The following is a 569,267-nucleotide window of genomic DNA, read 5'->3' as shown; positions in this document are numbered from 1 at the left end:
CCAACGTGGGGCAGAAGGGTTGAGATAACGACAGATCTGGCCAGAGCGTGTTGAAACAAATTTGCCAAACGCATTTCTTAGATATATAGATGTTAGTCACAATGTTGTTTCATTTGTTTACATGGTGGCGTTTTGTAAGCTCTTATATGCTCTATGTATTGCCTGTAGTTGCGTATCTCATCTCTGGGAGAGTGATTGGGATTATCATTTTGCTGTATTGGGCAATGTCGACTTATGAAATGATTACATCACTGGTCATGAGGTTAAGCTGGTATCTGTATGAGGCAGTGATATCATTTCCATACTTTGGGCGCCTTCTGTCGGATTTTATTGGTAATTACACCCAATCCATGGGGAAATTAGGGGGGGATACCTCCCCCCGTCCGTTCACCTCCCTCTTCTCCTTCCGACTAATTACAACAGCTTTTGAGAATTTTGAATATCCTTGGGATGCGCAAGCCAGTGTGCTGTTAGTGCTATGCCTCCTGAATATGTTTCAGGTTTTCTTTAGGGCTACAAAAAGGCTCTTTAAGAGTACCACTCAGAGATCTCCCCCAAAGCTGGATACTCATGGGTGGCACGGCATGTGGGAGCATATGGGCAAGTATCTAGAGAACTTCTCACCGCCAGTGACTTGGAAGTTCACTCCCGAACAACTACAGAACCCTTATGAAGTGACAGAATATTTGAAAGAAAAATGCTGTGGCTATTCCAAAGACATACAACTCGCTGCACTGTGCTGGGCTCTGGCCAATATCTACCAAACACTGCTTGATATTATGCAGCACCCTCGGGGGGAAAAGGGGGAAAAGATGGAAAACAGGACAACATGTACCGTGGCTACACAAACCCTGACAACAGACACCGTGGCTGCCCCTACCCCGACAACAAGCACCGTGGCTGCCCCTACCACGACAACAGGTACCATGACTACCCCTACCCCGGTGACAGACACTGCAGCTGAACCAGAGAACCAGCCTGTGCCAGTATCAGTCGCCCCTGTACAGAAAAAGAAACACACAAAGAAATCAGTTCGCTTAGCGAGAGATGAAGATGAACCAGGGTCATCGCGAGAACAGGAAGTAGAGGCAGAACCTGAAATAATTACCCGATCTCTATCCATGAGTGAGTTGCGTGACATGCGAAAAGATTTTAGCCGCCACCCAGGTGAGCACATTGTTACCTGGCTGCTCCGATGCTGGGATAGCGGGGCTAGTAGTGTGGAATTAGAGGGTAAGGAAGCCAAGCAGCTGGGATCTCTGTCTAGGGAAGGGGGCATCGACAAGGCGATTGGGAGAAAAACACAAGTCCTCAGCCTCTGGAGGCGACTTTTGTTAGGTGTAAAGGAAAGATACCCCTTCAGGGATGAAGTTACATGTCACCAAGGCAAGTGGACCACCATGGAGAGAGGTATTCAGTACCTGAGAGAATTAGCCGTGCTGGAGGTGATTTACAATGATCCAGAAAATGCGCAGTCACCCACAGATCCAGATGAAGTCCAATGCACACAACCCATGTGGCGGAAGTTTCTACGAAGTGCACCACCAACCTATGCCAACTCATTGGCAGTAATGTCCTGGAAAGAAGGCTATGGACAAACGGTGGATGAATTGGCTGTCCAACTCCGGCAATACGAAGGGAGTCTCTCTTCCTCCCTACGGGCCTGTGTCTCAGCTGTGGAGGAGTTGTCCCGAGAGTTCCAGCAATTCAAAGTGGATCTGTCCTCCTCCTCACCTGTACAGGCCCGCATCGCAGTTATTGGGAGTAAGCGTTCCTCTGCCCAAGAGAGAGGAGAGAGAAAGTACACTCGACGGGCTAACCTGTGGTTTTACCTGCGTGACCATGGAGAGGACATGAGGAAGTGGGATGGAAAACCCACTTCAGTCTTGGATGCACGGGTACAGGAGTTGCGAGAAAAAGCAACCAGAAAAGAGAATTCTTGGAAAACTGCTGCTCCAGTTTCCCGTGAGCAGTCCCCCAGACGCAGTAGATGGGCTGATCTCATTTCTGATCCCCTTGAAGGGACTTCCGATTTACGTGTGCAGAAAATGAGTAACGGATGTTCTAACCAGGATTAGAGGGGCCCTGCCTCCAGCCAGGTGGAGGAGAGGGACAACCGAGTCTACTGGACAGTGTGGATTCGATGGCCTGGCACATCAGACCCACAGGAATATAAGGCTCTAGTGGACACTGGTGCACAATGTACCCTAATGCCATCTAGTTATAAAGGGGCAGAACCCATCTGTATCTCTGGTGTGACAGGGGGATCCCAAGAGCTAACCGTATTGGAAGCTGAAATGAGTCTAACCGGGAATGAGTGGCATAAACACCCCATTGCGACTGGCCCAGAGGCCCCGTGCATCCTTGGTATAGATTATCTCAGGAGGGGGTATTTCAAGGACCCAAAAGGGTACCGTTGGGCCTTTGGTATAGCTGCATTGGAGACGGAGGAGATTGAACAGCTGTCTACCCTGCCGGGTCTCTCCCAAGACCCTTCGGTTGTGGGGTTGCTGAAGGTTGAAGAACAACAGGTGCCAATTGCTACCACGACGGTGCACCGGCGACAATATCGCACCAACCGAGACTCCCTGATCCCAATCCATAAGCTGATTTGCCAATTGGAGAGCCAAGGAGTGATCAGCAAGACTCACTCACCCTTTAATAGTCCCATATGGCCCGTGCAGAAATCCAATGGGGAATGGCGACTAACAGTAGATTATCGTGGGCTGAATGAAGTCACGCCACCGCTAAGCGCTGCTGTGCCAGATATGTTAGAGCTTCAATATGAACTGGAATCAAAGGCAGCTAAGTGGTATGCCACAATTGACATTGCTAATGCATTTTTCTCCATTCCCTTGGCAGCGGAGTGCAGGCCTCAGTTTGCTTTCACTTGGAGGGGCGTCCAGTACACCTGGAATCGACTGCCCCAGGGGTGGAAACACAGCCCCACCATTTGTCATGGACTGATCCAGGCTGCACTAGAAAAAGGTGAAGCTCCAGAGCACCTGCAATATATTGATGACATCATCGTATGGGGCAACACGGCAGAAGAAGTTTTTGAGAAAGGGAAGAAAATAATCCAAATCCTTTTGAAGGCTGGTTTTGCCATAAAAGAAAGTAAGGTCAAGGGACCTGCGCAGGAGATCCAGTTCTTAGGAGTAAAATGGCAAGATGGGCGTCGTCAGATCCCTGTGGACGTCATCAACAAAATAGCAGCTATGTCCTCACCGACTAATAAAAAGGAAACACAGGCTTTCTTAGGTGTTGTGGGTTTTTGGAGAATGCATATTCCAAATTACAGTCAAATTGTAAGCCCTCTCTACCAAGTTACTCGGAAGAAGAACGATTTTAAATGGGGGCCTGAGCAACGACAAGCCTTTGAACAGATTAAGCAGGAGATTGTTCACGCAGTAGCTCTTGGGCCAGTCCGGACAGGACAAGATATTAAAAATATGCTCTACACTGCAGCTGGGGAGAATGGCCCTACCTGGAGCCTTTGGCAGAAAGCACCTGGGGAGACCCGTGGCCGACCTCTGGGGTTTTGGAGTCGGGGATATCGAGGATCCGAGGCTCGCTATACTCCAACTGAAAAAGAGATCTTGGCAGCATATGAAGGAGTTCGAGCCGCCTCAGAAGTGGTTGGTACTGAAACACAGCTCTTCTTAGCACCTCAACTGCCAGTGCTGGGCTGGATGTTCAAAGGGAAAGTTTCCTCTACGCATCACGCGACTGACGCCACGTGGAGTAAGTGGATCGCACTGATCACACAGCGAGCTCGCATAGGAAACCCCGGTCGCCCAGGAATGTTAGAAGTGATTACGGACTGGCCAGAAGGCAAAGATTTTGGAATGTCGCCAGAGAAAGAGGTGACACGGGCCGAAGAAGCCCCGCTGTATAATAAACTGCCAGAAAATGAGAGGCAATATGCCCTGTTCACTGATGGGTCCTGTCGCATTGTGGGAAAACATCGAAGGTGGAAGGCTGCTGTATGGATTCCTACACGACTAGTCGCAGAAACTGCTGAAGGAGAAGGTGAATCGAGTCAGTTTGCAGAGGTGAAAGCCATCCAGCTAGCGTTAGACATTGCTGAAAGAGAAAAGTGGCCAGTGCTCTATCTCTATACTGACTCGTGGATGGTGGCAAATGCCCTATGGGGGTGGCTACAGCAATGGAAGAAGGGCAACTGGCAGCGCAGAGGTAAACCCATCTGGGCTGCCGCACTGTGGCAAGATATCGCTGTTCGGATAGAGAAGCTAGTGGTAAAAGTACGTCACGTAGATGCTCATGTACCCAAGAGTCGAGCCACTGAAGAACATCAAAACAACCACCAGGCAGATCAGGCCGCCAAGATTGAAGTGTCTCAGGTGGACCTGGACTGGCAACGTAGAGGTGAGCTATTTATGGCTCAGTGGGCCCACGATACCTCAGGCCATCAGGGAAGAGATGCAACATATAGATGGGCTCGAGATCGAGGGGTGGACTTGACCATGGACACTATCTCACAGGTCATCCATGAATGTGAAACATGTGCTGCAATTAAGAAAGCCAAGCGGCAAAAACCCCTGTCGCATGGAGGACGATGGCTGAAATATAAACAGTGGGAGGCCTGGCAGATTGACTATATCACACTCCCACGAACACGCCAAGGCAAGTGCCATGTGCTTACAATGGTGGAAGCAACCACTGGGTGGCTGGAAACATACCCTGTGTCCCATGCCACTGCCCAGAACACTATCCTGGGCCTTGAAGAGAAAATTTTATGGCAACACGGCACCCCAGAAAGAATCGAGTCGGACAACGGGACTCACTTCCGAAACAACCTTGTAGACACCTGGGCCAAAGAACATGGCATTGAGTGGGTGTATCACATCCCTTATCACGCACCAGCCTCCGGAAAAATTGAACGATACAATGGACTGCTGAAAACTACATTGAGAGCGATGGGGGGTGGAACTTTCAAGCATTGGGATACACATTTAACAAAAGCCACCTGGTTAGTTAATGCTAGAGCATCCGACAATCGGGCTGGCCCCGCCCAACCAAGAGTTCCACATACTGTAGAAGGGGATAAAGTCCCTGTAGTGCGCATGAGGAGTATGTTAGGAAAGACAGTCTGGGTTAGTCCTCCCTCAAGCAGAAGCAAACCCATTCAAGGGGTTGTTTTTGCTCAAGGACCTGGGTACACCTGGTGGGTGATGCAGAAGGATGGGGAGGTTCGATGTGTACCTCAGGGAGATTTGATTTTGGGAGAGAATAGCCAGTGAATTGGGCTGTATGATATTTAACTGCTAAATAACCTGCCAATGCATGTCATTGTATCTATAGTGTCTATATGCCATATCAAGGGTATTATTGTGAGAATTATCCAAATGACTACAGGATGGACTTTTGAAACTGAGCCAAGTACAACAGCGATAGAACTTGAACTGGCACCCAGCAATTTCCTCAAGATCAACATCTTCGACCTGCAGACCAAGGGCATGAGTTGCACCAAATGTACTAGCCACAAGTTCCAGAGGCAGCATACAACAACCCAACATCTCACACCATCTCTCTCTTATCCTGAAGAACTGTTACAACAGATAGAGCCCCAAAATCGATGGACACATTAAGAGGGATAGCCCATAGGCTAAAGGAACACCATGTGTGTGTGTGTGCGAGGTCGGGGGGTGGAGTCCATATACTTATATATATAAGACAAGGAAAGTTGTAGTGGTTGATTGGGAAAAAAAAATGTAAGATCTGGGCATGATGTAGATGGTATAGAATAAGGGGTGGATAATGTCCTGGGTTCAGCTGGGATAGAGTTAATTTTTACAGGAACCTGGGAGGTGGGGGCATAGCCGGGGCAGCTGACCTGAACTAGCCAAGGAGCTATTCCATACCATGTGCCATCATGCTCAGTATATAAATGGGGAGCGGGCCGGGGGGTGGGCTCTGTTTTCGTGGGGGAAGTGGCGGAGCGTCGGGTCCCGGGTGGTGAGCAGTTGCACTGTGCGTCACTCTTTTTGTATACTTTTTTTTTCATTATTGCCGTTGTTGTTGTTGTAATCTCTTTGTGTTTGTCCCAGTAAACTGCCTTTATCTCAACCCTCGAGGTTCCAGTTTCTTTTTCTTTCCTCTCCTCCGTCTCCTCCCCATCCCATCGGAGGGGGGCGGAGGAGTGAGCGAGCGGCTGCGTGGTCCTTTGTTACCGGCCGGGGTGAAACCACGACACTTAAGCAAGAAGATACTCTAATCTTTAAGTGTCTTGTTTAGTGTGTTTCTTGCAGTGTGGTCAGATACCTAATGCAATGCACAAGGCTATAGACAGAAACTATCCAATTCTTTCTTGTACTGGTTTTGGCTGGGATAGAGTTAAGTTTGTTTATAGTAGCCTGCATGGGGCTATGTTTTGGATTTGTGTTGAAAATAGTGTTGATAATACAGAGGTGTTTTAGTTATTGCTGAGCAGTGCTTACACAGCATCAAGGCCTTTTCTGGTTTGTATACTGCCCTACTAGCAAGTAGGCTGGGGGGTACCCAAGATCTTGGGAGGGGATATGGCCAGGACAGCTGACCCCAACTAATGAAGGGGATATTCCATACTATATGATGTCATGCTCAGCAATAAAAGCTGGGGGGAAGAAGGAGGAAGGTGGGGTGTCCTGGTTTCAGCTGGGATACAGTTAACTGTCTTCCTAGTAGCTGGTACAGTGCTATGTTTTGAGTTCAGTATGAGAAGAATGTTGATAACACCGATGTTTTCAGTTGTTGCTAAGTAGTGTTTAGACTAAAGTCAAGGATTTTTCAGTTTCTCATGCCCAGCCAGCAAGAAAGCTAGAGGGGCACAAGAAGTTGGCACAGGACACAGCCAGGGCACCTGACCCAAACTGGCCAATGGCGTATTCCATACCATGTGACGTCCCATTTAGTATAGGAACTGGGAAGTGGGGGCGGGGAATCGCCGCTCAGGGACTAGTTGGGTGTTGGTCGGCGGGTGGTGAGCAATTGCACTGCGCATCACTTGTATATTCCAATCCTTTTATTACTACTGTTGTCATTTTATTAGTGTTATCATTATCATTATTAGTTTCTTCTTTTCTGTTCTATTAAACCGTTCTTATCTCAACCCATGAGTTTTACTTCTTTTCCTGATTTTCTCCCCCATCCCACTGGGTGGTGGTGGTGGGAGTGAGTTTGCGGCTGCGTGGTGCTTAGTTGCTGGCTGGGGTTAAACCATGACAGGGGGGACGTTCAGAGTTATGGTGTTTGTGTTCCCAAGTAACCATTATGTGTGCTGAGGCCCTGCTTTCTTGGAAATGGCTGAACCACCTGCCTGCCGATGGGAAGTGGTGAATGAATTCCTTGTTTTGCTTTGCTTGCGCACGCAGCTTTTCCTTTGCCTATTAAACTGTCCTTATCTCAACCCACGAGTTTTCTCACTTTTACCCTTCTGATTCTCTCCCCCATCCCTCTGAGTGTGGGGGAGTGAGCGAGCGGCTGTGTGGTGTTTAGCTGCTGGCTGGGCTTAAATTGTGACATTTCTAAATAGCTCTTTACTGAAAATATACTAAGTACTGAAATAACTTGTTTGGATATCCTGTGAATTTTCATGTTTGATGTGTTTTTTTGGCCTCCAATGTGTCTTAGGAAGAACTGAAATATAACTGACCTTGTATTGGAGCAAGGGGATTAGTTAATTGTAATTACTGAAGAGAATTTCATTAGTACTGATGGGAGGGGGATCAGGCTAATCTCTAACTGCTGCATCTCCCTTCTCTGGCTTTAGCTGAGGATATCTTTTTTTAGCTCTTGCAATATGGCAGTCTGGGGCAGAAAAAAAAGGACTGAACTAGCAAAGACAGTGAAATTGCCAAATATAGTAAAAATGTACTTTTAGCAGATGTGAAAGACTGGCAAGTGACCAAACTATGTCCTTAGCAATGTTTTTTCCAAGTCTTCTGTAATTCTAAAGCTGATGCTGGCAGATAGTTGACCTGTAGTAAGTGATATAGATGCCAGTTAAAGCTAAATTCAGTAACGGTAGCTCTTTATTTTAGGTGAACTTCCCAGGTAGTGGCTTCTTCTCCTCAGATAAGTTGTATTTGCTGGAAAAACTGCTACCCACAAGGCAGGAAGTAGAAGAAACTGAGGAAATGGAACAAGTGGATTTAATGGACTTTGATCCAGCTCAAGACAGAAGATATTGCTATAATGGAGAAGCCTATGAAGATGATGAGCACCACCTTGGAGGTGGTGTTCAATGTCAAACTTCTTAAAAGGGCCAGTTAATAACCACTGTGATGCTATTTTTATATGTGTCAGTAGACAAGTGGAGGACTACAGGTGATTCACCCTCACTTCCTGATATCTTTTTTTTGGTTACTGTTAAATTCAGCTATAGTTCATTCTAAAAGCATAAAGAAATTAAAGTGGTAGTATGAAAACTGACTTTACAATTTGTATAAAGCTCCAGGATGCAAGTGCAGATCAAGTTGATCATAAACACTGTCTGTCAGACAAGCTGTCTGGAATACTTTTCTTGACTAAATCTGCAATTTTTGTATCTGTGTTCAAGTGCTTGCTCTTAGACTAAGGTTCTGTAGCATTCTTGATGCTCTGTAGAGCTGTGGTTTACTGAAGGATGCACAAGTATTTCTAATTCATGTGAAGATATATCTACAGCTTTTGGATTTGCACTGATGTTTGTCAAATCAGAACTTGCTCTATAATGCAAACATGTAATATGTGAACCTGACACAAATTTGTTTAATTTTTTTCATGTTCATTAAACTTGTGTGATTTACTAGTTTATTTAAGAATTAACAGTTTCTTGGTGTTGCATTAAAGTGTAAAGAAGTTTGGCAGAAAATAAACCTCCTTGTATTCCAGCTTGTCCTCAGATATCAGAGAGGCTGGGGGCGGCTAGGCTTAGATTCTGCGTGATGTCCAATTCAACAAGTCCGGTCGCATTCAATGTATTGAACTATCACAATTACGGATGAACAAATAGTACACTGTACTTTCAATTTAGTCACGTTCGACGAACTATCACGGCCAGACTTAAGGAGTTTGGTCATGTTCAACAAACTATCATGGCTAGATTAATGAATAGTACAGTTTATTAAAGTGACAGGAGTACAGGTTCTTTTGGATTGCCAGTGATAAATACACTGTCTGCATAGCATGTGCAAATGATAATACAGTCAACTACAAGCACACTAAATTATGGAAAAACTCTATAGAGATTTCTAAGTTTCCCGGGGAAGCGCTCGGTATGACCAAGGGTTCGAATCTTACCCAATAGGCATCCCTATGGGGGGGAAGAGAGGTTCAGCCTGTCGACTGATCCCAGAAGTCAGCAATGTCCTCCCAACTTGTCTATGATGGTGTCTTCCCTAGCATTCCTCCTCTCTTAAGCCCTTTTATACTATTTTCTTATTTTTAGGTGGAGCTTGAGTGACTCTAGTCATACATACCTTTGTTATCATTGGTATAAAATCTCCTTGCTTTACTTTTAAAGGTATATGCTAGAGAAATTCAGAGTGCATGCTCAGTGAGGGGTGGTTGCACCTTGGAGGCAGGTAGCTTTTGGGATGGAGGTGTGTTTTGGTATTATAATGAGATTATAATGAGTCAAAGTTCACCCAGAGAACATGATTTAGTGTGTCACTACTCCAGAACTGGGCACTGATGATATAAATCAGAAGTAAGACAATAGCGTTGACTGAACCCCATTGTTTCACTTCCTTGCTTCGGTGGATTCAATGCAGGGACCTTCCATTCTTGTTCCAGTAGTTCCAGTTCCCCATCCCTGCAGTGATATCACAGAGCCTGGCCTGCGGTGCTTCCACTCCGCTCCACCCTCTGTGTTGTTTCTCAGAGTCATCTTACCAAACTCCCCTGGTGCTGGTAACATCTAAGGTTGCAGGTTATGTTGCTTAGGGAATTATTATGGAACAGATTTCTTGCATATCCACTGCATTCCACCCTGGACATTCACCTTCCCTTAAGAGGGGGACATATCAATAAATCACCTCCAGCAATCATTCTGCACCCTGAAAACTGGGAAAAATGGTTTCAGCAAGAAAGGAGCTCTTGGAGCAGGCTCCTTGGGCTAGTTCTTCCCATAAGTGTTATGGCCTTTATTTCATGAAGGCAACTATTTCCTCTGCCTGTAGATAGCTATTTTTAATAGACCCAATTCATTAATAAAGTAATTCACATGAGCCAACAGTGTACAATACCTTTTAAATGTTAATTAAAGCACTAAAGTGGGCTGCCTTCAACTCTTACAGGTAAAACTGCGTGGTATATGGAAGACTTGCCGGAGGTAAAGCCTCTTCCTAGATTACATAAGAAATGTAATAACATTTTCTAAAACAGTATTGTAATTGTGTTGAATGCTAACAATTTTACAATTTACAGCTGTAGCTAAGAAGATAAAGATTTTTATGGTACTATGGTAAATGTTAGTACTGTTCAGGGATGTTGTAGGCAGCCACCACCTCCAGGAGCTCCAGGGCCTGGGGATTCCTCCTGTCTGGATGCTAGAGCCCAGCCCAGGGACCTGGGGTCTCTGCCCAGACTGAAGGACATGGCTGCTGCTTTCATATTTGCACATTCAACCAGTAGTGAAGCTGAGCATGTAATCCAGAGACACACACATCCAGACGCTGACATGGCTGCCTACAAAAACTGCCAGACACCTGTCACTGCCTTCAACAGCATCTATGTATATGATGCACATAAACCACATAACACAGACAACCAAGTCCCCTTCCTCATTGGCTGGCAGAAACAGGTCACTAGTGAAGGCTGTCATGGTTCAACCCCAGCCAGCAAACAAGCACCATGCAACCACCCCCCCACTCCCCCCACTCCCAGTAGGATGGGGGAGAGAATCAGGAAAAGAAGCAAAACTCGCGGGTTAAGAATGGCCCAATAGAAGAGAAAACAAGAAACCAACAATGACAATGCTAACACCAATAAAATGACAGCAGCAACAATAAAAGGACTGGAACACACAAATAATGCACATCGCAATCGCTCACCATACGCCGATTGAGGCCCAACCAGTCCCCAAGTGGTGATTCCCCCCGCCCCCCTTCCCCCCAGTTTATATACTAGATGTGATGTCACATGGTATGGAATACCCTGTTGGCCACTTTGGGTCAGCTGCCCTGGCTGTGCCCTGCACCAACCTCCTGTGCCCCTCCAGCTTTCTTGCTGGCTGGGCATGAGAAGCTGAAAAATCCCCAACTCTAGACCAAACATTACTCAGCAACAACTGAAAACATGAGTTTTATCAACATTCTTCTAATACCTAACTCAAAACATAGCACTACACCAGCCACTAGGGAGACAATTAACTCTATCCCAGCTGATACCAGGACAGTATCCACCCCTGTGGTGGGTTGACCCTGGCTGGATGCCAGGTACCCACCAAAGCCGTTCTATCACTCCCCCATCCTCAGCTGGACAGGGGAGAGAAAATATAACAAAGAGCTTGCTGGTCGAGATAAGGACAGGAGAGATCACTCACCAATTACCATCATGGGCAAAACAGACTCAGCTTGGGGAAAATTAACTCAATTTATTACCAATCAACCAGAGTAGGGTAATAAGAAATAAAAGCAAATCTCAGAACACCTTCCCTCCACCCCTCCCTTCTTCCCAGGCACAGCTTCACTCCTGGATTCTCTACCAACGCCCCCAGTGGTGCAGGGGGACAGGGAAATGGGGTTTACGGTCAGTTCATCACACGTTATTTTCTGCCGCTTCATCCTCCTCGGGGGAGGACTCATCACACTCTTCCCCTGCTCCAGCGTGGGGTCCCTCCCATGGGAGACAGTCTTCCACGAACTTCTCCAACGTGGGCCATTCCCACGGGCTGCAGTTCTTCACGAACTGCTCCAGCATGGGTCCATTCCACGGTGTGCAGTCCTTCAGGAGCACACTGCTCCAGCGTGGGTCCCCCACGGGGTCACAAGTCTTGCCAGAAAACCTGCTCCGTGGGCTCCTCTCTCCACAGATCCACAGGTCCTGCCAGGAGCCGGCTCCAGCGTGGGGTTCCCACGGGGTCACAGCCTCCTTTGGGCACCCGCCTGCTCTGGCGTGGGGTCCTCCATGGGCTGCAGGTGGATATCTGCTCCACCGTGGACCTCCCTGGACTGCAGGGGGACAGCCTGCCTCACCAGGGTCTTCACCACGGGCTGCAGGGGAATCTCTGCTCCGGCGCCTGGAGCATCTCCTCCCCTCCTTCACTGACCTTGGTGTCCGCAGGCTTGTTTCTCTTACATGTTCTCACTCCTCCCTCCAGCTGCCTTTTCTGTCTGTCCCAACTTTTTTTTTCCTTCTTAAAAATGTTATCACAGAGGCGTTACCACTATTGCTGATTGGCTTGGACTTGGCCAGCGGCGGGTCCGTCTCAGAGCCGGCTGGTATTGGCTCTCTCGAACACAGGGGAAGCTTCCAGCAGCTTCTTACAGAAGCCACCCCTGTAATCCCGCTGCTACCAAAACCTTGCCACACAAAGCCAATACAACAACTCACGTACCCGTGCATTTAGGACCAAGGTAGGTTTTCCATCCCATTTCCTCATGTCCTCTCCATGATCGCATAGGTAAAACCACACGGCACCTCGTGGTGTGCACCTTCTATATTGTCTCTCTTGGGCAGTGGAACGCTCACTCCTAATAGCTGAGACATTGGTCCTTACAAGTGTGGAGTAGGACATATCCTCTTTGAATTGCTGGAAATCCTTGGACAGTTTCTCCACAGCCAAAATGCAGGCTTGTAGGGAGGAGGAGAGATTTTCTTCGTATTGACGCAGTTGGCGAGCCACTTCATCCACCATCGGTGCCTCTTCGTCTTTCCAGGTCATTATCGCCAGTGAGTTAACATAGGACGATGGTGCGCTCCGTACAAACTTCCGCCACATGGGTCATGTGCATTGGACTTCGTCTGGATCTTTGGGCAATTGTTGGTTGTCCGGGTCATGATGAATTGTCTCTAGCACAGCTAATTCCCTCAGATATTGGATACCTTTTTCCATGGTGGTCCACTTGCTTGATTGACATATAACATCTTCCTTAAAGGGGTACCTTTCCTTCACACTTGACAAGAGTCGCCTCCAGAGGCTGATGGCTGGTGTCCCTTTTCCAACTGCCTTGTCAGTGCCACCTTCCCTGGCAAGTGATCCCAGCTGCTTGGCTTCCCTACCTTCTAATTCCAAGCTATTAGCCCCATTGTCCCAGCATCGAAGGAGCCAGGTGATAATATGCTCACCTATACGGCAGCCAAAATCTTTTCGCATATCCCGCACCTCACTCAAGGATAGGGACCAGGTTATTAACTCTGGTTCTGCCTCTTCCTCCTGTTCCCATGATGACCCTGGCTCATCTCCCTCCTTCGCTAAGCGAACTGATTCTTTTGTATATTTCTTCTTCTGTATGGGGGCAACTGATACCGGTGCAGGTTGGTCCGCTGGTTCAGTTGCAGTACCGCTCACCGGGTTTTGGATAACCACAGTGTCTGTCGCCGGGGTTTGGGTAGCAGCAGTGCTCGTCGCTGGGGCTGGAGAGACCGCAGTGCCCGTTGTCGAGGTTTGGGTGATGGCAGTGGCCATCGTTTTGTTGTTAGGTCCAGAGACCTTCTCGTCCCCTTGACGGTACTGAGTGGTGAATTCAGGGGTGAATTTCCAAAACATTGGAGGTGCCCACTTTTCTAGGTACTTGCCCATACTACCCCACATACCCTGCCACTCATAATTATCCAGCCTTGGGGCACATCTCTGGGTGATCTTCTTAAATAGTTGTTTAACCTTAAAAGAGAGCTGAACCACATTCAGAAGCATGCTAATTCCTAGGAGTAGGGCTAGGACCGTGCTGGTCTCAACATCCCAAGGGTATTCAAATTTTTCAAAATTCTCAAAAGCCATTGTAACAGGACTGAAGGAGAAAGGAGAGGGGAAGAAAGGCACCCCACCCATAGACTGGCTTTCCAAGGAGAAAAGGTAAATGGTGTAATTATTAACAGCTTCCCACAGATAGCTCCTGCAGTATAAAGGTGACAATGCTGAGTGCAAACACCGGATTAATCCCACAACCGATGACCTTATCATACCATAAGCCAGTATTACACAATACATCAAAGTGAAAACCTTAATCCACCTCCCACGGATGATAAGCAGCAGGAGAGGGACTACATACAGCAAGCGAGGTAATACAAAACAGAACTTTGAAAACCAGAGCAACAACACTAAGAAGACATAAATCAACACAGTGACCAGCGACTATTAGACCAATATATTAAATCCTTATAACAAATTTGTTTTAACATGCTCTGGTCAGATTAGTCGTTATCTCAACCCTTCGTGCCCGACGTTGGGCGCCAAAATGGACTTGTGTGGTATAACCCCAGCCAGCAACCAAGCACCACTCAGCTGCCCACCCACTCCCCCCCCCACCCAGTGGGATGGGGGAGAAAATCGGGAAGAGAAGTAAAACTTGTGGGTTGAGATAAGAACGGTTTAATAGAACAAAAAAGAAGAAACTAATAATGATAATGATAACACTAATAAAATGACAATAATAATAATGAAAGGATTCGAATATACAAGTGATACACAATGCAATTGCTAATCACCTGCCGACCGACGCCCAGTTAGTCTCCAAGCGGTGATCCCCCACCCCCACTCCCCCCAGTTGATATACCACATGAGACGTCACATGATATGGAATATCCCATTGGCCACTTTGGGTCAGCTGCCCTGGCTGTGTCCTGTGCCAACTTCTTGTGCCCCTCCAGCTTTCTCGCTGGCTGGGCATGAGAAGCTGAAAAGTCCTTGACTTCAGACTAAACACTACTTAGCAACAACTGAAAACATCAGTGTTATAAACATTCTTCCCATACTGAACTCAAAACATAGCACTGTACCAGCTACTAGGAAAACAATTAACTCTATCCCAGCTGAAACCAGGACAGCGTCACTGAGAGGGTACCGAACCTGGTGAACCGTGCGGATTATCATCCACTCCTACTATTCCACGTAGGGTCTGGCGAGGCAACTTAGAACCCTCCCAAGAGACTATATGTCCCTTGGAGCAATGTTAAAAGGATCGGGAGCACAGGTGGTGGTCTCCTCTATCCTCCCAGTCAGAGGAAGGGGGCCCAGGAAGGAGGAGACGAATTGAACAGGTGAATGCCTGGCTGCGTAGCTGGTGCCATGCTCAAGGTTTTGGCTTCTATGATCCTGGATCAACATTTGTGAAGCAAGGTCTGTTGGGAGCTGATGGGATTCACCTGACCAAGCGGGGCAAGAGGGTCTTGAGTTGGAAGAGTTGGAAGCCATTGTGCAGAAGGAGCAGAAGGGAGCTGGCAGCTCTTTAAGGACGTTTTTCTTAGCGCACAAGAGCTCTCGATCCCCATGCGTAAGAAATCAGGCAAGGAAGGCAGGAGACCAGCGTGGCTGGGGAAGGACCTTCTGGTCGAGCTGAAGCGCAAGAAGGAAATGCATAGGCAGTGGAAGCGGGGACACGCATCCTGGGAAGAATATAGGGATGCTGCCCGGGTGTGTAGGGATGGGATCAGGAAAGCTAAGGCACAGCTGGAGCTGAATTTGGCAAGGGATGTGAAGAATCATAAGGAGGGCTTCTACAGGTGCGTTGGTCAGAAAAGGAAGAGTAAAGAAAACGTACCCACCCCCACCCCCCTCCGATAAAGATGACGGGAGATCTAGTGACAACCGACATGGAGAAGGCTGAGGTACTCAACAACTTTTTTCCTCCCTTTTCTCTGGCAACCACTGTTCCCACATCTCTCAAGTCCCTGAACCTCAAGGCCCTCCCATCGTAGGAAACGATCCGTTTCGAGACCACCTGAGGAACCTGAACGTACACAAGTCCTGCACCTGGGGAGGAACAAGCCCATGCACCGGTATATGCTGGAGGCCGACTGGCTGGAAAGCAGCTTTGCAGAAAAGGACGTGGGGGGCTCCTGGTGGACACCAAGTTGAACAAGAGCCGACAATGTGCCCTTGCCGCAAAGAAGGCTAAGGATATCCTTAGCCCGATATAGAGGAAAGCGGGGTTTATGTATGTTACAAGACAGTTGTGTAGACCAATCAAATTGCTCACTATCCCCGGGGGCGTGTTACCGAAATCCGGAATAAAACTCCTTACCAGCAATGAGAAGTTAAGAAGCAGGCACTTCTTTATTGCAGCGCTGGGCACACAGGGGATCACTCCACCTAGTGTGTGCACCTGTCTGGTTTAATCATGCAGGTTAAATACACACCTGTTATACATAGTCACTAAATTTCTGGGAAATGTCATACATAATCATCAACTGTCCGATAAATCATTAGCATATGTAAATGTCCCTTTACGCAGGCGTGGTGAAGTCTCTGGTGGTCTTCAGAAGCCCTCTGGTGGTCTTCCATAGTCTTCCTCACTTTGTCCGATAGTTGACCTCTCTTATGTGATTCTGCGCAGTACGATTTTCGCCATCATGTATTAGATTTACATAAAAGTACATTCAATGTTAATTCTTGAATTTAACGTTTCTAGTGATTGGCCCTCAGTCACACCACCTTTTCAGTATTCTTATACTAAAACATTCATTGGTTAATCTTACTTAATTCCACTAACTGGAATCTTGATCAACGTGGGGTTTCTAAGCAACAGAACTAAGGTCCATAACGATCTCTCTTAGTTCCTTAGGACAAAACACTACAAACTAACAAATCGGTCGAAGTTTCTATGGTTAACTAATTTTAGACAATACGTATTTTCTTATGACTGCATACAGCACATTTTGTACGTTCCTAAGTTTCGATGACTACATTGCGCGCTTCAAAGCCCTATATTCTACAATCTTTACCTTTTGATGAAACCCAGGTTATATAAAATTTTAACTTATCAGAATATTTGTAATAGGCGCAGGGTACCACAGGCCACCCTTGGGCAGCTTTGGGGGCACTGCCTATTTTTCTCAAAGCCTCCTACCCAGCTTAGCGCAAATCCTGTCTTGATCTGCCCTCCAGCCCTCAAGCCACCAGTGCTGAACACAGGCTTTGTATTTTATTTTCTCCCAGGAGGCGTGCAGCTTAGAAACGTCTGCAACTGAAGCGGGGCTTTCAGGGAACAATTTAGAGCAACTTCTGTTGGTTCTGCGAAATGTTCTGAGAAGTTAAGGCCTGCCCTGCCCTGGCAAAAGCAGTCATTTGACAGGAGGGAGCAGCACCGAAAAGCCACAAGCACGTTTGGGGTGGACTTGATGCGGTAATAAATAACAAGAAATGGTACTTCTAGCTACAACAGCCTCTTCTGAGACCTCGTTGCCCGCCCGCAGGGTCTCAGCACTGCACGGGACAGATCCCTCCGCGGCCTGGCCCTACGTCGTCTCCCTCCGCGCCCCGGTCGGATCCCTCCGCGCCCCGGTCGGATCCCTCCGCGCCCCGGGGGCACGCAAAGTCCCTGAGCCCCGGCAAGCGCCAGGTCGACGAGGGCGGACCCGCCAAGGGGGCGGGGACAAGCGGCAACGACAGACGGGACAGCCAATCGAGACGCGGGATCGGCCGGCGGCGATCTGGCGGCCCAACGGGCGCCGCGGAGGGCCTGGCCGAGTGGAGGAAGCGCGGGGGCGACAAGCGACGTTGTCGCGGCTGGCGAGATTGTTGGGGCGCGGGCCGCCCGGCCCGGTGGCGCCACTACTGTCTTCGGAAGGATCACCGGCAAGGCGGTTTCCCGCCAACGTCATCTACGAGGACGAGGAGGTAGCCGTGGCTTTGCTCTGTGCGCGGTTCCTCTTCGCTTCCCCCCCTCCCCCCGCGCTCGCAGGCACCCTGAGCCGAGGCCCCGTTGCGCGGTGCCCGGGAGCGCGGCAGGGCGGGTGGCGGCGTTGCTGCGGGCGGCTGGGTGGGTGGGTGGAGGGACGGACGGGGGCTCTCTGGGTTGTGGCGCTCTCTACTGCACCATCCCTAAAACATCGCGCTTCTTCGGTAGCCCCCCCCCGGCCCCCCCACCCCCGGCTGCTGCGGCGCGTACCGGGTTGCCGGTGTTGCCCGGCTCGCCTCGGTTCCCAGCCCCACCGCGTCGTGCGCGTGCGTAGAGGAGGGCCTCTGACGGGAACGCACTTGGTGGCAGCCGCAGACGTCTGCCGCCTGATATCCCTTTGGCACTGCAAGTCGCGCAAAGTTTGCTGCCGAGGGATGGGAGTGGTCCTGCCTCGTGTGGGATGATAGTCTTGAAACCAGAGTAGGGACCAAAATGAGTTAGTTCTGCACAGGAGAAATGCAGGTCTCGATGTGCCTCGTAACAGCATTAGAGAGATTTCACGGCTCTGCTGTGCTAGGCTTTGGTTCTGACCCCCCAAACTGGATTATTAAAGCAAAGAATTACAGCTTTTCTTATTTTTCTTAACAAAAAGCTAGAAACCGGTCATCCTGCGGGCTGCAAAAGCTTCCCAGATGTTGTTTCTGTGGTGAAGTGGGCCCGTGATAACAGCATGCTTGCGAGGTTCGCGGATGCTGGCGCACCACAACGTGCTAGGAACTAGAGCGAGCTGCTTAGACTGTGGGGAAAAAAATGCAGCCGTTGCCTGCACGATGTTAACTTTAAGTTAGTATCCCGTATAATTTTGTTCTTAACAGTTAGGGATGCCTTCTGCTTTTGAAGGTAGGGTTTACGTGCAATACAGAAGACAGGCTCGTACTAGGCACTCGCAGGCTTCCTGGGATTATGCTTTTGTTCAATACTTGAGCTCCCTGTCGCATGGCAAACGAGTGGCCGCTGATCTTCCACTTCACCAAACTCTTTGCTGGTTCAGTTAAGCCGTTTGTCTCCTGCCTCTGTGGTGGACCACATCGAATAGAAAAACTGCTTAGGAAATGATCAGCCCAAATTGAAACATACTGGAGGTCGCTAATCTGAAGTCCTGGCCCGTCTCCTTGCCCCCATCATCTTGCGTGCACTTCTGGAGGGGGCTCTGTAAATACGTTGTATTTTGTGTATAGAAAGTATTAATATCGCGTAAGAAAAATCAACGTTTCGGCTTGCGTTTGGGGTATCTGGCAATCTGCTTCTGTACGAGTTTGGTGGGGCATATTGATTTGCTTAAGCTATTGCCTTTCTCTGAAGCCAATTGCGTTTTAACTGTTTACTCTTCCTCCAGCGCCTTGCGTTCCGTGATGTTTCGCCCCAAGCTCTGACGCTTTTCCTAGTCACGCCTAAGGAGCCAATTATCTGGTCAGTTGCAGGTGGGCGGACAAACGGTAATTTGAAGCGCAACGGTTGAATTGCTAGGAATTGGCTACCTGATTTCTCTGGGTGGTTCTCTGCTCCCAGTCCTTCCCTTCCTGCCCTCTCCCCTCTTTGTGTGTGGCTTTTTATTTTATTTATTTATGGGTTTGTACTTCCTTCTCCAGTTTCTTGGGCATTTTATGATTGTTGGCAAGAAGCGTGCTGCTCACCTGGGCCTGACCAATGGATTCCGGATGGTTGTGGATGAAGGGCCCGAGAGCGGGCAGTCTGTCTGTCACGTACATCTACATATTCTGGGTGGCCGTCAGTTGGGCTGGCCGCCTGGCTGAGATTTTTGCACCGCAAGAGTTGCTGCACGTGTACAAATTGCCACTGAATGGATTTTGTCTGTTGCCCGTCAGTCTAGTAGCCGATGTTGATGTCTAATTTTTGGTGACGTGTGTCTGTGGAAGGTAATGAAAGCTTTGAGCAGCAGTTGCACAATAAAGATTTAGCATGGGGATATCACCTCTGTCTTGTGCGTCTTACTGAGGGAAATAGTTCTGCAAGTTAAAATGTTGTCTTCCCAGAGTGTAAGTATGTGGAACGTTTCATTCTGTTAACAGTGTTCTACAGACAGATAATGATTTGCCCAGTCATTTGAAGCTGTTCCTCTTCCTATACCAGTCACTATCATTCTTTAAACCACCAACCCCCTTCAACTGCTACATGGAGGAATCTGCCTTTTAGGCTTTTCGATGGGTTGATGGGTTGACCTTGGCCGGCTGCCAGGGGCCCACCCAGCTGCTCTTTCACATCCCCTCCTCAACAGGACAGGGAGAGAAAATAGGATGAAAAAGTTCCTTCAGGAAATATCCATCTGTCGGATCCACGGGTAGCAGGGAAATACGTGCCCCGGAAAGCCTTTTGCCCTTTCTTAAATATGTTTCCACAGGGGCACCACCTGCTTCACCGAGTTGCTCAGCTTTGGCCTGCGGTGAGCCCGGTGCCTACCTGGCTGGAACCAGCTGTGTCTGGCACAGGGCAGACCCTGGCCTCTTCTCACAGAGGCCACCCCTGCAGGCCGCACCTGGAGCACTGTATCCACTTCTGGTCCCCACAATTCAAAAAAAGATGCAGACATACCGGAGAAGGTCCCAAGGAGCGCCATGAACATGATCAAAAGGCTGGAGAACCTGCCCTATAAGGAAAGACTTAAGGAGTTGTGTCATTTTTCCTTTGGAGAAGAGAATGCTCGGGGAGACCTCATCGCAGTATTCCAGAACTTAAATGGGGCAACAAAGAGGAGGGAGTTTCTGTCTTCACAAGGAGCCACATGGAGAAGACAAGGGGCAATGCGTGCAAGTAGCCCCAGGAGACAGATTTCATCTCGATACAAGACAGACTGACTACTGATTTTTTTTTTAATGTTTTTTTTTTACAGTGAGAACAATCATCCATTGGAACAGCCTCCCCGAGGATGTGGTAGAGTCCCCATCGCTAGAGGTTTTCAAGGTGTGATTGGACAGGTGTCCTGGTTTCAGCTGGGATAGAGTTAATTGTCTTCCTAGTAGCTGGTACAGTGCCATGTTTTGAGTTCAGTATGTGAAGAATGTTGATAACACTGATGTTTTCAGTTGTTGCTAAGTAATGTTTAGGCTAAAGTCAAGGATTTTTCAGCTGTCGTCGGGTACCGCAACTGCTCCAGCTATCCACCGTGCCCCCAGGAATTTAATTTCTTGTCCAGGACCTTGACATTTAGAAGATGGAATGTCTAGCCCATTCTTGACTAACAGATTCCAGATGGCCTCAGCCACTTGCCCTACCTGTTCCTTGTTATCCCCACCGACTAGGATATCATCTATATATTGATATATGTGAACACCTGATGGCACTTCCACAGCATCAAGAAGCTTGGCTAAAGCATTGTGGGCTGTCGGAGTGGGAGACGGTCCCGGAGTAACGATGGAGTCTCAATATGAGTATGATCGTTCTCCCTTTATTACAGGGTTTATATAGAAAAAAGCGATAGCACGCGCTAACAGCAGCGTTATTATTGGCTAAGTTTCTATGTCCACGCGCCTTAAGCATTATTGCGATTGGAGCTGCACTTTGTTCATGCGAAGTGGAGACTCAACTCTTATCAGCTAGATTTCCGCTTATTCTACTTGCAGCACCACCTGTTTACATCTGGCTGGTCACAGAGTGTCCAAGGTCACTTTCTTCGGGCCTAACTCTTGCTCAAAGCCTGGGTTGCTCAGTGGTACGAAATCGTGTCCCTTCTCGCTCAACCATGTTTCCACAGTGGGCAATAGTGGGGGAATGCCTCTATCCCTGGGGAAGCCAATTAAAAGTGTATTGTGTCCCCTCCCAACTGAAGGCAAACTGGGGTTTGTCCTCTTCCCTTCGGGGAATCATAAAAAACATATCCTCGACATCTAAAGCAGCCATCCATGGGTGAGCCGTGGCCTGTATTGCCGTTACTATTGAGGTTATGCTCGGAACAGCAGCAGTTAATGCTGGCGTATTACTGTTCAATCTCCTATAATCAATTGTTAGTCGCCACCTCCCATCCGGTTTACGGACTGGCCAAACAGGAGAATTATAAGGGGAATGTACGCAACTTGTCATCTGTCTCTTCTCAAGGTCATTACTTCCTTCCGAAATACCCCGCTTGGCAGCGGCTGGCAGCGGGTATTGAGAGACACGGGTTACCTTAGATTGCGGTAGTGCAGGAGCAACCTGCAACGTTTTCACATGGGTAGCCCCTGCCCCTCTGCCCCCAAAGCTCCACACCCTGCCATTGGGTAGGTACCACTGTTTGCCCGCCAGCACATCGAATCCCAGTATATTTCCCTCATAGGGGCTCAAAGTCACTTCCACAGCAGTCATTCTCTTTTCCCCAGGTAGCCAAAGTTGAGCTCGAGCTATGGGACATTTTTCTGCTGCTCCTGTCACTCCCGTTATGTTTATAGTCTTTCTCGATGGTTTAATCCCTAGCTCATTAGCTTGTCGTTAGTTTAAAATGCTAATTTGGGCTCCCGTATCAATTAAAAGTTCTAAACTTATCCGTCTTGGACCCACAGGAATGTGTATACAAGGCTCCTTATCAGCAGACCATTGGCAAGAATCCGCCACGCACATTGGGCGGCCTGAACCCCAGACCCCAACTTCTAGTTTTTTAGCCCTTCCAGCTCCCCTCGCAGTGCCGCGAAAGGGCTCAGTTTCTCTTCCCCAGGGGGCGGGGTTGCTGCCGCTTCCCTTTGGTCTCTAGTTTTCCCCGCCAGCAGTTCCACTAGCTTCCGGATGTCGTCAGCGGCCTGCCCGTGCAGCATGGCTCAGGGTGCCCCCAGTGCCAATGCCGTCCACCAGAGACCATTCTTTCTGGGATCGTAGTTCCGACCCGGCCGACTCCGGGAAGGAGGCTCAGGCTCCCGGGGGGGAGGCCATTCTGTTATAGACGCTCGTGACAAATTGGAGGAGCCAATTCGTATTAAATAAAAAGATCAAATTTATTAGCAAGCGATAAGAGAGCAAAACAGCGCTGGGCGGCTGGGGAGACAGTGCTCCACCAAAAGCTCGCAACTTTCTGTTATAGTTACATTCCTTTTATACAGTTCATGCACCCCTTTCTTGTAAGTCTCCGCCTTGTCCTGCTTCCTTTCTTCACTCGTGCAGGTTTGTTATTAGGCAGATTCGGTCAATCTTCTCAAGGGAGAGTGTCTTTTGATGTAGAATGTCTTCTGATGTGGAGAAGTGCAGTCGTGGCAGAGTTAATCCCCTTATCTGCTACATTATAACCGTTGTCTTTTCCCTCCTTATCTAGTAAGTTATAGTTGCTGTCTTTTTCCCTCCTTATTTAGTAAGTTATAGCCGTTGCCATTTTCCCGTGACTTTCACACAACATTTAAACAAGCCTTATAATTTACACGAGGCATCTGTTAAATCTCAGTATGTCTCTTCCCCCTTCCCGATTGGTATGTAAGCCTTATTGTCTTCTTTTAATTGAACACGAATTACACAATGTCAGGGAACAATTTGGTTCCCTGTCGATTACAGTCCCCCGTTTTCTTTTTTGGTACCAGCATTAATTCATGTTTACAATTTAATAAGAGTCCTTTTAATTGGAGTCATTTCTGATTCTGATTCAATTTCTTTTACTTCATCTAAGTTATTATATTGTTGCCTCAATACCATTAACCGGATTGATTCTATCCTGCTTTGAAGAAGGGCTATAACTTTATTTAAATACATGGACCAAAATTTAAGTTTAGTAGTAAGACTATTAGGGGTAATTGTGGAATCTTCTCATCTTGATAGAGTCCATTCGTATGGCTGATGGAGATTTTTCCCTTGTACTGAGCCCATCCATACAAAACTAATAATTTTACATTTCTAAGGCCTAAAATTACAAAGACATTAGAGCTTGATCCCAACGTCTAGGGAACAGTGGTGGTATCCATGGACCATTGTGGGTATTATTTTCCCAACTTAATATATCATCGTAAGGTGTCTCTTTTATACCTCAAGATCCTTGCCTTTTTATGTCTTTAACTTTTAAATCCTTTAGGTCATTGTGGAGCGAGGTTGGATCAGTGGGAAACGTTAGGGTGTTTTTAACTTGGTAGCGCTCACTATATGGGTCTGTAGCTTCATATTTAAGGCAGCTCGTCATCAACAGTCCCCACAGCAGTACATTTCTGCCTCCTCCGTCTACTCGGTTGCTTCAAGCAATGGGGTGTACCATCTTCTCAGCAGCAAATGTATTCTTCAGGGGAGCACTTGTTAGGCTGCTTGGCCTGTTTTATTTTGTAAGCGCTCTAATTTTTATCTTCTCACTTCCCACAAGTAGCAACTCACTCTCACGACTGTTTTTCTACAATTTATGTCAGTTATTATTGTTACGTTAGGGCAAGGTTCATTGAATGATAACAATATCATTCAGGACGTATTCCTTTTACAAATATTTCCCACCACCCAGTGGAATCCTTCTCAGTTTTTCCTATTAAAACCCCTAGGCATAAGGCCTTGTCAGTCAATTGTCTTTCCCGATCGTGACACTCCTGACAAACCCCTCTGGGGGAATACCCGTAACGGCAATGGCTCCACCACTTTCCCTGACACACTATACACTTACAACATAGAAATGGATAGCAATTACAATCTAGATTTACACAGTTGATGATTACAGGTTTACTTATCGGTTCTTTCTCTTTAAAGTAACCTTCAAGTCCTCCGAGTTGTTAGCTATTTCCCAATGAGAAGTGTGGATCGGTCCCTTAACCCGAGTAGCATGGGTCTATCCCCTTTTCCGCCGTCCGGATGGCTGTATCTGTAGTCAAAAGAACAAGAAACGGACCTTCCCAGAGGGGGTTTAGAGATGGGGGGTTTTTGTTGGGTTTTTTTTTACGTTTTTATCAGCACATGGTCTCTAGGCTTAATTTTATGAACAGGAAATCCCAAGGGGAGTGTTTGCTCTATTATTCCTTTCTGGCAGTTGTTTCTCGTGACCTTTGCTAAGGTAGTTATGTAGGCATGGATAGATGCATCTTTAACTTTGGGGTGTTGGATTGGTAACAAATTTGTTTTAACAAGCTCTGGTCAGGTTTGTTGTTATCTCAACCCTTTGCGCCTCACCTTGTGTGTCAAAATGGACTGTCATGGTTTAACCCCAGCCAGTAATTAAGCACTACGCAGCTGCTCTCTCACTCCCCCTCCATCCAGTGGGATGGGGGAGAAAATCGGGAAAAAGAAGTAAAACTCATGGGTTGAGATAAGAACGGTTTAATAGAACAGAAAAGAAGAAACTAATAATAATGATGATAACACTAATAAAATGACAACAGTAGTAATATAAGGATTGGAATGCACAAATGATGCGCAGGGCACTTGTCCACCACCCGCCGACCAACACCCAGCCAGTCCCCAAGCGGCGATTCCCCCCCCACCTCCCAGTTCCTATACTAGATGGGACGTTACATGGCACAGAACACCCCGTCGGCCAGTCCGGGCCACCCACCCCGGCCGCGTGCTGCGCCAACCCCCCGCGCCCCTCCAGCCCTCTTGCCGGCCAGGCATGAGAAGCTGAAAAATCCCCGACTACAGTCCAAACACCACCAAGCAACAACTGAAAACATCAGCGCCATCAACATTCTTCGCATACTGAACTCAAAACACAGCACTGTATCAGCTACTAGGAAGACAGTTAACTCTATCCCAGCTGAAACCAGGACACTTGGGTAATTCAGTGAAATCAACTTGTATTTTCTCAAAAGGTCTATAAGCCGTTCTTCTCTGTCCTGTGGCTGCTTGTCGATTGATTTTTAAAATGTTATGAATGTTACTAGGGTTCAGTATATCTCTGCATATTAGCAGTCTATATGTCATATTCCATAAGTAACTCTTCAATAGACACTGTTTCACATTCATTATTGATGACAAGTCAAGCAGCCTTGTGTATATATAAATTTTCATTTGTCTTTCTTAAGTTAATAAATTTAATGAAATATTTTCCAAATATGTATTACAACAACTACCAAAGTATTTGAAAAAGATGCTGTTATAAATACCTGTGAGACAACATATAACAGCTATACGAATTGGTTTTTACCCTAATCACTTACAGTCCTTTTCCAAATCAAGTAAGAAGCAAGTAACTAGTTTGAAATAGTTATATATTTTTAACAACTTGAAATGCATATTACTTTTCAGATAGCTAGTAAAGTCTTTTAATTTTGCCTATAAACACAATTAGGTATTAACACAGGACTGTATAGTGTTTATATTCTTATTAACCTGCCAACAAGAATAGTTTATTGGCAACCTTAAATATTCAGAGGCAAAACACAATTCCCTGGCACAGAGGCTTTACAGTAGAGCAACATATTTTACCCTTAGAACCATTATATAGGAACACAAAGAAAATTACTATGTTACTTTTGGTGACCTGAGTCCTCAGGGCTGCTTCCTGGGCCTCTCTATCTGACAAATTATTCCCTCTGATTCGGTAATCTAATCTCTTTTGATGTCTTTTCATATGTACCACTGCTATCTCCTTTGGTTTTCTTAATGCTCTTAAAATTTTTGCTATTAATTCCTGATGTATAAGATTCCTCCCTTGAGTATTAATTAAACCTTTTTCTTTCAAATTTTTTTCCAAAAGTGTGAACTACTCCATATGTATTTTTGTAATCTGTAAATATAGTCCCATTTTTTTTCTTTAATTAATTCTAGGGCCCTATATAGGGCATACAGCTCAGAAGCCTGAGCTGACCATGATGGGCTTAGAGGTCCTGATTCCACAGGTTTTAGGTCCTTATTAATTATTGTCTCACTTTAGTCTGGGTCTCAATTACCTCTAAGCAGTTATGTTGCAATTTCTCTGATGGTTTTCCAAACAAAATGTGTTGGACTCTGAGCAGAGGTTACCCTCAGTTCTAAATTAGGGGAGTCAATCAATATTGCTTTATATTTTAGGATCCAGCTATCTGTTAGCCATTTTTCCACTTTCTGTTGTAAACACTTCTGACATTATGTGGAGTATACACTTTTAAAGGGGTACTAAAGGTAATCTTTCTAACTTCCTCCATTAATAATGCCATAGTGACCAAAGCTTGGAGACAAGTAGGCCATTCTCTACTTACTGGATCAAGTAACTTAGAACAATACCTCACGGGTTTCTTAATTCCTGCCCAGTCTTGAGCAAGGACTATTCACACACACACAAAAAAAGGTTCTTTTTTTTTTTTTTTTTTTTAATCTGTGAGGCTTAATACATGTGCCTGTATTAATGCGCTTTTTATTTCCTCTAATTTCTGATCATCTTCTGTAGACCATTTAAGTTGGTTATTAGTTAATTTCACCTTTATCACTGTAGCTTTTAAGCCATGGTCTACAATATCTTAGTAATCCCAATATTTGTCGAGTTTCCTTTTTAGTTTGTGGGGGTTTAACAATTTAATAGTGGTTTCTCGGGTTCCTTCTTTAGTTTCTCCTGCTATTAATAGATCGTCCACATATTGTAATAACTTTACTTCTCTGGGGAGAAATGAAATCTTGTACAATTTTCTCTAAAGTTTGTCCAAATAGATTTGGTGACTCTGTGAACCCTTGTGGTAGCACAGTCCATCTTAATTGTTTTCATCGATAGCGATAGAGCAGTCGCACAGAAAGCCCCACTCTGGTTGTTTACATAGTTGACTTCAATTATAGCCCCGCGGCGCGAGGAGAGGCGGCGGCCGCTGCCGAGGGGGGGCTGCCCCCGCCGCTGCCGCCGCTGTTGCTGTTGCTGCAACAAAGGAGTTCGCCCGCTGCTGCTGCAGCGCCGGCTCCGCCACGACCGCACGGAGCCGGACCCCTCTCCTCGACTTTGAATGCTTAAGTTTAATTTCAAAATCAAATCCCTTCTTAATAAATTGTATTCTGCCTCAGGGAGCAAGAGTAAATCATTAAGGACTTTAAAAGGTTTCCCTTTTGCACCTACAATATTTATGGTGGTTTTAGTAAGGGTGCAACCGGAGGGTAGTTTTTGAACGGTGGATCTTTCGGCTCCTGTACTTACTAAAAATCTACCTCCTACTTTTGGGGACCTAATTTCAATTTTACTCGGGGCTCTGTAGATGTTCTAGTCCCCAATAAGTAGAGCCTCTGACCCCCCCCCCACCCCCCCCATTCATTTTTAAACATCTGTTCATCCTGTTGTGTTTTGTTTTGGGTTTTTTTTCTACAATTCCGCTTCAAGTGCCCTCCCTTCTCACAATAATAGCATTCAATTCCTGCTTCTTTATTTTCTGGTCTAATTGGCTTTCCTCATCTCTACGTACATACACCTTCTGAGCCTCTCTCAACAACTCGTCTAACCCTCTGTCCTGCCAGTCTTCTAACTTCTCTAATTTCTTTCTTAAATTCTCGGACATCCCCAGAATTTATGGGTACCGATACAAATCCCACTCCACCCTGATTTCCACCCATAGCAACTTCTCTTGGGGGCAATAAATGTGTCACTTCCTGGTTTCTCCGAGTCCTACTTTGAGTTTTCATGCCCTCTGTTTCTACCGGGGCAGAAGGGGTCGGGTGAGTGGGTAATTGAGGATATATTCAGGGTGGGGATGGAGGGGGTGATGGATTCGGGGATGGCGGGGGATTTGGAGCCGGGACATACGGGGGTGGGGAGGGTTGGTTAGTCGGGTCCCACTGTTTGCGTGGGGGTCCCTTCGTCTTTTTCTTTTCGGTTAAGGCAAAAATATAACTTCTAGCTGAGGATATTATCCAGAGGCTGGCATATTCACTGTCTTCTAAACTAAAAGGTTCTTTTTGGTTCACATATACATTCAGAGCTTGACATACTCGATCCTCAAGTGACCCAAAAACTGGCCAACACAATTTATCAGCCCTTATTTGTTTCCCCCCCATATTTCCATACAATAATATATCATCTTTTCCTTAGACTTATTCTTTCTCTTTGGTGAATTGTCTCAATATCTTATCATCAGGCCTAGGGAACTATCTGGGGGTATGTCTGGTAACTTATCTTTCTTCCCCATCCCCATGGGTCCAGAGGGCTTGCTTTTACTCTGTCCCATCTTCTGAGGTGCCCTTATCCACACACACTCACTTCCCCTGGGTCGTGACTCGCTCCCTCGCGGGCTACGAGAACTGCACTACTGGAGGGTCCGCACTCACGTGATCTCAGAGAGACCTCTCACACAGTCGCACCTCGGGATAACCACCCCAACCAACCAGCTCACAATTTATATACTCACCCACTCCTGGGGTCGTCGTTTGGTCTTCGTGCATAAAATTTAAGGGGTTCTGCAGGTTCTTTTGCTCAGTTATCGTAATTTAAAGGGGTTCGTGGGTCCAGGGTGTGGCGACGGCAACTCCTCAAGACGGGGCTATCTGGGGATAGGGCGCCTCCCCGCTTGTGAGGGTCCGCACCAAAGAACCTGGATCCGAGTCACGGCACCAACTTTGTTATAGACGCTCGTGACACATTGGAGGAGCCAATTCGTATTAAATAAAAAGATCAAATTTATTAGCAAGCGATAAGAGAGCAAAACAGCGCTGGGCGGCCGGGGAGACAGTGCTCCGCCAAAAGCTCGCAAAGTTCTGTTATAGTTACATTCCTTTTATACAGTTCATGCACCCCTTTCTTGTAAGTCTCCGCCTTGTCCTGCTTCCTTTCTTCACTCGTGCAGGTTTGTTACTAGGCAGATTCGGTCAATCTTCTCAAGGGAGAGTGTCTTTTGATGTAGAATGTCTTCTGATGTGGAGAAGTGCAGTCGTGGCAGAGTTAATCCCCTTATCTGCTACATTATAACCGTTGTCTTTTCCCTCCTTATCTAGTAAGTTATAGTTGCTGTCTTTTTCCCTCCTTATTTAGTAAGTTATAGCCATTGCCATTTTCCCGTGACTTTCACACAACATTTAAACAAGCCTTATAATTTACACGAGGCATCTGTTAAATCTCAATATGTCTCTTCCCCCTTCCCGATTGGTATGTAAGCCTTATTGTCTTCTTTGAATTGAACACGAATTACACAATGTCAGGGAACAATTTGGTTCCCTGTCGATTACAGTTCGGGGCGGTGTTTACGACTGGCTTGCCGGACCTTCCTGTTACCCTCCGCGCCACCGCTCGGCTCCGCCCATCCCATCTCGCGCCCGTGAACTACTATGCTGTGCAGTACTTCCGCCCAGGTCATCCCGTGCGCGGGCGGGTTCTGTTGATTGCGCTCAACGGCCCCCTGAATTCTTTCTCTGAGGGACTGGACGTGTATTTTTAAAGCATCCAGCAGCCCTCTAATAAGGGGTCTAAGGGGTGGCGGGGGTCCACCGGTACAGCCATCGCTATCCCTTGCTGCCCTCTGTCGTACATGCCCTGAACACAGGCCGCCTTTTGCACTCCCTCCGTTACCTCCCACAGTCCCTTTACCCGGATAGTAACAGGTTCTCCTCTCTCCTTGGGGTCCACACCCCCAGCCCAATAGGCTACTCGGGACGTTATTGACTGATCACCCACCGGTCCGTCACTCAAAAACACTCCCGGTCCCCAAAAACCCCTCGCTTTGTCATCACTCAATAGTATCCAATCTCCCCCAGTTAAAGAAACCCTCCGCAAATACTCAGCTTCGGTTTCGCCCGGCTTGCGTGAAAACTTAACTTGTAATTCACTGAGTTCGGGTCCCGTCCACCGTCCAAGGGGTCGTGCGGACAGTGGCTCGGGGGTTCCCACCGTGCGGACCCGTGTGCCTTTCTGTTTTAATAAGGGGTCGCACGTCCCTTTCCTCCAAGTCCTCTACCTCTTCAGAGCTGTTTTCATCAGTCTCCCCAAATGTCCCCATCCCAACCCTCAGGGTCCGCGCGCGTAATTAACTTTCAGATTTGGGTAACACTGGGGGGCTTTTTTGCTTGCGCGAGCATAATTTCAATCTTTCGTTCTAATAGACGCGCCCGCTCCTTTTCTCGTTTCAATTCCGCCTTCAAACAACCTATTTCCCATTGCTTTTTAGAATTATCCTTTGCCAGTCTGTCAGAATCACTGTTTTGGTTTTGCGCTTGAATCAAGCGGGCGCCTAGGATGGCAATCATACTGCCTTTGCCATCTCGACTACTTCTGCGGCATTGTTCTATTCTCTCCACGACCGCTGCTGGGTCGGACCACTTCTCCTTTGCCCATTCCATACCTGGGGGAGAAGGGCTACAGCTGTGCCTCCGTAATAATTCCTCTATTAACATCATCCTGCCGACTATGCCAATTTAATGTTACGGAGGCTCACGCAATCAAATCCAACAGGTGTTAAAAATCAGATCTATTCTTCAGTAAAAAAGTTAGTTAGAACCACGATATCATTAGTGAACCACAGGCTCAATGATGTAAGGGGAATTAGTACTACACAGCTGACTTAAGAATTCTTAAGGTCTAAAAATGATGACTCAAAATGCGCATATCCCTCACCTACAAGATGAGGGCTCTCAACCTCGAGGAGTTACCTAGGGCGGCGTCCCGACCCAAGGGGAGAGTCCCTGACTGCAGACCCGCTGCTCCGAGGAGGACTGACTCAAAATGTCCTCCGGCGGGGCCCCATTTATACCCTTGTCGAATCTGATCTGTGGCCGTTTTATTCCCCATTGCCCAAAAGGTCAACACTTCCACGTACTGACGCGTGTCGGATTGGTCAGTTCGGCTTTCAACCTGCGGCCTCTAGGGTTTGGGGTTTTTTTCCTCTCCTCCCTGTCCAGAGAAGTTTCGTTTCCTGTCGGGGTGGGTGTACCTGCCACACTGGGATGGAGGTAACTTTCCCCATAGCAGCCCTCATAGTGCTGTGCTTTGTAGTTGTAGCTAGAAGGATGTTGATAACACACCAGTGTTTTGGCTACTGCTGAGCAGTGCTCCCACAGCACGGAGGCTGTCTCTCCAACCACCCCCACCCCCAAAGTCCAGTAAGCTGGGGGTGGGCAAGAGGTTGGGAGGGGACAGAGCCAGGACAGCTGACCCAAACTGACACAAGAGATATTGCACTGTGCTACGGAAGCACCACAGCTGCCGTTCAGACCGACTCTTTTCTCCTACCGTATCCCTCCTCACCAGAAAAGGGATATCAACGGGGCCTTAGCACACAGCCATTGATAAAGCGATCCAACAGGAGCCGGATGCTTCCACCGCATTGCACTGTGCCGAAACCACCCTTGTACGGCATGCCTGTAGCGTCACATACAGTATTTTCTAAAGTTTTAGCAGCAGCCTACACTGGCTTTACGTACATTTGCGTACCACTTCCAAAGAGCTAAGAGTTTGCTTCCTGCACGACGCAGGAGACTGCTAAGCGGTTCCAGCATCACGCTTCAAATGACGGGGCAAATCATTATCTGTCTATAGAACACTGTTAACAGAATGAAACGTTCCACATACTTACACTCTGGGGAGACAACATTTTAACTTGCAGAACTATTTCCCTCAGTAAGACGCACAAGACAGAGGTGATATCCCCATGCTAAATCTTTATTGTGCAACTGCTGCTCAAAGCTTTCATTACCTTCCACAGACACACGTCACCAAAAATTAGACGTCAACAGCGGCTACTAGACTGACGGGCAACAGACAAAATCCATTCAGTGGCAACTTGTACACGTGCAGCAACTCTTGCGGTGCAAAAATCTCAGCCAGGCGGCCAGCCCAACTGACGGCCACCCAGAATATGTAGATGTACGTGACAGACAGACTGCCCACCCTCGGGCCCTTCATCCACAACCATCCGGAATCCATTGGTCAGGCCCAGGTGAGCAGCACGCTTCTTGCCAACAATCATGAAATGCCCAAGAAGCTGGAGAAGGAAGTACAAACCCATAAATAAATAAAATAAAAAGCCACACACAAAGAGGGGAGAGGGCAGGAAGGGAAGGACTGGGAGCAGAGAACCACCCAGAGAAACCAGGTAGCCAATTCCTAGCAATTCAACCGTTGCGCTTCAAATTACCATCTGTCCGCCCGCCCGCAACTGACATTTTCCAAGCAAAGCTACAAAGACCGATTATGATTATGCACACTGTGTGTGGGGGGGTAGGGGTGGGGGAGAAGAGCCATGCAATTTTTTTCAAGCTGGACAGTAACGGACTAAAAAACGGCCACAGAAGCTAAGTTTGTCTCCGGGTTAAAGCCCCCATTATATCTTCAGGCAACATAAGCAATTCTGGTGGAAAATAAACTTTAGGCTGCCTTTTGCGTGGGTTTACAAAGTCTTTGAACTTGACTTTCACAGCCAAGAGTGAAGCATCCAGCACCTCTCAACCAGCTTTGCCCTTCCTCACCCCTGACCTGCCAAAAAACCCAAGCCCTCTTCTCCGTATTAGAGGAAGTACTGCTACTCTTACTCTAAACCACGACGACAGGCATCAGACTGCGCTCCAAAACAACGCTGCATTTTGCACCAGAAGTACATACCCAGGGAGGAGCGTTGCTTTATATCGCTACTTTTAGCCAAAAAGCTCAACTCCATTACAAGCTAGAGGCAAAAGATTATAGCGCCAGAAAACCCACAATAGCCTACTGCGTGTGCCCTATCAAGAGGGAAAGGGGGGTGGGAGAGAGAGCCTAGTAAATTAGGAACTAATTACAGGTACAGTTTAGCCCACAGAAAGCTTCCGCAGTACTTACAGATTCACCAGAATCTTCTGCGTCAGATAACCCGATAATTGGCTCCTTAGGCGTGACTAGGAAAAGCGTCAGAGCTTGGGGCGAAACATCACAGAACGCAAGGCGCTGGAGGAAGAGTAAACAGTGAAAACGCAATTGGCTTCAGAGAAAGGCAATAGCTTAAGCAAATCAATACGCCCCACCAAACTCGTACAGAAGCAGATTGCCAGATACCCCAAACGCAAGCCGAAACGTTGATTTTTCTTACGCGATATTAATACTTTCTATACACAAAATACAACGTATTTACAGAGCCCCCTCCAGAAGTGCACGCAAGATGATGGGGGCAAGGAGACGGGCCAGGACTTCAGATTAGCGACCTCCAGTATGTTTCAATTTGGGCTGATCATTTCCTAAGCAGTTTTTCTATTCGATGTGGTCCACCACAGAGGCAGGAGACAAACGGCTTAACTGAACCAGCAAAGAGTTTGGTGAAGTGGAAGATCAGCGGCCACTCGTTTGCCATGCGACAGGGAGCTCAAGTATTGAACAAAAGCATAATCCCAGGAAGCCTGCGAGTGCCTAGTACGAGCCTGTCTTCTGTATTGCACGTAAACCCTACCTTCAAAAGCAGAAGGCATCCCTAACTGTTAAGAACAAAATTATACGGGATACTAACTTAAAGTTAACATCGTGCAGGCAACGGCTGCATTTTTTTCCCCACAGTCTAAGCAGCTCGCTCTAGTTCCTAGCACGTTGTGGTGCGCCAGCATCCGCAAACCTCGCAAGCATGCTGTTATCACGGTCCCACTTCACCACAGAAACAACATCTGGGAAGCTTTTGCAGCCCGCAGGATGACCGGTTTCTAGCTTTTTGTTAAGAAAAATAAGAAAAGCTGCAATTCTTTGCTTTAATAATCCAGTTTGGGGGGTCAGAAACAAAGCCTAGCACAGCAGAGCCGTGAAATCTCTCTAATGCTGTTACGAGGCACATCGAGACCTGCATTTCTCCTGTGCAGAACTAACTCATTACGGTCCCTACTCTGGTTTCAAGACTATCATCCCACACGAGGCAGGACCACTCCCATCCCTCGGCAGCAAACTTTGCGCGACTTGCAGTGCCAAAGGGATATCAGGCGGCAGACGTCTGCGGCTGCCACCAAGTGCGTTCCCGTCAGAGGCCCTCCTCTACGCACGCGCACGACGCGGTGGGGCTGGGAACCGAGGCGAGCCGGGCAACACCGGCAACCCGGTACGCGCCGCAGCAGCGGGGGGCGGGGGGTACCGAAGAAGCGCGATGTTTTAGGGATGGTGCAGTAGAGAGCGCCACAACCCAGAGAGGCCCCGTCCGTCCCTCCACCCACCCACCCACCCGCCCGCAGCAACGCCGCCACCCGCCCTGCCGCGCTCCCGGGCACCGCGCAACGGGGCCTCGGCTCAGGGTGCCTGCGAGCGCGGGGGGAGGGGGAGGGGGGGAAGGGAAGAGGAACCGCGCACAGAGCAAAGCCGCGGCTACCTCCTCGTCCTCGTAGATGACGTTGGCGGGGAAGCGCCTTGCCGGTGATCCTTCCGAAGACAGTAGTGGCGCCACCGGGCCGGGCGGCCCGCGCCCCAACAATCTCGCCAGCCGCGACAACGCCCCTTGTCGTCCCCGCGCTTCCTCCACTCGGCCAGGCCCTCCGCGGCGCCCGTTGGGCCGCCAGATCGCCGCCGGCCGATCCCGCGTCTCGATTGGCTGTCCCGTCTGTCGTTGCCGCTTGTCCCCGCCCCCTTGGCGGGTCCGCCCTCGTCGACCTGGCGCTTGCCGGGGCTCAGGGACTTTGCGTGCCCCCGGGGCGCGGAGGGATCCGACCGGGGCGCGGAGGGAGACGACGTAGGGCCAGGCCGCGGAGGGATCTGTCCCGTGCAGTGCTGAGACCCTGCGGGCGGGCAACGAGGTCTCAGAAGAGGCTGTTGTAGCTAGAAGTACCATTTCTTGTTATTTATTACCGCATCAAGTCCACCCCAAACGTGCTTGTGGCTTTTCGGTGCTGCTCCCTCCTGTCAAATGACTGCTTTTGCCAGGGCAGGGCAGGCCTTAACTTCTCAGAACATTTCGCAGAACCAACAGAAGTTGCTCTAAATTGTTCCCTGAAAGCCCCGCTTCAGTTGCAGACGTTTCTAAGCTGCACGCCTCCTGGGAGAAAATAAAATACAAAGCCTGTGTTCAGCACTGGTGGCTTGAGGGCTGGAGGGCAGATCAAGACAGGATTTGCGCTAAGCTGGGTAGGAGGCTTTGAGAAAAATAGGCAGTGCCCCCAAAGCTGCCCAAGGGTGGCCTGTGGTGCCCTGCGCCTATTACAAATATTCTGATAAGTTAAAATTTTATATAACCTGGGTTTCATCAAAAGGTAAAGATTGTAGAATATAGGGCTTTGAAGCGCGCAATGTAGTCATCGAAACTTAGGAACGTACAAAATGTGCTGTATGCAGTCATAAGAAAATACGTATTGTCTAAAATTAGTTAACCATAGAAACTTCGACCGATTTGTTAGTTTGTAGTGTTTTGTCCTAAGGAACTAAGAGAGATCGTTATGGACCTTAGTTCTGTTGCTTAGAAACCCCACGTTGATCAAGATTCCAGTTAGTGGAATTAAGTAAGATTAACCAATGAATGTTTTAGTATAAGAATATTGAAAAGGTGGTGTGACTGAGGGCCAATCACTAGAAACGTTAAATTCAAGAATTAACATTGAATGTACTTTTATGTAAATCTAATACATGATGGCGAAAATCGTACTGCGCGGAATCACATAAGAGAGGTCAACTATCGGACAAAGTGAGGAAGACTATGGAAGACCACCAGAGGGCTTCTGAAGACCACCAGAGACTTCACCACGCCTGCGTAAAGGGACATTTACATATGCTAATGATTTATCGGACAGTTGATGATTATGTATGACATTTCCCAGAAATTTAGTGACTATGTATAACAGGTGTGTATTTAACCTGCATGATTAAACCAGACAGGTGCACACACTAGGTGGAGTGATCCCCTGTGTGCCCAGCGCTGCAATAAAGAAGTGCCTGCTTCTTAACTTCTCATTGCTGGTAAGGAGTTTTATTCCGGATTTCGGTAACACGCCCCCGGGGATAGTGAGCAATTTGATTGGTCTACACAACTGTCTTGTAACATACATAAACCCCGCTTTCCTCTATATCGGGCTAAGGATATCCTTAGCCTTCTTTGCGGCAAGGGCACATTGTCGGCTCTTGTTCAACTTGGTGTCCACCAGGAGCCCCCCACGTCCTTTTCTGCAAAGCTGCTTTCCAGCCAGTCGGCCTCCAGCATATACCGGTGCATGGGCTTGTTCCTCCCCAGGTGCAGGACTTGTGTACGTTCAGGTTCCTCAGGTGGTCTCGAAACGGATCGTTTCCTACGATGGGAGGGCCTTGAGGTTCAGGGACTTGAGAGATGTGGGAACAGTGGTTGCCAGAGAAAAGGGAGGAAAAAAGTCGTTGAGTACCTCAGCCTTCTCCATGTCAGTTGTCACTAGATCTCCCGTTGTCTTTATCGGAGGGGGGTGGGGGTGGGTACGTTTTCTTTACTCTTCCTTTTCTGACCAACGCACCTGTAGAAGCCCTCCTTATGATTCTTCACATCCCTTGCCAAATTCAGCTCCAGCTGTGCCTTAGCTTTCCTGATCCCATCCCTACACACCCGGGCAGCATCCCTATATTCTTCCCAGGATGCGTGTCCCCGCTTCCACTGCCTATGCATTTCCTTCTTGCGCTTCAGCTCGACCAGAAGGTCCTTCCCCAGCCACGCTGGTCTCCTGCCTTCCTTGCCTGATTTCTTACGCATGGGGATCGAGAGCTCTTGTGCGCTAAGAAAAACGTCCTTAAAGAGCTGCCAGCTCCCTTCCGCTCCTTCTGCACAGTGGCTTCCAACTCCTCCTCTTTGTTACCCATGCTGCGTGCATTGGTATAGAGGCACTTCAGCTGGGCTGTCAACCGTGTCACCTTTGTGGAGGATCAAGCCCCAGTTCCTTTGTGGCATTTCTCAAGTGTTCCCCTGTTGGTTCCTAACGCATCAGCGGCCCCTCGCTCTTCTCTGTTGCTCAAAACTCCATCCCCTTCCCCCACTGAGTCTAGTTTAAAGCCCTCCTTGTAAGTCTGGCCAGCTTGTTGGCGAAGACCCTCTTGCCCCGCTTGGTCAGGTGAATCCCATCAGCTCCCAACAGACCCGGCTTCTCAAAGGCAGATCCACGATCATAGAAGCCAAAACCTTGAGCATGGCACCAGCTACGCAGCCAGGCATTCACCTGTTCAATTCGTCTCCTCCTTCCTGGACCCCTTCCTCTGACTGGGAGGATAGAGGAGACCACCACCTGTGCTTCCGATCCTTTTAACATTGCTCCAAGGGACATATAGTCTCTTGGGAGGGTTCTAAGTTGCCTCGCCAGACCCTACGCGGAATAGTAGGAGCGGATGATAATCCACAGGGTTCACCAGGCTCGGCAGCCTCTCAGTGACGCTGCCCTGGTTTCAGCTGGGATAGAGTTAATTGTCTTCCTAGTAGCTGGTACAGTGCCATGTTTTGAGTTCAGTATGCGAAGATAACACTGATGTTTTCAGTTGTTGCTAAGTAGTGTTTAGTCTGAAGTCAAGGATTTTTCAGCTTCTCATGCCCAGCCAGCGAGAAAGCTGGAGGGGCACAGGAAGCTGGGAGGGGACACAACCAGGGCAGCTGACCCAAAGTGGCCAACGGGGTATTCCATACCATGTGATGTCACATCAAGTATATCAACTGGTGGGGAGCGGGGGGGGGATCGCCGCTCAGGGACTAGCTGGGCGTCGGTCGGCGGGTGGTGAGCAATTGCATTGTGCATCACTTGTATATTCCAATCCCTTCATTATTACTATTGTCATTTTATTAGTGTTATCATTATTAGTTTCTTCTTTTCTGTTCTATTAAACCGTTCTTATCTCAACCCACAAGTTTTACTTCTCTTCCCGATTTTCTCCCCCATCCCACTGGGTGGGGGGGGGGAAGCGAGTGAGTGGCTGCGTGGTGCTTAGTTGCTGATTGGGGTTAAACCACGACAACAGGGTGCTAGATGATCTAATCTAGGCTCCCTTTCCCACAAAAGGATGGACCAGATGATCTTTCCAGGTCCCTTCCCACCTGGGCTGCTCTAGGATTCTACGATTCTTCAGTGGATCGCTGTTTAATAACCCTTTGCTCGCTCTGGTTTGGAGCAAGGTATCGGCAATGTTGCCTGCGAGGCGAGACATGAATTCCACCAAGCGCCACAGACTTCTAAAACGTATGGTAATCACCCAGTCTCTCTGAATGTATAAGCCATACCTAGCTTCTTCAAAATTCCCCCGCCCCCAGAAGTGGGAACACTTTCTAGATACCTTAGGGAGTTAACACAGACAGAACAATAGATGTTACCTAGCTCAATCATTCAGTAAGCAAACACTGCACCAGTGCAGTTTCAAGGAAACATCATATGTCAGTTTCCATCTACCTCAGGTAAACCGTTTCCATCTCCTCCCCGGGAAGACTAAATAAAGGTGAAGTCCTCGGGTCACTTACACGCCCGTGTCACCAAACTTCACCCGATCGCTTGGGGATATAGAAGAGATGAAGACGCCTTCCAGCGGGCGTCTCAGATGCCTCAGTAACGTAGGGTTCAAGGGCAACAAAGGATCGCCCTGCTTTCCCATGCCCGTCTCCCTTTTCTAATGGCTGCTAAAGAAAGATGAAGTTTGCCGTCTCCCTGTGATGTAGTTTTGGTTTGGGTCTGGCTGGGATGGAGGTAACTTTCCCCATAGCAGCCCTCATAGTGCTGCGCTTTGTAGTTGTAGCTAGAAGGGTGTTGATAACACACCAATGTTTTGGCTACTGCTGAGCAGTGCTCCCACAGCTGACTTATCCCTTCTAGGTATGCATACCATTTCCTAACTGTGGCCTTTTGGGCTGCTCCCTCGGGAGGAGGCGACCCATTGAGGACTGAGTTTAAGAGAGGGAAAGGGCCCTGTGCTATAACATCTTGTGATGTGTGCAGCTTTTCAGCCTCCTTAACCGCTCTAGTGAGGCAAAGGACCCCCTTTTTCCCAATCTGAGTATCGTTGTTCAGTCTCCTTACATGAAGTGGAAGAGAATAATAAAGGCCTAGCTGGTCCTTGCGGGCCCTTTTGAAACACGCCACAGTACGAAGCATGTGCGGCAAATCCCCATTCCACCCTTAACGGGTCTCGCGGGTGCAACGGGCCTAGTCTCTGGTAAGCCTTAAGCTCATCTTTCAAAGTGTTAAGGGCTTCCGTATGGTGCAAAGTCCAATCCCATTTCCTATTGTTTTGGAGCAAGTCATAGAGAGGGCGGGCAATCACTGAGAACCCTGGTATATGTTTTCTCCAGTAGCCCAAAGTACCTAGCAGCTGCTGTAATTCCGTTTTATTGCCCGGAGTCTGTCCCTTTTCAATAGCTGATAGAGTGTCGTCGGGTACCGCAACCGCTCCAGCTATCCACCGTGCCCCCAGGAATTTAATTTCTTGTCCAGGACCTTGACATTTAGAAGATGGAATGTCTAGCCCATACTTGACTAACAGATTCCAGATGGCCTCAGCCACTTGCCCTACCTGTTCCTTGTTATCCCCACCGACTAGGATATCATCTATATATTGATATATGTGAACACCTGATGGCACTTCCACAGCATCAAGAGGCTTGGCTAAAGCATTGTGGGCAATAGTGGGGGAATGCCTCTATCCCTGGGGAAGCCAATTAAAAGTGTATTGTGTCCCCTCCCAACTGAAGGCGAACTGGGGTTTGTCCTCTTCCCTTCGGGGAATCATAAAAAACATATCCTCGACATCTAAAGCAGCCATCCATGGGTGGGCCGCGGCCTGTATTGCCGTTACTATTGAGGTTATGCTCGGAACAGCAACAGTTAATGCTGGCGTATTACTGTTCAATCTCCTATAATCAATTGTTAGTCGCCACCTCCCATCCGGTTTACGGACTGGCCAAACAGGAGAATTATAAGGGGAATGTACGCAACTTGTCATCTGTCTCTTCTCAAGGTCATTACTTCCTTCCGAAATACCCCGCTTGGCAGCGGCTGGCAGTGGGTATTGAGAGACACGGGTTACCTTAGATTGCAGTAGTGCAGGAGCAACCTGCAACGTTTTCACATGGGTAGCCCCTGCCCCTCTGCCCCCAAAGCTCCACACCCTGCCATTGGGTAGGTACCACTGTTTGCCCGCCAGCACATCGAATCCCAGTATATTTCCCTCATAGGGGCTCAAAGCCACTTCCACAGCAGTCATTCTCTTTTCCCCAGGTAGCCAAAGTTGAGTTCGAGCTATGGGACATTTTTCTGCTGCTCCTGTCACTCCCGTTATGTTTATAGTCTTTCTCGATGGTTTAATCCCTAGCTCATTAGCTTGTCGTTTGTTTAAAATGCTAATTTGGGCTCCCGTATCAATTAAAAGTTCTAAACTTATCCGTCTTGGACCCACAGGAATGTGTATACAAGGCTCCTTATCAGCAGACCATTGGCAAGAATCCGCCACGCGCATTGGGCGGCCTGAACCCCAGACCCCAACTTCTAGTTTTTTAGCCCTTCCAACTCCCCTCGCAGTGCCGCGAAAGGGCTCAGTTTCTCTTCCCCAGGGGGCGGGGTTGCTGCCGCTTCCCTTTGGTCTCTAGTTTTCCCCGCCAGCAGTTCCACCAGCTTCCGGATGTCGTCAGCGGCCTGCCCGTGCAGCATGGCTCGGGGTGCCCCCAGTGCCAATGCTGTCCGCCAGAGACCATTCCTTCCGGGATCGTAGTTCCGACCCGGCCGACCCCAGGAAGGAGGCTCAGGCTCCCGGGGGGGAGGCCGTTCGGGGCGGCGTTTACGACTGGCTTGCCGGACCTTCCTGTTACCCTCCGCGCCACCGCTCGGCTCCGCCCATCCCATCTCGCGCCCGTGAACTACTATGCTGTGCAGTACTTCCGCCCAGGTCATCCCGTGCGCGGGCGGGTTCTGTTGATTGCGCTCAACGGCCCCCTGAATTCTTTCTCTGAGGGACTGGACGTGTATTTTTAAAGCATCCAGCAGCCCTCTAATAAGGGGTCTAAGGGGTGGCGGGGGTCCACCGGTACAGCCATCGCTATCCCTTGCTGCCCTCTGTCGTACATGCCCTGAACACAGGCCGCCTTTTGCACTCCCTCCGTTACCTCCCACAGTCCCTTTACCCGGATAGTAACAGGTTCTCCTCTCTCCTTGGGGTCCACACCCCCAGCCCAATAGGCTACTCGGGACGTTATTGACTGATCACCCACCGGTCCGTCACTCAAAAACACTCCCGGTCCCCAAAAACCCCTCGCTTTGTCATCACTCAATAGTATCCAATCTCCCCCAGTTAAAGAAACCCTCCGCAAATACTCAGCTTCGGTTTCGCCCGGCTTGCGTGAAAACTTAACTTGTAATTCACTGAGTTCGGGTCCCGTCCACCGTCCAAGGGGTCGTGCGGACAGTGGCTCGGGGGTTCCCACCGTGCGGACCCGTGTGCCTTTCTGTTTTAATAAGGGGTCGCACGTCCCTTTCCTCCAAGTCCTCTACCTCTTCAGAGCTGTTTTCATCAGTCTCCCCAAATGTCCCCATCCCAACCCTCAGGGTCCGCGCGCGTAATTAACTTTCAGATTTGGGTAACACTGGGGGGCTTTTTTGCTTGCGCGAGCATAATTTCAATCTTTCGTTCTAATAGACGCGCCCGCTCCTTTTCTCGTTTCAATTCCGCCTTCAAACAACCTATTTCCCATTGCTTTTTAGAATTATCCTTTGCCAGTCTGTCAGAATCACTGTTTTGGTTTTGCGCTTGAATCAAGCGGGCGCCTAGGATGGCAATCATACTGCCTTTGCCATCTCGACTACTTCTGCGGCATTGTTCTATTCTCTCCACGACCGCTGCTGGGTCGGACCACTTCTCCTTTGCCCATTCCATACCTGGGGGAGAAGGGCTACAGCTGTGCCTCCGTAATAATTCCTCTATTAACATCATCCTGCCGACTATGCCAATTTAATGTTACGGAGGCTCACGCAATCAAATCCAACAGGTGTTAAAAATCAGATCTATTCTTCAGTAAAAAAGTTAGTTAGAACCACGATATCATTAGTGAACCACAGGCTCAATGATGTAAGGGGAATTAGTACTACACAGCTGACTTAAGAATTCTTAAGGTCTAAAAATGATGACTCAAAATGCGCATATCCCTCACCTACAAGATGAGGGCTCTCAACCTCGAGGAGTTACCTAGGGCGGCGTCCCGACCCAAGGGGAGAGTCCCTGACTGCAGACCCGCTGCTCCGAGGAGGACTGACTCAAAATGTCCTCCGGCGGGGCCCCATTTATACCCTTGTCGAATCTGATCTGTGGCCGTTTTATTCCCCATTGCCCAAAAGGTCAACACTTCCACGTACTGACGCGTGTCGGATTGGTCAGTTCGGCTTTCAACCTGCGGCCTCTAGGGTTTGGGGTTTTTTTCCTCTCCTCCCTGTCCAGAGAAGTTTCGTTTCCTGTCGGGGTGGGTGTACCTGCCACACTGGGATGGAGGTAACTTTCCCCATAGCAGCCCTCATAGTGCTGTGCTTTGTAGTTGTAGCTAGAAGGATGTTGATAACACACCAGTGTTTTGGCTACTGCTGAGCAGTGCTCCCACAGCACGGAGGCTGTCTCTCCAACCACCCCCACCCCCAAAGTCCAGTAAGCTGGGGGTGGGCAAGAGGTTGGGAGGGGACAGAGCCAGGACAGCTGACCCAAACTGACACAAGAGATATTGCACTGTGCTACGGAAGCACCACAGCTGCCGTTCAGACCGACTCTTTTCTCCTACCGTATCCCTCCTCACCAGAAAAGGGATATCAACGGGGCCTTAGCACACAGCCATTGATAAAGCGATCCAACAGGAGCCGGATGCTTCCACCGCATTGCACTGTGCCAAAACCACCCTTGTACGGCATGCCTGTAGCGTCACATACAGTATTTTCTAAAGTTTTAGCAGCAGCCTACACTGGCTTTACGTACATTTGCGTACCACTTCCAAAGAGCTAAGAGTTTGCTTCCTGCACGACGCAGGAGACTGCTAAGCGGTTCCAGCATCACGCTTCAAATGACGGGGCAAATCATTATCTGTCTATAGAACACTGTTAACAGAATGAAACGTTCCACATACTTACACTCTGGGGAGACAACATTTTAACTTGCAGAACTATTTCCCTCAGTAAGACGCACAAGACAGAGGTGATATCCCCATGCTAAATCTTTATTGTGCAACTGCTGCTCAAAGCTTTCATTACCTTCCACAGACACACGTCACCAAAAATTAGACGTCAACAGCGGCTACTAGACTGACGGGCAACAGACAAAATCCATTCAGTGGCAATTTGTACACGTGCAGCAACTCTTGCGGTGCAAAAATCTCAGCCAGGCGGCCAGCCCAACTGACGGCCACCCAGAATATGTAGATGTACGTGACAGACAGACTGCCCACCCTCGGGCCCTTCATCCACAACCATCCGGAATCCATTGGTCAGGCCCAGGTGAGCAGCACGCTTCTTGCCAACAATCATGAAATGCCCAAGAAGCTGGAGAAGGAAGTACAAACCCATAAATAAATAAAATAAAAAGCCACACACAAAGAGGGGAGAGGGCAGGAAGGGAAGGACTGGGAGCAGAGAACCACCCAGAGAAACCAGGTAGCCAATTCCTAGCAATTCAACCGTTGCGCTTCAAATTACCATCTGTCCGCCCGCCCGCAACTGACATTTTCCAAGCAAAGCTACAAAGACCGATTATGATTATGCACACTGTGTGTGGGGGGGTAGGGGTGGGGGAGAAGAGCCATGCAATTTTTTTCAAGCTGGACAGTAACGGACTAAAAAACGGCCACAGAAGCTAAGTTTGTCTCCGGGTTAAAGCCCCCATTATATCTTCAGGCAACATAAGCAATTCTGGTGGAAAATAAACTTTAGGCTGCCTTTTGCGTGGGTTTACAAAGTCTTTGAACTTGACTTTCACAGCCAAGAGTGAAGCATCCAGCACCTCTCAACCAGCTTTGCCCTTCCTCACCCCTGACCTGCCAAAAACCCCAAGCCCTCTTCTCCGTATTAGAGGAAGTACTGCTACTCTTACTCTAAACCACGACGACAGGCATCAGACTGCGCTCCAAAACAACGCTGCATTTTGCACCAGAAGTACATACCCAGGGAGGAGCGTTGCTTTATATCGCTACTTTTAGCCAAAAAGCTCAACTCCATTACAAGCTAGAGGCAAAAGATTATAGCGCCAGAAAACCCACAATAGCCTACTGCGTGTGCCCTATCAAGAGGGAAAGGGGGGTGGGAGAGAGAGCCTAGTAAATTAGGAACTAATTACAGGTACAGTTTAGCCCACAGAAAGCTTCCGCAGTACTTACAGATTCACCAGAATCTTCTGCGTCAGATAACCCGATAATTGGCTCCTTAGGCGTGACTAGGAAAAGCGTCAGAGCTTGGGGCGAAACATCACAGAACGCAAGGCGCTGGAGGAAGAGTAAACAGTGAAAACGCAATTGGCTTCAGAGAAAGGCAATAGCTTAAGCAAATCAATACGCCCCACCAAACTCGTACAGAAGCAGATTGCCAGATACCCCAAACGCAAGCCGAAACGTTGATTTTTCTTACGCGATATTAATACTTTCTATACACAAAATACAACGTATTTACAGAGCCCCCTCCAGAAGTGCACGCAAGATGATGGGGGCAAGGAGACGGGCCAGGACTTCAGATTAGCGACCTCCAGTATGTTTCAATTTGGGCTGATCATTTCCTAAGCAGTTTTTCTATTCGATGTGGTCCACCACAGAGGCAGGAGACAAACGGCTTAACTGAACCAGCAAAGAGTTTGGTGAAGTGGAAGATCAGCGGCCACTCGTTTGCCATGCGACAGGGAGCTCAAGTATTGAACAAAAGCATAATCCCAGGAAGCCTGCGAGTGCCTAGTACGAGCCTGTCTTCTGTATTGCACGTAAACCCTACCTTCAAAAGCAGAAGGCATCCCTAACTGTTAAGAACAAAATTATACGGGATACTAACTTAAAGTTAACATCGTGCAGGCAACGGCTGCATTTTTTTCCCCACAGTCTAAGCAGCTCGCTCTAGTTCCTAGCACGTTGTGGTGCGCCAGCATCCGCAAACCTCGCAAGCATGCTGTTATCACGGTCCCACTTCACCACAGAAACAACATCTGGGAAGCTTTTGCAGCCCGCAGGATGACCGGTTTCTAGCTTTTTGTTAAGAAAAATAAGAAAAGCTGCAATTCTTTGCTTTAATAATCCAGTTTGGGGGGTCAGAAACAAAGCCTAGCACAGCAGAGCCGTGAAATCTCTCTAATGCTGTTACGAGGCACATCGAGACCTGCATTTCTCCTGTGCAGAACTAACTCATTACGGTCCCTACTCTGGTTTCAAGACTATCATCCCACACGAGGCAGGACCACTCCCATCCCTCGGCAGCAAACTTTGCGCGACTTGCAGTGCCAAAGGGATATCAGGCGGCAGACGTCTGCGGCTGCCACCAAGTGCGTTCCCGTCAGAGGCCCTCCTCTACGCACGCGCACGACGCGGTGGGGCTGGGAACCGAGGCGAGCCGGGCAACACCGGCAACCCGGTACGCGCCGCAGCAGCGGGGGGCGGGGGGTACCGAAGAAGCGCGATGTTTTAGGGATGGTGCAGTAGAGAGCGCCACAACCCAGAGAGGCCCCGTCCGTCCCTCCACCCACCCACCCACCCACCCGCCCGCAGCAACGCCGCCACCCGCCCTGCCGCGCTCCCGGGCACCGCGCAACGGGGCCTCGGCTCAGGGTGCCTGCGAGCGCGGGGGGAGGGGGAGGGGGGGAAGGGAAGAGGAACCGCGCACAGAGCAAAGCCGCGGCTACCTCCTCGTCCTCGTAGATGACGTTGGCGGGGAAGCGCCTTGCCGGTGATCCTTCCGAAGACAGTAGTGGCGCCACCGGGCCGGGCGGCCCGCGCCCCAACAATCTCGCCAGCCGCGACAACGCCCCTTGTCGTCCCCGCGCTTCCTCCACTCGGCCAGGCCCTCCGCGGCGCCCGTTGGGCCGCCAGATCGCCGCCGGCCGATCCCGCGTCTCGATTGGCTGTCCCGTCTGTCGTTGCCGCTTGTCCCCGCCCCCTTGGCGGGTCCGCCCTCGTCGACCTGGCGCTTGCCGGGGCTCAGGGACTTTGCGTGCCCCCGGGGCGCGGAGGGATCCGACCGGGGCGCGGAGGGAGACGACGTAGGGCCAGGCCGCGGAGGGATCTGTCCCGTGCAGTGCTGAGACCCTGCGGGCGGGCAACGAGGTCTCAGAAGAGGCTGTTGTAGCTAGAAGTACCATTTCTTGTTATTTATTACCGCATCAAGTCCACCCCAAACGTGCTTGTGGCTTTTCGGTGCTGCTCCCTCCTGTCAAATGACTGCTTTTGCCAGGGCAGGGCAGGCCTTAACTTCTCAGAACATTTCGCAGAACCAACAGAAGTTGCTCTAAATTGTTCCCTGAAAGCCCCGCTTCAGTTGCAGACGTTTCTAAGCTGCACGCCTCCTGGGAGAAAATAAAATACAAAGCCTGTGTTCAGCACTGGTGGCTTGAGGGCTGGAGGGCAGATCAAGACAGGATTTGCGCTAAGCTGGGTAGGAGGCTTTGAGAAAAATAGGCAGTGCCCCCAAAGCTGCCCAAGGGTGGCCTGTGGTGCCCTGCGCCTATTACAAATATTCTGATAAGTTAAAATTTTATATAACCTGGGTTTCATCAAAAGGTAAAGATTGTAGAATATAGGGCTTTGAAGCGCGCAATGTAGTCATCGAAACTTAGGAACGTACAAAATGTGCTGTATGCAGTCATAAGAAAATACGTATTGTCTAAAATTAGTTAACCATAGAAACTTCGACCGATTTGTTAGTTTGTAGTGTTTTGTCCTAAGGAACTAAGAGAGATCGTTATGGACCTTAGTTCTGTTGCTTAGAAACCCCACGTTGATCAAGATTCCAGTTAGTGGAATTAAGTAAGATTAACCAATGAATGTTTTAGTATAAGAATACTGAAAAGGTGGTGTGACTGAGGGCCAATCACTAGAAACGTTAAATTCAAGAATTAACATTGAATGTACTTTTATGTAAATCTAATACATGATGGCGAAAATCGTACTGCGCGGAATCACATAAGAGAGGTCAACTATCGGACAAAGTGAGGAAGACTATGGAAGACCACCAGAGGGCTTCTGAAGACCACCAGAGACTTCACCACGCCTGCGTAAAGGGACATTTACATATGCTAATGATTTATCGGACAGTTGATGATTATGTATGACATTTCCCAGAAATTTAGTGACTATGTATAACAGGTGTGTATTTAACCTGCATGATTAAACCAGACAGGTGCACACACTAGGTGGAGTGATCCCCTGTGTGCCCAGCGCTGCAATAAAGAAGTGCCTGCTTCTTAACTTCTCATTGCTGGTAAGGAGTTTTATTCCGGATTTCGGTAACACGCCCCCGGGGATAGTGAGCAATTTGATTGGTCTACACAACTGTCTTGTAACATACATAAACCCCGCTTTCCTCTATATCGGGCTAAGGATATCCTTAGCCTTCTTTGCGGCAAGGGCACATTGTCGGCTCTTGTTCAACTTGGTGTCCACCAGGAGCCCCCCACGTCCTTTTCTGCAAAGCTGCTTTCCAGCCAGTCGGCCTCCAGCATATACCGGTGCATGGGCTTGTTCCTCCCCAGGTGCAGGACTTGTGTACGTTCAGGTTCCTCAGGTGGTCTCGAAACGGATCGTTTCCTACGATGGGAGGGCCTTGAGGTTCAGGGACTTGAGAGATGTGGGAACAGTGGTTGCCAGAGAAAAGGGAGGAAAAAAGTCGTTGAGTACCTCAGCCTTCTCCATGTCAGTTGTCACTAGATCTCCCGTTGTCTTTATCGGAGGGGGGTGGGGGTGGCGTACGTTTTCTTTACTCTTCCTTTTCTGACCAACGCACCTGTAGAAGCCCTCCTTATGATTCTTCACATCCCTTGCCAAATTCAGCTCCAGCTGTGCCTTAGCTTTCCTGATCCCATCCCTACACACCCGGGCAGCATCCCTATATTCTTCCCAGGATGCGTGTCCCCGCTTCCACTGCCTATGCATTTCCTTCTTGCGCTTCAGCTCGACCAGAAGGTCCTTCCCCAGCCACGCTGGTCTCCTGCCTTCCTTGCCTGATTTCTTACGCATGGGGATCGAGAGCTCTTGTGCGCTAAGAAAAACGTCCTTAAAGAGCTGCCAGCTCCCTTCCGCTCCTTCTGCACAGTGGCTTCCAACTCCTCCTCTTTGTTACCCATGCTGCGTGCATTGGTATAGAGGCACTTCAGCTGGGCTGTCAACCGTGTCACCTTTGTGGAGGATCAAGCCCCAGTTCCTTTGTGGCATTTCTCAAGTGTTCCCCTGTTGGTTCCTAACGCATCAGCGGCCCCTCGCTCTTCTCTGTTGCTCAAAACTCCATCCCCTTCCCCCACTGAGTCTAGTTTAAAGCCCTCCTTGTAAGTCTGGCCAGCTTGTTGGCGAAGACCCTCTTGCCCCGCTTGGTCAGGTGAATCCCATCAGCTCCCAACAGACCCGGCTTCTCAAAGGCAGATCCATGATCATAGAAGCCAAAACCTTGAGCATGGCACCAGCTACGCAGCCAGGCATTCACCTGTTCAATTCGTCTCCTCCTTCCTGGACCCCTTCCTCTGACTGGGAGGATAGAGGAGACCACCACCTGTGCTTCCGATCCTTTTAACATTGCTCCAAGGGACATATAGTCTCTTGGGAGGGTTCTAAGTTGCCTCGCCAGACCCTACGCGGAATAGTAGGAGCGGATGATAATCCACAGGGTTCACCAGGCTCGGCAGCCTCTCAGTGACGCTGCCCTGGTTTCAGCTGGGATAGAGTTAATTGTCTTCCTAGTAGCTGGTACAGTGCCATGTTTTGAGTTCAGTATGCGAAGATAACACTGATGTTTTCAGTTGTTGCTAAGTAGTGTTTAGTCTGAAGTCAAGGATTTTTCAGCTTCTCATGCCCAGCCAGCGAGAAAGCTGGAGGGGCACAGGAAGCTGGGAGGGGACACAACCAGGGCAGCTGACCCAAAGTGGCCAACGGGGTATTCCATACCATGTGATGTCACATCAAGTATATCAACTGGGGGGGAGCGGGGGGGGGATCGCCGCTCAGGGACTAGCTGGGCGTCGGTCGGCGGGTGGTGAGCAATTGCATTGTGCATCACTTGTATATTCCAATCCCTTCATTATTACTATTGTCATTTTATTAGTGTTATCATTATTAGTTTCTTCTTTTCTGTTCTATTAAACCGTTCTTATCTCAACCCACAAGTTTTACTTCTCTTCCCGATTTTCTCCCCCATCCCACTGGGTGGGGGGGGGGAAGCGAGTGAGTGGCTGCGTGGTGCTTAGTTGCTGATTGGGGTTAAACCACGACAACAGGGTGCTAGATGATCTAATCTAGGCTCCCTTTCCCACAAAAGGATGGACCAGATGATCTTTCCAGGTCCCTTCCCACCTGGGCTGCTCTAGGATTCTACGATTCTTCAGTGGATCGCTGTTTAATAACCCTTTGCTCGCTCTGGTTTGGAGCAAGGTATCGGCAATGTTGCCTGCGAGGCGAGACATGAATTCCACCAAGCGCCACAGACTTCTAAAACGTATGGTAATCACCCAGTCTCTCTGAATGTATAAGCCATACCTAGCTTCTTCAAAATTCCCCCGCCCCCAGAAGTGGGAACACTTTCTAGATACCTTAGGGAGTTAACACAGACAGAACAATAGATGTTACCTAGCTCAATCATTCAGTAAGCAAACACTGCACCAGTGCAGTTTCAAGGAAACATCATATGTCAGTTTCCATCTACCTCAGGTAAACCGTTTCCATCTCCTCCCCGGGAAGACTAAATAAAGGTGAAGTCCTCGGGTCACTTACACGCCCGTGTCACCAAACTTCACCCGATCGCTTGGGGATATAGAAGAGATGAAGACGCCTTCCAGCGGGCGTCTCAGATGCCTCAGTAACGTAGGGTTCAAGGGCAACAAAGGATCGCCCTGCTTTCCCATGCCCGTCTCCCTTTTCTAATGGCTGCTAAAGAAAGATGAAGTTTGCCGTCTCCCTGTGATGTAGTTTTGGTTTGGGTCTGGCTGGGATGGAGGTAACTTTCCCCATAGCAGCCCTCATAGTGCTGCGCTTTGTAGTTGTAGCTAGAAGGGTGTTGATAACACACCAATGTTTTGGCTACTGCTGAGCAGTGCTCCCACAGCTGACTTATCCCTTCTAGGTATGCATACCATTTCCTAACTGTGGCCTTTTGGGCTGCTCCCTCGGGAGGAGGCGACCCATTGAGGACTGAGTTTAAGAGAGGGAAAGGGCCCTGTGCTATAACATCTTGTGATGTGTGCAGCTTTTCAGCCTCCTTAACCGCTCTAGTGAGGCAAAGGACCCCCTTTTTCCCAATCTGAGTATCGTTGTTCAGTCTCCTTACATGAAGTGGAAGAGAATAATAAAGGCCTAGCTGGTCCTTGCGGGCCCTTTTGAAACACGCCACAGTACGAAGCATGTGCGGCAAATCCCCATTCCACCCTTAACGGGTCTCGCGGGTGCAACGGGCCTAGTCTCTGGTAAGCCTTAAGCTCATCTTTCAAAGTGTTAAGGGCTTCCGTATGGTGCAAAGTCCAATCCCATTTCCTATTGTTTTGGAGCAAGTCATAGAGAGGGCGGGCAATCACTGAGAACCCTGGTATATGTTTTCTCCAGTAGCCCAAAGTACCTAGCAGCTGCTGTAATTCCGTTTTATTGCCCGGAGTCTGTCCCTTTTCAATAGCTGATAGAGTGTCGTCGGGTACCGCAACCGCTCCAGCTATCCACCGTGCCCCCAGGAATTTAATTTCTTGTCCAGGACCTTGACATTTAGAAGATGGAATGTCTAGCCCATACTTGACTAACAGATTCCAGATGGCCTCAGCCACTTGCCCTACCTGTTCCTTGTTATCCCCACCGACTAGGATATCATCTATATATTGATATATGTGAACACCTGATGGCACTTCCACAGCATCAAGAGGCTTGGCTAAAGCATTGTGGGCAATAGTGGGGGAATGCCTCTATCCCTGGGGAAGCCAATTAAAAGTGTATTGTGTCCCCTCCCAACTGAAGGCGAACTGGGGTTTGTCCTCTTCCCTTCGGGGAATCATAAAAAACATATCCTCGACATCTAAAGCAGCCATCCATGGGTGGGCCGCGGCCTGTATTGCCGTTACTATTGAGGTTATGCTCGGAACAGCAACAGTTAATGCTGGCGTATTACTGTTCAATCTCCTATAATCAATTGTTAGTCGCCACCTCCCATCCGGTTTACGGACTGGCCAAACAGGAGAATTATAAGGGGAATGTACGCAACTTGTCATCTGTCTCTTCTCAAGGTCATTACTTCCTTCCGAAATACCCCGCTTGGCAGCGGCTGGCAGTGGGTATTGAGAGACACGGGTTACCTTAGATTGCAGTAGTGCAGGAGCAACCTGCAACGTTTTCACATGGGTAGCCCCTGCCCCTCTGCCCCCAAAGCTCCACACCCTGCCATTGGGTAGGTACCACTGTTTGCCCGCCAGCACATCGAATCCCAGTATATTTCCCTCATAGGGGCTCAAAGCCACTTCCACAGCAGTCATTCTCTTTTCCCCAGGTAGCCAAAGTTGAGTTCGAGCTATGGGACATTTTTCTGCTGCTCCTGTCACTCCCGTTATGTTTATAGTCTTTCTCGATGGTTTAATCCCTAGCTCATTAGCTTGTCGTTTGTTTAAAATGCTAATTTGGGCTCCCGTATCAATTAAAAGTTCTAAACTTATCCGTCTTGGACCCACAGGAATGTGTATACAAGGCTCCTTATCAGCAGACCATTGGCAAGAATCCGCCACGCGCATTGGGCGGCCTGAACCCCAGACCCCAACTTCTAGTTTTTTAGCCCTTCCAACTCCCCTCGCAGTGCCGCGAAAGGGCTCAGTTTCTCTTCCCCAGGGGGCGGGGTTGCTGCCGCTTCCCTTTGGTCTCTAGTTTTCCCCGCCAGCAGTTCCACCAGCTTCCGGATGTCGTCAGCGGCCTGCCCGTGCAGCATGGCTCGGGGTGCCCCCAGTGCCAATGCTGTCCGCCAGAGACCATTCCTTCCGGGATCGTAGTTCCGACCCGGCCGACCCCAGGAAGGAGGCTCAGGCTCCCGGGGGGGAGGCCGTTCGGGGCGGCGTTTACGACTGGCTTGCCGGACCTTCCTGTTACCCTCCGCGCCACCGCTCGGCTCCGCCCATCCCATCTCGCGCCCGTGAACTACTATGCTGTGCAGTACTTCCGCCCAGGTCATCCCGTGCGCGGGCGGGTTCTGTTGATTGCGCTCAACGGCCCCCTGAATTCTTTCTCTGAGGGACTGGACGTGTATTTTTAAAGCATCCAGCAGCCCTCTAATAAGGGGTCTAAGGGGTGGCGGGGGTCCACCGGTACAGCCATCGCTATCCCTTGCTGCCCTCTGTCGTACATGCCCTGAACACAGGCCGCCTTTTGCACTCCCTCCGTTACCTCCCACAGTCCCTTTACCCGGATAGTAACAGGTTCTCCTCTCTCCTTGGGGTCCACACCCCCAGCCCAATAGGCTACTCGGGACGTTATTGACTGATCACCCACCGGTCCGTCACTCAAAAACACTCCCGGTCCCCAAAAACCCCTCGCTTTGTCATCACTCAATAGTATCCAATCTCCCCCAGTTAAAGAAACCCTCCGCAAATACTCAGCTTCGGTTTCGCCCGGCTTGCGTGAAAACTTAACTTGTAATTCACTGAGTTCGGGTCCCGTCCACCGTCCAAGGGGTCGTGCGGACAGTGGCTCGGGGGTTCCCACCGTGCGGACCCGTGTGCCTTTCTGTTTTAATAAGGGTCGCACGACCCTTTCCTCCAAGTCCTCTACCTCTTCAGAGCTGTTTTCATCAGTCTCCCCAAATGTCCCCATCCCAACCCTCAGGGTCCGCGCGCGTAATTAACTTTCAGATTTGGGTAACACTGGGGGGGCTTTTTTGCTTGCGCGAGCATAATTTCAATCTTTCGTTCTAATAGACGCGCCCGCTCCTTTTCTCGTTTCAATTCCGCCTTCAAACAACCTATTTCCCATTGCTTTTTAGAATTATCCTTTGCCAGTCTGTCAGAATCACTGTTTTGGTTTTGCGCTTGAATCAAGCGGGCGCCTAGGATGGCAATCATACTGCCTTTGCCATCTCGACTACTTCTGCGGCATTGTTCTATTCTCTCCACGACCGCTGCTGGGTCGGACCACTTCTCCTTTGCCCATTCCATACCTGGGGGAGAAGGGCTACAGCTGTGCCTCCGTAATAATTCCTCTATTAACATCATCCTGCCGACTATGCCAATTTAATGTTACGGAGGCTCACGCAATCAAATCCAACAGGTGTTAAAAATCAGATCTATTCTTCAGTAAAAAAGTTAGTTAGAACCACGATATCATTAGTGAACCACAGGCTCAATGATGTAAGGGGAATTAGTACTACACAGCTGACTTAAGAATTCTTAAGGTCTAAAAATGATGACTCAAAATGCGCATATCCCTCACCTACAAGATGAGGGCTCTCAACCTCGAGGAGTTACCTAGGGCGGCGTCCCGACCCAAGGGGAGAGTCCCTGACTGCAGACCCGCTGCTCCGAGGAGGACTGACTCAAAATGTCCTCCGGCGGGGCCCCATTTATACCCTTGTCGAATCTGATCTGTGGCCGTTTTATTCCCCATTGCCCAAAAGGTCAACACTTCCACGTACTGACGCGTTGTCGGATTGGTCAGTTCGGCTTTCAACCTGCGGCCTCTAGGGTTTGGGGTTTTTTTCCTCTCCTCCCTGTCCAGAGAAGTTTCGTTTCCTGTCGGGGTGGGTGTACCTGCCACACTGGGATGGAGGTAACTTTCCCCATAGCAGCCCTCATAGTGCTGTGCTTTGTAGTTGTAGCTAGAAGGATGTTGATAACACACCAGTGTTTTGGCTACTGCTGAGCAGTGCTCCCACAGCACGGAGGCTGTCTCTCCAACCACCCCCACCCCCAAAGTCCAGTAAGCTGGGGGGTGGGCAAGAGGTTGGGAGGGGACAGAGCCAGGACAGCTGACCCAAACTGACACAAGAGATATTGCACTGTGCTACGGAAGCACCACAGCTGCCGTTCAGACCGACTCTTTTCTCCTACCGTATCCCTCCTCACCAGAAAAGGGATATCAACGGGGCCTTAGCACACAGCCATTGATAAAGCGATCCAACAGGAGCCGGATGCTTCCACGCATTGCACTGTGCCAAAACCACCCTTGTACGGCATGCCTGTAGCGTCACATACAGTATTTTCTAAAGTTTTAGCAGCAGCCTACACTGGCTTTTACGTACATTTGCGTACCACTTCCAAAGAGCTAAGAGTTTGCTTCCTGCACGACGCAGGAGACTGCTAAGCGGTTCCAGCATCACGCTTCAAATGACGGGGCAAATCATTATCTGTCTATAGAACACTGTTAACAGAATGAAACGTTCCACATACTTACACTCTGGGGAGACAACATTTTAACTTGCAGAACTATTTCCCTCAGTAAGACGCACAAGACAGAGGTGATATCCCCATGCTAAATCTTTATTGTGCAACTGCTGCTCAAAGCTTTCATTACCTTCCACAGACACACGTCACCAAAAATTAGACGTCAACAGCGGCTACTAGACTGACGGGCAAAAGACAAAATCCATTCAGTGGCAATTTGTACACGTGCAGCAACTCTTGCGGTGCAAAAATCTCAGCCAGGCGGCCAGCCCAACTGACGGCCACCCAGAATATGTAGATGTACGTGACAGACAGACTGCCCACCCTCGGGCCCTTCATCCACAACCATCCGGAATCCATTGGTCAGGCCCAGGTGAGCAGCACGCTTCTTGCCAACAATCATGAAATGCCCAAGAAGCTGGAGAAGGAAGTACAAACCCATAAATAAATAAAATAAAAAGCCACACACAAAGAGGGGAGAGGGCAGGAAGGGAAGGACTGGGAGCAGAGAACCACCCAGAGAAACCAGGTAGCCAATTCCTAGCAATTCAACCGTTGCGCTTCAAATTACCATCTGTCCGCCCGCCCGCAACTGACATTTTCCAAGCAAAGCTACAAAGACCGATTATGATTATGCACACTGTGTGTGGGGGGGTAGGGGTGGGGGAGAAGAGCCATGCCATTTTTTTCAAGCTGGACAGTAACGGACTAAAAAACGGCCACAGAAGCTAAGTTTGTCTCCGGGTTAAAGCCCCCATTATATCTTCAGGCAACATAAGCAATTCTGGTGGAAAATAAACTTTAGGCTGCCTTTTGCGTGGGTTTACAAAGTCTTTGAACTTGACTTTCACAGCCAAGAGTGAAGCATCCAGCACCTCTCAACCAGCTTTGCCCTTCCTCACCCCTGACCTGCCAAAAACCCCAAGCCCTCTTCTCCGTATTAGAGGAAGTACTGCTACTCTTACTCTAAACCACGACGACAGGCATCAGACTGCGCTCCAAAACAACGCTGCATTTTGCACCAGAAGTACATACCCAGGGAGGAGCGTTGCTTTATATCGCTACTTTTAGCCAAAAAGCTCAACTCCATTACAAGCTAGAGGCAAAAGATTATAGCGCCAGAAAACCCACAATAGCCTACTGCGTGTGCCCTATCAAGAGGGAAAGGGGGGTGGGAGAGAGAGCCTAGTAAATTAGGAACTAATTACAGGTACAGTTTAGCCCACAGAAAGCTTCCGCAGTACTTACAGATTCACCAGAATCTTCTGCGTCAGATAACCCGATAATTGGCTCCTTAGGCGTGACTAGGAAAAGCGTCGGAGCTTGGGGCGAAAGATCACGGAACGCAAGGCGCTGGAGGAAGAGTAAACAGTTAAAACGCAATTGGCTTCAGAGAAAGGCAATAGCTTAAGCAAATCAATACGCCCCACCAAACTCGTACAGAAGCAGATTGCCAGATACCCCAAACGCAAGCCGAAACGTTGATTTTTCTTACGCGATATTAATACTTTCTATACACAAAATACAACGTATTTACAGAGCCCCCTCCAGAAGTGCACGCAAGATGATGGGGGCAAGGAGACGGGCCAGGACTTCAGATTAGCGACCTCCAGTATGTTTCAATTTGGGCTGATCATTTCCTAAGCAGTTTTTCTATTCGATGTGGTCCACCACAGAGGCAGGAGACAAACGGCTTAACTGAACCAGCAAAGAGTTTGGTGAAGTGGAAGATCAGCGGCCACTCGTTTGCCATGCGACAGGGAGCTCAAGTATTGAACAAAAGCATAATCCCAGGAAGCCTGCGAGTGCCTAGTACGAGCCTGTCTTCTGTATTGCACGTAAACCCTACCTTCAAAAGCAGAAGGCATCCCTAACTGTTAAGAACAAAATTATACGGGATACTAACTTAAAGTTAACATCGTGCAGGCAACGGCTGCATTTTTTTCCCCACAGTCTAAGCAGCTCGCTCTAGTTCCTAGCACGTTGTGGTGCGCCAGCATCCGCAAACCTCGCAAGCATGCTGTTATCACGGGCCCACTTCACCACAGAAACAACATCTGGGAAGCTTTTGCAGCCCGCAGGATGACCGGTTTCTAGCTTTTTGTTAAGAAAAATAAGAAAAGCTGCAATTCTTTGCTTTAATAATCCAGTTTGGGGGGTCAGAAACAAAGCCTAGCACAGCAGAGCCGTGAAATCTCTCTAATGCTGTTACGAGGCACATCGAGACCTGCATTTCTCCTGTGCAGAACTAACTCATTACGGTCCCTACTCTGGTTTCAAGACTATCATCCCACACGAGGCAGGACCACTCCCATCCCTCGGCAGCAAACTTTGCGCGACTTGCAGTGCCAAAGGGATATCAGGCGGCAGACGTCTGCGGCTGCCACCAAGTGCGTTCCCGTCAGAGGCCCTCCTCTACGCACGCGCACGACGCGGTGGGGCTGGGAACCGAGGCGAGCCGGGCAACACCGGCAACCCGGTACGCGTCGCAGCTGCCGGGGGCGGGGGGTACCGAAAAAGCGCGATGTTTTAGGGATGGTGCAGTAGAGAGCGCCACAACCCAGAGAGGCCCCGTCCGTCCCTCCACCCACCCACCCACCCGCCCGCCCGCAGCAACGCCGCCACCCGCCCTGCCGCGCTCCCGGGCACCGCGCAACGGGGCCTCGGCTCAGGGTGCCTGCGAGCGCGGGGGGAGGGGGGGAAGGGAAGAGGAACCGCGCACAGAGCAAAGCCGCGGCTACCTCCTCGTCCTCGTAGATGACGTTGGCGGGGAAGCGCCTTGCCGGTGATCCTTCCGAAGACAGTAGTGGCGCCACCGGGCCGGGCGGCCCGCGCCCCAACAATCTCGCCAGCCGCGACAACGCCCCTTGTCGTCCCCGCGCTTCCTCCACTCGGCCAGGCCCTCCGCGGCGCCCGTTGGGCCGCCAGATCGCCGCCGGCCGATCCCGCGTCTCGATTGGCTGTCCCGTCTGTCGTTGCCGCTTGTCCCCGCCCCCTTGGCGGGTCCGCCCTCGTCGACCTGGCGCTTGCCGGGGCTCAGGGACTTTGCGTGCCCCCGGGGCGCGGAGGGATCCGACCGGGGCGCGGAGGGAGACGACGTAGGGCCAGGCCGCGGGGGGATCTGTCCCGTGTAGTGCTGAGACCCTGCGGGCGGGCAACGAGGTCTCAGAAGAGGCTGTTGTAGCTAGAAGTACCATTTCTTGTTATTTATTACCGCATCAAGTCCACCCCAAACGTGCTTGTGGCTTTTCGGTGCTGCTCCCTCCTGTCAAATGACTGCTTTTGCCAGGGCAGGGCAGGCCTTAACTTCTCAGAACATTTCGCAGAACCAACAGAAGTTGCTCTAAATTGTTCCCTGAAAGCCCCGCTTCAGTTGCAGACGTTTCTAAGCTGCACGCCTCCTGGGAGAAAATAAAATACAAAGCCTGTGTTCAGCACTGGTGGCTTGAGGGCTGGAGGGCAGATCAAGACAGGATTTGCGCTAAGCTGGGTAGGAGGCTTTGAGAAAAATAGGCAGTGCCCCCAAAGCTGCCCAAGGGTGGCCTGTGGTGCCCTGCGCCTATTACAAATATTCTGATAAGTTAAAATTTTATATAACCTGGGTTTCATCAAAAGGTAAAGATTGTAGAATATAGGGCTTTGAAGCGCGCAATGTAGTCATCGAAACTTAGGAACGTACAAAATGTGCTGTATGCAGTCATAAGAAAATACGTATTGTCTAAAATTAGTTAACCATAGAAACTTCGACCGATTTGTTAGTTTGTAGTGTTTTGTCCTAAGGAACTAAGAGAGATCGTTATGGACCTTAGTTCTGTTGCTTAGAAACCCCACGTTGATCAAGATTCCAGTTAGTGGAATTAAGTAAGATTAACCAATGAATGTTTTAGTATAAGAATATTGAAAAGGTGGTGTGACTGAGGGCCAATCACTAGAAACGTTAAATTCAAGAATTAACATTGAATGTACTTTTATGTAAATCTAATACATGATGGCGAAAATCGTACTGCGCGGAATCACATAAGAGAGGTCAACTATCGGACAAAGTGAGGAAGACTATGGAAGACCACCAGAGGGCTTCTGAAGACCACCAGAGACTTCACCACGCCTGCGTAAAGGGACATTTACATATGCTAATGATTTATCGGACAGTTGATGATTATGTATGACATTTCCCAGAAATTTAGTGACTATGTATAACAGGTGTGTATTTAACCTGCATGATTAAACCAGACAGGTGCACACACTAGGTGGAGTGATCCCCTGTGTGCCCAGCGCTGCAATAAAGAAGTGCCTGCTTCTTAACTTCTCATTGCTGGTAAGGAGTTTTATTCCGGATTTCGGTAACACGCCCCCGGGGATAGTGAGCAATTTGATTGGTCTACACAACTGTCTTGTAACATACATAAACCCCGCTTTCCTCTATATCGGGCTAAGGATATCCTTAGCCTTCTTTGCGGCAAGGGCACATTGTCGGCTCTTGTTCAACTTGGTGTCCACCAGGAGCCCCCCACGTCCTTTTCTGCAAAGCTGCTTTCCAGCCAGTCGGCCTCCAGCATATACCGCTGCATGGGCTTGTTCCTCCCCAGGTGCAGGACTTGTGTACGTTCAGGTTCCTCAGGTGGTCTCGAAACGGATCGTTTCCTACGATGGGAGGGCCTTGAGGTTCAGGGACTTGAGAGATGTGGGAACAGTGGTTGCCAGAGAAAAGGGAGGAAAAAAGTCGTTGAGTACCTCAGCCTTCTCCATGTCAGTTGTCACTAGATCTCCCGTCGTCTTTATCGGAGGGGGGTGGGGGTGGCGTACGTTTTCTTTACTCTTCCTTTTCTGACCAACGCACCTGTAGAAGCCCTCCTTATGATTCTTCACATCCCTTGCCAAATTCAGCTCCAGCTGTGCCTTAGCTTTCCTGATCCCATCCCTACACACCCGGGCAGCATCCCTATATTCTTCCCAGGATGCGTGTCCCCGCTTCCACTGCCTATGCATTTCCTTCTTGCGCTTCAGCTCGACCAGAAGGTCCTTCCCCAGCCACGCTGGTCTCCTGCCTTCCTTGCCTGATTTCTTACGCATGGGGATCGAGAGCTCTTGTGCGCTAAGAAAAACGTCCTTAAAGAGCTGCCAGCTCCCTTCTGCTCCTTCTGCACAGTGGCTTCCAACTCCTCCTCTTTGTTACCCATGCTGCGTGCATTGGTATAGAGGCACTTCAGCTGGGCTGTCAACCGTGTCACCTTTGTGGAGGATCAAGCCCCAGTTCCTTTGTGGCATTTCTCAAGTGTTCCCCTGTTGGTTCCTAACGCATCAGCAGCCCCTCGCTCTTCTCTGTTGCTCAAAACTCCATCCCCTTCCCCCACTGAGTCTAGTTTAAAGCCCTCCTTGTAAGTCTGGCCAGCTTGTTGGCGAAGACCCTCTTGCCCCGCTTGGTCAGGTGAATCCCATCAGTTCCCAACAGACCCGGCTTCTCAAAGGCAGATCCACGATCATAGAAGCCAAAACCTTGAGCATGGCACCAGCTACGCAGCCAGGCATTCACCTGTTCAATTCGTCTCCTCCTTCCCGGACCCCTTCCTCTGACTGGGAGGATAGAGGAGACCACCACCTGTGCTCCCGATCCTTTTAACATTGCTCCAAGGGACATATAGTCTCTTGGGAGGGTTCTAAGTTGCCTCGCCAGACCCTACGCGGAATAGTAGGAGCGGATGATAATCCACAGGGTTCACCAGGCTCGGCAGCCTCTCAGTGACGCTGCCCTGGTTTCAGCTGGGATAGAGTTAATTGTCTTCCTAGTAGCTGGTACAGTGCCATGTTTTGAGTTCAGTATGCGAAGATAACACTGATGTTTTCAGTTGTTGCTAAGTAGTGTTTAGTCTGAAGTCAAGGATTTTTCAGCTTCTCATGCCCAGCCAGCGAGAAAGCTGGAGGGGCACAGGAAGCTGGGAGGGGACACAACCAGGGCAGCTGACCCAAAGTGGCCAACGGGGTATTCCATACCATGTGATGTCACATCTAGTATATCAACTGGGGGGGAGCGGGGGGGGGATCGCCGCTCAGGGACTAGCTGGGCGTCGGTCGGCGGGTGGTGAGCAATTGCATTGTGCATCACTTGTATATTCCAATCCCTTCATTATTACTATTGTCATTTTATTAGTGTTATCATTATTAGTTTCTTCTTTTCTGTTCTATTAAACCGTTCTTATCTCAACCCACAAGTTTTACTTCTCTTCCCGATTTTCTCCCCCATCCCACTGGGTGGGGGGGGGGGAAGCGAGTGAGTGGCTGCGTGGTGCTTAGTTGCTGATTGGGGTTAAACCACGACAACAGGGTGCTAGATGATCTAATCTAGGCTCCCTTTCCCACAAAAGGATGGACCAGATGATCTTTCCAGGTCCCTTCCCACCTGCGCTGCTCTAGGATTCTACGATTCTTCAGTGGATTGCTGTTTAATAACCCTTTGCTCGCTCTGGTTTGGAGCAAGGTATCGGCAATGTTGCCTGCGAGGCGAGACATGAATTCCACCAAGCGCCACAGACTTCTAAAACGTATGGTAATCACCCAGTCTCTCTGAATGTATAAGCCATACCTAGCTTCTTCAAAATTCCCCCGCCCCCAGAAGTGGGAACACTTTCTAGATACCTTAGGGAGTTAACACAGACAGAGCAATAGATGTTACCTAGCTCAATCATTCAGTAAGCAAACACTGCACCAGTGCAGTTTCAAGGAAACATCATATGTCAGTTTCCATCTACCTCAGGTAAACCGTTTCCATCTCCTCCCCGGGAAGACTAAATAAAGGTGAAGTCCTCGGGTCACTTACACGCCCGTGTCACCAAACTTCACCCGATCGCTTGGGGATATAGAAGAGATGAAGACGCCTTCCAGCGGGCGTCTCAGATGCCTCAGTAACGTAGGGTTCAAGGGCAACAAAGGATCGCCCTGCTTTCCCATGCCCGTCTCCCTTTTCTAATGGCTGCTAAAGAAAGATGAAGTTTGCCGTCTCCCTGTGATGTAGTTTTGGTTTGGGTCTGGCTGGGATGGAGGTAACTTTCCCCATAGCAGCCCTCATAGTGCTGCGCTTTGTAGTTGTAGCTAGAAGGGTGTTGATAACACACCAATGTTTTGGCTACTGCTGAGCAGTGCTCCCACAGCTGACTTATCCCTTCTAGGTATGCATACCATTTCCTAACTGTGGCCTTTTGGGCTGCTCCCTCGGGAGGAGGCGACCCATTGAGGACTGAGTTTAAGAGAGGGAAAGGGCCCTGTGCTATAACATCTTGTGATGTGTGCAGCTTTTCAGCCTCCTTAACCGCTCTAGTGAGGCAAAGGACCCCCTTTTTCCCAATCTGAGTATCGTTGTTCAGTCTCCTTACATGAAGTGGAAGAGAATAATAAAGGCCTAGCTGGTCCTTGCGGGCCCTTTTGAAACACGCCACAGTACGAAGCATGTGCGGCAAATCCCCATTCCACCCTTAACGGGTCTCGCGGGTGCAATGGGCCTAGTCTCTGGTAAGCCTTAAGCTCATCTTTCAAAGTGTTAAGGGCTTCCGTATGGTGCAAAGTCCAATCCCATTTCCTATTGTTTTGGAGCAAGTCATAGAGAGGGCGGGCAATCACTGAGAACCCTGGTATATGTTTTCTCCAGTAGCCCAAAGTACCTAGCAGCTGCTGTAATTCCGTTTTATTGCCCGGAGTCTGTCCCTTTTCAATAGCTGATAGAGTGTCGTCAGGTACCGCAACTGCTCCAGCTATCCACCGTGCCCCCAGGAATTTAATTTCTTGTCCAGGACCTTGACATTTAGAAGATGGAATGTCTAGCCCATTCTTGACTAACAGATTCTAGATGGCCTCAGCCACTTGCCCTACCTGTTCCTTGTTATCCCCACCGACTAGGATATCATCTATATATTGATATATGTGAACACCTGATGGCACTTCCACAGCATCAAGAGGCTTGGCTAAAGCATTGTGGGCAATAGTGGGGGAATGCCTCTATCCCTGGGGAAGCCATTTAAAAGTGTATTGTGTCCCCTCCCAACTGAAGGCGAACTGGGGTTTGTCCTCTTCCCTTCGGGGAATCATAAAAAACATATCCTCGACATCTAAAGCAGCCATCCATGGGTGGGCCGTGGCCTGTATTGCCGTTACTATTGAGGTTATGCTCGGAACAGCAGCAGTTAACGGTGGGGTATTACTGTTCAATCTCCTATAATCAATCGTTAGTCGCCACCTCCCATCCGGTTTACGGACTGGCCAAACAGGAGAATTATAAGGGGAATGTACGCAACTTGTCATCTGTCTCTTCTCAAGGTCATTACTTCCTTCCGAAATACCCCGCTTGGCAGCGGCTGGCAGCGGGTATTGAGAGACACGGGTTACCTTAGATTGCAGTAGTGCAGGAGCAACCTGCAATGTTTTCACATGGGTAGCCCCTGCCCCTCTGCCCCCAAAGCTCCACACCCTGCCATTGGGTAGGTACCACTGTTTGCCCGCCAGCACATCGAATCCCAGTATATTTCCCTCATAGGGGCTCAAAGCCACTTCCACAGCAGTCATTCTCTTTTCCCCAGGTAGCCAAAGTTGAGTTCGAGCTATGGGACATTTTTCTGCTGCTCCTGTCACTCCCGTTACGTTTATAGTCTTTCTCGATGGTTTAATCCCTAGCTCATTAGCTTGTCGTTTGTTTAAAATGCTAATTTGGGCTCCCGTATCAATTAAAAGTTCTAAACTTATCCGTCTTGGACCCACAGGAATGTGTATACAAGGCTCCTTATCAGCAGACCATTGGCAAGAATCCGCCACGCGCATTGGGCGGCCTGAACCCCAGACCCCAACTTCTAGTTTTTTAGCCCTTCCAACTCCCCTCGCAGTGCCGCGAAAGGGCTCAGTTTCTCTTCCCCAGGGGGCGGGGTTGCTGCCGCTTCCCCTTGGTCTCTAGTTTTCCCCGCCAGCAGTTCCACCAGCTTCCGGATGTCGTCAGCGGCCTGCCCGTGCAGCATGGCTCGGGGTGCCCCCAGTGCCAATGCTGTCCGCCAGAGACCATTCCTTCCGGGATCGTAGTTCCGACCCGGCCGACCCCAGGAAGGAGGCTCAGGCTCCCGGGGGGGAGGCCGTTCGGGGCGGCGTTTACGACTGGCTTGCCGGACCTTCCTGTTACCCTCCGCGCCACCGCTCGGCTCCGCCCATCCCATCTCGCGCCCGTGAACTACTATGCTGTGCAGTACTTCCGCCCAGGTCATCCCGTGCGCGGGCGGGTTCTGTTGATTGCGCTCAACGGCCCCCTGAATTCTTTCTCTGAGGGACTGGACGTGTATTTTTAAAGCATCCAGCAGCCCTCTAATAAGGGGTCTAAGGGGTGGCGGGGGTCCACCGGTACAGCCATCGCTATCCCTTGCTGCCCTCTGTCGTACATGGCCTGAACACAGGCCGCCTTTTGCACTCCCTCCGTTACCTCCCACAGTCCCTTTACCCGGATAGTAACAGGTTCTCCTCTCTCCTTGGGGTCCACACCCCCAGCCCAATAGGCTACTCGGGACGTTATCGACTGATCACCCGCCGGTCCGTCACTCAAAAACACTCCCGGTCCCCAGAAACCCCTCGCTTTGTCATCACTCAATAGTATCCAATCTCCCCCAGTTAAAGAAACCCTCCGCAAATACTCAGTTTCAGTTTCGCCCGGCTTGCGTGAAAACTTAGCTTGTAATTCACTGAGTTCGGGTCCCGTCCACCGTCCAAGGGGTCGTGCAGACAGTGGCTCGGGGGTTCCCACCGTGCGGACCCGTGTGCCTTTCTGTTTTAATAAGGGGTCGCACGTCCCTTTCCTCCAAGTCCTCTACCTCTTCAGAGCTGTTTTCATCAGTCTCCCCAAATGTCCCCATCCCAACCCTCAGGGTCCGCGCGCGTAATTAACTTTCAGATTTGGGTAACACTGGGGGGCTTTTTTGCTTGCGCGAGCATAATTTCAATCTTTCGTTCTAATAGACGCGCCCGCTCCTTTTCTCGTTTCAATTCCGCCTTCAAACAACCTATTTCCCATTGCTTTTTAGAATTATCCTTTGCCAGTCTGTCAGAATCACTGTTTTGGTTTTGCGCTTGAATCAAGCGGGCGCCTAGGATGGCAATCATACTGCCTTTGCCATCTCGACTACTTCTGCGGCATTGTTCTATTCTCTCCACGACCGCTGCTGGGTCGGACCACTTCTCCTTTGCCCATTCCATACCTGGGGGAGAAGGGCTACAGCCGTGCCTCCGTAATAATTCCTCTATTAACATCATCCCGCCGACTATGCCAATTTAATGTTACGGAGGCTCACGCAATCAAATCCAACAGGTGTTAAAAATCAGATCTATTCTTCAGTAAAAAAGTTAGTTAGAACCACGATATCATTAGTGAACCACAGGCTCAATGATGTAAGGGGAATTAGTACTACACAGCCGACTTAAGAATTCTTAAGGTCTAAAAATGATGACTCAAAATGCGCATATCCCTCACCTACAAGATGAGGGCTCTCAACCTCAAGGAGTTACCTAGGGCGGCGTCCCGACCCAAGGGGAGAGTCCCTGACTGCAGACCCGCTGCTCCGAGGAGGACTGACTCAAAATGTCCTCCGGCGGGGCCCCATTTATACCCTTGTCGAATCTGATCTGTGGCCATTTTATTCCCCATTGCCCAAAAGGTCAACACTTCCACGTACTGACGCGTGTCGGATTGGTCAGTTCGGCTTTCAACCTGCGGCCTCTAGGGTTTGGGGTTTTTTTCCTCTCCTCCCTGTCCAGAGAAGTTTCGTTTCCTGTCGGGGTGGGTGTACCTGCCACACTGGGATGGAGGTAACTTTCCCCATAGCAGCCCTCATAGTGCTGTGCTTTGTAGTTGTAGCTAGAAGGATGTTGATAACACACCAGTGGTTTGGCTACTGCTGAGCAGTGCTCCCACAGCACGGAGGCTGTCTCTCCAACCACCCCCACCCCCAAAGTCCAGTAAGCTGGGGGTGGGCAAGAGGTTGGGAGGGGACAGAGCCAGGACAGCTGACCCAAACTGACACAAGAGATATTGCACTGTGCTACGGAAGCACCACAGCTGCCGTTCAGACCGACTCTTTTCTCCTACCGTATCCCTCCTCACCAGAAAAGGGATATCAACGGGGCCTTAGCACACAGCCATTGATAAAGCGATCCAACAGGAGCCGGATGCTTCCACCGCATTGCACTGTGCCGAAACCACCCTTGTACGGCATGCCTGTAGCGTCACATACAGTATTTTCTAAAGTTTTAGCAGCAGCCTACACTGGCTTTACGTACATTTGCGTACCACTTCCAAAGAGCTAAGAGTTTGCTTCCTGCACGACGCAGGAGACTGCTAAGCGGTTCCAGCATCACGCTTCAAATGACGGGGCAAATCATTATCTGTCTATAGAACACTGTTAACAGAATGAAACGTTCCACATACTTACACTCTGGGGAGACAACGTTTTAACTTGCAGAACTATTTCCCTCAGTAAGACGCACAAGACAGAGGTGATATCCCCATGCTAAATCTTTATTGTGCAACTGCTGCTCAAAGCTTTCATTACCTTCCACAGACACACGTCACCAAAAATTAGACGTCAACAGCGGCTACTAGACTGACGGGCAACAGACAAAATCCATTCAGTGGCAATTTGTACACGTGCAGCAACTCTTGCGGTGCAAAAATCTCAGCCAGGCGGCCAGCCCAACTGACGGCCACCCAGAATATGTAGATGTACGTGACAGACAGACTGCCCACCCTCGGGCCCTTCATCCACAACCATCCGGAATCCATTGGTCAGGCCCAGGTGAGCAGCACGCTTCTTGCCAACAATCATGAAATGCCCAAGAAGCTGGAGAAGGAAGTACAAACCCATAAATAAATAAAATAAAAAGCCACACACAAAGAGGGGAGAGGGCAGGAAGGGAAGGACTGGGAGCAGAGAACCACCCAGAGAAACCAGGTAGCCAATTCCTAGCAATTCAACCGTTGCGCTTCAAATTACCATCTGTCCGCCCGCCCGCAACTGACATTTTCCAAGCAAAGCTACAAAGACCGATTATGATTATGCACACTGTGTGTGGGGGGGTAGGGGTGGGGGAGAAGAGCCATGCAATTTTTTTCAAGCTGGACAGTAACGGACTAAAAAACGGCCACAGAAGCTAAGTTTGTCTCCGGGTTAAAGCCCCCATTATATCTTCAGGCAACATAAGCAATTCTGGTGGAAAATAAACTTTAGGCTGCCTTTTGCGTGGGTTTACAAAGTCTTTGAACTTGACTTTCACAGCCAAGAGTGAAGCATCCAGCACCTCTCAACCAGCTTTGCCCTTCCTCACCCCTGACCTGCCAAAAACCCCAAGCCCTCTTCTCCGTATTAGAGGAAGTACTGCTACTCTTACTCTAAACCACGACGACAGGCATCAGACTGCGCTCCAAAACAACGCTGCATTTTGCACCAGAAGTACATACCCAGGGAGGAGCGTTGCTTTATATCGCTACTTTTAGCCAAAAAGCTCAACTCCATTACAAGCTAGAGGCAAAAGATTATAGCGCCAGAAAACCCACAATAGCCTACTGCGTGTGCCCTATCAAGAGGGAAAGGGGGGTGGGAGAGAGAGCCTAGTAAATTAGGAACTAATTACAGGTACAGTTTAGCCCACAGAAAGCTTCCGCAGTACTTACAGATTCACCAGAATCTTCTGCGTCAGATAACCCGATAATTGGCTCCTTAGGCGTGACTAGGAAAAGCGTCGGAGCTTGGGGCGAAAGATCACGGAACGCAAGGCGCTGGAGGAAGAGTAAACAGTGAAAACGCAATTGGCTTCAGAGAAAGGCAATAGCTTAAGCAAATCAATACGCCCCACCAAACTCGTACAGAAGCAGATTGCCAGATACCCCAAACGCAAGCCGAAACGTTGATTTTTCTTACGCGATATTAATACTTTCTATACACAAAATACAACGTATTTACAGAGCCCCCTCCAGAAGTGCACGCAAGATGATGGGGGCAAGGAGACGGGCCAGGACTTCAGATTAGCGACCTCCAGTATGTTTCAATTTGGGCTGATCATTTCCTAAGCAGTTTTTCTATTCGATGTGGTCCACCACAGAGGCAGGAGACAAACGGCTTAACTGAACCAGCAAAGAGTTTGGTGAAGTGGAAGATCAGCGGCCACTCGTTTGCCATGCGACAGGGAGCTCAAGTATTGAACAAAAGCATAATCCCAGGAAGCCTGCGAGTGCCTAGTACGAGCCTGTCTTCTGTATTGCACGTAAACCCTACCTTCAAAAGCAGAAGGCATCCCTAACTGTTAAGAACAAAATTATACGGGATACTAACTTAAAGTTAACATCGTGCAGGCAACGGCTGCATTTTTTTCCCCACAGTCTAAGCAGCTCGCTCTAGTTCCTAGCACGTTGTGGTGCGCCAGCATCCGCAAACCTCGCAAGCATGCTGTTATCACGGGCCCACTTCACCACAGAAACAACATCTGGGAAGCTTTTGCAGCCCGCAGGATGACCGGTTTCTAGCTTTTTGTTAAGAAAAATAAGAAAAGCTGCAATTCTTTGCTTTAATAATCCAGTTTGGGGGGTCAGAAACAAAGCCTAGCACAGCAGAGCCGTGAAATCTCTCTAATGCTGTTACGAGGCACATCGAGACCTGCATTTCTCCTGTGCAGAACTAACTCATTACGGTCCCTACTCTGGTTTCAAGACTATCATCCCACACGAGGCAGGACCACTCCCATCCCTCGGCAGCAAACTTTGCGCGACTTGCAGTGCCAAAGGGATATCAGGCGGCAGACGTCTGCGGCTGCCACCAAGTGCGTTACCGTCAGAGGCCCTCCTCTACGCACGCGCACGACGCGGTGGGGCTGGGAACCGAGGCGAGCCGGGCAACACCGGCAACCCGGTACGCGTCGCAGCTGCCGGGGGCGGGGGGGTACCGAAAAAGCGCGATGTTTTAGGGATGGTGCAGTAGAGAGCGCCATAACCCAGAGAGGCCCCGTCCGTCCCTCCACCCACCCACCCGCCCGCAGCAACGCCGCCACCCGCCCTGCCGCGCTCCCGGGCACCGCGCAACGGGGCCTCGGCTCAGGGTGCCTGCGAGCGCGGGGGGAGGGGGAGGGGGGGAAGGGAAGAGGAACCGCGCACAGAGCAAAGCCGCGGCTACCTCCTCGTCCTCGTAGATGACGTTGGCGGGGAAGCGCCTTGCCGGTGATCCTTCCGAAGACAGTAGTGGCGCCACCGGGCCGGGCGGCCCGCGCCCCAACAATCTCGCCAGCCGCGACAACGCCCCTTGTCGTCCCCGCGCTTCCTCCACTCGGCCAGGCCCTCCGCGGCGCCCGTTGGGCCGCCAGATCGCCGCCGGCCGATCCCGCGTCTCGATTGGCTGTCCCGTCTGTCGTTGCCGCTTGTCCCCGCCCCCTTGGCGGGTCCGCCCTCGTCGACCTGGCGCTTGCCGGGGCTCAGGGACTTTGCGTGCCCCCGGGGCGCGGAGGGATCCGACCGGGGCGCGGAGGGAGACGACGTAGGGCCAGGCCGCGGGGGGATCTGTCCCGTGTAGTGCTGAGACCCTGCGGGCGGGCAACGAGGTCTCAGAAGAGGCTGTTGTAGCTAGAAGTACCATTTCTTGTTATTTATTACCGCATCAAGTCCACCCCAAACGTGCTTGTGGCTTTTCGGTGCTGCTCCCTCCTGTCAAATGACTGCTTTTGCCAGGGCAGGGCAGGCCTTAACTTCTCAGAACATTTCGCAGAACCAACAGAAGTTGCTCTAAATTGTTCCCTGAAAGCCCCGCTTCAGTTGCAGACGTTTCTAAGCTGCACGCCTCCTGGGAGAAAATAAAATACAAAGCCTGTGTTCAGCACTGGTGGCTTGAGGGCTGGAGGGCAGATCAAGACAGGATTTGCGCTAAGCTGGGTAGGAGGCTTTGAGAAAAATAGGCAGTGCCCCCAAAGCTGCCCAAGGGTGGCCTGTGGTGCCCTGCGCCTATTACAAATATTCTGATAAGTTAAAATTTTATATAACCTGGGTTTCATCAAAAGGTAAAGATTGTAGAATATAGGGCTTTGAAGCGCGCAATGTAGTCATCGAAACTTAGGAACGTACAAAATGTGCTGTATGCAGTCATAAGAAAATACGTATTGTCTAAAATTAGTTAACCATAGAAACTTCGACCGATTTGTTAGTTTGTAGTGTTTTGTCCTAAGGAACTAAGAGAGATCGTTATGGACCTTAGTTCTGTTGCTTAGAAACCCCACGTTGATCAAGATTCCAGTTAGTGGAATTAAGTAAGATTAACCAATGAATGTTTTAGTATAAGAATATTGAAAAGGTGGTGTGACTGAGGGCCAATCACTAGAAACGTTAAATTCAAGAATTAACATTGAATGTACTTTTATGTAAATCTAATACATGATGGCGAAAATCGTACTGCGCGGAATCACATAAGAGAGGTCAACTATCGGACAAAGTGAGGAAGACTATGGAAGACCACCAGAGGGCTTCTGAAGACCACCAGAGACTTCACCACGCCTGCGTAAAGGGACATTTACATATGCTAATGATTTATCGGACAGTTGATGATTATGTATGACATTTCCCAGAAATTTAGTGACTATGTATAACAGGTGTGTATTTAACCTGCATGATTAAACCAGACAGGTGCACACACTAGGTGGAGTGATCCCCTGTGTGCCCAGCGCTGCAATAAAGAAGTGCCTGCTTCTTAACTTCTCATTGCTGGTAAGGAGTTTTATTCCGGATTTCGGTAACACGCCCCCGGGGATAGTGAGCAATTTGATTGGTCTACACAACTGTCTTGTAACATACATAAACCCCGCTTTCCTCTATATCGGGCTAAGGATATCCTTAGCCTTCTTTGCGGCAAGGGCACATTGTCGGCTCTTGTTCAACTTGGTGTCCACCAGGAGCCCCCCACGTCCTTTTCTGCAAAGCTGCTTTCCAGCCAGTCGGCCTCCAGCATATACCGCTGCATGGGCTTGTTCCTCCCCAGGTGCAGGACTTGTGTACGTTCAGGTTCCTCAGGTGGTCTCGAAACGGATCGTTTCCTACGATGGGAGGGCCTTGAGGTTCAGGGACTTGAGAGATGTGGGAACAGTGGTTGCCAGAGAAAAGGGAGGAAAAAAGTCGTTGAGTACCTCAGCCTTCTCCATGTCAGTTGTCACTAGATCTCCCGTCGTCTTTATCGGAGGGGGGTGGGGGTGGCGTACGTTTTCTTTACTCTTCCTTTTCTGACCAACGCACCTGTAGAAGCCCTCCTTATGATTCTTCACATCCCTTGCCAAATTCAGCTCCAGCTGTGCCTTAGCTTTCCTGATCCCATCCCTACACACCCGGGCAGCATCCCTATATTCTTCCCAGGATGCGTGTCCCCGCTTCCACTGCCTATGCATTTCCTTCTTGCGCTTCAGCTCGACCAGAAGGTCCTTCCCCAGCCACGCTGGTCTCCTGCCTTCCTTGCCTGATTTCTTACGCATGGGGATCGAGAGCTCTTGTGCGCTAAGAAAAACGTCCTTAAAGAGCTGCCAGCTCCCTTCTGCTCCTTCTGCACAGTGGCTTCCAACTCCTCCTCTTTGTTACCCATGCTGCGTGCATTGGTATAGAGGCACTTCAGCTGGGCTGTCAACCGTGTCACCTTTGTGGAGGATCAAGCCCCAGTTCCTTTGTGGCATTTCTCAAGTGTTCCCCTGTTGGTTCCTAACGCATCAGCAGCCCCTCGCTCTTCTCTGTTGCTCAAAACTCCATCCCCTTCCCCCACTGAGTCTAGTTTAAAGCCCTCCTTGTAAGTCTGGCCAGCTTGTTGGCGAAGACCCTCTTGCCCCGCTTGGTCAGGTGAATCCCATCAGCTCCCAACAGACCCGGCTTCTCAAAGGCAGATCCACGATCATAGAAGCCAAAACCTTGAGCATGGCACCAGCTACGCAGCCAGGCATTCACCTGTTCAATTCGTCTCCTCCTTCCTGGACCCCTTACTCTGACTGGGAGGATAGAGGAGACCACCACCTGTGCTTCCGATCCTTTTAACATTGCTCCGAGGGACATATAGTCTCTTGGGAGGGTTCTAAGTTGCCTCGCCAGACCCTACGCGGAATAGTAGGAGCGGATGATAATCCACAGGGTTCACCAGGCTCGGCAGCCTCTCAGTGACGCTGCCCTGGTTTCAGCTGGGATAGAGTTAATTGTCTTCCTAGTAGCTGGTACAGTGCCATGTTTTGAGTTCAGTATGCGAAGATAACACTGATGTTTTCAGTTGTTGCTAAGTAGTGTTTAGTCTGAAGTCAAGGATTTTTCAGCTTCTCATGCCCAGCCAGCGAGAAAGCTGGAGGGGCACAGGAAGCTGGGAGGGGACACAACCAGGGCAGCTGACCCAAAGTGGCCAACGGGGTATTCCATACCATGTGATGTCACATCTAGTATATCAACTGGGGGGGAGCGGGGGGGGGGATCGCCGCTCAGGGACTAGCTGGGCGTCGGTCGGCGGGTGGTGAGCAATTGCATTGTGCATCACTTGTATATTCCAATCCTTTCATTATTACTATTGTCATTTTATTAGTGTTATCATTATTAGTTTCTTCTTTTCTGTTCTATTAAACCGTTCTTATCTCAACCCACAAGTTTTACTTCTCTTCCCGATTTTCTCCCCCATCCCACTGGGTGGGGGGGGGGGAAGCGAGTGAGTGGCTGCGTGGTGCTTAGTTGCTGATTGGGGTTAAACCACGACAACAGGGTGCTAGATGATCTAATCTAGGCTCCCTTTCCCACAAAAGGATGGACCAGATGATCTTTCCAGGTCCCTTCCCACCTGCGCTGCTCTAGGATTCTACGATTCTTCAGTGGATTGCTGTTTAATAACCCTTTGCTCGCTCTGGTTTGGAGCAAGGTATCGGCAATGTTGCCTGCGAGGCGAGACATGAATTCCACCAAGCGCCACAGACTTCTAAAACGTATGGTAATCACCCAGTCTCTCTGAATGTATAAGCCATACCTAGCTTCTTCAAAATTCCCCCGCCCCCAGAAGTGGGAACACTTTCTAGATACCTTAGGGAGTTAACACAGACAGAGCAATAGATGTTACCTAGCTCAATCATTCAGTAAGCAAACACTGCACCAGTGCAGTTTCAAGGAAACATCATATGTCAGTTTCCATCTACCTCAGGTAAACCGTTTCCATCTCCTCCCTGGGAAGACTAAATAAAGGTGAAGTCCTCGGGTCACTTACACGCCCATGTCACCAAACTTCACCCGATCGCTTGGGGATATAGAAGAGATGAAGACGCCTTCCAGCGGGCGTCTCAGATGCCTCAGTAACGTAGGGTTCAAGGGCAACAAAGGATCGCCCTGCTTTCCCATGCCCGTCTCCCTTTTCTAATGGCTGCTAAAGAAAGATGAAGTTTGCCGTCTCCCTGTGATGTAGTTTTGGTTTGGGTCTGGCTGGGATGGAGGTAACTTTCCCCATAGCAGCCCTCATAGTGCTGCGCTTTGTAGTTGTAGCTAGAAGGGTGTTGATAACACACCAATGTTTTGGCTACTGCTGAGCAGTGCTCCCACAGCTGACTTATCCCTTCTAGGTATGCATACCATTTCCTAACTGTGGCCTTTTGGGCTGCTCCCTCGGGAGGAGGCGACCCATTGAGGACTGAGTTTAAGAGAGGGAAAGGGCCCTGTGCTATAACATCTTGTGATGTGTGCAGCTTTTCAGCCTCCTTAACCGCTCTAGTGAGGCAAAGGACCCCCTTTTTCCCAATCTGAGTATCGTTGTTCAGTCTCCTTACATGAAGTGGAAGAGAATAATAAAGGCCTAGCTGGTCCTTGCGGGCCCTTTTGAAACACGCCACAGTACGAAGCATGTGCGGCAAATCCCCATTCCACCCTTAACGGGTCTCGCGGGTGCAACGGGCCTAGTCTCTGGTAAGCCTTAAGCTCATCTTTCAAAGTGTTAAGGGCTTCCGTATGGTGCAAAGTCCAATCCCATTTCCTATTGTTTTGGAGCAAGTCATAGAGAGGGCGGGCAATCACTGAGAACCCTGGTATATGTTTTCTCCAGTAGCCCAAAGTACCTAGCAGCTGCTGTAATTCCGTTTTATTGCCCGGAGTCTGTCCCTTTTCAATAGCTGATAGAGTGTCGTCAGGTACCGCAACTGCTCCAGCTATCCACCGTGCCCCCAGGAATTTAATTTCTTGTCCAGGACCTTGACATTTAGAAGATGGAATGTCTAGCCCATACTTGACTAACAGATTCCAGATGGCCTCAGCCACTTGCCCTACCTGTTCCTTGTTATCCCCACCGACTAGGATATCATCTATATATTGATATATGTGAACACCTGATGGCACTTCCACAGCATCAAGAGGCTTGGCTAAAGCATTGTGGGCAATAGTGGGGGAATGCCTCTATCCCTGGGGAAGCCAATTAAAAGTGTATTGTGTCCCCTCCCAACTGAAGGCGAACTGGGGTTTGTCCTCTTCCCTTCGGGGAATCATAAAAAACATATCCTCGACATCTAAAGCAGCCATCCATGGGTGGGCCGCGGCCTGTATTGCCGTTACTATTGAGGTTATGCTCGGAACAGCAGCAGTTAACGGTGGGGTATTACTGTTCAATCTCCTATAATCAATCGTTAGTCGCCACCTCCCATCCGGTTTACGGACTGTCCAAACAGGAGAATTATAAGGGGAATGTACGCAACTTGTCATCTGTCTCTTCTCAAGGTCATTACTTCCTTCCGAAATACCCCGCTTGGCAGCGGCTGGCAGCGGGTATTGAGAGACACGGGTTACCTTAGATTGCAGTAGTGCAGGAGCAACCTGCAATGTTTTCACATGGGTAGCCCCTGCCCCTCTGCCCCCAAAGCTCCACACCCTGCCATTGGGTAGGTACCACTGTTTGCCCGCCAGCACATCGAATCCCAGTATATTTCCCTCATAGGGGCTCAAAGCCACTTCCACAGCAGTCATTCTCTTTTCCCCAGGTAGCCAAAGTTGAGTTCGAGCTATGGGACATTTTTCTGCTGCTCCTGTCACTCCCGTTATGTTTATAGTCTTTCTCGATGGTTTAATCCCTAGCTCATTAGCTTGTCGTTTGTTTAAAATGCTAATTTGGGCTCCCGTATCAATTAAAAGTTCTAAACTTATCCGTCTTGGACCCACAGGAATGTGTATACAAGGCTCCTTATCAGCAGACCATTGGCAAGAATCCGCCACGCGCATTGGGCGGCCTGAACCCCAGACCCCAACTTCTAGTTTTTTAGCCCTTCCAACTCCCCTCGCAGTGCCGCGAAAGGGCTCAGTTTCTCTTCCCCAGGGGGCGGGGTTGCTGCCGCTTCCCCTTGGTCTCTAGTTTTCCCCGCCAGCAGTTCCACCAGCTTCCGGATGTCGTCAGCGGCCTGCCCGTGCAGCATGGCTCGGGGTGCCCCCAGTGCCAATGCTGTCCGCCAGAGACCATTCCTTCCGGGATCGTAGTTCCGACCCGGCCGACCCCAGGAAGGAGGCTCAGGCTCCCGGGGGGGAGGCCGTTCGGGGCGGCGTTTACGACTGGCTTGCCGGACCTTCCTGTTACCCTCCGCGCCACCGCTCGGCTCCGCCCATCCCATCTCGCGCCCGTGAACTACTATGCTGTGCAGTACTTCCGCCCAGGTCATCCCGTGCGCGGGCGGGTTCTGTTGATTGCGCTCAACGGCCCCCTGAATTCTTTCTCTGAGGGACTGGACGTGTATTTTTAAAGCATCCAGCAGCCCTCTAATAAGGGGTCTAAGGGGTGGCGGGGGTCCACCGGTACAGCCATCGCTATCCCTTGCTGCCCTCTGTCGTACATGGCCTGAACACAGGCCGCCTTTTGCACTCCCTCCGTTACCTCCCACAGTCCCTTTACCCGGATAGTAACAGGTTCTCCTCTCTCCTTGGGGTCCACACCCCCAGCCCAATAGGCTACTCGGGACGTTATCGACTGATCACCCGCCGGTCCGTCACTCAAAAACACTCCCGGTCCCCAGAAACCCCTCGCTTTGTCATCACTCAATAGTATCCAATCTCCCCCAGTTAAAGAAACCCTCCGCAAATACTCAGTTTCAGTTTCGCCCGGCTTGCGTGAAAACTTAGCTTGTAATTCACTGAGTTCGGGTCCCGTCCACCGTCCAAGGGGTCGTGCAGACAGTGGCTCGGGGGTTCCCACCGTGCGGACCCGTGTGCCTTTCTGTTTTAATAAGGGGTCGCACGTCCCTTTCCTCCAAGTCCTCTACCTCTTCAGAGCTGTTTTCATCAGTCTCCCCAAATGTCCCCATCCCAACCCTCAGGGTCCGCGCGCGTAATTAACTTTCAGATTTGGGTAACACTGGGGGGCTTTTTTGCTTGCGCGAGCATAATTTCAATCTTTCGTTCTAATAGACGCGCCCGCTCCTTTTCTCGTTTCAATTCCGCCTTCAAACAACCTATTTCCCATTGCTTTTTAGAATTATCCTTTGCCAGTCTGTCAGAATCACTGTTTTGGTTTTGCGCTTGAATCAAGCGGGCGCCTAGGATGGCAATCATACTGCCTTTGCCATCTCGACTACTTCTGCGGCATTGTTCTATTCTCTCCACGACCGCTGCTGGGTCGGACCACTTCTCCTTTGCCCATTCCATACCTGGGGGAGAAGGGCTACAGCCGTGCCTCCGTAATAATTCCTCTATTAACATCATCCTGCCGACTATGCCAATTTAATGTTACGGAGGCTCACGCAATCAAATCCAACAGGTGTTAAAAATCAGATCTATTCTTCAGTAAAAAAGTTAGTTAGAACCACGATATCATTAGTGAACCACAGGCTCAATGATGTAAGGGGAATTAGTACTACACAGCCGACTTAAGAATTCTTAAGGTCTAAAAATGATGACTCAAATTGCGCATATCCCTCACCTACAAGATGAGGGCTCTCAACCTCGAGGAGTTACCTAGGGCGGCGTCCCGACCCAAGGGGAGAGTCCCTGACTGCAGACCCGCTGCTCCGAGGAGGACTGACTCAAAATGTCCTCCGGCGGGGCCCCATTTATACCCTTGTCGAATCTGATCTGTGGCCATTTTATTCCCCATTGCCCAAAAGGTCAACACTTCCACGTACTGACGCGTGTCGGATTGGTCAGTTCGGCTTTCAACCTGCGGCCTCTAGGGTTTGGGGTTTTTTTCCTCTCCTCCCTGTCCAGAGAAGTTTCGTTTCCTGTCGGGGTGGGTGTACCTGCCACACTGGGATGGAGGTAACTTTCCCCATAGCAGCCCTCATAGTGCTGTGATTTGTAGTTGTAGCTAGAAGGATGTTGATAACACACCAGTGGTTTGGCTACTGCTGAGCAGTGCTCCCACAGCACGGAGGCTGTCTCTCCAACCACCCCCACCCCCAAAGTCCAGTAAGCTGGGGGTGGGCAAGAGGTTGGGAGGGGACAGAGCCAGGACAGCTGACCCAAACTGACACAAGAGATATTGCACTGTGCTACGGAAGCACCACAGCTGCCGTTCAGACCGACTCTTTTCTCCTACCGTATCCCTCCTCACCAGAAAAGGGATATCAACGGGGCCTTAGCACACAGCCATTGATAAAGCGATCCAACAGGAGCCGGATGCTTCCACCGCATTGCACTGTGCCGAAACCACCCTTGTACGGCATGCCTGTAGCGTCACATACAGTATTTTCTAAAGTTTTAGCAGCAGCCTACACTGGCTTTACGTACATTTGCGTACCACTTCCAAAGAGCTAAGAGTTTGCTTCCTGCACGACGCAGGAGACTGCTAAGCGGTTCCAGCATCACGCTTCAAATGACGGGGCAAATCATTATCTGTCTATAGAACACTGTTAACAGAATGAAACGTTCCACATACTTACACTCTGGGGAGACAACATTTTAACTTGCAGAACTATTTCCCTCAGTAAGACGCACAAGACAGAGGTGATATCCCCATGCTAAATCTTTATTGTGCAACTGCTGCTCAAAGCTTTCATTACCTTCCACAGACACACGTCACCAAAAATTAGACGTCAACAGCGGCTACTAGACTGACGGGCAAAAGACAAAATCCATTCAGTGGCAATTTGTACACGTGCAGCAACTCTTGCGGTGCAAAAATCTCAGCCAGGCGGCCAGCCCAACTGACGGCCACCCAGAATATGTAGATGTACGTGACAGACAGACTGCCCACCCTCGGGCCCTTCATCCACAACCATCCGGAATCCATTGGTCAGGCCCAGGTGAGCAGCACGCTTCTTGCCAACAATCATGAAATGCCCAAGAAGCTGGAGAAGGAAGTACAAACCCATAAATAAATAAAATAAAAAGCCACACACAAAGAGGGGAGAGGGCAGGAAGGGAAGGACTGGGAGCAGAGAACCACCCAGAGAAACCAGGTAGCCAATTCCTAGCAATTCAACCGTTGCGCTTCAAATTACCATCTGTCCGCCCGCCCGCAACTGACATTTTCCAAGCAAAGCTACAAAGACCGATTATGATTATGCACACTGTGTGTGGGGGGGTAGGGGTGGGGGAGAAGAGCCATGCCATTTTTTTCAAGCTGGACAGTAACGGACTAAAAAACGGCCACAGAAGCTAAGTTTGTCTCCGGGTTAAAGCCCCCATTATATCTTCAGGCAACATAAGCAATTCTGGTGGAAAATAAACTTTAGGCTGCCTTTTGCGTGGGTTTACAAAGTCTTTGAACTTGACTTTCACAGCCAAGAGTGAAGCATCCAGCACCTCTCAACCAGCTTTGCCCTTCCTCACCCCTGACCTGCCAAAAACCCCAAGCCCTCTTCTCCGTATTAGAGGAAGTACTGCTACTCTTACTCTAAACCACGACGACAGGCATCAGACTGCGCTCCAAAACAACGCTGCATTTTGCACCAGAAGTACATACCCAGGGAGGAGCGTTGCTTTATATCGCTACTTTTAGCCAAAAAGCTCAACTCCATTACAAGCTAGAGGCAAAAGATTATAGCGCCAGAAAACCCACAATAGCCTACTGCGTGTGCCCTATCAAGAGGGAAAGGGGGGTGGGAGAGAGAGCCTAGTAAATTAGGAACTAATTACAGGTACAGTTTAGCCCACAGAAAGCTTCCGCAGTACTTACAGATTCACCAGAATCTTCTGCGTCAGATAACCCGATAATTGGCTCCTTAGGCGTGACTAGGAAAAGCGTCGGAGCTTGGGGCGAAAGATCACGGAACGCAAGGCGCTGGAGGAAGAGTAAACAGTTAAAACGCAATTGGCTTCAGAGAAAGGCAATAGCTTAAGCAAATCAATACGCCCCACCAAACTCGTACAGAAGCAGATTGCCAGATACCCCAAACGCAAGCCGAAACGTTGATTTTTCTTACGCGATATTAATACTTTCTATACACAAAATACAACGTATTTACAGAGCCCCCTCCAGAAGTGCACGCAAGATGATGGGGGCAAGGAGACGGGCCAGGACTTCAGATTAGCGACCTCCAGTATGTTTCAATTTGGGCTGATCATTTCCTAAGCAGTTTTTCTATTCGATGTGGTCCACCACAGAGGCAGGAGACAAACGGCTTAACTGAACCAGCAAAGAGTTTGGTGAAGTGGAAGATCAGCGGCCACTCGTTTGCCATGCGACAGGGAGCTCAAGTATTGAACAAAAGCATAATCCCAGGAAGCCTGCGAGTGCCTAGTACGAGCCTGTCTTCTGTATTGCACGTAAACCCTACCTTCAAAAGCAGAAGGCATCCCTAACTGTTAAGAACAAAATTATACGGGATACTAACTTAAAGTTAACATCGTGCAGGCAACGGCTGCATTTTTTTCCCCACAGTCTAAGCAGCTCGCTCTAGTTCCTAGCACGTTGTGGTGCGCCAGCATCCGCAAACCTCGCAAGCATGCTGTTATCACGGGCCCACTTCACCACAGAAACAACATCTGGGAAGCTTTTGCAGCCCGCAGGATGACCGGTTTCTAGCTTTTTGTTAAGAAAAATAAGAAAAGCTGCAATTCTTTGCTTTAATAATCCAGTTTGGGGGGTCAGAAACAAAGCCTAGCACAGCAGAGCCGTGAAATCTCTCTAATGCTGTTACGAGGCACATCGAGACCTGCATTTCTCCTGTGCAGAACTAACTCATTACGGTCCCTACTCTGGTTTCAAGACTATCATCCCACACGAGGCAGGACCACTCCCATCCCTCGGCAGCAAACTTTGCGCGACTTGCAGTGCCAAAGGGATATCAGGCGGCAGACGTCTGCGGCTGCCACCAAGTGCGTTCCCGTCAGAGGCCCTCCTCTACGCACGCGCACGACGCGGTGGGGCTGGGAACCGAGGCGAGCCAGGCAACACCGGCAACCCGGTACGCGCCGCAGCAGCGGGGGGCGGGGGGTACCGAAAAAGCGCGATGTTTTAGGGATGGTGCAGTAGAGAGCGCAATAACCCAGAGAGGCCCCGTCCGTCCCTCCACCCACCCACCCACCCGCCCGCAGCAACGCCGTCACCCGCCCTGCCGCGCTCCCGGGCACCGCGCAACGGGGCCTCGGCTCAGGGTGCCTGCGAGCGCGGGGGGAGGGGGAGGGGGGGAAGGGAAGAGGAACCGCGCACAGAGCAAAGCCGCGGCTACCTCCTCGTAGATGACGTTGGCGGGGAAGCGCCTTGCCGGTGATCCTTCCGAAGACAGTAGTGGCGCCACCGGGCCGGGCGGCCCGCGCCCCAACAATCTCGCCAGCCGCGACAACGCCCCTTGTCGTCCCCGCGCTTCCTCCACTCGGCCAGGCCCTCCGCGGCGCCCGTTGGGCCGCCAGATCGCCGCCGGCCGATCCCGCGTCTCGATTGGCTGTCCCGTCTGTCGTTGCCGCTTGTCCCCGCCCCCTTGGCGGGTCCGCCCTCGTCGACCTGGCGCTTGCCGGGGCTCAGGGACTTTGCGTGCCCCCGGGGCGCGGAGGGATCCGACCGGGGCGCGGAGGGATCCGACCGGGGCGCGGAGGGATCCGACCGGGGCGCGGAGGGAGACGACGTAGGGCCAGGCCGCGGGGGGATCTGTCCCGTGCAGTGCTGAGACCCTGCGGGCGGGCAACGAGGTCTCAGAAGAGGCTGTTGTAGCTAGAAGTACCATTTCTTGTTATTTATTACCGCATCAAGTCCACCCCAAATGTGCTTGTGGCTTTTCGGTGCTGCTCCCTCCTGTCAAATGACTGCTTTTGCCAGGGCAGGGCAGGCCTTAACTTCTCAGAACATTTCGCAGAACCAACAGAAGTTGCTCTAAATTGTTCCCTGAAAGCCCCGCTTCAGTTGCAGACGTTTCTAAGCTGCACGCCTCCTGGGAGAAAATAAAATACAAAGCCTGTGTTCAGCACTGGTGGCTTGAGGGCTGGAGGGCAGATCAAGACAGGATTTGCGCTAAGCTGGGTAGGAGGCTTTGAGAAAAATAGGCAGTGCCCCCAAAGCTGCCCAAGGGTGGCCTGTGGTGCCCTGCGCCTATTACAAATATTCTGATAAGTTAAAATTTTATATAACCTGGGTTTCATCAAAAGGTAAAGATTGTAGAATATAGGGCTTTGAAGCGCGCAATGTAGTCATCGAAACTTAGGAACGTACAAAATGTGCTGTATGCAGTCATAAGAAAATACGTATTGTCTAAAATTAGTTAACCATAGAAACTTCGACCGATTTGTTAGTTTGTAGTGTTTTGTCCTAAGGAACTAAGAGAGATCGTTATGGACCTTAGTTCTGTTGCTTAGAAACCCCACGTTGATCAAGATTCCAGTTAGTGGAATTAAGTAAGATTAACCAATGAATGTTTTAGTATAAGAATATTGAAAAGGTGGTGTGACTGAGGGCCAATCACTAGAAACGTTAAATTCAAGAATTAACATTGAATGTACTTTTATGTAAATCTAATACATGATGGCGAAAATCGTACTGCGCGGAATCACATAAGAGAGGTCAACTATCGGACAAAGTGAGGAAGACTATGGAAGACCACCAGAGGGCTTCTGAAGACCACCAGAGACTTCACCACGCCTGCGTAAAGGGACATTTACATATGCTAATGATTTATCGGACAGTTGATGATTATGTATGACATTTCCCAGAAATTTAGTGACTATGTATAACAGGTGTGTATTTAACCTGCATGATTAAACCAGACAGGTGCACACACTAGGTGGAGTGATCCCCTGTGTGCCCAGCGCTGCAATAAAGAAGTGCCTGCTTCTTAACTTCTCATTGCTGGTAAGGAGTTTTATTCCGGATTTCGGTAACACGCCCCCGGGGATAGTGAGCAATTTGATTGGTCTACACAACTGTCTTGTAACATACATAAACCCCGCTTTCCTCTATATCGGGCTAAGGATATCCTTAGCCTTCTTTGCGGCAAGGGCACATTGTCGGCTCTTGTTCAACTTGGTGTCCACCAGGAGCCCCCCACGTCCTTTTCTGCAAAGCTGCTTTCCAGCCAGTCGGCCTCCAGCATATACCGGTGCATGGGCTTGTTCCTCCCCAGGTGCAGGACTTGTGTACGTTCAGGTTCCTCAGGTGGTCTCGAAACGGATCGTTTCCTACGATGGGAGGGCCTTGAGGTTCAAGGACTTGAGAGATGTGGGAACAGTGGTTGCCAGAGAAAAGGGAGGAAAAAAGTCGTTGAGTACCTCAGCCTTCTCCATGTCAGTTGTCACTAGATCTCCCGTCGTCTTTATCGGAGGGGGGTGGGGGTGGCGTACGTTTTCTTTACTCTTCCTTTTCTGACCAACGCACCTGTAGAAGCCCTCCTTATGATTCTTCACATCCCTTGCCAAATTCAGCTCCAGCTGTGCCTTAGCTTTCCTGATCCCATCCCTACACACCCGGGCAGCATCCCTATATTCTTCCCAGGATGCGTGTCCCCGCTTCCACTGCCTATGCATTTCCTTCTTGCGCTTCAGCTCGACCAGAAGGTCCTTCCCCAGCCACGCTGGTCTCCTGCCTTCCTTGCCTGATTTCTTACGCATGGGGATCGAGAGCTCTTGTGCGCTAAGAAAAACGTCCTTAAAGAGCTGCCAGCTCCCTTCTGCTCCTTCTGCACAGTGGCTTCCAACTCCTCCTCTTTGTTACCCATGCTGCGTGCATTGGTATAGAGGCACTTCAGCTGGGCTGTCAACCGTGTCACCTTTGTGGAGGATCAAGCCCCAGTTCCTTTGTGGCATTTCTCAAGTGTTCCCCTGTTGGTTCCTAACGCATCAGCAGCCCCTCGCTCTTCTCTGTTGCTCAAAACTCCATCCCCTTCCCCCACTGAGTCTAGTTTAAAGCCCTCCTTGTAAGTCTGGCCAGCTTGTTGGCGAAGACCCTCTTGCCCCGCTTGGTCAGGTGAATCCCATCAGTTCCCAACAGACCCGGCTTCTCAAAGGCAGATCCACGATCATAGAAGCCAAAACCTTGAGCATGGCACCAGCTACGCAGCCAGGCATTCACCTGTTCAATTCGTCTCCTCCTTCCCGGACCCCTTCCTCTGACTGGGAGGATAGAGGAGACCACCACCTGTGCTCCCGATCCTTTTAACATTGCTCCAAGGGACATATAGTCTCTTGGGAGGGTTCTAAGTTGCCTCGCCAGACCCTACGCGGAATAGTAGGAGCGGATGATAATCCACAGGGTTCACCAGGCTCGGCAGCCTCTCAGTGACGCTGCCCTGGTTTCAGCTGGGATAGAGTTAATTGTCTTCCTAGTAGCTGGTACAGTGCCATGTTTTGAGTTCAGTATGCGAAGATAACACTGATGTTTTCAGTTGTTGCTAAGTAGTGTTTAGTCTGAAGTCAAGGATTTTTCAGCTTCTCATGCCCAGCCAGCGAGAAAGCTGGAGGGGCACAGGAAGCTGGGAGGGGACACAACCAGGGCAGCTGACCCAAAGTGGCCAACGGGGTATTCCATACCATGTGATGTCACATCTAGTATATCAACTGGGGGGGAGCGGGGGGGGGATCGCCGCTCAGGGACTAGCTGGGCGTCGGTCGGCGTGTGGTGAGCAATTGCATTGTGCATCACTTGTATATTCCAATCCCTTCATTATTACTATTGTCATTTTATTAGTGTTATCATTATTAGTTTCTTCTTTTCTGTTCTATTAAACCGTTCTTATCTCAACCCACAAGTTTTACTTCTCTTCCCGATTTTCTCCCCCATCCCACTGGGTGGGGGGGGGGGAAGCGAGTGAGTGGCTGCGTGGTGCTTAGTTGCTGATTGGGGTTAAACCACGACAACAGGGTGCTAGATGATCTAATCTAGGCTCCCTTTCCCACAAAAGGATGGACCAGATGATCTTTCCAGGTCCCTTCCCACCTGGGCTGCTCTAGGATTCTACGATTCTTCAGTGGATTGCTGTTTAATAACCCTTTGCTCGCTCTGGTTTGGAGCAAGGTATCGGCAATGTTGCCTGCGAGGCGAGACATGAATTCCACCAAGCGCCACAGACTTCTAAAACGTATGGTAATCACCCAGTCTCTCTGAATGTATAAGCCATACCTAGCTTCTTCAAAATTCCCCCGCCCCCAGAAGTGGGAACACTTTCTAGATACCTTAGGGAGTTAACACAGACAGAGCAATAGATGTTACCTAGCTCAATCATTCAGTAAGCAAACACTGCACCAGTGCAGTTTCAAGGAAACATCATATGTCAGTTTCCATCTACCTCAGGTAAACCGTTTCCATCTCCTCCCCGGGAAGACTAAATAAAGGTGAAGTCCTCGGGTCACTTACACGCCCGTGTCACCAAACTTCACCCGATCGCTTGGGGATATAGAAGAGATGAAGACGCCTTCCAGCGGGCGTCTCAGATGCCTCAGTAACGTAGGGTTCAAGGGCAACAAAGGATCGCCCTGCTTTCCCATGCCCGTCTCCCTTTTCTAATGGCTGCTAAAGAAAGATGAAGTTTGCCGTCTCCCTGTGATGTAGTTTTGGTTTGGGTCTGGCTGGGATGGAGGTAACTTTCCCCATAGCAGCCCTCATAGTGCTGCGCTTTGTAGTTGTAGCTAGAAGGGTGTTGATAACACACCAATGTTTTGGCTACTGCTGAGCAGTGCTCCCACAGCTGACTTATCCCTTCTAGGTATGCATACCATTTCCTAACTGTGGCCTTTTGGGCTGCTCCCTCGGGAGGAGGCGACCCATTGAGGACTGAGTTTAAGAGAGGGAAAGGGCCCTGTGCTATAACATCTTGTGATGTGTGCAGCTTTTCAGCCTCCTTAACCGCTCTAGTGAGGCAAAGGACCCCCTTTTTCCCAATCTGAGTATCGTTGTTCAGTCTCCTTACATGAATTGGAAGAGAATAATAAAGGCCTAGCTGGTCCTTGCGGGCCCTTTTGAAACACGCCACAGTACGAAGCATGTGCGGCAAATCCCCATTCCACCCTTAACGGGTCTCGCGGGTGCAACGGGCCTAGTCTCTGGTAAGCCTTAAGCTCATCTTTCAAAGTGTTAAGGGCTTCCGTATGGTGCAAAGTCCAATCCCATTTCCTATTGTTTTGGAGCAAGTCATAGAGAGGGCGGGCAATCACTGAGAACCCTGGTATATGTTTTCTCCAGTAGCCCAAAGTACCTAGCAGCTGCTGTAATTCCGTTTTATTGCCCGGAGTCTGTCCCTTTTCAATAGCTGATAGAGTGTCGTCAGGTACCGCAACTGCTCCAGCTATCCACCGTGCCCCCAGGAATTTAATTTCTTGTCCAGGACCTTGACATTTAGAAGATGGAATGTCTAGCCCATTCTTGACTAACAGATTCTAGATGGCCTCAGCCACTTGCCCTACCTGTTCCTTGTTATCCCCACCGACTAGGATATCATCTATATATTGATATATGTGAACACCTGATGGCACTTCCACAGCATCAAGAGGCTTGGCTAAAGCATTGTGGGCAATAGTGGGGGAATGCCTCTATCCCTGGGGAAGCCATTTAAAAGTGTATTGTGTCCCCTCCCAACTGAAGGCGAACTGGGGTTTGTCCTCTTCCCTTCGGGGAATCATAAAAAACATATCCTCGACATCTAAAGCAGCCATCCATGGGTGGGCCGCGGCCTGTATTGCCGTTACTATTGAGGTTATGCTCGGAACAGCAGCAGTTAACGGTGGGGTATTACTGTTCAATCTCCTATAATCAATCGTTAGTCGCCACCTCCCATCCGGTTTACGGACTGGCCAAACAGGAGAATTATAAGGGGAATGTACGCAACTTGTCATCTGTCTCTTCTCAAGGTCATTACTTCCTTCCGAAATACCCCGCTTGGCAGCGGCTGGCAGCGGGTATTGAGAGACACGGGTTACCTTAGATTGCAGTAGTGCAGGAGCAACCTGCAATGTTTTCACATGGGTAGCCCCTGCCCCTCTGCCCCCAAAGCTCCACACCCTGCCATTGGGTAGGTACCACTGTTTGCCCGCCAGCACATCGAATCCCAGTATATTTCCCTCATAGGGGCTCAAAGCCACTTCCACAGCAGTCATTCTCTTTTCCCCAGGTAGCCAAAGTTGAGTTCGAGCTATGGGACATTTTTCTGCTGCTCCTGTCACTCCCGTTACGTTTATAGTCTTTCTCGATGGTTTAATCCCTAGCTCATTAGCTTGTCGTTTGTTTAAAATGCTAATTTGGGCTCCCGTATCAATTAAAAGTTCTAAACTTATCCGTCTTGGACCCACAGGAATGTGTATACAAGGCTCCTTATCAGCAGACCATTGGCAAGAATCCGCCACGCGCATTGGGCGGCCTGAACCCCAGACCCCAACTTCTAGTTTTTTAGCCCTTCCAACTCCCCTCGCAGTGCCGCGAAAGGGCTCAGTTTCTCTTCCCCAGGGGGCGGGGTTGCTGCCGCTTCCCCTTGGTCTCTAGTTTTCCCCGCCAGCAGTTCCACCAGCTTCCGGATGTCGTCAGCGGCCTGCCCGTGCAGCATGGCTCGGGGTGCCCCCAGTGCCAATGCTGTCCGCCAGAGACCATTCCTTCCGGGATCGTAGTTCCGACCCGGCCGACCCCAGGAAGGAGGCTCAGGCTCCCGGGGGGGAGGCCGTTCGGGGCGGCGTTTACGACTGGCTTGCCGGACCTTCCTGTTACCCTCCGCGCCACCGCTCGGCTCCGCCCATCCCATCTCGCGCCCGTGAACTACTATGCTGTGCAGTACTTCCGCCCAGGTCATCCCGTGCGCGGGCGGGTTCTGTTGATTGCGCTCAACGGCCCCCTGAATTCTTTCTCTGAGGGACTGGACGTGTATTTTTAAAGCATCCAGCAGCCCTCTAATAAGGGGTCTAAGGGGTGGCGGGGGTCCACCGGTACAGCCATCGCTATCCCTTGCTGCCCTCTGTCGTACATGCCCTGAACACAGGCCGCCTTTTGCACTCCCTCCGTTACCTCCCACAGTCCCTTTACCCGGATAGTAACAGGTTCTCCTCTCTCCTTGGGGTCCACACCCCCAGCCCAATAGGCTACTCGGGACGTTATCGACTGATCACCCGCCGGTCCGTCACTCAAAAACACTCCCGGTCCCCAGAAACCCCTCGCTTTGTCATCACTCAATAGTATCCAATCTCCCCCAGTTAAAGAAACCCTCCGCAAATACTCAGTTTCAGTTTCGCCCGGCTTGCGTGAAAACTTAGCTTGTAATTCACTGAGTTCGGGTCCCGTCCACCGTCCAAGGGGTCGTGCAGACAGTGGCTCGGGGGTTCCCACCGTGCGGACCCGTGTGCCTTTCTGTTTTAATAAGGGGTCGCACGTCCCTTTCCTCCAAGTCCTCTACCTCTTCAGAGCTGTTTTCATCAGTCTCCCCAAATGTCCCCATCCCAACCCTCAGGGTCCGCGCGCGTAATTAACTTTCAGATTTGGGTAACACTGGGGGGCTTTTTTGCTTGCGCGAGCATAATTTCAATCTTTCGTTCTAATAGACGCGCCCGCTCCTTTTCTCGTTTCAATTCCGCCTTCAAACAACCTATTTCCCATTGCTTTTTAGAATTATCCTTTGCCAGTCTGTCAGAATCACTGTTTTGGTTTTGCGCTTGAATCAAGCGGGCGCCTAGGATGGCAATCATACTGCCTTTGCCATCTCGACTACTTCTGCGGCATTGTTCTATTCTCTCCACGACCGCTGCTGGGTCGGACCACTTCTCCTTTGCCCATTCCATACCTGGGGGAGAAGGGCTACAGCCGTGCCTCCGTAATAATTCCTCTATTAACATCATCCTGCCGACTATGCCAATTTAATGTTACGGAGGCTCACGCAATCAAATCCAACAGGTGTTAAAAATCAGATCTATTCTTCAGTAAAAAAGTTAGTTAGAACCACGATATCATTAGTGAACCACAGGCTCAATGATGTAAGGGGAATTAGTACTACACAGCCGACTTAAGAATTCTTAAGGTCTAAAAATGATGACTCAAAATGCGCATATCCCTCACCTACAAGATGAGGGCTCTCAACCTCGAGGAGTTACCTAGGGCGGCGTCCCGACCCAAGGGGAGAGTCCCTGACTGCAGACCCGCTGCTCCGAGGAGGACTGACTCAAAATGTCCTCCGGCGGGGCCCCATTTATACCCTTGTCGAATCTGATCTGTGGCCATTTTATTCCCCATTGCCCAAAAGGTCAACACTTCCACGTACTGACGCGTGTCGGATTGGTCAGTTCGGCTTTCAACCTGCGGCCTCTAGGGTTTGGGGTTTTTTTCCTCTCCTCCCTGTCCAGAGAAGTTTCGTTTCCTGTCGGGGTGGGTGTACCTGCCACACTGGGATGGAGGTAACTTTCCCCATAGCAGCCCTCATAGTGCTGTGCTTTGTAGTTGTAGCTAGAAGGATGTTGATAACACACCAGTGTTTTGGCTACTGCTGAGCAGTGCTCCCACAGCACGGAGGCTGTCTCTCCAACCACCCCCACCCCCAAAGTCCAGTAAGCTGGGGGTGGGCAAGAGGTTGGGAGGGGACAGAGCCAGGACAGCTGACCCAAACTGACACAAGAGATATTGCACTGTGCTACGGAAGCACCACAGCTGCCGTTCAGACCGACTCTTTTCTCCTACCGTATCCCTCCTCACCAGAAAAGGGATATCAACGGGGCCTTAGCACACAGCCATTGATAAAGCGATCCAACAGGAGCCGGATGCTTCCACCGCATTGCACTGTGCCGAAACCACCCTTGTACGGCATGCCTGTAGCGTCACATACAGTATTTTCTAAAGTTTTAGCAGCAGCCTACACTGGCTTTACGTACATTTGCGTACCACTTCCAAAGAGCTAAGAGTTTGCTTCCTGCACGACGCAGGAGACTGCTAAGCGGTTCCAGCATCACGCTTCAAATGACGGGGCAAATCATTATCTGTCTATAGAACACTGTTAACAGAATGAAACGTTCCACATACTTACACTCTGGGGAGACAACGTTTTAACTTGCAGAACTATTTCCCTCAGTAAGACGCACAAGACAGAGGTGATATCCCCATGCTAAATCTTTATTGTGCAACTGCTGCTCAAAGCTTTCATTACCTTCCACAGACACACGTCACCAAAAATTAGACGTCAACAGCGGCTACTAGACTGACGGGCAACAGACAAAATCCATTCAGTGGCAATTTGTACACGTGCAGCAACTCTTGCGGTGCAAAAATCTCAGCCAGGCGGCCAGCCCAACTGACGGCCACCCAGAATATGTAGATGTACGTGACAGACAGACTGCCCACCCTCGGGCCCTTCATCCACAACCATCCGGAATCCATTGGTCAGGCCCAGGTGAGCAGCACGCTTCTTGCCAACAATCATGAAATGCCCAAGAAGCTGGAGAAGGAAGTACAAACCCATAAATAAATAAAATAAAAAGCCACACACAAAGAGGGGAGAGGGCAGGAAGGGAAGGACTGGGAGCAGAGAACCACCCAGAGAAACCAGGTAGCCAATTCCTAGCAATTCAACCGTTGCGCTTCAAATTACCATCTGTCCGCCCGCCCGCAACTGACATTTTCCAAGCAAAGCTACAAAGACCGATTATGATTATGCACACTGTGTGTGGGGGGGTAGGGGTGGGGGAGAAGAGCCATGCCATTTTTTTCAAGCTGGACAGTAACGGACTAAAAAACGGCCACAGAAGCTAAGTTTGTCTCCGGGTTAAAGCCCCCATTATATCTTCAGGCAACATAAGCAATTCTGGTGGAAAATAAACTTTAGGCTGCCTTTTGCGTGGGTTTACAAAGTCTTTGAACTTGACTTTCACAGCCAAGAGTGAAGCATCCAGCACCTCTCAACCAGCTTTGCCCTTCCTCACCCCTGACCTGCCAAAAACCCCAAGCCCTCTTCTCCGTATTAGAGGAAGTACTGCTACTCTTACTCTAAACCACGACGACAGGCATCAGACTGCGCTCCAAAACAACGCTGCATTTTGCACCAGAAGTACATACCCAGGGAGGAGCGTTGCTTTATATCGCTACTTTTAGCCAAAAAGCTCAACTCCATTACAAGCTAGAGGCAAAAGATTATAGCGCCAGAAAACCCACAATAGCCTACTGCGTGTGCCCTATCAAGAGGGAAAGGGGGGTGGGAGAGAGAGCCTAGTAAATTAGGAACTAATTACAGGTACAGTTTAGCCCACAGAAAGCTTCCGCAGTACTTACAGATTCACCAGAATCTTCTGCGTCAGATAACCCGATAATTGGCTCCTTAGGCGTGACTAGGAAAAGCGTCGGAGCTTGGGGCGAAAGATCACGGAACGCAAGGCGCTGGAGGAAGAGTAAACAGTGAAAACGCAATTGGCTTCAGAGAAAGGCAATAGCTTAAGCAAATCAATACGCCCCACCAAACTCGTACAGAAGCAGATTGCCAGATACCCCAAACGCAAGCCGAAACGTTGATTTTTCTTACGCGATATTAATACTTTCTATACACAAAATACAACGTATTTACAGAGCCCCCTCCAGAAGTGCACGCAAGATGATGGGGGCAAGGAGACGGGCCAGGACTTCAGATTAGCGACCTCCAGTATGTTTCAATTTGGGCTGATCATTTCCTAAGCAGTTTTTCTATTCGATGTGGTCCACCACAGAGGCAGGAGACAAACGGCTTAACTGAACCAGCAAAGAGTTTGGTGAAGTGGAAGATCAGCGGCCACTCGTTTGCCATGCGACAGGGAGCTCAAGTATTGAACAAAAGCATAATCCCAGGAAGCCTGCGAGTGCCTAGTACGAGCCTGTCTTCTGTATTGCACGTAAACCCTACCTTCAAAAGCAGAAGGCATCCCTAACTGTTAAGAACAAAATTATACGGGATACTAACTTAAAGTTAACATCGTGCAGGCAACGGCTGCATTTTTTTCCCCACAGTCTAAGCAGCTCGCTCTAGTTCCTAGCACGTTGTGGTGCGCCAGCATCCGCAAACCTCGCAAGCATGCTGTTATCACGGGCCCACTTCACCACAGAAACAACATCTGGGAAGCTTTTGCAGCCCGCAGGATGACCGGTTTCTAGCTTTTTGTTAAGAAAAATAAGAAAAGCTGCAATTCTTTGCTTTAATAATCCAGTTTGGGGGGTCAGAAACAAAGCCTAGCACAGCAGAGCCGTGAAATCTCTCTAATGCTGTTACGAGGCACATCGAGACCTGCATTTCTCCTGTGCAGAACTAACTCATTACGGTCCCTACTCTGGTTTCAAGACTATCATCCCACACGAGGCAGGACCACTCCCATCCCTCGGCAGCAAACTTTGCGCGACTTGCAGTGCCAAAGGGATATCAGGCGGCAGACGTCTGCGGCTGCCACCAAGTGCGTTCCCGTCAGAGGCCCTCCTCTACGCACGCGCACGACGCGGTGGGGCTGGGAACCGAGGCGAGCCGGGCAACACCGGCAACCCGGTACGCGCCGCAGCAGCGGGGGGCGGGGGGTACCGAAGAAGCGCGATGTTTTAGGGATGGTGCAGTAGAGAGCGCCACAACCCAGAGAGGCCCCGTCCGTCCCTCCACCCACCCACCCACCCGCCCGCAGCAACGCCGCCACCCGCCCTGCCGCGCTCCCGGGCACCGCGCAACGGGGCCTCGGCTCAGGGTGCCTGCGAGCGCGGGGGGAGGGGGAGGGGGGGAAGGGAAGAGGAACCGCGCACAGAGCAAAGCCGCGGCTACCTCCTCGTCCTCGTAGATGACGTTGGCGGGGAAGCGCCTTGCCGGTGATCCTTCCGAAGACAGTAGTGGCGCCACCGGGCCGGGCGGCCCGCGCCCCAACAATCTCGCCAGCCGCGACAACGCCCCTTGTCGTCCCCGCGCTTCCTCCACTCGGCCAGGCCCTCCGCGGCGCCCGTTGGGCCGCCAGATCGCCGCCGGCCGATCCCGCGTCTCGATTGGCTGTCCCGTCTGTCGTTGCCGCTTGTCCCCGCCCCCTTGGCGGGTCCGCCCTCGTCGACCTGGCGCTTGCCGGGGCTCAGGGACTTTGCGTGCCCCCGGGGCGCGGAGGGATCCGACCGGGGCGCGGAGGGATCTGTCCCGTGTAGTGCTGAGACCCTGCGGGCGGGCAACGAGGTCTCAGAAGAGGCTGTTGTAGCTAGAAGTACCATTTCTTGTTATTTATTACCGCATCAAGTCCACCCCAAACGTGCTTGTGGCTTTTCGGTGCTGCTCCCTCCTGTCAAATGACTGCTTTTGCCAGGGCAGGGCAGGCCTTAACTTCTCAGAACATTTCGCAGAACCAACAGAAGTTGCTCTAAATTGTTCCCTGAAAGCCCCGCTTCAGTTGCAGACGTTTCTAAGCTGCACGCCTCCTGGGAGAAAATAAAATACAAAGCCTGTGTTCAGCACTGGTGGCTTGAGGGCTGGAGGGCAGATCAAGACAGGATTTGCGCTAAGCTGGGTAGGAGGCTTTGAGAAAAATAGGCAGTGCCCCCAAAGCTGCCCAAGGGTGGCCTGTGGTGCCCTGCGCCTATTACAAATATTCTGATAAGTTAAAATTTTATATAACCTGGGTTTCATCAAAAGGTAAAGATTGTAGAATATAGGGCTTTGAAGCGCGCAATGTAGTCATCGAAACTTAGGAACGTACAAAATGTGCTGTATGCAGTCATAAGAAAATACGTATTGTCTAAAATTAGTTAACCATAGAAACTTCGACCGATTTGTTAGTTTGTAGTGTTTTGTCCTAAGGAACTCAGAGAGATCGTTATGGACCTTAGTTCTGTTGCTTAGAAACCCCACGTTGATCAAGATTCCAGTTAGTGGAATTAAGTAAGATTAACCAATGAATGTTTTAGTATAAGAATATTGAAAAGGTGGTGTGACTGAGGGCCAATCACTAGAAACGTTAAATTCAAGAATTAACATTGAATGTACTTTTATGTAAATCTAATACATGATGGCGAAAATCGTACTGCGCGGAATCACATAAGAGAGGTCAACTATCGGACAAAGTGAGGAAGACTATGGAAGACCACCAGAGGGCTTCTGAAGACCACCAGAGACTTCACCACGCCTGCGTAAAGGGACATTTACATATGCTAATGATTTATCGGACAGTTGATGATTATGTATGACATTTCCCAGAAATTTAGTGACTATGTATAACAGGTGTGTATTTAACCTGCATGATTAAACCAGACAGGTGCACACACTAGGTGGAGTGATCCCCTGTGTGCCCAGCGCTGCAATAAAGAAGTGCCTGCTTCTTAACTTCTCATTGCTGGTAAGGAGTTTTATTCCGGATTTCGGTAACACGCCCCCGGGGATAGTGAGCAATTTGATTGGTCTACACAACTGTCTTGTAACATACATAAACCCCGCTTTCCTCTATATCGGGCTAAGGATATCCTTAGCCTTCTTTGCGGCAAGGGCACATTGTCGGCTCTTGTTCAACTTGGTGTCCACCAGGAGCCCCCCACGTCCTTTTCTGCAAAGCTGCTTTCCAGCCAGTCGGCCTCCAGCATATACCGGTGCATGGGCTTGTTCCTCCCCAGGTGCAGGACTTGTGTACGTTCAGGTTCCTCAGGTGGTCTCGAAACGGATCGTTTCCTACGATGGGAGGGCCTTGAGGTTCAAGGACTTGAGAGATGTGGGAACAGTGGTTGCCAGAGAAAAGGGAGGAAAAAAGTCGTTGAGTACCTCAGCCTTCTCCATGTCAGTTGTCACTAGATCTCCCGTCGTCTTTATCGGAGGGGGGTGGGGGTGGCGTACGTTTTCTTTACTCTTCCTTTTCTGACCAACGCACCTGTAGAAGCCCTCCTTATGATTCTTCACATCCCTTGCCAAATTCAGCTCCAGCTGTGCCTTAGCTTTCCTGATCCCATCCCTACACACCCGGGCAGCATCCCTATATTCTTCCCAGGATGCGTGTCCCCGCTTCCACTGCCTATGCATTTCCTTCTTGCGCTTCAGCTCGACCAGAAGGTCCTTCCCCAGCCACGCTGGTCTCCTGCCTTCCTTGCCTGATTTCTTACGCATGGGGATCGAGAGCTCTTGTGCGCTAAGAAAAACGTCCTTAAAGAGCTGCCAGCTCCCTTCTGCTCCTTCTGCACAGTGGCTTCCAACTCCTCCTCTTTGTTACCCATGCTGCGTGCATTGGTATAGAGGCACTTCAGCTGGGCTGTCAACCGTGTCACCTTTGTGGAGGATCAAGCCCCAGTTCCTTTGTGGCATTTCTCAAGTGTTCCCCTGTTGGTTCCTAACGCATCAGCAGCCCCTCGCTCTTCTCTGTTGCTCAAAACTCCATCCCCTTCCCCCACTGAGTCTAGTTTAAAGCCCTCCTTGTAAGTCTGGCCAGCTTGTTGGCGAAGACCCTCTTGCCCCGCTTGGTCAGGTGAATCCCATCAGTTCCCAACAGACCCGGCTTCTCAAAGGCAGATCCACGATCATAGAAGCCAAAACCTTGAGCATGGCACCAGCTACGCAGCCAGGCATTCACCTGTTCAATTCGTCTCCTCCTTCCCGGACCCCTTCCTCTGACTGGGAGGATAGAGGAGACCACCACCTGTGCTCCTGATCCTTTTAACATTGCTCCGAGGGACATATAGTCTCTTGGGAGGGTTCTAAGTTGCCTCGCCAGACCCTACGCGGAATAGTAGGAGCAGATGATAATCCACAGGGTTCACCAGGCTCGGCAGCCTCTCAGTGACGCTGCCCTGGTTTCAGCTGGGATAGAGTTAATTGTCTTCCTAGTAGCTGGTACAGTGCCATGTTTTGAGTTCAGTATGCGAAGATAACACTGATGTTTTCAGTTGTTGCTAAGTAGTGTTTAGTCTGAAGTCAAGGATTTTTCAGCTTCTCATGCCCAGCCAGCGAGAAAGCTGGAGGGGCACAGGAAGCTGGGAGGGGACACAACCAGGGCAGCTGACCCAAAGTGGCCAACGGGGTATTCCATACCATGTGATGTCACATCTAGTATATCAACTGGGGGGGAGCGGGGGGGGGATCGCCGCTCAGGGACTAGCTGGGCGTCGGTCGGCGGGTGGTGAGCAATTGCATTGTGCATCACTTGTATATTCCAATCCTTTCATTATTACTATTGTCATTTTATTAGTGTTATCATTATTAGTTTCTTCTTTTCTGTTCTATTAAACCGTTCTTATCTCAACCCACAAGTTTTACTTCTCTTCCCGATTTTCTCCCCCATCCCACTGGGTGGGGGGGGGGGAAGCGAGTGAGTGGCTGCGTGGTGCTTAGTTGCTGATTGGGGTTAAACCACGACAACAGGGTGCTAGATGATCTAATCTAGGCTCCCTTTCCCACAAAAGGATGGACCAGATGATCTTTCCAGGTCCCTTCCCACCTGGGCTGCTCTAGGATTCTACGATTCTTCAGTGGATCGCTGTTTAATAACCCTTTGCTCGCTCTGGTTTGGAGCAAGGTATCGGCAATGTTGCCTGCGAGGCGAGACATGAATTCCACCAAGCGCCACAGACTTCTAAAACGTATGGTAATCACCCAGTCTCTCTGAATGTATAAGCCATACCTAGCTTCTTCAAAATTCCCCCGCCCCCAGAAGTGGGAACACTTTCTAGATACCTTAGGGAGTTAACACAGACAGAGCAATAGATGTTACCTAGCTCAATCATTCAGTAAGCAAACACTGCACCAGTGCAGTTTCAAGGAAACATCATATGTCAGTTTCCATCTACCTCAGGTAAACCGTTTCCATCTCCTCCCCGGGAAGACTAAATAAAGGTGAAGTCCTCGGGTCACTTACACGCCCGTGTCACCAAACTTCACCCGATCGCTTGGGGATATAGAAGAGATGAAGACGCCTTCCAGCGGGCGTCTCAGATGCCTCAGTAACGTAGGGTTCAAGGGCAACAAAGGATCGCCCTGCTTTCCCATGCCCGTCTCCCTTTTCTAATGGCTGCTAAAGAAAGATGAAGTTTGCCGTCTCCCTGTGATGTAGTTTTGGTTTGGGTCTGGCTGGGATGGAGGTAACTTTCCCCATAGCAGCCCTCATAGTGCTGCGCTTTGTAGTTGTAGCTAGAAGGGTGTTGATAACACACCAATGTTTTGGCTACTGCTGAGCAGTGCTCCCACAGCTGACTTATCCCTTCTAGGTATGCATACCATTTCCTAACTGTGGCCTTTTGGGCTGCTCCCTCGGGAGGAGGCGACCCATTGAGGACTGAGTTTAAGAGAGGGAAAGGGCCCTGTGCCATAACATCTTGTGATGTGTGCAGCTTTTCAGCCTCCTTAACCGCTCTAGTGAGGCAAAGGACCCCCTTTTTCCCAATCTGAGTATCGTTGTTCAGTCTCCTTACATGAAGTGGAAGAGAATAATAAAGGCCTAGCTGGTCCTTGCGGGCCCTTTTGAAACACGCCACAGTATGAAGCATGTGCGGCAAATCCCCATTCCACCCTTAACGGGTCTCGCGGGTGCAACGGGCCTAGTCTCTGGTAAGCCTTAAGCTCATCTTTCAAAGTGTTAAGGGCTTCCGTATGGTGCAAAGTCCAATCCCATTTCCTATTGTTTTGGAGCAAGTCATAGAGAGGGCGGGCAATCACTGAGAACCCTGGTATATGTTTTCTCCAGTAGCCCAAAGTACCTAGCAGCTGCTGTAATTCCGTTTTATTGCCCGGAGTCTGTCCCTTTTCAATAGCTGATAGAGTGTCGTCGGGTACCGCAACTGCTCCAGCTATCCACCGTGCCCCCAGGAATTTAATTTCTTGTCCAGGACCTTGACATTTAGAAGATGGAATGTCTAGCCCATTCTTGACTAACAGATTCCAGATGGCCTCAGCCACTTGCCCTACCTGTTCCTTGTTATCCCCACCGACTAGGATATCATCTATATATTGATATATGTGAACACCTGATGGCACTTCCACAGCATCAAGAGGCTTGGCTAAAGCATTGTGGGCAATAGTGGGGGAATGCCTCTATCCCTGGGGAAGCCATTTAAAAGTGTATTGTGTCCCCTCCCAACTGAAGGCGAACTGGGGTTTGTCCTCTTCCCTTCGGGGAATCATAAAAAACATATCCTCGACATCTAAAGCAGCCATCCATGGGTGGGCCACGGCCTGTATTGCCGTTACTATTGAGGTTATGCTCGGAACAGCAACAGTTAATGCTGGCGTATTACTGTTCAATCTCCTATAATCAATTGTTAGTCGCCACCTCCCATCCGGTTTACGGACTGGCCAAACAGGAGAATTATAAGGGGAATGTACGCAACTTGTCATCTGTCTCTTCTCAAGGTCATTACTTCCTTCCGAAATACCCCGCTTGGCAGCGGCTGGCAGCGGGTATTGAGAGACACGGGTTACCTTAGATTGCAGTAGTGCAGGAGCAACCTGCAATGTTTTCACATGGGTAGCCCCTGCCCCTCTGCCCCCAAAGCTCCACACCCTGCCATTGGGTAGGTACCACTGTTTGCCCGCCAGCACATCGAATCCCAGTATATTTCCCTCATAGGGGCTCAAAGCCACTTCCACAGCAGTCATTCTCTTTTCCCCAGGTAGCCAAAGTTGAGTTCGAGCTATGGGACATTTTTCTGCTGCTCCTGTCACTCCCGTTATGTTTATAGTCTTTCTCGATGGTTTAATCCCTAGCTCATTAGCTTGTCGTTTGTTTAAAATGCTAATTTGGGCTCCCGTATCAATTAAAAGTTCTAAACTTATCCGTCTTGGACCCACAGGAATGTGTATACAAGGCTCCTTATCAGCAGACCATTGGCAAGAATCCGCCACGCGCATTGGGCGGCCTGAACCCCAGACCCCAACTTCTAGTTTTTTAGCCCTTCCAACTCCCCTCGCAGTGCCGCGAAAGGGCTCAGTTTCTCTTCCCCAGGGGGCGGGGTTGCTGCCGCTTCCCTTTGGTCTCTAGTTTTCCCCGCCAGCAGTTCCACCAGCTTCCGGATGTCGTCAGCGGCCTGCCCGTGCAGCATGGCTCGGGGTGCCCCCAGTGCCAATGCTGTCCGCCAGAGACCATTCCTTCCGGGATCGTAGTTCCGACCCGGCCGACCCCAGGAAGGAGGCTCAGGCTCCCGGGGGGGAGGCCGTTCGGGGCGGCGTTTACGACTGGCTTGCCGGACCTTCCTGTTACCCTCCGCGCCACCGCTCGGCTCCGCCCATCCCATCTCGCGCCCGTGAACTACTATGCTGTGCAGTACTTCCGCCCAGGTCATCCCGTGCGCGGGCGGGTTCTGTTGATTGCGCTCAACGGCCCCCTGAATTCTTTCTCTGAGGGACTGGACGTGTATTTTTAAAGCATCCAGCAGCCCTCTAATAAGGGGTCTAAGGGGTGGCGGGGGTCCACCGGTACAGCCATCGCTATCCCTTGCTGCCCTCTGTCGTACATGCCCTGAACACAGGCCGCCTTTTGCACTCCCTCCGTTACCTCCCACAGTCCCTTTACCCGGATAGTAACAGGTTCTCCTCTCTCCTTGGGGTCCACACCCCCAGCCCAATAGGCTACTCGGGATGTTATCGACTGATCACCCGCCGGTCCGTCACTCAAAAACACTCCCGGTCCCCAGAAACCCCTCGCTTTGTCATCACTCAATAGTATCCAATCTCCCCCAGTTAAAGAAACCCTCCGCAAATACTCAGCTTCGGTTTCGCCCGGCTTGCGTGAAAACTTAGCTTGTAATTCACTGAGTTCGGGTCCCGTCCACCGTCCAAGGGGTCGTGCAGACAGTGGCTCGGGGGTTCCCACCGTGCGGACCCGTGTGCCTTTCTGTTTTAATAAGGGGTCGCACGTCCCTTTCCTCCAAGTCCTCTACCTCTTCAGAGCTGTTTTCATCAGTCTCCCCAAATGTCCCCATCCCAACCCTCAGGGTCCGCGCGCGTAATTAACTTTCAGATTTGGGTAACACTGGGGGGCTTTTTTGCTTGCGCGAGCATAATTTCAATCTTTCGTTCTAATAGACGCGCCCGCTCCTTTTCTCGTTTCAATTCCGCCTTCAAACAACCTATTTCCCATTGCTTTTTAGAATTATCCTTTGCCAGTCTGTCAGAATCACTGTTTTGGTTTTGCGCTTGAATCAAGCGGGCGCCTAGGATGGCAATCATACTGCCTTTGCCATCTCGACTACTTCTGCGGCATTGTTCTATTCTCTCCACGACCGCTGCTGGGTCGGACCACTTCTCCTTTGCCCATTCCATACCTGGGGGAGAAGGGCTACAGCCGTGCCTCCGTAATAATTCCTCTATTAACATCATCCTGCCGACTATGCCAATTTAATGTTACGGAGGCTCACGCAATCAAATCCAACAGGTGTTAAAAATCAGATCTATTCTTCAGTAAAAAAGTTAGTTAGAACCACGATATCATTAGTGAACCACAGGCTCAATGATGTAAGGGGAATTAGTACTACACAGCCGACTTAAGAATTCTTAAGGTCTAAAAATGATGACTCAAAATGCGCATATCCCTCACCTACAAGATGAGGGCTCTCAACCTTGAGGAGTTACCTAGGGCGGCGTCCCGACCCAAGGGGAGAGTCCCTGACTGCAGACCCGCTGCTCCGAGGAGGACTGACTCAAAATGTCCTCCGGCGGGGCCCCATTTATACCCTTGTCGAATCTGATCTGTGGCCGTTTTATTCCCCATTGCCCAAAAGGTCAACACTTCCACGTACTGACGCGTGTCGGATTGGTCAGTTCGGCTTTCAACCTGCGGCCTCTAGGGTTTGGGGTTTTTTTCCTCTCCTCCCTGTCCAGAGAAGTTTCGTTTCCTGTCGGGGTGGGTGTACCTGCCACACCGGGATGGAGGTAACTTTCCCCATAGCAGCCCTCATAGTGCTGTGCTTTGTAGTTGTAGCTAGAAGGATGTTGATAACACACCAGTGTTTTGGCTACTGCTGAGCAGTGCTCCCACAGCACGGAGGCTGTCTCTCCAACCACCCCCACCCCCAAAGTCCAGTAAGCTGGGGGTGGGCAAGAGGTTGGGAGGGGACAGAGCCAGGACAGCTGACCCAAACTGACACAAGAGATATTGCACTGTGCTACGGAAGCACCACAGCTGCCGTTCAGACCGACTCTTTTCTCCTACCGTATCCCTCCTCACCAGAAAAGGGATATCAACGGGGCCTTAGCACACAGCCATTGATAAAGCGATCCAACAGGAGCCGGATGCTTCCACCGCATTGCACTGTGCCGAAACCACCCTTGTACGGCATGCCTGTAGCGTCACATACAGTATTTTCTAAAGTTTTAGCAGCAGCCTACACTGGCTTTACGTACATTTGCGTACCACTTCCAAAGAGCTAAGAGTTTGCTTCCTGCACGACGCAGGAGACTGCTAAGCGGTTCCAGCATCACGCTTCAAATGACGGGGCAAATCATTATCTGTCTATAGAACACTGTTAACAGAATGAAACGTTCCACATACTTACACTCTGGGGAGACAACATTTTAACTTGCAGAACTATTTCCCTCAGTAAGACGCACAAGACAGAGGTGATATCCCCATGCTAAATCTTTATTGTGCAACTGCTGCTCAAAGCTTTCATTACCTTCCACAGACACACGTCACCAAAAATTAGACGTCAACAGCGGCTACTAGACTGACGGGCAACAGACAAAATCCATTCAGTGGCAATTTGTACACGTGCAGCAACTCTTGCGGTGCAAAAATCTCAGCCAGGCGGCCAGCCCAACTGACGGCCACCCAGAATATGTAGATGTACGTGACAGACAGACTGCCCACCCTCGGGCCCTTCATCCACAACCATCCGGAATCCATTGGTCAGGCCCAGGTGAGCAGCACGCTTCTTGCCAACAATCATGAAATGCCCAAGAAGCTGGAGAAGGAAGTACAAACCCATAAATAAATAAAATAAAAAGCCACACACAAAGAGGGGAGAGGGCAGGAAGGGAAGGACTGGGAGCAGAGAACCACCCAGAGAAACCAGGTAGCCAATTCCTAGCAATTCAACCGTTGCGCTTCAAATTACCATCTGTCCGCCCGCCCGCAACTGACATTTTCCAAGCAAAGCTACAAAGACCGATTATGATTATGCACACTGTGTGTGGGGGGGTAGGGGTGGGGGAGAAGAGCCATGCAATTTTTTTCAAGCTGGACAGTAACGGACTAAAAAACGGCCACAGAAGCTAAGTTTGTCTCCGGGTTAAAGCCCCCATTATATCTTCAGGCAACATAAGCAATTCTGGTGGAAAATAAACTTTAGGCTGCCTTTTGCGTGGGTTTACAAAGTCTTTGAACTTGACTTTCACAGCCAAGAGTGAAGCATCCAGCACCTCTCAACCAGCTTTGCCCTTCCTCACCCCTGACCTGCCAAAAACCCCAAGCCCTCTTCTCCGTATTAGAGGAAGTACTGCTACTCTTACTCTAAACCACGACGACAGGCATCAGACTGCGCTCCAAAACAACGCTGCATTTTGCACCAGAAGTACATACCCAGGGAGGAGCGTTGCTTTATATCGCTACTTTTAGCCAAAAAGCTCAACTCCATTACAAGCTAGAGGCAAAAGATTATAGCGCCAGAAAACCCACAATAGCCTACTGCGTGTGCCCTATCAAGAGGGAAAGGGGGGTGGGAGAGAGAGCCTAGTAAATTAGGAACTAATTACAGGTACAGTTTAGCCCACAGAAAGCTTCCGCAGTACTTACAGATTCACCAGAATCTTCTGCGTCAGATAACCCGATAATTGGCTCCTTAGGCGTGACTAGGAAAAGCGTCGGAGCTTGGGGCGAAAGATCACGGAACGCAAGGCGCTGGAGGAAGAGTAAACAGTTAAAACGCAATTGGCTTCAGAGAAAGGCAATAGCTTAAGCAAATCAATACGCCCCACCAAACTCGTACAGAAGCAGATTGCCAGATACCCCAAACGCAAGCCGAAACGTTGATTTTTCTTACGCGATATTAATACTTTCTATACACAAAATACAACGTATTTACAGAGCCCCCTCCAGAAGTGCACGCAAGATGATGGGGGCAAGGAGACGGGCCAGGACTTCAGATTAGCGACCTCCAGTATGTTTCAATTTGGGCTGATCATTTCCTAAGCAGTTTTTCTATTCGATGTGGTCCACCACAGAGGCAGGAGACAAACGGCTTAACTGAACCAGCAAAGAGTTTGGTGAAGTGGAAGATCAGCGGCCACTCGTTTGCCATGCGACAGGGAGCTCAAGTATTGAACAAAAGCATAATCCCAGGAAGCCTGCGAGTGCCTAGTACGAGCCTGTCTTCTGTATTGCACGTAAACCCTACCTTCAAAAGCAGAAGGCATCCCTAACTGTTAAGAACAAAATTATACGGGATACTAACTTAAAGTTAACATCGTGCAGGCAACGGCTGCATTTTTTTCCCCACAGTCTAAGCAGCTCGCTCTAGTTCCTAGCACGTTGTGGTGCGCCAGCATCCGCAAACCTCGCAAGCATGCTGTTATCACGGGCCCACTTCACCACAGAAACAACATCTGGGAAGCTTTTGCAGCCCGCAGGATGACCGGTTTCTAGCTTTTTGTTAAGAAAAATAAGAAAAGCTGCAATTCTTTGCTTTAATAATCCAGTTTGGGGGGTCAGAAACAAAGCCTAGCACAGCAGAGCCGTGAAATCTCTCTAATGCTGTTACGAGGCACATCGAGACCTGCATTTCTCCTGTGCAGAACTAACTCATTACGGTCCCTACTCTGGTTTCAAGACTATCATCCCACACGAGGCAGGACCACTCCCATCCCTCGGCAGCAAACTTTGCGCGACTTGCAGTGCCAAAGGGATATCAGGCGGCAGACGTCTGCGGCTGCCACCAAGTGCGTTCCCGTCAGAGGCCCTCCTCTACGCACGCGCACGACGCGGTGGGGCTGGGAACCGAGGCGAGCCGGGCAACACCGGCAACCCGGTACGCGCCGCAGCAGCGGGGGGCTGGGGGTACCGAAAAAGCGCGATGTTTTAGGGATGGTGCAGTAGAGAGCGCCATAACCCAGAGAGGCCCCGTCCGTCCCTCCACCCACCCACCCACCCGCCCGCAGCAACGCCGCCACCCGCCCTGCCGCGCTCCCGGGCACCGCGCAACGGGGCCTCGGCTCAGGGTGCCTGCGAGCGCGGGGGGAGGGGGAGGGGGGGAAGGGAAGAGGAACCGCGCACAGAGCAAAGCCGCGGCTACCTCCTCGTCCTCGTAGATGACGTTGGCGGGGAAGCGCCTTGCCGGTGATCCTTCCGAAGACAGTAGTGGCGCCACCGGGCCGGGCGGCCCGCGCCCCAACAATCTCGCCAGCCGCGACAACGCCCCTTGTCGTCCCCGCGCTTCCTCCACTCGGCCAGGCCCTCCGCGGCGCCCGTTGGGCCGCCAGATCGCCGCCGGCCGATCCCGCGTCTCGATTGGCTGTCCCGTCTGTCGTTGCCGCTTGTCCCCGCCCCCTTGGCGGGTCCGCCCTCGTCGACCTGGCGCTTGCCGGGGCTCAGGGACTTTGCGTGCCCCCGGGGCGCGGAGGGATCCGACCGGGGCGCGGAGGGATCCGACCGGGGCGCGGAGGGAGACGACGTAGGGCCAGGCCGCGGAGGGATCTGTCCCGTGCAGTGCTGAGACCCTGCGGGCGGGCAACGAGGTCTCAGAAGAGGCTGTTGTAGCTAGAAGTACCATTTCTTGTTATTTATTACCGCATCAAGTCCACCCCAAATGTGCTTGTGGCTTTTCGGTGCTGCTCCCTCCTGTCAAATGACTGCTTTTGCCAGGGCAGGGCAGGCCTTAACTTCTCAGAACATTTCGCAGAACCAACAGAAGTTGCTCTAAATTGTTCCCTGAAAGCCCCGCTTCAGTTGCAGACGTTTCTAAGCTGCACGCCTCCTGGGAGAAAATAAAATACAAAGCCTGTGTTCAGCACTGGTGGCTTGAGGGCTGGAGGGCAGATCAAGACAGGATTTGCGCTAAGCTGGGTAGGAGGCTTTGAGAAAAATAGGCAGTGCCCCCAAAGCTGCCCAAGGGTGGCCTGTGGTGCCCTGCGCCTATTACAAATATTCTGATAAGTTAAAATTTTATATAACCTGGGTTTCATCAAAAGGTAAAGATTGTAGAATATAGGGCTTTGAAGCGCGCAATGTAGTCATCGAAACTTAGGAACGTACAAAATGTGCTGTATGCAGTCATAAGAAAATACGTATTGTCTAAAATTAGTTAACCATAGAAACTTCGACCGATTTGTTAGTTTGTAGTGTTTTGTCCTAAGGAACTCAGAGAGATCGTTATGGACCTTAGTTCTGTTGCTTAGAAACCCCACGTTGATCAAGATTCCAGTTAGTGGAATTAAGTAAGATTAACCAATGAATGTTTTAGTATAAGAATATTGAAAAGGTGGTGTGACTGAGGGCCAATCACTAGAAACGTTAAATTCAAGAATTAACATTGAATGTACTTTTATGTAAATCTAATACATGATGGCGAAAATCGTACTGCGCGGAATCACATAAGAGAGGTCAACTATCGGACAAAGTGAGGAAGACTATGGAAGACCACCAGAGGGCTTCTGAAGACCACCAGAGACTTCACCACGCCTGCGTAAAGGGACATTTACATATGCTAATGATTTATCGGACAGTTGATGATTATGTATGACATTTCCCAGAAATTTAGTGACTATGTATAACAGGTGTGTATTTAACCTGCATGATTAAACCAGACAGGTGCACACACTAGGTGGAGTGATCCCCTGTGTGCCCAGCGCTGCAATAAAGAAGTGCCTGCTTCTTAACTTCTCATTGCTGGTAAGGAGTTTTATTCCGGATTTCGGTAACACGCCCCCGGGGATAGTGAGCAATTTGATTGGTCTACACAACTGTCTTGTAACATACATAAACCCCGCTTTCCTCTATATCGGGCTAAGGATATCCTTAGCCTTCTTTGCGGCAAGGGCACATTGTCGGCTCTTGTTCAACTTGGTGTCCACCAGGAGCCCCCCACGTCCTTTTCTGCAAAGCTGCTTTCCAGCCAGTCGGCCTCCAGCATATACCGGTGCATGGGCTTGTTCCTCCCCAGGTGCAGGACTTGTGTACGTTCAGGTTCCTCAGGTGGTCTCGAAACGGATCGTTTCCTACGATGGGAGGGCCTTGAGGTTCAAGGACTTGAGAGATGTGGGAACAGTGGTTGCCAGAGAAAAGGGAGGAAAAAAGTCGTTGAGTACCTCAGCCTTCTCCATGTCAGTTGTCACTAGATCTCCCGTCGTCTTTATCGGAGGGGGGTGGGGGTGGCGTACGTTTTCTTTACTCTTCCTTTTCTGACCAACGCACCTGTAGAAGCCCTCCTTATGATTCTTCACATCCCTTGCCAAATTCAGCTCCAGCTGTGCCTTAGCTTTCCTGATCCCATCCCTACACACCCGGGCAGCATCCCTATATTCTTCCCAGGATGCGTGTCCCCGCTTCCACTGCCTATGCATTTCCTTCTTGCGCTTCAGCTCGACCAGAAGGTCCTTCCCCAGCCACGCTGGTCTCCTGCCTTCCTTGCCTGATTTCTTACGCATGGGGATCGAGAGCTCTTGTGCGCTAAGAAAAACGTCCTTAAAGAGCTGCCAGCTCCCTTCTGCTCCTTCTGCACAGTGGCTTCCAACTCCTCCTCTTTGTTACCCATGCTGCGTGCATTGGTATAGAGGCACTTCAGCTGGGCTGTCAACCGTGTCACCTTTGTGGAGGATCAAGCCCCAGTTCCTTTGTGGCATTTCTCAAGTGTTCCCCTGTTGGTTCCTAACGCATCAGCAGCCCCTCGCTCTTCTCTGTTGCTCAAAACTCCATCCCCTTCCCCCACTGAGTCTAGTTTAAAGCCCTCCTTGTAAGTCTGGCCAGCTTGTTGGCGAAGACCCTCTTGCCCCGCTTGGTCAGGTGAATCCCATCAGTTCCCAACAGACCCGGCTTCTCAAAGGCAGATCCACGATCATAGAAGCCAAAACCTTGAGCATGGCACCAGCTACGCAGCCAGGCATTCACCTGTTCAATTCGTCTCCTCCTTCCCGGACCCCTTCCTCTGACTGGGAGGATAGAGGAGACCACCACCTGTGCTCCCGATCCTTTTAACATTGCTCCAAGGGACATATAGTCTCTTGGGAGGGTTCTAAGTTGCCTCGCCAGACCCTACGCGGAATAGTAGGAGCGGATGATAATCCACAGGGTTCACCAGGCTCGGCAGCCTCTCAGTGACGCTGCCCTGGTTTCAGCTGGGATAGAGTTAATTGTCTTCCTAGTAGCTGGTACAGTGCCATGTTTTGAGTTCAGTATGCGAAGATAACACTGATGTTTTCAGTTGTTGCTAAGTAGTGTTTAGTCTGAAGTCAAGGATTTTTCAGCTTCTCATGCCCAGCCAGCGAGAAAGCTGGAGGGGCACAGGAAGCTGGGAGGGGACACAACCAGGGCAGCTGACCCAAAGTGGCCAACGGGGTATTCCATACCATGTGATGTCACATCTAGTATATCAACTGGGGGGGAGCGGGGGGGGGATCGCCGCTCAGGGACTAGCTGGGCGTCGGTCGGCGGGTGGTGAGCAATTGCATTGTGCATCACTTGTATATTCCAATCCCTTCATTATTACTATTGTCATTTTATTAGTGTTATCATTATTAGTTTCTTCTTTTCTGTTCTATTAAACCGTTCTTATCTCAACCCACAAGTTTTACTTCTCTTCCCGATTTTCTCCCCCATCCCACTGGGTGGGGGGGGGGGAAGCGAGTGAGTGGCTGCGTGGTGCTTAGTTGCTGATTGGGGTTAAACCACGACAACAGGGTGCTAGATGATCTAATCTAGGCTCCCTTTCCCACAAAAGGATGGACCAGATGATCTTTCCAGGTCCCTTCCCACCTGGGCTGCTCTAGGATTCTACGATTCTTCAGTGGATTGCTGTTTAATAACCCTTTGCTCGCTCTGGTTTGGAGCAAGGTATCGGCAATGTTGCCTGCGAGGCGAGACATGAATTCCACCAAGCGCCACAGACTTCTAAAACGTATGGTAATCACCCAGTCTCTCTGAATGTATAAGCCATACCTAGCTTCTTCAAAATTCCCCCGCCCCCAGAAGTGGGAACACTTTCTAGATACCTTAGGGAGTTAACACAGACAGAGCAATAGATGTTACCTAGCTCAATCATTCAGTAAGCAAACACTGCACCAGTGCAGTTTCAAGGAAACATCATATGTCAGTTTCCATCTACCTCAGGTAAACCGTTTCCATCTCCTCCCCGGGAAGACTAAATAAAGGTGAAGTCCTCGGGTCACTTACACGCCCGTGTCACCAAACTTCACCCGATCGCTTGGGGATATAGAAGAGATGAAGACGCCTTCCAGCGGGCGTCTCAGATGCCTCAGTAACGTAGGGTTCAAGGGCAACAAAGGATCGCCCTGCTTTCCCATGCCCGTCTCCCTTTTCTAATGGCTGCTAAAGAAAGATGAAGTTTGCCGTCTCCCTGTGATGTAGTTTTGGTTTGGGTCTGGCTGGGATGGAGGTAACTTTCCCCATAGCAGCCCTCATAGTGCTGCGCTTTGTAGTTGTAGCTAGAAGGGTGTTGATAACACACCAATGTTTTGGCTACTGCTGAGCAGTGCTCCCACAGCTGACTTATCCCTTCTAGGTATGCATACCATTTCCTAACTGTGGCCTTTTGGGCTGCTCCCTCGGGAGGAGGCGACCCATTGAGGACTGAGTTTAAGAGAGGGAAAGGGCCCTGTGCTATAACATCTTGTGATGTGTGCAGCTTTTCAGCCTCCTTAACCGCTCTAGTGAGGCAAAGGACCCCCTTTTTCCCAATCTGAGTATCGTTGTTCAGTCTCCTTACATGAAGTGGAAGAGAATAATAAAGGCCTAGCTGGTCCTTGCGGGCCCTTTTGAAACACGCCACAGTACGAAGCATGTGCGGCAAATCCCCATTCCACCCTTAACGGGTCTCGCGGGTGCAACGGGCCTAGTCTCTGGTAAGCCTTAAGCTCATCTTTCAAAGTGTTAAGGGCTTCCGTATGGTGCAAAGTCCAATCCCATTTCCTATTGTTTTGGAGCAAGTCATAGAGAGGGCGGGCAATCACTGAGAACCCTGGTATATGTTTTCTCCAGTAGCCCAAAGTACCTAGCAGCTGCTGTAATTCCGTTTTATTGCCCGGAGTCTGTCCCTTTTCAATAGCTGATAGAGTGTCGTCAGGTACCGCAACTGCTCCAGCTATCCACCGTGCCCCCAGGAATTTAATTTCTTGTCCAGGACCTTGACATTTAGAAGATGGAATGTCTAGCCCATTCTTGACTAACAGATTCTAGATGGCCTCAGCCACTTGCCCTACCTGTTCCTTGTTATCCCCACCGACTAGGATATCATCTATATATTGATATATGTGAACACCTGATGGCACTTCCACAGCATCAAGAGGCTTGGCTAAAGCATTGTGGGCAATAGTGGGGGAATGCCTCTATCCCTGGGGAAGCCATTTAAAAGTGTATTGTGTCCCCTCCCAACTGAAGGCGAACTGGGGTTTGTCCTCTTCCCTTCGGGGAATCATAAAAAACATATCCTCGACATCTAAAGCAGCCATCCATGGGTGGGCCGCGGCCTGTATTGCCGTTACTATTGAGGTTATGCTCGGAACAGCAGCAGTTAACGGTGGGGTATTACTGTTCAATCTCCTATAATCAATCGTTAGTCGCCACCTCCCATCCGGTTTACGGACTGGCCAAACAGGAGAATTATAAGGGGAATGTACGCAACTTGTCATCTGTCTCTTCTCAAGGTCATTACTTCCTTCCGAAATACCCCGCTTGGCAGCGGCTGGCAGCGGGTATTGAGAGACACGGGTTACCTTAGATTGCAGTAGTGCAGGAGCAACCTGCAATGTTTTCACATGGGTAGCCCCTGCCCCTCTGCCCCCAAAGCTCCACACCCTGCCATTGGGTAGGTACCACTGTTTGCCCGCCAGCACATCGAATCCCAGTATATTTCCCTCATAGGGGCTCAAAGCCACTTCCACAGCAGTCATTCTCTTTTCCCCAGGTAGCCAAAGTTGAGTTCGAGCTATGGGACATTTTTCTGCTGCTCCTGTCACTCCCGTTACGTTTATAGTCTTTCTCGATGGTTTAATCCCTAGCTCATTAGCTTGTCGTTTGTTTAAAATGCTAATTTGGGCTCCCGTATCAATTAAAAGTTCTAAACTTATCCGTCTTGGACCCACAGGAATGTGTATACAAGGCTCCTTATCAGCAGACCATTGGCAAGAATCCGCCACGCGCATTGGGCGGCCTGAACCCCAGACCCCAACTTCTAGTTTTTTAGCCCTTCCAACTCCCCTCGCAGTGCCGCGAAAGGGCTCAGTTTCTCTTCCCCAGGGGGCGGGGTTGCTGCCGCTTCCCCTTGGTCTCTAGTTTTCCCCGCCAGCAGTTCCACCAGCTTCCGGATGTCGTCAGCGGCCTGCCCGTGCAGCATGGCTCGGGGTGCCCCCAGTGCCAATGCTGTCCGCCAGAGACCATTCCTTCCGGGATCGTAGTTCCGACCCGGCCGACCCCAGGAAGGAGGCTCAGGCTCCCGGGGGGGAGGCCGTTCGGGGCGGCGTTTACGACTGGCTTGCCGGACCTTCCTGTTACCCTCCGCGCCACCGCTCGGCTCCGCCCATCCCATCTCGCGCCCGTGAACTACTATGCTGTGCAGTACTTCCGCCCAGGTCATCCCGTGCGCGGGCGGGTTCTGTTGATTGCGCTCAACGGCCCCCTGAATTCTTTCTCTGAGGGACTGGACGTGTATTTTTAAAGCATCCAGCAGCCCTCTAATAAGGGGTCTAAGGGGTGGCGGGGGTCCACCGGTACAGCCATCGCTATCCCTTGCTGCCCTCTGTCGTACATGCCCTGAACACAGGCCGCCTTTTGCACTCCCTCCGTTACCTCCCACAGTCCCTTTACCCGGATAGTAACAGGTTCTCCTCTCTCCTTGGGGTCCACACCCCCAGCCCAATAGGCTACTCGGGACGTTATCGACTGATCACCCGCCGGTCCGTCACTCAAAAACACTCCCGGTCCCCAGAAACCCCTCGCTTTGTCATCACTCAATAGTATCCAATCTCCCCCAGTTAAAGAAACCCTCCGCAAATACTCAGTTTCAGTTTCGCCCGGCTTGCGTGAAAACTTAGCTTGTAATTCACTGAGTTCGGGTCCCGTCCACCGTCCAAGGGGTCGTGCAGACAGTGGCTCGGGGGTTCCCACCGTGCGGACCCGTGTGCCTTTCTGTTTTAATAAGGGGTCGCACGTCCCTTTCCTCCAAGTCCTCTACCTCTTCAGAGCTGTTTTCATCAGTCTCCCCAAATGTCCCCATCCCAACCCTCAGGGTCCGCGCGCGTAATTAACTTTCAGATTTGGGTAACACTGGGGGGCTTTTTTGCTTGCGCGAGCATAATTTCAATCTTTCGTTCTAATAGACGCGCCCGCTCCTTTTCTCGTTTCAATTCCGCCTTCAAACAACCTATTTCCCATTGCTTTTTAGAATTATCCTTTGCCAGTCTGTCAGAATCACTGTTTTGGTTTTGCGCTTGAATCAAGCGGGCGCCTAGGATGGCAATCATACTGCCTTTGCCATCTCGACTACTTCTGCGGCATTGTTCTATTCTCTCCACGACCGCTGCTGGGTCGGACCACTTCTCCTTTGCCCATTCCATACCTGGGGGAGAAGGGCTACAGCCGTGCCTCCGTAATAATTCCTCTATTAACATCATCCTGCCGACTATGCCAATTTAATGTTACGGAGGCTCACGCAATCAAATCCAACAGGTGTTAAAAATCAGATCTATTCTTCAGTAAAAAAGTTAGTTAGAACCACGATATCATTAGTGAACCACAGGCTCAATGATGTAAGGGGAATTAGTACTACACAGCCGACTTAAGAATTCTTAAGGTCTAAAAATGATGACTCAAAATGCGCATATCCCTCACCTACAAGATGAGGGCTCTCAACCTCGAGGAGTTACCTAGGGCGGCGTCCCGACCCAAGGGGAGAGTCCCTGACTGCAGACCCGCTGCTCCGAGGAGGACTGACTCAAAATGTCCTCCGGCGGGGCCCCATTTATACCCTTGTCGAATCTGATCTGTGGCCATTTTATTCCCCATTGCCCAAAAGGTCAACACTTCCACGTACTGACGCGTGTCGGATTGGTCAGTTCGGCTTTCAACCTGCGGCCTCTAGGGTTTGGGGGTTTTTCCTCTCCTCCCTGTCCAGAGAAGTTTCGTTTCCTGTCGGGGTGGGTGTACCTGCCACACTGGGATGGAGGTAACTTTCCCCATAGCAGCCCTCATAGTGCTGTGCTTTGTAGTTGTAGCTAGAAGGATGTTGATAACACACCAGTGTTTTGGCTACTGCTGAGCAGTGCTCCCACAGCACGGAGGCTGTCTCTCCAACCACCCCCACCCCCAAAGTCCAGTAAGCTGGGGGTGGGCAAGAGGTTGGGAGGGGACAGAGCCAGGACAGCTGACCCAAACTGACACAAGAGATATTGCACTGTGCTACGGAAGCACCACAGCTGCCGTTCAGACCGACTCTTTTCTCCTACCGTATCCCTCCTCACCAGAAAAGGGATATCAACGGGGCCTTAGCACACAGCCATTGATAAAGCGATCCAACAGGAGCCGGATGCTTCCACCGCATTGCACTGTGCCGAAACCACCCTTGTACGGCATGCCTGTAGCGTCACATACAGTATTTTCTAAAGTTTTAGCAGCAGCCTACACTGGCTTTACGTACATTTGCGTACCACTTCCAAAGAGCTAAGAGTTTGCTTCCTGCACGACGCAGGAGACTGCTAAGCGGTTCCAGCATCACGCTTCAAATGACGGGGCAAATCATTATCTGTCTATAGAACACTGTTAACAGAATGAAACGTTCCACATACTTACACTCTGGGGAGACAACATTTTAACTTGCAGAACTATTTCCCTCAGTAAGACGCACAAGACAGAGGTGATATCCCCATGCTAAATCTTTATTGTGCAACTGCTGCTCAAAGCTTTCATTACCTTCCACAGACACACGTCACCAAAAATTAGACGTCAACAGCGGCTACTAGACTGACGGGCAACAGACAAAATCCATTCAGTGGCAATTTGTACACGTGCAGCAACTCTTGCGGTGCAAAAATCTCAGCCAGGCGGCCAGCCCAACTGACGGCCACCCAGAATATGTAGATGTACGTGACAGACAGACTGCCCACCCTCGGGCCCTTCATCCACAACCATCCGGAATCCATTGGTCAGGCCCAGGTGAGCAGCACGCTTCTTGCCAACAATCATGAAATGCCCAAGAAGCTGGAGAAGGAAGTACAAACCCATAAATAAATAAAATAAAAAGCCACACACAAAGAGGGGAGAGGGCAGGAAGGGAAGGACTGGGAGCAGAGAACCACCCAGAGAAACCAGGTAGCCAATTCCTAGCAATTCAACCGTTGCGCTTCAAATTACCATCTGTCCGCCCGCCCGCAACTGACATTTTCCAAGCAAAGCTACAAAGACCGATTATGATTATGCACACTGTGTGTGGGGGGGTAGGGGTGGGGGAGAAGAGCCATGCCATTTTTTTCAAGCTGGACAGTAACGGACTAAAAAACGGCCACAGAAGCTAAGTTTGTCTCCGGGTTAAAGCCCCCATTATATCTTCAGGCAACATAAGCAATTCTGGTGGAAAATAAACTTTAGGCTGCCTTTTGCGTGGGTTTACAAAGTCTTTGAACTTGACTTTCACAGCCAAGAGTGAAGCATCCAGCACCTCTCAACCAGCTTTGCCCTTCCTCACCCCTGACCTGCCAAAAACCCCAAGCCCTCTTCTCCGTATTAGAGGAAGTACTGCTACTCTTACTCTAAACCACGACGACAGGCATCAGACTGCGCTCCAAAACAACGCTGCATTTTGCACCAGAAGTACATACCCAGGGAGGAGCGTTGCTTTATATCGCTACTTTTAGCCAAAAAGCTCAACTCCATTACAAGCTAGAGGCAAAAGATTATAGCGCCAGAAAACCCACAATAGCCTACTGCGTGTGCCCTATCAAGAGGGAAAGGGGGGTGGGAGAGAGAGCCTAGTAAATTAGGAACTAATTACAGGTACAGTTTAGCCCACAGAAAGCTTCCGCAGTACTTACAGATTCACCAGAATCTTCTGCGTCAGATAACCCGATAATTGGCTCCTTAGGCGTGACTAGGAAAAGCGTCGGAGCTTGGGGCGAAAGATCACGGAATGCAAGGCGCTGGAGGAAGAGTAAACAGTTAAAACGCAATTGGCTTCAGAGAAAGGCAATAGCTTAAGCAAATCAATACGCCCCACCAAACTCGTACAGAAGCAGATTGCCAGATACCCCAAACGCAAGCCGAAACGTTGATTTTTCTTACGCGATATTAATACTTTCTATACACAAAATACAACGTATTTACAGAGCCCCCTCCAGAAGTGCACGCAAGATGATGGGGGCAAGGAGACGGGCCAGGACTTCAGATTAGCGACCTCCAGTATGTTTCAATTTGGGCTGATCATTTCCTAAGCAGTTTTTCTATTCGATGTGGTCCACCACAGAGGCAGGAGACAAACGGCTTAACTGAACCAGCAAAGAGTTTGGTGAAGTGGAAGATCAGCGGCCACTCGTTTGCCATGCGACAGGGAGCTCAAGTATTGAACAAAAGCATAATCCCAGGAAGCCTGCGAGTGCCTAGTACGAGCCTGTCTTCTGTATTGCACGTAAACCCTACCTTCAAAAGCAGAAGGCATCCCTAACTGTTAAGAACAAAATTATACGGGATACTAACTTAAAGTTAACATCGTGCAGGCAACGGCTGCATTTTTTTCCCCACAGTCTAAGCAGCTCGCTCTAGTTCCTAGCACGTTGTGGTGCGCCAGCATCCGCAAACCTCGCAAGCATGCTGTTATCACGGGCCCACTTCACCACAGAAACAACATCTGGGAAGCTTTTGCAGCCCGCAGGATGACCGGTTTCTAGCTTTTTGTTAAGAAAAATAAGAAAAGCTGCAATTCTTTGCTTTAATAATCCAGTTTGGGGGGTCAGAAACAAAGCCTAGCACAGCAGAGCCGTGAAATCTCTCTAATGCTGTTACGAGGCACATCGAGACCTGCATTTCTCCTGTGCAGAACTAACTCATTACGGTCCCTACTCTGGTTTCAAGACTATCATCCCACACGAGGCAGGACCACTCCCATCCCTCGGCAGCAAACTTTGCGCGACTTGCAGTGCCAAAGGGATATCAGGCGGCAGACGTCTGCGGCTGCCACCAAGTGCGTTCCCGTCAGAGGCCCTCCTCTACGCACGCGCACGACGCGGTGGGGCTGGGAACCGAGGCGAGCCGGGCAACACCGGCAACCCGGTACGCGTCGCAGCTGCCGGGGGCGGGGGGTACCGAAAAAGCGCGATGTTTTAGGGATGGTGCAGTAGAGAGCGCCACAACCCAGAGAGGCCCCGTCCGTCCCTCCACCCACCCACCCACCCGCCCGCCCGCCCGCAGCAACGCCGCCACCCGCCCTGCCGCGCTCCCGGGCACCGCGCAACGGGGCCTCGGCTCAGGGTGCCTGCGAGCGCGGGGGGAGGGGGGGAAGGGAAGAGGAACCGCGCACAGAGCAAAGCCGCGGCTACCTCCTCGTCCTCGTAGATGACGTTGGCGGGGAAGCGCCTTGCCGGTGATCCTTCCGAAGACAGTAGTGGCGCCACCGGGCCGGGCGGCCCGCGCCCCAACAATCTCGCCAGCCGCGACAACGCCCCTTGTCGTCCCCGCGCTTCCTCCACTCGGCCAGGCCCTCCGCGGCGCCCGTTGGGCCGCCAGATCGCCGCCGGCCGATCCCGCGTCTCGATTGGCTGTCCCGTCTGTCGTTGCCGCTTGTCCCCGCCCCCTTGGCGGGTCCGCCCTCGTCGACCTGGCGCTTGCCGGGGCTCAGGGACTTTGCGTGCCCCCGGGGCGCGGAGGGATCCGACCGGGGCGCGGAGGGATCTGTCCCGTGTAGTGCTGAGACCCTGCGGGCGGGCAACGAGGTCTCAGAAGAGGCTGTTGTAGCTAGAAGTACCATTTCTTGTTATTTATTACCGCATCAAGTCCACCCCAAATGTGCTTGTGGCTTTTCGGTGCTGCTCCCTCCTGTCAAATGACTGCTTTTGCCAGGGCAGGGCAGGCCTTAACTTCTCAGAACATTTCGCAGAACCAACAGAAGTTGCTCTAAATTGTTCCCTGAAAGCCCCGCTTCAGTTGCAGACGTTTCTAAGCTGCACGCCTCCTGGGAGAAAATAAAATACAAAGCCTGTGTTCAGCACTGGTGGCTTGAGGGCTGGAGGGCAGATCAAGACAGGATTTGCGCTAAGCTGGGTAGGAGGCTTTGAGAAAAATAGGCAGTGCCCCCAAAGCTGCCCAAGGGTGGCCTGTGGTGCCCTGCGCCTATTACAAATATTCTGATAAGTTAAAATTTTATATAACCTGGGTTTCATCAAAAGGTAAAGATTGTAGAATATAGGGCTTTGAAGCGCGCAATGTAGTCATCGAAACTTAGGAACGTACAAAATGTGCTGTATGCAGTCATAAGAAAATACGTATTGTCTAAAATTAGTTAACCATAGAAACTTCGACCGATTTGTTAGTTTGTAGTGTTTTGTCCTAAGGAACTCAGAGAGATCGTTATGGACCTTAGTTCTGTTGCTTAGAAACCCCACGTTGATCAAGATTCCAGTTAGTGGAATTAAGTAAGATTAACCAATGAATGTTTTAGTATAAGAATATTGAAAAGGTGGTGTGACTGAGGGCCAATCACTAGAAACGTTAAATTCAAGAATTAACATTGAATGTACTTTTATGTAAATCTAATACATGATGGCGAAAATCGTACTGCGCGGAATCACATAAGAGAGGTCAACTATCGGACAAAGTGAGGAAGACTATGGAAGACCACCAGAGGGCTTCTGAAGACCACCAGAGACTTCACCACGCCTGCGTAAAGGGACATTTACATATGCTAATGATTTATCGGACAGTTGATGATTATGTATGACATTTCCCAGAAATTTAGTGACTATGTATAACAGGTGTGTATTTAACCTGCATGATTAAACCAGACAGGTGCACACACTAGGTGGAGTGATCCCCTGTGTGCCCAGCGCTGCAATAAAGAAGTGCCTGCTTCTTAACTTCTCATTGCTGGTAAGGAGTTTTATTCCGGATTTCGGTAACACGCCCCCGGGGATAGTGAGCAATTTGATTGGTCTACACAACTGTCTTGTAACATACATAAACCCCGCTTTCCTCTATATCGGGCTAAGGATATCCTTAGCCTTCTTTGCGGCAAGGGCACATTGTCGGCTCTTGTTCAACTTGGTGTCCACCAGGAGCCCCCCACGTCCTTTTCTGCAAAGCTGCTTTCCAGCCAGTCGGCCTCCAGCATATACCGGTGCATGGGCTTGTTCCTCCCCAGGTGCAGGACTTGTGTACGTTCAGGTTCCTCAGGTGGTCTCGAAACGGATCGTTTCCTACGATGGGAGGGCCTTGAGGTTCAAGGACTTGAGAGATGTGGGAACAGTGGTTGCCAGAGAAAAGGGAGGAAAAAAGTCGTTGAGTACCTCAGCCTTCTCCATGTCAGTTGTCACTAGATCTCCCGTCGTCTTTATCGGAGGGGGGTGGGGGTGGCGTACGTTTTCTTTACTCTTCCTTTTCTGACCAACGCACCTGTAGAAGCCCTCCTTATGATTCTTCACATCCCTTGCCAAATTCAGCTCCAGCTGTGCCTTAGCTTTCCTGATCCCATCCCTACACACCCGGGCAGCATCCCTATATTCTTCCCAGGATGCGTGTCCCCGCTTCCACTGCCTATGCATTTCCTTCTTGCGCTTCAGCTCGACCAGAAGGTCCTTCCCCAGCCACGCTGGTCTCCTGCCTTCCTTGCCTGATTTCTTACGCATGGGGATCGAGAGCTCTTGTGCGCTAAGAAAAACGTCCTTAAAGAGCTGCCAGCTCCCTTCTGCTCCTTCTGCACAGTGGCTTCCAACTCCTCCTCTTTGTTACCCATGCTGCGTGCATTGGTATAGAGGCACTTCAGCTGGGCTGTCAACCGTGTCACCTTTGTGGAGGATCAAGCCCCAGTTCCTTTGTGGCATTTCTCAAGTGTTCCCCTGTTGGTTCCTAACGCATCAGCAGCCCCTCGCTCTTCTCTGTTGCTCAAAACTCCATCCCCTTCCCCCACTGAGTCTAGTTTAAAGCCCTCCTTGTAAGTCTGGCCAGCTTGTTGGCGAAGACCCTCTTGCCCCGCTTGGTCAGGTGAATCCCATCAGTTCCCAACAGACCCGGCTTCTCAAAGGCAGATCCACGATCATAGAAGCCAAAACCTTGAGCATGGCACCAGCTACGCAGCCAGGCATTCACCTGTTCAATTCGTCTCCTCCTTCCCGGACCCCTTCCTCTGACTGGGAGGATAGAGGAGACCACCACCTGTGCTCCCGATCCTTTTAACATTGCTCCAAGGGACATATAGTCTCTTGGGAGGGTTCTAAGTTGCCTCGCCAGACCCTACGCGGAATAGTAGGAGCAGATGATAATCCACAGGGTTCACCAGGCTCGGCAGCCTCTCAGTGACGCTGCCCTGGTTTCAGCTGGGATAGAGTTAATTGTCTTCCTAGTAGCTGGTACAGTGCCATGTTTTGAGTTCAGTATGCGAAGATAACACTGATGTTTTCAGTTGTTGCTAAGTAGTGTTTAGTCTGAAGTCAAGGATTTTTCAGCTTCTCATGCCCAGCCAGCGAGAAAGCTGGAGGGGCACAGGAAGCTGGGAGGGGACACAACCAGGGCAGCTGACCCAAAGTGGCCAACGGGGTATTCCATACCATGTGATGTCACATCTAGTATATCAACTGGGGGGGAGCGGGGGGGGGATCGCCGCTCAGGGACTAGCTGGGCGTCGGTCGGCGGGTGGTGAGCAATTGCATTGTGCATCACTTGTATATTCCAATCCTTTCATTATTACTATTGTCATTTTATTAGTGTTATCATTATTAGTTTCTTCTTTTCTGTTCTATTAAACCGTTCTTATCTCAACCCACAAGTTTTACTTCTCTTCCCGATTTTCTCCCCCATCCCACTGGGTGGGGGGGGGGGAAGCGAGTGAGTGGCTGCGTGGTGCTTAGTTGCTGATTGGGGTTAAACCACGACAACAGGGTGCTAGATGATCTAATCTAGGCTCCCTTTCCCACAAAAGGATGGACCAGATGATCTTTCCAGGTCCCTTCCCACCTGGGCTGCTCTAGGATTCTACGATTCTTCAGTGGATCGCTGTTTAATAACCCTTTGCTCGCTCTGGTTTGGAGCAAGGTATCGGCAATGTTGCCTGCGAGGCGAGACATGAATTCCACCAAGCGCCACAGACTTCTAAAACGTATGGTAATCACCCAGTCTCTCTGAATGTATAAGCCATACCTAGCTTCTTCAAAATTCCCCCGCCCCCAGAAGTGGGAACACTTTCTAGATACCTTAGGGAGTTAACACAGACAGAACAATAGATGTTACCTAGCTCAATCATTCAGTAAGCAAACACTGCACCAGTGCAGTTTCAAGGAAACATCATATGTCAGTTTCCATCTACCTCAGGTAAACCGTTTCCATCTCCTCCCCGGGAAGACTAAATAAAGGTGAAGTCCTCGGGTCACTTACACGCCCATGTCACCAAACTTCACCCGATCGCTTGGGGATATAGAAGAGATGAAGACGCCTTCCAGCGGGCGTCTCAGATGCCTCAGTAACGTAGGGTTCAAGGGCAACAAAGGATCGCCCTGCTTTCCCATGCCCGTCTCCCTTTTCTAATGGCTGCTAAAGAAAGATGAAGTTTGCCGTCTCCCTGTGATGTAGTTTTGGTTTGGGTCTGGCTGGGATGGAGGTAACTTTCCCCATAGCAGCCCTCATAGTGCTGCGCTTTGTAGTTGTAGCTAGAAGGGTGTTGATAACACACCAATGTTTTGGCTACTGCTGAGCAGTGCTCCCACAGCTGACTTATCCCTTCTAGGTATGCATACCATTTCCTAACTGTGGCCTTTTGGGCTGCTCCCTCGGGAGGAGGCGACCCATTGAGGACTGAGTTTAAGAGAGGGAAAGGGCCCTGTGCCATAACATCTTGTGATGTGTGCAGCTTTTCAGCCTCCTTAACCGCTCTAGTGAGGCAAAGGACCCCCTTTTTCCCAATCTGAGTATCGTTGTTCAGTCTCCTTACATGAAGTGGAAGAGAATAATAAAGGCCTAGCTGGTCCTTGCGGGCCCTTTTGAAACACGCCACAGTATGAAGCATGTGCGGCAAATCCCCATTCCACCCTTAACGGGTCTCGCGGGTGCAACGGGCCTAGTCTCTGGTAAGCCTTAAGCTCATCTTTCAAAGTGTTAAGGGCTTCCGTATGGTGCAAAGTCCAATCCCATTTCCTATTGTTTTGGAGCAAGTCATAGAGAGGGCGGGCAATCACTGAGAACCCTGGTATATGTTTTCTCCAGTAGCCCAAAGTACCTAGCAGCTGCTGTAATTCCGTTTTATTGCCCGGAGTCTGTCCCTTTTCAATAGCTGATAGAGTGTCGTCGGGTACCGCAACTGCTCCAGCTATCCACCGTGCCCCCAGGAATTTAATTTCTTGTCCAGGACCTTGACATTTAGAAGATGGAATGTCTAGCCCATTCTTGACTAACAGATTCCAGATGGCCTCAGCCACTTGCCCTACCTGTTCCTTGTTATCCCCACCGACTAGGATATCATCTATATATTGATATATGTGAACACCTGATGGCACTTCCACAGCATCAAGAGGCTTGGCTAAAGCATTGTGGGCAATAGTGGGGGAATGCCTCTATCCCTGGGGAAGCCAATTAAAAGTGTATTGTGTCCCCTCCCAACTGAAGGCGAACTGGGGTTTGTCCTCTTCCCTTCGGGGAATCATAAAAAACATATCCTCGACATCTAAAGCAGCCATCCATGGGTGGGCCACGGCCTGTATTGCCGTTACTATTGAGGTTATGCTCGGAACAGCAACAGTTAATGCTGGCGTATTACTGTTCAATCTCCTATAATCAATTGTTAGTCGCCACCTCCCATCCGGTTTACGGACTGGCCAAACAGGAGAATTATAAGGGGAATGTACGCAACTTGTCATCTGTCTCTTCTCAAGGTCATTACTTCCTTCCGAAATACCCCGCTTGGCAGCGGCTGGCAGCGGGTATTGAGAGACACGGGTTACCTTAGATTGCAGTAGTGCAGGAGCAACCTGCAATGTTTTCACATGGGTAGCCCCTGCCCCTCTGCCCCCAAAGCTCCACACCCTGCCATTGGGTAGGTACCACTGTTTGCCCGCCAGCACATCGAATCCCAGTATATTTCCCTCATAGGGGCTCAAAGCCACTTCCACAGCAGTCATTCTCTTTTCCCCAGGTAGCCAAAGTTGAGTTCGAGCTATGGGACATTTTTCTGCTGCTCCTGTCACTCCCGTTATGTTTATAGTCTTTCTCGATGGTTTAATCCCTAGCTCATTAGCTTGTCGTTTGTTTAAAATGCTAATTTGGGCTCCCGTATCAATTAAAAGTTCTAAACTTATCCGTCTTGGACCCACAGGAATGTGTATACAAGGCTCCTTATCAGCAGACCATTGGCAAGAATCCGCCACGCGCATTGGGCGGCCTGAACCCCAGACCCCAACTTCTAGTTTTTTAGCCCTTCCAACTCCCCTCGCAGTGCCGCGAAAGGGCTCAGTTTCTCTTCCCCAGGGGGCGGGGTTGCTGCCGCTTCCCTTTGGTCTCTAGTTTTCCCCGCCAGCAGTTCCACCAGCTTCCGGATGTCGTCAGCGGCCTGCCCGTGCAGCATGGCTCGGGGTGCCCCCAGTGCCAATGCTGTCCGCCAGAGACCATTCCTTCCGGGATCGTAGTTCCGACCCGGCCGACCCCAGGAAGGAGGCTCAGGCTCCCGGGGGGGAGGCCGTTCGGGGCGGCGTTTACGACTGGCTTGCCGGACCTTCCTGTTACCCTCCGCGCCACCGCTCGGCTCCGCCCATCCCATCTCGCGCCCGTGAACTACTATGCTGTGCAGTACTTCCGCCCAGGTCATCCCGTGCGCGGGCGGGTTCTGTTGATTGCGCTCAACGGCCCCCTGAATTCTTTCTCTGAGGGACTGGACGTGTATTTTTAAAGCATCCAGCAGCCCTCTAATAAGGGGTCTAAGGGGTGGCGGGGGTCCACCGGTACAGCCATCGCTATCCCTTGCTGCCCTCTGTCGTACATGCCCTGAACACAGGCCGCCTTTTGCACTCCCTCCGTTACCTCCCACAGTCCCTTTACCCGGATAGTAACAGGTTCTCCTCTCTCCTTGGGGTCCACACCCCCAGCCCAATAGGCTACTCGGGATGTTATCGACTGATCACCCGCCGGTCCGTCACTCAAAAACACTCCCGGTCCCCAGAAACCCCTCGCTTTGTCATCACTCAATAGTATCCAATCTCCCCCAGTTAAAGAAACCCTCCGCAAATACTCAGCTTCGGTTTCGCCCGGCTTGCGTGAAAACTTAGCTTGTAATTCACTGAGTTCGGGTCCCGTCCACCGTCCAAGGGGTCGTGCAGACAGTGGCTCGGGGGTTCCCACCGTGCGGACCCGTGTGCCTTTCTGTTTTAATAAGGGGTCGCACGTCCCTTTCCTCCAAGTCCTCTACCTCTTCAGAGCTGTTTTCATCAGTCTCCCCAAATGTCCCCATCCCAACCCTCAGGGTCCGCGCGCGTAATTAACTTTCAGATTTGGGTAACACTGGGGGGCTTTTTTGCTTGCGCGAGCATAATTTCAATCTTTCGTTCTAATAGACGCGCCCGCTCCTTTTCTCGTTTCAATTCCGCCTTCAAACAACCTATTTCCCATTGCTTTTTAGAATTATCCTTTGCCAGTCTGTCAGAATCATTGTTTTGGTTTTGCGCTTGAATCAAGCGGGCGCCTAGGATGGCAATCATACTGCCTTTGCCATCTCGACTACTTCTGCGGCATTGTTCTATTCTCTCCACGACCGCTGCTGGGTCGGACCACTTCTCCTTTGCCCATTCCATACCTGGGGGAGAAGGGCTACAGCCGTGCCTCCGTAATAATTCCTCTATTAACATCATCCTGCCGACTATGCCAATTTAATGTTACGGAGGCTCACGCAATCAAATCCAACAGGTGTTAAAAATCAGATCTATTCTTCAGTAAAAAAGTTAGTTAGAACCACGATATCATTAGTGAACCACAGGCTCAATGATGTAAGGGGAATTAGTACTACACAGCCGACTTAAGAATTCTTAAGGTCTAAAAATGATGACTCAAAATGCGCATATCCCTCACCTACAAGATGAGGGCTCTCAACCTTGAGGAGTTACCTAGGGCGGCGTCCCGACCCAAGGGGAGAGTCCCTGACTGCAGACCCGCTGCTCCGAGGAGGACTGACTCAAAATGTCCTCCGGCGGGGCCCCATTTATACCCTTGTCGAATCTGATCTGTGGCCGTTTTATTCCCCATTGCCCAAAAGGTCAACACTTCCACGTACTGACGCGTGTCGGATTGGTCAGTTCGGCTTTCAACCTGCGGCCTCTAGGGTTTGGGGTTTTTTTCCTCTCCTCCCTGTCCAGAGAAGTTTCGTTTCCTGTCGGGGTGGGTGTACCTGCCACACCGGGATGGAGGTAACTTTCCCCATAGCAGCCCTCATAGTGCTGTGCTTTGTAGTTGTAGCTAGAAGGATGTTGATAACACACCAGTGTTTTGGCTACTGCTGAGCAGTGCTCCCACAGCACGGAGGCTGTCTCTCCAACCACCCCCACCCCCAAAGTCCAGTAAGCTGGGGGTGGGCAAGAGGTTGGGAGGGGACAGAGCCAGGACAGCTGACCCAAACTGACACAAGAGATATTGCACTGTGCTACGGAAGCACCACAGCTGCCGTTCAGACCGACTCTTTTCTCCTACTGTATCCCTCCTCACCAGAAAAGGGATATCAACGGGGCCTTAGCACACAGCCATTGATAAAGCGATCCAACAGGAGCCGGATGCTTCCACCGCATTGCACTGTGCCGAAACCACCCTTGTACGGCATGCCTGTAGCGTCACATACAGTATTTTCTAAAGTTTTAGCAGCAGCCTACACTGGCTTTACGTACATTTGCGTACCACTTCCAAAGAGCTAAGAGTTTGCTTCCTGCACGACGCAGGAGACTGCTAAGCGGTTCCAGCATCACGCTTCAAATGACGGGGCAAATCATTATCTGTCTATAGAACACTGTTAACAGAATGAAACGTTCCACATACTTACACTCTGGGGAGACAACATTTTAACTTGCAGAACTATTTCCCTCAGTAAGACGCACAAGACAGAGGTGATATCCCCATGCTAAATCTTTATTGTGCAACTGCTGCTCAAAGCTTTCATTACCTTCCACAGACACACGTCACCAAAAATTAGACGTCAACAGCGGCTACTAGACTGACGGGCAACAGACAAAATCCATTCAGTGGCAATTTGTACACGTGCAGCAACTCTTGCGGTGCAAAAATCTCAGCCAGGCGGCCAGCCCAACTGACGGCCACCCAGAATATGTAGATGTACGTGACAGACAGACTGCCCACCCTCGGGCCCTTCATCCACAACCATCCGGAATCCATTGGTCAGGCCCAGGTGAGCAGCACGCTTCTTGCCAACAATCATGAAATGCCCAAGAAGCTGGAGAAGGAAGTACAAACCCATAAATAAATAAAATAAAAAGCCACACACAAAGAGGGGAGAGGGCAGGAAGGGAAGGACTGGGAGCAGAGAACCACCCAGAGAAACCAGGTAGCCAATTCCTAGCAATTCAACCGTTGCGCTTCAAATTACCATCTGTCCGCCCGCCCGCAACTGACATTTTCCAAGCAAAGCTACAAAGACCGATTATGATTATGCACACTGTGTGTGGGGGGGTAGGGGTGGGGGAGAAGAGCCATGCAATTTTTTTCAAGCTGGACAGTAACGGACTAAAAAACGGCCACAGAAGCTAAGTTTGTCTCCGGGTTAAAGCCCCCATTATATCTTCAGGCAACATAAGCAATTCTGGTGGAAAATAAACTTTAGGCTGCCTTTTGCGTGGGTTTACAAAGTCTTTGAACTTGACTTTCACAGCCAAGAGTGAAGCATCCAGCACCTCTCAACCAGCTTTGCCCTTCCTCACCCCTGACCTGCCAAAAACCCCAAGCCCTCTTCTCCGTATTAGAGGAAGTACTGCTACTCTTACTCTAAACCACGACGACAGGCATCAGACTGCGCTCCAAAACAACGCTGCATTTTGCACCAGAAGTACATACCCAGGGAGGAGCGTTGCTTTATATCGCTACTTTTAGCCAAAAAGCTCAACTCCATTACAAGCTAGAGGCAAAAGATTATAGCGCCAGAAAACCCACAATAGCCTACTGCGTGTGCCCTATCAAGAGGGAAAGGGGGGTGGGAGAGAGAGCCTAGTAAATTAGGAACTAATTACAGGTACAGTTTAGCCCACAGAAAGCTTCCGCAGTACTTACAGATTCACCAGAATCTTCTGCGTCAGATAACCCGATAATTGGCTCCTTAGGCGTGACTAGGAAAAGCGTCGGAGCTTGGGGCGAAAGATCACGGAACGCAAGGCGCTGGAGGAAGAGTAAACAGTTAAAACGCAATTGGCTTCAGAGAAAGGCAATAGCTTAAGCAAATCAATACGCCCCACCAAACTCGTACAGAAGCAGATTGCCAGATACCCCAAACGCAAGCCGAAACGTTGATTTTTCTTACGCGATATTAATACTTTCTATACACAAAATACAACGTATTTACAGAGCCCCCTCCAGAAGTGCACGCAAGATGATGGGGGCAAGGAGACGGGCCAGGACTTCAGATTAGCGACCTCCAGTATGTTTCAATTTGGGCTGATCATTTCCTAAGCAGTTTTTCTATTCGATGTGGTCCACCACAGAGGCAGGAGACAAACGGCTTAACTGAACCAGCAAAGAGTTTGGTGAAGTGGAAGATCAGCGGCCACTCGTTTGCCATGCGACAGGGAGCTCAAGTATTGAACAAAAGCATAATCCCAGGAAGCCTGCGAGTGCCTAGTACGAGCCTGTCTTCTGTATTGCACGTAAACCCTACCTTCAAAAGCAGAAGGCATCCCTAACTGTTAAGAACAAAATTATACGGGATACTAACTTAAAGTTAACATCGTGCAGGCAACGGCTGCATTTTTTTCCCCACAGTCTAAGCAGCTCGCTCTAGTTCCTAGCACGTTGTGGTGCGCCAGCATCCGCAAACCTCGCAAGCATGCTGTTATCACGGGCCCACTTCACCACAGAAACAACATCTGGGAAGCTTTTGCAGCCCGCAGGATGACCGGTTTCTAGCTTTTTGTTAAGAAAAATAAGAAAAGCTGCAATTCTTTGCTTTAATAATCCAGTTTGGGGGGTCAGAAACAAAGCCTAGCACAGCAGAGCCGTGAAATCTCTCTAATGCTGTTACGAGGCACATCGAGACCTGCATTTCTCCTGTGCAGAACTAACTCATTACGGTCCCTACTCTGGTTTCAAGACTATCATCCCACACGAGGCAGGACCACTCCCATCCCTCGGCAGCAAACTTTGCGCGACTTGCAGTGCCAAAGGGATATCAGGCGGCAGACGTCTGCGGCTGCCACCAAGTGCGTTCCCGTCAGAGGCCCTCCTCTACGCACGCGCACGACGCGGTGGGGCTGGGAACCGAGGCGAGCCGGGCAACACCGGCAACCCGGTACGCGTCGCAGCTGCCGGGGGCGGGGGGTACCGAAAAAGCGCGATGTTTTAGGGATGGTGCAGTAGAGAGCGCCACAACCCAGAGAGGCCCCGTCCGTCCCTCCACCCACCCACCCACCCGCCCGCCCGCCCGCAGCAACGCCGCCACCCGCCCTGCCGCGCTCCCGGGCACCGCGCAACGGGGCCTCGGCTCAGGGTGCCTGCGAGCGCGGGGGGAGGGGGGGAAGGGAAGAGGAACCGCGCACAGAGCAAAGCCGCGGCTACCTCCTCGTCCTCGTAGATGACGTTGGCGGGGAAGCGCCTTGCCGGTGATCCTTCCGAAGACAGTAGTGGCGCCACCGGGCCGGGCGGCCCGCGCCCCAACAATCTCGCCAGCCGCGACAACGCCCCTTGTCGTCCCCGCGCTTCCTCCACTCGGCCAGGCCCTCCGCGGCGCCCGTTGGGCCGCCAGATCGCCGCCGGCCGATCCCGCGTCTCGATTGGCTGTCCCGTCTGTCGTTGCCGCTTGTCCCCGCCCCCTTGGCGGGTCCGCCCTCGTCGACCTGGCGCTTGCCGGGGCTCAGGGACTTTGCGTGCCCCCGGGGCGCGGAGGGATCCGACCGGGGCGCGGAGGGATCTGTCCCGTGTAGTGCTGAGACCCTGCGGGCGGGCAACGAGGTCTCAGAAGAGGCTGTTGTAGCTAGAAGTACCATTTCTTGTTATTTATTACCGCATCAAGTCCACCCCAAATGTGCTTGTGGCTTTTCGGTGCTGCTCCCTCCTGTCAAATGACTGCTTTTGCCAGGGCAGGGCAGGCCTTAACTTCTCAGAACATTTCGCAGAACCAACAGAAGTTGCTCTAAATTGTTCCCTGAAAGCCCCGCTTCAGTTGCAGACGTTTCTAAGCTGCACGCCTCCTGGGAGAAAATAAAATACAAAGCCTGTGTTCAGCACTGGTGGCTTGAGGGCTGGAGGGCAGATCAAGACAGGATTTGCGCTAAGCTGGGTAGGAGGCTTTGAGAAAAATAGGCAGTGCCCCCAAAGCTGCCCAAGGGTGGCCTGTGGTGCCCTGCGCCTATTACAAATATTCTGATAAGTTAAAATTTTATATAACCTGGGTTTCATCAAAAGGTAAAGATTGTAGAATATAGGGCTTTGAAGCGCGCAATGTAGTCATCGAAACTTAGGAACGTACAAAATGTGCTGTATGCAGTCATAAGAAAATACGTATTGTCTAAAATTAGTTAACCATAGAAACTTCGACCGATTTGTTAGTTTGTAGTGTTTTGTCCTAAGGAACTCAGAGAGATCGTTATGGACCTTAGTTCTGTTGCTTAGAAACCCCACGTTGATCAAGATTCCAGTTAGTGGAATTAAGTAAGATTAACCAATGAATGTTTTAGTATAAGAATATTGAAAAGGTGGTGTGACTGAGGGCCAATCACTAGAAACGTTAAATTCAAGAATTAACATTGAATGTACTTTTATGTAAATCTAATACATGATGGCGAAAATCGTACTGCGCGGAATCACATAAGAGAGGTCAACTATCGGACAAAGTGAGGAAGACTATGGAAGACCACCAGAGGGCTTCTGAAGACCACCAGAGACTTCACCACGCCTGCGTAAAGGGACATTTACATATGCTAATGATTTATCGGACAGTTGATGATTATGTATGACATTTCCCAGAAATTTAGTGACTATGTATAACAGGTGTGTATTTAACCTGCATGATTAAACCAGACAGGTGCACACACTAGGTGGAGTGATCCCCTGTGTGCCCAGCGCTGCAATAAAGAAGTGCCTGCTTCTTAACTTCTCATTGCTGGTAAGGAGTTTTATTCCGGATTTCGGTAACACGCCCCCGGGGATAGTGAGCAATTTGATTGGTCTACACAACTGTCTTGTAACATACATAAACCCCGCTTTCCTCTATATCGGGCTAAGGATATCCTTAGCCTTCTTTGCGGCAAGGGCACATTGTCGGCTCTTGTTCAACTTGGTGTCCACCAGGAGCCCCCCACGTCCTTTTCTGCAAAGCTGCTTTCCAGCCAGTCGGCCTCCAGCATATACCGGTGCATGGGCTTGTTCCTCCCCAGGTGCAGGACTTGTGTACGTTCAGGTTCCTCAGGTGGTCTCGAAACGGATCGTTTCCTACGATGGGAGGGCCTTGAGGTTCAAGGACTTGAGAGATGTGGGAACAGTGGTTGCCAGAGAAAAGGGAGGAAAAAAGTCGTTGAGTACCTCAGCCTTCTCCATGTCAGTTGTCACTAGATCTCCCGTCGTCTTTATCGGAGGGGGGTGGGGGTGGCGTACGTTTTCTTTACTCTTCCTTTTCTGACCAACGCACCTGTAGAAGCCCTCCTTATGATTCTTCACATCCCTTGCCAAATTCAGCTCCAGCTGTGCCTTAGCTTTCCTGATCCCATCCCTACACACCCGGGCAGCATCCCTATATTCTTCCCAGGATGCGTGTCCCCGCTTCCACTGCCTATGCATTTCCTTCTTGCGCTTCAGCTCGACCAGAAGGTCCTTCCCCAGCCACGCTGGTCTCCTGCCTTCCTTGCCTGATTTCTTACGCATGGGGATCGAGAGCTCTTGTGCGCTAAGAAAAACGTCCTTAAAGAGCTGCCAGCTCCCTTCTGCTCCTTCTGCACAGTGGCTTCCAACTCCTCCTCTTTGTTACCCATGCTGCGTGCATTGGTATAGAGGCACTTCAGCTGGGCTGTCAACCGTGTCACCTTTGTGGAGGATCAAGCCCCAGTTCCTTTGTGGCATTTCTCAAGTGTTCCCCTGTTGGTTCCTAACGCATCAGCAGCCCCTCGCTCTTCTCTGTTGCTCAAAACTCCATCCCCTTCCCCCACTGAGTCTAGTTTAAAGCCCTCCTTGTAAGTCTGGCCAGCTTGTTGGCGAAGACCCTCTTGCCCCGCTTGGTCAGGTGAATCCCATCAGTTCCCAACAGACCCGGCTTCTCAAAGGCAGATCCACGATCATAGAAGCCAAAACCTTGAGCATGGCACCAGCTACGCAGCCAGGCATTCACCTGTTCAATTCGTCTCCTCCTTCCTGGACCCCTTCCTCTGACTGGGAGGATAGAGGAGACCACCACCTGTGCTCCTGATCCTTTTAACATTGCTCCGAGGGACATATAGTCTCTTGGGAGGGTTCTAAGTTGCCTCGCCAGACCCTACGCGGAATAGTAGGAGCAGATGATAATCCACAGGGTTCACCAGGCTCGGCAGCCTCTCAGTGACGCTGCCCTGGTTTCAGCTGGGATAGAGTTAATTGTCTTCCTAGTAGCTGGTACAGTGCCATGTTTTGAGTTCAGTATGCGAAGATAACACTGATGTTTTCAGTTGTTGCTAAGTAGTGTTTAGTCTGAAGTCAAGGATTTTTCAGCTTCTCATGCCCAGCCAGCGAGAAAGCTGGAGGGGCACAGGAAGCTGGGAGGGGACACAACCAGGGCAGCTGACCCAAAGTGGCCAACGGGGTATTCCATACCATGTGATGTCACATCTAGTATATCAACTGGGGGGGAGCGGGGGGGGGATCGCCGCTCAGGGACTAGCTGGGCGTCGGTCGGCGGGTGGTGAGCAATTGCATTGTGCATCACTTGTATATTCCAATCCCTTCATTATTACTATTGTCATTTTATTAGTGTTATCATTATTAGTTTCTTCTTTTCTGTTCTATTAAACCGTTCTTATCTCAACCCACAAGTTTTACTTCTCTTCCCGATTTTCTCCCCCATCCCACTGGGTGGGGGGGGGGGAAGCGAGTGAGTGGCTGCGTGGTGCTTAGTTGCTGATTGGGGTTAAACCACGACAACAGGGTGCTAGATGATCTAATCTAGGCTCCCTTTCCCACAAAAGGATGGACCAGATGATCTTTCCAGGTCCCTTCCCACCTGGGCTGCTCTAGGATTCTACGATTCTTCAGTGGATTGCTGTTTAATAACCCTTTGCTCGCTCTGGTTTGGAGCAAGGTATCGGCAATGTTGCCTGCGAGGCGAGACATGAATTCCACCAAGCGCCACAGACTTCTAAAACGTATGGTAATCACCCAGTCTCTCTGAATGTATAAGCCATACCTAGCTTCTTCAAAATTCCCCCGCCCCCAGAAGTGGGAACACTTTCTAGATACCTTAGGGAGTTAACACAGACAGAGCAATAGATGTTACCTAGCTCAATCATTCAGTAAGCAAACACTGCACCAGTGCAGTTTCAAGGAAACATCATATGTCAGTTTCCATCTACCTCAGGTAAACCGTTTCCATCTCCTCCCCGGGAAGACTAAATAAAGGTGAAGTCCTCGGGTCACTTACACGCCCGTGTCACCAAACTTCACCCGATCGCTTGGGGATATAGAAGAGATGAAGACGCCTTCCAGCGGGCGTCTCAGATGCCTCAGTAACGTAGGGTTCAAGGGCAACAAAGGATCGCCCTGCTTTCCCATGCCCGTCTCCCTTTTCTAATGGCTGCTAAAGAAAGATGAAGTTTGCCGTCTCCCTGTGATGTAGTTTTGGTTTGGGTCTGGCTGGGATGGAGGTAACTTTCCCCATAGCAGCCCTCATAGTGCTGCGCTTTGTAGTTGTAGCTAGAAGGGTGTTGATAACACACCAATGTTTTGGCTACTGCTGAGCAGTGCTCCCACAGCTGACTTATCCCTTCTAGGTATGCATACCATTTCCTAACTGTGGCCTTTTGGGCTGCTCCCTCGGGAGGAGGCGACCCATTGAGGACTGAGTTTAAGAGAGGGAAAGGGCCCTGTGCTATAACATCTTGTGATGTGTGCAGCTTTTCAGCCTCCTTAACCGCTCTAGTGAGGCAAAGGACCCCCTTTTTCCCAATCTGAGTATCGTTGTTCAGTCTCCTTACATGAAGTGGAAGAGAATAATAAAGGCCTAGCTGGTCCTTGCGGGCCCTTTTGAAACACGCCACAGTATGAAGCATGTGCGGCAAATCCCCATTCCACCCTTAACGGGTCTCGCGGGTGCAACGGGCCTAGTCTCTGGTAAGCCTTAAGCTCATCTTTCAAAGTGTTAAGGGCTTCCGTATGGTGCAAAGTCCAATCCCATTTCCTATTGTTTTGGAGCAAGTCATAGAGAGGGCGGGCAATCACTGAGAACCCTGGTATATGTTTTCTCCAGTAGCCCAAAGTACCTAGCAGCCGCTGTAATTCCGTTTTATTGCCCGGAGTCTGTCCCTTTTCAATAGCTGATAGAGTGTCGTCGGGTACCGCAACTGCTCCAGCTATCCACCGTGCCCCCAGGAATTTAATTTCTTGTCCAGGACCTTGACATTTAGAAGATGGAATGTCTAGCCCATTCTTGACTAACAGATTCCAGATGGCCTCAGCCACTTGCCCTACCTGTTCCTTGTTATCCCCACCGACTAGGATATCATCTATATATTGATATATGTGAACACCTGATGGCACTTCCACAGCATCAAGAGGCTTGGCTAAAGCATTGTGGGCAATAGTGGGGGAATGCCTCTATCCCTGGGGAAGCCAATTAAAAGTGTATTGTGTCCCCTCCCAACTGAAGGCGAACTGGGGTTTGTCCTCTTCCCTTCGGGGAATCATAAAAAACATATCCTCGACATCTAAAGCAGCCATCCATGGGTGGGCCGCGGCCTGTATTGCCGTTACTATTGAGGTTATGCTCGGAACAGCAGCAGTTAACGGTGGGGTATTACTGTTCAATCTCCTATAATCAATCGTTAGTCGCCACCTCCCATCCGGTTTACGGACTGGCCAAACAGGAGAATTATAAGGGGAATGTACGCAACTTGTCATCTGTCTCTTCTCAAGGTCATTACTTCCTTCCGAAATACCCCGCTTGGCAGCGGCTGGCAGCGGGTATTGAGAGACACGGGTTACCTTAGATTGCGGTAGTGCAGGAGCAACCTGCAACGTTTTCACATGGGTAGCCCCTGCCCCTCTGCCCCCAAAGCTCCACACCCTGCCATTGGGTAGGTACCACTGTTTGCCCGCCAGCACATCGAATCCCAGTATATTTCCCTCATAGGGGCTCAAAGCCACTTCCACAGCAGTCATTCTCTTTTCCCCAGGTAGCCAAAGTTGAGTTCGAGCTATGGGACATTTTTCTGCTGCTCCTGTCACTCCCGTTATGTTTATAGTCTTTCTCGATGGTTTAATCCCTAGCTCATTAGCTTGTCGTTTGTTTAAAATGCTAATTTGGGCTCCCGTATCAATTAAAAGTTCTAAACTTATCCGTCTTGGACCCACAGGAATGTGTATACAAGGCTCCTTATCAGCAGACCATTGGCAAGAATCCGCCACGCGCATTGGGCGGCCTGAACCCCAGACCCCAACTTCTAGTTTTTTAGCCCTTCCAACTCCCCTCGCAGTGCCGCGAAAGGGCTCAGTTTCTCTTCCCCAGGGGGCGGGGTTGCTGCCGCTTCCCTTTGGTCTCTAGTTTTCCCCGCCAGCAGTTCCACCAGCTTCCGGATGTCGTCAGCGGCCTGCCCGTGCAGCATGGCTCGGGGTGCCCCCAGTGCCAATGCTGTCCGCCAGAGACCATTCCTTCCGGGATCGTAGTTCCGACCCGGCCGACCCCAGGAAGGAGGCTCAGGCTCCCGGGGGGGAGGCCGTTCGGGGCGGCGTTTACGACTGGCTTGCCGGACCTTCCTGTTACCCTCCGCGCCACCGCTCGGCTCCGCCCATCCCATCTCGCGCCCGTGAACTACTATGCTGTGCAGTACTTCCGCCCAGGTCATCCCGTGCGCGGGCGGGTTCTGTTGATTGCGCTCAACGGCCCCCTGAATTCTTTCTCTGAGGGACTGGACGTGTATTTTTAAAGCATCCAGCAGCCCTCTAATAAGGGGTCTAAGGAGTGGCGGGGGTCCACCGGTACAGCCATCACTATCCCTTGCTGCCCTCTGTCGTACATGCCCTGAACACAGGCCGCCTTTTGCACTCCCTCCGTTACCTCCCACAGTCCCTTTACCCGGATAGTAACAGGTTCTCCTCTCTCCTTGGGGTCCACACCCCCAGCCCAATAGGCTACTCGGGACGTTATCGACTGATCACCCGCCGGTCCGTCACTCAAAAACACTCCCGGTCCCCAGAAACCCCTCGCTTTGTCATCACTCAATAGTATCCAATCTCCCCCAGTTAAAGAAACCCTCCGCAAATACTCAGCTTCGGTTTCGCCCGGCTTGCGTGAAAACTTAGCTTGTAATTCACTGAGTTCGGGTCCCGTCCACCGTCCAAGGGGTCGTGCAGACAGTGGCTCGGGGGTTCCCACCGTGCGGACCCGTGTGCCTTTCTGTTTTAATAAGGGGTCGCACGTCCCTTTCCTCCAAGTCCTCTACCTCTTCAGAGCTGTTTTCATCAGTCTCCCCAAATGTCCCCATCCCAACCCTCAGGGTCCGCGCGCGTAATTAACTTTCAGATTTGGGTAACACTGGGGGGCTTTTTTGCTTGCGCGAGCATAATTTCAATCTTTCGTTCTAATAGACGCGCCCGCTCCTTTTCTCGTTTCAATTCCGCCTTCAAACAACCTATTTCCCATTGCTTTTTAGAATTATCCTTTGCCAGTCTGTCAGAATCACTGTTTTGGTTTTGCGCTTGAATCAAGCGGGCGCCTAGGATGGCAATCATACTGCCTTTGCCATCTCGACTACTTCTGCGGCATTGTTCTATTCTCTCCACGACCGCTGCTGGGTCGGACCACTTCTCCTTTGCCCATTCCATACCTGGGGGAGAAGGGCTACAGCCGTGCCTCCGTAATAATTCCTCTATTAACATCATCCTGCCGACTATGCCAATTTAATGTTACGGAGGCTCACGCAATCAAATCCAACAGGTGTTAAAAATCAGATCTATTCTTCAGTAAAAAAGTTAGTTAGAACCACGATATCATTAGTGAACCACAGGCTCAATGATGTAAGGGGAATTAGTACTACACAGCCGACTTAAGAATTCTTAAGGTCTAAAAATGATGACTCAAAATGCGCATATCCCTCACCTACAAGATGAGGGCTCTCAACCTCGAGGAGTTACCTAGGGCGGCGTCCCGACCCAAGGGGAGAGTCCCTGACTGCAGACCCGCTGCTCCGAGGAGGACTGACTCAAAATGTCCTCCGGCGGGGCCCCATTTATACCCTTGTCGAATCTGATCTGTGGCCGTTTTATTCCCCATTGCCCAAAAGGTCAACACTTCCACGTACTGACGCGTGTCGGATTGGTCAGTTCGGCTTTCAACCTGCGGCCTCTAGGGTTTGGGGTTTTTTTCCTCTCCTCCCTGTCCAGAGAAGTTTCGTTTCCTGTCGGGGTGGGTGTACCTGCCACACCGGGATGGAGGTAACTTTCCCCATAGCAGCCCTCATAGTGCTGTGCTTTGTAGTTGTAGCTAGAAGGATGTTGATAACACACCAGTGTTTTGGCTACTGCTGAGCAGTGCTCCCACAGCACGGAGGCTGTCTCTCCAACCACCCCCACCCCCAAAGTCCAGTAAGCTGGGGGTGGGCAAGAGGTTGGGAGGGGACAGAGCCAGGACAGCTGACCCAAACTGACACAAGAGATATTGCACTGTGCTACGGAAGCACCACAGCTGCCGTTCAGACCGACTCTTTTCTCCTACCGTATCCCTCCTCACCAGAAAAGGGATATCAACGGGGCCTTAGCACACAGCCATTGATAAAGCGATCCAACAGGAGCCGGATGCTTCCACCGCATTGCACTGTGCCAAAACCACCCTTGTACGGCATGCCTGTAGCGTCACATACAGTATTTTCTAAAGTTTTAGCAGCAGCCTACACTGGCTTTACGTACATTTGCGTACCACTTCCAAAGAGCTAAGAGTTTGCTTCCTGCACGACGCAGGAGACTGCTAAGCGGTTCCAGCATCACGCTTCAAATGACGGGGCAAATCATTATCTGTCTATAGAACACTGTTAACAGAATGAAACGTTCCACATACTTACACTCTGGGGAGACAACATTTTAACTTGCAGAACTATTTCCCTCAGTAAGACGCACAAGACAGAGGTGATATCCCCATGCTAAATCTTTATTGTGCAACTGCTGCTCAAAGCTTTCATTACCTTCCACAGACACACGTCACCAAAAATTAGACGTCAACAGCGGCTACTAGACTGACGGGCAACAGACAAAATCCATTCAGTGGCAATTTGTACACGTGCAGCAACTCTTGCGGTGCAAAAATCTCAGCCAGGCGGCCAGCCCAACTGACGGCCACCCAGAATATGTAGATGTACGTGACAGACAGACTGCCCACCCTCGGGCCCTTCATCCACAACCATCCGGAATCCATTGGTCAGGCCCAGGTGAGCAGCACGCTTCTTGCCAACAATCATGAAATGCCCAAGAAGCTGGAGAAGGAAGTACAAACCCATAAATAAATAAAATAAAAAGCCACAAACAAAGAGGGGAGAGGGCAGGAAGGGAAGGACTGGGAGCAGAGAACCACCCAGAGAAACCAGGTGGCCAATTCCTAGCAATTCAACCGTTGCGCTTCAAATTACCATCTGTCCGCCCGCCCGCAACTGACATTTTCCAAGCAAAGCTACAAAGACCGATTATGATTATGCACACTGTGTGTGGGGGGGTAGGGGTGGGGGAGAAGAGCCATGCCATTTTTTTCAAGCTGGACAGTAACGGACTAAAAAACGGCCACAGAAGCTAAGTTTGTCTCCGGGTTAAAGCCCCCATTATATCTTCAGGCAACATAAGCAATTCTGGTGGAAAATAAACTTTAGGCTGCCTTTTGCGTGGGTTTACAAAGTCTTTGAACTTGACTTTCACAGCCAAGAGTGAAGCATCCAGCACCTCTCAACCAGCTTTGCCCTTCCTCACCCCTGACCTGCCAAAAACCCCAAGCCCTCTTCTCCGTATTAGAGGAAGTACTGCTACTCTTACTCTAAACCACGACGACAGGCATCAGACTGCGCTCCAAAACAACGCTGCATTTTGCACCAGAAGTACATACCCAGGGAGGAGCGTTGCTTTATATCGCTACTTTTAGCCAAAAAGCTCAACTCCATTACAAGCTAGAGGCAAAAGATTATAGCGCCAGAAAACCCACAATAGCCTACTGCGTGTGCCCTATCAAGAGGGAAAGGGGGGTGGGAGAGAGAGCCTAGTAAATTAGGAACTAATTACAGGTACAGTTTAGCCCACAGAAAGCTTCCGCAATACTTACAGATTCACCAGAATCTTCTGCGTCAGATAACCCGATAATTGGCTCCTTAGGCGTGACTAGGAAAAGCGTCGGAGCTTGGGGCGAAAGATCACGGAACGCAAGGCGCTGGAGGAAGAGTAAACAGTTAAAACGCAATTGGCTTCAGAGAAAGGCAATAGCTTAAGCAAATCAATACGCCCCACCAAACTCGTACAGAAGCAGATTGCCAGATACCCCAAACGCAAGCCGAAACGTTGATTTTTCTTACGCGATATTAATACTTTCTATACACAAAATACAACGTATTTACAGAGCCCCCTCCAGAAGTGCACGCAAGATGATGGGGGCAAGGAGACGGGCCAGGACTTCAGATTAGCGACCTCCAGTATGTTTCAATTTGGGCTGATCATTTCCTAAGCAGTTTTTCTATTCGATGTGGTCCACCACAGAGGCAGGAGACAAACGGCTTAACTGAACCAGCAAAGAGTTTGGTGAAGTGGAAGATCAGCGGCCACTCGTTTGCCATGCGACAGGGAGCTCAAGTATTGAACAAAAGCATAATCCCAGGAAGCCTGCGAGTGCCTAGTACGAGCCTGTCTTCTGTATTGCACGTAAACCCTACCTTCAAAAGCAGAAGGCATCCCTAACTGTTAAGAACAAAATTATACGGGATACTAACTTAAAGTTAACATCGTGCAGGCAACGGCTGCATTTTTTTCCCCACAGTCTAAGCAGCTCGCTCTAGTTCCTAGCACGTTGTGGTGCGCCAGCATCCGCAAACCTCGCAAGCATGCTGTTATCACGGGCCCACTTCACCACAGAAACAACATCTGGGAAGCTTTTGCAGCCCGCAGGATGACCGGTTTCTAGCTTTTTGTTAAGAAAAATAAGAAAAGCTGCAATTCTTTGCTTTAATAATCCAGTTTGGGGGGTCAGAAACAAAGCCTAGCACAGCAGAGCCGTGAAATCTCTCTAATGCTGTTACGAGGCACATCGAGACCTGCATTTCTCCTGTGCAGAACTAACTCATTACGGTCCCTACTCTGGTTTCAAGACTATCATCCCACACGAGGCAGGACCACTCCCATCCCTCGGCAGCAAACTTTGCGCGACTTGCAGTGCCAAAGGGATATCAGGCGGCAGACGTCTGCGGCTGCCACCAAGTGCGTTCCCGTCAGAAGCCCTCCTCTACGCACGCGCACGACGCGGTGGGGCTGGGAACCGAGGCGAGCCGGGCAACACCGGCAACCCGGTACGCGTCGCAGCTGCCGGGGGCGGGGGGTACCGAAAAAGCGCGATGTTTTAGGGATGGTGCAGTAGAGAGCGCCATAACCCAGAGAGGCCCCGTCCGTCCCTCCACCCACCCACCCGCCCGCCCGCCCGCAGCAACGCCGCCTCGGCTCAGGGTGCCTGCGAGCGCGGGGGGAGGGGGGGAAGGGAAGAGGAACCGCGCACAGAGCAAAGCCGCGGCTACCTCCTCGTTCTCGTAGATGACGTTGGCGGGGAAGCGCCTTGCCGGTGATCCTTCCGAAGACAGTAGTGGCGCCACCGGGCCGGGCGGCCCGCGCCCCAACAATCTCGCCAGCCGCGACAACGCCCCTTGTCGTCCCCGCGCTTCCTCCACTCGGCCAGGCCCTCCGCGGCGCCCGTTGGGCCGCCAGATCGCCGCCGGCCGATCCCGCGTCTCGATTGGCTGTCCCGTCTGTCGTTGCCGCTTGTCCCCGCCCCCTTGGCGGGTCCGCCCTCGTCGACCTGGCGCTTGCCGGGGCTCAGGGACTTTGCGTGCCCCCGGGGCGCGGAGGGATCCGACCGGGGCGCGGAGGGATCCGACCGGGGCGCGGAGGGAGACGACGTAGGGCCAGGCCGCGGGGGGATCTGTCCCGTGTAGTGCTGAGACCCTGCGGGCGGGCAACGAGGTCTCAGAAGAGGCTGTTGTAGCTAGAAGTACCATTTCTTGTTATTTATTACCGCATCAAGTCCACCCCAAACGTGCTTGTGGCTTTTCGGTGCTGCTCCCTCCTGTCAAATGACTGCTTTTGCCAGGGCAGGGCAGGCCTTAACTTCTCAGAACATTTCGCAGAACCAACAGAAGTTGCTCTAAATTGTTCCCTGAAAGCCCCGCTTCAGTTGCAGACGTTTCTAAGCTGCACGCCTCCTGGGAGAAAATAAAATACAAAGCCTGTGTTCAGCACTGGTGGCTTGAGGGCTGGAGGGCAGATCAAGACAGGATTTGCGCTAAGCTGGGTAGGAGGCTTTGAGAAAAATAGGCAGTGCCCCCAAAGCTGCCCAAGGGTGGCCTGTGGTGCCCTGCGCCTATTACAAATATTCTGATAAGTTAAAATTTTATATAACCTGGGTTTCATCAAAAGGTAAAGATTGTAGAATATAGGGCTTTGAAGCGCGCAATGTAGTCATCGAAACTTAGGAACGTACAAAATGTGCTGTATGCAGTCGTAAGAAAATAAGTATTGTCTAAAATTAGTTAACCATAGAAACTTCGACCGATTTGTTAGTTTGTAGTGTTTTGTCCTAAGGAACTAAGAGAGATCGTTATGGACCTTAGTTCTGTTGCTTAGAAACCCCATGTTGATCAAGATTCCAGTTAGTGGAATTAAGTAAGATTAACCAATGAATGTTTTAGTATAAGAATATTGAAAAGGTGGTGTGACTGAGGGCCAATCACTAGAAACGTTAAATTCAAGAATTAACATTGAATGTACTTTTATGTAAATCTAATACATGATGGCGAAAATCATACTGCGCGGAATCACATAAGAGAGGTCAACTATCGGACAAAGTGAGGAAGACTATGGAAGACCACCAGAGGGCTTCTGAAGACCACCAGAGACTTCACCACGCCTGCGTAAAGGGACATTTACATATGCTAATGATTTATCGGACAGTTGATGATTATGTATGACATTTCCCAGAAATTTAGTGACTATGTATAACAGGTGTGTATTTAACCTGCATGATTAAACCAGACAGGTGCACACACTAGGTGGAGTGATCTCCTGTGTGCCCAGCGCTGCAATAAAGAAGTGCCTGCTTCTTAACTTCTCATTGCTGGTAAGGAGTTTTATTCCGGATTTCGGTAACACGCCCCCGGGGATAGTGAGCAATTTGATTGGTCTACACAACTGTCTTGTAACATACATAAACCCCGCTTTCCTCTATATCGGGCTAAGGATATCCTTAGCCTTCTTTGCGGCAAGGGCACATTGTCGGCTCTTGTTCAACTTGGTGTCCACCAGGAGCCCCCCACGTCCTTTTCTGCAAAGCTGCTTTCCAGCCAGTCGGCCTCCAGCATATACCGGTGCATGGGCTTGTTCCTCCCCAGGTGCAGGACTTGTGTACGTTCAGGTTCCTCAGGTGGTCTCGAAACGGATCGTTTCCTACGATGGGAGGGCCTTGAGGTTCAGGGACTTGAGAGATGTGGGAACAGTGGTTGCCAGAGAAAAGGGAGGAAAAAAGTCGTTGAGTACCTCAGCCTTCTCCATGTCGGTTGTCACTAGATCTCCCGTCGTCTTTATCGGAGGGGGGTGGGGGTGGCGTACGTTTTCTTTACTCTTCCTTTTCTGACCAACGCACCTGTAGAAGCCCTCCTTATGATTCTTCACATCCCTTGCCAAATTCAGCCCCAGCTGTGCCTTAGCTTTCCTGATCCCATCCCTACACACCCGGGCAGCATCCCTATATTCTTCCCAGGATGCGTGTCCCCGCTTCCACTGCCTATGCATTTCCTTCTTGCGCTTCAGCTCGACCAGAAGGTCCTTCCCCAGCCACGCTGGTCTCCTGCCTTCCTTGCCTGATTTCTTACGCATGGGGATCGAGAGCTCTTGTGCGCTAAGAAAAACGTCCTTAAAGAGCTGCCAGCTCCCTTCTGCTCCTTCTGCACAGTGGCTTCCAACTCCTCCTCTTTGTTACCCATGCTGCGTGCATTGGTATAGAGGCACTTCAGCTGGGCTGTCAACCGTGTCACCTTTGTGGAGGATCAAGCCCCAGTTCCTTTGTGGCATTTCTCAAGTGTTCCCCTGTTGGTTCCTAACGCATCAGCAGCCCCTCGCTCTTCTCTGTTGCTCAAAACTCCATCCCCTTCCCCCACTGAGTCTAGTTTAAAGCCCTCCTTGTAAGTCTGGCCAGCTTGTTGGCGAAGACCCTCTTGCCCCGCTTGGTCAGGTGAATCCCATCAGCTCCCAACAGACCCGGCTTCTCAAAGGCAGATCCACGATCATAGAAGCCAAAACCTTGAGCATGGCACCAGCTACGCAGCCAGGCATTCACCTGTTCAATTCGTCTCCTCCTTCCTGGACCCCTTCCTCTGACTGGGAGGATAGAGGAGACCACCACCTGTGCTTCCGATCCTTTTAACATTGCTCCAAGGGACATATAGTCTCTTGGGAGGGTTCTAAGTTGCCTCGCCAGACCCTACGCGGAATAGTAGGAGCGGATGATAATCCACAGGGTTCACCAGGCTCGGCAGCCTCTCAGTGACGCTGCCCTGGTTTCAGCTGGGATAGAGTTAATTGTCTTCCTAGTAGCTGGTACAGTGCCATGTTTTGAGTTCAGTATGCGAAGATAACACTGATGTTTTCAGTTGTTGCTAAGTAGTGTTTAGTCTGAAGTCAAGGATTTTTCAGCTTCTCATGCCCAGCCAGCGAGAAAGCTGGAGGGGCACAGGAAGCTGGGAGGGGACACAACCAGGGCAGCTGACCCAAAGTGGCCAACGGGGTATTCCATACCATGTGATGTCACATCTAGTATATCAACTGGGGGGGAGCGGGGGGGGGGTGGATCGCCGCTCAGGGACTAGCTGGGCGTCGGTCGGCGGGTGGTGAGCAATTGCATTGTGCATCACTTGTATATTCAAATCCTTTTATTATTGCTGTTGTCATTTTATTAGTGTTATCATTATCATTATTAGTTTCTTCTTTTCTGTTCTATTAAACCGTTCTTATCTCAACCCACAAGTTTTACTTCTCTTCCCGATTTTCTCCCCCATCCCACTGGGTGGGGGGTGGGGGGAAGCGAGTGAGTGGCTGCGTGGTGCTTAGTTGCTGATTGGGGTTAAACCACGACAACAGGGTGCTAGATGATCTAATCTAGGCTCCCTTTCCCACAAAAGGATGGACCAGATGATCTTTCCAGGTCCCTTCCCACCTGGGCTGCTCTAGGATTCTACGATTCTTCAGTGGATCGCTGTTTAATAACCCTTTGCTCACTCTGGTTTGGAGCAAGGTATCGGCAATGTTGCCTGCGAGGCGAGACATGAATTCCACCAAGCGCCACAGACTTCTAAAACGTATGGTAATCACCCAGTCTCTCTGAATGTATAAGCCATACCTAGCTTCTTCAAAATTCCCCCGCCCCCAGAAGTGGGAACACTTTCTAGATACCTTAGGGAGTTGTCCTGGGTTCAGCTGGGATAGAGTTAATTTTTACAGGAACCTGGGAGGTGGGGGCATAGCCGGGGCAGCTGACCTGGACTAGCCAAGGAGCTATTCCATACCATATGACATCATGCTCACTATATAAATGGGGAGCGGGCCGGGGGGTGGTCTCTGTTTTCGGTGGGGGAAGTGGCGGAGCGTCGGGTCCCGGGTGGTGAGCAGTTGCACTGTGCATCACTCTTGTTGTATACTTTTTCATTAGCACCGTTGTTGTTGTTGTAATCTCTTTGTGTTTGTCCCAGTAATCTGCCTTTATCTCAACCCTCGAGGTTCCAGTTTCTTTTCCTTTTCTCTCCTCTGTCTCATCCCCATCCCCCCGGAGGGGGGCGGAGGAGTGAGCGAGCGCCTGCGTGGTCCTTTGTTACCGGCTGGGCTGAAACCACGACAGTCCTTTTTGGCGCCCAACGTGGGGCAGAAGGGTTGAGATAATGACAGATCTGGCCAGAGCGTGTTGAAACAAATTTGCCAAACGCATTTCTTGGATAAATAGATGTTAGTCACAAAGTTGTTTCATTTGTTTACATGGTGGCATTTTGTAAGCTCTTGTATGCTCTATGTATTGCCTGTAGTTGCGTATCTCATCTCTGGGAGAGTGATTGGGATTATCATTTTGCTGTACTGGGCATTGTCGACTTGTGAAATGATTACATCACTGGTCATGAGGTTAAGCTGGTATCTGTATGAGGCAGTGATATCATTTCCATACTTTGGGCACCTTCTGTTGGATTTTATTGGTAATTACACCCCATCCATAGGGAAGTTAGGGGGGGATACGTCCTCCTGTCCGTTTGCCTCCCTTTTCTCCTTCCGACTAATTACAACAGCTTTTGAGAATTTTGAATATCCTTGGGATGCGCAAGCCAGTGTGCTGTTAGTGCTATGCCTCCTGAATATGTTTCAGGTCTTGTTTAGGGCTACAAAAAGGCTCTTTAAGAGGACCACCCAGAGATCTGCCCCAAAGCTGGATATTCATGGGTGGCACGGCATGTGGGAGGATATGGGCAGGTATCTAGAGAACTTCTCACCTCCAGTGGCTTGGAAGTTCACTCCCAAACAACTACAGAACCCTCATGAAGTGGTAGAATATTTGAAAGACAAATGCTGTGGCTATCCCAGAGACACACAGCTCACTAGACTGTGCTGGGCCCTGGCCAGTATCTACCAAACACTGCTTGATATTATGCACCACCCTCAGGGGGAAAAGGGGGAAAAGATGGAAAACAGGAAAACATGCACCGTGGCTACCCAAACCCTGACGACAGGCACCGTGGCTGCCCCTACCCCGACAACAAGCACCGTGGCTGCCCCTATCACGACAACAGGTACCATGACTACCCCTACCCCGGTGACAGACACTGCAGCTAAACCAGAGAATCAACCTGTGCCAGTATCAGTCACCCCTGTACAGAAAAAGAAACACACAAAGAAATCAGTTCGCTTAGTGAGAGATGAAGATGAACCAGGGTCATCGTGAGAACAGGAGGAAGAGCCAGAACCTGAAATAATTACCCGATCTCTATCCCTAAGTGAGTTGCGTGACATGCGAAAAGATTTTAGCCGCCATTCAGGTAGCACATTGTTACCTGGCTGCTCTGATGCTGGGATAATGGGGCCAGTAGTGTGGAATTAGAGGGTAAAGAATATAAGCAGTTGGGATCTCTGTCTAGGGAAGGGGGCATCGACAAGGTGATTGGGAGAAAAACACAAGTCCTCAGGCTCTGGAGGCGACTTCTGTTAGGTGTAAAGGAAAGATACCCCTTCAGGGATGAAGTTACATGTCACCAAGGCAAGTGGACCACCATGGAGAGAGGTATCCAGTACCTGAGAGAATTAGCCGTGCTGGAGGTGATTTATAATGATCCAGAAAATGCGCAGTCACCCACAGATCCAGATGAGGTCCAATGCACACAACCCATGTGGCAGAAGTTTCTACGAAGTGCACCACCAACCTATGCCAACTCATTGGCAGTAATGTCCTGGAGAGAAGGCTATGGACAAACGGTGGATGAATTGGCTGTCCAACTCCAGCAATACGAAGGAAGTCTCTCTTCCTCCCTACGGGCCTGTGTCTCAGCTGTAGAGGAGTTGTCCCGAGAGTTCCAGCAATTCAAAGTGGATCTGTCCTCCTCCTCACCTGTACAGGCCCGCATCGCAGTTATTGGGAGTAAGCGTTCCTCTGCCCAAGAGAGAGGAGAAAGAAAGTACACACGACGGGCTAACCTGTGGTTTTACCTGCGTGACCATGGAGAGGACATGAGGAAGTGGGATGGAAAACCCACCTCAGTCTTGGATGAACGAGTACGTGAGTTGCGAGAAAAAGCAACCAGGAAAGAGAATTCTTCTTGGAAAACTGCTGCTCCAGTTTCCCGTGAGCAGTCCCCCAGACGCAGTAGAAGGGCTGATCTCATTTCTGATCCCCTTGAAGGGACTTCTGATTCACGTGTGCAGAAAGTGAGTAACGGATATTCTAACCAGGATTAGAGGGGCCCTGCCTCCAGCCGGGTGGAGGAGAGGGACAACCGAGTCTACTGGACAGTGTGGATTCGATGGCCTGGCACATCAGACCCACAGGAATATAAGGCTCTAGTGGACACTGGTGCACAATGTACCCTAATGCCATCTAGTTATAAAGGGGCAGAACCCATCTGTATCTCTGATGTGACAGGGGGATCCCAAGAGCTAACCGTATTGGAAGCTGAAATGAGTCTAACCGGGAATGAGTGGCAGAAACACCCCATTGCGACTGGCCCAGAGGCCCCGTGCATCCTTGGTATAGATTATCTCAGGAGGGGGTATTTCAAGGACCCAAAAGGGTACCGTTGGGCCTTTGGTATAACTGCATTGGAGACGGAGGAGATTGAGCAGCTGTCTACCCTGCCAGGTCTCTCCCAAGACCCTTCGGTTGTGGGGTTGCTGAAGGTTGAAGAACAACAGGTGCCAATTGCTACCACGACGGTGCACCAGCGGCAATATTGCACCACCTGAGACTCCCTGATCCCCATCCATAAGCTGATTTGCCAATTGGAGAGCCAAGGAATGATCAGCATGACTCACTCACCCTTTAATAGTCCCGTATGGCCCGTGCAGAAATCTAATGGGGAATGGCGACTAACAGTAGATTATCGTGGGCTGAATGAAGTCACGCCACCGCTGAGCGCTGCTGTGCCAGATATGTTAGAGCTTCAATATGAACTGGAATCAAAGGCAGCTAAGTGGTATGCCACAATTGACATTGCTAATGCGGTTTCTCCATTCCTTTGGCAATGGAGTGCAGGCCTCAGTTTGCTTTCACTTGGAGGGGCGTCCAGTACACCTGGAATCGACTGCCCCAGGGGTGGAAACACAGCCCCACCATTTGCCATGGACTGATCCAGGCTGCACTAGAAAACGGTGAAGCTCTAGAGCACCTGCAATATATTGATGACATCATCGTATGGGGCAACATGGCAGAAGAAGTTTTTGAGAAAGGGAAGAAAATAATCCAAATCCTTTTGAAGGCTGGTTTTGCCATAAAAGACAGTAAGGTCAAGGGACCTGTGCTGGAAATCCAGTTCTTAGGAGTAAAATGGCAAGATGGACGTCGTCAGATCCCTGCGGACGTGATCAACAAAATAGCAGCTATGTCCTCACGAACTAATAAAAAGTAAACACAGGCTTTCCTATGTGTTGTGGGTTTTTGGAGAATGCATATTCCAAATGACAGTCAAATTCTAAGTAGTCTCTACCAAGTTACTCGGAAGAAGAACGATTTTAAATGGGGTCTTGAGCAATGACAATCCTTTGAACAGATTAAGCAGGAGATTGTTCACGCAGTAGCTCTTGGGCCAATCCGGACAGGACAAGAAATTAAAAATTTGCTCTACACTGCAGCTGGGGAGAATGGCCCTGCCTGGAGCCTTTGGCAGAAAGCACCTGGGGAGACCCGTGGCCGAGCTCTGGGGTTTTGGAGTCGGGGATATTGAGGATCCGAGGTGCTATACTCGAACTGAAAAAGACATCTTGGCAGCATATGAAGGAGTTTGAGCTGCCTCAGAAGTGGTTGGTACTGAAACACAGCTTCTGTTAGCACCCCGGCTGCCAGTGCTGGGCTGGATGTTCAAAGGGAGGGTCTCCTCTACACATCACGCGACTGACGCCATGTGGAGTAAGTGGATTGCACTGATCACACAGCAGGCTCGCATAGGAAACCCCAGTCACCCAGGAATGTTAGAAGTGATCACGGACTGGACAGAAGGCAAAGATTTTGGAATGTCGCCAGAGGAGGAGGTGACATGGGCTGAAGAGGCCCTGCTGTATAATAAACTGCCAGAAAATGAGAGGCAATATGCCCTGTTCACTGATGGGTCCTGTCGCATTCTGGGAAAGCATCAGAGGTGGAAGGCTTCTGTATGGAGTCCTACACGACTAGTCACAGAAACTGCTGAAGGAGAAGGTGAATTGAGTCAGTTTGCAGAGGTGAAAGCCATCCAGCTAGCATTAGACATTGCTGAAAGAGGAAAGTGGCCAGTGCTGTATCTCTATACTGACTCATGGATGGTGGCAAATGCCCTATGGGGATGGCTACAGCAATGAAAGAAGGGCAATTGGCAGCACAGAGGTAAACCCATCTGGGCTTCTGCACTGTGGCAAGATATTGCTTTTCAGATAGAGAAGCTAGTGGTAAAAGTACGTCACGTAGATGCTCATGTACCCAAGAGTCGATCCACTGAAGAACATCAAAACAACCACCAGGCAGATCAAGCCGCCAAGATTGAAGTGTCTCAGGTGGACCTGGACTGGCAACGTAGGGGTGAGCTATTTATGGCTCAGTGGGCCCACGATACCTCAGGCCATCAGGGAGGAGATGCAACATATAGATGGGCTCTAGATCGAGGGGTGGACTTGACCATGGACACTATCGCACAGGTCATCCATGAATGTGAAACATGTGCTGCAATTAAGCAAGCCAGGCGGCAAAAACCCCTGTCGCATGGAGGGCGATGGCTGAAATATAAACAGTGGGAGGCCTGGCAGATTGACTATATCACACTCCCACGAACACGCCAAGGCAAGTGCCATGTGCAATGGTGGAAGCAACCACTGGATGGCTGGAAACATACCCTGTGTCCCATGCCACTGCCCAGAACACTATCCTGGGCCTTGAAGTTAAAATTTTATGGCAACACGGCACCCCAGAAAGAATCGAGTCGGACAACGGGACTCACTTCCGAAACAACCTCGTAGACACCTGGGCCAAAGAACATGGCATTGAGTGGGTGTATCACATCCCTTATCACGCACCGGCCTCCGGAAAAATTGAATGATACAATGGACTGCTGAAAACTACATTGAGAGCGATGGGGGGTGGAACTTTCAAGCATTGGGATACACATTTAACAAAAGCCACCTGGTTAGTTAATACTAGAGGATCCGACAATCGGGCTGGCCCCGCCCAACTAAGAGTTCCACAAACTGTAGAAGGGGATAAAGTCCCTGTAGTGCACATGAGGAGTATGTTAGGAAAGACAGTCTGGGTTAGTCCTCCCTCAAGCAGAGGCAAACCCATTCAAGGGGTTGTTTTTGCTCAAGGACCTGGGTACACCTGGTGGGTGATGCAGAAGGATGGGGAAGTTCAATATGTACCTGAAGGAGATTTGATTTTGTGAGAGAATAGCCAGTGAATTGGGCTGTATGATATTTAACTGCTAAATAACCTGCCAATGCATGTCATTGTATCTATAGTGTCTATATGCCATATCAAGGGTATTACTGTAAGAATTACCCAAATGACTGCAGGATGGACTTTGAAACCGAACCAAGTACAACAGCGATAGAACTTGAACTGGCACCCAGCAATTTCCTCAAGATCAACATCTTCAACCTGCAGACCAAGGGCGTGGGTTGCACCAAATGTACCAGCTGCAAGTTCCAGAGGCAGCGTACAACAACCCAACATCTCACACCATCTCTCTCTTATCCTGAAGAACTGTTACAACAGATAGAGCCCCAAAATCGATGGACACATTAGAGGGATAGCCCATAGGCTAAATGAACACCGTGTGTGTGTGTGCGAGGTTGGGGGGGGAGTCCATATACTTATATATAAGACAAGGAGAGTAGTAGTGGTTGATTGGAAAAATGTAAGATCTGGGCATGATGTAGATGGTATAGAATAAGGGGTGGATAATGTCCTGGGTTCAGCTGGACAGAGTTAATTTTTACAGGAACCTGGGAGGTGGGGGCATAGCCGGGGCAGCTGACCTGAACTAGCCAAGGAGCTATTCCATACCATGTGACATCATGCTCAGTATATAAATGGGGAGTGGGCCGGGGGGTGGTCTCTGTTTTCGGTGGGGGAAGTGGCGGAGCGTCGGGTCCCGGGTGGTGAGCAGTTGCACTGTGCATCACTCTTTTTGTATACTTTTTCATTAGCACCTTTGTTGTTGTTGTAATTTCTTTGTGTTTGTCCCAGTAAACTGCCTTTATCTCAACCCTCGAGGTTCCAGTTTCTTTTTCTTTTGTCTCCTCCGTTTGCTCCCCATCCCACCGGAGGGGGGCGGAGGAGTGAGCAAGCGGCTGCGTGGTCCTTTGTTACCGGCCTGGCTGAAACCACGACACCATCCTAATCCGCTAAAAATTTTTCCCAGCCAATCTTCTGACATATCCTCTCGAATGGTTTCAGTTTCTTTTTCAATTTTGCTCAATAGCTCCAAATCATGTTCTACGTCCTGAGTGACATTAGGAATAGGAATACAATGGTCCAATCTATCCTTGAGGTATCCACACACTCCATGTTCTTTAAGTCAAATTAGGTCTAAAGCCATTCTGTTTTGAAGAGTCATCCTAGAAGTTGCCTGCAGCTGTATATTCAATTCCTTAAACCGTTTTTTTGTGATGTTTGCTAATTTTTCTACCTGACCTGTTAACTGGTAGAGTCATTCTCTGTTTCTATATGAAGCTATAGGGTTCAAAAGGGATTCAAGAGCCCAGCCAATTTGCACTCCTGTTGATGGTTCGTTCCATGTATCATCATCTGTTTCAGACCTCTTGGTTTGTCTCAACTTTAAATTCTCCAAGGGTCCTTTAAATGGTGATTTCTTCCAAATCGGGCACAATGTTGGCATGCCTAAAGTAATTTGTTTTACCGTACCATCTAATGATAGCTGAGTTGTCCAGGTTCCATCACTTAATGCCCAAATCAAATGTCCTGTACTCTGAATGGTAGATTTTCTGCAACTGAAAAAAGTTCCCCTTTTGGGTATGAATGTTTCAGTCAATTTGAGATCATTTTTAAGTCCTCTACACAAGCAGCCATATTTCAAGGCCGCAGCTAAAGGAGGAATTCTTTCGATTGCTGGGTCTTTAGTCCTACAATTGTAAATTTTCTCACATTTCCACCAAGATACTAGATTTTCTTTTTCCTGCAATGTACTCTTTCTGTCATCTACTGATGGCCAGACTGTATAAACTGATCCGTCCCAAGTAAAGCACCAAGAAGTTTTGGCCATATATTGAAATTGAGACAGTATGGCCATAGACCATACTGCATCCCAACTAACTGTTTTTTCTGGTATAGTCTGATTAGTCTCACCACATTTCCATTCCATGATGCTCCGGCTCTCATTGGTTTTGACTTGTACATCATACGATCACCACCCGATAGGACTACCCACTGTAAATAGGTAGTCTCCTACAGAAGGGGCTGGTGTAAAATGATGATTCAATAATTTCAGACAATCTTCTTTTCTGCCCATCCATTTCCATTGTTTTCTGATGACCTTCACCTGCTCAGACCATTGAGTCACTGGCTTTTGTCTACAATAAGTGGTTTTGGTTTTATGTTCCAGGGTGGTTAAATTCATAGTTAGAATTCCCCAAGGAATAGATTCCCCTACTGCTCTTGGTATTGGCAAACAAGCAGTAATATGGGTAACATTTTGCAAGCTGGCAAATCCCTTAATCAATACTAACATCAAATTTTCTTCAGACATTTTTTTTTAGGAATGTGTCGTGGTTTCAGCCCAGCCGGTAACAAAGGACCACGCAGCCGCTCGCTCACTCCTCCGCCCCCCTCCGGTGGGATGGGGAGGAGACAAAAGAAAAAGAAACCCGGAACCTCAAGGGTTGAGATAAGGGCAGCTTACTGGGACAACACAAAGAAATTACAACAACAACAATGGTACTAATGAAAGAGTATACAAAAAGAGTGATGCACAGTGCAACTGCTCACCACCTGGACCCGACGCTCTGACACTTCCCCCCACCAAAAGTTGAGTGCTCCCCTGGCCTGCTCCCCATTTATATACTGAGCATGATGTCACATGGTATGGAATAGCTCCTTGCCTAGTTCAGGTCAGCTGCCCTGGCTATGCCCCCCACCTTCCAGGTTCCTGTAAAAATTAACTCTATCCCAGCTGAACTCAGGACAGAATGCTAATCAATTGTTCTGTTTCTACTTGTCTTTTGTTCCTAATCATCAATTCAGCCCAGGTTCCCACCAACATCATCTGCTGAACTAATATAAAGAGAACAATCACAAAGAGATATGAAAAATTAGACATGTTTCAGAGTCAGTTTTAAAGTCTTTGGGTCACGGCTAATAATCTTCCATGGAGTAGGTGCCGTCTTCACTCGAGTGTAGTGTATCCAAGCATCCGATTCCGCAATCTTAATAGCCGTGAAGGTGGTTAACAGTATCTGGAAGGGTCCTTTCCAGCGTTCCTGCAGGGGTTTGGAAGCCCACGTTTTCACATAGACATAATCTCCTGGTTGAAAGTCATGCAGCGGAGCTTCCAGGGTTACTGGTCTATTCCACACCACTGCTCTCCGAATTACAGTCAAATTTTTTCCTAGGGAAAGCAAATAGTTATACACATCTTGTTTCCCTTTTACATGCATGTTTGGATTTGGTTCTGGGGACTCATAAGGTTTTCCATACAATAATTCATAAGGACTGACTGAGGTTCCACTCTTTGGCTGTACTCTGATTCGTAATAATGCCAATGGAAGTGCTTGAGGCCATTTTAAATTAGTCTCTTGACAAATTTTACTTATTTGTCTCTTTAAGGTTTGATTCATTCTTTCTACTTTCCCACTGGATTGTGGCCTCCATGGGGTATGCAAATCCCATGTGATACCCAGAATTTTGCTAACATTCTGGACTACTTCTGCAACAAAGTGTGGACCTCTGTCAGAAGAAATTCCAGTAGGAACTCTGTTGGAGCGGCGGAGGAATGCACGTAAGTCGACCCAATATGAGTGATAGAAGTGATTCAACTTTATTTGCGCAGCTAGCTCATATTTATACAGTTTGCGATAATTATGCCTACTAGTCCTAATATGATTGGTACATTGCTAATGTTTATTCATTACTAAAACACACCCACTTGTGGCTGGCAGCTACGCGTGTTCAGTAACTTTCTCATGAGAACTTCTTCAAAAGTTACTTGTGAAGTTATGCCAAGGTCACACTGTTTTTACCTTTCTCCCGATAACGGCAAGACCAGCTGCTGTTTTTCTCCTGCTATCAGTAAAGCCAGCTATTTTCGGCCAAGGCCTAATCTTGTTGCTCAAACTGACATTCTTTCACACAGAACTCTGCTCGCACAACTTTTCCACAGGCCCATGTCCTTTTTCAGCAAGCCACTTCCCAACAATTCCCCCTTTTTCTTTTTGTGCGAGTAGAGCTTGGTGTGTCAGCTTTGAGACTCCTTTCATCATGCACCCATATGCAATTTTAACTATTATACAGATTAATATCAATATACCCAACCACCGTAAGGCTTCCTTAATCAATGACATTAGCCATGGTGTTATCCCGCCAAATATTGATTGTAACACCCCATCAAACCAATTAATTTCTTGTTGGATTTTTTGTGTATGTTTTTTCAGCCAATCTATCTGTTTGTGAATAGATTGAGAATGATCACTTAAATTAAAGCAACACATCCCCTCAACATCTTCACACCCATGTCCTTGTGCCAGCAATAGAAAATCAATAGCTGCTCTATTTTGTAACACTGCATGTGTTAAACTTGACATGTCCTGCATCATCTCTTCAAGGACCTCTGACGTGGCCCTAGCCTGCTTTACCGACCAACAAGCGAGTTTATTCAATTGATTCAAAGCACGAGCTGTCCCTACACTTGTGAACATAGATGCAAAAATTCTAGTTGTAACTGACCATAATTCAACATTATCATCACAATTTTGACTAAGTTGAGCTATACTCCTTTTGCTTCTGGGTGAGGATCATTATATTTTAAGCCAATTCCGGTGTGTTAATGTAAGTAAGGCCAATTTACCAATATAACAAGGTCCTCCAAGAGGATTCTTTGGGATTCCACCCCATGCTCTATCTCCACAAATCAAAAATATGCCGGGCTGTAAAGCTGTAGCTGAACCTTTTACTTTCAATATTTCATTGGCATTATTCATACTCCATCCATAGGCTCCAAATGTTGTAGTTTTATTAAATTTGCCACAATAATGATTAATATCGAAACTCGTACTGTAAGGAGAAACAATTGTACCACTAGCTCCATTTATAAATGGATTGTCATCCCAACCAATTCGACTACTCTTTCCTAACCAGCGTGCCATGTGCATTGCTTGTACAGTGAATTTATTAAAGTTACCAAAAGTGATGCAAGTACGAGTTGTATTCTCATATGTACCATTGTCAATTGCTTCAGAGCCCAAAAGGTCTAGTTGCTGTGGATCCCAGGGTAGAGTATGATTTAATTGCATAATTAAACAAGCTGATTGACTTGCTACATCTATTCCATTACAACTTTTGCTATTATCTATCCATCCTAGAAAGTCAGAAGAGTCTAAATGAGGGTAACCTATCAAGCATGTTTTAAAGGGTTCTGTTGCAGTTGCCAAACTCAAACAAAAATCAGTCTGTCCCGTCCTATTCGCCCACGCTATCCAGACGTTTGTCTGACCCGGTACCGGAACTGCTTTCAGTGGAACAAGAAGGGCGAACAGTAGCGGGAGCAGGCGCAGCTTTGGTCCATCTAGATGGCACCCATTGAGGTCCTGTAGAAGTAATAACACACATATAACCTTTCCCCATATATGGTACTTCAACGGGTCCCTTCCATTCACCCGTTGCCAAATCCCTATAATACACCTTCATTGGTTGCTTTTGTTCTAAAGTAGCAACTCCTGAATGAACTTTGGTGGCTCATCATTCTCCCCAAATATGCATAGGTAATTCATAACAAATAATGTTTTAGCCAACTTTTCCTGAACATCACACACATCTTTAAATTTCTGCAAGTATTCTTTCAATGTCTGGTTAACCCGTTCTACAATAGCCTGTCCTGTGGGAGAGTGTGGAATGCCTGTAATATGCGTCACCCCCCATTGTTGACAAAATTTTCTGATCTTTTCACAAGCATACGCTGGTCCATTGTCCGTCTTTAATTTCTGAGGCACTCCCATGACAGCAAAACTACTTGTCAAATGTCGGACAACATGCAGCGCCTTTTCCCCGGCTTGTGCCGTTGCCCAGATAAATCGACTGAATGTATCTACAGTCACATGCACATATTTCAAACGACCAAACTCAGATACATGGGTAACGTCCATTTGCCAAAGTTCGTTTGGGCCCAGTCCGCGTGGGTTAACTCCAGTCCCTAAACCTGGTCCATGATGGCTACACTCAGGGCACGCTCTCACGATTCCTCGGGCTTCTTCGATTGTAATACTAAATTGCTTATATAAACCTCTTGCATTTTGATGAAATACGTTGTGAGTTTCTTTGGCTTTTACAAAGTCATTCATAGGTACAGTCACGGTAACTAATTGGTCAGCTTTATCATTTCCTTCTCCCAGTCCTTCCTTCCACATGTGACTTCTAATGTGAATAACTGCATAGCTTTTCTGTCTCTGTCGTAATGCCGATTGTAATTGACGAAACAATTCAAATAGGCGAGAATTCTTGATGTCTTTGATCCTCGCATCTTCAATCCTCTCCAAAACTCCAGCAACATATAATGAGTCTGTCACAAAATTCAATTCTGTATCATGCCATTGTAGAGCTGCCCACACTACTGCTGCTAATTCCAGTGTTTGCGGTGAGTCTCCTGGCACTGCTGCAAGGATATGATGATACCATTGATTATCTTGAAGCCATGTAATTGCTGCTGTATGTGACCTTTTTCCAGCATCGGTAAATACAGTAACTGCGTCTGACAATGGTCTCTAACTTCGTTTTGATGGCATTATCCATGTATTTTGACTGACCCATTGCAGGACTGGTGCTTTAATTGAATCAATAGTTATATCATTTGCTGTTGACAATAGACTCATTTGTAAGTCCTCCGACTGTCGCAAACACCACTCTAAATTTTCCCTTTTAATAGGTATTCTGATAATTCCCGGCTCCGATCCAGTAATTTGTAATATTCTTGTCCTTCCTTTCATAATTAGTTCTGCTAAAGTCTCTAATTTCCTCTCAATCGTTTTTTGTGGTTGCAATCGCGTAAACAACCATTCCAACACTCGGACCCTCTCCCCCTTTTTCTTTTTGCACTGGGTCAGTGCACCAATTAATTGAGACGGTCCATGTATAATCGTTAAATCGACAGGAATACGCGGATCTCGACGATCTACCCACCTTTGTGTAATTTGTTCGACAATTGCCTTGATAACTTCCTGTTGTTTGGAAGAAAGATGTACAGGTTTTGCTGGATCTGTTCCTTGTAATAATGGCCTAAGTTCTTCTAATTGTTCATTTGGTATACCCACTATTGGTCGCAACCATTGTAGGTCTCCCATCAATTTCTGTACATCGTTTAATGTCCGTAGTTCAGTGTGCAGGGTTAACTTTTGAGGGCGAATTTGAGATTCTGAAATGTTCCAGCCGAGGTACTTCCAAGGCGAAACCCTCTGTATTTTTTCTGGAGCAATGACTAAACCTTCCTTTCTTAAAGTCTGCGATAAAAATTGCTCTTGTTGTTTTGTAAAACAGTCCTTTTGAGCTATCAGGATGTCATCCATATAATGATAAATAAACGCTGTCGGCCAGGCCTCCCGGACAGGACGTAATGCATTGTCCACAAATAATTGACAAAGAGTTGGACTATTCTTCATACCTTGTGGTAACACTGTCCATTCATACCGTTGTGCAGGCGCCTCTCTATTAATCGAAGGCAGAGTAAATGCAAATCGCTGGGTGTCTCGCTGATGCAAATGTATGGTGAAGAAACAGTCCTTAAGATCAACTACCAATAGAGTCCATTGATCTGGTAACATAGCAGGATTGGGTAGTCCAGGTTGTAAAGCTCCCATTGGTTGCATTTGAGAATTTACTGCTCTTAAATCTTGTAGTAGTCTCCAGTTTCCTGATTTCTTTCTTATTACAAAGATTGGAGTATTCCATGGACTTGTTGATAACTGTAAATGTCCTTGTTGAAGCTGTTCTCGAACAAGGTTATGGGCTGCCTGTAGACTTTCCTTTTTCAACGGCCACTGCTCGACCCAGACTGGATCATCTGTCAGCCACTGTAATTGGATCGGGAAAGTCCATTCTGCAGTGACCGCCATTGAAAATGCTTGTCCGTCGTAAGGATCACTCCCATTTGATCTAAAACATCCCTTCCAACAAGAGCCTGTACTCCTTGTGGAAGCGACATCACAGTCACAAAGGCAGTTGTTGTTCTCCCGTCTATGATGATAGTAACTGTCTCTGCTACACCGTACTGATGTAGATCCGCCAACCCCTTCAACCCCGGTAGTCGTAGGAACCAAGGGCCAACTCTCCGGCCAACGATCCTGTGACACGATGGTAAGGTCGGCTCCCGTATCAAATAGTGCTTCAATGTGAACAGAATGTCCATAATTTTCCATTGTAATCCTCATTACCGGTCGCTGGTTCATTGCCATGGTTAACATGGTTAGTCCTCCAGTAGATCCGAACCCATCATTTTGTCTTGCCTTCTCAGAACATGGATGTAAGTCCTTAGTTAGCTGCGGCACAGGGACCAATTGTGCAATCCGACTGCCGGCTGGCACATGGATTGGTGGAAAATTTGTTTGCAGTACGATTGATATCACGCCAGTGTAGTCAGCATCGATGACTCCTGGTAAAATAAACAGTCCTTGTATTCCACTCGATGATCGTCCGAGTAGTAATGCTCCATAGGTTTGTCCATTAATAGTTATAGGTCCATGAATATTTGTAGGAACTTTTTGTGGTCGTGAGTCCAGTAATGTAATATCTATTGCTGTTGCCAAGTCCAGCCCGAGGCTTCCTTTTGTGGCTGGTTGCAGGGACTCTGTAGAAATGGATTTGTATTGTTTTCCACCGGTAGATGGCTCTGCTCCCCCGACGATGGAGTCTGAAGGGCTGGGGCGGCTATTGTTGTCCTCGCGCGGCAACCCGACGCGCTCGCTTGTCCGTTTCCCGTCCGCTTGCAGACGCTGGTGCTATGATTATTCACTTGACAGTTCTCGCACCAAACTTGAGAAACTCTACAGTGCCTTCTCATATGACCTTCTTGCCCGCAGCGGAAACATTTACTTCTTGATTGTATCGATGATCGGGGTCACGTCTCAGGCTGGTGCAACGGAGCTAAGGCTGCGAATGCTTGCTGCTGTGCCTGAATCAAATCCTTCCCTAATTCCCGCACTGCTTCCACTAACATCGCTTGCTGACCCACTGGAACTCTACTTAACCTATCTAGCATCATTTCTACGGTTGCATCCCCCGGTAAAGACAGAATTATAGCTTTAGTTTCGGGATTAGTATTTTCATAAATGCACTGTCTTAATATAGCTCCCTTCATCCATTCAGGGACATCAGACTGATCGATTGCGGATGTCACTCGATCTACAAATTTCCCAAAAGGTTCGTCTCTACTCTGTTTCATTGACATATACGAAGGTGACACTGGCTGAGTTCTCACATTCCCTATTGCCATTCTGGCCGTTCGCATAGATTCCAAGCATACATCTGGACCTTGTTGGATTTGAACATCAATACTAGCGAATCGGCCTGATCCCATTAGTTGTTCAACAGTAACCCCATAAAGCGGGTCTCCCTGCTGACGCGGCTGATGCATTGAAACCTCACAATGCCGCTGCCAGTGAGCTTGCCATAATAACTGTTGTGACTGTGTCATTATCATTCGGATAACTCCTTTAATGTCCTCTGGACACAAGATTACACTTCCCCATATATAGTTCAACATTTGTTTAGCAGGCTCGGATTGTAATCCTGCTTCGTTAACTGTAGATCGTAATTGTGATAGTAATTTCCAGCCTAATGGCTGATGTAATCCTTCTAAATTTCCATCATCTCCTACATTGTAAACAACTGGGCAAGCAAGAACTTCCGAAATGCTGCCAGCCAGTTCATATTGTTTATCTTCTACTGCACCTTGTAATATTTTTTGCCAATTTACAGGTGTTATTTTCAGTCGATTTTTTAATGATTGATTACTCGGTATTCCCTCTTTCATTTCAATTTGTGGGATTTCCGATTCTGATTCTTTAGGACATGGTGGTGCAGTAGATTTTACCTCTGATTCATTAGATAAATTTGTAACATTACTGCGTGGTGGTACAGGAGGCGGCTGACTGGCCACTTTAGGATGTACTGTAACTGGTGGGCCAGTGGACGGAGTAGGAATGTACTCCTTACCATAAGTAAGTAAGCCTGCTGATTCCTCAGTACCCCCCAGCCGCTCTGTAGCCACTGCCGCAAAATTCTTTTCTAATTTATATCGCTTAATACTGTTAATAATTTCCCGCCAAGGTTTCATTAATTTTTTAGCTGATTTATCATCATCAATTACCAAGTCCCATAATACATCTCCTAACTTACGCCACTCACTCTCCTCAAACAATAAATCTGAAGTCTTAAAACACCCCTTAACACGACCCAGCACGACTAACCCCGAAATTTGCTTAACGCAATTTACTCCCCGCTTTTCTAAAAAGCACTGTAATAATTCTAGGGCTACCTCTTGATCCATTGCCGGCCGGCTTCTCGATACTCCTTGGTGCTACCTTGATTAAGGCACCTCGGTTAAAAAGACTTTGCAGCCTTTTTCCAGTAGCCCTCACTGACGGCGAACCCCTTTTGGACGGTCCAGGCACGAGAGTTAACACACCAACCAAGACGATCAGCGTTCGGTTAATCTTTTGCCCCCCGGTCGCTGCTACCGGTGCTTCTCAGTGTCCGTCGCTCCAATTCCCCTTTCTTCGGCCCCACGTTTGGGCACCATTTGTTGGAGCGGCGGAGGAATGCACATAAGTCGACCCAATATGAGTGATAGAAGTGATTCAACTTTATTTGCGCAGCTAGCTCATATTTATACAGTTTGCGATAATTATGCCTACTAGTCCTAATATGATTGGTACATTGCTAATGTTTATTCATTACTAAAACACACCCACTTGTGGCTGGCAGCTACGCGTGTTCAGTAACTTTCTCATGAGAACTTCTTCAAAAGTTACTTGTGAAGTTATGCCAAGGTCACACTGTTTTTACCTTTCTCCCGATAACGGCAAGACCAACTGTTGTTTTTCTCCTGCTATTAGTAAAGCCAGCTATTTTCGGCCAAGGCCTAATCTTGTTGCTCAAACTGACATTCTTTCACACAGAACTCTGCTCGCACAACTTTTCCACAGGCCCATGTCCCTTTTCAGCAAGCCAGCTTCCAACAGAACTCCAAACCTTGGAATTATTTCTTGTAACAACCACTTTACTACTTCCTTTGCTTGTGTGAAACGACAGGGAAAAGCTTCTGGCCATCCTGTAAAAGTATCAGCCCCCACCAGGATACCCCTTTTGCCTAGGCAGTTCTGAAAAATCTACTTGCCAATAATCTCCAGGCTCTGTACCAGATTTTATTCAACCCATTTGAACCTTTTTCCTGCTTACTGGATTATTTTTCAAACATACTTCACATTTTGCAGTTATTATTTTTGCCATTCCTAACATTTTGAGCGATACCACTTGTTTTTGTAAAGAAGTTACTAAGGCTTCTGCTCCCCAGTGACATTCCTGATGCTTTGTTTGAATTATTTCTCTCATCAGAAAGGGTGGAACTACTACCTGTCCTTTAGCTGTTACCCACCATCCAGCTCGGTTTTTCTTAGCATGTAATAATTGACCTAACTTATCATCCTCTTCTGAGTATTTTGGATCTTCCCTAGGAAGGGTTACTGTTTTGGAGGGAATTAATGACATTTGAAATGCTCGTTCCTTTGCTATCTTTCTTGCCGCTCTATCGGCAAAATTATTTCCAACAATCTCTTTTGTGTTTCCAATTTGGTGGGCTTTACAGTGCATGATTGCTACCTGATCTGGTTTCTGAACTGCTTGTAATAATTGTAAAATTTCATCTTAGTGTTTAATATTTGATCCCTGAGAAGACAATAATCCTCTTTCTTTCCACGATGCTCCATGGACATGTACCACTCTGAAGCATACTTTGAGTCTGTCCAGATATTTACTTTCTTCTTTTCGCTTAGTTCTAAAGCTCGAATCAGGGCAATAAGTTCTGCTTTCTGAGCTGAGCTGGTACTTGCCAATGCTCCTGCTTCTATAACTGTGGTATCTGTTGTTACCGCATATCCAGCATATCGGACTCCTTGCTCCACAAAGCTGCTACCATCTGTATACAATTCCCAGTCTGGTCGCTCCAATGGTACATCCTTCAAGTCTTCATGACTGCAATAAACATACTCAATAGCAGCCAAGCAATCATGTTCCAATTGTCCTTCTTCCTGTATGGAACTTTAAAACACCGCTGGATTTACCAGGTTAGTTGTTTTTAAAATTACATCATCTTGTTGAGTTAATATTACCTGGTACTTCATCATTCTGCTCGGAGATAGCTAGTGTCCCCCCTTTTGTTCTAGAACAGTTTTCACCATGTGTGGGACATAGACTGTTATTGTTTTCCCCAAAGTCAATTTCCGAGCTTCTTGTATGATCATTACCGTTGCAGCCACTGCTTGAAGGCAAGTTGGCCACCCTTTACTCACTGTGTCCAGTTGTTTGGAGAAGTATCAGACTGGTGTTTCAAGCTTCCCATCTTCTGGGTTAACACACCAAGTGCCAAGCGTTGTCTTTCATGAACAAACATCTGAAAATCTTTAGTTAAATCAGGAAGGCCTAAAGCAGGTACAGACATCAAAGCACGTTTTAACTCTGTAAAGACCCTTTGCTGTTTTGGACCCCACACAAAAGAAGAGTTCGTTTGGGCCTCATACAACGGTTTAGCTATTAGACCGTAGTTCATGATCCAAAGACGACACCACCCTGCCATTCCCAAGAATGCTCTAAGTTCATGGATATTTTTCGGCTCAGGTATACTACAAATGGTTTCTTTGCGATCTTTCCTCAATTGTTGCTGCCCTTTTGAAATCTCAAAGCCCAGATATATCACAGTCTGACATGCTATTTGGGCTTTCTTCCTGGATACCTTGTACCCGTTTAGTCTTAGAAAATTCAAGAGGTCAATGGTTACCTGTATGCAGGTAAATCTTTCTTCTGTAGCAATCAGTATGTCATCCACATATTGTAGAAGTAAATGTTCAGGCCTTGGTTTGTCCTGTTTCCAGATTTCAAGCTCCTTTGCCAGCTGGTTTCCAAAAATTGTTGGGCTATTTTTAAATCCTTGGGGTAGTCTTGTCCATGTCAACTGCATCTTGCGTCCAGTTTGTGGATTTTCCCATTCAAAAGCAAACAGCTTTCTGCTTTCCTTCTCCAAGGGTATGCAAAAGAAAGCATCTTTCAAATCAAGCACTGTAAACCACTGATGAGTCTCCTTTAATGCTGTTAACAATGTATAAGGATTTGCTACCACAGGATATATGTCCTTGGCTATTTGATTCACTGCTCTCAAATCTTGCACTAACCTGTATTCACCTGAGGGTTTTCTGACTGGTAAAATAGGAGTATTATATTCCGATTCACATTCCTCCAAAATTTTGTACTCTAAAAATTTGTCAATCAATTTCTTCAGCTCCTGCCTAAATTCTGGTTTGATTGGGTATTGTTTAATTTTTACTGTTCCTGCATCTTCCTTTAAATCTATTTTTACAGGTGCTGCTAATTTTGTATTACCAGGAATATCTGTTTCCCATACTGTAGGAATTACTGCGGAATCCACCTCTGGTGGAATTTCCTGCTCCTCCATCTTTTCTTGTATCATCAGGATTCTGTTTTTGACTCGGGTATTTTCAAAAAGAGTTCTCCTTCCTCAAAAACAATTTGTGCATTTAATTTAGATAACAAATCCCTTCCTAACAAGGGTATCTGACATTCTGGTACATACAAAAATTCATGTGTAATTATTTTATTTCCAAATTTCAAATCCAGAGGTTGCAGGAATGGTCTGTTTTCTTCTTTCCCTGTTGCTCCTATTATGTTTGCTGGTTTTGTTCCAATTTTTCCTTTACAAGTATTTAATACCAAAAATGTCGCTCCTGTATCCACTAGAAATTTAACTTCTTTTTCTCCCAGCATAATTATAACCAGAGGCTCAGCTGGGTTCCCCTCCGTTCCCCTTCATTCATCCAAAACCATCATTCTGGCTACCTCCTTCTGAATATTTCCTCCTGAACACTGTTCATTTTTAGGACATTCTCTTTTCTAATGTCCTTCCTCCCTACACAAAGCACACTGAATTCACTCCTAAGGGGGGTGTTAAAATTTCGATTGCTAAAATTCATAAATCCTTCCCATCCACTGACACCTTGTCCTCTTCCTCTACCTCGTCCTCTGCCTGCTGTTCCTGTCATTACAGCCAGTAATCTATTTTCTCTGGTTTTCCTTTCCTCTTTTCCCTGTTATTATATACTTTCCATGCTGCCTCCAGCATTTTATTCAAACTCCTTGAATCCTCTCCCTCCAGCTTCTGAAGTTTCTTTCTTATGTCTGGTGCTGATTGTCCCATAAAAATCAAAGCCAACTGTATCTGAGCTGCCTCTGTATCTACTCTTAAATCAGTATATTTTCTGGCAGCTTCCTTCAGTCTTTCCAGAAACGCTGAGGGAGATTCATTCTTATCTTATCTCACCTCATATAATTTAGACCAATTCAGAGATTTAGGCATAGCATGTTTAACTCCATATAAAATCCATTTCTGATACTGACTCAGCCTTTCTGTATGCTCCACATTATTTGGATCCCACTGTGGATCCCCAGATGGAAAATTCTGCTCTAATATTCTACCTGTTGTCCCACTCAGTACAGCCACTTCTGCCTGTGCTTTGCCAGTCTTTAGTACCATCTGCTTTTCTGTATCATCCAACAAATTATCCAAGATCACCTGTAAATCACTCCAGTCCCGATTCTGCGTTCTAATTACAGTATCCACCACTCTGCCTACTCTCTGAGGATCTTCTCTATATACTCCAGCTGCCTGCTTCCAAGCCATCAAGTTTGTAACCGAAAGGGCACTTTTACATACACCGGCCCATCGTTACCAACTCCCTGCCGCAGGGGAGCTATTGTTTGTGCCTGCTGTCGGGTCCTCCGAGCAATGGGGGTATGAATTACAACTTCAGGCGGTCCTTCCTCCACATCCTCTATTCCACTACTTTCTGGTTCTTCCATCTGTTCCCTGTGCTCTCGACCCCAATTCCTTCCTGTCCTGGGAGGGGATATATCCAACTCTAGCCCTTCATTCTCTTTGGGGGCAGTTATTTTCTTTAAGCACTCTTTTCCAGTATCACATGCCAGACAACATTTCTTCTCTTTCTTATTATCAGAAGTTATAGCCATTACCAAATTGTCCCTACTAGTTAGCTTGCATTCATCCTTCCAATCCCATCTCTGTCTTAAGTAAAAGAATAAATCCACATATGGTATTTCACTCCATTTCCCTTCCCTTCTAGAAAACAACATTAACTGCAGAATGGTGTTATAATTCAGTGTCCCATTCATGGGCCACCTTTCCTGATCCTCCAATGTATACAGAGGCCACCAATGATTACAATATTCAGTCATTTGATTTTTACGTAAATCATCATGCAATTCGCCCCAATGTGCCAACAAACATCCCAACGGAGATGTTTTCGGTATCTTTCCATCAGTGGACAAATTTCCCATACTCTTACTCTTAAATAATTTGGCCAATGCCATTATTTTTATACCCAATACCAAATATCTATTATATATCAAATATCAGAAATCAATAATCAATTATCAAATGTCAAATACCGAACCAAATATCAAATATCAAGTACAAAGTTTCAAATACCAAATGTATGCATCAAATACCAGATATCAAATGAATACAAATAACAATTGTTGCCATGTAATGGAGTCCACCTGCTTACCTAGGGCACGGACAAAGCCGACTTCCCTAGGCAAGAGTCATAACCAATATCCCCTGGCAAAATTATTAACCAACAAAATGTACTCACACTTTATAGCTTCCAACCTCAGTTGGAGCTTTACAATACAATATACAATATACAATCACTCAAATCTCTCGTTTCGTTTTTCCAAACTCCACACTCGCTTCGTGCACGTCTCACACTTACAACACTCACACACCTTTCCACAATTGTTAGTTTAAACAAAGGTATATAACACACTGTAACACAACTCTTAATTCTGATTTGTGATACTTCCAAATACACTATCTCACAAAGGTACACATATGCTCTTAAAGATTCCTTGGAATTGGGACTCAAACCCAAAGTTTCCAAAATGCTTTTGAAGCTGGGACTCCAACCCAGAATCTTCAAAAGTTGTGGGACTCTAACCCACTCCCAAATTGTCCAACCCAGCAATAGCTTTCACTTATTTCTTACAGGCAGTCGCCTAGGCTTCCACTTCCTTCAGGATCCTTTAGTCGAACCCTGCACAGCTTTCGCCACGTCTGACAGGCAGACGATACGGTGGGACTCTAACCCACTCGGTGGGACTCTAACCCACTATCCTTAATATTTCAAAGAAAAGAAGTGTCTTACCAAAATCCAGGGGACGTCGCAAAGAGCCTTATGGATCGGGGATCGATGGGTATCCCCGAGAAATCCTCGGTGCTGGCAGGAACCGATCAGGTCCTCGACTCCTCCGGTCTCTCTCAGCGAGGTCCCATCTGGGTCGCCAGAAACTGTTGCTGAAAAACTCGGAATAAAGAACTTATCAACACCAATTTAGTGTAGATAAGCAGACACTTCTTTATTGATGGCCAGGTGCGCAGGTGAGTCTTCTTAAAAAGCCACGCACACCTGAACACCTTATGTTGAACTTATTCATATGCATTAGATTTCCGAGAAAGGTTATGCATATTTATTGGATTTCTGGGAAGTTATTAGCATATGTTAATGTCCTTTACGCAAGCGCATTGAAGGTCTCTGGTGGTCTTCTAGAGTCCTCTGGTGGTCTTTCATAGTCTTCCTCACTTGTCCTCTTCTTGACCTTCTGTAGGTGATTCTGCACAGTTTGGCCCTTGGTAGGTAACTGTTTCTTGGCAGATAACTACAAGTTGCTTCATAAAGTACTTATCAGTTTCCATTAATTTGAAATTCTGACATCTTAAACATTCTTCTAGGTTATAATATACTCCTACTATATCCAAATTATCTTAAATCTTAAGCTTGTTATCTAATTTCTAAATGTTCCTACTAGATGATTTTGGCCGATTCCTCCGGCCTTGGTACAGGGTTATACAGAGGATTTCACAGCAGCTGTTGGTTGTTGGTTAAATGTGTAAAATGCAATAGAGATATATATACTTTTGCTAAAATATTTCTTATAATTCTATATTCCTATTAAAATTGAATATGATTAATTCTAACTAATAACAAATCAATAACAAATCAGTAACAGAGGTAGAATTTTTAGTAGATACAGGAGCCGAAAGATCCACTGTTCAAAAACTACCCTCCGGTTGCACCCTTACTAAAAACACCATAAATATTGTAGATGCAAAGGGAAACCTTTTAAAGTCCATGAAACTCAAGCTATTGAAATTTCTGATGGTGCCTGAAGCGGAATATAATCTTTTGGGAAGAGATTTAATTGTTAGTTTAGGGATTAATTTATCGCTGGAGAATGATAATCTCGTGGTAAAGTTGTACCCTTTAAATCCCACTGATGAAGCAGAAATCAATCCTGATGTATGGTATAACCAGGAAAATATAGGAAAATTAGATATTCCGCTGATAAAGGTAACTATCCAAAACCCAGAGAGACCAATACGAGTGAAGCAATACTCGTTGTCCGTGGAAGGAAGAAAAGGTTTAAAACCCATAATACAAAGTTTAATACATAAAAGAACCTTAGAACCTTGTATGTCACCCCATAATACCCCCATATTACCTGTCAAAAAGCCTGACGGGTCATTCCGGTTAGTTCAAGATCTACAAGCTGTAAATAGCCATACAGTCACCCGGTTCCCAGTAGTCGCTAATCCTCACACACTATTGAATCAAATCTCCTCAGATTACACTTGGTATAGTGTGGTAGATTTGAAAGACGCCTTTTGGGCCTGCCCCCTTGATGAAAGCAGTAGAGACTATTTTGCCTTTGAATGGGAAGTCCCTGATACGGGTAGGAAACAGCAGTTAAGATGGACAATGTTGCCCCAGGGGTTTACGGAGTCACCTAAACTGTTCGGGCAAGCCTTAGAAGCCATATTAAAGCAATTTACCCTACCCCCAAGGATTAAGCTTTTACAATATGTGGATGATTTATTAGTGGCAGGAACTAATGAAAAAGAAATTAGAGAAAGCACGATAAAGTTACTGAATTTTTTTGGGGATGTCGGGCTTAAGGTTTCTAAATCAAAACTTCAGTTTGCTGAGTCAGAAGTGAAATACTTAGGCCACTGGCTAAGCCAGGGAACCAAGAAACTTGATCCTGATCGGGTGGAAGGAATCTTAAGTTTACCACCTCCAAAAACTAAGAGGCAGGTTTGGCAGCTGTTAGGACTTTTGGGCTATTGTAGACAATGGATTGAAAATTATAGTAGTAAAGTAAAATTTTTATATGAAAAATTAACCCGTGATAAAATTTGGTGGACAAGTAAAGATGAAGAACAGTTGAATACAGTAAAAGAGGATTTGATAACGGCCCCGGTTTTGAGCTTACCGAATTTAAAGAGACAGTTCTATTTATTTGTTGAAGCAGATAATCACACGGCATACGGAGTACTAGCACAGGATTGGGCAGGGCAGAAAAAACCGATAGGATACTTTTCTAAACTTTTAGAGCCTGTGAGTAGAGGGTGGCCTACGTGTTTACAAGCTATAGTAGCTGTAGCTTTGATGGTAAAAGAAGCAACCAAGGTAACCTTCGGGGGAAAATTAGAAGTGTATGCTCCCCATAACGTTAGGGGAATTTTACATCAAAAGGCAGAAAAGTGGCTGACTGATAGTAGATTGCTAAAATACGAAGCAATCTTACTTCATTCTCCCAATTTACAACTAAAAACTACCTCGGCACAAAACCCAGCCCAGTTTTTTGTATGGGCACATAGATGATTTACTCATACATGAGTACTCAAACCAAGATCTGGGAGGATTTAGAGGAAGAGGAATTAATTGAAGGAGAAAAATGGTTTGTTGATGGCTCCTCACGGATGGAGGAGGGAAAAAGGAAATCAGGATATGCAATAATAGATGGGAAAAAGGAAACAGTACTGGAGTCAGGCCCCCTTAGCCCTAGCTGGTCAGCGCAAGCCTGTGAATTATACGCATTATTAAAGGCTTCGCAAAGGCTAAAAGGAAAAGTAGGAACCATATTTACAAATTCAAAATATGCCTTTGGGGTAGTACATATTTTTGGGAAAATTTGGGAAGAGCGAGGACTTATCAATACCCAGGGTAAGGGTTTGATCCACGAAGAATTAATAAGGCAAATTCTTATTGCAATCAGAGAACCAGAACAGGTAGCAGTAGTGCATGTAAAAGGGCACCAAAAGGGACAGGATTTTTATACCAGAGGAAATAACCGGGCTGACTATGAAGCAAAGAAGGCAACCTCAGCCACCCAAGAGATAGAAGCAATGCCCATTAAAACCTTAACTGAGCAGAAGTGTTACTGATTGGTTATTGATTGTTATTGATTATATTATTTGTTATTAATTATTCAGTAGCTTTGATTTATTATTGATTTGATCATAGTTAAAATAGTAAGAAGTGGTTTAGTAAAAGTATCTCTATTGTATTTTGCACATTTGATTAACAACCGGCAGCTGCTGTGAAACCCTTTGTAGAACCCAGTACCAAGGTCAGAAGAATTGGCCAAAATCATTTAGTAGGAACATTTAGGATTTAGATAACAAGTAATAAAAATATATAGAACTTAGTTAACAAGTTTGAGATTTAAGGTGATTTTGAGTAGATTATAACAACAATATAGTCATAGAAATTTAGGAACATACAAGATGTGCTGTGCACAATAATGAAAGAATAAGTATTGTTTAAAATTAGTTAACCATAGAAACTTTGACCAATTTGTTAGTTTTGTAGTGTTTTGTTTTAAGAAACTGAGAGAGATCGTTATGGACCTTAGTTCTGTTGCATGAAACCCCACTTTGGTCAACATTACAGGTAGTGGAACCAGGTGAAATCAGCCAATGAGTGTCTTAGTATAAGAATATTAATAAAGTGACGTGATTGAGGGCCAATCATTGAAAAGGTTAAATTTGGGAATTAACATTGAATGTATTTTATGTAATCAAATATGTGATGGCGAAAGTTGTACTGCGCAGAATCACCTGAGAGGTCAACTATCGGACAAAGCGAGGAAGACTGTGGAAGACCACCAGAGGACTTTAGAAGACCACCAGAGACCTTCAATGCGCATGCGTAAAGGACATTAACATATGCTAATGACTTCCCAGAAATCTAATGGATATGTATAATCTTTCTCGTAAATCTAATGAATATGAATGAATAGGTTCAATATAAGGTGTGTGATTTTGGTATTTGGGGTGCGTGGTTTGTGAGAGGACTCACCCACGCACCCGGCCGTCAATAAAGAAGTGTCTGCTTATCTGCACTAAATTGGTGTTGATAAGTTCTTTATTCCGAGGTTTTTGGCAACAGTTTCTGGCGACCCAGATGGGACCTCTCTGAGAGAGACCGGAGGAGTCGGGGACCTGATTGGTTCCAGCCGGCGCCGAGGATTTCTCGGGGATACCCATCGATCCCCGATCCACAAGGCTCTTTGCGACGTCCCCTGGATTTGGTAAGACACTTCTTTTGAAACACTAAAGAAAGGTGGGTTAGAGTCCCACTAGAGTGGGTTAGAGTCCCACCGGTGGGTTAGAGTCCCACTGTATCGTCTGCCTGTCAGACGCGGCGAAAGCTGCGCAGGGTTGGACTAAAGGATCCTGATAGAAGTGGAAGCCTAGGCGTCTGCCCATAACACATAAGCGAAAGCTATTGCTGGGTTGGACAATTTGGGAGTGGGTTGGAGTCCCACAACTTTTGAAGACTTTGGGTTAGAGTCCCAGCTTCAAAAGCATTTTGGAAACTTTTGGTTTTGAATCCTAATCTCAAGGAACCTTTAAGAGTAAATGTGTACTTTTGCGAAATATTTAGTATATTTGGAAGTATCACAAATCAGAATTAAGAATTGTGTTATAGTATGTTATATACCTTTGTTTGAACTGACAATTGTGGAAAGGTGCAAGTGTGAGTGTCATAAGTGTGAGACGTGCACGAAACGAGCGTGGAATTTGGAAGAATGAAGTAATAGATTCAATTGTATCGTATGGTATAGCTTAGACTGAGGCTGGAAGTTATAAAGAGTGAATACGTCCTGTTGGTTAATAATTTGCCAGGGGATATTGGTTATGACTCTTGCCTAGGGAAGTCGGCTTTATCCGTGCCCTAGGCAAGCAGGTGGACTCCATTACATGGCAACAATATTTGTGTTTATTACCGGGTATTTGATTCACATTTGAAATTTATAATTGATGTTTGGCATTTGATATTTGGTTTGGTAAATTGATCATTGATTTTCTGATATTTGATATATATATTACCTACTTGGTATTGGGTATAAACAAAATGGCATTGGCCAAACTATTTAAGAGTAAGAGTATGGGAAATTTGTCCACTGATGGAAAGATACCAAGAACTTCTCCTTTAGGATGTTTATTAGCACATTGGAAAGATTTTCAGGATGATTTGCGGAAAAATCAAATGATTGAATACTGTAATCATTGGTGGCCTCTGTATACATTAGAGGACCAGGAAAGGTGGCCCATGAATGGGACACTGAATTATAACACCATTATGCAGTTAATGTTGTTTTGTAGAAGGGAAGGGAAATGGAATGAAATACCATATGTGGATTTATTTTTTTACTTAAGGCAGAGACGGGATTGGAAGGATGAATGTAAGCTAACTAATAGAGACAATTTGGTGATGACTATAAAGTCTGAGAACAAGAAGGAGAAGAAATGTTGTTTGGCGTGTGATACTGGAAAAGAGTGTTTAAAGGGAATAACTGTCTCTAGAGAAGATGAAGGGCCAGACTTGGATATATCCCCTCCTAGGAGAGGAAGGAATTGGTATCAAGAACATAGGGAGCAAATAGAAGAACCGGAAAGTAGTGGAATAGAGGATGTGGGAGAAGGACCGTCTGAAGTTGTAATCCATACCCCCATTTCTCGAAGGACCCGACAGCAGGCACAAACAATAGCTCCTTTGCGGCAGGGAGTTGGTAGTGACGGGCCGGTGTATGTAAAAGTGCCTTTTTCGGTTACATATTTGATGGCTTGGAAGCAGGCAGCCGGAATATATAGAGAAGATCCAGAGAGAGTAGGTAGAGTAGTGGATACTATAATCAGAACACAAAATCCGGACTGGAGTGATTTACAGGTGATTCTGGATAATTTGTTGGATGACACAGAGAAACAGATGGTACTAAAGACTGGCAAAGCACAGGCAGAAGTGGCTGTACTGAGTGGGATAACAGGTGGAACATTAGAGCAGAATTTTCCATCTGTGTAGACATTCGTCTGATTACCCCGTGGGACTCGGCACAGGGTTCATCATACCCTGGGCCACAGAGCACTGACACCAATATGAGGATGCTGCAAATGGCGTTTATTCAACTGCGTCAAGCCCTTATATACTGTCTGTCGGTCATCCCGCCTCCTTTAACCGTTCTCTTTCCGTACATCGCGAGATCTTCCGAGCGCCAATCCCTACAAGTTCCCCCTCCCTATGGCGGATGACCGACGGTACAAACTGGCGTTACAGCTATAAGCGCGATTCCACCAACTCATGGTAATTCGTGCGTACTGGTCGGTACCCGCACTCTGTATAAAGAGTCTCCGCACGCAAACAGTCAGTGCTGGTATCCCACAACAAACCATGATAACCACCACAACCAAAAGGATTCCAAGCAGGGCCAACGTTTTCCAGTCAATCAAAGACAGGAGCCATTGCCAGGTCGACGAGAGGAGATTGTCAAGCCACTGTCACCTGCCTCCTGTAACAGATTGGCTTTGTCCAAAAGCATATCATAGTCCCCTGCTTGTGGGGTACACACAGCGGTTGCTGTAAAGTGGATCTGCGGTGTTCAAAACATCGGTCACACCATTTTGATGCTCGGCTGGTGCGTCTCCAGAGTTGTTGTCCACAGCGGTCACACTTGACAAGCACCCAAGGGTCGCAGCAACCACAGTGCAGGCACTCAGACGATCTTTTGAACGGCATCCTGCAAAATAACTCACAATAAGTCGTTATTGACTGAGGTCTGGTTTCAACCACCGTGCCAGCACCCAGCGCACGCGTGAGTCTGGGTGCTCTGATGATTGTACTGCAGTATACCCTCTTCCCTGTGTCACCAAGCGCCACCCACCTTCCCACTTTCCTGTTTCTGGGTCACGGACCAATACTGCTGGCCCTACTCCCCTTATCGCCTGTTGCCAATGCTTCTGCATTGGACTCTGTGACTCTGTACCACGGGCAAACTGATTGAGTGCAAATAGCGCTAAAGCCAACAACCGTGCATTATGGTGCACAGGGGTCTCACGAGCAGAACGTCGGCATTTGGGATTTTGTTGCTGATGATTTTTGTGGTCAAGAGGGTCTGTCTCTTGGGATACCTGCTCCCCCTCCCTAAGAACATCAAGCTTGGCTTTTAATGTGCGATGTGCGCGTTCTACAATGGCCTGTCCCTGACTGTTATAGGGAATACCGTGAAGCAGACGGATTCCCCAACGATTTGCCCACTGTTGGGTAGAAGCTGCGATAAAACAGGACCCATTATCTGTTTTGATAGTGCGTGGGCAACCTAACCACGCCATGGCAGTCAGCCAATGTTGTTGCGCAGCACGGGCCGTGACCTTTCTGTGGAGAGTCGCAACGAGAACGCCACTGCAGGTGTCGATGGTAACCGCAATGTGAGGGGATGGCTGAAAGGGTGGATACATGGTGAAATCAGTTTGCCATAACTCCGAGGGCTCTAGCCCCCGCGGATTCACTCCCGCGAGCCACAAAGGAGAATGCTGACAGTGAGGACAAGTAGCCACAACGTCCCGTGCCTGGTGTAAGGGAATGTCACAGTGCCGTGACAGTGCCTTTGCTCCAATGTGTAAGTCATGGTGTAACTGCCGGGCCTGCTGTAGAGTGTTCACCTGACGAGCAGCTAGGTCAGCGCGACGATTTCCATCATAATAGAACCCTGAATGCTTCGTGTGCGCTGTCACATGAATAATTGATACGGGCGCAGATCGTCGCGTAAGCGCTGCTTCCAACATGACGGCTACCTCTGAAATAGGCCAGCCAGATTCTGTCATAGTGTGTATCAGTTTCGCCACATATATCGAATCTGTCACGATGTTCGAGGGCTGTTCAGGAAACAAGCAAAGAGCCATGCGAATCCCATGGGCTTCGAGTTTCTGCACTGAGCATGACTCATCCTGGTACACCATTCTTTTCCAATCAGTGCCTTCTTGCCACACAACTACTGCTTGCTGCGTCTGTGAAGAAGCATCTGTAAACAGAGTAGGACCTTGCACCGGTTGTTCACTGATGCGTAGGACTGGCTTTAGACACAGCAATGGCAAAAAGGTCTTTGCCTCCAGAGTGGGCCCATACGCTAGCTGTCCCACAAAGCCCTCAAAGGCCAAAGCCAGTTCGTCCTGTTGGCTCAGGTTCCTTTGCCATGTTTCCGCACGTACCGGCAGCCAGATTCTGTCTGGCTCTTTCCCGAACACTCTACGGGTCACTTCGCGTCCCCGCAAAATCAACAATGCCAGTGCCTTTGAATAGGCTTGAAAAGCCGTTTTTATCTGGGTGGATGTAATCCACCATAGAGCCCTAGGCTTCGAGGGTTCACCTTGGCCTACTAGTCCAATAGCACCCTTCTTTGTCAGGCTCAAATACAGTTGCAATGGTTCTTTTGGCTGCCATCTGTGCAAGCTTTCTACACTCATGAGTTCTGCAATCCTATTCAATGAGTTCTTTGCTTCCTGAGTCAAAGTCCTTTTCTCCCACGGGTGGTGTCCTCTCAAGAGCTCATATAGAGGACTCATCCAATCGGGGGGAATGGGCAAGACACCATTTAACCACTGCAAAGCTCCAACTAATTTCTGTATGTCATGCAAAGTATTAACGACTGGCTCCAAGATCTGCTGTTGTGCTCGGACTGCATGAGGGCCAATGCTGAGTCCTAAATACTTACAGGCTGGCCCTTTCTGCGTCTTAGCCTCTTGCACTTCTAGGCCTTCCGCCTGCAGAGCCTGTAAAATTTGTTGCTCACCAGAACGCAGGGACTCCTCTGAAGGCGCTGCCACCAAAATATCATCCATGTAGTGATAGATGACCAACTGAGAATTGTTTTGCCTTACCGGCTGCAAGGCAAGGGCCACTGCCCTTTGACACAAGGTTGGTGAATTCTTCATGCCTTGCGGCAAAACTGTCCACTGATACCGCTTTGCTGGTTCAGCCAGGTTGGTTGCTGGGAGTGTAAAAGCAAACTTTTCTTGGTCTTCCTCTGCCAACGGAATAGAGAAAAAACAATCTTTAATGTCCATGATCAAAATTGGCCAGCCATCTGGCAGAGCAGAAGGAATAGGTAGGCCGGGTTGCAAAGGCCCCATGTCTTCTAATACCGCATTGATGGCCCGCAAGTCCTGTAGTAGCCGCCATTTGTTCTTGTCCTTCTTTGGGATAACAAAAATGGGTGTATTCCATGGACTAGTGCTCTCAACAAGGTGTCCCTTTTTGAGTTCTCTATTTACAATTTCAGTCGCCGCTTGCAATTTTTTTTGCGTGAGGGGCCACTGTTCTACCCAAACCGGATCAGTGGTTTTCCACTTCATACATACCGCAAGCTCGCGGCGCATCAGGTAGACAGTGGCCCCACTCAAAAATTTGACAAGCGGACACCCCATTGTTGCAACACGTCACGGCCAAGTAAAGGCTCAGACACCTGTGCCTTATGCGGTCTGACATTAGCAACCAAGACTGACCCGTCGGAGTCCTGGGCAGAAATCCAACAGGCCAGCAGTGAATGTTCCGACAGAGAGTTACCACCCAGTCCTTCTAAGCGGCTTTGTACAGTAGGCCAAGAATCTGGCCACATTCCATGAGGAAGACAAGAGACATCAGCACCCGTATCCACGAGTGCAGAACACCACAGCTCACGTGGTGTGATGTTGTCGGCCACAATCCTTATACAGACCTGTACATGTGGCCTGTTCCAGCAATCTAACACCAAGGCCACTTGGGGCTCCGCGACTGCTCCGTCGCCGTTGCGGAGGACGCGTTGTGGGGCGCTTGTGAGGTGGAGGGAGGCATGCCCCGCTGCCTCCCCCGAGAGCCGTTTCCCGCTTGGCAGGTCTTTGCCAGATGTCCTGTTTGTCCGCATTTCCAACAAGGCCCCGGAGGACCTCCTGACTCACGCTTCTCTGCCTTGCATTGATCTCTCTTATGCCCTTTGCGACCACAACGGTAGCAAACCACCTGTCCGGAGCTACCTCTTCGCTCCGGAGCCTTTACTGCAGCCACAACTGACTGCACCACTGAATCAGGAACCTCCTGCTGCTTCTTCAATACTGCCTCTACCATCGCTCCAAGGGATGCCCCCAGAGGCACTGTCCGTAAGATCGCTTTTGTAGTTTCATTCGCCTGCTGTCTAACACACTCCAACAACACTGGTCCTTTAGCTGAATCAGGGATATGCGCCTGCTCTATGGCTCCCTGTAACCGGTCACAAAATTTTGGAAATTCCTCTGCTACCCCTTGCTTGATTTTCGTCCATGGCTCCTTCGGAGTCATCAGGGGTGCAACAGCTGTCAAGGCTGCACGCGCTGCCCGCGTCGACGTTGTCAATTCCCTAGCTGTAAGTTGCCCCGCCTGTTGCTGCGGTGTCAGCTGACCAGGGTCTGACCCTCGCAGACGCTGTACTGACGAATTAGCTAATGGGTTGGGTCTTTCTTGTTGGGCCTCAACTAGTGCTGCCTGTAATCTGTTTGTCCAAGCTTCTTTCCAAATCAAGAAAAAGGTGGGAGTCAAAATCATACTACAAAACTGTCGCGAATCCCAGGGAGTCAGTGAACCTGAAAAAACCACATCTAAAAGAGAGCCTGTCATGGGATGTCCTAAGCCGTAATCATCCACGGCCTTCTTCACTTGTTGCAAAAGCTTGCTATCCAACGGAGACCACTCCACCCCTACACCGCCTGGACCAGCTCGGACTGGGCAAACTAGAGGGGGTCCTTCAAAACGTATGCCGTCCATAACACATTCCTTTGCTACAATTTTCCAGTCCGGCAACGTGACCTTTGGTGAATTGGGGACTCCTTTCTGTTCCCCAGCTGCTTGTAGCAGCTCCCGCTGCTGCTTCACCTGCTCCTGCAACTCCTCTACTACTCGCTGCAGCATCTGCAGCGGATCTGTAGCTGGGTCGGGCGCAGGTGTTAAAGACATAGGCGTTGCCTTTTCACTGGCTGCTGCCGACTGCGCCTTACAGCCGGAAATAGTTTTTTGTCTTATCGCTGCATGTGGCGGACGACAGCGGTTTCCGCCCACCAGTTGCCACGCCTCCTCTAACCGTTGAGCCAACCTCTCGATTGAGTCCGGCCCACTCTCCTCCTCTTCCGCTACGCGCGGAAGTGGGAGTGTCCTGGCTTTCCTTCCTCCTTCCTTTGGCCGTGCTCCGCCTCTCCCGACTTCCGGAGAGACATCCGGGGAGAGAGCGGATGTCGGCGCCATCTTAGGGTGCGCTTGTGGCACGGTTCGCAAAACACGTCCCGGCACCCAATCCTCCGGATCATACAGGGGAACCGCTCCCTCCTCTACCTGCTCCTTTTCTGATCCCTTCATCACAGCCCTCTCTGCCTCCTCTAGTCTCTGCCTCTCCTTCTCCCGTTTCCTTTGCTCAGCCACTCGTTCCTCTGCCTCCTGAATTAACCGTCGCTCTTTCTCCCGCTCCTCCTCTCTTGCCCGTTCACGCTCCCGTCCCAACTCCTCCCAAGGGTATCCCGGTGGTTCGGCCGGTGCCGACGGCTGCACTGGGAGCACCAGAGGCGTCTGCTCCGCTACCTCCGTTAGCCCTTCTGTCTGCGCCTCCCCATCCGCCTGTACGCCCCGATCCGCCTGCGCCTGCATCAATCTCTTCGCTTCCTTCCATGTTAAGCTCTCCTCCCGCACTTTCCTCAAAATCGCCCTAATCCGCCCCCACGTCTTTAACTCCGGACCATGCTGCGTCGCCATAGCCCGCTCCGCTAAAGCCGCGGTGCATTTCGGCCAGCACTCAGGAGACAATATGTCCCCCGGGCGCTCTATCGCTCCCTCTTTCTGGAGCCGCTCTAGGCAAGCTTTCGCTTCTTTCTGTCCCATAGGGATCTTTACCTCTCTAGAGCACGAGTCCAACACCTTCAGGACCGCTTCCATGCCTGGCCAGGCCTTCGATTACGCCCTGCGTAATCCGCCGATGTCCAATCACGTCGGGGTCACCACTTGTAGACATTCGTCTGATCACCCCGTGGGACTCGGCACAGGGTTCATCATACCCTGGGCCACAGAGCACTGACACCAATATGAGGATGCTGCAAATGGCGTTTATTCAACTGCGTCAAGCCCTTATATACTGTCTGTCGGTCATCCCGCCTCCTTTAACCGTTCTCTTTCCGTACATCGCGAGATCTTCCGAGCGCCAATCCCTACACATCTGGGGATCCGCAGTGGGATCCGAATAATGTGGAGCATAGGGAAAAGCTGAGACGATATCAGAAATGCATTTTATATGGAGTTATACATGCTATGCCTAAATCTCTGAATTGGTCTAAAATATATGAGGTGAGATAAGATAAGAATGAATCTCCCTCAGTGTTTCTGGAAAGGCTGAAGGAAGCTGCCAGAAAATATACTGATTTAAGAGTGGATACAGAGGCAGCCCAGATACAGTTGGCTTTGATTTTCATGGGACAGTCGGCACCAGATATAAGAAAGAAACTTCAGAAGCTGGAGGGAGAGGATTCAAGGAGTTTGAATAAAATGTTGGAAGCAGCCTGGAAAGTATATAATAACAGAGAAAAGGAGGAAAGGAGAACCAGAGAAAATAGATTACTGGCCGTAATAACAGGAACATCAGACAGAGGACGAGGTAGAGGCAGAGGACGAGGTGTCGGTGGACGAGACGGATTTAGGAATTTTAGCAATCGGAATTTTAACACCCCCTTAGGAGTAAATCAGTGTGCTTTGTGTAGAGAGGAAGGACATTGGAAAAGAGATTGTCCTAAAAATGAGCAATGTTCAGGAGGAAATATTCGTAAGGAGGTAGCCAGAATGATGGTTTTGGATGAATGAAGGGGACCGGAGGGGAACCCAGCTGAACCTCTGGTTATAATTAAGCTGGGAGAAAAAGAAGTTGAATTCCTAGTCAATACAGGAGCGACATTTTTGGTATTAAATACTTGTAAAGGAAAAATTGGAACAAAACCAGCAAACATAATAGGAGCAACAGGGAAAGAAGAAAATAGACCATTCCTGCAACCTCTGGATTTGAAATTTGGAAATAAAATAATTACACACGAATTTTTGTATGTACCAGAATGCCCAATACCCTTGTTAGGAAGGGATTTGTTATCTAAATTAAATGCACAAATTGTGTTTGAGGACGGAGAACTCTTTTTAAAAATACCTGAGTCAAAAACAGGAGAAATCCTGATGATACAAGAGAAGGTGGAGGTGCAGGAAATTCCACCAGAGGTGGATTCTGCAGTAATTCCTACAGTGTGGGAGACAGATATTCCTGGTAAATCAAAGTTAGCAGCACCTGTAAAAATAGATTTAAAGGAAGATGCAGGAACAGTAAAGATTAAACAATATCCGATTAAGCCAGAAGTTAGGCAGGAGCTGAAGAAGTTGATCGACAAATTTTTAAAGTACAAAATTTTGGAGTAATGTGAGTCAGAATATAATACTCCTATTTTACCAGTCAAGAAACCCTCCGGCGAATATAGGTTGGTGCAAGATTTGAGAGCGGTGAATCAAATAGTTAAGGATATATACCCTGTGGTAGCAAATCCTTATACATTGTTAACAGCATTAGAGGAGACTCATCAGTGGTTTACAGTGCTTGATTTAAAAGATACTTTTTTCTGTATACCCTTGGAAAAAGAAAGCAGAAAGTTGTTTGCTTTTGAATGGGAAAATCCACAAACTGGGCGTAAGATGCAGTTGACATGGACACGACTACCCCAAGGATTTAAAAATAGCCCGACAATTTTTGGAAACCAGCTGGCAAAAGAGCTCGAAATCTGGAAACAGGACAAGCCAAGACCTGAACATTTGCTTCTACAATATGTGGATGTCATCTTGATTGCTACAGAAGAAAGATTTACCTGCCTACAGGTAACCATTGATCTCTTAAATTTTCTGGGACTAAATGGGTACAAAGTATCCAGAAAGAAAGCTCACATAGCATGTCAGACTGTGATATATCTGGACTTTGAGATTTCAAAAGGACAGCGAAAATTGGGAAAGGATCGCAAAGAGACTATTTGCAGTATACCCGAGCCGAAAAACATCCATGAACTTAGAGCATTCTTGGGAATGGCCGGGTGGTGTCGTCTCTGGATCATGAACTACGGTCTAATAGCTAGACAGTTGTATGAAGCCCTAAAGAACTCTCCTTTTGTGTGGGGTCCAAAAAAGCAAAGGGCCTTTATGGAGTTAAAACGTGCTTTAATGTCTGCACCTGCTCTAGGCCTCCCTGATTTAACCAAAGATTTTCAGCTGTTCGTCCATGAAAGACAACGCTTGGCACTTGGTGTGTTAACCCAGAAGATGGGAAGCTGGAAACGACCAGTTGGATATTTCTCCAAGCAGTTGGACACAGTGAGTAAAGGGTGGCCAAATTGCCTTCGAGCAGTAGCTGCAACGGTAATGATCATACAAGAAGCTCGGAAATTGACTTTGGGAAAAACAATGACAGTTTATGTCCCACACATGGTGAAAACTGTTTTAGAACAAAAGGGGGGACACTGGCTATCTCCGAGCAGAATGATGAAATACCAGGTAATATTAACACAAAAAGATGATGTAATTTTAAAAACTACTAACCTGGTAAATCCAGCAGTGTTTTTAAGTTCTATACAGGAAGAAGGACCATTGGAACATGATTGCTTGGCTGCTATTGAGTACGTTTATTCCAGTTGTGAAGATCTGAAGGATGTACCATTGGAGCAACCGGACTGGGAATTGTATACTGATGGTAACAGCTTCGTGGAACAAGGAGTCCGATACGCTGGATATGCGGTAACAACAGATACTACAGTTATAGAAGCAAAAGCATTGCCAAGTAATACCTCAGCTCAGAAAGCAGAACTTATTGCTTTGATTCGAGCTTTGGAACTCAGCGAAAAGAAGAAAGTAAATATTTGGACAGACTCAAAGTATGCCTTTGGAGTGGTACATGTCCATGGAGCATTGTGGAAAGAAAGAGGATTATTGTCCTCTCAGGGATCAAATATCAAGCATCAAAATGAAATTTTACGATTATTACAGGCAGTTCAAAAACCAGAACAGGTAGCAATCATGCACTGTAAAGCCCACCAAATTGGAAACACAAAAGAGATTGTTGGAAATAATTTTGCCGATAGAGCGGCAAGAAAGATAGCAAAGGAACGAGCATTTCAAATGGCACTAATTCCCTCCAAAACAGTAACCCTTCCTAGGGAGGAACCAAAATATTCAGAGGAGGATGACAAGCTAGGCCAATTATTAAATGTGAAGAAAAACCAAGCCGGATGGTGGGTAACACCTAAAGGACAGGTGGTACTTCCACCTATTCTGATGAGAGAAATAATTCAAACAAAGCATCAGGAATGTCACTGGGGAGTGGAAGCTTTAGTAACTTCTTTACAAAAACAGGTAGTATCGCTCAAAATGTTAGGAATGGTAAAAATGATAACTGCGAAATGTGAAGTATGTTTAAGGAATAATCCAGTGATCAGGAAAAAGGTTCAAATTGGTCGAATAAAATCTGGTACAGAGCCTGGAGATTATTGGCAAGTAGATTTTTCAGAATTGCCTAGACAAAATGGGTATCGCTACATCCTGGTGCGGGTTGATACCTTTACAGGATGGCCAGAAGCTCTTCCCTGTCGCTCCACACAAGCAAAGGAAGTAGTAAAGTGGTTACTACAAGAAATAATTCCAAGGTTTGGAGTTCCTATTGGAATGTCTTCTGACAGAGGTCCACACTTTGTTGCAGAGGTAACCCAAAATGTTAGTAAAATTTTGGGTATCACGTGGGATTTGCATACCCCATGGAGGCCACAATCCAGTGGGAAAGTAGAAAGAATGAATCAAACTCTAAAAAGGCAAATAAGTAAAATTTGTCAAGAGACTAATTTAAAATGGCCTCAAGCACTTCCATTGGCATTACTACGAATCAGAGTACAGCCACAGAGTGGAACCTCAGTCAGTTCTTATGAATTGTTGTATGGGAAAACTTATGAGTCCCCAGAACCAAACCCAAACATGTATATAAAAGGAAAACAAGATGTGTATAACTATTTGCTTTCCCTAGGAAAAAATTTGACTGTAATTCGGAGAGCAGTGGTGTGGAATAGACCAGTAACCCTGGAAGCTCCGGTCCATGACTTCCAACCAGGAGATTATGTCTACGTGAAAACGTGGGCTTCAGAACCTTTGCAAGAACGCTGGAAAGGACCCTTCCAGGTACTGTTAACCACATTTACGGCAATCAAGATTGCTGAATCAGACGCCTGGATCCACTACACTCGAGTGAAGAAGGCGCCTGCTACATGGAAAATCATTAGTCGTGACCCAAAGACTTTGAAACTGACTCTAAAACATGTTTAATCTTTCATATCAATTTGTGATTGTTCTTTTTATGTTGGTTTGGCAGATGATGTTGGTAGGGACCTGGATGGAACTGATGAATAGGAACAAAAGACAAATAGAAACAGAACAATTGATTGACATTCCAAGAAAATCGGCTGAAGAAAATTTGATGTTGGGATTAATTAGAGGATTTGCCCATTTACAAAATGTCACTCAGATCACTGCTTGCTTACCAATACCAAGAGCAGTGGGGGAATCTATCCCTTGGGGAATTTTAACTATGAATTTGACCACCCTGGAACATAAAAACAGAACCACGCATTGTAAACAAGTGCCAGTGACACAGTGGTCCAAGCAGGTAAAGGTCATTAGAAAACAATGGAAATGGATGGGCAGAGAGGAAGATTGTCGGAAATTATTGAATCATCAATTTACACCAGCCTCTCCTATAGGAGACATGTTTGTTATGGGCAGTCCTAGGGGTTGGTGTTCTTATGATGTACAAGTCAAAACTAATGGGAGTTGGAGCATTATGGAATGGAAATGTAATGAGGCTAATCAGACTATCCTAGAAAACACAGTTAATTGGGATTCGATATGGTCTATGGCCATAATGTCTCAATTTCAATATATGGCCAAAACTTCTTGGTGTATTATGTGGGACGGATCACTTTTTACAGCCTGGCCATCTGTAAATGACAGACAGAGTACATTAGGGATAAAGGAGAAGATAGTATCTTGGTGGAAATGTGAAAAAATTTACAATTGTAGTACCACGGACCCAGAAATAGAAAGAATTCCTCCCTTAGCTGCGGCCCTAAAATATGGCTGCTTGTGTAGGGGACTTAAAAATGATCTCAAATTGACTGAAGCATTTACGCCTAAAAGGGGAACCTTTTTCAGTTGTAGAAAAACTACTATTCAGAGTCCAGGACATTTGGTTTGGGCACTAAGTGATGGAACCTGGACCACTCAGTTATCATTAGACAGTACGGTAAAACAAATTATTTTGGGCATGCCAACATTGTGCCCGATTTGGAAGAAATCACCATTTAAAGGGTCCTTGGAGAATTTAAGATTGAAACGGACCAAGAGGTCTGAAACAGATGATGATATATGGAACAAACCATCAACAGGAGTAAAAATTGGCTGGGCTCTTGAATCACTTTTGAATCCTATAGCAACATATAGAAACAGGGAATGGCTTTATCATTTAACAGGTCAAGTAGAAAAATTGGCAAACATTACAAAGAAAGGGTTTAAAGATTTAAATATACAATTGCAGGCAACTTCCAGGATGACTCTTCAAAATAGAATGGCTTTAGACCTACTCTTACTTAAAGAACATGGAGTGTGCGGATACCTCAAGAATAGATCGGACCACTGTTGTATTCATATTCCTAATGTTACTCAAGACATAGAACATGATCTGGATTTATTGAGTAAAGTTGAAGAGAAAACTGAGACCATTCGAGAAGATATGTCAAAGGATTGGCTTGGAAAAATTTTTAGTGGATTAGGGTGGAATTTGAGTTCTTGGTTAAAATCCATAATTAAAACTTTGTTTCTGTTACTGATTGTCTTTTTGATGATCATGCTGACCTATCTTTGTCTAAAGAAACAATTTAGCAATAGAATTGCGGTCAATCGCATGATCATGAGAGAGGTACCAACTGTTCCACCAGAATACAGTCCACCACCACAATATGCCGAAACAAATATTGACTTTCAAAATAATAGTAGAGAAATGTTATGTAGTTAAGGCGAAAGTATTGAAATAATTTTCAACACTTTCAAAGGGGGGAATTGTTACTGATTGGTTATTGATTGTTATTGATTATATTATTTGTTATTAATTATTCAGTAGCTTTGATTTATTATTGATTTGATCATAGTTAAAATAGTAAGAAGTGGTTTAGTAAAAGTATCTCTATTGTATTTTGCACATTTGATTAACAACCGGCAGCTGCTGTGAAACCCTTTGTAGAACCCGGTACCAAGGTCAGAAGAATTGGCCAAAATCATTTAGTAGGAACATTTAGGATTTAGATAACAAGTAATAAAAATATATAGAACTTAGTTAACAAGTTTGAGATTTAAGGTGATTTTGAGTAGATTATAACAACAATATAGTCATAGAAATTTAGGAACATACAAGATGTGCTGTGCACAATAATGAAAGAATAAGTATTGTTTAAAATTAGTTAACCATAGAAACTTTGACCAATTTGTTAGTTTTGTAGTGTTTTGTTTTAAGAAACTGAGAGAGATCGTTATGGACCTTAGTTCTGTTGCATGAAACCCCACTTTGGTCAACATTACAGGTAGTGGAACCAGGTGAAATCAGCCAATGAGTGTCTTAGTATAAGAATATTAATAAAGTGACGTGATTGAGGGCCAATCATTGAAAAGGTTAAATTTGGGAATTAACATTGAATGTATTTTATGTAATCAAATATGTGATGGCGAAAGTTGTACTGCGCAGAATCACCTGAGAGGTCAACTATCGGACAAAGCGAGGAAGACTGTGGAAGACCACCAGAGGACTTTAGAAGACCACCAGAGACCTTCAATGCGCATGCGTAAAGGACATTAACATATGCTAATGACTTCCCAGAAATCTAATGGATATGTATAATCTTTCTCGTAAATCTAATGAATATGAATGAATAGGTTCAATATAAGGTGTGTGATTTTGGTATTTGGGGTGCGTGGTTTGTGAGAGGACTCACCCACGCACCCGGCCGTCAATAAAGAAGTGTCTGCTTATCTGCACTAAATTGGTGTTGATAAGTTCTTTATACCGAGGTTTTTGGCAACAGAAGGAAAAGGTCTTTACTAAAGAGGAAATACAAAAATTTCAGGCCTTAGGGATTGTCCAGAAGGATGATAAATGGATCCTTCCAGATGGACGGGAAATGTTACCAAAAGCTTATGCTAAACATATAATTTCTAGACTACATCAGACCACCCATTGGGGAACCCAAGCCCTAGCTGATCAATTTTTAAAATACTATGGGTGCATAGGCATATATGATCTGACAAAACAAGAGGTCCAAGGGTCTTTAACTTGTCAAAAAGTGAACAGGTCTAACTTTAGAGCAAAAACCCTTGGAGGGAGAAAATTGGCCTGCAGACCTTTTGAGAGGATCCAAGTAGATTTTACAGAGTTACCTAAGGTAGGAAGATATTGATATCTTTTGGTAATAGTAGACCAGCTTACCCATTGGGTGGAAGCCTATCCCACTGTGAAAGCTACTACTAAAACTGTAGTTAAACATTTGCTAGAAGAAGTTATTCCCAGATTTGGTATGATTATAGCTATTGATTCACACCAGGGAACGCATTTTACATCCAAAATATTAAAGGAAACAATAGAGGCTCTAGGAATTAAGTGGGAATTCCATACCCCATGGCATCCACAGAGTTCAGGGAGAGTAGAGAGGATGAATGGGCTTATTAAGGCACAATTAACGAAGCTAATGATAGAGACCAAAATGTCATGGGTTAAATGTTTACCATTAGCTTTATTAAACATCAGGACAAGGTCCCAGACTAGTACGAGGTTATCTCCCTATGAGATGTTATATGGGATGCCTTATTCCCATGGAATACCAATCCAGCACCCCAAGGTTGAAGATGCATCTATCTATACCTACATAACTACCTTAGCAAAGGTCATGAGAGACAACCGCCAGAAAGGAATAATAGAGCAAACAGTCCCCTTGGGATTTCCTATTCATAAAATTGAGCCTGGGGACCACGTGCTGATAAAAACGTGGAAAGAAACATTTCTCAACCCCCACTGGGAAGGTCCGTTTCTTGTTCTTTTGACTACAGATACAGCCATCCGGATGGCGGAAAAGGGATGGACCCATGCTACTCGGGTTAAGGGACCGATCCACACTTCTCATTGGGAAGTGGCTAACAACTCGGAGGACTTGCAGGTTACTTTAAAGAGAAAGAACCGATGAGTAAACCTGTGATCATCAACTGTGTAAATCTAAATTGTAATTGCTATCCATTTGTATGTTGTAAGTGTATAGTGTGTCAGGGAAAGTGGTGGAGTCATTGCCGTTAGGGGTATTCCCCCAGAGGGGTTTTGTCAGGAGTGTCACGATCAGGAAAGACAATTGACTGACAAGGCCTTACGCCTAGGGGTTTTATTAGGAAAAATTGAGAAGGATTCCATTGAATGGTGGGAAATATTTGTAAAAGGAATACATCCCGAACGATATTGTTATCATTTAACGAACCTTGCCCTAACATAACAATAATAACTGATATAAATTGTAGAAAACCGGTCGTGGGAGTGAGTTGCTACTTGTGGGAAGTGAAAAGACAAAAATTGAAGAGCTTACAAAATAAGACAGGCCAGGCAACCTAACAAGTGCTCCCCTGAAGAATACATTTGCTGCCAAGAAGATGGTACACCCCGTTGCTCGAAGCAACCGAGTAGACGGAGGAGGCAGAAATGTACTGCTGTGGGGACTGTTGATGACGAGCTGCCTTAAATATAAAGCTACAGATCCATATAGTAAGTGCTACCAAGTTAAAAACACCCTAACGTTTCCCACTGATCCAAACTCGCTCCACAATGACCTAAAGGATTTAAAAATTAAAGACATAAAAAGGCAAGGATCTTGGGGTATAAAAGAGACACCTTACGATGTGTCGTGGTTTCAGCCCAGCCGGTTACAAAGGACCACGCAGCCGCTTGCTCACTCCTCCGCCCCCCTCCGGTGGGATGGGGAGGAGACGGAGGAGACAAAAGAAAAAGAAACTGGAACCTCGAGGGTTGAGATAAAGGCAGTTTACTGGGACAAACACAAAGAAATTACAACAACAACAACGGCAATAATGAAAAAGTATACAAAAAGAGTGATGCACAGTGCAACTGCTCACCACCCGGGACCAGACGCTCCGCCACTTCCCCCACCGAAAGCAGAGACCACCCCCCGGCCTGCTCCCCATTTATATACTGAGCATGATGTCACATGGTATGGAATAGCTCCTTGGCTAATCCAGGTCAGCTGCCCCGGCTATGCCCCCACCTCCCAGGTTCCTGTAAAAATTAACTCTATCCCAGCTGAATCCAGGACATTATCCACCCCTTATTCTATACCATCTACATCATGCCCAGATCTTACATTTTTCCAATCAACCACTATTACTTTCCTTGTCTTATATATAAGTATATGGACTTCCCCCCCGACCTCACACACACACACACGGTGTTCCTTTAGCCTATGGGCTATCCCTCTAATGTGTCCATCGATTTTGGGGCTCTATCTGTTGTAACAGTTCTTCAGGATAAGAGAGAAATGGTGTGAGATGTTGGGTTGTTGTACGCTGCCTCTGGAACTTGTGGCTAGTACATTTGGTGCAACTCATGCCCTTGGTCTGCAGGTCAAAGATGTTGATCTTGAGGAAATTGCTGGGTGCCAGTTCAAGTTCTATCGCTGTTGTACTTGGCTCATTTTCAAAGTCCATCCTGCAGTCATTTGGGTAATTCTTACAGTAATACCCTTGATATGGCATATAGACACTATAGATACAATGACATGCATTGGCAGGTTATTTAGCAGTTAAATATCATATAGCCCAATTCACTGGCTATTCTCTCCCAAAATCAAATCTCCCTGAAGTACACATCGAACTTCCCCATCCTTCTGCATCACCCACCAGGTGTACCCAGGTCCTTGAGCAAAAACAAACCCTTGAATGGGTTTGCTTCTGCTTGAGGGAGGACTAACCCAGACTGTCTTTCCTAACATACTCCTCATGCGCACTACAGGGACTTTATCCCCTTCTACAGTATGTGGAACTCTTGGTTGGGCGGGGCCAACCCGATTGTCGGATCCTCTAGTATTAACTAACCAGGTGGCTTTTGTTAAATGTGTATCCCAATGCTTGAAAGTTCCACCCCCCATCGCTCTCAATGTAGTTTTCAGCAGTCCATTGTATCGTTTGATTTTTCCGGAGGCCGGTGCGTGATAAGGGATGTGATATACCCACTCAATGCCATGTTCTTTGACCCAGGTGTCTATGAGGTTGTTTCGGAAGTGAGTCCCGTTGTCCGACTCGATTCTTTCTGGGGTGCCGTGTTGCCATAAAATTTTAACTTCAAGGCCCAGGATAGTGTTCTGGGCAGTGGCATGGGACACAGGGTATGTTTCCAGCCATCCAGTGGTTGCTTCCACTATTGTAAGCACATGGCACTTGCCTTGGCGTGTTCGTGGGAGTGTGATATAGTCAATCTGCCAGGCCTCCCACTGTTTATATTTCAGCCATCGCCCTCCATGCGACAGGGGTTTTTGCCGCCTGGCTTGCTTAATTGCAGCACATGTTTCACATTCATGGATGACCTGTGCGATAGCGTCCATGGTCAAGTCCACCCCTCGATCTAGAGCCCATCTATATGGTGCATCTCTTCGCTGATGGCCTGAGGTATCGTGGGCCCACTGAGCCATAAATAGCTCACCCCTACGTTGCCAGTCCAGGTCCACCTGAGACACTTCAATCTTGGCAGCGTGATCCACCTGTTCGTTGTTTTGATGTACCTCAGTGGCCTGACCCTTGGGTACATGAGCATCTACGTGACGTACTTTTACCACTAGCTTCTCTATCTGAAAAGCAATATCTTGCCACAGTGCGGCAGCCCAGATGGGTTTACCTCTGCGCTGCCAATTGCCCTTCTTCCATTGCTGTAGCCACCGTCATAGGGCATTGGCCACCATCCATGAGTCAGTACAGAGACAGAGCACTGGCCACTTTTCTCTTTCAGCAATGTCTAACGCTAGCTGGATGGCTTTCACCTCTGCAAACTGACTCAATTCACCTTCTCCTTCAGCAGTTTCTGCGACTAGTCGTGTAGGACTCCATACAGCAGCCTTTCACCTTCGATGTTTTCCCACAATGCGACAGGACCCATCGGTGAACAGGGCATATTGCCTCTCATTTTCTGGAAGTTTACTGTACAGCGGGGCTTCTTCAGCACGCACCACCTTCTCCTCTGGTGACATTCCAAAATCTTTGCCTTCTGGCCAGTCCGTGATCACTTCTAACATTCCTGGGCGACTGGGGTTTCCTATGCGAGCCCGCTGTGTGATCAGTGCAATCTACTTACTCCACGTGGCGTCATTCGCGTGATGTGTAGAGGAGACCCTCCCTTTGAACATCCAGCCCAGCACTGGCAGTCGGGGTGCTAAGAGGAGCTGTGTCTCAGTACCAACCACTTCTGAGGCGGCTCGAACTCCTTCATATGCTGCCAATAACTCTTTTTCAGTTGGAGTATAGCGATCCTTGGATCCTCAATATCCCCGACTCCAAAACCCCAGGGGTCGGCCTCGGGTCTCCCCAGGTGCTTTCTGCCAAAGGCTCCAGGCAGGGCCATTCTCCCCAGGCACAGTGTAGAGCACATTTTTAATATCTTGTCCTGTCCGGCCTGGCCCAAGAGCTACTGCATGAACAATCTCCCACTTAATTTGTTCAAAGGCTTGTCATTGCTCAAGCCCTCATTTAAAATTGTTCTTCTTCCGGGTAACTTGGTAGAGAGGGCTTACAATTTGACTGTAATTTGGAATATGCATTCTCCAAAAGCCCACAACACCTAAGAAAGCCTGTGTTTCCTTTTTATTAGTCGGTGAGGACATAGCTGCTATTTTGTTGATCACGTCCGCAGGGATCTGACAATGTCCATCTTGCCATTTTAAACCTAAGAACTGGATCTCCTGTGTAGGTCCCTTAACCTTACTTTCTTTTATGGCAAAACAAGCCTTCAAAAGGATTTGGATTATTTTCTTCCCTTTCTCAAAAACTTCTTCTGCCATGTTGCCCCATACGATGATGTCATCAATATATTGCAGGTGCTCTGGAGCTTCACCTTTTTCTAGTGCAGCCTGGATCAGTCCATGGCAAATGGTGGGGCTGTGTTTCCACCCCTGGGGCAGTCGATTCCAGGTGTACTGGACGCCCCTCCAAGTGAAAGCAAACTGAGGCCTGCACTCCATTGCCAAAGGAATGGAGAAAAACGCATTAGCAATGTCAATTGTGGCATACCACTTAGCTGCCTTTGATTCCAGTTCATATTGAAGCTCTAACATATCTGGCACAGCAGCGCTCAGAGGTGGCGTGACTTCATTCAGCCCACGATAATCTACTGTTAGTCTCCATTCCCCATTGGATTTCTGCACAGGCCATATGGGACTATTAAAGGGTGAGTGAGTCTTGCTGATCACTCCTTGGCTCTCCAATTGGCAAATCAGCTTATGGATGGGGATCAGGGAGTCTCGGTTGGTGCGATACTTTCGCTGGTGCACCGTCGTGGTAGCAATTGGCACCTGTTGTTCTTCAACCTTCAGCAACCCCACAACCGAAGGGTCTTGGGAGAGACCCAGCAGGGTAGACAGCTGTTCAATCTCCTCCGTCTCCAATGCAGCTATACCAAAGGCCCAACGGTACCCTTTTGGGTCCTTGAAATACCCCCTCCTGAGATAATCTATACCAAGGATGCACGGGGCCTCTGGGCCAGTCGCAATGGGGTGTTTATGCCACTCATTCCCGGTTAGACTCATTTCAGCTTCCAATACGGTTAGCTCTTGGGATCCCCCTGTCACACTAGAGATACAGATGGGTTCTGCCCCTTTATATCTTGATGGCATTAGGGTACATTGTGCACCAGTGTCCACTAGAGCCTTATATTCCTGTGGGTCTGATGTGCCAGGCTGTATTGGGTCTGGCTGAGATGGAGTTAGTACTCCCTATAGCAGCCCTCATAGCACTGTGCTCTGCAGCTCTGTAGCTAGAAAGGTGTTGATAACACACCAGTGTTTTGGCTACTGCTGAGCAGTGCTGGCACAGCATCAAGGCTGTCTCTCCAACATTTTTGCCCTCCCCTCAATGGCAGGCTGGGGCAGGGCAAGATCTTGGGACGGGACATAACCAGGACAGCTGACCTAAACTAACCAAACAGATATTCCATACCATATGACGTCAGCTCAGATATAAAAGCTAAGTGAAGGGAGACAGAGAGGGGGGCATTTTTGTCTTCCGGAGCAAGCACTACGCGTACTGGAGCCCTGCTTCCCAGGAAGTGGCCAGACATCGCCTGCTGATGGGAAGTAGAGAGTAACATCATTTGTTTTTTCTTTGCTTTCGCGCGCGACCTTTGCTATCATTTTATTAAACTGCCCTTATCTTGACCCACGAGCCTTTCATTATATTTTTCTCTCCCCCGTTCCAGCTGAGGAGGGTGAGTGATAGAGCGGCTTTGGTGGGCACCTTGGCATCCAGCCAGGGTCAATCCACCACACAGGCCATCGAATCCACACTGTCCAGTAGACTCGGTTGTCCCTCTCCTCCACCCGGCTGGAGGCAGGGCCCCTCTAATCCTGGTTAGAATATCCATTACTCACTTTCTGCACACGTGAATCAGAAGTCCCTTCAAGGGGATCAGAAATGAGTTCAGCCCTTCTACTGCGTCTGGGGGACTGCTCACGGGAAACTGAAGCAGCAGTTTTCCAAGAAGAATTCTCTTTCCTGGTTGCTTTTTCTCGCAACTCCTGTACCCATGCATCCAAGACTGAGGTGGGTTTTCCATCCCACTTCCTCATGTCCTCTCCATGGTCACGCAGGTAAAACCACAGGTTAGCTCGTCGTGTGTACTTTCTCTCTCCTCTCTTTTGGGCAGAGGAACGCTTACTCTCCATAACTGCGATGCGGGCCTGTACAGGTGAGGAGGAGGACATATCCACTTTGAATTGCTGGAACTCTCGGGACAATTCCTCTACAGCCAAGACACAGGCCCGTAGGGAGGAAGAGAGACTTCCTTCATAAATCCGGAGTTGGACAGCCAATTCATCCACCGTTTGTCCATAGGCTTCTCTCCAGGACATTACTGCCAATGAGTCGGCATAGGTTGGTGGTGCACTTCGTAGAAACTTCAGCCACATGGGTTTTGTTCATTGGACTTAATCTGGATCTGTGGGTGACTGCGCATTTTCTGGATCATTATAAATCACCTCTAGCACGGCTAATTCCCTCAGGTACTGGGTACCTCTCTCCATCGTGGACCACTTGCCTTAGTGACATATAACTTCATCCCTGAAGGGGTATCTTTCCTTTATACCTAACAGAAGTCGCCTCCAGAGGCTGAGGACTTGTGTTTTTCTCCCAATCACCTTGTCGATGCCCCCTTCCCTAGACAGAGATCCCAACTGCTTGGCTTCCTTACCCTCTAATTCCACACTGCTGGCCCCATTATCCCAGCATCGGAGCAGCCAGGTAACAATGTGCTCACCTGGGTGGCGGCTAAAATCTTTTCACATGTCACGCAACTCACTCATGGATAGGGATCGGGTAATTATTTCAGGTTCTGCCTCTACCTCCTGTTCTCGCGATGACCCTGGTTCATCTTCATCTCTCGCTAAGCGAACTGATTTCTTTGTGTGTTTCTTTTTCTGTACAGGGGCGACTGATACTGGCACAGGTTGGATCTATGGTTTAGCTGCAGTATCTGTCACCGGGGTTGGGGCAGCCACGGTACTTGTTGTCGTGGTAGGGGCAGCCACGGTGTCTGTTGTCAGGGTTTGGGTACACATGGTGCATGTTGTCCTGTTTTCCATCTTTCCCCCCTTTTCCCCCTGAGGGTGCTGCATAATATCAAGCAGTGTTTGGTAGATACTGGCCAGGGCCCAGCACAGTCTAGTGAGTTGTGTGTCTCTGGGATAGTCACAGCATTTCTCTTTCAAATATTCTGTCACGTCATGAGGGTTCTGTAGTTGTTCGGGAGTGAACTTCTAAGCCACTGGCGGTGAGAAGTTCTCTAGATACTTGCCCATATGCTCCCACATGCCGTGCCACCCATGAGTATCCAGCTTTGGGGGAGATCTCTGGGTGGTCCTCTTAAAGAGCCTTTTTGTAGCCCTAAACAAGACCTGAAACATATTCAGGAGGCATAGCACTAACAGCACACTGGCTTGCGCATCCCAAGGATATTCAAAATTCTCGAAAGCTGTTGTAATTAGTCGGAAGGAGAAAAGGGAGACAAACGGACGGGGGGAAGTGTCTCCCCCTAACTTCCCTATGGATTGGGTGTAATTACCAATAAAATCCAACAGAAGGTGCCCAAAGTATGGAAATTATATCACTGCCTCATACAGATACCAGCTTAACCTCATGACCAGTGATGTAATCATTTCACAAGTCAACATTGCCCAGTACAGCAAAATGATACTCCCAATCACTCTCCCAGAGATGAGATACGCAACTACAGGCAATACATAGAGCATATAGGAGCTTACAAAACACCACCATGTAAACAAATGAAACAACATTGTGACTAACATCTATTTATCCAAGAAATGCATTTGACAAATTTGTTTCAACACGCTCTGGCCAGATCTGTCGTTATCTCAACCCTTCTGCCCCACGTTGGGCGCCAAAAAGGACTGTCATGGTTTCAGCCCAGCCGGTAACAAAGGAACACGCAGCCGCTCGCTCACTTCTCCCGCCCCCCTCCAGTGGGATGGGGAGGAGACGGAGGAGAGAAAAGAAAAAAAAACAACTGGAACCTCGAGGGTTGAGATAAAGTCAGTTTACTGGGAAAACACAAAGAAATTGCAACAACAACAACGGTACTAATTAAAGAATATACAAAAAGAGTGATGCACAGTGCAACTGCTTACCACGCGGGACCCGACGCTCCGACGCTTCCCCCCACCGAAAGTTGAGAGCACTCCCCCGGCCCGCTCCCCATTTATATACTGAGCATGATGTCACATGGTAGGGAATAGCTCCTTGGCTAGTCCAGGTCAGCTGCCCCGGCTATGCCCCCACCTCCCAGGTTCCTGTAAAAATTAACTCTATCCCAGCTGAACCCAGGACACATGTGAAACTTGTCTCAGTCCAATTGGCCAAGATAAGTCCCTGAACTGAGGTTGGTTGTGCCAAGTTCCCTTTATCGTGGAATGCGCACCTGTGTTTTTCTAATTGGGATCTTTCTTTTTCTATCTTCTTGTTTATTCTGTGCAAGGCCTTGTAAAGGTGTCTGGAATGCTCTTGTTACCATGAGCTACTTTCAGGCCCAGTCACTAAGTTCCATATATTTGACCCTACATCTCCCCCTTTTGTATTTATTTTTTTTGTTTCAATTAACACAGCCTTACTTGATCTATCAATTAATTTTTAAACACATTGCAACATACAATGATGGACCACCTATAACTTGTTGTGCCATCTTGCTCCACAAACTCAGCCCAGCAATCAGTAGGTGTCAGCTTTATGTGGGCGTCCCCACAGAGGCAACAATGTCCTTACCATACACCAGCCCAATGTTCTTCGGAAAATCCCGGTATTTATACATTTGCAGAGGAACGGACTTCAGCACACGTGGCCAGCGGGTGCCAAAATACGCCTCAGTTGCAACCTATGACGCATGCGCTCGCTGGCCAGGCGTGCTGCACAAGTCATAGCCATCTTGTCTATTGGTTCATGCTTCGTGATGCGGTTGCAATGCACAGAGAATCTTGACCTGTTATGTTAGCCAAGATGACCTACACGTTAGTTTTTGGCTGATGTGGTATTCATATTGCCGCACCATCTATGATGCTCCAGATGATGATGGTCGTACAAATCGAACTGAAGTCCATTTTGGGCCTGCATCTGTGGAAACACAAGCATAATCTCGCCCCCAGCTTATTAATCAAAATGGACCTTCCCATTGCCCTGTTTCTAGATTCTTAACTAAGACCATGACCTTACCTCTAATTTTGGCTTTAGCTAACTTTTCTTGTGTAGAGAGAGTCCCTACTTTTTTTTTAATTTATGATTAAATGTCTACATATCAGGGTATATTTATACTACTTCCACACTTGGCTCTTATGAGTAATGTTTCGCTGGATGCTGATCAACATTAAATCATATATATTTGCTATAATAACTCTAAGCTGCTTATTCTCTATACGATTAGTTATAGGTTAGTTGGTGAGTTAAATTTCTATTACAATGATTACACACACAAAAAAAAAATTTTTTTTTTTTTCTTTTTTTTCAATCCCTTCCACGCACTCGCACTAAGATACATATCCAAGGCCGGCATCGTACTCCGTGTTTTTCACACGCGTTCTTAATTTCCGCATTGAATGCCTGTCTCCGTTGTGATTTGTCTAGGCAGTCTATCTAGGGCTTCGGGACCTGCTGAAGTCTCCACTGCCTCTTGTTCTCGATCTTCTGAGTTGTTTGTGACATCTGGTCACTCAATCCATGGCTTGACCCATTTTGCCAGTATCCAATGGGGCTGTTCGTTACCACAATAAGGCCGAATCCACTGTAGGTCTCCGACAAGTTTTTGTACATCACGTATATTTCGTATGTCTGTGTAGCGACAGCTTTTGTGGACAAACAGAGGCTTCTGCAACCTGCAAACACGGATATAGTGTTAACGGCATTCCGTCTTTTTTAAACCTTGATCGACAGTCGCTGGCTTTGTGTCTGAACTTGTCGCACCTCTCACAGACCCCAGGAAAGTTTGACCGGCTGCTGTTAGTCCGTGCCGGCACAGATCTAGGCTGCGTTGCTATGTGTTGAGGGCATGCATGTCTCAAATGCCCCAGTTGACCACACCGATGACACGCTGAGGGGTCTTTGTATGGGCCATAGTCTCCTTTTCCCTGTTGCACTATCGGTTGTAATGCTACCGCAAACGCTGCAGCGTGAGCTTCAGCATGTATTTTAGCTCTCTCTTGTTCCTGTATCAGAGGCAAGCGATTACAAGCCTCGATGATATCCACTAATGCAGCTGTACGTGGAAGCGATGCAATGATTTGTCTGCATTTTGTATTCGCGTTTTGAATAGCTAAGTCCTTTCCGACCGCAGCTTTCGCTTCGGAGGTTAAGGTGGGTGACGCATCAACAGCAGTTTTTAAACGGTCAAGGAATTTCATGTATGGCTCCTCTTCCCCTTGTATGATTTGAGAATATGGCGGAACTGGTTTTCCCACTTGCGGCACCTCTGAAATAGCTTCCAGAGCTAGTTGTTGCGCCAATTGTAAAATCTCTGGTCTTAATGCAGCCTGAACGGGACCAGTAGCAAACTGTCCCGTGCCAAGTAACATGTCTACACTGACAAATGCAAGTGGATTTTGTGCCCCAGCATCTAAATTTCTCACCTGGGCTTCTTCTGCTTTCTGTCTCCACTGATCATGAAACAACAACCTCTGAGTTGGTTCAAAGAACATTTCCACCAAAATCTTTATATCTGCTGGCACTAAGGTTTGTGCCTTAAAAAAATTTTGTATCATTTGTTGTACATACTTATTGTCTATTCCATATTGCATAGTGGCTTTTTGCAGTTCTCGAACTGTTTTCCAGTCCAGAGGCGCCCATTGTCGCTTTCCTCCTGGTTCAGTGAACACGGGAAATGATCCGACAGTAGGTGGCAGTATTATTCCTTCTATAGTGGCTTGCTCAATAATTCCGCGCCAACGTTGTCCCGGCGAAAAAGACGGATCGCTGGTGGGGGGGGGGTGAGGGTCCTGCCCGGGCTGATTCCGTGTTTTGTAAGGGCGGGTCTGTTAGCCATCGCATTCCTTTGTATCTATCCTCGTATCTCCATTTAGACCCTTTTTCCTCATCGGGCATTAATTCCCCTTTTTGTACACACAGGTTAATCAGTTCTTGCATTTTATCCTTGGGGGGGTGTGTGTGTGTGTGTTCTTCCCCATTGCCCACCACTTTAGCAAAAGAATCCATACTTTCTACGATTGCAGTTGCTGCTTTTTCATATGCCTTTTTCGTCAACGGCTGCCCACATTTACCCCCCATCTCTTTTCCGCATTTCCTCCAGCAATTCTAACATTTTCTCTTTTTGCTCTATTATTAGAGTAGCCAAGTCCTCGTTTGCATTATTGGAATCAGGACATAGCTGATTTTGAGCTTCCTCAGTATTTTCTAAGTCCCGTTGGGCCCCCCAATCATCAGTGTCCATGGGCAGGGGAACATATTCCACTCGTAATAGCGGCTGACTTGTCTTTTTCGGAAAAGGATTTACCATCGCCTGTTCCTCGGGTGTTAATGGGGCCATGGGAACATGGGCGTTATTTCCCCTCCCCCCAAAATTCAGCTCTTCTACAGGAAAAGCCGCAACCGGTGTTTTTTTTTTTTTCTTCTAATGGCGGCGCCGTTGGCGGCAGGGGGAGCTCCTGTGCTCCGCGTACTGCCGAACAATACGCTAGGGGAGCAGGAGCATTAATAGTTCGAATTTCTGCTGCTAAAGCATGTTTTAGCGCATCCTGAGCAGCAGTTTCTGATGTTATTTGCTGCATCATTTTGAGACACTTTTTCCAATGTGCTGCCAGACGTGCAGCTATTTTATTTCCTTCTTGTATAGAGTCCGATATTTCCCTTCCTAAGTTCTCCCAAATAGACAACGAAAAGAGAGCCTCAGAGTCCTTAAAAAATCCTCTTCTTTGGCCCCACTGTAACAAATCCTTTTTAATATCTATTTTTAATATCTATTTTTGTTTCTTCAACCAGCCTCATAAATGTCTTTACACTGCTTTTTCCTTTGCAGATGCTGCGATACCCATGCCACAGTTTTTACCAACGTAAGCTTACGATTTACCTGCCTCTCTTGAGCAGTCCTGCCTCTCTCGAGCAGCCTGGCACTTTCTTTCAAGCCCACTGGAATCTGCAGCAATTCCCCTGCATTTTCAGTAGTGTTGCCTCTTATTTCTCATCGGACCACGTCGGAGGTCGCCAAATGTAGGGTTTAGGGTTCTTCTATGCGGGGTCCGGATGATAGAACACCAATATGATGATTAAAGTTGCCAGTTTATTGAGCCTAGCTGATGATTCTTATACAATTCTCTAAGTTGCCCAGAAGCTCTGATTGGCTGCTGCATGCAAGCATTTGGTGTCCATGCGCACAAACATAAAATGTGATTGGTTATATTGGTACTGTACACGCATATAAACATAAGATACAGTTAGTTATACTCTGTACACGCGCATAAACACAGGACATAATTGGCTATATTAACTAGAGCATGCGAAACTTGTCTCAGTCCAATTGGCCAAGATAAGCCCCTGAATTGAGGTTGTTTGTGCCAAGTTCCCTTTATCGTGGAATGCGCACCTGTGTTTTTCTAATTGGGATCTTTCTTTTTCTATCTTCTTGTTTATTCTGTTCAAGGCCTTCTAAAGGCATCTGGAATGCTCTTGCGACCATGAGCTACTTTCAGGCCCAGTAACTATGTTCCATATAATTGACCCTACAGAGTACCTCAGCCTTCTCCATGTCGGTTGTCACTAGATCTCCCTTCTTCTTTATCGGAGGGTGATGGGGGTGGCGTACGTTTTCTTTACTCTTCCTTTTCTTACCAATGCACCTGTAGAAGCCCTCCTTATGATTCTTCACATCCCTTGCCAAATTCAGCTCCAGCTGTGCCTTAGCTTTCCTGATCCCATCCCTACACACCCGGGCAGCATCCCTATATTCTTCCCAGGATGCGTGTCCCTGCTTCCACTGCCTATGCATTTCCTTCTTGCGCTTCAGCTCGACCAGAAGGTCCTTCCCCAGCCACGCTGGTCTCCTGCCTTCCTTGCCTGATTTCTTACACATAGGGATCGAGAGCTCTTGTGCGCTAAGAAAAACGTCCTTAAAGAGCTGCCAGCTCCCTTCTGCTCCTTCTGCACAGTGGCTTCCAACTCTTCCAAGTCAAGACCCTCTTGCCCCACTTGGTCAGGTGAATCCCATCAGCTCCCAACAGACCCGGCTTCTCAAAGGCAGATCCACGATCATAGAAGCCAAAACCTTGAGCATGGCACCAGCTACGCAGCCAGGCATTCACCTGTTCAATTCGTCTCCTCCTTCCTGGACCCCTTCCTCTGACTGGGAGGATAGAGGAGACCACCACCTGTGCTCCCGATCCTTTTAACATTGCTCCAAGGGACATATAGTCTCTTGGGAGGGTTCTAAGTTGCCTCGCCAGACCCTACGCGGAATAGTAGGAGCGGATGATAATCCACAGGGTTCACCAGGCTCGGCAGCCTCTCAGTGATGCCACCAATGCAAGCTCCTGGTAGGCAGCAGGATTCTCTAGAGAAATCGTCTGGACAGCAAATGGGTGCTTCGGTGCCTCTCAGTAGGGAATCTCCAATTACTAATACCTTGCGTGCTTTTCTGGCGGCACTGGTTCTAATGCGGGTGGGTGGTTGGGTCAGCTTTGCATGGTTGGCTTGTCCTGGATCCTGTCCGTTACTCACGTGTTCTTCAGTCTCCAACCCCAGAGCATCCTGTTTGTTATGTAGGGACACTTCAGGAGATGGGGGAGGGTTCTTCCTTCTACCCCAAGCACAGACAAGCGTCCAGTCTCCTTCATCTCGTGAGTGCCTTGCATCAGTCAGCTCGAGGTTGGATTCAGGCTTACCTTCCTCTTGCGCAGCCTTAAGGCAGGATGTCGCTCAGCCCGGGACAGCGTACAATACCACGCATCGATCCCCTGCTCGCGTTCCCGGATACCACGCTGCCTGTCAAGCTCCTCTTGTAGCATAGTTACTTGTCCAAGGAGATCTTCCAGCTGGGCACGCTTGCAGCTATGACATCCACCGCTGCCTTCGGGTGCTAGGGGGACTTCCAGGTACTGGAGCTCCATGCGGCCCGAGGTCTAGACAGCTATATCAGTCCTTGGGAGGTCTGTTTGGGGGGAGACGTCAGCACAGGTAGGCTGTAGTGCTTCTGTTTGGGTTGCAGCCGCAGCCTTGCAGTTGCGGCAGGTGGACACCATTTTCTTTCAGCAGGTCACCTCGAAGTCCCAGGACAGAAGAGAAAGGGCGGCAGGTACTGGCGGGGGGGGGGGGGGGGGAGGTGGGGGAAGGGAGAGAAGGGGCTGCTGCAGTCCCACAGCCTTTTCCATGTCCTGTGTCACCAGGTCCCCCCGCCTCATTCAGCAGAGGGCCCACATTTTTCCATAGCCTTCCTTTTGTCACCTATGTACTTACAGAATCATAGAATTGTTTAGGTTGGAAAAGACCTTTAAGATCATTGAGTCCAACCTTCAACCATGCCCACTAAGTAGAAGCCCTTGTAGAAGCCCTTCTTGTTGTCTTTCACCTCCCTTGCCAGATTTAATTCCAGGTGGGAATTCCAGCTTTCCTAACCTCAGCCCTGCGTGCTCGGACAATGTCTCCATATTCCTCCCAGGTTACCCGTCCTTGCTTCCACTCCCTGCAGGCTTCCTTTTTGTGCTGGAGTTTGGCCAGGAGCTCATTGCTCATCCACGCAGGCCTTCTGGCATTTTTGCCTGACTTCCTGCTCTTTGGGATGGACCACTCTTGAGCTTGGAGGAGGTGACCCTCCAGTATTAACCAGCTTTCTTGGGCCCCTCTTCCCTCCAGGGCCTTATCCCATGGGATGCTTCCAAGCAGATCCCTGAAGAGGCTAGAGTCAGCTCTCCTCAAGTCCAGGGACGTGAGCTTGCGTTCTACCCTCCTCCTTCCTCTCGGGATCCTGAACTCCACCATCTCACGGTCACTGCAACCAAGGCTGCCTTTGACCTTCGCATCCCCAACGAGCCCCTCCTTGTCGGTCAGTAGGAGGTCCAGCAGAGCACCTCTCCTCGTTGGCTCCTCTATCACTTGGGTGAGGAAGTTGTCATCAATGCACTCCAGGAGCCTCCTAGATTGCTTATGCCCTGCTGCGTTGTCCCTCCAGCAGATATCTGGGTGGTTGAAGTCCCCCATGAGGACCAGGTGTTACGGAGGCACACACAATCAAATCCAACAAGCGTTAAAGCTCAGATTTATTCTTCAGCAAAAGTTAGTTAGAACTCCAGTAACATTTTATAAAACCACAGGCTCAATGATGTAGAGTATTAATACTACACAGCTGACTTAAGAATCCTTAAGATTTAAAAATGATGACTCAAAACGCACATATCACTCACCTAAAAGATGATGAGGGCTGTCTCCCTCGAGGAATTACCTTGGGCGGTGCCCCGACCCAAGGGGGAGCCCCTGACTGCAGACCCGCTGCTCCGAGGAGGACTGATTCCAACATGTCCTCCGGCGGGACCCCATTTCTACCCCTGTCGAATCTGATCTGTGGTCATTTAATCACTATTGGCTAAGAAGGTCACCTCTGTGTACCTGGCACGTCTCGATTGGCCAGTTCAAATTTCAGCCTGCGGCCTCTAGGGTTTAGGGGTTTTGTCCTCTTCTCCCTGCCTGGAGAAGTTTCGTTTTCCGGCTTCGGAGGTGGGGGGAGTGTACTGCCACACCAGGGCCTGCGAACATGAGGCTGCTCCCATCTTATCTGTCTGTAGAGGGCCTCATCCACTTGTTCTTCCTGGTCGGGCGGCCTATAGCTGATGACGTGCGGAAAACAGACTCCACAATCAGTGAGATTGTAAAGTAGGTATGTTCATTCAGCGCTGGGTGGCACGGGGGTAGTCCCACCAAAGTCGTGCGCGCGCGACTCGGCAGTTCGCCTCAAGTTTATACAGTCAGGTATTACATATTTACAATACGCCTATACATATGCATGACCTATCCCTGCTTCATATTAAAATTAGCTCTGAGAGGTCATTTCCATAGTCCCCTCCCAACTGTGCCTGCGCAGGGCCTCTTTATGGTGGTCATCTGGTGGTCGCAGAGATGAAGATAGATGACTCCTCTTCGTCACCGCTAGTAACCTCTTTCCTTGCGCAGGCTCAGTGATTTCTTGGTATTCACCCAAGCCGCAAGACCAGTCTTAGCTGGCTCTTGGGGCCTGCTCCTGCTTCTTATCAAGGACTGTCTTTACCTCATTGGCTGGTTCTTGGGACCAGCTCTTCTTATCAAGGACTGTCTCTACCTCAGCTAATTTCAGCAATGTAAGCACTAAACATCATCTTTCACCCCCCTTTATTATGTCTACTGAGATTCTTTGACTCCCCTTGTCTCACAGACACCCACTAGAATACCACCCTTACCCATCTTCTCTTCAGTCCTTACCCATAAGCTCTCAGTCGGCTCATCAGCCCTCCCCAGGCAGGGCTCTGTGCATTCCAGCTGTTGTCTCACATAAAAGGGCCACTGCCCCTCCTCATCTTCCCAGCCCGTCCTTCCTAATGAGCCCGTAGCCCTCCATTGCAACACTCCGGTCACGGGAGCCATCCCACCATGTCTCCGTGATCCCAACGAGATCGTAGCCCTGCAACTGCACACGCATCTCTGACTCCTCATGCTTATTCCCCATACTGCGTGCATTAGTGTACAGGCACTTCAGAGAGGCACCCCCAGCATGTTGACTCCCCAGAAGGGGTTTTGGGGATTTCTCCATAATGGTGCCTTGTAGGCACTTCCTTGCTTACATGCAAATGCTGGAGGTGACCCTGCTTAAGCCCCGTTTTGGTGATTTTGTGATCCCTTCCTGTCACATCAACCCCTGCGCTTTGCTCAGTGACCCTGTCCGTCGCTGCCTCGCAGGGCTGCTGGTTACTCTCTCCCTCCCCTCCTCATTCCTAGTTTAAAGCCCTCCTAATGAGGTCAGCTAGCCTACTGGCAAAAATACCTTTTCCCCGCTTAGTGAGTTGGATCCCCTCTCTCCCAAGCAGATGCTGACCCACAAACAGGGGCCCATGGTCATAGAACCAAGTGCATATTAAACCAACTTTCATTTCAGCATGTTCCTTTTTTTACTTTAGATGCAAGTATAACAACACAGATAAGACTCGATTCCACAGAGACTTTGTACTTTTTAGTATCTCCTTTTCATTGTATATCAATTAGTAATTTTAAGCCTTCCTTACACCTCTCCTTATAACATTTTCCAACTGTAAACAGACCCTCAGTATAGCAAGCTAAGTGAATTAAAGCGCATTCCATATAGTCAGCTTGTCCTGGTTTCAGCTGGGATAGAGCTAACTGTCTTCCTAGTAGCTGGTACAGTGCTATGTTTTGAGTTCAGCATGCGAAGAATGTTGATAACACTGATGTTTTCAGTTGTTGCTCAGTATTGTTTAGACTATAGTCAAGGATTTTTCAGCTTCTCATGGCCAGCCAGGGCACAAGAAGTTGGCACAGGACACAACCAAGGCACCTGACCCAAACTGGCCAATGGTGTATTCTATACCATGTGATGTCCCATCTAGTTTAGGAACTGGGAAGTGGGGGGGGGGGGGGCAGGGAATCGCTGCTCGGGGACTGGCGGGGTGTCGGTCGGCGGGTGGTGAGCTATTGCTCTGTGCATCATTTGTACATTCCAATCCTTTTATTACTACTGTTGTCATTTTATTAGTGTTATCATTATCATTATAGTTTCTTCTTTTCTGTTCTATTAAACCGTTCTTATCTCAACCCAGAAGTTTTACTTTTTTTTTCCCGAATTCCTCCCCCATCCCACTGGATGGGGGAAGTGAGTGAGCGGCTGCGTGGTACTTAGTTGCTGGCTGGGGTTAAACCACGACACAGCTACACTCTAAGAGCAGCTCTAAATTCCTCTGAAGTTAAGTTCTGGTGAGATACTGTAACTAATGAGTCTTCATTATGAGCTAGTCCCATCTCCCACACATGCAAAATCGATACTCTAGTGTTATTGACTGCATTGGCTGATAAAGGTCACAAAATTTCTCGTTATAAACTCCAATTTTGTAAATGAAATATGAAACATTTAGGATATATCGTAGAAGAAGGAACTCAACTTTTATCCCCAGATTGCATCCAAGCAATCCAAAATATTCCTTGGCCACAAACTCAAAAAAAAATGTGTGAGACTTTTTAAGATCTTTAGGATTTTGTAGACCATGGATTGCTGCTTTTGGAGAATTAGCAAAGCCACTCCTCAACAGTATACATCAGTATCAAGCAGAACCCTTGCAATGGAATGTTGACCAGATGACTGCCTTTGACAACCTTAAATGAGCCTTGTTGACAGCCCCTGCACTTGGCCTTCACCTTTCACCTTATACATACATGAAAGAGAAGGAACTGTCTCTGGGGTACTGACACAAGAATTGGGGAGGGACAGTCAAGGCCTGTAATATATTACTCTATGCAATTAGATCCAGTCATATGAGGATCTATCCATTTCATCCTTGCTGTGGGCACCACCGCTACTTTAATAGACAAAGTGAAAAATATTGTTGGAGCGGCGGAGGAATGCACATAAGTCGACCCAATATGAGTGATAGAAGTGATTCAACTTTATTTGCACGGATAGCTCATATTTATACAGTTTGCGATAATTATGCCTACTAGTCCTAATATGATTGGTACATTGCTAATGTTTATTCATTACTAAAACACACCCACTTGTGGTTGGCAGCTACGCGTGTTCAGTAACTTTCTCATGAGAACTTCTTCAAAAGTTACTTGTGAAGTTATGCCAAGGTCACACCGTCCCTGTCTTTCTCCTGATAACAGCGAGACCAGCTGTTGTTTTTCTCCCAATATCAGTAAAGCCAGCTATTTTCAGCCAAGGCCTAGTCTTGTTGCTCAAACTGACATTCTTTCACACAGAACTCTGCTCGCACAACTTTTCCACAGGCCCATGTCCTTTTTCAGCAAGCCACTTCCCAACAAAATATAGTCCTAGAACACCCCCTAGAAGTTCAAGTACCACATGAAGTTGAAACAATCTTGACAAGTCATGTAGCTCAAGCCTTGTCCTCTCAACACCTTCATAAATATGAAGTAACACTCTTAATGGCTGACATTACACTGAAACATTGTGACACTTTAAATCCAGCTTCCTTACTTCCACTACCCCATGAAGGACTTCCACATCATGACTGTATAGAAGTCATACAAGGATCTAGAAAAATAAGAAAAGACCTCCAAGATACCCCATCTTGCAAGTCCAGCTTTGATTGTATATGTTGATGGCTCTTCATATTACCTAAATGGACATTGCATCACGGGCTTTGCAGTTACTACGGAAACCGAAGTGTTAATAAGTGAGGTACTTAGCCCCAGACTAAGTGCACAAGCAGCCAGATTAATTGTCCTAAACAAAGCCTGTAAAGTAAGTAGAGATAAATCAGTTAACATCTACACGGACTCAGATATGCCTTCAGAATGTGCCAAGCCACAGGAAAGATTTGGAAACAAAGAGGTCTTATAACCTGAGTGGGAACACACATTTTGAACAAAGAACAAATAAAAGGACTCTTACAAGCACTCCTGCAACCTAAAGAAATAGCTGTAATACATCAACCAGCTCACCTTAAACCCAGCTAGCCACATACCAGAGGAAATGCTCTTGCTGATGCAGCTGCCAAGGCTGCAGCAAGACAATCCTTGACCCCAACTGACTGCAAAAGAAATTGAAAATCTGACATCCATCCATGTATTGGGTTTGTGTGGTAAGGTTTTGGTAGCAGAGGGACTACAGGGGTGGCTTCTTTGAGAAGCTGCTAGAAGCTTCCCCTATGTCTGACAGAGCCAATGCCAGCCCATTCCAAGACAGACCTGCTGCTGGCCAAGGCTGAGCCAATCAGCGACAGTGATAGTGCCTCTGTGATAACATATTTAAGAAGGAAAAAAAAGTTGCGGCAACACAGAAACTTGCGCCGAAGAGAGGAGTGAGAACATGTAAGAGAAACAACCCTGCAGACACCAAGGTCAGTGAAGAAGGAGGGGGAGAAGGTATTCCAGGTGCTGGAGCAGAGATGCCCCTGCAGCCCATGGTGAAGACCATGGTGAGGCAGGCTGTCCCCCTGCAGTCCAGGGAGGTCCACGGTGGAGCAGATATCCACCTGTAGCCCGTGGAGGACCCCACGCTGGAGCAGGTGGGTGCCCAAAGGAGGCTGTGACACCATGGGAAGCTCATACTGGAGCAGGTTCCTGGCAGGACCTGCGGATCCGTGGAGAGAGGAGCCCATGGAGCAGGTTTTCTGGCAGGACTTGTGACCCTGTGGGGGACCCACGCTGGAGCAGTTTGCTCCTGAAAGACTGCATGCCATGGAAGAGACCCATGCTGGAGCAGTTCGTGAAGAACTGCATCCCGTGGGAAGGACTCACGTTGGAGAAGTTCATGGAGGACTGTCTCCCATGGGAGGGACCCCACGCTGGAGCAGGGGAAGAGTGTGAGTGTCCTGGTTTCAGCTGGGATAGAGCTAACTGTCTTCCTAGTAGCTGGTACAGTGCTATGTTTTGAGTTCAGCATGCGAAGAATGTTGATAACACTGATGTTTTCAGTTGTTGCTCAGTATTGTTTAGACTATAGTCAAGGATTTTTCAGCTTCTCATGGCCAGCCAGGGCACAAGAAGTTGGCACAGGACACAACCAAGGCACCTGACCCAAACTGGCCAATGGTGTATTCTATACCATGTGACGTCCCATCTAGTTTAGGAACTGGGAAGTGGGGGGGGGGGGGGGGGCAGGGAATCGCTGCTCGGGGACTGGCGGGGTGTCGGTCGGCGGGTGGTGAGCTATTGCTCTGTGCATCATTTGTACATTCCAATCCTTTTATTACTACTGTTGTCATTTTATTAGTGTTATCATTATCATTATAGTTTCTTCTTTTCTGTTCTATTAAACCGTTCTTATCTCAACCCAGAAGTTTTACTTTTTTTTTCCCGATTCCCTCCCCCATCCCACTGGATGGGGGAAGTGAGTGAGCGGCTGCGTGGTACTTAGTTGCTGGCTGGAGTTAAACCACGACAGTGAGGAGTCCTGCCCCTGAAGAGGATGGAGCGGCAGAGACAATGTGTGATGAACTGATCGTAACCCCCATTCCCCGTCCCCCTGTGCCACTGTGGGGGGGGTAGGTAGAGAATCCGGGAGTGAGGCTGTGCCTGGGAAGAAGGGAGGGGTGGGGGGAAGGTGTTTTAAGATTTTGTTTTATTTCTCATTACCCTACTCTGGTTGATTGGCAATAAATTAAGTTAATTCTCCCCAGTTCAAGTCTTTTTTGCCTGTAATGGTAATTGGTTGAGTGATCTCTCCCTGTCCTTATCTTGACCCACAAGCCCTTTGTTATATTTTCTCTCCCCTATCCAGCTGAGGTGTGGGGGGAGTAATAGAGCGGCTTTGGTGGGCACCTGGCGTCCACCCACCACAATCCAATTACCACAAATGTACCAAAATCTCCCTGACGATGAAATATAACAATGGAAAACTATGGGGGCTCAACCGGTGAAGCAGGAATACGGCGGGCAGGGGAGCACAACCTTCCACTACTACCAAGGCAATGTTACCTCCCAGTAGCTCATCTAGAAGACAGCCAGGGCCACTTTGGAACAACTGCTCTGGCTCAAACCATCTTGAAATGCTGGGTGGCTCTGGGGATCTACATTGCTGCTAAACGAATTATGTCAGCTTGCCTGACCTTTCAGGCATTTAATAACCATCATAAAGCCTCCCTCAAGGCCCAAGGAGGAAAGTCTTGAGCGAACTATCCCTTTCAAAGAATACATATAGACTTTGCAGAATTACCACCATCCCATGGCTATCAATATATGTTTGTAATAATAGATCAACTTTCTAACTGGCCAGAAGCAACTCTATCAAGAAAAGCAGAAATGGCCAGTGTAGTCAAATTTTTGCTGAAAGAAATCATTCCTAGATTCGGACTCCATATTCAAACTGATTCAGACAAAGGAAGCCACTTCACCTCACAAATTATGCAAAACATTATGAAAACCTTAGGCATATGCAAACACTTCCACATTCCATACCACCCATGTTCAGCTTTCAAAATAGAAAGAATGAACTTATCTTTAAAAATACTTATGGGGAAAATATCTTGAGACCAACCTCAAATGGCCAGATGCTGTACCACTAGCTTTAATGCACATTTGGTGGCAACTGTTACAGTATACCAGACTGCCACCTTACGAAATTCTTTCTGAATGATCTATCCCTATGGCCACCAATATATATCTTGCCACCCTGTCCTGGGTTCAGCTGGGATAGAGTTAATTTTTACAGGAACCTGGGAGGTGGGGGCATAGCTGGGGCAGCTGACCTGGACTAGCCAAGGAGCTATTCCATACCATGTGACATCATGCTCAGTATATAAATGGGGAGCGGGCCGGGGGGTGGTCTTTGTTTTCGGTGGGGGAAGTGGCGGAGCGTCGGGTCCCGGGTGGTGAGCAGTTGCACTGTGCATCACTCTTTTTGTATACTTTTTCATTAGTACCGTTGTTGTTGTTGTAATTTCTTTGTGTTTGTAAACTGCCTTTATCTCAACCCTCGAGGTTCCAGTTTCTTTTTCCTTTTCTCTCCTCCGTCTCCTCCCTATCCCACCGGAGGGGGGCGGGAGGAGTGAGTGAGCGGCTGCGTGGTCCTTTGTTACCAGCTGGGCTGAAACCACGACAGTCCTTTTTGGCGCCCAACGTGGGGCAGAAGAGTTGAGATAACGACAGATCTGGCCAGAGCGTGTTGTAACAAATTTGCCAAACGCATTTCTTAGATAAATAGATGTTAGTCACAATGTTGTTTCATTTGTTTACATGGTGGCGTTTTTAAGCTCTTATATGCTCTATGTATTGCCTGTAGTTGCGTATCTCATCTCTGGGAGAGTGATTGGGATTATCATTTTGCTGTACTGGGCAATGTCGACTTGTGAAATGATTACATCACTGGTCATGAGGTTAAGCTGGTATCTGTATGAGGCAGTGTTATAATTTCCATACTTTGGGCACCTTCTGTCGGATTTTATTGGTAATTACACCCAATCCATGGGGAAGTTAGGGGGACACACTTCTCCCCGTCCGTTTGTCTCCCTTTTCTCCTTCCGACTAATTACAACAGCTTTTGAGAATTTTGAATATCCTTGGGATGCGCAAGCCAGTGTGCTGTTAGTGCTATGCCTCCTGAATATGTTTCAGGTCTTGTTTAGGGCTACAAAAAGGCTCTTTAAGAGGACCACCCAGAGATCTCCCCCAAAGCTGGATACTCATGGGTGGCACGGCATGTGGGAGCATATGGGCAAGTATCTAGAGAACTTCTCACCGCCAGCGGCTTGGAAGTTCACTCCCAAACAACTACAGAACCCTCATGAAGTGGTAGAATATTTGAAAGACAAATGCTGTGGCTATCCCAGAGACACACAACTCACTAGACTGTGCTGGGCCCTGGCCAGTATCTACCAAACACTGCTTGATATTATGCAGCACCCTCAGGGTGAAAAGGGGGAAAAGAGGGAAAACAGGACAACATGTACCGTGGCTACCCAAACCCTGACAACAGACACCGTGGCTGCCCCTACCCCGACAACAAGCACCGTGGCTGCCTCTACCAAGACAACAAATACCGTGGCTACCCCTACCCCGGTGAGAGACACTACAGCTAAACCAGAGAACCAACCTGTGCCAGTATCAGTCACCCCTGTACAGAAAAAGAAACACACAAAGAAATCACTTCGCTTAGTGAGAGATGAAGATGAACCAGGGTCATCGCGAGAACAGGAGGAAGAGGCAGAACCTGAAATAATTACCCGATCTCTATCCATGAGTGAGTTGCGTGACATGCGAAAAGATTTTAGCCGCCACCCAGGTGAGCACATTGTTACCTGGCTGCTCCGATGCTGGGATATGGGGCTAGTAGTGTGGAATTAGAGGGAAAGGAAGCAAAGCAGTTGGGATCTCTGTCTAGGGAAGGGGGCATCGACAAGGCGATTGGGAGAAAAACACAAGTCCTCAGGCTCTGGAGGCAACTTCTGTTAGGTGTAAAGGAAAGATACCCCTTCAGGGATGAAGTTACATGTCACCAAGGCAAGTGGACCACCATGGAGAGAGGTATTCAGTACCTGAGAGAATTAGCTGTGCTGGAGGTGATTTATAATGATCCAGAAAATGCGCAGTCACCCACAGATCCAGATGAAGTCCAATGCACACAACCCATGTGGCGGAAGTTTCTACAAAGTGCACCACCAACCTATGCCAACTCATTGGCAGTAATGTCCTGGAGAGAAGGCTATGGACAAACGGTGGATGAATTGGCTGTCCAACTCCGGCAATACGAAGGAAGTCTCTCTTCCTCCCTACGGGCCTGTGTCTCAGCTGTAGAGGAGTTGTCCCGAGAGTTCCAGCAATTCAAAGTGGATCTGTCCTTCTCCTCACCTGTACAGGCCCGCATCGCAGCTATTGGGAGTAAGCATTCCTCTGCCCAAGAGAGAGGAGAGAGAAAGTACACGCGACTGGCTAACCTGTGGTTTTACCTGCGTGACCATGGAGAGGACATGACGAAGTGGGATGGAAAACCTACCTCAGTCTTGCATGCACAAGTACAGGAGTTGCGAGAAAAAGCAACCAGAAAAGAGGATTCTTCTTGGAAAACTGCTGCTCCAGTTTCCCGTGAGCAGTCCCCCAGACGCAGTAGATGGGCTGATCTCATTTCTGAGCCCCTTGAAGGGACTTCTGATTTACGTGTGCAGAAAGTGAGTAACGGATATTCTAACCAGGATTAGAGGGGCCCTGCCTCCAGCCTGGTGGAGGAGAGGGACAACCGAGTCTACTGGACAGTGTGGATTCGATGGCCTGACACATCAGACCCACAGGAATATAAGGCTCTAGTGGACACTGGTGCACAATGTACCCTAATGCCATCTAGTTATAAAGGGGCAGAACCCATCTGTATCTCTGGTGTGACAGGGGGATCCCAAGAGCTAACCGTATTGGAAGCTGAAATGAGTCTAACCGGGAATGAGTGGCATAAACACCCCATTGCGACTGGCCCAGAGGCCCCGTGCATCCTTGGTATAGATTATCTCAGGAGGGGGTATTTCAAGGACCCAAAAGGGTACCGTTGGGCCTTTGGTATAGCTGCATTGGAGACGGAGGAGATTGAACAGCTGTCTACCCTGCTGGGTCTCTCCCAAGACCCTTCGGTTGTGGGGTTGCTGAAGGTTGAAGAACAACAGGTGCCAATTGCTACCACGACGGTGCACCAGCGAAAGTATCGCACCAACCGAGACTCCCTGATCCCCATCCATAAGCTGATTTGCCAATTGAAGAGCCAAGGAGTGATCAGCAAGACTCACTCACCCTTTAATAGTCCCATATGGCCTGTGCGGAAATCTAATGGGGAATGGCGACTAACATTAGATTATCGTGGGCTGAATGAAGTCACGCCACCTCTGAGCGCTGCTGTGCCAGATATGTTAGAGCTTCCATATGAACTGGAATCAAAGGCAGCTAAGTGGTATGCCACAATTGACATTGCTATATGTGTTTTTCTCCATTCCTTTGGCAGCGGAGTGCAGGCCTCAGTTTGCTTTCACTTGGAGGGGCATCCAGTACACCTGGAATCGACTGCCCCAGGGGTGGAAACACAGCCCCACCATTTGCCATGGACTGATCCAGGCTGCACTAGAAAACGGTGAAGCTCGAGAGCACCTGCAGTATATTGATGACATCATCGTATGGGGCAACACGGCAGAAGAAGTTTTTGAGAAAGGGAAGAAAATAATCCAAATCCTTTTGAAGGCTGGTTTTGCCATAAAAGAAAGTAAGGTCAAGGGACCTACACAGGAGATCCAGTTCTTAGGTTTAAAATGGCAAGATGGACATTGTCAGATCCCTGCGGACGTGATCAACAAAATAGCAGCTATGTCCTCACCGACTAATAAAAAGGAAACACAGGCTTTCTTAGGTGTTGTGGGCTTTTGGAGAATGCATATTCCAAATTACAGTCAAATTGTAAGCCCTCTCTACCAAGATACCCGGAAGAAGAACGATTTTAAATGGGGGCCTGAGCAACGACAAGCCTTTGAACAGATTAAGCAGGAGATTGTTCATGCAGTAGCTCTTGGGCCAGTCCAGACAGGACAAGATATTAAAAATGTGCTTTACACTGCAGCTGGGGAGAATGGCCCTACCTGGAGCCTTTGGCAGAAAGCACCTGGGGAGACCCGAGGCCGACCTCTGGGGTTTTGGAGTCGGGGATATCGAGGATCCGAGGCTCGCTATACTCCAACTGAAAAAGAGATCTTGGCAGCATATGAAGGAGTTTGAGCTGCCTCAGAAGTGGTTGGTACTGAGACACAGCTCCTCTTAGCACCCCGACTGCCAGTGCTGGGCTGGATGTTCAAAGGGAGGGTCTCCTCTACACATTACGCGACTGACGCCACATGGAGTAAGTGGATTGCACTGATCACACAGCGGGCTCGCATAGGAAACCCCAGTCGCCCAGGAATGTTAGAAGTGATCACGGACTGGCCAGAAGGCAAAGATTTTGGAATGTCGCCAGAGGAAGAGGTGACACGGGCTGAAGATGCTCCGCTGTATAATAAACTGCCAGAAAATGAGAGGCAATATGCCCTGTTCACTGATGGGTCCTGTTCCATTGCGGGAAAGCATCGGAGGTGGAAGGCTGCTGTATGGAGTCCTATACAACAAGTTGCAGAAACTGCTGAAGGAGAAGATGAATCGAGTCAGTTTGCACAGGTGAAAGCCATCCAGCTAGCATTAGATATTGCTGAAAGAGAAAAGTGGCCAGTGCTCTGTCTCTGTACTGACTCATGGATGGTGGCAAATGCCCTGTGGGGGTGGCTACAGCAATGGAAGCAGAGTAACTTGCAACGCAGAGGTAAACCCATTCGGGCTGCCACGCTGTGGCAAGATATTGCATCCCGGCTAGAGTATCTGGTTGTAAAAGTACGTCATGTAGATGCTCATGTACCCAAGGGTCGGGCCACTGAGGAACATCGAAACAACCTACAGGTGGATCAGGCCACCAAGATTGATGTGTCTCAGGTGGACCTGGACTGGCAACATAGGGGTGAGCTATTTATGGCTCAGTGGGCCCATGATACCTCAAGCCATCAGGGAAGAGATGCAACCTACAGATGGGCTCATGACTGAGGGGTGGACTTGACCATGGACACTATAGTGCAGGTTATCCATGAATGTGAAACATGTGCTGCAATTAATCAAGCCAAGAGGTTAAAGCCTCTGTGTTGTGGAGGGTGACGGCTGAAATATAAATATGGGGAAGCCTGGCAGATTGACTATATCTCACTCCCACAAACTCACCGAGGCAAGCGCTATGTGTTTACAGTGGTGGAATAAACCACCGGATGGCTGGAAAAATATTCTGTACCCCATGCCACTGCCCGGAACACTATCCTGGGCCTTGAGAAGCAGGTCTTGTGGCGACATGGTACCCCAGAAAGAATTGAGTCAGACAATGGGACTCATTTCTGAAACAACCTCATAGACACCAGGGCCAGAGACCATGGCATTGAGTGGGTATATCATATCCCCTATCATGCACCAGCCTCTGGGAAAATTGAGCTATACAATGGACTGTTAAAGACTACTTTGAGAGCGATGGGGGTGGAACTTTCAAACATTGGGATATACATTTAGCAAAAGCCACCTGGTTAGTCAAAACCAGAGGATCTGCCAATCGGAGCTGGCCCTGTGTCAAAACCCAGACTGGACAGACCAGGGAGTCATGTTTAATTCAAAATTCCCTCAGGCTAAATTAAGGTGAAACGACACCAAATGATCAGTTAAAGATTTTATTCATGACAGAAGCAAACTGAACTGGGGAGGCGTGGTAGTAGGTGGCAGGGTTTCTCACAACAGGAATTGGCATAAGACTACTTCTGTAAATTGTGTAACCATATACATCAATTCAGGGAATAAGGAGATCCTTCCCATTGAGTCACGAGGTTCAGAGCAGACCCCCTTGCTTTCCAGACTCCTCCTCAGAGAAGGGCCCAGGGGCGGCTGGATCTACTCTTAGTCTCAGACTTGGTCAATGGTTTATGTCTTGAAATGGATGAGGTGTAGGGATTGTGGAAAAGGAAAAGGAAAGAGAGAAGAAGACAGAGAGAGAAAAAGGAAGAGAGAAAGATTTCACCGGTCCTGGGTCCAGCATTGGTTCAGTCAGCCGAGGTGTCCAGTCAGCTGAGGGGTCCAGTTCCGGTGGGCTTGTGTGCCCCGGGCTTCAGTTTGTGTCCTTTTATCATCCTTGCCCCTCCTTTGGGCAGTCACCCAAACTCCTCAGGTTAATGAGCAGTTTGTGAGCCTTTGGGCTTGGGGATCGTTTGGGGAGTAACTTCTCCTGCCTTTGGGCTTGGGGATCGTTTGGGGAGTAACTTCTCCTTCCCTGCAGAAGTGGCCATTGTTTGATCTTTGTATCAGAACAGATTATCAAAACAGGGAGCTGTGCACCCTCAAGCACGCCCTTCCCCTCCTGTTGCTGATGTCTGAGCTGATGGGCTTTTCACCTTGGTTCCTTCCTGTGCAGCGTTTGTCTTTAAGCAGAACTTGCCCCACCACAATGCTTGACACATTAACTCTTTCAGTCTCTCACACCCTGCTCAAACAGAGTTTTTATGTACTGTAGAAGGGGATAAAGTAACTGCAGTGCACATAAAAAATACGTTAGGGAAGACAGTCTGGGTTACTCCTGCCTCAGGCAAAGGTAAACCCATTTGTGGGATTGCTTTTGCTCAAGGGCCTGGGTGTACTTGGTGGGTGATGCGAAAAGATGGAGAAGTCTGATGTGTGCCTCAAGGGGATTTGATTTTAGGTGAAAATAGCAAGAATTAAACTGTATGATATTAGTTGCTATATAACCCTGCTACTGTATGTTATCATTACTAGAATTGCTATATGCTATATCCATAGTACTATAGTAAGAATCACTTAGATCAAGCAAGAAAGAACTGTGATAAAACTGAGCAAAGCGCAGTAGTGATGGAACCAGAACTGACTCCAGCATGCAACAATCCAATGGTGTACACCATCCTCCTGCTGCCTCCAATGTCACCTGCTCATCACACTGCATTGAAGCCCAATCCCGCTCTGCTGACTGAGAGGACTTTGCACCATTTCTCCTGTCCAGAAACACTGGTATGACAGATGGAGCCCAGAGTCGGAAACTAAATGAACTCAACAAACATTTTATGAACATGACCCATAAACTAAAGGAATAATATCTGTGTGTGTGTGTATACATATCTACATATCTATATATATCATTGTTCGTATGTCTCAAAGGGATGGAAAAGGTGATAATGATTGAGCAGTATGTAACTAAAGGTATGGGAACTGAGCATGATGTCAATGGTATAGAATAAGGCGTGGATACTGTCCTGGTTTCAGCTGGGATAGAGTTAACTGTCTTCCTAGTAGCTGGTACAGTGCTATGTTTTGAGTTCAGTATGCGAAGATGTATTGGTTTTGTGTGGCAAGGTTTTGGTAGCGGGGGGGGGGGGGGGGGTTACAGGGGTGGCTTCTGTAAGAAGCTGCTGGAAGCTTCCCCTGTGTTCGAGGGAGAGCCTATACCAGCCGGCTCTAAGACGGACCTGCCGCCGGCCAAGGCCGAGCCAATCAGTGATAGTGGTAACGCCTCTGTGATAACATTTTTAAGAAGGAAAAAAAAGTTGAGATGGGGAGAAACAGCTGCTGGAGTGAGGAGTGAGAACATGTAAGAGAAACAAGCCTGCGGACACCAAGGTCAGTGAAGAAGGAGGGGGAGGAGATGCTCCAGGCACCGGAGCGAAGATTCCCCTGCAGCCCGTGGTGAAGACGCTAGTGAGGCAGTCTGTCCCCCTGCAGTCCAGGGAGGTCCACGGTGGAGCAGATATCCACCTGCAGCCCATGGAGGACCCCACGCCAGAGCAGGTGGGTTTCCTGAAGGAGGCTGTGACCCTGTGGGAACCCCGCGCTGGAGCAGATTCCTGGCAGGACCTGTGGATCTGTGGAGAGATGAGCCCACGGAGCAGGTTTTCTGGCAGGACTTGTGACCCCGTGGGGGACCCGCGCTGGAGCAGTGTGCTCCTGAAGGACTGCACACTGTGGAAGGGACCCATGCTGGAGGAGTTCGTGAAGAACTGCAGCCCGTGGGAAGGACCCACATTGGAGAAATTTGTGGAGGACTGTCTCCCGTGGGTGGGACCCCATGCTGGAGCAGGGGAAGAGTGTGATGAGCCCTCTCCCTGAGGAGGTGAAGCAGCAGAAAATAACGTGTGATGACCATAAACCCTATCCCCATCCCCCTTGTGCTTCTGGGGGGGCTTGGTGGTGAAATCCGGGAGTGAAGTTGTGCCTGGGAAGAAGTGAGGGGTGGAGGGAAGGTGTTCTGAGATTTGGTTTTATTTCTCATTACCTTACTCTGGCTGATTTGTAATAAATTGAGCTAATTTTCCCCAAGCTGAGTCTGTTTTGCCTGTGACGGTAATTAGTGAATGATATCTCCTGTCCTTATCTCGACCCGCAAGCTTTTTGTTATATTTTTCTCTCCCCTGTCCAGTTGTGGATGAGGGAGTGATAGAACGGCTTTGGTGGGCACCTGGCGTCCAGCCAGGGTCAACCCATCACAGAAGAATGTTGATAACACTGATGTTTTCAGTTGTTGCTAAGTAGTGTTTAGACTAAAGTCAAGGATTTTTCAGCTTCTCAGGCCCAGCCAGCAAGAAAGCTGGAGGGGCACAAAAAGCTGGCACAGGACACAGCCAGGGCACCTGACCCAAACTGGCCAACAGGGTATTCCATACCATGTGATGTCACATCTAGTATAGAAAGTGGGGGGAGTGGGGGCGGGGGATTGCCGCTCAGGGACTAACTGGGTGTCGATCGGCGGGTGGTGAGCAATTGCTCTGTGCATCATTTATACATTCCAATCCTTTCATTATTGCTGTTGTCATTTTATTAGTGTTATCATTATTAATTTCTTTTCTGTTCTATTAAACCGTTCTTATCTCAACCCAGGAGTTTTACATCTTTTCCCGATTTTCTTCCCATCCCACTGGATGGGGGGGGAGTGAGTGAGCAGCTGCGTGGTGCTTAGTTGCTGGCTGGGGTTAAACCATGACATGAATGAAGGTATCATACAGAGTTTTCATTGCAGGCTTGTTGAGGATTTATTGGCTGGGCGAGGGCATGTGAGCAATCCAGCCTTTAGCTGGGAATGAAGCATAAGTCTACAAAGTGCTGAAGCAGACAAGGACGCTGTGTCCTTGTACGCTGGGAAAGAGAAGATAAGAAGAGCCTGACAAACAACTCCTGGATGCCGAAGAATGAGATAAGTAACCGCTGGACACCTCGTGAAGAAGCTTGAGCAGCCAAAAGAGGATAAGATAGCGCCACGTGAAACAGGGTATTGTACCAATTAGAGTATTGTATAAGGCGCATGCATAAGCGCATAAGGTATATAACTGTGCTAAAAGTTGTAGTAAATGGGCTTCACTTGATCACATTGGTCTGTGTGTTATGTCCCCTGTGGATCCTCCGCGGCAATTGGTGCCCGAACAGGGACCCTCAGATCAGCACTTTATCGTCTCTACGAGAATTTCTGGTGCAACTGAACCTACGAGGGTGCAAAGAAGCCGGCCGAAACTATCCCTACTGCCCCGGCAGGATGGCATGAGCTTCAGCTAAGCTGGGAAGAACGACATGAGCTTCAGCTGAGCCGGGAAGATGAGGAGGCGCGCGCAAGTGAATAGAAGCTTGAATCTCGCCCTGATCAGGTGAGCGATCGGAGAAGGAGATGGGGTTGGACAAAGAGCAGGAAGCAGTCCTAAAACTCCTTCGATATTTTCTCTCTGAGAGAGGACTGAAATGCAATAATTCAGTGATAAAGGGGTTGCTTTTATGGGCTTGGAAGAGAGAACTTAGTCCGAGTATAAACGTCGCATTTGAAGTAGCGACCTGGGATGATATAAGCAAGGCGCTGTGGGACGCTATTAGAAGCGGGGGGGATAAGGCAAAGGAGGCAAACAAATACGCAGCGCACTGGAAGGTAATTCGAGACATGCTGCAGGCAGTGAGGGCGGAATGGCAGGCAGCCGCCGCTGTCTGCGCGGCGGTGACCCCTTCTGCTGCCTCCACGGCTGCCGCGTCAGCCTATCCCGCTGCAGTTAGGGGGACATTCTCCACACAACTATCTATACCCCCCCCAAAAGGGTGAGCCGAGAAGGCAAGAGAACGAAGATTTTGGCCGTATGCCAGCCCCGCTTTCTCCCCCACACACCCCCTGCCCACCCTCCCCTCCGTCCGCCTGCCGCGGCGTGTGTCAGCCGGCCATGGAGCGGCCGCCGCCAGAGCCGCCAGAGCCAGAGCCGCCGCCGGCCCCCGGGCAGCACCGTCTGCGCTCCCGCCACCGCCCTTTAATCCATCCCGCCTCTCGACGCCGAAGCCATCCGCGCCCGCGATAGACGCGGAGCCACCTGTAATAGCCGCTGCAGACGAGAGGGAGAGGCATTGGAGGGGAGTACGAAAAAATGCCATTGTGGAAGGGACTATGCTCCAAGCGTTTCCAGTTATTATACAAAATAATGGACAAAAAAGATGGGAGGCATTTCACTGGAAAGTCCTTGAGAAATTAAGGACTGCTGTGAGTCAGTACAGAATCCGCTTATTGATAAAGCCAGTAAGAAATCCTTGGTCAAGTGTTTTAATTGTGGTAAACTTGGACACATCAAGAGCCAATGTAGAGTTTCTGCTAAAAAAAAAAAAAAAAAAGTGGTGCAACAGTTGTAAGAAAGATAACCATACCACCCAAGAATGCAGGAAGAAGGGAAACTTTACACCGAGCGCGAAGGCCCCAAACGTGACAACACAAATGCAAGGGGTTTGGGCTGCCAGCCCTCAGGCAGCCTCGCAATTACCAGATCCGCCACTGCAGGAAGCTCCGGAGTGGACGTGGAAACCGCAGTAGACATTACGTTGGTGGATGCAGGAGTCCACTTGGTGGATAGCAACATAAAGGGACCATTGGGGTTTGGGCTTAGTGCATTTTTAATGGGGCGATCTTCAACAACTCTAAAAGGAATTCTGGTAGTCCCAGGGCTTATTGATGCAGATTATTGTGGGACTGTGAAAATTATGATTCATGTTTTAATCCCTCCTGTTTCTATTCCTAAAGGTACCAGAATAGCACAACTAGTTCCATTCAGGTCCTGTGTTCCGAACCCAGGTGAAGTACAACGTGGAGATGGTGGATTCGGCTCCACAGGGAAACCGCAGGTATACTTTGCCATGGACATAACAAGAGGTAAACCAGAACAGGTAGTGCAATTGGAAGGTCCTGACGGAATTATCGTCAAGAAACCAATGACAATCGATACAGGAGCTGATGTTACGATTATTTCACGATGCATTTGGCCTCCATCGTGGCCATTGATCAATCCAAACTTTGGTATTGCAGGGATAGGGGGCACACAAGCCAACTTAGTAAGTCAGCTACCAATTACATTTGTGTTCCCCGACAGTGAGCGTGTTACGACACGTCCGTATGTCAAGACTACCCCAACTGAATTGTTTGGCCTCATAGGCCATGATTTATTGAGCCAAATGAAAGCAATGTTAGTGACCCATCCTTTTTAGGAGCAGTCACTGAGGGGTAGCCAATCCTAAAAATTAGCTGGAAACCAGATGAGCCTGTTTGGATTGATCAGTAGCTGCTAAATTCTGAAAGGCTGCTAAGAATACAAGAGTTAGTTGAGGACCAATTGAGAGCGGGACATGTTGTTCCTTCTACTAGTCCATGGAATACATCAATATTTACCATTCCCAAGAAAAGTGGGAAATGGAGACTGTTACATGACCTTAGAGCTGTGAATGTGGTAATGCACGTTATGGGAGCCCTGCAGCCAGGTTTGCCATCTCCAGTTATGCTTCCAGAAGAATGGGATTTGTTAATTATAGATCTAAAGGATTGTTTTTTCACCATTCCCTTGCACCCAGATGACGCTGAACAGTTCGCCTTTTTGGTACAATCGATTAACAAGGCAGAACCCTATAAGAGATACCATTGGGTCGTGTTACCGCAAGGAATGCGCAATTCCCCCACGATGTGTCAGGTGTATGTGGCCTGGGCATTAGAGCCTGTAAGAAAGCAGTTTCCTCAGTTAATCGTTTATCATTATATGGATGACATTTTGATAGCGGGAAGGAACTTGCCACAGGATGAAATTTTAACTCAATTGCAGGACACCTTAAGCCATCGCAGAGTAATAATCGCTCCTGAAAAGGTGCAAAAGGCAGCACCTTGGAAGTATTTGGGGTGGCACATAGATGCGAGCAATGTTAAACCTCAGAAGGTTCAAATAACATCAGAAATTTCAACGGTGCATGATGTCCAGAAGCTTGTGGTAGATATCCAGTGGGTGCGGAATCTTTGCGGTATCACTAATGACGATATGGCCCCTTTGGTAGAACTCCTGGGTATGAGCGCATATGCAGATGAGAAACAGGAAATGACAGGAGAACAGCAAAAAGCCTCAGAATATATATCAAAGAAAATTGCATCTAGCTTTGCATCCAGATGCAATGAGGATTTCCTGATAATATTGATGATCGTTTTCGTGGTTTAATCCCAGCCAGCAGCTAAGCACCACGCAGCCACTCACTCACTCCCACACACCCACCCAGTGGGATGGGGGAGAAAATTGGGAAAAAAAAGGTAAAACTCCTGGGTTGAGATAAGAACGGTTTAATAGAACAGAAAAGAAGAAAGTAATAATGATAATGATAACACTAATAAAATGACAACAGTAGTAATAAAAGGATTGGAATGTACAAATGATGCACAGGGCAATTGCTCACCACCCGCCGACCGACACCCAGCTAGTCCCCAAGCGGCGATAACCCTGCCCCCCACTTCCCAGTTCCTATACTAGATGGGACGTCCCATGGTATGGAATACACCGTTGGCCAGTTTGGGTCAGGTGCCCTGGTTGTGTCCTGTGCCAACTTCTTGTGCCCCTCCAGCTTTCTCGCTGGCTGGGCATGAAAAGCTGAAAAATCCTTGACTATAGTCTAAAAACTACTGAGCAACAACTGAAAACATTCTTCGCATACTGAACTCAAAACATAGCACTGTACCAGCTACTAGGAAGACAGTTAACTCTATCCCAGCTGAAACCAGGACATCCTTAATACAGGGGACTCTCAGACACCACACCCTTATGTGGTAATTTGTCAGTGGGACACAAAGCGCTCAGATCCCTTGAGAATTCTGGAATGGGTCTTCTTGGCCATGTGGCTGGACAGAACTATTGTAACCCGATTGGAATTATTTGCACAACTGATCATTAGGGGAAGAACAAGGATTGTAGAGATTGCAGGGACGGAACCAGAAATGTTGCTGATACCTCTGGTAAAATGGTATTTGGAATGGGGAATTCGGCATTCTGTAGCATTACAAGTGTCATTAGCGGGGTTTGGAGGTACGATAAGTAATCAATATCCAAAGCATAAGTTGTGGTCACTATTGGAACAGCAAACCTTTGAGCAAAAACCATGGAGGTCGGAAACACCTGTACACGGGGTAACAGTGTTTACTGATGCTGGGAAAAAGACAGATATGGCCGCCTGTATGTGGAAAGATGCTAACGATCAGTGGTGTGAGCATGTTAAAAAAGGGAGAGCCTGGGGATTCTTTACAGATGCTAGAATTAAAAGCAGTGATTTGGGCACTGCAGCATTGGGCTAAGGAGCTGCTGAATATCGTATCCAATTGTCTTTATGTAGTTAGGGTGGTACAAAGGATGGAAAGAGCAATGGTAAAGGAGATCACAAACAAAAGATTGGGAATGTTGTTTTTGTCATTACTACACTGCTTGAATTCTCGGAGTGTAGGGTATTTTATAACGCATATAAGAAGTCATCAAAAACAACCAGGTTTGTCAGAGGGAAATGGCAGAGCTGACCAATTGGTTGCAGCGGCATGGGAGCCTCCTCCAGGGAGTTGTTTTCAACAAGCACGGCAATCACATGCGTTCTTGCACCAACCCGCTAGGATGTTAGCAAAGCAATTTGACTTACCACTCACTGATGCCCAAGGCATCATTAAAGCATGCCCCGATTGTCAAAAGGAGGGGCTGGGCCTGGGCTGTGGGGTTAACCCACGAGGTCTTTTGCCATTGCAGTTGTGGCAAATGGATGTCACCCATGTCATGTGGTTTGGTGCAAAGCATTCTGTGCATGTGTGTATTGATACCTATCCTGCTGCCATGTGGGCCACGGCACAAACTGGAGAAAAGGCCTTACATGTTGAACGACATCTTCATGCTTCTTTTGCAGTGCTGGGTGTGCCTAAAGAAATTAAGACAGATAACGTCCCGGCTTATTGTTCTACACGATTTGCTCGATTTTGTAATTTGTGGGGAATTCACCACGGTACTGGTATTCCACATCTTCCCACAGGACAGGCTATTGTCGAATGGGCCAACCAAACCTAAAGAGCATGCTGCAAAGACAAAAGGGGGGAACCCAGGGCTTACTCCCAGAGGAACGATTGGCCAAAGACTTATTTGTGCTAAATTATCTTAGATTGACAGGTGATCACAAAGACCCACCAATGGTAGTGCATCATGCTCTTTTACAGGCGGAAAGGACACAACAAAGTACAGGAATCATGGTAATGTATAAGGACCCAGAGTCCGGGCAATGGTGCGGACCCGCAGAAGTAAAACTTACTGGGAGAGGGTATATGTGTTTGCTTACAGATCGAGGCATTTGTTGGATCCCAGCCAAGTGGGTCAAGCCATGGCTTCGCACTGATGCTGGGTCCGGAATCATCCCAACGGCAACTGGCACGGTACCGGCGGGTGCTGGAGCCACTGATCCAACAGATTCCGGCTAATAGAGTATTACACTTTAGAGGACTAGCAGACATTGAGTCCTTCAGAGAGGTTTTTGGTTAAGGCATTATAAGGAAGTATATGATTTATCGCTTGTAGAAGACTTAGGACAGCGTGCGTTATTGTATATAGAACTTGCATTAGGTAAGAAGTGTGTTAAGCATAATTTGATTAAACATAGTGTGATTACAAGAAGACAGTGTGGGGTAAACATAAAAGTTAGCTAAAGCCAAAATTAGGGGTAAGGTCCATTTTCATTAATAACCTGGGGGTGAGGTTATGATTGCGTTTCCACAGATACAGGCCCACGACGGACTCCTGCTCGATTTGTATGACCATCATCATCTGGAACATCATAGATGGTGGGGCAATATGAATACCACCTCAGCCAAAAAGTAACGTATAGGTCACCTTGGCTAACATAACAGGTCAAGATTCTCTGTGCATCGCAACCACATCACAAAGCCCATGAACCAATAGACAAGATGGCTATGACTCGTGCAGCGCGCCTGGCCAGCGAGCGCATGCGTCATAGGTTGCAACTGAGGCAGATTTTGGCACTCACTGGCCACATGTCTGAAATCCGTTCCTCTGCAAATGTATAAATACTGGGATTTTCCAAAGAGCATCGGGCTGGTGTACAGCAAGGCCATCGTTGCCTCCGTGGGGACGCCCATGGGAAGCTGGCACCTCCCGATTGCTGGGCTGAGTTCGTGGAGCAAGATGGCACAGGAATGTATGGATGGTTCATCTTCCTCATAGTCCTCATGGTTCAGGTCATTAGGGGTAACGGGTTGGCTTAAAGAGTTATGGGCATTGTTGTAGTTATTGTGATTTTAGCTATTGTAATAATTTTACCTTGTTTAGCTTGTTGAGAAAAAATGGCATCCCAGGTTATTCAGCAAGCCTGGATTGCTCAAAAACAATAAGGGGGAATTGTTGAGGATTTCTTGGCTGAGCGAGGGCATGTGAGCAATCCAGCCTTTAGCTGGGATGAAGCATAAGTTTACAAAGTGCTGAAACGGACAAGGACGCTGTGTCCTTGTACGCTGGGAAAAGGAAGATAAGAAGAGCCTGACAAACAACTCCTGGATGCCGAAGAATGAGATAAGTAACCGCTGGACACCTCGTGAAGAAGCTTGAGCAGCCAATAGAGGATAAGATAGTGCCGCGTGAAACGGGGTATTGTACCAATTAGAACATTGTATAACGCGCGTGCATAAGCGCATAAGGTATATAACTGTGCTAAAAGTTGTAGTAAATGGGCTTCACTTGATCACATTGGTCTGTGTGTGATGTCCCCTGTGGATCCTCCGTGGCACAGGCTCACAATGAAGCAACTATATCATATTCCTTTTCACAATAGCTATTTAGCAAAATTCCTTTCTGATAGAAATGTTCGTATTATATGAGAAATTCCCTTTGGATCTGCACTTGGTGAGCTTTTTTCCTTCTGTCACAGAAATATCTGCAGTACAACTTAGATCAGGCAGAACAGAAGCAGTTTATTACTGTAGCTATAGGAGAGTACAGAGAGCAGTAGACTGACAGCCTCTGCTGGTATGCAGTCTGCCGAAATGGGGCAGTTACAGAGTTTATATACCTTTAAGTTATACAACTCATTCTTCACCAAACCTTGTCAGATATGCAGGACTACAGTAAATTGCAACAAAGAGCAAGTAACATGTGGATTACTTCATATAGGGAGGTTCCAGAACACCAGATAAGGAAGCTCTAGACAGTATCTCTTTTTTAATATCCCAAACAATTCATTCCTTTGTTAATTAAAACAAATTGTGCTGACTCGGTGAGGCTGTTAGGTTATGTTGACTATTTCTTAACTAGTGAGGACTGCAAAGGCCTATGAAGTGTTAACTATTTTACTCCTATACTTCATAGATCTTCTTTTTATTATGCAGAAAAGGTCTGAGCTAGTTTGCCAAGTTCAGGTCTTTACATGTTGAATGAGAAGTGATTGAGTCAAGAGGACACATGTTCTTTTCCATTGTCCTCTCACTTTCTTGGGGAGTGGTAAATTTGCCTTATGCTAATTTAGTGAAAGACCACTTTAGCTTGTGCTCCGTCTCTGTCTTATGGATCTAATTCAGAAGGAGACATACACTATAGAGCCATAAGGCAGTAGGTATAGTGTGTCACCCTCCACATGGACAGTCATCAGGCTGCCATGTAGAAGGGCTAGTTTCCAAACTGTGCAGATTTAGAAGGATTACTAGGATGTCTGGATCAAACTACTGCCTCTTCTGGAAAGAGCATGTTTTTCCCTTACCCTGATTTGTTCATAGGGAGTAACCATTTAGAGAAGACACTGGAAGGTAAATATACCCAGTAGCTTTCTCTTTCAAAGAAAGCAATTCTTTAGGTAGTGGCATGTGGATGAGAAGACAAGAAGCCAGACTTGCTTCCTCCCCTTGTGCTGAGCTCCTCTGAAAGCTGACAGCTATGACAGAGTCTTGCAAGTGATTGAATGAGCAGAAATTAATGTTTCCTCGTTAGCTGAGTCACATTAACTGACTGTACTCCCTAGTTCCTTGCCTGTGGCAACTGTAAAATAAAATACCTTTGTTTAGACTGCCTTCATGAAGGTACACAGTTGCCATGGGTAAGGAATGCACAGATGATCAGTTAGTGCAGTTCAATGAAAAGGTAACTTAACCACTTGTAAATTGCTGGTCCACTGTTGCAATTGAAAACGGACTCCGAAGCTGGTTGCAAACGAAGACCCTTTATTGAACAAAATGAGTCCTTTTATCTGCTAGTTGTGGCCGATGCACCAGCCAGCAATCATAGGCAGAAACTTTCCAAAATTTTCCACTCAGCAGCAACTATCTTATCTTTACACAATTCTTGGCTCTGTGTTCTTTCAGTATGATTACTTTGCCAGGAACCTCACTGTTCCCATGGCTTTCTACCAACCAGAGCAATAATATCATTGTTTCCACAGGTGGTCACTGAGTCAAGTGTTCCCACAGTCCACATCTTTACTGAGTTGTATATGGCTATGCCAGAAATAGAGGAATCTCATGGTGATTATGAGTGTTATGCCCAAACACTGCTATTTAGCTACAGATAACATGCTCATTTTATTGTTAATTTTAAAAAGACAAAACACATTGTATTGTTAAATTTGGAATTATAAAGCATTTTTTTAGTTTAAAAAAATATTTCTTTCACATATACCATTGATGTATTAATATGCTGACTAAGAAGCACTCTGGCACACAGGGTGGGAAGAATGTCATTTATCATCAAAGGTTCATATAAATATTAAGTTAATTCTGCTTGGCCATTTTTCATGCTTAGGTAAGGCCCTGAGGATAGCAGTAAAAGAAGTTGTTTTTAAAAGATAAAGTTATTGCCTATTACTAACTTTGGATATGGAAGAAGTATTTAGTAACAGTAGTCAGTAATGTGGGTAAATGTCACTGAGGAAAGAAATTAGGAGACTGATCATTATTTAGTTAGGAGGAACACTAGATACTTGGGAAGTGGTAAAGGCAGCATGACTGTGCTCTTGAGGAACTAGCTGTAATAAAGCAGAGTACAAACTGTTGGTCAGAGCACATTTATCCAACTCACTGCAATCTATTGATGGTTTCATTGATTTTATTACAAGCATGGCTGGCTCTATACACAGTTTGCTCTCACACACAACATGATTAGTACTTTGTTAGTAACTGTGGCAGCTAAATATGCACTATCCCTGCCAAAAGCAGCCTGGCACATGACTCTCTTTTGACAACTATTTGGCACATTCTTTTGCAATGTAGATGAATCTCCCAACTGTGCTGCTGTGTTACTGAAAAAGCCGGTTGAAGAAATTCTCTAAGACTCAATTTTGGAATTTTAGAAAGCAGGCATTCTTTATTGCAGCGCTGGATGCACAAGGGATAGTTCCTCCTAGTGTGCATACCGCTACCTACAGCAAGCAAAGCTTATATTGTTCTAATATATACATATTCATTACATTTCCCATAATTGTCGTACATATTCATGTTATTTCCCAGAAATTATTTACATAGTGTCCGCCCTTTTGGGCATGCGCTATTAATTGGTCAGTGGTCTTTTGGGGTCTTCAAAACCCTCTGGTGGTCATTTTCTTGTTGTCCGCTAATTGAACTCTCCCTTAAGGCATGTGCAATGCGAGTCATCCCAGGTGGTTCATCTCTTCTTCCCAGTTAGCTGGTCCTGGCAGGTTTTAATCGCAAAGCTCAGCAAAACTTAAGGCTTCTTATCTATTTGTGCATACTGTTAACAAAGCTCAAGGATTTCTTACATACCAAAAGTTTCAAAGTCGCTCAAGCAAGCATAAATTAAGTGCTACATACAATGGAGTCTTTCAACTCCAGCCTTTATTCAAGACAACAGCTGGACCTGGTTTGGAGAGGTTGGCTTCTGATGGGTTTGTGCTACTGGGGCTACTCAATGTGCCTTTTGGCACTCTAGTATGTTGGGAAATTTTTATTGTACCCCTGAGGTGAATTAAACTCACATTTGTGCTTAAATATAAAGATATTTAATGAACAATGCATTGTACAGAGCCCTACCACCATAAGTGGTTCTACAGGGAGTCTGCAGAGATGCGCATGAGACGATTCATTTTATATACTTGTGCCATCACCAATCATATCATTAGGAGTTAATAACGTGTCATTTCTTATTTTATCACATCAGTAAGGGAATTTATACTCCCTTATATGGAATTGTTCTGTCCCTGTCTCCTGGTTTCAGCTGGGATAGAGATAATTGTCTTCCTAGTAGCTGGTATAGTGCTAAGTTTTGGGTTCAGTATGCAAAGAATGTTGATAACACTGATTTTTTTCAGTTGTTGATAACTAGTGTTTAGTCTAAAGTCAAGGATTTTTCAGCTTCTCATGCCCAGCCAGTGAGAAAGCTGGAGGGGCACAAGAATTTGGCACAGGACACAGCCAGGGCACCTGACCCAAACTGGCCAACGGGGTATTCCATACCATATGACATCATGTCTAGTATACAAACTGGGGGGAGTGGGGGTGGGTGGATCACCGCTCGGGGACTAACTGGGTGTCGGTCGGCAGGTGGTGAGCAATTGCACTGTGCATCACTTGTATATTCCAATCCTTTTATTATTACTATTGTCATTTTATTATCAATACCATTATGATTATTAGTTTCTTCTTTTCTGTTCTATTAAACTGTTCTTATCTCAACCCACAAGTTTTACTTTTTTTTTTTTTTTTCTGATTCTCTCCCCCATCCCACTAGGTGGGGGGGAAGTGAATGAGCGGCTGCATGGTGCTTAGTTGCTGGCTGGGGTTACACTCTGGCATTCCTGCTTCTAGGCAGTTTAACTGGTTCTGTAGTTAAGCCTTCTTGCCAGCAGGCCAGATCATTCCTGGGTCATGAATTACCACTTCTGAGCAGTTAAAATTTGAATTTCCCCTTTGTCTGCTGAGATACAGGGCAAAGGATATGTCCAAAACTATGAAGTTTCACCAGAACCATCTAACGCAGATAGCTGTGTAGGCACACACTTGACACATCCTTGTTCTGTGAGAGGAATTGCTGTGGGAAGCAGCTCAAACCATGTATCATGACAGTTACCGAAATCCAGAATAAAACTCCTTAACAGCAATGAGAAGTTAAGAAGCAGGCACTTCTTTATTGCAGCGCTGGGCACATGGGGGATCACTCCACCTATCATGTGCACCTGTCTAGTCTAACTGTGCAGGTTAAATACACACCTGTTATACATATTGACTAAATTTCTATAAAATGTTATACATAATCATTAACTTTCCGATAAATCATTAGCATATATAAATGTCTCTTCATGCAGGCACAGTGAAGGTCTCTGGTGGTCTTCAGGAGCCCTCTGGTGGTCTTCCATAGTCTTCCTCACTTGTCTGCTTCTTGACCTCTCTTAGGTGATTCTGTGCAGTACAATTTTCACCATCATCTATATTAGTTTACATAAAAATGCATACTATGCCTATTCTTAAATTTAACCTTTCTAATAATTGGTCCTTCAGTCACACCATCTTATTGATATTCTTATGTTCAAACAATCATTGGTTAATCTCACTTAACTCTACTGATTGGAATCCTCGATAATTAGATCGAGGTGGGAAGGGTAAGGGGTTTCCAAGCAGCAAACTAGTGTCCATAGCAGTTTCCTTAGTTTCCTAAAACAAAACACTACAAACCAACAAATCTTTGTCAAAGTTTCTGTGGTTAACTGATTTTAGACAATACTTGAATTCTTATAGTTATACATAGTACATTTTCTAAAGTTCCTAAGTTCCTATGACTACATTTCAAACTTAACACTCACATACCTATGCTTCACAATTTTCTACTTCTTAATCAAACCAAACTCTTTTATATAATTAGATTTTAATTTCTTTATCAAATATTTGCAACAACAGGGGATGATAAAAATGCCACAACTCTTTAAGGAAATACAGTGGTATTCCTAATACAGTCTGGTGGGTTAACCTTGGCTAGATGCCAGGTGCCCACCTCAGCTGGACAGGGGAGAGAAAATATAATGAAAGGCTTGTGGGTCAATGTCATGGTTTAAGCCCTGCCAGCAACAAAGCACCATGAAGCCACTCGCTCGCTCCTCTCCCCTGGTCCTGGTGGCATGAGGAGGAGTGTCCTGGTTTCAGCTGGGATAGAGTTAACTGTCTTCCTAGTAGCTGGTACAGTGCTATGTTTAGAGTTCAGTATGCAAAGAATATTGATAACACTGATGTTTTCAGTTGTTGCTCAGTAGTGTTTAGTCTGAAGTCAAGGATTTTTCAGCTTCTCATGCCCAGCCAGCGAGAAAGCTGGAGGGGCACAAGAAGTTGGCACAGGACACAGCCAGGGCACCTGACCCAAACTGGCCAACAGGGTATTCCATACCATGTGACGTCCCATCTAGTATAGGAATTGGGAGGTGGGGGTGGGGAATCGCCGCTCAGGGACTAGCTGGGTGTCGGTCGGCGGATGGTGAGCAATTGCCCTGTGCATCATTTGTACATTCCAATCCTTTTATTACTACTGTTGTCATTTTATTAGTGTTATCATTATCATTATTAGTTTCTTCTTTTCTGTTCTATTAAACCGTTCTTATCTCAACCCAGGAGTTTTACTTCTTTTCCCGATTTTCTCCCCCATCCCACTGGGTGTGGGGGGGGGAGTGAGTGAGCGGCTGCGTGGTGCTTAGTTGCTGGCTGGGGTTAAACCACGACACTGGCTGAACTCCGTGCCTGTTTTTCTCTACTTCCTCCCCCTGGCAGCGCAGTGCAGGGGGACTGGGAATGGGGGTTGCGGTCAGTTTGTCACACATTGTCTCTGCCACTCCTTCCACCTCAGGGGGAGGACTCTTCACTCGTCCCCTGCTCCCCCGTGGGGTCCCTCCCACGGGAGACAGTCCTCCACGAACTTCTCTGGCATGGGTCCTTTCTGCGGGCTGCAGATCTTCAGGCACAGACTGCTCCAGCGCGGGTTTCCCATGGAGTCACGGCCATCTTTGGGGGCCTCCACTCCACCATTCACCTCCATGGGCTGCAGGGGGACAGCCTGCCATCTCACCATGGGCTGCAGGGACAACACCTCCTCTGGCACACCTCCTCCCCCTCCTTCTTCATTGGCCTTGCTGTCTGCATAGGTGTTTTTCTCACATTCCAATCTCCTCCCCTGCTGCAGTTTCCCCTTCTTAAATATGTTATCCCAGAGGCACTACCACCATTGCTGAATGGGTCAGCCTTAGTGTCGTGGTTTCAGCCCAGCCGGTAACAAAGGACCACACAGCCGCTAGCTCACTCATCCGCCCCCCTCCAGTGGGATGGGGAGGAGATGGAGGAGAGAAAAGGAAAAAGAAACTGGAACCTCGAGGGTTGAGATAAAGGCAGTTTACTGGGACAAACACAAAGAGATTACAACAACAACAACGGCACTAATGAAAAAAAGTATACAAAAAGAGTGATGCACAGTGCAACTGCTCACCACCCGGGACCCGACGCTCCGCCACTTCCCCCACCGAAAACAGAGACCACCCCCCGGCCCGCTCCCCATTTATATACTGAGCATGATGTCACATGGTATGGAATAGCTCCTTGGCTAGTCCAGGTCAGCTGCCCCGGCTATGTCCCCACCTCCCAGGATCCTATAAAAGTTAACTCTATCCCAGCTGAACCCAGGACATTATCCACCCCTTATTCTATACCATCTACATCATGCCCAGATCTTACATTTTTTTTTCCAATCAACCACTACTACTTTCCTTGTCATATATATAAGTATATGGACTCAACCACCTGACCTCGCACACATACACACATGGTGTTCCTTTAGCCTAAAGGCTATCACTCTAATGTGTCCATCGATTTTGGGGCTCTATCTGTTGTAACAGTTCTTCAGGAAAAGAGAGAGATGGTGTGAGATCCACTTACTCCACGTGGCGTCAGTTGCGTGATGTGTACAGGAGACCCTCCCTTTGAACATCCAGCCCAGCACTGGCAGTCGGGGTGCTAAGAGGAGCTGTGTCTCACTACCAACCACTTCTGAGGTGGCTCAAACTCCTTCATATGCTGCCAAGATCTCTTTTTCAGTTGGAGTATAGCGAGCCTCGGATCCTCGATATCCCCGACTCCAAAACCCCAGAGGTCGGCCTCGGGTCTCCCCAGGTGCTTTCTGCCAAAGGCTCCAGGTAGGGCCATTCTCCCCAGCTGCAGTGTAAAGCACATTTTTAATATCTTGTCCTGTCCGCACTGGCCCAAGAGCTACTGCGTGAACAATCTCCTGCTTAATCTGTTCAAAGGCTTGTCGTTGCTCAGGCCCCCATTTAAAATCGTTCTTCTTCCGGGTATCTTGGTAGAGAGGGCTTACAATTTGACTGTAATTTGGAATATGCATTCTCAAAAAGCCCACAACACCTAAGAAAGCCTGTGTTTCCTTTTTATTAGTCAGCGAGGACATAGCTGCTATTTTGTTGATCACATCAGCAGGGATCTGATGACGTCCATCTTGCCATTTTACTCCTAAGAACTGGATCTCTTGTGCAGGTCCCTTGACCTTACTTTCTTTTATGGCAAAACCAGCCTTCAAAAGGATTTGGATTATTTTCTTCCCTTTCTCAAAAACTTCTTCTGCCGTGTTGCCCCATATGATGATGTCATCAATATATTGCAGGTGCTCTCGAGCTTCACCTTTTTCTAGTGCAGCCTGGATCAGTCCATGGCAAATGGTGGGACTGTGTTTCCACCCCTGGGGCAATCGATTCCAGGTGTACTGGACGCCCCTCCAAGTGAAAGCAAACTGAGGCCTGCACTCCGCTGCCAAAGGAATGGAGAAAAACGCATTAGCAATGTCAATTGTGGCATACCACTTAGCTGCCTTTGATTCCAGTTCATATTGAAGCTCTAACATATCTGGCACAGCAGCGCTCAGCGGTGGCGTGACTTCATTCAGCCCACGATAATCTAGTGTTAGTCGCCATTCCCCATTGGATTTCTGCACGGGCCATATGGGACTATTAAAGGGTGAGTAAGTCTTGCTGATCACTCCTTGGCTCTTCAATTGGCAAATCAGCTTATGGATGGGGATCAGGGAGTCTCGGTTGGTGCCATATTGTCGCCGGTGCACCGTCGTGGTAGCAATTGGCACCTGTTGTTCTTCAACCTTCAGCAACCCCACAACCGAAGGGTCTTGGGAGAGACCCGGCAGGGTAGACAGCTGTTCAGTATCCTCCGTTTCTAATGCAGCTACATCAAAGGCCCAACGGTACCCCTTTGGGTCCTTGAAATACCCCCTCCTGAGATAATCTATACCAAGGATGCACGGGGCCTCTGGGCCAGTCGCAATGGGGTGTTTATGCCACTCATTCCTGGTTAGACTCATTTCAGCTTCCAATACGGTTAGCTCTTGGGATCCGCCTGTCACACCAGAGATACAGATGGGTTCTGCCCCTTTATAACTTGATGGCATTAGGGTACATTGTGCACCAGTGCCCACTAGAGTCTTATATCCCTGTGGGTCTGACGTGCCAGGCCATCAAATCCACACTGTCCAGTAGACTCGGTTGTCCCTCTCCTCCACCAGGCTGGAGGCAGGGCCCCTCTAATCCTGGTTAGAATATCCATTACTCACTTTCTGCACACGTGAATCAGAAGTCCCTTCAAGGGGCTCAGAAATGAGATCAGCCCATCTACTGCGTCTGGGGGACTGCTCACGGGAAACTGGAGCAGCAGTTTTCCAAGAAGAATCCTCTTTTCTGGTTGCTTTTTCTCGCAACTCCTGTACTCGTGCATGCAAGACTGAGGTAGGTTTTCCATCCCACTTCGTCATGTCCTCTCCATGGTCACGCAGGTAAAACCACAGGTTAGCCAGTCGCGTGTACTTTCTCTCTCCTCTCTCTTGGGCAGAGGAATGCTTACTCCCAATAGCTGCGATGCGGGCCTGTACAGGTGAGGAGAAGGACAGATCCACTTTGAATTGCTGGAACTCTCGGGACAACTCCTCTACAGCTGAGACACAGGCCCGTAGGGAGGAAGAGAGACTTCCTTCGTATTGCCGGAGTTGGACAGCCAATTCATCCACCGTTTGTCCATAGCCTTCTCTCCAGGACATTACTGCCAATGAGTTGGCATAGGTTGGTGGTGCACTTTGTAGAAACTTCCGCCACATGGGTTGTGTGCATTGGACTTCATCTGGATCTGTGGGTGACTGCGCATTTTCTGGATCATTATAAATCACCTCCAGCACAGCTAATTCTCTCAGGTACTGAATACCTCTCTCCATGGTGGTCCACTTGCCTTGGTGACATGTAACTTCATCCCTGAAGGGGTATCTTTCCTTTACACCTAACAGAAGTTGCCTCCAGAGCCTGAGGACTTGTGTTTTTCTCCCAATCGCCTTGTCGATGCCCCCTTCCCTAGACAGAGATCCCAACTGCTTTGCTTCCTTTCCCTCTAATTCCACACTACTAGCCCCATATCCCAGCATCGGAGCAGCCAGGTAACAATGTGCTCACCTGGGTGGCGGCTAAAATCTTTTCGCATGTCACGCAACTCACTCATGGATAGAGATCGGGTAATTATTTCAGGTTCTGCCTCTTCCTCCTGTTCTCGCGATGACCCTGGTTCATCTTCATCTCTCACTAAGCGAACTGATTTCTTTGTGTGTTTCTTTTTCTGTACAGGGGCGACTGATACTGGCACAGGTTGGTTCTCTGGTTTAGCTGCAGTATCTGTCACCGGGGTTGGGGCAGCCACGGTACTTGTTGTCATGGTAGGGGCAGCCACGGTGTCTGTTGTCAGGGTTGGGGTAGCCACGGTGCCTGTTGTCCTGTTTTCCATCTTTCCCCCCTTTTCCCCCTGAGGGTGCTGCATAATATCAAGCAGTGTTTGGTAGATACTGGCCAGGGCCCAGCACAGTCTAGTGAGTTGTGTGTCTCTGGGATAGCCACAGCATTTGTCTTTCAAATATTCTGTCATTTCATGAGGGTTCTGTAGTTGTTTGGGAGTGAACTTCCAAGTCACTGGCGGTGAGAAGTTCTCTAGATACCTGCCCACATCCTCCCACATGCCGTGCCACCCATGAGTATCCAGCTTTGGGGGAGATCTCTGGGTGGTCCTCTTAAAGAGCCTTTTTGTAGCCCTAAACAAGACCTGAAACATATTCAGGAGGCATAGCACTAACAGCACACTGGCTTGCGCATCCCAAGGATATTCAAAATTCTCAAAAGCTGTTGTAATTAGTCGGAAGGAGAAAAGGGAGACAAACGGACGGGGAGAAGTGTGTCCCCCTAATTTCCCCATGGATTGGGTGTAATTACCAATAAAATCCGACAGAAGGCGCCCAAAGTATGGAAATTATAACACTGCCTCATACAGATACCAGCTTAACCTCATGACCAATGATGTAATCATTTCACAAGTCGACATTGCCCAGTACAGCAAAATGATAATCCCAATCACTCTCCCAGAGATGAGATACGCAACTACAGGCAATACATAGAGCATATAAGAGCTTAAAAACACCACCATGTAAACAAATGAAACAACATTGTGACTAACATCTATTTATCCAAGAAATGCGTTTGGCAAATTTGTTTCAACACGCTCTGGCCAGATCTGTCGTTATCTCAACCCTTCTGCCCCACGTTGGGCACCAAAAAGGACTGTCGTGGTTTCAGCCCGGCCGGTAACAAAGGAATACGCAGCCGCTCGCTCACTCCTCCGCCCCCCTCCGGTGGGATGGGGAGGAGACGGTGGAGAGAAAAAGGAAAAAGAAACTGGAACCTCGAGGGCTGAGATAAAGGCAGTTTACTGGGACAAACACAAAGAGATTACAACAACAACAACGGCAATAATGAAAAAAAGTATACAAAAAGAGTGATGCACAGTGCAACTGCTCACCACCCGGGACCCGACGCTCCGCCACTTCCCCCACCGAAAACAGAGACCACCCCCCGGCCCGCTCCCCATTTATATACTGAGCATGATGTCACATGGTATGGAATAGCTCCTTGGCTAGTCCAGGTCAGCTGCCCCGGCTATGCCCCCACCTCCCAGGTTCCTGTAAAAATTAACTCTATCCCAGCTGAACCCACGACACTTGGCCAGAGGCGGGTCCGACTTGGAGCTGGGGAAGCTTCTAGCAGCTTCTCACAGGAGCCACCCCTGTATTCCCTCCTCTGCTACCAAAACCCTGCCACACAAACCCAAAACAGTCAAGATAAGAACAGAGAAATCACTCAGCAATTACTGTCATGAGCAAAACAGACTCGACTCGGGGAAATTAATTTCATTTATTGCCAATCAAATCAGAGCAGGACAATGAGAAATACAAGCAAATCTTAAAACACCTCCCCTCTCCCCCTCCCTCCCAGGCTCAACTTCACTCCTGGTTTTTCTACCTCTTCCACCTGAGCAGCCCAGGGGGATGGGGAATAGGGTTTGCGGTCAGTTCATAACGCTTCGTCTATGCCCCTCCTTCCTCCTCACGCTCTTCCCCTGCTCCAGCGTGAGGTCCCTCCCACGGGACACAGTCCTCCACAAACTTTTCCAATGTGGGTCCTTCCCACGGGCTTCAGTTCTTCATCAACTTCTCCAGCATGGGTCCTTTCCATGGGGTGCAGTCCTTCAGGAATGGACTGCTGCAGTGTGGGTCCCCCATGAGGCCACCAGTCCCACCAGAAGACCTGTTCCAGTGGGGGGTCTCCATGGGGTCACAGCCTCCTTTGGGCACATCCACCTGCTGTGGCTTGGGGTCCTCCACGGGATGCAGGGGGGCAGCCTGCCTCACCATGGTCTTCACCACAGTCTGCAGGGGACTCTCTGCTCTGGCACCTGGAGCACCTCCTCCCCCTCCCTCTTCACTGGCCTTGGTGTCTGCAGCGTTGTTTCTCTCACATATTCTCACTCCTCTCTTCCAGCTGCTGTTGCACAGCATTTTTTTTCTCTTCTTAAATATGTTATCACAGAGGCACTACCACTGTAGCTGATTGGCTCAGCCTTGGCCAGCAGTGGGTCTGTCTTGGATCCGGCTGGCACTGGCTCTATCGGACATGGGGGAAGCTTCTGGCATCTTCTCACAGAAACCACCCCTGCAACCCCCCTGCTACCAAAACCTTGCCACGCAAAACCAATACACGTGGACAGTGCTTTATGGGAATCATTAATGTGTCAGCAGGTTTGGCCTAAGATTCCTGCGATATTCCTATAATTCACATGCTCCTGTATTTGGCCAGTAAGAGCTGGAAGTTCTTACTTATGTCACATGTTTTAGATGCACAATATTGAAGTGACATATTGCATGCTTGTCCCCCTTCTTGGTCTATACACTTTAAAACAGGATGATGTTTCTGCAGAAATTTTTCTGTGTAAATATGCCTACTCACAAGACCTCCTTTTAACTACACAGTTTTCTGCATGAGCTGTTCCTCAACAGAATTCCTGTTGACATGTTTTCTTCAGTAGTGCTTTGCTCCTTCTCCCAAACATTTTTCAGGAGTGAAGTCCTGAGAAAGAGTGCTTAATAAAGAAAATGAGCTTGTGGTTAGACTGACTGGATGTACTGGGTCTAGCTGGGACAGAGTTAACTTTCCTCATAGCAGCCCATATAGTGCTGTGCTTTGCATTCGTGGCTAGAACAGTGCTGATAATGCACCAATGTTTTGGCTGCCTGTGGCGGGTACACCCGCCCTGATAGAGAGCCAAACTTCTCTGCCATGGAAAAGAGGAAAAAACCCTAGAAGCCGCAGTTCAGGAGTCGAGCCACCCCGCCCACACAGTGGGGTCCAGTTACAACCGCCAGGTACACACTTCTGTCAGGAATAAGGAAGTGTTGGCCCTCGGCCAAGGAGGACTAACATGACCTTATTTGACCACGGATCAGATTTGACTGATAAACGGAGCCCCGCCGGAGGGCAAACTGAGTTGGTCCTCCTCGGAGCAGCGGATCTGCAGTCAGGGACTCTCCCCTTGGGTCGGGACGCTGCCCAAGGTAACTCCTGCAGGTTGAGAGCCCTCATTTTTTATGGTGAGTGATATGCACATTTTGGGTTACCATTTCTAAAGCTTAAGAATTCTTAAGTCAGTTGTGTAGTATTAATTTCCCCTTACATCATTGAACATGTGGTTCACTAATGTTGTCGGAGTTCCAAACGGTTTTGATTGAAGAATACATTTGTTCAATTTAACACCTGTTTAATTTGATTGGATGAGCCTCCATGACATTACCTCAAGGCTTTCTCTCCACCACCCCCACCCCCAAAGGCCAGTAGGCTGGGGGTGGGCAAGAGGTTGGGAGGGGACGCAGCTGGGACAGCTGACCCCAACTTGTTACTGATTTGTTGTTGATTTGTCAGAATTAATCATATTTTAATAAGAATGTAGAATTATAAGAATTTTAACAAAACAATATATATCTATTGCATTTTATACATTTAGCCATGGGAGTGTTAATTTAGAGATGTAGTCATAGGAACAAAGGAACTTTAGAGTATTGTCCAAAATCATTTAACCACAGAGACTTGGACAGAGATTAGTCGATTGGTAGTGTTTTGTTTTAGGGAACTAAGGAAACCGTTATGGACACCAGTTTGCTGCTTGGAAACCCCTTACTCTTCCCACCTCGATCTAATTATCGAGAATTCCAATCAGTACAGTTAAGTGAGATTAACCAATGATTGTTTGAACATAAGAATATTAGTAAGATGGTGTGACTGAGGACCAATCATTAGAAACGTTAAATTCAAGAATTAACATTGAATGTACTTTTATGTAAATTTAATATATGATGGTAAAATCGTACTGCGCAGAATCACATAAGAAAGGTCAACTATCGGACAAAGTGAGGAAGACTATGGAAGACCACCAGAGGGCTACTGAAGACCACCAGAGACTTCACCACGCCTGCGCAGAAGGACATTTGCATATGTTAATAACTTCCCGGAAATCTAATGTATATGTATAACCCTTCTTGGAAACCTAATGAATATGGATGAATAAGTTTAATACAAGGTGCATGATTTTGGTGCTCAGGTGTGCGTGGCTTTTTGAGAAGACTCACCCGCGCACCTGGCCATCAATAAAGAAGTGTCTGCTTATCTACACTAAATTGGTGTTGATAAGTTCTTTATTCTGAGTTTTTCGGCAACAGTTTCTGGTGACCCAGATGGGACCTCGCTGAGAGAGACTGGAGGAGTCAGGGACCTGATCGGTTCCAGCCGGCACCGAGGATTTCTCGGGGATACCCGTCGATCCCCGATCCATAAGGCTCTTTGCGACGTCCCCTGGATTTTGGTAAGACACTTCTTTTCTCTGAAATATTAGGGATAGTGGGTTAGAGTCCCACTAAAGTGGGTTAGAGTCCCACCGTATCGTCTGCCTGCCAGACGCGGCGAAAGCTGCCCAGGGTTGGACTAAAGGATCCTGAAGTGGAAGCCGAGGCGTCTGCCCGTAAGACATAAGCAAAAGCTATTGCTGGGTTGGACAATTTAGGAGTGGGTTAGAGTCCCACAACTTTTGAGGATTCTGGGTTAGAGTCCCAGCTTCAAAAGTATTTTGGAGTGGGTTAGAGTCCCACAACTTTTGAGGATTCTGGGTTAGAGTCTCAGCTTCAAAAGCATGTTGAAAATTTTGGGTTTGCAGCCCCATTCCAAGGAATTTTTAAGGGTATATGTGTATTTTTGTGAGGTATTTGGTGTATTTGGAAGTATTACAAATCAGAATTAAGAGTTGTGTTATAGTGTGTTATATACCTCTGTTTAAACTAACAATTGTGGAAAAGTGTGAGTGTAAGTGTTGTAAGCCTGTGACGTGCACGAAGCGAATGTGGAGTTAGAAAGAATGAAGAGACAGATTTGAGTAATTGTATATTGTATGGTACAGCTCTGACTGAGGCTGGAAGTTATAAAGAGTGAATATATTTTGTTGGTTACTAATTTGCCAGGGGATATTGGTTATGACTCTTGCCTAGGGAAGTCGGCTTTGTCCGTGCCCTATTCGAGCCAGGTGGACTCCATTACCTGGCAACAAATGTTATTTGCATTTATTTGATATCTGGTATTTGATGCATACATTTGGTATTTGAAATTTTGTATTTGATACTTGGCATTTGATATTTGGTTTGGTATTTGACATTTGATAATTGATTATTGACTTCTGATATTTGATATATATCTAATAGATATTTGGTATTGGGTATAAACATAATGGCATTGGCCAAATTATTTAAGAGTAAGAGTATGGGAAATTTGTCCACTGATGGAAAAATCCCAAAAACGTCTCCATTAGGATGTTTATTAGCACATTGGGGTGAATTGCATGATGATTTACGTAAAAGTCAGATGATTGAATACTGTAATCATTGGTGGCCTCTGTATACATTGGAGGATCAGGAAAGGTGGCACATGAATGGGACACTGAATTATAACACCATTCTGCAGTTAACGTTGTTTTGTAGAAGAGAAGGGAAATGGAGTGAAATATCATATGTGGGTTTATTCTTTTACTTAAGGCAGAGACAGGATTAGCAGAAGGAATGCAAGCTAACTAGTAGGCACAAACAATAGCTCCCCTGCGGCAGGGAGTTGGTAACGATGGGCCGGTGTATGTAAAAGTGCCCTTTCGGTTACAGACTTGATGGCTTGGAAGCAGGCAGCTGGAGTATATAGAGAAGATCCTGAGAGAGTAGGCAGAGTGGTGGATACTATAATTAGAACGCAGAATGGGGACTGGAGTGATTTACAGGTGATCTTGGATAATTTGTTGGATGATACAGAAAAGCAGATGGTACTAAAGACTGGCAAAGCACAGGCAGAAGTGGCTGTACTGAGTGGGACAACAGGTAGAATATTAGAGCAGAATTTTCCATCTGGGGATCCACAGTGGGGTCCAAATAATGTGGAGCATAGAGAAAGGCTGAGTTGGTATCAGAAATGGATTTTATATGGAGTTAAACATGCTATGCCTAAATCTCTGAATTGGTCTAAAATATATGAGATGAGACAAGATAAGAATGAATCTCCCTCAGCGTTTCTGGAAAGGCTGAAGGAAGCTGCCAGAAAATATACTGATTTAAGAGTAGATACGGAGGCGGCTCAGATACAGTTGGCTTTGATTTTCATGGGACAGTCAGCACCAGACATAAGAAAGAAACTTCAGAAGCTGGAGGGAGAGGATTCAAGGAGTTTGAATAAAATGCTGGAGGCAGCATGGAAAGTATATAATAACAGGGAAAAGAGGAAAGGAAAACCAGAGAAAAAAGATCACTGGCCGTAATGACAGGAACATCAGACAGAGGACGAGGTAGAGGAAGAGGACGAGGTGCCTCTGCACAAGAAGGATTTATGAATTTTAGAAATCGGAATTTTAACACCCCCTTAGGAGTGAATCAGTGTGCTTTGTGTAGGGAGGAAGGACATTGAAGAAGAGATTGTCCTAAGAATGAGCGGTGTTCAGGAGGAAATATTCAGAAAGAGGTAGCCAGAATGATGGTTTTGGATGAATGAAGGGGGCCGGAGGGGAACCCAGCTGAGCCTCTGGTTATAATTATGCTGGGAGAAAAAGAAGTTAAATTTCTAGTGGATACAGGAGCGACATTTTTGGTATTAAATACTTGGAAAAATTGGAACAAAACCAGCAAACATAATAGGAGCAACAGGGAAAGAAGAAAACAGACCATTCCTGCAACCTCTGGATTTGAAATTTGGAAATAAAATAATTACACATGAATTTTTGTATGTACCAGAATGTCAGATACCCTTGTTAGGAAAGGATTTGTTATATAAATTAAATGCACAAATTGTTTTTGAGAAAGGAGAACTCTTTTGAAGATACCTGAGTTAAAAAACAGGAGAAATCCTGATGATACAAGAAAAGGTGGAAGAGCAGGAAATTCCACCAGAGGTGGATTCTGCAGTGATTCCTACAGTATGGGAAACAGATATTCCTGGTAAATCAAAATTAGCAGCATCTGTAAAAACAGATTTAAAAGAAGATGCAGGAACAGTAAAAATTAAATAATACCCAATCAAACCAGAAGTAAGGCCCTCGGGTGAATACAGGTTAGTGCAAGATCTGAGAGCAGTGAATCAAATAACCAAGGACATATATCCTGTGGTAGCAAATCCTTATACGTTGTTAACAGCGTTAAAGGAGACTCATCAGTGGTTTACAGTGCTTGATTTGAAAGATGCTTTCTTTTGCATACCCTTGGAAAAGGAAACAGAAAGTTGTTTGCTTTTGAATGGGAAAATCCACAAACTGGACGCAAGATGCAGTTGATGTGGACAAGACTACCCCAAGGATTTAAAAATAGCTTGACAATTTTTGGAAACCAGCTGGCCAAAGAGCTTGAAATCTGGAAACAGGATAAACCAAGGCCTGAACATTTACTTCTACAATATGTGGATGACATACTGATTGCTACAGAAGAAAGATTCACCTGCATACAGGTAACCATTGACCTCTTGAATTTTCTAAGACTAAACGGGTACAAGGTATCCAGGAAGAAAGCCCAAATAGCATGTCAGACTGTGATATATCTGGGCTTTGAGATTTCAAAAGGGCAGCAACAATTGAGGAAAGATCGCAAAGAAACCATTTGTAGTATACCTGAGCCGAAAAAATATCCACGAACTTAGAGCATTCTTGGGAATGGCAGGGTGGTGTCGTCTTTGGATCATGAACTACGGTCTAATAGCTAAACCGTTGTATGAGGCCCAAAAGAACTCTTCTTTTGAGTGGGGTCCAAAACAGCAAAGGGCCTTTACAGAGTTAAAACGTGCTTTGATGTCTGCACCTGCTTTAGGCCTTCCTGACCTAACTAAAGATTTTCAGCTGTTTGTTCATGAAAGACAATGCTTGGCACTTGGTGTGTTAACCCAGAAGATGGGAAGCTGGAAACGACCAGCCGGATACTTCTCCAAACAACTGGACACAGTGAGTAAAGGATGGCCAACATGCCTTCGTGCAGTGGCTGCAACGGTAATGATCATACAAGAAGCTCGGAAATTGACTTTGGGAAAAACGATAACAGTCTATGTCCCACACATGGTGAAAACTGTTCTAGAACAAAAGGGGGGACACTGGCTATCTCCGAGCAGAATGATGAAGTATCAGGTAATATTAACACAACAAGATGATGTAATTTTAAAAACAACTAACCTGGTAAATCCAGCGGTGTTTTAAAGTTCCATACAGGAAGAAGGACAATTGGAACATGATTGCTTGGCTGCTATTGAGTATGTGTATTCCAGTCGTGAAGATCTGAAGGATGTACCTTTGGAGCGACCGGACTGGGAATTGTATACAGATGGTAGCAGCTTTGTGGAGCAAGGAGTTCGATACGCTGGATATGCGGTAACAACAGATACCACAGTTATAGAAGCAGGAGCATTGGCAAGTACCAGCTCATCTCAGAAAGCAGAACTTATTGCCCTGATTCGAGCTTTAGAACTAAGTGAAAAGAAGAAAGTGAACATTTGACAGACTCAAAGTATGCTTTTGGGGTAGTACATGTACATGGAGCATTGTGGAAAGAAAGAGGATTATTGTCCTCTCAGGAATCAAATATTAAATACCAAGAAGAAATTTTACAATTATTACAAGCAGTCCAAAAACCAGATCAGGTAGCAATCACGCACTGTAAAGCCCACCAAATTGGAAACACAAAAGAAATTGCTGGAAATAATTTAGCCGACCGAACGGCAAGAAAGGTAGCAAAGGAATGAGCATTGCAAATGGCATTAATTCCCTCCAAAACAGTACTCTTCCTAGGGAAGATCCAAAATACTCAGAAGAGGATGATAAGTTAGGTCAATTATTACATGCTAAGAAAAACCTAGCTGGATGGTGGATAACCCCTAAAGGACAGGTAGTAGTTCCACCCGTTCTGATGAGAGAAATAATTCAAACAAAGCATCAGGAATGTCACTGGGGAGCAGAAGCCTTAGTAACTTCTTTGCAAAAACAAGTGGTATCGCTTAAAATGTTAGGAATGGCAAAAATAATAACTGCAAAATGTGAAGTATGTTTGAAAAATAATCCAGTAATCAGGAAAAAGGTTGAAATGGGTCGGATAAAATCTGGTACAGAGCCTGGAGATTATTGGCAAGTAGATTTTTCAGAGCTACCTAGGCAAAATGGGTATCGGTACATCCTGGTGGGGGTTGATACTTTTACAGGATGGCCAGAAGCTTTTCCCTGTCGCTCCACACAAGCAAAGGAAGTAGTAAAGTGGTTGTTACAAGAAATAATTCCAAGGTTGGGGTTCCTATTGGAATTCCTTCTGACAGAGGTCCACACTTTGTTGCAGAAGTAGTCCAAAATGTTAGCAAGGTTCTGGGTATCATATGGGATTTGCATACCCCATGGAGGCCACAATCCAGTGGGAAAGTAGAAAGAATGAATCAAACCTTAAAGAGACAAATAAGTAAAATTTCTCAAGAGACTAATTTAAAATGGCCTCAAGCACTTCCATTGGCATTATTAAGAATTAGAGTACATCCAAAGAGTGGAACCTCAGTCAGTCCTTATGAATTATTGTATGGAAAACCTTATGAATCCCCAGAACCAAATCCAAACATGCATGTAAAAGGGAAACAAGATGTATATAACTATTTGCTTTCCCTAGGAAAAACTTTGACTGTAATTCGGAGAGCAGTGGTGTGGAATAGACCATTATCCCTGGAAGCTCCAGTGCATGACTTTCAACCAGGAGATTATGTCTGTGTGAAAACATGGGCTTCCAAACCCCTGCAGGAATGCTGGAAAGGACCCTTCCAGATACTATTAACCACCTTCATGGCTATTAAGATTGCGGAATCGGATACTTGGATACACTACACTCGAGTGAAGAAGGCACCTACTCCATGGAAGATTATTAACCGTGACCCACAGACTTTAAAACTGACTTTGAAACATGTTTAATTTTTCATATCAGTTTGTAATTGTTCTCTTTATATTAGTTTGGCAGATGATGTTGGTGGGAACCTGGACCGATCTGATGAATAGGAACAAAAGACAACTAGAAACAGAACAATTGATTGACATTCCTAAAAAGATGTCTGAGGAAAATTTGATGTTAGGATTTGTTGGAGCAGCGGAGGAATGCACATAAGTCGACCCAATATGAGTGATAGAAGTGATTCAACTTTATTTGCACGGATAGCTCATATTTATACAGTTTGCGATAATTATGCCTACTAGTCCTAATATGATTGGTACATTGCTAATGTTTATTCATTACTAAAACACACCCACTTGTGATTTGCAGCTATGCGTGTTCCGTAACTTTCTCATGAGAACTTCTTCAAAAGTTACTTGTGAAGTTATGCCAAGGTCACACCGTCCCTGTCTTTCTCCTGATAACAGCGAGACCAGCTGTTGTTTTTCTCCCAATATCAGTAAAGCCAGCTATTTTCAGCCAAGGCCTAGTCTTGTTGCTCAAACTGACATTCTTTCACACAGAACTCTGCTCGCACAACTTTTCCATAGACCCATGTCCTTTTCCATCAAGCCAATTCCCAACAAGGATTGATTAAGGGATTTGCCAACTTGCAAAATGTTACCCAGATTACTGCTTGTTTGCCAATACCAAGAGCAGTAGGAGAATCTATTCCTTGGGGAATTCTAACTATGAATTTAACCACCCTGGAACATAAAACCAAAACCACTTATTGTAGACAAAAGCCAGTGACTCAATGGTCTGAACAGGTGAAGGTCATCAGAAAACAATGGAAATGGATGGGCAGAGAGGAAGATTGTCTGAAATTATTAAATCATCATTTCACGCCGGCCTCTTCTATAGGAGATGTATTTAGAGTGGGTAGTCCTATGGGGTGGTGCTCGTATGATGTACGACTCAAAACCAACGAGAGCCGGAACATCATGGAATGGAAATGTGGAGAGATTAATCAGATCATACCAGAAAAAACAATTAGTTGGGATTCAGTATGGTCTACGGCCATACTGTCTCAATTTCAATATATGGCCAAGACTTTTTGGTGCTTTACTTGGGACGGATCAGTCTATACAGTTTGGCCATCAGTAAATGACGAAAAGAGTACATTGCGGGAAAAAGAAAATCTAGTATCTTGGTGGAAATGTGAGAAAATTTACAATTGTAGGACTAAAGACCCAGCAATCGAAAGAATTCCCCCTTTAGCTGCGGCCATGAAATATGGCTGCTTGTGTAGAGGACTTAAGAATGATCTCAAATTGACTGAAACATTCATACCCAAAAGGGGAACCTTTTTCAGTTGCAAAAAAATCTACCATTCAAAGTCCAGGACATCTGGTTTGGGCACTGAGTGATGGAACCTGGACAACTCATTTATCATTAGATGGTACAGTAAAACAAGTCACTTTAGGCATGCCAACATTGTGCCCGATTTGGAAAAAATCGCCATTTAAAGGACACTTGGAGAATTTAATGTTAAAATGAACCAAGAGGTCTGAAATAGATGATGATGTATGGAACGAACCATCAACAGGAGTGAAAATTGGCTGGGCTCTTGAATCCCTTTTGAACCCTATAGCTTCATATAGAAACAGAGAATGGCTCTACCAGTTAACAGGTCAGGTAGAAAAATTAGCAAACATCACAAGAATAGGGGTCAAGGAACTGAATACACAGCTGCAAGCAACTTCTAGGATGACTCTCCAAAATAGAATGGCTTTAGACCTACTTTTACTTAAAGAACATGGAGTGTGTGGATACCTCAAGGATAGATTGGACCATTGTTGTATTCATATTCCTAATGTCACTCAGGACGTAGAACATGATTTGGAGCTATTGAGCAAAATTGAAAAAGAAACTGAAACCGTTTGAGAGGATATGTCAAAAGATTGGATGGGAAAAATTTTTAGCGGATTAGGATGGAATCTGAACTCTTGGTTACGATTTATAATCAAAACCCTGTTTCTGTTACTAATTGTCTTTTTGATGATTGTGCTGACATATGCTTGTCTGAAGAGACAATTTACTAATAGAATCGCAATCAATTGCATGATCATGAAAGAAGTTCCAAGTATTCCACCAGAATATAGTTCACCACCATCATAATAGATATGTAGGTAAATGTGAAAGTATTGAAATAACTTTCAACAATTTCAAAGGGGGGAAATGTTACTGATTTGTTGTTGATTTGTCAGAATTAATCGTATTTTAATAAGAATGTAGAATTATAAGAATTTTAACAAAACAATATATATCTATTGCATTTTATACATTTAGCCATGGGAGTGTTAATTTAGAGATGTAGTCATAGGAACAAAGGAACTTTAGAGTATTGTCCAAAATCATTTAACCACAGAGACTTGGACAGAGATTAGTCGATTGGTAGTGTTTTGTTTTAGGGAACTAAGGAAACCGTTATGGACACCAGTTTGCTGCTTGGAAACCCCTTACCCTTCCCACCTCGATCTAATTATCAAGAATTCCAATCAGTAGAGTTAAGTGAGATTAACCAATGATTGTTTGAACATAAGAATATTAGTAAGATGGTGTGACTGAGGACCAATCATTAGAAACGTTAAATTCAAGAATTAACATTGAATGTACTTTTATGTAAATTTAATATATGATGGTAAAATCATACTGCGCAGAATCACATAAGAAAGGTCAACTATCGGACAAAGTGAGGAAGACTATGGAAGACCACCAGAGGGCTACTGAAGACCACCAGAGACTTCACCACGCCTGCGCAGAAGGACATTTGCATATGTTAATAACTTCCCGGAAATCTAATGTATATGTATAACCCTTCTTGGAAACCTAATGAATATGGATGAATAAGTTTAATATAAGGTACATGATTTTGGTGCTCAGGTGTGCGTGGCTTTTTGAGAAGACTCACCCGCGCACCCGACCGTCAATAAAGAAGTGTCTGCTTATCTACACTAAATTGGTGTTGATAAGTTCTTTATTCCGAGTTTTTCGGCAACAAACGGACCAAAGATATTCCATACCATATGATGTCATGCTCAGCAATAAAAGCTGAGAGAAGGGGGGGACATTTGTGGTTAAGGTGCTATGTGTAATGAGGTTCTGCTTCCCAGGAAGTGGCTGGACATCACCTGCTGATGGGAAGTAGAAAATAAATTTACTCTTTCTGCTTTGCTTCTACACATGCCCTTTGCTTTTCTTATTAAACCGCCATTATCTCAACCCGCAAGCTTGTCCATCTTATTTTCTCCCCCTGTTCTGTTGAGGAGGGGGAGCAAGAAAACAACTGGGGGAGGGAGGGCTAGCAGCCAGCCAAAGTCAACCCACCACACTAGATCTGTGCTCAAACTCTGGATTAAATTTCTGGATTTACCAGATACTACATGTATGACCTGAGGCAAGGTACACTGCCTCTGTATACAGCAATTTCTCATCTTGAAAGTGGGGATAATAATATTTTCTCTACATGACAGGATTCTTGTGAAGTATAGTTCATTACCAGTAATGGGAAGCTTAAATAGAATGGTAACAATGTTTGCAACAGTTCTTTGTATTCATCAGATAATGACACTCCATCATCTAATCATGTGCAAGTGAAACACCATCAGTAGGGCATAGGGCTGGGACTGGTGGTTTTCAGTGGCTGGATCTGTAAAAGGGAAGATGAGTGACTAGATCTGTGACCTGATTCAAACACCCCTCACACAGTCCTTCAGAAAGCAATTCAGAAATAACCACATCTGGTACTTCAGTGGCACAAACAAAGGCCTCTAAGAAAAATGTCCAAAATCATAAAAAAGAGTATGTAAAAATTAAAAAAAAACAGGCAAGAGAACAAGGAAAATCAATTGAGCACTCTTATGCATTGCATTGTCAGTTGATATAGCTTTTATTAAAGACATGAAACCTATATTGTTAATAAGCCTAAATATCAGGTGTATTCATATAGACTAAAAAGAGACCAAAAGTTTTTTAATACTTTTTGATATGTTTGATAGCCTTTTCAGACTGTTTTATAACAGTTTGCTGATTTAGGTATAGACAAGGAAACTTTCCACTCTATAATTGGTCTCTGTGTCTCTTTCTCTGTGTGTATTGGCTTTGTGTGGCAAGGTTTTGGTAGCAGGGGGGGTTACAGGGGTGGCTTCTGTAAGAAGCTTCCCCTGTGTTTGAGAGAGAGCCAATACCAGCCGGCTCTAACATGGACCCGCTGCTGGCCAAGGCCGAGCCAATCAGTGATAGTGGTAACGCCTCTGTGATAACATTTTTGAAGAAGGGAAAAAAAAGTTGGGACAGACGGAAAACGATAGCCAGAGAGAGAGTGAGAACATGTAAGAGAAACAAGCCTGCGGACACCAAGGTCAGTGAAGAAGGAGGGGGAGGAGATGCTCCAGGTGCTGGAGCGAAGATTCCCCTGCAGCCCATGGTGAAGACCATGGTAAGGCAGGCTGTCCCCCTGCAGCCCATGGAGGTCCACAGTGGAGCAGATATCCACCTGCAGCCCATGGAGGACCCCATGCCGGAGCAGGTGGGTGCCCAAAGGAGGCTGTTACCCCGTGGGAACCCCGTGGGAAGCCCATGCTGGACCTGGCTCCTGGCAGGACCTGCGGATCTGTGGAGAGAGGAGCACACGGAGCAGGTTTTCTGGCAGGACTTGTGACCCTGTGGGGGACCCACGCTGTAGCAGTGTGCTCCTGAAGGATTGAACGCCGTGGAAGGGACCCATGCTGGAGGAGTTCGTGAAGAACTGCAGCCCGTGGGAAGGACCCACGTTGGAGAAGTTCGTGGAGGACTGTCTCCCATGGGTGGGACCCCACACTGGAGCAGGGGAAGAGTGTGATGAGCCCTTCCCGAGGAGGATGAAGCGGCAGAAAATAACGTGTGATGACCATAAACCCCATCCCTGTCCCCCTGTGCTGCTGGAGGGGGGGGGGGGGGGCGGATTGGTAGAGAATCCAGGAGTGAAGTTGTGCCTGGGAAGAAGGGAAGGGTGGTGGGAAGGTGTTCTGAGATTTGAGTTTATTTCTCATTACCCTACTCTGGTTGATTTGTAATAAATTGAGCTAATTTTCCCCAAGCTGAGTCTGTTTTGCCCATGATGGTAATTGGTGAATGATCTCTTCTGTCCTTATCTCAACCCACAAACTCTTTGTTATATTTTCTCTCTCCTGTCCAGCTGAGGAGGGGGAGTGATAGAATGGCTTTGGTGAGCACCTGGCATCTAGCCAGGGTCAACCCACCACACTGTGATACTGTCCAAGTTCAGCTTAGTGGAAACTCTTTTAACACGTCAACATTTTCAGTTTTACCCATGCAGCTGAACCACACATGATCTGTAAAATAAGGACAACTAGTACACAAGTGAGATGGAGGAGGATGGCAGCTTCTCTTAATTTGGAGGACTGGAACACAACAGAACTGAGGTATCTCTGGGTATAGCTGCCACCAGTTCCTTGCCACTCAGTGGGAAAGATCTGATCCTGCACAATGGTCAAGTTTCATGTTTGAGTCATGCTTGCCACTTTTAGTGGCAAAGTGAAACCTTTTTTCTTCTCTTCTAAGGACAATATATGGTGCAATCTAATGGAGTGAGGTCTGTTCAAGAGTCACAGTGGTGCAATACCTATTTTGAATCAATAAGAGCTATGGGTGTAGAACACTCAACAGAAGCCCTAATCATTCTGCAGTCAGGTTTGTATTGCTGCCATAGACTGAAGTCCTAATCCTACAAGGGGGATAAGTAAGATGGGAAAGTTCATCAACTTACAAAGAGGGTTTGCTGCTGTAAATAGCCTGAGGTCATAAGCCAGAGCATTTGGTCATGGTTTACATTTTCTTTTCTTGAAGGGCTGACACGGATCATATCAGTTCTCATGAACGTATTTCAAACGTCTCTCAAGGCCTTATGAATGCCAGAACAGAATTAACTGTTTTTTATGCTATCCTGGGATGTGCTATTTCCTGACAAAGCAAAGGTGAGCATCTGAGCGGGTGAGATGACTCCCTCCTCTCCTTCCTCCAGATTCTTCTCAGTTGACTTCAGGAGGAATCTGGAATGCTGGCTTCATCCAGCTCCCTAACTTCATGGACCTGAAAGGAAAGGAGAGGAATCCTACTCAGGGAGAAGGATTCTCCTCCTGTCTGGACAGAGAAAGCTCTCTGGTGGACAGGGAGAGTTTGTCCCCAGGACCGCACATGGCACCAGCCAAAGTCCGATTTCCTAGGTGGTTCAAATGCCCTGTTAAGATGATTTTGGAAAACACTTTTATAACAGGATGGGGCAGATGTCAGGAAGCTCTAGGAGTGCCTTGCTGACCAGGGCCCGTGGTGATGAGAGCCGTGTAGGAGGAACATACCCCACATAACTGACCACAGCTAGGGAGGAGCTGCCAGGCCTGCTCCCACTGGCTGCCCCACCGCCGTCCACTGACTCACCCCACTGCCCCGGGCTGGCAGCGAGGAGCCACAAAAACGACGATATACCCCAGGCCGCACCGGACCTTGCTGGGCCGTGAGGCCCACAGACGCTGTGACCGCTCCGCCCAGCCACCCCCGGGGGGGGCTCCTGCTGCTCCCCAGTGGTGCCACGCGCGGCATCAAGGAGCGCTGCAACACCAGCTACCTCACCAGGCCCTGTCGCTGTGGCCACGTCCGGCGGCGGTTTTCAAGTGCGGCAGCGGAGGGGCGGGTTGTATATAAGGGCTGACAGGATAGAGCAACTCCTTTAGTTGCTGCTTACGTCTCCTTTATTCGCTGTCTTCCTCGTCGTGCTAAGCCCAGCCGGTAGCGTGGAGTGAGCCGGCCTGGTGGATCTGTTCCCATCGCTGCACTAGCGCCACTGAGGTTGCCATTTTCACCTCCTCCCCACCCCAGACCCTCCCAGCCGGGCTCGCAGCGCGGCGGGGGGAGGGCACTTCGCCGGCGGCAGCAGGCAGTGTTTGGCGCTCAGCTGCGGTAGGAGAGTCAGCCAGGAGGGCGAAGAGAGGCTAGCGCCGCTCCTGCCCGTTGCGTATGACCACCCGGCCATCACCAGCCTCCTCCATTGATTTCGCCTCTATCCTTCTCCACCCCTCCCCTCCCTAGCACCGTGGAGAAGGGGCACGGGACTCCCGAAAGGAGGGGGAGAAGGTACCAAGGAGAGGTGAACAAGGAGAGACTGCCACTGCGGATAGCGGTGAGTGACGGGGACAGGAATTTGGGTTCCCCCGCCAGCCCAGTGGGCGGTTTTACCACCCCCTCCTTCCCCCATGAGCCTGAGGAGCGGCCTCACCGGCCTACCCGCCATCAGGGGTGCTGCTGGCGCCGGATTGGGCAGGGTGCTGTGGAGCAAGGTACCTGCGGCCGGCAGCGAGTCGGGCTGCGCCTCGAGCACTGGAACCGGTTGCTCCCTTCCCCTGTGCGGGGAGCTGGCAGAAACTTAAGCCCCCCTCCCACGGACCGGAGCAATGGGGTAGTCCTGGCAACCTCTCCCTGTGGAGTCCCCAGCCTGCCGCCGGCGGCTCCTTGCCGAGGAGCCCACCGGTATCTTCTGTACTACAAGCCCTCAGCCCTGCGACTGGGCTGAGCGAGCTCCCCGCGAGCGGCGGCAGGGCCGCTGAGGCCCGGGTGAGGCGTTGTGAGGAGAACAGCCCCCTTGCAGGGGAACTTAACCTCAGAACAGGTAGGCTCTTTGTCAACAGTGCGGTGAGCGATGCTCTCGAGGCGTTTTAAAAACCGTTTTCTTCTGACACTTTAACAACAACAACAAAAAAAACCCAAACAAACCAAAACAAGAGGGGCAGGCAAGAAACAGCGTTTCTGGTAGATTATAAAAATTAGGATGTTAGTGGGTGGGTTGGTGGGGTTTTTTTTGTGTTGTTTTGTTTTTTCTGGGGGGATGTAGATGTGAGAGCAGACTGTGCTGAGGGAGGGCAAGCGGTGCTTTGAACAGGTTGCTCCGTGGCAGACCTGTGGGAGGTCAAGGCTGTGCGGGGGCTCTGAGCACGGCCTGTGCTGAACACAGGGTGTGGTGGCCTGCTGGGGATGCTGCCGTGCCTCCCTTCCGAGCAAGAGGCACGAGTGTCTGTTACCTCCCCCCCTTGCATTTTAAAATAATGGTATAGCATATTGTACAACGGTGTGAAATGCAGAATGTCACTCTGAAGAAAAATTCCTTGAAGCTACCTATTAAACCAAGTGTCTAAAGGCCATTGGGGATGTAACAGTGAAACTCATTTTGTATCCAAAGAGCTAAACTCTTATTTTAACAAGGTGGTTTGAAATGTGGGGCTTGTCTTGGATTAAGCATTTAATTTTTAGTCTGTTATGTAGTATATGTAACTTTATGTTTTTATCAAAATTATAAATCTTTTATAGGCCCATCAGTTTTTGGGACTTCTAACTCTGAAGTCAGATGTGAAATAGATTGTAAGCCTTCTGATCTTGTTTTTGAACTTGGATGAATGGAGTAATTTTTATTTTTATTTTTTACTTTTCAAAATAAGAAACTTCTTAGCAATTTGAACAAAACACTGAACAGACCTTTCTCACACCCATTCCAAATATCCTTCCTGTACTAACTGCTTAAAAAAAATAATCTAAAAGAAATTTGTTTGTAAAGTTGGGGGAGTGCTTTAGTTCTATTTCTTTTTTTGTGTGTGAAGGATCCTATCTAATGCTCAAGGTCTGAGTTTTATTGTGGGGTTTTTTTTTTAAATTGCATCAGTGTATAAAGTAACACTAGTATTACAGTTGAAAGAAGTAATTGGGGTTAGAATGTGTTCTTGCACTCAAGGTACATTTAGTTATTGACATTTACTTAGGTCATCTGATTAATATTAGCTCCGTGGAGATGTGTGGATGTGTTTCTGAAAGGTACATTTTTCACTTTCTCAAAACATAGATATAATTTTGAAAGACAATAAAATAAGTGAATTTCTGTTGTAATGATTGGTGTGTTTTTTGAGGGGGAGAAAGGGAATATTGAAGATGAAATTACAGAAAGTGATCTTGCAAATGCTTAGTGACTATTATTAAGTAGTAATTCAAATAAGCAATGAGGTCCTTTACTGTGTATAAGTTCTAGTATGTTGTATTTGGTTTACATGGCAAGGTTGTTTTTTTTTGGGGGGGGTGGGTGGGGGTGGCTTCTGTGAGAAGACATCAGGAGCTGCCCCCATGTCAGAGACAGTTTAAGCTGGTTCTGAAATGGACCCACCACTGGCCAAAGCTGAGCCAATCGGCAACTTAAGTAGTGCTTCTGTGATAACATATTTAAGAAAGGGTAAAAAAAGCTGTGCGGCAGCTGTGGGAGAGAGGGGTGAGAGAAACAGCCCTGCAGACACTAATGTAAAGAAGGAGGGGGAGAAAGTACTCCAGGTGTCAGAGCAGAGAGTTCCCTGTAGCCTGTGGAGAAGACCATGGTGACACAGGCTGTCCCCCTACAGCCTGTGGAGGACCCCAGGCCAGAGCAGTTGGATGTGCCCTGAAGGAAGCTGCAGCCCATGGAGAACCCATGCAGGAGCAGGCTTCCTGGCAGGACCTGTGACTCCATGGGGGACACACGCTGGAGCAGTCTGTTCCTGAAGGACTGCACCCTGTGGAAAGGACCCATGTTGGAGCAGTTTGTGAAGAACTGTCTCCTGTGGGTGGGACCCCATGCTGGAGCAAGGGAAGAGTGTGAAGAGGAAGGAGTGGCAGAGAGAGACAAAGCATTATGAACTGACTGCAACCCCCATTTCCCCTTGTGCTGCTTGGGGAGGGGAGGAGGTAGAAGAGTTGGGAGTGAAGAAGGGAAGGGTGGAGGGGAAGGTGTTTTTTAGTTTTATTTCTTGCTATCCTAGTCTCTTACAATTAATTGGCAATAAATTAAATGAATCTTCCCCAAGTCGAGTCCGGTTTTTGCCCATGATGGTAATTGGTGAGTGATCTCCCTGTCCTTATCTTGACCCATGGGTACCTGGTGTCCAGCTGAGGTCAACCCACCACATATGGGCATAAAACTGATTGGGTGTGAATATTTACATTGTCCTCTCAAATTTAATTTCCCCTATTAGCTTGGGTAAGAACTTACAATATGGATATACTTTCCTGGATAACTATTTTTTTTATTTAACTAGTGGGTGATTTTTTTCTATGTACTTTCCATGTTGAAAGAGTGGTCTCCTTTCCAAGCATAGAATCAATTATGCTGTATTGAAGAAACTTCCTGCTGAAGTTTATATAACTCTATACCAAAGATACATAAATTGGAAATATAAAAAAAAATAGTGTATGGTCTGTGAAATATTTTAATTCATTTGTACACCAGATGAATGAAGAACACAAACTAGTTTGTAGTCCAGAAATGTTGCAGCTGTATTGTATGTTATTTTTGACAACTTTTAGTATAACTTTTAGATAACTGTTTAGTGACAACTTAAACTATCATAAAACAAGGTGAAATAAATTATTTTGAAGCATGCTAGTAATGGTGACCTTGTGAGCATGTCAGCTCTGTGGTGGTATAGCAGTTTGAGCAAAGCTTGTGGAGAAGGTGTTTTTTTACAACAGGGAAAAGAATTAGAAATGTTTTGAGCGTCCTTTCATGGTTATTTTTGTCCAAAACCAGTTGAGTTGCTTCAGAAACTGGAAGAAGAGAAATTCAGTGTGTGTGTCTGTTTTGAGTGACTTCCTGCGTTTTTTGTGGCTCCCCCCCCCCCCCCCCCCCCCCCCAGGTATCAGAGCATTCACTGCACTGATTAAATCATTACTCAGAGTAGTGACAATAAATCAGATCAGGACATACAGAGGTGTTGCAGTAAACAAGAAATGTTAAACATGTTGTGGTTTTTTTTTTCTCCTCCCCAGCAAGAAGTGTAATTGACTATGTTTTACATCTCTAGGAGTAATGGTTTGTGGTGATGAAATAATGTTAATCAGCATTTGCTGCTATAATTCATTGCCCACTGGGCAGCAGTTAGTGTAATACCTGGTAACTTGAGCAAACCTTTAAGAGGTTGTGATGTTTATATACCAGACTTTTTGACCCCCCAAAGGTGGGTGTCATGGGGGGGGGGGGGATTTAAATATGAGAGAGGGGTTTGGATTGCTTAAAGAATCACCTCCAACTGTATTAGCAATAGAAAAATGATTTAATAGAAATTTGTATAAAAGTGCAACTTCACAGAATTCACTGGCAAGGTTCACTCTATTACTTACTACATGGATGAAATGCACACAGGAAAATTAATTCAGAATCAAACTAAACTTATGTACATAGGGATCTCCTGGGTTCAGCTGGGATAGAGTTAATTTTTACAGGAACCTGGGAGGTGGGGGGCATAGCTGGGGCAGCTGACCTGAACTAGCCAAGGAGCTATTCCATACCATGTGACATCATGCTCAGTATATAAATGGGGAGCGGGCCGGGGGAGTGCTCTCGACTTTCGGTGGGGGAGGTGGTGGAGCGTTGGGTTCCGGGTGGTGAGCAGTTGCACTGTGCATCACTCTTTTTGTATATTCTTTCATTAGTACCATTGTTGTTGTTGTAATCTCTTTGTGTTTGTCCTAGTAAACTGCCTTTATCTCAACCCTCGAGGTTCCAGGTTTTTTTTTTCTTTTCTCTCCTCCGTCTCCTCCCTATCCCACCGGAGGGGGGCGGAGGAGTGAGCGAGCGGCTGCGTGGTCCTTTGTTACCGTCTGGGCTGAAACCACGACAGTCCCTTTTGGCGCCCAACGTGGGGCACGAAGGGTTGAGATAACGACAGATCTGGCCAGAGCGTGTTGAAACAAATTTGCCAAACGCATTTCTTATATTAGATAAATAGATGTTAGTCACAATGTTGATTCATGTGTTTACATGGTGGCGTTTTGTAAGCTCTTATATGCTCTATGTATTGCCTGTAATTGCATATCTCCTCTCTGGGAGAGTGATTGGGATTATCATTTTGCTATACTGGGCAATGTCGACTTGTGAAATGATTACATCACTGGTATCTGTATGAGGCAGTGATATAATTTCCATACTTCGGGCACCTGCTATCAGATTTTATTGGTAATTACACCCAATCCATGGAGAAGTTGGGGGGGGACACTTCTCCCCGTCCGTTCTACTCCCTTTTCTCCTTCCAACTAATTACAACAGCTTTTGAGAATTTTGAATATCCTTGGGATGCGCAAGCCAGTGTGCTGTTAGTGCTATGCCTCCTGACTATGTTTCAGGTCTTGTTTAGAGCTAAAAAAAGGCTCTTTAAGAGGACCACCCAGAGATCTGCCCCAAAGCTGGATATTCATGGGTGGCACAGCATGTGGGAGGATGTGGGCAGGTATCTAGAGAACTTCTCACCGCCAGTGGCTTGGAAGTTCACTCCCAAACAACTACAGAACCCTCATGAAGTGATAGAATATTTGAAAGACAAATGCTGTGGCTATCCCAGAGACACACAACTCACTAGACTGTGCTGGGCTCTGGCCAGTATCTACCAAACACTGCTTGATATTATGCAGCACCCTCAGGGGGAAAAGAGGGAAAACAGAGCAACAGGCACCGTGGCTACCCCAACCCCGGTGACAGATACTACAGCTAAACCAGAAAACAAACATGTTCTAGTATCAGTCACCCCTGTACAGAAAAAGAAACACACAAAGAAATCACTTCGCTTAGTGAGAGATGAAGATGAACCAGGGTCATCGCGAGAACAGGAGGAAGAGGCAGAACCTGAAATAATTACCCGATCTCTATCCATGAGTGAGTTGCGTGACATGCGAAAAGATTTTAGCCGCCACCCAGGTGAGCACATTGTTACCTGGCTGCTCCGATGCTGGGATATGGGGCTAGTAGTGTGGAATTAGAGGGAAAGGAAGCAAAGCAGTTGGGATCTCTGTCTAGGGAAGGGGGCATCGACAAGGCGATTGGGAGAAAAACACAAGTCCTCAGGCTCTGGAGGCAACTTCTGTTAGGTGTAAAGGAAAGATACCCCTTCAGGGATGAAGTTACATGTCACCAAGGCAAGTGGACCACCATGGAGAGAGGTATCCAGTACCTGAGAGAATTAGCCGTGCTGGAGGTGATTTATAATGATCCAGAAAATGCGCAGTCACCCACAGATCCAGATGAAGTCCAATGCACACAACCCATGTGGCGGAAGTTTCTACAAAGTGCACCACCAACCTATGCCAACTCATTGGCAGTAATGTCCTGGAGAGAAGGCTATGGACAAACGGTGGATGAATTGGCTGTCCAACTCCGGCAATACGAAGGAAGTCTCTCTTCCTCCCTATGGGCCTGTGTCTTGGCTGTAGAGTAATTGTCCCGAGAGTTCCAGCAACTCAAAGTAGATATGTCCTCCTCCCCACCTGTACAGGCCTGCATTGCAGCTATTGGGAGTAAGCATTCCTCTGCCCAAGAGAGAGGAGAGAGAAAGTACACACGACTGGCTAACCTGTGGTTTTACCTGCGTGACCATGGAGAGGACATGAGGAAGTGGGATGGAGTACCTACCTCAGTCCTGGATGCACGGGTACAGGAGTTGCGAGAAAAAGCAACCAGAAAAGAGAATTCTTCTTGGAAAATTGCTGCTCCAGTTTCCCGTGAGAAGTCCCCGAGACGCAGTAGAAGGGCTCATCTCTTGTTTCTGATACTCTTGATGGGACTTCTGATTCACATGTGCAAAAAGTGAGTAATGGATATTCTGACAAGGATTAGAGGGGCCCTGCCTCCAGCCAGGTGGAGGACAGGGATAACCGGGGTCTATTGGACTGTGTGGATTCGATGGCGTCGCACATCAGAACCACAGGAATATAAGGCTCTAGTGGACACTGGTGCACAATGCACCCTAATGCCATCAAGTTATAAAGGGGCAGAACCCATCTGTATCTCTGGTGTGACGGGGGATCCCAAGAGCTAACCGTATTGGAAGCTGAAATGAGTCTAACCGGGAATGAGTGGCATAAACACCCCATTGCGACTGGCCCAGAGGCCCCGTGCATCCTTGTTATAGATTATCTCAGGAGGGGGTATTTCAAGGACCCAAAAGGGTACCGTTGGGCATTTGGTATAGCTGCATTGGAGATGGAGGAGATTGAACAGCTGTCTACCCTGCCTGGTCTCGCCCAAGACCCTTCGTTTGTGGGGTTGCTGAAGGTTGAAGAACAACAGGTGCCAATTGCTACCACGACGGTGCACCGGTGGCAATATCGCACCACCTGAGACTCCCTGATCCCCATCCATAAGCTGATTTGCCAATTGGAGAGCCAAGGAGTGATCAGCAAGACTCACTCACCCTTTAATAGTCCCATATGGCCCGTGCAGAAATCTAATGGGGAATGGAGACTAACAGTAGATTATCGTGGGCTGAATGAAGTCACGCCACCTCTGAGCGCTGCTGTGCCAGATATGTTAGAGCTTCAATATGAACTGGAATCAAAGGCAGCTAAGTGGTATGCCACAATTGACATTGCTAATGCATTTTTCTCCATTCCTTTGGCAGTGGAGTGCAGGCCTCAGTTTGCTTTCACTTGGAGCGGCGTCCAGTACACCAGGAATCAATTGCCCCAGGGGTGGAAACACAGCCCCACCATTTGCCATGGACTGATCCAGGCTGCACTAGAAAAAGGTGAAGCTCCAGAGCACCTGCAATATATTGATGACATCATCGTATGGGGCAACACGGCAGAAGAAGCCTTTGAGAAAGGAAAGAAAATAATCGAAATCCTTTTGAAGGCTGTTTTTTCCAGAAAAGAAAGTAAGGTCAAGGGACCTACACAGGAGATCCAGATGTTAGGAGTAAAATGGCAAGACAGGTGTCGTCACATCCCTATGGATGTGATCAACAAAATAGCAGCTATGTCCCCAATGACTAATAAAAAGCAAACACAGGCTTTCTTAGGTGCTGTGGGCTTTTGGAAAATGCATGTTCCAAATTACAGTCAAATTATAAGTCCTCTCTACCAAGTTACCCGGAAGAAGAATGATTTTTAAATGGGGGCCTGAGCAACGACAAGCCTTTGAACAAATTAAGTAGGAGATTGTTCATGCAGTAGCTCCTGGGCCAGTCCGGGCAGGACAAGATGTTAAAAATGTGCTCTACACTGCGGCTGGGGAGAATGGCCCTACCTGGAGCCTCTGGCAGAAAGCACCTGGGGAGACCCGAGGCCGACCCCTGGGGTTTTCGAGTCGGGGATACTGAGGATCCGAGGCTCACTATACTCCAACTGAAAAAGAGATATTGGCAGCATATGAAGGAGTTCAGGCTGCCTCAGAAGTGGTTGGTACTGAGACACAGCTCCTCTTAGCACCCTGACTGCCAGTGCTGGGCTGGATGTTCAAAGGGAAAGTTTCCTCTACGCATCATTCAACTGATGTCACATGGAGTAAGTGGGCCGCACTGATTACACAATGAGCTCACATAGGAAACCCCAATCACCCAGGAATTCTGGAAGTGATCATGGAGTGGCCAGAAAGCAAAGATTTTGGAATGTCGCCAGGCGAGGAGGTGACACGGGCTGAAGAGGCCCTGCTGTATAATAAACTGCCAGAAAATGAGAGGCAATATGCCCTGTTCACTGATGGGTCCTGTTGCATAGTGGGAAAACATCAGAGGTGGAAGGCTTCTGTATGGAGTCCTACATGACTAGTTGCAGAACCTGCTGAAGGAGAAGGTGAATCGAGTTGGTTTGCAGAGGTGAAAGCCATCCAGCTAGCGTTAGACATTGCTGAAAGAGAGAAGTTGCCAGTGCTCTATCTCTATACTGACTCATGGATGGTGGCAAATGCCCTGTGGGCATGGCTACAGCAATGGAAGAAGGGCAATTGGCAGCACAGAGGTAAACCCACCTCGGCTGCCGTGCTGTGGCAAGATATCGCTGTTCGGATAGAGAAGCTAGTGGTAAAAGTACGTCACCTAGATGCTCACATACCCAAGAGTCGGGCCACTGAAGAATATCAAAACAAACAGCAAATGGACCAGGCTGCCAAGATTGATGTGTCTCAGGTGGACCTGGACTGGCAACGTATGGGTGAGCTATTTATGGCTCAGTGGGCCCATGATACCTCAGGCCATCAGGGAAGAGATGCAACATATAGATGGGCTCGTGATCGAGGGGTGGACTTGACCATGGACGCGATCGCGTAGGTTATCCATGAATGTGAAACATGTGCTGCAATTTAGCAAGCCAAGAGGTTAAAGCCTCTGTGGTGTGGATGACGATGGCTGAAATAGAAACATGGGGAAGCCTGGCAGATTGACTATATCACCCTCCCACAAACCTGCCAAGGCAATTGCCATGTGCTTACAATGGTGGAAGCAAACACTGGATGGCTGGAAACATACCCTGTGTCCCACGCCACTGCCCAGAACACTATCCTGGGCCTTGAAGAGAAAATTTTATGGCAACATGGCACCCCAGAAAGAATTGAGTCGGACAATGGGACTCACTTCCGAAACAACCTCATAGACACCTGGGCCAAAGAACATGGCATTGAATGGGTATATCACATCCCTTATCACGCACCGGCCTCCGGAAGAATTGAACGATACAATGGACTGCTGAAAACTACATTGAGAGCGATGGGGGGTGGAACTTTCAAGCATTGGGATACACATTTAACAAAAGCCGCCTGGTTAGGTAATACTAGAGGATTTTCCAATTGGGCTGGCCCCGCCCAACCAAGAGTTCCACATACTGTAGAAGGGGATAAAGTCCCTGTAGTGTGCATGAGGAGTATGTTAGGAAAGACAGTCTGGGTTAGTCCTCTCTCAAGCAGAGGCAAACCCATTCAAGGGTTTTTTTTTTTCTCAAGGACCTGGGTACACCTGGTGGGTGATGCAGAAGGATGGGGAAGTTCGATGTGTACCTCAGGGAGATTTGGTTTTGGGAGAGAATAGCCAGTGACTTGGGCTGTGTGATATTTAACTGCTAAATAACCTGCCAATGCATGTCATTGTATCTATAGTGTCTATATGCCATATCAAGGGTATTACTGTAAGAATTACCCAAATGACTGCAGGATGGACTTTGAATATGAGCCAAGTACAACAGCGATAGAACTTGAACTGGCACCCAGCAATTTCCTCAAGATCAACATCTTCGACCTGCAGACCAAGGGTGTGGGTTGCACCAAATGTACTAGCCACAAGTTCCAGAGGCAGCGTACAACAATCCAACACCTTACACCATCTGTCTTATCCTGAAGAACTGTTACAACAGATAGAGCCCCAAAGTCATGGATTAAATAAAATTGATGGACACATTAGAGGGATAGCCCATCAACTAAGGGAATACTATTTGAGTGTGTGTGTGTTTGGTGGGAGGGTGTCCATATACTTATATATAAGACAAGGAAAGTGGTAGTGGTTTATTGGAAAAATGTAAGATCTGGGCATGGTGTAGATAGATGGTATAGAATAAGGGGTGGATAATGTCCTGGGTTCAGCTGGGATAGAGTTAATTTTTACTGGAACCTGGGAGGTGGGGTCATAGCCGGGGCAGCTGACCTGAACTAGCCAAGGAGCTATTCCCTACCATGTGACATCATGCTCAGTATGTAAATGGGGAGCGGGCCGGGGGAGTGCTCTTGACTTTCGGTGGGGGAGGTGGTGGAGGTCGGGTTCCGGGTGGTGAGCAGTTGCACTGTGCATCACTCTTTTTCTATATTCTTTCATTAGTACCGTTGTTGTTGTAACCTTGGTTTTTGGTGTGTTGTCCCAGTAAACTGCCTTTATCTCAACCCTCGAGGTTCCAGTTTCTTTTTCTTTTTTTTCTTCTGTCCTTTGTCTCCTCCCTATCCCACCGGAGGGGGGTGGGAGGAGTGAGGGAGCGATTGCGTGGTCCTTTGTTACCGTCTGGGCTGAAAACACGACAAGGGACCAAAAGCATAATAGGGTAAAAATAAATGTGGGAAAGGGTAAGGGAGACCCTCCTGTTGAGTCACGAGGTTCAGAGAAGACCCTCTTGCCTTCTAAACTCCTGTTGGAGTCTAGGTGCGGCTGGATCAACTCCTACTCCCAGACTTGGTCAACGGTTTATATCTAAAGGGATTATGATTATAATACCAGCCTAAAATTCAATCACAGTTGAATAAAAATCATGACTGAAATTTAAGTATAAATTTGAAAGTATTAATTTATATCTTATAATATACTTGCTGTAACTTACTATAGTTTATTTGGGTTAGCACACGTGTGCATAAAGACATTAAGAGAAATATATATAAGAGAGAATAAAAGAGAATAAAAGAGTGTGGAAAAGAGGTATACCTGTTAAAATTTCCCCTCGAGGTCAGTGAAAATATTCACGTCGAATGCTTCAGCGTTTGTCTCAAAGGGAGAATGGTCGAGCTTCAATGAGTGAAGAGAATCAGCCCAGGTCGTGTTGGCTTTTGGCGTCAGACCTCTGATTTTCGCAAACTGGACAGCTTGCAAGCTCTGAGAGGCATCCCACTTAGAGGGAGATGCTGGTCACGGCCTGGTGTGGTCCAGGAGAGCTCAAAGGGCCTCGCTTAGTACCGCTGTTTATAGGTTCAGGAGATGATTGACTTTCATCATCAACAAATTTCTAGAATCCCAGCTGTGCTGGAAAATTCCAAGACTGTTTGAGAATAACTCAAACCATAGATACGGGATGTTCCAAGATTGTCAGGGGAGGATTGTAATGTCCCAAGGTTGTTATGAGAGAGAACTGGCTATCTCTACTCCCATCCCCCTGCCTTTGCCAGGCAGCAGGAGTCCTTGAGACACACAGCATATCTCCCTGTCTTAGCTGTGTAAGAATTCCTGGCACAGTCAAGGGTTGCTTAACTGCCCGACTCATTGCACTTATGCTAAGGCCTAGTGAGCCTTCCTGAGTTCGTAAATCAGCCTGGAGAGGGGGAAAGAAATACACCACCACAGTGGGGTGTATGGGGTTGTCCTGGTTTCAGCTGGGATAGAGTTAATTGTCTTCCTAGTAGCTGGGATAGTGCTATGTTTTTGAGTTAGGTATGAGAAGAATGTTGATAACACACTGATGTTTTCAGTTGTTGCTAGGTAATGTTTAGGCTAAAGTCAAGGATTTTTCAGCTTCTCATGCCCAGCCAGCAAGAAGGCTGGAGGGGCACAAGAAGTTGGGAGGGGACACAGCCAGAGGCAGCTGACCCAAACTGGCCAAAGGGGTATTCCATACCATGTGACATCATGTCTAGTATATAAACTGGGAGGAGTGGGGGGATTGCCACTCGGGGACTAACTGGGCGTTGGTCAGTGGGTGAGCAATTGCATTGTGCATCACTTGTATATTCCAATCCTTTTATTATTGCTGTTGTCATTTTATTAGTGTTATCATTATCATTATTAGTTTCTTCTTTTCTGTTGTATTAAACCGGTCTTATCTCAACCCATGAGTTTTACTTTTTTTTTTCCTGATTTTCTCCCCCATCCCACTGGGTGGGGGGGAAGTGAGTGAGCATCTGTGTGGTGTTTAGTTGGTGGCTGGGGTTAAACCACAACAGGGGTTGTGGTGGGTTATCCTTGGCTAGCTGCCAGAGACTCACCCAGATGCTCACACACTCTCCTTCCTCAACAGGATGAGGGAGAAAATAGGATGTAAAAGCTCCTGGGTCAAGACAGACAGGGAGATCACTTACCAATTAGTCACAGGCAAAATAGACTTGACTTGGGGAAAATTAAATTGATTGCCAATTGGGGGGACAAAAAGAAAATAACACCTTTTCCTCCCCCAGGCTCAAGTTCACTCCTGACTGATCTACTCCCTGCTTGCCCCCCAGCAGCACAGGGGAATAGGGGTTGCTCTCACAGAACTGTAGAATGATTCAAAGCCCTGTTGAACCTGACCTTGAACACTTCCAGCAGTGGTGCATCCACAACTTCTTTGGGCAGCCTGTTCCAGTGTCTCACCCTCCTCGTTTGTAAAGAATTTCTTCCTTATTTCAAATCTAAATCTACCCTCTTTCAGTTTTAAACTGTTACCCCTTGTCCTGTTGCTACAGGCCCTGGTAAAAAGTCTCTCTCCATACTTCTTTCAAATTGATTTTTCCTTGTATTGTAACAGGGTCAGCTGTCCCACCTGTCCCCCCCTCCCAGTTTCTTGTGCATTCCCACAGCCTGCTCACTGGTGGGGCAGCATGAGAAAGAGGAGGCCTTGATGCTGTGTAAGCACTGTTCAGCAGTAGCTAATACATGTGTGTGTTATCAACACTGTTTTGGTCACAAATCCAAAACATATCACCATGTGCTACTATGAAGATAATTAACTCTATCCCAGCCAAAACCAGTACACTTTTCCATTCTAGTATCAGTACATATCACTTCATTTACTGAAGGTCTAGAGTATCGGGGTGGGGGGGGAAGGTGGAAAAAACTTTCTTCTCTCTTCTGGAGATAGTGTAAAATGGTAGTGAATTTTGGGAGAGAAATGCCTTTATACTAACAGACAAGTAGAGTTTATTGAGGAAACCCTTATTCCATTTATTTCTGGCACTGAAAGCTTCTCCCACATTTCTGCAATACAGTCTTGTTGCTAGAAGTGCTAGCCTAAAATGTTAGCAGACTGCATTCATGGTTGTGTTTGTTTCTGGATACCACTATAGTAAAGCCAGTGTATCTTTAAAATCCGAAATGTCTTTTCTATTGCCTTGGTTTTGTACTGTATGGTTTTCATATTTGTTTCATGGACTGTCTTCTGTGCAAGATTTTAATGGTTTTAGCTTCCTGAAAGTGCGTAAGGAAGTAAGTTTTTAGATTTATACACCATATTTGCGTAACTTTTGTATGACTATTTAATTTTCAATGTAATTAATTCAGGAAGTTGGAGCAAGGGCAAAAGAGTAGTTAGTTCACTTAATTGAAATTGAATGTGCTCTGCACAATTTAAGGGCAAAGGTGTCATGACCCACTCAGAAGAGGAGGGTGAGTGACTCGGATTCGCAAATCCCCAGCAGTATGGACTAAGGTGAGACAATTCTCAAGGTCCGTATACAAACGTTTATTAGATCCCCACAGTGATTAATATACGTCTTAAACTAGGTTTTCCGATAATTGGTTAGGTATATAACAAATTATGGCAAGTTGTAAGGTACACCTTGTGTTACTTAACTCTAAGAGAAAAGAGAAATGGAGGGAGGGAGAGAGATAAAGAGATCACCGATCCTGATTCCAGCATTGTTCCAGCCAACAGGGGGTTTCTGGTTTGTAAGAGCACTCTTCTGCGGATTCCCCCTTTTTCCTCCTTTTCAATGGCACCTATCTTCCCCCTTTATGTTCCTCATTATCAGTATGACCTGCCCTCCTGCTATAGTGGCAGTTTCATTTCAGGTTCTCCCCCCCTTCCCCCAGGTGACATGTAGCATGATTTGGGTTGAGACACAAGTACTGTAGTCACATATGTTTAGCATGTTCTCCATAATCTTCATTAGCATGACAAGCTTCACAAGTTGCACCAGAGCAGAACTGTCCTGTCTCCACAGGGCATCCTTTGCTATTCCTCCTGCATGAGTAGCCTTATCAGTCCACTGAGCACAAGGCCTGCATTATTCAGTTCAGGGTACTTGTGAATGTTTGAGACATTTCTCAGAAAGGCTCTGAGGGCGTCCGCCCCCTCCCCCCTTATCTTTACCAAGTTTTGTCTCTCACCATTGTTCGTGCTTCCCTCAGGCTGCTTCTCTCAATCTTTGTTTCCCGGAGTTACAAGTGTCTCCTACAGCAGGAGGATGGGGAAGTCCAGTGTGTACTAAAGGAGATTTAACCCTGGAGGAAAACAACCCTTGATTTAAGTTGGATGTTATAGGAAGTACTACAGAAGGAACCACCCAAACCAATGGAGAATGAGCCTTGCAAGAAATGGGACAAGCATAGTGATGACCCAACACACCGCCTCTCCTATCCTGAATGACCACTGTAACAGATGGAGCCCAAGTCATGGACTAAATTAAATTAATGGATTTTTGTGGACATTTGGGGGATGACCCATAGAATAAGGGAATTATATTTGTGTATATGTCAAAGGACAGGGAGGAGGGTGGTGGCTGATGAGGATGTATTGGATGGTGTAGGACCTGAGCATGATGCAAATGATTTGGAATTGTGGTGGAGATTGTACTAGGTGAACTAGGTCTACCTGGGATGGAGTTAATTTTCCCCATAGCAGCCCATATGGTGCTGTGTTTTGCATTTGTGGCTAAATACACCAGTGTTTTGGCTATTGTTGAACAGTTCTTGCACAGCATCAAGGCTTTATCTTACCCTGGCAAGTTGGCTAGGGGTAAGCAAGAGACTGGGAGGAGATACAGCCAGGACAGCTGATCCAAATTGGCCAAAGGGATATTCCATGCCATATATTGTCATGCTCAAGAGTAAAAACTGGAGGTAGAGGAAGAAGGGGATGAAGTTTTTTGGCTTCCAAGGTGGCCATAGCTCTGAGACTGGTTGGGCATCAGTCTGCTTCTGGCAAGTGGTGAGTGATTGCCTTTGCATCGCTGTGGTTTTTTTCCCCTCTTTCCTTCACCTATTAAACTGTCTTTATCTCAACCCATGAGTTTTCTCAGTTTTGCTCTTCCTATTCTCTCCCTTGTCTTGCTGGGGGAGGGGAGTGAGCAAGCAGCTGTGTGGGTGCTTGGCTGCTGGCTGGGGTCAACCCATAATGTTGTCCCAAAAGTGGGGTCATTTACCTGTTGTGTGAAATGCCAATATATGCACAGAGCAGAGGTATTTTATTCCAATTAATGTTTGCGCAAAGATGGGGGCTAGGTGATAATCCACAAAGCTAGCACACCTCATGCCTAAAAGGGCAAGCAGTTTATACAGTTCAGTTATACATGTTCAATTTCCAAAACTATTACTGGTAGTTGCTTATCTAGTACAGTTTCTATTGGGTTAAAGTTTCCCCGCTTCGAATTAAAGCTACAGTGTTCTTTTATTCTACAGCGCATGCTCAAGGAGAGTGTGGGGGGGTAAGTCTTTTTTGGTCTTGAATTGAGTCAGTGGTCATGATCTTGCCCTGCCACTGACGTGCGGAAAACAGACTCCACAATCAGTGAGATTGTAAAGTAGGTATGTTTCTTCAGCGCTGGGCAGCACGGGGGGTAGTCCCACCAAAGACGTGCGTGCCTGACTTGGCAGTTCGCTTTAAAATTATACAGTCAATTGTTACATATGTATAGAGTTTTGCAATACGACTATACATAGGTGTGGCGGAGGATCCACAGGTGTCCTGTTTTCAGCTGGGATAGAGTTAACTGTCTTCCTAGTAGCTGGTACAGTGCTATGTTTTGAGTTCAGTATGCAAAGAATGTTGATAACGCTGATGTTTTCAGTTGTTGCTCAGTAGTGTTTAGACTATAGTCAAGGATTTTTCAGCTTCTCATGGCCAGCCAGGGCACAAGAAGTTGGCACAGGACAGAGCCAGGGCAGCTGACCCAAAGTGGCCAACGGGGTATTCCATACCATGTGACGTCCCATCTAGTATAGGAACTGGGAGGTGGGGGTGGGGAATCGCCGCTCAGGGACTAGCTGGGTGTTGGTCGGCAGGTGGTGAGCAATTGCCCTGCGCATCATTTGTACATTCCAATCCTTTTATTATTAATGTTGTCATTTTATTAGTGTTATCATTATTAGTTTCTTCTTTTCTGATCTATTAAACCGTTCTTATCTCAACCCAGGAGTTTTACTTCTTTTTTCCCGATTTTCTGCCCCATCCCACTACATGAGGGGGAGTGAGTGAGCGGCTGAGTGGTGCTTAGTTGCTGGCTGGGGTTAAACCACGACAACAGGGGACATCACACACAGACCAATGTGATCAAGTGAAGCCCATTTACTACAACTTTTAGCACAGTTATATACCTTATGCGCTTATGCACGCGCCTTATACGATGTTCTAATTGGTACAATACCCTGTTTCACGCAGCACTATCTTATCCTCTATTGGCTGCTCAAGCTTCTTCACGAGGTGTCCAGCGGTTACTTATCTCATTCTTCGGCATCCAGGAGTTGTTTGTCGGGCTCTTCTTATCTTCCTTTTCCCAGCGTACAAGGACACAGCGTCCTTGTCCGTTTCAGCACTTTGTAAACTTATGCTTCATCCCAGCTAAAGGCTGGATTGCTCACATGCCCTCGCTCAGCCAAGAAATCCTCAACAATTCCCCCTTATTGTTTTTGAGCAATCCAGGCTTGCTGAATAACCTGGGATGCCATTTTTTCTCAACAAGCTAAACAAGGTAAAATTATTACAATAGCTAAAATCACAATAACTACAACAATGCCCATAACTCTTTAAGCCAACCCGTTACCCCTAATGACCTGAACCATGAGGACTATGAGGAAGATGAACCATCCATACATTCCTGTGCCATCTTGCTCCACGAACTCAGCCCAGCAATCGGGAGGTGCCAGCTTCCCATGGGCGTCCCCACGGAGGCAACGATGGCCTTGCTGTACACCAGCCCGATGCTCTTTGGAAAATCCCAGTATTTATACATTTGCAGAGGAACGGATTTCAGACATGTGGCCAGTGAGTGCCAAAATCTGCCTCAGTTGCAACCTATGACGCATGCGCTCGCTGGCCAGGCGCGCTGCACGAGTCATAGCCATCTTGTCTATTGGTTCATGGGCTCTGTGATGCGGTTGCGATGCACAGAGAATCTTGACCTGTTATGTTAGCCAAGGTGACCTATACGTTACTTTTTGGCTGAGGTGGTATTCATATTGCCCCACCATCTATGATGTTCCAGATGATGATGGTCGTACAAATTGAGCAGGAGTCCATCGTGGGCCTGCATCTGTGGAAACACAATCATAATCTCGCCCCCAGGTTATTAATGAAAATGGACCTTCCCATTGCCCTGTTTCTAGATTCTTAACTAAAACCATGACCTTACCTATAATTTTGGCTTTAGATAACTTTTACGTTTACCCCACACTGTCTTCTTGTAATCACGCTATGTTTAATCAAATTATGCTTAACACACTTCTTACCTAATGCAAGTTCTATATACAATAACGCACGCTGTCCTAAGTCTTCTACAAGCGATAAATTATATACTTCCTTATAATGCCTTAACCAAAAACCTCTCTGAAGGACTCAATGTCTGCTAGTCCTCTAAAGTGTAATACTCTATTAGCCGGAATCTGTTGGATCAGTGGCTCCAGCACCCGCCGGTACCGTGCCAGTTGCCGTTGGGATGATTCCGGACCTAGCATCAGTGCAAAGCCATGGCTTGACCCACTTGGCTGGGATCCAACAAATGCCTCGATCTGTAAGCAAACACATATACCCTCTCCCAGTAAGTTTTACTTCTGCGGGTCCGCACCATTTCCCGGACTCTGGGTCCTTATACATTACCATGATTCCTGTACTTTGTTGTGTCCTTTCCGCCTGTAAAAGAGCATGATGCACTACCATTGGTGGGTCTTTGTGATCACCTGTCAATCTAAGATAATTTAGCACAAATAAGGCTTTGGCCAATCGTTCCTCTGGGAGTAAGCCCTGGGTTCCCCCCTTTTGTCTTTGCAGCATTCTCTTTAGGGTTTGGTTGGCTCGTTCAACAATAGCCTGTCCTGTGGGAAGATGTGGAATACCCGTACCATAGTGAATTCCCCACAAATTACAAAATCAAGCAAATCGTGTAGAACAATAAGCCGGGCCGTTATCTGTCTTAATTTCTTTAGGCACACCCAGCACTGCAAAAGAAGCATGAAGATGTCGTTCAACATGTAAGGCCTTTTCTCCAGTTTGTGCCGTGGCCCACATGGTAGCAGAATAGGTATCAATACACACATGCACAGAATGCTTTTCACCAAACCACATGACATGGGTGACATCCATTTGCCACAACTGCAATGGCAAAAGACCTCGTGGGTTAACCCCACAGCCCAGGCCCAGCCCCTCCTTTTGACAATCGGGGCGTGCTTTAATGATGCCTTGGGCATCAGTGAGTGGTAAGTCAAATTGCTTTGCTAACATCCTAGCGGGTTGGTGCAAGAACGCATGTGATTGCCGTGCTTGTTGAAAACAATTCCCTGGAGGAGGCTCCCATGCCGCTGCAACCAATTGGTCAGCTCTGCCATTTCCCTCTGACAAACCTGGTTGTTTTTGATGACTTCTTATATGCGTTATAAAATACCCTACACTCCGAGAATTCAAGCAGCGTAGTAATGACAAAAACAACATTCCCAATCTTTTGTTTGTGATCTCCTTTACCATTGCTCTTTCCATCCTTTGTACCACCCCAACTACATAAAGACAATCGGATACGATATTCAGCAGCTCCTTAGCCCAATGCTGCAGTGCCCAAATCACTGCTTTTAATTCTAGCATCTGTAAAGAATCCCCAGGCTCTCCCTTTTTTAACATGCTCACACCACTGATCGTTAGCATCTTTCCACATACAGGCGGCCATATCTGTCTTTTTCCCAGCATCAGTAAACACTGTTACCCCGTGTACAGGTGTTTCCGACCTCCATGGTTTTTGCTCAAAGGTTTGCTGTTCCAATAGTGACCACAACTTATGCTTTGGATATTGATTACTTACTGTACCTCCAAACCCCGCTAATGACACTTGTAATGCTACAGAATGCCGAATTCCCCATTCCAAATACCATTTTACCAGAGGTATCAGCAACATTTCTGGTTCCGTCCCTGCAATCTCTACAATCCTTGTTCTTCCCCTAATGATCAGTTGTGCAAATAATTCCAATCGGGTTACAATAGTTCTGTCCAGCTACATGACCAAGAAGACCCATTCCAGAATTCTCAAGGGATCTGAGTGCTTTGTGTCCCACTGACAAATTACCACATAAGGGTGTGGTGTCTGAGAGTCCCCTGTATTAAGGATGTCCTGGTTTCAGCTGGGATAGAGTTAACTGTCTTCCTAGTAGCTGGTACAGTGCTATGTTTTGAGTTCAGTATGCGAAGAATGTTTTCAGTTGTTGCTCAGTAGTTTTTAGACTATAGTCAAGGATTTTTCAGCTTTTCATGCCCAGCCAGCGAGAAAGCTGGAGGGGCACAAGAAGTTGGCACAGGACACAACCAGGGCACCTGACCCAAACTGGCCAACGGTGTATTCCATACCATGGGACGTCCCATCTAGTATAGGAACTGGGAAGTGGGGGGCAAGGTTATCGCCGCTCGGGGACTAGCTGGGTGTCGGTCGGCGGGTAGTGAGCAATTGCCCTGTGCATCATTTGTACATTCCAATCCTTTTATTACTACTGTTGTCATTTTATTAGTGTTATCGTTATCATTATTAGTTTCTTCTTTTCTGTTCTATTAAACCGTTCTTATCTCAACCCAGGAGTTTTACTTTTTTTTCCCCGATTTTCTCCCCCATCCCACTGGATGGGGGGGAGTGATTGAGCGGGTGCATGGTGCTTAGTTGCTGGCTGGGGTTAAACCATGATAATGATCATCAATATTATCAGGAAATCTTCATTGCATCTGGATGCAAAGGAATAGTGAAAAAACAATCTTTTAGAGCTATAATTAACAAATCCCATTCTTCTGGTAGCATAACTGGAGATGGCAAACCTGGCTGCAGGGCTCCCATACTGTGCATCTCCGCATTCACAGCTCTAAGGTCATGTAACAGTCTCCATTTCCCACTTTTCTTGCGAATGGTAAATATTGGTGTATTCCATGGACTAGTAGAAGGAACAACATGTCCCGCTCTCAATTGGTCCTCAACTAACTCTTGTATTCTTAGCAGCCTTTCAGAATTTAGCGGCTACTGATCAATCCAAACAGGCTCATCTGGTTTCCAGCTAATTTTTAGGATTGGCTGCCTCTCAGTGACTGCTCCTATAAAGGATGGGTCACTAACATTGCTTTCATTTGGCTCAATAAATCACGGCCTATGAGGCTAAACAATTCAGTTGGGGTAGTCTTGACATACGGACACGTTGTAACATGCTCACCGTCGGGGAACACAGATGTAATTGGTAGCTGACTTACTAAGTTGGCTTGTGTGCCCCCTATCCCTGCAATACCAAAATTTGGATTGATCAATGGCCACGATGGAGGCCAAATGCATCGTGAAATAATCGTAACATCAGCTCCTGTATCGATTGTGATAGGTTTCTTGACGATAACTCCATCAGGCCCTTCCAATTGCACTACCTTTTCTGGTTTATCTCTTGTTGTGTCCATGGCAAAGTATACCTGCGGTTTCCCTGTGGAGCCGAATCCACCATCTCCACGTTGTACTTCACCCGGGTTCGGAACACAGGACCTGAATGGAACTAATTGTGCTATTCTGGTACCTTTAGGAATAGAAACAGGAGGGATTAAAACATGAATCATAATTTTCACAGTCCCACAATAATCTGCATCAATAAGCCCTGGGACTACCCGAATTCCTTTTAGAGTTGTTGAAGATCTCCCCATTAAAAATGCACTAAGCCCAAACCCCAATGGTCCCTTTATGTTGCTATCCACCAAGTGGACTCCTGCATCCACCAACGTAATGTCTACTGCGGTTTCCACGTCCACTCCGGAGCTTCCTGCAGTGGCGGATCTGGTTGTTGCTTGAGGGATCAGCTTATCAGCAGAAAAAATGAATTGCAGCAATTGTTGAGCTAATGCAGATTTGAGTCCGTACTGACTCACAGCAGTCTTTAATTTCTCAAGGACTTTCTAGTCAAACGCCTCCCATCTTTTTTGTCCATTATTTTGTACAACAACTGGGAATGCTTGGAGCATAGTCCCTTCCACAAGGGCATTTTTTATTACTCCCCTCCAATGCCTCTCCCTCTTGTCTGCAGCAGATATTACAGGCGGCTCCGCGTCTAACACGGGCACGGATGGCTTCGGCTTCGAGAGGCGGGATGGATTAAAGGGCGGAGGCGGGGGTGCGGACGGTGCTGCCCGCTCCATGGCCGGCTGACACATGCCGCGGCGGGCGGACGAAGAGAAGGGCAGGTGGGGGGGTGGGGGGAAGAATGCGGGGCTGGCATACGGCCAAAATCTTCGTTCTCTTGCCTTCTCGGCTCACCCTTTCGGGAGGATGAATATCTCCCCCTTGTTATAGACGCTCGTGACAAATTGGAGGAGCCAATTTGTAGTGAATAAAAAAAGTCGAATTTATTAGCAACCGATAAGAGAGCAAAACAATGCTGGGTGGCCGGGGAGGCAGTGCTCCGCCACAAGCTCGCAACTTTATGTTATAGTTACATTCCTTATATACAGTTCATGCACCTCTTTCTTGCATGTCTCCGCCTTGTCCTGTTTCTTCTTTCTTTATTCATGCAGGTCTGTCACTAAGCAGATTCGGTCTATCTTCTCAAGGACGAGTGTCTTTTGATGTAGAATGTCTTTTGATGTGAAAAAGTACAGTTTTGGCAGAGTCCATCCCCTTATCTGGTAGATTATAGCTCTTGTTATTTTCCCTCCTTAGCTAGTAAGTTATAGCCGTTGCCCTCTTCCCGTGACCTTTATGCACCAATTAAGCAAGCTTTGTTATTTACACAAGGCATCTGCTAACTCTCAATATGTCTCTTCTCCCTTCCCGATTTCATGAACAAAGTTAACTCGTTCATTACACCCCTCACTTCTGGTTCTTCTGACCGTACTGTCAGTTTTTGTAACTGGTTCACCACCTCCGAGTCTGTTGGCTCCGGACCTGCCGGGCGACAATCAGCCCCCCCTAATTCCTCCACTTCTCACGGAGTAACAGGCAGGGGGATATCTTCGGCGCCAGCGGCCTGGCTGGGTATAGGCAAAGGCTGTGTTTGTGCAGGCGTCTCAGCATTAGCAGAAATGGATGCTCGGGGGGGGGGGGGGGTATAGATAGTTGTGTAGAGAATGTCCCCCTAACTGCAGCGGGATAGGCTGACGCGGCAGCCGTGGAGGCAGCAGAAGGGGTCACCGCCGCGCGGCGGCTGCCTGCCATTCCGCCCTCACTGCCTGCAGCATGTCTCGAATTACCTTCCAGTGCGCTGCGTATTTGTTTGCCTCCTTTGCCTTATCCCTCCCCGCTTCTAATAGCGTCCCACAGCGCCTTGCTTATATCATCCCAGGTCGCTACTTCAAATGCGACGTTTATACTTGGAATAAGTTCTCTCTTCCAAGCCCATAAAAGCAACCCCTTTATCACTGAATTATTGCATTTCAGTCCTCTCTCAGAGAGAAAATATCGAAGAAGTTTTAGGACCGCTTCCTGCTCTTTGTCCAACCCCATCTCCTTCTCCGACCGCTCACCTGATCAGGGCGAGATTCAAGCTTCTATTCACTTGTGCGTGCCTCCTCATCTTCCCGGCTCAGCTGAAGCTCATGTCGTTCTTCCTAGCTTAGCTGAAGCTCATGCCATCCTGCCAGGGCAGCAGGGATAGTTTTGGCTGGCTTCTCTGCTCCCTCGTAGGTTCAGTTGCACCAGAAATTCTCGTAGAGACGATAAAGTGCTGATCTGAGGGTCCCTGTTCGGGCACCAATTGCCGCGGAGGATCCACAGGGGACATAACACACAGACCAATGTGATCAAGTGAAGCCCATTTACTACAACTTTTAGCACAGTTATATACCTTATGCGCTTATGCATGCGCCTTATACAATACTCTAATTGGTACAATACCCTGTTTCACGTGGCGCTATCTTATCCTCTTTTGGCTGCTCAAGCTTCTTCACGAGGTGTCCAGCGGTTACTTATCTCATTCTTCGGCATCCAGGAGTTGTTTGTCAGGCTCTTCTTATCTTCCTTTTCCCAGCGTACAAGGACACAGTGTCCTTGTCCGTTTCAGCACTTTGTAGACTTATGCTTCGTTCCCAGCTAAAGGCTGGATTGCTCACATGCCCTCGCTCAGCCAAGAAATCCTCAACACATAGGCATTACCTATCCCCGCTTTATATTAAAATTAGCTCCAGGAAGTCATTTCCATAGTCTTCTCTCAACTGCACTTGCACAGTGCCTCCTTATGGTGGTCACCTGGTGGTCGTGAAGATGAAGGCTGTATGTCTTCTTCACAGTGAACTCTTAACCTTCTGTCCCTGGGCAGACTCAGTTGTCCCTTTGCATTTATCCAAATCACAAGGCTGGTCTTGGCTGGTTCTTGAGGTCAACTGCTGCTTCTTATTAGGGACTATCTCCTGTCCCAGCCAGCCTCAACAATGCAAATGTTGAACATCACTTCTCATCCCCTTGGGCCATGTCTACCTCTATTGAAACTTCTTTAACTTCATTATAAGCTAGATAATTATTAAACAATTCCTATCTGTTGGGAATTGGCTTGATGAAAAAGGACATGGGCCTGTGGAAATGTTGTGCGAGCAGAGTTCTGTGTGAAAGAATGTCAGTTTGAGCAACAAGACTAGGCCTTGGCTGAAAATAGCTGGCTTTACTGATATTGGGAGAAAAACAACAGCTGGGGTCGCTGTTATCAGGAGAAAGACAGGGACGGTGTGACCTTGGCATAACTTCATAAGTAACTTTTGAAGAAGTTCCCATGAGAAAGTTACGGAACACGCGTAGCTGCCAACCACAAGTGGGTGTGTTTTAGTAATGAATAAACATTAGCAATGTACCAATCATATTAGGACTAGTAGGCATAATTATCGCAAACTGTATAAATATGAGCTATCCGTGCAAATAAAGTTGAATCACTTCTATCACTCATATTGGGTCGACTTATGTGCATTCCTCCGCCGCTCCAACACCTATTACATTCATATATCTACTATATCTACTAAGGTTCCTTTGGTTCCCCGTCTCACCGCCTTTACCTTTCCTCCAGTTATCAAAGATTTTTTGCTGACTTCATGCCTATTAGCAATTATTCAACTTTTAGGCGCCTCCTGGGGTGGGATGTTCCCTTCTTATCAGTCTTTTAGTTCTTCTTCAGGGGCACAGTCGTTAGCACAGCTTGCCTTGTGTATACAAAGGGTATCTTATTCCACAAGACCTTTGTGGTCTTCTTAGGGTGGCTTAAGTACATAATTTCTTAAGTACATCAATAACACCACTGAAGTATAGCACCTCAGTTTTTGGATTGTCAGACTGAGACATCAGGGTCATTCTGACAGGGATACATGGCATGGGTATCTCCTCTATAGAGCCTCTGTCCTAGTCAACCTAATCAAAATATACATCAGCTGTGTCTTCCTTTGCAATAGTAAAGAAGAGGGCAAGGCACATTAACTGATTCCTCTCTAGACCTTCCTCTCCAGAAATTTGAGTCACATGCTTGAATGGAACCTCTAGAATCATAAGGCTGGCCTTGAGTTTACTATTTTACATCATTCCCGCTCAGGTTACTTTCTGTATTCCTAGCTGTTTTCAAGTGATCTTTCTCAGTCCCCCGTCCTTTTATTTCTTTCTGTTCCTGAACTACTCATATTTTTGCCTGTCCTCCTATTCCTACACCCTTTTCCCCAGAATTCTTTGCCTTCCTTTCCTTCTCTGAATTAACACTTTATACTACGTTGCAAAATTATGCTATACTTCTGTTGCATTAAAGGGTAAAAGAATTTTGGCAGAAAATAAACCCCCTTGTGTTCCAGCTTATCCTTGTTGCAAATTTACTGATAAAGAAATCAAAATTTAATCACATAGAAGAGTTAGGTTTGATTAAGAAGTAAAATTGTGAAGCATAATGTATAGGATTGTTAAGTTTGAAATGTAGCCATAGAAACTTTAGGAACTGTGTTATGTGTGTCTATAGGAATCTTAATATTGTTGAAGTTTGAAATAGCTAACCATAGAAACCTCACCAGGAAGTTACTGGTCTTTCTATGTTTTGTTTCAAGAAACTAAGGAAACCGTCATGGACACCAGTTATGCTGCTTGGAAACCCCCTTACCTTTCCCATCTCGATTTGAGTATTGAAGATTCCAATCAGTAGAGCTAAGTGTAACTGACCAATGATTGTTTTTAAATAAGAATATTGATAAGGTTATATAATCAAAGGACCAATCATTATACAGGTTAAATTTAAGAGCAAGCACAGTATGCATTTTTATGTAAAGAGCTTATGTAACAATGCCTTGACAGAAAAAGTCTATAAAAACTGATGGATTTTGATACTAAGTTGGACACGCCTTTGGAGGAGCAATCCCCCGTGTCCCCAGCGCTGCAATAAACGAAGTGCCTGCTTCTTAACTTCACATTGGTGTTAAGGAGTTTTATTCTGCATTTCGGTAACGTCCCCAGATGTCAGAGGGGCTGGGGGTGTCTAGGTTTAGTTTCTGAGTAATGTCCAATTCAGCACTATAAGTCTAATCGTGTAACTATCACGATGACGGATGCACATATAGCACACTGCACTCTTGGCTTAGTCGTGTTCAACACACGAGAATTACCAGACTTAGGGAGTTTGGTTGCGTTAACGAACTATCATGACTAGATTAATGAGCAGCGCAGTTTATTAAAGCAACAGTACAGGTTCTTTTGGATTGCCGGTGATAAATACACGGTCTGCAAAGCACGTGCAAATGATAACACAGTCGACTACAAGCACATAAAATTATGAAAGAAAAGAGCTCTAAAGAATTCTAAGTTTCCCGGGGAAGCACTCGGTACAGCCGAGTGTTCGAATCCCACCCAATAAGCATCCTTATGGGGGGGAAGAGAGGTTCATCCCGTCAACTGATCCCAGAAGTCAGCGATGTCCTCCTGACTTGTCTATGATGGTATCTTCCCTAATAGTCTTTTCCTTTTTGGGTCTTTTTATCCTATTTTTCCTTTTAGGTGGAGCTTGAGTGACTCTAGTCATACATACCTTTACTTTGATTGGTATAAAGTTCTCTCACTTTGCTTTTAAAGGTATATGCTAGAAAAAATTCAGAGCGCATGCTCCATGGGGGGGTGGTTGCACCTTAGAGGTGGGTAAATTTTGGGATGGAGGTGTGTTTTGGTATTATAATGAGATTATAATGAGCAAAGTTCACCCAAAGGACATGGTGTTGCATATTAGTACCCCAGAACTTGGCACGTGTGATATAAATCAGTAGTAGGGCATTAGGGCGACAGAATCCCCTTTATTTTACCTCCTTGTTTCAGTGGATTCAATGCAGGGACCAAGGGTTCTCATTGTTATCATTCCAGTTCCCTATCCCTGCAATCACAGAGCCTGGCTGCGGCATCTCCACTCTGCTCCACCTTCTGTATTACTTTTCAGAGTCAGCATACCAAGCTCCCCTGGTGTTGCTAACATCTAAAGTTGGAGGTTATGTTGCTTAGGGAACTATCATGGAACCGATTCTTTATATGTCCACTGCATTCCACCCTGGAGGTTCACCTTCCTTTGATGGGGGTGGGGGGTGTCATATTGATGAGTCACCTCCAGCAATCATTCCACAACTTCTTATTGGGTTTTCCCTTTCCTACCTGTGGTGGGTTGACCCTGGCTGGATGCCAGGTGCCCACCAAAGCCGCTCTATCACTCCCCCTCAGCTGGACAGGGGGGAGAAAATATAACAAAAGGTTCGTGGGTCAAGATAAGGACAGTTTAATAAAGTGATAGCAAAGGTCGCACGTGAAAGCAAAGAAAAACAAATTATGTTATTCTCTACTTCCCATCAGCAGGTGATGTCTGGCCACTTCCTGGGAAGCAGGGCTTCAGTACGCATAGTGGTTGCTCTGGAAGACAAAAAAATGCCCCCCTTCTGTCTCCCTTTACTTAGTTTTTATATCTGAGCTGACGTCATATGGTATGGAATATCTGTTTGGTTAGTTTAGGTCAGCTGTCCTGGTTATGTCCCCTCCCAAGATCTTGCCCTGCCACAGCCTGCCATTGAGGGGGGGGCAAAAATGTTGGAGAGACAGCCTTGATGCTGTGCCAGCACTGCTCAGCAGTAGCCAAAACACTGGTGTGCTATCAACACCTTTCTAGCTACTGATGCAGAGCACAGTGCTATGAGGGCTGCTATGGGGAGTATTAACTCCATCTCAGCCAGACCCAATACACTACCTCAAATTTTCTCCCTTTCTATCTGTGAGAAAGTTAGCATGTTTGTCAGAGTCCAATACTCTGATACTGGACAAGATTATACTGGGTACTATTGAAAGGCATTTAAAGAATAATGCAGTCCTCAGGCACAGTCAACATGGGTTCACAAAGGGAAAGTGCTGTCTAACTAATTTGATCTCCTTCTGTGATAAGGTCACCCACTTAGTGGATGGAGGGAAGGCGGTGGATGTAGTTTTTCTGGATTTTAGTAAGGCTTTGATACTGTCCCTCACAGCACCCTTCTGGACAAGTTGTCCAACTCTGAAACTCTGTTTCAGATGCCCATTTTTACCAATACATATTCATTTCTTATTACTGCTGTCTCTTGTACCCATTATGTTTATATCAGGCTGTGTTCCAATTCTTTCATTCTTAAAACTGGGTCAAACAAATCACTGAGGTGCAGCTGGGTTGTACTGTTGTCCCACAAATGGGGTTCATTTACCCGGTTGGTGTGCAAGCCAATAACACACAGAGTCGAGGTATTCTCAAATTAATTTCATTGATGCGCATGAATGGGTGCCTGTCTCAAGACAGCACACCCTTGTCTCAAAAATTCTCACATTTATACACTTAAATGATACAACATATTAATTGTTATTTTCCTTAATGATTGATTCTTTTTTCTTTGCCTCTCATGTAAATTAGTGTGCAGACTCTGTCTTCTTCCTTCATTGTCTTCTTTTGAGTAGGTGGTCAATGAGTCGGTGGTCGTGATCTCCCCCTGTAGGAATTACCTTTTACCTACTTCTTCCCTGATCTTGGCAGTTCCAAGTGGTTCTTCAAGGTTTTTTGACCAGACCACAATCCATTACCTTTTCTGACATAAACATAAAGCCCCATTGTCTAGTAGTTAGTTCCTAAACCCTAAATCATGTCTAGTTATTGTTTCCCTATTTTAAGTATTAACTGATGGGGGCTGTACACAGGACTTTAGCAGCTCCCTGGCTATTTCAATCATATTAGACATATTAATTGATAACAATTTCCCCCCTTTGAGACTTGTGAAGTCTTAATATACTTGAACAAGTCTCATTTTCTATCTCTTATTAATACATATGATTGAGATACCTGTCTCATGATGATACTCTTAAGACTTCCAAACAAAAATCACTATAATAACTAAAATGATTAGGTTCTGTAGTAAAGTCGATAGCCATCCAGTCCTGGAGAATTCAAACCCATGCAGGATTTTATTCAACCACCCTGTCTCCATTGCCTCTCTTATATTTCTACAAGATTACTTTACCACTGGACTGTGGATTCCAAGGGGTATGGAAATCCCATTTAATACCCAAAAATCTAGAAACTCCCTGTACTATTTCTACAATAAAATAGGGTCCTTTATCAGAAGAAAAACCTTCTGGAATACCAAACCTAGGGATAGTTTCTTTTAATAAGGCCTTAATTACTTCTCTAGCCTTGTTGGTACAACATGGAAAGGCCTTTGGCCAACCCAAAAAGGTATCTACTATCACCAATGAGTGTTTGTATAAATTACACCTTGGTATTTCCGTAAAATCTATTTGCCAGTACTCCCCAGGAGTTATTCCTTGTTTCACAACTCCTCTAACTCTCTTGGTAATTTTTGGATTAGTAGCACAACAAATAGCACATCTTTTAACTATTATATCTGCTAGATTTTGCATTTTTGGTCCTACAACATATCTTTTCGGCAGTCAATACCAATGCATCTGCTCCTGAATGTGTTTCTTGATGCAATCTTTTAAGTAGAATTTCCATCATCTCTTCAGAATGTAGCAATTGTTTTAAAGGTGTCACCCACCATCTCTGATCATTTTTAGAACAATCTAATTGTTCTGCCAATTGATCTTCTTTCTCAGTACACTGTGGCTGGAATTAAGGCTCCTTCAGATTTTGACTCTTTTAGAGCTACTTCTTTCGTTGCTTGATTTGCTTTTCAATTTCCCTTTAGAATTTCACTGTTTCCTCTTTGATGGGCTTTACAACGTATTATTGCAACTTCCTTGGGTTGAAAAACTGCCTGTAAAAGTTTCATTATTTCTTCTCCATATTTAATTGGGGTTCCTTGTGAGCTTAGAAGTCCTCTTTCTTTCCAAATTGCTCCATGTGCATGCACCACTCCAAAAGCATACTTAGAATCAGTATGAATATTGACTCTTTTTCCTTGGCCAAGTTCCAAGGCTTGTGTTAATGCTACCAATTCTGCCTTTTGGGCAGAAGTATTATTAGGCAGAGATTTAGCTTCTAAAGTTTGAGTAGATGTTACCACAGCACATCCAGCTTTTTGCCTTCCTTTCAATACAAAACTGCTCCCATCAGTAAGTATTCTGATTCCAGTGTATTCTACTGGAATACACCTGTTCAAAAGTAATCAAACAGTTATGATGTATCATTATCACTTTGCTATTGTTCTAGCTCTTTAGCCAATATGTTACTAAACAAAGTGGGGCTATTCTTGTGCCCTGTAGTTGGATTTTCCCATTCGAAGGCAAAGATTGTCTGGCTTTGCTTATCCACAGGAATACAAAAGAAAGCATCTTTCAGGTCCAACACTGTAAAATAAGTGTTACTGTTAGTGATTGAAGCAAGGAGAGTATATAGATTTGGAACCACAGGGTGAACATCTACTTTTCTCATTAATTTCTCATAAATTCTGTACTATATTCTGAAGAATGAGGTTTCTTTGCAAGTAAAATTGGAGTATTATATTCTGATTAGCATTCTCGTAGTCCATATTCCAAAAAGGAGTTTATCATAGGTTCTAAGCCCTTTCAGGTTTCTAGCTTAATAGGATATTGTCTTTTTCTTACTGGCTGGGCTCCCAGTTTAAGTTCAGTCTTTACCAGAATCACATTCTTCGCTCATCCAGGTATCTTTGATGCCCATACCAAAGATATAACTGTGTTTAGTACTTCTGGAATATCCATTTCTTCATCAGGATTCTCTTCAGTTATTAAACATATCTGGGCTTTCCAAGCTGTCTCTGCAGGAATATGCAACTGAATACAATCTTCAGAAAATGTTAGTTGTGCATTCAACTTACAAAGTATGTCTCGTCCAAGCAGTGGTAAGGGGCATTCTGGCACATAGAGAAATTCATGTGTTAATTTAGTATCACCAATTGAACACTCCATAGTTTTTAAAAATGGTCTTAAGGTCTTTTTCCCTGTCATGCCAACAACATTTATCTTAGTTTTAGTTAAGTGTCCCTTACAACTAGTTACTACAGAATGTGTGGCTCCACTATCAACTAAAAAAATCTATTATCTTATTCCCCAGCTTAACTGGAACCGGAGAATCAGCTGGGGAGTTTTTAATAGATTCCTCTGGTCCCCTTCAGTCTAACCCAATCTCTGCCATTATTTCAATAGTTTCCTCTTTCCTTTTTCTCTGATCATTAGAAAGATTAGGGCATTCCTTTTTCCAATGTCCCTCCTTTATACAATATGCACCTTGGTTTGTTCCTAAAGAGATGTTGTAATTTTCTCTATCATAACTTCCCTGTCCTTGAAATCCACCTCTTCTACATCCCCTTCCTCACCGTCTACTTCTCCCATCATTTAGGGCAGCTACTAGAGATGCCTGAATTTTGGCCTGTCCTTGTTTTTCCTTCTCAGCCTCCTCATCTCGATTATTATATACTTTGTATGTAATGGATAACAACTATGAAATTGTCATTCCATCTGCCCCTTCTACTTTTTGCAGTTTTTTTCTAATATTTATTGCAGCTTGACCAATAAACAACATATTAAAGAACTTAAAATTGCTGGGATCTTCTGGATCTAAATCAGTCCATTTTTGTGCCACTTTGCACAATATCTCATAAAAAGCAGAAGGGGTCTCTTTATCCCTTTGTCTGACTTAATATAATTTGGATACTATGCATCATTTTATGATTGTCTTTGATATGATCCAATTGTTGTCCCACAAATGGGGTTCATTTACCCGGTGTGCAAGCCAATACCACAGAGAGTTGAGATATTTTCAAATTAATTTCATTGATGTGCATGAATGGGTGCCTGTCTCAAGACAGCACACCCTTGTCTCAAAAATTCCCACATTTATATACTTCTGTAATACATATTAATTATTATTTCTCTAAATGATTGATTCTTTCTTCTTTGCCTCTCATGTAAATTAGTGTGCAGACTCTGTCTTCTTCCTTCATTGTCTTCTTTTGAGTAGGTTGACAATGAGTCGGTGGTTGTGATCTCCCCCTGTAGGAATTACCTTTTACCTACTTCTTCCCTGATCTTGGCAGTTCCAAGTGGTTCTTCAAGGTTTTTTGACCAGACCACAATCCATTATCTTTTCTGACATAAGCATTCTACTTATCTACAAAGCTCCATTGTCTATTCTTTCTTCCTAAACCCTAAATTATGCCTAGTTATTGTTTCCCTATTTTAAGTATTATCTGATGGGGGGGCTGTACACAGGACTTTAGCAGCTCCCTGGTTATTCCAATCATATTATACATACTAATTGATAACAGTGCGACCAACTCATTCAACTCGAATATTTTGTTTGCATTTTGAAGTGGAGCACAGATGATCCAGATTGAACAATATCAATGTCACAGTGTCACATTTGCGGTCATTTTTCACAGTGAAGTGCAACATGAGAAACAAAGTCACTGAGCTTTTGTGCTGGTGGAAGCCATAAAGTAGAAGAAAGCTAGAAAACCAAGTTCATCAATAAGAAAATTACAATCATTGAAACCAACTTTCTTTATATCTGTCTGTCTATATGAAGAGTGTATTATCCAAAAAGTAGGATGGGAGACTGCTTCAGTAAATTAGTTGATTGCCTAAATTAGTCACTTTAACTGGTTTGTTCTCCTGCTGTGTAATGGGAAAGCGAATGTAAATGAGCTCAGAAAGAAGTGATGCTAGGAAGTGTAATTAGAAATACATCTGTATCATGTTCAGTTAATGTATTCTGAAATATTGAATATACACTCTGAGAGATCTTCCATTTTTGAGGTTTTATATTTAGACTTCTAAGTAGCTGTAGAATGTACTTTGTAATGATATTATAAGTATCTCTAACAGATGGGAAATTTCTGTCCTATAATGCTTTTTCATTCTGAATGTAGGGCCATATGCCACAATCTTTCTCTTAAATTAGCTAAGCTTATGTACAGTGTGAAACATGACGTCCTGTTGGAGCGGCGGAGGAATGCACATAAGTCGACCCAATATGAGTGATAGAAGTGATTCAACTTTATTTGCACGGATAGCTCATATTTATACAGTTTGCGATAATTATGCCTACTAGTCCTAATATGATTGGTACATTGCTAATGTTTATTCATTACTAAAACACACCCACTTGTGATTTGCAGCTATGCATGTTCCGTAACTTTCTCATGGGAACTTCTTCAAAAGTTACTTGTGAAGTTATGCCAAGGTCACACCGTTTTTATTTTTCTCCTGATAACGGCAAGACCAGCTGCTGGTTTTCTCCTTCTATCAGTAAAGCCAGCTATTTAAGGCCAAGGCCTAGTCTTGCTGCTCAAACTGACATTCTTTCACAGAGAACTCTGCTCGCACAACTTTTCTATAGACCCATGTCCTTCTTCATCAAGCCAATTCCCAACAATTCCCCCTTATTCTTTTGTGCGAGTAGAGCTTGGTGTGTCAGCCTTGAGACTCCTCTCATCATGTACCCATACGCAATCCTGACTAATACCCAGATTAATATCAATATACCTAAGCATTGTAAGGCTTCCTTAATCAATGACATTAGCCATGGTGTTATCCCACCGAATATTGACTGTAACACTCCATCAAACTAACTAGTTTCTTGCTGGATCTTTGTGTATGTTTCTTCAGCCAATCTATTTGTTTGTATATAGTTTGAGAATGATCACTTAAATTAAAGCAACACATCCCATCAACATCTTCACACCCGTATCCTTGTACCAGCAATAGAAAATACCCAGACCATGAGGACTATGAGGAAAATGAACCATCCATACATTCTTGTGCCATCTTGCTCCACGAACTCAGCCCAGCAATCGGTAGGTGCCAGCTTTCCGTGGGCGTCCCCACAGAGGCAACGATGGCCTTACCGTATACCAGCCCGATGCTCTTCGGAAAATCCTGGTATTTATACATTTGCAGAGGAACGGGTTTTAGCACACGTGGCCAGCGGGTGCCAAAAGTCCACCTCGGTTGCAATCTATGACGCATGTGCTCACTGGCCAGGCGCGCTGCACGAGTCATAGCCATCTTGTCTATTGGTTCGTGGGCTTTACGATACAGTTGCGATGCACAGAGAATCTTGACCTGTTATGTTAGCCAAGGTGACCTATACATTAGTTTTCGGCTAAGGTAGTATTCATATTGCCACATCATCTATGATGCTCCAGATGATGATGGTCGTGCAAATCGAACAGGAGTCCGTCGTGGGCCTGTATCTGTGGAAACACAATCAACCTCGTTCCCAGGTTATTAATGGAAATAGACCTTACCCCTAATTTTGGCTTTAACTAACTTTTACATTTACCCCACACTGTCTTCCCGTAATCACACTATGTTTAATCAAATTATGCTTAACACACTTTTTACCTAAAGCAAGTTCTATATACAATAAGGCACACTGTTCTAAGTCCTCTACAAGCGATACTCTATTAGTCAGAATCTGTCAGATCAGTGGCTTCAGCACCCGCTGGTGCCGTGCCAGTTGCCATTGGGACAATTCTGGGTCCAGCATCAGTGCGAAGCCATGGCTTGACCCACTTAGCCGGGATCTCCCAGTAAGTTTTACTTCTGCTGATCCGCACCATTTCCCGGATTCTGGGTCCTTATACATTACCATGATTCCTGTACTTTGTTGCGTCCTTTCTGCCTGTAAAAGAACATGATGCACTACCATTGGTGGGTCTTTGTGATCACCTGTCAATCTAAGATAATTTAGCACAAATAAGGCTTTGGCCAATCGTTCCTCTGGGAGTAAGCCCTGGGTTCCCCCTTTTTGTTTTTGCAGCATGTTCTTTTAGGGTTTGGTTGGCCCATTCGACAATAGCCTGTCCTGTGGGAAGATGTGGAATACCGGTACCATGGTGAATTCCCCACAAATTACAAAATCGAGCAAATCATGTAGAACCATAGGCTGGGCCGTTGTCCGTCTTGATTTCTTTAGGCACACCTAATACTGCAAAAGAAGCGTGAAGATGTTATTCAATATGTAAGGCCTTTTCTCCGGTTCGTGCCGTGGCCCACATGGCAGCAGGATAGGTATCAATACACACATGCACAGAACGCTTTGTACCAAACCACGTGACATGGGTGACATCCATTTGCCACAACTGCAATGGCAAAAGACCTCGTGGGTTAACCTCACAGCCCAAGCCCAGCCCTTCCTTTTGACGATCGGGGCATGCTTTAAAGATACCTTGGGCATCAGTAAGTGGTAAGTCAAATTGCATTGCTAACATCCTAGCGGGTTGGTGCAAGAACGCATGTGATTGCCGTGCTTTGTTGAAAACGATTCCCTGGAGGATGCTCCCGTGGCGCTGCAACCAATTGGTCAGCTCTGTCATTTCCCGTTTCTCATCTGCACAGTGTTCTCATACCCAAGAGTTCTACCAGAGGGGTCATATTGCCATTAGTGATACCGCAAAGATTCCGTACCCACTGGATATCTCCCACAAGCTTCTGGACATCATGTAACGTTGAAATTTCTCATGCTATTTGAACCTTCTGAGGTTTAACATTGCTAGCATCTATGTGCCACCCCAAATACTTCCAAGGTGCTGCCTTTTGCACCTTTTCAGGAGTGATTATTACTCCGCGATGGCTTAAGATGTCCTGCAATTGAGTTAAAATTTCATCCTGTGGCAAGTTACTGAGGTAACTGCTTTCTTACAGGCTCTGATGCCCAGGCCACATACACCTGACACATCATGGGGGAATTGCGCATTCATTGCGGTAACACGACCCAATGGTATCTCTTATAGGGATCTGCCTTGTTAATTGATGGTACCGAAAAGGCGAACCGTTCAGCGCCATCTGGGTGCAATGTTTTAGATTTATAATTAACAAATTCCATTCTTCTGGAAGCATAACTGGAGATGGCAAACCTGGCTGCAGGGCTCCCATACTGTGCATCACCGCATTCATAGCTCTGAGGTCATGTAACAGTCTCCGTTTCCCACTTTTCTTGGGAATGGTAAATATTGGTGTATTCCATGGACTAGTAGAAGGGACAACATGTCCCACTCTCAATTGGCCCTCAACTAACCCTTGTATTTTTAGCAGCCTTTCAGAATTTAGCAGCTACTGATCAATCCAAACAGGCTCATCTGGTTTCCAGCTAATTTTCAGGATTGGCTATCCCTCAGTGACCGCTCCTAAAAAGGATGGGTCACTAACATTGCCTTCATTTGGCTCAATAAATCATGGCCTATGAGGCCAAACAATTCAGTTGGGGTAGTCATGACATACGGACACGTCGTAATGTGTTCACCATCGGGGAACCCAAATGGGTAATGGGTAGCTGACTTACTAAGTTGGCTTGTGTGCCCCCTATCCCAGCAATACCAAAATTTGGATCGATCGATGGCCATGATGGAGGCCAAATGCATTGTGAAATAATCATAACATCAGGTCCTGTATTGATTGTCATCGGTTTCTTGACGACAACTCCATTGGGCCCTTCCAATTGCACTACCTTTTCTGGTTTACCTCTTGTTGTGTCCATGGCAAAGTATACCTGCGGTTTCCCTGTGGAGCCGAATCCACCATCTCCACGTTGTACTTCACCCGGGTTCGGAACACACGACCTGAATGGAACTAATTGTGCTATTCTGGTACCTTTAAGAATAGAAACAGGAGGGATTAAAACATGAATCATAATTTTCACAGTCCCACAATAATCTGCATCAATAAGCCCTGGGAGCACCAGAATTCCTTCTAGAGCTGTTGAAGATTGCCCCATTAAAAATGCACTAAGTCCAAACCCCAATGGTCCCTTTATGTTGACTGCTGTTTCCACATCCACTCCGGAGCTTCCTGCGGTGGCGGATCTGGTGGTTGCGAGGCTGCCTGAGGGCTGGCAGCTCAAGCCCCTTGCATTCGTGTCGTCGCGCGAGGGGCCTTCGCGGTCGGTGTAAAGTTTCCCTTCTTCCTGTATTCTTGGTGGTATGGTTATCTTTCTTACACTTGTTGCAGCACTTACTGTTAACAGTACCTGTACATTTGCTCCTAATGTGTCCACGTTTGCCACAGTTAGAACACTTGACCAAGGGTGTCTTAGTGGCCTTGTGTTTCTTTGTAGCTCCTTGCAGAGCTGTGGCAGCATAGGCTACTTTCTGTGAGTCCACTGATCGATCCGTGTATTCTATCATATCAACAATGTCTGCATTTTTCGGCAAATTACACAATGCTTTGCGTGTCTTTTCAGTAGCATTTTCAAAAGCGAGTATTTTGAACATGTTTTCTTTCATGCCCTCGTTCATGTCAGGGTGGTCATAAATTGTATTCTCCTGTTTCACCTGGGTAAAAGCATGGCTGTACATATTGTCTGGTACGGTAAGAAAAGCTTGATATGCCAAGATCTGTGATAGATGATGAACCTCAGTGATACATTGTAACTGAGCATTCCCTGATGCGAAGGGTCCAGTACCCATCGGCATCTGCGTGGTTACTCCCCGTAGGGGATCTGTTTGTTGTCGTGATGTTGCTTGTTCCCCATCACAGAGCTTCTCCCACTGCCGGAAAAACACTAACATTTGGGCGGGTGTCAAAATCAACTGTGCTAGCTGTTTAATATCTTGAGGTATCAGCGTATCAGCAGAAAAAATGAATTGCAGTATTTGGTGAGTTAACGCAGATTTGATTCCGTACTGACTCACAGCATTCCTTAATTTCTCAATGACCTTCCAGTCAAACACCTCCCATTTTTTCTGTCCATTTGATGCAATAACTGGGAATGCTTAGAGCATAGTCCCTTCTATAATGGCATCTGTTATTACACCCCTCCAATGTCTCTGCCTTTCTTCTGCAGCGGCTATTACAAGCGGCTATTATAAGCGGCTCCGCGTCTATCGCGGGTGCGGTTGGTTTCCCTGTCTCTTTTCCGCATTTCCTTTAACAATTCTAACATTGTCTCTTTTTGTTCTATTATTAGAGTAGCCAAGTCCTTGTTTGCATTATTTGAATCAGGGTATATGCTAGGTATAATTTGTTCATGTTGAACGGTGGTATCTGAGGGCTGGTTTTTCGTAGGCAGATTTTTACTCACTCCCTGATTCTGTAGGGTTTCCTTTAATCGTACGGTTAGGGAGGCTTGGGAACTGTCAGATGGCTGATTAATATCGGCAGTCCCAGGGAGTGGAGCAGAAGTCAAGGGCACAAGAGCAGGCGAACGAGCTCCAAAAAGTCTCTCTCGCTGCATTATGTTTTTCTCTCCGCTTTTCCCTTTTGCTTGCGGTTGGAGAGAGAGAGCAGCAAAAGCAGACGCAGATGCTTTACGATCTGCTTTCATTTCTTACAGAGTTGTCTTAATCAATTTCCATAAAGTTGCAAGACCTTTAACTTCTTTAGACCCATCACTAATTTCATCCCATAGGGAGGTTCCGATAGCATTCCAGGTACTAAGCTCAAAAGCTGTACCCACACTAATTGAAAGGTTTCTGTCCTTGCTTCATTAGTTTTTTAGCTGATTTATCATCGTCAATTACCATATCCCATAATACGTCTCCTAATCTACGCCATTCACTCTCCTCAAATAATAAATCCGGATTCTTAAAGCATCCCTTAACACGACCTAAAGCAACTAATCCCGAAACTTGCTTAACACAATTTACCCCCCGCTTTTCTAAAAAGCACTGTAATAATTTTAGGGCTACCTCTTGATCCATTGCCGGCCGGCTTCTTGATACTCCTTGGTGCTACCTTGATTAAGGCACCTCAGTTAAAAAGTCTTTGCAGCCTTTTTCCAGTAGCCCTCACTGACGGCGAACCCCTTTTGGACGGTCCAGGCACGAGAGTTAACACACCAACCAAGACGATCAGCGTTCGGTTAATCTTTTGCCCCCCGGTCGCTGCTACCGGTGCTTCTCAGTGTCCATTGCTCCAATTTCCCTTTCTTCGGTCCCCGTTCGGGTGCCATTTGTTGGAGCAGCGGAGGAATGCACATAAGTCGACCCAATATGAGTGATAGAAGTGATTCAACTTTATTTGCACGGATAGCTCATATTTATACAGTTTGCGATAATTATGCCTACTAGTCCTAATATGATTGGTACATTGCTAATGTTTATTCATTACTAAAACACACCCACTTGTGATTTGCAGCTATGCATGTTCCGTAACTTTCTCATGGGAACTTCTTCAAAAGTTACTTGTGAAGTTATGCCAAGGTCACACCGTTTTTATTTTTCTCCTGGTAACGGCAAGACCAGCTGCTGTTTTTCTCCTGCTATCAGTAAAGCCAGCTATTTAAGGCCAAGGCCTAGTCTTGCTGTTCAAACTGACATTCTTTCAAACAGAACTCTGCTCGCACAACTTTTCTATAGACCCATGTCCTTTTTCATCAAGCCAATTCCCAACAACGTCCTGAAAAAAACTGTACATTTCCTGCTCTTTTTCCCCCCACAGTGGTTTTTGCAATCGTATTTTTGTGTCTTTCATTTGATTTTTATGAAGGAAAAAAAGTCTGACATTTTGTAATCAAGCCACAAAAATTTGGGAAGCCTAAGAGTAATTCTGGCTTCTACTACCATGAATAATCATGTCCACAAAAAATGCCCCAAGCCCAGGTGGTGTGTAATGCTCAGGACAAAGTGCCATCTGCAATTAGAATGCTGAAGAAGAATATCCAGAGACTGCTTCAATGCTGACATCCCATTTGCCAGGAGAGGCTTGGGGGAGTGTTAATAGTCCTTGATGCAATTTGTTTAGTGCTTGCATCCAACTACTGATGCTAGGACTCTCACTCCAGTAACTGACACCACAGGCCTGGGGCTTCTATGCCCCCGGTCTGACTCCAGTTACTGGCCCCATATCCACTTGTGCCAGTCCCCCCAGTAGCTGACACTTAGTCCTTGCAGCACACACACACGGGATAGACAGTGAGATTACACAGAGATAGTAAAGAAAGGATGTAATAAGAAGATATAAGAATATAGGACAGGACGTGGTGATCAGGTGCAGGACTCAGCCAGACAAGCATACTAACCGGCCTTATTTTACACCTGACTCCTTTTTGTACCCCTTTCTTTGTATTCCTCCTTTTGTTCCTCTCCAATCCCCCTTCCGCTTCACATTCCCTCATCAGTTTGCATAGTTCCGTCCACTCTTTTCCCCCCACCTCCCCCAACGTCCTGGACCCTCAGATTTGCATCCTTATCAGTTACAAAGCCTTGGTTTGCATGCAGTTTCTTGATAGCCTATCAATTAGTGCAATTCTCAAGGTTTGTTTCTTGTCATCTTTGTCTCCCTCTACGTTTGCCTGTTAAGTTTGTGTATTCTGTTGTCATGGTTTAACCCCAGCCAGCAACCAAGCACCACGCAGCCGCTCACTCACTCCCGCCCCCATCCAGTGGGACAGGGGAGAAAATCGGGAAAAGAAGTAAAACTTGTGGGTTGAGATATGAATGGTTTAATAGAACAGAAAAGAAGAAACTAATAATGACAATGATAACACTAATAAAATGACAACAGTAGTAATAAAAGATTGGAATGTACAAATGATGCGCAGGGCAATTGCTCACCACCCGCCCACCAACACCCAGCTAGTCCCCGAGCCGCGATTCCCTGCCCCCACTTCCCAGTTCCTATACTAGATGGGACGTCACATGGTATGGAATACCCTGTTGGCCATTTTGGGTCAGGTGCCCTGGCTGTGTCCCGTGCCAACTTCTTGTGCCCCTCCAGCTTTCTCGCTGGCTGGGCATGAGAAGCTGAAAAATCCTTGACTATAGTCTAAACACTACTGAGCAACAACTGAAAACATCAGTGTTATCAACATTCTTTGCATACTGAACTCAAAACATAGCACTGTACCAGCTACTAGGAAGACAATTAACTCTATCCCAGCTGAAACCAGGACATCTGTATATTTTGTTTCTGGATTTCCCCTTTTTTTTAGTATCCCATTTGACAAGGTTCTTGATTAGATAATTTACGGAAATAAACATTCCCACATACCCTTATCAATTAGTGTGATTGACCAGGTTTGGTTCTCATCACTGCATCTTCCCCTTACCATTTGTCAGTCATGTTCGTGTCTCTGTATGTTCTTGTTTATGGCTTCCCCCTTTTCTTATTATCCCTTTTTGCATTGAAAATGTTCTTGACCAGATACCCTTAAAGGAGCAGACACTCCTTCCACATACCCTTACCTTGCATAGCCTGCTTCCTAGAAATCTGGGAGGCTTTGAGGGAAGTTGGGTACTTGGCACTTTGTTTTGGGAAGCTTTTGTCATAAGGCTCCTAACTCCAAATGGCACAAGAGACTGGATCATAGATGGATGTTGGGAAGTGGCTTGCTGAAAAAGGACATGGGCCTGTGGAAAAGTTGTGCGAGCAGAGTTCTGTGTGAAAGAATGTCGGTTTGAGCAGCAAGACTAGGCCTTGGCTGAAAATAGCTGGCTTTACTGATATTGGGAGAAAAACAACAGCTGGTCTCGCTGTTATCAGGAGAAAGACAGGGACGGTGTGACCTTGGCATAACTTCACAAGTAACTTTTGAAGAAGTTCCCATGAGAAAGTTACGGAACACGCATAGCTGCCAACCACAAGTGGGTGTGTTTTAGTAATGAATAAACATTAGCAATGTACCAATCATATTAGGACTAGTAGGCATAATTATCGCAAACTGTATAAATATGAGCTATCCGTGCAAATAAAGTTGAATCACTTCTATCACTCATATTGGGTCGACTTATGTGCATTCCTCCGCTGCGCCAACAAATGGACACCTTCTTTGACTTGGAAGACCTATGGAGATTGCATGCAATTTTGTAAGGCCACAGGATTCCTTGTGCAATTGTTCATATGTAAATAGTCATGATTGAGTGGCTGTGTCCTCATTTCAGCTGGGATAGAGTTAACTTTTACAGGAACCTGAGAGGTGGGGACATAGCCGGGGCAGATGACCTAAACTAGCCAAGGATCTATTGCATACCATGTGACATCATGCCCAGTATATAAATGGGGAGCGGGCCGGGGGGTGGTCTCTGTTTTCGGTGGGGGAAGTGGCGGAGCGTCGGTTCCCGGGTGGTGAGCAGTTGCACTGTGCATCACTCTTTTTGTATACTTTTTTTCATTATTGCCGTTGTTGTTGTTGTAATCTCTTTGTGTTTGTCCCAGTAAACTGCCTTTATCTCAACCCTCGAGGTTCCAGTTTCTTTTTCCTTTTTCTCTCCACCACCTCCTCCCCATCCCACCGGAGGGGGGCGGAGGAGTGAGCGAGCGGCTGTGTGGTCCTTTGTTACCGGCTGGGCTGAAACCACGACAGTCCTTTTTGGCGCCCAACGTGGGGCAGAAGGGTTGAGATAACGACAGATCTGGCCAGAACGTGTTGAAACAAATTTGCCAAACGCACTTCTTAGATGAATACATGTTAGTCACAATGTTGTTTCATTTGTTTACATGGTGGCGTTTTGTAAGCTCTTATATGCTCTATGTATTGCCTGTAGTTGCGTATCTCATCTCTGGGAGAGTGATTGGGATTATCATTTTGCTGTACTGGGCAATGTCGACTTATGAAATGATTACATCACTGGTCATGAGGTTAAGCTGGTATCTGTATGAGGCAGTGATAACATTTCCATACTTTGGGCACTTTCTGTTGAATTTATTGGTAATTACACCCAATCCATGGGGAAGTTAGGGGGCGATACCTCCCCCAGTCCGTTCACCTCCCTTTTCTCCATCCGACTAATTACAACAGCTTTCGAGAATTTTGAATATCCTTGGGATGCGCAAACCAGTGTGCTGTTAGTGCTATGCCTCCTGAATATGTTTCAGGTCTTGTTTAGGGCTACAAAAAGGGTCTTTAAGAGTACCACTCAGAGATCTCCCCCAAAGCTGGATACTCATGGGTGGCACGGCATGTGGGAGGATGTGGGCAGGTATCTAGAGAACTTCTCACCGCCAGTGACTTGGAAGTTCACTCCCGAACAACTACAGAACCCTCATGAAATGACAGAATATTTGAAAGACAAATGCTGTGGCTATCCCAGAGACACACAACTCACTACATTGTGCTGGGCCCTGGCCAGTATCTACCAAACACTGCTTGATATTAGGCAGCACCCTCAGGGAGAAAAGATGGAAAACAGAACAACAGGCACCGTGGCTACCCAAACCCCGACAACAGACACCGTGGCTGCCCCTACCACGACAACAAGCACCATGGCTGCCCCTACCACGAAAAACAGGTACCGTGACTACCCCTACGCCGGTGACAGACACTACAGCTAAACCAGAGAACCAACCTGTTCCAGTATCAGTCACCCCTGTACAGAAAAAGAAACACACAAAGAAATCACTTCGCTTAGTGAGAGATGAAGATGAACCAGGGTCATCGCGAGAACAGGAGGAAGAGGCAGAACCTGAAATAATTACCCGATCTCTATCCATGAGTGAGTTGCGTGACATGCGAAAAGATTTTAGCCGCCACCCAGGTGAGCACATTGTTACCTGGCTGCTCCGATGCTGGGATATGGGGCTAGTAGTGTGGAATTAGAGGGAAAGGAAGCAAAGCAGTTGGGATCTCTGTCTAGGGAAGGGGGCATCGACAAGGCGATTGGGAGAAAAACACAAGTCCTCAGGCTCTGGAGGCAACTTCTGTTAGGTGTAAAGGAAAGATACCCCTTCAGGGATGAAGTTACATGTCACCAAGGCAAGTGGACCACCATGGAGAGAGGTATCCAGTACCTGAGAGAATTAGCCGTGCTGGAGGTGATTTATAATGATCCAGAAAATGCGCAGTCACCCACAGATCCAGATGAAGTCCAATGCACACAACCCATGTGGCGGAAGTTTCTACAAAGTGCACCACCAACCTATGCCAACTCATTGGCAGTAATGTCCTGGAGAGAAGGCTATGGACAAACGGTGGATGAATTGGCTGTCCAACTCCGGCAATACGAAGGAAGTCTCTCTTCCTCCCTACGGGCCTGTGTCTCAGCTGTAGAGGAGTTGTCCCGAGAGTTCCAGCAATTCAAAGTGGATCTGTCCTTCTCCTCACCTGTACAGGCCCGCATCGCAGCTATTGGGAGTAAGCATTCCTCTGCCCAAGAGAGAGGAGAGAGAAAGTACACGCGACTGGCTAACCTGTGGTTTTACCTGCGTGACCATGGAGAGGACATGACGAAGTGGGATGGAAAACCTACCTCAGTCTTGCATGCACGAGTACAGGAGTTGCGAGAAAAAGCAACCAGAAAAGAGGATTCTTCTTGGAAAACTGCTGCTCCAGTTTCCCGTGAGCAGTCCCCCAGACGCAGTAGATGGGCTGATCTAATTTCTGATCCCCTTGAAGGGACTTCTGATTCACGTGTGCAGAAAGTGAGTGATGGATATTCTAACCAGGATTAGAGGGGCCCTGCCTCCAGCCAGGTGGAGGAGAGGGACAACCGAGTCTACTGGACAGTGTGGATTCGATGGCCTGACACATCAGACCCACAGGAATATAAGGCTCTAGTGGACAATGGTGCACAATGTACCCTAATGCCATCAAGTTATAAAGGGGCAGAACCCATCTGTATCTCTGGTGTGACAGGCGGATCCCAAGAGCTAACCGTATTGGAAGCTGAAATGAGTCTAACCGGGAATGAGTGGCATAAACACCCCATTGCGACTGGCCCAGAGGCCCCGTGGATCCTTGGTATAGATTATCTCAGGAGGGAGCATTTCAAGGAACCAAAGGGGTACCAGTGGGCCTTTGGTGTAGCTGCATTAGAGACGGAGGAGATTGAACAGCTGTCTACCCTGCCTGGTCTCTCCCAAGACCCTTCAGTTGTGGGGTTGCTGAAGGTTGAAGAACAACAGGTGCCAATTGCTACCACGACGGTGCACCGGCGGCAATATCGCACCAACCGAGACTCCCTGATCCCCATCCATAAGCTGATTTGCCAATTGGAGAGCCAAGGAGTGATCAGCAAGACTCACTCACCCTTTAATAGTCCCATATGGCCCGTGCGGAAATCTAATGGGGAATGGCAACTAACAGTAGATTATCATGGGCTGAATGAAGTCACGCCACCGCTGAGCGCTGCTGTACCAGATATGTTAGAGCTTCAATATGAACTGGAATCAAAGGCAGCTAAGTGGTATGCCACAATTGACATTGCTAATGCATTTTTCTCCATTCCTTTGGCAGCAGAGTGCAGGCCTCAGTTTGCTTTCACTTGGAGGGGTGTCCAGTACACCTGGAATCGACTGTCCCAGGGGTGGAAACACAGCCCCACCATTTGCCATGGACTGATCCAGGCTGCACTAGAAAAAGGTGAAGCTCCAGAGCACCTGCAATATATTGATGACATCATTGTATGGGGCAAGACGGCAGAAGAAGTTTTTAAGAAAGGGAAGAAAATAATCCAAATCCTTTTGAAGGCTGGTTTTGCCATAAAAGAAAGTAAGTTCAAGGGACCTGCGCAGGAGATCCAGTTCTTAGGAGTAAAATGGCAAGATGGGCGTCGTCAGATCCCTGTGGACATCATCAACAAAATAGCAGCTATGTCCTCACCGACTAAATAAGAAGGAAACACAGGCTTTCTTAGGTGTTGTGGGTTTTTGGAGAATGCGTATTCCAAATTACAGTCAAATTGTAAGCCCTCTCTACCAAGTTACTCGGAAGAAGAACAATTTTAAATGGGGCCTGAGCAACGACAAGCCTTTGAACAGATTAAGCAGGAGATTGTTCACGCAGTACCTCTTGGGCCAGTCTGGACAGGACAAGATATTAAAAATATGCTCTACACTGCAGCTGGGGAGAATGGCCCTGCCTGGAGCCTTTGGCAGAAAGCACCTGGGGAGACCCGTGGCCGACCTCTGGGGTTTTGGAGTCGGGGATATCGAGGATCCGAGGCTCGCTATACTCCAACTGAAAAAGAGATCTTGGCAGCATATGAAGGAGTTCGAGCAGCCTCAGAAGTGGTTGGTACTGAAACACAGCTCTTAGCACCCCGACTGCCAGTGCTGGGCTGGATGTTCAAAGGGAAAGTTTGCTCTACATATCACGCGACTGACGCCACGTGGAGTAAGTGGATCGCACTGATCACACAGCGAGCTCGCACAGGAAACCCCAGTCGCCCAGGAATGTTTGAAGTGATCATGGACTGGCCAGAAGGCAAAGATTTTGGAATGTCACCAGAGGAGGAGGTGACACGGGCTGAAGAGGCCCCGCTGTATAATAAACTGCCAGAAAATGAGAGGTAATATGCCCTGTTCACTGATGGGTCCTGTTGCATTGTGGGAAAACATCGAAGGTGAAAGGCTGCTGTATGGAGTCCTACACGACTAGTCGCAGAAACTGCTGAAGGAGAAGGTGAATTGAGTCAGTTTGCAGAGGTGAAAGCCATCCAGCTAGCGTTAGACATTGCTGAAAGAGAAAAGTGGCCAGTGCTCTATCTCTATACTGACTCATGGATGGTGGCAAATGCCCTATGGGGGTGGCTACAGCAATGAAAGAAGGGCAATTGGCAGCGCAGAGGTAAACCCATCTGGGCTGCCGCACTGTGGCAAGATATCGCTGTTCAGATAGAGAAGCTAGTGGTAAAAGTACATCACGTAGATGCTCATGTACCCAAGAGTCGAGCCACTGAAGAAAATCAAAACAACCAGCAGGCGGATCAGGCCGCCAAGATTGAAGTGTCTCAGGTGGACCTGGACTGGCAATGTAGGGGTGAGCTATTTATGGCTCAGTGGGCCCACGATACCTCAGGCCATCAGGGAAGAGATGCTACATATAGATGGGCTCGAGATCGAGGGGTGGACTTGACCATGGACGCTATCGCACAGGTCATCCATGAATGTGAAACATGTGCTGCAATTAAGCAAGCCAAGTGGCAAAAACCCCTGTCGCATGGAGGGCGATGGCTGAAATATAAACAGTGGGAGGCCTGGCAGATTGACTATATCACACTCCCACGAACATGGCAAGGCAAGTGCCATGTGCTTACAATGGTGGAAGCAACCAATGGACGGCTGGAAACATACCCTGTGTCCCATGCCACTGCCCAGAACACTATCCTAGGCCTTGAAGAGAAAATTTTATGGCAACACGGCACCCCAAAAAGCATCGAGTCGGACAACGGGACTCACTTCCGAAACAACCTCGTAGACACCTGGGCCAAAGAACATGGCATTGAGTGGGTGTATCACATCCCTTATCACGCACCGGCCTCCGGAAAAATGGAACGATACAATGGACTGCTGAAAACTACATTGAGAGCGATGGGGGGGGGGACTTTCAAGCATTGGGATACACATTTAACAAAAGCCACCTGGTTAGTTAATACTAGAGGATCCGCCAGTTGGTCTCGCCCCGCCCAACCAAGAGTTCCACATACTGTAGAAGGGGATAAAGTCCCTGTAATTCGCATGAGGACTATGTTAGGAAAGACAGTCTGGGTTAGTCCTCCCTCAAGCAGAGGCAAACCCATTCAAGGGGTTTTTTTTTGCTCAAGGACCTGGGAGTACCTGGTGGGTGATGCAGAAGGATGGGGAAGTTCGATATGTACCTCAGGGAGATTTAATTTTGGGAGAGAATAGCCAGTGAATTGGGCTGTATGATATTTAACTGCTAAATAACCTGCCAATGCATGTCATTGTATCTATAGTGTCTATATGCCATATCAAGGGTATTATTGTGAAAATTATCCAAATGACTACAGGATGGACTTTTGAAACTGAGCCAAGTACAACAGCGATAGAACTTGAACTGGCACCCAGCAATTTCCTCAAGATCAACATCCTCGACCTGCAGACCAAGGGCATGAGTTGCACCAAATGTACTAGCCACAAGTTCCAGAGGCAGCGTACAACAACCCATCTCACACCATTTCTCTCTTATCCTGAAGAACTGTTACAACAGATAGAGCCACAAAATTGATGGACACATTAGAAGGATAGCCCATAGGCTAAAGGAACACCATGTGTGTGTGTGTGCGAGGTCGGGAAGTGGAGTCCATATATATATGACAAGGAAAGTAGTAGTGGTTGATTGGAAAAAAAAAAAGTAAGATCTGGGCATGATATAGATGGTATAGAATAAGGGGTGGATAATGTCCTGTGTTCAGCTGGGATAGAGTTAACTTTTACAGGAACCTGAGAGGTGGGGTCATAGCCGGGGCAGCTGACCTGGACTAGCCAAGGAGCTATTCCATACCATGTGACATCATGCTCAGTATATAAATGGGGAGCGGGCCGGGGGGTGGTCTCTGTTTTCAGTGGGGGAAGTGGCGGAGCGTGGGGTCCCGGGTAGTGAGCAGTTGCACTGTGCATCACTCTTTTTGTATACTTTTTTTCATTATTACCGTTGTTGTTGTAATCTCTTTGTGTTTGTCCCAGTAATCTGCCTTTATCTCAACCCTCGAGGTTCCAGTGTAGGGTTTAGGGATTAATCCGTGCGGGGCCCGGACAACGGAACACCAACGTGATGATTAAAATCGCCAGTTTATTGAGCTTAGCTAATCATTTTTATACAATTCTCTAAGTTGTTGAGAGACTTTGATTGGCTACTACATGCAAGCACTTTGTGTCCACACGCACAAGCATAAGCGGTGATTGGTTACATCGGTACTGTCCACGCGCACAAGCATAAGACATAATTGGTTGTGTTAATTAGAGCATACAAGACTTGTCTTAGTCCAATTGGTCAAGATAAGCCCCTGAATTGAGGTTGTTTGTGCCAAGTTCCCTTTATCGTGGAATGTGCACCTGTGTTTTCCTAATTGGGATCTTTCTTCTTCTATCTTCTTATTTATTGTGTTCAAGGCCTTCTAAAGGCGCCTGGAACAGACTTGTGACCATGAGCTATTTTCAGGCCCAATAAGTAAGTTCCATATAACTGAACCCTACATCTGCCCCTCTCTCACTTTTTTTTTTTTTTTTTTTTGATAGCATATTGCTGTCTTGTTCCGCAAACTTAGCCCAGGAATCAGTAGGTGTCAGTTTTATGTGGGTGTCCCTACGGAGGCAAGTATGGTTTTGCTGCACACCAGCCTGATGCTCTTCGGAAAATCCCGGTATTTATACATTTGCAGAGGAATGGGTTTTAGCACACGTGGCCGGCGGGTGCCAAAATCCACCTCAATTGAAAACCTATGACGCATGCACTCGCTGGCCAGGCGCACTGCACAAGTCATAGTTATCTTATCAATTGGTTCATGGGCTTTGTGATGCGGTTGTAATGCACTGAGAATTTTAACCTGTTATGTTAGCTAAGATGACCTACGCATTAATTTTTGGCTGAGGTGGTATTCGTATTGCCGCACCATCTATGATGCTTCGGATGATGATGGTCGCATAAATCAAACGGAAGTCCATTGTGGGCTTGCACCTGTGAAAACACAAGCATAATCTTGCCCCGAGGTTATTAATGAAAAATGGACTCTCCCATCACCCTATTTCTAGAGTCTTAACTGAGTCTATGACCTTACTTCTAATTTCAGTTTTAACTAACTGTTAACAAAAAAAAAAATATTTATTTATTTTTAGGTTTTTTTTATGAATGAATGACTACATATCAGGTATCTTAAAACTACTTCCACACTCGGCTTCTATGAGTAATGTTTCGCTGAATGCTGATTAACATTAAACCATATATATATTTACTTATTCTCTAAAGCACTTATTCTAAACTGCTTATTCTCTATACAATTAGTTATAGGTTAGTAGGTTAGTTGACTAGTTGAATGTCTGTTACAATGGTTAAAAAAAATTTTTTTTTTTTTTTTTGATGATTAACTCTCTTTTCTACCCACTCGCACTAAAATACATATCCAAAAATGATATCATACTCCATGTTTTTTACACGCATTCTTAATCTCCACATTGACTGTCAGTCTCCGTCGTGATTTCTCTAGTCGGTCTATCTAGGGCTTCGGGACCTACTGATGTCTCTGCTGCCTCTTGCTCTTGCTCTTCTGAGTTGTCTGTGGCATCTGGTCGCTCAATCCATGGTTTGACCCATTTCGCCAGTATCCAGTGGGGTTGTTCGTTACCTGTGGAAACACAAGCATACCCTCTTCCCCACGTAAATAATTTGCAAGGTCCTTGCCACTGCTGTAAAACCGGATCGAATACTGAAACTTGCGGCTGATTTTTATCAACATTTTTGTTCCCACACATATGCCTATTAATTGGGATCTGATCCTCAGTACCACGTGGCTGTAGCCAATTCAAAACATACAGTGCTTTACTTATTAACTCTTGGGGGGTACAGCGCCGCATATGTTCCCCCGTTTTTAAAATGTTTAAACGATCCTTTAAGGTCCGATGTGCACGTTCAACAATAGCTTGACCAGTGGAATTATGGGGTACGCCAAAATGATGAGCTACCCCCCACATCTGTAAAAATGTTTCTAATGACTGTGCGCGATATCCCGGGCCATTGTCTGTTTTAATTTCTGTTGGCACTCCCATGGCGGCAAATGCTGCCAAAAGGTGCTTAATTAAGGCTTTAGCATTGGTTGATATATGAACAGTAGCCCATATAAGGTTCGAATATGTGTCAATAGATACATGAATAAATTTATATCTCCCAAAACTGGGATATTCCGTAACATCTGTTTGCCAAATTTGCAATGTTTATAATCCCCAGGGGTTCACACCTTGTGGTTGTAAGCTTGTGTCGAGGTTTCAGCCCGGCCGGTAACAAAGGACCACGCAGCCGCTCGCTCACTCCTCCGCCCCCCTCCGGTGGGATGGGGAGGAGACGGAGGAGAGAAAAGAAAAAGAAACTGGAACCTCGAGGGTTGAGATAAAGGCAGTTTACTGGGACAAACACAAAAGAGATTACAACAACAACAACGGCACTAATGAAAAAAAAAAAGTATACAAAAAGAGTGATGCACAGTGCAACTGCTCACCACCCGGGACCCAACGCTCCGCCACTTCCCCCACCGAAAACAGAGACCACCCCCCGGCCCGCTCCCCATTTATATACTGGGCAGGATGTCACATGGTATGGAATAGCTCCTTGGCTAGTCCAGGTCAGCTGCCCCGGCTATGCCCCCACCTCCCAGGTTCCTGTAAAAATTAACTCTATCCCAGCTGAACCCAGGACAGCTTGCAATATTCGCACAGTCTGGGCAAGCAGCAAGAATAGCTCTGGTTTGCTGCAATGGAAGATTAAATTGTTTACTCAGTGATTTTGCCGACTGATGATAAAATTTATGGGATAGCAGTGCTTGTCCAAACAAATCAGGTTTGGGTGTATTAAAATAGATGTTTGCATTGGCTACTACCAGTTGATCTGCGCACGCATTACCTTCCACAATGAATCCCGGCAGCGTTGTATGGCTACGAACATGATCAATAAAAAATAAGTCTGTCCGTTTTTCTAGTAACATCTATAATTTTAAAAGTGTCATAAACAGCTGCTTATTGTTTACAGTTTTTAGTAGGGACCTATGTATACGTTTGACTATCCCGACGACATATTGAGAATCCGAAATAATGTTGACAGGTGTTTTATCCCTTTTTTTAAAAACAGAGCATATGGCTAATAGCTCGAGCACTTGTACTGACCCCTCTGACAGAATGACTTTGGATTTCCAGGATCCATCCTGTAAATATACAAATCCTGCTTTACCTGTCTTGCTGCTAGCATCAGTAAAAACGGTAATGGCCTCCAGCGGCTTATCGCTGCAAATAGAGTGTGGTTCCATTGTTAACATTGTATTAAATAATGGGTGAGGGGGGTAGTGATTATCCACTTCCCCCTTGAAGTCCAGCAGAGCTACTGCAAGACAGTCATTTTTCGTCATGGCATTACTCACAATATCAAGTGACACAGGTAAAATGATTTTGTCCATTTGCCTCCCTGAAATTTGTATCGCCCTTACCCCTGCTTTTTGAATGCACATCCCCAGAGCTTCAATTCTAGTGACTACCATTTTTGACATGCTAGCAGGCAAGAACATCCATTCTAGTATTACCAATGGGTTTTGTTTTTGTTGCTTACCCCACTGACCCAAAATTCCTGCAACTTCCTTATCTGAGTTATATACATACAAATTTATGGGCAAATCTGCCAGACATAGATGATGTGATTTTCTGCTCAATTGCTGTCAAGGCTTGCTGCCCGGGTGCACTTAGGTGTAGTACAGAAGTTAGGGTATTGCTGCCCCGCAATAAGTCCAACAGTGGTTGTAAGTCTGTATTTGTGGTACCACAATAAGGCCAGATCCACTGTAGGTCTCCGACAAGTTTTTGTACATCATGTACATTTCGTATGTCTTTGTGTAGTGATAGCTTTTGTGGACGTACAGAGGCTTCTGCAACCTGCAAACCCAGATATAGTGTTAACGGCATTCCATCTTTTTTAAACCTTGATCGACAGTCTCTGGCTTTGTGTCTGAACTTGTCGCACCTCTCACAGACCCCAGGAAAGTTTGACCGGCTGCTGTTAGTCCGTGCCGGCACAGATCGAGGCTGTGTTGCTATCTGTTGAGGGCACGCACGTCTCAAATGCCCTGGTTGACCGCACCGATGACACGCGGGGGGGGTCTTTGTATGGGCCGTAGTCTCCTTTTCCCTGTCGCACCATCAGTCGTAATGCTACTGCGAGTGCTACAGCGTGAGCTTCAGCATGTATTGTAGCTTTCTCTTGTTCTTGTATTATAGTAGCCAAATCCCCGTTTGCATTATTTGAATCAGGGTATATGCTAGGTATAATTTGTTCATGTTGAACGGTGGTATCTGGGGGCTGTTTTCTCATAGGTGGATTTTTACTCACTCCCTGATTCTGTAGAGTTTCCTTTAATCATACAGTTAGGGAGGCTTGGGAACTGTCAGATGGCTGATTAATATCGGCAGTCCCAGGGAGTGGAGCAGAAGTCAAGAGCACAGGAGCAGGCGGACAAGCTCCAAAAAGTCTCTCTTGCTGCATTATGTTTTTCTCCCTGCTTTTCCCTTTCGCTTGCGGTTGGAGAGAGAGAGCAGCAAAAGCAGATGCAGATGCTTTATGATCTGCTTTCATTTCTTGCAAAGTTGTCTTAATCAATTTCCATAAAGTTGCAAGACCTTTAACTTCTTTAGACCCATCACTAATTTCATCCCATAGGGAGGTTCCGATAGCTTTCCAGGTACTAAGCTCAAAAGCTGTACCCACACTAATTGAAAGGTTTCTGTCCTTTTTAATATTTGTCTCTGTCTTTTCAACCAGCCTCATAAATATCTTTCCGGCTGTCTTTTCCCTCGCAGATGCTGCGAAACCCTTGCCGCCCTTTTTATCAACGTAAGCTTATGATTTTACCTGCTTTTCCCACGCAGTTTCCTGCCTCTCTCGAGCAGTGCCGGTGCTGTCTTTCAATCCACCGTGGTCCGCGGCAATTGCCCCGCCTTTTCAGTACCATTGCCTCTTGTTCCTCTTCGGATCACGTCAGAGGTCGCCAAATGTAGGGTTTAGGGATTAATCCGTGCGGGGCCCGGACGACGGAACACCAATGTGATGATTAAAATCGCCAGTTTATTAAGCTTAGCTAATCATTTTTATACAATTCTCTAAGTTGTTGAGAGACTTTGATTGGCTACTACATGCAAGCACTTTGTGTCCACACGCACAAGCATAAGCGGTGATTGGTTACATCGGTACTGTCCACGCGCACAAGCATAAGACATAATTGGTTGTGTTAATTAAAGCATACAAGACTTGTCTTAGTCCAATTGGTCAAGATAAGCCCCTGAATTGAGGTTGTTTGTGCCAAGTTCCCTTTATCGTGGAATGTGCACCTGTGTTTTCCTAATTGGGATCTTTCTTCTTCTATCTTCTTATTTATTGTGTTCAAGGCCTTCTAAAGGCGCCTGGAACAGACTTGTGACCATGAGCTATTTTCAGGCCCAATAAGTAAGTTCCATATAACTGAACCCTACATTCCAGTTTCTTTTTCCTTTTCTCTCCTCCGTCTCCTCCCCATCCCACCGGAGGGGGGCAGAGGAGTGAGCGAGCGGCTGCGTGGTCCTTTGTTACCGGCTGGGCTGAAACCACGACAGGCTGGAATTGTTCAAGTACTTTCTGGTGGGTGTGTGTGGGAATGCTCTATTCTCACTATGTGCCCTCTGAGAAAAAGATAATTAAAGCATTTATGCTTCTCTCCAAAGACTTGCGTTTCAACAGGAGTTTGCCATGCAGCTGTAACCCTAGCAACAAGGCTTTAGGAAAAAGAATTAGGGCAGCTTTCCAAAAGAGAGAATCTCCACATTTGGAGATGCGCAAATGAAACTGGTAGCATGGTATTTAGGAATTAAAGGAAGTATAGAAGAACTTATGTATCTGCTTTTGTTCCTAGGTTTATTTTTGGAACTTTAACAGTTGAACTGAAATCCCCATTTTTAAAATAGTTTTTAAAATAAATAGGTAAATCAATGACTTAAGACTTGGCAACATCTTTATTGTTGTTACATTTAACTGTATCCTAATTTCTGGTATTGAACATAACACTGTAAGTATGTTCTCATAAAACCAGTAAAAATCCTTATTTTTTTTGCAACTTTTCAGTCTTCATGTGAGAGTGTATTTGCTGAAGCATTCATAGTGCTATTTGATGCAGTACATAATTCATTGTCACCAGTTAATTAATATGAAGGAATTCAGTTGGAATTGATTTCTGTGGTATGGATGCACATTTCGGTACGTTTCAGAAACAGTGGTTTAAGAAACTAATTTCTTGTAAAAATTCACAGGACTATTTGAAAGTGTTGTGGTTTAACACCAGCCAGCAACTAAGCGCCACGCAGCCACTTGCTCACTCCCCCCCACCCAGTGGGATGGGGGAGAGAATTAGGGAAAAAAAGTAAAACTCATGAGTTGAGATAAAGACAGTTTAACAGGACAGAAATGAAGAAAAAATAATGATGATAAAAAAAATGACAAGAATCGGAATATACGAAACAAGTGATGCACAATGCAATTGCTCACCACTTGCTGATTGATGCCCAGTTAGTTCCCAAGCAGCGATCCACTGCCCCTGGCCAACTCCCCCTAGTTTATATACTAAGCATGATGTCACATGGTATGGAATATCCCTTTGGCCAGTTTGGGTCAGCTGCCCTGGCTGTGTCCCCTCCCAACTTCTTGTGCCCCTCCAGCCTTCTGGATGGATTTGTATTAGTGCTTATGAAAGGGTTATACTTATTGTAACAAATGTTTTCGAGAGAAACTAAGCATAAATGTTTCATTTGTAAGGTGTGGCAATCTGATCTATTTGCATGGGAAGTACTGAATGAGTTGGGGGTAACACTGCTGATGTGACTGCTGTGTAAAGTGATTCACTAACTGCAGGTCTCACCGCATGTTTGGAAGACAAGGGGTGTTTGTTTGAGAGAGACTGAAAAATGAATACCTGTCCTGGTTTTGGCTGGGATAATTTTCTTCCTAGTAGCTGGTATAGTGTGTTTTGGATTCAGTATGAGAAGGATGTTGATAACACACTGATGTTTTCAGTTGTTGCTAAGTAGTGTTTAGTCTAAAGTCAAGGATTTTTCAGTTTCCTGCGTGCTGCCAGCAAGCGAGTGTACAAGAAGCTGGGAGGGAGCATAGCCAGGACAGCTGACCCAAACTAGCCAAAGGCATATTCCATACCATAGAATGTCATGCCTAGTATATAAACTGGGGGGAGTTGGCCGGGAGGGGCAGATTGCTGCTCAGGCATAGGTCAGCAGGTGGTGAGCAATTGCATTGTACATCACTTGTCTGTTCTTGGGTCTAACTTATCTCTCTTTTTTTGCTATATTCCTTTTCATTACAATTATTGTTATTATATTTGTATTATTATTGTTCTTACTATATTTTATTTCAGTTATTAAACTGTTCTTATCTCAACCCACGAGTGTTGCGTTAAAGGGTAAAGAAGTTTGGCAGAAAATAAACTCCCTTGCATTCCAGCTTGTCCTCAGATATCAGAGGGGCTGGGGGTGGCTAGGCTTAGATTGAGTGATGCCCAATTCAGTACTATAAGTCCAGTTGCGTTCAATACATTGAACTTTCACGATTACAGATGCACAAATAGCACACTGCTTTCAATTTAGTCATGTGCAACAAATTAGAACAGCCAGACTTAAGGAGTTTGGTCGTGTTCAGCAAACTATCACAGCTAGATTAATGAACTGTACAGTTTATTAAAGCAACAGGAGTACAGGTTCTTTTGGATTGCTGGTGATAAATACACTGTCTGCAAAGCACGTGCAAATAATAATACGGTCAACTATAAGCACATTATGGAAAAACTCTATAGAGATTTCTAAGTTTCCAGGGGAAGCACTCTGTATGACCGAGGGTTTGAATCTTACCCAATAGGCATCCCTATGGGGAGGAAGAGAGGTTCAGCCTGTCGACTGATCCCAGAAGTCAGCAATGTCCTCCCAACTTGTCTATGATGGTGTCTTCCCTAGCATTCCTCCTCTCTTAAGCCCTTTTATACTATTTTCTTATTTTTAGGTGGAGCTTGAGTGACTCTAGTCATACGTACCTTTATTATGATTGGTGTAAAATCTCCTTGCTTTACTTTTAAAGGTATAAGCTAGAGAAAATTCAGAGTGCGTGGTCGTGAGGGGTGGTCGCACCTTGGAGGTGAGTAGCTTTTGCAATGGAGGTGTGTTTTGGTATTATAATGAGATTATAATGAGCAAAGTTCACCCAGAGGACATGATTTAGCATGTCACTACTCCAGAACTTGGCACTGATGATATAAATCAGAAGTAAGACAATAGTATCGCGGTAGAGACGGACACGACAAGTGATAGATCACGCAAAATGGCTACTTTATTGTTCTAACACACCTTTTTATCCCCTTCTTCAGAGTATGTGTTAGTATATGATTGGCTTAGTAACTAACAATACATGATTGGTGAGTTTGTCAGGACGGTTCTTCTTATCACTATCTTGTTTTCGTACTGGTCTTCTCGGATCTTTCCAGACTTCTCAAGGATATACTACAAGCTGCTCAAGGTCGTGCTGTTCTCGAACTGTCAGGAATTCCGTAGACTTGTTGCATCCCCCGACAATTCCCCCTTTTTGTATTTGTGCTAAAAATATCCTGGCTGCCCTCTGCAGGGCCCTTTGCAGAAGGCTGAAAAGACAGGGCAACATTAGAAGCATAGTTATCACAATCAAGATCACTACCCCCACAGTCTTGAGCAGAGATATCAACCATCCAGACAATCCCCAACCCTCAAATATCTTTGTCCTTGTGCTAAAAGCAAGAAATCAATTCCAGCTCTATTTTATAGCGTAGCATGTCTGACACTATCAATGTCTAGCAGTAAATCTGATAATACTACACCAGTCTGTATTCAGGGACCCCAGAATTTGTGATTCCTGGGGTGGCAATGAGGGTTAATGCCCGATCCGTGAAAACCAGGCATTCCCATCCATTGAGTCCATGACCTGCTGCACAGGGGTCTCCATCAATAAGTTCTTAAACTTTGTCAATGTCAGTGTAACCCCCTATGAAACCTGTGAAAAAGGGATAGCTTGGTGTTGTTGTACTAAGGTATAAGAAATCTTGTCCGGTCACGTCAGCCAGGGTCATCCAGATGTTTTCTTTGGTTTGCAGCAGTATCCATGCCTACGTCCATCCGAGGACTGTGAGGTAGATGAACCATCTGTACATTCTCGTGCTGTCTTGCTCCGCAAATTCAGCCCAGCAATCGTTAGGTGCCAGCTTTATGTGGGCGTCCCCACGGAGGCAACGATGGCCTTGCCGTACACCAGTCCGATGCTCTTCGGAAAATCCCGGTATTTATACATTTGTAGAGGAACGGATTTCAGCACACGTGGCCAGCGCGTGCCAAAAATCCGCCTCATTTGCAACCTATGACGCATGCGCTCGCTGGCCAGGTGCGCTGCATGAGTCATAGTCATCCTCTCTATTGGTTCATGAACTTTGTGATGCGGTTGCAATGCACAGAGAATCTTGACCTGTTATATTGGTCAAGGTGACCTACACTTAGTTTTTGGTTGAGGTGGTATTCATATTGCCGCACCCTCTGGGATGTTCCAGATGATGATGGTCATTCAAATCAAGCGGGAGTCCATTGTGGGCCTGTATCTGTAGAAACACAAGCATAACCTCGCCCCCAGGTTAACAGCTCACATGGTCCACTCCACTGACCAGTAACTAAATCTTCAATGTGTACTTTGATGCCTCTTTGTAAATTCTGTGTTGAAAAAAGAGAAGTGTTGAAAAAAGGAGGTAGAGAAGAATTATCCCCATAATAGAGAAAGCTAAGAACATAAACCACGTTATCTAAACATGCCTGTGGTGGTTCCCCAATCATTCCCCCTTTTTGTTTTTGAAGCTGCCTCTTCAGTGTGCCATGTGCACGCAGCTCTACTATTTGTGGAGAACCATTTTGATACACTACTTTGCTGTTCCAGTTGTTGTTTTCATACCATACTACCGCTGCTTTACCTGTTTTTCCAGAACCATCTGTGAAGACAGTAGGGCTTTTCACAGGTTCCGGCTGGCTTAATCTTTTTTGACCAAATGGTATTTCTCGAGCAAATTTCAGGAGCGGGTGCGACGGTAGATGATATGAGATCTGTCCTTGAAAACCCGCCATAGCCACTTGCAGCTTGTAATTGTTTGCCAGACACCATTCAAAGTACCAATTTTGAACAGGTAAAACAATAGTAGCTGGATCACATCATGTTAGTTCTACACATCGTTTTCTGGCTTTTATGATTACATCAGCAATAAGTTCAAACAAGCCAGGAGCAGTTTTCTGTGGCCAGAAATGACAAAAACATCCATTCTAAAATATGTAATGGGTCATCCCACTCAGAATTCCACTGCACCAAGGCACCAAATGGCACAGTTTTGTCAATTAGTACAAAGAATTGTACCAATTGAGACAGATCAATTTGAGAAACAAATTTCTGGTGTATACATTGTTCCACCCTGTGAATTACATTTAACACTTCCTTATTCAATATTCTGGGTTCTGTTGGATCATTGGAATTTTTTTAATAAGTCCAATAGAGGTTGTAACTGCGAATTGGTCAGTCCAAGATAGGGCCTGATCCAGTTCAAGGATCCCATTAATTTCTGTACATCATTGACTGTCTTAACTGCAGGGTTAAGTTTCACAGGTTGGGGCACAACCTGCTTATTTCTAATTGTCATTCCCAAATATTTCCAGGGTGCTATTTTTTGCTCTTTTTCAGGGGCAATAACTAACTCATATTGTTGTAGCAAATTCGTGGCCAAATTGTTCATGCCATTCAACTGCTCCTTGTTGTCTGACGCTAACAGAATGTCATCCATATAGTGATAACTATAACTAGTAGGGAATTTTTCCCGTACAGGTGACAGAGCTTGTGCAACAAACGATTGACAAGTGGTTGGTGAATTTTTCATGCTCTGTGGCAGAACTCTCCATTGATATCTTTTTGCTGGTTCTGCATGATTGATAGAAGGCACAGAGAATGCAAAAATTTTTTATTTTTTATTTTTTTATTTTTTATTTTTTTTGTCTTGGGAAGCTAGTGGAATTGTAAAAATAAACAACCCTTAAGGTCCATGACAATGATTTCCCAATCTTGAGGGATCATGGCAGGTGAAGGCATGCCTGGTTGCAGAGCCCCCATCATGGCCATGACAGCATTGACTTGCCACAGGTCATGCAAAAATCGCCATTTTCCTGATTTCTTTTTTTTTTTTTCTTTTTTTTTTTTTTTTCACAAACACTGGAGCATTCCACAGACTGTGAGATGGTTCAATGTGTCCGGCAGCTAGTTGTTCTGCTATCAATTCTTGCAGGGCCTTTAATTTTTTCAAGTGGTAGGGGCCACTGATCCACCCACACAGGGTTATTTGTTAACCAAGTTAAAACAAGCATGGGTTGTCTAACACCCTGCAGCACAGTGGCCCCCGTTAAAAATCCTTGGTAATTCTCACCCCCCACTGCGACAAGCAATCCCTCCCCCATAAATTGAGGGGAGCTGCCATCACATATGGTTTAATAACTGCTTGTTGGCCCTCAGGATTGGCAATCGGAACTGGAGTGGCTGCTATCTTTGCACGTGTGGATCCTCCCAGCCCCACTACTCCCATACCAGCCTCCTCTGTTGGCCAGGTAGACGGCCACAGATAATCGGCAATAATAGTCACATCAGCTCCGGTGTCCAGGAGCCCTGCAAGCCTTACTGTAGTCGGAGATCTTCCGTGATTCGACCGTGTGCACGTCATATGTGGTCAGGATGATGAGACAGTCTGAGACCAGCAGACCTGAGGGGGTCCCGTGGAGCTGAAGCCTCCATCGCATCTCAGTCGCTGTTCTGCTTTTGAAATAGAACTCGAAAAAGGAACAAGTTGAGCAATGCGAGTACCTTTAGGGATTGGTACTGGTGGGTAGGGGGTCGAAATCATCGCGCAAATTTGACCTGTTAAAGCAGCATCAATAACTCCCACATGCACGATTATTCCATTCAACGTGCTACCTGATCTTCCCGGTAGCAATGCACTCAGTCCCCGTCCTATAGGACCCCTTGCATTAAGAGGGACCTTAACGATGTCTTTCGTGGCTAGAGTTACTGTGTCGGCGGTGGATACATCCAACCCTGCTGAGCCAGCTGTCGCAGCTGACAATTGTTCGCAGAGGGGAGTTGGCCGGCTGTCGGGAGGGGATTTGTTCTCCTTGCGCGCCCTCTCACACTCATTTTGTGGTTTTCCTGTAGCGGCTGTCCATTAGCATGAAATTTGGAATGACGCTGTTTTGCAAAGTGTCCTGATTTCCCACATTTCTTGCAAGTAATCTCCGGTGAGTGGTGCACCGGTTGTTTACCTGGTGATGTTTTGTGTGGAGAAGTTACCATGATGTGCCCTTCACTGCCACACTCAGAGCACTTTCCAGAATTTTTCATAGCATTGGCTATGGTGGTCACTGTGTGTGCCAGTGTCCCAACTTTAGAACATGCACCTACCATGTCAGGGACAGAAGGATCTCCTGGCAGAGCCTGTATGATCTTTTGACAGTCCTCATTAGCATTATCTTTTACCAACTGTTTGCATAGCATTTGTCTTAAGACCTCATCTTCTACCTGTTTTTCCAGGGCAGCAGATATTTTTTCTACAAATTGTAAAAAGGGTTCTGTGGGGCCTTGGCGGATAGTGATGTATTTTTGCTTCGGAGCTGCCATATCCATTGTTCGCTATATTGCCATAAGGCCTATATTTCGTGCTTGTTCGAGAGCCAGCGGAGGCCATGTAGCCTGTAGCTGAGGGTTACTATACTGCCCTTCACCAAGCAAAGCATCCTCTCCAAGGCCTAATCTCGGGTCACCCTGTGGCAGTCGTGAATTATGCAGCGCCGCCGCGCGTGCCATCTGCCTCCAGGTGGATTGAAATACTTGCAATTTTACGGGCTGAAACAGCACTTGTGCTAGATGCATAATATCATATGGACACAGCAGATCTGTGCTAATTATACGAATAAGTTGCATTACCTCAGGAGAATTGATTCCAAATTTTTGTACTTTATTCTGCAAATCCTGCACTACTCTCCAGACTATGGGATTGTGCTCATCGTGCCGGTTTGTGCCTGCAGTAGCTTTGAAAACAGGAAATGTAACAGGAGCCTCTGCTGCGTTATCTAGAGGCTTTAGAAATGCAGGTGTTAAAGAGCACGGGCTGAGGCGTTCTACTAGATCCCAGTTGCCGGAGTCGGCAGCATATCGTCTAACTCCCTCCCAAAATTGATCAGGGGATCTCGGGGCCACAGTTACTGTGGACGGAGGGAGAGTCCATGGCAGGGGTTCTTTTGGTATGGTTTTATCTGCGAGCTGCAGGGATCGCATAGCGTCAATTAGAGATTTTTCTGCCTGAGCTTCATTTTTGCTCTCATTTTCCGTGCGGCCCTCACATTCGGTTTGAGTCTCACCATCCTTTCGGCCCTCACTTTCGGTACGGCCCTGGCTTTCGTTACGGCCCTGGCTTTCCGGCTCAGTGTTAATCGCCACATTTTTCTCTTCGGGGGGGGCTGATGGAGTCACCCCTTCTGCTGCCGCACCAGTAGGTGAGGAGGGCCCCTCATCGCCCGGTAAAGTAATTAATGGCGTAGGAGGAGGAGGTGAATAAGGGTATGATCTGATTTCGCTTGTGAGGGGTTTTCTGCCTGCAACTGCTGATATTGCAGCATCGGCCGCAGCTGTTACTTGAGCAGAAACTTTTTCATTGATAACATTTTCTGATTTCTCATCTTTCTTTTGCTGATCTTTCGCATCACATTCTGCTTTCCATTCCTTCAGGGTCTCACGTAATAGACGCCATACGATCGCCAACTTACAGAGCTCTTTCTGTCCTTTAGAGATCTCATCAAACATTTTCCAGCCCACTGTTTGCCATGCATCCACACTGAATGCAGTAACTGTTGTGGCTGTAAAGCCTTGCACCTTACACCATATTAAAATCCGTTTCAGGCTTTGTTCTGGGGTTTTAACCCCTTTTCTTTTTAACAGGGCTTTCCAGGTAGACAAAATCGTCTCCTTTTCTTTTGTTAATTTCTGCCCCATTCTAACAGTTTAGTCCCCGGTGGCTCACCTTATTAGGTGTCTAGGCTCAGGTCCGGACCAGGCAGATTCCACTGCTCTCAGCTTCACCGGGCTCCGTCTCCGCAGCTTTTCTCGCTGCCCGTATACTCTTTCGCAGCTCTCATCGCCGCTGGTATACTTCTCTCTAGTGCTGGATTTATCACCGTTAGATGATCTGTTTGCTCAGGCGCATCGGGGTCACCATTTGTCGCGGTAGAGACGGACACGACAAGTAATAGATCACGCAAAATGGCTACTTTATTGTTCTAACACACCTTTTTATCCCCTTCTTCAGAGTATGTGTTAGTATATGATTGGCTTAGTTAGTAACTAACAATTCATGATTGGTGAGTTTGTCAGGACGGTTCTTCTTATCACTATCTTGTTTTCGTACTGGTCTTCTCGGATCTTTCCAGACTTCTCAAGGATATACTACAAGCTGCTCAAGGTCGCGCTGTTCTCGAACTGTCAGGAATTCCGTAGACTTGTTGCATCCCCCGACACAATAGCGTTGACAGAACCCCATTGTTTCACCTCCTTGCTTCAGTGGATTCAATGCAGGGACCTTCCATTCTTGTTCCAGTAGTTCCAGTTCCCCATCCCTGCAGTGATATCACAGAGCCTGGCCGCGGTGTCTCCACTCCCCTCCACCCTCCGTGTTGTTTCTGAGTCAGCATACTAAGCTCCCCTGGTGCTGGTAACATCTAAGGTTGCAGGTTATGTTGCTTAGGGAATTATTATGGAACAGATTTCTTGCATATCCACTGCATTCCACCCTGGAGGTTTACCTTCCCTTAAGGGGGAGGACACACATATCAGTAAGTCACCTCCAGCAATTATTCCACATGTGAGTTTTACTTTTTTTTCCTCCCCCTCCCCCCCCCCCCCCCCCCCCCCGATTCTCCTCCCCATCCCACTGGGAGCAAGCGGCTGCATGGTGCTTAGTTGCTGGCTGGGGTTAAACCACGATAATACCTTACACAAAATGATCTGTGACTGAGTAGCAGACAAAGAGGGCTTTGGGGAAGTAACTGCTTATTGTGTGTGAAAGGACAGCAGCAATATCTGGCCTTCACACTGAACCTGGCATGAGCCATCACTCCTGCTTTCTTAGGAGAAACAAGGGAAATCAAATCCATATAGGAAGCAAGTATACCTTGTAAGTGAAGGTGCTGTTATTGTATCATGTTCATCTAGTTACTGAACTGAAGAAAGGTGACATAAAAAGATTGGTTATTTCAGTTCTGTTTTCCAGCATTTTGACAAATGCAGTACCCTTTTTTTGGCAAGATATTTACCAAATTTCTTGGGTTTTCTTCTGCTCTCTTACCTCTTATATGCAGTCTCTAACATCTATGCTACAAGCTGTTTGTAAGTCAGAGCCCATAGCAGCAGATCTGATTTCTGGATGTTTTTTGATTTGACTAATATGCTGACCTGGGGCAACAACGTCAGGAGCACATTCCCTTCTGCAGGCTCTGCTTACAAATGCAATGATGTCCTGCACAGGAGCAGAGTGGAAAGCTGGAACAGCAACATCTTAAATTGTTTAAGTAAGATTTACTGGAGCTTGATCGTAGATGGGATGAGTTATTAATTCATTGTTGCTTTTTTTTTCTTTTTACCTTCTCGGCTTGTGCAATGGAAGAGGACTGAAGGTAGAGGTTGAGAAGAATGTGTTCCCCCACAAGGTATATTTGTTGACTTGCTATTAAAGTGCAAAGGGGAAGTCTGACACCTTGAGTTTCAAATTACGTAATTGTCAGGTAGTATTTTTGTGAGGGGTAGGAAAAATAAGGGAACTCTTTTGGGCTGGGTTGAGATTTGAATCTGAACTTTAACATTAGATTTAATAACTGTATCTTGCACTCTTTTGCAAAAGTTGCTAGTGAAAGCAAAGTTATGAATTTAGAGCTTGAAATCCCCTTTAACAGCACTTTCTTTTAATTGAGAAAGAACAGCCTTGATGAAAAAACATGTTAAAGAGCAACTATAACACTGATCTAAATGCATGTTTCTTATACCTTAATCTTTTAGGTAAAAATTAATATCCCAGGCAGAAGAATTTGTGGGTTTTTTTGTTGTTCTGTGTTGGTGGTTTTTCTCTGTGTGTGTGATTTCTCCCCTCCTTGAATCTGCTGACAAAGAAATCCCGTGTATATTTGAAAACAAGCAGTTGTGTGGCATTAGGAGATGATCTCATTCAAAATAGGAAAACATTGCATAGTAAACTGAATTGTCACATTACAACCATTTGACAATTTAGTCAAAGTGTGGTCCCTCAAATGGGGTTTCTTTACCTGGTGTGCAAGCCAATAACACAGAGAGTCGAGGTATTCTCAAATTAATTTCATTGATGTGCATGAATGGGTGCCTGTCTTAAGACAGCACACCCTTGTCTCAAAAATTCCCACATTTATATACTTAAGTAATACATATTCATTATTATTTCCCTTAATGATGGGTTCTTTCTTCTTTGCCTCTCATGTAAATTAGTGTGCAGACTCTGTCTTCTTCCTTCATTGTCTTCTTTTGAGTAGGTTGACAACGAGTCTGTGGTCGTGATCTCCCCCTGTAGGAATTACCTTTTACCTACTTCTTCCCTGATCTTGGCAGTTCCAAGTGGTTCTTTGTAGGGTTTAGGGATTAATCCGTGCGGGGCCCGGACGACGGAACACCAATGTGATGATTAAAGTCGCCAGTTTATTGAGCTTAGCTAATCATTTTTATACAATTCTCTAAGTTGTTGAGAGACTTTGATTGGCTACTACATGCAAGCACTTGGTGTCCACACGCACAAGCATAAGCGGTGATTGGTTACATCGGTACTGTCCACGCGCATAAGCATAAGCAGTGATTGGTTACATTGGTACTGTCCACGCGCACAAACATAAGACATAATTGGTTGTGTTAATTAGAGCATACAAGACTTGTCTTAGTCCAATTGGTCAAGATAAGCCCCTGAATTGAGGTTGTTTGTGCCAAGTTCCCTTTATCGTGGAATGTGCACCTGTGTTTTCCTAATTGGGATCTTTCTTCTTCTATCTTCTTATTTATTGTGTTCAAGGCCTTCTAAAGGCGCCTGGAACAATCTTGTGACCATGAGCTATTTTCAGGTCCAATAACTAACTTCCATATAACTGAACCCTACATCTCCCCCTCTCTCACTTTTTTTTTTTTTTTTTTTTTGATAGCATATTGCTGTCTTGTTCCGCAAACTTAGCCCAGGAATCAGTAGGTGTCAGTTTTATGTGGGTGTCCCTACGGAGGCAAGTATGGTTTTGCTGCACACCAGCCTGATGCTCTTCGGAAAATCCCGGTATTTATACATTTTCAGAGGAATGGATTTTAGCACACGTGGCCGGCGGGTGCCAAAATCCACCTCAATTGAAAACCTATGACGCATGCACTCGCTGGCCAGGCGCACTGCACAAGTCATAGTTATCTTATCAATTCGTTCATGGGCTTTGTGATGCAGCTTGTAATGCACTGAGAATTTTAATCTGTGATGTTAGCTAAGATGACCTACGCATTAGTTTTTGGCTGAGGTGGTATTCGTATTGCCGCACCATCTATGATGCTTCGGGTGATGATGGTCGCATAAATCAAACGGAAGTCCATCAGGGGCTTGCACCTGTGAAAACACAAGCATAATCTTGCCCCGAGGTTATTAATGAAAAATGGACTCTCCCATCACCCTATTTCTAGATTGTTAACTGAGTCTATGACCTTACTTCTAATTTCAGTTTTAACTAACTGTTAGCAAAAAAAAAATTTATTTTTTTTTTTTTATGATTAACTATCTTTTCTACCCACTCGCACTAAAATACGTATCCAAAACCGATATCATATTCCATGTTTTTTACACACATTCTTAATCTCCACATTGACTGTCAGTCTCCGTCGTGATTTCTCTAGTCGGTCTATCTAGGGCTTCGGGACCTGCTGACGTCTCCGCTGCCTCTTGCTCTTGCTCTTCTGAGTTGTTTATGGCATCTGGTCGCTCAATCCATGGCTTGACCCATTTCGCCGGTATCCAATGGGGTTGTTCATTACCTGTGGAAACACAAGCATACCCTCTTCCCCACGTAAATAATTTGCAAGGTCCTTGCCACTGCTGTAAATCTGGATCGAATACTGAAACTTGCGGCTGATTTTTATCAACATTTTTGTTCCCACACATATGCCTATTAATTGGGATCTGATCCCCAGTACCACGTGGCTGTAGCGAATTCAAAACATACAGTGCTTTACTTATTAACTCTTGGGCAGTACAGCGCCGCATATCTTCCCCCGTTTTTAAAATGTTTAAACGAACCTTTAAGGTCCGATGTGCACGTTCAACAATAGCTTGACCAGTGGAATTGTGGGGTACGCCAAAATTATGAGCTACCCCCCACATCTGTAAAAATGTTTCTAATGACTGTGCGCGATATCCCGGGCCATTGTCTGTTTTAATTTCTGTTGGCACTCCCATGGCGGCAAATGCTGCCAAAAGGTGCTTAATTACGGCTTTAGCATTGGTTGATATATGAACAGTAGCCCACATAAGGTTCGAATATGTGTCAATAGATACATGAATAAATTTATATCTCCCAAAACTGGGTCATTCTGTAACATCTGTTTGCCAAATTTGCAATTGTGATAATCCCCGGGGGTTCACCCCCTGTGGTTGTAAGTTTGGAATATTCGCACAGTCTGGGCAAGCAGCAAGAATAGCTCTGGTTTGCTGCAATGGAAGATTAAATTGTTTACTCAGCGCTTTTGCCGACTGATGATAAAATTTATGGGATAGCAGAGCTTGTCCAAACAAATCAGGTTTGGGTGTATTAAAATAGATGTTTGCATTGGCTACTACCAGTTGATCCGCGCGCGCATTACCTTCCACAATGAATCCCAGCAGCGTTGTATGGCTATGAACATGATCGATAAAAAATAAGTCTGTCCGTTCTTCTAGTAACATCCATAATTTTAATAGTGTCATAAACAGCTGCTTATTGTTTACAGTTTTTAGTAGGGACCTATGTATACGTTTGACTATCCCGATGACATATTGAGAATCTGAAATAATGTTGACAGGTGTTTTATCCCACTTTTTAAAAACAGAGCATACGGCTAATAGCTCGAGCACTTGTACTGACCCCTCTGACAGAATGACTTTGGATTTCCAGGATCCATCCTGTAAATATACAAATCCTGCTTTACCTGTCTTGCTGCTAGCATCAGTAAAAACGGTAATGGCTTCCAGCAGCTTATTGCTGCAGATAGAGTGCGGTTCCATTGTTAACATTGTTTTAAAAAATGGGTGAGGGGGGTAGTGATTATCCACTTCCCCCTTGAAGTCCAGCAGAGCTACTGCAAGGCAGTCATTTTTCATCATGGCATTACTCACAATATCAAGCGACACAGGTAAAATGATTTTGTCCATTTGCCTCCCTGAAATTTGTATCGCCCTTACCCCTGCTTTTTGAATGCACATCCCCAGAGCTTCAATTCTAGTGACTACCGTTTTTGACATGCTAGCAGGCAAGAATATCCATTCTAGTATTACCAATGGGTTTTGTTTTTGTTGCTCACCCCACTGACCCAAAATTCCCGCAACTTCCTTATCTGAGTTACATACATACAAATTTATGGGCAAATCAGGGATATATCTGCCAGACATAGATGATGTGATTTTCTGCTCAATTGCTGTCAAGGCTTGCTGCTCGGGCGCACTTAGATGTAGTACAGAAGTTAGGCTATTGCTGCCCCGCAATAAGTCCAACAGTGGTTGTAAGTCTGTATTGGTGATACCACAATAAGGCCGGATCCACTGCAGGTCTCCGACAAGTTTTTGTACATCATGTACATTTCGTATGTCTTTGTGTAGCGATAGCTTTTGTGGATGTACAGAGGCTTCCGCAACCTGCAAACCCAGATATTTCCAGGGTGCTGTCAGCTGAACCTTTTCCGGGGCTATGACTAAACCAAATGCCCCAAGGTATAACGTCAGGTCAGCTAACACTTGTTCAGGTGAAAGTTGTTGTGCACAGACTAGCAGGTCGTCCATGTAATGATATATCAGAGCCTCCTTCCATTTCTTGCGAAATGGCTCGAGAGCGATGTCAACAAACCATTGACATATAGTCAGTGAATTTTTCATGCCTTGTGGCAAAACGACCCAGTGATACCTCTTAGCCGGCGCATGGCGATTTACGGTCGGGACGGTAAAAGCAAATTTCTCACAGTCATCTGGGTGTAACGGAATTGTAAAAAACCAGTCTTTAAGGTCAACAACAATTAAAGGCCAGTCTCTGGGGAGCATAGTAGGGGTTGGAATACCAGGTTGTAGGGATCCCATATCTTGTATTACTTTGTTCACTGCACGCAAGTCCTGCAGCAAACGCCACTTACCCGACTTTTTCAAGATGGTAAATACGGGAGTGTTCCACGGGCTTGTGGAAGGAACCAAATGTCCTGCTTCCATCTGTTCAGCCACGAGTTGCTCTAAAACAGCGACCTTTTCTGTTACCAGCGGCCATTGATCAACCCAAATGGGTCTGTCCGTTAGCCATTTCAATTTTAGGGTTGGTCGCTTGTCAATGGCCGCTTCTAAAAATGCGTGGTCAATCTAACCCCCCATTGCGCCAAAGCGTCCCGACCCAAAAGCCACACGGTAGTATTCAAAACATAAGGCCTTACATGTGCCGTCCTCTTGTCTTCACAGTCCTCAATCGTTATGAAATTTACGCTAATTTGTGTGGAACTCTGGCCTCCAATACCTGTTACCACGGTGTTGACATTTTGTAATTCCCAGCCCTCGAACCACTCTTCCTTTGGAACTATGGTCACATCAGACCCTGTGTCGAGGAGCATACGTTTACCGAGCAGAGATTTTCCCAAAGGTCCATATAGATTGAATTGACAAACAGGTTTGGCAGATCCAATTATTTCTGTGAAGGCCACGAATGGGTGTCAGTAGATCCGAATCCCCCACCCCCTCGTTCGGCGTCTCTGACACAGGGGACGCTAGCCCTGAAGGGCACTAATTGAGCAATTCGGGTCCCAGCCATAATGGTTACAGGAGGAACAAACACTTTCACCATAATCGAAATACTTCCTGTGAAGTCAGCATCAATAACTCCAGGCAAGACGAATATTCCTTGTTTAGAAACAGAAGAGCGTCCCAAAAGCAATGCACTTAGTCCAAGACCCAAAGGCCCAGTAGCATTCGATGGAACAACAAGAACTTTGTCATCAGTTATTGTCGTGTCAGCGGCAACGGCCAGGTCGACTCCTGCGCTTCCTTTGGTGGCTGCCTTACGTTTTAAGAGACAACCGGGTACTCCATCACCCCCGTCTGAGAGGCACTTGATGTCTTGGCGCCCCTCATCTTGGCGCTCGTTATCCCGTTTCCCTGATTGCTGAATGTTAATGGTGTTCCGTCTTTCTTAAACTTTGACCGACAGTCGCTGGCCTTGTGTCCGAACTTGTCACACCTCTCACAGACTCCAGGAAAGTTGGATCGGCTGCTGTTAGTCTGTGTCGGCACAGATCGAGGCTGCGTTGTAATACGTTGGGGGCACGCACGTCTCAAATGCCCCAGCTGACCACACCGATGACACACGGGGGGGTCTTTGTGTGGACCGTAGTCTCCCTTCCCCTGTCGCACCATCGGTCGCAATGCTACCGCAAGTGCAGCAGCGTGAGCTTCAGCATGTATTTTAGCTTTTTCTTGTTCCTGTATCAGAGGCAAGCGATTACAAGCCTCTATAATATCCACTAACGTAGCTGTACGTGGAAGCAACGCAATGATTTGCCTGCATTTCACATTCGCGTTTTGAATAGCTAAGTCATTTCTGACTGCAGCTTTCGCTTCAGGGGTTAAAGTGGGTGACGCATCGACAGCAGCTTTCAAACGGTCAAGGAATTTCATATACGGTTCCTCTTCCCCTTGCATGATTTGAGAATAGGGTGGAACCGGCTTACCCACTTGCGGCACCTCTGAAATAGCTTCCAGAGCTAGTTGTTGTGCCAATTGTAAAATCTCTGGTCTTAATGCAGCCTGAACAGGACCAGTAGCAAACTGTCCCGTGCCGAGTAACATATCAACACTGACAAACGCAAGTGGATTTTGTGCCCCAGCATCTAAATTTCTCACCTGGGCTTCCTCTGCTTTCTGCCTCCACCGATCGTGAAACAGCAACCTCTGAGTTGGTTCGAAGAACATCTCCACCAAAACCTTTATATCCGCGGGCACTAAGGTTTGTGCCTTGAAAAATTGTTGTATCATTTGTTGTACGTACTTATTGTCTATTCCATATTGCATGATGGCCTTTTGCAGTTCTCGAACTGTTTTCCAGTCCAGAGGCGCCCATTGTCGTTTCCCTCCTGGTTCAGTGAACACGGGAAATGAGCTGATAGTGGGTGGCAGTATGACTCCTTCTATAGTGGCTTGTTCGATAATCCCGCACCAGCGTTGTCCCGGCGAAAAAGACGGATCGCTGGGTGGTGGTGGGGGGGGTCCTGCCCGGGCTGGTTCCGTGTTTCGTGAGGGCGGGTCTGTTAGCCGTCGCATTCCTTTGTATCTATCCTCGTATCTCCCTTCAGACCCTTTCCCCTCATCGGGCATTAATTTCCCCTTTGGTACACACAGATCAATCAGATCTTGCGTTTTGTCCCTGGGGGATTTTTCTTCCCCGTTGCCCACCACTTTAGCAAAAGAATCCATACTCTCTATGATCGCAGTTGCTGCTTTCTCATATGACTTTCACGTCAACGGCTGCCCACTTTTACCCCCGTCTCTTTTCCGCGTTTCCTTTAACAATTCTAGCATTGTCTTTTTTTGTTCTAATATTAGAGTAGTCAAGTCCTTGTCTGTATCATCAGAATCGGTACATAGCTGGTTTTGAGCTTCCCCAGTATTCTCTAAGTCCTGTGGGGCCCCCCAATCATCAGTGTCCATGGGCAGAGGAACATCCTCCGCTCGTAACGGCGGCTGACTCAACTTTTCCGGCAAAGGATTTATCACCGCCTGTTCCTCGGGTGTTAATGGGGCCATAGGAACATCGGCGTTATTTCCCTTCCCCCAAAAATTCAGCTCTTCTACGGGAAAAGCTGCAACCGGTGTTTTCTGTTCCTCTAACGGCGGTGCCGTTGGCAGCAGGGGGGGCTCCGATGTTCCGTATACTGTCTCCGCTGCCGGACAGCATGCTAGCGGAGCAGGAGCATTAATGTTTCGAATTTCTGTCACTATAACATGTTTTAGTGCATCCTGAGCAGCAGTTTCTGATGTTATTTGCTGCATCATTTGGAGACACTTTTTCCAATGTGCTGCCAGACGTGCAGCTATTTTATTTCCTTCTTGTACAGAGTCCCATATTTCCTTTCCTAAATTCTCCCAAATAGACAATGAAAAGAGGGCCTCAGAGTCTTTAAAAAATCCTCTTCTTTGGCCTCACTGTAACAAGTCCTCTAACTGATCCTTTTTAATATCTATTTTTGTTTCTTCAGTCAGCCTCATAAATGTCTTTATGGCTGCTTTTTCTTTCGCAGATACTGCATTACCCATGCCGCCCTTTTTATCAACGTAAGCTTACGATTTTACCTGCTTTTTCCCAAGCAGTGTCCTGCCTCTCTCGAGCAGTGCCGGTGCTGTCTTTCAAGCCACCGTGGTCTGCGGCAATTCCCCCGCCTTTTCAGTAGCATTGCCTCTTGTTCCTCTTCGGATCACGTCGGAGGTCGCCAAATGTAGGGTTTAGGGATTAATCCGTGCGGGGCCCGGACGATGGAACACCAATGTGATGATTAAAGTCACCAGTTTATTGAGCTTAGCTAATCATTTTTATACAATTCTCTAAGTTGTTGAGAGACTTTGATTGGCTACTACATGCAAGCACTTGGTGTCCACACGCACAAGCATAAGCAGTGATTGGTTACATCGGTACTGTCCACGCGCATAAGCATAAGCGGTGATTGGTTACATTGGTACTGTCCACGCGCACAAACATAAGACATAATTGGTTGTGTTAATTAGAGCATACAAGACTTGTCTTAGTCCAATTGGTCAAGATAAGCCCCTGAATTGAGGTTGTTTGTGCCAAGTTCCCTTTATCGTGGAATGTGCACCTGTGTTTTCCTAATTGGGATCTTTCTTCTTCTATCTTCTTATTTATTCTGTTCAAGGCCTTCTAAAGGCGCCTGGAACAATCTTGTGACCATGAGCTATTTTCAGGTCCAATAACTAACTTCCATATAACTGAACCCTACAGTTCTTCAAGGTTTTTTTGACCAGACCACAATCCATTACCTTTTCTGACATAAACATAAAGCCCCATTGTCTAGTAGTTAGTTCCTAAACCCTAAATCATGCCTAGCTATTTTTTCCCTATTTTAAGTATTACCTGATGGGGGGGGGGGGGGGGGGGGGGGGGCTGTACACATGACTTTAGCAGCTCCCTGGTTATTTCAGTCATATTATATGTATTAATTGATAACAAAAGTAGTTGCTGCTCATTTTTCATTTGAGTTGATTTAAGTCGGTTCTACAGGCAGCCTTGATTGTACCCTCCAGCAAAACCCTAGTGACTCATCTCCAGACCTTTCATTGGAAAGGATTATACAAATGAAATATTATGATGTTATTAAATTATTTACAAACCCCCCCCCCCCCCCCCCCCCCAGAAATAAGAGAAATGTGAAGGTAGCACAGACTTTTTTTTTTTTTTTTTGAGCAGAGAGGATTTAACTAAATTTTACAGCCTAAATTTTCAGTAATTATGGAATTTCCCAGCAGTTCTGTAGTGTGCAGAAAGGCTCACCAGAAACTTGTAAAGGTCAGCATGAAGACATTTGCTAAATATATATACTTGAAAGCAGTTACAATCTCTTCTTTAAATGTGGCTGCAAAATTCTAGGAGCTCAAGGTAACTGGGGAAAGGGGCAAAAGTATCCATAGGACCCGAGGAAACAGTGCATCTTCTCTCAAAGTTCAAAAATGTGCAGTTTTATGTCTTTTATAAAATCAGAATGCTAGTTTGGGCTATCTTTATCTTTCTAAAACCTTTTTCTGTTTTAGTCATTAGCCACAGGAAACTGTTTCTAAGAGGAAATGAGGCTGTCCTGCTGCTTATTGTTTAGGGTCTCCAAATTGCTGAGATCCCTGAAAATGACAAAGTCCCGCTGTGTTTAAATGAGACCACTGTGTTTAAATGAGACTATGCTTGTGTGTTAAAGTGTGTTCCAGACCATGCTTATGTTTTAAAGTGAAATATGTACCAGGATGATCCTTCCAAATACCTAATATATATTTATCTTGTGGTCTAGGGAATTAAATACTTACCAAAACAAATAACTGATAACTAAGTTAACCTGTCGGAAGAATAGAATAAGACACTAGGCCATGGAGAATGGCTTAGGTGATGTTGGCAAGGCGATTTGCCAAGCTTAAACTGGGAAGCATCTGATGTTAAATCCATCATGATCTATGCCTTGTACTTTATTTCACTGTGTCTGTCGCTTGTTCTGCAGTCTTTCAGTATAGTTGACAAAAGTCATGGAGGAACTTGAGGATACTTCCTGATGTAATGAGCTGCAATGGTTGCTGCTGCCATTTCCCTTATAGCTTCATAGTGTAAATAACAAAAAGATTTCTCATTGTGCTGGCTGTCTGGAAAACTTCTGTAGCTGATCTTGAAAAAGAAACTTGCATTTCTCTGTTTCAAGTAAACAAAGGGTTTTGAGTCATGTGAGAATCACTTGAGTCCTCGTGCTTATATTTATAGAGAATCTTCTTTGGTGTGACAGCAGCATTCTTTTCATACTGAGGAAACTGAAGTATTGCATTTCATATATCTGTGTGTCCTGGGTTCAGCTGGGATAGAGTTAATTTTCACAGGAACCTGGGAGGGACCACAGCCAGGACAGCTGACCTGAACTAGCCAAGGAGCTATTCCATACCATGTGACATCATGCTCAGTATATAAATGGGGAGTGGGCTGGGGGGTGCTCTCTCGGATTTTGGTGGGGGAAGTGGTGGAGCGTCGGGTTCTGGGTGGTGAGCAGTTGCACTGTGCATCACTCTTTTTGTATATTCTTTTATTAGTACCGTTGTTGTTGTTGTAACTTCTGGTTTTGTGTTGTCCCAGTAAACTATCCTTATCTCAACCCTCGTGGTTCTGGTTTTCTTTTTTTTCTTTCTTTTCTCCTTTCTGATTCCCCTCCCCATCCCACCGGAGGGGGGCAGGAGGAGTGGGAGTGAGTGAGCAGCTGCGTGGTCCTTTGTTGCTGGCTGGGCTGAAACCACGACAGTCCTTTTTGGCACCCAACATGGGACAGAAGGGTTGAGATAATGACAGATCGGGCCAGAGTGTGTTGAAACAAATTTGTCATATGCAGTTTTTATATTACCTAAATAGTTGCTAGCCACAATGTTGGTTCATTTGTTTACATGGTAGAGTTGTGTAAATTCTTATATGCTCTATGTATTGCCTGTAGTTGTGTATCTCATCTCTGGGAGAGTGATTGGGATTATCATTTTGCTGTACTGGGTAATGTCAACTTGTGAAATGATTACATCACTGGTCATGAGGTTAAGCTGGTATCTGTATGAGGCAGTGATATCATTTCCATACTTCGGGTGCCTTCTATTGGAATTTATTGATAATCGCACCCAATCCATGGAGAAGTTGGGGGGGATACTTCCACCTGTTCATTCACCTCCCTTTTCTCCTTCCAGCTAATTACAACAGCTTTTGAGAATTTTGAATATCTTTGGGATGTGCAAACCAGCATGCTGTTAGTGCTATGCCTCCTGAATATGTTTCAGGTCTTGTTTAGGGCTACAAAAAGGGTTTTTTTAAGAATACCACCCAGAGATCTGCCCCAAAGCTGGATACTCATGGGTGGCACGGCATGTGGGAGGATATGGGCAGGTATCTAGAGAACTTCTCACCGCCAGTGGCTTGGAAGTTCACTCCCGAACAACTACAGAACCCTCATGAAGTGGTAGAATATTTGAAACGAAAATGCTGTGGCTATTCCAGAGACGCACAACTCACTGCACTGCACCGTGCTGGGCCCTGGCCAGTATCTACCAAACACTGCTTGATATTAGGCAGCACCATCAGGGGGAAGAGAGGGAAAACCAGGCAACAGGCACCATGGCTACCCCAGCCCTGGCGACAGGCACTGCAGCTAAACCAGAGAACCAACCTGTGCCAGTATCAGTCGCCCCTGTACAGAAAAAGAAACACACAAAGAAATCAGTTCGCTTAGCAAGAGATGAAGATGAACCAGGGTCATCGCGAGAACAGGAGGAAAAGGCAGAACCTGAAATAATTACCCGATCTCTATCCATGAGTGAGTTGTGCAACATACGAAAAGATTTTAGCCGCCACCCAGGTGAGCACATTGTTACCTGGCTGCTCCGATGCTGGGATATGGGGCTAGTAGTGTGGAATTAGAGGGTAAAGGAAGCAAAGCAGTTGGGATCTCTGTCTAGGGAAGGGGGCATTGACAAGGTAATTGGGAGAAAAACACAAGTCCTCAGCCTCTGGAGGCGACTTCTGTTAGGTGTAAAGGAAAGATACCCCTTCAGGGATGAAGTTACATGTCACCAAGGCAAGTGGACCACCATGGAGAGAGGTATCCAGTACCTGAGAGAATTAGCCGTGCTGGAGGTGATTTACAATGATCCAGAAAATGCGCAGTCACCCACAGATCCAGATGAAGTCCAATGCACACAACCTATGTGGCGGAAGTTTCTACGAAGTGCACCACTTAACTATGCCAACTCGTTGGCAGTAATGTCCTGGAAAGAAGGCTATGGACAAACGGTGGGTGAATTGGCTGTCCAACTCCGGCAATACGAAGGAAGTCTCTCTTCCTCCCTACGGGCCTGTGTCTCAGCTGTAGAGGAATTGTCCCGGGAGTTCCAGCAATTCAAAGTGGATATGTCCTCCTCCTAACCTGTACGGGCCTGCATTGCAGCTATTAGGAGTAAGCATTCCTCTGCCCAAGAGAGAGGAGAGAGAAAGTACACGCGACTGGCTAACCTGTGGTTTTACCTGCGTGACCATGGAGAGGACATGAGGAAGTGGGATGGAGAACCTATGTCAACCCTAGATGCACGGGTACGGCAGTTGCAAGAAAAAGCAACCAGAAAAGAGAATTCTTCTTGGAAAACTGCTGCTCCAGTTTCCCGTGAGCAGTCCCCCAGGCGCAGTAGAAGGGCTGATCTCATTTTTGATCCTCTTGAAAGGACTTCTGATTCAAATTTGCGAAAAGTGAGTAACGGATACTCTGACCAGGATTAGAGGGGCCCTGCCTCCAGCCAGGTGGAGGAAAGGGATAACCGGGGTCTATTGGACTGTGTGCATTCGATGGCCTGGCACATCAGACCCCCAGGAATATAAGGCTCTAGTAGACACTGGTGCACAATGTACCCTAATGTCATCAAGTTATAAAGGGGCAGAACCCATCTGTATCTCTGGTGTGACAGGGGGATCCCAATAGTTAACTGTATTGGAAGCTCAAGTGAGTCTCACGGGGAATGAGTGGCAGAAACACCCCATTGTTAACTGGTCCAGAGGCCCCGTGCTTCCTTGGCATAGACTGTCTCATGAAAGGGTATTTTAAGGAGCCAAAGGGGTATCGATGGGCCTTTGGTATAGCTGCATTGGAGACGGAGGGCACTGAACAGCTGTCTACCCTGCCTGGTCTCTCTCAAGACCCTTCGATTGTGGGGTTGCTGAAGGTTGAAGAACAACAAGTGCCAATTGCTACCATGACGGTGCACTGGCGGCAATATCGCACCAACCGAGACTCCCTGATTCCCATCCACACGTTGATTCATTGACTGGAGATCCAAGAAGCGATCAGCAAAACTTGCTTACCCTTTAATAGTCCCATATGGCCAGTGACAAAGTCTAATGGGGAGTAGAGACTAACAGTCGACTATCGCGGCCTGAATGAAGTTACACCGCTGCTGACTGCTGCCATGCTGGATACGCTAGAACTTCAATACAAACTGGAATAAAATGCAGCCAACTGGTATGCCACAACTGACATTGCTAATGCGTTCTTCTCAATCCCTTTGGCAGCAGAGTGCAGGCCTCAGTTTGCTTTCACTTGGAGGGGCGTCCAGTACACCTGGAATCGACTGCCCCAGGGGTGGAAACACGGCCCCACCATTTGCCATGGACTGATCCAGGCTGCACTAGAAAAAGGTGAAGCTCGAGAGCACCTGCAATATATTGATGACATCATCGTATGGGGCAACATGGCAGAAGAAGTTTTTGAGAAAGGGAAGAAAATAATCCAAATCCTTTTGAAGGCTGGTTTTGCCATAAAAGAAAGTAAGGTCAAGGGACCTATACAGGAGATCCAGATCTTAGGAGTAAAATGGCAAGATGAACATCATCAGATCCCAATGGATGTGATTAACAAAATAGCAGCTATGTCCCCACTGACTAATAAAAAGGACAGACAGGCCTTCTTAGGTTTCGCGGGGTTTTGGAGAATGCATATTCCCAATTACAGTCTGATTGTAAGTCCTCTCTACGAAGTGACCCAGAAGAAGAATGATTTTAAATGGGGCCCTGAGCAACAACAAGCCTTTGACCAAATTAAGCAGGAGATTGTTCACGCAGTAGCCCTTGGACCAGTCCGGGCAGGACAAGATGTTAAACATGTGCTGTGTACTGCAGCCGGGGAGACTGGCCCTACCTGGAGCCTCTGGCAGAAAGCACCAGGGGAGACCCAAGGCCAATCCCTGCGGTTTTGGAGTCAAGGATATACAGTATCCGAGGCTCGCTATACTCCAACTGAAAAAGAGATATTAGCAGCATATGAAGGAATTCGAGCTTCCTCAGAAGTGGTTGGTAGTGAGACACAGCTCCTCTTAGCACCCTGACTGCCAGTGCTAGGCTGGATGTTCAAAGGGAGGGTCTCCTCTACGCATCATGCAACTGATGCCACATGTAGTAAGTGGATTGCACTGATCACACAACGAGCTCGCATAGGAAGTCCCAGTCACCCAGGAATTGTGGAAGTGATCATGGAGTGGCCAGAAAGCAAAGATTTTGGAATGTCGCCAGAGGAGGAGGTGACACGGGCTGAAGAGCCCCCGCTGTATTAATAAACTGCCAGAAAATGAGAGGCAATATGCCCTGTTCACTAATGGGTCCTGTTGCATAGTGGGAAAACATCGGAGGTGGAAGGCTTCTGTATGGAGTCCTACATGACGAGTCGCAGAAACTGCTGAAGGAGAAGGTGAATCGAGTCGGTTTGCAGAGGTGAAAGCCATCCAGCTAGCGTTAGGCATTGCTGAAAGAGGAAAGTGGCCAGTGCTCTATCTCTATACTGACTCATGGATGGTGGCAAATGCCCTGTCGGGGTGGTTACAGCAATGGAAGCAGAGCAACTGGCAACACAGAGGTAAACCCATCTGGGCTGCTGCACTGTGGCAAGATATCGCTGTTCAGATAGAGAAGCTAGTGGTAAAAGTACGTCACGTAGATGCTCATGTACCCAAGAGTTGGGCCACTGAAGAACATCAAAACAAACAGCAGGTGGACTAGGCCGCCAAGATTGAAGTGTCTCAGGTGGACCTGGACTGGCAACGTATGGGTGAGCTATTTATGGCTCAGTGGGCCCATGATACCTCAGGCCATCAGGGAGGAGATGCAACATATAGATGGGCTCGAGATCAAGGGGTGGACTTGACCATGGACACTATCGCACAGGTTATCCATGAATGTGAAACATGTGCTGCAATTAATCAAGCCAAGTGGTTAAAGCCCCTGTGGTATGGAGGGCGATGGCTGAAATAGAAATATGGGGAAGCCTGGCAGATTGACTATATCACACTCCCACGAACACGCCAAGGCAAGTGCCATGTGCTTACAATGGTGGAAGCAACCACTGGGTGGCTGGAAACATATCCTGTGTCCCACGCCACTGCCCAAAACATTATCCTGGGCCTTGAAGAGAAAGTTTTATGGCAACACGGCACCCCAGAAAGAATTGAGTCGGACAATGGGACTCATTTCCGAAACAACCTTGTAGACACCTGGGCCAAAGAACATGGCATTGAGTGGGTATATCACATCCCTTATCACGCACCGGCCTCCGGAAAAATCGAACGATACAATGGATGTCGCGGTAGAGACAGGCATGACAAGTAATAGATCATGCAAAATGGCTACTTTATTGTTCTAACACAACTTTTTATCCCCTTCTTCAGAGTATGTGTTAGTACATGATTGGTTTAGTTAGTAACTAACAGTTCATGATTGGTGAGTTCGTCAGGATGGTTCTTCTTATCATTATCTTGTTTTTGTACCGTTCTGCTCGGATCTTTCCAGACTTTCAAGGATACGCTACAAGCTGCTCAAGGTCACGCTGTTCTCGAACTGTCAGGCATTCTGTAGACTCGTTGCATCCCTCGACAATTCCCCCTTTTTGTATTTGTGCTAAAAATATTGTCCTGGCTGCCTTCTGCAGGGCCCTTTGCAGAAGGCTGAAAAGACAGGGCAACATTAGGAGCATAGTTATCACAACCAAGATCACTACCCCCACAGTCTTGAGCAGAGATATCAACCATCCAGACAATCCCCAACCCTCGAACATCTTTGTCAGCCAATCTAATTCATCGCTTTCTCTTAGCTTCCTGACTCCCTTCTTTAATTGTTGAATACTACTGAAAATGGATTCTGAGTGGTCAGATAAATTCATACAACACATCCCTTCAAACTCATCACAACCATGTCCTTGTGATAAAAGCAAGAAATCAATTGCAGCTCTATTTTGTAGCGTAGCATGTCTGACACTATCAACGTCTAACAGTAAATAAGATAATATAACACCAGTCTGTATTCAGGGACCCCAGATTTTGTGATTCCTGGGGTGCCAATGAGGGTGAATGCCCGATCCGTGGAAACCAGGCGTTCCCATCCATTGAGTCCATGACCTGCTGCACAGGGGTCTCCATCAATAAGTTCTTAAGCTTTGTTGATTCCAGCAGAACCCCCTATTAAACCTTTGAAAAAGGGATTGCTTGGTGTTGCTGTATGGAGGCATAAGCAATCTTGTCCGGTCACGTCATCCAGGGTCATCCAGATGTTTTCTTTGGTTTGTGGCGGTATCCATGACTACATCCATCCGAGGACTGTAAGGAAGATGAACCATCTGTACATTCCTGTGCCATCTTGCTCCGCGAACTCAGCCCAGCAATCGGTAGGTGCCAGCTTTACGTGGGCGTACCCACAGAGGCAACGATGGCCTTGCCATACAGCAGCCTGATGCTCTTCAGAAAATCCCGGTATTTATACATTTGCAGAGAAACGGATTTCAGCACACGTGGCCAACAGGTACCAAAATCCACCTCAGTTGCAACCTATGATGCATGCACTCGCTGGCCAGGCGTGCTGCATGAGTCATAGCCACCCTGTCTATTGGTTCATGGGCTTTGTGATGCGGTTGCAATGCACAGAGAATCTTGACCTGTTATATTGGCCAAGGTGACCTACACGTTAGTTTTTGGCTGAGGTGGTATTCATATTGCCGCACCCTCTAGGATGTTCCAGATGATGACGGTCGTACAAATCGAGCGGGAGTCCACTGTGGGCCTGTATCTGTGGAAACACAAGCATAACCTCACCCCCAGGTTAATAGCTCACATGGTCCACTCCACTGACCAGTAACTAAATCTTTAACGTGTACTTTGATGCCTTTTTGTAAATTCTGTGTTTAAAAAAGAGAAGTGTTGAAAAAGAGAAGGTAGAGAAGAATTATCTCCATAATGAAGAAAGTTAAGAACATAAACTGCTTTATCTAAACATGCCTGTGGTGGCTCCCCAATCATTCCCCCTTTTTGTTTTTTAAGCTGCCGCTTCAACGTGCCATGTGCACGCAGCTTTACTACTTGTGGAGAACCATTTTGATATACTACTTTGCTGTTCCAGTTGTTTTCATACCATACAACTGCTGCTTTACCTGTTTTTCCAGAACCATCTGTGAAGACAGTGGGGCCTTTCACAGGTTCTGGCTGGCTTAAATTTTTCTGACCAAATGGTATGTCTCAAGCAAATTTTAGTAGCAGGTGTGATGGTAGATGATACAATATTTGCCCTTGAAAACCCGCCATGGCCACTTGCAGCTCGTAAATGTTTACCAGACACCATTCAAAGTACCAATTTTGAACAGGTAAAACAATTGTAGCTGGATCACGTCCTGTTAGTTCCACACATCGTTTTCTAGCTTTTATGATTACATCAGCCATAAGTTGAGACAATCCAGGAGCAGTTTTCGTGGCCGGAATGACAAAAACATCCATTGTAAAATATGTAATGTGTCATCCCACTCAGAATTCCACTGCACCAAAGCACCAAATGGCACAGTTTTGTCAATTAATACAATGAATTGTACCAATTTTGCAACTGTGAATTGTTCAGTCCAAGATAGGGCCTGATCCAGTTCAAGGATCCCATTAATTTCTGTACATCATTGAGTGTCTTAACCACAAGGTTAAGTTTCACAGGTTGGGGCGCAACCTGCTTGTTTGTAATTGTCATTTCCAAATATTTCCAGGGTGCTATTTTTTGCACTTTTTCAGGGGCAATAACTAACTCATATTGTTGTAATGAATTCATGGCAAAATTTTTCATGTCATTCAACTGCTCCTTGTTGTCTGATGCTAACAGAATGTCATCCATATAATGATAACAATAACTAGTAGGGAATTTTTCCCTTACAGGTGACAGAGCTTGTGCTACAAACCATTGACAAATTGTTGGTGAATTTTTCATGCCCTGCAGCAGAACTCTCCATTGATATCTTTTTGCCGGTTCTGCATGATTGATAGAAGACACAGAAAATGCAAATTTTTCTTTGTCTTGGGAAGCTAATGGAATCGTAAAAAAACAATCCTTAAGGTCCATGGGACCTTAAGGTCCCAATCTTGAGGGATCATGGCAGGTGAAGGCATGCCTGGTTGCAGAGCCCCCATCGTGGCCATGACAGCATTGACTTGCCACAGGTCATGCAAAAATCGCCATTTTCCTGATTTGTTTTTTATCACAAACACTGGAGTATCCCACGGACTGTGAGATGGTTTAGTGTGTCCGGCAGCTAGTTGTTCTACCACCAATTCTTGCAGGGCCTTTATTTTTTTAATTGGTAGGGGCCACTGATCCACCCACACAGGGTTTTTTGTTAACCAAGTTAAAACAAGCGTGGGTTGTCTAACACCCTGCAGCGCAGTGGCCCCCGTTAAAAATCCTTGGTAATTCTCACCCCCCACTGCGACAAGCAATCCCTCCCCCATAAATTGAGGGGAGCTGCCGTCACATATGGTTTAATGACTGCTTGTTGGCCCTCAGGATTGGTAATCAGAACTGGTGTGGCTGCTGTCTTTGCTCGCGCGGATCCTCCCAGCCCCACTACTCCCATACCAGCCTCCTCTGTTGGCCAGGTGGATGGCCACAGATAATCGGCAATAATAGTCACATCGGCTCCGGTGTCCAGGAGCCCTGCAAGCCTTACTGTAGTCGGAGATCTTCCGTGATTCGACAGCGTGCATATGTGGTCAGGATGATGAAACAGTCTGAGACCAGCAGACCTGAGGGGGTCCTGTAGAGCCGAAGCTTCCATCGCATCGCAGTCGCTGTTCTGCTTTTGAAATAGAACTCGAAAAAGGAACAAGTTGAGCAATGCGAGTACCTTTAGGGATTGGTACTGGTGGGTAGGGGGTCGAAATCATCGCACAAATTTGACCTGTTAAAGCAGCATCAATAACTCCCACATGCACGATTATTCCATTCAACGTGCTACCTGATCTTCCCGGTAGCAATGCACTCAGTCCCCGTCCTATAGGACCCCTTGCATTAAGAGGGACCTTAACGATGTCTTTCGTGGCTAGAGTTACTGTGTCGGCGGTGGATACATCCAACCCTGCTGAGCCAGCTGTTGCGGCTGACAATTGTTCGCAGAGGGGAGTTGGCCGGCTGTTGGGAGGGGATTTGTTGTCCTTGTGTGCCCTCCATGATCTTTTTGTGGTTTCCCTGTAGCGGCTGCCCATTAATATGAAATTTGGAACGACATTGTTTTGCAAAATGTCCTGATTTTCTGCATTTGTTGCAATTAATCCCCGGTGAGTTGTTCACCGGTTGTTTACCTGGTGATGTTTTGTGTGGACAAGTTACCTTTATGTGCCCTTCACTTCCACACCCAAAGCATTTCCCTGAATTTCTCATAGCATTGGCTAGAGCGGCCACCTTGTGTTCCACTGTCCCAACCTTAGAACATGCAGCCACCATGTCGGGAACAGAAGGATCTCCTGGTAAAGCCTGTATTATCTTTTGACAGTCCTCATTAGCATTATCTTTTGCTAACTGTTTGCACAGCATTTGTCTCAAGACCTCGTCTTCTACCTGTTTTTCCAGGGCGGCAGATATTTTTTCTACAAATTGTAAAAAGGGTTCTGTGGGGCCTTGGTGGATAATGATGTATTTTTGGTTCGGAGCTGCCATGTCCATGGTTCACTTTAATGCCATAAGGCCTATATTTTGTGCCTGTTTGAGAGCAATCGGAGGCCATGTAGCCTGCAGCTGAGGGTTACTATACAGCCCTTCACCAAGCAAAGCATCCTCTCCAAGGCCTAATCTTGGGTCACCCTGTGGCAGTCATAAAGTATTCTGTGCTGCTGTGCGTACCATATGCCTCCAAGTAGATTGAAACACTTGCAATTGTACGGGCTGAAACAGCACTTGTGCAAGATGCATAATGTCATATGGACACAGCAGATCTGTGCTGATTATTCAAATAAGTTGCATCACCTCAGGAGAATTGATTCCAAATTTTTGTACTTTATTCTGCAAATCCTGCACTACTTTCCAGCTGATTGGATTGTGCTCATCGTGCTGGTTTGTGCCTGCAGCAGCTTTGAAAACAGGAAATGTAGCAGGAGCCTCTGATACATTATCTAGAGGCTTTAGAAATGCTGGTGTTAGAGAGCATGGGCTGAGGCGTTCTACTAGATCCCAGTTGCCAGTGTTGGCAGCATATTTCTTAACTCCCTCCCAAAACTGATCAGGGGATCTTGGGACTACAGTTATTGTGGATGGGGGGAGAGTCCATGGCAGGGGTTCTTTCATTATGGTTTTATCTGCGAGATGCAGAGATCGCATAGCGTCAATTAGAGCTTCTTCTGCCTCACTTTCATTTCGGCTCTCACTTTCCAGCTCGGTGTTATTCGCCGGATTCGCCGTATTTTCCTCCTCAGGGGGGGCTGATGGAGTGACCCCTTCCGCTGCTGCACCAGTAGGTGAGGAGGGCCCCTCATCGCCCAGTAAAGTATTTAATGGTGTAGGAGGAGGAGGTGAATAAGGGTATGATCTGATTTTGCTCGTGAGGGGTTTTCTGCCTACTACTGCTGATACTGCAGCATCGGCTTCAGTTGTTACTTGATCAGAATCTTTTTCCTTGCTAACATTTTCTGGTTTCTCATCTTTCTTTTGCTGATCATTCGCATCACATTCTGCTTTCCATTCCTTCAGGGTCTCACATAATAGACGCCATACGATCGCCAACTTACACAGCTCTTTCTGTCCTTTAGAGATCTCATCAAACATTTTCCATCCCACTGCTTGCCATGCACCCACACAGAATGCAGTAACTGTTGTGGCTGCAAAGCCTTGCATCTTACACCATATCAAAATCCTTTACAGACTTTGTTCTGGGGTTTTAACCCCTTTTCTTTTTAATAGGGCTTTCCAGGTAGACAAAATCGTCTCCTTTTCTTTTGTTAAGTGCTGCCCCATTCTAACAGTTTACTCCCCGGTGGCTCACCTTTTTAGGTGTCGAAGTTCAGGTCCGGACCAAGCAGATTCCCACTGCTCTCAGATTCACCGGGCTCCGTCTCCGCAGCTCTTCTCGCCGCTAGTATACTCCTCCGCAGCTCTCGTCGCCGCCGGTATACTTCTTGCTAGTGCTGGATTTATCGCCTTTAAATGATCTGTTCGCCCAAACGTGTGGGAGTCACCATTTGTCGTGGTACACTGAGATGGGTTGACCCTGGCTGAACATCAGGTGCCCACCAAAGCCGTTCTATCACTCCCCCATCCTCAGCTGGATAGGGGAGAGAAAAATATAACAAAAAGCTTGCGGGTTGAGATAAGGACAGGAGAGATCATTCACTAATTATCATCACGGGCAGGGCAAAACAGACTCAGTTTGGGAAAACTAACTCAATTTATAACAAATCAACCAGATCAAGGTAATGAGAAATAAAACGAAATCTCAGAACACCTTCCCACCACCCCTCCCTTCTTCCCGGGCACAACTTCACTCCCGGATTTCACCACCAAGCCCCCCCAGCGGCACAGGGGGACAGGGATGGGGTTTATGGTCATCACACGTTATTTTCTGCTGCTTCACCTCCTCAGGGCGAGGGCTGATCACACTCTTCCCCTGCTCCAGCGTGGGGTCCCACCAATGGGAGACAATCCTCCATGAACTCCTCCAAGATGGGCTGTCGGGGGATGCAACAAGTCTACGGAATTCCTGACAGTTCGAGAACAGCGCGACCTTGAGCAGCTTGTAGTATATCCTTGAGAAGTCTGGAAAGATCCGAGAAGACCAGTACGAAAACAAGATAGTGATAAGAAGAACCGTCCTGACAAACTCACCAATCATGAATTGTTAGTTACTAACTAAGCCAATCATATACTAACACATACTCTGAAGAAGGGGATAAAAAGGTGTGTTAGAACAATAAAGTAGCCATTTTGCGTGATCTATTACTTGTCGTGTCCGTCTCTACCGCGACAAATGGTGACCCCGATGCGCCTGAGCAAACAGATCATCTAACGGTGATAAATCCAGCACTAGAGAGAAGTATACCAGCGGCGATGAGAGCTGCGAAAGAGTATACGGGCAGCGAGAAAAGCTGCGGAGACGGAGCCCGGTGAAGCTGAGAGCAGTGGAATCTGCCTGGTCCGGACCTGAGCCTAGACACCTAATAAGGTGAGCCACCGGGGACTAAACTGTTAGAATGGGGCAGAAATTAACAAAAGAAAAGGAGACGATTTTGTCTACCTGGAAAGCCCTGTTAAAAAGAAAAGGGGTTAAAACCCCAGAACAAAGCCTGAAACGGATTTTAATACGGTGTAAGGTGCAAGGCTTTACAGCCACAACAGTTACTGCATTCAGTGTGGATGCATGGCAAACAGTGGGCTGGAAAATGTTTGATGAGATCTCTAAAGGACAGAAAGAGCTCTGTAAGTTGGCGATCGTATGGCGTCTATTACGTGAGACCCTGAAGGAATGGAAAGCAGAATGTGATGCGAAAGATCAGCAAAAGAAAGATGAGAAATCAGAAAATGTTATCAATGAAAAAGTTTCTGCTCAAGTAACAGCTGCGGCCGATGCTGCAATATCAGCAGTTGCAGGCAGAAAACCCCTCACAAGCGAAATCAGATCATATCCTTATTCACCTCCTCCTCCTACGCCATTAATTACTTTACCGGGCGATGAGGGGCCCTCCTCACCTACTGGTGCGGCAGCAGAAGGGGTGACTCCATCAGCCCCCCCCGAAGAGAAAAATGTGGCGATTAACACTGAGCCGGAAAGCCAGGGCCGTAACGAAAGCCAGGGCCGTACCGAAAGTGAGGGCCGAAAGGATGGTGAGACTCAAACCGAATGTGAGGGCCGCACGGAAAATGAGAGCAAAAATGAAGCTCAGGCAGAAAAATCTCTAATTGACGCTATGCGATCCCTGCAGCTCGCAGATAAAACCATACCAAAAGAACCCCTGCCATGGACTCTCCCTCCGTCCACAGTAACTGTGGCCCCGAGATCCCCTGATCAATTTTGGGAGGGAGTTAGACGATATGCTGCCGACTCCGGCAACTGGGATCTAGTAGAACGCCTCAGCCCGTGCTCTTTAACACCTGCATTTCTAAAGCCTCTAGATAACGCAGCAGAGGCTCCTGTTACATTTCCTGTTTTCAAAGCTACTGCAGGCACAAACCGGCACGATGAGCACAATCCCATAGTCTGGAGAGTAGTGCAGGATTTGCAGAATAAAGTACAAAAATTTGGAATCAATTCTCCTGAGGTAATGCAACTTATTCGTATAATTAGCACAGATCTGCTGTGTCCATATGATATTATGCATCTAGCACAAGTGCTGTTTCAGCCCGTACAATTGCAAGTATTTCAATCCACCTGGAGGCAGATGGCACGCGCGGCGGCGCTGCATAATTCACGACTGCCACGGGACGACCCGAGAGTAGGCCTGGGAGAGGAAGCCTTGCTTGGTGAAGGGCAGTATAGTAACCCTCAGCTACAGGCTACGTGGCCTCCACTGGCTCTCGAACAGGCACAACATATAGGCCTTCTGGCAATAAAGAGAACCATGGATTTGGCAGCCCCGAAGCAAAAATATGCCACTATTCGTCAAGGCCCCACAGAACCCTTTTTACAATTTGTAGAAAAAATATCTGCTGCCCTGGAAAAACAGGTAGACAATGAGGTCTTAAGACAAATGTTATGCAAACAGCTGGCAAAAGATAATGCTAATGAGGATTGTCAAAGGATCATACAGGCTCTGCCAGGAGATCCTTCTGTCCCTGACATGGTAGCTGCATGTTCTAAAGTTGGGACACTGGTACACACGGTGACCACCATAGCCAATGCTATCAAAGATTCTGGAAAGTGCTCTGGGTGTGGCAGTGAAGGGCGTGTCGCTGTACAGACTTCTCCACACAAAACATCCCCACGTAAACACCTGGTACACCACTCACCGGAGGTTATTTGCAAGAAATGCGGAAAATCAGGGCATTTTGCCAAACAGTGTCGTTCTAAATTTCATGCTAAATGGGCAGCCGCTACAGGGAAACCGCAAAACGAGCGCGGGAGGGCGCGAGATGACATCAAATCCCCCTCCAACAACGAGCCAACTCCCCTCTGTGAACAACTGTCAGCCGCAACAGCTGGCTCAGCAGGGCTGGATGTATCCACCGCCGACACAGTAACTCTAGTCACGAAAGACATCGTTAAGGTCCCTCTTAATGCAAGGGGTCCTATAGGACGGGGACTGAGTGCATTGCTACCGGGAAGATCAGGTAGCACGTTGAATGGAATAATCGTGCATGTGGGAGTTATTGATGCTGCTTTAACAGGTCAAATTTGTGCGATGATTTCGACCCCCTACCCACCAGTACCAATCCCTAAAGGTACTCGCATTGCTCAACTTGTTCCTTTTTCGAGTTCTATTTCAAAAGCAGAACAGCGACTGCGATGCGCTGGAGGCTTCAGCTCCACGGGACCCCCTCAGGTCTGCTGGTCTCAGACTGTCTCATCATCCTGACCACATATGACGTGCACACGGTCGAATCACGGAAGATCTCTGACTGCAGTAAGGCTTGCAGGGCTCCTGGACACCGGAGCTGATGTGACTATTATTGCCGATTATCTGTGGCCGTCTACCTGGCCAACAGAGGAGGCTGGTATGGGAGTAGTGGGGCTGGGAGGATCCACACGTGCAAAGATAGCAGCCACTCCAGTTCCGATTGCCAATCCTGAGGGCCAACAAGCAGTTATTAAACCATATGTGATGGCAGCTCCCCTCAATTTATGGGGGAGGGATTGCTTGTCGCAGTGGGGGGTGAGAATTATCACAGATTTTTAATGGGGGCCACTGTGCTGCAGGGTGTTAGACAACCCATGCTTGTTTTAACTTGGTTAACAAATAACCCTGTGTGGGTGGATCAGTGGCCCCTACCACTTGAAAAAATTAAAGGCCCTGCAAGAATTGATAGCAGAACAACTAGCTGCCGGACACATTGAACCATCTCACAGTCTGTGGAATGCTCCAGTGTTTGTGAAAAAAAAAAAAAAAAGAAAAAAAAAAAAAGAAATCAGGAAAATGGCGATTTTTGCATGACCTGTGGCAAGTCAATGCTGTCATGGCCATGATGGGGGCTCTGCAACCAGGCATGCCTTCACCTGCCATGATCCCTCAAGATTGGGAAATCATTGTCATGGACCTTAAGGGTTGTTTATTTTTACAATTCCACTAGCTTCCCAAGACAAAAAAAATAAAAAATAAAAAAATAAAAAATAAAAAATTTTTGCATTCTCTGTGCCTTCTATCAATCATGCAGAACCAGCAAAAAGATATCAATGGAGAGTTCTGCCACAGAGCATGAAAAATTCACCAACCACTTGTCAATCATTTGTTGCACAAGCTCTGTCACCTGTACGGGAAAAATTCCCTACTAGTTATAGTTATCACTATATGGATGACATTCTGTTAGCGTCAGACAACAAGGAGCAGTTGAATGGCATGAACAATTTGGCCACGAATTTGCTACAACAATATGAGTTAGTTATTGCCCCTGAAAAAGAGCAAAAAATAGCACCCTGGAAATATTTGGGAATGACAATTAGAAATAAGCAGGTTGTGCCCCAACCTGTGAAACTTAACCCTGCAGTTAAGACAGTCAATGATGTACAGAAATTAATGGGATCCTTGAACTGGATCAGGCCCTATCTTGGACTGACCAATTCGCAGTTACAACCTCTATTGGACTTATTAAAAAATTCCAATGATCCAACAGAACCCAGAATATTGAATAAGGAAGTGTTAAATGTAATTCACAGGGTGGAACAATGTATACACCAGAAATTTGTTTCTCAAATTGATCTGTCTCAATTGGTACAATTCTTTGTACTAATTGACAAAACTGTGCCATTTGGTGCCTTGGTGCAGTGGAATTCTGAGTGGGATGATCCGTTACACGTTTTAGAATGGCTGTTTTTGTCATTCCGACCACGAAAAACTGCTCCTGGCTTCTTTGAACTTATTGCTGATGTAATCATAAAAGCCAGAAAACAATGTGTAGAACTAACATGACGTGATCCAGCTACTATTGTTTTACCTGTTCAAAATTGGTACTTTGAATGGTGTCTGGCACACAATTACAAGCTGCAAGTGGCTATGGCGGGTTTTCAAGGACAGATCTCGTATCATCTACCGTCGCACCCGCTCCTGAAATTTGCTCGAGAAATACCATTTGGTCAGAAAAACTTAAGCCAGCCGGAACCTGTGAAAGGCCCTACTGTCTTCACAGATGGTTCTGGAAAAACAGGTAAAGCAGCAGTAGTATGGTATGAAAACAACAACTGGAACAGCAAAGTAGTGTATCAAAATGGTTCTCCACAAATAGTAGAGCTGCGTGCACATGGCACACTGAAGAGGCAGCTTCAAAAACAAAAAGGGGGAATGATTGGGGAACCACCGCAGGCATGTTTAGATAACGTGGTTTATGTTCTTAGCTTTCTCTATTATGGGGATAATTCTTCTCTACCTCCTTTTTTCAACACTTCCTTTTTTCAACACAGAATTTACAAAGAGGCATCAAAGTACATGTTAAAGATTTAGTTACTGGTCAGTGGAGTGGACCATGTGAGCTGTTAACCTGGGGGCGAGGTTATGCTTGTGTTTCTACAAATACAGGCCCACAATGGACTCCCGCTTGATTTGAATGACCATCATCATCTGGAACATCCCAGAGGGTGCGGCAATATTAATACCACCTCAACCAAAAACTAAGTGTAGGTCACCTTGACCAATATAACAGGTCAAGATTCTCTGTGCATTGCAACCGCATCACAAAGTCCATGAACCAATAGAGAGGATGACTATGACTCATGCAGCGCGCCTGGCCAGCGAGCGCATGCCTCATAGGTTGCAAATGAGGCGGATTTTTGGCACCCGCTGGCCACGTGTGCTGAAATCTGTTCCTCTACAAATGTATAAATATCGGGATTTTCCGAAGAGCATCGGACTGGTGTACGGCAAGGCCATCGTTGCCTCTGTGGGGACGCCCACATAAAGCTGGCACCTACCGATTGCTGGGCTGAATTTGCGGAGCAAGACAGCACGAGAATGTACAGATGGTTCATCTACCTCACAGTCCTCGGATGGACGTAGGCATGGATACCACCGCAAACCAAAGAAAACATCTGGATGACCCTGGCTGATGTGACTGGACAAGATTTCTTATACCTTAGTACAACAACACCAAGCTATCCCTTTTTCACAGGTTTAATAGGGGGTTACACTGACATCGACAAAGTTTAAGAACTTATTGATGGAGACCCCTGTGCAGCAGGTCATGGACTCAATGGATGGGAATGCCTGGTTTTCACGGATCGGGCATTAACCCTCATTGTCACCCCAGGAATCACAAATTCTGGGGTCCCTGAATACAGACTGGTGTAGTATTATCAGATTTACTGCTAGACATTGATAGTGTCAGACATGCTACACTATAAAATAGAGCTGGAATTGATTTCTTGCTTTTAGCACAAGGACAAAGATATTTGAGGGTTGGGGATTGTCTGGATGGTTGATATCTCTGCTCAAGACTGTGGGGGTAGTGATCTTGATTGTGATAACTATGCTTCTAATGTTGCCCTGTCTTTTCAGCCTTCTGCAAAGGGCCCTGCAGAGGGCAGCCAGGATATTTTTAGCACAAATACAAAAAGGGGGAATTGTCAGGGGATGCAACAAGTCTACGGAATTCCTGACAGTTCGAGAACAGCGCGACCTTGAGCAGCTTGTAGTATATCCTTGAGAAGTCTGGAAAGATCCGAGAAGACCAGTACGAAAACAAGATAGTGATAAGAAGAACCGTCCTGACAAACTCACCAATCATGAATTGTTAGTTACTAACTAAGCCAATAATATACTAACACATACTCTGAAGAAGGGGATAAAAAGGTGTGTTAGAACAGTAAAGTAGCTATTTTGCGTGATCTATTACTTGTCGTGTCCGTCTCTACCACGACAATGGGCCATTCCCACGGGCCGCAGTTCTTCACGAACTGCTCCAGCATGGGTCCTTTCCACGGTGTGCAGTCCTTCAGGAGCACACTGCTCCAGTATGGGTCCCCCACAGGGTCACAAGACCTGCCAGAAAACCTGCTCTGTGGGGGTCCTTTCTCCACAGATCTGCAGGTCCTGCCAGGAGCCTGCTCCAGTGTGGGGTTCCCACAGGGTCACAGCCTCCTTCGGGAACCCACCTGCTCCGGTGTGGGGTCCTCCACGGGCTGCAGGTGGATATCTGCTCCACTGTGGACCTCCCTGGACTGCAGGGGGACAGCCTGCCTCACCAGGGTCTTCACCACAGGCTGCAGGGGAATCTTCGATCTGGCACCTGGAGCATCTCCTCCCCCTCCTTCTTCACTGACCTTGGTGTCCGCAGGCTTGTTTCTCTTACATGTTCTCACTCCTCACTCCGGCGGCTGTTTCTCTCTGTCCCAACCTTTTTTTTTCCTTCTTAAAAATGTTATCACAGAGGCGTTACCACTATCACTCATTGGCTCGGCCTTGGCCGGCGGCGGGTCTGTCTTAGAGCCGGCTGGTATGGGCTCTCTCTCTCTCGAACACATGGGAAGTTTCCAGGAGCTTCTTACAGAAGCCACCCCTGTAACCCACCCCCTCCCCCCGCTACCAAAACCTTGCCACACAAAACCAATACATAGAGACGGACATGACAAGTAATAGATCATGCAAAATGGCTACTTTATTGTTCTAACACACCTTTTTATACCCTTCTTCAGAGTATGTGTTAGTATATGATTGGTTTAGTTAGTAACTAACAGTTCATGATTGGTGAGTTCGTCAGGACGGTTCTTCTTATCAGTATCTTGTTTTTGTACCACTCTTCTCGGATCTTTCCAGACTTTCAAGGATACGCTATGAGCTGCTCAAGGTCACGCTGTTCTCGAACTGTCTGGCATTCCGCAGACCTGTTGCATCCCCCGACAAATGGACTGCTGAAAACTACATTGAGAGCGATAGGGGGTGAAACTTTCAAACATTGGGATACACATTTAACAAAAGCCACCTGGTTAGTTAATACTAGAGGATCCGCCAATCGGGCTGGCCCCGCCCAACCAAGAGTTCCACATACTGTAGAAGGGGATAAAGTCCCTGTAGTGCGCATGAGGAGTATGTTAGGAAAGACAGTCTGGGTTAGTCCTCCCTCAAGCAGAGGCAAACCCATTCAAGGGGTTGTTTTTGCTCAGGGACCTGGGTACACCTGGTGGGTGATGCAGAAGGATGGGGAAGTTCAATGTGTACCTCAGGGAGATTTGATTTTGGGAGAGAATAGCCAGTGAATTGGGCTGTGTGATATTTAACTGCTAAATAACCTGCCAATGCATGTCATTGTATCTATAGTGTCTATATGCCATATCAAGGGTATTATTGTGAGAATTATCCAAATGACTACAGGATGGACTTCTGAAACTGAGCCAAGTACAACAGCGATAGAACTTGAACTGGCACCCAGCAATTTCCTCAAGATCAACATCCTCGACCTGCAGACCAAGGGCATGAGTTGCACCAAATGTACTAGCCACAAGTTCCAGAGGCAGCATACAACAACCCAACACCTCACACCATCTCTCTCTTATCCTGAAGAACTGTTACAACAGATGGAGCCCCAAAGTCATGGATCAAATAAAATTGATGGACACATTAGAGGGATAGCCCATCAACTAAGGGAATACTATTTGTGTGTGTGTGTGTGTGTGGTGGGAGGGTGTCCACATACTTATATATAAGACAAGGAAAGTGGTAGTGGTTGATTGGAAAATGTAAGATCTGGGCATGGTGTAGATAGATGGTATAGAATAAGGGGTGGATAATGTCCTGGGTTCAGCTGGGATAGAGTTAATTTTTACAGGAACCTGGGAGGGGGCACAGCCGGGGCAGCTGACCTGAACTAGCCAAGGAGCTATTCCATATCATGTGACATCATGCTCAGTATATAAATGGGGAGTGGGCTGGGGGGTGCTCTCTCAGATTTTAGTGGGGGAAGTGGTGGAGCGTTGGGTTCCGGGTGGTGAGCAGTTGCACTGTGCATCAGTCTTTTTGTATACTTTTTCATTAGTACCGTTGTTGTTGTTGTAACTTCTGGTTTTGTGTTGTCCCAGTAAATTGTCCTTATCTCAGCCCTCGAGGTTCCAGGTTTGTTTTTTTTTTTCTTCACTCCTTTCTGATTCCCCTCCCTATCCCACCAGAGGGGGGCGGGGAGGAGTGAGTGAGCAGCTGCGTGGTCCTTTGTTACCGGCTGGGCTGAAACCATGATGCTGTGTTATTCAGGACCTTTTATGTTCATCAACAGAAATATTGTATGTCTAATGATTGTTTTGTCATGAGAAATACCATGCTCGCAGCACTGTTTATTCTTCAGGTTTCCTTAGTTTTTGTCTCCCTGCCTTTAGGGCAGAAGGTCGAAGACTTGGAGAGAAGCAGCCAGTATTTTGATGTCTGTGTTTTGGTTTTGTTTCCCTTCCTTACCTGTTTGCAAGTAGATGATAACTTACTAAAAGATTGCTTGGGTATAATATGTCTCTGATGTGTACCACACTTGTTGACTTGTGATATTTCTTTGGGGATTAGTAGTTGGGATCATAGAAATACATTAATGTGCTCCCAGAGGTGCTAAGTACCTTGCCAATCTTGTACTGAAGTTTGTAACACTGTTGATAGCCAGCTTGAAGTCATTCTGGTTACACCAGCTTCAGTTTCTCCCAATAACAAGAATTTATTTGTTAGGGTTTCAATATCAAATGAATTAAATGTTCCTGTACCAGTTCTACCCAACAAAGTTTGTATGATATATCTTTTAGTTCTATATCCTATTGGTCTATGATTTTTGTAGCCACCAATCATAAAGAGGGTCACTATAAACAACACAATGGTGTTTATGGAAAAATTGCCTTATATTATTGTGTTGTTATCATTGTTTACAGTTAGAGTGTAATTCTTATGAGCCACTAACATACGGTTAGTTGCCTTACATGTCTGTAGTACCCATTTCACTTTATTGTTAAAACCATTTGCGGTTCCCCATCTGGTGTTATTACATATAGTTAAATTCAGATTAACTTTAGATCTTAGAGTTAGTGTAACATTATTACCTGCGATCAGTCCTTGACCTTGTGCTAATACAGATGGTATTCCTCCTGTAACTGGTTTCAAAGATGGCTTGTGACTGATGTTTAACACCTGAGTTGTTCCATGGGCAACATGAAAAGGCAGATCCTGTTAGAATCATAAAATCGTTTAGGTTGGAAAAGACCTTCAAAATCATAGAGTCCAACTGTCAACCATGCCCACTAAACCATGTCCTTAAGTGCCTTTTCTACGTGCTTTTTGAATACCTCCAGGGATGGTAACTCAACCACTTCCCTGGGCAACCTGTTCCAATGCCCGACAACCCTTTCAGTAAAGAATTTTTTCTTAATATCCAACCTAAACCTCCCCTGGTGCAACTTGAGGCCATTTCCTCTCATCCTATCACTAGTTACTTGATAGAAGAGACCAGCACCCACCTCACTACAACCCCCCTTCAGGTAGTTGTAGAGAGCTATAAGGTCTCCCCTCACCCTCCTCTTCTCCAGACTAAACAACCCCAGTTCCCTCAGCTGCTCCTCATAAGACTTGTGTTAGATACAGGTTTAGGGGGTATGTTCCCATGCTGATAACGTAACACCACATTTTCCTGTAAGAGAAGACACCTAGGTCTTCAACATAATTCAAGCCTCACTTATGGTTAACTTGCTCCCCTTAGTGTCTACAGCATGCCATATTCCTTTTCCTTTGTATAACAACAGAGTCACCCAGATCCATCCCCGAGTTGGGTATTTAACCACAACCTCATCTCCAGGATGTAGGGTTTCACCTCTGTTTTAAAAGGAATTTGTGCAGCCATTGACATGAATCACTTATCTATGGGCCTTCCCATGGGAGTTTGTTGCTTATTTAGCTGACTTACAACTTCTCACAAATGGGATCCCCATTCAGAAGCATTAATAGATTCACTCCTGTGTAGTTGTTTTATTAGTCCATTCCACCTTTCTGCTGTCCCATTACTTTGACATTGATATGGTAGGTGGAAAGTCTATTGTACTCCATTTGAAGCACACTAAGTTTGCACTTCTTTATTTTTAAAATGTGATCCATTGTCAATTTTTATTTCTCTGGGCAAGGGAAAAGTAGCAAACAACTGTTTTAAACCAGCAGTGGTTGTCAGACCAATTGCAGCCTAGGTGGAGTGCATGTTCCCTATACCCTTATTTCCAGCCTTCAGGTGTTTGCTTTAAAGGATCAATACAATCTACTTGCCAGGTTTCCCAGAGTAGTTTACCTTCCCTGATATTGACAAACTTATCCTTTTGACATGGACTGTACCACTGTTTGACAAAAATGTCATGAGTCTACAATTTGTTTTGCCAGAGCATTTGTCACAGGCCATCCTGTCCTTGCAGCCTGTTGAAACAAGCTCTGAGCTCTGCCAGTTGGGCCAAGCTGTCAATTTCATCTGTGAAAGCTTTTCTGGTCTCTACCAATATAATGCTTGCATGTTAACTGCTTGCATGTTCCTAACCTTTACCTTGGAGCCTGATGTTTCATATAGGTGTAAAGCAGACATCTGCTGCAGAACCGTCTCCCATCAAGTAGCTGTATTGTCCTGGTTTCAGCTGGGATAGAGTTAACTGTCTTCCTAGTAGCTGGTACAGTGCTATGTTTTGAGTTCAGTATGCAAAGAATGTTGATAACACTGATGTTTTCAGTTGTTGCTAAGTAGTGTTTAGACTATAGTCAAGGATTTTTCAGCTTCTCGTGCCCAGCCAGCGAGAAAGTTGGAGGGGCACAAGAAGTTGGCACAGGACACAGCCAGGACACCTGACCCAAACTGGCCAACGGTGTATTCCATACCATGTGACGTCCCATCTAGTATAGGAACTGGGAGGTGGGGGCAGGGAATCGCCGCTCGGGGACTATCTGGGTGTTGGTCGGCGGGTGGTGAGCAATTGCCCTGTGCATCATTTGTACATTCCAATCCTTTTATTACTACTGTTGTCATTGTATTAGTGTTATCATTATCATTATTAGTTTCTTCTTTTCTGTTCTATTAAACCGTTCTTATCTCAACCCATGAGTTTTACTTCTTTTCCCGATTTTCTCTCCCATCCCACTGGATGGGGGGGAGTGAGTGAGTGGCTGCATGGTGCTTAGTTGCTGGCTGGGGTTAAACCATGACATACATTTATTCCTGTCATTGTAGAAAGGGTGAACAGTTTCAGCGCTGCAGCTGCTCACTTTAGGAGAAACCCCAGTCCTAGTAGTAAACCTTGAGCCTCATCCATGGTGAGGGTAACCTACTTTGCACCTTCCCCCCATATATGGGCCATCCATTCTAGGGGTGTTTCTCCAGTCTTAAAGGAAAATTTAGTTTGAAGATCAGTTAACTCCATGAAGGTAAAACTTCTCACAGTTGTTTGATGGGGTGCACCTGGTGTTTGCTCTACTTTTATCATGGGAGCAACCATTTTTACATTATTTTCTTCCTGTGGATCATCTGAATCATTGTGAGGAGGATCAGGATCAAGCCAGATATCTCCTGACCATTCACCATCATTGGTGTATATAACAGCCATCATTTTAACAGGGTCTATTTGAGTAGACTGTAGTAAGCGATCTCTATGCATGTGAGCATTGGCTATGATCTGAGGCTCCAATTTTGATTCTAAGAACCTGTTCTGATTTTCTATGTATGTTGTGTTTTATACATCGTATTATCTCTTATAATTGTTTCTTTCTCTGTAGAATGTTATAATTACGTGTCTCCTCCTCTAACTTCTCCACTACTGCTCACAAGCAACTTCCTAACAACCAGAACAAGCCTGCTTTTCCCCTTTCCTTTCTTCAAATTATTAGAACCTTTCAATTTTTCAAATTTATTCTAAATATCTCTGGGATCAGTGCAATGTTGTTCTACCCATGAAAAATCTAAGATAGGATATCTCCATCTCTCTTTTTAAAATTTATTGCCTAGCTTTTTCCAGTCTTTGTTAGCACTCATAATGATTTATACCCTCTAAATGGTAGCAGTCCCATCTGCAGCCAGTCTTATCACTACCCTTCCTTAGTCACAGTATGTGTTGCCTCTCTTAGTCTCTTATTCGTGGTTGTAATGCTAAATCAGAAATCCCGTTATTGCTGAATTGTTAGTAAATAACATTAACCCTCAGGAATATCCTGTGACACCAATTAGTGTCAAGTCCAATACTCTCTGACCAGGTTCTCTTAGTTATTCCACATGAGGAGGGTTTAATGTTTAATATCAAATTTACTTATTTGATATATTTGGTGTTACATGGGATTTTGATTTAGTAGAATAATACAGCAGTACACTGAAATCACAACACAAGCATAATATACCAATTGCAATATACAGTTTAATCACAGTACAAACATGATTCCTATTACTGGTTGTCCTGGGTTCAGCTGGGATAGAGTTAATTTTTACAGGAACCTGGGCGGTGGGGGCTTAGCCAGGGCAGCTGACCTGAACTAGCCAAGGAGCTATTCCATACCATGTGACAGGGGGTGGTCTCTGTTTTCGGTGGGGCAAGTGGCGGAGCGTCGGGTCCCGGGTGGTGAGCAGTTGCACTGTGCATCACTCTTGTTGTATACTTTTTCATTAGCACCGTTGTTGTTGTAATTTCTTTGTGTTTGTCCCAGTAATGTGCCTTTATCTCAACCCTCGAGGTTCCAGTTTCTTTTTCTTTTTTCTCTCCTCCGTCTCCTCCTCATCCCACTGGAGGGGGGCGGAGGAGTGAGCGAGCGGCTGCGTGGTCCTTTGTTACCAGCTGGGCTGAAACCACGACAGTCCTTTTTGGCGCCCAACGTGGGGCAGAAGGGTTGAGATAACGACAGATCTGGCCAGAACGTGTTGAAACAAATTTGTCAAACGCATTTCTTGGATAAATACATGTTAGTCACAATGTTGTTTCATTTGTTTACATGGTGGCGTTTTGTAAGCTCTTATATGCTCTATGTATTGCCTGTAGTTGCGTATCTCATCTCTGGGAGAGTGATTGGGATTATCATTTTGCTGTACTGGGCAATGTCGACTTATGAAATGATTACATCACTGGTCATGAGGTTAAGCTGGTATCTGTATTAGGCAGTGTTATAATTTCCATACTTTGGGCACCTTCTGTCGGATTTTATTGGTAATTACACCCAATCCATGGGGAAATTAGGGGGGGATACTTCCCCCTGTCCGTTCACCTCCCTTTTTCTCCTTCTGACTGCCAGTGCTGGGCTAGATGTTCAAAGGGAAAGTTTCCTCTACACATCACGCAACCGACGCCACGTGGAGTAAGTGGATCACACTGATCACACAGCGGGCTCGCATAGGAAACCCCAGTCGCCCAGGAATGTTAGAAGTGATCACGGACTGTCCAGAAGGCAAAGATTCTGGAATGTCGCCAGAGGAGGAGGTGACATGTGCTGAAGAGACCCCGCTGTATAATAAACTGCCAGAAAATGAGAGGCAATATGCCCTGTTCACTAATGGGTCCTGTCGCATTGTGGGAAAACATTGGAGGTGGAAGGCTGCTGTATGGAGTCCTACACGACTAGTCGCAGAAACCACTGAAGGAGAAGGTGAATTGAGTCAGTTTGCAGAGGTGAAAGCCATCCAGCTAGCATTAGACATTGCTGAAAGAGAAAAGTGTTATTGAATCAGTTTTATTTTTTGTTAATATATTTTTTTTAAATGTACAGTAAAGACTTTGATTTATTTCCCACAGAATCATGAAAAACAGGGATGGAAAAGAACTGCTCATTCATCTGTTAATTTTTTTGCTTAGGTGTGACTGTTCATCTGTGGTGCGATGTTTTTGGGAGATGTATGTGTTTTTCTGTGCTTTTTAAAAAATTATTATTTTTAAACTAATGCTCTGTCCAGTTTAGTGCTAAATGAGTCACGTGCTGGAACTTCCCTACTTGCCTTTTGAGACTGTTCTATAATTTAGAAATAAATTAGGAAGTGTTTTCTGATAATTACCTTCCATGTTTTTTTGCCTTATAGCTTTTCCTGTAAATTATATATTAATTTAATTTAGGTTAAATTGATTAAATCTGTGTTAGAGGAGGGAGGGCCTCTGGAGGCTGAGTGTCAGAGTACGAAAGTTCTCATTTGCAAATCTATCTTCAGAAGTGTAATTGCCCAGTTATGTTAACAATTTGATTTGTGGTTTTGGACATAATAAGCATTCTTCTAATTAAAGGTCTATTTTATGCTTCCATCTATCTTCTGAAAGTGTGACCATACAAAGAAAAACGTTTTGTATTTCATGCATGTTCAGTAAATAAGCTAGATTAATTGATCTCATTTATTCCTTATTATTTAACTTGAATTTTCATTCATTGGTGAAAACACTGCATTGGTGTCTTAGCTGCTTTCAGTGATTAAAAATATTGACTTAATAGGTGCGTGTGGGGTTTAGCTGTGTGGTGGGTTGACCCTGGCTGGATGCCAGATGCCCACCAAAGCCGTTCTATCACTCCCCCATCCTCAGCTGGACAGGGGAGAGAAAATATAACAAAGAGCTTGTGGGTGAAGATAAGGACAGGAGAGATCACTCACCAATTACCATCATGGGCAAAACAGACTCAGCTTGGGGAAAATTAACTCAATTTATTACCACTCAACCAGAGTAGGGTAATGAGAAATAAAACCAAATCTCAGAACACCTTCCCTCCACCCCTCCCTTCTTCCCAGGCACAGCTTCACTCCTGGATTCTCTACCTAACCCCCCCAGTGGTGCAGGGGGACGAGGAATGGGGTTTACGGTCAGTTCATCACACGTTATTTCTGCTGCTTCATCCTCCTCAGGGGCAGGACTCATCACACTCTTCCCCTGCTCCAGCGTGGGGTCCCTCCCATGGGAGACAGTCCTCTATGAACTTCTCCAACGTGAGTCCTTCCCACAGGCTGCAGTTTTTCACAAACTGCTCCAGCATGGGTCCCTTCCATGGCGTGCAGTCCTTCAGGAGCACACTACTACAGCATGGGTCCCCCACAGGGTCACAAGACCTGCCAGAAAACCTGCTCTGTGGGGTCCTTTCTCCACGGATCTGCAGGTCCTGCCAGGAGCCTGCTCCAGTGTGGGTTTCCCACAGGGTCACAGCCTCCTTCGGGAACCCACCTGCTCCGGCATGGGGTCCTCCACGGGCTGCAGGTGGATATCTTCTCCACCATGGACCTCCATGGGCTGCAGGGGGACAGCCTGCCTCACCAGGGTCTTCACCATGGGCTGCAGGGGAATCTCTGCTTTGGCGCCTGGAGCATCTCCTCCCCCTCCTTCTTCACTGACCTTGGTGTCCGCAGGCTTGTTTCTCTTACATGTTCTCACTCTCTCTCCTGCCGTTTCTGTCTGTCCCGCAACTTTTTTTTCCTTCTTAAAAATGTTATCACAGAGGTGTTACCGCTGTTGTTGATGGGCTTGGCCTAGGCCGGCAGTGGGTCCGTCTTAGAGCTGGCTGGTATTGGCTCTGTCAGGGGAAGCTTCCAGCAGCTTCTTACAGAAGCCACCCCTGAAACACCCCCCCCCCCGCTACCAAAACCTTGCCACACAAAGCTGATGCAAGCTGGCATCAACTAAGAAATTCATATCTATAGTAAGCATAAGCATCTATCTTTCCCCTCTAAAGACAATAGAATCTTTCTGTGAAATTGAAGCAATACTGTCATACAAAAATGTCTGAGTTGCCTTTGAGCTTTTCTTGAGGTAGTACAGATTGATTATTGGTAAATAAGTAAATGTTTTGTAAAAGCACAGTACCCATTGATCATTTCATGCATGAAATTACTAGAATAAAAAGGGTGGAAAAAAGATTCTTTTAAATCTAGGGGTTTTTTGTTACAGGAACCTAGATATAGTTATTTTAGCTTTGACATGATGCAGCTTTGATTCCTTCATGAATTAGAGCAATACATAGCATTTTAGGGTGTGTCTTAAAAACAAGGTTAGTTCCAACTCTTGGTGCCATAGTGCATAAACAGCCTTTACACAAAGATGCCCATGCAGAGGGATGAGGTACAAAGCACATGAGAGGCAGGTGGCTACATCTGGTGAAGGATTGTGCTCTGAGGTTAGGTGAATCTGGGTCATATTTATATATGGAAGGTGTAATAACTAGTCCACACTAATTCTCTGTAGTGTGCTCAAATCATCTCTGGATTGGGTACCCTATACTACTTGTGAAAGTTAGCTCCCTTGCACATGGACACCCTCAGCGCTTCAGGAAGTGTCTGCATGGGAGGCAGATTAAGTGCAGAGTCACTATTATGCAGTGAAATCATATCTTGGATGACAGTGCACCAACCTCCTTGTGTAGACACAGTGTATGTGATGAAGGGCTAATCTAGTTTCATATCCAGAACATTTCTGAGGTTTTTTTTCAGAACAGGTTTTCTGATTTCTTTAGTAATGTAGTTTGTTCTTAATATAATTCACAGATGGGAGTCTTTCAAAGGCAAAAATCATTGTCTAGGAACATAGCTGTAACTGAAAACTAATAGGAAATAAGTAGCAAATGATATCTGGCTTTGAGCTAACAGTTTCAGAAACTTTCAGATGTAGGCATTTCTTCAGTCTTCTGAAGCTACTATCTAATTAAAAACTGAACTCTCTAGTCAGTCCTGTGAAAGAAGCCTGATAAGAAGAGCTGGAGAACTTGTTAATTTTTGTATTTAATGAAATAAGACCCTAGTTCAGATTCCAGCTAGTGCAAGGCCTGTGGTTGATAATGTGTTGGCAATATCTGTTTCTTTTCTGAACACCTGGTAGTGAGGTAGAAGGTATTGTTTCTTAGACTGCTTCAAATTGAGAAGCAGATAGCTTTGCTGTGAGTTAAGTTTTAGTGTACAAGAAAAAATTCTACCACCAGCAAGATTAACAATTAAACTACTGACTGTGAAAGTAAATTGAACAGAAATGTCATGCTATTCAAATCTTCTTTATTGCCCCACATAGAAACATAGAGCAGATTTACAACTGTGTGTGCTCTTCTCTTTAGAATGGCTTATTTTTTATGCTGCAGAGTTGTTGTATGTTAAACAAAATAATTCTCAGTGTAGCAGATGTAGCGTTGAGAACTGCAAGATGGTGAGAAATGTCAGTGGCATTCTGTCCCATCTTTGCTGTTAGATGCACCGGGTGAATTGAGAATGGAGCTTGAAAGTTAGTTTCCTTTCATGTGACTCAATGTCTTTTGATGTACTTTTTTTCTCCCCTAAACTTATGGTTTTTAGAAGGAAAAAATACAGTTCTGATTAATTTTCAAGTAGGTCACATTGAATAGTTGACATGACTCTGCAAATTTCATGTAGTAGTTCTGCCTCGTAATGAACATAATTTTTATTATGTGACATAAATTTAGTCTAGTATGTATTAGGAAGAGAATAGGAAGGGTGTTTGTAGTGCAAAATATACTTAGGAGCAAATAAAAAGCAGTGGTTTTAGGGAAGAGAATTAACAGTGCAGATGCATGGGTACATGGAAGCCAACTGGCTGAAGCAATTCTGCAATCAGAATGAATGAGTAAAATGTGCTGTAGATTAATCAGTTTTCTACTGGGGAGTAAAAAGGAAATGTTAGTAATCTAAATATCCGTTATCTTCTCCAGCTTTTAAAAAAGCTGTCACTTATCTGTACTAAACTGAGTAGTTCTTGAAGCTAATTGCAGACATGCATGACATCAGTGAAGCCTTACCCAGGGGCCAAGAAGCTGACTGTGGGGAGCAGAGTTCCTGCTCCAGGGCTTGCCCCACAGGGCAGGCTGATCTGCTTGCAGCAAGCTGGGTAGTTGGTGGCTCCTCCCACCAGCCTTCCCACTTATTTGGCAGAGAAGGTGCTCCAAATCTCACCAATTTACCTGCTTGTCTGGTGCTGTGAAATAGCCCAAGTCTTGAGGCAGAAGAAGGGCTGAGAATGAACAGGCAAGAGACTACCCACTGAATCCAGATATATCCAGGACAGTTTGTCTGATTGTGTCCCAAGTAACAAACTGGAAGAGGCTAGGTATGATGTCTTGGTCCTCTCTTTGCCATCTATACAGTTGAAAGAACTGGTTTTGTCTTTATGGAGTTTGAAAATACCAAATTATTTTTAATAAATAATTTTAATGAATAATTACCGATGGGGAAAATGTGTCTTTGGGTGTAAGCTGGTGGGACTGATCGAGAGAGCTTTAAACTATAATCGATGGAGGAAGGGGATACCAACAGGATTGCAGTAGGTAAGCCAAGGATTGGTATGGCATTGCCTGAGGGTGGCAATGCTAGTGGGAACATTTACACTGTTCCTGGGAGCATGGAAGGCATTTGAAATGCTTGTACACCAACACATGCAGTATGAGAAACAAACAGGATGAACTGGAAGCATTGGTCAGCTCCCAGAGCTACGATATCATTGGTATTAGTGAGACTTGGTGGAATGAATCCCACGACTGGAGTGCTGGGGTGGAGGGCTACAGGCTGTTCAGGAGGAATAGGTAGGGCAGGCGAGGTGGAGGTGTCACACTATACGTAAGGGAGAGGTTTGATAGTACAGCCCTTGCAGTTAGTGATGATGTGGTAGAGAGCCTCTGGGTGAGGATTAGGGGGATGGAAAACAAAGGAGATGTTGTAGTGGGTGTCTACTACCAATTGCCCAGCCAGGTTGTAAGCACTGATGAGTTATTCTATAGGCAATTAGGAGAAATTTCTGGATCAGTAGTGTTACCGAAATCCAGAATAAAACTCCTTACCAGCAATGAGAAGTTAAGAAGCAGGCACTCCTTTATTGCAGCGCTGGGCACACGGGGGATTGCTCCACCTATCATGTGCACCTGTCTAACTGTGCAGGTTAAATACACACCTGTTATACATATTCACTAAATTTCTAGAAAATGTTATACATAATCATTAACTTTCCGATAAATCATTAGCATATATAAATGTCTCTTCATGCAGGCGCAGTGAAGGTCTCTGGTGGTCTTCAGGAGCCCTCTGGTGGTCTTCCATAGTCTTCCTCACTTGTCCACTTCTTGACCCTCTCTTGGGTGATTCTGTGCAGTACAATTCTCACCATCATCTATATTAGTTTACATAAAAATGCATACTATGCCTATTCTTAAATTTAACCTTTCTAATAATTGGTCCTTCAGTCACACCATCTTATTAATATTCTTATGTTCAAACAATCATTGGTTAATCTCACTTAACTCTACTGATTGGAATCCTCGATAATTAGATCGAGGTGGGAAGGGTAAGGGGTTTCCAAACAGCAAACTGGTGTCCATAACAGTATCCTTAGTTTCTTAAAATAAAACACAACAAATCTTTGTCAAAGTTTCTGTGGTTAACTGATTTTAGACAATACTTGAATTCTTATGGTTACACATAGTACATTTTCTAAAGTTCCTAAGTTCCTATGACTACATTTCAAACTTAACACTCCCATGCCTATGCTTCACAATTTTCTACTTCTTAATCAAACCAAACTCTTTTATGTGATTAAATTTTAATTTCTTTACCAGAATATTTGCAACAGTAGCCCTTGTCCTTATGGGAGATTTCAACTGCCCAGACATCACCTGGGAATATCATACTGCTGTGATGAGCAGGTCTTGGAAATTCCTGAAGTCTGTAGGAGATAACTTCTTGTCAGAGGTACTCAGGGAGCCAACTAGGAAAGATGCCCTCCTAGACTTGCTATTTGTGAATAGAGAAGGAATCGTGGGGGATGTGTTGGTAGGTGGCTGTCTTGGCCACAGTGATCATGAAATGGTTGAGTTTAAAATTTTCAGTGTAGTGAGAAAAAAGTTCAGCAGAGTTGATACCCTGGACTTCAGGAGAGCAAACTTTAAGCTATTCAGCGAGCTTTTTAGCAGAGTGCCCTGGGAATTTGCTTTTGAGGGCTTAGGAGTCCACGAGTGCTGGTCAGTCTTTAAGAACTACCTTTTAGAAGCACAGGAGCAGGCAATCCCCTTGTGTTGAAAGTCAAGAAAGGGGGACAGAACACCAGCTCAGCTGAACAGGGAACTCCTCATGGAGCTCAAGAGGAAAGAGAAATTGTATGATCTCTGGAAGGGAGGTCAGGCTTCGCAGGAAGATTACAGAGCCGTGGTTCGTATATGCAGGGAGAAGACACGAAAGGCCAAAGCTCAATTAGAGTTGAAACTGGCCAGTGTTGTGTCAGACAACACGAAAGGCTTTTTTAAAGTATGTTAATAGCAAGAGGAGGTCTAAAGAAAACATTGGACCGATACTTGTTGAAGATGGTCATGTGGCTAATAGGGATGAAGAAAAAGTGGAGGCATTCAATGCTTTTTTTACCTCAGTCTTTAATGATACTGATAGACCTTGGGCTGCCTGGTCCCCTAAGTCAGAGGACCACAAGTGTGGGAACAGTGGCTTTCCATTTCTGGACACTGAAGTTGTAAGGGACCAGCTGTATCAGCTGAATGTTCACAAGTCCATGGGGCCTGATGGGATTCATCCCAGAGTACTGAAGGAACTAGCAGATGTTATGGCAGGACCCCTCTCGATCATCTACCAAAGGTCTTGGGAGTCTGGGGAGGTCCCTGCTGACTGGAAGCTAGCTAATGTTATTCCAATTTACAGGAAGGGTATAAGGGAAGACCCAGGGAACTACAGACCTGTTAGTCTAACCTCAATACCTGGAAAAATTATGGAGAAGATAATACTGGGTACTATTGAAAGGCATTTAAAGAATAATGCAGTCCTCAGGCACAGTCAACATGGGTTCACAAAGGGAAAGTGCTGTCTAACTAATTTGATCTCCTTCTATGATAAGGTCACCCACTTAGTGGATGGAGGGAAGGCGGTGGATGTAGTTTTTCTGGATTTTAGTAAGGCTTTGATACTGTCCCTCACAGCAACCTTCTGGACAAGTTGTCCAACTGTGGAATGAACAGGTTCACAGTGCACTGGGTGAAGAACTGGCTGAATGGCAGGGCTCAAAGGGTTATAGCAACCAGGGCTACATCTGGCTGGCGACCGGTCACCAGCGGCATTCCTCAGGGTTCAATTCTAGGGCCAGTCCTGTTCAATATATTTATCAATGATCTGGATGCAGGAGTTGAATGCACCATTAGCAAGTTTGCTGATGATACCAAACTGGGAGGTGCTGTTGACTCTTTTGAGGGACAAGAGGCCTTGCAGAGGGATCTAGATAGATTGGAGCATTGGGCAATGATTAATGGGATGAAATTTAACAAGTCCAAATGCTGGATTCTGCACCTGGTGTCACGACCCAGACTGGACAGACCAGGGAGTCATGTTTAATTCAAAATTCCCTCAGGCTAAATTAAGGTGAAATGACACCAAACGATCAGTTAAACATTTTATTTATGACAGAAGCAGACTGAACTGGGGAGGCGTGGTAGTAGGTGGCAGGGTTTCTCACAACAGGAATTGGCATAAGACTACTTCTGTAAACCGTATTACCATATACATCAGTTCAGGGAATAAGGAGATCCCTCCCATTGAGTCACAAAGTTCAGAGCAGACCCCCTTGCTTTCTAGACTCCTCCTCAGAGAAGGGCCCAGGGGCGGCTGGATCTACTCTCAGTCTCAGACTTAGCCAAAGGTTTATGTCTTGAAACGGATGAGGTGTAGGGATTGTGGAAAAGGAAAGAGAGAAGACAGAGAGGGAAAAAGGAAGAGAGAAAGATTTCATCGGTCCTGGGTCCAGTGTTGGTTCAGTCAGCTGAGGGGCCCAGTTCTGGTGGGCTTGCATGCCTGGGGCTTCAGTTGGTGTCCTTTTATCATCCTTGCCCCTCCTTTGGGCAGGCACCCAAACTCATCAGGCTAATGAGCAGTTTGTGAGCCTTTGGGCTTGGGGCTCGTTTGTGGAGTAACTTCTCCTTCCCTGCAGACATGGCAGTTGTTTGATCTTTGTATCAGAGCAGCTTATCAGAACAGGGAGCTGGGCACCCTCCAGCATGCCCTCCCTGTCCTGTTGCTGATGTCTGAGCTGACGGGCTTTTCACCTTGGTTCCTTGCTGTGCAGGGTTTGTCTTTAAGCAGAACTTGCCCCACCACAATGTTTGAGACATTAACTCTTTTAGTTTCTCACACCTGGGACGGAGGAATGCCTGACCCAAGTATAGATTGGGAGAGGAGTGGCTGGAAAGCAGCTCTGCAGAAAGGGATCTGGGGGTGCTGGTTGACAGCAGGCTCAATATGAGTCAGCAGTGTACCCTGGCAGCCAAGAGGGCAAAAGGCATCCTGGGGTACAGCAAACACAGCATAACCAGCCGATCAAAAGTGGTGATGATCCTGCTGTATTCAGCACTGGTGTGGCCTCACCTCGAGTACTGTGTGCAGTTTTGGGCCCCACAGTTTAAGAAGGTTGTTAAGGTACTCGAATGCATCCAGAGTTGGTGAAAGGGCTGGAAGGCATGTCCTATGAGTAGCAGCTAAGGACTTTGGGGTTGTCTAGTTTGGAGAAAAGGAGACCTGAGGGGCAACCTCAATGCTCTCTACAGCTTCCTGAGGAGGGGAAGTGGACAGGGAGGTTTTGATCTTTTTCTGATGTCTTCAAAGCTGCGTCAGGGGAGCTTCAGACTAGACATTAGGAAGCATTTCTTTACCGAGTGGGTGGTCAAACACTGGAACAGGCTTCATAGAGAGGTGGTCAATGTCCCGTGCCTGTCAGTGTTTAAGAGGCCTTTAGATAATGCCTTTAATAACATGCTTTAGCTTTTGGTCAGCCCTGAATTGGTCAGGCAGTTGGACTAGATGATCATTGTAGGTCCCTTCCAACTGAACTATTCTATTCTAGTCTAAATTTTATTCAGTGTATTACAGTATGTGGCGTGTGTATGTATATACATACAGTAGAATATGTTACACATTATATAAATATATTTAATATAGTATAAGAATAGTATGCATACGTCAAAAATATTTCCTGTTCAGGATTGGAATATCCAAATGATGCACAATGCAATTGCTCACCACCTGTCGACCGACGCCCAGTTAGTCCTGGAGCAGCGATCCCCCCACCCCCACTCCCCCCAGTTTATATACTAGGCATGACATCACATGGTATGGAATACTCCTTTGGCCAGTTTGGGTCAGCTGCCCTGTCTGTGCTCCCTCCCAACTTCTTGTGCCCCTCCAGCCTTCTTGTTGGCTGGGCATCAGAAGCTGAAAAATCCTTGACTTTAGACTAAACATTACTTAGCAACAACTGAAAACATCAGTGTGTTATCAACATTCCTCTCATACCAAACTTAAAAACATAGCACTATACCAACTACTAGGAAGACAATTGACTCTATCCCAGCTGAAACCAGGACAGCATTGCAACTTGCTCATGATTTTGTCAACAGCTATCAGTTTGAGGAGCTGAAATGAGCCTGTTTCACATTTGCAGGTATGTACAATTTGTCTTAAAACTAGTTGGAAAAATAACTCATAGCATCTAAAGTTATGAGTCTCTTCTAGGCTTTTTCTCCTCACTGGATACCTGTCAATGTAGGAAAGCCATATACCACTGTATACATGGGTCATTTCATAGGAAGGCTAAATAATTTCAGGTTTACAATGGTTATATTGGCAGTAAAACTCTAGATAACTTAGTCAAGATTGAGGTCTGCCCCATAGGGCATTTTCCAAATGGGCATTTTTAGCAATAAATGCCTTGAACTTTTCATAGGTACACAGGGGATACAATTTGGTGTTTCTTGGTGTGATAAGCAGGTCATTTCTGAAGAGACAATTTAACTTCCTGTATATTCAGATTTCAGAACAGTAGTAACTGTTCTGTTAAGAATACATACTTTGTTATAATAATGTTTCTGGAACATTTTGAAACTGCCTATGTTCACAGCAGTTTGTATCTTAACTAGGTCATAATACTGGTATCTCCATTGAAGTTGCATTTCAGTGTTGGATATCTGTCTTTTATGCACCATGTGCTTTTATTTTAAGCTAACTCTATGCTTGCTTGGCTATTTTTATATATATGTTATGGAGTAGTCTTTTTTTCCTCAAAATATTTGTTTTAAAATAATTTTTTAAAAAACTGGTAGAGATATATGTATTTTTTTATTTGGTAAAGTTATTGTTCTTTCCTTGTGTATAAAAGGATATCCTGCTGCACCATTTACAGTATTCTTTGAAACTTCATTCAGAAGCAACACATTCTCATAATATTATGGTCCTTCATGGCTATGAATTCGTTACTTAAGGAAATAATGAAAACTATTTCAATATAAGTAGGGAGGAAAAAAAAATACTCCAAATGACCAATGATCAAAAAATAAAACCATTATAAGAAAATCTCTAATTATAAGTAACTTTTGAACATTATGACTAAACCTCATCATGAAAGGACATTAATAAAATGGGTCACTGTACAGAATCAAGACCTATGCTTTTAGTGTTTAAAAATGCATAAAAAAGTATAACTTCAACTTTGAAGAAGTTTCTTCAATGTTTTTATTCTTAACTTGAAACTAAACATGGAGCATTTTGGGGAAGCTATGGGAAAGTTATGAGGAAGTGAAAAAAGGTTTTCAGGCTATATTGTGCTTTGTCCGGCAGAGTTACTTGCAAATCAGGTTTCTTGGGATCTGAGAGTACAAAAGAGAATTGGTGCATTAAAAGCATTGCGAAAGTTCCTAGAAGTCCCTGCCCTGCTAGGGGGAAGAGAAGAAGAGGGCTTCTGCAAGTACATCTGGTCTGGTGAAAGAAACATGGCTTTCAGAGCAGCTTCAGTAACTAGTTTGAACCCCTCCCTTCAACTTTTAAAAAATGTCAATATGTAAAAGAATACCTATCAGGGTACTTCCAACAAAGATTTCTGGAAAATTCCTAGTTCTAGTTAAGGTGTGAAGTTTTCAGAATACGGAGATGGTTTTTTCTCTAAATTTTGAAAAGCATATTTTTGCTTGACAGCTGTGCTACAGGATTGTGGTCAAATAGTATTTAAACCTTGCTACCTTGCTCTCAATGGACTGGGTAGTTTTTCCATTGAGAAATATGAAGTGTCAATTGTAGGGTTTAGGGTTCTTCCATGCGGGGTCCGGATGATAGAACACCAATATAATGATTAAAGTCGCCATTTTATTGAGCATAGCTGATCATTCTTATACAATTCTCTAAGTTGCCCAGAAGCTTTGATTGGCTGCTGCATGCAAGCATTTGGTGTCCACGCGCACAAACATAAAATGTGATTGGATATATCGACACTGTCCACACATATAAACATAAGATACAGTTAGTTATACTCACTCTGTACACACGCATAAACACAGGACATAACTGGTGAGATGGGTTGACCCTAGCTGAATGCCAGGTGCCCACCAAAGCCGTTCTATCACTCCCCCATCCTCAGCTGGACAGGGGAGAGAAAAATATAACAAAAAGGATGCGGGTCGAGATAAGGACAGGAGAGATCATTCACTAATTACTGTCACGGGCAAAACAGACTCAATTTGGGAAAATTAACTCAATTTATTACAAATCACCAGAGTAAAGTAATGAGAAATAAAACGAAATCTCAGAACACCTTCCCACCACCCCTCCCTTCTTCCCGGGCACAACTTCACTCCCGGATTTCTCCACCAAGCCCCCCCCAGCGGCACAGGGGGACAGGGATGGGGTTTATGGTCATCACACGTTATTTTCTGCCACTTCACCTCCTCAGGGCGGGGGCTCATCACATTCTTCCCCTGCTCCAGCATGGGGTCCCACCCACGGGAGACAGTCTTCCACGAACTTCTCCAACATGGGCCATTCCCACAGGCTGCAGTTCTTCATGAACTGCTCCAGCATGGGTCCATTCCACGGTGTGCAGTCCTTCAGGAGCACACTGCTCCAGCATGGGTCCCCCACGGGGTCACAAGTCCTGCCAGAAAAACCTGCTCCGTGGGCTCCTGTCTGCACAGATCCTCAGGTCCTGCCAGGAGCCTGCTCCAGCGCGGGGTTCCCACGGGGTCACAGCCTCCTTTGGGAACCCACCTGCTCCGGTGTGGGGTCCTCCACGGGCTGCAGGTGGATATCTGCTCCACCGTGGACCTCCCTGGACTGCAGGGGGACAGCCTGCCTCACCAGGGTCTTCACCACGGGCTGCAGGGGAATCTTCGCTCTGGCACCTGGAGCATCTCCTCCCCCTCCTTCTTCACTGACCTTGGTGTCCGCAGGCTTGTTTCTCTTACATGTTCTCACTCCTCTCTCCGGCAGCTGTTTCTTCCTGTCCCAACTTTTTTTCCTTCTTAAAAATGTTATCACAGAGGCGTTACCACTATCACTGATTGGCTCGGCCTTGGCTGGCGGTGGGTCCGTCTTAGAGCCGGCTGGTATGGGCTCTCTGTCTCTAACACAGGTGAAGCTTCCAGCAGCTTTTTACAGAAGCCACCCCTGTAACCCCCCCCCCACTACCAAAACCTTGCCACACAAAACCAATACAATTGGCTATATTAACTAGAGCATGCGAAACTTGTCTCAGTCCAATTGGCCAAGATAAGCCCCTGAATTGAGGTTGTTTGTGCCAAGTTCCCTTTATCGTGGAATGCACACCTGTGTTTTTCTAATTGGGATCTTTCTTTTTCTATCTTCTTGTTTATTCTGTTCAAGACCTTCTGAAGGTGTCTGGAATGCTCTTGTGACCATGAGCTACTTTCAGGCCCAGTAACTAAGTACTATATAATTGACCCTACACCTCCCCCTTTTTTTTTTTTTTTTTTGTTTCAATTAACAGCCTTACTTGATCTAGCAATTAATTTTTAAACACATTGCAACGTACAAGGATGGACCATCTGTACATTCTTGTGCCGTCTTGCTCCACAAACTCAGCCCAGCAATCAGTAGGTGTCAGCTTTATGTGGGCGTCCTCACAGAGGCAACGATGGCCTTGCCGTACACCAGCCCGATGCTCTTCGGAAAACCCCCGTATTTATACATTTGCAGAGGAACTGATTTCAGCACGTGGCCAGCAGGTGCCAAAATCCGCCTCAGTTGCAACCTATGACGCATGCGCTCGCTGGCCAGGCGCGTTGCATGAGTCATAGCCATCTTGTCTATCGGTTCATGGGCTTTGTGATGTAGTTGCAATGCACAGAGAATCTTGACCTGTTATGTTAGCCAAGATGACCTACACGTTAGTTTTTGGCTGAGGTGCTATTCATATTGCCACACCATCTATAATGCTCCAGATGATGATGGTCGTACAAATCGAACGGAAGTCCGGTGTGGGCCTGCATCTGTGGAAACACAAGCATAATCTCACCCCCAGGTTATTAATGAAAATGGACCTTCCCATTGCCCTGTTTCTAGATTCTTAACTAAGACCATGACCTTACCTCTAATTTTGGCTTTAGCTAACTTTTCTTGTGTAGAGAGAGTCCCTACTTTTTTTTTTTTTTTTAATGATTAAATGACTACGTATCAGGGTATCTTAAGACTACTTCCACACTCGTCTCTTATGAGTAATGTTTCGCTGAGTGCTGATCAACATTAAATCATATATATTTGCTTTAATAACTCTAAGCTGCTTATTCTCTATACGATTAATTATAGGTTAGTTGGTTAGTTAAATTTCTATTACAATGATTAAACACACACAAAAAAAAAAATTTTTTTTTTTTCTTTTTTTTCTATCCCTTCCACCCGCTCGCACTAAGATACATATCCAAGGCCGGCATCGTACTCCGTGTTTTTCACACGCGTTCTTAGTTTCCGCATTGGCTGCCGGTCTCCGTCGTGATTTGTCTAGGCAGTCTATCTAGGGCTTCAGGACCTGCTGAAGTCTCCACTGCCTCTTGTTCTCGATCTTCTGAGTTGTTTGTGACATCTGGTCACTCAATCCATGGCTTGACCCATTTTGCTGGTATCCAATGGGGCTGTTCGTTACCACAATAAGGCCGAATCCACTGTAGGTCTCCGACAAGTTTTTGTACATCACGTATATTTCGTATGTCGTTGTGCAGCGACAGCTTTTGTGGACAAACAGAGGCTTCCGCAACTTGCAAACCCGGATATAGTGTTAACGGCATTCCGTCTTTTTTAAACCTTGATCAACAGTCACTGGCTTTGTGTCCGAACTTGTCACACCTCTCACAGATCCCAGGAAAGTTTGACCGGCTGCCGTTAGTTAGTACCGGCACAGATCGAGGCTGCGTTGCTATGTGTTGAGGGCATGCATGTCTCAAATGCCCCAGTTGACCACATCGATGACACGCTAAGGGGTCTTTGTATGGGCCATAGTCTCCTTTTCCCTGTTGCACTATCGGTCGTAATGCTACCACGAGTGCTGCAGCGTGAGCTTCAGCATTTATTTTAGCTCTCTCTTGTTCCTGTATCAGAGGCAAGCGATTACAAGCCTCGATGATATCCACTAATGTAGCTGTATGTGGAAGCGACGCAATGATTTGTCTGCATTTTGCATTCGTGTTTTGAATAGCTAAGTCCTTTCCGACCGCAGCTTTCGCTTCGGGGGTTAAGGTGGGTGACGCATCAACAGCAGTTTTTAAAAAGTCAAGGAATTTCATGTATGGCTCCTCTTCCCCTTGTATGATTTGAGAATATGGCGGAACCGGTTTTCCCACTTGCGACACCTCTGAAATAGCTTCCAGAGCTAGTTGTTGCGCCAATTGTAAAATCTCTGGTCTTAATGCAGCCTGAACGGGACCAGTAGCAAACTGTCCCGTGCCAAGTAACATGTCTACACTGACAAATGCAAGTGGATTTTGTGCCCCAGCATCTAAATTTCTCACCTGGGCTTCTTCTGCTTTCTGTCTCCACTGATCATGAAACAACAACCTCTGAGTTGGTTCAAAGAACATTTCCACCAAAATCTTTATATCTGCTGGCACTAAGGTTTGTGCCTTAAAAAATTGTTGTATCATTTGTTGTACATACTTATTGTCTATTCCATATTGGATAATGGCTTTTTGCAATTCTCGAACTGTTTTCCAGTCCAGAGGCGCCCATTGTCGCTTTCCTCCTGGTTCAGTGAACACGGGAAATGATCCGACAGTAGGTGGCAGTATTATTCCTTCTATAGTGGCTTGCTCAATAATACCGCGCCAACGTTGTCCCGGCGAAAAAGACGGATCGCTGGTGGGGGGGGGTGGGGGTCCTGCCCGGGCTGATTCCGTGTTTTGTAAGGGTGGGTCTGTTAGCCGTCACATTCCTTTGTATCTATCCTCGTATCTCCATTTAGACCCTTTTTCCTCATCGGGCATTAATTCCCCTTTTTGTACACACAGGTTAATCAGTTCTTGCATTTTATCCTTGGGGGTGGGTGGGTGGGTGGTTTCTTCCCCATTGCCCACCACTTTAGCAAAAGAATCCATACTTTCTATGATTGCAGTTGCTACTTTTTCATATGCCTTTTTCATCAACGGCTGCCCACATTTACCCCCCATCTCTTTTTCGCATTTCCTCCAGCAATTCTAACATTTTCTCTTTTTGCTCTATTATTAGAGTAGCCAAGTCCTCATTTGCATTATTGGAATCAGGACATAGCTGATTTTGAGCTTCCTCAGTATTTTCTAAGTCCCGTTGGGCCCCCCAATCATCAGTGTCCATGGGCAGGGGAACATCTTCCGCTCGTAATAGCGGCTGACTTGTCTTTTTCAGAAAAGGATTTACCATCTGTGATGGGTTGACCCTGGCTGAACACCAGGTGCCCACCAAAGCCGTTCTATCACTCCCCCATCCTCAGCTGGACAGGGGAGAGAAAAATATAACAAAAAGCTTGCGGGTTGAGATAAGGACAGGAGAGATCATTCACTAATTACCGTCACGGGCAAAACAGACTCAATTTGGGAAACTTAACTCAATTTATTTCAAATCACCAGAGCAAGGTAATGAGAAATAAAACGAAATCTCAGAACACCTTCCCTCCACCCCTACCTTCTTCCCGGGCACAACTTCAATCCCGGATTTCACCACCAAGCCCCCCCAGCGGCACAGGGGGACAGGGATGGGGTTTATGGTCATCACACGTTATTTTCTGCCGCTTCACCTCCTCAGGATGAGGGCTGATCACACTCTTCCCCTGCTCCAGCGTGGGGTCCCACCCACGGGAGACAGTCCTCCACGAACTCCTCCAACGTGGGCCATTCCCACGGGCTGCAGTTCTTCATGAACTGCTCCAGCATGGGTCCATTCCACGCTGTGCAGTCCTTCAGGAGCACACTGCTCCAGCGTGAGTCCCCCACGGGTTCATAAGTCCTGCCAGAAAACCTGCTCCGTGGGCTCCTGTCTGCACAGATCCTCAGGTCCTGCCAGGAGCCTGCTCCAGCGCGGGGTTCCCACGGGGTCACAGCCTCCTTTGGGAACCCACCTGCTCCGGTGTGGGGTCCTCCACGGGCTGCAGGTGGATATCTGCTCCACCGTGGACCTCCCTGGACTGCAGGGGGACAGCCTGCCTCACCAGGGTCTTCACCACAGGCTGCAGGGGAATCTTCGCTCTGGCACCTGGAGCATCTCCTCCCCCTCCTTCTTCACTGACCTTGGTGTCCGCAGGCTTGTTTCTCTTACATGTTCTCACTCCTCTCTCCGGCGGCTGTTTCTTCCTGTCCCAACTTTTTTTCCTTCTTAAAAATGTTATCGCAGAGGCGTTACCACTATCACTGATTGGCTCGGCCTTGGCTGGCGGCAGGTCCGTCTTAGAGCCGGCTGGTACGGGCTCTCTGTCTCTAACACAGGTGAAGCTTCCAGCAGCTTTTTACAGAAGCCACCCCCTGTAACCCCCCCCCACTACCAAAACCTTGCCACACAAAACCAATACACCGTCGCCTGTTCCTCGGGTGTCAATGGGGCCATGGGAACATGGGCGTTATTTCCTCTCCCCCCAAAATTCAGCTCTTCTACAGGAAAAGCCGCAACCGGTGTTTTCTTTTCTTCTAATGGCGGCGCCCTTGGCGGCAGGGGGGGCTCCTGTGCTCTGCGTACTGTCTCTGCTGCCGAACAATAGGCTAGGGGAGCAGGAGCATTAATAGTTCAAATTTCTGCCGCTAAGGCATGTTTTAACGCATTCTGAGCAGCAGTTTCTGATGTTATTTGCTGCATCATTTTGAGACACTTTTTCCAATGTGCTGCCAGATGTGCAGCTATTGTTATAAGTTACGACGAAAAATTGTATGCCAGTTCAGGGATAATCCAATCAAGGTTTATTGTAGCAAGCAACAAACAGGCAAAACAGCGCTGGGCAGCCAGGGAGTCTCCGCTCCACCAATGGCGCGCACCTGATACGGTAACATGTTTCACACTTAAACATTTAAGCGTTACATATGTATAAGATTTCCCGGCATGCCTATACATATTCATGACCTATTCCCGCTTCGTATTCAAATTAGTTTCAAGGGGTATTACAATTAGTTATTGTGGTTAAAAGCAGCTTAGTTACTAAGTTGTAGAGATCAATATATTTTAACAACCAACAGGTTTGATTAACAAATTGGTTATGCAAAGTTTATTATAATTCCCCCCTTTCTGTTTTTATTATTTTGTTCATCAAACCAGGCAAGAGTTTCTCGAGCTAGGGAGAGAAGGGGAGTTTCTTTAACAATCTCGTCTTCTTCTAGGTGCTTATAGTGTCTTCTTATCAACAGTAGGTGTACAGCTTCTAATCGATTTTTTACCAATCCAATAATTCTATTCAATATACAAGGTCCAAAAGTTAATATCAACATTAATACAGCTATTGGTCCTATTATGGCTGACAGCAAAGTCGTTAACCAAGGGGATTTAGTAAACCAGGACTCATACCAGTTCTGTTGGGCTTCTCTTTCTCTTTTCTGGTTTTCTAATCCCTCTCATAATTTTGTCATGGTATCTCTAACTACTCCTGTGTGATCAGCATAAAAGCAACATTCCTCTCCTAGGGCTGCACAGAGCCCTCCTTGCTGTAGGAATAGGAGATCCATTCCTCTCCGGTTTTGTAGCACTACTTCTGATAGTGAGGTTAAAGATTTTTCTAATGCTGTTATTGATTTTTCTATTCTTTCTAAATCTTCATCTACAGCAGCCCTTAAAGAACTAAATCCTTGTTTCTGTTGGATGAGCGAGGCAATTCCCGTCCCTGCTCCTATTGTCCCAAAACCTAGCAGTGTGGCTATTGTAATTGCAGTTATGGGTTCTCTCTTTACTCTTTTTTGTGTTTCAATATCCCAATAATCATATATTACACTTTGTTGGTGATATAATATTCTCGGGATAATAGTGACTTGTATACAATATTCTTGAGAGGCATCAAACACACTTAGAGATACACACGGAGTAAGTCCCGTTCTTGAACATATCCATCGAGCTCCTTCCTGGGGAATAATCCACTTTTTGACAGTTTTTTTGATCTTGGTATTAATGGAACCACACAGTGTTTGTTTTGCCTTAGGTACTGTACCTATACAAGCCCCTATTCCAGTAACATGTTGCATGGTTATTCCCTTCCTTCTATCTCTCCAAGAGCATTGGGAGGGGACAGTCTCTGTACTTAAATTATATGTGTTGTTGTCCCCAATTGCCTCATAAAAAGGTGGATTTACATCATAACAAAGCCAACAACTCCCTGTTAAGTTTGGTTTGGTATCATTTAAAGTTTGATAAGTCGCTAACAGTAGCTCCCACAGAGGGTTTGACTGGTTCTTCTCCTTTTTAATCTTTTTAGTAGAATTATCTACTTCCATACCTGTGTTATTAATTGGAGGCGAAGTTTCAGGTCTTTTAATTGGAGGCAAAGTTTTAGGTCTTTTAATTACTGAATTGGGGCCCACAGCTTGTGTCTGTCCTATTTCTTCCTTTTTAATAAAGATAAGACCTCCCCTATCAGTACCAGGTTCCCAATATCTTACTCCCCAGGTTTTTCCTGTTAACCAAGCAGGACCCATTGGGTTGGTTACGTTAATATATATATATGGGCAATTTCCACTCCATGGTCCTGTTTGGCTTCCATCCCAACCATGTGAAGCAGGTGTACATCCATGAGGTCCCCATCCTATGGATAGGAATTTATCTGGACCTCCCCCAGGAGTCCAATCAGAAGCTATAGTTTTGCAACCCCAATAAGAAGAATAGTAAGAGTTGGGATGGTTGCAATACCCCTTTCCAGGATTAGAACTAGGACAAAAATAAAAGCCTAAGTTATGTAGACATGGGTCTCTGGGTACGAGTTGACATAAAGACTGATTAAAGCTTGGGGCCCCAGTAGCAATTACTTGCTGTAATATCATTTGATCCTCCCACCTATAGAGCGTCCATTTATAAGGTTGGTGGGGGTTCCCTTTACCTTGGGTTATTCCTATTAGCATTAGTGACAGTCTTATCATCCAAGTGCTTAATCTTAAGTTCGAGAAAAGTGGTGTACCCTTACCCTTACGACAGGTATTCTGAGGGTGTTGATAATCATTTTGGTTTTTGTCTTTATCCCTGGTGAGAGATGGGAGATTCGGGGAAGCTCTGAGGACGTTTTGTTTGGGAGTGATAAGTCAAGAGGCTCTGTGAGCCTTCTCTGGAGGTGATTCATCAACCTTAATCCCCACAGCAGTACGTCTCTGCCTTCTTCTCTGCCTACTCTGTTGCTTAGAGCAGCGAGGTGTACCATCTTCTCGGCAGCAGTTGTATTCTTCAGGGGAACCTCCTTTATATTTGATTTGCTTTGACTTATATGCGTCCCAGTTTTTATCCTTCACTTTCCAAGCTCCCCACCCCACTCTGACCACTGTTCGTCTGCAAGATATTTGCACTATTTCAGCCTTTGTTGGACACAGCTCATTTACGTAAAGACAACACCTCTCAGGGTTTATGCCTTTAGCAAAAATATCCCACCACTCTTTGGAGTCCTTTATAATTTTCCTGGTTGATACTACCACACGTAATGCTTGCTCAGTTAATTCCCGTTCGTAATTATAACATTCGTGGGAAATACCACTAGGGGAATACCCATAGGAGCAATGTGTCCACCACTTTTCTCTACAGAGTTTACACCTGTAACATACAAAGGGATAACATATACAGTGAGGATCTTTACAAAAAGATAGTCTCACTCATCCACTTTTCTTTGGAACTTAATTTTCAAGCTGTCAGGGTCTCTGGTCGCCTCCCAGTGAGAATTCTGAATTGGTCCTTTGATTCTGCTTGCCTGACTCCATCCTCTTTCGGCAGTCCGGACTGCAGTATCTGTAGTAAGCAAAACAAGAAACGGTCCCTCCCAACAGGGAGTTAGAGATTATTCTTTCCAGGTTTTGATCAATACCTTATCTCCAGGCATAATTTTGTGTATTGCAATATCTAATGGTGGCCTCTGCACTATCAGTCCCTTCTTTATTAGTTCTTGCCATCTCTTCATGAGTTCAATTATATACTCCTGTAAGAATTTTTCTTCTATCTTTGGGTGTTCAATTGGCATTTCTAGGTCATAGGGCATCCCATATAACATTTCAAAAGGAGAGATCCCAGTGTCTGCTCTGGGTTGTGTCCTTACATTTAATAGTGCTAATGGTAAGCATTTTATCCAGTTCATTTTAGTTTCAATGATTAATTTAGTCAAATGTTTCTTAATTTCACCATTCATTCTTTCTACTTTTCCTGAACTCTGTGGATGCCATGGGGTATGATATTCCCATTTAATCCCTAAGGGATCCAAGGCTTCCTTGATAACCTTGGAGGTAAAATGGGGTCCCCGATCGGAATCAATTATTGCTATGTTTCCATATCGTGGCACGATGTTTTCCAGCAGTACCTTGACTACGGTTTTTGCAGTGGCTTGGGCTACTGGAAAGGCTTCCACAAAGTGGGTCAAATGGTCCACCAGTACTAGGAGATATTTGTTTCTGCCCACTTTGGGAAGTTCGGTGAAATCAATTTGTATTCTTTCAAATGATCTTTTAGCCAGTTCACGCCCTCCTAGTACTCTTTCCCTGAGTTGGTGGTTATTTATCTTTTGGCACGTTAGGCATTCCCCAATTATTTTTTTTTTTGGCTATATTGTATATTCCTATACACATATATTTAGTTCCGAATTGGTCTACTAATGCCTGTATTCCCCAATGAGTTTGCCTGTGAAACTCTCTCATTATCCTCCATGCCGCCCCCTTTGGAATTACCTCTCTTCCATCAGGGAGAAACCATTTCCCTTCTTTTTCAATAACTCTTGCTTGTTTAAGTTTCTTCTTTCCTTGAGTGTCTTTTATTTGAGTCTGTGTTGGTTCTCCTTCCCTTACAACTAGTAAGGCGGCTTTCTTTGCTTCTTCATCAGCCAAATTATTTCCCCTTATTTGTTTATTGATACCCCTCTGATGGCCTTTTACATGTACTACTGCAATTTGTTTAGGTCCTCTTAGCCTTAGAATTTACATATATGTTTAGGGCTTGACATATCCAATCCTCAAATGTCCCAAAAACAGGCCAAAATACCTGATCTCTTTTTAATTTGTTTATCACCCCACACCTGTATGCAATAATATATCATTTTTTTCTCTGCTTTTGCCTTGTCTGGGCGGCCAGTCATCCCAATGGGCAATCATTACCCCTAAAGGACTATCTGGCGGTATCGTAGGGAGACTGACCTTAGGATTCCCTATGGAGTCATCCCTCTTCCCAGGCGAACTACACCCCGGGGAACCCATCATGGAGTCAGAAGGCTTGCTTTTCTTCTGCCCCATCTTCCGAAGTGCCTCTCTCTCACACACACACTCGTGCCCCTCGTTCGTGGCTCACGCCCTCGCGGGCAATGAGAACCGCACTACAAGAGGGTCCGCACTCACTTCGCTCCTCTCGGGAGCGTCTCGTTCATGCGCACTTCGGGAAACCCACCCCGACCGAACAGGAACGCTTTCAATACTCACTTAACCTGGAGTCTTCGTCCGCATCTTCATGCACGAAAATTAAGGGGTACTGCAGTGTTCTTTTGCCTGCTTGCCAAATTTAGGGTTCGGAGGTAAGGGTCATGGAAAGGATATCATCCACTCCGGGGCGCCTCACCAGAGTTTACATTCCAAACCAAGTTGACCTTATCCGAGTCACGGCACCAAATTGTTATAAGTTACGACGAAAAATTGTATGCCGGTTCGGGGATAATCCAATCAAGGTTTATTGTAGCAAGCAACAAGCAGGCAAAACAGCGCTGGGCAGCTGGGGAGTCTCCGCTCCACCAACGGCATGCACCTGATACGGTAACATGTTTCACAGTTAAACAGTTAAGTGTTACATATGTATGGGATTTCCCGGTACGCCTATACATATTCATGACCTATTCCCGCTTCGTATTCAAATTAGTTCCAAGAGGTATTACAATTAGTTCCAAGAGGTATTACAATTAGTTCCAAGGGGACACTCCCTCAAGGTTATCTGTCCAAGCCACGGAATTGGCCTTGGCCGGTTTCTGGGACCAGTTCCTTATTTTCTCAGAAAACTGCTCTTGAGGAGTTATATGATAAGGTAATCAAGACTGGCACATCCTGCTTACTTAGCTCAATATCTAGTTTCTGCAATTGTTACTGTGGTTATTGCCTAACAAGTTATTGCGGTTAAAAGCAGCTTAGTTACTAAGTTGTAGAGATCAATATATTTTAACAACCAACAGGTTTGATTAACAAAATGGTTATGCAAAGTTTATTACAGCTATTTTATTTCCTTCTTGTATAGAGTCCCATATTTCCCTTCCTAAGTTCTCCCAAATAGACAACGAAAGGAGAGCCTCAGAGTCCTTAAAAAATCCTCTTCTTTGGCCCCACTGTAACAAATCCTTTTTAATATCTATTTTTGTTTCTTCAACCAGCCTCATAAATGTCTTTACGGCTGCTTTTTCTTTCACAGATGCTGCAATACCCATGCCACCATTTTACCAACATAAGCTTACAATTTACCTGCCTCTCTCGAGCAGTCTTGCCTCTCTCGAGCAGCCCGGTGCTTTCTTTCAAGCCCACTGGAATCTGCGGCAATTCCCCTGCATTTTCAGTAGTGTTGCCTCTTATTTCTCATCGGACCACGTCGGAGGTTGCCAAGTGTAGGGTTTAGGGTTCTTCCATGCGGGGTCCGGACGATAGAACACCAATATGATGATTAAAGTTGCCAGTTTATTGAGCCTAGCTGATCATTCTTATACAATTCTCTAAGTTGCCCAGAAGCTCTGATTGGCTGCTGCATGCAAGCATTTGGTGTCCACGCACACAAACATAAAATGTGATTGGTTATATCGATACTGTCCACGCGTATAAACATAAGATACAGTTAGTTATACTCACTCTGTACACGCGCATAAACACAGGACATAATTGGCTATATTAACTAGAGCATGCGAAACTTGTCTCAGTCCAATTGGCCAAGATAAGCCCCTGAATTGAGGTTGTTTGTGCCACGTTCCCTTTATCATGGAATGCGCACCTGTGCTTTTCTAATTGGGATCTTTCTTTTTCTATCTTCTTGTTTATTCTGTTCAAGGCCTTCTAAAGGCGTCTAGAATGCTCTTGTGACCATGAGCTACTTTCAGGCCCAGTCACTAAGTTCCATATAATTGACCCTACAGTCAATAAGCAGAATTCCTTAAGAAGTTAAAGTATGGTCAGTTGTCATTTTCCATTAAGATAGTGAAAGTTAGGAATAGATCAAACATAGATGGCTGCTGGAAAATTGGATGCCGGTTCTTGATGCTGGTTCGCCTAACAGGAGTTAGAGAATTTCAGCCTCACTTGAATTTCTGGTATATGCCATTTTTGCTACTCACTGTAGAATCATAGAATATGACAAGTTGGAAGCGACACATAAGGATCATCAAGTCTAACTCCCTCCTCCTCCCAGGACTACATAAAATGAAATCATATGACTAAGCGTTGTCCAGATGCTCCTTGAACTCTGACAGGCTTGGTGCTGTGACCACTTCCCTGGGGAGCCTCTTCCAGTGACCGACCACCCTCTCAGTGAAGAACCTTTTCCTAATGTCCAATCTGAACTTCCCCTGAGGCAGCTTCATACCATTTCCTCATGTCCTATCACTGGCCACCAGAGAGGAGATCAGCACCTCCCCCTCCGCTGCCCCTCTTGAGGAAGTTGTAGACTGCGATGATGTCACCTCTCAGCCTTCTCTTCTCGAAGCTGAACAAACCAAATTACCTCGACCGCTCAGTCTTTCCCTTGAGACCTATCACCATCTTGGTCGCTCTCCTCTGGACACACTCTAATGGTTTGATGTCCTTCTTATATTGAGGTGCCCAAAACTGCACACAGTACTCGAGGTGGGGCCGCACCAGTGCAGTGTAGAGTAGGACAATCACATTCCTTGACCGGCTAGCTATGCTGTGCTTGATGCACCCCAGGACATGGTTGGCCCTTTTGGCTGCCAGGGCACACTGTTGACTCATATTCAACTTGCCATCAACCCAAACCCCCAGATCTCTTTCTGTGGGGCTGCTCTCCAGGCTCTCATCCTCCAATTTGTACGTATAACTAGGATTACCTCATCCCAGGTGCAGAATCTAGCACTTGCTCTTGTTAAATTTCATATGGTTGGTGATTGCCCAGCTCTCTAGTCTATCTAGATCTCTCTGTAAGGCCTCTCTACCCCCAAGGGAGTCCACAGCTCCTCCTAGTTTAACATCGTCGGCAAACTTAATGTACATTCGATTCCTGCAACCAGATAATTTATAAAACCATTAAAGAGCACTGGCCCTAAAACTGAGCCCTGGGGAACCCCACTGGAGACTGGCTGCCAGCCTGATGTAACCCCATTTACTAAAACTCTTTGAGCCCGACCTGTCAGCCAATTGTTCACCCAATGTATTATGGACTTGTCTAGCTGTATGTTGGACATCTTGTCCAGAAGGATACTGTGAGAGACAGTATCAAAAGCTTTGCTAAAATAAAAAAAAACACAAATCTACTGGCTTCCCTTGGTCAACTAGATGGGTGACCTTGTCATAAAAGGAAATTAAGTTAGTTGAACAGGACTTTCCCCTCGTGAACCTGTGCTGGCTATGACCATTGACTGCATTGTCTCTCAAGTGTTTTTCAATAACTCCCAAAATAAACTTCTCCATAATTTTACCAGGCACTGAAGTGAGACTGATAGGCCTGTAATTACCAGGGTCTTCCTTCTTACCCTTCTTGAAAATTGGGACAACATTTGCCAGCATCCAGTCAACTGGGACCTCTCTAGACTCCCAAGACGATTGAAAAATTGTCCTGGTTTCAGCTGGGATAGAGTTAACTGTCTTCCTAGTAGCTGGCACAGTGCTATGATTTGAGTTCAGCATGTGAAGAATGTTGATAACACTGATGTTTTCAGTTGTTGCTCAGTAGTGTTTAGACTATAGTCAAGGATTTTTCAGCTTCTCATGCCCAGCCAGGGCACAAGAAGTTGGCACAGGACAGAGCCAGGGCAGCTGACCCAAACTGGCCAACGATGTATTCCATACCATGGGACGTCCCATCTAGTATAGGAACTGGGAAGTGGGGGCGGGGAATCGCCGCTCAGGGACTACCTGGGTGTCGGTTGGTGGGTGGTGAGCAATTGTCCTGCGCATCATTTGTACATTCCAATCCTTTTATTACTACTGTTGTCATTTTATTAGTGTTATCATTATCATTATTAGTTTCTTCTTTTCTGTTTTATTAAACCGTTCTTATCTGAACACACGAGTTTTACTTCTTTTTTCCTGATTTCCTCCCCATCCCACTGGATGGGGGGGAGTGAGTGAGCGGCTGCGTGGTGCTTAGATGTTGGCTGGGGTTAAACCATGACAGTCCATTTTGGCGCCCAACGTGGGGCACAAAGGGTTGCGATAACGACATACCTGACCAGAGCTTGTTAAAACAAATTTGTTCTAAGCTTTCATTATGTTGATTAATGTGTTCTTAGAGTTGTTGCTCTGGTTTTTAAAGCTCTGTTATGTATCACCTTGCTTGCTGTATGTAGTTCCTCTTCTGCTGCTTATCATCCGTGGGAGCTGGATAAAGGTTTTCACTTTGATGTATGGTATAACACTGGTTTATGGTATGATAAAGTCATTGGCTGTGGGATTAATCCGGTATTTGCACTTAGCATTGTCACCTTTATACGGCAGGAGCCACCTGTGGGAAACTATTAATAATTATACCATTTACCTTTTCCTCCATGGAAAACCAGTCTATGGGTGGGGTACCTTTCTTCCCCTCTTCCTTCTCCTTCAGTCCAGTTACAATGGTGTTTGAGAATTTTGAAAAATTTGAATACTCCTGGGGTGTTGGGACTAGCACGGTCCTAGCCCTACTGCTAGGAATTAGCATGCTTCTGAATGTGGTTCAGCTCTCGTTTAAGGTTAAACAGCTATTTAAAAAGATCACCCAGAGATCTGCCCCAAGGCTGGATAATTATGAGTGGCAGGGTGTGTGGGGTAGTATGGGCAAGTACCTAGAAAAGTGGGCACCTCCAATGTTTTGGAAATTCACCCCTGAACAAGTGCAGGATCCAGAAGAACTAGTAAAATATTTGGAAAAGGTATGCTGTCACCCCGGCACATCCAGAGAGATACAAATCACTGCAACGTGCTGGGGCCTGGCCCATGCCTATCAAGCCATGTTCGACACTACTCAGTACCCTCAAGGGGAAGAGAAAGTCTCTAGACCTAACAACAAAACAATGAGCACCGCGGCCACCCAAACCTCGGCAACAGGCACTGTGGCCTTTCCAGGCCCGGCAACGAGCACTGCGGCCACCCAGACCTTGGCGACAGGCACCATGACCCCTCCAGCCCCGGCGAAGAGAACTCGGGCTACCCAAACCTCAGCAACAGGCACTGCAGCCCCTCCAGCCCCGGCAATGAGCACAGCAGCTACCCAAACCTTGGCAACGAGCACCGCGGTCCCTCCAGCCCTACCGACGAGCACTGCTGCTACCCAAACCTCGGCGACAGACACTGCGGTTATCCAAAACCCAGCGAGCGATACTGCAACTGAACCAGCGGACCAACCTGCACCAGTATCAGTTGCCCCTGTACAGAAAAAGAAATATACAAAAAAATCCGTTTGCTTAGGGAAGGATGAAGATGAACCAGGGTCATCATTGGAACCAGAGGAAGAGGCAGAACCAGAGGTAATAACCCGGTCTCTATCCTTGAGTGAGCTGCGGGATTTGTGAAAAGATTTTGGCCGCCGTATAGGTGAGCATATTATCACCTGGCTCCTCCAATGCTGGGACAATGGGGCTAATAGCTTGGAATTAGAAGGTGGGGAAGCCAAGCAGCTGGGATTGCTTGCCATGGAAGGTGGCATTGACAAGGCAATTGGAAGAGGGACACAAGCCATCAGCCTCTGGAGGCGACTCCTGTCAAGTGTGAAGGAAAGGTACCCCTTTAAGGAAGATGTTATATGTCAATCAAGCAAGTGGACCACCATGGAAAAAGGTATCCAATATCTGAGGGAATTAGCTGTGCTAGAGACGATTCATCATGACCCGGACAACCCACAATTACCCAAAGATCCAGACGAAGTCCAATGCACACGACCCATGTGGTGGAAGTTTGTACAGAGGGCACCATCGTCCTATGCCAACTCACTGGCAATAATGGCCTGGAAAGATGAAGAGGCACCGACAGTGGAGGAAGTGGCGCGCCAACTCCATCAATACGAAGAAAATCTCTCCTCCTCCCTACAAGCCTGCATTTTGGCTGTGGAGAAGCTGTCCCAGGATGTCCAACAAATCAAAGAGGATATGTCCTACTCCACACTTGTAAGGAACAATGTCTCAGCTATTAGGAGTGAGCGGTCTCCTGCCCAAGAAAGAGAATATAGAAGGTACACAACGCGAGGTGCCCTGTGGTTTTACCTATGTGATCAGCGAGAGGACATGAGGAAATGGGATGGAAAACCTACCTCGGTCCTAAATGCACGGGTACGTGAACTGCGAGGAAAAACCCCCACAAAAGGGGATTCTACCAGGAAAAATGCCACTCCAGTTTCCAAACAGAGTAGAAGGGCTGATTTTATTTCCGATCCTCTTCAAGGGAATTCTGAACCAATTTTACAAGAAGTGAATACTGAATACTCTAACCAGAATTAGACGGGCCCTGCCTCCAGTCAGGTGGAGGAAAGGGATAACCGGGTCTATTGGACTGTGTGGATTCGATGGCCTGGCACGTCAGACCCACAGGAGTATAAGGCTCTAGTAGACACCGGTGCACAGTGCACTCTAATGCCATCAAATTATAAAGGGGCAGAACCCATCTGTATTTCTGGTGTGACAGGGGGATCTCAAGAGTTAACTGTATTGGAAGCTGAAGTAAGCCTAACTGGAAATGAATAGCAGAAACACCCCAATGTGACTGGAGCAGAGGCCCCGTGTATCCTTGGCATAGACTATCTCAGGAGGGGGTATTTCAAGGACCTGAAGGGGTATCGATGGGCTTTTGGTATATCTGCCTTGGAGACGGAGGGTACTGAACAGCTGTCTACCCTGCCTGGTCTCTCTCAAGACCCTTCGATTGTGGGGTTGCTGAAGGTTGAAGAACAACAAGTGCCAATTGCTACCACGACGGTGCAGCGGCGGCAGTATTGCACCAAGCGAGACTCTCTGATTCCCATCCACAAGTTGATTTGCCAACTGGAGATCCAAGGAGAGATCAGCAAAACTCGCTCACCCTTAAATAGTCCCATATGGCCAGTGACAAAGTCTAATGGGGAATGGAGATTAACAGTTGACTATCGCGGCCTGAATGAAGTTACGCCACCGCTGAGTGCTGCCATTCCAGATATGCTAGAAATTCAATATGAGCCAGAGTCAAAGGCAGCCAAGTGGTATGCCACAATTGACATTGCTAATGCATTTTTCTCAATCCCTCTGGCAGCAGAGTGTTGTCCACAATTTGCCTTTACTTGGAGGGGTGTCCAGTACACTTGGATTCCATTGCCCCAGGGGTGGAAACACAGCCCCACCATTTGCCATGGACTAATCCAGACTGCACTAGAAAAAGGTGAAGCTCCGGAACACCTGCAATACATTGATGACATCATTGTATGGGGCAACACGGCAGAAGAAGTCTTTGAGAAATGGAAGAAAATAATCCAAATCCTTCTGAAAGCTGGTTTTGCCATAAAGGAAAGTAAGGTCAAGGCACCTGCACAGGAGATCCAGGTTTTGGGAATAAAATGGCAAGATGGATGTCGTCAGATCCCAATGGACGTGATTAACAAAATAGCAGCTATGTCTCCCCCGACTGATAAAAAGGACACAGGCCTTCTTAGATGTCGTGGGGTTTTGGAGAATGCATATTCCAAATTACAGTCAAATTGTAAGCCCTCTCTACCAAGTTACTCGGAAGAAGAATGATTTTAAATGGGGTCCTAAGCAACAACAAGCCTTTGAACACATTAAGCGGGAGATTGTTCATGCAGTAGCCCTTGGACCAGTCCGGACAGGACAAGACGTTAAAAATGTGCTCTACACTGCAGCTAGGGGGAATGGCCCTACCTGGAGTCTCTGGCAGAAAGGACCTGGGGAAACCCGAGGCTGACCCCTGGGGTTTTGGAGTCGAGGATATTGAGGATCCAAGGCTCGCTATACTCCAACTGAAAAGGAGCTTTGGCAGCATATGAAGGAGTTGGAGCAGCCTTAAAAGTGGTTGGTACTGAGACACAGCTCCTCTTAGCACCCCGACTGCCACTGCTGGGCTGCATGTTCAAAGGGAGGGTCTCCTCTACACATCACGCGACTGACGCCACGTGGAGTAAGTGGATTGCACTGATCACACAGCGAGCTCGCATAGGAAACCCCAGTCACCCAGGAATGTTAGAAGTGATCACAGACTGGCCAGAAGGCAAAGATTTTGGAATGTCGCCAGAGAAAGAGGTGACACGGGCTGAAGAGGCCCTGCTGTATAATAAACTGCTAGAAAATGAGAGACAATATGCCCTGTTCACTGACAGATCCTGTTGCATTGTGGGAAAACATCGGAGGTGGAAGGCTGCTGTATGGAGTCCTACACGACTAGTCGCAGAAACTGCTGAAGGAGAAGGTGAATCGAGTCAGTTTGCAGAGGTGAAAGCCATCCAGCTAGCGTTAGACATTGCTGAAAGAGGAAAGTGGCCAGTGCTCTATCTCTGTACTGACTCATGGATGGTGGCAAATGCCCTATGGGGGTGGCTACAGCAATGGAAGCAGAGCAACTGGCAGCGCAGAGGTAAACCCATCTGGGCTGCCGCACTGTGGCAAGATATCGCTGTTCGGATAGAGAAGCTAGTGGTAAAAGTACGTCACGTAGACGCTCATGTACGCAAGAGTCGAGCCACTGAAGAACATCAAAACAACCAGCAGGAAGATCAAGCCGCCAAGATTGAAGTGTCTCAGGTGGACCTGGACTGGCAACGTAGGGGTGAGCTATTTATGGCTCAGTGGGCCCATGATTCTTCAGGCCATCAGGGAAGAGATGCAACATATAGATGGGCTTGAGATCGAGGGGTGGACCTGACCATGGACACTATCGTGCAGGGTATCCATGAATGTGAAACATGTGCTGCAATTGAGCAGGCCAAGCGGTTAAAGCCCCTGTGGTATGGAGGGCTGTTGGAGCGGCAGAGGAATGCACATAAGTCGACCCAATATGAGTGATAGAAGTGATTCAACTTTATTTGCACGGCTAGCTCATATTTATACAGTTTGCGATAATTATGCCTACTAGTCCTAATATAATTGGTACATTGCTAATGTTTATTCATTACTAAAACACACCCACTTGTGGTTGGCAGCTATGCATGTTCAGTAACTTTCTCATGAGAACTTCTTCAAAAGTTACTTGTGAAGTTATGCCAAGGTCACACTGTTTTTATTTTTCTCCCGATAACGGCAAGACCAGCTGTTGTTTATCTCCTGCTATCAGTAGAGCCAGCTATTTTCGGCCAAGGCCTAATCTTGCTGCTCAAACTGACATTCTTTCACACAGAACTCTGCTCGCACAACTTTTCCATAGGCCCATGTCCTTTTTCAGCAAGCCAGTTCCCAACAGAGGGCGATGGCTGAAATATAAATTTGGGGAAGCCTGGCAGATTGACTATATCATGCTCCCACAAACTCGCCAAGGCAAGGACTATGTGCTTACGAAGGTGGAAGCAACCACCGGATGGCTGGAAACATATTCTGTACCCCATGCCACTGCCCGGAACACTATCCTGGGCCTTGAGAAGCAGGTCTTGTGGCAACACAGCACCCCAGAAAGAATTGAGTCAGACAACGGGACTCATTTCCGAAACAACCTCATAGACACCTGGGCCAAAGAGCATGGCATTGAGTGGGTGTATCATATCCCCTATCATGCACCAGCCTCTGGGAAAATCGAGCGATACAATGGACTGTTAAAGACTACATTGAAAGCAATAGGGGGTGGAACTTTCAAACACTGGGATACACATCTAGCAAAAGCCACCTGGTTAGTCAACAACAGAGGATCTGCCAATCGGAGTGACCCTGCCCAATCAGAATTTTTACATACCGTAGAAGGGGATAAAGTCCCTGTAGTGCACATGAAAAATATGTTCGGGAAAACAGTCTGGGTTACTCCTGCCTCAGGCAATGGTAAACCCATTTGTGGGATTGCTTTTGCTCAAGGGCCTGGGTGCACTTGGTGGGTGATGCGAAAAGATGGAGAAGTCCGATGTGTGCCTCAAGGGGATTTGATTTTAGGTGAAAATAGCCAGAATTAAACTGTATGATATTAGTTGCTATATAACCCTGCCACTGTATGTTATCATTACTAGAATTGTTATATGCTATACCCATAGTACTATAGTAAGAATCATTTGGATCAAGCAAGAAAGAACTATGATAAAACTGAGCAAAGCGCAGTAGTGATGGTACCAGAACTGACTCCAGCCTGCAACAATCCAACGGTGCACACCATCCTCCTGCTACGTCAAATGTCACCTGCTCATCACACCACACTGAATCCCAATTCTGCTCTACCGACTGAGAGGACTTTGCACCATCCCTCTTGCCCAGACAGACTGGTATGACAGATGGAGCCCAGAGTCAGAAACTAAATGAACTCAGCAAACCTTTTATGAACATAACCCATGAACTAAAGGAATGATATCTCTGTGTGTGTATACATATATATATATATATAATTGTTCATATGTCATGTCTCAAAGGGATGGAAAGGTGGTGATGATTGATCAGGATGTAACTAAAGGTATGGGAACTGAGCATGACGTCAATGGTATAGAATAAGGGGTGCATACTGTCCTGGTTTCAGCTGGGATAGAGTTAACTGTCTTCCTAGTAGCCTGTACAGTGCTATGTTTTGAGTTCAGTATGCGAAGAACGTTGATAACACTGATTTTTTCTGTTGTTGCTCAGTAGTGTTTAGACTATAGTCAAGGATTTTTCAGCTTCTCATGGCCAGCCAGGGCACAAGAAGTTGGCACAGGACAGAGCCAGGGCAGCTGACCCAAAGTGGCCAACGCTGTATTCCATACCATGTGACGTCCCATCTAGTTTAGGAACTGGGAAGTGGGGGCGGGGAATCGCCGCTCAGGGACTAGCTGGGTGTTGGTCGGCGGGTGGTGAGCAATTGCCCTGGGCATCATTTGTACTTTCCAATCCTTTTATTACTACTGTTGTCCTTTTATTAGTGTTATCATTATCATTATTAGTTTCTTCTTTTCTGTTTTATTAAACTGTTCTTATCTCAACACACGAGTTTTACTTCTTTTTCCCGATTTCCTCCCCCATCCCACTGGATGGGGGGGAGTGAGTGAGCGGCTGGGGTTAAACCACGACAAAAATAATGGAGAGAGATCCCACCATAGCATCAGCCAGGTCTTTCAGTACCCTGGGATGAATCCCATTGGGCCTCTTAAGCTTGTGTGCATCCAGCTGGAGCAGCAAGTCCTGAACAAGTTCAGAGTCAGCTGGGATGTTATCATCCCCCCAGTCACAGTCTTCCAACACAGGGCTCTGGGAGTCCCAGGGCCCATCGTCGATGTTAAAGACAGAGGCGAAGAAGATATTAAATGTCTCTGCTTTGTCTATGTCCCCATTTGTGAGGTGACTGACCTCATCAAGTAGCACACTGTTGTGGTTTAACCCCAGCTAGGAAGTAAGCACCATGCAGCCACTCTATCACTCCGTCTCCTCAACTGTACAGGGGAGAGAAAATATAACAAAAGGCTTGTGGGTCAAGATAAGGACAGGGAGAGATCACTCAACCAATTACTGTTACGGGCAAAACAGACTCGAATTGGGGAGAATTAACTTAATTTATTGCCAATGAAACCAGAGTAGGGTAATGAGAAATAAATCCAAATCTTAAAACACCTTCCCCCCACCCCTCCCTTCTTCCCGGGCACAGCTTCATTCCCGAATTCTCTACTTACCCTCCCCCAGTGGTGCAAGGGGACAGGGAATGGGGTTTATGGTCAGTTTATCACACATTATCTCTGCTGCTCCATCCTCTTCAGGGGCAAGACTCCTCATGCTCTTCCCCTGCTTCAGCTTGGGATCTGTCGTGGTTTCAGCCCAGCCGGTAACAAAGGACCACGCAGCCGCTCGCTCGCTCCTCCACCCCGCTCCGGTGGGATGGGGAGGAGACGGAGGAGAGAGAAGAAAAAGAAACTGGAACCTCGAGGGTTGAGAAAAAGGCAGATTACTGGGACAAACACAAAGAAAAATTACAACAACAACAATGATACTAATGAAAAAGTATACAAAAAGAGTGATGCACAGTGCAACTGCTCACCACCCGGGACCCGTCGCTCCGCCACTTCCCCCACTGAAAACAGAGACCACCCCCCGGCCCGCTCCCCATTTATATACTGAGCATGATGTCACATGGTATGGAATAGCTCCTTGGCTAGTCCAGGTCAGCTGCCCCGGCTATGCCCCCACCTCCCAGGTTCCTGTAAAAATTAACTCTATCCCGGCTGAACCCAGGACAGGATCCCTCCCACAGGAGACAGTTCTCCATGAACTTCTCCAATGTGGGTCCTTCCCATGGGCTGCAGTTCTTTACAAACTGCTCCAGCATGGGTCCCTTCCACAGGGTGGAGTCCTTCAGGAGCACACTGCTCCAGCATGGGTGTAGACATTCGTCTGATCACCCCGTGGGACTCGGCACAGGGTCCACCATACCCTGGGCCACAGAGCACTGACACCAATATGAGGATGCTGCAAATGGCGTTTATTCAACTGCGTCACGCCCTTATATACTGTCTGTCGGTCATCCCGCCTCCTTTAACCGTTCTCTTTCCGTACATCGCGAGATCTTCCGAGCGCCAATCCCTACAAGTCCCCCCTCACTATGGCGGATGACCGACGGTACAAACTGGCGTTACAGCTATAAGTGATCCCACCACCTCATGGTAATTCGTGTACCGGTGGGTACCCGCACTCTGTATAAAGAGTTTCCGCACACAAACAGTCAGTGCTGGTATCCCACAACAAACCATAATAACCACCACCAAAAGGATTCCAAATAGGGTCAACGTTTTTCAGTCAATCAAAGACAGGAGCCATTGCCAGGTCGACGAGAGGAGATTGTCAAGCCACTGTCACCTGCCTCCTGTAATTGATTGGCTTTGTCTAAAAGCATATCATAGTCCCCTGCTTATGGGGTACACACAGCGGTTGCTGTAAAGTGGATCTGCGGTGTTCAAAACATCGGTCACACCATTTTGATGTTCGGCTGGTGCGTCTCCAGAGTTGTTGTCCACAGCGGTCATACTTGACAAGCACCCAAGGGTCACAACGACCACAGTGCAGGTACTCAGATGATCTTCTGAACGGCATCCTGCAAAATAACTCACAACAAATCGTCATTGACTGAGGTCTGGTTTCAACCACCGTGATGGCACCCAGCGCACACGTGAGTCTGGGTGCTCTGATGATTGTACTGCAGCATACCCTCTTCCCTGTGTCACCAAGCGCCACCCTCCTTCCCACTTTCCTGTTGGGTCTCAACTAGTGCTGCTTGTAATCTGTTTGTCCAAGCTTCTTTCTAAATCAAAAAAAAATGGGAGTCAAAATCATACTGTAAAACTGTCGCGAATCCCAGGGAGTCAGTGAACCGGAAAAAACCACATCTAAAAGAGAGCCTGTCATGGGATGTCCTAAGCCGTATTCATCCACGGTCTTCTTCACTTGTTGCAAAAGCTTGCTATCTAACGGAGACCACTCCACCCCTACACCACCTGGACCAGCTCGGACTGGGCAAACTAAAGGGGGTCCTTCAAAGCATATGCCGTCCATAACACATTCCTTTGCTACAATTTTCCAGTCTGGCAACGTGATCTTCGGTGAATCGGGAACTCCTTTCTGTTCCCCAGCTGCTTGTAGCAGCTGCCGCTGTTGCTTCACCTGCTCCCGCAACTCCTCTACTACTCGCTGCAGCATCTGCAGCGGATCTGTAGCTGGGTCGGGCACAGGTATTAAAGGCATAGGCGTTGCCTTTTCACTGGCTGCTGCCGACTGCGCCTTACAGCCGGAGATAGCCTTTTGTTTTACCGCTGCGTGCGGCGGACGACAGCGGTGTCCGCCCACCAGCTGCCACGCCTCCTCTAACCGTTGAGCCGACCCCTCGATTGAGTCCGGACCACTCTCTTCCTCTTCCGCTACGCGCGTAAGAGGGGGTGTCCTGACTTTCCTTCCTCCTTCCTTTGGCCGTGCTCCGCCTCTCCCGACCTCCGGAGAGACATCCGGGGAGAAGGCGGATGTCGGCGCCATCTTAGGGTGAGCTTGTGGCGCGGTTCGCAAAACACGTCCCGGCACCCAATCCTCCGGATCATACAGGGGAACCGCTCCCTCCTCTGCCTGCTCCTTTTCCGATCCCTTCATCACCGCCCTCTCCGCCTCCTCTAGTCTCTGCCTCTCCTTCTCCCGTCTCCTTTGCTCAGCCACGGGTTCCTCTGCCTCCTGAATTAACTGTCGCTCTTTCTCCCGCTCCCCCTCTCTCGCCCGTTCACGCTCCCGTTCAAACTCCTCCCAAGGGTATCCCGGTGGTTCGGCCGGTGCCGACGGCTGCACTGGGAGCACCAGAGGCGTCTGCTCCGCTACCTCCGTCAGCCCTTCTGTCCGCGCCCCCCCATCCGCCTGCACGCCCCGCTCCGCCTGCGCGTGCATCAATCTCTTTGCTTCCTTCCATGTTAAGCCCTCCTCCCGCGCTTTCCTGAAAATCGCCCTAATCCGCCCCCACGTCTTTAACTCCGGACCATGCTGCGTCGCCATAGCCCGTTCCGCTAAAGCCGCGGTGCATTTCGGCCAGCACTCAGGAGACAATATGTCCCCCGGGCGCTCTATCGCTTCCTCTTTCAGGAGCCGCTCTAGGCAAGCTTTCGCTTCTTTTTGTCCCATAGGGATTTTTACCTCTCTAGAGCACGAGTCCAACACCTTCAGGACTCCTTCCATGCCTGGCCAGGCCTTCGATTACGCCCCGCGTAATCCGCCGATGTCCAATCACGTCAGGGTCACCACTTGTAGACATTCGTCTGATCACCCCGTGGGACTCGGCACAGGGTCCACCATACCCTGGGCCACAGAGCACTGACACCAATATGAGGATGCTGCAAATGGCGTTTATTCAACTGCGTCACGCCCTTATATACTGTCTGTCGGTCATCCCGCCTCCTTTAACCCTTCTCTTTCCGTACATCGCGAGATCTTCCGAGCGCCAATCCCTACACATGGGTCCCCCACGGGGTCACAAGTCGTGCCAGAAAACCTGCTCCGTGGGCTCCTCTCTCCACAGATCCGCAGGTCCTGCCAGGATCCTGCTCCAGTGCGGGGTTCCCATGGGGTCACAGCCTCCTTCGGGAACCCACCTGCTCCGGCATGGGGTCCTCCACAGGCTGCAGGTGGATATCTGCTCCCCCGTGGACCTCCCTGGACTGCAGGGGGACAGCCTGCCTCACCAGGGTCTTCACCACAGGCTGCAGGGGAATCTCTGCTCCGGTGCCTGGAGCATCTCCTCCCCCTCCTTCTTCACTGACCTTGGTGTCTGCAGGCTTGTTTCCCTTACATGTTCTCACTCCTCTCTCCGGCGGCAGTTTCTGTGCCCGCCGCAACTTTTTTTTCCTTCTTAAAAATGTTATCATCAGAGGCACTACCACTGTCGCTGATTGGCTCGGCCTTGGCCAGCGGAAGGTCCATCTTGGAGCTGGCTGGCATCGGCTCTGTCAGACATAGGGGAAGCTTCTAGCAGCTTCTCACAGAAGCCACCCCTGTAACCCCCCTGATACCAAAACCTTGCCATGCAAACCGAATACACAGACCAGTGTTATCCCTGATCCTCCTTTTGCTGTTAACATATTTTAAAAAGTTTTTTTTGTTGTCCTTCATAGTACTAGCCAGCTTGAACTCTAATAGAGCTTTGGCTGTATGAATTTCCTCCCTACAATGGCAAACAGCATCTCCGTTGTCCTCCTGTGTTGCCTGTCGTTGCTTCCAATGTCCATACACTTTCCTTTTCTGCCAAAATTCTAGAAGATCCCTGCTCAGCCAAGCTGGCCTTCTGCCCTGCTTGCTTGACTTCTGACACTTTGGAATTGCCTGCTCCTGTGCTTTTAAGAGATGGCTATTAAAAAGAAATAAGCGTGTGACTTGTTTGCTAGTGTCTTTCCACTGTGTAATTCAACATGTCATCAAGAAATCACTGGCGTGTGTGGCTGGCTGTGAGTGTGAGATTCCGTATCTTCTTTCTTTCTGATGTAATTTACTTCTTTCTTTTCAGGTTCACATAACGCTAGGAATCAAAGAAGCATATGTAACACTTGTGTGGTGCTGGGACCAGTCTTCTGAAAGAAGACTCCAAAATAATCAACCTGTTTATCCTGTGACTGACTTTTTTTTGGGAAAAAGATCAACAGAGAAACTTTTCACATTGGAACCATTATAAATCAATCTAAAGAAGTTGCTACTTGGAGACACTTTTGCAGAGATTGAATCCTGCTTTTCATCTGTGTTTGCACTTCAGACTGTAAGCAATGAGTGAGTTCTGGTTGTGTTTCAACTGCTGTATTGCAGAACAGCCTCAGCCTGTAAGTATGAGTATTGAACTGTTTTGTGTATAATTCAATACATTGTTCAATTTTGTTTGTTTGTTTTAGCTTCTTATATTAGTGCTGTTGGACTAAGCCCAGTGAGAATTAAGGAATTAACTACCATCTTGGTTTAGCTGTGAAAGAGAAGACTCTGATCTAGACTGTCAGAGACATTTTTCTATCCTTAATCTTAAATCTGTCTGAAGTCTTTGAAAAGTCTTTATATGTTTGGACTGTAGAGAGGGAGGAAGGAGAAGGGGAGGGTGAGAGTGAGGAGGACCTAAACTGTTGCTCTAACATCTGCCAAAAAGCAGGTGGAAATCTGGAAATGTCATGCCATCTGATATTGTTTATGGCTTATTTTCCTGTGTGGCTGGACAACAGTGAAGGAAGGAAATATTGCTGTTAAGAAATATAGGGTAAAATCCATTTCTCCTCTGCCTTTCTAAGCATTCATTTAAATGAAGTCAGAAAGAGGGTGGGCAAGAGGGAGAGCGAGAGAGCAAGGAGGCAGGTGGGTGAGAGAGTGGGGGCAGGGAAGAGGGAAAGAGTGCAAGCCAGGGAGGGTGGGCAAGAGTGAGCGAGAGGGAGTGGAAGGGGAGCAGGTGAGCGGAGGAGGGAGCGTGAGAGAGGGGGCTGAGAGTGTGCAGGTGAGGGAAGCATAAGGGGGCGAGAGAGGGAGGGAGAGAGACTGAGGGAGGGTGAGTGCAAGTTCAAACAAGGGGGGAACAGGAGCATGGGGGAGAGCCTGAGTGCATGTGCGGGCAAGCAAGCAAGGGCACGACAGAGCAAGAGCAAGCGGAAGTGAGAGCAGGAGAGCACGGGTGAGTGCTTGAGAGTGAGCAAGAGGGAGAATGAGCATGGGGAGGTAGAGGGTGTGGTCACATGAGAGGGTGGGGGTGAGCGAGAGGGCGGGGTGAGCAAGAGGGGCAAGAGAGCAGCAGTGAGCAGGGCAGGGGGAGAGGGTGCGAGCAGCAGTGAGCGGGGCAGGGGGAGAGGGTGCAAGTGAGAGGGGGCGAGTGTGAGCAAGGGAAAGGGAGAGTGGGAGGGTGAGGGAGGGTGAGAGGGCAGGCGAGAGGGGGAGGGTGAACGAGAAAGGGGGCAAGGGGTTAAGCAGGGGCAAGTGGGCGAGGAGGTGAGTGGGAGCAAGGAGGGAGGTGAGGGGGTGAGCTGACTGGGGGCGAGGAGCCAAGCGAGACTAAGGAAGTGAGCGCGAGGAGGAGATGGACTGGGGGAGGAGGTGAGTGCAGGCAAGGGAGTGAGGAGGTGAGCATGGGGTGGCAAGCGCTAGGTGATAAGCGCCAGGAGATGAATGCGAGCATGAGACTTGAGGAGATGAACGCGAGGATACGAGCGTGAGCAAGTGTGAGGACACTAGCAACAGGGAGGGGATGAGCACAATTGAGAGAGGGAGATAAGAGAGAGGAGATGAATGCACAAGGGAGAGGAACAAGATGAGCACAAGGATACAAGCGTGAGGGAGAGAGAGAGGAGACAAACGTGAGAAGGTGTCGTGGTTTCAGCCCGGCCGGTAACAAAGGACCACGCAGCCGCTCGCTCACTCCTCTGCCCCCCTCCGGTGGGATGGGGAGGAGACGGAGGAGAGAAAAAAAGAAAAAGAAACTGGAACCTCGAGGGTTGAGATAAAGGCGGTTTACTGGGACAAACACAAAGAGATTACAACAACAACAACGGCACTAATGAAAAAAAAAAAAGTATACAAAAAGAGTGATGCACAGTGCAACTGCTCACCACCCGGGACCCGACGCTCCGCCACTTCCCCCACCGAAAACAGAGACCACCCCCCGGCCCGCTCCCCATTTATATACTGGGCAGGATGTCACATGGTATGGAATAGCTCCTTGGCTAGTTCAGGTCAGCTGCCCCGGCTATGCCCCCCACCTCCCAGGTTCCTGTAAAAATTAACTCTGTCCCAGCTGAACCCAGGACATTATCCACCCCTTATTCTATACCATCTACATCATGCCCAGATCTTACTTTCTTTTTTTTTCCAATCAACCACTACAACTGTCCTTGTCTTATATATAAGTATATGGACTCCACCCCCTGACCTTGCACACACACACACGGTGTTCCTTTAGCCTATGGGCTATCCCTCTTAATGTGTCCATCGATTTTGGGGCTCTATCTGTTGTAACAGTTCTTCAGGATAAGAGAGAGATGGTGTGAGATGTTGGGTTGTTGTACGCTGCCTCTGGAACTTGTGGCTAGTACATTTGGTGTAACTCATGCCCCTGGTCTGCAGGTCGAAGATGTTGATCTTGAGGAAATTGGTGGGTGCCAGTTCAAGTTTTATCGCTGTTGTACTTGGCTCAGTTTCAAAAGTCCATCCTGTAGTCATTTGGATAATTCTCACAATAATACCCTTGATATGGCATATAGACACTATAGATACAATGACATGCATTGGCAGGTTATTTGGCAGTTAAATATCATACAGCCCAATTCACTGGCTATTCTCTCCCAAAATCAAATCTCCCTGAGGTACACATCGAACCTCCCCATCCTTCTGCATCACCCACCAGGTGTACCCAGGTCCTTGAGCAAAAACAACCCCTTGAATGGGTTTGCTTCTGCTTGAGGGAGGACTAACCCAGACTGTCTTTCCTAACATACTCCTCATGCGCACTACAGGGACTTTATCCCCTTCTACAGTATGTGGAACTCTTGGTTGGGCGGGGCCAGCCCGATTAGCGGATCCTGTAGTATTAACTAACCAGGTGGCTTTTGTTAAATGTGTATCCCAATGCTTGAAAGTTCCACCCCCCATCGCTCTCAATGTAGTTTTCAGCAGTCCATTGTACCGTTCAATGTAGGGTTTAGGGATTAATCCGTGCGGGGCCCGGATGACGGAACACCAATGTGATGATTAAAGTCGCCAGTTTATTGAGTTTAGCTAATCATTTCTATACAATTCTCTAAGTTTTTGAGAGACTTTGATTGGCTACTACATGCAAGCACTTGGTGTCCACACGCACAAGCATAAGCGGTGATTGGTTACATCGATACTGTCCACGCGCACAAACATAAGACATAATTGGTTGTGTTAATTAGAGCATACAAGACTTGTCTTAGTCCAATTGGTCAAGATAAGCCCCTGAATTGAGGTTGTTTGTGCCAAGTTCCCTTTATCGTGGAATGTGCACCTGTGTTTTCCTAATTGGGATCTTTCTTCTTCTATCTTCTTATTTATTGTGTTCAAGGCCTTCTAAAGGCGCCTGGAACAGACTTGTGACCATGAGCTATTTTCAGGTCCAATAACTAACTTCCATATAACTGAACCCTACATCTCCCCCTCTCTCGCTTTTTTTTTTTTTTTTTTTTTTTTTTTTTAATAGCATATTGCTGTCTTGTTCCGCAAACTTAGCCCAGCAATCAGTAGGTGTCAGTTTTATGTGGGTGTCCCTACAGAGGCAACTATGGTTTTGCTGCACACCAGCCTGATGCTCTTCGGAAAATCCCTGTAGTTATACATTTGCAGAGGAATGGGTTTTAGCACACGTGGCCAGCGTGTGCCAAAAGCCACCTCAATTGAAAACCTATGACGCATGCACTCGCTGGCCAGGCGCACTGCACAAGTCATAGTTATTTTATCAATTCGTTCATGGGCTTTGTGATGCGGCCGTAATGCACTGAGAATTTTAATCTGTTACGTTAGCTAAGATGACCTACGCATTAGTTTTTGGCTGAGGTGGAATTCGTATTGCCGCACCATCTATGATGCTTCAGGTGATGATGGTCGCATAAATCAAACGGAAGTCCATCAGGGGCTGGCACCTGTGAAAACACAAGCATAATCTCGCCCCAAGGTTATTAATGAAAAATGGACTCTCCCATCACCCTATTTCTAGATTGTTAACTGAGTCTATGACCTTACTTCTAATTTCAGTTTTAACTAACTGTTTAGCAAAAAAATTTTTTTTTTTTTTCTTTTTTTAATGAATGACTACATATCAGGTATCGTAAAACTGCTTCCACACTCGGCTTCTGTGAGTAATGTTTCGCCGAGGACTGATTAACATTAAACTATATATATATTTACTTATTCTCTACAGCACTTATTCTAAACAGCTTATCCTCTATACAATGTTATAGGTTAGTAGGTTAGTTGATTATGATTAGTTGAATGTCTGTTACAGTGGTTAAAAAAAATTTTTTTTTTTTTTTTTTTTGATGATTTACTCTCTTTTCTACCCACTCGCACTAAAATACATATCCAAAAATGATATCATACTCCATGTTTTTTACATGCATTCTTAATCTCCACATTGACTGCCGGTCTCCGTTGTGATTTGTCTAGTCGGTCTATCTAGGGCTTCAGGACCTGCTGACGTCTCCGCTGCCTCTTGCTCTTCTGAGTTGTCTGTGGCATCTGGTCGCTCAATCCACGGCTTGACCCATTTCGCCGGTATCCAATGGGGTTGTTCATTACCTGTGGAAACACAAGCATACCCTCTTCCCCACGTAAATAATTTGCAAGGTCCTTGCCACTGCTGTAAAACCGGATCGAATACTGAAACTTGCGGCTGATTTTTATCAACATTTTTGTTCCCACACATATGCCTATTAGTTGGGATCTGATCCTCAGTACCACGTGGCTGTAGCCAATTCAAAACATACAGTGCTTTGCTTATTAACTCTTGGGCAGTACAGTGCCGCATATCTTCCCCCGTTTTTAAAATGTTTAAACGATCCTTTAAGGTCCGATGTGCACGTTCAACAATAGCTTGACCAGTGGAATTGTGGGGTACGCCAAAATTATGAGCTACCCCCCACATCTGTAAAAATGTTTCTAATGACTGTGCGCGATATCCCGGGCCATTGTCTGTTTTAATTTCTGTTGGCACTCCCATGGCGGCAAATGCTGCCAAAAGGTGCTTAATTACGGCTTTAGCATTGGTTGATATATGAACAGTAGCCCATATAAGGTTCGAATATGTGTCAATAGATACATGAATAAATTTATATCTCCCAAAACTGGGATATTCCGTAACATCTGTTTGCCAAATTTGCAATGGTGATAATCCCCAGGGGTTCACCCCTTGTGGTTGTAAGTTTTGAATATTCGCACAGTCTGGGCAAGCAGCAAGAATAGCTCTGGTTTGCTGCAATGGAAGATTAAATTGTTTACTCAGCGCTTTTGCCGACTGATGATAAAATTTATGGGATAGCAGAGCTTGTCCAAACAAATCAGGTTTGGGTGTATTAAAATAGATGTTTGCATTGGCTACTACCAGTTGATCCGCGCGCGCATTACCTTCCACAATGAATCCCGGCAGCGTTGTATGGCTACGAACATGATCGATAAAAAATAAGTCTGTCCGTTCTTCTAGTAACATCCATAATTTTAAAAGTGTCATAAACAGCTGCTTATTGTTTACAGTTTTTAGTAGGGACCTATGCATACGTTTGACTATCCCCACGACATATTGAGAATCTGAAATAATGTTGACAGGTGTTTTATCCCACTTTTTAAAAACAGAGCATACGGCTAATAGCTCGAGCACTTGTACTGACCCCTCTGACAGAATGACTTTGGATTTCCAGGATCCATCCTGTAAATATACAAATCCTGCTTTACCTGTCTTGCTGCTAGCATCAGTAAAAACGGTAATGGCTTCCAGCAGCTTATTGCTGCAGATAGAGTGCGGTTCCATTGTTAACATTGTTTTAAATAATGGGTGGGTGGGGGGGGTAGTGATTATCTACTTCCCCCTTGAAGTCCAGCAAAGCTACTGCAAGGCAGTCATTTTTCGTCATGGCATTACTCACAATATCAAGTGACATAGGTAAAATGATTTTGTCCATTTGCCTCCCTGAAATTTGTATCGCCCTTACCCCTGCTTTTTGAATGCACATCCCCAGAGCTTCAATTCTAGTGACTACCGTTTTTGACATGCTAGCAGGCAAGAATATCCATTCTAGTATTACCAATGGGTTTTGTTTTTGTTGCTCATCGCACTGACCCAAAATTCCCGCAACTTCCTTATCTGAGTTACATACATACAAATTTATGGGCAAATCAGGGATATATCTGCCAGACATAGATGATGTGATTTTCTGCTCAATTGCTGTCAAGGCTTGCTGCTCGGGCGCACTTAGATGTAGTACAGAAGTTAGGCTATTGCTGCCCCGCAATAAGTCCAACAGTGGTTGTAAGTCTGTATTGGTGATACCACAATAAGGCCGGATCCACTGCAGGTCTCCGACAAGTTTTTTGTACATCATGTACATTTCGTATGTCTTTGTGTAGCGATAGCTTTTGTGGATGTACAGAGGCTTCTGCAACCTCTCACAGACCCCAGGAAAGTTTGACCGGCTGCTGTTAGTCCGTGCCGGCACAGATCGAGGCTGCGTTGCTATGTGTTGAGGGCACGCACGTCTCAAATGCCCTGGTTGACCGCACCGATGACATGCGGGGGGGTCTTTGTATGGGCCGTAGTCTCCTTTTCCCTGTCGCACCATCAGTCGTAATGCTACCGCGAGTGCTACAGCGTGAGCTTCAGCATGTATTGTAGCTTTCTCTTGTTCTTGTATTATAGTAGCCAAATCCCCGTTTGCATTATTTGAATCAGGGTATATGCTAGGTATAATTTGTTCATGTTGAACGGTGGTATCTGGGGGCTGTTTTCTCATAGGTGGATTTTTACTCACTCCCTGATTCTGTAGAGTTTCCTTTAATCGTACAGTTAGGGAGGCTTGGGAACTGTCACATGGCTGATTAATATCGGCAGTCCCAGGGAGTGGAGCAGAAGTCAAGAGCACAGGAGCAGGTGGACAAGCTCCAAAAAGTCTCTCTCGCTGCATTATGTTTTTCTCCCCGCGTTTCCCTTTCGCTTGCGGTTGGAGAGAGAGAGCAGCAAAAGCAGACACAGACGTTTTACGATCTGCTTTCATTTCTTACAGAGTTGTCTTAATCAATTTCCCTAAAGTTGCAAGACCTTTAACTTCTTTAGACCCGTCACTAATTTCATCCCATAGGGAGGTTCCGATAGCTTTCTGGGTACTAAGCTCAAAAGCTGTACCCACACTAATTGAAAGGTTTCTGTCCTTTTTAATACTTTTCTCTGTTTTTTCAGCCAGCCTCATAAATATCTTTCCGGCTGTCTTTTCCCTCGCAGATGCTGCGAAACCCTTGCCGCCCTTTTTATCAACGTAAGCTTACGATTTTACCTGCTTTTCCCAGGCAGTGTCCTGCCTCTCTCGAGCAGTGACGGTGCTGTCTTTCAAGCCACCGTGGTTCGCGGCAATTCCCCCGCCTTTTCAGTAGCGTTGCCTCTTGTTCCTCTTCGGATCACGTCGGGGTCACCAAATGTAGGGTTTAGGGATTAATCCGTGCGGGGCCCGGACGACGGAACACCAATGTGATGATTAAAATCGCCAGTTTATTAAGCTTAGCTAATCATTTTTATACAATTCTCTAAGTTGTTGAGAGACTTTGATTGGCTACTACATGCAAGCACTTTGTGTCCACACGCACAAGCATAAGCGGTGATTGGTTACATCGGTACTGTCCACGCGCACAAGCATAAGTGGTGATTGGTTACATCGATACTGTCCACGCGCACAAACATAAGACATAATTGGTTGTGTTAATTAGAGCATACAAGACTTGTCTTAGTCCAATTGGTCAAGATAAGCCCCTGAATTGAGGTTGTTTGTGCCAAGTTCCCTTTATCGTGGAATGTGCACCTGTGTTTTCCTAATTGGGATCTTTCTTCTTCTATCTTCTTATTTATTGTGTTCAAGGCCTTCTAAAGGTGCCTGGAACAATCTTGTGACCATGAGCTATTTTCAGGTCCAATAACTAACTTCCATATAACTGAACCCTACAGTTCAATTTTTCCGGAGGCTGGTGCATGATAAGGGATGTGATACACCCACTCAATGCCATGTTCTTTGGCCCAGGTGTCTACGAGGTTGTTTCGGAAGTGAGTCCCGTTGTCCGACTCTATTCTTTCTGGGGTGCCGTGTTGCCATAAAATTTCCTCTTCAAGGCCCAGGATAGTGTTCTGGGCAGTGGCATGGGACACAGGGTATGTTTCCAGCCACCCAGTGGTTGCTTCCACCATTGTAAGCACATGGCATTTGCCTTGGCGTGTTCGTGGGAGTGTGATATAGTCAATCTGACAGGCCTCCCACTGTTTATATTTCAGCCATCGCCCTCCATGCGACAGGGGTTTTTGCCTCTTGGCTTGCTTAATTGCAGCACATGTTTCACATTCATGGATGACCTGTGCGATAGCGTCCATGGTCAAGTCCACCCCTCGATCTCGAGCCCATCTATATGTTGCATCTCTTCCCTGATGGCCTGAGGTATCGTGGGCCCACTGAGCCATAAATAGCTCACCCCTACGTTGCCAGTCCAGGTCCACCTGAGACACTTCAATCTTGGCGGCCTGATCTGCCTGGTGGTTGTTTTGATGTTCTTCAGTGGCTCGACTCTTGCGTACATGAGCATCTACGTGACGTACTTTTACCACTAGCTTCTCTATCCAAACAGCGATATCTTGCCACAGTGCGGCAGCCCAGATGGGTTTACCTCTGCGCTGCCAATTGCCCTTCTTCCATTGCAGTAGCCACCCCCATAGGGCATTTGCCACCATCCATGAGTCAGTATAGAGATAGAGCACTGGCCACTTTTCTCTTTCAGCAATGTCTAACGCTAGCTGGATGGCTTTCACCTCTGCAAACTGACTCGATTCACCTTCTCCTTCAGCAGTTTCTGCGACTAGTCGTGTAGGACTCCATACAGCAGCCTTCCACCTTCGATGTTTTCCCAAAATGCGACAGGACCCATCAGTGAACAGGGCATATTGCCTCTCATTTTCTGGCAGTTTATTATACAGCGAGGCTTCTTCGGCCCGTGTCACCTCTTTCTCTGGCGACATTCCAAAATCTTTGCCTTCTGGCCAGTCCGTGATCACTTCTAACATTCCTGGGCGACTGGGGTTTCCTATGCGAGCTCGCTGTGTGATCAGTGCGATCCACTTACTCCACATGGCGTCAGTCGCGTGATGCATAGAGGAAACTTTCCCTTTGAACATCCAGCCCAGCACTGGCAGTCGAGGTGCTAAGAAGAGCTGTGTTTCAGTACCAACCACTTCTGAGGGGGCTCGAACTCCTTCATATGCTGCCAAGATCTCTTTTTCAGTTGGAGTATAGCGATCCTCGGATCCTCGATATCCCCGACTCCAAAACCCCAGAGGTCGGCCACGGGTCTCCCCAGGTGCTTTCTGCCAAAGGCTCCAGGTAGGGCCATTCTCCCCAGCTGCAGTGTAGAGCATATTTTTAATATCTTGTCCTGTCCGGACTGGCCCAAGAGCTACTGCGTGAACAATCTCCTGCTTAATCTGTTCAAAGGTTGTCGCTGCTCAGGACCCCATTTAAAATCGTTCTTCTTCCGAGTAACTTGGTAGAGAGGGCTTACAATTTGACTGTAATTTGGAATACGCATTCTCCAAAAACCCACAACACCTAAGAAAGCCTGTGTTTCCTTTTTATTAGTCGGTGAGGACATAGCTGCTATTTTGTTGATGACGTCCACAGGGATCTGACGACGCCCATCTTGCCATTTTACTCCTAAGAACTGGATCTCCTGCGCAGGTCCCTTGACCTTACTTTCTTTTATGGCAAAACCAGCCTTCAAAAGGATTTGGATTATTTTCTTCCCTTTCTCAAAAACTTCTTCTGCCGTGTTGCCCCATACGATGATGTCATCAATATATTGCAGGTGCTCTGGAGCTTCACCTTTTTCTAGTGCAGCCTGGATCAGTCCATGACAAATGGTGGGGCTGTGTTTCCATCCCTGGGGCAGTCGATTCCAGGTGTACTGGACGCCCCTCCAAGTGAAAGCAAACTGAGGCCTGCACTCCATTGCCAAAGGAATGGAGAAAAATGCATTAGCAATGTCAATTGTGGCATACCACTTAGCTGCCTTTGATTCCAGTTCATATTGAAGCTCTAACATATCTGGCACAGCAGCGCTCAGCGGTGGCGTGACTTCATTCAGCCCACGATAATCTACTGTTAGTCGCCATTCCCCATTGGATTTCTGCACGGGCCATATGGGACTATTAAAGGGTGAGTGAGTCTTGCTGATCACTCCTTGGATCTCCAGTTGGCAAATCAGCTTATGGATTGGGATCAGGGAGTCTCAGTTGGTGCGATATTGTCGCCGGTGCACCGTCGTGGTAGCAATTGGCACCTGTTGTTCTTCAACCTTCAGCAACCCCACAACCGAAGGGTCTGGGGAGAGACCCGGCAGGGTAGACAGCTGTTCAATCTCCTCCGTCTCCAATGCAGCTATACCAAAGGCCCAACGGTACCCTTTTGGGTCTTTGAAATACCCCCTCCTGAGATAATCTATACCAAGGATGCACAGGGCCTCTGGGCCAGTCGCAATGGGGTGTTTATGCCACTCATTCCCGGTTAGACTCATTTCAGCTTCCAATACGGTTAGCTCTTGGGATCCGCCTGTCACACCAGAGATACAGATGGGTTCTGCCCCTTTATAACTAGATGGCATTAGGGTACATTGTGCACCAGTGTCCACTAGAGCCTTATATTCCTGTGGGTCTGATGTGCCAGGCCATCGAATCCACACTGTCCAGTAGACTCGGTTGTCCCTCTCCTCCACCCGGCTGGAGGCAGGGCCCCTCTAATCCTGGTTAGAATATCCGTTACTCACTTTCTGCACACGTAAATCAGAAGTCCCTTCAAGGGGATCAGAAATGAGATCAGCCCATCTACTGCGTCTGGGGGACTGCTCACGGGAAACTGGAGCAGCAGTTTTCCAAGAATCCTCTTTTCTGGTTGCTTTTTCTCGCAACTCCTGTACCCGTGCATCCAAGACTGAAGTGGGTTTTCCATCCCACTTCCTCATGTCCTCTCCATGGTCACGCAGGTAAAACCACAGGTTAGCCCGTCGAGTGTACTTTCTCTCTCCTCTCTCTTGGGCAGAGGAACGCTTACTCCCAATAACTGCGATGTGGGCCTGTACAGGTGAGGAGGAGGACAGATCCACTTTGAATTGCTGGAACTCTCGGGACAACTCCTCTACAGCTGAGACACAGGCCCGTAGGGAGGAAGAGAGACTCCCTTCGTATTGCCGGAGTTGGACAGCCAATTCATCCACCGTTTGTCCATAGCCTTCTCTCCAGGACATTACTGCCAACGAGTTGGCATAGTTAAGTGGTGCACATCGTAGAAACTTCTGCCACATGGGTTGTGTGCATTGGACTTCATCTGGATCTGTGGGTGACTGCGCATTTTCTGGATCATTGTAAATCACCTCCAGCACGGCTAATTCTCTCAGGTACTGGATACCTCTCTCCATGGTGGTCCACTTGCCTTGGTGACATGTAACTTCATCCCTGAAGGGGTATCTTTCCTTTACACCTAACAGAAGTCGCCTCCAGAGGCTGAGAACTTGTGTTTTTCTCCCAATCGCCTTGTCGATGCCCCCTTCCCTAGACAGAGATCCCAACTGCTTGGCTTCCTTACCCTCTAATTCCACACTACTAGCCCCGCTATCCCAGCATCGGAGCAGCCAGGTAACAATGTGCTCACCTGGGTGGCGGCTAAAATCTTTTCGCATGTCACGCAACTCACTCATGGATAGAGATCGGGTAATTATTTCAGGTTCTGCCTCTACCTCCTGTTCTCGCGATGACCCTGGTTCATCTTCATCTCTCGCTAAGCGAACTGATTTCTTTGTGTGTTTCTTTTTCTGTACAGGGGCGACTGATACTGGCACAGGTTGGTTCTCTGGTTTAGCTGCAGTGTCTGTCACCGGGGTAGGGGTAGTCATGGTACCTGTTGTCGTGGTAGGGACAGCCACGGTGCTTGTTGTCGGGGTAGGGGCAGCCACGGTGTCTGTTGTCAGGGTTTGGGTAGCCACGGTGCATGTTGTCCTGTTTTCCATCTTTTCCCCCTTTTCCCCCCGAGGGTGCTGCATAATATCAAGCAGTGTTTGGTAGATACTGGCCAGGGCCCAGCACAGTGAGGCGAGTTGTATGTCTTTGGAATAGCCACAGCATTTTTCTTTCAAATATTCTGTCACTTCATAAGGGTTCTGTAGTTGTTCGGGAGTGAACTTCCAAGTCACTGGTGGTGAGAAGTTCTCTAGATACTTGCCCATATGCTCCCACATGCCGTGCCACCCATGAGTATCCAGCTTTGGGGGAGATCTCTGAGTGGTACTCTTAAAGAGCCTTTTTGTAGCCCTAAACAAGACCTGAAACATATTCAGGAGGCATAGCACTAACAGCACACTGGCTTGCGCATCCCAAGGATATTCAAAATTCTCAAAAGCTGTTGTAATTACTCGGAAGGAGAAGAGGGAGGTGAACGGACGGGGGGAGGTATCCCCCCCTAATTTCCCCATGGATTGGGTGTAATTACCAATAAAATCCGACAGAAGGCGCCCAAAGTATGGAAATATTATCACTGCCTCATACAGATACCAGCTTAACCTCATGACCAGTGATGTAATCATTTCATAAGTCGACATTGCCCAGTACAGCAAAATGATAATCCCAATCACTCTCCCAGAGATGAGATACGCAACTACAGGCAATACATAGAGCATATAAGAGCTTACAAAACGCCACCATGTAAACAAATGAAACAACATTGTGACTAACATGTATTTATCCAAGAAATGCGTTTGACAAATTTGTTTCAACACGTTCTGGCCAGATCTGTCGTTATCTCAACCCTTCTGCCCCACGTTGGGCGCCAAAAAGGACTGTCGTGGTTTCAGCCCCGCTGGTAACAAAGGACCACGCAGCCGCTCGCTCACTCCTCCGCCCCCCTCCGGTGGGATGGGGAGGAGACGGAGGAGAGAAAAAAAGAAAAAGAAACTGGAACCTCGAGGGTTGAGATAAAGGCAGTTTACTGGGACAAACACAAAGAGATTACAACAACAACAACGGCACTAATGAAAAAAAAAAAAGTATACAAAAAGAGTGATGCACAGTGCAACTGCTCACCACCCAGGACCCGACGCTCCGCCACTTCCCCCACCGAAAACAGAGACCACCCCCCGGCCCGCTCCCCATTCATATACTGGGCATGATGTCACATGGTATGGAATAGCTCCTTGGCTAGTTCAGGTCAGCTGCCCCGGCTATGCCCCCCACCTCCCAGGTTCCTGTAAAAATTAACTCTATCCCAGCTGAACCCAGGACAGAAGGCAAGCTGGAACAAGAGAAGGAGATGAGTACGTACTGGAGGGGGGAGGGGGGAGACTATCGAGAATGAGAGCAAGGCAGCTCAAGCGAGAGACCAGGAGGCAGTGGGGAAGAGAGGGAGGAAAAGAGCACAGGCAAAAGAGGAAGAGAGGGAACATGAGACGGCAAGAGCGAGTGAGACAGCAGTTGTGAGACAGAATGATTGCAAGATCGTGTGAGTGACTGAGTGCGAGTCAGTGAGGGCAAGTGTGAGATTGAGTGAGATGGCAAGTGCAAGACTGAGTGAGAGAGGGTGGGACAGTGAGCGAGCATGAGACAGCAAGTGTGAGGCAGCATGCAAGAGGAGGCTATCACAAGTGAGAGACTGAGCACGTGTGTCACTCTTGGAGTGAGCTGGAGCGAGCATGAATGGTCAAAACAGTGAGATGAGCGCACGCTTGAGTGAGCATGAGATGGAGAGAAAGATGGTGATCACTAGATGGAGCAAGAGCGAGGCAGCAAGAGAGTGACACAGTCACAAGCATGAGACAGTGGGACTGCAAGCAAGTGCAAGCAGGTGAGAAAATGTGCACAAGGTGTCAGCACGCATGAGAACAAGCGCAAGATGATGGGAGTGGGCACAAGATGGCAGGTGACACACTGAGTGAGCACGAGACAGAGTGAGCAAGGTAGTGAGAATGAGGGAGACAGTGAGATGGCATGAATGAGCCAGAGAAAGCTAGATATGGAGGGAGAGAGTGAATACCACAGATTGAGCCAGAACTAGAAAGAAAGAGACTGAACAACTGAGAGATGGGGGGGGGAGAGAAAGAGAGAGAAAGAGGGAGACAAGGGAGTGAGACAAAATTCAGAGATGGAGAGCGAGAGACAGCAAGAGAGTGGGAGTGTTAGGGAGACAGAGTGAGAGAAGGAAACAGCAAGCAAAGGTACAACAGATAGTGAGAGAGAAGGAAAACTCAGAGGCAGAGAAGAAGATTAAGATGTTAATTGATCTAGTGGTTCAAGCAGAATACCTGAAGGTTATGGGGTTTACTGCAGGCTATAACACTTAGGTGTTTTCTAAATAGCAAATATGTACAAACTGTAGTCCCTGGTTTCTCTAATTTGTCAAGTATGTGTTTTGGATAGTGGGTTGTTGGTGTTTTGCATGTGAGGTTTTGGGGAGGGTGTTGAGTTTTTGGTTTGGATTTTTTTTGTGAAGGGAAGAATCTGCTTCATTGTTGCAAAAACTGATCAACTTCTGGAATATTTTACTTAGATTAATGCTTGCCCATGGTGATGTTAACAGCTTTGACATCCTCTGAGGAAGGGAACTACAGTATACTGTAAAATACAGAGCTCTTGGACATTGATAAGTAGGTCTTCACAGGTCATGTGTATAAGCACTGTGACTTTTTATTGAATGTAGTGCAGTTTAAATGTTTTGGCAAACACTTATTCTAGATAGATTTTAAATATGAAAACTATATTATTTTTAAAAATTGACATCAAGCAAGTAGTTTAGATATGGAAAAGCTGATTAGACTTAAGAGATGTATTAAAATACAAGAGGAATTTCTGAAGTGCATAATACTTAAGTGAAATTACTGCAGTGTAAAAAACTGCAGCAACGTATTACAAATATGAGGGCCTCTTGATTATCCTTTGAAGACAGTAAAATTGGTCTCCTTGTATGCTGCTTGCATCATGCTTCATTTCACCAAAATGATCTTCTGCAGTATTTAGATCACTCTCTCGCTCTCTCTTGCACACTCTCTCTCTTTGAACTTTACACTGGTTTACATATTTTTCTATTTAGTTTGTTTGATGTAAGCCCTTCTGTTCACACTATCTGAAACATTATTTTAAATGATAGGAAAAGTGATCAAGTACTTAGGATATCTTAAATTACATAATAACTTATTGTTGTGGGTTAACCCTGGTAGGCAGCTAAGCACCACACAGCTGATCACTTGCTCCCCCCACAGTGGGATGGGGAAGAGAATTGGAAGAGTAAAAATGCAAAAATTTGTGGGTTGAGATAAAGACAGTTTAATGGTGAAGCAAAAGCTGCATGCACAAAGCAAATTGAAGGAATTCATTCACTACTTCCCATTGACAGGCAGATGGTTAGCTATTTCCAAGAAAGCAGGGCTTCATCACATGTAATGGTTACTTAGGAAGACAAATGCCATAATTCTGAACTTCCCCCCTTCCTCCTTCTTCCCCCAGCTTTTAATTGCTGAGCGTGATGTCATATGATATGGAATATCCCTTTGGTCAGTTGGGGTCAGCTGTCCCCCCTCCCAACTTCTTGTGCACCCCTGGCCTACTGTCACCACCCGGGCTGGACAGACCAGGGAGTAGTGTTGAATTTGGAATTCCCTCAGGCTAAATTAAGGTGAAATAACACCAAATGACCAATTAAACATTTGATTCATAGCAGAAGCAAACTGAACTTGGGAGGCATTGTTGTCCCAAAAGTGGGGTCGTTTACCCAGTGTGCGAAACACCAATATACACACAGAGCAGAGGTATTTCATTCGAATTCATGTTTGCACAAAGATGGGGGCTAGGTGGTGTTATAAATCAACAGAGCCAATTCTATATAAAATTCATATATTTATTGAGAATAGCAAGCAAGCAGCGCTGGGCGGCCGGGGAGTCCGCGCTCCACCAACGGCTCGCGATTTTGTTATAGTTACATTCCTTTTATACAGTTCATGCACCCCTTTCTTGTAAATCTCCGCCTTGTCTTGCTGCTTCTTTCTTCACAGGTTTGTTAATGGGTAGATTCGGTCAGTCTTCTCAAAGGAGAGTGTCTGTGGAATGTCTTTTGATGTGGAGGAATGCAGTCGTGGTAGAGTTAATCCCCTTATCTGGTCCGTGGTCTTTTCCCCCCTTATCTAGTCAATCACAATGTGTCCCTTCCCCCTTACCGATTGGTATGTAAGCCTTATTGTCTTCTTTTTAATTCAACAGGAATTACACAATGTCAGGGAACAATTTGGTTCCCTGTGGATTACAGTCCCTCGTTTTCCTTTTTGGTACCAGCATTAATTCGTGTTTCCAATCTAATAAGAGTCCTTTTAATTGGAGTAATTTCCGATTCTGATTCAATTTCTCTTACTTTATCTAAGTTATTACATTGTTGTCTCAATACCATTAACCGGACTGATTCTATCCTACTTTGAACAAGGGCTATAACTTTATTTAAATACATGGACCAAAAGTTAAGGTTAGCAGTAATATTATTAGAGGTCCCATCAAGGTTGAAATTAGGGTGGTCATCCAGGGTGATTAGTTAAACCATGATTTAAACCATCCTTGTTGGGCTTCTCTTTCTCGCTTCCTTTGGGCAATTCCTTCTCGCACTTTGGCCAGGGAGTCCCGAACTACCCCAGTGTGGTCTGCATAAAAACAACATTCTTCTCCTAGAGCGGCGCACAACCCTCCTTGTTGAAAAAATAATAAATCTAACCCTCTTCTATTTTGTAAAACTACTTCGGACAGGGAGGTAAGGGATTTTTCTAAATATGAAATTGACTTTTCAATTTGTTCCAGGTCCTCATCCACTGCTGCCCTTAAGGAGGTTAACCCTTGATTTTGTTGTATAATGGAAGTTATTCCTGTTGCCGCCCTGGTTACTCCTAAGCCAATAAGAGTGGCTATAGTAATGGCTGTTATGGGTTCTCCCTTCCTGATTTTATGTTCTCTATCTTCCCAATAGGTATACAGATTACTTTCCTGATGGTACAGTATCCTCGGGATAACTGTAACTTGGATACAGTATTCTCTTTTTTTGTTGAAAACGTTTAGGGACAGACATGGAGTGAGGCCTGTTTTGGAGCAAATCCAACATCCTCCTTCACCTGGTATGACCCACTTATCATCTGTCATGTTGCTTATATTCTCTATCCATGAGCTACAAAGCCCCTTTTTTTCACGGGGGATTCTCCCTAAACATACTCCTTTTCCCCTTATTTGTTTTAAAGTAATGCCAATTCTTTCTTCCCACCGGCACTGTAGGGGGTTGGCCTGGTTTGTGAGGTTATAAGTGGTGTTCATTCCTATGGCTTCATAGAAAGGAGGTTTAGTGTCATAGCATAACCAACAAGCAACAGTAGCATTAGGGTTCATATGGTTGAGGGCTTGATAAACTGCTTGGACTAACTTCCATAATGGTTCAGTATGTATTGGTTTTGTTTGGCAAGGTTTTGGTAGCGGGGGGGGGGGTTACAGGGGTGGCTTCTGTAAGAAACTGCTGGAAGCTTCCCCTGTGTTCGAGAGAGAGCGAGCCCATATTAGCCGGCTCTGAGACGGACCCGCCGCCGGCCAAGGCTGAGCCAATCAGTGATAGTGGTAACGCCTCTGTGATAACATTTTTAAGAAGGAAAAAAAGTTGGGACGGAGAGAAACTGCCGCCGGAGTGAGGAGTGAGAACATGTAAGAGAAACAAGCCTGCGGACACCAAGGTCAGTGAAGAAGGAGGGGGAGGAGATGCTCCAGGCGCCGGAGCGAAGATTCCCCTGCAGCCCGTGGTGAAGACCCTGGTGAGGCAGGCTGTCCCCCTGCAGTCCAGGGAGGTCCACGGTGGAGCAGATATCCACCTGTAGCCCGTGGAGGACCCCACGCCGGAGCAGGTGGGTTCCCAAAGGAGGCTGTGACCCCGTGGGAACCCCGCGCTGGAGCAGGCTCCTGGCAGGACCTGCGGATCTGTGGAGAGAGGAGCCCACGGAGCAGGCTTTCTGGCAGGACTTGTGACCCCGTGGGGGACCCGCGCTGGAGCAGTGTGCTCCTGAAGGACTGCACACCGTGGAATGGACCCATGCTGGAGCAGTTCGTGAAGAACTGCAGCCCGTGGGAATGGCCCACGTTGGAGGAGTTCGTGGAGGACTGTCTCCCGTGGGTGGGACCCCACACTGGAGCAGGGGAAGAGTGTGATGAGCCCTCGCCCTGAGGAGGTGAAGCGGCAGAAAATAACGTGTGATGACCATAAACCCCATCCCTGTCCCCCTGTGCCGCTGGGGGGGCTTGGTGGTGAAATCCGGGAGGGTAGTTGTGCCTGGGAAGAACGGAGGGGTGGTGGGAAGGTGTTCTGAGATTTCATTTTACTTCTCATTACCTTGCTCTGGTTGATTTGTAATAAATTGAGTATGTTTTGCAAATTGAGTCTGTTTTGCCCGTGACGGTAATAGTGAACGATCTCTCCTGTCCTTATCTCGACCCGCGAGCCTTTTGTTATATTTTCTCTCCCCTATCCAGCTGAGGATGGGGGAGTGATAGAACGGCTTTGGTGGGCACCTGGTGTTCAGCCAGGGTTAACCCATCACAAGTATAACTGTCTTTGGTAATGATATCCCCTAAGGTAGGTTCTGGAGCTAAGGTGGATAAGTTGGATACAGTTCCGTTAGGCTCTTTCTTTGGTTCTGATTCGGTTCCTTTTATAACTCTATTGGGGCCTATGGCTTGAGAATTCGGAATCTCTCTCTTTTGAATAAGAATTAGCCCTCCTCTGTTTGTGCTAGGCCAAGGTTCCCAATACCTGACTCCCCAAGTTTTTCCCAGTAACCACTCGGGGTCTTCTGGTAACATGACATTTAGGACTAAATGTCTACAATTACTGTAACCAACTGATCCTCCATAACTAACTGATTCTCTACTCCAGTCGTATTTAGGTGGTTTACAGGGGTGTGGTCCCCATTCTACTTTCAAAAATTTGTCTCTTGTGGGGGGAGTCCAAGCGTTTGCAATAGTAACACAGTCCCAGTAAGCACAGTAATATTGGTTAGGTGTATTGCAATACCCCTTCCCTGGATTAGAACTAGGACAAAAATGAAAGGGTCTTAGGTCCAAGCATGGATTTATGGGAGCCAGAGTGCAAAGTGAGGCGGTAAAACTGGGGGACCCTGCAGTAATTTTCTTTTGGATCATTGTGGAATCTCCCCATCTTGACAGAGTCCATTCGTATGGCTGGTGGAGTTTTTTCCCTTGTACTGAGCCCATCCATATCAAAACTAATAATTTTACAGTTCTAGGGCCTAAAATTGTATAAAGCAAAAGCATTAGAGCTTGATCCCAACGTTTAGGGAACAGTGGTGGTATCCATGGACCATTGTGGGTATTATTTTCCCAACTTAATATATCATTGTAAGGTGTCTCTTTTATACCCAAAGATCTTTGCTTTTTGTGTCCTTAATTTTTAAATCCTTTAGGTCATTGTGGAGTGAGGTTGGGTCAGTGGGAAACGATAGGGTGTTTTCAACTGGGTAGCGCTTACTATATGGGTCTGTAGCTTCATATTTAAAGCAGCTTGTCATCAACAGTCCCCACAGCAGTACATTTCTGCCTCCTTCGTCTACTCGGTTGCTTCGAGCAACGGGAGGTATCATCTTCTCGGCAGCAAATGTATTCTTCAGGGGACCACTTGTTAGGCTGCTTGGCCTGTCTTATTTTGTAAGCGCTCCAATTTTTATCTTTTTACTTCCCACAAGTATCAACTCACTCCCATGACCGTTTTCTACAATTTATGTCAGTTATTATTGTTACGTTAGGGCAAAGTTCGTTGAACGATAACAATATCGTTCGGGATGTATTCCTTTTACAAATATTTCTTACCACTCAGTGGAATCCTTCTCAACTTTTCCCTACTGAAACCTTTAGGTGTAAGGCCTTGTTAGTCAGTTGTTTTTCTTGATCGTGACACTCCTGAAAAACTCCTCTGGGGGAATACCCATAACGGCAATGACTCCACCACTTTCCCTGATACACTATACACTTATAACATACAAACGGTTAGCAATCATAATGTAGCTTTACACAGTTGATGATCACAGGTTTACTCATTGGTTCTTTCTTTTCAAAGTAACCTTCAAGTCCTCCGAGTTGTTAGCCACTTCCCAATGAGAAGTGTGGATCGGTCCCTTAACCAGAGTAGCATGGGTCCATCCTTTTTCTGCCGTCCGCACGGCTGTATCTGTAGTCAAAAGAACAAGAAACGGACCTTCCCAGCGGGGGTTTAGAGATGTTTCTTTCCATGTTTTTATCAGCACGTGGTCCCCAGGCTCAATTTTATGAATAGGAAATCCCAAGGGGACTGTTTGCTCTATTATTCTTTTCTGGCGGTTGTCTCTTATGAGTTTTGCTAAGGTAGTTATGTAGGTATAGATAGATGCATCTTCAACCTTGGGGTGTTGGATTGGTATTCCATGGGAATAAGGCATCCCATATAACATCTCATAGGGAGATAACCTCGTACTAGTGTGGGACCTTGTCCTGATGTTTAATAAAGCTAATGGTAAACATATAACCCATGACATTCTGGTCTCTACCATTAGCTTCGTTGGTTGTGCCTTAATAAGCCCATTCATCCTCTCTGCTCTTCCTGAACTCTGTGGATGCCATGGGGCATGGAATTCCCACTTAATTCTTAGAGCCTCTATAGTTTCCTTTAATATTTTGGATGTGAAATGCGTTCCCTGGTCCGAATCGATAGCTATAACCATACTAAATCTGGAAATAACTTCTTCTAGCAAATGTTTAACTACAGTTTTAGTAGTAGCTTTCACAGTGGGATAGGTTTCCACCCAATGGGTAAGCTGATCTACTATTACCAAAAGATATCGATATCTTCTTACCTTAGGTAACTCTGTAAAATCTACTTGGATCCTCTCAAAAGGTCTGCAGGCCAATATTCTCCCTCCAAGGGATTTTGTTCTAAAGTTAGACCTGTTCACCTTTTGACAAGTTAAACACCCTTGGACCTCTTGTTTTGTCAGATCATATATGCCTATGCACCCATAGTATTTTAAAAATTGATCAGCTAGGGCTTGGGTTCCCCAATGGGTGGTCTGATGTAGTCTAGAAATTATATGTTTAGCATAAGCTTTTGGTAACATTTCTCATCCGTCCGGGAGGATCCATTTATCATCCGTCTGGACAATCCCTAAGGCCTGAAATGTTTGTATTTCTTCTTTAGTAAAGACTTTTTCCTTCTGCTCAGTTAAGGTTTTAATGGGCATTGCTTCTATCTCTTGGGCGGTTGAGGTTGCCTTCTTTGCTTCATAGTCGGCCCGGTTATTTCCTCTGGTATAAAAATTTTGTCCGTTTTGGTGCCCTTTTACATGCACTACTGCTACCTGTTCTGGTTCTCTGATTGCAATAAGAATTTGCCTTATTAATTCTTCGTGGATCAAACCCTTACCCTGGGTATTGATAAGTCCTCGCTCTTCCCAAATTTTCCCAAAAGTATGTACTACCCCAAAGGCGTATTTTGAATCTGTAAATATGGTTCCTACTTTTCCTTTTAGCCTCTGTAAAGCCTTTAATAATGCGTATAATTCACAGGCTTGCGCTGACCAGCTAGGGCTAAGGGGGCCAGACTCCAGTACTGTTTCCTTTTTTCCATCTATTATTGCATATCCTGATTTCCTTTTTCCTTCCTCCATCTGTGAGGAGCCATCAACAAACCATTTTTCTCCTTCAATTAATTCCTCTTCCTCTAAATCCTCCCGGATCTTGGTTTGATACTCTATCAAGCTGATACAATCATGTATGAGTAAATCATCTAGGTGCCCATACAAAAACTGGGCTGGGTTTTGTGCCGAGGTAGTTTTTAGTTGTAAATTGGGAGAATGAAGTAAGATTGCTTCATATTAATTTTTCATATAAAAATTTTACTTTACTACTATAATTTTCAATCCATTGTCTACAATAGCCCAAAAGTCCTAACAGCTGTCGAACCTGCCTCTTAGTTTTTGGAGGTGGTAAACTTAAAATTCCTTCCACCCGATCAGGATCAAGTTTCTTGGTTCCCTGGCTTAGCCAGTGGCCTAAGTATTTTACCTCTGATTCAGCAAACTGAAGTTTTGATTTAGAAACCTTAAGCCCGACGTCCCCCAAAAAGTTCAGTAACTGTATCATGTTTTCTCTATACTTTTTTTTCATTAGTTCCTGCCACTAATAAATCATCCACATATTGTAAAAGCTTAATCCCTGGGAGCAGGGTAAATTGCTTTAATATGGTTTCTAAGGCTTGCCCGAACAGGTTAGGTGACTCCGTAAACCCCTGGGGCAACACTGTCCATCTTAACTGCTGTTTCCTACCTGTATCAGGGTCCTCCCATTCAAAGGCAAAATAGTCTCTACTGCTTTCATCAAGGGGGCAGGCCCAAAGGGAATCCTTTAAATCCACCACCCTATACCAAGTGTAATCTGAGGAGATCTGATTCAATAGTGTGTGTGGATTAGGGACTACTGGGAACCAGGTGACTGTACGGCTATTTACAGGTCATAGGTCCTGAACTAACCGGAATGACCCGTCAGGCTTCTTGACAGGTAATATGGGGGTATTATGGGGTGACATACAGGATTCTAAAGTTCTTGTATGTATTAAACTTTGTATTATGGGTTTTAAAACTTTTCTTCCTTCCATGGACAACGAGTATTGCTTCACTCGTATTGGTCTCTCTGGGTTTTGGATAGCTACCTTTATCGGCAGAATATCTAATTTTCCTATATTGTCTTGGTTATACCATACATCAGGATTGATCTCTGCTTCATCAGTGGGATTTAAAGGGTACAACTTTACCACGAGATTATCATTCTCCACCGATAAATTAATCCCTAAACTAACAATTAAATCCCTTCCCAAAAGATTATATTCCGCTTCAGGCACCATCAGAAATTTACCCACGCAAAATTTTCGAGGAGCGTCTATTTCAATAGCTTGAGTTTCATATACCTTAAACGGTTCTCCCTTTGCACCTACAATATTTATGGTGTTTTTAGTAAGGGTGCAACCGGAGGGTAGTTTCTGAATGGTGGATCTCTCGGCTCCTGTATCTACTAAGAATTTTACCTCCTCTTTTTGGGGACCTAATTTCAATTTTACTTGGGGCTCCGTAGATGTTTTAGTCCTCAGTAAGTAGAGCCCCTGACCCCCCTATTCACATCTGCTCATCCTGTTGTTTTTTTTTTACAATTCCGCTTTTAAGTGCCCTCTCTTCCCACAGTAATAGCATTCAATTCCTGCTTCTTTATTTTCTGGTCTAATTGGCTTTCTTTCTTTGCTGGGTCCTTTGTTGTCTGTCCTCATGGACCCTGGTTTGCTAAGTCTCTGTCCTTCTTGGACGGCTGCAACTAAAATTTTGGCCTGCTTCTTCTGACTTTCCTCATCTCTGCATACATAACACCTTCTGAGCCTCTCTCAACAACTCATCCAACCCTCTGTCCTGCCAGTCTTCTAACTTCTCCAATTTCTTTCTTATGTCCACCTATGATTTAGCCACAAACTGTGTTTTCAGCAGGGTTTGACCCACGGCTGTATCAGGGTCAATTCCAGAATACAACTACAAACTTTTCCTTAATCTTTCTAACCAGTCAGTTGGAGTTTCATCCTTTTTCTGATACTCATTGAAGGCCTTATTTATATTTTGACCTCTGGGAACCGCTTCTCGTATCCCCTGAATTATTATGTCTCTTAAATCACTCATATTTTGTCTATCTCCCGCAACCTGATGTTCCCAATTTGGTCTCTGTAGGGGCCATTTCACATCCCCCTGGGGCCCATGTTGATGTCTTTGGTCCCAGTATTTCATCCCTGATCTCCTAATCATATCCCTTTCCTCAGATGTGAAGAGTATCCTTAAGATAGCCTGAATTTCATCCCAAGTGTAAACACTAGGGCCTAAAAATTGATCTAGTCTTTCGGAGGCCCTTAGAGGGTCCTCGAATAAACTTCCCATTTCCTTCTTAAATTCTCGGACGTCCCCAGAATTTATGGGTACCGATACAAATCCCACTCCACCCTGATTTCCCCCCATGACAACTTCTCTTAGGGGCAATAAATGTGTCATTTCTTGGTCTCTCCGAGTCCTACTCCGAGTTTTCATCCCCTCTGTTTCTACTGGGGCAGAAGGGGTCGGGTGAGTGGGTAATTGTGGATATATTCGGGGTGGGGATGGAGGGGGTGATGGATTCGGGGATGGCGGGGGATTTGGAGCCGGGACATACGGGGGTGGGGAGGGTTGGTTAGTCGGGTCCCACTGTTCGCGTGGGGGTCCCTTCGTCTTTTTCTTTTTGGTTAAGGTAAAAATATAACTTCTAGCCGAGGATATTATCCAGAGGCTGGCATATTCACTGTCTTCTAAACTAAAAGGTTCTTTTTGGTTCACATATACATTCAGAGCTTGACATACCCAATCCTCAAGTGACCCAAAAACTGGCCAACACAATTTATCAGCCCTTATCTGTTTCTTCCCCCCCATATTTCCATACAATAATGTATCATCTTTTCCTTATTTTTTTCTTTATGAGATGGCTAATCATCCCAATATTTAATCATTGATCCCAAGGGACTATCTACCGGTATATCAGGTAAATGGCTCTCCTCCTTTTTGAGGGTACTTCTCCGTGAGTCCCCTCCCGGGCCAGAAACTTTACTCTTTTTCTGTCCCATCGTCCTGAGGTGCCTTCTTTCTCTCAATACCTTTCGTTTCCCTCCTTCGGTGGCCAAGTCCCTCGCGGGAGATTGGAACCGCACCTAGAAGAGGTCCGCACTCGCTTTGCAGAGTTTTCTGCGTCTCACACACTCACACACTCAAGGAATCCCGTCCCCAACCAGCGGTTTATACTTACGTATCTCTGCCGCCTGGATCTTCGTGCACGATTTTACAGGGTGTTAGGAGAGTTCATCTTACTTTCCTTGCTTGCTACACTCAGGTAATTTGGGTCCATGAAGGTCAGAGCGAGTCTGGAGCGGGACCTGCCAATCCAGGACCATCCAAAGATGGGGGCGCCCTCCCGAGTTGGGGTTGCACACCAGCTTAACTGATCACATCGGGGTCACCAAAATTGTTATAAATCAACAGAGCCAATTCTATATAAAATTCATATATTTATTGAGAATAGCAAGCAAGCAGCGCTGGGCGGCTGGGGAGTCTGCGCGCGCTCCACCAACGGCTCGCGACTTTCTGTTATAGTTACATTCCTTTTATACAGTTCATGCACCCCTTTCTTGTAAATCTCCGCCTTGTCTTGCTTCTTTCTTCACAGGTTTGTTAATGGGTAGATTCGGTCAGTCTTCTCAAAGGAGAGTGTCTGTGGAATGTCTTTTGATGTGGAGGAATGCAGTCCTGGTAGAGTTAATCCCTTTATCTGGTCCGTGGTCTTTTCCCTCCTTATCTAGTCAATCACAATGTGTCCCTTCCCCCTTACCGATTGGTATGTAAGCCTTATTGTCTTCTTTTTAATTCAACAGGAATTACACAATGTCAGGGAACTATTTGGTTCCCTGTCGATTACAGTGGTAATCCACATATCTAGCACACCTCATGCCTAAAAGGGCAAGCAATTTATACGGTTCAGTTATACATATTCAATTTCCAAAGTTCTTCCCCAAAACTATTACTGGTAGTCGCTTATCTGGTACAGTTTCTATTGGGTTAAAGCTTCCCCGCTTCGAATTAAAGCTACAGTGTTCTTTTATTCTACAGCTCATGCTCAAGGAGAGTGGGGGGGTAAGTCTTTTTTGGTCTTGAACTGAGACGGTGGTCATGATCATCCTCTGCCGCCTCTACCTTTACTCCAGTTATCAAAGATTTTTTTGCTGACTTCATGTCTATTAGCAATTATTCAACTTTTAGGTGCCTCCAGGGGTAGGATGTTCCCTTCTTATCAGTCTTTTAGTTCTTCTTCAGGGGCACAGTCATTAGCAAGGCATGCCTTGTGTATACAAAGGGTATCTTATTTCACAAGACCTTTGTGGTCTTCTTAAGTACAACACACCTTAAGTACATCAGCATAACAGTAGGTGGTGGGGTTTCTCATAACAGGACTTGGCATGGAATTACCTCAGTGTCATGGTTGAACCCCAACCAGCAACTAAGCACGACCCAGCCGCTCACTCACTCCCCCCCATCCAGTGGGATGGGGGAGAAAATCGGGGGGAAAAAAAGTAAAACTCATGGGTTGAGATAAGAACAGTTTAATAGAAAAGAAAAGAAGGAACTAATAATGATAATGATAACACTAATAAAATGACAACAGCAATAATGAAAGGATTGGAATGTACAAATGATGCGCAGGGCAATAGCTCACCACCCGCCGACACCCCGCCAGTCCTCAAGCGACGATTCCCCGCCCCCCCTTCCTGGTTCCTATAGTAGATGGGATGTCACATGGTATGGAATACACCGTTGACCACTTTGGGTCAGGCGCCCTGGTTGTGTCCTGTGCCAACTTCTTGTGCCCCTCCAGCTTTCTCGCTGGCTGGGCATGAAAAGCTGAAAAATCCTTGACTATAGTCTAAACACTACTGAGCAACAACAGAAAACATCATTGTTATCAACATTCTTTGCATACTGAACTCAAAACATAGCACTGTACAGGCTACTAGGAAGACAGTTAACTCTATCCCAGCTGAAACCAGGACAGTATGCACCCCTTATTCTATACAATTGACGTCATGCTCAGTTCCCATACCTTTAGTTACATCCTGATCAATCATCACCACCTTTCCATCCCTTTGAGACATATGAACAATCATGTATATATATATGTATACACACACAGAGATATCATTCCTTTAGTTCATGGGTTATGTATAAAAAACATTTCTTGAGTTCATTTAGTCTCCGACTCTGGGCTCTATCTGTCATACCAGTCTGTCTGGGCAGGAGGGATGGTGCAAAGTCCTCTCAGTCGGTAAAGCAGAATTGGGCTTGAGTGCGGTGTGACGAACAGGTGACATTTGACACAGCAGGAGGATGGTGTGCACCGTTGGATTCTTGCAGGCTGGAGTCAGTTCTGGTTCCATCACTACTGCGCTTTGCTCAGTTTTATCACACTTCTTTCTTGCTTGGTCTAAGTGATTCTTACTATAGTACTATGGATATAGCATATAACAATTCTAGTAATGATAACATACAGTGGCAGGGTTATATAGCAACTAATATCATACAGTTTAATTCTGGCTATTTTCACCTAAAATCAAATCCCCTTGAGGCACACATCGGACTTCTCCATCTTTTCACATCACCCACCAAGTGCACCCAGGCCCTTGAGAAAAAGCAATCCCACAAATGGGTTTACCTTTGCCTGAGGCAGGAGTAACCCAGACTGTTTTCCCGAACATATTTTTCATGTGCACTACAGGGACTTTATCCCCTTCTACGGTATGTAAAAATTCTGATTGGGCAGGGTCACTCCGATTGGCAGATCCTCCGTTGTTGACTAACCAGGTGGCTTTTGCTAGATGTGTATCCCAATGTTTGAAAGTTCCACCCCCCATTGCTTTCAATGTAGTCTTTAACAGTCCATTGTATCGCTCGATTTTCCAGGAGGCTGGTGCATGATAGGGGATATGATACACCCACTCAATGCCATGCTCTTTGGCCCAGGTGTCTATGAGGTTGTTTCGGAAATGAGTCCCATTGTCTGACTCAATTCTTTCTGGGGTGCCATGTCGCCACAAGACCTGCTTCTCAAGGCCCAGGATAGTGTTCCGGGCAGTGGCATGGGGTACAGAATATGTTTCCAGCCATCCGGTGGTTGCTTCCACCATCGTAAGCACATAGTGCTTGCCTTGGCGAGTTTGTGGGAGCGTGATATAGTCAATCTGCCAGGCTTCCCCAAATTTATATTTCAGCCATCGCCCTCCATACCACAGGGGCTTTAACCACTTGGCCTGCTTAATTGCAGCACATGTTTCACATTCATGGATAACCTGCGTGATAGCGTCCATGGTCAAGTCCACCCCTTGATCTCGAGCCCATCTATATGTAGCATCTCTTCCCTGATGGCCTGAAGTATCATGGGCCCACTGAGCCATAAATAGCTCACCCTTATGTTGCCAGTCCAGATCCACCTGAGACACTTCAATCTTGGCAGCCTGATCCACCTGTTGGTTGTTTTCATGTTCTTCAGTGGCCCGACCCTTGGGTACATGAGCATCTACATGACGTACTTTTACAACCAGATTCTCTAGCCGGGATGCAATATCTTGCCACAGTGTGGCAGCCCAAATGGGTTTACCTCTGCGCTGCCAGTTGCTCTGCTTCCATTGCTGTAGCCACCCCCATAGGGCATTTGCCACCATCCATGAGTCAGTATAGAGATAGAGCACTGGCCACTTCTCTCTTTCAGCAATGTCTAACGCTAGCTGGATGGCTTTCACCTCTGCAAACTGACTCGATTCACCTTCTCCTTCAGCAGTTTCTGCAACTTGTCGTGTAGGACTCCATACAGCAGCTTTCCACCTTCGATGCTTTCCCACAATGCAACAGGATCTGTCAGTGAACAGGGCATATTGTCTCTCATTTTCTGGCAGTTTATTATACAGCGGGGCTTCTTCAGCACGTGCCACCTCCTCTGGTGACATTCCAAAATCTTTGCCTTCTGGCCAGTTCTTGATCACTTCTAACATTCCTTGGTGACTGGGGTTTCCTATGCAAGCCCGTTGCGTGATCAGTGCAATCTACTTACTGCACGTGGCGTCAGTCGCGTGATGTGTAGAGGAGACCCTCCCTTTAAACATCCAGCCCAGCAGTGGCAGTCGGGGTGCTAAGAGGAGCTGTGTCTCAGTACCAACCACTTCTGATGTGGCTCGAACTCCTTCATACGCTGCCAGTATCTCTTTTTCAGTTGGAGTAGAGTGAGCTTCGGATCCTCAATATCCTCGACTCCAAAACCCCAGGGGTCGGCCTCGGGTTTCCCCAGGTGCTTTCTGCCAAAGGCTCCAGGTTGGGCCATTCTCTCCAGCTGCAGTATAGAGCACATTTTTAACATCTTGTCCTGTCCGGACTGGTCCAAGAGCTACGGCATGAACAATCTCCCATTTAATTTGTTTGAAGGCTTCTTGTTGTTCAGGGCCCCTTTAAAATCATTCTTCTTCCGGGTCACTTGATAGAGAGGGCTTACAATCAAACTCTAATTTGGAATATGCATTCTCCAAAACCCCACGACACCTAAGAAGGCCTGTATGTCCTTTTTATTAGTTAGGGGAGACATAGCTGCTATTTTGTTAATCACGTCCATTGGGATCTGACAACGTCCATCTTGCCATTTTTTTCCCAAAAACTGGATCTCCTGTGCAGGTCCCTTGACCTTACTTTCTTTTATGGCAAAACCAGCTTTCAAAAGGATTTGGATTATTTTCTTCCCTTTCACAAAGACTTCTTCTGCTGTGTTTCCCCTTACGATGATGTCATCAATGTATTGCAGGTGTTCCGGAGCTTCACCTTTTTCTAGTGCAGTCTGGATTAGTCCATGGCAAATGGTGGGGCTGTGTTTCCACCCCTGGGGCAATCGATTCCAAGTGTACTGGACACCCTCCAAGCAAAGGCAAATTGTGGATGACACTGCTGCCAGAGGGATTGAGAAAAATGCATTAGCAATGTCAATTGTGGCATACCACTTGGCTGCCTTTGACTCTGGCTCATATTGAAGTTCTAGCATATCTGGAACGGCAGTACTCAGCGGTGGAGAAACTTCATTCAGGCCGCGATAGTCAACTGTTAATCTCCATTCCCCATTAGACTTTGTCACTGGCCATATGGGACTATTTAAGGGTGAGCGAGTTTTGCTGATCTCTCCTTGGATCTCCAGTTGGCAAATCAATTTGTGGATGGGAATCAGAGAGTCTCGCTTGGTGCGATATTGCCGCCGGTGCACCGTCGTGGTAGCAATTGGCACTTGTTGTTCTTCAACCTTCAGCAACCCCATAATCGAATGGTCTTGAGAGAGACCAGGCAGGGTAGACAGCTGTTCAGTGCCCTCCATCTCCAAGGCAGATATACCAAAAGCCCATCGATACCCCTTCGGGTCCTTAAAATACCCCCTCCTAAGATAGTCTATGCCAAGGATACACGGGGCCTCTGGACCAGTCACAATGGGGTGTTTCTGCCATTCAGTTCCAGTTAGGCTTACTGGCTTACTTCAGCTTCCAATACAGTTAACTCTTGAGATCCGCCTGTCACACCAGAAATACAGATGGGTTCTGTCCCTTTATAACTTGATGGCATTAGAGTGCACTGTGCACCGGTGTCTACTAGAGCCTTATACTCCTGTGGGTCTGACGTGCCAGGCCATCGAATCCACACAGTCCAATAGACCCGGTTATCCCTTTCCTCCACCTGACTGAAGGCAGGGCCCCTGTAATTCTGATTAGAGTTTCAGTATTCACTTCTCGTAGAATTGGCTCAGAAGTCCCTTCAAGAGGATCGGAAATAAAGTCAGCCCTTATACCCTGTTTGGAAACTGGAGCGGCATTTTTCCTGGTAGAATCCCCTTTTGTGGTGGTTTTTCCTCGCAGTTCATGTACCCGTGCATTTAGGACCAAGGTAGTTTTTCCATCCCATTTCCTCATATCCTCTGCATGATCACATAGGTAAAACCACAGGGCACCTCGCGTTGTGTACCTTCTATATTCTCTTTCTTGGGCAGAAGACCGCTCACTCCTAATAGCTGAGACATTGGTCCTTACAAGCGTGGAGTAGGACATATCCTCTTTGATTTGTTGGACATCCTGGGACAGCTTCTCCACAGCCAAAATGCAGGCTTGTAGGGAGGAGGAGAGATTTTCTTCGTATTGATGGAGTTGGCGAGCCACTTCCTCCACTGTTGGTGCCTCTTCATCCTTCCAGGACGTTACTGCCAATGCGTTGGCATAGGACCATGGTGCGCTCCGTACAAACTTCCTCCACATGGGTCGTGTGCATTGGACTTCGTCTGGATCTTTGGGTAATTGTGGGTTGTCCAGGTCATGATGAATCGTCTCTAGCACAGCTAATTCCCTCAGATATTGGATACCTTTTTCCATGGTGGTCCACTTGCTTGATTGACATATAACATCTTCCTTAAAGGGGTACCTTTCCTTCACACTTGACAGGAGTCGCCTCCAGAGGCTGATGGCTTGTGTCCCTCTTCCAATTGCCTTGTCAATGCCACCTTCCATGGCAAGCAATCCCAGCTGCTTGGCTTCCCTACCTTCTAATTCCAAGCTATTAGCCCCATTGTCCCAGCATTGGAGGAGCCAGGTGATAATATGCTCACCTATATGGCGGCCAAAATCTTTTTGCAAATCCCGCAGCTCACTCAAGGATAGAGACCGGGTTATTACCTCTGGTTCTGCCTCTTCCTCCAGCACCCGTGATGACCCTGGTTCACCTTCATCCTTCGCTAAGCAAACGGATTTTTTTGTATATTTCTTTTTCCGTACGGGGGCAACTGATACTGGTGCAGGTTGGTCCGCTGGTTCAGTTGCAGTATCGCTCGCTGGGTTTTGGATAACCGCAGTGTCTGTCGCCGAGGTTTGGGTAGCTGCTGTGCTCATTGCTGGGGCTGGAGGGGCTGCAGTGCCTGTTGCTGAGGTTTGGGTAGCCCGAGTTCTCTTTGCCGGGGCTGCAGGGGTCACGGTACCTGTCTCCAAGGTCTGGGTGCCTGCACTGCTTCTTGCCAGGCCTGGAGGGGCCACAGCGCCCATTTTCGAGGTTTGGGTGGCCGCGGTGCTCATTGTTTTGTTGTTAGGTCTAGAGACTTTCTCTTCCCCTTGAGGGTACTGAGTAGTGTCCAACAGGGCTTGATAGGCATGGGCCAGGGCCCAGCACGTTGCAGTGATTTGTATCTCTCTGGAGCTGCCGGGGTGACAGCATACCTTTTCCAAATATTTTACTAGTTCTTCTGGATCCTGCACTTGTTCAGGGGTGAATTTCCAAAACATTGGAGGTGCCCACTTTTCTAGGTACTTGCCCATACTACCCCACACACCCTGCCACTCATAATTATCCAGCCTTGGGGCAGATCTCTGGGTGATCTTCTTAAATAGTTGTTTAACCTTAAACAAGAGCTGAACCACATTCAGAAGTATGCTAATTCCTAGCAGTAGGGCTAGGACCGTGCTAGTCCCAACACCCCAGGAGTATTCAAATTTTTCAAAATTCTCAAACACCATTGTAACTGGACTGAAGGAGAAAGGAGAGGGGAAGAAAGGTACCCCACCCATAGACTGGGTTTCCATGGAGGAAAGGTAAATGGTATAATTATTAATAGTTTCCCACAGGTTGCTCCTGCCGTATAAAGGTGACAATGCTAAGTGCAAATACCGGATTAATCCCACAGCCAATGACTTTATCATATCATAAACCAGTGTTATACCATACATCAAAGTGAAAACCTTTATCCAGCTCCCACGGATGATAAGCAGCAGAAGAGGAACTACATACAGCAAGCAAGGTGATACATAACAGAGCTTTAAAGACCAGAGCAACAACTCTAAGAACACATAAATCAACATAATGAACGCTTGGAACAAATATGTTTTAACAAGCTCTGGTCAGGTTTGTCGTTATCTCAACCCTTCGGACCCCACGTTGGGCACCAAAATGGACTGTCGTGGTTTAACCCCAGCCACCAACTAAGCACCACGCAGCCGCTCACTCACTCCCCCCCATTCAGTGGGATGGGGAGGAAATCGGGAAAAAGAAGTAAAACTGGTGTGTTGAGATAAGAATGGTTTAATAGAACAGAAAAGAAGGAACTAATAATGATAATGATAACACTCATAAAATGACAAAAGTAGTAATAAAAGTATTGGAATGTACAAATGATGCACAGGGCAATAGCTCACCACCCACCAACCGACACCCCGCCAGTCTCCGAGCGGTGATTCCCCCCCCCCCCTTCCTGGTTCCTATACTAGATGGGACATCACATGGTATGGAATACATCGTTGGCCAGTTTGGGTCAGGTGCCCTGGTTGTGTCCTGTGCCAACTTCTTGTGCCCCTCCAGCTTTCTCGCTGGCTGGGCATGAAAAGCTGAAAAATCCTTGACTATAGTCTAAACACTACTGAGCAACAACAGAAAACATCAGTGTTATCAACATTCTTTGCATACTGAACTCAAAACATAGCACTGTACAGGCTACTAGGAAGACAGTTAACTCTATCCCAGCTGAAACCAGGACAGTATGCACCCCTTATTCTATACAATTGACGTCATGCTCAGTTCCCATACCTTTAGTTACATCCTGATCAATCATCACCACCTTTCCATCCCTTTGAGACATATGAACAATCATGTATATATATATGTATACACACACAGAGATATCATTCCTTTAGTTCATGGGTTATGTATAAAAAACATTTCTTGAGTTCATTTAGTCTCCGACTCTGGGCTCTATCTGTCATACCAGTCTGTCTGGGCAGGAGGGATGGTGCAAAGTCCTCTCAGTCGGTAAAGCAGAATTGGGCTTGAGTGCGGTGTGACGAACAGGTGACATTTGACACAGCAGGAGGATGGTGTGCACCGTTGGATTCTTGCAGGCTGGAGTCAGTTCTGGTTCCATCACTACTGCGCTTTGCTCAGTTTTATCACACTTCTTTCTTGCTTGGTCTAAGTGATTCTTACTATAGTACTATGGATATAGCATATAACAATTCTAGTAATGATAACATACAGTGGCAGGGTTATATAGCAACTAATATCATACAGTTTAATTCTGGCTATTTTCACCTAAAATCAAATCCCCTTGAGGCACACATCGGACTTCTCCATCTTTTCACATCACCCACCAAGTGCACCCAGGCCCTTGAGAAAAAGCAATCCCACAAATGGGTTTACCTTTGCCTGAGGCAGGAGTAACCCAGACTGTTTTCCCGAACATATTTTTCATGTGCACTACAGGGACTTTATCCCCTTCTACGGTATGTAAAAATTCTGATTGGGCAGGGTCACTCCGATTGGCAGATCCTCCGTTGTTGACTAACCAGGTGGCTTTTGCTAGATGTGTATCCCAATGTTTGAAAGTTCCACCCCCCATTGCTTTCAATGTAGTCTTTAACAGTCCATTGTATCGCTCGATTTTCCAGGAGGCTGGTGCATGATAGGGGATATGATACACCCACTCAATGCCATGCTCTTTGGCCCAGGTGTCTATGAGGTTGTTTCGGAAATGAGTCCCATTGTCTGACTCAATTCTTTCTGGGGTGCCATGTCGCCACAAGACCTGCTTCTCAAGGCCCAGGATAGTGTTCCGGGCAGTGGCATGGGGTACAGAATATGTTTCCAGCCATCCGGTGGTTGCTTCCACCATCGTAAGCACATAGTGCTTGCCTTGGCGAGTTTGTGGGAGCGTGATATAGTCAATCTGCCAGGCTTCCCCAAATTTATATTTCAGCCATCGCCCTCCATACCACAGGGGCTTTAACCACTTGGCCTGCTTAATTGCAGCACATGTTTCACATTCATGGATAACCTGCGTGATAGCGTCCATGGTCAAGTCCACCCCTTGATCTCGAGCCCATCTATATGTAGCATCTCTTCCCTGATGGCCTGAAGTATCATGGGCCCACTGAGCCATAAATAGCTCACCCTTATGTTGCCAGTCCAGATCCACCTGAGACACTTCAATCTTGGCAGCCTGATCCACCTGTTGGTTGTTTTCATGTTCTTCAGTGGCCCGACCCTTGGGTACATGAGCATCTACATGACGTACTTTTACAACCAGATTCTCTAGCCGGGATGCAATATCTTGCCACAGTGTGGCAGCCCAAATGGGTTTACCTCTGCGCTGCCAGTTGCTCTGCTTCCATTGCTGTAGCCACCCCCATAGGGCATTTGCCACCATCCATGAGTCAGTATAGAGATAGAGCACTGGCCACTTCTCTCTTTCAGCAATGTCTAACGCTAGCTGGATGGCTTTCACCTCTGCAAACTGACTCGATTCACCTTCTCCTTCAGCAGTTTCTGCAACTTGTCGTGTAGGACTCCATACAGCAGCTTTCCACCTTCGATGCTTTCCCACAATGCAACAGGATCTGTCAGTGAACAGGGCATATTGTCTCTCATTTTCTGGCAGTTTATTATACAGCGGGGCTTCTTCAGCACGTGCCACCTCCTCTGGTGACATTCCAAAATCTTTGCCTTCTGGCCAGTTCTTGATCACTTCTAACATTCCTTGGTGACTGGGGTTTCCTATGCAAGCCCGTTGCGTGATCAGTGCAATCTACTTACTGCACGTGGCGTCAGTCGCGTGATGTGTAGAGGAGACCCTCCCTTTAAACATCCAGCCCAGCAGTGGCAGTCGGGGTGCTAAGAGGAGCTGTGTCTCAGTACCAACCACTTCTGATGTGGCTCGAACTCCTTCATACGCTGCCAGTATCTCTTTTTCAGTTGGAGTAGAGTGAGCTTCGGATCCTCAATATCCTCGACTCCAAAACCCCAGGGGTCGGCCTCGGGTTTCCCCAGGTGCTTTCTGCCAAAGGCTCCAGGTTGGGCCATTCTCTCCAGCTGCAGTATAGAGCACATTTTTAACATCTTGTCCTGTCCGGACTGGTCCAAGAGCTACGGCATGAACAATCTCCCATTTAATTTGTTTGAAGGCTTCTTGTTGTTCAGGGCCCCTTTAAAATCATTCTTCTTCCGGGTCACTTGATAGAGAGGGCTTACAATCAAACTCTAATTTGGAATATGCATTCTCCAAAACCCCACGACACCTAAGAAGGCCTGTATGTCCTTTTTATTAGTTAGGGGAGACATAGCTGCTATTTTGTTAATCACGTCCATTGGGATCTGACAACGTCCATCTTGCCATTTTTTTCCCAAAAACTGGATCTCCTGTGCAGGTCCCTTGACCTTACTTTCTTTTATGGCAAAACCAGCTTTCAAAAGGATTTGGATTATTTTCTTCCCTTTCACAAAGACTTCTTCTGCTGTGTTTCCCCTTACGATGATGTCATCAATGTATTGCAGGTGTTCCGGAGCTTCACCTTTTTCTAGTGCAGTCTGGATTAGTCCATGGCAAATGGTGGGGCTGTGTTTCCACCCCTGGGGCAATCGATTCCAAGTGTACTGGACACCCTCCAAGCAAAGGCAAATTGTGGATGACACTGCTGCCAGAGGGATTGAGAAAAATGCATTAGCAATGTCAATTGTGGCATACCACTTGGCTGCCTTTGACTCTGGCTCATATTGAAGTTCTAGCATATCTGGAACGGCAGTACTCAGCGGTGGAGAAACTTCATTCAGGCCGCGATAGTCAACTGTTAATCTCCATTCCCCATTAGACTTTGTCACTGGCCATATGGGACTATTTAAGGGTGAGCGAGTTTTGCTGATCTCTCCTTGGATCTCCAGTTGGCAAATCAATTTGTGGATGGGAATCAGAGAGTCTCGCTTGGTGCGATATTGCCGCCGGTGCACCGTCGTGGTAGCAATTGGCACTTGTTGTTCTTCAACCTTCAGCAACCCCATAATCGAATGGTCTTGAGAGAGACCAGGCAGGGTAGACAGCTGTTCAGTGCCCTCCATCTCCAAGGCAGATATACCAAAAGCCCATCGATACCCCTTCGGGTCCTTAAAATACCCCCTCCTAAGATAGTCTATGCCAAGGATACACGGGGCCTCTGGACCAGTCACAATGGGGTGTTTCTGCCATTCAGTTCCAGTTAGGCTTACTGGCTTACTTCAGCTTCCAATACAGTTAACTCTTGAGATCCGCCTGTCACACCAGAAATACAGATGGGTTCTGTCCCTTTATAACTTGATGGCATTAGAGTGCACTGTGCACCGGTGTCTACTAGAGCCTTATACTCCTGTGGGTCTGACGTGCCAGGCCATCGAATCCACACAGTCCAATAGACCCGGTTATCCCTTTCCTCCACCTGACTGAAGGCAGGGCCCCTGTAATTCTGATTAGAGTTTCAGTATTCACTTCTCGTAGAATTGGCTCAGAAGTCCCTTCAAGAGGATCGGAAATAAAGTCAGCCCTTATACCCTGTTTGGAAACTGGAGCGGCATTTTTCCTGGTAGAATCCCCTTTTGTGGTGGTTTTTCCTCGCAATTCATGTACCCGTGCATTTAGGACCAAGGTAGTTTTTCCATCCCATTTCCTCATATCCTCTGCATGATCACATAGGTAAAACCACAGGGCACCTCGCGTTGTGTACCTTCTATATTCTCTTTCTTGGGCAGAAGACCGCTCACTCCTAATAGCTGAGACATTGGTCCTTACAAGCGTGGAGTAGGACATATCCTCTTTGATTTGTTGGACATCCTGGGACAGCTTCTCCACAGCCAAAATGCAGGCTTGTAGGGAGGAGGAGAGATTTTCTTCGTATTGATGGAGTTGGCGAGCCACTTCCTCCACTGTTGGTGCCTCTTCATCCTTCCAGGACGTTACTGCCAATGCGTTGGCATAGGACCATGGTGCGCTCCGTACAAACTTCCTCCACATGGGTCGTGTGCATTGGACTTCGTCTGGATCTTTGGGTAATTGTGGGTTGTCCAGGTCATGATGAATCGTCTCTAGCACAGCTAATTCCCTCAGATATTGGATACCTTTTTCCATGGTGGTCCACTTGCTTGATTGACATATAACATCTTCCTTAAAGGGGTACCTTTCCTTCACACTTGACAGGAGTCGCCTCCAGAGGCTGATGGCTTGTGTCCCTCTTCCAATTGCCTTGTCAATGCCACCTTCCATGGCAAGCAATCCCAGCTGCTTGGCTTCCCTACCTTCTAATTCCAAGCTATTAGCCCCATTGTCCCAGCATTGGAGGAGCCAGGTGATAATATGCTCACCTATATGGCGGCCAAAATCTTTTTGCAAATCCCGCAGCTCACTCAAGGATAGAGACCGGGTTATTACCTCTGGTTCTGCCTCTTCCTCCAGCACCCGTGATGACCCTGGTTCACCTTCATCCTTCGCTAAGCAAACGGATTTTTTTGTATATTTCTTTTTCCGTACGGGGGCAACTGATACTGGTGCAGGTTGGTCCGCTGGTTCAGTTGCAGTATCGCTCGCTGGGTTTTGGATAACCGCAGTGTCTGTCGCCGAGGTTTGGGTAGCTGCTGTGCTCATTGCTGGGGCTGGAGGGGCTGCAGTGCCTGTTGCTGAGGTTTGGGTAGCCCGAGTTCTCTTTGCCGGGGCTGCAGGGGTCACGGTACCTGTCTCCAAGGTCTGGGTGCCTGCACTGCTTCTTGCCAGGCCTGGAGGGGCCACAGCGCCCATTTTCGAGGTTTGGGTGGCCGCGGTGCTCATTGTTTTGTTGTTAGGTCTAGAGACTTTCTCTTCCCCTTGAGGGTACTGAGTAGTGTCCAACAGGGCTTGATAGGCATGGGCCAGGGCCCAGCACGTTGCAGTGATTTGTATCTCTCTGGAGCTGCCGGGGTGACAGCATACCTTTTCCAAATATTTTACTAGTTCTTCTGGATCCTGCACTTGTTCAGGGGTGAATTTCCAAAACATTGGAGGTGCCCACTTTTCTAGGTACTTGCCCATACTACCCCACACACCCTGCCACTCATAATTATCCAGCCTTGGGGCAGATCTCTGGGTGATCTTCTTAAATAGTTGTTTAACCTTAAACAAGAGCTGAACCACATTCAGAAGTATGCTAATTCCTAGCAGTAGGGCTAGGACCGTGCTAGTCCCAACACCCCAGGAGTATTCAAATTTTTCAAAATTCTCAAACACCATTGTAACTGGACTGAAGGAGAAAGGAGAGGGGAAGAAAGGTACCCCACCCATAGACTGGGTTTCCATGGAGGAAAGGTAAATGGTATAATTATTAATAGTTTCCCACAGGTTGCTCCTGCCGTATAAAGGTGACAATGCTAAGTGCAAATACCGGATTAATCCCACAGCCAATGACTTTATCATATCATAAACCAGTGTTATACCATACATCAAAGTGAAAACCTTTATCCAGCTCCCACGGATGATAAGCAGCAGAAGAGGAACTACATACAGCAAGCAAGGTGATACATAACAGAGCTTTAAAGACCAGAGCAACAACTCTAAGAACACATAAATCAACATAATGAACGCTTGGAACAAATATGTTTTAACAAGCTCTGGTCAGGTTTGTCGTTATCTCAACCCTTCGGACCCCACGTTGGGCACCAAAATGGACTGTCGTGGTTTAACCCCAGCCACCAACTAAGCACCACGCAGCCGCTCACTCACTCCCCCCCATTCAGTGGGATGGGGAGGAAATCGGGAAAAAGAAGTAAAACTGGTGTGTTGAGATAAGAATGGTTTAATAGAACAGAAAAGAAGGAACTAATAATGATAATGATAACACTCATAAAATGACAAAAGTAGTAATAAAAGTATTGGAATGTACAAATGATGCACAGGGCAATAGCTCACCACCCACCAACCGACACCCCGCCAGTCTCCGAGCGGTGTTTCCCCCCCCCCCCCCCCCCTTCCTGGTTCCTATACTAGATGGGACATCACATGGTATGGAATACATCGTTGGCCAGTTTGGGTCAGGTGCCCTGGTTGTGTCCTGTGCCAACTTCTTGTGCCCCTCCAGCTTTCTCGCTGGCTGGGCATGAAAAGCTGAAAAATCCTTGACTATAGTCTAAACACTACTGAGCAACAACAGAAAACATCAGTGTTATCAACATTCTTTGCATACTGAACTCAAAACATAGCACTGTACAGGCTACTAGGAAGACAGTTAACTCTATCCCAGCTGAAACCAGGACAGTATGCACCCCTTATTCTATACAATTGACGTCATGCTCAGTTCCCATACCTTTAGTTACATCCTGATCAATCATCACCACCTTTCCATCCCTTTGAGACATATGAACAATCATGTATATATATATGTATACACATACAGAGATATCATTCCTTTAGTTCATGGGTTATGTATAAAAAACATTTCTTGAGTTCATTTAGTCTCCGACTCTGGGCTCTATCTGTCATACCAGTCTGTCTGGGCAGGAGGGATGGTGCAAAGTCCTCTCAGTCGGTAAAGCAGAATTGGGCTTGAGTGCGGTGTGACGAACAGGTGACATTTGACACAGCAGGAGGATGGTGTGCACCGTTGGATTCTTGCAGGCTGGAGTCAGTTCTGGTTCCATCACTACTGCGCTTTGCTCAGTTTTATCACACTTCTTTCTTGCTTGGTCTAAGTGATTCTTACTATAGTACTATGGATATAGCATATAACAATTCTAGTAATGATAACATACAGTGGCAGGGTTATATAGCAACTAATATCATACAGTTTAATTCTGGCTATTTTCACCTAAAATCAAATCCCCTTGAGGCACACATCGGACTTCTCCATCTTTTCACATCACCCACCAAGTGCACCCAGGCCCTTGAGATAAAGCAATCCCACAAATGGGTTTACCTTTGCCTGAGGCAGGAGTAACCCAGACTGTTTTCCCGAACATATTTTTCATGTGCACTACAGGGACTTTATCCCCTTCTACGGTATGTAAAAATTCTGATTGGGCAGGGTCACTCCGATTGGCAGATCCTCCGTTGTTGACTAACCAGGTGGCTTTTGCTAGATGTGTATCCCAATGTTTGAAAGTTCCACCCCCCATTGCTTTCAATGTAGTCTTTAACAGTCCATTGTATCGCTCGATTTTCCAGGAGGCTGGTGCATGATAGGGGATATGATACACCCACTCAATGCCATGCTCTTTGGCCCAGGTGTCTATGAGGTTGTTTCGGAAATGAGTCCCATTGTCTGACTCAATTCTTTCTGGGGTGCCATGTCGCCACAAGACCTGCTTCTCAAGGCCCAGGATAGTGTTCCGGGCAGTGGCATGGGGTACAGAATATGTTTCCAGCCATCCGGTGGTTGCTTCCACCATCGTAAGCACATAGTGCTTGCCTTGGCGAGTTTGTGGGAGCGTGATATAGTCAATCTGCCAGGCTTCCCCAAATTTATATTTCAGCCATCGCCCTCCATACCACAGGGGCTTTAACCACTTGGCCTGCTTAATTGCAGCACATGTTTCACATTCATGGATAACCTGCGTGATAGCGTCCATGGTCAAGTCCACCCCTTGATCTCGAGCCCATCTATATGTAGCATCTCTTCCCTGATGGCCTGAAGTATCATGGGCCCACTGAGCCATAAATAGCTCACCCTTATGTTGCCAGTCCAGATCCACCTGAGACACTTCAATCTTGGCAGCCTGATCCACCTGTTGGTTGTTTTCATGTTCTTCAGTGGCCCGACCCTTGGGTACATGAGCATCTACATGACGTACTTTTACAACCAGATTCTCTAGCCGGGATGCAATATCTTGCCACAGTGTGGCAGCCCAAATGGGTTTACCTCTGCGCTGCCAGTTGCTCTGCTTCCATTGCTGTAGCCACCCCCATAGGGCATTTGCCACCATCCATGAGTCAGTATAGAGATAGAGCACTGGCCACTTCTCTCTTTCAGCAATGTCTAACGCTAGCTGGATGGCTTTCACCTCTGCAAACTGACTCGATTCACCTTCTCCTTCAGCAGTTTCTGCAACTTGTCGTGTAGGACTCCATACAGCAGCTTTCCACCTTCGATGCTTTCCCACAATGCAACAGGATCTGTCAGTGAACAGGGCATATTGTCTCTCATTTTCTGGCAGTTTATTATACAGCGGGGCTTCTTCAGCACGTGCCACCTCCTCTGGTGACATTCCAAAATCTTTGCCTTCTGGCCAGTTCTTGATCACTTCTAACATTCCTTGGTGACTGGGGTTTCCTATGCAAGCCCGTTGCGTGATCAGTGCAATCTACTTACTGCACGTGGCGTCAGTCGCGTGATGTGTAGAGGAGACCCTCCCTTTAAACATCCAGCCCAGCAGTGGCAGTCGGGGTGCTAAGAGGAGCTGTGTCTCAGTACCAACCACTTCTGATGTGGCTCGAACTCCTTCATACGCTGCCAGTATCTCTTTTTCAGTTGGAGTAGAGTGAGCTTCGGATCCTCAATATCCTCGACTCCAAAACCCCAGGGGTCGGCCTCGGGTTTCCCCAGGTGCTTTCTGCCAAAGGCTCCAGGTTGGGCCATTCTCTCCAGCTGCAGTATAGAGCACATTTTTAACATCTTGTCCTGTCCGGACTGGTCCAAGAGCTACGGCATGAACAATCTCCCATTTAATTTGTTTGAAGGCTTCTTGTTGTTCAGGGCCCCTTTAAAATCATTCTTCTTCCGGGTCACTTGATAGAGAGGGCTTACAATCAAACTCTAATTTGGAATATGCATTCTCCAAAACCCCACGACACCTAAGAAGGCCTGTATGTCCTTTTTATTAGTTAGGGGAGACATAGCTGCTATTTTGTTAATCACGTCCATTGGGATCTGACAACGTCCATCTTGCCATTTTTTTCCCAAAAACTGGATCTCCTGTGCAGGTCCCTTGACCTTACTTTCTTTTATGGCAAAACCAGCTTTCAAAAGGATTTGGATTATTTTCTTCCCTTTCACAAAGACTTCTTCTGCTGTGTTTCCCCTTACGATGATGTCATCAATGTATTGCAGGTGTTCCGGAGCTTCACCTTTTTCTAGTGCAGTCTGGATTAGTCCATGGCAAATGGTGGGGCTGTGTTTCCACCCCTGGGGCAATCGATTCCAAGTGTACTGGACACCCTCCAAGCAAAGGCAAATTGTGGATGACACTGCTGCCAGAGGGATTGAGAAAAATGCATTAGCAATGTCAATTGTGGCATACCACTTGGCTGCCTTTGACTCTGGCTCATATTGAAGTTCTAGCATATCTGGAACGGCAGTACTCAGTGGTGGAGAAACTTCATTCAGGCCGCGATAGTCAACTGTTAATCTCCATTCCCCATTAGACTTTGTCACTGGCCATATGGGACTATTTAAGGGTGAGCGAGTTTTGCTGATCTCTCCTTGGATCTCCAGTTGGCAAATCAATTTGTGGATGGGAATCAGAGAGTCTCGCTTGGTGCGATATTGCCGCCGGTGCACCGTCGTGGTAGCAATTGGCACTTGTTGTTCTTCAACCTTCAGCAACCCCATAATCGAATGGTCTTGAGAGAGACCAGGCAGGGTAGACAGCTGTTCAGTGCCCTCCATCTCCAAGGCAGATATACTAAAAGCCCATCGATACCCCTTCGGGTCCTTAAAATACCCCCTCCTAAGATAGTCTATGCCAAGGATACACGGGGCCTCTGGACCAGTCACAATGGGGTGTTTCTGCCATTCAGTTCCAGTTAGGCTTACTGGCTTACTTCAGCTTCCAATACAGTTAACTCTTGAGATCCGCCTGTCACACCAGAAATACAGATGGGTTCTGTCCCTTTATAACTTGATGGCATTAGAGTGCACTGTGCACCGGTGTCTACTAGAGCCTTATACTCCTGTGGGTCTGACGTGCCAGGCCATCGAATCCACACAGTCCAATAGACCCGGTTATCCCTTTCCTCCACCTGACTGAAGGCAGGGCCCCTGTAATTCTGATTAGAGTTTCAGTATTCACTTCTCGTAGAATTGGCTCAGAAGTCCCTTCAAGAGGATCGGAAATAAAGTCAGCCCTTATACCCTGTTTGGAAACTGGAGCGGCATTTTTCCTGGTAGAATCCCCTTTTGTGGTGGTTTTTCCTCGCAATTCATGTACCCGTGCATTTAGGACCAAGGTAGTTTTTCCATCCCATTTCCTCATATCCTCTGCATGATCACATAGGTAAAACCACAGGGCACCTCGCGTTGTGTACCTTCTATATTCTCTTTCTTGGGCAGAAGACCGCTCACTCCTAATAGCTGAGACATTGGTCCTTACAAGCGTGGAGTAGGACATATCCTCTTTGATTTGTTGGACATCCTGGGACAGCTTCTCCACAGCCAAAATGCAGGCTTGTAGGGAGGAGGAGAGATTTTCTTCGTATTGATGGAGTTGGCGAGCCACTTCCTCCACTGTTGGTGCCTCTTCATCCTTCCAGGACGTTACTGCCAATGCGTTGGCATAGGACCATGGTGCGCTCCGTACAAACTTCCTCCACATGGGTCGTGTGCATTGGACTTCGTCTGGATCTTTGGGTAATTGTGGGTTGTCCAGGTCATGATGAATCGTCTCTAGCACAGCTAATTCCCTCAGATATTGGATACCTTTTTCCATGGTGGTCCACTTGCTTGATTGACATATAACATCTTCCTTAAAGGGGTACCTTTCCTTCACACTTGACAGGAGTCGCCTCCAGAGGCTGATGGCTTGTGTCCCTCTTCCAATTGCCTTGTCAATGCCACCTTCCATGGCAAGCAATCCCAGCTGCTTGGCTTCCCTACCTTCTAATTCCAAGCTATTAGCCCCATTGTCCCAGCATTGGAGGAGCCAGGTGATAATATGCTCACCTATATGGCGGCCAAAATCTTTTTGCAAATCCCGCAGCTCACTCAAGGATAGAGACCGGGTTATTACCTCTGGTTCTGCCTCTTCCTCCAGCACCCGTGATGACCCTGGTTCACCTTCATCCTTCGCTAAGCAAACGGATTTTTTTGTATATTTCTTTTTCCGTACGGGGGCAACTGATACTGGTGCAGGTTGGTCCGCTGGTTCAGTTGCAGTATCGCTCGCTGGGTTTTGGATAACCGCAGTGTCTGTCGCCGAGGTTTGGGTAGCTGCTGTGCTCATTGCTGGGGCTGGAGGGGCTGCAGTGCCTGTTGCTGAGGTTTGGGTAGCCCGAGTTCTCTTTGCCGGGGCTGCAGGGGTCACGGTACCTGTCTCCAAGTTCTGGGTGCCTGCACTGCTTCTTGCCAGGCCTGGAGGGGCCACAGCGCCCATTTTCGAGGTTTGGGTGGCCGCGGTGCTCATTGTTTTGTTGTTAGGTCTAGAGACTTTCTCTTCCCCTTGAGGGTACTGAGTAGTGTCCAACAGGGCTTGATAGGCATGGGCCAGGGCCCAGCACGTTGCAGTGATTTGTATCTCTCTGGAGCTGCCGGGGGTGACAGCATACCTTTTCCAAATATTTTACTAGTTCTTCTGGATCCTGCACTTGTTCAGGGGTGAATTTCCAAAACATTGGAGGTGCCCACTTTTCTAGGTACTTGCCCATACTACCCCACACACCCTGCCACTCATAATTATCCAGCCTTGGGGCAGATCTCTGGGTGATCTTCTTAAATAGTTGTTTAACCTTAAACAAGAGCTGAACCACATTCAGAAGTATGCTAATTCCTAGCAGTAGGGCTAGGACCGTGCTAGTCCCAACACCCCAGGAGTATTCAAATTTTTCAAATTCTCAAACACCATTGTAACTGGACTGAAGGAGAAAGGAGAGGGGAAGAAAGGTACCCCACCCATAGACTGGGTTTCCATGGAGGAAAGGTAAATGGTATAATTATTAATAGTTTCCCACAGGTTGCTCCTGCCGTATAAAGGTGACAATGCTAAGTGCAAATACCGGATTAATCCCACAGCCAATGACTTTATCATATCATAAACCAGTGTTATACCATACATCAAAGTGAAAACCTTTATCCAGCTCCCACGGATGATAAGCAGCAGAAGAGGAACTACATACAGCAAGCAAGGTGATACATAACAGAGCTTTAAAGACCAGAGCAACAACTCTAAGAACACATAAATCAACATAATGAACGCTTGGAACAAATATGTTTTAACAAGCTCTGGTCAGGTTTGTCGTTATCTCAACCCTTCGGACCCCACGTTGGGCACCAAAATGGACTGTCGTGGTTTAACCCCAGCCACCAACTAAGCACCACGCAGCCGCTCACTCACTCCCCCCCATTCAGTGGGATGGGGAGGAAATCGGGAAAAAGAAGTAAAACTGGTGTGTTGAGATAAGAATGGTTTAATAGAACAGAAAAGAAGGAACTAATAATGATAATGATAACACTCATAAAATGACAAAAGTAGTAATAAAAGTATTGGAATGTACAAATGATGCACAGGGCAATAGCTCACCACCCACCAACCGACACCCCGCCAGTCTCCGAGCGGTGTTTCCCCCCCCCCCCCCCCCCCCTTCCTGGTTCCTATACTAGATGGGACATCACATGGTATGGAATACATCGTTGGCCAGTTTGGGTCAGGTGCCGGTTGTGTCCTGTGCCAACTTCTTGTGCCCCTCCAGCTTTCTCGCTGGCTGGGCATGAAAAGCTGAAAAATCCTTGACTATAGTCTAAACACTACTGAGCAACAACAGAAAACATCAGTGTTATCAACATTCTTCGCATACTGAACTCAAAACATAGGAGTGTACCAGCTACTAGGAAGACAGTTAACTCTATCCCAGCTGAAACCAGGACACTCAGTAACCCATGTAACCCATGGTAACTATATACATCGATTCAGAGAATAAGGAGATCCCTCCCGTTGAGTCACAGGTTTGGAGCAGACCCCCTTGCTTTTCTAGACTCACTCTCAGGGAGGAGCTTAGAGGTGGCTGGATCTACTCTTAGTCCCAGACTTGTTCAACGGTTTTATGTCTTAAAGGGGTGAGGTGTAGGTGTTATGGAAAAGGAAAGACAGGGAGCAAGACAGAGAGAGAAAAAGGAAGAGAGAAAGATTTCACCGGTCCTGGGTCCAGTCTTGGTCCAGTCAGTCTAAAGGTCCAGTTCCGGTGGGTTCGCATGTGTGGGGCTTCAGTTTGTGTCCTTTTATCTCCTTTTAGCATCCTTGCCCCTCCTTTGGGTGGGCACTCGAACTTATTAGGCCAATTAGGTGTAACCTTCAGGAGGTGGGCTTGGGGGTTGTTTGGGGAGTAACTTCCCCTTCCCTGCAGACATGGTGGTTGTTTGATCTTTATATCAGAACAGGGAGCTATACACCCTCCGGCATGCCCTTCCCCTCCAGTTGCTGATGACTGTGCTGATGGGCTTTTCACCTGTGGTTCCTTGCTGTGCAGGGTTTGTTGTTATGCAGAGTTCTTTAAGCAGAACTTGCCCCACCACAACGTTTGAGACATTAACAGTCTCTCACACCACCCAGTGGCTCAAACATTGTCTATATAATATTCTCTGTAGTCTTCTCCCAGGCTGGTGATTTAGATGTAAAGAAAAGAGAAAGCAAGAAAAGGAGAGAGAGAGCATGTACAAAACTTCAAACAGTAAAAAAATTGAAACAGTACAAAATGGTATAAACTTTGAACAGTGCAACAGTATAACAATTGTAAAGCCAAGCATTAAGAACAAAAATCCACATAACCACATGAGTCCAATGCTAATGAGCCATTTTCCCCACCCCGTGAGTCCCAAGTACGTTAGGAGAGAGGTCAGCAATGATCTTCTGTTGTAGGGTTTAGGGATTAATCTGTGTGGGGCCCGGACGACGGAACACCAATGTGATGATTAAAGTCGCCAGTTTATTGAGCTTAGCTAATCATTTTTATACAATTCTCTAAGTTGTTGAGAGACTTTGGCTACTACATGCAAGCACTTGGTGTCCACACGCACAAGCATAAGCGGTGATTGGTTACATCGATACTGTCCACGCGCACAAACATAAGACATAATTGGTTGTGTTAATTAGAGCATACAAGACTTGTCTTAGTCCAATTGGTCAAGATAAGCCCCTGAATTGAGGTTGTTTGTGCCAAGTTCCCTTTATCGTGGAATGTGCACCTGTGTTTTCCTAATTGGGATCTTTCTTCTATCTTCTTATTTATTGTGTTCAAGGCCTTCTAAAGGCGCCTGGAACAATCTTGTGACTATGAGCTATTTTCAGGTCCAATAACTAACTTCCATATAACTGAACCCTACATTCTGTTAAGCCAGTCTCTTGGTTGCATTGCTTGGAAAAGTTCTCCAGTCTTGTCTGTAACTTCTCTCATCTTTCAAGCTTCTTCTGAGGAGGTGGTTGCATTGTGTATGGTGAGGCAGCATTCTCCGTTGGTGAGATTTAACATCCCATATACCTCATGTTCTTTTAACAACAACATCACAAGATTCAAGGTTTCCTCCTCAGGGAAGAAGATAAATCTTTGAATAGTTGGAGGTTTTTTTGGTTTGCACAAGATTGGCGATATTTAGATTAATGAGGCTGAATTGAATTCCTTTGTACGAACACCTTGATTGGTGTCATTCCAGAGGTGCATGAAACCTTGAATCAAATTCCAAGCTAAATCTGAAGAATCTTTTCCCTGTCCTCCAGTGGAAAGGATCAGGATGAGGGAGAAGGCTCCCCAAAGCATCTTTCCCTATAACAGACAGAAATTACAAGTAACAATAAACTGTTAACACAAATAACAATTAATATAGTTAGGACTAAGGCAGGTCCCTTGCCATCTTTCTCCATTTCTCTTTGGTTCTACAAACTGCAAATATAAAACATACATAGATTAAAATGAGGGTATTATCCATTGCATGTGGATTCAGTGGTCTTTTCCATGTGCATCAGCAGCTACCCATGAATAGGTGTTCAGTGGAGATTTAAGGGTTAGAGGCACCTCTCCCACTGTTGGGAGGTCCACTAGAACGGGTTGTCCTGGGTAGTATAAGGGTTTTACTGGGTCTTTTGTTTCCCTTTCCCATGGGAGTAGGGAGGGGGGTTTGGGGCAAAATGCAGTGAGTTTGGGACACCCATTTGCTCCCCAGCGACTGTTCACCTTCACTATGGCATCGGGGAGCCGTGCAGGCCATCCAGAATCGTGGGGCCTAAGGATACACTTTAGTAACCCATTTATCCTCTTCACTATTCCATTAGCTTGAGGATAGTAGGGGGTGTGAAATACCCACTGTATTCCTTCACCCTTTGCCCACTCCTGCACCACCCGGGCAGTAAAGTGGCTACCATTATCTGATTGGATCGACTGGGGTTTAGGCAGATAACTGAACCATAGCTTTAATCCTTTCACCGTATTGTCTCCAGTCACTCTTGCAACCGCTGCTGCTTGGGTAAGTCCCGACGCCACTTCCACCCCAACAAGAACATATTGCTTCCCATCTGACTTCTTGAAGGGTCCTACATAATCAATTTGCCAAGTGTCCCAGAGTCCTTTCCCGTCTTATAGGTGGAGAGGGGGTTCTTGTAAGGGATGTCTTTCTAGCCAGGTCCGGCACTGACTACAAGCAGAAATGATCATATTATGCAATTCCCGAGTAACAGACCAACCTCTGCCACCGGCTTCTTTGAAAAGATCTTTAACCCCTGAATGATCATGCTTCACATGTAACCACTTTAACAGGTGTCCCCACTCTTCTTCTTTGGCTCCTGCTGCCATCATAGCTAAGCGAGTTAGAGAGTCTACCCGATTATTCCAGATGTGTGCCAGGTGATTTCCCCCTTGGTGTGCGGCTACCCATCCCACCAAGAAAGTTCCCCATTTGGCGATATTCAAAATCTCCTCCCCTTTTTCTCTTTGCCACATGGGTACCTGGTTAACCTCCCACTGATTCTGTTCCCAGAAGGGCAGCCACTCAGTGCACCCTTTAAACACTGCATACGAATCTGTATAAATGAGTACTGGTTCTCCGTTTTCAGCTTCTCTTTTTATCACACTCCAAACCGCTATCAATTCCCCTACCTGGGCACTTCCCTCACCTATTGTTACGATTCAGTCCCCTGACTTAACATGCAGGGCTACCGCTCGGTACTTCCAGATCTTCCCCTCTCTTTTAGAAGATGCATAAGTGAACCACACATTTTTTAGATGAGATTGGAATGGAGGGGCAGGTCTTATATATGAGGGAGGAAGTTCTTGACTTAATTGGGTGTCAGGCAGTTCTTGTACTTGGAGTGTTTTAGCCGCTCCCTCTTCTGTTTGGCCTGTGTGACAATAATGATCTAGCTGTGCATACCATTTCCTTACGGTTTCTCACTGTGCAACTCCTACAGGAGGTGGGGTTTTAAAACCTTAAAGGGCCCTCTCAGGATAATTGGTTGTTGCTGTATAATTTTTTCCACCTCTTGCAAAGCTAGGTTGACCACAAAGAGGCCCTTTTTCCAAAGTGAGTATTGTTTCTCTGCATCTTTAAAGCTGCGTGAATAGAATCCGATAGGCCGAGTTGGGCCTTCGGGTCTGCACTGCCATATATGTATTGATAGCCCATGGATCGCAAAATCCCATTCAGTGCAGAGTAAGTCTGTTGAATGAATTGGCCCCAAGGCCTGGTACACTCCAGCTTCAAAAATTAGCAATTTTAAAGCTTCTTCATGGACCGGGGTGCAATCCCAAGAGACCCTTTTGCATGTTAGATCGTACAGGGGTCGGGCTATGATAGAGAAGTCGGGGATGTGTTTCCTCCAAAACACCAGCAGGCCTAAGGCGTGTTGGAGTTCTTTCTTATTTGCAGGCATTTTCACTAGCTCAAGGGTGGTCAAGGTTTTGGGGGGAATGCACACTGTCCCACCCCTCCACCAGATACCCAAGAACTTCACTTCAGAAGATGGGTGTTGTATCTTTTCATTTGGAATTTGGAGATCTAATTTTTCTAGGTGAGCGATTATCTCTGTTTGGGTTTGTCCCACTACCTTTGCATCAGGGCTGCCAATTAATACATCATCAATATACTGGTATACTTTAACCCCTTCTGCAGGAGTGATTTTGGCGAGCTCTTGAGCCAATGCATAATGAGCAACTGTTGGCGAGTGCCAATATCCCTGGGGGAGACGCGTAAAAATGAATTGTATCCCTTCCCAAGTAAAAGCAAAGTGGTCCCTATCTGTTTCCTGCAAAGGGACCATAAAGAACATATCTTTTACATCGATGGTGGCTAGGATCTGGTGGGCTTGTTCTTGTATTGTTGTGATCAGCTCGGCCATGTTAGGCACCGCAGCTGTTAAGGGACCTGTATTAGCATTCAAGTGCTGATAGTCAATTGTTAACTGCCATTTTCTGTTTGGTTTGCGGACTGGCCACACTGGAGAATTGTAAGGCGAGTGAGTTGGGACAATTATTCCCTGTTCCCATAGTTCAGTTATTACAGGGGCAATCCTCTCTCTCACCCCTAACGGCAAGGCATAAGGTTTCACATTGACTATTTTTGAAGGTGGGAGTGCAGGTGCCGCCTGCAAAAGCCTCATTGAAGCTGCAGGGAGTCTGAAATTCCATTCCCTCCCCTTGGAGTCTATCCACACTCTCCCTTTCAATAAATCGAGACCCAAAATGTTTGTTGGTAGCGGTCCCAATATCATTATAGTTTCTGTCACAGTCTCATCTCCTGGTAACCAGCACTTGACCCGGGCATTGCCTGGGGCTGAGAGTTTCCAAAAACATCTGTTACCCAAATTTGTTTCTTGTCAACAACTAGGCCATTATGGTTGGCAACATCCATTTGGAGTGCCGACACCTGAGCACCTGTATCTACCAAAAATGTGACTGGGGTCTTAAAGGGGCCTAGGGGAAAGGTAATTAACAGGTCCCCTTTATTGCTTTCTGTGAGCTTTCTCAAATGGACCCACTGGCTGTCCCCCAGCTCACTTGTTGGGGACAGCGGAGGGGGTTTCCCGACTCAGGGATGTCCAAATCAATCAGTTCAGCCCCCTGAGGAGCAGATGGGGCCATGTCGCTGGGTTCCTGAGATGGGGGAGAAAAGTCTTTAAAGTTTGAGGGAGATAGGGCCCCTTTGATTTTGTCCCAACCTTTCACCAGACCGTTCATGTTGAGAGTGTGCAACCCGTCCATCACCTCCCTGGGGATTCCCTTTGAGATACCGTCTGTCCACAGTGCATATCTTTTATTATCGGGAGGCCATGTCAGTCTGCCTGGAGGAGGGGATCAAATTGTGTGCAGACCTTGTCGTGGTCGAGATGGACAAATGACAAGTGTGCATTCTTATAGCACAAGCAAAGAAGGTTTTTTTATTACTACAAGCCAGCAAATTTATACCCATTATACTTCTTACCTTGTACATATGTCTGTCCCTTATTGGTCAGAAAGTTGTCAGAAGCTGTTTTTCTCACCCCTCATTGGGTGACTTTTTCAGGTTCCTTATCACAACTGCAAACAGTCAACACATTCCTTAAACTTAGTTTCCCAGGCATGCTTCTCATCCTTTCTTGTTCTCTCACGGGAACACTGTAATCTTGTCAAGGTCAATATCCTCCCCAGGCCCCTCGGTCCAGCCGAGGTCCTCCACAATTCCCCCTTTTTGTTTTTGTGCCAAATATGCCATGTGAATTGTCCGCTGCAGGGCCCTTTGCAGCAAGGACAGCACACATGGGAGGATGCTCAATGCAATGATAATAATTGCCAATATTAATAATCCTGTTTTCAATACTCCCTTTAACCATCCTCCAATCCCCCATTGAGAGAACAAGCCATCCAACCCAAAAAAACCAACATCTTCTGTCAGCTTCTGCACCTCCTTTCGCAGCTGTTGGATACTCTGGAACACTGACACCAAATGACCTGATAGGTTCATACAACACATACCATTAAGGTTTTCACAGCTGTGGCCATGGGCCAACAATAGAAAATCAATAGCTGCTCTGTTTTATAGCGTAGCATGGCATATAGAATCTATATCTAGCAATAATCCAGAATGAGTTTGTGATGTAGCATTACTTTGCGTGCTTAGCTAGCATCCCTCTTGGCCCATAGCATTTGCAAGCATTAATCATACGTTCATCTTGGGCTGCAATGATACCGATATTGCAACCACTACTCTGAGGAGACTGCAGCAGGCGATGACACTTCTAAGTAGGGTTTTACCAGTCATGCTGGCACCCATCGCGGTCCAGTATCTGTGGAGACACAAGCATAACCTCGACCCCAGGTTAATAAGTCACAAGGTGCAGACCATTGACCCATCTGCAGGTCCTGTATCTGAACCTTAACCCCGGGGTCACACCAGATATACTTGTCAATGACCCAAAATGACGTAGCATTGGTGGTTGTTGAACATCATCAGTGACCTGCAAAAAATTTAAGACATACGTGGCCTTGTTAAGTCGAGCCTCTGGGCCCTCACCCATCGTTCCCCCTTTTTGTTTTTGAAGCACATGCTTTAGAGTTCCATGGGCGTGCTCTACAATGCCTTGTCCTGTGGGAGAATGAGGGATACCAGTGACATGGGTAATTCCCCAAAGCTGCAAAAAGGTAGTTACCTTGGTAGAAAGATAGGCTGGACCGTTGTCAGTCTTAATCTGCTGAGGTACACCAGCCACAGAAAACGCTCGTTGCCAGTGTCGAATAACATCCCTGGAGGCTTCACCTGTATGAGCAGTGGCAATAACAACAGAAGAAAAAGTATCAATAGACGCATGCACATATTTCAACTGCCCAAACTCAGGAATATGTGTCATGTCAGTCTGCCAGATTTGCAAGGCTCGAAGGCCTCTAGGATTGGTTCCATAATAATGAGGTACATGGTGGCTCTGACAGTCAGGGCACACGGCGACGATGGCACGATCCTCAGAGTTTGACAATCGAAATTGCCACTTTAAGGCCCAATGCCCTTGGTGAAAAAAACTATGAGTTTCGATGGCCTGTTGTCTCACATTTGGTACTGGACCTATTGCCACCCCCGATATGAGACCATCTGCACGAGCATTCCCTTCCACAGTAAAGCCAGGCAAGCTTGTGTGGCTTTTAATATGCATGACATAATATGGGGAGCGGCATTCCTGAATCTCCATCCATAACAGCTTCAACACCCCAAATAACTTTTCATTTCCCACCTGACCAAGCACAGCCTTATCCAATCTTTGAACCAAACCTGCCACATAAGCTGAATCGGTAACAACATTTACAGGATCTGGAAAATGCTGAAACACCATCACCATTGCTCTACGTTCTACAACTTGAGGGGAGCCTTCTTGCTGTTCTATCTTCTGTTGCCATTGCTGGCCATCATGCCACACAATGGCTGCTTTTCCTGTTTTTCCTGAACCATCAGTGAACACCGTGGGACCACTCACTGGCTCTGATTGACTTAGTTGCTTTTGTGCAAAGCGTATTTGACTTCCCATTTTAATTAACGGATGAGAGGGAAGATGATACCCAATTTGCTCAGTATAATTTGCCAAGGCTGCTTGCAATGTGGAGCTATTAGCGAGACACCATTCAAAATAATCAGTTTTAACAGGCACAGGGATACATTCCGGGTCCCTGGCTATCAATTCCATACATTGAACTCATGTCTTCATGATAATTTGAGCTAAAAGCTCAAAAAAGATTATGTGGAGAGTGTTGGGCAATGGGGCATGGAAGCATTGGGATACAAATTTAGCAGAAGCCACTTGGCTAGTTAACACCAGTGGATCTGCTAACCATCCTGGTCCTGCCCAAACAAAACCCCTGCATACTGTGGGAGGAGATAAGGTCCCCGTAGTGCACATGGGGAAGTGGCTGGGGAAGGCCATGTGGATTTCTCCTCCCATGGGAAAAGGCAAACCCATTCATGGGATTGTCTTTGCTCAAGGACCTGGGTGTACTTGGTGGGTAATGCGGAAGGATGGGGAGACCCAGTGTGTGCCTCAAGGATATTTAACCTTGGGGGAAAAATAATCTGTGATGTGAGTTGTATGTTGTAGGAGGTAATGTAGCAGGAATGACCTGAACCGCAGAGGAGTGAACTTCACAAGGAACCAGACAAGTGCATCGGTGACCCAAACCAAGCCGGTGTTGGTGCCCAATGATCAAACATACTGTCCTGACCACTCATCTTGATGGATGGGGCCCAAGTCATAACCTGTGTGTGAACATCTGGAGGAGTGGAAGAAGCCCATGGAATATCTATCTGTTAAAGGACAGGGGATAGTAGTTAATAAGAATGTATAAATCTGTATACTGGGTATAATAGTGGTTTAAGGATGTAGTTTCAGTTGTAAGAGTTGGTAAGAAGGGATCTCATTAATGAGAATTAAATACAATGGCGTGGTTAGAAGATATATGTATATTAAATTATGTGGGACCTGAGCATGATGCAAATGGTATGGAATAAGGGGTGGAGATTTTATTGGGTCTGGCTGAGATGGAGTTAATTCTCCCCATAGAAGCCCTCATAGTGCTGTGCTCTGCATTGGTAGCTAGAAAGGTGTTGATAGCACACCAGTGTTTTGGCTACTGCTGAGCAGCGCTGGCACAGCATCAAGGCTGTCTCTCCAACATTTTTGCCCCCCCCCTCAACGGCAGGCTGGGGGTGGGCAAGATCTTGGGAGGGGACATAGCCAGGACAGCTGACCTAAACTAACCAAACAGATATTCCATAGCATATGACGTCAGCTCAGCTATAAAAGCTAAGTAAAGAGAGATGGAAGGGGGACCATTTTGTCTTCCGGAGCAACCACTACACGTATTGAAGCCCTGCTTCCCTGGAAGTGTCCAGACATCACCTGCTGATGGGAAGTAGAGCATAACATCATTTGTTTTCCTTTGCTTTCATGCATGACCTTTGCTATCACTGTCTTTATCTTGACCCATAAGCCTTTTGTTATATTTTCTCCCCCCTGTCCATCTGAGGAGGGGGAGTGACAGAGCGGCTTTGGTGGGCACCTGGTACCCAGCCAGGGTCAACCTACCACACACCAGTGTATAAACTGGGGAGAGTTGTCCTGGGGGGGGATCTCTGCTCGGGAACTAACTGGGCATCGGTTGGCAAGTGGTGAGCAATTGCATTGTGCATCACTTGTTTTGTATATTCCAATCCTTTTATTATTATTAGTTTTGTTTTATTATTGTTATTATTATCATTATCAGTTTCTTCCTTTATGTTCTATTAAACTGTTCTTATCTCAACCCATGAGTTTTACTTTTTTTTTTTCTAATTCTCTCCCCCATCCCACTGGGTAGGGAGGAAGTGAATGAGTGGCTGCATGGTGCTTAGTTGCTGGCTGGGGTTAAACCATGGCATAGTGAAACAGAGAAGTGTTTGTAGATGGAGGTGAGGCACAGAGACCATGCAGGAAATCTGGGAAGAGTCCGATGCATATTCTGTGCCTTGATTGTGGAAGCATGCTTTTGAGTGGTATAGTCTGATGACACTGTGGTAGAGGGTTCTCTTAAAATCATCTGATAAGATCAGAATTTGGCAGTTGTCATACTGATGAACCATCTATTCAAAACCAACTTTTTTTATTGGCACAGCTGCGAGAGTCCACTGGAGACCCATGTGTTGGTAAAAAGGTATCTGACATTCACGCTATAAAACATGGAGTGGCATGTGTTTTTTATTTTAGCTTAGTTTTATTTTTTAAATTTAGGAACAATAGATGTTTTCCTATCAGTGATTATGATTGAGTTCCATGTCCATATCTCTAGTTGATGGGCAAAATGGAGTTGTCTGCCTATCTTTTTAGGTTTTATATGGTTCCATTTTCTGAAAAGCACAAGGAAAAATATTTACTATAAATAATCTACATATTATTATGCACCCAGTTTGAAAATTCTGAGTCTGCGATGCTTGTTCTGTTTATTGCTTTTTCTCCATTCTCTGATTTATTTTTTTAACTGTTTGTGATTGTAAATCTGTAGCAAATAGATGATGTTGACTGTGTTGTCTTTTTGATAGAAGCTAACTACATTCATGGAACTGGGAAGCAGTTATCTTGAAGTTACCATTAATGCAAGAGCCTGTAAGAGTTTGTGATGTCTGTGGTGTTTCATGTTCCAATGCCAAGCTTCATTTTTTTTTGCTGACTACTCAAGAACCATCTTTTCCTATTCCATCTTTCTTAAGAAGCTCTTGAATATAGGTTTATTCTGGCAAGTCCAGTAGATCTGACACACTAGGAAATCCACTAAACTTCCTGCATTTCTCCAATGGATCCGTCAGAATTACCAGTATTAGATTGAGAGAATGGTGTCCAAAAAAAGTATGCAAATAGGAGATATTTACACGATATAAATTCTTCCATCAGAGTAATCAGTTAATTATAGATTAGTTATATCCATTGAGTTCATAATTTGTTAAAACTTGTTACTAAACCATGGAAAGACATGAAACTTGTGGAATAGGAAATGAATTTAGCTCATTAGCTGGACTAAACTGATAGTTGAGGTTTCTTTTTCAGTGATGTTGAAGTTTTGTTGAAGACAGACTATTGCTGTTGAAATTTAATCAATTTGTTGCTGGAGTGGGGGAGAACCTATTTGTATTCCACAGCCTCATTAATTGCATGCTGTGTGGGGAAAATGTTGGTCAGTAATAGCTTAATGACTGCTGTATAACATGGTATGGAATCATGACTGCGTACTTATTTCCTTTGCACTTGGCTTTCTTTTTATGTCCAAGTTGAAAATTTAACTTTGAACTAATGGAGGAAATTCAGGCCCTCCAAAGAAATAGGGAAAGCAAGTCTAGTCTGAGAATGCATCTTCCCAGACATGTTAGATTAGTGTGTTTGCTCTAAGGATAATGAAATAACTATATTCACATAGAGTTGTCATGATACTCTGTCATGACTGTTGCTGAAATCCGGAATAAAACTCCTTAACAGCAATGAGAAGTTAAGAAGCAGGCACTCCTTTATTGCAGCGCTGGGCACACAGGGGATCACTCCACCTAGTGTGTGCACCTGTCTGTTTTAATAATAACACCCTGGACCACTTCTGCAACAAAATGGGAACCTCTATCAGAAGAGATTCCAATAGGTACTCCATATCTCGGGATGATTTCTTGTAATAACCATTTAATGACCTCTTTTGCTTGATTGGTCCGACAGGGAAAGGCTTCCGGCCATCCTGTAAAAGTATCAACCCCCAACAGAATGTATCGATACCCATTTTGTCGAGGTAACTCTGAAAAATCTATTTGCCAATAATCCCCTGGTTCCATTCCTGATTTCAGTATTCCCATTTGGACCTTTTTCTTTACAATTGGATTTTTTTTTTAAACATCTCTCACATTTAGCAGTTGTCATTTTAACTATTTCTAGCATTTTTACTGATACTACTTGCCTTCTCAAGAGAGTTACTAATGCTTCTGCTCCCCAATGACATTCCTTATGTTTTGTCTGTACTATTTCCCTCATTACAAATGGTGGGACCACTACTTGTCCTTTTGATGTCACCCACCATCCTTCCAGATTTTTCTTTGCATTTAATAATTTCACCATTTTCTCATCCTCTTCTGAATATTTAGTTTTTTCCTTTGGTAATGCAATAGTTTTTGTAGGAATTAATGCCATTTGTAAGGCATTCCTTTTGGCTGCTTCCCTAGCTGATTTATCTGCTAATCTGTTTCCTACAATCTCTTTTGTATTCCCTGATTGATGTGCTTTACAGTGCATGATTGCTACTGCAGTAGGTTTCTGTACTGCTTGTAATAAATGCAAAATCTCCTCTTTATATTTAATGTTGGACCCCTGAGAGGATAATAATCCTCTTTCTTTCCATTCCATAAGATCCCATGGACGTGGACCACACCAAATGCATATTTCGAATCAGTCCAGATATTTACTTTGTTTTCTTCACTCAATTCTAGAGCCCTTGTCAAAGCCACTAATTCCGCCTTCTGAGCTGAAGTTGTGCTCGGCAAAGCATTGGCTTCTATAACTGATTTTTCAGTTGTTACCACATATCCTGCATAGCGGATTCCACTTTCAATGAAACTGCTACCATCTGTGTACAATTCCCAGTCCGGGTTGTCCATAGGTACATCCTTCAGATCCTCTCGACTGGAATATACATATTCAATGGTAGTCAGGCAATCATGTTCCAGTTGTCCTTCTTCCTGTACAGAACTCAGAAAGACTGCAGGATTAGTCAAGTTAGTGGTTTTCAAAATCACATCATCTTGCTCCATTAAAACTACCTGATATTTCATCATTCTGCTCGGGGATAACCAGTGGCCCCCCTTTTGCTCCAACACTGATATCACCATGTGTGGCACATATACCACCATCGTTCTTCCCAAAGTCAATTTTCAAGCCTCCTGTATTATCATCACAGTGGCTGCTACCGCTCTCAAACAAGCAGGCCAGCCCTTACTTACAAAGTCCAATTGTTTGGAAAAATATCCAACCGGTTGCTTCCAACTTCCCATCTTCTGAGTCAGCACTCCCAGTGCAATGTGTTGTTTCTCATGTACAAATAACTGGAAGCCTTTAGTCAAATCTAGAAGTCCCAAGGCTGGCGCTGTCATCAGGGCCTGTTTTAAACTCTTGAAAGCTCTCTGCTGATCTGGACCCCATTCAAATGGTGGACCTTTAAGAGCTTCATACAATGGTTTACCCAACAGACCATAGTTCATTATCCATAGCCGACACCACCCAGTCATTCCCAAAAAGGTTCTCAATTCGTGGATATTTCTCGGCTCCGGGATACTGCAGATTGCTTCTTTGCAGTCTGTTCCCAACTGTCTTTGCCCTTGTGAGATTTCAAACCCCAAATATATCACAGTCTGTTTTGCTATCTGGGCCTTAGTTCTAGAGACTTTGTATCCACTTAGCCCCAAAAAGTTTAAAAGATCACTTGTTACCTTTATACACGCTGGTGTCTCTTCCGTAGCTATCAGTATGTTCTCTACATACTGTAGGAGCAAATGTCCAGGTTTGGGACCATCTTGTTTCCACATCTCAAGTTCTTTTGCTAATTGGCTCCCAAAAATTGTTGGGCTGTTCTTGAACCCTTGCGGCAATCTTGTCCATATTAATTGTGTTTTTTGTCCTGTTTTTGGATTCTCCCACTCGAAAGCAAATCGTTTTCAACTTCCTTCTTCCAGGGGTATACAAAAGAAAGCATCCTTCAAATCAAGCACTGTAAACCACTGATGATTCTCCCCTAGAGCTGTTAAAAGTGTATATGGATTGGCCACTACAGGGTGTATATCTTTCACTATCTGATTTATTGCTCTCAGATCCTGTACTAATCTATATTCTCCTGATGGCTTTTTCACTGGTAAAATTGGAGTATTATATTCAGATTCACATTCCTCTAAAATTCCATATTTCAAAAATTTATCAATTAATTTCTTGATTCCCAATCTACCCCCAGTTTTAATTGGATACTGCTTTAATCTCACTGGCTTCACATTTTCCTTCGGTTCCACCTTTACAGGCTGTGCCATTTTAGATTTTCCAGGTATCTCTGTGTTCCAAACTGTAGGGATCACAGCATCATCAACTTCTTGTGGCATCTCCTGAGTCTTAACCTTCTCCTGTATCATCAATATTTCTCCTGTCTTTGATTCCGGTATCTTTAAAAGAATTTCTCCTCCCTCAAAAGCTATCTGTGCATTTAATTCGGATAACAGATCTCGACCCAACAAGGGTATTGGACATTCTGGCACATACAAAAATTCATGTGTAATTGCCTGGTTTCCAAATTTTAAATCAAGGAGTTGAAAGAATGGTCTATTTTCCTGTTTCCCAGTTGCTCCAATTATGTTAGCTGTTTTATTTCCCAATTTCCCTTTATAAGTATTCAAAACAGAATATACTGCTCCTGTATCTACTAAGAATTCAACTTTATAATTTCCCAGCTTAATTGTAACCAGAGGTTCAGCTGGGCTCCCCTCACGTCTCCTTCAATCATTCAAAGTCATCATTTTCACAACCTCTTGCTGATTTGTTTGCAGCTGAGGACAATCTTTTTTCCAATGTCCATTCTCTCTGCAATAAGCACACTGTTTTATTCCTAGAGGTGCATTAGGTTCCCGGTTACCAAAGTTTTTAATAACTCCTCTTCCTTGGGTTCATCCTCTTCCTCTTGCTGCACCCCTTGTTAAAACAGCTATTAACCTATTTTCTCTAATCTTTTATTTCTTTTCTTTTCTTTCTTCCTCCTCCTTTTCCCGATTATTGTAAAGTTTCCATGCTGTTTCTAACATTTTATTCAGATTTCTTGAGTCCTCCCCCTTCAATTTTTGGAGCTTTTGCCTTATATCAGGTGCCGACTGTCCCATAAAAATCGAGGCTAGCTGTTGCTGTTCTGCCTGTGTTTCCAATTTTAAATCAGTATATTTTCTAGCAGTTTCCTTCAATTTTTCCAAAAACACAGGAGATTCATTTTTGTCTTGTTTTATCTCATATAATTTAGACCAATTCAGAGCTTTTGGCATTGCATGCTTTACTCCATACAATACCCACTTTTGGTACCAAGTTAACCTTCTTCTATCTACAGGGTCATTTGGATCCCACTGAGGGTCTCCTGAAGGAAAACTCTGTTCCAAAGTTCCAGAGAGCATTTCATTCATATGTGCCGCCTCTGCTTGTGCTTTTCCAGTTTTTAATACCATCTGTTTTTCAGTACTATCCAATAAATTATCCAATATTACTTGTAAATCATTCCAATCGGGATCCTGAGTTCTAATAATTGTTTCTACAACCCTTCCTACTCTCTCCGGATCTTCCCTATAAACCCCTGCTGCCTGTTTCCATGCCATCAAATCCATAATAGAAAATGGCACTTTGACATATATTGGCCCATGCTGTCCCACTCCCTGTCTCAAAGGAGCCAACAATTGAGATTGCTGCTAAGTTCTCCGAGACACTGGGGTGTGGACTACTACTTCTGGAGTTTCATCAACTTTGCCCCCCGTCCTAGTACTATCTGTTTCTATTATTCTCCCTGATTCAATACTTCTTTCCTGTGCATGTGAGGAAGAGGGATCCTGCTCCTCCCTTGGTGGGGCTATTTCTAATTCTAGTTCCATTTCATCCTCTTTTGGTACCGTACATCTAATGCACCTCCTTCCAATATCACAAGCCGAACAACAACTCTTAGTTTTCTTATTTTCTGAAGTTAATGTCATCACCAAATTATCTCGATTGATTAACTCGCATTCCTTTTGCCAATTCGTTCTCTGTCTCAAATAAAAGAACAAATCCACATATGGCACTTCACTCCATTTACCTTCTCTTCTACAAAATAACATTAACTGTACTATAGTATTATAGCTTAAAGTTCCATTTGTTGGCCATTTTTCCTGGTCTTCCAAAACATACAAGGGCCACCAATGATTACAATATTCAATCATTTGATTTTTACGTAAATCATCATGCAATTCACCCCAATGTGCCAACAAACATCCCAACGGAGATGTTTTCGGTATCTTTCCATCAGTGGTTAAATTTCCCATACTCTTACTCTTAAATAATTTGGCTAATACCATTATGTTTATATACCAAATACCAAATATCTATTAAATATATCAAATATCAGATATCAATAATCAAATATCAAATGTCAAATACCGAACCAAATATCAAATGCCAAGTATCAAGTACAAAGTTTCAAATACCAAATGCATGTATCAAATACCAGATATCAAACGAATGCAAATAACAATTATTGCCAGGTAATGGAGTCCACCTACTTGTCTAGGGCACGGACTAAGCCGACTTCCCTAGGCAAGAGTCATAACCAATATCCCCTGGCAAGATTATTAATCAGCAAAATATACTCGCACTTAAAACTTCCAACCTCAGTTGGAGGCATTACCTTTGAGAACTCTATAGCATATAGGTTCCCTTGTTTCCAAATGTACTCACACTTAAAGCTTCCAACCTCTGTTGGAGGCACTATCTTTGAGAAGTCTATAGCATATAGGTTCCCTTGTTTCCCAAAATTGTCCAACCCTGCAATAGCTTTTGCTTATGACTTATGGGCAGACACCTAGGCTTCTACACAAACGGGTACCCTCTCAGCCCCAACTCTGCGAAGCTTTCGCCGCGCCTTACGGGCAGGCTATCCAAACAAGTTTCAAAGAAGAAGTGCCTTACCCTTTCTCCAGGGAACGTTGTGAGGAGCTTTATGAGTCGAGAGCGATGGTTCTCCCTGAGAATGCCTCGGTGCCGGCCAGAGCTCGATCAACACTCGATCTCGTCCAGTCTCACTCGCAAGGTCCCATCTGGGTGGCCAAAACTGTTGCCGAAATCCAGAATAAAACTCCTTATCAGCAACGAGAAGTTAAGAAGCAGGCACTTCTTTATTGCAGCGCTGGGCACACAGGGGATCACTCCACCTAGTGTGTGCACCTGTCTGGTTTAATCATGCAGGTTAAATACACACCTGTTATACATAGTCACTAAATTTCTGGGAAATGTCATACATAATCATCAACTGTCCGATAAATCATTAGCATATGTAAATGTCCCTTTACGCAGGCGTGGTGAAGTCTCTGGTGGTCTTCATAAGCCCTCTGGTGGTCTTCCATAGTCTTCCTCACTTTGTCCGATAGTTGACCTCTCTTATGTGATTCCGCGCAGTATGATTTTCGCCATCATGTATTAGATTTACATAAAAGTACATTCAATGTTAATTCTTGAATTTAATGTTTCTAGTGATTGGCCCTCAGTCACACCACCTTTTCAATATTATACTAAAACATTCATTGGTTAATCTTACCTAATTCCACTAACTGGAATCTTGATCAACGTGGGGTTTCTAAGCAACAGAACTAAGGTCCATAACGATCTCTCTTAGTTTCTTAGGACAAAACACTACAAACTAACAAATCTGTCAAAGTTTCTATGGTTAACCGATCTTAGACAATACTTATTCTTTTTATGATTGCATACAGCACATTTTGTATGTTCATAAGTTTCTATAACTATATTGTGAGCTTCAAACCCCTATATTCTACAATCTTTATGCTTTTAACCAAAGCCGACTTATGTAAAATTTCAACTATTATCAAAATATTGGTAACATGACTACTTAAGATACTTCCCTGGAAAATCAGTGTACTTGCTCCTTTTTTGCACTTTTATTTAGTTTATCATATAGCATCCTACACAAATATAGCACAACATTTTTATTGCTTCATTCTCCTGTTGCGGACGCTCGAGTGACACACTTCACTGGGAAAAGAGAAGTAGCAATATGTTTATTGATATAAAACAGCAATTTAACAAAGTTTGATAGTAAATGTGACAGTGGCTTAACAAGATTTGATGGCAAGGTTCACATCGTATTTACTGCATAGAGGAAAGGGTCAGACAAAACTGTCAGGGAGACACTCCCCTGGAGTCACGAGGTTCAGAATTGATCCCCTTGTGTTCTAAACTCCTCAGAGAGGAGTCTAGGTCTGGCTGGATCCAGACTTAATCCCAGACTTGGTCAACAGTTTATGTCTAAAGGATTCTATATGTGCAATCAGTCCTTGATATCGCTGTCATGGTTTAACCCCAGTCAGCAACTATGCACCACGCAGCCGCTCACTCACTCCCCCCCACCCAGTGGGATGGGGGAGAAAATTGGGAAAAAAAAGTAAAACTCGTGGGTTGAGATAAGAACGGTTTAATAGAACAGAAAAGAAGAAACTAATAATGATAATGATAACACTAATAAAATGACAACAGCAATAATGAAAGGACTGGAATGTACAAATGATGCGCAGGGCAATTGCTCACCACCCGCCGACCAACACCTAGCTAGTCCTCGAGCGGCGAATCCCAGCCCCCACTTTCCAGTTCCTATGCTAGATGGGACGTCCCATGGTATGGAATACACCGTTGACCAGTTTGAGTCAGGTGCCCTGGCTGTGTCCTGTGCCAACTTCTTGTGCCCCTCCAGCTTTCTCGCTGGCTGGGCATGAGAAGCTGAAAAATCCTTGACTTTAGTCTAAACACTAGTTATCAACAACTGAAAACATCAGTGTTATCAACATTCTTTGCATACTGAACTCAAAACATAGCACTGTACCAGGTACTAGGAAGACAGTTAACTCTATCCCAGCTGAAACCAGGACAGTATGCACCCCTTATTCTATATCATTGACATCATGCTCAGTTCCCATACCTTTAGTTTCATTAGTTACACTCTGATCAATCATCATCACCTTTCCATCCCTTTGACACATATGAACAATTATATATATATATATATATGTATACGCACACAGAGATATCATTCCTTTAGTTCATGGGTTATGTTCATAAAACATTTGTTGAGTTTATTTAGGTTCCGACTCTGGGCTCCATCTGTCATACCAGTCTGTCTGGGCAGGAGGAATGGTGCAAAATCCTCTCAGTCGGTAGAGCAGAATTGGGCTTGAGTGTGGTGTGACGAACAGGTGACATTGGACACAGCAGGATGATGGTGTGCACCGTTGGATTGTTGCATGCTGGAGTCAGTTCTGGTTCCATCACTACTGCGCTTTGCTCAGTTTTATCGCAGTTCTTTCTTGCTTCATCTAAGTGATTCTTACTATAGTACTGTGTATTGGTTTTGTGTGGCAAGGTTTTGGTAGCGGGGGGGGGGTTACAGGGCTGGCTTCTGTAAGAAGCTGCTGGAAGCTTCCCCTGTGTTCGAGAGAGAGCGAGGCCATACCAGCCGGCTCTAAGATGGACCCGCTGCCGGCCAAGGCCAAGCCAATCAGTGATAGTGGTAACGCCTCTGTGATAACATTTTTAAGAAGGAAAGAAAAGGTTGGGACAGGGAGAAACAGCCGCCGGAGTGAGGAGTGAGAACATGTAAGAGAAACAAGCCTGCGGACACCAAGGTCAGTGAAGAAGGAGGGGGAGGAGATGCTCCAGGCGCCAGAGCGAAGATTCCCCTGCAGCCCGTGGTGAAGACCATGGTGAGGCAGGCTGTCCCCCTGCAGTCCAGGGAGGTCCACAGTGGATCAGATATCCACCTGCAGCCCGTGGAGGACCCCACGCCGGAGCAGGTGGGTTCCCAAAGGAGGCTGTGACCCCGTGGGAACCCCACACTGGAGCAGGCTCCTGGCAGGACCTGTGGATCTGTGGAGAGAGGAGCCCACGGAGCAGGTTTTCTGGCAGGACTTGTGACCCCGTGGGGGACTCACGCTGGAGCAGTGTGCTCCTGAAGGACTGCACACTGTGGAAAGGACCCATGCTGGAGCAGTTTGTAAAGAAATGCAGCCCGTGGGAATGGTTCACGTTGGAGACGTTCGTGGAGGACTGTCTCCCGTGGGTGGGACCCCACGCAGGAGCAGGGGAAAAGCGTGATGAGCCCTCGCCCAGACGAGGTGAAGCGGCAGAAAATAACGTGTGATAACCATAAACCCCATCCCTAGTTACCCTGTGCCACTGGGGGGGCTTGGTGGTGAAATCCGGGAGTGAAGTTGTGCCTGGGAAGAAGGGAGGGGTGGTGGGAAGGTGTTCTGAGATTTCATTTTATTTCTCATTACCTTGTTCTGGTTGATTTGTAATAAATTGAGTTAATTTTCCCAAATTGAGTCTGTTTTGCCCGTGACGATAATTAGTGAATGATCTCTCCTGTCCTTGTCTCGACCCACAAGCTTTTTGTTATATTTTTCTCTCCCCTGTCCAGCTGAGGATGGGGGAGTGACAGAACGGCTTTGGTGGGCACCTGGTGTTCAGCCAGGCTCAAACCGTCACAAGTACTATGGATATAGCATATAACAATTCTAGTAATGATAACATACAGTGGCAGGGTTATATAGCAACTAATATCATACAGTTTAATTCTGGCTATTTTCACCTAAAATCAAATCTCCTTGAGGCACACATCGGACTTCTCCATCTTTTCACATCACCCACCAAGTGCACCCAGGCCCTTGAGAAAAAGCAATCCCACAAATGGGTTTACCTTTGCCTGAGGCAGGAGTAACCCAGACTGTTTTCCCTAACATATTTTTCATGTGCAATACGGGGACTTATCCCCTTCTACAGTACGTAAAAGTTCTGACTGGGCAGGGCCACCCCGACTGGCAGATCCTCTGTTGTTGACCAAGCAGGTGGCTTTTGCTAGATGTGTATCCCAATGTTTGAAAGTTCCACCCCCCATTGCTCTCAATGTAGTCTTTAACAGTCCATTGTATCGCTCGACTTTCCCAGAGGCTGGTGCATGATAGGGGATATGATACACCCACTCAATGCCATGCTCTTTGGCCCAGGTGTCTATGAGGTTGTTTCAGAAATGAGTCCCGTTGTCTGACTCAATTCTTTCTGGGGTGCCATGTCGCCACAAGACCTGCTTCTCAAGGCCCAGGATAGTGTTCCGGGCAGTGGCATGGGGTACAGAATATGTTTCCAGCCATCCGGTGGTTGCTTCCACCATCGTAAGCACATAGTGCTTGCCTTGGCGAGTTTGTGGGAGCGTGATATAGTCAATCTGCCAGGCTTCCCCAAATTTATATTTCAGCCATCGCCCTCCATACCACAGGGGCTTTAACCACTTGGCCTGCTTAATTGCAGCATGTGTTTCACATTCATGGATAACCTGCGTGATAGCGTCCATGGTCAAGTCCACCCCTTGATCTCGAGCCCATCTATATGTAGCATCTCTTCCCTGATGGCCTGAAGTATCATGGGCCCACTGAGCCATAAATAGCTCACCCTTATGTTGCCAGTCCAGATCCACCTGAGACACTTCAATCTTGGCAGCCTGATCCACCTGTTGGTTGTTTTCATGTTCTTCAGTGGCCCGACCCTTGGGTACATGAGCATCTACATGACGTACTTTTACAACCAGATTCTCTAGCCGGGATGCAATATCTTGCCACAGTGTGGCAGCCCAAATGGGTTTACCTCTGCGCTGCCAGTTGCTCTGCTTCCATTGCTGTAGCCACCCCCACAGGGCATTTGCCACCATCCATGAGTCAGTATAGAGATAGAGAGCACTGGCCACTTTTCTCTTTCAGCAATATCTAATGCTAGCTGGATGGCTTTCACCTCTGCAAACTGACTTGATTCACCTTCTCCTTCAGCAGTTTCTGCGACTAGTCGTGTAGGACTCCATACAGCAGCCTTCCACCTCCGATGTTTTCCCACAATGCGACAGGACCCATCAGTGAACAGGGCATATTGCCTCCCATTTTCTGGCAGTTTATTATACAGCGGGGCCTCTTCAGCCTGTGTCACCTCCTCCTCTGGCGACATTCCAAAATCTTTGCCTTCTGGCCAGTCCGTGATCACTTCTAACATTCCTGGGCGACTGGGGTTTCCTATGCGAGCTTGCTGTGTGATCACTGCGATCCACTTACTCCACGTGGCGTCAGTCGCGTGATGCATAGAGGAAACTTTCCCTTTGAACATCCAGCCCAGCAGTGGCAGTCGGGGTGCTAAGAGGAGCTGTGTCTCAGTACCAACCACTTCTGAGGCTGCTCCAACTCCTTCATATGCTGCCAAAGCTCCTTTTCAGTTGGAGTATAGCGAGCCTCGGATCCTCAATATCCTCGACTCCAAAACCCCAGGGGTCAGCCTCGGGTTTCCCCAGGTGCTTTCTGCCAGAGGCTCCAGGTAGGGCCATTCTCCCCAGCTGCAGTGTAGAGCACATTTTTAACATCTTGTCCTGTCCGGACTGGTCCAAGGGCTACTGCATGAACAATCTCCCGCTTAATGTGTTCAAAGGCTTGTTGTTGCTCAGGGCCCCATTAAAAATCATTCTTCTTCCGGGTCACTTGATAGAGAGGGCTTACAATCAGACTGTAATTTGGAATATGCATTCTCCAAAACCCCACGACACCTAAGAAGGCCTGTGTTTCCTTTTTATTAGTCAGTGTAAACATAGCTGCTATTTTGTTAATCACGACCATTGGGATCTGACGATGCCCGTCTTGCCATTTTACTCCTAAGAACTGGATCTCCTGTGCAGGTCCCTTGACCTTACTTTCTTTTATGGCAAAACCAGCCGTCAAAAGGATTTGGATTATTTTCTTCCCTTTCTCAAAGACTTCTTCTGCTGTGTTTCCCCTTACGATGATGTCATCAATGTATTGCAGGTGTTCCGGAGCTTCACCTTTTTCCAGTGCAGTCTGGATTAGTCCATGGCAAATGGTGGGGCTGTGTTTCCACCCCTGGGGCAATCGAATCCAAGTGTACTGGACACCCCTCCAAGTAAAGGCAAATTGTGGATGACACTGCTGCCAGAGGGATTGAGAAAAACGCATTACCAATATTAATTGTGGCATACCACTTGGCTGCCTTTGACTCTGGCTCGTATTGAAGTTCTGGCATATCTGGAACGGCAGTACTCAGCGGTGGCGTAACTTCATTCAGGCCGCGATAGTCAACTGTTAATCTCCATTCCCCATTAGACTTTGTCACTGGCCATATGGGACTATTTAAGGGTGAGCGAGTTTTGCTGATCTCTCCTTGGATCTCCAGTTGGCAAATCAATTTGTGGATGGGAATCAGAGAGTCTCGCTTGGTGCGATATTGCCGCCGGTGCACTGTCGTGGTAGCAATTGGCACTTGTTGTTCTTCAACCTTCAGCAACCCCATAATCGAATGGTCTTGAGAGAGACCAGGCAGGGTAGACAGCTGTTCAGTGCCCTCCATCTCCAAGGCAGATATACCAAAAGCCCATCGATACCCCTTCAGGTCCTTAAAATACCCCCTCCTGAGATAGTCTATGCCAAGGATACACGGGGCCTCTGCTCCAGTCACAATGGGGTGTTTCTGCCATTTATTTCCAGTTAGGCTTACTTCAGCTTCCAATACAGTTAAATCTTGGGATCCCCCTGTCACACCAGAAATACAGATGGGTTCTGTGCCCCTTTATAACTTGATGGCATTAGAGTGCACTGTGCACCGGTGTCTACTAGAGCCTTATACTCCTGTGGGTCTGACGTGCCATGTCGCAGAGGATCCACAGGGGACATCACAGACAGACCAATGTGATCAAGTGAAGCCCATTTACTACAACTTTTCGCACAGTTATATACCTTATGCGCTTGTGCACGTGCCTTATACAATACTCTAATTGGTACAATACCCCATTTCATGCAACGCTATCTTATCCTCTATTGGCTGTGCAAGCTTCTTCACGAGGTGTCCAGCAGTTACTTATCTCATTCTTCGGCATCCAGGAGTTGTATGTCAGGCTCTTCTTATCTTCCTTTTTCCCAGCGTACAAGGACACAGCGTCCTTGTCCACTTCAGCACTTTGTAAACTTATGCTTCGTTCGCAGCTAAATGCTGGATTGCTCAAATGCTCTCACCCAGCCAAGAAATCCTCAGCAGTGCCAGGCCATCGAATCCACACAGTCCAATAGACCCAGTTATCCCTTTCCTCCACCTGGATGGAAGCAGGGCCCCTCCAATTCTTGTCAGAATATTCAGTATTCACTTCTTGTAAAATTGACTCAGAATTCCCTTCAAGAGGATTGGAAATAAAATCAGCCCTTCTACTCTGTTTGGAAACTGGAGCGGCATTTTTCCTGGTAGAATCCCCTTTTGTGGTGGTTTTCCCTCGCAGTTCATGTACCCGTGCATTTAGGACCGAGGTAGGTTTTCCATCCCATTTCCTCATGTCCTCTCCCTGATCACATAGGTAAAACCACAGGGCACCTCGCCGTGTGTACCTTCTATATTCTCTTTCTTGGGCAGGAGACCGCTCACTCCTAATAGCTGAGACATTGGTCCTTACAAGTGTGGAGTAGGACATATCCTCTTTGATTTGTTGGACATCCTGGGACAGCTTCTCCACAGCCAAAATGCAGGCTTGTAGGGAGGAGGAGAGATTTTCTTCGTATTGATGGAGTTGGCGCGCCACTTCCTCCACTGTCGGTGCCTCTTCGTCTTTCCAGGCCATTGTTGCCAGTGAGTTGGCATAGGACGATGGTGCCCTCTGTACAAACTTCCACCACATGGGTCGTGTGCATTGGACTTCGTCTGGATCTTTGGGTAATTGTGGGTTGTCCGGGTCATGATGAATCGTCTCTAGCACAGCTAATTCCCTCAGATATTGGATACCTTTTGCCATGGTTGTCCACTTGCTTGATTGACATATAACATCTTCCTTAAAGGGGTACCTTTCCTTCACACTTGACAAGAGTTGCCTCCAGAGGCTGATGGCTTGTGTCCCTTTTCCAATTGCCTTGTCAATGCCACCTTCCCTGGCAAGTGATCCCAGCTGCTTGGCTTCCCCACCTTCTAATTCCAAGCTATTAGCCCCACTGTCCCAGCATCGGAGGAGCCAGGTGATAATATGCTCACCTATACGGCGGCCAAAATCTTTTCGCAAATCCCGCAGCTCACTCAAGGATAGAGACCGGGTTATTACCTCTGGTTCTGCCTCTTCCTCCGGTTCCCGTGATGACCCTGGTTCACCTTCATCCTTCGCTAAGCAAACTGATTTTTTTGTATATTTCCTGTTCTGTACAGGGGCAACTGATACTGGTGCAGGTTGGTCCGCTGGTTCAGTTGCAGTATCGCTCGCCAGGTTTTGGATAACCGCAGTGTCTGTTGCCGAGGTTTGGGTAGCAGCAGTGCTCGTCGGTAGGGCTGGAGGGACCGCAGTGCCTGTTGCCAAGGTTTGGGTAGCTGCTGTGCTCATTGCCCGGGCTGGAGGGGCTGCAGTGCCTGTTGCTGAGGTTTGGGTAGCTCGAGTTCTCGTCACCAGGGCTGGAGGGGTCATGGTGCCTGTTGCCAAGGTCTGGGTGCCTGCAATGCTTGTTGCCGGGGCTGGAGGTGCTGCAGCACCCATTGCCGAGGTTTGGGTGGCCGCGGTGCTCATTGTTTTGTTGTTAGGTCTAGAGACTTTCTCTTCCCCTTGAGGGTACTGATGGTGTCGAAAAGGGCTCGATAGGCATGGGCCAGGCCCCAGCACGTTGCAGTGATTTGTATATCTCTGGAGCTGCCGGGGTGACAGCATACCTTTTCCAAATATTTTACTAGTTCTTCTGGATCCTGCACTTGTTCAGGGGTGAATTTCCAAAACATTGGAGGTGCCCACTTTTCTAGGTACTTGCCCATACTACCCCACACACCCTGCCACTCATAATTATCCAGCCTTGGGGCAGATCTCTGGGTGATCTTCTTAAATAGCTGTTTAACCTTAAACGAGAGCTGAACCACATTCAGAAGCATGCTAATTCCTAGCAGTAGGGCTAGGACCGTGCTAGTCCCAACACCCCAGGAGTATTCAAATTTTTCAAAATTCTCAAACACCATTGTAACTGGACTGAAGGAGAAAGGAGAGGGGAAGAAAGGTACCCCACCCATAGACTGGTTTTCCATGGAGGAAAGGTAAATGGTATAATTATTAATAGTTTCCCACAGATGGCTCCTGCAGTATAAAGGTGACAATGCTAAGTACAAATACCGGATTAATCCCACAGCCGATGACTTTATAATACCATAAACCAGTGTTATACAATACATCAAAGCGAAAAACTTAATCCGACCAACACCCAGCCAGTCCCAGAGCGACGATTCCCTGCCCCCACTTCCCAGTTCCTATGCTAGATGGGACGTCCCATGGTATGGAATACACCGTTGACCTGTTTGAGTCAGGTGCCCTGGCTGTGTCCTGTGCCAATTTCTTGTGCCCCTGCAGCTTTCTCGTTGCCTGGGCATGAGAAGCTGAAAAATCCTTGACTATAGTCTAAACATTATTTAGCAACAACTGAAATCATCAGTGTTATCAACATTCTTCGCATACTGAACTCAAAACATAGCACTGTACCAGCTACTAGGAAGACAGTTAACTCTATCCCAGCTGAAACCAGGACAATCACTTAGCTAAGATTTCAAAGTTTAGCGTGCTATTAATCACTTACCGAGAATCTGTTGCGGCAAGGACTCTCTCAACCTCGAGGAGTAACCTTGAGAGGCATCCCTACTGAACGGGAGATCCTGGCGTGCAGCTTGCTGCAATGCAGGAGAGCTCAACAGGCTCTGGGCTATCTACTATTTATGGAGTAAGATAATTGACTCATAGTCATATTTACATACCAAATACAGATGTTAGCTTCTTTCAAATTTGGCTTGAGTTGAACATTGATCAGCACTGTGGTTAGGTGGGTGCATTGTTCAAATTAGACCTTGGCTATTGTGTTGTTATCTGTCTTCCCCGAAACCACTTTGACTGGATGCAGACATCACAACCAGACACATCCATTACACTTCTGTCTCCTCTTTGTCAGAGTCATGGCTTCAGTTTTTATTCATGTAATAGCAGGTAAATGAGAAATTAGAAGCAGTAAGGACTTCCTCTAGTAAAAGTTGCTTTGTCTCTCTGCCTCCAGCTGAACATTGCATCTAGAGGAATAAAATGGAAAATATTATCGTCATCTTTTAGGCCAGAGGCAGTAAGCTTAAGCAGAGTGAACCACACAGCCTGCAACCACTACAAGCCAGTATCCTGTATTTAAAAGATGAGAACAGTCATGGAGCACAATATGAATATTTCAATTTACAGTATGTTAAACGAAATACAGTCTAATAGCTACGAAATTACTGAAGATCAATTAAAAGCTTCCCATTGACTTAAAGTCTGCTCAATGTCCATTTCTAGTCAGCAATAAGAACTTAAGAACACCCAGACTCAGATAGGAAGGTACATGCCTCATGAATGGACTCACTGCTATTGAAACACAGCCACAATTGAATCTTTATGAATCAGAGCCTGCAGCTATGACAATACATTACAGGGCTTAGCCAGCAAATAAAAAACACTTTTAATCCTTTCCTGTACCTTTTTGCTATTGCTAAAAGCAGGTTTCAGTTCCTTATTGCATCAGTATTTAACAGTCATGGGGTGGGAGGAAGCAAAACTACTCTCAGGAATAGCAAAACAAAATGACCTGTTTTATACCTAACCTAGTAGTGAATTCTCTGTCCCCAACTAATTTGACAGGATCAACCAAATGAAATAACCATAGCTATAAAAATATTGTAATGTAGTTTCCAAGGGCTTTCAAAGAGAAAGCGTTCATGGAAATGAATTTAGATGTCTCAAATACAGAAAACTGATATATTTTAGAGACATAAATATTTACAAAAGAATCTCTAGCCATGTCCCAATGCATTAATATTTCAATCTAGAAGTCAAACTCACATATATACAGCTAACTATTTCTTAAGTTATACATGATATAGGATAGCAAAACATATGTGACTAACTTGAGTGGAGTCATCTCATACCCAGTTTATGTTTACACTGGATGAAAACTCCTAATCTAAAATATTCAGTATTAGGAGCATCTCCACCAGGCATAATGATTATTTTAAATACATGGTTACTATATTTACACGATGTAATACTGTAAAATGCTGGGACAGTTTGTCAGTGTTGTAGACCTTATTCTAAAGTGGGAAGAATTTCTAGAAAGTCACATGCTACTGGAACACACAACTCCCTCAATTAAAACATTTAAAATTGTTTCAGTTTTGTAGTTTAGTTTATATTGCCTTTTTTTTGTAGAATAACAGAAAGCCAAAGGCATTTGTGTGTACAAATAATACATCCATGAACTGTTGGTTTTAATGGAGTTTTGAAATGCTGGGGTTTTGATATGCAGAGAACTGACCTCTTTCTTTGAGCAACTCAACTTATTTTCTTCTTTACTTGTTGCTAAGAATGATGGTATAGCAGTAACAGTATTAAAATGCTGGATCTTGTGAACGACTGTAAATGATTCTTCACTCATCAGCTAGTGAACCAGTAACCACTAAAGTGAATCACCATCGAACCCTGATTCTTATCTTAAGCAAGTTTCTTATCAGAGGCCATAGAAGCCAGTTACATCTTGGCATGTGCCCACTGATGTGATCTCTTTGAAGCAATGGAACAATATTTAAATGCTCTGCTAAACAAAGACCCCAAAGCAGTTCACTCTAAAGCAAATAAAACTGATGCTTTTTTGCTGCAGGAGCATTCAGTTTTTGTTTACATTAGGGTTTTAGCTTGGATCAGGAGCATATTTTTGAAGGGACTTTGCTAGTCTCTGTCTACCATGCTTCAATTAGAATTTCAGGGTAATCTTACAGTGCATAAACTGGATTTCTTTTGGATGAAGCTGAACTGGAAGACACTCTCCTAGCTGATTGATACACTCAAATTGTTAATGGACATTGAGGCCAGAGTACTAGGTGAGCCAGTCTGAATTAAACCCTGAAACGCATCTAATGTTTACCTTGGTTCCTCAACACCAACTGTTTTGCTCCTGTTCAGATGTACCTTATTATTACTGTTACTATTACATTTTATTTTGCTTATCTAAAAAAAAAAAAAAAAAAAAAACCCAAGAGAAAAAACAAGTGATGCACAATGCAATTTCTCACCACCCGCTGACCTATGCCCGAGCAGCGATCTGCCCCTCCCAGCCAACTCCCTCCAGTTTATATACTGAGCATGATGTCACATGGTATGGAATATCCCTTTGGCTAGTTCAGGTCAGCTGTCTTGGCTATGCTCCCTCCCAGCTTCTTGTGTACCTGCTTGCTGGCAGAGCATGGGAAACTGAAAAATCCTTAACTTAGGATAAGCACTACTTAGCAACAACTAAAACATCAGTGTGTTTTCAACATTCTTCTCACACTAAATCCAAAACACACTGTACCAGCTACTAGGAAGAAAATTAACTCTATCCCAGCCAAAACCAGGACATCCTTTCTCAAAAAAAAACCCAAAACCCCAAAACAAACCCAAACAAAAAAACCCATGCAGATTAACATCAAGTAGTGTGGGGTCTCAAATATATCATAAAACCCTCAAATTATGTCACTTAGATCTAAGCAGGCTGATAATTAATTTTCTGGAAGCTGTTAAAAGTAGAAGCCCTAAATGAAGTCAAACACAAAACAGCATACAAAGATATCCCGAAGTCACTGCAAGTAGTAGCTTATATACCCAGGGGATCAAAGGCAAAGAAGTGTCTCCTGTTTAGCAGAGAGAAAAGCATGTTCTGCTTAATCTACACCAGATTTTTACAAGATATCGGCTAGGTACATACCCTAAATCCACGTTTGAGTGAAATATAACTGATGCACACCATTTCAAATGATCCGCTCTCTTACTCCCAAAGTCTATGGTGATTTTAATTGCTGAAGCCTCCATCTCAGCTCTACAAAAGCTTCTATCAGTGATAGCATATGTCCATACATTCTGTATGGTATGTCTAAATATTTTTATGGTTTTAATATTTTGTACCAGCCGTGGAAACTGGTTTGCTGCTAGGTGACTGTGAAGGTCAGATTTGGTAAATAATTATTACAAATCTTATATAACACTATGATTGAAACAATAGACAAAAGTGTAGCCAAGTAATTAACTAATAGAGGTAGTTACTAATAAATTTTGCAGTTCTTTGTTCTTATGACTGGATGTTCCTGTACATTAGATAAGAATAATATTGAAACTGACCATATGTGACTGAAACCATGTTAAGCTCCAAGATCAAAGAACAAGGATGAAGAACAAAGACTTCAAGGTCAGCCAACAGAATTTCAAATGGGTTGGTGGTCGTAAAAACAGCCCTTCGACTCAAATGGAGAACCATTGTGCATGATTGGATGTAGGCAGTACTATGAGAATCAGTTACAATAATTTTTATGTATATGTATACTAATCTGATTAATATGTAATTAGTTACTCTATATAACCTGTTTGTGCTGAAGCTGTGGCATGCACGCTAGGTGGAATTATCCCCCGTGCATCCAGTGCTGCAATAAAGAATGCCTGCTTTCTAAAACTCCAAAACGAGTCTTAGAGAGTATTCATTTACAAGCCGTGAATTTCGGTATCATCAGCTCTCAAAAGGAAGTGGTATTGCAGGTACAGATTAGGACGGTGCTTTCTAAACATAAAGCGATACATAGTAGAAACTAAAGCAATTCAAGGAGAAGTTATTGCTGTACTGCAAACGTACAGTTTCTGAAAACAATGCTTCTTTATTGAAATTCACTCATATGACACTTTTTTGCTGTCATTTATCATTTCATCATGTCTACTTTATACACAAGAAAGGCTGTCGGCTCTTCTTCCCGCACAGCAATGCTCTTTACCCAGCTATATGTTGTCCTGGCATTTTATATCTTAAGATTCAACAAGGCTAAGTGTCGTGTCCTGCACTTGGGTCACAACAACCACATGCAACACTACAGGCTTGGGGAAGAGTGGCTGGAAAGCTGCCCAGCAGAAAAAGACCTGGGGGTGCTGGTTGACAGCCGTCTGAATATGAGCGAGCAGTGTGCCCAAGTGGCCAAGGCGGCCAATAGCATCCTGGACTGTATCAGAAGTAGTGTGGCCAGCAGGACCAGGGAGGTGATCGTCCCCCCTGTACTCGGCACTGGTGAGGCTGCACCTTGAGTACTGTGTTCAGTTTTGGGCCCCTCGCTACAAGAAAGACATTGAGGTGCTGGAGTGTGTCCAAAGAAGAGCAACAAAGCTGGTGAAGGGTCTAGAGAACAAGTCTTATGAGGAGCGTCTGAGGGAGCTGGGGTTGTTTAGTCTGGAGAAAAGGAGGCTCAGGGGAGACCTTATCGCTCTCTACAACTACCTGAAAGGAGGTTGTAGTGAGGTGGGTGTCGGTCTCTTTTCCCAAGTAACAAGTGATAGGATGAGGGGAAACGGCCTCAAGTTGCACCAGGGGCGGTTTAGATTGGATATTAGGAAAAATGTCTTCACCAAAAGGGTTATCAAGCATTGGAACAGGCTGCCCAGGGAAGTGGTTGAGTCACCATCCCTGGAGGTATTGAAAAGATGTGTAGATGTAGTGCTTAGGGACATGGTTTATTGGTGGACTTGGCAGTGTTAGGTTAACAGTTGGACTCTATGAGCTTAAGGGTATTTTCCAACCTAAATGATTCTATGATTCTAAGATTGCAGTAATTTCAAGTAAACTAAGAAACTAAGCAATAGAACACCCACTGCCCCCAACATGAGCCTATTAAAGAGAAAGAATGGAACGTATCAATGCTAACAACAAATTAACATCAAAGACAGACTAGACTTAAACATTTATCTGTTTAGGGCATGCTAAACTAAATTAGAAAGGAAATAGCATGCTGATCTGATCTAGTCTAATCCAGAATACCAGGTCTCCATCCAGATCCATATCAATATGAAGTGATCCATAAATAATGTGATGCATCTTTATTTTTTGACACTGTTCTTTGTTTTTCATTCTGTCTAATTATCTGTAGAACTGTGTCGTGATTTAACACCAGTCAGCAAGTAAGCACCACGCAGCCGCTCACTCACTCCCCCCCCTGCACCCAGTGGGATGGGGGAGAAAATCGTGAAAAGAAGTAAAACTCGTGGGTTGAGATAAGAACAGTTTAATAGAACAGAAAAGAAGAAACTAATAATGATAATGATAACACTAATAAAATGACAACAGCAATAATAAAAGGATTGGAATGTAGAAATGATGCACAGTGCAATTGCTCACCACCCGCCAATCAACACCCAGCCAGTCCCCGAGCGGCGATTCCCCACGCCCCCACTCCCCCCAGTTCCTATACTAGATGGGATGTCACATGGTATGGAATACCCTGTTGGCCAGTTTGGATCAGGTGCCCTGGCTGTGTCCTGTGCCAACTTCTTGTGCTCCTCCAGCTTTCTCGCTGGCTGGGCATGAGAAGCTGAAAAATCCTTGACTTGAGTCTAAACACTACTTAGCAACAACTGAAAACATCAGTGTTATCAACATTCTTTTCATACTGAACTCAAAACATAGCAGTGTACCAGCTACTAGGAAGACAATTAACTCTATCCCAGCTGAAACCAGGACAAACTGTCATCATTTCTGCTCACTCTGCAAGAATATCTCTATTAGTCTTTATAACAGAAAAGCCAAAATAAGAGATTGTTAAGGTATTTCAACACAAAATTTGTAAGCTTGCCACAGAGACACACATGCAGAAAAGCTAAAAAGTTACATTTATTGAGGCATAATCCCTGTGCTTTACAATCTTCCTTTCTGAATAAAATAATGAGAAACATATTTTGTATTTTAACAAACAACATTCATACAAAATCAGGAAAAAAGAAAAAAAAAAATAATGCTTTGGCACCTTAACTGATGCACAGTAAAAACATCAACTTCCTGAGATTCATTTTCCAGTCTTGTATCAGTCTTTCCCTTAATTTTAAGACTATTTAAAAAAAGCCATTAAATCAACCCTTAAAAGTAATGCAGATTATGGAAACCAACGTATCCATACTATTACATCGTAGAACTGGGTATCCCAGCAGCATGTGAGGCTAAATTGGGTCACATTTCTCTGGCAGGATTGCTTTAATTGAGCTTCCTAATGGCTTGCAGGATCAGAAGCCTAGCTAAGACAAAAAATAATTTTTTCCTTTTATTAAATGATTACTCTCATAAAACAGGCTCATCATCACTTTCCGCAAGAAGGTAACTAAAGAAGACTGGTTCAATGTACTTGCTAACTCCTTACTGGGAAACTTTCCCTGGTGAACAGAGAAGTGAATGATCCAGCTGGATGCTCTAAAGGGCTCCTTCGCAGAATGACTTTCTGCAATCAGAGAATGACCACTTACATTATTATCTCCAAAACATTTGCTGTTTGCCACTACAGAATAAATTAATGAGATACATACTGATGAAGCAACTGGTCAGGATGCCTTTGGAGCAGCAAGGAGAACCCAGAGATAATGATGAGTTCATACTGGTGAAAAATAACATATCAAGGAAATACCAATGGGAGGATTACCAGAAAGGTCAGCAGTAAGGAATGTAAGTGCTGACAAACAGCCTCAGGTACTCCATTTCACAGCATAGAGAAACATTCATAAGCATGGAATCACAAATTTGCTTCAGTGTCCATCCCACCTCCTACACCTGTGAGGAGTTCTGCAAAGCTCCCAAATTTGTCATCTTCGGAAAACTGTTCATCCAGTTCATTTAGGTAGGTCACTGGAAGAAGCACATCCCACAATACATTATGATCTAGTCAGTCTTTGCTTGCTCTCATAAAGTCAAAGCGAAAAGGAGTTATTATCAATACAAAGTAGCAGGAACAATCTCTCACATTCTACTCATACTAAGTCACATATTTAAAAGGTGATCCTACCAGTGCACGTGGAAATGATAGCATTGCACAAATAAAAAAGCCAATACAACAAGAATAGAATAGAATAGATCAGTTGAAAGGGACCTACAACAATCATCTAGACCAACTGCCTGACCAATTCAGGGCTGACCAAAAGTTAAAGCATGTTATTAAAGGCATTATCCAAATGTCTCTTAAACACTGACAGGCATGGGGCATCAACCACCTCTCTAGGAAGCCTGTTCCAGTCTTTGACCACCCTCTCAGTAAAGAAATGCTTCCTAATGTCAAGTCTAAACCTCTCCTGTGGTGCAGCTTTGAGCCATTCCCACGCGTCCTGTCACAGGATACTAGGGAGAAGAGATCAGGACCTCTCGCTCCACTTCCCCTCCTCAGGAAGCTGTAGAGAGCAATGGGGTCATCCCTCAGGTCTCCTTTTCTCCAAACTAGACAAACCCAAAGTCCTTAGCCGCTCCTCATAGGACATGCCTTCCAGCCCTTTCACCAGCTTTGTTGCCCTCCTCTGGACACATTCAAGGACCTTAACGTCCTTTTTAAATTGTGGGGCCCAGAAGCTGCACACAGTACTCGAGGTGAGGCCACACCAGTGCTGAATACAGTAGGATCATCACCTTTTTTGATCGGCTGGTTATGCTGTGTTTGCTGTACCCCAGGATGCCTTTTACCCTCTTGGCCGCCAGGGCACATTGCTGACTCATATTGAGCCTGCTGTCAACCAGCACCCCCAGATCCCTTTCTGCAGGGCTGCTCTCCAGCCACTCCTCTTCCAATCTATACTTGGGTCAGGCATTCCTCCATCCCAGGTGCAGAATCCAGCATTTGGGCTTTCATCCCATTAATCATTGCCCAATGCTCCAATCTATCTAGATCCCTCTGCAAGGCCTCTTGTCCCTCAAAAGAGTCAACAGCACCTCCCAGTCTGGTATCATCAGCAAACTTGCTAATGGTGCATTCAACTCCTGCATCCAGATCATTGATAAATATATTGAACAGGACTGGCCCTAGAATTGAACCCTGAGGAACACCGCTGGTGACCGGTCACCAGCCAGATGCAGCCCCATTCTCTACAACCCTTTGAGCCCTGCCATTCAGCCAGTTCTTCACCCAGTGCACCGTGAACCTGCTCATTCCACAGCTGGACAACTTGTCCAGAAGGATGCTGTGAGGGATGCATTACAAGATGAGCATGCAAGACAATTTTTATCAACAAATGGTCCAGTAGATATTTTAGGGATGCTTAGATACTGATCCCACATGTAACACAAACTTATTTGGTCAATTTTATACTTCTAAATGCAGTCTGGGTGAAAAGTTGTCAGGAACAGTAACAATAGTTCCTTACTCCTCCATTAGCTGCACTAAGAAGATACACAAGTTCTGTTAAGGGAAAAATCTCAGATATTTTCATTATTCAGAATTCACCACCAGCCTCAAAGTAGGATCAAAAATATATTACACATTCATTTTCGGAGGCACTTTTGGCTGCTCATAATGTTGCAAATATTTTGATAAAGAAATTAAAATTTCATTATATAAAAGAATTTGGTTTGATTAAGAAGTAGAAAATTGTGAAGCATAGGTATGGGAGTGTTAAGTTTGAAATGTAGCCATAGGAACTTAGGAACTTTAGAAAATGTACTATGTGTAACCATAAGAATTCAAGTATTGTCTAAAATCAGTTAACCACAGAAACTTTGACAAAGATTTGTTGTGTTTTATTTTAAGAAACTAAGGAAACTGTTAAGGACACCAGTTTGCCGCTTGGAAACCCCTTACCCTTCCCACCTCGATCTAATTATCAAGGATTCCAATCCGTAGAGTTAAGTGAGATTAACCAATGATTGTTTTAACATAAAACTATTAATAAGATGGTGTGACGGAAGGACCAATCATTAGAAAGGTTACATTTAAGAATAGACATAGTATGCATTTTTATGTAAATTAATATAGATAATGGTGAGAATCGTACTGCGCAGAATCACCTAAGAGAGGGTCAAGAAGTGGATGTCCTGGGTTCAGCTGGGATAGAGTTAATTTTTACAGGAACCTGGGAGGTGGGGGGCATAGCCGGGGCAGCTGACCTGAACTAGCCAAGGAGCTATTCCATACCATGTGACATCCTGCCCAGTATATAAATGGGGAGCGGGCCAGGGGGTGGTCTCTGTTTTCGGTGGGGGAAGTGGCGGAGCGTCGGGTCCCGGGTGGTGAGCAGTTGCACTGTGCATCACTCTTTTTGTATACATTTTTTTTCATTAGTGCCGTTGTTGTTGTTGTAATCTCTTTGTGTTTGTCCCAGTAAACTGCCTTTATCTCAACCATCGAGGTTCCAGTTTCTTTTTTCCTTTTCCCTCCTCCGTCTCCTCCCCATCCCACCGGAGGGGGGCGGAGGAGTGAGCGAGCGGCTGCGTGGTCCTTTGTTACCGGCCGGGTTGAAACCACGACAGTCCTTTTTGGCGCCCAACGTGGGGCAGAAGGGTTGAGATAACGACTGATCTGGCCAGAGCGTGTTGAAACAAATTTGCCAAACGCATTTCTTAGATATATAGATGTTAGTCACAATGTTGTTTCATTTGTTTACATGGTGGCGTTTTGTAAGCTCTTATATGCTCTATGTATTGCCTGTAGTTGCGTATCTCATCTCTGGGAGAGTGATTGGGATTATCATTTTGCTGTACTGGGCAATGTCGACTTGTGAAATGATTACATCACTGGTCATGAGGTTAAGCTGGTATCTGTATGAGGCAGTGATATAATTTCCATACTTTGGGCACCTTCTGTCGGATTTTATTGGTAATTACACCCAATCCATGGGGAAATTAGGGGGGGATACCTCCCCCGTCCGTTCACCTCCCTTTTCTCCTTCCGACTAATTACAACAGCTTTTGAGAATTTTGAATATCCTTGGGATGCGCAAGCCAGTGTGCTGTTAGTGCTATGCCTCCTGAATATGTTTCAGGTCTTGTTTAGGGCTACAAAAAGGCTCTTTAAGAGTACCACTCAGAGATCTCCCCCAAATCTGGATACTCATGGGTGGCACGGCATGTGGGAGGATGTGGGCAGGTATCTAGAGAACTTCTCACCGCCAGTGACTTGGAAGTTCACTCCCGAACAACTACAGAACCCTCATGAAGTGATAGAATATTTGAAAGAAAAATGCTGTGGCTATCCCAGAGACACACAACTCACTACATTGTGCTGGGCCCTGGCCAGTATCTACCAAACACTGCTTGATACTAGGCAGCACCCTCAGGGAGAAAAGATGGAAAACAGGACAACAGGCACCGTGGCTACCCCAACCCCGACAACAGACACCGTGGCTGCCCCTACCACGACAACAGGTACCGTGACTACCCCTACCCCGGTGACAGACACTGCCGCTAAACCAGAGAACCAGCCTGTGCCAGTATCAGTCGCCCCTGTACAGAAAAAGAAACACACAAAGAAATCAGTTCGCTTAGTGAGAGATGAAAATGAAGCAGGGTCATCGCGAGAAGAGGAGGTAGAGGCAGAACCTGAAATAATTACCCGATCTCTATCCATGAGTGAGTTGCGTGACATGCGAAAAGATTTTAGCCGCCACCCAGGTGAGCACATTGTTACCTGGCTGCTCCGATGCTGGGATAGCAGGGCTAGTAGTGTGGAATTAGAGGGTAAGGAAGCCAAGCAGTTGGGATCTCTATCTAGGGAAGGGGGCATCGACAAGGCGATTGGGAGAAAAACACAAGTCCTCAGCCTCTGGAGGCGACTTCTGTTAGGTGTAAAGGAAAGATACCCCTTCAGGGATGAAGTTACATGTCACCAAGGCAAGTGGACCACCATGGAGAGAGGTATCCAGTACCTGAGAGAATTAGCTGTGCTGGAGGTGATTTATAATGATGCAGAAAATGTGCAGTCACCCACAGATCCAGATGAGGTCCAATGCACACAACCCATGTGACGGAAGTTTCTACGAAGTGCACCACCAACCTATGCCAACTCATTGGCAGTAATGTCCTGGAGAGAAGGCTATGGACAAACGGTGGATGAATTGGCTGTCCAACTCCGGCAATACGAAGGAAGTCTCTCTTCCTCCCTATGGGCCTGTGTCTCAGCTGTAGAGGAATTGTCCCGAGAGTTCCAGCAATTCAAAGTGGATATGTCCTCCTCCTCACCTGTACAGGCCCGCATCGCAGTTATTGGGAGTAAGCGTTCCTCTGCCCAAGAGAGAGGAGAGAGAAACTACACTCGACGGGCTAACCTGTGGTTTTACCTGCGTGACCATGGAGAGGACATGAGGAAGTGGGATGGAAAACCTACCTCAGTCTTGGATGCACGAGTACAGGAGTTGCGAGAAAAACCAACCAGAAAAGAGAATTCTTCTTGGAAAACTGCTGCTCCAGTTTCCCGTGAGCAGTCCCCCAGACGCAGTAGATGGGCTGATCTCATTTCTGATCCCCTTGAAGGGACTTCTGATTCACGTGTGCAGAAAGTGAGTAACGGATATTCTAACCAGGATTAGAGGGGCCCTGCCTCCAGCCGGGTGGAGGAGAGGGACAACCGAGTCTACTGGACAGTGTGGATTCGATGGCCTGGCACATCAGACCCACAGGAATATAAGGCTCTAGTGGACACTGGTGCACAATGTACCCTAATGCCATCAAGTTATAAAGGGGCAGAACCCATCTGTATCTCTGGTGTGACAGGCGGATCCCAAGAGCTAACCGTATTGGAAGCTGAAATGAGTCTAACCGGGAATGAGTGGCATAAACACCCCATTGCGACTGGCCCAGAGGCCCCGTGCATCCTTGGTATAGATTATCTCAGGAGGGGGTATTTCAAGGACCCAAAAGGGGTACTGTTGGGCCTTTGGTGTAGCTGCATTAGAGACAGAGGAGACTGAACAGCTGTCTACCCTGCTGGGTCTCTCCCAAGACCCTTCGGTTGTGGGGTTGCTGAAGGTTGAAGAACAGGTGCCAATTGCTACCACGACGGTGCACCGGCGACAATATCGCACCAACCGAGACTCCCTGATCCCCATCCATAAGCTGATTTGCCAATTGAAGAGCCAAGGAGTGATCAGCAAGACTCACTCACCCTTTAATAGTCCCATATGGCCCGTGTGGAAATCTAATGGGGAATGGCGACTAACAGTAGATTATCGTGGGCTGAATGAAGTCACGCCACCGCTGAGCGCTGCTGTGCCAGATATGTTAGAGCTTCAATATGAACTGGAATCAAAGGCAGCTAAGTGGTATGCCACAATTGACATTGCTAATGCATTTTTCTCCATTCCCTTGGCAGCGGAGTGCAGGCCTCAGTTTGCTTTCACTTGGAGGGGCGTTCAGTACACCTGGAATCGACTGCCCCAGGGGTGGAAACACAGCCCCACCATTTGTCATGGACTGATCCAGGCTGCACTAGAAAAAGGTGAAGCTCCAGAGCACCTGCAATATATTGATGACATCATCGTATGGGGCAACACGGCAGAAGAAGTTTTTGAGAAAGGGAAGAAAATAATCCAAATCCTTTTGAAGGCTGGTTTTGCCATAAAAGAAAGTAAGGTCAAGGGACCTGCGCAGGAGATCCAGTTCTTAGGTTTAAAATGGCAAGATGGGCGTCGTCAGATCCCTGTGGACATCATCAACAAAATAGCAGCTATGTCCTCACCGACTAATAAAAAGGAAACACAGGCTTTCTTAGGTGTTGTGGGCTTTTGGAGAATGCATATTCCAAATTACAGTCAAATTGTAAGCCCTCTCTACCAAGTTACTCGGAAGAAGAACGATTTTAAATGGGGGCCTGAGCAGCGACAAGCCTTTGAACAGATTAAGCAGGAGATTGTTCATGCAGTAGCTCTTGGGCCAGTGCGGACAGGACAAGATATTAAAAATATGCTCTACACTGCAGCTGGGGAGAATGGCCCTACCTGGAGCCTTTGGCAGAAAGCACCTGGGGAGACCCGTGGCCGACCTCTGGGGTTTTGGAGTCGGGGATATCGAGGATCCGAGGCTCGCTATACTCCAACTGAAAAAGAGATCTTGGCAGCATATGAAGGAGTTCGAGCCGCCTCAGAAGTGGTTGGTACTGAAACACAGCTCCTCTTAGCACCCCGACTGCCAGTGCTGGGCTGGATGTTCAAAGGGAAAGTTTCCTCTACGCATCACGCGACTGACGCCACGTGGAGTAAGTGGATCGCACTGATCACACAGCAAGCTCGCATAGGAAACCCCAGTCGCCCAGGAATGTTAGAAGTGATCACGGACTGGCCAGAAGGCAAAGATTTTGGAATGTCGCCAGAGGAGGAGGTGACACAGGCTGAAGAGGCCCCACTGTATAATAAACTGCCAGAAAATGAGAGGCAATATGCCCTGTTCACTGATGGGTCCTGTCGCATTGTGGGAAAACATCGGAGGTGGAAGGCTGCTGTATGGAGTCCTACACGACTAGTCGCAGAAACCACTGAAGGAGAAGGTGAATCGAGTCAGTTTGCAGAGGTGAAAGCCATCCAGCTAGCATTAGACATTGCTGAAAGAGAAAAGTGGCCAGTGCTCTATCTCTATACTGACTCATGGATGGTGGCAAATGCCCTATGGGGGTGGCTACAGCAATGGAAGAAGAGCAACTGGCAGCACAGAGGCAAACCCATTCAAGGGGTTGTTTTTGCTCAAGGACCTGGGTACACCTGGTGGGTGATGCAAAAAGATGGGGAAGTTCGATGTGTACCTCAGGGAGATTTGATTTTGGGAGAGAATAGCCAGTGAATTGGGCTGTATGATATTTAACTGCTAAATAACCTGCCAATGCATGTCATTGTATCTGTAGTGTCTATATGCCATATCAAGGGTATTATTGTGAGAATTATCCAAATGACTACAGGATGGACTTTTGAAACTGAGCCAAGTACAACAGCGATAGAACTTGAACTGGCACCCACCAATTTCCTCAAGATCAACATCTTCGACCTGCAGACCAAGGGCATGAGTTGCACCAAATGTACTAGCCACAAGTTCCAGAGACAGCGTACAACAACCCAACATCTCACACCATCTCTCTCTTATCCTGAAGAACTGTTACAACAGATAGAGCCCCAAAATCGATGGACACATTAGAAGGATAGCCCATAGGCTAAAGGAACACCATGTGTGTGTGTGTGCGAGGATAACATTTTTAAGAAGGGAAAAAAAGTTGCAGCGGGCACAGAAACTGCCGCCAGAGAGAGTAGTGAGAACATGTAAGGGAAACAAGCCTGCAGACACCAAGGTCAGTGAAGAAGGAGGGGGAGGAGGTGCTCCAGGCTCCGGAGTAGAGATTGCCCTGCAGCCCTTGGTGAAGACCATGGTGAGGCAGGCTGTCCCCCTGCAGCCCATGGAGATCCATGGTGGAGCAGATATCCACCTGCAGCCTGTGGAGGACCCCATGCCGGAGCAGGTGGGTGCCCAAAGGAGGCTGTGACCCCATGGGAAGCCCGCGCTGGAGCAGGCTCCTTGCAGGACCTGCGGATCCATGGGGAGAGGAGCCCACGGAGCAGGTTTTCTGGCAGGACTTGTGACCCCATGGGGGACCCATGCTGGAGCAGTGTGCTCCTGAAGGACTGCACGCCATGGAAGGGACCCATGCTGGAGCAGTTCATGAAGAACTGCAGCCCATGGGAAGGACTCATGTTGGAGAAGTTCGTGGAGGACTGTCTCCCATGGGAGGGACCCCACGCTGGAGCAGGGGAAGAGTGTGATGAGTCCTGCCCCTGAAGAGAATGGAGCGTCAGAGACAATGTGTGATGAACTGATCGTAACCCCCATTCCCCGTCCCCCTGCGCCACCGGGGGGGTTAGGTAGAGAATCCGGGAGTGAAGCTGTGCCCAGGAAGAAGGTGTTTTGAGATTTGGTTTTATTTCTCATTACCCTACTCTGGTTGATTGGCAATAAATTAAGTTGATTTTCTCCAAGTCGAGTCTGTTTTGCCCGTGATGGTAATTGGTTGAGTGATCTCTCCCTGTCCTTATCTTGACCCATGAGCCCTTTGTTATATTTTCTCTCCCCTGTCCAGCTGAGGTGGGGGGGAGTGATAGAGCGGCTTTGGTGGGTATCTGGTGTCCAGCCAGCGTCAACCCACCACAGGGAGACTTTTGTTCAGCTGTCCATGTGGTGGGCGCCCTTTTAATCCTGGAGTGATGAATCCACGGCCCTTTCCCTTGGACCTTGACAGCTGTGTAAGTTGTCAAGAGTACTTGGAATGGTCCTTTCCAGTTTTCAGTCAGCGGCTCTGAATTCCACGACTTGATGTAGACCCAGTCTCCAGGTTGAAATGAATGGGCTGGTGTATCCAGTTCCAAGGGCCTGCTTGTTGTCATGTACTTTTGCAATTCCTGTAAAGTCTTTCCCAAAGACATTAAGTAATTGTTTAAATCCATTTCCCCTTTAATGTGGATTGTCCCTGGTATATGTGGGGCCTGGTAAGGCCTTCCATAAAGTAACTCATAAGGGCTCAAGCTGTTTTTACCATGAGGTTGTATTCTAATTCTTAACAGCGCTAAAGGTAGTGCTTGTATCCAAGTCATTGATGTTTCCTGACATATATTTCCAATCTGCAATTTAAGTGTATAGTTCATTCTTTCTACTTTTTCACTTGATTGCAGCATATAAGGGGTATGGAGATCCCATGTTATGGCTAAGTTTTTACTCAATTGTTTTATAACTTCAGCAACAAAATGTGGTCCTCTGTCTGAGGACATTCCTAAAGGAACACCGAACCTCGGGATAATTTCTTTAAACAAGATTTTAGTTACTTCCCTAGCTCTGTTGGTGCGACGGGGAAAAGACTCTGGCCATCCAGTAAAAGTGTCAATTAGAACAAGGATGTATCTATATCCCCCTTTTCTAGGTAGTTCTTTAAAATCAATTTGCCAATAATCTCCTGGGGAATTTCCTCCTTTTGTAACGCCCCAAATTAACTTCTTGCTAGCATTTGGGTTATTTTTACAACAAATTTCACATTTTCCCATAATGGATCGGGTAATTTCTGTCATTGCCCAGCTTATAACTATCTTTTGAAGATGTTTTACTAAATTTTGAGTTCCCCAATGTACTTTATTATGTTCTCGCCTGGCAATTTCTCTCATTAATGAGGGTGGGATTACCACTTGCCCTGTGGGTGTAACAGCCCACCCATCTGTCTGTTCTTGTGCCTGTAAGGCCTTTATTAATTTGGCATCTTTATTATCATATTTAGGTGGTGTTTCAGGTAAAGTTATTTCTTTTTCTGGTAATAATGCCATGATACCTGTTTCTGCAGCCTCTTTGGCAGCTTTATCTGCCAATTGATTACCTATTTCTGGTGGGGTCTTTCCTGTTTGGTGGGCTTTGCAATGCATTGTTGCAACTGCCGTTGGTTTTTGAATGCTCTCTAATAGTTCTTGTATTTGTGCAGCATGCTTGATTTCAGTTCCTTGTGCTGATAGTAGTCCTCTCTCTTTCCGGATGGCTACATGGGCGTGTACAGCTCCAAAAGCATACTTAGAGTCTGTCCAGAGATTAACCTTTCTCCCTTCGCTCAGTTCCAATGCTTGAGTTAAGGCTATTAGTTCTGCCTTTTGGGCTGATGTTTTGGGAGATAAGGCTCGTGCCTCTACCATGCCATCTAAGGTCATCACAGCGTATCCTGACAGTCTCTTCCCATCGCGAACAAAACTACTGCCATCAGTATATAACTCCCAGTCTGGATTTTCCAATGGAATGTCTTTAAGATCCGGATGGCTAGCATATGTTTCTTCTACTGTTTGTAAGCAATCATGTTCTGGTGGACTCTCCATTCAATCAGTGGAGAGAAACACTGCAGGATTGACAACTGAAGTAGTCTTGAGATCAATGTCATCTTGTTCCAGTAGTACTACTTGGTATTTCAGCATACGGCTGGGGGACAACCAATGCCCCCCTTTTTGTTCTAAAACTGTGGCTACCATATGTGGTACATACATAGTGATCTTTTGCCCTAAAGTAAGTTTATGAGCCTCTTGAATCAATAATACTGTGGCTGCTACTGCTTTGAGGCAGCTGGGCCATCCCTGGCTCACATTGTCCAACTGTTTGGAAAAATATGCTACAGCTCTCCTTTGCCCCCCTAAAAACTGTGCCAGGACCCCTAGTGCCACTCCTCGTCGCTCAGAAGTGCAAAAAATTTTGTCGGGTCTGGCAATCCCAGGACGGGGGCTTTCATCAGAGTTTGTTTCAGTTGCTTAAACACAGCTCTGTTGTCATTTGTCCATTCAAGAGTCCCTTTTTGGGAGTCTTTTAGTAATTCGTATAGAGGCTTTACTAACAGTCCATAATTTACAATCCACAGGCGACACCACCCTGTCATGCCTAGAAATGCTCGCAGTTCTCTTGGTGTACGTGGCTCTGGGAGGTGGCAAATGGCTTATTTCCATTCAATTCCCAATCGTCTCTGCCCTTTTAGAATTTTGAAGCCCAGATAAATTACTGTTTCCTTTACAATCTGCGCCTTTTCCTTTGATACCCAGTATCCACTAAGTCCCATAAAGTTCAAGAGGCTTATGGTCAAAGAAAAACATTGTTCTCAAGTTTCTGCTGCAATTAAGATGTCACCTACATATTGTAATACAGTTCCCTGTCCATTTCTTTCCTCCAAATCTCCAATTCCTTCGCCAGCTGATTTCCAAAAATAGTTGGGCTATTCTTGAAGCCTTGTGGTAGAACAGTCCAAGTATATTGAGTATATTGTGTCTTTAGCCCTGTTTCAGGATTTTCCCGCTCAAAAGCAAAAAGCTCCTGACTTTTAGAGTCCAAAGGGATGCAGAAAAAGGCATCTTTCAGATCTAAAACCGTGAACCAGCCTTATTCACTGGTGAGGGTAGTTAGTAATGTATACGGGTTTGCATCTACAGGATGTATATCTTGCACTATCTGATTGATTGCTCTAAGATCTTGAGCCAAACGATAATCTTTTCTGTTAGCTTTCTTTACTGGTAAGATAAGTGTATTATATTGTGACTCACGTTCTACCAGCAACTTATATTTCAAGAATTTTTTAACTATTGGTATCAAGCCAGTTCTCACTTCTAATTTTAAAAGTATGGAAATTATATCACTGCCTCATACAGATACCAGCTTAACCTCATGACCAGTGATGTAATCATTTCACAAGTCGACATTGCCCAGTACAGCAAAATGATAATCCCAATCACTCTCCCAGAGATGAGATACGCAACTACAGGCAATACATAGAGCATATAAGAGCTTACAAAACGCCACCATGTAAACAGATGAAACAACATTGTGACTAACATCTATTTATCTAAGAAATGCGCTTGGCAAATTTGTTTCAACACGCTCTGGCCAGATCAGTCGTTATCTCAACCCTTCTGCCCCACGTTGGGCGCCAAAAAGGACTGTCGTGGTTTCAACCCGGCCGGTAACAAAGGACCACGCAGCCGCTCGCTCACTCCTCCGCCCCCCTCCGGTGGGATGGGGAGGAGACGGAGGAGGGAAAAGGAAAAAAGAAACTGGAACCTCGATGGTTGAGATAAAGGCAGTTTACTGGGACAAACACAAAGAGATTACAACAACAACAACGGCACTAATGAAAAAAAATGTATACAAAAAGAGTGATGCACAGTGCAACTGCTCACCACCCGGGACCCGACGCTCCGCCACTTCCCCCACCGAAAACAGAGACCACCCCCAGGCCCGCTCCCCATTTATATACTGGGCAGGATGTCACATGGTATGGAATAGCTCCTTGGCTAGTTCAGGTCAGCTGCCCCGGCTATGCCCCCCACCTCCCAGGTTCCTGTAAAAATTAACTCTATCCCAGCTGAACCCAGGACATCCACTTCTTGACCCTCTCTTAGGTGATTCTGCGCAGTACGATTCTCACCATTATCTATATTAATTTACATAAAAATGCATACTATGTCTATTCTTAAATGTAACCTTTCTAATGATTGGTCCTTCCGTCACACCATCTTATTAATAGTTTTATGTTAAAACAATCATTGGTTAATCTCACTTAACTCTACGGATTGGAATCCTTGATAATTAGATCGAGGTGGGAAGGGTAAGGGGTTTCCAAGCGGCAAACTGGTGTCCTTAACAGTTTCCTTAGTTTCTTAAAATAAAACACAACAAATCTTTGTCAAAGTTTCTGTGGTTAACTGATTTTAGACAATACTTGAATTCTTATGGTTACACATAGTACATTTTCTAAAGTTCCTAAGTTCCTATGGCTACATTTCAAACTTAACACTCCCATACCTATGCTTCACAATTTTCTACTTCTTAATCAAACCAAATTCTTTTATATAATGAAATTTTAATTTCTTTATCAAAATATTTGCAACATTATGAGCAGCCAAAAGTGCCTCCGAAAATGAATGTGTAATATATTTTTGATCCTACTTTGAGGCTGGTGGTGAATTCTGAATAATGAAAATATCTGAGATTTTTCCCTTAACAGAACTTGTGTATCTTCTTAGTGCAGCTAATGGAGGAGTAAGGAACTATTGTTACTGTTCCTGACAACTTTTCACCCAGACTGCATTTAGAAGTATAAAATTGACCAAATAAGTTTGTGTTACATGTGGGATCAGTATCTAAGCATCCCTAAAATATCTACTGGACCATTTGTTGATAAAAATTGTCTTGCATGCTCATCTTGTAATGCATCCCTCACAGCATCCTTCTGGACAAGTTGTCCAGCTGTGGAATGAGCAGGTTCACGGTGCACTGGGTGAAGAACTGGCTGAATGGCAGGGCTCAAAGGGTTGTAGAGAATGGGGCTGCATCTGGCTGGTGACCGGTCACCAGCGGTGTTCCTCAGGGTTCAATTCTAGGGCCAGTCCTGTTCAATATATTTATCAATGATCTGGATGCAGGAGTTGAATGCACCATTAGCAAGTTTGCTGATGATACCAGACTGGGAGGTGCTGTTGACTCTTTTGAGGGACAAGAGGCCTTGCAGAGGGATCTAGATAGATTGGAGCATTGGGCAATGATTAATGGGATGAAAGCCCAAATGCTGGATTCTGCACCTGGGATGGAGGAATGCCTGACCCAAGTATAGATTGGAAGAGGAGTGGCTGGAGAGCAGCCCTGCAGAAAGGGATCTGGGGGTGCTGGTTGACAGCAGGCTCAATATGAGTCAGCAATGTGCCCTGGCGGCCAAGAGGGTAAAAGGCATCCTGGGGTACAGCAAACACAGCATAACCAGCCGATCAAAAAAGGTGATGATCCTACTGTATTCAGCACTGGTGTGGCCTCACCTCGAGTACTGTGTGCAGCTTCTGGGCCCCACAATTTAAAAAGGACGTTAAGGTCCTTGAATGTGTCCAGAGGAGGGCAACAAAGCTGGTGAAAGGGCTGGAAGGCATGTCCTATGAGGAGCGGCTAAGGACTTTGGGTTTGTCTAGTTTGGAGAAAAGGAGACCTGAGGGATGACCCCATTGCTCTCTACAGCTTCCTGAGGAGGGGAAGTGGAGCGAGAGGTCCTGATCTCTTCTCCCTAGTATCCTGTGACAGGACGCGTGGGAATGGCTCAAAGCTGCACCACAGGAGAGGTTTAGACTTGACATTAGGAAGCATTTCTTTACTGAGAGGGTGGTCAAAGACTGGAACAGGCTTCCTAGAGAGGTGGTTGATGCCCCATGCCTGTCAGTGTTTAAGAGACATTTGGATAATGCCTTTAATAACATGCTTTAACTTTTGGTCAGCCCTGAATTGGTCAGGCAGTTGGTCTAGATGATTGTTGTAGGTCCCTTTCAACTGATCTATTCTATTCTATTCTTGTTGTATTGGCTTTTTTATTTGTGCAATGCTATCATTTCCACGTGCACTGGTAGGATCACCTTTTAAATATGTGACTTAGTATGAGTAGAATGTGAGAGATTGTTCCTGCTACTTTGTATTGATAATAACTCCTTTTCGCTTTGACTTTATGAGAGCAAGCAAAGACTGACTAGATCATAATGTATTGTGGGATGTGCTTCTTCCAGTGACCTACCTAAATGAACTGGATGAACAGTTTTCCGAAGATGACAAATTTGGGAGCTTTGCAGAACTCCTCACAGGTGTAGGAGGTGGGATGGACACTGAAGCAAATTTGTGATTCCATGCTTATGAATGTTTCTCTATGCTGTGAAATGGAGTACCTGAGGCTGTTTGTCAGCACTTACATTCCTTACTGCTGACCTTTCTGGTAATCCTCCCATTGGTATTTCCTTGATATGTTATTTTTCACCAGTATGAACTCATCATTATCTCTGGGTTCTCCTTGCTGCTCCAAAGGCATCCTGACCAGTTGCTTCATCAGTATGTATCTCATTAATTTATTCTGTAGTGGCAAACAGCAAATGTTTTGGAGATAATAATGTAAGTGGTCATTCTCTGATTGCAGAAAGTCATTCTGCGAAGGAGCCCTTTAGAGCATCCAGCTGGATCATTCACTTCTCTGTTCACCAGGGAAAGTTTCCCAGTAAGGAGTTAGCAAGTACATTGAACCAGTCTTCTTTAGTTACCTTCTTGCGGAAAGTGATGATGAGCCTGTTTTATGAGAGTAATCATTTAATAAAAGGAAAAAATTATTTTTTGTCTTAGCTAGGCTTCTGATCCTGCAAGCCATTAGGAAGCTCAATTAAAGCAATCCTGCCAGAGAAATGTGACCCAATTTAGCCTCACATGCTGCTGGGATACCCAGTTCTACGATGTAATAGTATGGATACGTTGGTTTCCATAATCTGCATTACTTTTAAGGGTTGATTTAATGGCTTTTTTTAAATAGTCTTAAAATTAAGGGAAAGACTGATACAAGACTGGAAAATGAATCTCAGGAAGTTGATGTTTTTACTGTGCATCAGTTAAGGTGCCAAAGCATTATTTTTTTTTTTCTTTTTTCCTGATTTTGTATGAATGTTGTTTGTTAAAATACAAAATATGTTTCTCATTATTTTATTCAGAAAGGAAGATTGTAAAGCACAGGGATTATGCCTCAATAAATGTAACTTTTTAGCTTTTCTGCATGTGTGTCTCTGTGGCAAGCTTACAAATTTTGTGTTGAAATACCTTAACAATCTCTTATTTTGGCTTTTCTGTTATAAAGACTAATAGAGATATTCTTGCAGAGTGAGCAGAAATGATGACAGTTTGTCCTGGTTTCAGCTGGGATAGAGTTAATTGTCTTCCTAGTAGCTGGTACACTGCTATGTTTTGAGTTCAGTATGAAAAGAATGTTGATAACACTGATGTTTTCAGTTGTTGCTAAGTAGTGTTTAGACTCAAGTCAAGGATTTTTCAGCTTCTCATGCCCAGCCAGCGAGAAAGCTGGAGGAGCACAAGAAGTTGGCACAGGACACAGCCAGGGCACCTGATCCAAACTGGCCAACAGGGTATTCCATACCATGTGACATCCCATCTAGTATAGGAACTGGGGGGAGTGGGGGCGTGGGGAATCGCCGCTCGGGGACTGGCTGGGTGTTGATTGGCGGGTGGTGAGCAATTGCACTGTGCATCATTTCTACATTCCAATCCTTTTATTATTGCTGTTGTCATTTTATTAGTGTTATCATTATCATTATTAGTTTCTTCTTTTCTGTTCTATTAAACTGTTCTTATCTCAACCCACGAGTTTTACTTCTTTTCACGATTTTCTCCCCCATCCCACTGGGTGCAGGGGGGGGAGTGAGTGAGCGGCTGCGTGGTGCTTACTTGCTGACTGGTGTTAAATCACGACACAGTTCTACAGATAATTAGACAGAATGAAAAACAAAGAACAGTGTCAAAAAATAAAGATGCATCACATTATTTATGGATCACTTCATATTGATATGGATCTGGATGGAGACCTGGTATTCTGGATTAGACTAGATCAGATCAGCATGCTATTTCCTTTCTAATTTAGTTTAGCATGCCCTAAACAGATAAATGTTTAAGTCTAGTCTGTCTTTGATGTTAATTTGTTGTTAGCATTGATACGTTCCATTCTTTCTCTTTAATAGGCTCATGTTGGGGGCAGTGGGTGTTCTATTGCTTAGTTTCTTAGTTTACTTGAAATTACTGCAATCTTAGAATCATAGAATCATTTAGGTTGGAAAATACCCTTAAGCTCATAGAGTCCAACTGTTAACCTAACACTGCCAAGTCCACCAATAAACCATGTCCCTAAGCACTACATCTACACATCTTTTCAATACCTCCAGGGATGGTGACTCAACCACTTCCCTGGGCAGCCTGTTCCAATGCTTGATAACCCTTTTGGTGAAGACATTTTTCCTAATATCCAATCTAAACCGCCCCTGGTGCAACTTGAGGCCGTTTCCCCTCATCCTATCACTTGTTACTTGGGAAAAGAGACCGACACCCACCTCACTACAACCTCCTTTCAGGTAGTTGTAGAGAGCGATAAGGTCTCCCCTGAGCCTCCTTTTCTCCAGACTAAACAACCCCAGCTCCCTCAGACGCTCCTCATAAGACTTGTTCTCTAGACCCTTCACCAGCTTTGTTGCTCTTCTTTGGACACACTCCAGCACCTCAATGTCTTTCTTGTAGCGAGGGGCCCAAAACTGAACACAGTACTCAAGGTGCAGCCTCACCAGTGCCGAGTACAGGGGGGACGATCACCTCCCTGGTCCTGCTGGCCACACTACTTCTGATACAGTCCAGGATGCTATTGGCCGCCTTGGCCACTTGGGCACACTGCTCGCTCATATTCAGACGGCTGTCAACCAGCACCCCCAGGTCTTTTTCTGCTGGGCAGCTTTCCAGCCACTCTTCCCCAAGCCTGTAGTGTTGCATGTGGTTGTTGTGACCCAAGTGCAGGACACGACACTTAGCCTTGTTGAATCTTAAGATATAAAATGCCAGGACAACATATAGCTGGGTAAAGAGCATTGCTGTGCGGGAAGAAGAGCCGACAGCCTTTCTTGTGTATAAAGTAGACATGATGAAATGATAAATGACAGCAAAAAAGTGTCATATGAGTGAATTTCAATAAAGAAGCATTGTTTTCAGAAACTGTACGTTTGCAGTACAGCAATAACTTCTCCTTGAATTGCTTTAGTTTCTACTATGTATCGCTTTATGTTTAGAAAGCACCGTCCTAATCTGTACCTGCAATACCACTTCCTTTTGAGAGCTGATGATACCGAAATTCACGGCTTGTAAATGAATACTCTCTAAGACTCGTTTTGGAGTTTTAGAAAGCAGGCATTCTTTATTGCAGCACTGGATGCACGGGGGATAATTCCACCTAGCGTGCATGCCACAGCTTCAGCACAAACAGGTTATATAGAGTAACTAATTACATATTAATCAGATTAGTATACATATACATAAAAATTATTGTAACTGATTCTCATAGTACTGCCTACATCCAATCATGCACAATGGTTCTCCATTTGAGTCGAAGGGCTGTTTTTACGACCACCAACCCATTTGAAATTCTGTTGGCTGACCTTGAAGTCTTTGTTCTTCATCCTTGTTCTTTGATCTTGGAGCTTAACATGGTTTCAGTCACATATGGTCAGTTTCAATATTATTCTTATCTAATGTACAGGAACATCCAGTCATAAGAACAAAGAACTGCAAAATTTATTAGTAACTACCTCTATTAGTTAATTACTTGGCTACACTTTTGTCTATTGTTTCAATCATAGTGTTATATAAGATTTGTAATAATTATTTACCAAATCTGACCTTCACAGTCACCTAGCAGCAAACCAGTTTCCACGGCTGGTACAAAATATTAAAACCATAAAAATATTTAGACATACCATACAGAATGTATGGACATATGCTATCACTGATAGAAGCTTTTGTAGAGCTGAGATGGAGGCTTCAGCAATTAAAATCACCATAGACTTTGGGAGTAAGAGAGCGGATCATTTGAAATGGTGTGCATCAGTTATATTTCACTCAAACGTGGATTTAGGGTATGTACCTAGCCGATATCTTGTAAAAATCTGGTGTAGATTAAGCAGAACATGCTTTTCTCTCTGCTAAACAGGAGACACTTCTTTGCCTTTGATCCCCTGGGTATATAAGCTACTACTTGCAGTGACTTCGGGATATCTTTGTATGCTGTTTTGTGTTTGACTTCATTTAGGGCTTCTACTTTTAACAGCTTCCAGAAAATTAATTATCAGCCTGCTTAGATCTAAGTGACATAATTTGAGGGTTTTATGATATATTTGAGACCCCACACTACTTGATGTTAATCTGCATGGGTTTTTTTGTTTGGGTTTGTTTTGGGGTTTTGGGTTTTTTTTTGAGAAAGGATGTCCTGGTTTTGGCTGGGATAGAGTTAATTTTCTTCCTAGTAGCTGGTACAGTGTGTTTTGGATTTAGTGTGAGAAGAATGTTGAAAACACACTGATGTTTTAGTTGTTGCTAAGTAGTGCTTATCCTAAGTTAAGGATTTTTCAGTTTCCCATGCTCTGCCAGCAAGCAGGTACACAAGAAGCTGGGAGGGAGCATAGCCAAGACAGCTGACCTGAACTAGCCAAAGGGATATTCCATACCATGTGACATCATGCTCAGTATATAAACTGGAGGGAGTTGGCTGGGAGGGGCAGATCGCTGCTCGGGCATAGGTCAGCGGGTGGTGAGAAATTGCATTGTGCATCACTTGTTTTTTCTCTTGGGTTTTTTTTTTTTTTTTTTTTTTAGATAAGCAAAATAAAATGTAATAGTAACAGTAATAATAAGGTACATCTGAACAGGAGCAAAACAGTTGGTGTTGAGGAACCAAGGTAAACATTAGATGCGTTTCAGGGTTTAATTCAGACTGGCTCACCTAGTACTCTGGCCTCAATGTCCATTAACAATTTGAGTGTATCAATCAGCTAGGAGAGTGTCTTCCAGTTCAGCTTCATCCAAAAGAAATCCAGTTTATGCACTGTAAGATTACCCTGAAATTCTAATTGAAGCATGGTAGACAGAGACTAGCAAAGTCCCTTCAAAAATATGCTCCTGATCCAAGCTAAAACCCTAATGTAAACAAAAACTGAATGCTCCTGCAGCAAAAAAGCATCAGTTTTATTTGCTTTAGAGTGAACTGCTTTGGGGTCTTTGTTTAGCAGAGCATTTAAATATTGTTCCATTGCTTCAAAGAGATCACATCAGTGGGCACATGCCAAGATGTAACTGGCTTCTATGGCCTCTGATAAGAAACTTGCTTAAGATAAGAATCAGGGTTCGATGGTGATTCACTTTAGTGGTTACTGGTTCACTAGCTGATGAGTGAAGAATCATTTACAGTCGTTCACAAGATCCAGCATTTTAATACTGTTACTGCTATACCATCATTCTTAGCAACAAGTAAAGAAGAAAATAAGTTGAGTTGCTCAAAGAAAGAGGTCAGTTCTCTGCATATCAAAACCCCAGCATTTCAAAACTCCATTAAAACCAACAGTTCATGGATGTATTATTTGTACACACAAATGCCTTTGGCTTTCTGTTATTCTACAAAAAAAAGGCAATATAAACTAAACTACAAAACTGAAACAATTTTAAATGTTTTAATTGAGGGAGTTGTGTGTTCCAGTAGCATGTGACTTTCTAGAAATTCTTCCCACTTTAGAATAAGGTCTACAACACTGACAAACTGTCCCAGCATTTTACAGTATTACATCGTGTAAATATAGTAACCATGTATTTAAAATAATCATTATGCCTGGTGGAGATGCTCCTAATACTGAATATTTTAGATTAGGAGTTTTCATCCAGTGTAAACATAAACTGGGTATGAGATGACTCCACTCAAGTTAGTCACATATGTTTTGCTATCCTATATCATGTATAACTTAAGAAATAGTTAGCTGTATATATGTGAGTTTGACTTCTAGATTGAAATATTAATGCATTGGGACATGGCTAGAGATTCTTTTGTAAATATTTATGTCTCTAAAATATATCAGTTTTCTGTATTTGAGACATCTAAATTCATTTCCATGAACGCTTTCTCTTTGAAAGCCCTTGGAAACTACATTACAATATTTTTATAGCTATGGTTATTTCATTTGGTTGATCCTGTCAAATTAGTTGGGGACAGAGAATTCACTACTAGGTTAGGTATAAAACAGGTCATTTTGTTTTGCTATTCCTGAGAGTAGTTTTGCTTCCTCCCACCCCATGACTGTTAAATACTGATGCAATAAGGAACTGAAACCTGCTTTTAGCAATAGCAAAAAGGTACAGGAAAGGATTAAAAGTGTTTTTTATTTGCTGGCTAAGCCCTGTAATGTATTGTCATAGCTGCAGGCTCTGATTCATAAAGATTCAATTGTGGCTGTGTTTCAATAGCAGTGAGTCCATTCATGAGGCATGTACCTTCCTATCTGAGTCTGGGTGTTCTTAAGTTCTTATTGCTGACTAGAAATGGACATTGAGCAGACTTTAAGTCAATGGGAAGCTTTTAATTGATCTTCAGTAATTTCATAGCTATTAGACTGTATTTCGTTTAACATACTGTAAATTGAAATATTCATATTGTGCTCCATGACTGTTCTCATCTTTTAAATACAGGATACTGGCTTGTAGTGGTTGCAGGCTGTGTGGTTCACTCTGCTTAAGCTTACTGCCTCTGGCCTAAAAGATGACGATAATATTTTCCATTTTATTCCTCTAGATGCAATGTTCAGCTGGAGGCAGAGAGACAAAGCAACTTTTACTAGAGGAAGTCCTTACTGCTTCTAATTTCTCATTTACCTGCTATTACATGAATAAAAACTGAAGCCATGACTCTGACAAAGAGGAGACAGAAGTTAAGCTATTCTTACATTATGTCTCATGGCACAGTAATCAGAGTATCCTTAGGATCTAATCTAGCATCCTGTCTTAATATGACCCTACTTCTATCTCTGCAGCTCTCGCACTACAACCATGCACAGTGAAAGTTATCTGAGCATGCAGGCTCCACTAAGGATATGGCTGTGACTGAACCTGATCAAATTCAAGGCATTATTCTGCACATCACAGTGAAGTATGTTACTAGAAAAATGGGCATAAGTTCCTATGTCAAGGCAACTCAAACTCTGTAAATTAGCCGTTTATTGCACTCTACTAATGCTCTTTGACCCTTAATTCTTGTTTTGAATGATTAAACCTCAAATTTGACCTATCATGTTTAAATACATATATAGACAGAAGCCACCATGTAGAATGTTACAGATATTGTTACAGTGAAATGTAGTAAGGTTATTTATGAATGTTTGGTTGGTTTAAATGTTAGGAGTGATATCAGTGCTGGTCTAACAATCTGCTATATAGATCCTCCAAGTAGAAACAAAGCACATTGGACTGTGCATTTTGATCCTATGAAAATATCCTATGATGTATGAAATAATCTATGGACAGTTAACTTCTACATGTATGTCAAACATTGTTTTTTTAAATTAATCTCAATCAGATGGTTTCTTTACCTGCCTTTCAGAAAAGACGACGGCGGATTGACCGAAGCATGATTGGGGAGCCAATGAACTTTGTTCACACGGCTCATGTAGGATCAGGAGACCTATTCAGTGGAATGAACTCGGTAAGCATGAGTGGATGAAGAATATTTAATCTTTGTTACAATATGGGAACATGACTATTATGGCCGAAGCAATTGGTTGAAGGAGTGGTTCTCAACTGAGTTATAAGAGTTTCTGTAAAGCTGAAAACCAACCTGCTAGTATCTTAATTACAAGAGTTAACCACTTGCATTCAAGATTATGGAATATCATATTAAAAATTCCTATGTTCATTGACAATACAAAGTACTTTTTTTATAAATTGTACAAGGTATATGTAGAGTACTTCTTAAATTTATTCCGATAACATGTATGAACTAAAATTGAGGTATATTTTAAAATATACTAGAGTATTTCACAAAAAAATCCTTTAAAAGTATCTTATAATTCCCATTAGATTTCTTAATTTTTTTAAAAATGTTGTTTATATAAAACTCCGTAACTTTCCTTAGTTTATGGTTCATACAAATATTCTTATTGTGTGTACTTATTGAGGTTCTCACTATTTGCGATGTGAATTATTTCCAGAGCAAGCAACACTGATGTCACAAATGGAGTTCTGTGGCTTCCTGTAGATGATAGGAACTATAAATATTTTTATATCTTTGAAAGTGAAAAACAGAGGCTAAGAGTGGTAAGTTAGCCTTTGCCAACAGCCAAACCCCACCTAGCCACTCACTCACTCCACTTCCTCAATGGGACAGGGGGAGAAAATAGGATGAGAAAGCTCGTGGGTTGACATAAAGACAGGACATCACTTACCAATTACTGTCATGGGAAAAACAGACTCAACTTGGGGAAAATTAATTTATTGCCAATTAAAATAGATTCAGATAGTGGGAAACAAAAAGACAAACATTAAAACAAGTTTTCTCCCGCCTTTCCCAGGCTCAACTTCACTCCTCCGTGACCTGCCCCAACGTGTGCATGTGGGGAGTTTATGGTCAGTACATAGTGGTTTCTCTCTGCTGCTCCTTCCTTTTCACAGAATCATAGAATGGTTTGGGTTGGAAGGGACCTTCAAAGATCATCTAAACCAACCCCTCTGCCATGGGCAGGGACATCTTCAACTAGATCAGGTTGCTCAAAGCCCCATCCGACCTGAACTCGAACACTTCCAGTGATGGGGCATCCACAACTTCTCTGGGCAACCTGTTCCAGTGTCTCACCACCCTTACTGTAATTTTTTTTTCCCTATGTTCAATCTAAATCTACCCTCTTTCAATTTAAAACCGTTGCCCCTTGTCCTGTCACTATAGGCTTCAGTAAAAAGTCTGGCTCTCCATCTTTCTTACAAGCCCCCTTTATATACTGAAAGGCTGCAATAAGGTCTCCCCAGAGCCTTCTCTTTTCCAGGCTACAGAACCCCAACTCTCTCAGCCTTTCGTCATAGGAGAGGTGTTCCAGCCCTCTGATCATTTTTGTGGCCCTCCTCTGGACCTGCTCTAACGGGTCCATGTCTTTATTGTACTGGGGACCCCAGAGCTGGATGCAGTACACCAGGTGGGGTCTCACAAGAACAGAGTAGAGAGAGAGTCTTTCTTTGCAGGACTGCTCTCAATCCATTCATCACTCAGTCTGTACTGATATTTGGGCTTGCTCCGACCCAGGTGCAGGACCTTGCACTTGGCTTTGTGGAACCTCATGAGATTCGCACGTGCCCACTTCTCCAGTCTGTCAAGGTCCCTCTGGATGGCATCCCTTCCCTCTAGCGTATCAACTGCACCACTCAGCTTGGTGTCATCCGCAAACTTGCTGAGGACACTGTCTATGTCATTAATAAAGATATTAAACAGTACCAGTCCCAATACGGACCCTTAAGGGACACCACTCGTTACTGGTTTCCATTTGGACATTGAGCCGTTGACTGTACCAATGCGGCTATCCAGCCAATTCCTTATGCATCTAATAGTCCATCCATCAAACCCATATCTCTCCCATTTAGAGGCCAGAATGTTGTGGGGGACCATGTCAAAGGCCTTACAGAAGTCCAGGTAGATGACATCAGTTGCTCTTCCCTTGTCCACTGATGCAGTCACTCCATCGTAGAGGGCCACTAGAGTAGTCAGGCACGATTTGCCCTTGGTGAAGCCATGTTGTCTGCTTCCAATCACCTTGCTGTCTTCCATATGCTTCGACATGTCTTCCCAGGAGGATCTGCTCCATGATCTTACTGGGCACAGAGGTGAGGCTGACTGGTCAGTCATTCCCAGTGTCCACCTTTTTAAAAATGGGTGTGATATTCCCTTTTCCCCAGTCACTGGGGACTTCACTTGACTGCTATGATTTTTCAAATATGATGGAGAGTGGCTTAGCAGCTACATCTGCCAGTTCCCTCAGGACACTGGGTCCCATGGTCTAGTGTATGTTCAGGTTCCTCAGGTGGTCTCGAACCGGATCGTTTCCTACGATGGGAGGGACTTTGTTCCCCCAGTCCCTGCCTTGAGGTTCAGGGACTTGAGAGATGTGGGAACAGTGGTTGCCAGCGAAAAGGGAGGAAAAAAGTCGTTGAGTACCTCAGCCTTCTCCATGTCGGTTGTCACTAGATCTCCCGTTGTCTTTATCGGAGGGGGGTGGGGGTGGTGTACGTTTTCTTTACTCTTCCTTTTCTGACCAATGCACCTGTAGAAGCCCTCCTTATGATTCTTCACATCCCTTGCCAAATTCAGCTCCAGCTGTGCCTTAGCTTTCCTGATCCCATCCCTACACGCCCGGGCAGCATCCCTATATTCTTCCCAGGATGCGTGTCCCCGCTTCCACTGCCTATGCATTTCCTTCTTGCGCTTCAGCTTGACCAGAAGGTCCTTCCCCAGCCACGCTGGTCTCCTGCCTTCCTTGCCTGATTTCTTACGCATGGGGATTGAGAGTTCTTGTGCGCCAAGAAAAATGTCCTTAAAGAGCTGCCAGCTCCCTTCTGCTCCCTTCTGCTCCTTCTGCACAGTGGCTTCCAACTCCTCCTCTTTGTTACCCATGCTGCGTGCATCGGTGTAGAGGCACTTCAGCTGGGCTGTCGACTGTGTCATCTTTTTGGAGGATCAAGCCCCAGTTCCTTTGTGGCATTTCTCAGATGTTCCCCTGTTGGTTCCTAACACATCAGCAGCCCCTGGCTCTTCTCTGTTGCTCAAAACTCCATCCCCTTCCCCCGCTGAGTCTAGTTTAAAGCTCTGGTCAGGCATGGGTTCTCCACAGGCTGTAGTCCTTCAGGAATATCCATCTGTTCGGTGTGGGTCCTCCACAGGCTGCAGGGACTATCTGCTCCAGTGCCCGGAGCACCTCCTCCTTCTCTGACCTTGGTGTTCCCTCTGTTGTTTCTCACTCTTTGTTCCCTCCTCCTCTCTCTCCAGTGGTTTTGTCCTTTCTTAAATGTTTTCAAAGAGGCATCACCACTTTGCTCATTGGCTCAGTTTTGGCCTGCAGTGGGGCTGTTGTGGAGCCTGCTGGAACTGGCTGTATCTGGCACAAGGCAGCCCCCCCACCCTGCAGGGGTGGCCTCTTCTCACAGAAGCCACCCCTGCAGCCCCCCTGGCTACTAGAACCTTGCCACATATACTAAGATAGATATTGAAAATGACCTTATGAGAATAGATTTATTTTGTACTACTTCATATTTTCTGTGAAATGTCAATATATTTTTAAGGTCAGTAATACATGATCTAAGAAAAGGGTGGCATATAGATAATGATGAAAAATACTTCTTGACCTTAATAATCCCCTTTAAAAGAAAAAAAAATTGTTTATCCATTGTGGATTTTAGCAAAGGGGAAGACAGTTTTCTGTCAGGGATATTAGAATAAAGAACAGAGCTTTAAAGAAAAAAAGTCAGTTTTAATGTAGGCAAGTGAGGTCATTTGTAGCTTCCTAGAAACTAGTTTGATTTTTTTTTACAGCTTATTGCAATCAGAAAAAACTTTCGTAACTCAGTAGTCATTGGGGAAGGGCAAAGCTGAGAAATCTGACATGTCAAACAAAGTACCAGGTTTTCCCTGAAGCAACATTATGGATTGGAAGTAATTTATACTAAAACAGCTGTAAGCAAGTTAAATAGACAAGCACAGTTTCAGCTTGATAAAATTAAATTAATGCTAATTATCTATTTAATGCAATTGTCCTGGTTTCAGCTGGGATAGAGCTAACTGTCTTCCTAGTAGCTGGTACAGTGCTATGTTTTGAGTGCAGCATGCGAAGAATGTTGATAACACTGATGTTTTCAGTTGTTGCTCAGTAGTGTTTAGACTATAGTCAAGGATTTTTCAGCTTCTCATGGCCAGCCAGGGCACAAGGAGTTGGCACAGGACACAACCAAGGCACCTGACCCAAACTGGCCAATGGTGTATTTATTCCATACCATGTGATGTCCCATCTAGTTTAGGAACTGGGAAGGGGGGGGGCAGGGAATCGCTGCTCGGGGACTGGCGGGGTGTCGGTCGGCGGGTGGTGAGCTATTGCCCTGTGCATCATTTGTACATTCCAATCCTTTTGTTACTACTGTTGCCATTTTATTAGTGTTATCATTATCATTGTTAGTTTCTTCTTTTCTGTTCTATTAAACCGTTCTTATCTCAACCCACGAGTTTTACCTTTTTTCCCGATTTCCTCCCCCATCCCACTGGATGGGGGAAGTGAGTGAGCGGCTGCGTGGTACTTAGTTGCTGGCTGGGGTTAAACCACAACAGCAATATATTACATTAATATTTAAAACTATGTGTAAATTGAAATAATGAAATGAGTGAGTGAGTGGTATTCTTAATAAAATTTAAAAAATGCATGGCTTTTTGCTTTTTAGATGTTTGCTGCCCTTCTTGTGAGAACCTTTCTGATTCTCACAGCTGAGCAGCCTCATGGGAGGCTTGTGTTGGTTGCCTGAAGCTTTACTCTTTCACCTCAGACTTTTTCCACTACTTGCCCTCACCTTTGCCTTGCATAATACCCAACTCATCTCCAGATAGTAGATAATCATTATTGTCTCTCTACAGGGACTTTTTCTTTCATTTTAACACTCATAACTGGTTGTATTTCTTTATCTTTTTTCTTTTGGATAATGTGCTGCATCGATGACTAGAGTGATTTTTCTGATCCCAGATAAGAGACAGTATGCAAAAATTAATAATTTTCTCTCTCTTTTTAGAATCACAAATCTCTACTTTTTCACATTTGCCTGTTTTCCTGCCTCTTCCTTGGTGACTCACTGTGGTAATATTTCATCCAGTCTCTGTGTTAATTCTTGACAATATAAATTCCAAGAGCACAGTCTTCTCTTCATGTGTTTTTCTGCTGCTAGTTTCCTTTATAGTATGGACGTTATACTACGTGAACTTACTTCTGCCTTCTCTCTTCTGAATATCTTAGGAAGACCTCCTGCAATTTCATTAGCTTTTTCCCATATAAATTTGGGAATAAATTCAGTATCTGCTCTGCACCTTTTCCATCAGCATTGTTCTTTATTATATATCCTCATGCTTCTGAGTACAGTAGTTTTCTGACTACTGAAATATTTTAGTTTGTTTGCCTTCTCTGTAGAGAACTCTGATATTTTGTCAGAGGTAAAATTATACAATAGGAACCCTCTGTGCACTGTTCCCTTCTCATTCCCATCACCTTCTTTCTGTTTTATCTTTGTATTCCATGGTGAAGTGTCTCACTTTTCTTTTTCTGCTTTATAATCCTCAATTTATCCTTTGATTTCATGTATTCCATTCTTTTCTTCTTTTCTTAGTTTTTCTCTTCTTTACTTAGTTTTCTCTTGTTTACTCTCTCAAGGACCATCTTATTTCCTGGTTTTAAAGGGGAGGGAAGAAATTAATTAGCTAGATATGCAACACAACAGATTGTATGATGTGATTTTGGGTGTGATCCCTTCCAAAATTCTTGAAACCTTATCCTATCTAAATCAGACGTAAACCAGAAAAGAACCTTTGTAATTATGTATCATCATAGGGAAGGCAATGGTATCTTTGAAGAAAAAAAAAAAAGCATTTCATTGTGCTTGTTCTTGTATTTTAGACTGCCTAAAAAGGAGGGTGCTTCAGAAAGAGTGCCACCTCGTCAGTCCACAATTCTGTTAGACCTGCTTTTTGGTCAGTGTTTTTGCCATTGTATGTGTCCTACATAAATTTTCATATGGAAGATGGCCACTGAACTACTAATGCAGTCAAGCTTACATTTGCTGGAGTTTAGTTTAGGTGCAAGAGCCTCCGTATTTTAGACTGATACTTCTTTACCTGCTAACACAAGCATGCATACGGGGCGGCAGGCGAACCCCCCTCCTTGCCTACCTTGCCTTCCCAGGTGCCTCTGTACAACAGGTATGAGGCTCTGGATGTGGAAGGCCAGTCAATGGATGATGTGGATGTCGGTCCATCTACACCAGAGGTGTTGCCAAGGTCAGAAAGGCCTACCCCCCATATCACAAACACCTCCACGAGGAAGAAAAGACGGGTTATAGTTGTAGGTGACTCCCTTCTGAGGGGAACAGAGGGTCCAATATGCTGGACAGACCCTCCTCTTAGGGAAGTCTGCTGACTCCCTGGGGCCCAGGTTAAGGGCATAACTAGGAAACTTCCTAGCCTGGTACAGCCCTTGGACTATTACCCATTATTGGTCTTCCATGTGGGTGGTGATGAAGCTGCAACGCATAGTCCAAGGGCAATCATAAGAGACTTCAGGGCCTCAGGATGATTGGTAAGGGAATCTGGAGCACAGGTTATTTTTTCCTCTATCCTTCCATTTGCGGAAGAAACAGACACACCCAGTCTATTAATACATGGCTCTATGGCTGGTGTCACCGCCACAATTTTGGGTTTTTCGATAATGGGATGGCCTACATGGCACCAGGCCTGCTGGTGTCAGATGGGATTCACCTTTCTCAAAGGGGGAAGAGGGGCTTTGCTCATGAGCTAGCAGGGCTGATTGACAGAGCTTTAAACTAGACTTGAAGGGGGAGGGGGATAATATCAGGCCTGCCCATGACAAGCTGTGGGATGACATGCCAAGGTTAGAGGGACGGGGTGCTAGGTGCCCTCAGCCTGTTGCTCCGAGATGTGCTGGGTACACTGGAGCACACTTGAAGTCTTATGGAGATGAGCCAGGGGGTCCTGAGGTAATAGGAGCCAACAGGGAAACACCAGTGAAATACCTCAAAGGAATTAAGGGGTGTTCCTCTAAAAAGGTGACACATCTGACAGCCCAGCTGAAGTGCCTCTACACCAATGAACGCAGCATGGGCAACAAACAGGAGGAGTTGGAAGCCACTGTGCTGCTAGAAAGCTATGACCTAGTTGCCATTACTGAAACTTGGTGGGACAAAGCCCATGACTGGAGTGCAGCTATTGATGGCTACAGGCTGTGCAGAAGGGACAGGCGAGGAAGGAGGGGTTGCCCTCTACATCAAGAAATGGATAGAGTGTGAAGACCTGTCTCTGAAGAATAGCCACAAGCAGGTTGAAAGCTTATGGGTAAGAATTAGAGACCGAGGTAACAAAGGGAACCTTGTGGTTGGTGTTTACTACAGGCCACCCAATCAAGGGGAGCCTATTGACAAAGCCTTCTTACTCCAGCTCCAGGAGGCATCTCACTTGCAGGCTCTCATCCAGCTGGGGGACTTCAACCACCCCGACATCTGCTAAAAAGTAGCACGTCGAGCTGTAGGCAATCCAGGAGACTCCTGGAGTGCATCGAGGATAACTACTTAAGCCAGGTAATAGACAGCCCTACCAGAAGGGGTGCGATACTGGACCTGTTGGTCACCAACGCAAGTGAGCTAATGAGAGATGTCAAGATTGGAGGCAGCCTGGGCTGCAGTGATCATGCACTGGTGGAGTTCGCAGTCCTGAGGGATATGGGACAGGTGAAGAGTAAAGTCAGGATCCTGAATTTTAGGAAAGCAAACTTCCAGCTGTTCAAGGAGTTAGTCGAGAGGACCCCCTGGGAAACTGCCCTCAGGGACAAGAGAGCAGAACAGAGCTGGCAGATAGATCTTTAAGGATGCTTTCCATAGAGCGCAAGAGCTCTCGATCCCCAGATGTAAGAAATCAGGAAAGGAAGGCAAGGGACTGGCATGGATGAGTCAAGACCTGCTGGTCAAACTGAAGGGCAAGAAGGAAATGCGCAGACAGTGGAAGCAGGGACAGGTATCCTGGGAAGAGTATAGGGGCGTTGCCCGCTTGTGTAGGGATGGGGTCAGAAAGGCCAAGGCGCAGCTGGAGCCGAACTTGGCAAGGGACGCAAAAAATAAGAAGGTCTTCTATAGGTATGTCAGCCAGAAAAGGAAAGTCAAAGCAAGCATACCCCCCCCCCCCCCCCCGATGAACACGACTGGCAAACTGGTAACAATGGACGAGGAGAAGGCTGAGGTACTCAACAACTTTTTTTGCCTCAGCCTTCACTGGCAACCTCTCTCCCCACACCTCTCGAGTGGATAGACCTCAAGGCAGGGACTAGGGGAGCAAAGTCTCTCCCACTTTAAGAGAAGATCAGGTTGGTGACCACCTGAGGAACCTGAACATACATAAGTTTATGGGACCTGACGAGATGCATCCCAGAGACCTGAGGGAACTGGTTGATGTAGTTGCCAAGCCACTCTCCATGATATTTGAAAAGTCATGGCAGTCAGGTGAAGTCCGTGGTGACCGGAGAAAGGGAAACATTGCACAGATTTTTAAAAAGGGTAGAAAGGACCCTGGGAACTACTGACCTGTCAGCCTCACCTCTGTGCCTGTAAAGATCATGGAACAGATCCTCCTAGAAGCTATACTAAGGCACATGGAGGACAGGGAGGGGATTCAAGACAGTCAGCGTGGCTTCACAAAGGGCAAGTCTTGCCTGACCAACCTAGTGGCCTTCTATGATGGAGTGACTACACAGTGGACAAGGGAAGAGCTACAGATGTCATCTACCTGGACTTCTGTAAGGCCTTTGATATGGTGCCCCACAACATCCTTCTCTCTAAATTGGAGAGATATGGATTTGATGGATGGACTGTTTGATGGATGAGGAATTGGTTGGATGGTTGCATCCGGAGGGTAGTGGTCAATGGCTCGATGTCCAGATGGAGATCAATGATGAGTGGTGTCCCTCAGGGGTCCGTTTTGGGACCAATACTATTCAGTATTGTCGTGGGTTGACCCTGGTTGGATGCCAGGTGCCCACCAAAGCCGCTCTATCACTCCCCCTCCTCAGCTGGATGGGGGAGAGAAAATATAACAAAAGGCTCGTGGGTCAAGGTTAAGGACAGTTTAATAAAGTGATAGCAAAGGTCGCGCGCGAAAGCAAAGAAAAAACAAATGATATTATTCTCTACTTCCCATCAGCAGGCGATGTCTAGCCGCTTCTCGGGAAGCAGGGCTTCAGTACGCGTAGTGGTTGCTCTGGAAGGAAAAATGCCCCCCCCTTCCGTCTCCCTTTACTTAGCTTTTATAGCTGAGCTGACGTCATGTGGTATGGAATATCTGTTTGGTTAGTTTAGGTCAGCTGTCCTGGTTATGTCCCCTCCCAAGATCTTGCCCTGCCCCAGCCTGCCATTGAGGGGAGGGCAAAAATGTTGGAGAGACAGCCTTGATGCTGTGCCAGCACAGCTCAGCAGTAGCCAAAACACTGGTGTGCTATCAACACCTTTCTAGCTACTGATGCAGAGCACAGTGCTATGAGGGCTGCTATGGGGAGTATTAACTCCATCTCAGCCAGACCCAATACAAGTATCTTCATCAACGACATAGCGGGATCGAGTGCACCCTCAGCAAGTTTGCAGATAACACCAAGCTGAGTGGTGCGGTTGACATGCCTGAGGGACAGGATGCCATCCAGAGGGACCTGGACAAGCTTGAGAAGTGGGCCCATGTGAACTTCATGAGGTTCAACAAGGCCAAGTACCTGCACCTGGGTCAGGGCAACCCCTGGTATCAATACAGGCTGGGGGATGAAGGGATTGAGAGCAGTCCTGAGGAGAAGGACTTGGGGGTACTGGTGGATGAAAAGCTGGACACGAGCCAGCAGTGTGCGCTCACGGCCCAGAAAGCCAATCGTATCCTGGGCTGCATAAAAAGAAGCGTGGCTAGCAGGTCAAGGGAGGTGATTCTGCCCCTCTACTCCACTCTCATGAGACCCCACCTGGAGTACTGTGTCCAGTTCTGGAGTCCTCAGCACAAGAAAGACATGGACCTGTTGGAGCAGGTCTAGAGCAGGGCCATGAAAATGATCAGAGGGCTGGAGCACCTCTCCTATGAGGAAAGGCTGAGAGAGCTGGGGTTGTTCAGCCTGGAGAACACAAGGCTTCAGGGAGACCTTATTGCAGCCTTTCAATACTTAAAGGGGGCTTATAAGAAAGATGGGGACAGACTTTTTAGTAGGGCCTGTTGCGATAGGACAAGGGGTAATGGTTTTAAACTAAAAGAAGGTAGATTCAGACTAGATATAAGGAGGAAATTTTTTATGATGAGGGTGGTGAAACACTGGAACAGGTTGCCCAGAGACGTGGTAGATGCCCCATCCCTGGAAACATTCAAGGTCAGGCTGGGTGGGGTTCTGAGCAACCTGGTTAGTTGAAGATGTCCCTGCTCATTGTAGGGGGGGTTGGACTAGATGACCTTTAAAGGTCCCTTCCAACCCAAACTATTCTATGATTCTATGATATGTGAGACTCAGGTACCAGAGAGATTCTTTTAAACTTTAGAAGTACTCATGAAAATTTACTCTTTAGCCTTGCAATTTGTGTTGATATAACGTTCCTTTTTCAAGTAATGTAGGTAAGTTGTCAGTTAGAAGGTGACATGCCCTGGAGATGTGTCTTTCTAGCTGTTTCTCTAGAGGTAGGGTTCATTCAGATGAAATCAATGCAGTCATTAAGTCATCCTTCTAAATACATTTACCTGTAGATTATTTTCTGAAATAGGTTGATTACATTCAAACGTCTTTTGTCCCAAAGGCCAACAGAAGATGCTGTGATCATCAGCTTGGTGAAATGTGAAAGTTTTTAAACCCTACCCCAGGAATGGGGTGGTACACTCCCTCCACATTTCCTTATTGTGTTTGTAGTCTCTGGTGTCAGACCCACTAGAGCATTGCATCTGAACACTTATCCATGAAGAAAAATTTGAACGTAACATTGCTTTAATGCAGCTGTGTTGCTTATTTGAATAAATCACCAAAGCAGAAGATGGTGTCTTTGCAGACAGGGAAAATATCATGCAAGCAACTTGAAGATCTATCTCCAGCAGTTTTAATACAGCTTTCTAGTGGTGTTTTGAGGTCTCTATGAAGGAGCATACCTGAAATAATTGCAAGTAGTGCCCTGCAGACATAGGCTTCTTACTGCAAGTGCAATTTCTGAAGCTGTAGCTTTAAGTACTTTGTGTTCACTGTGTACTTGTTATGTACACTCTGAGGTGTAAAGAAAAAAAGGCCAAACCTTTAAGATTGGAGCTGTCTTCCTGCAGGCACTAGGAGATGATTATTTTGACTCATGCAGCACAAGCACAAAAGAACTATGGAGTCTTTTCCTTTTTATTGATAAAGACAATGAAAGCCATGGGGGGGTGGTTTTTATGTATTTGTTTGCTTCAGCTTAAAAATGCCTTCAAATAAAATAGTTTCAGAGAAATTGATAGATTGAGTATGGTTTAAAAAATAAATGCCACGCTGATTAAAGGAATAGTATCAATCAAGGAAAAGTAAGTTCATGCCCTTAAACAAAAACCAAACAAAAAAATCTTCCACACACCAAAAGGGCTCCTTTTTTTGTTTAGAAAGCCCTATTTTAAATGTTCTAAAATTAGCCATACAGTTCAGTTACTATGCAGATATTTTATAAATGGAGTATTACATTTTTAATGTAATGGTGTTAACTTCACTGGTTTATCATACTTGGCAAAAAATATTTTCCATAGAACAAGCTAAATTGCAGCTTGTCAGATAGAGTGGAGTTGGATACTGATAATATTTGATTAATTTTCTTGATTTATCAAGCAGCTCAATGAAAGCCTGAATCAGCCAGTTTTCTTTGGGATAGAGGAAAAACTTCTGCATCAGCACCAGTTCTTCCATCTCTCCTGCTGAGCTGCCTGCAGAAGTGAATATTCCAGAAAGCCTACACTGCGTATGTCCTCATGCAAAAGTAGTGTAGCTTTAATGGTGAGAGAGTACTTGAAAAATAATTTTAAAAAAATAAAACCAAAAGCAAGAAGATGCTATAGTTCACTTCTGCCTGCCTGCCTTGTTTTCTCTGACTCTCTTTCCCTTCTGTTTCCAGGTAAGCTCAATTCAGAATCAAATGCAGTCCAAGGGAGGCTATGGAGGTGGCATATCTGCAAATGTTCAGATGCAGCTTGTAGACACTCAGGCAGGATAACCTTGGGGAAACCTTTCCGGTAAGTATTACTGTCTGCTTTTTAGGCACTGGTAGAGTAGTGAGGTGTCCTGGTTTCGGCTGGGATAGAGTTAATTGTCTTCCTAGTAGCTGGTACAGTGCTATGTTTTTGAGTTAGGTATGAGAAGAATGTTGATAACACTGATATTTTCAGTTGTTGCTAAGTAGTGTTTAGACTAAGTCAAGGATTTTTCAGCTTCTGATGCCCAGCCAGCAAGAAGGCTGGAGGGGCACAAGAAGTTGGGAGGGGACACAGCCAGGGCAACTGACCCAAAGTGGCCAAAAGGTCATTCCATACCATGTGACGTCATGCCTAATATATAAACTGGGGGGAGTTGGCCTGGGGTGGATCACTGCTCGGGAACTAACTGCACATCGGTCCACAGGTGGTGAGCAATTGCATTGTGAATCACTTGTTTTGTATATTCCAATTCTTTTATTATTATTGTCATTTTATTATTTTTGTTATTATCATTATTAGTTTCTCCTTTTCTGTTCTATTAAACTGTCTTTATCTCAACCCACAAGTTTTACCTTTTTTTTTCTGATTCTCTCCCCCATCCCACTGGGTGGGGGGGGAAGTGAGTGAGCGGCTGTGTGGTGCTTAGTTGCTGGCTGGGGTTAAACCACGACATGAGGAAGAACATCCTGCCACATATCGTAATTAGCTCCCTATAAACAGCTGCATCCTTATGATGCACGATTTTAAAATGCATTTCTGGGTAAAACAGTCGTGTGAGCATGTTGATTTTTATTATGTAACGAACAAGACATTAATAGTTAAGTCCTGACCACAAATCTGTCCTTAAGCCTGTTTTATGTCCAAGATATTATTGTAGGCAAATCTTTGCAAGTGAACTTAGCTGTATACCAAATTTCAGAATTTTGTGATATAATTAGGATACCGTTTTTGCAACAGTTCAATTTAATTAAGCAAAATATGTGTGGTGTTAAATATGTTATGGTAGGAAAATCATCACTATCAAAATGTTCAAAACTCAGTTTAATGTGTGTTTTCTGTGTTACAGGTTTATGTGAGTTCCTGTATCTTCTTTCCTCTTTTGCCTTGGTGACTGCTTTGTGTTCACAATGAGAGAAGCGATGGCTCATTGTTCACACTTTGTGATTACTCCAGTGAAAAGTTGCTGTTGTGCTCTGATGATGCCATTTATGAGATTGGTCCTACCGTGCCTTTCAGTGACATGCACACATAGGCCTCCTACCAGTACTACGGACATAGAGCTGTTTAGGATCGGGTTTAGCTGTTTGTTAAAGCAAATTAAAGCACCAACCTTAGCTTCCATCATCAATACCTAATACACAGCATTCTGTTACTCTTTATTCTTTAAATATTTTCTCCAATCAAGTAATTTAGAAATGAGTAAATTTCCATTAATATTTTTAATCTCCCATTGTTCATATCCATTTTTGAAAGGCCTGGGCCCCAGCAAGCACAAATTAATATTTCATACAAAATCAGCAGAATAGATGACCACATGCTTTGTGGAGTTGATTTGTATGGTGGCCTGTTTGGTGCCAGAAGAAATTTAAATTGCTTACTGCAGACTGATGATACTGTTGTTGGTGAAAAATTTAGCTGTGACATGTCATGCCTGTTTCTGAAAAAGGACTTGTATCTTATCTGCTTCAGAGTTAGGTCTTTATTTTAAGTTTTATTCAACTGGTCTTGAAATAATAAAGAGAAAACTTGCATTCATAAGGCGTTTGTTATAAATGTTCAGTATATTTATTTTGAAAGAGCTGACCTCAAGACTGTAAACCAGTGCAGTATCTAAATATTGTGGAAGTGCTTTAGTCTATTTAAAAAATAAAAGAATCATGTTTGGCTGCTTCTTTCTTTTTACAATTTTTCTTAATTTTAGGCTGTATGGTCATTTCCAGTAGCAGTATGTCAGACTGTCTGCAATATTAGCTGAAAATTTTAGTAGCCCTCTCTAAGTAGTTGGCAGTTTCTGTGTACTAAATATTTAGGGGGCATGGAAGTTGCTAAGAGCAACATACTAATCTGGCAGATGCCAGTGAAAACAACATACAGGGTGACTTTTTACAAAGTCAGCAAAAAGCCTTTTGCTCAGGTTCCAAAGCATGTTTCTCTTTCACAAATTGTGAAAATTGTATTTTGATATTGCACTGTTTTCAAATTATCTCTGTAAATTGTCCTTTTTCTCCTTGTTGGTGGTTTGAAACAAGTTGGTGGTTTGAAACCTGACTGAGTTAAATTTTTATGTGGAAAACAATTATCCTAACAACTAAGGCATAACTGAGCCTAATAGTTTCCATTTTTATAGATAAACACACGTGTTTATAAATAAAGATTGCTTCATAAATGAGTCTTTATTCTCTTCCTCTGCTTTCCCTGATTTCATATTGCAATAGTTATCCAAATGATTTAAACATTTATGAACCTACCTACTCTTCTCCTCAGTTCACAAAGAGCATGCAGAATACAAGGGCTATGGAGGTAGCTAGCCTGCCCTAAGTTGTATTCCAGTGGTAGGTGTCAATTATCTGGTTGAATAGTTCCAGTTAGGTTGGATAGTCTTCACTGATAAAGGTAGTGATTGTTGATGACACAAGATCAGATGTTCAGTTGTCTGGGGTGCATAAACACATAGCAATGCAGTGACATTTTAGGGGGTCAGCATTTCTGATGCCACTTGATCAATGAGTCTTAAATATACCATGATTACAGAATGATTTGAACTTTGTCATCAGTAACTGCAGCTTAAATTTACTTGCCAAAACTATCTTGCATTCCTTGAAATATCTTCAGATCAATAGCCAGAAAAAAATTGACATATTTTTATAAGACATACTTTGTACATTGTGTTCATTCTTTAATAAAGTCAGTTCAGTGCTGGCTTGTAGATATTAAAAGGAAAGTATTGACTTTGATTCAATAAATGTTTTTCTTTCAGTTGGTAGCCTACTCTTTTTCTTTTTTCATTAGTTAGATTTGCATTAGAAAAAAACATGCAGCCTACAGACAAATTTGTGGTGAAAATTCTCTGAAGAGTAACCCATTAGTGTGATAAGAAAGTAATTTTCAGGCTTGAGTTTTTCATGCCACTTGACCTTTCTGTTGCCAAAGGGATTAAACCTTAATTTTATTAGCAGTTTTATTTCATTGATTTAATATGTTTACCAGAGGCCTCTGCAAGGATCTCAGAGAGTTTTCTTACTAAGAAATAAATTGGAAACCTTCCTACAGGATTTCTTCACTTCTGACTGCAACTAGTATGTGTGTTTCCTTGCTTACTCTTGATTGTGATGCAGATTATTTTACTGTGGGGATCAGTAGAAGACCAATTAAATACATCATCATAGCAATGTTGTCCCAAAACAGGGTTCTTCACCCAGTGTGCAAAGAGACGATAACACACAGAGCCGAGATATTTATTGCTAGGTACTAGAGTGCTAGGTGGTGACTCCACAAAGCTAGTTGGTATACAACTAAGTTCACTAGCTACCATAGGAATAGGAATGGAAAGTCCTTACATTGAATCCATTGAAGCAAGGAGGTGAAACAATGAGGTTCTGTCAATGCTATTGCCTTACTGCTGATTTCTATCACAGGTGCCCAGTTTTGGACTAGTGTCAAGAAAAAGTGTGTCCTTAGCTAATCTAGCTTGATTTTACTGTTAAAAATGACACCCACTTGTGCATAATGAGTATGTAAATGTAAGACCACCTTAATATGAGTTAGGTAAACTTCTAGACATGCATAGAAGCATTTTTGTTATATAAATTGTTTGTAACGAATCATGTATTTTGTTACCATTTTTTCCTTGATCCTGATGTATATATAAGACCCTGATTGCGTTTCAAGGGTGTGCTGGCTGTGTTAGACACCTGGCACCCTCTTCTATGCAGAAAAGAAATAAAAAGCAAATATCTCGACTCAGTATGTTATTGGCCATCTGCACACTGGTAAAAGAACCCTTTTGGGACAACATTTTTGGCGACCCAGATGGGACAACCATAAGGCCTTGCCTGAATCATCTTGCTGTCCCTGACAGGGGACCGGACTGGACAGAGCTCCAGTGCACACCAACCTATTGATTGGGGTCTCCTCCAGATTCTTTCCGAAGTCAGGGCAATGAGCAACTCAAAGGTGCAACACCAAACAGAGATATTTGTACAAGGGTGAAAAGGGGGGTGAATTGCTGGATTGGTGAGTATTAAATTAAATTAAATTTAATTTATTTGCTTCCATGGAAGGTTATAAAGTTGCATGTAGATGCTTGGCAACAGGGGAAAAGATTGCCTTTACTGACAAATTGGGGGTTAAATCCGAGTGCGCACAAGAGGAAAAAGACGCATGTAGATGCTCGGCAAGGGTTGCCTTAATTGAGCAGTGGGGTTGGAGCCCCAGAAGGAATTACTGACCAGGGGGGTCAGAGCTGGCAAATAATTAATAATCTGGATATTTGGTGAAAATGGGATCAGGCCAATCCACGATTACTCCCTGTAGCCCTTTGGGATGCATTATGAAAAATTGGAATAAGTTTGGGGGATATCCAATGACTAAAGAGAAAATGAAGAGGTATTGTAATCAATGGTGGCCAAATTATAAATTGCATGGGGAATGGTGGCCAGAAAATTTGTCGCCGATTGGGATGAAGTTCCATATGTCTATGCCTTCATGACTTTGTACAGAAACCCAGATATTCAGAAGAATTGGGGGAAATATGTTGATGCCATGTATAGAGGAGAAAGAAAAATGCAAGGGGTGATATGTTGTGGGGAGAATGAGCAAGAAGATGTACAGGTTTTGGTTCCACCTCCCCCACCTCCTCATAATACAGAAACTGAAAAGGAAAAGGATAATAAAGGAATGAGTAGAGAAGGGGGACAAATGAGGAATGAAAATTTTAGTCCTATTTCAAGCTGAACATGAGAACAAACGCAGCCAGTAATACAAAGGCCTTTAAGACAAGCGATGGGGGTGGAGGATTTACCAGTTTTTGTACATGTTCCATTTACTACCTCCAATCTGTTAAATTGGAAACAGTCTGTTGGTTCATATCAAGAAAATCCCAAAGGCATGTATCAAATTTTAGAAACCATTATGTTAACTCACAATCCTAATTGGGGAGACATGCAAGATTTATTGAACACCTTTTTTTAAGGCAGAGGAAAAAAGAATGGTGCTAGATAAGGCAAAAGAGGAAGGAGAAAAAAGAAATAAGCAGGAGGATCCTAATCAATACTTACCTTTAAGGGAAGATCTGGGATGGGACCCTGTCCTGGGTTCAGCTAGCATAGAGTTAATTTTCACAGGAACCTGGGAGGGGGCACAGCCAGGACAGCTGACCTGAACTAGCCAAGGAGCTATTCCATATCATGTGACATCATGCTCAGTATATAAATGGGGAGTGGGCTGGGGGGTGCTCTCTCGGATTTTGGTGGGGGAAGTGGTGGAGGGTCAGGTTCTGGGTGGTGAGCAGTTGCACTATGCATCACTTGTTTTGTATATTCTTTTAATAGTACCATTGTTGTTGTTGCAAGTTCTCTTTTTGTGTTGTCCCAGTAAAATGTCCTTATCTCAACCCTCGAGGTTCCGTTTTTTTCCCTCTTTTCTCCTTTCTGATTCTCCTCCCCATCCCACTGGATGGGGGTGGGGAGGAGCGAGTGAGCAGCTGCATGGTGCTTTGTTACCGGCTGGGCTGAAACCACGACAGACCCAAATACTGGATTTGGAAAAACTAAAACTAAGCAATATCAACAGTTGATATTATATGGAATACAACACCCCAGCCAGCAACTAAGCACCACGCAGCCGCTCACTCACTCCCCCCCATCCAGTGGGATGGGGGAGAAAATTGGGAAAAAAAAGAAGTAAAACTCCTGGGTTGAGATAAGAACGGCTTAATAGAACAGAAAAGAAGAAACTAATAATGATAATGATAACACTAATAAAATGACAACAGTAGTAATAAAAGGATTGGAATGTACAAATGATGCGCAGGGCAATTGCTCACCACCCGCCGACCAATACCCAGCCAGTCCCCGAGCGGCGATTCCCCGCCCCCACTTCCCAGTTCCTATACTAGATGGGACGTCCCATGATATGGAATACACCGTTGGCCACTGTGGGTCAGGTTCCCTGACTGTGTCCTGTGCCAACTTCTTGTGCCCCTCCAGCTTTCTCGCTGGCTGGGCATGAGAAGCTGAAAAATCCTTGACTATAGTCTAAACATTACTTAGCAACAACTGAAAACATCAGTGTTATCAACATTCTTTGCATACTGAACTCAAAACACAGCACTGTACCAGCTACTAGGAAGACAGTTAACTCTATCCCAGCTGAAACCAGGACAGTATCCACCCCTTATTCTATACCATTGACGTCATGCTCAGTTCCCATACCTTTAGTTATATTAGTTACATCCTGATCAATCATCATCACCTTTCCATCCCTTTGAGACATATGAACAATGATATATAAATATATATGTATACACACACAGAGATATCATTCCTTTAGTTCATAGAACGTTTGTTGAGTTTATTTAGGTTCCGACTCTGGGCTCCATCTGTCACACCAATCTGTCTGGGCAGGAGGGATGGTGCAAAGTCCTCTCAGTCGGTAGAGCAGAATTGGGCTTGAGTGCGGTGTGATGAGCAGGTGACATTGGACGCAGCAGGATGATGGTGTGCACCGTTGGATTGTTGCATGCTGGAGTCAGTTCTGGTTCCATCACTACTGCGCTTTGCTCAGTTTTATCATAGTTCTTTCTGGCTTGATCTAAGTGATTCTTGCTATAGTACTATGGATATAGCATATAACAATTCTAGTAATGATAACATACAGTGGCAGGGTTATATAGCAACTAATATCATACAGTTTAATTCTGGCAATTTTCAGCTAAAATCAAATCCCTTTGAGGCACACATCACAACAAAAATAGCTGTCCTGGTTTTGGCTGGGAAAGAGTTAATTGTCTTTCTTGTACCTGGTATACTGCTGTTTTGGGTTCAGTATAAGAACGTTGATAACACACTAATGTTTTCAGTTGTTGCCAAGTAGTGTTTACGCTAAGAGAAGGATTTTTCACCTTCTCAAGCCCAGCCAGCAAGAAGCCAACTATCTCTTTGGCTACTTCAGGTCAGCTGTCCTGGCTGTGCCCCGTCCTAGGTTCCTGTGAAAATTAACTCTATCCCAGCTGAACCCAGGACACCCATCTTTTCGCATCACCCACCAAGTGCACCCAGGCCCTTGAGCAAAAGCAATCCCATGAATGGGTTTACCTTTGCCTGAGGCAGAAGTGACCCAGACTGTTTTCCCTAACATATTTTTCATGTGCAATACGGGGACTTATCCCCTTCTACAGTACGTAAAAGTTCTGACTGGGTAGGGCCACCCCAATTGGCAGATCCTCTGGTGTTGACTAACCAGGTGGATTTTGCTAGATGTGTATCCCAATGTTTGAAAGTTCCACACCCCCCATTGCTTTCAATGTAGCTTTTAACAGTCCATTGTATCACTCAATTTTCCCAGAGGTTGGTGCATGATATGGGATATGATACACCCACTCAATGCCATGCTCTCTGGCCCTGGTGTCTATGAGGTTGTTTCAGAAATGAGTCCCGTTGTCTGACTCAATTTTTTCTGGGGTGCCATGTCACCACAAGACCTGCTCTTCAAGGCCAAGGATAGTGTTCTGGGCAGTGGCATGGGGTACAGAATATGTTTCCAGCCATCCGGTGGTTGCTTCCACCATTGTAAGCACATAGCGCTTGCCTCGGTGAGTTTGTGGGAGCATGATATAGTCAATCTGCCAGGCTTCCCCATATTTCTATTTCAGACATCGCCCTCCATACGACAGGGGCTTTAACCGCTTGGCTTGCTTAATTGCAGCACGTTTCACATTCATGGATAACCTGCGTGACAGTGTCCATAGTCAGGTCCACCCCTCGATCATGAGCCCATCTATATGTTGCATCTCTTCCCTGATGGCCTGAAGTATCATGGGCCCACTGAGCCATAAATAGCTCACCCTTATGTTGCCAGTCCAGATCCACCTGAGACACTTCAATCTTGGCAGCCTGATCCACCTGTTGGTTGTTTCGATGTTCTTCAGTGGCCCGATCCTTGGGTACGTGAGCATCTACATGACGTACTTTTACAACCAGATTCTCTAGCCGGGACACAATATCTTGCCACAGTGTGGCAGCCCAAATGGGTTTACCTCTGCGCTGCCAGTTGCTCTGCTCCCATTGCTGTATCCACCCCCACAGGGCATTTGCCACCATCCATGAGTCAGTATAGAGATAGAGCACTGGCCACTTTTCTCTTTCAGCAATGTCTAACGCTAGCTGGATGGCTTTCACCTCTGCAAACTGACTCAATTCACCTTCTCCTTCAGCAGTTTCTGTAACTTGTCGTGTAGGAGTCCATACAGCAGCTTTCCACCTCCGATGCTTTCCCACAATGCGACAGGACCAATCAGTGAACAGGGCATATTGCCTCTCATTTTCTGACAGTTTATTATACAGTGGGGCTTCTTCAGCACGTGCCACCTCCTCCTCTGGCAACATTCCAGAATCTTTGCCTTCTGGCCAGTCCGTGATCACTTCTAACATTCCTGGGTGACTGGGGTTTCCTATGCGAGCTCATTGTGTGATCAGTGCAATCCACGTACTCCACATGGCATCAGTCGCGTGATGTGTAGAGGAGACCCTCCCTTTGAACATCCAGCCCAGCACTGGCAGTCGGGGTGCTAAGAGGAGCTGTGTCTCAGTAACAACCACTTTTGAGGCGGCTCGAACTCCTTCATATGCTGCCAATATCTCTTTTTCAGTTGCAGTATAGCGAGCCTCAGATCTTTGATATCCTTGACTCCAAAACCCCAGGGGTCGGTCTCGGGTCTTCCCAGGTGCTTTCTGCCAGAGGCTCCACGTAGGGCCATTCTCTCCATCTGCAGTATAGAGCACATTTTTAACATCTTGTCCTGTCCGGACTGGCCCAAGGGCTACTGCATGAACAATCTCCCGCTTAATGCGTTCAAAGGCTTGTTGTTGCTCAGGACCCCATTTAAAATCATTCTTCTTCCTGGTCACTTGATAGAGAGGGCTTACATTCAGACTGTAATTGGGAATATGCATTCTCCAAAACCCCACGACACCTAAGAAGGCCTGTGTTTCCTTTTTAATAGTCAGTGGGGACATAACTGCTATTTTGTTAATCACGTCCATTGGGATCTGACAACGTCCATATTGCCATTTTATTCCCAAAAACTGGATCTCCTGTGCAGGTCCCTTGACCTTACTTTCTTTTATGGCAAAACCAGCTTTCAGAAGGATTTGGATTATTTTCTTCCCTTTCTCAAAGACTTCTTCTGCCATGTTGCCCCATATGATGATGTCATCAATGTATTGCAGGTGTTCCGGAGCTTCACCTTTTTCCAGTGCAGTCTGGATTAGTCCATGGCAAATGGTGGGGCTGTGTTTCCACCCCTGGGGCAATTGAATCCAAGTGTACTGGACACCCCTCCAAGTAAAGGCAAATTGTGGACGACACTCTGCTGCCAGAGGGATTGAGAAAAACGCATTAGCAATGTCAATTGTGGCATACCACTTGGCTGCCTTTGACCCTAGTTCCTATTGAAGTTCTAGCATATCTGGAACGGCAGCACTCAGCGGTGGCGTAACTTTATTCAGGCCGCAATAGTCAACGGTTAATCTCCATTCCCCATTAGACTTCCGTGCTGGCCATATGGGACTATTAAAGGGTGAGCAAGTTTGGTTGATCACTCCTTGGCTTTCCAGTTGGTGAATCAACTTGTGGATGGGAATCAGAGAGTCTCGGTTGGTGCGATATTGACACCGGTGCACCGTCGTGGTAGCAATTGGCACTTGTTGTTCAACCTTCAGCAACCCCACAATCGAAGGGCCTTGAGAGAGGCTGCTCAAGGTGGGCAGCTGTTCAGTTTCCTCCATCTCCAAGGCAGCGATACCAAAAGCCCATCGATACCCCTTCAGGTCCTTAAAATACCCCCTTCTGAGATAGTCTATGCCAAGGATACACAGGGCCTCTGGACCAGTCACAATGGGGTGTTCCTGCCATTCATTTCCAGTTAGGCTTACTTCAGCTTCCAATACAGTTAACTCTTGAGATCCCCCTGTCACACCAGAAATACAGATGGATTCTGTCCCGTTATAACTTGATGGCATTAGAGTGCACTGTGCACTGGTGTCTACTAGAGCCTTATACTCTTGTGGGTCTGACGTGCCAGGCCATCGAATCCACACAGTCCAATAGACCCAGTTATCCCTTTCCTCCACCTGGCTGGAGGCAGAGCCCCTCTAATTCTTGTCAGAATATTCAGTATTCACTTCTTGTAAAATTGGCTCAGAATTCCCTTCAAGAGGATCGGAAATAAAATCAGCCCTTCTACTCTGGAAACTGGAGCGGCATTTTTCCTGGTAGAATCCCCTTTTGTGGTGGTTTTTCCTCGCAGTTCACATACCCGTGCATTTAGGACCGAGGTAGGTTTTCCGTCCCATTTCCTCATGTCCTCTCGCTGATCACATAGGTAAAACCACAGGGCACCTCGCAGTGTGTACCTTCTATATTCTCTGTCTTGGGCAGAAGAACGCTCACTCCTAATAGCTGAGACATTGGTCCTTACAAGTGTGGAGTAGGACATATGCTGTTTGATTTGTTGGACATCCTGGGACAGCTTCTCCACAGTTGAAATGCAGGCTTGTAGGGAGGAGGAGAGATTTTCTTCGTATTGACGCAGCTGGCGAGCCACTTCATCCACTGTCGGTGCCTCTTCGTCTTTCCAGGTCATTATTGCCAATGTCTTGGCATAGGACGATGGTGCGGTCTGTACAAAATTCCGCCACATGGGTCGTGTGCATTGGACTTTGTCTGGATCTTTGGGTAATTGTGGGTTTTCTGGGTCATGATGAATCGTCTCTAGCACAGCTAATTCCCTCAGATATTGAATACCTTTTGCCATGGTGGTCCACTTGCTTGATTGACATATAACACCTTCCTTAAAGGGGTACCTTTCCTTCACACTTGACAGGAGTTGCCTCCAGAGGCTGATGGCTTGTGTCCCTTTTCCAATTGCTTTGTCAATGACACCTTCCCTGGCAAGCGATCCCAGCTGCTTGGCTTCCCTACCTTCTAATTCCAAGCTATTAGCCCCGTTGTCCCAGCATCGAAGGAGCCAGGTGATAATATGCTCGCCTATACGGCGGCCAAAATCTTTTCGCATATCTAGCAGCTCACTCAAGGATAGGGACCGGGTTATTACCTCTGGTTCTGCCTTGTCCTCCTGTTCCCGTGATGACCCTGGTTCACCTTCATCCTTCGCTAAGCAAACTGATTTTTTTTGTATATTTCCTTTTCTGTACGGGGGCAACTAGTACTGGTGCAGGTTGGTCCACTGGTTCAGTTGCAGTACCGCTCGCCGGGTTTTGGATAACCGCAGTGTCTGTCGCCGAGGTTTGGGTAGCAGCAGTGCTCATCGCTGGGGCTGGAGGGACCACAGTGCCTGTTGCCAAGGTTTGGGTAGCTGCTGTGCTCATTGCCCGGGCTGGAGGGGCTGCAGTGCCTGTTGATGAGGTTTGGGTGGCTGCGGTGCTCATCATTTTTTTGTTAGGTCCAGAAACTTTCTCTTCCCCTTGAGGGTACTGAGTGGTGTCGAACAGGGCTCGATAGGCATGGGCCAGGCCCCAGCACATTGCAGTGGTTTGTATCTCTCTGGAGCTGCCGGGGTGACAGCATACCTTTTCCAAATATTTTACTAGTTCTTCTGGATCCTGCACTTGTTCAGGGGTGAATTTCCAAAACATTGGAGGTGCCCACTTTTCTAGGTACTTGCCCATACTACCCCACACACCCTGCCACTCATAATTATCCAGCCTTGGGGCAGATCTCTGGGTGATCTTCTTAAATAGTTGTTTAACCTTAAACGAGAGCTGAACCACATTCAGAAGCATGCTAATTCCTAGCAGTAGGGCTAGGACCGTGCTAGTCCCAACACCCCAGGAGTATTCAAATTTTTCAAAATTCTCAAACACCATTGTAACTGGACTGAAGGAGAAAGGAGAGGGGAAGAAAGGTACCCCACCCATAGACTGGTTTTCCATGGAGGAAAGGTAAATGGTATAATTATTAATAGTTTCCCACAGATGGCTCCCGCAGTATAAAGGTGACAATGCTAAGTACAAATACCGGATTAATCCCACAGCCAATGACTTTATCATACCATAAACCAGTGTTATACCATACATCAAAGCGAAAACCTTAATCTACCTCCCACGGATGATAAGCAACAGAAGAGGAACTACATACAGCAAGCGAGGTGATACATAACAGAGCTTCAAAAACCAGAGCAACAAGTCTAAGAACACATAAATCAACATAATGAACGCTTAGAACAAATTTGTTTTAACAAGCTCTGGTCAGGTTTGTCGTTATCTCAACCCTTCGTGCCCCACGTTGGGCGCCAACATAGACTGTTGTGGTTTAACCCCAGCCAGCAACTAAGTACCACACAGCCGCTCACTCACTCCCCCCCATCCAGTGGGATGGGGGAGAAAATTGGGAAAAAAAAGAAGTAAAACTCCTGGGTTGAGATAAGAACGGCTTAATAGAACAGAAAAGAAGAAACTAATAATGATAATGATAACACTAATAAAATGACAACAGTAGTAATAAAAGGATTGGAATGTACAAATGATGCGCAGGGCAATTGCTCACCACCCGCCGACCAATACCCAGCCAGTCCCCGAGCGGCGATTCCCCGCCCCCACTTCCCAGTTCCTATACTAGATGGGACGTCCCATGATATGGAATACACCGTTGGCCACTTTGGATCAGGTGCCCTGGCTGTGTCCTGTGCTAACTTCTTGTGCCCCTCCAGCTTTCTCGCTGGCTGGGCATGAGAAGCTGAAAAATCCTTGACTGTAGTCTAAACATTACTTAGCAACAACTGAAAACATCAGTGTTATCAACATTCTTTGCATACTGAACTCAAAACATAGCACTGTACCAGCTACTAAGAAGACAGTTAACTCTATCCCAGATGAAACCAGGACACCTGAACTAGCCAAGGAGCTATTCCATACCATGTGACATCATGCTCAATACTTAAATGGGGAGTTGGCTGGGGGGTACTCTCTCGGATTTTGGTGGGGGAAGTGGTGGAGCATCGGGTGGTGAGCAGTTGCACTGTGCATCATTTGTTTTGTATATTCTTTTGTTAGTACCATTGTTGTTGTTGTAACTTCTCTTTTCGTGTTGTCCCAGTAAATTGTCCTTATCTCAACCCTCAGGGTTCCGTTTTTTCCCCTCTTTTCTCCTTTCTGATTCTCCTCCCCATCCCCCTGGATAGGGGTGGGGAGGCGTGAGTGAGCAGCTGCATGGTGCTTTGTTACCGGCTGGGCTGAAACCATGACAGACCCAAATACTGGATTTGGAAAAACTAAAATTAAGAAGTAGCAACAGTTGATATTATATGGAATACAACATGGGGTCCCTAAACCTAAAAATTTGTCCAAATGATATGAAGTGAGACAAGAGTCTGATGAAAACCCCTCAGCCTTTTATGAAAGGCTGTGTAAGTTAGCTAAGAAGTGGACGGATTTAAATCCAGAGGAAGAAGCCGATTGAAGGCTGCTTAATATGCTGTTTATGGGTCAGTCGTCCCCAGACATAAGAAAAAAGTTGCAAAAGGTGGATGGGGCAAAAGCGATGTCTATTTCACAATTAATTAAAATTGCCTATAAAGTGTATAATAACAGAGAGAAGAAGAAAAAAAAGAGAGAACAAGTGAAAATGAAGTTACAGGCCTCTTTCTTTTTTAGTGGCAGCAATAATAGATAGAGAAGGGGGAAAGGAAGAGGGGGACGAGGCCGAGGCTGTGGGGATAAGGGCAAAAAGCTAGTGGAGCTACTCATTCAGTGGTAACAAGTTGTAAGGGACCTCTTAGTAAGACTGTGGTACTGTTAAAAGTAATAATTGTTTATCAAACTAGAATGGGCAATGCTTAATGAAACAATGTAAACCGCAAAAATGTGCTTGAGTAAGTCGTCACCCGAAAATCTGCTTTGCTTAAAAAAATGTGTAAATGTCGGTTGGGCATATGCCCTGAGATAACGACAAACCGCCCTGAGACAACGGCAAACCACGAGACTACTTGCCAAAGACTCTTGCAAAACCGTTTTGAGAATCACCACACAGCAAAAAGAAAGGAAAACGAAGACCATATAAGGGAAAGGTTATCAAAAAGTAACCGACTGGGACATGCGCAGAGTACTCCACCAAGAACACGAATGCGGAACTGAAGGACTGATAAAAAGGGAGTGTTTCAAATGTGAGATGCGGCAGTTGGTGGAGCGGAGACTCCCCTGTCGCCCAGCGCTGTTTTTGCTCATATCCTGCTTACTATAATTAATAAAAACTTCAATTGATCATTACGGTTGAGAGACTCTATTTATAACAATTATGGTGCCGTGACTCGGATAAGGAAGAGTGGGGATACAGTCCTTCAGGGGGGCGCCCCGCAAGATTTTTGCGGCCCTGGAGGAGGCTGTTTCTCCTTACTAAACTCCTTACCGACGAACCTAAATTAAAGGATATTGAGCAAAAGGAACCGGTAAGATCCCATAAATTTTGTGCACAAAAGTCCGGACGAAGACGCAGGAGGCGTGAGGATGCGTGAGTATAACGCGGGATACCGTTCGGTCGGGGTCGGGTTTTCCTGGAATACGCTAGTCGAGAGGTTCGATATACTGAACCAAGCGAGTGTGGACCCTTAAGTACTGCGGTTCCCAACTCCCGCGAGGGACTGGGCCAGGAACAAGGGGAACGAGTGTGTGTGTGGTAGAAGGTATTCCAGAAGATGGGTTCGAAGAATAGTAAGCCTTCGATTCCCATGGGTGGATTACCCAAGGTACCTAAGGATACGCCCTTAGGATATATTCTAAGTAATTGGAAAAACTTTCCCGGAACGTCTGGGAAAGAAAAAAAATAGAAGATGATTAATTATTGTATTGAGAATTGGGGTGGGAAACCTCTCAGCAATCCTCATGTATTCTGGCCCGTGTTCAGGTCTTCTGAGGATTGGATATGTCAAGCTCTGAATGTATATGTGAACCAAAAAGAACCTTTTAGTTTAGAAGAAAGTGAATATGCCAGCCTCTGGATAATATCCCCGGCTAGAAATTATATTTTTGCCTTAACCGAAAAGAAAAAGACGAAGGAACCCCCACGCGAACAGTGGGCCCCAACTAACCAACCCTCCCCACCCCCGTATGTCCCGGCTCCGAATCCCCTGCCATCCCTGAATCCATCACCCTGAATATATCCACAATCACCCACTCACCCAACCCCTTCTGCCCCGGTAAAAACAGAAGGGATGAAAAATCAAAATAGGACTCGGAAAGACCAAAAAAAATGACACATTTATTGCCCCTAAGAGAAGTTGCCATGGGGGGAAATCAAGGTGGAGTAGGATTTGTATCGGTACCCATAAATTCTGGGGACGTCCGAGAATTTAAGAAAGAAATGAGAAGTTTACTTGAGGACCCTCTAAGGGTCTCTGAAAGACTAAATCAATTTTTAGACCCTAGTGTTTACACCTGGGATAAAATTCAGGCTATCTTAAGAATACTCTTCACATCTGAAGAAAGGGATATTATTAGGAGATCACAGATGAGACACTGGGACCAAAAACATCAACATAAGCCCCAGGGAGATGTGAAATAGCCCCTACAGAAACCAAGTTGGAACCGTCAGGTTGTGGGAGATAGACAGAGTGTGAGTGATTTGAAAGACATGGTGATTTGAAGAGTGCGGGAAACGGTTCCCGGAGGTCAGGATGTAAATGGAGCCTTCGGTGAGTGTCAGAGGGGATATGAAGCTCTGACTGACTAGCTGGAAAGGTTGGAGAGAGGTTTGCAGTTGTGTTCTGGAGTTAGCCCTGGTGCAGCCGTGGGTCAAGCCCTGCTGAGGACACGGTTTGTGGCTGGATCGTAAGTGGACATAAGAGAGAAATTAGAGAAGTTAAAAGACTGGCAGGACAAAGGGTTAAATGAGTTGTTGAGAGAGACTCAGGGGGGTGTATGTACGTGGAGATGAGGAAAGCCGATTGGACTGGAAAGTAGAGAAGCAGGAGTTGAATGCTATTGTTATGAGAAGAGAGGGCACTTGAAGCAGAGTTGTGGAAGGAAACAGTAGGATGAACAAATGTTTGGAGGTGAATGGGGGGGTCAGGGGCTCTGCTTATTGGGGACTGGAACATCTACGGAGCCCCGAGTGGAATTGAAGTTGAGTCCCCAACGGGAGGGAGTGCAGTTTTTGGTGGATGCAGGGGCCGAGGGATCCACCGTTCAAGGGCTGCCCTCCGGCTACACCCTTGCTGGGAACACCGTGAATATTATAGGTGCAAAAGGGAAACCTCTTGAGGCCCTTAGTGATTTACTCTGGCTCCCTGGGGCGGAATACGGTTTGTTAAAAAGGGGTTTGGTTTTGAAACTGAACTTGAGCGTTTAGGGTCAGGGAGAGGAGTCCGGCTCCGTGCGGTCGCGGTGGAGCCGGCGCTGCAGTGGCAGCGGACAACGTCCTTTGTTGCAGCGGCAGCAGCGGCGGCGGCAGCGGCAGCGCCCCCCCCGCCCCCGGCAACGGCCGCCGCCTCTCCTCGCGCCGCGGGGCTGTAATGAAAGTCAACTCTGTAAACAGCCAAAGAGAGTGGGGCTTTCTGTGCGACTGCTGTATCGCTATCCATGAAAACAATTCAGATGGACTGTGCTACCACAAGGGTTCACAGAGTCACCAAATCTATTTGGACAAACTTTAGAGAAAATTTTACAAGATTTCATTTCTACCCAGAGAAGTCAAGTTATTACATTATGTAAATGATCTATTAATAACAGGAGAAACTAAAGAAGGAACCCAAGAAACGACTATGAAATTGTAAAACCCCCACAAACTAAAAAGAAAATTCGACAAATATTGGGATTACTAAGATATTGTAAACCATGACTTAAAAACTACAGTGAAAAGGTGAAATTAACTAATAACCAACTTAAATGGTCTACAAAAGATGATCAAAAATTACAGAAAATAAAAAGGGCATTAATACAGACACCTGTATTAAGCCTCACAAAAAAAAAAAAAAAAAAAAAAGAAGAATCAGAGAAAATAATTTGTCAAATAGAGAGACCCAGGAAACAGCCCTGAGGACTCAGATCACCAAAAGTAACATAGTAATCTTCTTTATGTTCCTATATAATAGTTCTAAGAGTAAAATATGTTACTCTGCTGTAAAACTTCTGTGACAAGGAATTGTGTTTTGCCTCTGAATATTTAAAGTTGCCAATAAACTATTCCTGTTGGCAGGTTAATAAGAATATAAACACTATACAGTCCTGTGTTAATACCTAATTGTGTTTATAGGCAAAATTCAAAGACTTTACTAAACTATCTGAAAAGTAATACTCATTTCAAGTTGTTAAAAATGTATAACTTTTAAACTAGTTACTTGCTTCTTACTTGATTTGAAAAAGGACTGTAAGCAATTAAGGTAAAAACCAATTCATATGGCTGTTATAGGTTGTCTCACAGGTATTTATAACAGCATCTTTTTTCAAATACTTTGATAGTTGTTGTAGTACATATTTTAAAAATATTTCATTAAATTTATTAACTTAAGACAAATGAAAATTTATATATACACAAAACTACTTAACTTGTCAATAATGAATGTGAAACAGTGTCTATTAAAGAGTTACTTATGGAATATTGAAACTATTGATTCAGATAGAGGCCCACATTTCGTTTCCAAAGTAGTAAAAGAAACTCTAGCCCCCTTTGGAACTAAATGGGAGTTCCATACCACTTGGCATCCACAAAGCTCCGGGAAAGTCGAACGAATGAATGGAGAAATAAAGAAACAATTAACTAAGTTAATGATAGAAACCAAAATGTCATGGGTAAAATGCTTGCCAATTGCTTTATTAAATATTCGGACTCAGCCCCGAGCGGATACTAGAATTTCCCCATTTGAAATGTTATATGGCATGCCCTATGATATGGAATGCCCAGTCAATTACCCTACTTTAGATGAAGATAGTATTAACCCTTATATTGTTCAGCTGATGAAAAGGAGAGAGCGATTGCGGAAGAAGGGAATGGTGGTACAGAGGCCACCCCTAGATATATCCATACATTCAGTAAAGCCAGGTGATATGGTATTAATCAGAGCCTGGAAAGAATCCTCTCTCACTCCTAGGTGGGAGGGGCCCTTTCTTGTTTTGCTTACCACAGAAACTGCTATCCGGACTGCAGAACGAGAATGGACGCACGCCTCGCGAATTAAAGGACCTTTACCCAGAGATCAGTGGGAAGTAGCAAAGACTTCAGAGGACTTAAAACTAGTGTTAAGGAAGAAAAAGGAGCTGCATGAATGAAGGAATCCTTTTGGAAGAACGGTAAAGCCTAGTTAATACCAGTGGTTCCAGGTATCCCCTGAAGATAATTTGCAAGTGGTGAACTTTGCTCCTTGACGTACAGAACGGATACCTCATCAAACCGACGGAACTGATATATATATATATATTAACAGGAACTCCTCAGTACTTACCTTTTTGTTGTGGAGACTGAAGTCCCTAGACCACCGGAATATTTTAGCAGGATTCCGTGTTTAAAACATAGTAACCACAACCATTGGAGTTGGGTGTTTTGTAACTGTGTAAGGTACGGTCAGAAATGATATTGTAGTTCTAAAAGGAAATATTATTATTGTATGAAGTGTCAAGAGTACCAATTCCCCCGTGGAGGCCAATTGAATAGAGTGAAAATTAATAGACTAATTTGTGGGTGAGAATTATTAGTACCCGAAACCTGGGAAGTATGTGAGAACGATTAGCCTAAAACTATAAGGCGGGGTGCTATCAGATTCGCGTGGAAGCGAGCTAGACATATCACTAGAATGGTTTCTGCTCTTAAATAAAATTTGTATAAGGAATGCTGGTGGACACACTGTAGCAACAGCCACCCATTCAGGGACAGCTGTACACAGTGTACCCAAAGGAGAAGGGGACTAAACACGTCCACCTTATAGGGTGGTGAGGGGGGTAGCTACAGGAAATCCCTAACCAACCCAAAGCTCCTATAACCCTGAGTCCTGCAAGTGTCTTGTCATTTCCAGGTAATATAAAAGATTCTGCACAGTTCCTGAGAAAGAGCTAAATCCTATAAAGGCTTTACAGGTGGAAAACGCGCCCTTAAGAAATACGACTGCTGCCGAGAAGATGAGAAACCTCGCTGCTCCAGGCACCGGAGTAGGCGAAGTAGGCAGAGGCGTACGGAAAAGGGAATGTGAGTACACTGTGAGATCATTGGCGGGTAATGGCGAGAAACAGACACTTTGAGAGGAGGAATGGACTCTGGGAACCCGACCGGGTATGCCCTGGCAAAGAGATAATCGGGAATTGACATTGACACCTATTGGTATTCCTTGGGGAACTCCACCAACAATCCGTGTTTGGATGATGTTGCTATGGTATTTGCTTGTTGGGCCTACGATATCTGGCAATATCAGCCATCAACCCTTCAAATGGTCACTAATACAATTAGAACACTCAGTTGTCATACAAAACAGAAATTACCCCAGGTGCTCCCTCTTTTACGGCCCACTTAAGTTCCCTAGTAAGGTCATACCATGGATAGGCCCCCATGGATGAGAGTACTCGAAAATATACAGTTCAGCGTAAAGCCTTTTATATGTGTCCAGCTAACAATCCAGGAAAAGAATATTGCAATCACCCAGCTGAATATTACTGAGCATATTGAGGCTGTGAAACAGTAACATCAGAATGGGCACCAAGAGGGGGGAAAAGACCAATTTTTAACTGTGGGATGGGGACCGTCGGGATGTCAAAAACCCACCTATGGGCCTCAAGGTTCGGTCCGGGGAGGCACATGTTGGCATATTTATCTTAACATTTCGAAACCTGAAGATCTAGGATGGACTATAGGGAGAACTTGGGGAATCAGGTTTTGGGAACCAGGCACGGATACAGGGGGAATAATTTTAATAAGAAAAGAGCCGGTACCCAATGAACCCTCTGTTGTGGGACCGAATCTGGTCATAGCAGAGAAAGAAGATAGTAACAGTATTGTACACACTGTCACAATCTTTCCTAACATAAACGTCACTGAAAATAACACCCCGGGCGTATCAACAAAAATCAAACCCTTGACTCTCGCACCCGGAGTCAGCCCATTGTGGGATATGCTTCAAGCCAGTTATCGAGTATTGAATGCCACCTACCCTAATATAACTGAGCATTGTTGGTTATGCTATAACATTCAACCACCCTTTTATGAAGCTATTGGGGTGGACAGTAGATTTAAGAAGGCCAACGGAACAAATCCAGCTCAGTGCTTGTGGAATAAAGAATCTAGACGTAAGCAAGAGATAACAATGTATCGGGAAAAGGAAAGTGTATAGAACAATGGCCAAGCTACGGGAGGGGTTAGAAAAACGAAAATAACCTGGGAAGCACAACAGAGCTGGTATGAGTCTATGTTTAATTATTTACCCTGGTTAACCACCCTATTATCAACTATTACAAGACCTCTTATTTTATTGATCTTATTTTTGACTTTTGGACCATGCATTTTCAATAAGTTGATCGCTATTGTTAAAGAGTGTTTGGAAACTACACACTTAATGCTACTACGAAAGCAATATGAACAAATCGGGGACGGAGGAATTACTCCTATCCTCGAGCGGACAAAAGAAGCATTGGATCGATTTAATGAACAAAATCAGGATAAAATAGAAAAGGGGGGATTGTAATGAACGGGTTAACTTTGTTCATGAAATCGCACATGGGGGTAGAGACATTCTCCACAATTACCCCTAAAAGTCTTACTGCTAATCTTGACCTTTGGTCCGTGTATTTTAGATAAAAGTTGTAGCCCTTGTTCAAAGCAGAATAGAATCAATTCGGCTAATGATGTTAAAACAACAATATGATAATTTACTTACATACTAATCGGGAAGGGGGAAGACACACATTGTAATTAAACGAATGCTTTGTGTAAAAAAAGAAAACAAACAAGAAAAGCAGGGCTTGCTTAAATGTTGCGTAAAAATCACGAGGAAAAATAACAAATATAACTTACTAGATAAGGAAGAGAAAGACAACAGCTATAATTTACTAGATAAGGGGATTAACTCTACCACGACTACATATCTCCACAACAAAAGACATTCTACACCAAAAAGACACTTCCCCTTGAGAAGATGGACCGAATCCGCCCAATAATGAACCTACACAAACAAAGGAAAAAAAAGAGAGAAACAAGACAAGGTGAAAATTGACAAGGGAGGGGTGCATAAACTGTATAAAAGGAATGTAACTATAACAGAAAGTTGCGAGCTTTTGGCGGAGCACTGCCTCCCCGGCCGCCCAGCGCTGTTTTGCTCTTTTATCGCTTGCTAATAAATTCGACCTTTTTTTATTCACTACAAATTGGCTCCTCCAATTTGTCACAAGCGTCTATAATATCAGTGATAGACTCAAGCACTCCCTGCAGCCAGACACCTGGACAGCTGCACGTTTACATGGGAGCTCTGTCTGCATCGCCACATTTTTCCTAACAATGGCTTTCACCCGAGTGGCAACCATACCTGGGTCTCCCTCTCGACCGACGCCCACCGCTTGAGTAGCCTTCTCGAGCTTGGAAGAGGAAGAGGGGGGCTGTGCCCTGCCTACGCGAACTGCCGCGACGCGCCCTGGTCGCTAGCGCTCCTCAGGGCCGTTTAAATCTCCCGCGGTTGCCCCTGGCAACGCCCACGCCGCGTCAGCCTCTCTTGCGAGAGCCGCCGGCTCTGGACGGGTCCCTCCGCTCTTCCCCGGCGCTCCTGGGTCTCGGTAACCTCCTAGTCTGCCTCAATCTAGCGTTTAGCCGCCGATTTATCGTTGCCTCTGCTGGCCTCGCCGCTGACTCATCCTTCAGGAGCCTTAATACATTTTAGAAATTCAGCCAATTTATTCTTTCTCTGTATATTCAGGGACATTAACATTAAAAGCTCTTTCAGGAACTAAGGTTGCAATATTTGTAAATGAAGTAGCTCTTTTTGCAGTCTCATCAGCCTTTCAATTTCCTTTGATTATATCAGTCTGTCCAGATTGGTGTGCTTTGCAATGTGTTACTGCCACTTCCTTTGGTGTATTGACTGCTTCAAATAATCTCAAAATTTCTTTACTATATTTTATAGGATTTCCTTGTGATGATAATAATCTTCTCTCTTTCCAAATTGCACCATGTGCATGTATTATTCCAAAGGCATACTTTGAGTCAGTGTAGATGTTGGCCCACTTTCCTTCCGAAATCTCTAAAGCTCGAGTTAATGCAATTAGTTCGGCCTTCTGAGCAGAAGTGTTCACTGGCAGCGACGTTGCCTCTATCTCTTCTTCCAGCAGCCATGTTTGCCCCCAGCAGTATGTCATCTATGTACTGTAAGAAGGTAACATTAGCTTCCTTACCTTGCCACTGCTCTACTTCTTTCACAAGTACGTTACCAAAAATTGTGGGGCTATTCTTGAACCCTTGGGGAAGCACTGTCCAGCATAACTGCATCTTTCATCCTGTCGAGGAACTTTCCCATTCAAAAGCAAACAGTTTCTGACTTTGTTCTTCTACAGGGATGCAGAAGAAAGCATCTTTCAAGTCCAATACTGCAAAATAAACATTAGAATCAATAATAGTTGTTAGCAAGGTATAGGGATTAGGTACCACTGGATGGACACCCACTACTATTTGGTTGATAGCTCTTAGTTCTTGTACTAACCTCTATTCCTGTGAATGTGGCTTTTTAACAGGTAGAATTGGAGTGTTATTTTCTGTCTGGCACTCTCATAACAGTCCATACTTGAGGAAGTTGTTTATGATGGGTTCCAATCCAACACAGGCTTCCAATTTTATAGGATACTGTTTTCATCTTACTGGTTTAGCTCTTGTCTTCAATTCTGTTTTTACCAGTTCAGCAGATTTAGCTCTTCCAGGTTTCTCAGTGGCCCATAGGAAAGGAGTTACGGCATCTTCTATTTCCACAATGGAGTTGACTTCCTTTTATTTGTCTTCTGCTGTCCTAAGTAGTTCCTGTAACACATATATCTGCGCTTCCCAGGCATTATTTTGCGGAATATGGACTCTTATTTTATTTGCATCAAAAGTTATTTGTGCTCCTAATTTATTCAACAAGTCCCTTCCCATTAGAGGTAACGGGCATTCTGGCATGTACAAAAACTCATGTGTAGGCATCTTGTTACCAATTTTACACTCAATCGGTTGGAAAAAGGGTCTAACCTCTCATTTTCCCATTGCACCAACAACAGCCATAGAATATTTACTCATACATCCTTTATAACTATTTAATACCAAATAAGTTGCTCCTGTGTCAACTAAAAATTTAACTACATCATTCCCCATTTTAATTTCAACCAGGGGTTTGGCTATGGACTCCTTTTCAACCCCCAGTCCCTATCAATTGGAGTCTTCATAAATGACTCCAATTAATTCCTCTGGCATAGGTGTTGCTGCAGGAGTTAAAATCTGATTAGACTGTCTTTTTGGGCATTCATTTTTCCAATGTCCTCTTTCCTTGCAAATAGCACACTGGTCCCTATCTAAGGGGGTCCTAAATTCCAGATTTCTTCCCATCCCTCGGCTCCGGCCTCATCCTCATCTCCTTCTAAAATCTTGACCTCTAGATGAGGTCTGAGCCTTGACAAAAGCAGCAGCCAGTATTGCTGCTTTTTGTTTTCTATCTTTCAATTTTTTCTTTTTTTCCCCTCTTTTTTTCCCTCAACCCCCTCTCTATTATTGTATAATTTATATGCAATTTCAATCAGCTGGGATGTTGTCATCCCAGACATTCTATTTTTTATTCTGTACAGAATTAGCTGGTGGTATTGCTTAATCATTAACCTCCCTGTACTTGAATTTGGGTTCCAATTAGGCTCCTGAATTGGCCGTCTCTGACACTCTGCCATTCATCTTCCTCCCTTGCCTTTTCTATAACCTTTTTTTTTTTCTGGTGCTACTAACATCTGGATATCCTCCTGTCGCGGTAGAGACAGACACGACAAGTAATAGATCACACAAAATGGCTACTTTATTGTTCTAACACACCTTTTTATACCCTTCTTTAGAGTATGTGGTAGTATATGATTGGTTTGGTTAGTAACTAACAATTCATGATTGGTGAGTTCGTTAGGACGGTTCTTCTTATCACTATCTTGTTTTTGTACCGGTCTTCTCGGATCTTTCCAGACTCTTCAAGGATATACTACAAGCTGCTCGAGGTCGCGCTGTTCTCGAACTGTCAGGAATTCCGTAGATTCGTTACATTCCCTGACAATTCCCCCTTTTTGTATTTGTGCTAAAAATATTGTCCTGGCCGCCCCCTGCAGGGCCCTTTGCAGAAGACTGAAAAGACAGGGCAACATTAGGAGCACAGTTATCACAACCAAGATAACTACCCCCACAGTTTTGAGCAGAGATACCAACCATCCAGACAATCCCCAACCCTCGAACATCTTTGTTAGCCAATCTAATTCATCGCTTTCTGTCAGCTTCCTGACTCCCTTCTTTAATTGTTGAATACTACTGAAAATGGATTCTGAATGGTCGGACAGATTCATACAACACATCCCTTCAAACTCATCACAACCGTGTCCTTGTGCTAAAAGCAAAAAATCAATTGCAGCTCTATTTTGCAACACAGCATGTCTAACACTACCAACATCAGTTAGAAGGTTACTTAAAGCTAAAGAGGTGGCCTTAGATTGCTTACTAAGCCAACATCCTAACTTAAAGTTCTTAAGGCATTTGCAACACCAACTCCTGGTGCCAATATGGAGGCTGTTAAAATCTGGCCTCGATTCCAAAATTCTATGTCATCTTGACAGGAACTGCTAAACTGATGAGCAAACCTTTGGACTCGTCTATGCTTTCGAGTCATATTCAGAATCGTTAACATATTTGGTGCTAATAATGTGAGGCGTCCGAGGCTACACGGGCCTCCATTCAGTTTAGATGGAATGCCTCCCCAGGCACGATCTCCACAGATTAGAAACACGCCAGGAGGTAGCGCAAGAGGAACAACAGAAGATCGCGAAGCATTAGGTGCAGTATAATTACACCACGCAGTTGCATTACGATAGAGAATACTAGTTGCATTAACATTTCGACCCTGATGAGCAATATTGCTATAAGAGTAATTAAAGAACACACAAGCATCCATCATTACAGATCCTAATAATTCTAACTCTTGGGGTTCCTGGGTGACTGGCAAAAGATGTGCATACACACGATCCCAGTTTTTTGTACAACTTTTTGGAGAATCACAGAGATTCGGGATCCGCAGTGGGTTCGGCCAGGTGTCCACGGGTAGTCCCACCAAGCATGTAGAGAATGGATTCTCAGGGGTTGCTGTGGCGAGACACAAGGTGTCCTGATGTGTCATGTTTGCTAAAGTGACCCAGACATTTTGTTTAGGTTGTGAGATCACCCATCCTTCACCCTGAGGCAGGTTCCAATATAGGCCGAACACACCGAGCAGGAACCCAGCGAGGACCAGCATCTGTAGAAACACAAGCATAACCCCTTCCCCAGGTTAATAGCTCACATGGTCCACTCCACTGACCAGTAACTAAATCTTTAACATGTACTTTGATACCCTTTTGTAAATTCTGTGTTGAACAGAGAGAAGAGAAATGTTGAAAAAGAGGAGGTAGGGGAGAATTATCGCTACAATGGAGAAAATTAAGAACATAAACTGCTTTATCTAAACATGCCTGTGGTGGTTCCCCAACCATTCCCCCTTTTTGTTTTTGAAGCTGCTGCTTCAGTGTGCCATGTGCACGCTCAACAATTGCTTGTCCTGTGGGGGAGTGGGGAATGCCTGTGACATGAGTAACACCCCAGAGATTAAAAAATGTTTGAACTTTTCGCGAAGCATATGCCGGGCCATTGTCCGTTTTAATTTGGTGAGGTACCCCGAGCATAGCGAAAGCCTTCTGGAAATGCCGAATTACATCTTTTCCTGTTTCTCCATTATGTGCTGTTGCTACCAAAGCGTGAGAATAAGTATCAATAGAAACATGAACATATTTTTATCTGCCAAATTCATTGATATGAGTAACATCAGATTGCCAAATCTGTAAAGCTTGTATACCTCTGGGATTAGTACCAAAATACGCCGGAGTGTGAATTCCCTGACAATCAGGACAGGCAGCTACAATAGAACGAGCTTCAGCATGGGACAGACCAAATTGCCTTCGTAAAGCTCGAAAACCTTGATGAAAGAATTGATGTGATAATATAGCTTGTTGCTTGATGTTAGGAACAGTAGCCAAAGCCATAGCAGAAGCAAGAGCATCCGCTCTGGCATTACCTTCCGTGTAAAAACCTGGTAAATTCGTATGACTACGGATATGCATGATAAATTAAGGTTCCGTTCGTAATTGAATACGTTTCCAAAGGTCTAAAAGCACATCAAATAATAATTGATTGTCTGACATGGTCAAAGCCACTTTGTCTAGTCGAGAAACTAGATTAGCTACATACGCTGAGTCAGTTACAATATTTACAGGAGCAGAAAAAATAGAAAAGGCAACAGCCATTGCACGTAGCTCTACTATTTGTGGGGAACCATTTTGATGTACCACTTTGCTGTTCCAAGTGTTGTTCTCGTACCATACTACTGCTGCTTTACCCGTTTTTCCAGAGCCGTCCGTGAAGACGGTAGAACCTTTCACAGGTTCCGGCTGGCTTAAATTTTTCTGCCCAAATGGTATATCTCGAGCAAATTTCAGGAGCGGGTGCGACGGTAGATGATAAGAGATCTGTCCTTGAAAGCCCGCCATAGCTGCTTGCAGCTCGTAATTGTTCGCCAGACACCATTCAAAGTACCAATTTTGAACAGGTAAAACAATAGTAGCTGGATCACGTCCTGTTAGTTCTACACATCGTTTTCTGGCTTTTATGATTACATCAGCAATAAGTTCAAACAAGCCAGGAGCAGTTTTTCGTGGTCGGAATGACAAAAACATCCATTCTAAAATGTGTAACGGATCATCCCACTCAGAATTCCACTGCACCAAGGCACCAAATGGCACAGTTTTGTCAATTAGTACAAAGAACTGCACCAATTGAGACAGATCAATTCGAGAAACAAATTTCTTGTATATACATTGTTCCACCATGTGAATTACATTTAATGCTTCCTTATTTAATATTCTGGGTTCTGTTGGATCATTGGAATGTTTTAATAAGTCCAATAGAGGTTGTAACTGCGAATTAGTCAGTCCAAGAAAGGGCCTGATCCAATTCAAGGATCCCATTAATTTCTGTACATCATTGAGTGTCTTAACCGCAAGGTTAAGCTTCACAGGTTGGGGCACAACCTGTTTGTTTGTAATTGTCATTCCCAAGTATTTCCAGGGTGCTATTACTTGCACTTTTTCAGGGGCAATAACTAACCCATATTGTCGTAGTGAATGCATGGTCAAATATTTCATGTCATTCAACTGCTCCTTGTTGTCTGATGCTAACAGAATGTCATCCATATAATGATAGCAATAACTAGTAGGGAATTTTTCCCGTATAGGTGACAAAGCTTGTGCAACAAACCATTGACAAATGGTTGGTGAATTTTTCATGCCCTGTGGCAGAACTCTCCATTGATATCTTTTCGCTGGTTCTGCATGACTCATAGAGGGCACAGAGAATGCAAATTTTTCTTTGTCTTGGGCAGCTAATGGAATTGTAAAAAAGCAATCCTTAAGGTCCATGACAATGATTTCCCAGTCGTGAGGGATCATGGCAGGTGAAGGCATGCCTGGTTGCAGAGCCCCCATCATGGCCATGACAGCATTGACCTGCCGCAGGTCATGCAACAATCGCCATTTACCTGATTTCTTTTTTATCACAAACACTGGAGTATTCCACGGACTATGAGATGGTTCAATATGTCCGGCAGCCAGTTGTTCCGCTACCAATTCTTGCAGGGCCTTTAATCTTTCAATTGGTAGGGGCCACTGATTCACCCACACAGGGTTAGTCGTTAACCAGGTTAGAACAAGCGTGGGTTGTTTAACACCCTGCAACACAGTGGCCCCCGTTAAAAATCCGTGGTGATTTTCACCCCCCATTGTGACAAGCAATCCCTCCCCCATAAAGTGAGGGGAGCTGCTGCCACATATGGTTTAAGAACTGCCTGTTGGCCCTTGGGATTGGTAATCAGAACTGGAGTGGCTGCTACCTTTGCAGGCGTGGACCCTCCCAGCCCCAGTACTCCCACACCAGCCTCCTCTGTGGGCCAGGTGGACGGCCACAAATAATCGGCTATAATAGTAGCATCGGCTCCGGTGTCCAGGAGCCCTGCAAGCCTTACTGTACTTGGCATTTTTCCATGATTCGACACGGTGCACGTCATTTGTGGTTGGGATGATGAGACAGTCTGGGACCAGCAGACCTGAGGGGGTCCTGTAGAGCCGAAGCTTCCATCGCATCGCAGTCGCTGTTCTGCTTTCGAAACAGAGCTCAAAAAGGGAACAAGTTGAGCAATACGAGTACCTTTAGGGATTGTTACTGGTGGATAGGGGGTTGAAATCATTGTGCAAATTTGACCTGTAAAGTCAGCATCAATAACTCCCACATGTACAATTATTCCATTTAACGTGCTACTTGATCTTCCCAATAATAATGCACTCAGCCCTCGTCCGATAGGACCCCTTGCATTAAGAGGGACCTTAACAATGTCTTTCGTGACTAGAGTTACTGTGTCGGCGGTGGATACATCCAGCCCTGCTGAGCCAGCTGTTGCGGCTGACAGTTGTTCACAGAGGGGAGTTGGCTCGTTGTTGGAGGGGGATTTGATGTCATCGCGCGCCCTCCCGCGCTCGTTTTGCGGTTTCCCTGTAGCGGCTGCCCATTAGCATGAAATTTAGAATGACACTGTTTGGCAAAATGCCCTGATTTTCCGCCTTTCTTGCAAATAACCTCCGGTGAGTGGTGTACCGGGTGTTTATGTGGGGATGTTTTGTGTGGAGAAGTCTGTACAGCGACACGCCCTTCACTGCCACACCCAGAGCACTTTCCAGAATCTTTGATAGCATTGGCTATGGTGGTCACCGTGTGTACCAGCGTCCCAACTTTAGAACATGCAGCTACCATGTCAGGGACAGAAGGATCTCCTGGCAGAGCCTGTATGATCCTTTGACAATCCTCATTAGCATTATCTTTTGCCAGCTGTTTGCATAACATTTGTCTTAAGACCTCATCGTCTACCTGTTTTTCCAGGGCAGCAGATATTTTTTCTACAAATTGTAAAAAGGGTTCTGTGGGGCCTTGACGAATAGTGGCATATTTTTGCTTCGGGGCTGCCAAATCCATGGTTCTCTTTATTGCCAGAAGGCCTATATGTTGTGCCTGTTCGAGAGCCAGTGGAGGCCACGTAGCTGTAGCTGAGGGTTACTATACTGCCCTTCACCAAGCAAGGCTTCCTCTCCCAGGCCTACTCTCGGGTCGTCCCGTGGCAGTCGTGAATTATGCAGCGCCGCCGCGCGTGCCATCTGCCTCCAGGTGGATTGAAATACTTGCAATTGTACGGGCTGAAACAGCACTTGTGCCAGATGCATTATGTCATATGGACACAGCAGATCTGTGCTAATTATACGAAGAAGTTGCATCACCTCAGGAGAATTAATTCCGAATTTTTGTACTTTATTCTGCAAATCCTGCACTACTCTCCAGCCGATTGGAGTGTGCTCATCTTGCCGGTTCGTGCCCGCAGCAGCTTTGAAAACAGGAAATGTAACAAGAGGCCCCGCTGTGTTATCTAGAGGCTTTAGAAACGCAGGTGTTAGAGAGCACTGGCTGAGGCGTTTTACTAGATCCCAGTTGCCGGAGTCGGCAGCATATCGTCTAACTCCCTCCCAAAATTGATCAGGGGATCTCGGGACCACAGTTACTGTGGACGGAGGGAGAGTCCATGGCAGGGGTTCTTTTGGTATGGATTTGTCTGCAAGCTGCAGGGATCGCATAGCGTCAATTAGAGATTTTTCTGCCTCAGTTTCATTTGTGCTCTCATTTTCTGTGCGGCCCTCACATTCAGTTTGAGTCCCACCATCCTGTCGGCCCTCACGTACGTTATGGCCCTGGGTTTCGTTACGGCCCTGGCTTTCGGCACGGCCCTGGCTTTCGGTACGGCCCTGGCTTTCCGGCTCAGTGTTAATCGCCACATTTTTCGCTTCGGGGGGGGCTGATGGAGTCACCCCTTCTGCCGCTGCACCAGTAGGTGAGGAGGGCCCCTCATCGCCCGGGAAAGTGATTAATGGCGTAGAAGGAGGAGGTGAGTAAGGGTATGATCTAATTTTGCTCGTGAGGGGTTTTCTACCCGCAACTGCTGAAATCGCAGCATCGGCCGCAGCTGTTGCTTGAGCCGAAGCTGTTTCCGTGTTACCATTTACTGATTTCTCATCATTCTTTTGCTGATCTTTTGCATCACAATCTGCTTTCCAGTCTTTCAGAGTCTCAGTTAACAAACGCCATACGACAGCCAACTCGCACAGGTCTGTCTGCCCCTTAGAAATCTCCTCAAACATTTTCAAGGCCACAGATTGCCATGCTCCCACACTAAACGCAGTAAGCGTTGTGGCTTGAAAGCCGTGGGTCTTACACCATAATAAAATCCTCCTCAGGTTTTGTTTGGAGGTTTTAACCCCTTTTCTTTTTAACAGGGCTCTCCAGGTAGACAAAATTGTCTCCTCTTCCTTAGTTAATTGCTGCCCCATTCTAACAATAGTAGTCCCCGGCAGCTCACCTTATTAGGTGTCTAGGCTCAGGTCCGGACCAGGCAGATTCAACTGCTCTCAGCTTCACCGGGCTCCGTCTCCGCAGCGTTTTTCTCGCCGCCGGTATACTCTCTCGCAGCTCTCGTCGCCGCTGGTATACTTCTCTCTAGTGCTGGATTTATCGCCGTTAGATGATCTGTTCACTCAGGCGCATCGGGGTCACAATTTGTCGTGGTAGAGACGGACACGACAAGTAATAGATCACACAAAATGGCTACTTTATTGTTCTAACACACCTTTTTATACCCTTCTTTAGAGTATGTGTTAGTATATGATTGGTTTGGTTAGTAACTAACAATTCATGATTGGTGAGTTCGTTAGGACGGTTCTTCTTATCACTATCTTGTTTTTGTACCGGTCTTCTCGGATCTTTCCAGACTCTTCAAGGATATACTACAAGCTGCTCGAGGTCGCGCTGTTCTCGAACTGTCAGGAATTCCATAGATTCGTTACATTCCCCGACATCCTCCTTCTCATCTTCCAGTTTTAGGCACCTTTTCCCAACACTACAAGCAGAACAACACCTTGGTGCCTTCTTAATATCCTCCATCATCATCATTACATTTCAATCAGAAGTTAACAAACTACATTTTTTCCGTATTTCATGATTGTTCCTTAATGAGAAAAACAAATCAACATACGGCACCTCATCCCATTTATCCAATTTTCTACAAAACAACATTAATTGCAGAATTGTATTATAGTTCAACAATCCCTTTTCTGGCCATTTTTCCCCATCATCCAATTTATATTTCAGCCACCACTGAGTACAGTACTCAACTTTTTGTTAGGGGATCCCCTCCAAGCTTGCCCCAATGTTTTAAAATACAACCTAATGGGGAACAAGGAGTTTCTGCTGACTCCTGGGCGCCCATATTCCTCCTCAGAAAGAATGTTCTCAACCAAGATTTCATATACTCGAGTCACTGCTGTCAAACATATATGATTAACTTCTATGCATGCAAATCCCGTAATATCATATACTCCAGTCGTCACTATCAAATGCATATGATATACCAGTTACATCAGTTACAGTAATTATACTTCAAACTAGTAATATCTCTTTTAGCAAGTGTTGCACCGTTCTTTCGCTTACCACCTCCGGCTGGGGAGAATACTCTCAGAGTCCCTGATCAAAAGGTCAGTGCACACTGGAGTCTGGAGAGCAGCGTCTCCCCACCAGTGGCTGGCAAGTTGATCCGGGCAAGGCGTCATGGCAGTCCCATCTGGGTCGCCAAAACTGGTGTCTTAAAAGCAGATTTGTTACCCGGTGTGCAATAGACCAATCATCTCACACACTCAGGAGAGATATTGCTTTATTCTGCGCAGGGTGCTCAGTGGACTTTCCACAAATCAAGCACACCAGATTCATCAGGTGTGTCCCTTTTATACAGTAACAATTGCATCTAATTTATTAAACTACTCCTTCCTAGTACATATTCAAACAATCTAACGCATATGCATAGGATTATGTAACCATGACACATCAGATGCCTTCTCTGCATGCACAGGGGTCTCAGGTGGTCTTCAGTGGTTTTTTGAGGAGGTATTGCCTCCTCACTTTGACCTCTAAGTCACTCTGTATCAGGTCAGTGGTTCATTTTCCTGCCAAGAGGGTTGCACCATCAATCAGGAAGAATAGCAAGGATCAGAACTGGTGCTCCAGGTGAGGCACCATTAAACAGGAAGAATAGAAAAGATCAGAATGATCTTGGCTAACTTAATTTAAAACAGGACTTTCTAATCTACCACAAGATTTTCTGTATCTGACATCAGGAGGGTGGGTCGTACTTGTAGGGTTTAGGGTTATTCCATGGGGGCCCTGGACAACAGGACACCAATATGATGATTGAAGTTGCCAGTTTATTGAGCCTAGCTGATCATTCTTATACAATTCTCTAAGTTCCTAAGAAGCTTTGATTGGCTGCTGCATGCAAGCATTTGATGTCCACACACACAAGCATAAAATGTGATTGGTTATATCGACACTGTACACGCGTATAAACATAAGATACAGTTAGTTATACTCACTCTGTACATGTGCATAAACATAGAACATAATTGGCTATATCAACTAAAACATGAGAAACTTGTCTCAGTCCAATTGGTCAAGATAAACTGCCGAATTGAGGTTGTTTGTGCCAAGTTCCCTTTATCGTGGAATGCGCACCTGTGTTTTTCTAATTGGGATCTTTCTTTTTCTGTCTTCTTGTTTATTCTGTTCAAGGCCTTCTAAAGGCGTCTGGAATGCTCTTGCGACCATGAGCTACTTTCAGGCCCAGTCACTAAGTTCCATATAACTGACTCCTACAGTACTGCTAACGGTGAACATAAAAAGGGAAGATAAGTGCCACTGAAAAGGAGGAAAAAGGGGGAATCTGCAGAAGAGTGCTCTTACAAACCAGAAACCCCCTGTTGGCTGGACCAATGCTGGAACCAGGACCAGTGATCTCTTTACCTCTCTCCCTCCCTCCCTCCCTCCCTCCCTCTGTTGCCGAAATCTGGAATAAAACTCCTTAACAGCAATGAGAAGTTAAGAAGCAGGCACTTCGTTTATTGCAGCGCTGGATGCACGGGGGATAGTTCCACCTAGCATGCATATCACAGCTTTAGGACTAACAGGTTATATAGAATAACTAATTGCATATTAATCAGATTAGTATACATATACATAAAAATGATTGCAACTGATTATCTTAGTACTGCCTACATCCGATCATGCGCAATGAAGGATCCATGCATCTGATTCAGCAATCTTGACAGCGGTAAAAGTAGTCAGCAATATTTGAAAGGGTCCTTTCCAGCATTCCTGAAGAGGTTCAGAAGTCCATGTCTTCACATAGACATAATTGCCTGGTTGGAAATCATGTACTGGATTTTCCAGAGACAGAGGCCTGTTCCAAACAACCGTACTCCGAAGCGCAGTTAAAATTTTTCCTAAAGAAAGCAGACAGTTATATAAATCTTGTTTTCCTTTTAAATGTATGCTCAAATTTGGTTCAGGAGATTCATAAGGCTTCCCATATAGTAGCTCGTAAGGACTAATTAATGTCCCACTCTTTGGTTGAACCCAAATTCGTAAAAGGGCCAGTGGGAGTGCCTGAGGCCTTTTAAAATTAGTTTCTTGACATATTTTACTAACTTGCCTTTTCAATGCTTGATTCATTCTTTCTACCCTTCCACTGGATTGTGGCATCCAAGGTGTATGCAAGTCCCACGTAATTCCCAAAATTCTACTAACGCCCTGCACTGCTTCTGCATCAAAATGGGAACCTCTATCAGAAGAGATTCCAATAGGTACTCCATATCTCGGGATGATTTCTTGTAATAACCATTTAATGACCTCCTTTGCTTGATTGGTCCGACAGGGAAAGGCTTCCGGCCACTCTGTAAAAGTATCAACCCCCAACAGAATGTATCGATACCCATTTTGTCAAGGTAACTCTGAAAAATCTATTTGCCAATAATCCCCTGGTTCCATTCCTGATTTCAATATTCCCATTTGGACCTTTTTCTTTACAATTGGATTTTTTTTTTAAACATCTCTCACATTTAGCAGTTGTCATTTTAACTATTTCTAGCATTTTTACTGATACTACTTGCCTTCTCAAGAGAGTTACTAATGCTTCTGCTCCCCAATGACATTCCTTATGTTTTGTCTGTATTATTACTCCCATTACAAGTGGTGGGACTACTACTTGTTCTTTTGATGTCACCCACCATCCTTCCAGATTTTTCTTTGCATTTAATAATCTCCCCAATTTCTCATCTTCCTCTGAATATTTAGTTTTTTCCTTTGGTAATGCAATAGTTTTTGTAGGAATTAATGCCATTTGTAAGGCATTCCTTTTGGCTGCTTCCCTAGCTGATTTATCTGCTAATCTGTTTCCTACAATCTCTTTTGTATTCCCTGATTGATGTGCTTTACAGTGCATGATTGCTACTGCAGTAGGTTTCTGTACTGCTTGTAATAAATGCAAAATCTCCTCTTTATATTTAATGTTGGACCCCTGAGAGGATAATAATCCTCTTTCTTTCCATTCCATAAGATCCCATGGACGTGGACCACACCAAATGCATATTTCGAATCAGTCCAGATATTTACTTTGTTTTCTTCACTCAATTCTAGAGCCCTTGTCAAAGCCACTAATTCCGCCTTCTGAGCTGAAGTTGTGCTCGGCAAAGCATTGGCTTCTATAACTGATTTTTCAGTTGTTACCACATATCCTGCATAGCGGATTCCACTTTCAATGAAACTGCTACCATCTGTGTACAATTCCCAGTCCGGGTTGTCCATAGGTACATCCTTCAGATCCTCTCGACTGGAATATACATATTCAATGGTAGTCAGGCAATCATGTTCCAGTTGTCCTTCTTCCTGTACAGAACTCAGAAAGACTGCAGGATTAGTCAAGTTAGTGGTTTTCAAAATCACATCATCTTGCTCCATTAAAACTACCTGATATTTCATCATTCTGCTCGGGGATAACCAGTGGCCCCCCTTTTGCTCCAACACTGATATCACCATGTGTGGCACATATACCACCATCGTTCTTCCCAAAGTCAATTTTCAAGCCTCCTGTATTATCATCACAGTGGCTGCTACCGCTCTCAAACAAGCAGGCCAGCCCTTACTTACAAAGTCCAATTGTTTGGAAAAATATCCAACCGGTTGCTTCCAACTTCCCATCTTCTGAGTCAGCACTCCCAGTGCAATGTGTTGTTTCTCATGTACAAATAACTGGAAGCCTTTAGTCAAATCCAGAAGTCCCAAGGCTGGCGCTGTCATCAGGGCCTGTTTTAAACTCTTGAAAGCTCTCTGCTGATCTGGACCCCATTCAAATGGTGGACCTTTAAGAGCTTCATACAATGGTTTACCCAACAGACCATAGTTCATTATCCATAGCCGACACCACCCAGTCATTCCCAAAAAGGTTCTCAATTCGTGGATATTTCTCGGCTCCGGGATACTGCAGATTGCTTCTTTGCAGTCTGTTCCCAACTGTCTTTGCCCTTGTGAGATTTCAAACCCCAAATATATCACAGTCTGTTTTGCTATCTGGGCCTTAGTTCTAGAGACTTTGTATCCACTTAGCCCCCAAAAAGTTCAAAAGATCACTTGTTGCCTTTATACACGCTGGTGTCTCTTCTGTCGCTATCAATATGTCGTCTACATACTGTAGGAGCAAATGTCCAGGTTTGGGACCATCTTGTTTCCACATTTCATTTCAAGTTCTTTTGCTAATTGGCTCCTAAAAATTGTTGGGCTGTTCTTGAACCCTTGTGGCAATCTTGTCCATGTCAATTGTGTTTTTCGTCCTGTTTTTGGATTTTCCCACTCGAAAGTAAATTGTTTTTGACTTCCTTCTTCCAGGGGTATACAAAAGAAAGCATCCTTCAAATCAAGCACTGTAAACCACTGATGATTCTCCCCTAGAGCTGTTAAAAGTGTATATGGATTGGCCACTACAGGGTGTATATCTTTCACTATCTGATTTATCGCTCTCAGATCCTGTACTAATCTATATTCTCCTGATGGCTTTTTCACTGGTAAAATTGGAGTATTATATTCAGATTCACACTCCTCTGAAATTCCATATTTCAAAAATTTATCAATTAATTTCTTGATTCCCAATCTAGACTCAGGTTTAATTGGATACTGCTTTAATCTCACTGGCTTCACATTTTCCTTCAGTTCTACCTTTACAGGCTGTGCCATTTTAGATTTTCCAGGTATCTCTGTGTTCCAAACTGTAGGGATCACAGCATCATCAACTTCTTGTGGCATCTCCTGAGTCTTAACCTTCTCCTGTATCATCAATATTTCTCCTGTCTTTGATTCTGTTATTTTTAAAAGAATTTCTCCTCCCTCAAAAGCTATCTGTGCATTTAATTCGGATAACAGATCTCGACCCAACAAGGGTATCGGACATTCTGGCACATACAAAAATTCATGTGTAATTGCCTGGTTTCCAAATTTTAAATCAAGGAGTTGAAAGAATGGTCTATTTTCCTGTTTCCCAGTCACTCCAATTATGTTAGCTGTTTTATTTCCCAATTTCCCTTTATAAGTATTCAAAACAGAATATACTGCTCCCATATCAACTAAAAAATTCAACTTTATCATTTCCCAGCTTAATTGTAACCAGAGGTTCAGCTGGGTTCCCCTCACGTCTCCTTCATTCATTCAAAGTCATCATTTTCACAACCTCTTGCTGATTTGTTTGCAGCTGAGGACAATCTTTTTTCCAATGTCCATTCTCTCTGCAATAAGCACACTGTTTTATTCCTAGAGGTGCATTAGGTTCCCGGTTACCAAAGTTTCTAAAACCTCCTCTTCCTCAAGTTAGTCCTCTTCCTCTTGCCTCATGCCCTGTTAAGACAGCTATTAATCTACTGTCTCTGATCTTTTCTTTTCTTTTCTTTTCTTTTCTTTTCTTTTCTTTTCTTTTCTTTTCCTTTCTTTTCTCTTCTTCCTTCTTTCAATTATTATAGACTTTCCATGCTGTTTCTAACATTTTATTTAAATTTCTTGAGTCGTCTCCCTCCAATTTTTGGAGCTTTCACCTTATATCAGGTGCCGACTGTCCCATAAAAATTGAGGCTAGCTGTTGCTGTTCTGCCTGTGTTTCCAATTTTAAATCAGTATATTTTCTAGCAGTTTCCTTCAATTTTTCCAAAAACACAGAAGGAGATTCATTTTTGTCTTGTTTTATCTCATATAATTTAGACCAATTCAGAGCTTTTGGCATTGCATGATTTACTCCATACAATACCCACTTTTGGTACCAAGTTAACCTTCTCCTGTCTACAGGGTCATTTGGATCCCACTGAGGGTCTCCTGAAGGAAAACTCTGTTCCAAAGTTCCAGAGAGCGTTTCATTCATATGTGCCGCCTCTGCTTGTGCTTTTCCAGTTTTTAATACCATCTGTTTTTCAGTACTATCCAATAAATTATCCAATATTACTTGTAAATCATTCCAATCGGGATCCTGAGTTCTAATAATTGTTTCTACAACCCTTCCTACTCTCTCTGGATCTTCCCTATAAACCCCTGCTGCCTGTTTCCATGCCATCAAATCCATAATAGAAAATGGCACTTTGACATATATTGGCCCATGCTGTCCCACTCCCTGTCTCAACAATTGAGATTGCTGACAAGTTCTCCGAGACACTGGGGTGTGGACTACTACTTCTGGTGTCTCATCAACTTCTTCCCTCATTCTAGTACTATCCGGTTCTATTATTCTCCCTGATTCAATACTTCTTTCCCGTGCATGTGAGGGAGAGAGATCCTGCTCCTCCCTTGGTGGGGCTATTTCTAATTCTAGTTCCATTTCATCCTTTTGGTACCGTACATCTAATGCCCCTCCTTCCAATATCACAAGCCAAAAAACAACTCTTAGCTTTCTTATTTTCTGAAGTGTATTGGTTTTGTTTGGCAAGGTTTTGGTAGTGGGGGGGGGGGGGGCGGTTACAGGGGTGGCTTCTGTAAGAAGCTGCTGGAAGCTTCCCCTGTGTTCGAGAGAGAGCGAGCCCATACTAGCTGGCTCTAAGACGGACCCGCCACTGGCCAAGGCCGAGCCAATCAGTGATAGTGGTAACGCCTCTGTGATAACATTTTTAAGAAGGGAAAAAAGTTGGGACGGGGAGAAACTGCCGCCGGAGTGAGGAGTGAGAACATGTAAGAGAAACAAGCCTGCGGACACCAAGGTCAGTGAAGAAGGAGGGGGAGGAGATGCTCCAGGCGCCGGAGCGAAGATTCCCCTGCAGCCCGTGGTGAAGACCCTGGTGAGGCAGGCTGTCCCCCTGCAGTCCAGGGAGGTCCACGGTGGAGCAGATATCCACCTGTAGCCCGTGGAGGACCCCACGCCGGAGCAGGTGGGTTCCCGAAGGAGGCTGTGACCCCGTGGGAACCCCGCGCTGGAGCAGGCTCCTGGCAGGACCTGCGGATCTGTGGAGAGAGGAGCCCACGGAGCAGGTTTTCTGGCAGGACTTGTGACCCCGTGGGGGACCCGTGCTGGAGCAGTGTGCTCCTGAAGGACTGCACACTGTGGAATGGACCCATGCTGGAGCAGTTCATGAAGAACTGCAGCCCGTGGGAATGGCCCACGTTGGAGGAGTTCGTGGAGGACTGTCTCCCGTGGGTGGGACCCCACGCTGGAGCAGGGGAAGAGTGTGATCAGCCCTCATCCTGAGGAGGTGAAGCGGCAGAAAATAACGTGTGATGACCATAAACCCCATCCCTGTCCCCCTGTGCCGCTGGGGGGGCTTGGTGGTGAAATCCGGGAGTGTGGTTGTGCCCGGGAAGAAGGGAGGGGTGGTGGGAAGGTGTTCTGAGATTTCGTTTTATTTCTCATTACCTTGCTCTGGTTGATTTGTAATAAATTGAGTTAATTTTCCCAAACTGAGTCTGTTTTGCCCGTGACGGTAATAGTGAATGATCTCTCCTGTCCTTATCTCGACCTGCGAGCCTTTTGTTATATTTTCTCTCCCCTATCCAGCTGAGGATGGGGGAGTGATAGAACGGCTTTGGTGGGCACCTGGTGTTCAGCCAGGGTTAACCCATCACATGAAGTTAATGTCATCACCAAATTATCTTGACTAATTAACTTGCATTCTTTTTGCCAATCCGTTCTCTGCCTCAAATAAAAGAACAAATCCACATATGGCACTTCACTCCATTTACCCTCTCTCCTACAAAATAACATTAACTGTAATATAGTATTATAACTTAAAGTTCCATTTGTTGGCCATTTCTCTTGATCTTCCAAAACATACAAAAGCAGCCAATGCTTACAATATTCAATCATTTGACTTTTACGTAAGTCATCATGTAATTCACCCCAATGTGCCAATAAACATCCCAATGGTGATGGTTTTGTATCTTTTCATCAGTGTTTATATTTCCTACGCTCTTACTCTTAAATAATTTGGCTAATGCCAATATACTTATATATCAAATACCAAATATACCAAATATCAAATATCAAATGCCAAATATCAAATACCAAGTATCAAATACCAAATACCAAACAAATGCAAATGACAATTGTCCCAAATACACAAATGTCCAACCCAGCAATAGCTTTTGCTTACGACTTACGGGCAGATGCCTAGGCTTCCAATGCAAGCGGGTACCCTCTGAGCCCCAACCCTGTGAAGGTTTCGCCATGCCTTACGGGCAGGCTATCCAAACAAATTTCAAAGAGGAAGCGCCTTACCCTTTCTCCAGGGAACGTTGTAAGGATCTTTGTGAGTCGAAAGCGATGGTTCTCCCCGAGAATCCCTCGGTGCCGGACAGAGTTCAATCAACACTCGATCTCATCCAGTCTCACTTGCAAGGTCCCATCTGGGTCGCCAAAACTGTTGCCAAAATCCGGAATAAAACTCCTTAACAGCAATGAGACGTTAAGAAGCAGGCACTTCATTTATTGCAGCGCTGGATGCACGGGGGATAGTTCCACCTAGCGTGCATACCACAGCTTTAGGACAAACAGGAAAAAAAAGAACTGCAAAACTTATGAGTAAATACTAGTTAATCACTCTTGTAATTACCTCTATTAGCTAATCCCCTGCCTACACTTTGTCTATTGTTTCAATCATAATGTTAGTTCATAAACACAAAATTTGACAGAAAATATATGAGGTTTCTATGGTTATACCCATCATGATTCATTGTACCTAACACAATTCCCTGTCGTTACAATTTTAACTCATAAGTACAAAACTGATTTTTGTATTGTAACACCTCTGTTTATCTTTTGTCTTAGAGTTGTTAAGTAATGCAAGGCGTACCTTGCCACTTGCCATAATTTGTTATATACCTAACCAATTATCAGAAAACCTAGTTTAAGACACATATTAATCACTGTGGGAATCTAATAAATGCTTGTATGCAGACCTTGACAGTTGTCTCACCTTAGTCCACACTGCTGGGGATTTGCAAATTTGAGTCACTCACCATCCTCTTCTGAGTGGGTCATGACATTTGCCTGTAAAGAAACCTCATTCTCAGGAATACAGACTGGTACAGGACTTGAGAACAATAAATCAAACACTTATTTTACTGTCCTAGATCTAAAAGATGCCTTCTTTTGTATCCTGGTGGACAAACCAAGCCAAATGATTTTCCCCTTCAAATGGGAGAGCCCCACAATAGGGAAAAAAGTGCAGCTGTGTTGGACTGTACTCCCACAAGGATTTAAAAAACAGCCCTACCCTGTTTGGTAACGTATTGGTGAAAGAATTGGAACAATAGCGAGGTAACAAAGACTATGTGACCTTGTTACAGTATGTTGATGACATACTAATAGGAGCTGATACTGAAAAAAGTTGTTTGAAGGCAATCTTGTTAAACTATCTGGGATTGGCAGGATACAGAGTTTCCAAGAAAAAGGCTCAGATAGCAAAGGAAGAAGTTCACCATCTGGGCTTTGAAGTATCAAAAGGACAAAGAGAACTTGGAATAGACAGAAAAGAGGCTATATGCAGGATTGCAGTACTGAAAACTAAAAGACAATTAAGGGCGTTTCTGGGGATGGCCGGTGTCACAACCCGGGCTGTACAGACCAGGGAAGGGTCGTGGTGAATTTGGAATTCCCTCCAGCTAAATTAAGGTGAAACGACACCAAACGATCAGTTAAACATTTTATTCATGGCAGAAGCAAACTGAACTTGGGAGGCATAACAGTAGGTGGCAGGGTTTCTCACAACGGGACTTGGCATGGAACTACCACAGTAAACCATGTAACCCATGGTAACCATATACATCAGTTCAGGGAATAAAGAGATGCCTCCCGTTCAGTCACAAGGTTCAGAGTGGCCCCCCTTGCTTTCTAGACTCCTCCTCAGAGAAGGGCCTGGGGGCGGCTAGATCCACTCCTAGTCCCAGACTTGGTCAATGGGTTCATGATTAAAGGGATGAGGTGTAGGGCTTATGAAAAGGAGAGAGGGAGAGAGAGAAAAAGAGAAGAGACAGATTTCACTGGTCCTGGGTCCATCATTGGTCTAAAGATCCAGTTCCGGTGGGCTTGCGCACGTGGGGCTTCAGTTTGTGTCCTTTTATGATCCTTGCCCCTCTTTCAGGTGGGCACTCAAACTCATCAGGCTAATTAGGTGTCATGAGCAGTTTGTGCTTTCAGGACATTTGGGAAATGGGTCGGTGGGCTTGGGGAGTAACTTTCCCTTCCCTGCAGACATGACTATTGTTTGATCTTTGGCCATGCATGGTGAGCTGCCCTGTTCAGCATATCAGAACAGAGCTGTGCACCCTCCAGCCTGTGTGCTCATTGGGGGGTTTTCGCCTGTGGTTCCTTGCTATGCAGGGTTCATTGTTATGCAGAACTTGCCCAACCACAAGGTTTGAGACATTAATTCTTTCAGTCTCTTACAGCTGGATTTTGTCATATTTGGATCTTGAACTTTGGATCAATAGCTAAACCATTATATGATGCTATAAAGGGACCAGAAGAAATGTTGCAATGGGCAAGAAATCTTGAAATTGTTACATGCAGTTTCAAAACCAAAAGAGGTAGCCATAATTCATTGCAGAGCCCACCAAAGAGGACAGGGACAAATAATCCAGGAAAATAGAAAGGCCAATTTGGCAGCCAAAAGAGCAGCACTGCGTGATCAAGTAATTGGAGCTTTGGTACCCGATAAAAGAATTAACATGAAGCCCCCTCAATATTCTGAGGAGGAAAATCAACTGGCAGAAAGGTTAAAATGCTCAAAAAGTGCTGAAGGATGGTGGATGACTTCGGATCTACAGGTTCTTATCACAGCCAAAATGATGGAAGCTCTCCTTAAAAGATTACACGAAGAAACTCATATGGGAGCAGATGCCATGATAAGTAGCGTTAAAAGATATGCCATAGGACCAAAAATGCAGACAATTGCAGATATAATAGTAAGAAGATGTTGAATTTGCTGTTTCAATAATCCCAAAATACAAAGAAGACCACCCGCTGGTGAAGTGAAGAGGGTAATAACTCCTGGAGAACACTGGCAAATAGATTTCTCTGAGTTACCAAAGTGTAGACAGTACAGGTATCTACTCGTTTTAGTTGATACCTTTTCAGGTTGGCCCAAGGCTTTCCCTCACCACACCAATTGAGCTAGAGAGGTCATTAAAGCACTATTAAAAGAAATAATTCCTAGATTGGAGACCTCAGTCAAGTGGAAAAATGGAAAAGATGAACCAAACCCTTAAAAGGCAAATTTCAAAAGTGTGCCAGGAAGCTCAATTCAAATGGGTAGATGTCTTAGCAATAGCTTTGATGAGAGTTAGAATCACTCCCCGAGTTAGGGAAGGGGTGAGTCCTTTTAAAATACTATATAGGAAACCGTACCCAGTCAATAGCATAGGAATTCAGAATGATCAAACGCATATTAAAGGGGAGGAAATGTTAAGAAATTATTGGTTGTCTCTCTTGCATGTTTTATCATCTTTGCACAGGTACCTCAATCAGCGAGCTCCTTTGCCCCTGGATTCGCCAGTACATAACTTTCAACCTGGAGACGCGGTTCATATTCACACTTAAAAAGATGAACCATTGAAAGAAAAGTGGAAAGGACCTTACATTGTCCTGTTGACTATCTATACAGCAGTGAAGGTGAAGAGAATCAGCTCTTGAATCCACTGCACGCAGGTCAAGCCAGCCCCTCCGCCAGAAGCTAAGGATGGGTGGAGAGCCGTCTCGGCAGGACCGTTAAAGACTATATTGTCGCATAATCGTGTTGTAAAATGAAGCGTTATATACTTTTTGTTCTTTTCCAGGCTATGGATTCAACTATGCTTGTCCAGAAATGGCTCAAATAAGGGAAGCAACCCTGGAAAATAGGGCAGAAATTGAATATTTGCTTTTAAAGCATAATCACGAATGTGAGGAATTTAAGGGAATGTGTTGCTTCAATTTAACAAATAACTCCCAATTGACAGAGGAAAAAGTTCAGAAACTAAAAAAATTAGCATTCCAATTCCATGAGAGAGAAGGTATAGATTTTTCCTGATGAAATTTTTGGTTACCCAATCTAAACTGGCTAAAACAATTCTTTGTGATAATCATCATGATAATAATGGCCCTAATATTAGGCTGTTATATGATTCAATGTTTGCCTCTATGTACAGACTTGTGTAAACAAACAATGAAAATCAGAAAACCTCAGCAGATAATGGTGACTAAATTGGAGGATGATCTCTTTTTTAAAAAGATAGAAGAAAAGGAATCTAAAGGTGAAACATATCCATAAGTCTCGAAGGGGGGGAATTTGATGTCGGAAGGACAATCTGTTATTGAAACCATAGGAACAAGAATGAAAGGTCCCTATGTTACCGAAATCCGGAATAAAACTCCTTAACACCAATGTGAAGTTAAGAAGCAGGCACTTAATTTATTGCAGCGCTGGGGACACAGGGGATCGCTCCTCCAAAGGCATGCCCAACTTAGTATCAAAATCCATCAGTTTTTATAGACTTTTTCTGGCAGGTCATTGTTACATAAGGTCTTTACATAAAAATGCATACTATGCTTGCTCTTAAATTTAACCTGTATAATGATTGGTCCTTTGATTATATAACCTGACATCAGTGTGTTATCAACATTCTTCTCATACTGAATCCAAGAAGTAACACTATACCAGCTACTAGGAAGACAATTAACTCTATCCCAGCTGAAACCAGGACATCCCTTTAAGTATTGAAAGGCTGCAATAAGGTCTCCCTGGAGTCTTCACTTCTCTAGGCTGAACAACCTTAACTCTCTCAGCCTTTCTTCATAGGAGAGGTGCTCCAGCCCTCTGATCATCTTCATGCCCCTGCTCTGGACTTGCTCCAACAGGTCCATGTCCTTCTTATGTTGGGGGCCCCAGAGCTGGATGCAGTACTCCAGGTGGGGTCTCACCAGAGCGGAGTAGAGGGGCAGAATCACCTCCCTTGACCTGCTAGCCACGCTTCTTTTTATGCAGCCCAGGATACGGTTGGCTTTCTGGGCTGTGAGCGCACACTGCTGGCTCATGTCCAGCTTTTCATCCACCAGTACCCCCAAGTCCTTCTCCTCAGGACTGCTCTCAATCCCTTCATCCCCCAGTCTGTATTGATACCAGGGGTTGCCCTGACACAGGTGCAGGACCTTGCACTTAGCCTTGTTGAACCTCATGAGGTTCACATGGGCGCACTTCTCAAGCTTGTCCAGGTCCCTCTAGATGGCATCCTGTCCCTCAGGCATGTCAACTGCACCACTCAGCTTGGTGTCATCATGATCAAATTTAGTTGAGAAAATTGTGGGAAATTAATTTCAAATAATATAATTTTTTTAACAATGATTTCTTGCCATTAAATGATTTTGCTAAAAGGGTTTTACCCATTCAAGAGAAGCAACAGCATGACATTAGCAGATGTTAACTGAAGAGCAATGAACAATGTTGCACCTATGATATCCATATAAACTATTTTAGTAATGTAGGGAGTCCTCACTGTAAGGGAAGAAAAATATAAGTATTATCAGCAATTCTGCACCCTTGTTAGATAAATTGTAACAGAGCTCAGTAACTTTTAAGCAATATGTGGTACTTTCCCCCAAAGTATGCTGCCTACCAAGCATCTCTTTTGTAGGGAGTTATTTTTGCTCTACAAAGCTCCAGTATCCATATAGAAAAAATCACAGCCCCTTAACTCATCAAAATTAAGTCAAAATAGTTTAACATCATCTTTCCTTACAAGCCACCTCTCCTTAATAAGCTGCTACACAGCTAAGCTAAGGAGATAATTCAAGCTACACCCTAGTTGGTTATAACAAGAGAGTGCCAGATTACCTGAAGGGCATTTCCCGCCCCCATCCCCCTCCTTTTTTTTATTTGGCCCAACAACAGCCAAAATAATTTTAATCGAAAGCATCCTGGGCATGCTGCAAAGCCTCTCTGAGTCGGAGTGTGGCATTCTGGTTGGTATTAGGAATACTGAACTGAATGATACAGTGCTGGAAGGAGTGGAAGAAAAGGGTTACAAGGGTTAGCCCTCCAATTTTGCTTTCACAGTGATTCCTGTATTGTGTTTCTATTTTAGGACAAAGCTGCCAGGAGTGAAAAAGCTTCTTTTGTGTGCATTGACATCTGGTTATTGTACCTCATTTGGGATGATATCTACAGACACCCATTGGTACCATGACTTCTCCTCTCTGGTCTTCCTCTGATACATTTCCAATGTGTTCTTTAGATTAGGAGCAGTCTTTTAATGCTGGATCAGTTCAGTGTCTAACTTAATGGAGCAATTTGTATTGCTAGGTACCAACTATAATTGTACAACAGGCACAGCGAAATTTTGAACTAGGACTCTCAGGACCCTCACTATTTTGTATTTATACAGCATCATAACTATCATTGCTAATCCTGTGCCAGTTCTTTGGCTTCTGCAAAGTGCAGTTAAGTATACAGACACATATCTTCAATTTGTAAGAATAAGTAGGCATGAAGCCCTTAATGGAGCACAAAAATTGAGACAGTGTTTTGCACCAGGAGGTGCTGGTCTGTTATGATCCTAGTAAGAAAGGCATTCAGACTCTGTAAGGTATCATTTAAAATGCTATTTATTAGAGCTAAAACTATAAGGAGATAATAGTATAGATGATCTTACATCCCTGTAGATGGTGGGAATGCCAGGTGGTGTAGCATTGAATGGGACTGTGACCCACATGCAGTATGCTGGGCGGACCCTGTCCATAGAAGAAATTCTTCAGTTTTGGTCATTCAAGCTATTATAGGATTTTCTTACAAGAAAACTCTATTAACCATTTCCACTCTCAAACAGAAAGGATGTTCACATGAGAACTCGTTGCTTCACTACTGGATAAAGGCAAGGCCACGCAGGTGGCTTTATCGCCAGTACCAAGTGGGAGCTGCCTGCAGGCTCCTCTGTTGCAATGACCTGGCTGAGTTCATCCTGCGGCCAAGGGATTTGTGCAGCACGACACAAGCCTGAAGGCCAAGCTGTACATACAGCACAGCACAGGCCTTGGATTAGTCGAGTTAACTGTTATATGGATGACTAACTCTTTGATGTACAATGGTTTTCCGGTCAGCATCACTACACAATTTTTTTTTAAGTTACAAGATACCACAAAAATGCCTGTGGAGTGTGGTGGGTGTGGTATCAAGGCAAAACTATATTAATTTTCTCACATCTTCCAAATTAAGTTACTAATATTCTAGTAATAGTAGCTTATCCAACAAAAATAATCTAGAAAATAAATATTGCTTTTTGTAATTGTTGAGTTTCTCAAGCTGAATCAATTAAACAAGATGATAGGGAGAGCTGCCTTTCAGTGTCAATATAATCTATGAATTTTAAAAGTACTACTAAGAAATACAAAGCAGTTTCTTTCTCCTTTTTTTCTTAAAAAGGAATCTATATTGTAACTAGAGATTTGGATGGAAAAATTAAAATGTTGAAAATTAATTTCATCAATGAAGGAGTTTCCCCACGCAGAGTTTAGAAAAGACTCAGTTGAGAAAGGAAGCGAGAGCTCTATCAGGATGCTTCTTTGGGAAATGCAAACCAACATTCACTACTGAACATGAAGCCTTGAGGTCCCTAATAATAAGCTAAGACTTTAAAAGTACAATTGGCTGAGACTCTAAATCTGAACAAATTGAAGCCTTTAAAGTTTAGGTGTTTCAAGTAGTGTGTGTTTTTTTGGTTTTTTTGTTGTTTTTTTTTAAAAAACTTTACAACACAGGTATAAAATAATGGATACTGTTGATTCTCAACTCCCTCATGCTTATTTAAACCCAGTGGCAAATAAGGCTTTCTACAATGGGGGTTTCCAACTGACATTATAATTTGGGGTTTTCAACTCCATTGGTTAAAATAATATTACATTCACATATTAAATGTTGCAACCATGGCAAACTCCCTAACCTAACACAAACCATGTGCTTGGAGAAAGCAGGCCCTAAATAGAAAGGATATTTTTTAAAAAAGTTAGTTATAGGCTGGCAATTAAACAGAATAAAGCTACCTCTAAAAGCTTGGACTACTTGATTCTTCCCATTTGGATAACAACTACTACTTTGTCGTGATTTAACCCCAGCCAGCAACTAAGCACCATGCAGCCACTCACTCACTCCCCCCCATCCAGTGGGATGGGAGAGAAAATCGGGAAAAGAAGTAAAACTCATGGGTTGAGATAAGAACGGTTTAATAGAACAGAAAAGAAGAAACTAATAATGATAATGATGATAACACTAAAAAAATTACAACAGTAGTAATAAAAGGATTGGAATGTACAAATGATGCGCAGGGCAATTGCTCACCACCCGCCGACCAACACCCAGCTAGTCCCTGAGCGGCGATTCCCTGCCCCCACTTCCCAGTTCCTATACTAGATGGGACGTCACATGGTATGGAATACCCCGTTGGCCAGTTTGGGTCAGGTGTCCTGGCTGTGTCCTGTGCCAACTTCTTGTGCCCCTCCAGCTTTCTCGCTGGCTGGGCATGAGAAACTGAAAAGTCCTTGACCTTAGTCTAAACACTACTTAGCAACAACTGAAAACATCAGTGTTATCAACATTCTTTGCATACTGAACTCAAAACATAGCACTGTACCAGCTACTAGGAAGACAGTTAACTCTATCCCAGCTGAAACCAGGACAGTATCCACCCCTTATTCTATACCATTGACGTCATGCTCAGTTCCCATACCTTCAGTTGCATCCTGGTCAATCATCATCAACTTTTCTGTCCCTTTGAGATATATAAACAATGATATATATGTATATATGTATACACACACAGAGATATCATTCCTTTAGTTCATGGGTTATGTTCATAATATGTTTGTTGAGTTCATTTAGTTCCTGACTCTGGGCTCCATCTGTCATACCTGTCTTTCTGGGCAGGAGGGATGGTGCAAAGTCCTCTCAGTCGGTAGAGCAGAATTGGGCTTCAGTGCGGTGTGACGAGCAGGTAACATTGGACGCAGCAGGAGGATGGTGTGCACCATTGGATTGTTGCATGCTGGAGTCAGTTCTGGTTCCATCACCACTGCGCTTCGTTCAGTTTTATCACAGTTCATTCTTGCTTGATCTAAGTGATTCTTACTATAGTACTATGGATATAGCATTTAACAATTCTAGTAATGATAACATACAGTGACAGGGTTATATAGCAACTAATATCATACAGTTTAATTCTGGCTATTTTCACCTAAACTCAAATCTCCTTAAGGCACACATCGGACTTGCCCATCCTTCCGCATCACCAACCAAGTGCACCCAGGCCCTTGAGCAAAAGCAATCCCACGAATGGGTTAGCCTTTGCCTGAGGCTGGAGTAACCCAGACTGTCTTACCTAACATATTTTTTATGTGCACTACAGGGACTTTATCCATTTCTACAGTATGTAAAATTTCTGATTGGGCAGGGCCAGCCCAATTGGCGGATCCTCTGGTGTTAATTAACCAGGTGGCTTTTGCTAAATGTGTATCCCAATGTTTGAATGTTCCACCTCCCATTGCACTCAATGTAGTTTTTAACAGTCCATTGTATAGTTTAATATTCCCAGAGGCTGGTGCATGATAGGGGATGTGATATAATGTATTGTTTTTTTGTGGCAAGGTTTTGGTAGCGGGGGTGGTTACAGGGTTGGCTTCTGTAAGAAGCTGCTGGAAGCTTCCCCTGTGTTCGAGAGAGCCCATACCAGCCGGCTCTAAGACGGACCCGCCGCCGGCCAAGGCCGAGCCAATGAGTGATAGTGGTAATTGCCTATGTGATAACATTTTTAAGAAGGAAAAAAAAGTTGGGACAGGAAGAAACAGCCACCGGAGAGAGGAGTGAGAACACGTAAGAGAAACAAGCCTGCGGATACCAAAGTCAGTGAAGAAGGAGGGGGAGGAGATGCTCCAGGCGCCAGAGTAGAGATTCCCCTGCAGCCCTTGGTGAAGACCCTGGTGAGGCAGGGTGTCCCCCTGCAGCCCATGGAGATCCATGGTGGAGCAGATATCCAGCTGCAGCCTGTGGAGGACCCCATGCCGGAGCAGGTGGGTTCCCGAAGGAGGCTGTGACCCCGTGGGAAGCCCATGCTGGAGCAGGCTCCTGGCAGGACCTGCGGATCTGTGGAGAGAGGAGCCCACGCTGGAGCAGGTTTTCTGGCAGGACTTGTGACCCCGTGGGGGACCCGCGCTGGAGCAGTGTGCTCCTGAAGGACTGCACACTGTGGAAAGGACCCATGCTGGAGCAGTTCGTGAAGATTTGCAGCCCGTGGGAATGGCCCATGTTGGAGGAGTTCATGGAGGACTGTCTCCCGTGGGTGGGACCCCATGCTGGAGCAGGGGAAGAGCATGATGAGCCCTTCTCCTTGTGCTGCTGTGGGGGCTTGGTGAAGAAATCCGGGAGTGAAGTTGTGCCCGGGAAGAAGGGAGGGGTGGAGGGAAGGTGTTCTGAGATTTGGTTTTATTTCTCATTACCTTGCTCTGGTTGATTTATAATAAATTGAGCTAATCTTCCCCAAGCTGAGTCTGTTTTGCCCGTGACGGTAATTGGTGAATGATCTCTCCTGCCCTTATCTCAAGCCGCAAGCTTTTTGTTATATTTTTCTCTCCCCTGTCCAGCTGAGGATGGGGGAGTGATAGAATGGCTTTGGTGGGCACCTGGCATCCAGCCAGGGTCAACCCATCACATATATCCACTCAATGCCATGCTCTTTGGCCCAGGTGTCTATGAGGTTGTCTTGGAAATGAGTCCCATTGTCTGACTCAATTCTTTCTGGGGTGCCATGTTGCCACAAGACCTGCTTTTCAAGGCCCAGGATAGTGTTCCAGGTAGTGGCATGGCACGTAGAATATGTTTCCAGCCATCCAGTGGTTGCTTCCACCATTGTAAGAACATAGTGCTTGCCTTGGCAGGTTTGTGGGAGTGTGATATAGTCAATCTGCCAGGCCTCCCACTGTTTATATTTCAGCCATCGCCCTCCACACCACAGGGGCTTTAACCTCTTGGCTTGCTCAATTGCAGCACATTTCGCATTCATGGATAACCTGTGCGATAGTGTCCAAGGTCAAGTCCACCCCTCGATCATGATCCCATCTATATGTTGCATCTCTTCCCTGATGGCCTGAGGTATCATGGGCCCACTGAGCCATAAATAGCTCACCCTTATGTTGCCAGTCCAGGTCCACCTGGACCACTTCAATCTTGGCAGCTTGATCCACCTGCTGGTTGTTTTGATGTTCTTCAGTGGCCCAACTCTTGGGTACATGAGGATCTACGTGATGTCCTTTTATAACCAGATTCTCTAGCCGGGACACAATATCTTGCCACAGTGCGGCAGCCCAGGTGGGTTTACCTCTGCACTGCCAGTTTCACTGCTTCCATTGCTGTAACCATCCCCACAGGGCATTTGCCACCATCCATGAGTCAGTACAGAGATACAGCATTGGCCACTTTTCTCTTTCAGCAATGTCTAATGCTAGCTGGATGGCTTTCACCTCTGCAAACTGACTCGATTCACCTTCTCCTTAGCGGTTTCTGCGACTTGTCGTACAGGACTCCTTACAGCAGCCTTCCACCTCCGATGCTTTCCCACAATGCGACAGGACCCATCAGTGAACAGGGCATATTGCCTCTCATTTTCTGGCAGTTTATTATACAGCAGAGCCTCTTCAGCTGTGTCACCTCCTCCTCTGGCGACATTCCAAAATCTTTGCCTTCTGGCTAGTCTGTGATCACTTCCACAATTCCTGGGTTACTGGGGTTTCCTATGCGAGCCCGTTGTGTGATCAGTGCAATCCACTTACTCCACGTGGCAGCAGTTGCATGATGTGTAGAGGAGACCCTCCCTTTGAACATCCAGCCCAGCACTGGCAGTCGGGGTTCTAAGAGGAGCTGTGTTTCAGTACCAACCACTTCTGAGGCAGCTCAAACTCCTTCACATGCTGCCAATATGTCTTGGAGGGCTGCAGGGGCATCACCTCCTCTGGCACACCTCCTCCCCCTCCTTCCTCACTGACCTCGGTATCTGCATAGGTGTTCCTCTCACATTCCAATCTCCCTACTCCCTGCAGGTTCCCCTTCTTAAATATGTTATCCCAGAGATGCTACGCATACTATCTCCTGTTTGATCTCTTCAAAGGCTTGTTGCTGCACAGGGCCCCACTCAAAATAGTTCTTCTTTCAGGTCACTCAACGGAGAAAGCTCACAAGCTGACTGAAACCGAGAATATGCATTCTCCAGAATCCCACAAGGCCTAGGAACGCCTATGTTTCTTTCTTGTTAGCTAGTGGGGACATGGCTGTTATTTTATTGATCACATCCATAGAGATGTGATGATGCCCATCCTGCCATTTTATTCCCAAGAACTGGATCTCCTTTGACCTTGCTTTCTTTTATGGCAAAACCAGCTTTCAAAAGGATCTGGACTATTCCTTTTTTTCCCTGCTGTGTTGCCCCACATGATGATGATGTCGCCGTATTGCAGATTTTCAGGGGTATCGCCCTGTTCCACTGCAGTCTGGATCAGTCCATGGCAAATGGTAAGGCTGTTCTTCTACCCCGGTGCAGTTGATTCCAGGTGTATTGGACACCCTTCAATGTGAAATCAAACTGGCCTGCACTCTGCTGCTAATAGAATTGAGACAAACCCATTAGCAATATCAGTTGTGGCATACCACTTAGCTGCCTTTGACTCCAGTTTGTATTGGAGCTCTAGCACGTCCAGATTGGCAGCACTCAACAGTGACATGACTTGTTCAGGCCACAGTAGTCCACTGTTAGCCTCGACCCTCTGTTAGACTTTTGCACTGGCCATATGGGATTATTAAAGGTTGATCGAGTCTTGCTGATGACTCTTTAGTGATCTCCATTTGGCTCTCCAGTCAATGAAGTAGCTCATGGATGGGAACCTTGTTTGGGGAGTCCAGGTTGGTACGATATTGCCCCTGGTGCACCATTATGGTAGTGATCGGCACCTGCTGTTCTTTGACACACAGCAACCCCACAAGAGAAGGATCCTTCAAGAGGCCAGGCAAGGTAGACAGCTGTTAAATCTTCTCTGTATCCATGGCAGCCACACCAAAGGTCCACCAGTACCTTTTTGGTTCCTTGAAGTACCCTCCCCTGAGGTAGTCTATGCCAAGGATACATGGAGGCAGTCAGAATAGGATGCTTCTGCCACTTGTTCCCTGTTAGGCTCACCTCAGTCCCCATCACAGATGACAGTTGGGATCACCATGTGTGACTGACTAATAAACCCCTACAATGGAAGAAGGCTAAGAGGATATGGGCAAGGGCCATGTGCCCATGAAGCTCAGGGAATAATGTAGGGTGTGACTGTCCACAGCTGTTGCAAAGAAAGCTGACTTTATCTCAACACCAAGGGGACTGGAGGGTGGCCTTTGGTTTTGATAAACAGCTATGTCAGTTGAGTGAATCAACCAACTACATCCCAGTTGAGTGGATCTACTGGTAATGTAAATATTTTTCCCCGAGTTCATTAAAAGAGTGTGAATATTTCCCAGAGTTAGCCAGACCAGCATGGGTGGAGTGAATATGTCACTCAGCCCAACATAGAATATAAAAACCTGAACAACTAGCAAAAGAATTTTGAAGAGAGCAATGGGCTTGAGTTGGCTTCAACCCACGTATTCCTTTCCGGTGATTGGGGATGTCCAACATCGTGACAGTGAGCATATTCTAGAGACCGGTAATGGGAATCACATTGGTATTGTGATTGAACTGTGTATTGCCATTGCTATATATTTTGCTAAGTGTAACTTACATTTGTACTGTGTTACACAATATATTTTGTATCACTCCACTAAATCAGAAATCCTGTGTAACATCAACTATTTTTAAATAAGTAAATTTAATATTAAACATTACACACTCCATATGTGGGTTATCTAAATGGACCTGGTCAGAGAGTATTGGACTCTTGACACCATGTCACTCCAGAAATCCAGATGGGTTATGCCATCTTTTACCCTGATGGCATTCAGGTACACTGTGCATGAGTGCCCACCAGAGCCTTATACTTCCGTGGGTCTGATGTGCCAAGCCATCGAATCCACACAGTCCAATAAACTTGGTTGTCCCTTTCCTCCACCTGGACAGAGGCAGGGCCCCCCTATTCCTGGTCAGAGCATTCATTACCTGACTACTGTAGTTGCAAACCTGAAGTCCTTTCATCAGTTTCAGAAGGAGGAGATGCATCCTCAGCCCTTCTGCTATGTCTGGGGAATTGCTCAACATCAACTGGAGCAGTAATCTTCTTGGATGGAGCCTTTCTAGCTGCTGTTTTTTCCCAGCAATTTACATATCTGGGCTTCCAGGTCAGAGGTAGGTGCATCATCTCACCTCCTCATGTCCTCTCCATGGTTCTGCAGATAGAACCACAGTGTGGCACATGGCATGCACCCACAGTTCCCTTTCATTTGAGCATAGAAAAGCTGACCCTGTACAGCACTCTTGGTAGCTGAGATGCTGGCCTGCAGGGGCAAGGAAGAAGAGATATTCTCCATATTCTCTTTGAGTTGCCAGAAATGGCAGGACAGACTCTCCACAGCTGAGATGCATACCCATAGGGTCAAGGGGGAAGGACAAGAGAGATTCTTCTTGAATCGCTGGAGCTGGCAGGTCAGTCTATCCACAGTTGATGCCTCAATGTCTGTCCAGACCATTATTCCCAGAGTCCTTGTATTGGTGTAAAGGGAACTAGGCCTTAAGCCTCATTGTTTCTAAGACTATTCATATCAGACATATAACTAATGATTAGAGATTATTTTAGATGTGATTAATAGAATGCAGGTGCTTATAAAACAATATGCATAAGCTGCTTATTTGTCCCTTGTGTAGCCCTCACCATGGCTGGCTTAAAACCCAGTCAAGCTGAATCAACAGAAAAAGGATCATACATCTTAGAGCTAAGACATGGGAGTAAGTGATTAACTTTAGAACAAGATAAATTAATAGAATAACCTGAGTGATTTTTAGAAATTCAAGGGTATCTTTGAAGTGTAAGAAGATAAGTGATTGTAGTGACCGAAGACCTTTTGCCTATGACCACTAACTTCAGAAGAACCGAGACACAAGAATGGATGAGATAAGATGATGAATGATAACGATATGAGAACAGAGATCATCTGGAAAATTACAAAGACTTTGGACTGGGACAATGGGTGGTAAAAAGGTATATAAGATTTGGAAATTTTTGGAAGTATGGCATTCACTGTGGTGGTGGCCCAACTCTGAGTTGTTAATAAAGCAAACCTAGAGAAACCCACATTTGAAAATTCTTTAACACCCATGACTGAAAATTCTTTAACAATTGGGTCTGGCTGAGATGAAGTTAATTCTCTCCATAGCAGCCTTCATAGTGCTGAGCTCTGTATTGGTAGCTAGAAAGGTGATGATAATACATCAGTGTTTTGGCTACTGCTGAGCAGTGCTGGCACAGCATCAAGGCTGTCTCTCCAACATTTTTGCCCCCCCCTCAATGGCAGGCTGGGGCAGGGCAAGATCTTGGGAGGGGACATAACCAGGACAGCTGACCTAAACTAACCAAACAGATATTCCATACCATATGACATCAGCTCAGATATAAAAGCTAATGGAGATGGAAGGGGGGGCATTTGTTATTTTACGTATGTCTTCCAGAGCAACAACTACGAGTACTGAAGCCCTGCTTCCCAGGAAGCAGCTGGACATTGCCTGCTGATGGGAAGCAGAGAATAAAATAATTAGTTTTTCTTTGCTTTCACGTGCAACCTTTCTTTTGCTTTATTAAACTGTCCTTATCTTGACCCACAAGCCTTTTGTTATATTTTCTCCCCCCTGTCCATCTGAGGAGGGCGAGTGATAGAGCAGCTTTGGTGGGTACCTGGTGCCCAGCCAGGGTCAACCCACCACAGTCCTTTTTGGTGCCCAACGTGGGGCACGACAACGGCAGTTTTGCATTAAGTGTGCTATAGCTAGTTATTCAGTGGCAAGCTCCTGTGCAGGTCATGGAGCTTGTTGGCTGCTTTGCTTATCTCTATTTTGCTGAGCTTGGGAACATGTTAATACAAATAATGGCTATGTGCTTTGCCCTGCCACTGATGGCCTTACTGTGCTGTGGGAGCTATTTTGTGGGGAGAATGAAGGAACTTGGGAACGTGCTAATACAAACAATGGCTATGTATGTGCTTTGTCCTGACACTGATGGCCTCGCTGTGCTGTGGGAGCTATCTTGTGGAGGAGATGAGGGAACACATCTCCCTCTCCTTACCAGGCATTGATATGAATGGCTTTATTATGCAGGCTCCTGAGGTCCTTGTTCACTCTTATGTGAGCTGTTCAATACTAATAATTAATACTGGTGGCATATTATGGGTATTGTGGAATCTGGTCTCGTCCTGGTATAAGAGAAGACAAGTTTCAGCTGAGGCAATACTGAAATGTGCCCTCAAGCAGCCGGTCCCTGGGTGGCAGGGTGTGTGGAAGGATTTGGGCAGATTCCTAGGACGGCTATCACCTCCCATAACCTGGGACTTTACACCCGAACAGGCAAGCAACCCTGGCAAGCTGACGTGCCACCTGATAGAAGGGTGCCTTGCCTATCCCAATGAAAACCAGCAGCTTCTCGCACTGTACTGAGGCCTGGCCTATGCCTACCGAGCCATAGTTCAACACTCTCAGAGGACCACGGTTGAGGCAGGGACCCAGACTGCATCTGAGGACACCATGCTCAAGATAGGGACCCAAACAACAACAACAACTACAGTAATTGCCCCAATAGTGAAAAGGAAACAGTGGACAAGGAGACCAACAGGTCCATACCATCGATTAGTGAGGGAGGAAGAAGAAGAAGAAGAAGAAAGGCTTGATCTAGAAGCTGGTCCTTCGACAAAGAAATTGGAGGAAGGAGTGAGAGAACTTAAACAGGAAGTAGAAACTACCCGGTCCCTGACCTCCTCAGAACTTCGGGACATGCGGAAAGACTACAGCAGCCAGCCAGGTGACCGGATTGCTGCCTGGCTGCTCTGATGCTGGGATAACAGGGCCGACAGGCAGCAACTGGAAGGCAAGGAAGCCCAACAGCTGGGATCCCTCTCTAGAAACTGGGGAATTGAAAGAGGAATTGGAAAGGAGGCAGAAATTTGCAGTCTCTGGAGCTGGCTCCTCTCAAGTGTGAGGGCAAGATATCCATTCAAGGAAGATCTTGTCAATTCCTCAGAAAAGTGGACTACGGCAGATGAAGGCATCCAGTACCTGAGAGAGTTAGCAGTGGTGGAAGTCATCTACAGTGATCTAGATGATGAGGAGGTCTCCAAAGATCCAGAGGATGTCCTGTGCACATGGGCCATGTGGAGGAAGGTGATTCAAGGTGCCCCATCGTCATATTCTAACAGCTTGGCAGCAATGTATTTCCCAGATATGGAAACATCAACTGTGGAGAAAGTGTCGTCTTGGCTCCAAAACTTTGAAGAAAATCTCTTTGTCTCCTCATCCCTACAGGACAGTGCCTCAGCTGTTAGGGGCGCCCCAAGAAATCAGTCCTCTCCTGCCCCAGTCAGAGGGAGCCCGAGGCGTACGCCGCGTGGTACACTTTGGTTCTTCCTGTGTGACCAAGGGGAGGACATGAGGAAGTGGGATGGTGAACCGACCTTTAAGCTGGAAGCCCATGTACGTGAACTGAGAGGGAAGACAGCCGTTAAGAAGGGGTCACCCAAGAAGAAGGCTGTCAGCGTAGTTGCTGTATAGGCCCAAGAAAGCAATCAGCGATCTTCCAGGCATAGAAGAACTGAAACCACCTCCCTTGATTCTGGTGAGGGGACTTCTGGTCTGGCACTGAAAGGGTCAGACAGTGAATACTCTGATGAGGAACAGCAATAGAGGGTCCCTGCCTTCGGCCAGGAGGAGGAAAGGGATGACTGGATATACTGGACTGTGTGGATTCGATGGCCTGGCACATCAGACCCACAGAAGTATAAGGCTTTGGTAGACACTGGTGCACAGTGTACACTGGTGCCATCGGGGTACAGGGGCACAGAACCCATCTGGATCTCTGGAGTGACAGGGGGATGCCAAGAATTGACTATACTGGAGGCTGAAGAGAGCTTGACAGGGGACAAGTGGGAAAAGCACCCCATTGTGACTGGCCCAGAGGCCCCTTGTATCCTTGGCATAGACTACCTCAGGAGAGGGTACTTCAAGGACCCAAAGAGGTACCGATGGGTATGGACACATATTTAGCTAACGGTTGCAAGAGCATTCCAGATGCCTTTAGAAGACCTTGAACAGAATAAACAAGAAGACAGAAAAAGAAAGATGCCAATTAGAAGAACACAGGTGTGCTTTCCACGATAAATGGATCTTGGCACAAATAACCTCAAATTCGGCAGCTTATCTTGACCAATTAGACTGAGACAAGTTTTGCATGTTTTAGTTGGTATAACCAATTATGCCTTATGTTTATGCGCGTGTACAATGACCTTGCAGAATATATGATTATAAATACGTGTGTGTTTTAGCAATAAAGGGTCATCTGCTTTCAAGATTACAGGTGTCCGTTTATTTCTACCTCCTGCAAATGGTGACCCTGACGTGGCCCTGAGAGCGCAGAAGACGCGGCAGGAGAAGCCCTGGTTGTAGGTACTGCTGTCGGCGGGACCGAAGCAGGGAAGCTGAGCCTAGGCTGAGAAGACACCTGAAAGGAAGGTGAGCAACCATGGGCAGTATGGGTCAGAACATGTCCTCAGAGGAAAGGGCAATAGTTAGACTCCTACTGCATATACTCTCTAAGAGAGGAATTAAATGTAATGAATCCTCCGTGAGAAGGTTATTGAAATGGTGCCGAGTTCAGGGCTATCCTGCTGAAACGGCTACCACATTTGAGCCTGATATTTGGGCACAAATTGGAACAAAATTACGGGATGCGATCTCTAAAGGGGATCAACACGCTGAAGAACTGGTTATTACTTGGTGGTTGCTTTTTGACAATATATGATCCTTACAGGCAGAAAGAAAGGTGGCAGCGGAGGCAAATTCAATTTTGAATCCAACAGTATCGGTGTCGGTAAATGGCGATGAGGACAGACACGATACCAATGAGTCATCTTGTTCGCATTGTCCCTCTGACTGTACTTGTCATAAAATGACATTACCGGATGGTTCAGTAAAAGATACACCAGAGCCAAAAAAGACATCACCACCTATTCTACCACAAAACCCTGAGAAAGAAATACGCCTGATTAAGTCGTCTACGGGTTTATATCCACCTTTACCTGACGATGATGATAATTGGTCAGAACCTCCCCGAGACGATATTTCTTTAGAAAAAGAAAAAACGCCGCCAAGTTACGATGTAGCTGAAGATTTGGGCTGTGACCCGAGAAGTTACTGGAGAGAAATACATAAGAAAGCAGCAAGCAAGGGAGTGGTCGTTCCTCATGCTTATCCTGTTATAGTGAGGGCAAATAATCCAAATGAATGGAATCCCTTTTCATGGGATTTGATAAAAGAAGTGTGCAAGTCAGTCCATAATTATGGGCTGACGGCTCCTTTCACCGAAGCGCTGCTCGACAATATTTTCGGAGCTCAACTTTTGACTCCATATGACTGCAGTCAATTAGCCAGTGTGCTATTAAAGCCAACTCAGAAAATGTTGCGGAGAGACAGATGGAGGGGACTGTGTGAAGAAGTTGCTGTAAAAAAATTTGGATAGACCCAATGATGACCCCATGAAGGCAATAGGGATAGATCACCTTATTGGGACTGGCAAATTTACTGATCCAAGATTACAGGCAATTTTCCCATAGAAGCCTTGAGAACTGCTTCAGTAATGGCGTTTAAAGCAATGATGACTCTGCTAGAAGAAGGTAAAAATGTTATGTCATTCACGCAGATTAAGCAGGGTCCCCAGGAATCGTATATGTCCTTCATTGACAGACTAAGAGATGCAGTAAGTAAACAAGTATTGAGTGTGGAGGCTCAGAATGCTTTGGCGCTAAAATTGGCAGTAGAGAATGCAAATGCTGACTGTAAAAAGCTTTTGATGGCGTTACCCAGAGATGCCAGCCTTGTCGATATGGTTGAGGCATGTAACAAGATTGGAACTACATCATTCCAAATGACTGCATTAGCAGAAGCATTTGCGGTTGCACTTAGAGGGGATAAAAAATGTTACAATTGTGGAAAGCCCAGCCATTTAAAAGCACGGTGTCTGGCTAAAGGGAAACCGGGACAAAAATCATTTGCAGTATCGACAACAAACTGTAACGCCAGTTCAGGTTTGTGCAAGATGCCAGAAGGGTGGCCATACGGCTCGCGTTTGCCGTTCTAAATATCATAACAATAGCTCTCCACTACCACCTATGGCGGGAAATGGCCAGCAGAGCGCGCCGGTGAACCGTGCGACGACACAAACAGCACCAGCCACTCAGGCTGCCTGGCAAGCCTCTCTGCCCGGACAACAGGCAGTGCCAGAGTGGACCTGGACGCAGCAGTAGAAACAACGCTTTTTGATACAACCGTGCAGTGTATTCCAACTGCATGTGGACCATTAGGCTTTGGATTAAGTGCGTTATTAGTAGGATGATCATCAACAACTAGGAAAGAATTGTTTGTTTTGCCAGGAGTAATTGACTCTGATTTCACAGGACAAATTCAAGTTATGGTATGGACACCCATGCCACGGGTTAACATTCCAGCTGGAAGCTGAATTGCACAACTCGTTCCATTTCAAGCACACGTTCCCAATGCTCTAAACCAACATAGGGGGACAGAGGGTTTTGGTTCCAGGGAAAAATGGAGATTTTCTGGGCTCTAGATAATGGACAAAGAAAACCAACTTTGCAAATTCAGTTTTTACACCCTCAAGATCAACCTAAATTCTGGACCTGTCAGCTGATACAGGTTGATACAGGAGCAGATGTGACAATAATTTCAAGCAAAGACTGGCCATCAAGTTGGCTGCTGGTCAATCCAGCCCATGGACTCGTGGGGGTGGGTGGAACATCAAGCACCATGTAAAGTGCAGTAACATTAAAATGCAAAAATCCCGATGGTTATGTTTGCTCAGTGCATCCCTACATTGCTCCTATACCAGTTAACTTGTTGGGGCGGGATGTATTAGGGCAGATGAGTTGTACCATTGTCAGCAATCCTAAGCATTTTGTGGAGCGGCCATTGAAGAGCAACCAACCCTTAAATTAAAATGGAAAACTGATGATCCAGTTTGGGTAGATCAATGGCCGCTAACCCAGGAAAAGGTCACTAAACTGCAGGAGTTGGTACAGGAGCAATTGGAAAAGGGACATATTAGACTAACAACAAGTCCCTGGAATACACCTGTGTTCGTAATACCAAAGAAAAGTAGAAAGTGGAGACTTTTACATGATTTAAGAAAAATAAATGAGGTTATGGAAGACATGGGAGCCCTTCAGCTTGGGTTGCCATCCCCGAGCATGATTCCGCGACACTGGGACATTTTGATAATTGATTTAAAAGATTGTTTCTTTACCATTCCTTTTCATGAACAGGATGCAACGCGATTTGCCTTTTCGGTGCCATCTGTTAACAAAGCTGAACCAATGACACGATATCATTGGACGGTATTGCCACAAGGTATGAAAAATTCCCCAATGATGTGTCAAATTTTTGTGGATTGGGCATTAAAACTAGTACAACAGGAATGGCCTCAGTATATAATATATCATTACGTGGATGATATATTGCTTGCTGGAAGCCAATTAAATAAACCTGAACTGATGGATGAGTTAACAATTAAGCTAAAAGAAGTAGGGCTACAGATTGCACCAGAAAAGGTTCAATGTCAATCTCCCTGGAATTATTTGGGTTGCAAAATTATGCAAACAGCTATTTTCCCACAAAAACTGCAATTGAGAACAGAAATCAAGACATTAAATGATGTTCAAAAGTTGGTAGGAGACCTAAATTGGGTGAGAAACATTTGTGGCATTACGAATGAGGAAATGAGTCCATTGTTAACATTGTTGACAGGAGAGGGGGATTTAACCCTTGAACGTTAACAGAGGAAGCTGAATTAGATTTACAGGGGATAACAAAAAAATTAGAAACAGCATACGGAGATTGACGGGTGGGAGATGTTGAACTTCAATTAGCCATAATAAATCATGACCAACATCCGTATGCTATTATATTGCAGTGGTTGGAAGCTGAAAAAGATCCTTTACGAATTTTAGAATGGGTGTTTGTGCCATTCCAGCCCAAAAAGACAATTACCACCAGATTGGAAATGTTTTCATTGTTAATAATAAAAGGAAGATCACGTATAATTGAAATAGCCGGTGAGGAACCAGGGAAATTGTTAATTCCCTTACAACAAGATTATTGCGAATGGGGTTTGCAGAATTCTGTAGCACTTCAAACTGCAATAGAGGGATACACAGGGAAACGCTAAGTATTCACTACCCGTGTCATCGAATGTTCACCTTTTGGAAAAACACAGGGCTAGAATCAATACCTAAACTTAGTCAGCACCCTGTTAAAGGACCTACAGCATTTACCGTGGAGGAGGCAAATCAGGAAAGGCTGGTGTAGTGTGGAGAGAAGGCAACAAATGGAAGACTCACATGGTTCATTGTGAAGGCTCAGTGCAAAAAGTAGAGTTGCAAGCTGTAATTGAAGCGTTTTAATTATGGTCGAATGTTTCCATAAATATTATTTGCGATTCACTTTATGTTGTTGGGGTAGTACAACGAATGGAAAGAGCTATTTTGAAACACTGTAAACAAGAGGATTTATACCAACAGTTTAGAACATTGTGGTACCTGTTAAATGACAGGTTACACACCTATTTTGTGAGTCATGTTCGAAGTCACATGAATCTGCCAGGAGAAATAGCACAAGGAAATGCAACAGTAGATCGGTTGGTGGCTCACGCATGGACAGGACCTTCACCAGATAAGTTAGGACAAGCTAGAATCTCACATGGTTTTTTTCATCAATCAGCAAAGGTACTCGCAAAACAATTTGGAATAACCATTGGAGATGCAAAAGCCATTACACAGACATGTTCCAAGTGTCAACTTGTGGGAACAAATTCACCTGGAGCCGTAAATCCATGAGGTTTGCATTCTTTACAATTGTGGCAAATGGATGTAACACACGTACCTAAGTTTGGTAAATTGAAATATGTCCATGTGTCTGTGGATTGTTTTTCTGCAGCTGTATGGGCAACAGCGCAGACAGGAAAAACAAGTCCAGCGACACCTGTGTTCAGCTTTTGCAGCACACGGCATTCCACTTCAGATAAAAACTGACAATGGGCCATGCTGCATCGCACAGACAACTTGAAAGTTTTTTAGTCATTGGGGTATTGTACACACCACAGGTATACCACATTCCCCTACAGGCCAGGCAATTGTAGAATGCATGAATCAGACTTTGAAATGCCAACCACAAAAACAAAAAGGGGGAGAGCAGATGGCTTCTCCTCATGAACGATTGAACAAAGTTGTATATGTGTTGAATTCCTTGAGATTGACAGATGGCGAAAGTGTACTACCAATTGTAAAACATGTGCAAGGCATGGTAGGAGATTTGTTTGACATTAATAGCAATGTTCAAGTTAGGGTTAAAAATGTTGAGAAAAATGTATGGGAAGGACCATTTCAATTAATAACCTGGGGACGAGGTTATGCTTGTGTTGTTACAGATCAAGGAACAAGATAGGTACCAGCAAAGTGGGTAAAACCCTGGACAGTCGTTACATCCTTGGAAAAACGCTGAACCTAAAAGGACTCCTTCTCGCTGCATTTGGCCTGTTATGGGTGACACACATAAGTGAAGAATGGATGATCCAACAACCAAAACAGAATATGGGTAACTTTGGCAAACATAACGCATCAAGAAGCTATGTGTCTTTCTGTCACTACCCCTGAAAACCCTTTTTCTACCTGTTTGGTGGGGTTACCTCTAGACACCTGGCCAGATCCAATGCCTGAATTTTCCCTTTGTAATAACCCACAATCCTGTGTTGATAATTGGGACGGTGTGTATGCACAACTGCCTCAAGTAATGCAAGAACCTCAAGCGTTAGAGTTGTTAGGATCAGTCATCATGAATGCCTGTGTGATGTTTAATTACACCTATAACACCGCTCGAAAGGGTCAGAATGTAAATGCTATTTTGCCTGTATATAGAAATGCTACAGCTTGGTGTAACTTTATCTATTCCAGAATATCACGCTCTTTTTTCTATTCCAGCTACTTTACCTGCGGGGATGTTTTTAATTTGTGGGGATAGAGCGTGGGGGGGAATTCCATCGAAACTTTACGGGAGGCCATGTAGCCTCGGACGACTTATGTTACTAACACCCAATATCAATACGATTCACAGTAAAAGGCTCACGATAACTGACACAGGGTTAAGTGGATAGCTAGCAAGTTTGGGAATTACGGGATGGTTGAAAGATTTGCTTATGCATGGCTTAGTTATTTTAATTGTAATATTAGCAGTTGTAATGATTGTACCATGTATCATAAAAATAGTTGAACGTATGATTGCAAAAGCATTTCATGTAACTGGGCTTGCACAAAAAACAAAAAGGGGGAATTGTGGGAGATTTCATGGAAAATGGGGGACATTTCTTTGAGCCTGATTATTTAAGAGTTAGCATAAGTAGGCTGCAGTTAGCATGAGTGGGCCGGAGTATGTGACAGCTGCACTATGAACGGACTTTGAACCACCAGCAAAACAACGGACATGAGGAACTTGACAGTGGAGCAATTAATAAACAAGATAACAGAACTGCAGAGGCAAGAAGGAGCTGCAAGAGCTTTAACGCAATTAAGCAAGCTGTCATTTCGGCTTAGAGCATTTAGCTGCGGGATGGGGACTTAGGAGTTAGTTTGTATCTTTGTTAAAAATCGGGGTTTATTTTATTCTTATGTATTTTATTAGGTACAATGTTGCTTTTACCGTGTTTAATTAATTGTGTTCATAGATCTTTGCAAAGGGCAACACAGCAGGTGTTAATTGTCAAAAAACAAAAAAGGGGAGTTGTGGGAACACATTTAGCTAATGGTCACAAGAGCATTCCAGAAGACTTTAGAAGACCTTGAAGAGAATAAACAAGAAGACAAAAAAAGAAAGATGCCAATTAGAAGAACACAGGTGCGCATTCCACGATAAAGGGAACTTGGCACAAAGAACCTCAAATTCGGCAGTTTATCTTGACCAATTAGACTGAGACAAATTTCACATGTTTTAGTTAGTATAACCAATTATGTCCTATGTTTCTGCACGTGTACAGAGTTGGTATAACCAATCATATTTTATGCTTGTGCGCATGGACAATGACTTTGCAGAATATATGATTACAAATATGTGTGTGTTTTAGCAATAAAGGGTCATCTGCTTTCAAGATTACAGGCATCCGTTTATTTCTACCTCCTGCAGATGGGCTTTTGGTATAGCCACTGTAAACACAGAGAAGATCAAACAGTTATCTACCCTGCCTGGCCTCTCGGAAGATCCCTTCATTGTGGGATTGCTGCCAGTTGAAGAACAGCAGGTGCCAATCGCTACCAGGACGGTGCACTGGCAACAATATCACACAAACCGAGAGTCCCTGGCTCCCATCCATGAGCTGATTCATCACCTAGAGAGCCAAGGAGTCATCAGCAAGACTCATTCACCTTTTAATAGTCCTATATGGCCAGTGCAAAAGTCTGATGGAGGGTGGAGGTTAACAGTAGATTATCACGGCCTGAATGAAGTGACACCGCCACTGAGTGCTGCTGTAGCAGACATGTTAGAGCTCCAATATGAACTGGCATCAAAGACAGCCACGTGGTATGCTACAATTGATATCGCCAGTGCGTTCTTCTCCATTCCTTTGGCAGCAGAGTGCAGGCCACAGTTTGCTTTTACGTGGAGAGGTGTCCAATACACCTGGAATTGACTGCCCCAGGGGTGGAAGCACAGCCCTACCATTTGTCATGGACTAATCCAAACTGCACTGGAACAAGGCGATGCCCCTGAACATTTACAATACATAGATGACATCATCGTATGGGGCAACGAGGCAGAAGAAGTGTTTGAGAAGGGAAAAAGAATAATTCAGATTTTTCTGAAAGCTGGTTTCAGCATAAAGAAAAGCAAGGTCAAGGGACCTGCACAGGAGATTCAGTTCTTGGGAATAAAATGGCAGGATGGATGCCGTCATGTCCCTATGGATGTGGTTAACAAGATAGCAACTGTGTCTCCACCAACTAACAATAAAGAAACACAAGCTTTCCTAGGCCTTGTGGGGTTTTGGAGAATGCACATTCCAGGTTATACTCAGCTTGTGAGCCCTCTCTATCGAATAACACGGAAAAAGAACTATTTTGAATGGGGGCCTGAGCAACAACAAGCCTTTGAGCATATCAGACAGGAAATAGCTCATGCAGTAGCTCTTGGGCCTGTCCGGACAGGACCAGATGTGCAAAATGTACTCTACACTGCAGCTGGGGAGCATGGTATCACCTGGAGCCTCTGGCAGAAAACACCAGGAGAAACCCGAGGTTGACCATTAGGGTTTTGGAGCCGGGGATACCGAGGATCAGAAGCCCACTACACCCCGACTGAAAAAGAGATACTAGCAGCATATGAGGGGGTTTGAGCTGCTTCAGAAGTTGTTAGTACAGAAGCATATCTCCTCTTGGCTCCACGATTGCCCGTGCTACATTGGATGTTCAAAGGAAACATCCCCTCTACACATCATGCAACCAGCGCTACATGGAGTAAGTGGATAGCATTGATCATACAACGGGCTCGACTGGGGAAATCTAACCGCCCAGGAATTCTGGAAGAGATCATGGACTGGCCAGAAGGCAAACATTTTGGAACGTCACCTGAGGAGGTGGCTCACGCCCAAGATCCGCCACCATATAATAAGTTATCAGAAGATGAAAGGCATTATGCTTTGTTTACTGATGGATGCTGTCATGTGGTAGGGAACCATCGGAAGTGGAAGGCTGCTGTGTGGAGTCCGACATGACAAGTCGTTGAGGCCACTGAAGGAGAAGGCGAGTCAAGTCAGTTTGCAGAAGTGAAAGCCATCCAACTAGCCCTAGACATTGCTGAACGAGAAAAGTGGCCAGTACTCTACCTCTATACTGACTCCTGGATGGTGGCTAATGCCCTGTGGGGGTGGCTACAGCAGTGGAAGAAGGCCAATTGGCAGTGCAGGGGTAAACCCATCTGGGCAGCAGCATTGTGGCAGGACATTGCTGCCCATGTAGAACACACGACTCCAAAGGTACATCACATAGATGCTCACGTGCCCAAAAGCCGTGCCACTGAAGAACATCGAAATAATGAACAGGTAGACAAGGCTGCCAAAATAGAAATAGCTCAGGTGGACCTGGACTGGGAGCGTGAGGGTGAGCTATTTGTAGTTCAATGGGCCCATGAGACATCTGGACATCTAGGGAGAGATGCAACATATAGGTGGGCTCGTGATTGAGGGGTGGATCTGACCATGGAGGCCATCACACAGGTCACTCATGAATGTGAAACATGTGCTGCAATCAAGCGAGCCACCAGAGTAAAGTCTTCCTGGAACAGAGGGCGGTGGCTGGGTTTTCGATATGGCGAGGCCTGGCAAATTGATTACATTGGACCACTGCCACAAACACGCCAAGGCAAGCGCTACATACTCACCATGGTGGAAGCAACTACTGGTTGGCTAGAAACATATCCTGTAAACCATGACACTGCCCGAAACACCATCTTAGGCCTCGAAAGGCAAATTTTATGGCAACATGTTACCCCAGAAAGAATTGAATCAGACAATGGGACTCATTTCCGAAATAACCTCATAAGCTCCTGGGCAAAGAAACATGGCATTGAATGGGTGTATCACATCCCCTATCACCCACAAGCATCTGGAAAAATTGAGAGATAGAATGGACTGTTGAAGACTATGTTGAGAGCGCTAGGCAATGGGACATGGAAGCACTGGGATACAAATTTAGCAGAAGCCACTTGGCTAGTTAACACCAGAGGATCTGCTGACCATCCTGGTCCTGCCCAAACAAAACCCCTACATACTGTGGGAGGAGATAAGGTCCCTGTAGTGCACATGGGCAAGTGGCTGGGGAAAGCTGTGTGGATTTCTCCTCCCATGGGAAAAGGCAAACCCATTCATGGGATTGTCTTTGCTCAAGGACCTGGGTGTACTCGGTGGGTAATGCGGAAGGATGGGGAGACCCAGTGTGTGCCTCAAGGACATTTAACCTTTGGGGGGAAAATAATCTGTGATGTGAGTTGTATGTTGTAGGAAGTAATGTAGCAGGAATGACCTGAACTGCAGAGGGGTGAACTTCATGAAGAACCAGATAAGTGCATCGGTGACCCAAACCAAGCCGGTGTTGGTGCCCAACGATCGAACATACTGCTTCTCCTGTCCTGACCACTCATCTTGATGGATGGGGCCCAAGTCATAACCTGTGTGTGAACATCTGGAGTAGTGGAAGAAGCCCATGGAATATCTATCCGTTAAAGGACAGGGGATAGTAATGTGGTGGGTTGACCCTGGCTGGATGCCAGGTGCCCACCAAAGCCGTTCTATCACTCCCCCTCCTCAGCTGGACAGGGGAGAGAAAATATAACAAAGGGCTTGTGGGT

At 46.2% G+C, this 569,267-nt stretch overlaps 10 protein-coding genes across 16 annotated transcripts; 2 read left to right on the top strand and 8 right to left on the bottom strand.

Moving 5' to 3' along the window:
* The first annotated feature begins 17,262 nt into the window (after nucleotides 1–17,262).
* Nucleotides 17,263–19,754, top strand: LOC126035582 (adenosine 5'-monophosphoramidase HINT2-like). The gene is given in 5 exon segments (XM_049794227.1): nucleotides 17,263–17,267; nucleotides 17,478–17,730; nucleotides 17,732–17,761; nucleotides 19,159–19,258; nucleotides 19,412–19,754. Coding segments are annotated over 5 exon segments (471 nt in total). The 3' UTR covers nucleotides 19,495–19,754.
* Nucleotides 19,755–43,636: 23,882 nt separating this feature from the next.
* On the bottom strand, nucleotides 43,637–83,327 carry LOC126035496 (uncharacterized). Of its 5 annotated transcripts, none has more exons than XM_049794146.1 (3): nucleotides 80,605–82,549; nucleotides 56,248–56,352; nucleotides 43,637–43,979 (listed from the first exon to the last, which is right to left on the bottom strand). In XM_049794146.1, the coding sequence occupies exons 1-3, from the start codon at nucleotides 81,094–81,096 to the stop codon at nucleotides 43,815–43,817; spliced, it is 762 nt and encodes a 253-aa protein (XP_049650103.1). In that variant the 5' UTR covers nucleotides 81,097–82,549; the 3' UTR covers nucleotides 43,637–43,814. The 5 variants fall into 5 exon arrangements, with proteins under 5 accessions (XP_049650103.1, XP_049650106.1, XP_049650101.1 ...); XM_049794149.1 differs by lacking the exons at nucleotides 43,637–43,979; nucleotides 80,605–82,549 and adding exons at nucleotides 55,075–55,417; nucleotides 57,741–60,421; XM_049794144.1 differs by lacking the exons at nucleotides 43,637–43,979; nucleotides 56,248–56,352 and adding exons at nucleotides 66,506–66,848; nucleotides 67,679–67,783 and having other exon boundaries at nucleotides 80,605–82,533.
* Nucleotides 43,986–49,015, bottom strand: LOC126035505 (uncharacterized). Its single transcript, XM_049794165.1, has 2 exons — nucleotides 46,309–49,015; nucleotides 43,986–44,914 (listed from the first exon to the last, which is right to left on the bottom strand). Exons 1-2 carry the CDS (start codon nucleotides 46,762–46,764, stop codon nucleotides 44,762–44,764), a joined length of 609 nt encoding a protein of 202 aa, XP_049650122.1. The 5' UTR covers nucleotides 46,765–49,015; the 3' UTR covers nucleotides 43,986–44,761.
* A 6,078-nt stretch (nucleotides 83,328–89,405) lies between the features above and the next one.
* Nucleotides 89,406–98,534, bottom strand: LOC126035581 (uncharacterized). Its single transcript, XM_049794226.1, has 4 exons — nucleotides 98,372–98,534; nucleotides 92,074–92,468; nucleotides 90,579–90,683; nucleotides 89,406–89,748 (listed from the first exon to the last, which is right to left on the bottom strand). Exons 1-4 carry the CDS (start codon nucleotides 98,532–98,534, stop codon nucleotides 89,584–89,586), a joined length of 828 nt encoding a protein of 275 aa, XP_049650183.1. The 3' UTR covers nucleotides 89,406–89,583.
* Nucleotides 98,535–100,810: 2,276 nt separating this feature from the next.
* LOC126035498 (uncharacterized) lies at nucleotides 100,811–105,386 on the bottom strand. Its single transcript, XM_049794151.1, has 3 exons — nucleotides 103,479–105,386; nucleotides 101,984–102,088; nucleotides 100,811–101,153 (listed from the first exon to the last, which is right to left on the bottom strand). Exons 1-3 carry the CDS (start codon nucleotides 103,953–103,955, stop codon nucleotides 100,989–100,991), a joined length of 747 nt encoding a protein of 248 aa, XP_049650108.1. The 5' UTR covers nucleotides 103,956–105,386; the 3' UTR covers nucleotides 100,811–100,988.
* A 6,877-nt stretch (nucleotides 105,387–112,263) lies between these two features.
* Nucleotides 112,264–121,394, bottom strand: LOC126035580 (uncharacterized). Its single transcript, XM_049794225.1, has 4 exons — nucleotides 121,232–121,394; nucleotides 114,934–115,328; nucleotides 113,437–113,541; nucleotides 112,264–112,606 (listed from the first exon to the last, which is right to left on the bottom strand). The coding sequence occupies exons 1-4, from the start codon at nucleotides 121,392–121,394 to the stop codon at nucleotides 112,442–112,444; spliced, it is 828 nt and encodes a 275-aa protein (XP_049650182.1). The 3' UTR covers nucleotides 112,264–112,441.
* Nucleotides 121,395–123,670: 2,276 nt separating this feature from the next.
* Nucleotides 123,671–139,197, bottom strand: LOC126035497 (uncharacterized). Its single transcript, XM_049794150.1, has 3 exons — nucleotides 137,704–139,197; nucleotides 124,844–124,948; nucleotides 123,671–124,013 (listed from the first exon to the last, which is right to left on the bottom strand). The coding sequence occupies exons 1-3, from the start codon at nucleotides 138,178–138,180 to the stop codon at nucleotides 123,849–123,851; spliced, it is 747 nt and encodes a 248-aa protein (XP_049650107.1). The 5' UTR covers nucleotides 138,181–139,197; the 3' UTR covers nucleotides 123,671–123,848.
* An 11,719-nt stretch (nucleotides 139,198–150,916) lies between these two features.
* Nucleotides 150,917–152,095, bottom strand: LOC126035579 (uncharacterized). Its single transcript, XM_049794223.1, is given in 1 exon segment — nucleotides 150,917–152,095. A coding segment is annotated over 1 exon segment (852 nt). The 3' UTR covers nucleotides 150,917–151,243.
* Nucleotides 152,096–174,813: 22,718 nt separating this feature from the next.
* CDC42SE2 (CDC42 small effector 2) lies at nucleotides 174,814–503,064 on the top strand. Of its 2 annotated transcripts, none has more exons than XM_049794171.1 (5): nucleotides 174,814–174,835; nucleotides 387,055–387,361; nucleotides 488,280–488,381; nucleotides 500,597–500,714; nucleotides 501,742–503,064. In XM_049794171.1, exons 2-4 carry the CDS (start codon nucleotides 387,308–387,310, stop codon nucleotides 500,693–500,695), a joined length of 255 nt encoding a protein of 84 aa, XP_049650128.1. In that variant the 5' UTR covers nucleotides 174,814–174,835; nucleotides 387,055–387,307; the 3' UTR covers nucleotides 500,696–500,714; nucleotides 501,742–503,064. The 2 variants fall into 2 exon arrangements, with proteins under 2 accessions (XP_049650128.1, XP_049650127.1); XM_049794170.1 differs by lacking the exon at nucleotides 174,814–174,835 and adding an exon at nucleotides 248,558–249,079.
* LOC126035459 (uncharacterized) lies at nucleotides 424,023–458,387 on the bottom strand. 2 transcript variants are annotated; one of them, XM_049794069.1, is made up of 2 exons: nucleotides 457,935–458,387; nucleotides 424,023–425,036 (listed from the first exon to the last, which is right to left on the bottom strand). In XM_049794069.1, the coding sequence occupies exons 1-2, from the start codon at nucleotides 458,377–458,379 to the stop codon at nucleotides 424,138–424,140; spliced, it is 1,344 nt and encodes a 447-aa protein (XP_049650026.1). In that variant the 5' UTR covers nucleotides 458,380–458,387; the 3' UTR covers nucleotides 424,023–424,137. The 2 variants fall into 2 exon arrangements, with proteins under 2 accessions (XP_049650026.1, XP_049650027.1); XM_049794070.1 differs by lacking the exon at nucleotides 424,023–425,036 and adding an exon at nucleotides 430,411–431,572.
* Nucleotides 503,065–569,267: the final 66,203 nt, after the last annotated feature.

The sequence above is a fragment of the Accipiter gentilis genome, chromosome W, assembly GCF_929443795.1.
Source record: "Accipiter gentilis chromosome W, bAccGen1.1, whole genome shotgun sequence".
NCBI classification, from domain to species: domain Eukaryota; kingdom Metazoa; phylum Chordata; class Aves; order Accipitriformes; family Accipitridae; genus Astur; species Astur gentilis.
Note: the sequence above shows the minus strand (reverse complement) of the source record. Positions and strands in the feature narration are given on the sequence as shown.

Coding starts and splice junctions, on each gene's coding strand:
- LOC126035580 (XM_049794225.1), bottom strand. CDS start 121,394: ATGACCTGGGCGGAAGTACTGCACAGCATAGTAGTTCACGGGCGCGAG. Junction 115,329..121,231: donor GCCTGAGCCTCCTTCCTGGG/GTCGGCCGGGTC, acceptor GCCTCTTCTGAG/ACCTCGTTGCCCGCCCGCAG. Junction 112,607..113,436: donor CAGAAGATTCTGGTGAATCT/GTAAGTACTGCG, acceptor TTCCTTCTCCAG/CTTCTTGGGCATTTCATGAT.
- LOC126035581 (XM_049794226.1), bottom strand. CDS start 98,534: ATGACCTGGGCGGAAGTACTGCACAGCATAGTAGTTCACGGGCGCGAG. Junction 90,684..92,073: donor TCATCTACGAGGACGAGGAG/GTAGCCGCGGCT, acceptor CTCTTCCTCCAG/CGCCTTGCGTTCCGTGATCT. Junction 89,749..90,578: donor CAGAAGATTCTGGTGAATCT/GTAAGTACTGCG, acceptor TTCCTTCTCCAG/CTTCTTGGGCATTTCATGAT.
- CDC42SE2 (XM_049794171.1), top strand. CDS start 387,308: ATGAGTGAGTTCTGGTTGTGTTTCAACTGCTGTATTGCAGAACAGCCT. Junction 387,362..488,279: donor TTGCAGAACAGCCTCAGCCT/GTAAGTATGAGT, acceptor CCTGCCTTTCAG/AAAAGACGACGGCGGATTGA. Junction 488,382..500,596: donor TATTCAGTGGAATGAACTCG/GTAAGCATGAGT, acceptor TTCTGTTTCCAG/GTAAGCTCAATTCAGAATCA.
- LOC126035505 (XM_049794165.1), bottom strand. CDS start 46,764: ATGGTACTTCTAGCTACAACAGCCTCTTCTGAGACCTCGTTGCCCGCC. Junction 44,915..46,308: donor TCATCTACGAGGACGAGGAG/GTAGCCGCGGCT, acceptor CTCTTCCTCCAG/CGCCTTGCGTTCTGTGATGT.
- LOC126035498 (XM_049794151.1), bottom strand. CDS start 103,955: ATGGTACTTCTAGCTACAACAGCCTCTTCTGAGACCTCGTTGCCCGCC. Junction 102,089..103,478: donor TCATCTACGAGGACGAGGAG/GTAGCCGCGGCT, acceptor CTCTTCCTCCAG/CGCCTTGCGTTCCGTGATCT. Junction 101,154..101,983: donor CAGAAGATTCTGGTGAATCT/GTAAGTACTGCG, acceptor TTCCTTCTCCAG/CTTCTTGGGCATTTCATGAT.
- LOC126035496 (XM_049794145.1), bottom strand. CDS start 81,096: ATGGTACTTCTAGCTACAACAGCCTCTTCTGAGACCTCGTTGCCCGCC. Junction 79,215..80,604: donor CCAACGTCATCTACGAGGAG/GTAGCCGCGGCT, acceptor CTCTTCCTCCAG/CGCCTTGCGTTCCGTGATCT. Junction 78,280..79,109: donor CAGAAGATTCTGGTGAATCT/GTAAGTACTGCG, acceptor TTCCTTCTCCAG/CTTCTTGGGCATTTCATGAT.
- LOC126035497 (XM_049794150.1), bottom strand. CDS start 138,180: ATGGTACTTCTAGCTACAACAGCCTCTTCTGAGACCTCGTTGCCCGCC. Junction 124,949..137,703: donor TCATCTACGAGAACGAGGAG/GTAGCCGCGGCT, acceptor CTCTTCCTCCAG/CGCCTTGCGTTCCGTGATCT. Junction 124,014..124,843: donor CAGAAGATTCTGGTGAATCT/GTAAGTACTGCG, acceptor TTCCTTCTCCAG/CTTCTTGGGCATTTCATGAT.
- LOC126035459 (XM_049794069.1), bottom strand. CDS start 458,379: ATGAGCACAGCAGCTACCCAAACCTTGGCAACAGGCACTGCGGTCCCT. Junction 425,037..457,934: donor GGGATCACTTGCCAGGGAAG/GTGGCATTGACA, acceptor TTGCCATGGAAG/GTGGCATTGACAAGGCAATT.